General features: G+C 40.3%; 1 protein-coding gene and 1 pseudogene across 4 annotated transcripts; both read right to left on the reverse strand.

The window, feature by feature from the left end:
• Positions 1-7,216: 7,216 nt before the first annotated feature.
• On the reverse strand, positions 7,217-8,334 carry LOC137239840 (lysophosphatidylcholine acyltransferase-like; annotated as a pseudogene).
• Positions 8,335-147,255: 138,921 nt separating this feature from the next.
• On the reverse strand, positions 147,256-411,327 carry LOC137239865 (alpha/beta hydrolase domain-containing protein 17B). 4 transcript variants are annotated; one of them, XM_067765629.1, is made up of 6 exons: positions 410,692-411,326; positions 261,988-262,167; positions 261,804-261,936; positions 148,022-148,271; positions 147,721-147,964; positions 147,256-147,322 (listed from the first exon to the last, which is right to left on the reverse strand). In XM_067765629.1, exons 1-4 carry the CDS (start codon positions 411,159-411,161, stop codon positions 148,188-148,190), a joined length of 867 nt encoding a protein of 288 aa, XP_067621730.1. In that variant the 5' UTR covers positions 411,162-411,326; the 3' UTR covers positions 147,256-147,322; positions 147,721-147,964; positions 148,022-148,187. The 4 variants fall into 4 exon arrangements, with proteins under 4 accessions (XP_067621730.1, XP_067621722.1, XP_067621717.1 ...); XM_067765621.1 differs by having other exon boundaries at positions 147,256-147,325; XM_067765616.1 differs by having other exon boundaries at positions 147,256-147,964.
• Between the last annotated feature and the right edge of the window lie 165,389 nt (positions 411,328-576,716).

A 576,716-nucleotide genomic window follows, 5' to 3' on the forward strand; every position in this document is an offset into this window, starting at 1 on the left:
GGTTCGTTGGGGGATGTTCGATGGACAATCCGTTGAAATTTGGTGTGATTTTCGTTCACCCAAATTTGCCTATACATCTTTTCGATGTCGCTATTAAAGACGAAGCGATACTGTCGCCAACGTAAAATTAAAATAGGCAAGTCTGCTTGGAGTACTGGACCTGGGTGGAGTATGTCGTTTAGACTAATGCCATTTGCTGTCGGACTTGACGCATTGAAGACGACGCGCACCTTGGTAGTGGTACTCTCTGCCTTTACAACGGCGTGGTGGGGCAGGAAATAATTATCCGAATCGTCGGATGGTACATTATTCTTGATTTTTCTCATATGTCCAAGTGTTTCGTATTCTGACAACACCCGGACATACTCTTTCCCTAACTCTTGGTTTTTTAGTAATCGCCCCTCATTTCTGAAGAATTGTGAACATGCGCGCTTTAGGGACGGTCCTAATTTAATATTCTCAGGGTAATCCTGCCTGAATGGTAGCGAAACTATATACTTCCCATTTTCATCACGTTTTGTCGTTTCCTTAAATAGTTGTTCGCAATACCTTTCTTCTTCATTAAGCATTTTGTTTTTGGGAACATTTTCTATCTCCCAGAAAGCTTTTAATTGGTTGTCCAATGCAACCTCGTTATAAAATGACATGATGCTCTTCGTTGGACTCGGTGCTTCGATGCGACCGGTTAGTATCCAACCGAACACTGTCTCTTGGGCCAAAAGTGTATTTAGTACATTCTTTTTCAGACCGCTCAGTATAATTTGGGGATATATGTCTCCTCCAAGTATGAGGTCTACGTCTTCGTTGATGTAGAACCTTTTGTCTGCCAACACCAAGTCTGGGAATGCCTGCATAGTCATGGCGTTGATATGACAGGATGGAAGATTCCCAGTGAGTTTGGCTAGGACTAGAACGGGTGTAGTCAGGCTGAAGCAGGCATCCACTGGTGAACGTAATCCAATTTTGGATGCCTCTTTCACCTGAGCTGACACCGCATTTGTGATGCCTGAAACTTGGGCATGCATTTTTCTCGCTGGCAAATTGATTCTGCGTTTCAGTCTTTCAGTTATAAAGGAACATTCAGACCCTGAATCAATTAATGCCCGTGCGGAGAAGTCGGTACCATTATGGCGAATGTGTAAGCGAGCAGTTCCTAATAGCACGCCTGTGCTGGAATTGGCATGACAGGATCTTACACTCTGGTTCGCAGATTGTCGCGCCTGAGCCGAAGTTGTTGGGATGTTATCCGCATCTTTGAAAGGATTGCGTACAGCCGTGTGCTGAGATGTATCCGCATGCAGGAGCGTGTGGTGACGAGAGTGGCATTTGGAACAGTTGTAGGAACTGGTGCACTTCGTCACGGTGTGTCCTGAGGATAAGCAATTCAGGCAGCCACTTGTGGATTTTATAAATTTAATCCTTTCTACTGGGGTTAACTCGCAGAAGCGTGAACAGTTGCGTAATCTGTGTTCAGGGGATTTACACATTTTACAAATTGATTTTATTGTTTGTTTGGATACTTTCGTTTGGAAAGCACCAAGTCTTTTCGTAGGGGTTTCTGACGAATGTCGCGACGCGTTTGGTTTTTGCACTTTCGAAGTGGCATGCCCTGTAAAACTAGACACTGTTTCAAGTGTCTGAAACCGATTAGACAGGAATTTATCCATATCCTCCCATTTGGATATGTCCATTTTATGATCTATACTTTGCTCCCATAGAGCCAACGTGCTCTCTGGTAGCTTGGTTGAGCAGAGATAAGTCAGGATTGCATCCCAATTGGAAGTGTCAATTTTGTGGCATTTGAGGGACGAAATACAATTATTTATATCATTTTGCAGCTTTTTTATTGAACTGCCACACTCACTTTCTACCTTTTTTAAGTTAAATAAAATTTGTAGTTGTGTGTTAACTAAGATACGTTTGTTTTCGTATCTTTCACACAAGTTTTTCCAGGCCATCTCGAAACCTTCATTTGTGAGAGGGCATTTTTTAACGATATCTTTTGCTTCGCCCTGCGTTTTGTTGTTGAGATGGAATAACTTTTCCACCCCTTTCAAACTAGAATTGTTTATATATATTGCCGCGAAAAGGTCGCGAAAAGTTGGCTAAGACAGATAATCCCCTTTAAAAACTTCCGTGTCGCAAGCAGGGAGGCGAATTTTATGCCCATGAGGTTCTTGCTCAGGGTTGACGTTCTTTTCATCCTTCTTGTATTTTTCTGCCTCAGCAGATATAGACGCTGAACATCGCACGTAGATTGCGTATGCTGCCTTTTGCTTCTTTCTGATCGCCATAACGTCATCCGCTGACACCTCATCAGATCCCAATAGCGAATCAAACGCAGACTTTACCTTCTTCCACAAGAGCCGCAACTCTTCCTGCTGTATTGCAAGGGTGTGTTTGCTATGGTCGCTCTCCGGAATAAGGCTGTAATCTTTATCAAACTCTGCGATTGATTCTGATAAACGGATGTAGGTTTCCATGGTCTTGGTCACGTTTATTAAAGAGAAAATTGCCGATTAGAAATAATGAGAGTCTCCTGAATTAAGATACCTGGCCTAGCAGTAAATTAAAAACTTTGAATTTCGACGTTTTATATTTATTACTTTTATTTCAGACTTTGTCAGCGTAGCGACAACGGAAAAGGGTTAATTTTTTGGACTTCTTGTCACAGCAATGAAAAATAGCAAACGATATTATGTACAAACTTTTTGTCTCAGCGGCAACAACAAAAAGGGGACCACTCGCCACCTCCACAAATAATAGGTGTATTTTTGAGAAAGTGAAAAAATGCGTGCAATATACGAAACTAAGCGCAAAAAAAAAGTGTAAAAAGTGTTTAAAAAGTGAAGTGAGCACCGGATTAATTAATTAAAGTGAACTTAATTTCGTGTTTGTGAAGTACAAAAAAACAACAACAAAACCTATTTAGTATGGTGCGGAAAGTGAGGTTAGGTTGCCCTCTTCCTTGTGTTGTGTCTGGAAAACCTTACCACTGGTGGGGGGATAGACCAGATAATCACAAGGACTGAAAATAAACGCTAACAAACCGAGTGATTTAACCTTTGAAATTAGAAAAATAAAGTGGTGCTCACTAAATCACTTCACTGTTTTCACTTTTATTTTCAATTTTTCGCGCACTGCACGGGGTTCTTTTTTCTTTATTTTGCAAAAAAAAAACAACACTCAAAAAAAGTGGCAAGAAATATAAACTTACTTCTCTTTGTGCTGTGGCTCACGTATTTGTCTAATATAAAGCTCCAACTTTTTCCTTGTCAACAATTGGTGGCAAATAAATTTTTATTAGGCAAAATCCTTCGGCAAATTGTCTAGTAGGCAAAATTGTGCTGCGTTGTGGACTGTAATTTGTAGGTTCTTTTAGTTCCTTTTTCGGGGAGTAAGGACCAATGTTCGGCCTGGGTGCGTCTGAAACTGGCAGTGGGTAGGCGCACACGGGTCGATCTCGGAATGGTTGGGTCTCTCGAAATAAATAAAGAAGAACGCAAAAGAGGATTTCCTCGTTATAATATAATATTTAATTTAGAGTGAAGGAAAATACAATGTGGTTACAATATTACCTTGGTGTTTTAAGTGACGATGGTGATCCTTGCGATGTGTGCTGGTTGGCGGTCAATCGAGAAAAAGGGCCGGTTATCCCGTTGAGGACAACCGCTAAGCCGCGAAAAAGTCCTCTGGTATTAAGGAGGGGAAAAAAGCCACACACACACCAACCCCCACATATACGTGCATGGGTGCTGACAACCCGCACACACACGCGCATGCGTATGAAACGCATGCATGTGCATGCATGCACACAAATGCGGCGTGAGTGTGGGTGGCTGGAAATATTATTAAAACGTTAGGGAGGGGCGCCGTCAATCAGATAAAAGTTAGGCATTGGGCCTAAACATGCCGCCCCCCTTGCGGTACGCAACAAATGCACAAATACAAATTCATTGGAAATTCTATGCTTGTGAATTTTGTATGAAGAAAATTCAATAAAAAATAACTTATTGTAATGATACAAGCTTTTAAAACGCACACCTCCATTGTGAATTCATACAAGTGGCGAATTTTCGATAAAACGTTCACAATAGTGAACGGCGAGTGAGTATTAATATGTAGTCTGATTTTCTGTATACAAATTTAAAGGAAAAGCTGATTTGAAACAAATGTGCAATTCATGGCACTTCAATTCAAAAACGGCGAACACAAGAAAAAGAAACCTTTCTTCCGTTCTCTGACCCTTCGCGACAGCCGTTCTCCCTGTCAGCTATAATTTGACACGTAGGTATGGCAATGGAGGGATAGAAAGATTTTTCACTTGTACGAAATCACAATGCACACCTCTTGCGACTGTGTACAGCAGAAATTCAATAAAAATAAAAAAGTGTAAAAATTCATGGATTTCGGTCGTTACCGAACATTTTCATGTTAGGCCTTGGTTGTGCCCGAGAGTACCCAACCGAAGATGGTACTCTGAGCCAGCAAAGGGCCAAACGTGGTGGGCAGAATCCCTGGTAGCATTGTTTCGGCATATACGTCTGTCTCTAGTACGAGGCGGATCGGGGCGGATGAATAAAACTGTGGAATCGCCAGACGGAGATGTGCGTACGGGGATGCGATGGCGCTGTCGACGCTGGTCGTGGGGGCCATTCGCCGAAAATTGGACACGACCGCCGCATGGGTTGCAATCCGTTTATTTTGGCCGTGTCTTCCTCGTATACGTAGTAGGCATCCTGCTTGCCCGCCAATGGTGCTGGTAGGGAGTTGGAGCTCCCGGGCTAGCTCATCTGCGATCACGGTGGTGGGGGAGCATCCGTCAATCAAGGCACGGACGAGGTGTAGCCGCCCCCCAGCTTCTATCTTCACGACCGCGGTGGGTGTGATCGCTACCGTTGGTATCATGGTGGCGGTGGCTGCTGAATGCTGGGCTACAAGCCCTGACCGGAAGGCGGGCACGGTGGTGAGCTGCAGCGTGTTGCCTCCGTGGCTGCGATCCTGTGGCTGATGTCGTTGGTGCAGGCGAAGAGGCCTTGTCTCCGCTCTGCGGTCGCGCGGATGTCGTCTCCGTTGGGGGTTCCTGGTTTGCCGGCGAAGAGACCGGGTCTCCGCTCGGCCGTTATATGTATGGCGCTGTGCTGTCGCTGTCCCTTGTTGGAGCCGCTTCCTCTCGTGCTGCAGAAGTGGTCGAAATGATTTGGCTGTAGGTGGTATGGTCGGGCGAAGAGACCGCGTCTCCGCTCCGGTTCGGCTGGCATCTCGGTTTCGGTGTGGACGAAGAGGTCCAGTCTCCGTTCCAGCGTCCGACGCATATAACGAGATTGAGTCGTCTATCCGCTCTCGGGGTGAATCTATGTCCTCTTCCACTTGGACGCTCCATGGCTTGGAGCGGGCTTCTTCTAATAGCTGCTCCTCTTCGTCGATCGAGGCGATGTGCAGCATCGTGTAGTGCTTCTCGCCGCACCGTTTGCATCGCCCTTGGCTTGGGCGCGCGTTCGAGCGGTGATCAGGCGCCAGACAATTTCCGCAGTAGCTTTCGCGAATGGTTACGTAGAGGCGCTCTTCTGGCCTTTTCGCCCGAAAGGTTGGGCACAAGCGGATAGGGTGTCGCTCAAGACACACTCGGCATTCCGACGGATAACGCGCTGCGTTCGTCGCAACATTACGTTTCAAAGCGGCAAAACGACCCATTTTCCTGAAAGAAGTGCAATATGTTTGACTGGGTCGAGTCATTCTCGAGATGCAGGGGCGAGTGGTCTCTAGTTGTATTATTGGGGATTTGGGAAATTTTATTAGCGCGCGCATAAGGGGAAACATCTGTCGCTGCATAAAAAAATATTCATATGTGGCGTGCATTATGTGCATGGCCTCTTTCCCCGCACGTTATGTGCCTGGGTCTTTAGTGCCTTATTTTGTTTATTTTGTGTCACCCGGCAGCGTTTTAGTTGGCCACGGGCACACTAGTGCTGCAGAAAATGAGCATTTACGATTTTCGGTTCACACATTCTGGTGCCGAACCGGGTAGAAAGTGTATAGCGTGAGTTCTTTTGAGTCGCTGTTATTTGTGTTGTTGGTGCTAAAACCCAACAACTTCCCTGCCCGCCACAAAAAAAATGTTTGGACAGCAAAATTGTATGCGATGTAAAGAAAAAATAAAAAAATGTTCGTTTTGGATGAGGATAATCATTTGTAGAATGTATCATTTTCCTCTTTTTGTATTACCTTTCGGTTATTTATGAGAGTTGTTTATTCAACCTTTACCCAAGTACGCTTCTAGTCCTGTTTAATTGATGGCCTTTAGCAAATGGCACGGTTCCCGAAGGGTGTTTGGCTCCGGTACCGATTTTTCGGAAACGGGTTCTTCGGTACCCGTTTGCATCATTTTATGCATCCCTAATATAATGTACATTTAAAACTCGGCATGTATATGTACATACGTTGGTATAAGTATATGGACAGTCAGTGCAAGGACTTTACCGAATTGGTAGATTTACTAACTTTTCCGACCCAATTTCATTTTCTACTACTCCGAGCACCAAATCCCAAAATACTAGCAACATTTCAATCTATTCGCATTGGTACTAAAATACTTGATCATTTGGTACTAAATACGTGTACTAAGCCATCGCCGATCCCACCCGAATAACATTTAGGGGTGACACTAACCAATTTTGAAAAAATTTGTGTACAAATTCGGAGATAACTGTCGCAAATGAGTACGCAAATACTTCCATACGCTATTTTCATCACTTTTTGTGATTTAATTTGAACGAAAAATCCACGTTTTAAGAAAATGCAATGCCAAAAAGGTGAGTATTATATTGGCATAAGCTCTGGAGGTATTTACCAATGTACACGTAATTTTGTCTTTGTCCGTGTTTTAAAAAGTGTAATTTCCTTGAAATGCGCGTTATTTGTTTTACAGTACATTATTAATTGTTGGGTATAAATATGAACAGTAGCTATGGTTTTCTTGGTACAAAAAAAAAACTGCCGCCTACTACACTTTTTCATTTTTAGAATTCCGCTCACTGGTACCAGCATACCAACGGCAAAGACAAAGAACGCACATTCATACATACCCGTGTATAGAATGTAAAATTCTTATGAATTGAAACAACGGGAGATGTATCAAGTGATTTTCCGTTCTTTCACTCTCTACTACGGCGTGGCCTGGCGTACAACCTATATATTTGTGGTAATTAGGAAAAAAATTAATTTTTGAACAGTTGTGGCCCAGAAAAAAAATTTTTGATTTAAAAATACGCCCGCCCGGTCACAGTGAGCATTATTTTGAGGCAAGACCATCAATTTCGATAATATCGCCAGGAAAGGGAGCACGCATATCATTTGCACGGCTCATTGTAATTACATCTTCAAAGGAATATTCTGACGCAATATTTTACGCATCTGATTTTTCCTCTTCTGACGGCGTATAAGCAGGTAAATACTCAATTTCGCAACGATTATAAAATTGTGCCATTGTTACCCAAATAAGCTTGAATATGCCTGGACCTTGCCAAGTCCATGTGAATATGTCATACCTACTTGTTGGGATACTTTAGCAATACCGGATGCACTGGTACGCCCGGATAGAAGCGCCAGACTTAAAATTAATCAATGCCTTACGATTTGTGCAGGTACCCTCATACAAAATTACCACCTGTGGCCATTCTTCCTCCGAACGTGCACGCTGTACAATCTGACGTATCGTATTTGCACATAAATCGGTTGAGCGAAGTTGATGATTTTGCCCAATAGAGGTATATCAGCGCTATCACGCTTTGCTACAATTGATGGCGGCCCAGCTGTTACAACAATAATCGAGTCGACGTAGGAAGAGTGCGGTGCTACCACCAGAATTGGAGCTTGTTTAGGTGAGGCACGTTGCCCAACCATTTTGACATGATAAAAGACCCTGAAGCGTATAACATGCGCAGAGAAGCGGGTGTTACTCGTTTAAAATGTCTACGCCAACCACTAATTGTTTTGGACATCATATCATCAACTGTAAGACCATATAGACCAATGCAGGCAACCCTCCACGCAGATAAAAGTGATAAAAAAACAGCCAACAACGCGAATGGGAAGCAAAAGCACGGTAAGCATATAAATCTTTGCCAAATCAATTCTGTTGTCGATCTGCAAATTATGGACAAATGGATTAATGTAATTATATCCTGTTGATGACCAAGTATCATCTTCGGAATCCGTCTTTTCAAGAGAATTATTTCGATTCGTGGCATTAATTTCGGTTGTTTCTTGACTTGCAATGTCTGCATCACTGTGTGAAGCGTTTTTACGTTGATTATTAAATATTGATGTTATCATTTTGGTTATTTGGCTTGGTGGGTTGAACGGTGGGGAAGACTTACGCCATATGCGAGGCGTTGCCTTTACATTGCGCTTTTCGATTATTTCACAATACGCGATGACATCAAGTGTATAGCCTTTTGTTTACTTCAAAATTTGGCGTTCTTATGTTGGTCACTTGGGATTTCAGGTGATCGAATCGAAATTGACCAAGTGCTACTTCCGTTTTAAAGAAAGGTTTTTCGATTATGTTTAGACGATATGTACGATACATAGGTGCTTCCAACATAGCATTAGGAGTCATTAGACGTTCTTCATAATCATCATTGTGACTTATAGTAAGACAGTTAGAGTCGCCTTCATCAACCCCTTCGCCATTTTTTTGATAAATTTTTTGTATAGAGCGTACAGCTGCCGCTGCCACTCTCGCTTTGTCATCTTCAGATTTCATAGATTTTGTTGCTAAATTTTTGGCATAATCAACGCGTATTACTTGAGCCACTGGCCCACGTTCTGCCAATTTTAGATGAGAAAAGCCAAACTTAGAACAAGGGGGACAGTCTTCCATACCATCTCTCGTCGTGTGTAAAGCATAATGCCTAATGGATTTTAACGGAATCTCGGGGTACTGTGTTGTTGCTTTGTAACCTACAAGGCCAATTACCTCAATTGTCTTTGCGCTGGCTAGTACGCAAATTCTTATTGGATAGTTACTACCTCTTTCCGGCAGCATACTTAGAAAAAACATGTACGCTTTTCGTTTGTATTTCTGTCATATAAGTGCCATCAAATCGTGCATATTCCATAAATTTATTTTTGCGCTTGGTTGGGACTATTCGCTAATTGTAGAGCGAGTTTACTTTTTATTGTTGATGCGGTACCGCCACCACCTCCAGCATCATCAGTTACAAAAGAGGTGTGACCTTTTTCCGTCAGTGAAAAGGCAAACGACCAAGAGGATTCCGTGAAAAACAAATTACAAGAGGAGGAAGGGTAGTATGATCAGGTCCCAAGTTGAGCGATCAAGGGACCAAATGCTAGCTGGTTGAGAGCACAAATGTCACGAACATATTAGCGAGCTTACTCTTGAAACTCTTACTCGCCAAAATTGCATTATAGGTTGGTAATGGTTGACGCCAATGCTTAAAACGCATTGACAGTTATGATGATTTGAGGCATTACCGACTTTGAAGCAGATTCTCACACTGCCGAACATATTCTTAATAAATTAATTTGCATTTATAAAATGAAACCCAGTGAGGTTCGGCGTGAATTCCTACAATCAAGGGAACGAAAACTGGAAAAAAAGGCACACCTCTTTGGCCAACGATTATTATTATTTTTTTTTTCTCAGCTTAGTTCTTTTGTGGAGGTATAAGAGTTAGTTCGTAAAATATTCCGTGTGAAAGCTAATTTTGTATGCCCAATTTAAATCAAATTATTGTGCTCATCAGATAAATTTTGTTTTTTTTTTTATTAATGTCATTATAGTTACGAAAACTTGGGTTGAAGTTTTTCAAGATATAATTTTACAGTAGCACTAATTTGGGCGCTTTCGGTATTGATTTCGGTGCGCAATTCACGTAATTTTGCTTGAACCCCCATAGGAGCTTCTTGCTCTTCGACAAGGGCCTTTGCTTTCTCCACCAGCTGACGTTTCAACTTCTGACCTATGTCATCGGACCATTCAGAGTGTGTTGCTGGTGTATCTTGCTGTGTATTCAATAAATAATCGATGAGGATTTGTATTTCGGACCGATTAAGTTCAGCACGACGGAAGAGATTCATTTGCAATGAAACGTCAATTGTACCGGATTCGGAAAGTTTATCTAACGCCAAAATTAATTCTTTCGTAGCGGCAGTTTCTTTGTTTTGGTTTTTATTTTGTTGCATGGTTTTACTATTACCGCCGCTGATATTTTTGGCGTTGTTTGCATGTCTTCGGTGAACCATGACGTATCTTTTCCTCTTGCTGTTTCAATTCTTTAGCAACGTGCACATAGGCGACTGGTTCGACTACCGGTTGTTGTTGCTGTTGCGGTGGTGGTGGTTGTTCAACAACTGCTCCAACTATTGGCTTTTTTTCCTTTTTAAAAAAATTTTTTTTTTTCCTTGAGAGTGATACATCCTCTAGTGTAGGAATGGCGGGTTCGTTTAACGCCGTTTCGTTAAATCGTGCCATTAAATTACGACGACTTATGCCAAAAGTTGATGGCACAATCCTCCAATCATATCGAATATGATGAAAAAAAAAACAAAAGTGGTTAAGAATATGAATCATAAATGATACCTTGATGTTTCGATTAAAAAATACTTGTAAATTTGAACCTTTGCAATAATCTGTGGTATGGTGGTTGAACATCCTTTTTTTTTTGATGAGTCTGGCAATGTTCTTATCGTATTGAGTACATTAAAACTTCTAAAATCTGAATACTTTAGTAATGGTGATATCTGGGGCAGATGGGTTTTCCATCTGCGTTAGGCTTGCGATGGGCCTCGTTGCATGCCAACGAGTGCAGTTGTTTTCTGTGGCAGAGCGGTTCGCCCTTCTGCGGTAGGTTTTTCTGTTGTCCTCGTTATGGTATAACGAGTGAATTGTGAGTTTGATTTTTTTTTTTTTTTTTGGTGTCCTCGTTATGGGAGAACGAGTGAGTGGGAAGATTTCTGGTGTCCTCGCTCGGGGTGAGCGAGTGAATTTGTGGGATATTTTTTGAAAATGAAAAAAAAAACAAAAAAAAATAGAATTTTGTGGCAGATGGGGATCTGCATTAGGGTGGTTTGGAATCCGTAGTGGGAGCCTCCCACGGTGAGTCTCGGCGTAGGGGTAGCGGAGTGGATAGATTATGCTCTTACGGGGACGAAATGAGTTCTCGCAGTCCATCTCCTCCGTTGGAAGAAGGATCAGTTTGACCAAAGGTCGTCTGACTTGACCCTTCTCGGTTATGAGGTCGACTACACGAACTTGGTTGTCTTCGCCGGGGTGTATGTTGACGACTCGACCTAACCTCCATTCGTTGGGAGATAAGTTGTCCTCCTTGATGACAACTAGATCATCCACTTTCAGATTTTGTTTTGTGTGTTTCCACTTCACTCGTTTTTGAAGCTCGGAAAGATATTCGGTTTTCCACCGCTGGCAGAAGGTTTGATGGAGGGCCTTGAGCTTCTGCCATCTGTTTATTATGGAGGCCGGGCTTTCGTTCACATCCGGTTCTGGCGGCGCCAGAAGATGGCTGCTCGTTAGGAAATGTCCTGGGGTTAGTGGTTCCAGGTCCGTTGGGTCATTCGACCCCGGACTGAGAGGGCGCGAGTTGAGGCACGCCTCAATCCGGCACAAAAGTGTTTGGAACTCCTCCATAGTATATTTGTGGGGAGAAGCGATCTTTTTGAAGTGGCGCTTGAAGCTCTTCACTCCAGCTTCCCACAGGCCGCCCATATGTGGAGCGGCGGCGGGAATAAAATGCCAGCTCAATGCTTGATGGCTATACTTTAAGACTGTTTTGTCTCGGCTTTCGGCCAGAAAGGCTTTAAATTCGGATCGTAAAGATCTTGATGCTCCGACAAAGTTTGTACCATTGTCGGAGTAGATATTTTTCGGACATCCTCTTCTCGCGATAAAACGCGAGAAGGCAGCAAGAAAGCATGGGGTGCTGAGGTCACTAGTGGCCTCTAAGTGGATGGCCTTAGTGGAGAAACAGACAAAAAGGCATACGTAGCCTTTTGACAGTCGACATCCCCTACCGCGGTAGCTTTTGATGTCGAAAGGCCCTGCAAAGTCTACCCCGGTATTGGTGAACGCGCGGGTAAAAGTAGTCCGCTCGCAGGGAAGGGTCCCCATAAGTTGGGACTGTGCCTGCTTTCGGTGAATAATGCAGGTTTTGCAATTGTGGATGATGGCTCTGATCATGGTCTTGACAGTCGGTATCCAGTATTGGGTTCGGATGAGACGAAGCATGAGCTGGTTCTCGCCATGAAGGGAGTCATGATGAGCCATCATAACTGTAAGGCGAGACAGCCTGCAATTGTAAGGCAAGATGATCGGATGAGGCTCGTTGTATGACATGTCTTTTGACGACCCTAGACGCCCCCTGTTCTAATAATATCATCTTTGTCGATATATGGGTTTAGGGACAGTATTTCACTCTTGCGATCGATAGGCTCCCTATTTTTTAATTTTAAATATTCTGTCCCGTAAAATTGTTTCTGGCAGACTCGTATTAATGCTTGAGTCGTTGCCTTAATCTCATCGGCTGAGATTATACACAACCTTTCGTGGAACGTTGCTTTAGTTTTTGGGTGAGTTCTTTTATAAAACCTCCTAACATAGGATAGAACCTTCAAAGCCCTGGGTAAATGCGAAAAACGGTCGAGAATATCTACCTGATTTACCCTTGTCGTGGCATATGTTTGTGCCCTCTTCTCCTCAATTGACGTTTTGTATTCGGTCTCTTGTGCTGGCCAGTGGGAATTGTTTTCTTGCAGCCAAGAAGGCCCCTGCCACCACAACGAATTGTTGACCAAATCTTATGCAATTAGGCCTCTGCTTCCTAGATCCGCTGGATTAGATTCCGAGTCCACGTGAAGCCAGTCCTTGCTACCGACCATATCGATGATCTTAGTGATTCGGTGTGCGACGAAGGTTGACCAGGAACAGGGCGGCTTTCTTATCCACGCTAGTACGATGGTTGAATCCGTCCAGAGGTAAACTTTTGCTGATCCCAAATGAATGTTTCGGAATATTGATTCCATGATTTCTGCAAGCAGCACGGCGCCGCAGAGTTCTAAACGTGGTAGCGAGATGGTTTTCACTGGAGCTACTCTGGTTTTTGCTAAAAGTAAGTGTATGAAAACCTGATCGTCACTTTTCACGCGCATGTATACCGCTGCCGCATATGCTTTCTCGGAAGCGTCACAGAAGCCGTGGATTTCTATGTCGTCTTCCGGTGAAAAATTTACCCACCGGGGTATCCTAATGTTATCTATTTCGCTATAGTGTTGGGTGAAATTTTCCCACCGTTCTAAGGTAGTTGGAGAGACAGGTTCGTCCCACCCGGTGCCCTCTAACCAGATATGCTGCATTAGTATTTTTGCCACTATGACCATTGGTGCAAGCCAGCCTAAAGGGTCGAAAAGTTTGGCTATAGCGGATAGGATTGCGCGTTTGGTGGTGTTCTCACCATTCCCTAAAGCTCCTGCTGTAAAGTAAAACATGTCTGAGTGCGCGTTCCATCGTATTCCGAGTGCCTTCACTGAGCTAGCCTCTTCAAACGCTAGGAAGTCCTCGCTGAGCAAATCCGTTTTGGGGATGTCCTGAAGGATTTCCTCACAATTTGATGTCCACTTACGCAATGGAAGGCCAGCTGAGTGTAATGCTTCGCAAATCTCGTTTCTTGCTCTGATGGTTGACGCTATTGTATGTCCTCCAGATAAAACGTCGTCGACATACATACTTTCTCGTAATATACCCGATGCTATTGGGTGCGTATTTTCTACATCATCAGCCAATTGTAGAAGTGACCCTATCGCGAGGTAGGGGGGCGCAGTTTACACCAAAGGTGACAGTCTTTAGTTCGTAAAGACTGGTGGGTTCGTTGGGGGATGTTCGATGGACAATCCGTTGAAATTTGGTGTGATTTTCGTTCACCCAAATTTGCCTATACATCTTTTCGATGTCGCTATTAAAGACGAAGCGATACTGTCGCCAACGTAAAATTAAAATAGGCAAGTCTGCTTGGAGTACTGGACCTGGGTGGAGTATGTCGTTTAGACTAATGCCATTTGCTGTCGGACTTGACGCATTGAAGACGACGCGCACCTTGGTAGTGGTACTCTCTGCCTTTACAACGGCGTGGTGGGGCAGGAAATAATTATCCGAATCGTCGGATGGTACATTATTCTTGATTTTTCTCATATGTCCAAGTGTTTCGTATTCTGACAACACCCGGACATACTCTTTCCCTAACTCTTGGTTTTTTAGTAATCGCCCCTCATTTCTGAAGAATTGTGAACATGCGCGCTTTAGGGACGGTCCTAATTTAATATTCTCAGGGTAATCCTGCCTGAATGGTAGCGAAACTATATACTTCCCATTTTCATCACGTTTTGTCGTTTCCTTAAATAGTTGTTCGCAATACCTTTCTTCTTCATTAAGCATTTTGTTTTTGGGAACATTTTCTATCTCCCAGAAAGCTTTTAATTGGTTGTCCAATGCAACCTCGTTATAAAATGACATGATGCTCTTCGTTGGACTCGGTGCTTCGATGCGACCGGTTAGTATCCAACCGAACACTGTCTCTTGGGCCAAAAGTGTATTTAGTACATTCTTTTTCAGACCGCTCAGTATAATTTGGGGATATATGTCTCCTCCAAGTATGAGGTCTACGTCTTCGTTGATGTAGAACCTTTTGTCTGCCAACACCAAGTCTGGGAATGCCTGCATAGTCATGGCGTTGATATGACAGGATGGAAGATTCCCAGTGAGTTTGGCTAGGACTAGAACGGGTGTAGTCAGGCTGAAGCAGGCATCCACTGGTGAACGTAATCCAATTTTGGATGCCTCTTTCACCTGAGCTGACACCGCATTTGTGATGCCTGAAACTTGGGCATGCATTTTTCTCGCTGGCAAATTGATTCTGCGTTTCAGTCTTTCAGTTATAAAGGAACATTCAGACCCTGAATCAATTAATGCCCGTGCGGAGAAGTCGGTACCATTATGGCGAATGTGTAAGCGAGCAGTTCCTAATAGCACGCCTGTGCTGGAATTGGCATGACAGGATCTTACACTCTGGTTCGCAGATTGTCGCGCCTGAGCCGAAGTTGTTGGGATGTTATCCGCATCTTTGAAAGGATTGCGTACAGCCGTGTGCTGAGATGTATCCGCATGCAGGAGCGTGTGGTGACGAGAGTGGCATTTGGAACAGTTGTAGGAACTGGTGCACTTCGTCACGGTGTGTCCTGAGGATAAGCAATTCAGGCAGCCACTTGTGGATTTTATAAATTTAATCCTTTCTACTGGGGTTAACTCGCAGAAGCGTGAACAGTTGCGTAATCTGTGTTCAGGGGATTTACACATTTTACAAATTGATTTTATTGTTTGTTTGGATACTTTCGTTTGGAAAGCACCAAGTCTTTTCGTAGGGGTTTCTGACGAATGTCGCGACGCGTTTGGTTTTTGCACTTTCGAAGTGGCATGCCCTGTAAAACTAGACACTGTTTCAAGTGTCTGAAACCGATTAGACAGGAATTTATCCATATCCTCCCATTTGGATATGTCCATTTTATGATCTATACTTTGCTCCCATAGAGCCAACGTGCTCTCTGGTAGCTTGGTTGAGCAGAGATAAGTCAGGATTGCATCCCAATTGGAAGTGTCAATTTTGTGGCATTTGAGGGACGAAATACAATTATTTATATCATTTTGCAGCTTTTTTATTGAACTGCCACACTCACTTTCTACCTTTTTTAAGTTAAATAAAATTTGTAGTTGTGTGTTAACTAAGATACGTTTGTTTTCGTATCTTTCACACAAGTTTTTCCAGGCCATCTCGAAACCTTCATTTGTGAGAGGGCATTTTTTAACGATATCTTTTGCTTCGCCCTGCGTTTTGTTGTTGAGATGGAATAACTTTTCCACCCCTTTCAAACTAGAATTGTTTATATATATTGCCGCGAAAAGGTCGCGAAAAGTTGGCTAAGACAGATAATCCCCTTTAAAAACTTCCGTGTCGCAAGCAGGGAGGCGAATTTTATGCCCATGAGGTTCTTGCTCAGGGTTGACGTTCTTTTCATCCTTCTTGTATTTTTCTGCCTCAGCAGATATAGACGCTGAACATCGCACGTAGATTGCGTATGCTGCCTTTTGCTTCTTTCTGATCGCCATAACGTCATCCGCTGACACCTCATCAGATCCCAATAGCGAATCAAACGCAGACTTTACCTTCTTCCACAAGAGCCGCAACTCTTCCTGCTGTATTGCAAGGGTGTGTTTGCTATGGTCGCTCTCCGGAATAAGGCTGTAATCTTTATCAAACTCTGCGATTGATTCTGATAAACGGATGTAGGTTTCCATGGTCTTGGTCACGTTTATTAAAGAGAAAATTGCCGATTAGAAATAATGAGAGTCTCCTGAATTAAGATACCTGGCCTAGCAGTAAATTAAAAACTTTGAATTTCGACGTTTTATATTTATTACTTTTATTTCAGACTTTGTCAGCGTAGCGACAACGGAAAAGGGTTAATTTTTTGGACTTCTTGTCACAGCAATGAAAAATAGCAAACGATATTATGTACAAACTTTTTGTCTCAGCGGCAACAACAAAAAGGGGACCACTCGCCACCTCCACAAATAATAGGTGTATTTTTGAGAAAGTGAAAAAATGCGTGCAATATACGAAACTAAGCGCAAAAAAAAAGTGTAAAAAGTGTTTAAAAAGTGAAGTGAGCACCGGATTAATTAATTAAAGTGAACTTAATTTCGTGTTTGTGAAGTACAAAAAAACAACAACAAAACCTATTTAGTATGGTGCGGAAAGTGAGGTTAGGTTGCCCTCTTCCTTGTGTTGTGTCTGGAAAACCTTACCACTGGTGGGGGGATAGACCAGATAATCACAAGGACTGAAAATAAACGCTAACAAACCGAGTGATTTAACCTTTGAAATTAGAAAAATAAAGTGGTGCTCACTAAATCACTTCACTGTTTTCACTTTTATTTTCAATTTTTCGCGCACTGCACGGGGTTCTTTTTTCTTTATTTTGCAAAAAAAAAACAACACTCAAAAAAAGTGGCAAGAAATATAAACTTACTTCTCTTTGTGCTGTGGCTCACGTATTTGTCTAATATAAAGCTCCAACTTTTTCCTTGTCAACAATTGGTGGCAAATAAATTTTTATTAGGCAAAATCCTTCGGCAAATTGTCTAGTAGGCAAAATTGTGCTGCGTTGTGGACTGTAATTTGTAGGTTCTTTTAGTTCCTTTTTCGGGGAGTAAGGACCAATGTTCGGCCTGGGTGCGTCTGAAACTGGCAGTGGGTAGGCGCACACGGGTCGATCTCGGAATGGTTGGGTCTCTCGAAATAAATAAAGAAGAACGCAAAAGAGGATTTCCTCGTTATAATATAATATTTAATTTAGAGTGAAGGAAAATACAATGTGGTTACAATATTATCTTGGTGTTTTAAGTGACGATGGTGATCCTTGCGATGTGTGCTGGTTGGCGGTCAATCGAGAAAAAGGGCCGGTTATCCCGTTGAGGACAACCGCTAAGCCGCGAAAAAGTCCTCTGGTATTAAGGAGGGGAAAAAAGCCACACACACACCAACCCCCACATATACGTGCATGGGTGCTGACAACCCGCACACACACGCGCATGCGTATGAAACGCATGCATGTGCATGCATGCACACAAATGCGGCGTGGGTGTGGGTGGCTGGAAATATTATTAAAACGTTAGGGAGGGGCGCCGTCAATCAGATAAAAGTTAGGCATTGGGCCTAAACACAGAGCTAACAGCGCGGGTGTTTAGGCCGATGATATCAATGTCATCAGCATATGCCAGTAATTGCACGCTTTTATAGTATATTGTTCCAGTGCGGTTAAGTTCTGCAGCTAGTATAATTTTCTCCAGCATCAAATTAAAGAAATCGCACGATAGGGGGTCACCCTGTCTGAAACCTCGTTTAGTTTCGAACGGCTCGGAGAGGTCCTTCCCAATTCAGACTGAGCTGATGGTGTTGCTCAACGTCATTTTGCACAGCCGTATAAGTTTTGCGGGGAAACCAAATTCAGACATAGCGGCATATAGGCAGCTCCTTTTCGTGCTGTCGAAGGCGGCTTTAAAGTCGAAGATTTGGCGCATTGTGAAAATCTGGTCGATGGTAGATTTACCAGGTCTGAAGCCGCACTGATAAGGTCCAATCAGCCGGTTTACGGTGGGCTTCAATCTTTCGCACAATACACTTGACCTTATATGCGATATTGAGAAGGCTGATTCTTTATTCTTTATTCTTTATTTCAATTAGTCAGTGGACTTAAATCCTTACAGACTATGATACAAACTAAAATTAAGAGATAGTTAATTGAAAAATAATACATGCTACTTAGAAAGCATATTTTAACATATTTAACAGTTTCGCTTTTGGAGCAGAAAAGTCTAGAGTTACAACAGTACTGATAGAGTTAAACTCACGTAGAGCACGAGCAATGGGAGCATTACTGGAATAGTGGGTTTTAAAATTGTCACAATAAAATGGATAAAAACTGCGAAGACACCTCCAGGGAATATTAAATCGAATCCTATCCAATAAATATGGACAGTCAACGGACCCATTAATAATATCATACGTAAATGACAAGCAGAGTATTGATCTGCAATTTTCTAGAGACTTAAGGCTTAAAAGCATAAGTCGCGCAGAGTAGGCGGGTATAGGATCAGAGAAGTTTAAAGGACGAAGGGCACATTTGAGAAACATTTTTTGTATTCTTTCAATTCTGGTAATAGCAGTTTGACTACTTGGTCTCCAAATAAATACACCATATTCCAGATTACATCTAACAAAGGACGTGTAAAGTAGCTTAAACGTGTAGGGATCAGAGAATTTGGCAGCATTGCGCCTCACAAAGCCAAGCATAGAATATGATTTAGAGGTTATGAAATTTATGTGCTTACTAAAAGAAAACTTATTGTCAAAGACAACACCAAGGTCCTTAATCTCATTAACACATTGAAGCTCACAATTAGAAATTCTATAATTTGTAGTTAGAAGATTAATTGACTTCGAGTAGGTCATTTGAAAGCGTTTGGACGGATTCAAAGAGATACCGGAGTTCAGGCACCATTGGTGCAACTTATTAATATCATTCTGCAACACTAAGGCATCATCTGGCGTCTTAATGGCAGAAAATAGCTTTAAGTCATCGGCGTATAGCAAACACTTCTTGAATGAAAATCAACTACTTACGTCATTAATAAATAAGATAAATAAAAGTGGACCTAATATACTCCCTTGGGGAGCCCCAGATGTGGCTACAAACGGACTAGACGATTGTCCATCAATGGAAACAACACACTGTCTGTTACTTAAATAAGACTTTTTCCATAAAAGAAACGAAGAGTGGAAACCAAGGCAACCTAATTTTTTAATTAAAACACTATGATGGATTTTGTCAAAAGCTTTTGAAGTCAGTATAAATGCAATCAACCTGAAAACCTGCAGAAAAAGATTTAACACAATATTCACTAAACACAGCAAGATTAGAAACTGTTGACCTGTGTTGTGATCAATGTCTGTTTGAGACGAAGATTTAAATTTGAGAATATTATTACTAATATCATCAGAAGAGAGACAGAGGGCACCAAAGTTTAGAGCAGTGTTAAGATTCGAGGAGGCATCAAACGATTGATAACTATCGTCGGCAGAAAAATTTGATTTAAAAAACTCCGCAAATAAGTTGGCTGTATCACCTGGTGTTCGCGCTGAGTGGCCATCAAGGAACACTCCAGACGGTATACTGGAGCAACCTTTTTTGCAGTTGATATAGCTCCAAAATATTTTCGGATTCATTAATGTTAGACTCGATTGTATGAATATAGTTGGTGTACAGAAGCTTATCCAAATAATTAAATTTCTTCAAGTATTGCTTGTATTTAGTGAAGAACAAATGGTTCTTCGTATGTTTAAACTTACGCAAATATTTATTTCTGAGATTCCTCAATTTTTTCAACTATTTCGTATACCACGGCAGTTTGTAAGGCCTCATTCTTCTCATAGGAATTTTATGCAGGCAGTGATTTAATAGAATAGATTTGAAAGTTAGGAAACTATCAGAAGTATCCAGTCCCTCAAGTACCACTTCCCAGTCTATTTTAAATAAAAAAACTATTAAAACTGGGAAAATCAAACGAATTAAAGTTAAAAGTAAATCTGCTTTCAGAAGTATCCTGTGCATAACTATAAAAACTAAAATTAATAACCAAGGGTAGGTGATGCCCGTCCTTGTGAGTGATTGGATTTGTACATTCACTGATTTCACAATTAATATTATCACTAATAAATATGAGATCGAGTAATATATTTAAAGTATTAACACATTTGTTGATTTGCAATAAATTAAGACTAAGTAAATTATCAATGAAATATAATTCGTGATTTGCAAAGAGATTATTAGGTGTAAAAACAAAATTACAAACATTAGTTGACCAGCCAATATTGCATAAGTTGAAGTCACCAAGCACGCAGAGATAATTATCACTTTGGTTATTAATAACTAGCGAAACTATGTTGTCAGCGTGTGCCTTGTATAGTTCAAATGAACTGCCTGGTGGCACGTATTATGCAAGGAGATATAGGGAGCCTTGTGAATCAGAACCATTAATGCAGACACAAATTTGGTCGAGCAGAACGTCACCAATACTAAGCGGAAAGAAACAGGAGGATAACTGACGTTTGACCGCAATTAAGACCCCACCGCCACGAAGACAACCAGTAGCGTTAGCATCTCGATCTTTGCGGAATACATTAAAAAGATTAGAGTCGAAGAACTCACTGTCGAAAAAAACTTCCATTCAGCCATGTTTCGATGAAAACAAAGACGTCATAATCCAATTGGGAACTGAAGGTGTGAACAAGATAGGCTTTGGTCCTCATCCCAGAAAGGTTTTGGAAATATACCTTTATCTCACTATGACCATTAATTGGAGGCAGAGCACTCACCACATTGTTCAGTGATTGCTAATCGTCACATGACACTGGGTCCGAGCTTCTTGCTTGCTTCCGAACATTTTTAAACGGTTTATCTTTCACATTTTCTGGTCATAGCAAGGGATCCATAATTGCGTCCAGGAGAGTAGATGACACGCCAAGCTTAAAATTTACTCTGGAGAGTTTTGTAAAATCTGTATCTTTTTTAACCAGAGGGAAGCAGGCAAGTGCCATCGATTTTCGTATTTTTAAACACATAGGTGATTATATTATCAGCAGTGACATTAGATTCCACGATAGTTGGTGCATTTTGCAGTATCCCCCTTCTTGTGGACTGGGCAAAGAACACTTAGATTCCAACCGTCGGGCATGCACTCTTCCGCCCATATTTTGCTAAGAAGCTGCTGCATGCGCCTTACCAACTCCTCGCCGACGTACTTGAATAGCTACGCAGGCAATCCATCAGCGCCCACGGCCTTGTTGTTTTTCAATCTGGTTATTGCTATTCTTACTTCGTCATAATCGGGCGGGGGGACATATATTCCATCATCATCTATGCGGGATCGGGTTATTCATCTCTGAATTGCTGCCTCCATTTAGGAGAACAGAGAAGTGTTCCCTCCATAATCTAATCACTCTCTGGACATCAGTTACAAGGTCGCCGTTTTCGTTCCTACAGGAGTTTGCCCCGGTCTTAAAACCTTCCGCCTCTCGCCGTATTTTTTGGTAACATTTTCGGGCGTTATTCCTGGTGGCTAGCAGCTCAAGCTCCTCGCACTCACGCCCTTATGCTTCTGCTTTTTTCTTCCTGAAAAGGCGTCTCGCTTCCTTTTTCAACTCACGATAGCATTCACACACTCCTCTTGTCGCGCTCGCTTTTAACGTAAACTTGTAGGCAGCGTCTTTTCTTTCAGTTGCAACGCGGCATTCTTCATCGTACCAGTTGTTTTTTCGTGGTCGCCGGTAACCAATTTTTTCCTCGGCGGCAGTACGAAGTGCTTTGGAGATATGCTGCCACTGCTCCTGTATTCCTTCAGGATGAGTTGTGCTCTCAGAGAGCAGGTGTGAGAGTGGAGTTGCGAAATCATTGGAAGTCTGTTGTGATTGAAGCTTTTCGACATCTAGCTTCCCTTGTGTTTTTTGTTCTTTGGTTTTAGCCGCGTTGAGGCGGGTGCGTATTTTGGCTGCAACGAGATAATGGTCCGAGTCGAGGCATGCCGTCCGTCTATCACAACGTGATCGATCTGATTGCGAGTATTTCGATCAAGATACAGCCATGTAGCTTTATGTATCTTTTTACGCATGAACCTCGTGCTGGATAGGACCATGTTTCGAGCACCGGCAAAGTCAATCAGCCTCAGTCCGTTCGGAGAAGTTTCATTGTGTAGGCTGAACTTTCCGACTGTAGGGCCAAAAACACCTTCTTTGCCCACCCTGGTGTTAAAATCACCAAGCACGACTTTTATATCGTGCGGGGGCAGCGCTCGTATGTGCGTTCTAATTGTTCTTAAAAAGTGTCTTTCACCTCATCGTCTTTCTTCTCTGTCGGCGCGTGGGCGCAGATGAATGATATATTCAAAAATTTTGCTATTAGTCGGATAACGGCGAGACATTCGTCGACAGGTGTGAACGCCAGAACTTGACGACAAAGTCTCTCTCCCACCACGAATCCGACGCCGAAACTGCGCTTATTCGTATGGCCACTACAATATATGTTACAATTTTTGATCTTCTTTCTTCCTTGCTTCGTCCAACGCATTTCTTGGATGGCGGTGATCTCAGATTTTGCTTTGACGAGGACACCAACCAGCCGGGCATCTGCACCAATCCCATTCAGGGAGCGGACGTTCCAGGTGCATGCCCTCAATTCATTGTCCTTCAAACGTTTGTCATGGTCGTCATAAATAGAGAGTGTATTTATCCGAGGCTTGTTATTATATTTCGATGTTTCGATTATACCTTGTAAATCTCTTCAAAGCCTTTTCTCCCGGGAGTGGGAGTCGAACCCGCACCTCTACGATAGTTGAAAAATACTTCGTATGCAATTATGTGTTAAAGCTATGCTTGGTACGGCGGTTTTCACAGAAACTTTGGTATTGTTGCTGTGTTTGTTCTATTTATAGAACTACAACGAATTAACCAATTTTGTCTGTTTGTATGATTTAATCGGGGATTGCCCGTATTGCTTTTTTAAATGTATGAAAACATTTATTTGAAGCAATTTTTTAATTTTATAATTTCTTTAATAATTTGGAAAAAATTTAAACAACGTGACATCAGGACGGACAAGGCGGCAGCTGTTTCGACTATACCTTGTAAATCTCTTCATAGCCTTTTCTCCCGGGAGTGGGAGTCGAACCCGCACTCCTACGATAGTTGAAATGGTTACAAACGCATTAAGCTACGTCATGCCTTAGTTGTTGTAACGTTTTTCCCAATTGCCTTCTTTTTGCATATTTTAATCTTTTACACATTGCATACTTCGTATGCAATTATGTGTTAAAGCTATGCTTGGTACGGCGGTTTTCAAAGAAACTTTGGTATTGTTGCTGTTTTTGTTCTATTTATAGAACTACAACGAATTAACCAATTTTGTCTGTTTGTATGATTTAATCGGGGATTGCCCGTATTGCTTTTTTAAATGTATGAAAACATTTATTTGAGGCAATTTTTTAATTTTATAATTTATTTAATAATTTGGGTAAAATTTAAACAACGTGACATAAGGACGGACAAGGCAACAGCTGTTTCGATTATACCTTGTAAATCTCTTCAAAGCCTTTTCTCCTGGGAGTGGGAGTCGAACCCGCACTCCTGCGATAGTTGAAATGGTTACAAACGCATTCAGCTACGTCATGCCTTAGTTATTGTAAATTTTTTCCCAATTGCCTTCTTTTTGCATATTTTAATCTTTTACACATTGCATACTTCGTAGAAGTAGGCAATTGGGAAAAACGTTACAACAACTAAGGCATGACGTAGTTGAATGCGTTTGTAACCATTTCAACTATCGTAGGAGTGCGGGTTCGACTCCCACTCCCGGGAGAAAAGGCTTCGAAGATATTTACAAGGTATAATCGAGACAGCTGTGGCCTTGTCCGTCCTGATGTCACGTTGTTTAAATTTTTCCCAAATTATTAAATAAATTATAAAATTAAAAAATTGCTTCAAATAAATGTTTTCATACATTTAAAAAAGCAATACGGGCAATCCCCGGTTAAATCATACAAACAGACAAAATTGTTTAATTCGTTGTAGTTCCATAAATAGAACAAAAACAGCAACAATACCAAAGTTTCTTTGAAAACCACCGTACCAAGCATAGCTTTAACACATAATTGCATACGAAGTATGCAATGTGTAAAAAATTTAATATGCAAAAAGAAGGCAATTGGGAAAAACTTTACAACAACTAAGGCATGACATGACGTAGCTGAATGTGTTTGTAACCATTTCAACTATCGTAGGAGTGCGGGTTCGACTCCCACTCCCGTGAGAAAAGGCTTTGAAGAGATTTAAAAGGTATAATCGAAACAGCTGTCGCCTTGTCCGTCCTGATGTCACGTTGTTTAAATTTTTCCCAAATTATTAAATAAATTATTAAATTAAAAAATTGCTTCAAATAAATATTTTCATACATTTAAAATAAGCAATACGGACAATCCCCGATTAAATCATACAAACAGACAAAATTGGTTAATTCGTTGTAGTTCTATAAATAGAACAAAAACAGCAACAATACCAAAGTTTCTTTGAAAACCGCCGTACCAAGCATAGCTTTAACACATAATTGCATACGAAGTATGCAATGTGTAAAAGATTTAAATATGCAAAAAGAAGGCAATTGGGAAAAACTTTACAACAACTAAGGCATGACGTACCTGAATGCGTTTGTAACCATTTCAACTATCGTAGGAGTGCGGGTTCGACTCCCACTCCCGGGAGAAAAGGCTTTGAAGAGATTTACAAGGTATAATCGAAACAGCTGTCGCCTTGTCCGTCCTGATGTCACGTTGTTTAAATTTTTCCCAAATTATTAAATAATATATAAAATTAAAAAATTGCTTCTAATAAATGTTTTCATACATTTAAAAAAGCAATACGGGCAATCCCCGATTAAATTATACAAACAGACAAAATTGGTTAGTTCGTTGTAGTTCTATAAATAGAACAAAAACGGCAGCAATACCAAAGTTTCTTTGAAAACCGCCGTACCAAGCATAGCTTTAACACATAATTGCATACGAAGTATGCAATGTGTAAAAGATTAAAATATGCAAAAAGAAGGCAATTGCGAAAAACTTTGCAACAACTAAGGCATGACGTAGCTGAATGCGTTTGTAACCATCTCAACTATCGTAGGAGTGCGGGTTCGACTCCCACTCCCGGGAGAAAAGGCTTTGAAGAGATTTACAAGATATAATCGAAACAGCTGTCGCCTTGTCCGTCCTGATGTCACGTTGTTTAAATTTTTCCCAAATTATTAAATAAATTATAAAATTAAAAAATTGCTTCAAATAAATGTTTTCATAAATTTAAAAAAGCAATACGGGCAATCACCGATTAAATCATACAAACAGACAAAATACCAATACCAAAGTTTCTTTGAAAACCGCCGTACCAAGCATAGCTTTAACACATAATTGTATACGAAGTATGCAATATGTAAAAGATTAAAATATGCAAGAAGAAGGCAATTGGGAAAAACTTTACAACAACTAAGGCATGGCATAACTGAATGCGTTTGTAACCATTTCAACTATCGTAGGAGTGCGGGTTCGACTCCCACTCCCGGGAGAAAAGGCTCTGAAGAGATTTACAAGGTATAATCGAAACAGCTGTCGCCTTGTCCGTCCTGATGTCACGTTGGTTAAATTTTTCCCAAATTATTAAATAAATTCTAAAATTAAAAAATTGCTTCAAATAAATGTTTTCATACCTTTAAAAAAGCAATACGGACAATCCCCGACTAAATCATAAAAAAGGTGCTGTTTAATGCTTAGCCAATTTAGAGTAAAGAGAATGTCTCTGATAGGTGTGTCATAGCGTTTTTTTGAGAATGTACATATCTCATAGCTCGGTTCTGTTGCTTTTGTAACCTATATATCTGACTATCTCGCAATATGAAAAATATAGTCGGGCAGTAAATAAAATGTGGTTCGATTATTGATCTGTAAACCATTACCTTCTATTTCTTATTTAAATATTTACAGGTTCTTTGTTTAAAATATATATTTTTTAGCTATTTTTCCTACTGTATAATCAACATGATCATTGAAATTGAGTTTATCATCTATTTTTATTCCCAAATATTTGATGGTGTTGACTTGTTCGATTAGTTTATATTTAAATTTTGCAGGTCGCTATTACTAAATTTCGTCTGGAAATTACCATAAATTTGGTTTTGCTGACATTCAATTTAAGTCTGTTCACGCATAACCAATCATAAACACTATTTAGATCTACTTGCAACTTAGTATATATTTCATTTATATTTTCTCCACTAAGCATCAGTAGTGTATCATCCGCGAAGAGTTTAATATCACAGTACTTTATGGAGTTTGTTATGTCATTGATATAAATATTGAACAGTATTGCTGCCAGCACCGATCCTTGCGGAATGCCAATTGGTGCCTGTCTATTGTTCTTTGATTTCTATTAATGTGGAAGTCTTCAAACAATTTTGATTCATTACCAGTGACACCTATGTTGGCTAGCTTTTTTATACTCAGCTGAACAGAGCTCACAGAGTATATTGACGTTGTTCGCATAACGGTAATCCGTAACGGCATAAACTAATCGAGATAGATATAGACTGCTATATATCAAAATGATCTGGGCGAAAAAAGAAATTTATTTAGCCATGTCCGTCCGTCCGTCCGTAAACACGATGACTTGAGTAAATTTTGAGGATCGTGATGAAATTTGGTATGTAGGTTCCTGGGCACTCATCTCAGATCGCTATTTAAAATGAACGAAATCGGACTATAACCACGCCCACTTTTTCGATATCAAAAATTTCGAAAAACCGAAAAAGTGCGATAATTCATTACCAAAGACGGATGAAGCGATGAAACTTGGTAGTTGGGTTGACCTTATGACGTAGAATGGAAAATTAGTAGAAAGTAATTTTAAAATTTTGCAAGCTGTAATTTGGCAGTCGTTGAAGATATCATGATGAAATTTGGCAAGAGCGTTACTCTTATTCCTATATGTGAGCTAAATAAAAATAAGCAAAATCGGATTACGAACACGCCCACCTTTTAAAAAAAAATTTTTAAAAGTCAAATTTTAACCAAAAATGTAATATCTTTACAGTATATAAGTAAATTATGTCAACATTCAACTCCAGTAATAATATGGTGCAACAAAATACAAAAACAAAAGAAAATTTCAAAATGGGCGTGGCTCTACCCTTTTTAATTTAATGTGTTTAGAATACTTTTAATACCATAAGTCGAACAAAAATTTACCAATCCTTGTGAAATTTGGTAGGGGCATATATTCTGTGACGATAACTGTTTTCTGTGAAAATGGGCGAAATCGGTTGAAATCGACTATAAGGAGTTTCAATTTTAATTCTTTATTAAACATAATTTATCTGTTCCAGAGGAACCAAATCTCGAATACGCGCTGCGAACTAGGTCGAACATCAGACAACGATTCTTTCGAACGGAAAAATTTATTAAAAACAATTAAGCTATCTTCTCGTACAAAAACAAGTTTTTTTTTAGAATATCTGTATTAATCTGAATGCTGTTATCAATAAAGAAAAAAAATTATAAATTGTTACCATATATTTTTCTATTTCATTAATTTTTATCTAAGCTGTTACATATCTGTGAGGACTATGTCCGGTAGATAAATAAATAAATAAAAAAATAAATTGAAAGTTAAACAGAAGTGATAAGATGGTACAATTTGTGGGAGGGACGCAACAAATTAAATAGGGTTACACTGAAATGACAGCCCTTGGTCGGGAAAAATCCCGAGTCGCTCCGATACATAGAACAGGCTGCCTGGTCATGAGTAACTTCGATATCTCTGTGACTATTCAACAGTGCCAATCCATTCAAACGTTCTTTTCCAATTTTATTACGCAAATACGTTTTTACTCTCACAGAGCCTATAATAAGTAACTGGCACAATTTTTCATGTTCGAATGTATTAATGAATATTACCTTCTCCACATCTTCAACTCTGACTTAAACTCTTTAGTCGACTCAGTCACTTCATTTGGCTACTCTTTTTCGAAGATCTGAATGGTCTTATCCAATTCTCATCCTTCATTCCTGCACATCTTACTAAAATAATGTTCTGTATTTTGGAAATCAGTTCTTGGTGCTCCGAAAATCTTGACACATGCTCTTCTGAGTACTTATCCAGGAATGGGAGAAAAAAAGAACGTCGATAGTACTCCTCAGGATTTCCGTCATAACTATCACGATTCGTCTGACGAACCGCTCTGCGGGGCACAGTAAACGCAGTACCGATCAAATTTGCAAAATGAGTGGCTGATTTGAAGATCTTCTTGATCTTCTTTACTGTTCCTAAACAGTTTCGGATCGGCGGAATGTCACTCGCGTGGAATATGATTCAGATTGTGATTGGCAAATCATGAATAATTGAATGTGCAGTGACAAAATAATACAGTTGTATAAAAATGCACGGGATCGTGCATGGCATAGCAACCAGCAAACCAAAAAACAACCCGACTAACAGAATAATTATTTAGTCAAAACAATTATTTTAAACTACTCATACATCTCGAAATGGCTGGAGAAAATTCATACTCAAAGTGATAAAATTAAAATATGATCATGCGCATCTGTGCACACATGCATATAATTATCAATAATACTTGACAGGTGCATATGCGCGTACTTTGTTTTTGTAATATAATGGTTTGCAATGGAAATATGCTATGCAATGATGTAAGACCAATTGCACCTGACCGTGAATTGCCCTATAGAATTGCTACTGTTTTTTTTTGTTTAACTTACTTCCAGATTAGTATGGTCCTAGTATGGACCCCTGGACCCCCTTCCCACCAATCTGCCCCTGTTGAATATTGAACAGTGTAGATAGCTTTTAGGAAGGCGAATTTTTACTGTTTTCACTGATCACAAACCTTTATTATTTGCTTTAAATTCAAAGGCAGAAAGAAGCCCAGAGAAACTAAGCATATGGAGTTATTTAGTATAACTATAAATGGAATAGAGAATATTGTAGCTGACACATTATCTCGAGCTTTTGAAGTAGAAGCTAATAAAAACAGAACTAAATTTCAAAATTTTACAAGTTGAACAGGAAAAAGATGACGAATTGTATGTGCGAAAACCTTCAGATACATCTTAATTACTTACTTAATTTGGGCTTAACCGTTTACACGGTTATGGCCTTCCAACAAGGCGCGCCAGTCGCGTCTTCTCTTTGCCAAGCGGCGCCAATTGGTCACACCAAGGGAGTTTAAATCGTGTTCTTTCTTGGCCAGAGCGTTATCTTTCGTCATCTTTATCTAACATGGCCTAGCCAGCGCAGCCGCTGCGTTTTAATTCGCTGGACTACCTTAATTTTATTTCTATTATTTGACAAACTTTGCAGCAGGTTAAAAAACTGGCATTCCGTGGCTGAATGCGTTTTTAACACTTCAACCATCGTAGGAGTGCGGGTTCAAATCCCACTCCCGGGGAAAGGCTTTAAAGAGATTTACAAGGTATAATCGAGACATATGTCGCCATGTCCGTCCTGAGTTTTAAATTTTTCCCAAATTATTAATTAAATTAAAAATTACTTCAAATAAATGGTTTCATACATGTAAAAGCAATAAGGGCAACCCCCGCTTAATTCATACAAATAAAAAACTTTTAGTTTTGCTGCTTCCCGTTTCAAACGATTTTTTCAGAATGCTTTCGATACTAGCCACGGAATAGCCTTCAGAGGCGTCACCCTAGTTTTAATAGAAACCATGGCGCAGTCACCGATTTTCCCATCTGACAAGCGCAAGTAACAAACAGCTGCATAGCTTGAGTCACTAGCATCAAGGAATGTGTGCAACTCTATTTGAGGGGGCTAACGAAACCGGTCCTGGTGTATTGGCGTGGAATTCGTATCTTTTCTCCTTCCACTTCGAGAACTGACCATCAGAAATGCGTTTATCTCAGTCGCACTCCGATCTCCTTATCCCCAAGTGATCTCCTTATATCCATGGATCCAAGTGAATCATAAATGGGCATCACGAGACTTAATGTCTCACGTTGGGTTGGTCGACATTGGTGGATCAGTAAATCTGATTCCCTGTGCTTGGCTGATACTCTAAAGGCGAGATCGTCCGTTGAGACGATCCACCATATTTCTAGGATCTTTTCAGTTGGTAGTTCATTTTCGAAGTTGAGGAAAAGAGATTCATTCGTCTTTGCACCTAGGGCTCCCAGTACTTTGTCCGATCTCGAAAGAAAAGTGCGGATATGAAACCCCTCTTTTTCATGGACACGTTTAACATCGAGTGCCAGGTGAACGGCCTCCTCTGCGGTGTCCACGCTATTCTATACTTTCGACGGCAGTATCCTCGCATATCCCTTTCGAAGGTAGTCAACCATTTTGGCTTGAAGTATCTCTGCAAGTCTAGGATCACGTTGCATTTTATTTAATAAACACTGAGCTCGGTATTTTGCCGTAGGCAGGGTGTCTGGTAGCCGCACCTTCGGGTACTTCCAAAGCAGTCCGATTTCATATCGCTCACCTATTCGACCGTGAGGTGTTCTGAACAGCGAGCTACTCATCTTTGACATCAGAGCTGAGTCGTTAACTACCACGCTTAAATTTTCGAGGCAAAGAAATGATTTAACGACTTGTACCATCTCCTTATGCTCAGAGCAATCGCATATGTGACAAATATATTGCCCTGTGACTTGGAGTGGCGATGACCACTGGTCTTTGATGGTCCACCCTAGCTAAGCTTTTTCGGCCATATGAAAATTATCACGCCATTGTTTAGACCTTACTGCCAAGCCAAGAGCAGCATTGCTTAGTCTGACCAAAAGCTGCGGGTAACCCTGAGTTGTAATAAAAATGCAATGGAATGTCCCTTAAATACTTAAACTTTTATTTGAATTCCAAAGCGGATTGAGTAGGCAATTCTAGTTTCCTTTACGGAACGTACAGCTTTTAATAGAAAATTTTCATTGGCATTCTTGGAAGACATGGCTAGTTCGCCCATGATTGAGTCATAGCGGTGTGTGTCGCCTGACCAACGTAGGCAAACAGGTTGCGATGTGCCCTTTCCGGCCAGTTTTTTTAAAAGCTCTTCATCGATGAGGGTGACAGAGGATCCATCGTCTATGAACGCATATGTCGACACTGTGTTAACGCATACTGCAAAATTACAAGTAGTACACGGAAAAACGTACTCCTCTCACTTAAGTTATGAGACCCAATATGAGGAGTTTTTGTTTTTTTGGTGATGTTAGGCGAATTATTGCCATTAAGAGGTACAAACTCGTTGTGCAATAGTGGGTGGTGTTACCGCATGTAGCCATTTACCGCACATATGTTATTAGATATACAGTCATTAAATGTAAGTTCTCTCAAGCACTTGTAACACAATTTACTTCGACGTTGAGTGTCCCACCTTTGAGGTCGCGTGATATCCTTGAAGGAAGTGCAATTAGAAAAAGAACCACAATTCTCGCTACATACGTTACAGCTTACCGATTTTGGGTGGTGATTAATAGTACCACGTTTCCGCATCTGTGTTTGCTCAGTTGGCACGAGCACACAGTTGGCTCCTTGTGCCAGTGGAAAGGGCCAATCACTGAAAATCTGATGATTTCCGTTCGCTAGGTATTGTTTGTGTATGCCACAGTACGCCGGTAATAGTCTGTGTAACTTGGATACGAGTTTTTGCTCGAGATCCGTGTTGGTCAAATGATTCACCCCTATTACGGTATCCGACGAATGCCATCCGCGGGGAATGCGAATCGAATTGAGAAGATCTGGTATTCTCATAACCGATCGGCAATGCAGCTCGCGAATAAAATTTTGAAGATAAAGCAGTTCGGAGATTCCCTGCATTCCGATAACCGCAATAGAAACGCAATAGCTGTAATTTGATCTAAGTGTCATTCGCTAAAAAACTGTTGCAAATTGAAAAGAAAATTTTTACATAACGCGCAATAAAGTTACAATAGAATGGAATTCAATAAAAGGTTAGTTATTTTTTTATATTTTTTAGTAAAATTTATGTAATAGTTATATTCTTAAACAGAAGTCGCACCACAAATCGCGAACAGTTTACTTTGATTTTTGAACGGATGAAGCTCAACGAGGACATCGCGAAAAACGTGTCCAAGCAGCCGCCAGACGTACTCTCAGTGTTTTGGACATCGCTAGGCACCGACTTAAATTCGTTGGGACCTCCAACAAAGTCCATTGCTGAGTGGAAAAAAGGAAAAAAAAAAGAAAAAACATCCTTAACTGTCGCGGTGAACAATGCAGAAACTGACATTGCTGGGAGCGAAGAAAATGGCAACCAGGATATTCCTGCAGCTTCCTCTTCGCAGCCACAGCAGAGAACACTACAAATAAGCAGCCAGATGACGTTGTTAAAAACGCAAATTGATTTGCAAAAAAAGTTTCACGATTACGTGTCATCTGCAATGAGGTCACAAAAAATAAAAATGGAAGATTTGACCAAAAGCATGAAAAATTTTGAAAAAGGTATAAGCAGCCTGAACAGGAACACTGAACAAATTTGCTCGGTATTAGCGGACTTAGTTGCAGAAACTAAAAGGCATATCTTTCCAACTGAAAATTTATTGTGGAACAAGACTCAAGTAAACTGGAGATTGAAAGAGTGAATAATGCGCTACTACAACCTTCCCTTCCACATCCAAGCTTGCTTCCGCCACCCCCTCCCTCCTGTCTCCATCCCCGCATCTCTGCAACAAAAAAAAAACTGATTAAAAAAATTATGTAATAAAGAAAATGAAATGATTTAAATATTAACTGCAATAAAATTAAAAAAAAAAAATAGTAAAAATGTTTGTAAATTGTCGAGCTCGAGGCCATACAATATTAAATAACAAACAAAGAAAACTGTTTATTTGTATATGTTATATATTGTCGTTTTTTATTTATCGATATTTCGACTTCAATTAGAAGTCATCTTCAGGACTAGAAATACAAAAATACAAGTATTATAATAAAAAACATAAAAGTACATGTATACATTTGACTTACATCGTTGGATGTACCAGATCGACTAATTTAAAATTTGATATGACAAAAACGAAAATAAACATAAAAAGTAAACAAATAAGGAACCGTAATTATAAACAAAATTCTTAACTAACAACAATATAGCATAAAAATTTAAACTGTGAGCGACACCCATAGCATTATGTATTAAATTCCCACCAGGTAAATGTTGTTGTATAACACTCTCAGCATTAATTTTTGCAATTTTGCTTTACCAATTGTCTGTATGCGTGAGCGCATTGGTCTGTGTCTCCAAAATATAGCGTTTCGTATAATGTTTTTCTTGTTGTAGAATTTCTACCTCATCGAAATCCGGAGAGTGTCCAGTTGTTTTGCAATGCTGAGTGAGGGCCGTTTTGTTATCATTAGTGTGGTCCCTATTTTTTATGTTTGATTTGTGAGCGGAAATCCTTGTCTTTAGTTTGGATTTAGTTGTCCCCACATATACCTTATTGCATACGTGGGACCCGTCGCCGTTGCATTTAATTTTATATATAACGTCAGATTTCTCATATTTTCCGATTTTGCTTTTTGCATTTGTAAATATTTTTTGTAAAGTGTTGTTATATGTGAAGGCAATTTGAAATTTTTCCCTGTGGTACAAATTCGAATGCTTTATCCTATTCGACAAACCTGGTACAAAAGTGGTGGATTTATATATTTTATCTGGTTTGGCTTTCTTGTCTCTAGTCGTCTTGAAATGGCTATGTATGAATTGTTTTATAAGTTGAGCAGGAAATTCATTATTTTGAAGAAATTTTTGAATTATTTCAATATTTTTCTTATGGTACATCGCGTCGCTAATTGTGAGAACACGTCCTACGAAATTTTTTTTACAACAATAAGATTTATGAACAACGTGCAGGAATGCCTATGGGGTCACCGGCATCTCCGGTCATAGCAGATATTGTGATGGAAGAACTGCTAACTAAATTTGAGGAAGATACACCATATAAACCACGCCTCCTCACTAAATATGTAGACGATCTGTTTGCCATTGCAAGAACCGACCATATTGAGAAAATGCTGGCTAACTTAAATGAATACAACAGATCTATAAAAGTTACGTTAGAAGTTGAGAAAGATGGAGAATTGCCATTTCTGGACACTCTGGTAATAAAAAACAACAACCACCTCACGTTCGATTGGTATAGAAAGCCTACTGCCTCCGGTAGATTATTAAACTTTTATTCGAAACACGACAAGTCTGCAATTGTAAATACGGCCAAAAATTTCGTAAGACGTGTTCTCACAATTAGCGACGCGATGTACCATAAGAAAAAAATATTGAAATAATTCAAAAAGTTCTTGAAAATAATGAATTTCCTGCTCAACTTATAAAACAATTCATACATAGCCATTTCAAGACGACTAGAGACAAGAAAGCCAAACCAGATAAAATATATAAATCCACCACTTTTGTACCAGGTTTGTCGAATAGGATAAAGCATTCGAATTTGTACCACAGGGAAAAATTTCAAATTGCCTTCACATATAACACCACTTTACAAAAAATATTTACAAATGCAAAAAGCAAAATCGGAAAATATGAGAAATCTGACGTTATATATAAAATTAAATGCAATGGCGACGGGTCCCACGTATGTAATAAGGTATATGTGGGGACAACTAAATCCAAACTAAAGACAAGGATTTCCGCTCACAAATCAAACAAAAAAAATAGGGACCACACTAATGATAACAAAACGGCCCTCACTCAGCATTGCAAAACAACTGGACACTCTCCGGATTTCGATGAGGTAGAAATTCTACAACAAGAAAAACATTATACGAAACGCTATATTTTGGAGATGCTTCACATAATCAGCATACCCAACGATAAAAGAATGAATTTTAAGTCAGACACAGACCAATGCGCTCACGCATACAGACAATTGGTAAAGCAAAATTGCAAAAATTAATGCTGAGAGTGTTATACAACAACATTTACCTGGTGGGAATTTAATACATACTTATGCTATGGGTGTCGCTCACAGTTTAACTTTTTATGCTATATTGTTGTTAGTTAATAATTTTGTTTATAATTACGGTTATTTATTTGTTTACTTTTTATGTTTATTTTCTTTTTTGTCATATCAAATTTTAAATTAGTCGATCTGGTACATCCAACGATGTAAGTCAAATGTATACATGTACTTTTATGTTTTTTATTATAATACTTGTATTTTTGTATTTCTAGTCCTGAAGATGACTTCTAATTTAAGTCGAAATATCGATAAATAAAAAACGACAATATATAACATATACAAATAAACAGTTTTCTTTGTTTGTTATTTAATATTGTATGGCCTCGAGCTCGAAAATTTACAAACATTTTTACAAACTAAAGGCCAAAAAACCAACAAAAAAAAAAATAGTATTAAAAAAAGTATGTATATAGTATAAAATATTTGGCGTGGCCATGAAGGCAGTATTTTTATTTATAATTAAATGAATTTTTTAATTAATGAAAATGAACAAAAAACAGGCATAATTTATAAAATCTGCAATGTACTATAGTTTAAGTATAGTAAATATTTTACATGGCCATGAAGGCAGTATTTTTATTTTTATTAAAATAAAATTTTTTACAAAAAACTTTGAAGCATGTGATTTCGTAATTCAACTGCTTCACTATAATCCTTTCCGGTTGCTCAATTTCTTTAAAAAGAGTTTCTTCCTCCTCCTCATTGTTTACGTTATCGAGATACTCATCATGGATATTGTAGTGAATGCGTAAATTGTGAAGTGCTGCAGCTACATTGATTATTTGCACAGACTTCTCAGTAGAGTAGTGAAGTTGCCGTGCAGACAGAAGACATCTACACCAGTTCTTCCAAACACCAATAGTTCTCTCTACAATGTTTCGCCCAGAACTATGCCATTTGTTGAAGCGGCTTTGAGGAGTATTAGGTGCAGGGTTGCGAAAAGCAGTTATAAGCCAGGGTGCAAGACCGTATCCGTGATATAAAGTTATCGTTGAACAGTAAATTATTATAAAGATTTCTTATACCTAATAGACGTAGACTTCTATTTCCGTTTTCGTATTGAGCTTGGAAGAATTGTGATGTTGATTCAAACCGCAATTTATCTGGGTGCTAATGACATTTAGCGCGGAGGTAGTGCTATAGAGTTTTCTGAAGCCATGCTGATGAGGGGCTAGCTGCAAATGTGCTTGGAAATAAGGGAGCAAAATGGCTTCAAGCGTCTTTGCCACTGGCGATAGGAGAGATATCGGACGATATGACTCACCTACGTTAGCTGGTTTCCCAGGCTTTAGTAGCGGGACCACCTTGGCCATTTTCCATTTCTCGGGTATGGCAAAGGTGGAGAGAGACAGGTTGAAGACATGCGCTAAATATTTGAAACCCTCTTTCCCTAGGTTTTTAAGCATCGGCATGGCTATACCGTCTGGGCCCACTGCTTTGGATGGTTTAGCGCGACCAATGGCGTCCTCAACCTCTCTGGCGGTGATGGTGATTGGTGACGCGCTGAATTTGTGTTTATGTGCGTGTCTATTGGCTCTCCGTCTATCTTTGTCGACCGTAGGATGCATTATATATTGTCGGCAGAAAGCGCTCGCGCATTTTTCCGCATCCGACAGCACCTTATCGCCAAAGGCGATGGAAACTTTGTCTTTGTGCTTAGTCGGATTCGATAGGGACTTTACGGTGGACCAAAGTTTACCTACACCGGTAGAGAGGTTACAACCTCTTAGGTGCTCTTCCCATTTCGCCCGCTTGTGTTCGTCCACAAGCAATCTGAAGCGTTGGTTTATATCCCTTATTTGGGGGTCGCCTGGATCAAGCTGTCTTATAAGGTCGCGTTCCCTCGCTAAGCTCGCGGCCTCCGCCGGGAAGTGGGGCCGGATTTCGGGAATTCTCCCGGCGGGAATGAAATGTGCCGAGGCGGATTCAATGACCTTACGGAAGGCACGCTCCCCTTGGCGGGCATCAGTCGGGATAGGGAGGGCAGCAAAGCTGCTGTCTGTTGCAGATTTATATTCTTCCCACTTTCCTTTTTTGAAGTTTATGAAAGTGCGTTTTTCGGTGACGATGAAGTCGGCGGTACGCTCGAACGAAATAAGTATGGGCAGGTGGTCGGATGCCAATGTTACCATCGGCTGCCAGTTGACGCAGTTTACGAGTTCTGTGCTCACGATTGACATATCTGGCGAGCTATGACAGCTTCCTACCATACGTGTGGGGGCATCTCCGTTTATTGTGCAGAACGTCGTTTCTTCTATTTGATCCGCCAACATCTCACCCCTACTGTCCGCCCGCAAGTTTGAATGCCATAGGTCGTGATGGGCATTGAAATCGCCTAAGATAATGCGATTGTTGCCAGGGAGTAAGGCCTCGATTTTAGGGCGGTATCCACTGGGGCAACAGGTGACAGGAGGGATGCAGATGTTGATGATTTCTAGATTTGCATCGCCTGACCGGACAGATAGGCCTTGACGTTCTAAGACATTGTCCCTGCGGTCGATGCCAGGATCAAATATATGATATTGCACAGAGTGGTGTATAATAAACGCGAGGCCGCCTCCATTTCCGCTCTCGCGGTCCTTCCTGTGGACATTATACCCAGAGTAGGTCTGCAATGCAGATCTTGCTGTGAGTTTAGTCTCTTGAATCGCAGCAATGCGGATGTTGTGCCGCTTCATGAAATCGACTATCTCCGTAATCTTCCCAGTTAGTCCATTACAGTTTAACTGCAGAATTCTGAAGTGCATGAGGGGTGACGCCGCCACTCTAGGGGTAAGTGCGGGTGACTACGCCTAGGTTGTGGAAGGCCAGGACGCAACTGCTGTTGTGGCCTTGGGACTGGGCGCTCTTGGGCAAGCATTGGGGTACCCGGATGATTTGGGTTTGCGACCTGGCGACATGGCGCGATGAAACCCGTCGAGGGGTTGCCGTCGCGGGAACCAGAACATCTAGGAAAGTGGCACCACCCAAGGCAGGAGCTGCATTGAGCGGATGTCGCAAACCTATATATTCTGTGCTGGCAGACGGTGCAGACGGTGCAAACGGAGGTAGAGACTAAGAGTCTGTTTCCCTGACCTGCACGATTGCTGCCAGAAAAGAGGGGGGAGAAGAAGACGGGGGCAGGGGCTGATGCTCAGCATTGCTACCAGCTCTACTACGAAGGTAGTAGTTATGAGTGGTATCAGCTGTTTGAGTTGTTGGCGCCGTGTAGCGCGAGCAGCAGCGGGTACTTGTTGTGGCTTGCTGAGCAGCGAGGCTGCTGGAAGGTAGTGGAGGGGCGCTTAGGCGTAGACTACGGGACGCCCTTGGGCGTGAGCAGCAAGGAGCCACAAAAGATTTATAAAAGTTACGTGGACGTCGGGTTTTGGGATCAAGCCCAGAACAACCTGTCCGATGCAACCATCCCTTGCACGAGACACACTGAACAGAGTATGACCGTCCTAAAAAGATTCTTTTCTGGCAAATGCAGCAAAACCATTTCTCAGGACCGGGGTCAGGAGACGGACCCGGATTGGATTCGATACTTTCCCGGAGTAAGAGAATATGTAGCAGTCCTGCTGCAAGGAGCTGCTGGGAGGATGACAATTTGTGGGAGGGGCGAAACAAATTAAATGGGGTAACACTGAAATGACAGTCCTTGGTCGGGAAAAATTCCGAGTCGCTCCGGTACTTAGAACCGACTGCCTTGGGAAGCGACTGGACCATGTCAACATTGACATTATAGGGCCGCTGCCAATTCACAACGAACAACGCTATTGTTTAACCTTAATTTACCGATTCACACGCTGACCCGAGGCGGTTCCTATCCCTGACATGACAGCGGATAACGTCGCACGAGCTTTGGTCAGTACGTGGATATCCCGCTATGGTTGTCCGCAGTTCATTACCACCGATCAAGGGCGTCAATTTGAGTCTCACCTATTGAAAGAGCTATTCAAAATTCTGGGAACAAAACACATCAGAACGACGCCGTACCACCCGCAGTCTAATGGCTTAATAGAAAGGTGGCACAGAGTATTCAAAGCTTCTATATTGGCAACCGGAAAAGAGGTTTGGACAGATAATTTACCATTAATCATGCTTTCTCTACGAACAGCGTATATGCCTGATTTGCAAACATCTTCAGCAGAATTGCTGTTCGGTACAACTTTGAAGATACCGGGAGAATTTGTTGAGGAAGCTCGTTCTGAGCAAACTCCCAAAATCCAAATCTGAAAAATTTAATGACTCAACTTCGTCCTACGCAAACAAAATTCCACTCAACTTCGACAAGCTACGTTCATCCCGATATGATGAAATGCTCACATGTCTTAGTTCGGAACGATTCCATCCGTCCTTCACTAACGACGCCTTACGAAGGGCCACACAAAGTAATACAACGAAATACAAAATTGTTTACTATTTTGATCAACCAACGAAAAGTCAACATTAATATCGACCGGTTAAAACCTGCCTATATTTGGGAAAACGACGAACCAGCACAGTTGACACCGACATCTACAAAGGGAGATAAACAGCCGATAGAAAAAAAAGCAGTCCAGCTTTTCATCGTCGCCATTCGTTGAAAATCATGACGTAACTTAGTAAAAAGAAAAGGCAAAGCAGTCAGTCCAGTTAGTTCAGTTCTCACCGGACCAGCATAAAAACATATTCTTTTATTTGCGACAAGCATACATAAAAAAAAAAATAATAAATGTAAGGCGCGATAACCTCCGAAGAGATCTAAGGCCGAGCTTCTCTTCCAATTTGCGTCGTGCTCCTCTTGATTTTTCCCTACAAATTGGCCGGATGTTTTATGCCGACTCCGAACGGCATCTGCAAGGCAGATGAGTTTTCACTGAGAGCTTTTCATGGCAGAAATACAATCGGAGCGCTTGCCAGACACTGCCGAGGGGCGACCCCGCTTAGAAAAATTTTCTTCTAATTGAAAAATCTTATTTCTAAAATTTTGATGTTGCTTTGCCCGGGAGTTGAACCCAGGGCATACGGTGTGATAGGCGGAGCACGCTACCATCACACCACGGTGGCCGCGACAAGCATACACCAAATATATATATATATATACATACATACATTTAGATAAGGGCTACTTGCCTCACAGAGTTGACACTTGTTTCAATTGAATCGCTATTAAATTATTAGAAAATTTGCTTAGACTATGGAAATTTGGTTTTGCTATTAAGACCCTAGCACCCAATTTTTTCCTCCCCCAATACTAGTATTTTCCCAATCTTGTACTAATAATGAAGGAATTTATTGGTTTGAGAGCAAAAATGTATTCTATTCACATCGATCAAGAAGAAAAAGAGATTAAAAAATTAAGGGTGTTAAACAATGTGTTACTCTCAAACTTTCTGCAAATGATTTTAAAAGATGTTTATTCGAAAAGAAATTGTACTTTGACTCAATGTATATTTTTAGATCAAAATATCATGAATTGTATACACAAGAAATAAATAAAGTAACGTTAAGTTTTTAGATGATAAGAGACTTGTAAAAAATAATAGAATTAATACCTACGGTTGGGAAATGTTTGTACAAGAGAAAAAGTCAAAACATGCTGATAAGAAACCTTAACTGTTCAACACTGAATATATATATATATATGCATGCGAGAATTTCATAAAACCGCAAATAAATATGAAGGCTAAACATTTTGTTTATCTTCTTATTAGTTTGTAAGTTTAATTTTTAAAGGGTCCATATTTCTAAAGTATATAAGTGTGGGCGAAATATAAAAATTCTATTTTATGCCCAACTAAAAGCCTATCATTACAAAGATATTTCTTTATTAATTTTCATAATGTTTGCGACAGTAGTTGTTCAAGGCTTTAAAGCATATGATAATAGATTTATTGTAAAGGAAATAGCGGTGGTCCTCAACAATGAAGAATTCCATTGTTTCCACATGATCGCTCCATTTGAATTTTCGGATCTGAGTAAGGAAAATCAACGACAAGCTAATTGGTTAATGTTACACCACCATAATTTATTATGTTCCTATGGAAGTCATAGTTTTAAATCTGTAAAAAACTATTTGATGTCAACATTGAAGAACATAAAAGTTCATGTTAAGGGGCGACAAAAAAGTGTATGGATAGCAGAGTTCCTCCAAAAGTCGGTGTTTAACATTGAAGAGGAGAGTACAGGATGTGATGGAATGAATCTCTCTAGATTATATAGTTTACACCCAGATGTTGTGCGTTGTCAATATCATTTTCATACTGATTGTAGTGTGAAAATCAATCAACGACAAATTCGTTGTGCTTTAAAATCAGCATATATTTTGTTCAAATACATATCGGGTAGTAATTTAAATTTATAATGAAATAAAATAGAATTAGATATCTTAACTTTAGTGTTTTTATCTTAAAAGGGTGAGAATTAGAAGATTTTGATAATTATATGAATGTGTGCACAGATGCGCATGATCATATTTTAATTTTATCACTTTGAGTATGAATTTTCTCCAGCCGTTTCGAGATGTACGAGTGTTTTAAAATAATTGTTTTGACTAAATAATTATTCTGTTAGTCGGGTTGTTTTTTGGTTTGCTGGTTGCTATGCTATACACGATCCAGTGCATTGAGATCCATTTCTAGCCATAATTGTTGATTTCCGTAGCCTGCAAAACCGTTCTAAGCAATCATCACTTGGGGATGATATGCAGAAGTTGTGATGTGATGACTACCAATCAATTTCGCTAATTCTCAAACAACTTTGACGTAATTTCAGCACCTCGATCAGTAGTATTTATTTGCTACTACTGTCGCTGAAATTTCGCTTAATGCATAAGCCTCTGGCTAAAGTGTAAACCTATCAATTATTGTTAAAATATAACGATGTCCCTTCGAACTAGGCGATATTGTTACGAACAGCCAGGCAGCATCATAATCAAGAACTGTTCATTGCGACAAATAAAGCACATCACGTATCGATCGCCCATTGGTTGTTCAAATAAGGTAAGCGAGATTCCGTAATTTTACATGCTGTGTGGCTAGCAATTCGGAAAAGGGAATATGAAAAATCATTCTGAAAACATCGCTTGAAACGGGCAGCAGCAAAACTAAAAATTTTTAACCTGCGGCAAAGTTTCTCAAATAATAGAAATAAAATTATTGTTTAGGCAGGATGCCTAACTTTTCCCCATCTGATTGAGATCCCCCCAATGCAACTCTGCAAATCGATACTCGATACTCGACTTAACTTATAACCACCCACACCATCACCCTCATGCATGTGCATGCATGTGTATGTGTGCTTTTTGTCAGGACTCATTCATATGCATGTCGGGCTTGATGTGTGGGTGCCTTTCCCCTCCAAAACGGAGGATTTTGCGGGTCAACGGTTGTAGCTTGCTATACAACCGGCCTCTTGATTTTCAACAGCCGTACAGCTCACATTTTTTTTTTTTTTTTTACGAGGAGGAAGCATCGAAAGCCTCATAGTCAGTGTGGGACTTTAACCGCACTAAACCTCCTACCGTCTGAGTACCATTTACCCCCCGGTACTACCGTCAATTTTCCGTCGGGAGGTAGGTTGAGCACTAAGCTCTACGTCTGTCGGGGTCACGTTGCTGTACTTAGATAGTGCCGCGGTATGGTTAACGCTGGGACTGACACGCCATGCTTACTACCTGAATGTGCTTGACGCATACCACTTCTACGAATATTTGCAAGCCTACCTTAAACACTGTGCATATAGTGCTTGTGGCATGCTTGTGCGTTCGACTACTTGTATTGTAGGGTTTTGTTTTTACATATGTATATATGTGTAAATAAATTATATATGTATAAATAGAAATTTTTTTTTTTGTTTTTTTTTTTTTGAATTTTTTTTTTTTTGGTTTTTTTTTTTTTTTTTTGTTTTTTTTTTTCAATAGGTTTTTCCGTTTTTCATTTCATTTTTTTTTGTTTTTTTTTTGTTTTTTTTTTTTTTGTATTTTTTTTTTTCACAATACGTAACGGGGCTTCCCTCGTACGTCCAGCGGTTGGAGAGGTCTTGTCTCCAATCCGTCGCCTGGTTTGCTATTACATTTACCTACATATATTACGGTATTTTCTTATTTTATCATTCTCACGCCGCTAATTGTACGGAGGCCTTGCATTCAATACGTGCTCAGCTCGATCCCCTCCACCTTAGCAATTTGTTATCCACCCACACAACTCGACTGTTCAATGTTCGCTGCTGCGCCGTAGCCTTTCAAGACTTCGTAGACACTTCATTATTTCCGCTATTACATCGCACGCCGCTGACCATTTTACCTTGCTTTGTAGCATGCATCCAACAATTGTTTCAGGAGTGTAATCCTCTCCAAATATTCTGCACAGTTTGCATCTCGAGCTATAGAACCTAGGACAGTCGAAAAATACATGGTAAACATCTTCTACTGTATCGCCGCCGCAGTGATCGCATGTGTTGTTAGGCTCGTGATTGAATCGGTGCAAATATTCCTTAAAGCATCCGTGACCACTCAGAAACTGTGTGAGGTAGAAATCCACCTCGCCGTGGTTTCTAGATATCCATATATTAATATCTGGGATACATCGGTGTGTCCAACGACCATTTGTTGAGGCATTCCACCTGAGCTGCCAGTTCTGCCCGCTTCGCTCTCGTGCTCCGTTACTTGAGCTTTGATCCCGATAAATCGTCGCTGCTTCTTTTGTTAATATGTCTATAGGACACATTCCTGCGATGATTAGTGCTGCGTCGTCAGAGACAGTTTTAAAGGCGCTACAAACGCGTAGTGCACACAGGCGGTAAGTCGACTTTACCCCGCGGAAGTATGATTTATACTCCGTGGCCTGATGCCAAACAGGAGCCCCGTAAAGTATTTGGCTTTTTACAACGCCAGCCAGAAGTTGACGCCGTCGTTGCTTTGGTCGTCTTGCATTTATCATCATTATCCTAGATAATGCTGCTACGGTTTTTGCTACCTTTCCATTGGCATATTCTAAGTGGGATTTGAATGACAACCTCCTGTCTATCATAACCCCCAAGTATTTTATTGCAGGCAGCGTGTCGATGTCATGGCGGCCGATTCTTATAGTGACCTGCTCCACCCTTTTCCTACTTGATATGAGTACAGCCTCTGTTTTTTGTTCCGCCAGCTGCAGTCCATTTTTCGTAAGCCACGATTGAACCATCGCTATGCTTGTATTAGATTTGGCGCATATTTCGCCTAGGTGCTTGGCGGTGATTACCAATGCGATATCGTCCGCGAAGCCGATAATTTTCACCCCATTGGGTACCTTGAGTCGAAATACTCCGTCGTACATAATATTCCAAAGCAGTGGACCGAGCACGGAGCCTTGAGGAACACCGCCTGTAACGTGAAGCTTTTCTACTCCAGCAGCCGTTTCATATTCCAGCACTCTACCTTCAAAGTAGCTGCGTATGATCCTACGCAGGTAAAGGGATATGCCTATCTGCTCCAGCGTGTCTAGAATTTTTGCCCAATTGGCAGTGTTGAAGGCATTTTTTACATCTAAAGTAACGATAAAGCAATATTCCTTAGAGCCTTCGAGCCATCGGGTGCCACTTATGGCTTCTTGGGCCACTTCCTTCGCCATGTTCACAGCTTGGATGGTGGATCTTCCTTTCCTAAACCCAAACTGGTTATCGGAAATACCACCCACATCTTCAATTTCTTTTTCGAGTCGATTATAGAGGACTCGCTCAAGAACCTTACCGGCGGAGTCGAGCAGGCAAATGGGCCTGTAGCTAGATGGTTCCGCCGTATTTTTACCAAACTTTGGCAGCAGGACCAGCTTTTGTCGTTTCCATATTGTAGGAAATGTCCCCTCAGCCAAGCATGCACTAAATAGTTCCGCAAATGTTGGCGTGTTATAAGTGATAGCTAGTTTGAGTGCTCTGGTTGGTACCCCGTCTGGGCCAGGAGACTTGCGGTCTTGCAGTCTATTCACCGCTTGAAGGACCTCGACGACGGTAACCTCGTCAAATGAGTATAGTACGGCGCCTGATGTGGGAGACACTAGCTCCCTTTGCGTGGGAAATAAAGTATCTACCACGTTTCTGAGAAAAGAGGGGCATGTTGGCATCGCCTCTCCTTTGTGTTTCAATTTCTTAAAAACCAATTTATAAGCTGTGCCCCAAGGGTCATTCTCGACGTCATCGCAAAGCTTGAGAAAGCATTCGCGCTTACTATCTTTTATTGCTCTCTTAAGTGCGAGTCGCGCTCTTTTGTAGGTAGCTCTCCACTCTAGAAATTCCGGTCTCCCTCTGGCTCGTTGATAGCGCCTCCTAGCCTGAATACACTCTCTCCTTAGGGAGTGTATGCGCTCGTTCCACCAAAATGTGGAACAATGTTGTTTGCGCTTGGTCTTTCTAGCCATTGACGCATCGCATGCTGTTCTAATATCCGCCATTAATTTATATTCAACCTCTGTTTTTTAGGGGTGGCTGTATAGTGGCCCGCCCTCCCCCCTCGAGGTTGATGTCCACCACAATCGCTGAGTGATCGCTTTGGGTATAGCAATCACTGATTTTCCACTCAGCCAACTTGTAGAGATTGGCGCTGACAAACGTTATGTCGATTACGGAGCCGAACCCATTTCTTAAGAAGGTGTTTTGCCCACCCACGTTAAGGAGCGCTACATCAAGGCATGCAAATGCTGCGAGCAGAGCCCTCCCTTTGGGAGATGTTCTCTGTGAGCCCCGAAGATTTCTTCGAACGCGTCCAGCGGCGTACTAGGTGGTATATAGCAACTGCAAACGTAAATGCCATCAATCTTACCGCATACGAATCCTCGTTCCTTAAGTATTAATTCCGCATATAAGGAATTATGTCTGCAGGACCAAATATCAGTCTTGCTCAATTCGTCTTGTATCCAATTCGCAGTCTTCGCTCTGTAGGGCTCACTAAGAAGTGCTAAGTCAATCTTCAACTCCAAAACTGTTTGTGCCAGAAGGTCCTGGGCTGCTTCACAATGGTTAAGATTAAGTGCAATAATCTCATAAAGGTCTTTGTTTCTGGACCGCTTCTTTATATACTGGGCACTTATAGCCACCAGTGTGATGGTCTGTGCCGCTGAGCCCTCTTCTAGCGCACAATAAGCACTTAAGCGCGTTAGTGCATGATTTCGCCGCGTGCCCTTGGCCCCCGCACTTAAAGCAAACGCCTTTGAGATTGGATTCGGTGCCGCAGTTTCTTGCTATGTGTCCGAACTCGAGACAGTTAAAGCATCGTTTCGGCTGAACTTTTGCTCGGACTCGGCATATGACCCATCCGATTCGGACTTTACCACTTCTCGTAAATTCCCGAACTAACTCGGTGGGTAAAGACATAGTCGCAGTCTGCGTACCGCCGTACGCTTTGCGCAAGGATCGCACACAAGACGGCTTAGCATTGAAACCTGCAAGCTGTGTGTTCAGCGCCTGGCAGACCTCTTCAACCGTCGTTACTTCGTCTATATCGCGTATTTCGCACAGAGACTCCTCCTTGAGGGACTTGACATCGGCTTTCCCTGAGAGAGCTTGTCCTACAGCTGCTTCAAGTTTTGCAGTGTCATTGTCCGACTGCCTACTGAGTTGGAAGAGGAGTTCTCCTTTAGCAGTCTTGCGGATCTTACGAACCATTGTGTTCATTTCTCTCAGTGACTCTTCATTTTTAACAGCTTTAAGGATATCCGCGTATGAGCAATCGCCTGAGCTTTTGATCAGGATTGCGTCGGGGCGGGCTGGTCTCTGCTTCGGGCGCTTTTGCTTTTTAACCGTCGCCCAAGCTCCTCCTTTTTCTGGTTCTTTCACTAACTCTGTTACTTCCTTCGTTGGTGCGTTCACGACTTCTGAGGTCTTTTGCGCGTTCTTCTTCTTCTTTGGTCGCACCTGCGGCGATGGCGTACCCCCGGATGCGCACTCACGGCCACGTTTTGTAGATTTCTGTTGCACGCTTTGTGCCAGAGATGGGGTAGTCTGTGACTGCTTCACTTCCCAGCAAGAATTACTCGTCTTCTTGAGCGCATCCGTGGCTTGCTCGTAGGAGATCGCAATAGCCTTGACCAAATCCCGAAGGTTTTGGTTAATGGTGCGTTTTCCACTTCCTACAAACTCCTTCATCTCCTTAATGAGCTTTCCGAGGCACTGGAAAGCATTTTCGTCGTCTGATCCGCCCTCCGCCCCTGGCTCTGATTCGCTCAGTCTCAGCTCACATCTGCCGCCAGCGATCTGTGCCGTTTTTCGACACTACATTCAGGTAATATTATAATCAAATTATTTTAATATCTACCAATAAAATCACAGCTATTATAACGAGAAATCTCGTCTATTTTGCTCATTTGTCTATTCCATACGCATATTCCCACTGAGATCGACCCCGGTGCGCCCACCTATCTCCAGGATTAGACGCACCCCGGCCGAACATTTGGTCCATCTTCACCAGGAATTTGGAATACAGTACCTATATACAGTCCACATCCGTACAAAACCATTATATGCACGCTTGGTCATACACTTTGGTGGTAAATTATTGTGGTGATACACTACAATTGACTAACGACATCTTGCAAAAACACTGAGCAAGCGACAGCCAGCTAAAGCCCCTGCAACATATCAAGCCATCTTGCCACATAAGCACAACTATACAAATCGCGATAAAAAGCCAGAGTAAGTGCAATATTTTTTGCCACATTTGTTTTGGTTAAAACATTAAATAAAAAGTGCGAGAAATCAATTTAAAGTGCCATACGTGATTGTAATTAACCGCGGAAAGTGTGAAAAAACTGTGTAGTGCCAAAAAGGAAAATAAGTGCAAACGCGTTGCAATAACGTCGTTTAAGATTCCTTGTGACTATCTGGTCTGTCCCCCACCAGCGGTAAGGCTCTCCAGACACAGCACAGGGAAGAGGTGCGCATAACCTCACTTTCAAAAAAAATTCACGCCATTTGACTGCGGCAAAATTCAATTTCTTTTGCGTCACTATTATTTTCACTAATTTATCTAATTAATCTTGTTACACAGTTTTGTTCTTTGTTGCATAAGATTTATTTCACGGTTTCACACTTTTCGTCGAGTTTATATCAACGCGCGCACTTATTTTATAATAACATTGAAGGTTGAAGTGGCGGGTGGCCCCTCCTTTACTTTATACAGTACACATCGGTGTTGCTTCCCCCTGCTCCCTGTTTTACGGCACAAATAATCTGCAAAGTCAGACAAAAATAAACAAATTAAGAGTAATAAATCAATTTTGCGTAATTTTAATAGTTGTTGGTTGGGTGATTCGCTCAGGTTTTTCAAGTTTTATATCCCTTGGTTAATTCGCTCTCCACTTTTCAACCATGAACATGGACTCCTACATTAGATTGGCCGATCGAATAATCGAATTCGAGGCCGATTTTAATGATATCAATGCAGCTCTGCACACACTGGCAATGTGTACACACTCTGGCAATACAGAAAAAAGAGTTGCAAACTAAGTGGGAAAAAACAGAGAACGCCCTAGAGGAGTTGCTTGGCTCTGACACGCTCGACGCAAAGAAAATTGCAGCGGTCAAGATCAAGCATAAAGCGGCGTATGCCGTATTCTTGCGATGCATGTCGAATATGGCTGAACTTCAAGCCAAATTGAAGCAGGAAAGATATAGTCAGGTTCGACCTGAGGGAGAACGCGTGCGCGAACATAGTATCCACCTGCCAGCTTGCGATACTGAGGTATTCAAGGGCGACTACCTATCTTGGCCAACTTTTCGTGACCTGTTCACGGCCATCTACAAAAACAACAGTCGCCTAAGCCCGGTAGAAAAGTTGTTCCACCTCAATCAAAAAACCCAAGGTGAGGCAAAGGACATTGTCAAGAAATGTCCTTTGACAAATGAAGGCTTCGAAACAGCCTGGAAAAACCTATGTGAGAGATACGAGAATAAACGGATTCTCGTAAACTCAGAACTACAAATTTTGTTTAATCTAAAAAAGATAGATAGCGAGTGCGGCAGCTCTATCAAAACCTTACAACGCGACATAAATAATTGTTTAGCATCCTTAAAAACACATCAGATTGACGTTTCAAATTGGGATGCGATTATTACTTATTTATGTTCGACAAAATTACCTGAAAATACGTTGGCTCTATGGGAGCAGAGCATTGACCACAAAACGGACATATCCAAGTGGGAGGATATGGACAAATTCTTGTCAAATCGTTTTCAGACACTTGAAGCCGTGTCTGGTTTTACAGGGAATGCCACTTCTAAAGTGCAAAGTCAAACACGTCGCGCCAGTCGACGGAAAACCCTACAAAAAGACTTGGTGCTTTTCAAACAAAAGTAACCAAGCAAACAACAAAATCAATATGTAAAATGTGCAAATCTACGGAGCACAGATTACGCGACTGTTCACGTTTTTGCGATATAAACCCAGTAGAAAGGATTAAATTCGTCAAATCCACAAATGGCTGCCTGAATTGTTTATCCCCAGGACACACAGTGACGAGGTGCACCAGTTCGTACAACTGTTCCAAATGCCACTCTCGTCACCACACGCTCCTGCATGCGGACACACTTCAGCAACCGGCAGTGCGCAACCCTTTCAAAGATGCGGATAACACCCCATCAACTTCGGTACAGGCACGGAAAATACAGGAATCGGGACAACCACCTTCCTCTACGAACCAGAATGTCAAATCCTGCCATGCCAATTCCAGCACAGGTGTGCTATTAGGAACTGCTCGCGTACACATTCACCATAATGGTACCGACTTTTCCGCGCGGGCATTAATTGATTCTGGGTCTGAATGTTCCTTTATAACCGAAAGCTGAAACGCAGAATCATTTTGCCAGCGAGGAAAATGCATGCCCATGTTTCAGGCATCACAAATGCGGTGTCAGCTCAGGTGAAAGAAGCATCCAACATCGAATTACGTTCACCAGTGGATCCCTGCTTCAGCCTGACTAGACCCGTACTAGTTCTAGCGAAACTCACTGGGAATCTTCCCTCCTGCCATATGAACGCAATGACTATGCAGGCATTCCCAGACTTGGTTTTGGCAGACAAGAGGTTCTACGTCAACGAAGACGTAGACCTCATACTTGGCGGAGACATATATCCCCAAATTATAATGAACGGTATAAAAAAGAATGTGCTAAACACACTCTTAGCCCAAGAGACAGTGTTCGGTTGGATACTAACCGGTCGTATCGAATCACCGAATCCAACGAAGAGTATTATATCTTTCTACAACGAGGTTGCGTAAGACAACCAACTCAAATATATAAAATATTAAATGAAGAGGAGAGGTATTGCGAAAAATTAGTGAAAGAAACAACGAAACGTGATGAGGATGGAAGATACACAGTATCACTACCATTCAGGCAGGATTACCCTAATAACATTAATTTAGGACCGTCCCTGAAACGAGCATGCTCTCAATTCTTCCGGAATTAGGGGCGGCTAATAAACAACCCAGATTTAGGTAAAGAATATGTTCGAGTGTTGTCAGAATATGAAACACTCGGACATATGAGAAAATTGAAAAAGAATATCCCATCCGACGATTCGGATCATTACTTCCTGCCCCACCACGCCATTGTAAAAGCAGAAAGTACAACCACCAAGGTACGCGTAGTATTTAACGCCTCGAGACCTACGGCCAACGGTAATAGCTTAAACGATATTCTCCTCCCAGGCCCAGTTCTACAAGCCGATCTACCCATCCTTATATTACGATGGAGACTATACCGTTTTGTCTTCAATAGCGACATCGAAAAGATGTATCGTCAAATTTGGGTGAACGAAAATCACACCAAATTTCAACGCATTGTATATCGCACTTCCCCGAATGACCCTATTAGTCTCTACGAATTAAAGACGGTTACCTTCGGAGTGAATTGCGCTCCATACCTCGCGATAAGAACGCTTCTCCAACTAGCAGACGACGTCTCAAATTCACACCCTACAGCGGCTAGCATACTGCGAGAATACATGTATGTAGATGACGTGTTAGCGGGTGGACATACGATCACATCGACCATTAAAGCCAGAGATGAAATTCGTCAAGTCCTACACTCCGCGGGCTTTCCACTTCGCAAATGGACATCCAATTCAGAGGACATTCTAAGGGACATCCCCAAAGCAGACCTGCTCAGTGAAAACTTCCTGGCGTTCGAAGATACCAGTTCAGTTAAAGCATTAGGAATTCGATGGAATGCCCTCTCCGATTTATTTTATTTTAAAGCAGGGACGCTGGAAAACCCGGAAAACATTACAAAGAGAGCGATACTATCAGCAATCGCCAAACTTTTCGATCCATTTGGGTGGCTGGCACCAATGGTCATTGTGGCAAAAATACTCATGCAGAGTATTTGGTTGGAAGGCACCGCTTGGGACGAACCAGTATCTACCAGTACGCTGGAACGATGGAAAACCTTCACCGACCAATATCATGAAATCGATAAAATCAGGATACATAGATGGGTCAACTTTTCACCAGGAACCATGGATTTTGTGACGCATCCGAGAAGGCTTATGCAGCAGCCGTTTACATGGGCGTGAAAACGGATAATGACATCTGGACAAACCTGCTTCTAGCCAAAACCCGAGTAGCCCCAGTGAAAACTCTTTCTCTTCCACGATTGGAACTTTGCGGAGCCGTGCTGTTAGCGAAAATCACCGAATCAATTTTCAGGAACCTCAAGTTGGGACCAGTGAAAGTGCACCTTTGGACGGATTCAACTATCGTCCTCGCATGGATAAGGAAACCTCCTTGTTCCTGGTCCACTTTCGTCGCACATCGGATCACCTAGATCATCGACATGGTTGGAAATAAGGACTGGTTGCACGTAAATTCAGAATCAAACCCAGCAGATTTAGGTAGCAGAGGATTACCTGCGTCTGAATTGGTCAACAATTCGTTGTGGTGGCAGGGACCTTCTTGGCTGCGAGAAGACACTTCCCAATGGCCAGCACAAGAAAATGACTACATCACCTCCGTAGAGGAAAAGAAGGTGAAGACCTGCGCAACGACAACCATACATACTACCGATATTCTTCAACGCTTTTCCGACCTACCTAGGGCTTTACGGGTGCTATTATACGTTATGAGGTTCTACCGAAGAACTCACCCCGAAACAAAAAAATCATTTCAGGTCAAGTCACCTTTAATCTCCCCTGATGAGATCAAATCAGTAACTCAACTTGTCATTAAAATCTATCAGAAACAACATTATAGTTCCGAATATAATGATCTAAAGGCCGGAAAACCAATTGCAGGGAAAAGCGCAATACTCTCACTTAATCCCTACTTAGACCAAGATGGCATCATTCGGGTAGGAGGGCGACTCGAGGCGTCAAAGGACTTAGCTTTTAATGAACGCCACCCAATCCTCCTCCCATACAACTGCCGGTTATCCCGTCTGACAGTCGTAATGTTTCATTAACAAAGTCTGCATGGGGAAAATCAACTCATGTTACGTCTGATACGCACCCAATACTGGATACCTAACATCGAAACCATGATTAGGGCAACCATTCATAATTGCAAAGTTTGCACTATACACCGAAAGCGTGCTCAGACCCAACTTATGGGTATTCTCCCTCGCAAACGCACGACCTTCAGCCGTGCATTCACGAATACTGGAATCGACTTCGCTGGACCCTTCGACATCAAAAGTTACCGCGGTGTCGACTATCCAAAGGCTATGCCTGCCTTTTCGTGTGTTTTTCCATACGAGCGATTCATCTGGAAGCCACTAGTGACCTCAGCACTGCCGCATTCCTGGCAGCTTTCGATAGGTTTGTTGCTCGGCGAGGATGTCCAAAGAACATCTACTCCGACAACGGAACCAACTTTGTCGGAGCCTCCAGAGCTCTCCGCTCTGAACTCAAAGCTTTCCTGGCGGACGCTCGCAACCAAACTCTATCCAAGTACAGTCACCAAAACCTGACATGGCATTTCAAACCACCAGGAGCTCCTCACATGGGCGGGCTATGGGAGGCAGGGGTCAAAAGCTTCAAGAACCACTTCAAAAAGATCGCTTTGGATCACAAATTTACCCTTGAAGAGTTCAGCACCCTACTTTGTCGAATCGAGTCCTGTCTCAATTCTCGACCGTTAAGCCCCTCCTCCAACGAGCCGTCTAACCTGGAGCCACTTACGCCTGGACATTTCCTCGTTGGAGGGCACCTATTAGCACCACCCGAGATCGACGTCAGCGAGAATCGCGCTTCACTCGTCACTCGATTTGTCGAATCGAGTCCTGTCTCAATTCTCGACCGTTAAGCCCCTCCTTCAACGAGCCGTCTAACCTGGAGCCACTTACGCCAGGACATTTCCTCGTTGGAGGGCACCTATTAGCACCACTCGATATCGACGTCAGCGAGAATCGCGCTTCACTCGTCAATCGATGGGAGAAACTTAAGACGCTGCATCAAACCTTCTGCAAACGGTGGAAGACTGAGTATCTCACCGAATTGCAGAAGCGCGTTAAGTGGAAGCATCCACAATCAAATCTCAAACCGGGGGACCTAGTTGTCATTAAGGAGGATAATCTACCCCCCAACGAATGGAGACTAGGTCGGATAGCCAATCTTCACTATGGCCCCGATAACCGAGTTCGAGTCGTCGAACTGGATACGGAAAGGGGACAAATAACTAGACCAATTACGAAATTGGTACTCCTTCCGTCCCACGACAAGGAGGATTAAATATAAGGGGCCAAATTCCGCCTTACAAAACCCCAAAAACCAAAATTCTATTTCCCCCGACTACCTAAAATCAGAGGCCCACGGTTGGTGACAGCATGGAAAGCATATTAAGGAACCCGCTTCTTCGTGTCTCTCTATCCCTAAGCCTGCGTTTCTCCCGAGCCATATATTATAATCAACCCCCCGGTCTCGTGATGGTGCGAGTCTACCGGAGGGGAATCCTAAAACGTACTACGCGATGGCAATGGGGAAAGGGAGCGCGGGACATAAAGACGCGTTCAACCACGCGCCGTGATGCCCCGCTATCCCTAAGCTTGTGTCTCTCCCGAGGCCCTAATTATAATCAACCCCCCGGTCTCGTGATGGTGCGAGTCTACAGGAGGGCGATCCTACATATTCTTTTTTTTGTTCTCTACCCCCGGTCTCGTGTCGAGTCTACCGGAGGGAATCCTACACCTGACTACTGGTGGGCAATGGGGAAATTGAGCGAGATGCACGAAGACAAGGGAGAGCTTACCAAAAGCTCGCAAACAAAAAGCATTTTTTTCTTTGTTTTTTTAACAATATTAACCGGGGGCCCCCTGAACAGGAAACCCAGCTCTCGTTCACCCGGAGCGAGGCCAACCAACAACCCGAATGCAGATCCCCCCTCTGCCACAAAACACTTATTTCTTTTATCTTTACAACATCAACACCCAAATTCACTCGCTCACCTCGAGCGAGGACACCAGAAACAATCCCACAATTCACTCGTTATCCCATAACGAGGACACCATAAAAGCCTACCGCAGAAGGGCGAACCGATCTGCCACAGAACTAAAAGGCCTTCGGCCCATTATATTTTTAACTTCCAAAAGTCAACCCACAATTCACTCGCTCCCCCGATCGAGGACTCCAGAACCCTAACGGTCTGCCACAGAACACATACACTCGGCCAACAGAATTTAGCACAATCTCAAGTCTCAAAAGGAACTATTGGGCACGCTCCCTGAAACAACAGAATCCTGGTATCCAGCCGTAGCGCTGGATGGGGACCCTATTTTACGTCTGCCCAACGCGGTTTCAGCAATCAGGATTTTTTAATAGAAAAAACGGGAGGGTAATCGAAACGCCCAGACACTTTAAGCTTATAAATGAAAACTTATAACGATTTTCTAAAACAAAGCTGCAAAGTGATCATCACAAGTGCAGTTCCACTAAATATAAACGCTCGACACAACTTTTAGTATATCTACATAAGCCGCTATATAACGACTTTCATTTATTGTCTATAAGTAGATCCATATTTACCTTGCACATGGTGTAGATACTATAGTATCAAAGCACACACTTTTTAGCAGTGGTCAACGGTGGTCAAAAGAATTTAACGACCCTTACATAACTAAAGCACTTTTTACAAAATTAGTTAGGCCAATATTAGAATACGGCTCGATAATTTGGAATCCGCGTTATCAAGTCCATGCAGACAGTCTCGAATCAATACAAAAACAATTTTTACTATTTGCCTTAAGAAATTTCCAATGGGACTCTTTAACTAATCTTCCACCTTATACTAATCGATTAAAGCTTATCAATCTTCCAACTCTTGCTAGTCGAAGGGAAATGCTTGGTGTAATATTTATGACAAAACTTGTAAATGGATCAATTTCGAGCCCATCCCTTCTGAATGAAGTGAACTTTTGCGTTCCCTCTCGGACATCGAGACACTTCAAACCTCTTCTGCTGAAACAATGTAGAACGAATTTCGAACAAAATGAACCTTTTCGGCGTTTATGCCAAGATTATAACACTCACTCAAACACATTTGATATCTCGGACTCCCTTTTTTCTATAAAAAAGATTGTTCTCACCTCTCTAAATTAATGTATAATACGTTTGCTTCTGTTCTCTTTAAGTATTACGCTTGGCTGATGAAATTTCTTCTGTAGCTGAGCAGTCTCAGATCGTGACGCTTGACAAACCGCTGCCCATCAAAGACTCGGCAAAATAAAAAAATAAAAAAAAGTTATTATATATATATATATAAATCGATCGCGTGAACAGGATTAGCCTGGTTTCATTGGGCCACTTGAGGGCAGCGCGCTGCCACAACGTCCATTAAAAAAAAAAAAACAAAACAAAAATGTCTAATCGCAAAAATCCGTCTAAGAAATTTAACTCCCATACCCTTTACGTAACGCCATAGCGAATATAAAATAATGTCGCTAGCTGCTGTTTCACAATCGCCAACATTCAACGTATGAGAATGTAGCTCTCAATTTGATTGAAAGCGACTAAATAGTTGAAGAGCCAATCCAAAATAATTAGCGACACTAAAAACCCTACCACACAACCATTAAGTTCGTTTTATACTCAAACCTACATCTATTGTAACTAGTTCTAAAGATACACAAATTTCACAATCCTCAAGTTGTATACTGTCTGAAAAATTATAAAGGCCTTTGTAGAACCATCCATCGACCAGCTGCTTTTACCGGAAACCAGAACAACTTATTCCATGAGAAATTCATGTTATCTTTGGTCGAAATACGTTCGCATATTTTTCTTTGTAGGTAAGTACTTATAAATGCTTCTTTTGCCCCCCCCCCCCCCCCCCCCCCCCCATTAGAAGCTGTATATAAGTAAAAAGGGCTCAATTGCTCTTTGAAGCTCACTTTTATTTTATCCGTGATTTTACAAAATTAATATTCAAGTACAAAAATGATGATGGAACTAGATTTAGAGGCTGCGAAACTTATAGGTGACGATACCCCTTTATCGTCCATTATAGAGTTCTCCCCACTCGGTGAAGACATAGCAGCTAAGCTTTTTTGTAGAAAAGGTCTCACTTACCAATAAACGGGTTCCAACCTCGGCCTACTTCTACGTTTGTGCTGCTTGAAAATCACGCAACAGTGAAGCGCGTTTTGTACGTTCCTCCACTTGAGAAGCTAGTCGTCCATTGTACTCATGTAGCAGCTGCACTGTTTCATTGACATACATGAAACAAAGTATTTCAATTCATAATCTAGCGTTGTATGGAAATATGAAAACACTTACCGGTCTGGCCAATTTCAATACTTTTCAATTTCTGATGGCAAGTCAACAACACGCTCTCGTACAAGAGCATCACTTGATGCCAAATTCCCAATATGCACCAATACCGCTTACATTCTTCGAGTTCGAGAGGTTCGCCGATAGGCAAATAGTATGGTAGGTAGTATGGAATGTGTCAGCTTTTTCGATTCAAGTATCAGCGATGCGATTGCAGGCGGCGTTTCACGCTTAAGACCCGAGAAATATGTAAACTTTACGGTAACGGTTGTTAAATATTCTCCTAAAATAACTTCGGAATCCAAATAAAATTGCAGATCGAAATTTTTTCACATACCATTTCACTCCGCGTTGGACAATCGGCTTTTGCTAGAGTTCGTAAGGCCCACATTCTAAAAGGTTTTTCCAATTGTTCACTATTTAAATCGTTTCCTATTATTTGTTATTGAACAACTATGAGACAGCTGGGCCGTTATCAAAATCATATTCGAGCCGCTAAGTTATTAAAATCCAGTTTACAATCAGCTTCTACCATTTCCCAAGAAAAAAAAACAAAATGAGAAACTCTTCTGAATCGTAGTTTTCAAGCAACTTATTACGACGTCCATATTCTTCAAAATGTTGCAAGATTACCTTGGTTGATATATGAGTTTGTTGGCGCAGTAATATCTCAGACGTTTCAAATGATGGGGATCAATTCGGTAGAATAAACCAACAGAAAATAATTGTTCTCCGTATGTGCTAATTCCCTCATAACATATCAATATTAATGGCAAGTTTTCGTCCAGACACGCTAAATCATACATTGGCCATCACCGCCAATATTAATTGTGTTTTTAAATATGTTCATGCACCAAAACCAGCCGCTAAATCCAAAACATTTCTCATATTTGGAGAACAGGCTTGTCGCACCGACATTTCCTACGTATCTAACAAATGAGATAATGAGTATAAACGTGGCAATTTGGCAATGCGCGCTTTTAGAGCATCCTGTACAGCTTTAATAAAAAAAAAAAAAGGTGTGCCACCATATTAATGCTGAGCCAGAGCGCAGTTTGAAACAGATGGATAATCCTCTGGTATAGTAACGGTTATTGGTGGTACACATGGTAAGCGTTTATCATTTAGACAACAAATTACTTTAATTGATTTAGGACTATGAGCTGTGCTATCGAGCGTAAGCTTGAAGTAGATGTGGTATCTCACATTCGTATTGTGTGGTTGACTTCTCGGTCATACGGTGAATCTTCGGTGGTGCTGGCGCACAGAGGTCCGTGCCGAAAAGCAATCCCAAACTGGGACGATAAGTGCGATACAATGTATGATTCGAAATAGGTTTTTGCAGTGTAGTATTTACAACTTCCATCAAAGGATTTGAAGATGGGTCAAATTGCTGTCCAGTAAAATTAACAATATCCAGTTTCTCTAAAGGTTTCTCACATTTCAGCAAAGTTTCTAATGGTACCCGCTGATTTTTACTCACCTTTGTGAACTTCTCAGTATTCGCGCCTACGGTGCCGATTTTGGCCATCATACGTTTTAGTGGTTCAATATATTTCGTAAGATGCTTGTATTTCTAACGATATAAAAATGAAAAATATGTTCTTTGGAATGTTCGACCTTTAAAAAAAAAAATGTACATAATGAGATTTATAAAGGAAAGACGAGAAAAATATAAATGTTACCAAAATTATCAGCTAATCGGTAAATATATGAATATGTGCTTTTTTCCCATTCATCTATGTGTTTTATTCTCGGAATACCTAAAAGGAAATAAAATCCAATTTATATTTTAAATTTAAGACTGCCGCTTCCATTCACCTTCCTTTTTGCAATATGTCACATTCAATCCACGGGCTGTAGTAAAAGAATAAACCAACGGGAGAAAAAATCTTTCGATTCTAGTCCCGTTTGTTTCAATTCTTAGGAATTCCACATTCTATGCATTTAGCTTCCGACAGGGCAAATTTATTCTTCTTTTAAGTCGCTCCGAAATGAACGAGCACTCTGATCCGGAGTCTATTAGGGCGCGGGCTGAAAAGTTTTCGTTGTTATAAAAGATATTGACTTGCGTAGTACCTAATAGAACCCCCTTGCTTGTATTCGCGAAACAGGAATTGAAGTTGGTTGGTTGATTATTTGCCGTGGCAAACTGACGTTAGGCCTGAGCCTGTGCCGAAGTAGATGGTCTTTGATCTAACTGTGTTTGTTGGGTTGTGGTTGGTCTTGCACTCGTGCCCGCCTTTTGTTGAATATGCAGGAGTGTATGATGCCTTAGCTGGCAAATGCTACAATTAAAGGAGCACGTACATTTGGAAACTGTGTGTTTTGCCGAGAGGCAATTCAGACACCCCCGACTGTCTTTTATAAACGCAACTCTGTCTACGACAGAGAGCCGTTGGAAGCTTTGGCATTGTGACAGCTTGTGGTTGTTTTTCTTGCAGCATCTGCAAGTGTTTCTAGCTACACTTGCTTGGTAGGCACCTACTTTCTTTTGAGACGAATCATTATTATGTTTGGGTGGTGGTTGTTTGGGAGCTTTTGTACTTTTGCTACCTGTTAATCCCGAGACTGTTTCCAAGGTCTGGAACCTATTCGATAAAAATTTATCCATATCTTCCCATTTTGATATTTCAGTTTTATTCTCTATGGTCTGTTCCCATAAAGCTAGCGTGCTTTCGGGTACTTTGGTGGAGCATATATATGTGAATATCGCATCCCAATTGCCTATCTCAATTTGATGAGCTTTTAGAGCTGAGATGCAGTTATTTATTTCCCGCTGAAGTGTTTTAATCGCGGTGCCACACTCACTTTCTACGCTTTCAAGATTGAATAATATTTTTAATTGGGTATTGACGAGAATTCGTTTATTCTCATATCTTTCCCCTAAATTTTTCCACGATGTGTCAAACCCATCGTTTGTAAGGGGGAATTTTTTAACTATATCCCTTGCCTCACCCTGCGTTTTTTGGTTGAGGTAAAATAACTTCTCAACTGGGGTGAGGCGCTTATTTCGTATGTATATTGCCGTGAACATGTCACGGAACGTTGGCCAGGAGAGGTAGTCACCTTTGAATACATCCGTATCGCACGGAGGTAGTCGCATACTGTGTTCTGGGTCAGGTGTTCCTTCTCCCTCCTTATCGCGTTTAGTTAGCTTTGCCATTAATTCAGCCATGATTGAACTGCCGCGTACATATGCGGAATACGTCGCTTGGTATTTCGGTTTGGCCTGCGCTAACACCTTTTTCTCTGCCGTTTCAGAGTACAAGATATCCTCATAAGCTAGCTTTGCCTTTCTCCAATAATTCTTTAACTCTTCTTGGTGAATGGCTAGAGTATATTTTGTGTGTTCAGTTTGAGGTCTGCTGTTGAACTCAGCCTCAAACTGTGCCACTTCATCAGCTGCTTTAATGAATTTCTCCATATCGTTGGATATTTAACAGAGAATAGCTATTATGCAGGGCCTAATTAGAAAATTTAAGTTTGATGCTCAGAAGCAAAGGGAAGAGTTTCAATAACCTAACACCACCACTCAAAAACAAATTTTCAAGCAAAAGAAAAATTTTGGAATCACCTCTTTATGATCTTTTAAAATTTGTTATAACCAAATATATATGTATATATATGCAATAAAGTGTTATTTTCAGCTCTTCGCCACTGAATACCAGATTTTATGAAAAATAATTATATACGTGTGTGATATAATATAATAAATATGTGATATAAAGATAAAGTGAAAAAAATCGAATATAAATGTGAGGATTAAACGACTCAAACCCAATTTATATTGCTTTTTAAAAAAAGAAGATATTGTACTTAAATTGACAAAACAGTGAGCCTGTATGTGTGACCGGTGTGCAATATAAGGAGTGAGGTTATGTCTCTTCTAATAAAATGTATATTGCTGGTGCTAAGTGTCCAAGGAAAATTTGCTTGCCACAAAATTAACGCTTGTAGCTAGAGCCAATAAATGGTCTTTTGCAATAAAACGTGTGTGTGTGCACGTTTAAATTTTTAATCGAGCAGAAAGCACTGTGATAGCGATTTTTTCTCAATATTCAGATAACGACCAAAGTGGTGTTATAGAAATTTGGACAAGCACCTTTTTGTCACGAATAAGCTCAAAATTTGTATAATAATTTATAACCACGATGGTTGCAAGAACCGAAAGTGCAGTGCAGTGCAATGTTTCAAGGAAAGTTTAAAGCCACTGACTGCTAGCCTTAGGCTGTGTCCAATACCTCTTACCACGGGTGGGGGAGAGTAGCGGAGAGACAAAAGGCTTTGTAATAGCACTGTTTATTCAGTAATTTTTAATCACCGCATGTGATTTATATGAAAAGAAAAAAATTTTTTTTACACTTTTCGCTTGTGTCACTTTTTAAGCAAATCTTTTATCACCGCCTGTGATTTAACTGAAAAAACTTAAGCACTTTTTTACTTGTGTCACTTTTAATTTGAGCACATACCTTTTAACCAAACGCTTTGAATAGTGATTTGATGAAATTTTTCAGTGATGAACTGTGAACTCTGACGCTGTACAAATTCCGTTGTTGTCCGGAATGGCTGTGTACTCAACGATTAAAAACGTGATGAATATTATGTTTTTGGTTAGTGGACTGTATTTCCTCTAGGCTTGCTTCCCTTACTGGCGCTGATGGACCATGAAAACTTGAGCTGGTGGATTCCAGACTAGTTTCTCTCGATGGAGGTTAGGAAAGAAAGGCAGTGATTAATATTAAAATTTCAATAGACTTTATTTTACAAAATATGCAGTGGAAAATAACAGAAAGAGAGTTTAAAGGTGCAAGCAGGCAATTGCTACAATATTACCTTTAATATATCCAGGGACTCTGCGTTCTGGCGGTGTGACGTTTGATGTGGTTTTAACTTGCGGCTTCAAGACGTTCGAGCGTGCGTAAACTGCTGCGGTTTTAATCCAAGTGAAAGAGTTTCCTTTCCACGCATTCCGTTTACCCCCAAAGCTAACAGGCCTTTGGCGGGGTAACTTAACGAAACGTCACTTTTTCTTTTAGTATAAGTGCTAACGTTCGTAACAAATAAGCGGTTTTGTATTAAATTGCATTAGGGTGGCCGGCCCTTAATTTTCCTTTGGGGTTAACCTGCTGGCCTAAACATGTATGTATAAGTGTTCTCGAGCATTTTTTCGTTTTTGCTTTGCAGCTGGTATGCTTATACCAGTGCGCGTACGTTAAATAATGAAAATGTTGGTAGTGGTAGATTTTACCAATGTACCAAAAGTACTGCCACAAAATAACCGATTTTGGCATGTTATCGTTTACGTAAAACTTTTTATTTTCGTTCAAAAATATTCACAAAAAAAAAAAAAACTGATGAAAATAGCGCAAAAAATATTCGCGTGCTCAGTTACTACATTTATCTCATCAAAAAATTTATTTCCTGTTTCAATTTGTTCACAAATTTTTCAAAATTGACTGATTTGGTTAGTATCACCGCCTAATGGTAGTTGGGTGGGCTCGGCAATTAAATACTTAAAAATGATCGCAGTATTGGGTTTCAAAGCGAAAATACTGAAATATTGGTAGATTTTGGGCTTTAGAAGTAGAAAATAAAAATGGGTCAGAAAAGTTAGTAAATCTACCAATGCGGTAAGGTCCGTGCACTGACTGTCCATATACTTATACCAACTTATGTATATATATTTGCTTATTATTATTAGGACTTGTTGTTTTTCAACAACAAATATCACAAAAAGTCATTATAAGGGCTCGGTGCAAAAACAATCCGAGTCCCGAAAGTAAAGAATCCCGACACGACAAAGTCCCGAAATTGGAAAAAGTCAACTTTTTCTACTGGCTTAGTGTGCTACTGCCCCAGTGACCTAGTTTTTTTTCAAGGGCAAGCAAATACATATATGTATATATATATATATATATATATATTCGCACGCCACAAACTCACCATACCAGCTATCAGCTGACCAATAAATACACGACAGGGTTGCATGGTACATTTAGCATAATGGTACGTGCAGATAGAATGCGTCGTGGAGAACGCATCGCAAATCTGCAAATTTATGTCAGGTGAACGTAAATAACGCATCTCTGCTTGGAAAAAATTGTATTTAATAATACGCTTCGCATATCACTTAATTTATCTATCCTGACATACGTTTGTAATAAAACACCTCCGCTTCACCCAACCAACCTCACGGCCGCTCGCCCCGGTACATCCATAAAATGCCACAGTTGCCTTGAGAGCGATACGACAAGTTAGACGCTGGAACGGAGACCTCGGCCTCTTCGTCCAGCCGAGAAAAACCTCAAACCCTCGAGTCTGGAACGGAGACCTCTGCCTCTTCGTCCAACCAAAAAAAAAAACAAAAAACCGCAAGTCTGGAACGGAGACCTCGGCCTGTCCATCCGGAACAAACAAAAAAACAAAGAATAACAAAAAAAAATGGTGCCATTCTGGAACGGAGACCTCGACCTCTTCGTCCAGCCTTACTGGCCATCGATTATCCATATATCACGTTCTGAACTTTTATATATTAGAGTTACGTATAAACCAATGGCAAGAAATATTCACTTTTAACTGTTCATAACCGCAAATTTTTTCATCTTAGCTCAGGTGGCAGGCTAAGCAAATCGGAAAGGATTGCAGGCCATTTTGCGTCGCAGACGAACTCCTCATTTAGATTAAGTTTAGTGTGTAAGTCTTATATTCATTTTTCTCGTTTCAGCGGAGGTGATTGGCGGAAAACGATGTTGCGTATCGCAAGGGCGGCCGGCATGTTTAGGCAGGATGCCTAACTTTTCCGCATCTGATGCGACCCCCCCAATGCAACTCTGCAAATCGATACTCGATAATCGACTTAACTTATAACCACCCACACCATCACCCTCATGCATGTGCATGCATGTAGATGCACATGTATGTGTGCTTTTTGTCAGCACTCATGCATATGCATGTCGGGCTTGATGTGTGGGTGCCTTTCCCCTCCAAAACGGAGTATTTTGCGAGTCAACGGTTGTAGCTTGCTATACAACCGGCCTCTTGATTTTCAACAGCCGTACAGCTCACATCTGCCGCCAGCGATCTCTGCCGTTTTTCGACACTACAGTCAGGTAATATTATAATCAATTTATTTTAATATCTACCAATAAAAACACAGCTATTATAACGAGAAATCTTGTATATTTTGCTTATTTGTATATTCCATACGCATATTCCCACTGAGATCGACCCCGGTGCGCCCACCTATCTCCAGGATAAGACGCACCCGGCCGAACAATTATAGTTTTTTCAATTGAAGAGCTTTCTTTATTTGCTTAAGCTGAGTTCAAGAAATTTAGTTTATTGTTTACAAAATTTAAATATGTTTATTTATATTTGCTTCCGTTTCCTTAACTATGTATGCCGACGAATACGGAATCGCAAAATCATACTTCTGGAAATACCGCTGCCAATTTTGCAGCTTTGAATGATACATGTGGAGGTCTGGAAATACAGCAGGACACTGAATGTAATCTATTCAACCTTGATTCAAGGCAAATTTAATGCGGACCAACCCTTTAAGTCACATATATCGAATTCAGCATGTGCATCGAACGTACGTCCCCTAAATACAGGTAATGGTGTTGTACTTGAAATTCGGAGAAGCCAACCGGGAGTTATCAGCCCACCACTGATATACAGACATTATTGAATAGAATATCGTGTTTGGAACAGCAGCTCCAAATATCACTTGCAACGAGTCAAGTAGTATGTAAATACCGATTCCAGCCCAAATGGTGCAAGGAAAAGTATATATACACACACACATATATATGCTAGGTGTCGCATCCGTTCTTCCGGTTTGTGTTCTGGCTAACTTCCGCTAGGTGGCGGATAAGAAAAAGCTTAGAGCTTTTTACATTTAGCAGAGCTTTGTCGTCAACATGACAGCATATAAATTATATATATATATACATATATATATATATATATATATATATATATATATATATATATATATATCAACAACCCACAAAATACATACCGACACAGACACACCCATCCATATACATACATTTAGATAATGACTACTTGTATCACAGAGTCGACACTTGTTTCAATTGAATCGCTATTAAATTATTAGAAAATTTGCTTAGACTACGGAAATTTGGTTTTGCTATTAAGACCCTAGCACCCAATTTTTTCCTACCTCTTCCCCCAATACTAGTATTTTCCCAATCTTGTACTAATAATCAAGGAATTTATTAATTTGAGAGCAAAAATGTATTCTATTCACATCGATCAAGAAGAAAAAGAGATTAAAAAATTAAGGGTGTTAAACAATGTGTTACTCTCAAACTTTCTGCAAATGATTTTAAAAGATGTTTATTCGAAAAGAAATTGTACTTTGACTCAATGTATATTTTTAGATCAATATATCGTGAATTGTACACAAGAAATAATAAAGTAACGCTAAGTTTTTAGATGATAAGAGAGTTGTAAAAATAATGGAATTATTACCCACGCTTGGGAAATTTTGTACAAGAGAAAAAATCAAAACATGCTGATAAGAAACCTTAACTGTTCAACAATGAAAATATATATATATATATATATATATATATATATATATATATATATGTACATGTGCATATGTATATATATGCATGTGAGAATTTCATAACCCGCAAATAAATATGAAGACTAAACATTTTGTTTATCTTCTTATTAGTTTGTAAGTTTATGTACCTGTATTTAGACGCATACGTTCTAGCTGATCTATAAGAAAAAGCCTCGAATTGTTTGTTTTGTGTTCTAACTGCAAGAAAAAAAGAGCTTAGAAGTTCATCAGTGCAGCAGAGTATCGAGCTCAAATTTTAAATGGGGGAGGGGGGCTCCAAATTTTTAAAGGGTCCATATTTCTAAAGTATATAAGTGTGGGCGAAATATAAAAATTCTATTTTATACCCCACTATGCTTCACCTGTCTGTGCTTAACGTATAAAAAGCCTATAATTACAAAGATATTTCTTTATTAATTTTCATAATGTTTGCGACAGTAGATGTTCAAGGCTTTAAAGCATACGATAATAGATTTATTGTAAAGGAAATAACTGTGGTTCTCAACAATGAAGAATTCCATTGTTTCCATATAAAAGCTACATTTGAATTTTCGGATCTGAGTAAGGAAAATCAACGACAAGCTAATTGGTTAATGTTACACCACCATAATTTATTATGGTCCTATGGAAGCGATAGTTTTAAATCTGTAAAAAACTATTTGATGTCAACATTGAAGAACATAAAAGTTTATGTTAAGGGGGATAGCAGAGTTCCTCCAAAAGCCGGTGTTTAACATTGAAGAGGTGAGTACACGATGTGATGGAATGAATCTCTCTAGATTATATAGTTTACACCCAGATGTTGTGCGTTGTCAATATCATTTTCATACTGATTGTAATGTGAAAATCAACCAACGACAAATTCGTTGTGCTTTAAAATCAGCATATATTTTGTTCAAATACGTATCGGGTAGTAATTTTAATTTATAATGAAATAAAATGGAATTAGAAATTTTAACTTTAGTGTTTTTATTTTAAAGGGTGAGAATTAGAAGAAGAAGAAGAAGAAAAGTAAGTCTATAAATACATTGTTTTCTAATATCAACCTCATTTTAAATTGACGTAAACAAAGGGATATATCACAATGAATTTTAAATTGTATATCTCATTATTATTATTATTTGTTTTCAAAACTACCTACGGGGCACCATTTTGGGAAAATCTAGATAGAAATGCGCTTGCGATAAACCAAAACTCGAAGTATTCAATTTAATTTAACATTACCGAATAGTAATGATATTTTATCAATCAATATTTCATTATTATTACTAAAACAAAGTGAGCCTCTTTTAACTAGTGACGAAGAAGAAATTAAAGTATTGTCTACGATACCATTATTTTCACCATCCACAACAATCGCACCATCGTCTAAAGATGATTTTTCAACGGAAGAGAAGCCTATGAGAACCTTTACTATAGATGAAGCTATAGAGGCATTTCGTAGAGAGCTCATTGAAAAGGAATCTGATATTGGAGGAATCATTGAGGCAAAACAAGCATTTTATCGACATTTTAAATTGGAATATGATAATTTTGAACTACCAATTCGTTGTGCTTATGATAGTAGATACGTGGAAAGAATGTTGAGCATCAAGTGCTTTGAATATCGTGAAATTGAAACTGAACGAATTCTTAGTAATGGTGATATTGAAAAGATTCTAGCCCAGGATACTTCATTTAAAAGACCACATATAAAAATAATTGATGTGAAAAACTATAGACAAACATATAACATGATCATTGTATAATGTGACTCACACAGGTATAGATAAAAATAAAAACCGATATGAAATCAGCTAATTTAATAAAAATTTTACTTATTTGCCTGTTTCACTTAAGTTATGGAACAAAATATCCCTATAATCAATTTATGAATCAAGAACAAAATATAAAAAGCTTTAGAACTTTTGAAAATTGTAAACAGGCTAGTTTTGAATACAATATTCCAAACACTTCATTACGTTTAAAAATAAATGTAACAATTCAATTGTTAGATCAGAGTTTTCCTGAGCTCAATCCATCATTATTAAAAGCAACAGCAACAACAACAACAACGCAGAGCCTGGGGGATCTTTTAGACCAACTATCCGCGATCAAAGATGTGAGTCACATGGTGTGAGAAAAAGTGAATACACCATTCTAGAAAAGAAAAGAGAATAGGAGGCATTCTTGAAAGCCCAGAGGTTTTTTATAGACATTTCAATTTAGTTTACGATAATTGTAAAATACGAATTAAATGCTCTTATTACAGCAATTATATACAGCGTACTTTAAATATCTATTGCTTTGAATTTCCGGAAGACAATACGGAGACATTACATAAACGAGAAGCATTATATGAGCACACTTCGTACGATATAAATTCAACAATAATTCATGTTGATCGTTATTATCAAACATTGCATATAAAAAAGGTTCAGTAATCACAAACATGTCATCGTCGTCGTCGTTGTCAGCAGCAGTAGACATATTTAATTTTCTGAAACAATTTAAACATATTTTACCTGAAGAGCACAGGAAATGACTTTTCGAAATTCATTCAAAAATTGAGTATAGAGATAAATTAAGTAAAATAAAAAATAATTTCGGTGAAAACTATGAAAACTGTGTTTAGTCGAATTCTAATAGCACAGGTGGTCCAGACACTTGCAATTGCTCACACCTAGAGCGTTTGGATGAGGAAGGCAATGAAATTATCAACACTTACACAAAATATTTATAAAGTATCTCTAAGCAATATGGATGATAAGCGAATTGTCATTTCGAAATCTTATAGTAGTAATTTACTGTAATACATTTAAGAAAAAAATAATAAAAAATTTATATTTTATATAATTTATTTTTATTAAATAAAAATTTTAAACATAAATGATCACATATTACTGTGTTTTCTTTTTCTTTCTGCTCATAATTGTACTGTATTTGTGACTTCAGATAATTAATCAGTTCAATCGGCGACTGTAAATTTCCAAAACTATCAAAATATTCTTTTCATGGTCCTAGCAAGATTTGCTAATAGTCATATGATTATTTGACACGATTTTAAACGAGCGATCGAAAAAATCTGTTATCTATCAGCTGTGTATCTGATAAGAATCTGCTAAATATGTTACCTATCAATTGTGTATCTGCTAAGAATCTGGTCTGATACCAATTTTACTTATTTTGAACTGTTATATATTAAACTTGTTCGGGGTTTGCTAACAAGGTCACTGTAACCTTTAATAATGTTACCGGTAATTTCCTTGTACATATTTGTTGTGAAGATCTCTTCTAATTATGAATCGATTTTGTTTTTGCAGATGGTAGGTTTTTATGTGTATATTAATCCACAAGTTGATTAAGTATATACACACCGACACACACATATACAGCAAAAGAATTTCGTTGCCTACACTTAGGCGCATCCGTTCTATCGGTTTGTGTTCTGGCCGATCTATATCATTTTGGTGCATACGTATGACACCGCAAAACAACAAAACAATTTCGTTGCTACATTTAGGCACATCCGTTCAAAACCGCAAATGTGTGCATGTGTGTGTGAGTGCGTTTGAACTTTGTAAACCCAGTAAGAAATCGAGCGATTGATACTGATCTGTCAATATCATTTTCATACTGATTGTAATGTGAAAATCAACCAACGACAAATTCGTTGTGCTTTAAAATCAGCATATATTTGGCCAAATACATATCGGGTAGTAATTTAAATTTATAATGAAATAAAATAGAATTAGATATCTTAACTTTAGTGTTTTTATTTTAGAGGGTGAGAATTAGAAGAAGAAGAAGAAGAAAAGTAAGTATATAAATACATAGTTTTCTAATATCAACCTCATTTTAAATTGACGTAAACAAAATGATATATCACAATGAATTTTTAATTTTATATCTCATTAATGCTATTATTATTTGTTTTCAAAACTACCTACGCAGCACCATTTTGGGAAAACTTAGCTAGTAATGCGCTTGCGATAAACCAAAACTCGAAAAGTATTAAATTTAATTTAACATTTTAACTAATGACGAAGAAGAAATTGAAGTGTTTTAACCATACCATTATTTTCACCATCCACAACAATCGCACCATCGCCTAAAGTTGATTTTTCAACGGAAAGGAAGCCTATGAGAACCTTTATTATAGATGAAGCTATAGAAGCATTTCGTAGAGAACTCATTGAAAAGGAATCTAATATTGGAGGAATCATTGAGGCAAAACAAGCATTTTATCGACATTTTAAATTGGAATATGATAATTTTGATCTATCTGAATCTCAAACCAATAAATTCCTTCATTATTAGTACAAGATTGGGAAAATACTAGTATTGGGGGAAGAGGTAGGAAAAAATTAGGTGCTAGGGTCTTAATAGCAAAATAGTCTAAGCAAATTTTCTAATAATTTAATAGCGATTCAATTGAAACAAGTGTCAACTCTGTGATACAAGTAGTCATTATCTAAATGTATGTATATGGATGGGTGTGCCTGTGTCGGTATGTATTTTGTGGTTTGTTGATATATATATATATATATATATATATATATATAATTTATATGCTGTCATGTTTACGACAAAGCTCTGCTAAAGGCAAAAAGCTCTAAGATTTTTCTTATCCGCCACCTAGCGGTGAGATCAGCCAGAACACAAACCGGAAGAACGGATGCGACACCTAGCATATATATATATGTGTGTATATATACTTTTCCTTGCACCATTTGGGCTGGAATCGGTATTTACATACTACTTGACTCGTTGCAAGTGATATTTGGAGCTGCTGTTCCAAACACGATATTCTATTCAATAATGTCTGTATATCAGTGGTGGGTTGATAACTCCCGGTTGGCTTCTCCGAATTTCAGGTACAACACCATTACCTGTATTTAGGGGACGTACATTCGATGCACATGCTGAATTCGATATATGTGACTTAAAGGGTTGGTCCGCATTAAATTTGCCTTGAATCAAGGTCGAATAGATTACATTCAGTGTCCTGCTGTATTTCCAGACATCTACATGTATCATTCAAAGCTGCAAAATTGGCAGCGGTATCTCCAGAAGTATGATTTTGCGATTCCGTATTCGTCGGCATACATAGTTAAGGAAACGGAAGCAAATATAAATAAACATCTTTAAATTTTGTAAACAATAAACTAAATTTCTTGAACTCAGCTTAAGCAAATAAAAAAGCTCTTCAATTGAAAAAACTATAATTTTATTTCTATTATTTGAGAAACTTTGCCGCAGGTTAAACATTTTTAGTTTTGCTGCTGCCCGTTTCAAGCGATGTTTTCAGAATGATTTTTCATATTCCCTTTTCCGAATATCTAGCCACACAGCATGAACAATTACGGATTCTCGCTTACCTTATTTGAACAACCAATGGGCGATCGATACGTGATGTGCTTTATTTGTCGCAATGAACAGCTCTTGATTATGATGATGCCTGGCTGTTCGTAACAATATCGCCTAGTTCGAAAGGACATCGTTATATTTTAACAATAATTGATAGGTTTACACTTTAGCCAGAGGCTTATGCATTAAGCGAAATTTCAGCGACAGTAGTAGCAAATAAATACCACTGATCGAGGTGCTGAAATTACGTCAAAGTTGTTTGAGAATTAGCGAAATTGATTGGTAGTCATCACATCACAACTTCTGCATATCATCCCCAAGTGATGATTGCTTAGAACGGTTTTGCAGGCTACGGAAAGCGACAATTATGGCTAGAAATGGATCACAATGCACTGGATCGTGTATAGCATAGCAACCAGCAAACCAAAAAAACAACCCGACTAACAGAATAATTATTTAGTCAAAACAATTATTTTAAACAACTCGTACATCTCGAAACGGCTGGAGAAAATTCATACTCAAAGTGATAAAATTAAAATATGATCATGCGCATCTGTGCACACATGCATATAATTATCAAAATCTTCTAATTCTCACCCTTTTAAGATAAAACCACTAAAGTTAAGATATCTAATTCTATTTTATTTCATTATAAATTTAAATTACTACCCGACATGTATTTGAACAAAATATATGCTGATTTTAAAGCACAACGAATTTGTCGTTGGTTGATTTTCACACTACAATCAGTATGAAAATGATATTGACAACGCACAACATCTGGGTGTAAACTATATAATCTAGAGAGATTCATTCCATCACATCCTGTACTCTCCTCTTCAATGTTAAACACCGGCTTTTGGAGGAACTCTACTATCCATACACTTTTTTGTCGCCCCTTAATGTATTTATATACTTACTTTTCTTCTTCTTCTTCTTCTAATTCTCACCCTTTCAAAATAAAAACACCAAAATTAAAATTTCTAATTATATTTTATTTCATTATAAATAAAAATTACTACCCGATATGTATTTGAACAAAATATATGCTGATTTTAAAGCACAACGAATTTGTCGTTGGTTGATTTTCACATTGCAATCAGTATGAAAATGATATTGACAACACACAACATCTGGGTGTAAACTATATAATCTAGAGAGATTCATTCCATCACATCCTGTACTCTCCTCTTCAATGTTAAACACCGGCTTTTGGAGGAACTCTGCTACCCATACACTTTTTTATCGCCCCTTAACATGAACTTTTATGTTCTTCAATGTTGACATCAAATAGTTTTTTACAGATTTAAAACTATGACTTCCATAGGACCATAATAAATTATGGTGGTGTAACATTAACCAATTAGCTTGTCGTTGATTTTCCTTACTCAGAGCCGAAAATTCAAATCGAGCTTTTATGTAGAAACAATTGAATTCTTCATAGTTGAGGACCACAGCTATTTCCTTTACAATAAATCTATTATCGTATGCTTTAAAGCAGAGCCGGCCAAAAGTTGCACATTGTGCAATTTGAGTTCGTGTTTTCACACAGACACTAACGATGTGCGATTACGATCGTTTGCTTTCGCTTGTCACTCACTAAAATCAACAGTGAATGCAAAAGGAAAAGTCCATGCTACTTTTTGGGTACATAATAAAAACAATATGCTGCAAGGTTAAAGTGACTTTTAATACGTTTTAGTTAGTATTATTAAGTTCCTTTGAACATACATATTAATATTGACGATTTAAATATTAATAATTAATAATAATTAATTAATTATTAATAAATATTGACAATTTAATATAATTAACTTTTTATACGTTCTACTTAGTTTTATTAATTTTTATACATTTTTTTATTGAATAACTTTACGTTTTGAAAATATATATTTCTATCTTTACATTTACTTTGTTTTATAGTTCTTTCTTAATGAAAAAGTGATTTTTTTAATTAAATTTTGCATTAAAGAAACACCATACCTTCTTTTATAAAAAAGTTTTATCTGGCTAGCTCTACCTCCCTATGAATATAAGTAAATATTGGTAGGATTAGCTTGAAATCAAATAAACAGAGTCCTTTAAAGCAAAGCCGGCCACACAAATACTAAAACAATTGCATAAGTGTGTGTAAAAATTGAGTGACAACTCCCCACAGTGTGCTAAAAGAAAATGTGGACTGTGAAGTTCGAAATTAAAAAGGACTCTGGTTATTTGGTTTCAAGCTAATCCTAACAATATTTACTTATATTCATATAACTAAGAACGCGGAGGTCTAGCTAGCCAGATAAAACGTTTTTATAAAAGAAGGTATGCCGTTTCTTCAATGCAAAATTTACTTAAAAAAAGCACTTTTTCATTAAGAAATAACTATAAAACAAAATAAATGTAAAGATAGAAATATATATTTTCAAAACATAAAGTTATTCAATAAAAAAAGAATTATAAAAATTAATAAAACTAAGTAGAACGTATAAAAAGTTACTTATATTAAATTGTCAATATTTATTAATAGTTAATTAATTATTATTAATTATTAATATTTAAATCGTCAATATTAATACGTATGCTCAAAGGAACTTAATAATACTAACTAAAACGTATTAAAAGTCACTTTAACCTTGCAGCATATTGTTTTTATTATGTGCCCAAAAAGTAGCACGAGCTCGATACTCTGCTGCACTGATGAACTTCTAAGCTCTTTTTTTTCTTGCAGTTAGAAAACAAAACAAACAATTCGAGCTTTTTCTTATAGATCAGCTAGAATGTATGCGTTTAATGCAGGTACACAAACTTACAAACTAATAAGAAGATAAACAAAATGTTTAGCCTTCATATTTATTTGCGGTTTTATGAATTTCTCAAATGCATATATATATACATATGCACATGCACACATATATATATATATATATATATAGATATATATATATATATATATATATAGATATATATATATATATATATATATATATTCAATGTTGAACAGTTAAGGTTTCTTATCAGCATGTTTTGATTTTTTCTCTTGTACAAACATTTCCCAAGCGTAGGTATTAATTCTATTATTTTTACATATCTTTTATCATCTAAAAACTTAACGTTACTTTATTTATTTCTTGTGTATACAATTCATGATATTTTGATCTAAAAATATACATTGAGTCAAAGTACAATTTCTTTTCGAATAAACATCTTTTAAAATCATTTGCAGAAAGTTTCAGAGTAACACATTGTTTAACACCCTTAATTTTTTAATCTCTTTTTCTTCTTGATCGATGTGAATAGAAAACATTTTTGCTCTCAAACCAATCAATTCCTTCATTATTAGTACAAGATTGGGACAATACTAGTATTGGGGGAGAGGTAGGAAAAAATTAGGTGCTAGGGTCTTAATAGCAAAACCAAATTTCCATAGTCTAAGCAAATTTTCTAATAATTTAATAGCGATTCAATTGAAACAAGTGTCAACTCTGTGATACAAGTAGTCATTATCTAAATGTATGTATATGGATGGGTGTGCCTGTGTCGGTATGTATTTTGTGGTTTGTTGATATATATATATATATATATATATTAGGCCGGGTCGATTTGTGGGGAGGCAAAAAATCGCCCATTGCTCTGTAAAAATCATATTCTAGGGACCAAAATAACAAACTTTGCCGAAGGAACCATACCTCTAAAACGAATTCTGATGTCCCCCCCTTTGGGTCGTAGGGGCAAATTTTGAAAAATCCCACTTTGAAAAGCCTACGTTTTTTCTTTTTGGAGTTTATTTTTCTCTTTAGAAATTTATTCAGTCAGAACATATGTAAATGAAAAAATGAATTTAACTTAGTAATAGAAAAGAAATTTAAAAAAATATTAGAAATTAGTGTTTTTACAACCCCTTTTAAAACCAAGGCATCACTGTGATGCATTTCCATGTCGTAAACATAGTTGTGTGGGTTTTTTATTCAACCGCTTTAAAAAATTAAGGTATCACTGTGACACAATTGCAGATCGTAAATTTGCTTGTGTTGTTTTTTTTAAGCCACCACAAGACACAGCAGGTAGAATTGAAATTGCCCCTACCCAAAAGTTCCACCCAAAGGAGGGGGGGCATCAGAATTCGTTTTAGAGGTATGGTTCCTTCGGCAAGGTTTCTTATTTTGATCCCTAGAATACGATTTTTACAGAGCAATGAGCGATTTTTAAATCGACCCGCCCTAATATATATATATAATTTATATGCTGTCATGTTTACGACAAAGCTCTGCTAAAGGTAAAAATCTCTAAGCTTTTTCTTATGCGCCATCTAGCGGAAGTTAGCCAGAACACAAACCGGAAGAACGGTTGCGACACCTAGCATATATGTGTGTGTGTGTGTATATACTTTTCCTTGCACCATTTGGTATATGGATGGGGGTGTCTGTGTCGGTATGTATTTTGCGGTTTGTTGATATATATATATATATATATATATATATATAAGCTGTCATGCTTACGGCAAAGCTCTGCTAAATTAAAAAAACTCTAAGCTTTTTCTTATACACCAATAAGCTTTTTCTTATGTGCCACCTAGCGGAAGATAGCCATAACACAAACCGGAAGAACGGATGCGACACCTAGCATATATGTGTGTGTGTGTATATATACTTTTCCTTGCACCATTTGGGCTGGAATCGGTATTTACATACTACTTGACTCGTTGCAAGTGATATTTGGAGCTGCTGTTCCAAACACGATATTCTATTCAATAATGTCTGTATATCAGTGGTGGGTTGATAACTCCCGGTTGGCTTCTCCGAATTTCAGCTACAACACCATTACCTGTATTTAGGGGACGTACGTTCGATGCACATGCTGAATTCGATATATGTGACTTAAAGGGTTGGTCCGCATTAAATTTGCCTTGAATCAAGGTCGAATAGATTACATTCAGTGTCCTGCTCTATTTCCGACCTCCACATGTATCATTCAAAGCTGCAAAATTGGCAGCGGTATCTCCAGAAATATGATTTCGCGATTCCGTATTCGTCGGCATACATAGTTAAGGAAACGGAAGCAAATATAAATAAACATATTTAAATTTTGTAAACAATAAACTAAATTTCTTGAACCCAGCTTAAGCAAATAAAGAAAGCTCTTCAATTGAAAAAACTGTAATTTTATTTCTATTATTTGAGAAACTTTGCCGCAGGGAAAAAATTTTTAGTTTTGCTGCTGCCCGTTTCAAGCAATGTTTTCAGAATGATTTTTATACTCAGTTGAGCAGAGCTCACAGAGTATGTTAAGTTTGATTGGATAACGGTTGGTTGTACATATATAAAGGAATCGAGATAGATATAGACTTCCATATATCAAAATAATCAGGATCGAAAAAAAATTTGATTGAGCCATGTCCGTCCGTTAACACGATAACTTGAGTAAATTTTGAGGTATCTTGATGAAATTTGGTATGTAGGTTCCTGAGCACTCATCTCAGATCGCTATTTAAAATGAACGATATCGGACTATATCCACGCCCACTTTTTCGATATCGAAAATTGGTAGATGAGTTGAACTTATGACGCAGAATAGAAAATTAGTAAAATTTTGGACAATGGGCGTGGCACCGCCCAGTTTTAAAAGAAGGTAATTTAAAACTTTTGCAAGCTGTAATTTGGCAGTCGTTGAAGATATCATGATGAAATTTGGCAGGAACGTTACTCCTATTACTATATGTACGCTTAATAAAAATTAGCAAAATCGGAGAAGGACCACGCCCACTTTAAAAAAAAAATTTTTTTTAAAGTAAAATTTTAACAAATAATTTAATATCTTTACAGTATATAAGTAAATTATGTCAACATTCAACTCCAGTAATGATATAGGGCAAGAAAATACAAAAATAAAAGAAAATTTCAAAATGGGCGTGGCTCCGCCCTTTTTCATTTAATTTGTCTAGGATACTTTTAACGCCATAAGTCGAACAAAAATTAACCAATCCTTTTGAAATTTGACAGGGGCATAGATTTTATGACGATAACTCTTTTCTGTAAAAATAGGCGAAATCGGTTGATGCCACGCCCAGTTTTTATACACAGTCGTCCGTCTGTCCTTCCGCATGGCCGTTAACACGATAACTTGAGCAAAAATCGACATATCTTTAATGAACTTAGTTCACGTGCTTACTTGAACTCACTTTATCTTGGTATGAAAAATGAACGAAATCCGACTATGACCACGCCCACTTTTTCGATATCGAAAATTACGAAAAATGAAAAAAAAATGCCATAATTCTATACCAAATACGAAAAAAGGGATGAAACATGGTAAGGTAATTGGATTGTTTTATTGAAGCGAATATAACTTTAGAAAAAACTTTATAAAATGGTTGTGACACCTACCATATTAAGTAGAAGAAACTGAAAAAGTTCTGCAGAGCGAAATAAAAAACCCTTAAAATCTTCGCAGGTATTACATATATAAATAAATTAGCGGTATCCAACATATGATGTTCTGGGTCACCCTGGTCCACATTTTGGTCGATATCTGGAAAACGCCTTCACATATACAACTACCACCACTCCCTTTTAAAACTCTCATTAATACCTTTAATTTGATACCCATATCGTACAAACTCATTCTAGAGTCACCCCTGGTCCACCTTTATGGCGATATCTCGAAAAGGCGTCCACCTATAGAACTAAGGCCCACTCCCTTTTAAAATACTCATTAACTCCTTTCGTTTGATACCCATATTGCACAAACGAATTCTAGAGTCACCCCTGGCCCACCTTTATGGCGATATCTCGAAACGGCGCCCACCTATGGAACTAAGGATTACTCCCTTTTAAAATACTCATTAACATCTTTCTTTTGATACCCATATTGTACAAACAAATTCTAGAGTCACCCCTGGTCCACCTTTATGGCGATATTTCGAAAATGCGACCACCTATACAACAACCATCACTCCCTTTTAAAACCCTCATTTATACCTTTAATTTGATCCCCATATCGTACAAACACATTCTAGAGTCACCCCTGGTCCACCTTTATGGCGATATATCGAAAAGGCGTCCACCTATAGAACTAAGGCCCACTCCCTTTTAAAATACTCATTAACTCCTTTCGTTTGATACCCATATTGCACAAACGAATTCTAGAGTCACCCCTGGCCCACCTTTATGGCGATATCTCGAAACGGCGTCCACCTATGGAACTAAGGATTACTCCCTTTTAAAATACTCATTAACACCTTTCTTTTGATACCCATATCGTACAAATACGTTCTAGAGTCACCCCTGGTCCACCTTTATGGCGATATTTCGAAACGGCGTCCACCTATAGAACTAAGGCCCACTCCCTTTTAAAATACTCATTAACACCTTTCATTTGATACCCATATCGTACAAACATATTCTAAAGGCACCCCTGGTCCACCTTTATGGCGATATCTCGAAAAGGCGAACACCTATAGCACGAAGGCCCACTTCCTTTTAAAAATACTCATTAACACCTTTCATTTGATACCCATATCGTACTAACAAAGTCTAGAGTCACCCCTGGTCCACCTTTATTGCGATACCTCGAAAAGGCGTCCACCTATAGAACTAAGGCCCACTCCCTTTTAAAATACTCATTAACTCCTTTCGTTTGATACTCATATTGCACAAACGAATTCTAGAGTCACACCTGGCCCACCTTTATGGCGATATCTCGAAACGGCGTCCACCTATTGAACTAAGGATTACTTCCTTTTAAAATACTCATTAACACCTTTCTTTTGATACCCATATTGTACAAACAAATTCTAGAGTCACCCCTGGTCCACCTTTATGGCGATATTTCGAAAATGCGACCACCTATACAACAACCACCACTCCCTTTTAAAACCCTCATTAATACCTTTAATTTGATCCCCATATCGTACAAACACATTCTAGAGTCACCCCTGGTCCACCTTTATGGCGATATTTCGAAACGGCGTCCACCTATAGAACTAAGGCCCACTCCCTTTTAAAATACTCATTAACACCTTTTATTTGATACCCATATCGTACAAACATATTCTAAAGTCACCCCTGGTCCACCTTTATGGCGGTATCTCGAAAAGGCGAACACCTATTAACGAAGGCATTAACATCTTTCATTTGATACCCATATCGTACTAACAAAGTCTAGAGTCACCCCTGGTCCGCCTTTATTGCGCACCTCGAAAAGGCGTCCACCTATAGAACTAAGGCACACTCCCTTTTAAAATACTCATTAACTCCTTTCGTTTGATACCCATATTGCACAAACGAATTCTAGAGTCACCCCTGGCCCACCTTTATGACGATATCTCGAAACGGCGTCCACCTATGGAACTAAGGATTACTCCCTTTTAAAATACTCATTAACACCTTTCTTTTGACACCCATATTGTACAAACAAATTCTAGAGTCACCCCTGGGCCACCTTTATGGCGATATTTCGAAAATGCGACCACCTATACAACAACCACCACTCCCTTTTAAAACCCTAATTAATACCTTTAATTTGATATCCATATCGTACAAACACATTCTAGAGTCACCCCTGGTCCACCTTTATGGCGATATTTCGAAACGGCGTCCACCTATAGAACTAAGGCCCACTCCATTTTAAAATACTCATTAACACCTTTCGTTTGATGCCCATATTGTACAAACAAATTCTAGGGTCACCCCTGGTCCACCTTTATGGCGATATCTCGAAACGGCGTCCACCTATGGAACTAAGGATTACTCCCTTTTAAAATACTCATTAACACCTTTCTTTTGATACCCATATTGTACAAACAAATTCTAGAGTCACCCCTGGGCCACCTTTATGGCGATATTTCGAAAATGCGACCACCTATACAACAACCACCACTCCCTTTTAAAACCCTAATTAATACCTTTAATTTGATACCCATATCGTACAAACACATTCTAGAGTCACCCCTGGTCCACCTTTATGGCGATATTTCGAAACGGCGTCCACCTATAGAACTAAGGCCCACTCCATTTTAAAATACTCATTAACACCTTTCGTTTGATGCCCATATTGTACAAACAAATTCTAGGGTCACCCCTGATCCACCTTTATGGCGATATCTCGAAACGGCGTCCACCTATGGGACTAAGGATTACTCCCTTTTAAACTAGTTATTAACACCTTTCTTTTGATACCAATATTGAACAAATTCTGGGGTCACCCCTGGTCCACCTTTATGGCGTTATCTCGAAACGACGTCCACCTATGGAACTAAGGATTACTCCCTTTTAAAATACTCATTAACACCTTTCATTTGATCCCATATCGTACAAACGCATTCTAGAGTCACCCCTGGTCCACCTTTATGGCGATATCTCGAAAAGGCGGCCACGTATACAACAACCACCAATATACATCATTCAACCACCACTCTCTTTTAAAACCCTCATTAATACCTTTAATTTGATACGCATATCGTACAACTACATTCTAGAGTCAACCCTGGACCACCTTTATGGCGATATTTCGAAACGGCATCCACCTATAGAACTAAGGCCCACTCCCTTTTAAAATACTCATTAACACCATTCGTTTGATGCCCATATTGTACAAACAAATTCTAGGGTCACCCCTGTTCCACCTTTGTGGCGATATCTCGAAACGGCGTCCACATATGGAACTAAGGATTACTCCCTTTTAAAATACTCATTAACACCTTTAATTTGATACCCATATCGTACAAACGCATTCTAGAGTCAACCCTGATCCACCTTTATGGCTATATCCCTAAATGGCGTCCACCTATAGAACTATGGCCCACTCCCTCATAAAATACTCTTTAATGCCTTTCATTTGATACACATGTCATACAAACACATTCCAGGGTTTCCCTCGGTTCATTTTCGTACATGTTTATTTTCCCTTATGTTGTCACCATAGCTCTCAACTGAGTATGTAATGTTCGGTTACACCCGAACTTAACCTTCCTTACTTGTTCATATTCTCTTTTCCGAATTGCTAGCCACACAGCATGAAAAATTACGCATTCTCGCTTACACTATGTTCAAACAGATAAATAAATTAAGGAAATTTCGATTTGAATTGAGTGCTGTTCATACAACTCGATTTAGCTTACACAATAGTAATTTGATAGCTGGTTGGCTCATCTCTACAGCAAGAGCATACCTTTGTTCAGACTGTCAAAATGTGCGTGTTGGTATTAGGCGAATGAAATGGAATGAAAACATAAAACTTTGAAATTTTTGTGTGTTGTAAGAAAATGTGTTCAATGTTTTGGTTTCATTTTGAGTTTGCCATCTTCTTTTGGCAATTCCTACTTCAGTGAAATGAAAGACATAAAATCAGCTGATGAGATGAGCCAACCATATAGTTCAGCCATGCGTAAGTGACGTTTAACTATACTCAATAAACACACTTTACAATGTTGCATTTGCAGTTTGAAACAATTTACTACGCAATTTTTTTTAAATTGGCAATTTATTATTACAAGAAAATTCATACTCAAAGTGATAAAATTAAAATATGATCATGCGCATCTGTGCACACATGCATATAATTATCAATAATACTTGACAGGAGCATAGTGTACAAGTACAAGTGTGTTGACTTCTTTCTGACAGGCACTCGCTTAAATGAGCATAACGGGAAAATCTGGGTTGCCATTGTTGTTTCGGTTGAAAACGGTCAATTAGGGTTCTGTGCAGAAACGTAAAAGATGGGAACAGGGTTTATGTAGTCACAAAAGTGTTGCTCCTGTTCCACAGCATTTTAATTTTATATCATGGCGAAAAGTGTTCAGTTCAGAGTTATAGAATTTCATTAAAAGTTCAATTTATTACGGAGGGTTACTCCTTTAAGTGTAAAAAACAGAGAAAACGTAGGGTTTTTCAAATTATAGTGAACAACTTTTTAATTTGAATTTCTGTACCCAAGTCACTATATTTGTGTAACACAAGATTCTGGAGGCCAATTCCTTAACTTTGAAAAACTGAAAAATGTACACTTATTGAAAACTCATTTGCACACACAATTTACACTTCGAATTTAGTTGTGTTTTTATGCACAAAAGTTTGAAACTAAAAACAACATTTTCATTTGTCAGAAAAAATAAAGAAAAAACGGCCTAATGTCAAAAAACCCTATAGAAATACAAGCTGGCTTGTTTGTTTTTAATGAACTACGTTGCATTGTTCTTGTATTTGGTTAGTTTTTTTAAATAAAGATCACACACTTACACCATTACTGAAACCTTATTGGCTCCCTCGACAAAAAAGATAAGAGAAAATACATAGAAAATAAAGTAGTGTCATATAGGAGTTTGATTTGTTTGCACTCGCAGCACAATTTTATTTGCAGAAGACTTTCACAGCTATAAAAATTAACAAGCCAACTTAATATAAACGCGCGCAAGTCATTTTCTGTCAAAAATGTCTCATGCATATACAACTTATATGAGAGCAACCAAAATTGAAGTTGCTGCGTGAAAATCTAACTCGATTTCCAATTGTTGTTCTGCGTGACATTTGGATTTGACGTTTGCACACATGCTTTACATTGTCGCAACGCATGCTTATTAGGGTTAGGGCAAAAAACGCCGGTTGTTTGCGTGCGCTAAAAAAACGCAGTGCGGTTTTATTAGGTTGGCTTGTAAGGCGGATTTACACAGACGCTTTGGTTGTGTTGCATTCATTAATTAATCTGTAGGGCGAAGTATCGAAAAATTTACATAAATGCTTTGGTTGCGTGCCTACGCTTTGACAACGCCATACGAAAAACAATGAAACGCCGTACGATATCTTTGCTTTGTAGCGACCAAAGCGTTTATATAATTTTGCCCTTAGGCATTTGTGTAAACGGCCTTAGAAGTGAAATTTTTCCATGTTACACGTGTGGCGCTTTATATTTTTACTCTAATTTAAATAAATTTCGCTTTCCGTATGTTTCCGCATTCTTGCAGTCTATAAGTCTTCCAGTATTCTTATTTCTGCGGAAATATATGCAACTATTTCATCTGTAAATACTACAAAGTTTTATTAAACTATCAAATGGAACTCAGCTTGAATCTTACGTACCAAAAATGCACCTCCAGACCTGAGATTCGCATCATGTGAGCGAAGCTGTTTGTAGTTCTGACGTTTATCGCTTAGTTGACACACTTCTATAGGTACACTATGGACAGGAGCATATGCGTGTACTTTGTTTTCGTATTATAATGGTTTGCAATGGAAATATGCCATGCAACGATGTAAGACCAATTGCACCTGATCGTGAATTGCCCTATAGAATTGCTACTGTTTTTATACTCAGTTGAGCAGAGCTCACAGAGTATATTAACTTTGATTGGATAACGGTTGGTTGTACTGGTATAAAGGAATCGAGATAGATATAGACTTCCATATATCAAAATCATCAGTATCGAAAAAAAATTTGATTGAGCCATGTCCGTCCGTCCGTCCGTTAACACGATAACTTGAGTAAATTTTGAGGTATCTTGGTGAAATTTGGTATGTAGGTTCCACTCCTCTCAGATCGCTATTTAAAATGAACGATATCTGACTATAACCTCGCCCACTTTTTCGATATCGAAAATTTCGAAAAATCGAAAAAGTGCGATAAATCATTACCAGAGACGGATAAAGCGATATAACTTGGTAGGTGAGTTGAACTTATGACGCAGAATAGAAAATTAGTAAAATTTTGGACACTGGGCGTGGCACCGCCTACTTTTAAAAGAAGGTAATTTAGAAGTTTTACAATCTGTAATTTGGCAGTTGTTGAAGATATCATGATGAAATTTGGCAGGAACGTTACTCCTGTTACTATATATATGCCTAATAAAAATTAGCGAAATCGGAGAACGACTTTAAAAAAAAAAATTGTTTATCAAATTTTAAAAGAAAATTTAATATCTTTACAGTATATAAGTAAATTATGTCAACATTCAACTCCAGTAATGATATAGGGCAAGAAAATACAAAAATAAAAGAAAATTTCAAAATGGGCGTGGCTCCGCCCTTTTTCATTTAATTTGTCTAGGATACTTTTAATGCCATAAGTCGAACAAAAATTTACCAATCCTTGTGAAATTTGGTAGAGGATTAGCTTCTAGGACGATGACTGTTTTCTATGAAAAACGGCAAAATCGGTTGAAGCCACGCCTAGGTTTTAAACACAGTCGACCGTCTGTCCTTCCTGTCGGCCGTTAACACGATAACTTGAGCAAAAATCGATATATCTTTACTAAACTCAGTTCACGTACTTATCTGAACGCACTTTGTATTGGTGTAAAAAGTGGCCGAAATCCGACTATGACCACGCCCACTTTTTCGATATCGAAAATTACGAAAAATGAAAAAAGTGTCATAATCATATACCAAATACGAAAAAAGGGATGAAACGTGGTAATTGGATTAGTTTATTGACGCAAAATATAACTTTAGAAAAAAACTTTTTAAAATGGGTGTGACACCTACCATATTAAGTAAAAGAAAGTGAAAACGTTCTGCAGGGCGAAATCAAAATCCCTTGGGATCTTGGCAGGAATACTTTTCGTGGTATTACATATATAAATAAATTATCGGTACCCGACAGATGATGTTCTGGGTCACCCTGGTCCACATTTTGGTCGATATCTCGAAAACGCCTTCACATATACAACTACCACCACTCCCTTTTAAAACACTCATTAAAACCTTTAATTTGATACCCATATCGTACAAACACATTATAGAGTCACCCCTGGTCCACATTTATGGCGATATCTCGAAAAGTCGTCCACCCATAGAACTAAGGCCCACTCCCTTTTAAAATACTCATTAACACCTTTCATTTGATACCCATATCGTACAAACGCATTCTAGAGTCACCCCTGTTCCACGTTTATGGCTATATCTCGAAAAGGCGTCCACCTATAGAACTAGGGCCCACCCCTTTTAAAACGCTCATTAACACCTTTCATTTGATACCCATATTGTACAAACAAATTCTAGAGTCACCCCACCTTTATGGCGATATCTCGAAAAGGCGTCCACCTATAGAACTAGGGCCCACCCCTTTTAAAATGCTCATTAACACCTCTAATTTGATACCCATATTGTACAAACAAATTCTAGAGTCACCCCTGGTCCACCTTTATGGCGATATCTCGAAAAGGCGTCCACCTGTAGAACTAGGGCCCACCCCTTTTAAAATGCCCATTAACACCTTTCATTTGATACCCATATTGTACAAACAAATTCTAGAGTCACCCCTGGTCCACCTTTATGGCGATATATCGAAAAGGCGTCCACCCATAGAACTAAGGCCCACTCCCTTTTAAAATACTCATTAAAACCTTTCATTTGATACCCATATCGTACAAACGCATTCTAGAGTCACCCCTGGTCCACGTTTATGGCGATATCTCGAAAAGGCGTCCACCTATAGAACTAAGGCCCACTCCCTTTTAAAATACTCATTAACACCTTTCATTTGATACCCATATCGTACAAACAAATTCTAGAGTCACCCCTGGTCCACGTTTATGACGATATCTCGAAAAGGCGTCCACCTATAGTACTAAGGCCCACTCCCTTTTAAAATACTCATTAACACCTTTCATTTGATACCCATATCGCACAAACAAATTCTATAGTCACCCCTGGTCCACCTTTATGGCGATATCTCGAAGAGGCGTCCACCTATAGAACTAAGGCCCACGCCCTTTTAAAATACTCATTAACACCTTTCATTTGATACCCATATCGTACAACCAAATTCTAGAGTCACCCCTGGTCCACCTTTACGGCGATATCTCGAAAAGGCGTCCACCTATAGAACTAAGGCCCACTCCTTTTTAAAATACTCATTAACACCTTTCATTTGATACCCATATCGTACAAACAAATTCTAGAGTAAGCCCTGGTCCACCTTTATGGCGGTATCCCTAAATGGCGTCCACCTATAGAACTATGTCCCACTCCCTCTTAAAATACTCTTTAATACCTTCCATTTGATACATCCTGGGTTACCCTAGGTTCATTTTCCTACATGGTGATTTTCCCTTATTTTGTCTCCATAGCTCTCAACTGAGTATGTAATGTTCGGTTACACCTGAACTTAGCCTTCCTTACTTGTTTTTTTTAACTTACTTCCAGATTAGTATGTTCCTAGTATGGACACCTGGACCCACCTTGAATATTGAACAGTGTAGATAGCTTTTAGAAGGGTGAATTTTTACTGTTTTCACTGATCACAAACCTTTATTATTAGTTTTAAATTCAAAGACAGAAAGAAGCCCCAGAGAAACTAGGCATATGGAGTTATTCAGTATAAGGCAAGGTGCACACAAGGCTATGCCGAACACATATATTTGAATGGAGAGCTGCATACGAGGCGTCAGCTGCATGAAAGCGACAAAGCATGAAATTTTCGTCAAGCTAAGCGTACAGCAATGTTGGTAGCGTACGTACGCTTGAAGAAAAGGAAGAACAAGATGTTTGTTTACATTTTTTGTACGCAAATTTGTGTAGTTAGTTAAAAAATGTTACTTTAGTTAATAAAAGTGCGTGAAAGGTATATTACCAAAGCGAAAAAGAGTATTAAACACCACAACAGCTTGGTTAAACATTGTTGAAGCGTTTAAAAGGCTAAAAAGTGTTTGAAACTAGAAATCACCCTTTTCTCTAGTCCGCGGTGGTTTAAAATTGCTTTTCATAATTTACAAAGGCACGGGGATTCAAACAACGTTTAATACCTAATTTACTTTAGTTTCCGGGACGGATATTGCTGAAAAAATTAAATTTTTTATTTTTTTCAATAATTGTTTGCTTTTTGTAGCGACGCTCGAAAGTAGCTTCGTGTGCAGATCTTGAGGCGTAGAGAAATTGTAATGAAATATCTTGCACGCGTCTATGATGCGTAGCCTCGTGTGCACCATGCCTAACTATAAAGGGAAAAGAGAATATTGATTGTAGCTGACACATTATCTCGAGCTTTTGAAGTAGAAGCTAATAAAAACAGAATTAAATTTCAAAATTTTAGAAGTTGGATAGGAAAAAGATGACGAATTATATGTGTGACAATCTTCAGATACATATTACTTACTTACATAATTGGCGCTTAACCGTTTACACGGTTATGGCCGTCCAACAAGGCGCGCCAGTCGCTTCTTCTCTCTGCCAAGCGGCGCCAATTGGTCACACCAAGGGAGTTTAAATCGTTTGCTTTCTTGGCCAGAGCGTTATCTTTCATCATCTGTATCTAACATGGCCTAGCCAGCGCAGCCGCTGCGTTTTAATTCGCTGGACTACTTTAATTTTATATCTATTATTTGGCAAACTTTGCAGCAGGTTAAAAAACTGGCACGACGTGGAGTGTGGGTTAAAATCCCACTCCCGAGGGAAAAGGCTTTGAAGAGATTTACAAGGTATAATCGAGACATATTTCGCCTTGTCCGTCCTGATTTTTAAAATTTTCCCAAATTATTAAATAAATTAAAAATTGCTTCAAATAAATGGTTTCATACATTTAAAAGCAATAAGGGCAACCCCCGCTTAATTGATACAAATAAAAAACTTTTAGTTTTGCTATTTCAAACGATTTTTTCAGAATGCTTTCAATTCTAGCCACGGAATAGCCTTTTGTGGCGCCACCCTAGTTTTACTAGAAACCATGGCGCAGTCACCGATTTTCCCATCTGACAAGCGCAAGTAACAAACAGCTGCATAGCTTGAGTCACTAGCATCAACGAATGTGTGCAACTCTATTTGAGGGGGGCTAATGAAACTAGTCCTGGTGTATTGGGGTGGAATTCGTATCTTTTCTTCTTCCACTTCGAGAACTGACCATCGGAAAGGCGTTTATCCCAGTCGCACCCCGATTTCCTTATCTCCAAGTGATCTCCTTATATCCATGAATCCTAGTGAATCATAAATGGTCATCACGATACTTAATATCTCACGTTGGGTTGGTCGACATTGGTTGATCAGTAAATCTGATTCACTGTGCTTGGCTGATACTCTAAAGACGAGATCGTACGTTGGGACGATCCACCATATTTCTAGGACCTTTTCAGTTGGTAGTTCGTTTTCGAAGTTGAGGCAAAGAGATTTTCATTCGTCTTTGCACCTAGGGCTCACAGTACTTTGTCCGATTTCGAAAGAAAAGTGCGGATATGAAACCCCTATTTACATGGACACGTTTAACACCGAGTGCCAGGTGAACGGCCTCCTCTGCGGTGTCCACGCTATTCTATACTTTCGACGGCAGTATCCTCGCCTTGCATAGCCCTTTCGAAGGTAGTTAACCATTTTCGCTTGAAGTATCTCTGCAAGTCTAGGATCACGTTGCATTTTATTTAATAAACATTGAGCTCGGTATTTTGCCGTAGGCAGTAGCCGCACCTTCGGGTACTTCCAAAGCAGTCCGGTTTCATATCGCTCACCTACTCGACCGTGAGGTGTTCTGGGCAGCGAGCTACTCATCTTTGACATCAGAACTGCGCCGTTAGCTACCACGCTTAAATTATCGAGGCAAAGAAATGATTTAACGACTTGTACCAACTCCTTATGCTCAGAGCAATCACATATGTGACAAATATATTGCCCTGTGACTTGGAGTGGCGATGACCACTGGTCTTTGATGGTCCACCCTAGCTTAGCTTTTTCGGCAATAGGAAAATTATCACGCCCTTGTTTAGACTTTACTGCCAGGCCAAGAGCAGCATTGCTTAGTCTGACCTAGAGCGGCGGGCAACACTGCGTTGTGATAAGAATGCAATGGAATCTCTCTTAAATACTTAAACTTTTATTTGAGTAGGCAATTCTAGTTTCCTTTACGAAACGTACAGCTTTTAATAGAAATTTTTCATTGCCATTCTTGGAAGACATGGCTAGGTCGCCCATGATTGAGTCATAGCGGTGCGTGTTGCCTGACCAACGTAGGCAAACAGGTTGCGATGTGCCCCTTATGGCCAGTTTTTTTAAAAGCTCTTCACCGATGAGGGTGACAGAAGATCCATCGCCTATGAACGCATATGTCGACACTGTGTTAACGTATACTGCAAAGTTACAAGTAGTACAGGGAAAAACGTATTCCCCTCACTTAAGTTATGAGATCTAATATTAGCAGTTTGTGTTTTTTTGGTGACGTTATGCGAATTATTGCCATTAAGAGGTGCAAACTCGTTGTGCAATAGTGGGTGGTGGTACCGCGTGTAGCCATTTACCGCACATATGATATTAGATATACAGTCATTAAATGTAAGTTCTCTCAAGCACTTGTAACACAATTTACTTCGACGTTCAGTGTCCCACCTTTGAGGTCGCGTGATATCCTTGAAAGAAGTGCAATTAGACAAAGAACCACAATTCTCGCTACATACGTTACAGCTTACCGATTTTGTATGGTGATTAATAGTACCACGTTTCCGCATCTTTGTTTGCTCAGTTGGCGCGAGCACACAGTTGGCTCCTTGTGCCAGTGGAAAGGGCCAATCACTGAAAATCTGATGATTTCAGTTCGTTAGGTCTTGTTTGTGTATGCCACAGTATGCCGGTAATAGTCTGGGTAACTTCGATACGAGTTTTTGCTCGAGATCCGGGTTGGTCAAATGATTCAGCCCTATTACGGTATGCGACGAATGCCATCCGCGGGGAATGCGAATCTAGTTGAGAAAATCTGGTATTCTCATAACCGATCGGCAATACAGCTCGCGAATAAAATTGTGTATATAAAGCAGTTCGGTGATTCCCTGCATTCCGATAACCGCAATAGAAACGCAATAGTTGTTATTTGCTCTAAGTGTCATTCGCTAAAAAACTGTTACGAATTGAAAAGAAAAATTTTACATAACGCGCAATAAAGTTAAAATAGAACGGAATTCAATAAAAGGTTAGTTATTTTTTATATTTTTCGTAAAATTTATGTAATAGTCATATTCTTAAACAGAAGTCGCACGACAAATCGCGAACAGTTTACTTTGATGTTTGAACGGATGAGGCTCAACGAGGACATCGCGAAAATCATGTCCAAGCAGCCGTCAGACGAACTCTCAGTGTTTTGGACATCCCTAGGCACCGACTTAAATGCGTTGGAACCTCGAACAAAGTCCATTGCTGAGTGGAAAAAAGTAAGAAAAGTTTTTACATATGAAAAATTTTGTTAAACTCATTTCAATTTCTGGTATGGTCAGATATCAAATCTTTCATTAAGAAGAAAATGTCCCACAACGGCACCCAAATGCTAGCAATAGATGGTGGACCAAACACCACAATAAATTTGAGTTCCTTGGAAGAGGAAGTTGCGCAGCTGGTATGTCTTGGTGACGCCATAGCAGGAGTTTCTGGCAGACACTTTGGCACCCAACAGAACCTGTCCCACCATATTGAAAGCGGTGCTAGCGAAACATCCTTAAGTGTCGCGGTGAACAATGCAGAAACTGGCATTGCTGGGAGCGAAGAAAACGGCAACCAAGACACTCCTGCAGCTTTTTCTTCGCAGTCAGAGCAGAGAACACCACAAAGAAGCCAGATGACGTTGTTAAAAACTCAAATTGATTTGCAGAAAAATTTGCAGGATTACGTGTCATCTGCAAAAAGGTCACAAAAAAGAAAAATGGAAGATTTGACCAAAAGCATGAAAAAGTTTGAAAAAAGTATAAGCAGCCTGAACAGGAACACTGAACAAATTTGTTCGGCATTAGTGGACTTAGTTGCAGAAACTAAAAGGCATATCTTCCCAACTGAAAAGTTATTGCGGACCAAGACTCAAGTAAAGGGGCAACTCTTGCAACTGGAGCTTGAAAGAGTGAATAGTCCGCTACTACAACCCTCCCTTCCACATCCTAGCTCGCATCCACCACCCCCTCCCTCCTGTCTCCATCCCCGCAGCTCTGCAAAAAAAAATGATTAAAAAAATGATTTAAATATTAACTGCAATACAATTAAAAAAAAATAGTATTAAAAAAAAGTGTGTATATAGTATAAAATATTTGGCGTGGCCATGAAGGCAGTATTTTTATTTATAATGAAATGAATTTTTTAATTAATGAAAATAAACAAAAAAATAGGCATAAATTATAAAATCTGCAATGTACTATAGTTTAAGTATAGTAAATATTTTACATGGCCATGAAGGCAGTATTTTTATTTCTAATAAAATAAAATTATTTACAAAAAACTTTGAAGCATGTGATTTCGTAATTCAACTGCTTCACTATAATCCTTTCCGGTTGCTCAATTTCTTTAAAATGAGTTTCTCCCTCCTCCTCATTGTTTATGTTATCGAGATACTCATCATGGATATTGTAGTGAATGCGTAAATTGTGAAGTGCTGCAGCTACATTGATTATTTGCACAGACTTCTCAGTAGAGTAGTGAAGTTGCCGTGCTGACAGAAGACATCTACACCAGTTCTTCCAAACACCAATAGTTCTCTCTACAATGTTTCGCCCAGAACTATGCCATTTGTTGAAGCGGCTTTGAGGAGTATTAGGTGCAAGACCGTATCCTGCGCCACCAATAAATTTGATATAAAGTTATCGTTGAACAGTAAATTATTATAAAGATTTCTTATACTTAATAGACGTAGACTGCTATTTCCGTTTTCGTATTGAACCAGGAAGAATTGTGATAGGTCACTGTTAGACCAAACGAATGAGTCGTGTGTTGACCCAGGGTATTTCGCGTTAATGTACCGTATACACTGTTTATAATCATATTTTATTTTATTTATTTATTTATTTATAAGACTCGTTGGTTGGGCGTAAGACTAATGTCTTTTAAGCCCATCATCATTAATTAATTTACAATATTTTAATATATATGTTGTCCACGGCTTAAACAATGACACGACAAAATGTGGTATTAAAATGTAACTGGCCTTAGCGGCAAAGTCTCTTTGTCTTTCTATAAACGAATAATGGATATCGACAAATTACAAAGTATATAATAAAATACAAAAGAATATCAATACAGACAATTACTAATACAAAGTATCTATATTTATTTGACAAGTATGTGTGGTAAGTGCATGCCAGTGCTGCCGTCGATTTAGGGCCAAATGTGTTGCCAGACTTGTCGGCGTAGATGCTCTTTTGGTGTATGACTTGTGGAACGTGTGGGTGTGTGGTGAGATTTTGTATTTTTGCCCCAATCTCTTTCGTTGGTGGCTTATTGCAACATCCCACCGACCAGTGAATCCTCGGCGGATTCACGATACTTCAAAGCGGCTAGCTTGCTGGCTGGACGACGCAGGATTCCGTGAGATGTCTTTATGGCCGCACTTCGAATTCGACCATCCTTACCAGGAAATACTTCCACCACCTTACCCATCTGCCATTGGCTTCTTGGCAGCGCGGGATCGCAGACAATCACCAGCTGATCTAGCTTTAGAGGATCGGATTCCTCCCTCCATTTGGGTCGACACAGCAGTTGTGGCAGGTATTCCACCATCCACCGCTTCCAGATTCTATCTTTTGAATTTTGCGCAATCTTCCATTGCTTTCGCGGACAGATGTGGGCTTCATCCAGGCTGGGTGTCTGCGTCGAGTTCATGCATCCGACCAGGAAATGATTAGGAGTAAGTGGCTCCTCCTCCTCTGGACTAACTGGGAAAAAATGTCAGCGGGCGACTGTTAACAATGTTCTCTGCCTCTATCAGGACACTTCGGAAGGTTTCGATTCGAGGCGCATCTTCCTTTAGTACGCGGTGCAATAGCTTCTTAACACACTGTATCAATCGTTCCCAGCAGCCACCTGCGCTGGGATTGGCGGGGCAGTTGAAACGCCATTCAATATTCTGCTTCGTAATTTCTTGCTCGATGCGCCCGAAATCAAACAGTCGGTCTTCGGACTTCAACTCACGCTGGGCACCAACAAAATTCGTCCCATTGTCGCTTCTGATTTGCACTGGGACTCCGCGTCGATTGACGAAGTTCCTTAAGCAAATGATGAAGGCGTCGGTGGAGAGATCTTCGGCTACCTCGAGATGAATGGCTCTTGTCGTCATGCATGTAAATAATACCACCCAACGCTTCTCTGTTCTGCGACCAATCGTAACCAGAAATGGTCCGCAGAGATCAACGCCCGCATATGAAAACGGACGAACGAAGGGCGTCAAGCGATCTGATGGTAGTTGTCCCATTAGCGGCACAACGGGTTTGGCAGTCCAGCGGATGCAGATTGGACAAGCTAGTTTGATCGACCTCAGTAACCTTTTGGCAGATGGCACCCAATATTTCTGACGCATTTCGTTGATAACTAAAAGATCGTTTTGATGATGTCTTCTTGCGTGGAATTGTTGCATGATCAGGCGCGTGACATAGTGGTTTTGTGGCAATATTATCGGCTGTCTGGCTGACAATGGTAGACAAAAGGCTGAATCGATGCGTCCATGTACTCTGATAATGTTGTCTTCATCGACGAAAGGCGTAAGTTTGTGGAGACAACTACTCTTCGGAAGTGGTTGCTTGGCTTTCAATGTTGAAAATTCAGCTCGAAAACACTCTTGTTGTATTTGGCGACAAATATACTTTTCTGCTTCAGTGACTTCGGCAGCTGTTAGCTCTCCTCGTAAACGACTCTTACTGCGGCTATTACCCACAAAGCGTAGTATCCAAGCGACAATTCTGACTATCTTCAAAAAACAAGAATAGTTAGTGTATTTGATTAAGTCACCTGTTTGACATAACATCATAATTCTTTCTGGTATTTCTTCACGACTGCACTCGGATGTATCAAGTTGAACTGGCTCGCCTGGCCATTCCTCGGTGCCTTGTTGCAAAAATTCCGGCCCCGTAAACCATCGATGTGATGAGCATTGTGTAAATGTTGCTCGCGTTGCGTCATCGGCTACGTTGGTTTCTGAGGGTAACCATCGCCACATGCCACTATCTGTTGATGTCAAAATTTCGGCGATACGGTGCTCGACGAAGGGTTTATACTTTCGCTCCCTTGAGCGTATCCACATAACCACCGTTTGTGAGTCGGACCAGAACGCCAAGCGATGAATCTGGAAATCATGGCTCTGCTGAATGAATGTTTTTAGGCGGCATCCTAACACAGCTGCTTGGAGCTCCAGGCGAGGAATCGTCATTCCTTTTACAGGTGCGCATCGAGATTTGGCACAGATGAATGCGATGTGAATTTGATGACCTTTACGCATTCGCAGATAGGCTACAGCTGCATATGCTGTTGAACTTGCATCAACGAATATATGGACCTCGATTTCGTCAGCGATTGGCAATACATTTCCATAGCACCGCGGTATTGACAGTGTTTTGATATTTTGGAACATGGACCACCATGTCGATCATGCCCTTTCGAGATCATTAGGTAGATGCTGGTCCCATTGGATCTTCCGCTTCCACATAGCTTGTATCAGTAACTTTCCTGCAATTGTTATATATGCGAGAAACCCGAAGGGATCATAAATCGACATCACTATGGCTAGTAACTCTCGTTTGGTGGGTGGACGCTTACACTGTAAGATATCGGGAGAAATTTTGAAAAATTGAAAATGAAATTCAAACTTATCTTTTTCCGAGTTCCAGTGCATTCCCAATATTTTGTCAACGCTTGATTGCTTCTCCATATTAACGATCGCATTTGGCTTATTGTCACCGTTTAGAAGACTTTGGAGTCTTTTGTTGTTGGAGACAAAGTTTCTTAAATTGAACCCACCAGCTGCATTTATGTCGATTGCTCATTTGTAATGATCTCGGCTTCCTTCTCCGAGTGAAAGCTAATGACCAAGTCATCAACGTACATGCTTCTTACTACCGCATCTGCTCCCCTTGACATTGTTGACGAAAATTGTAGCGCGTTTGTATTTTTAACATATTCAGCGCAACAGGGAGAGCAGGCTGCTCCAAAAATCATAGAGGTCATTACGTAGACCCGTATATCAGAGTTGCTGTCGTTTCTCCACAGGAACCTCTGTGCGTGCTGATCATCTGGTTTGATTTTTACCTGGGAGAACATCTCTTCAATATCACCCGCAACTGCCACCGACCCTTGGCGAAACCGATGTAAAATAGCAAAGAGCGATTGTGCTTGCTCCGGACCCTTAAGCAGTTCTGAGTTGAGCGATGTGTTGGTGACCATTGCGGCTGCGTCGAAAACTATGCGCAGCTTACCGGGTTTATGAGGGCTCATTACACCGAAATGTGGGAGATACCATACCTTCCCACTTTGGTTGTTGACTTCAGCTGCAGATAGCTCTCTGGCATAGCCCTTCTCTATGTAGCGCGCCATGCCTTTGGTGTAACTCTCAGCAAAAACTGTGCTTCTCTTCATTTTGTTCTCAATACTAAGCAACCGTCTCTTCGCCATATCGTAGCTAGGTGGAAATACAATGTCGTCTTGCTTCCACAACAAACCAATCTCGTACCTGTCGCCGATCTTAATTGCTGTCGATTTCAAAATAGCTTTTGCACGCATATCGTCTTCTCCCTCGATAACAGCTGCTTTCACTCCCAAGTTTTCTAATGTAAAATATTCTTCGACCATGTTGCATATCTTTTTCGGCAGAGGCGGGTCTCTGATCATAAGTACCCGTGGACTAGTCGAATCCATCTTATCAGTTGGCCCGTAAGCCAGCCATCCTAATTTTGTCTTGGCGGCAATTAATTGACTCGGCCCGTTCGTAACTGTTTCGGTGGCAATACCGAGAAAGCTGTTGTCTAAACCCAAGAGCAACGTCGGCTTTACGTTGTTGTAGCTGGCGACTGGTAAGTTACCAAAATGGCGATAGTTTTGAAACGATTGACTAGGCAGATTCAAGCTTTTGACTGTGCGAACGTTCTTGAGTGGAAATGGTGCGCCACCTTGATTACCCTGTACCTCCAACGACACTATGCGAGATTTATCTGTTGCTGTGTTCTCGCCATACCATTGTAGTGTTAGTGATGATGATTGACCATTCAAACCCAGCTGATTAGCGACGTCTTCTTCTAGCAAAGAAATAGAAGAGCCTTCGTCGAACATGGCGTGTGTCTCCATGTGACCCTTCGGCCCAAATAATGTGACGGGTATAACTTTAAATAGAATGGAACGACACTCACCTTGGCAACTGAGGACGACATCCGCATTATTTGTGGTAGCTGATGTGACCGTATGCGTATTCGATGGTGCGTGCAGTAAGCGATGATGTACAAGTTGACATTCTTGTATATTACACCGCTTTTTCTTTTGACAGCTTTGCAAATTGTGTCCTCCTTGCAGGCATGCAAAACAAAGACGTTGACGTTTGACTAGGGCCCATCGATTTTCTATGTTACGTGTTTTAAATTGGGGACAGTCCTCCAATGAGTGTGACTGATTGCATGCAATGCACATCCATTGTTGATTTATATTACCCTGACTACTGTGTAGAAAGCGACTTGCTATGACCGGTCTCTGATCCGATCGACGAGGAGCTCTAAATGATGTTGAATGTGTTGCCTTATCAGCAACTTTTGGCATAATAGCTATTATTTTGGCTAGGTTACCGACCCATTCGGCAAAGGTTTCCACTGTGGCAAATGGTGTCACCGTAGATGCGTGTTTACTCCACTCGAACTGTTTCGAGGCTGGGAGCTTTGAAATAAGTTGCTCAAGCAACGTCGGATTTACTAAGTGCTGCTCACACCTTGCTGACTTAAAGAATGCAGTTATATTGCGTACCTGATTGGAGAGGTCCAGCACCTGTTCCATACGGTCCTCTGTTATATTTGGAAATGATTGTACCTTACGTAACTGCGCACGAATCAGCAGTTCTGGCCGACCGAAGTTAAATCTCAGTTCTTCTAATATGTTTTGCACGTTTTCTGGGAAGATAAGCAGTGATGTGACTGCCCGCTTCGCATCACCCTTTAACGCCTTTTGTAGGCGCATTAAATTTTGGCGATCACTATAGTTGAACTCACGTGTTGTGTCAGCGAAACTGGAGTAAAACAGCGGCCAATCCTCGGGATTGCCGTCAAACTCCGGCAGTGGGTACAACTTTGCTCTGTGCAAAACTCCTGACTCAATATTATATGGCGCAGGCGGTGTTGACTGTACCCGCATATAACCATGCGGCTGCTGTGACATAAATACTGGCTGGTTCAACGCATTTGCAGTGGCGTGCAATGATGCTTGTGGCAAAGCATGTGCTGATACTTGCGGCTGTTGTAATAAAAAAATGTGGTGCAGAAGAAGCATATGATCCGCTAGCTGATAAACCATCTAGACCTGACTGAGCACGCCATTGTGCTTCTGTAGCCGATGGCACGGCTGCTGACGTCGATACTTGCGCTGTTTCTCTTTGTACAAGCGCGGCTGATGTTGATGGTGGAAGTGGCAATCTCTGGGCGTTAGTTGGTGACATGTTGCCTTCTGTAGCAACTGTAGCTGCTGGCGGCCATGATGATATATTGTTGGCAAATGTTATCCGCGATATTGGCGGTGTGGCAAGTGATGACGTAGTTACTGGCACCATTGGTGGTTGATTTGATGCATTTCCCATACTGCTGGAATCGGAACATGCACGCTCCCGTAGATATTGAGTTTCGCTGCGCAATTCCCTCATGCCTTCACTAAGTGACGCAATACTGGCTACTATTGCGGCTAATTGGCTGGTTATGCATGTTGTAGACTGCTCGGCAGAGGCAGCTTGTGCATTTTGGGAATTGACATTCTCCAAGATTGTATTATCGGCGACGGAAAAGGATTCGTTGGCATCCTCCACTTCTTCGCTGCCAGTTCTACTTCGTGCTCTAGGTAGCATATTAAGAAATATTGGCCCTTTAAATTGTACGAGCAAATGGCGGAAAACAAACAATTTGACGCGGAAATGAACAAATTTTACTCTACACGAATTTTACAGACACAAAATTTCTTGGAAGGCAAAAAAATCTCACGATTGTTGTCCACGGCTTAAATAATGACACGACAAAATGTGGTATTAAAATGTAACTGGCCTTTGCGGCAAAGTCTCTTTGTCTTTTTATAAACGAATAACGGATATCGACAAATTACAAAGTATATAATAAAATACAAAAGAATATCAATACAGACAATTACTAATACAAAGTATCTATATTTATTTGACAAGTATGTGTGGTAAGTGCATGCCAGTGCTGCCGTCGATTTAGGGCCAAATGTGTTGCCAGACTTGTCGGCGTAGATGCTCTTTTGGTGTATGACTTGTGGAACGTGTGGGTGTGTGGTGAGATTTTGTATTTTTGCCCCAATCTCTTTCGTTGGTGGCTTATTGCAACAATATAATTAACAATAATAATATCTAATAACAATAATAATTACTGTATATGCATATCATAAAAAATTGCATTAATTTAAATCATAATTAACAACTTATAACAAATATTTTAGGTTTAGAAAGATTTATTCCTTAAAATATGAAAAACAGAAATAAAGGTCATAAGAATGAAAAAGTAAAAGAAAATAGGAAGAAATATGTAGATATTTAAAAACTTAAACACTTCCAATTTAAAGCGCTTGGGATTTTTTATCGATTTAATTTTGTTTGGTAAAGAGTTCCAGAGTTTGACAACACTGACAAAAAACGTTCGTTATGAAGTATTATAATGATGTTTTGGTACGATGAGGTTGCGTATTCTAATCGAATGCGCAAAAGCCAACTTTTCAAAAAGGTACTTTGGATTTCTCATATTAATGAGTTTATGCATATATATAAGATTACGGTACTTCAAGTAGCCAGTCAGATTGCAATCGAGTATCTTGTAACTAAATTGTGAGATGCGGTCATACTTACGCCTACAAAACACATACCTTGCACAGCTGTTTATGGCCATTGCAAGTTTTCGCTCAGATGCGCTATCTAGGTGCCCGTAGATGAGTTCGCCATAAGAAATGAGTGGAACTATAAAGGTTTTCACCAAACGTAATTTTGTGTTCTGCGGGACGAAGTTAGCTGTGTACCACAGCTTTCATAGAATGAAATAAATTCTAGATATGATTTGGTTTATATAATCGGAGCACCCAAGGTATGAATTAACTTTGTAACCAAGGCTAGTTACAACTGATTCGAAATTTATAGAAGAGTCCTCTAAAATTATTGGGGAAAAGAATTCTTCACAATTCGACCTGTGTGAAATACATATGGCTTTGGTTTTTTTTGCGTTAAGACTCAAATTATTACATTTGGCCCAAATAGAGATTGAGTGCAAATCATCATTGATTCTAGCTATCAAATCTTCACATAGTCCTGTTGGACGGGATAGATATACTTGTCCATCATCCGCATACAGGTGTATGGACACATTTTTACAGCAGTAGACCATATCATTAATAAAAATACTGAACAAAATCGGGCCCAAAATGGATCCCTGAGGTACCCCCGAATGCAATCTTCTTAGCTCAGAAGCCATATTTTTAGTCACAACCTTTTGCCAACGATTACTAAGGTAATTTTTGAGCAGATTTACCGCGCTTTCAGAAAACCCAAAATACTTTTCAAGTTTGTGCAAAAGTATTGTATGGTCAACTTTGTCAAAAGCCTTGGAGAAGTCCAATAGAGTTAAAACAGTTAAATCACCTTTATCGAAGGACGGTCTAATATCATCAATTATTTTAAGCATAGCAGTTGCACAGCTGTGGCCCTTTTTATATCCTGACTGGTTTTCGGCAAGAAGATTATTGTTGTATAGATAATCAACTATTTGCGTAACCATTAGACTTTCCAAAACCTTTGACAAAGAAGGAAGTATGCTAATTGGCCGAAAATCGATGGAATGGCTCCCGAACGATTTTTAGATATTGGATTGACTTTAGCTATTTTCCAGGAGTCCGGAAACGTCGAGGTAGTGATGGAAAAATTCAAAATGTGTGTTAGGGTTGAAAGTATGAATGGAATTATCAGCATTATAAATTGTAAGCTTACGTTGTCCTCTCCAATGGCATTCGATTTAATTGAAAAAATACTTTTTAGAATATCACTCAGTCACGGTTGAGAAGTTAAATTTTTTTTTCTGTTGCAAGTAGTAAGCTTTCATTCAGTTTAAAATCTCTGCTGCCTTGGATACTGGTAGATTCTAAGAAGTAATCATTCATAGAGTTGGCGTCTAAATTGCATTCTATACTAGTTTTACTCCCAATTCCAACAGACTTTAGATGGTTCCACAATACTTTGCCAGATAAGTTTACATCTAACTTGGTACGGTAGTGCTGCCTTTTAGAGTTTTTCCCAGTTTTCGCGCGTTGGTTTACGTTTCCAACGTATGTTTTTATACTTTGTAATACCACTCTTGTAAACCATGGAGGTTTTTTTTGGAGACTTTGGCCATTCTTACAGGGATATATTTATCATAAAGATAATTTAAGCTTGAAGTGAAAGTCTAGTTTTTGGTTTATATCTGGAAAGAACCAAGCTGTGTTCCAATCAAGGATGCCAGCCTCATATCTTAATGCATCAATATCAACAGATTTAAAATCCCTGTAATAAAATTGTTTGTGTACATCATTATTAAATTGTAAATCATACGCTAAAAACATCATATCATGATCTGATACTCCTGGAATGGAAAACTGATCACAATGAAGTACGTTTGAACGATCAGACACACATATAATGTCAAGCAGACTTGATTTACAATTATGACCAAAGCGGGTGGGAAATTTATTTATTACTTCCAAACCAGCAGAAATCAGCCTATCTGTTAAATCAATGGAACTGCTATCACTATTGAGATCAATATTGAAATCCCCACATAACAAGACATGCTCATATTTGGGAGCTAACTCAGCAACTTCATTGAAAAGGCCACTAAGATCAAATCTTCTACTAGGATTGTAAACACATACAATGAAACACTTCCTGCAACCATCTCCAATTTCTACCACCAAATACTCAACCGGATCATCACAACTTGATTTAAATATAATTTTTCGATTAATCCCGGATTTGCAGTAGATGCCGATTCCACCACTTTTCGCCCCCGTTTGCCTATCATTTCTTAATAGTTTATAGTCACGCAGTACACAAGTATTATCACATACGGACTCACTAAACCATGTTTCCGTTATGCATACAACATCAATATCAAGGCCCTGCAAAATATAATTAATGTAATCAACTTTTTGATTATTAAAGCTTCTAGCATTAATGTAGCATAATTGCAACCCGGTATACTTCCTACTATCAAGCTTCAAGAGAAAATTTTAACATTTTTGTCAGCAGTAAAACTCATATCTGCGTTAAACGTGCTGAGATCCAAAATCGGCGCAATTAATTTGGAAGTTTACAGTGGCAGTAATTGACTAAAAGAGAAAAATACACAACATAAAAACAAAAGAAGAAATATATAGGGAAAATAGGGAAAAATTAAGTGAATATAATAAATATGTCAACATGTTTGTGTTAATCTGAAAAATTAAACGCATTGATTAAAAATAATACAATAAATACTTAGCACATTTACGGTTATAAAATAAATGGGAGTTCGCTCCTGAAGGTTTTGCTATCCTTACGTGCGTACCATCAATGCACATAACAATACCAGGAATTTTGGATTTGTTGAAGAAGTAACTTCAGGATTCCATTTGCTCCTCGTCATTCATTTTCAAATTAATCCACTTTTCACACAATTCCCTTTCCATAATTTCAAGAACCTCTGAAAACACTTTCGACACTGTTGGTTGAGCCATCCCTAGCTTGTAGTCTTTACCAACTGCATTCTGATAGCTTCCTTCGGCTAATATTCGCAGACATAAGGCAAGGTTTTGTTGGAGACTTATTGCGGTGGATTTAATCACGGGAGGAATATTACTGCAAATTATGCTTAAAAGATGTCTATAAGCGGTTTTATTGACTCGAAATTGTTTAACGAACCTTTAAATAAAAAATGTACACTCGCATTTGTATCAAAATTTTCTTAATTAACGTACCTACTCTATGTCTGCCATCTCGAAAATGTCCGGTGCCCTATTCCTCACAGATGGTCTAACGCTTGCGGTGTTCTTTTCTGCTTCAGTTGTGTCAAAATAAAAAGCAATTGAATCCAAACTTTTTTATTTTATATTTCTATTTTATATTTTTCACGCACAATTTAAGCGCAGCAAACATTTTTATTTATTTAAAGAAATGTCAAACAGCTTTTGACACAATCCGCTAGGTGAGTGGGTAAAGCAGTCATCCGACGTTTATGATAATGGAATAAATTTCAACAAGTGAGGGGAGTGCGAATCGAATGGCATTCGCGTGAGTGGCATTCGTCGGATACCGTAATAGCCCTGATGCTTTCATAGTTGCACAGCGATGACGAGATCTACTATAGTTTCAAGCTGACCTTCTAAAGGATGTGGCAACTCCTTGATCTGATATTGGAGTTCATTGCGCGTACATTTAATTTATTAGATATTAATTCTCCTGTAGGGGGAGTATTGTAGGGTTTATAATTATACTTTACTCGTTTCAACTTTGTTTAAATTAAAAAATAGATTTAAGTTATTTATGAAATGTTGCATCAAAAAAATTTTTTTGATTCTTTACTCTATTATTGTTACATTGTGTAAAGAAATAAAAATTTAGTTCAATTTTTTTTTTAAATAATTATTGATAATGCCCCCACAAGTTGAATCCATGATTTTCGGTGTGGTAGGCTGAGCACGTTACCACCACACCCCGACGGCCCCATATGGTACCAATTTATAGTTTCTTCAATGTGAAGAAATTAAAAGTCAAATAGAAACCAATGTGGAGAAAGTGCAGGTTAAAATATGAGATTTAATAAATCTTAATAGTTATAGCTCTAGGTGATATTTGTCTAAAAACCAAAATTATACGCGTAAACTTTGAAAAAAAAAAATCTTATTTGTAACTGTGTGAAATATGGCAGCATGTAAATTCTATAGCTTTGAAAGCATGGGCGTAGTCAGCCATAAAATGTGAAAACGTATCTGTGATTTGGTGCAATAACTGTTTAATGATGCGCATGTGTTTTCGGTCGCTAAGCTTCTGTGAAAAATTTTCAAAATCCATGCTTGCTCTCCGAACCAGGAAAAGTTTTTATTTAAGGTACGCAATAAACGATTAAGGTCAAGTTTACATATTCATAGATTATCTTCATTTCTTAACTCCTAATCGATAATTGATTTTATCTGTTCGATTGTGGGTAATTATCAACAAATTTTTGAGAAAGATTATACTTTTTCCTAGACTAAATGAAAAAAACGTAAAAAACACGCTAACAAACGTAAACGCAAGCTTCATGATGAAACGAATATTCAGGTGTTCTCATTCCGTTGAAGTTTTCCTATATTCTGAAAAGAACTGCTTGTATATTTTAGGGGGTTGTCTACTTAATTACCTTTGAATTGTACTTCGATGGGAGTAGATTCTACCATACTTTTTTATAAATATATAAGCCGCTAGCTGAATATTTTAGATACAAATATTAACTAAGGTTTGTATTCCCCAACAGAAAATATAACAAATTTTACCGAAAACTAATTTCCTTGGGGAAATTTTTACGAAAAATTAAGCAGTCAAAGTTTATTATTTTTGTGATTCACGTAAATACTGGTAGGTATATCTGCTGAAAACGTGAGATCATGTAAATGACTTTACCTCTGTACTTGTACTATGATAATCTCGTTCCTATGGATAGACCATTTGTGAAGGTTTATATTAAGTTTTGTGGACAGATTGTAAATTATCATTTTTTTTAATGAGAGGTTTGAGTTTCTATGAGCCTCGCACGACATAGTGCTTTTTCTATTAATGATTAGAAATTAAGACACTTAGGTTAGGTTAGGTTAGAGTGGCTACCGGTGAGAGCACCAGTGCACTTAGGCCCAAAAGGTCCCATTGTGATACCACGTGGATCTCTCCCCTACTCAAATCAACAGGTCGATCCGGCAAATGCCAGGAATTTATTATGTTCCAACTTAACCAGATCACAAAGAAGGGAGATCGCGGAGATTTCTTCCTCTTGCTCCAAAACGCAGGACAGTCGCACAGAAAATGCTTGACTGTTTCTACCTCCTCTTCGTCTTTGCAGCTCCTGCAGTAATCATTATAACGAGCACCCAGCCGTTGTGCATGCTTCCCGATTGCTATGTGGCCGGTTATAAGTCCAACCACCAGAGATATGTCCCCCATTCCAAGAAGGAGTGTTCTTGTCCGTCTCGCGTCGCATTCAGGCTACACGAGCTTCGCGTGGTAGCAGGATTCGATATTGCTGCATCTCACACCTGCTTTCCTAAGGAAAATTCCTTTCTAATTGAACTTACAGGTAGCGATCGGCATGCTCAATCCCTTCCAGGACGACGAAAGCGGAACGGATGTGCCCCCTCTTGCAAGTTCGTCAGCCATCTCATTGTCCGATATTTGCGAGTGCCCAGGCACCTATACCAGACTGAGCGAAGTTTGCTCAGCGATCTCGTTAAGAGATTTGCGGCACTTCTCTACAGTCCTTGACTTACATGTGACCGATCCAAGCGCTTTTGGTGCAGCTTGGCTGCCAGAGTAAATACAAATTTTATTATAGCCGTGAATGGCATTCCTCAGGTGATCAACGGCCTCATTTATAGCAGCCACCTCCGCCTGAAAGACGCTGCAATGATCAGGTAGGCTAAGGGATAGATTCCACCCTAGTTGAGGTGCAAATACCCCCCTGCCCACCTTTTTATCCAGTTTAGAGCCGTCAGTATATATCTGCAGCCTATCGGTCCGGCGGCTCCTTCGACCAATAATCCCTATCCGGTTTAACAACCTCGTACTTCATATCGAAAAATACAGTCGGAGCGCAATAGTCCGACGAGGGCGAATCCAGATCCTTAAGGATAGCTGCATGGCCAACCACATTGTCTCTCCAGCCGGATAGCTCTCGCAGCCGTAGAGCAGAAAAGGCCGCACATTGCTTGGCCATTAAATCTATTGGCAAGACATTAAAAAGCGTATCCAGCGCCTCCGAATAGGTGGAGCGCAGAGCGCCCGCCACGCAGACTAGAGCACTTCTTGGTACCTTCTGGAATACTCGTAGGTTCGATTTTGTATCTAAGCTCGTCCACCAGATCAGTTAGGTTTTCACGCAGCAAATTCAATTTGAGTTGCTCTCATACAAGTTGTATGTGCATGAGACATTTTTGACAGAAAATGACTTGCGTGCGTTTATATTAGGTTGGCTTGTTAGCAGGTGCTATGCTCACGCCCACCCCGGATCATAAAGTTAAAGTTAAAGTTAAAGTAAAGTCAAGGTTAAAGTTTAAGTTAAAGTTAAGGTTAAAGTTAAAGTTAAAGTTGAAGTTAAAGTTGAAGTTAAAGTTAAAGTTAAAGTTAAAGTTAAAGTTAAAGTTAAAGTTAAAGTTAAAGTTAAAGTTAAAGTTAAAGTTAAAGTTAAAGTTAAAGTGAATGTTAAAGTTAAAGTGAATGTTAAAGTTAAAGCGAAAGTTAAAGTTAAAGTTACAAATAAAGTTAAAGTTAAAATTAAAGTTAAACTTAAACTTAAAGTTAAAGTTAAAATTAAAGTTAAAGTGAATGTTAAAGTTAAAGCGAAAGTTAAAGTTAAAGTTAAAAATAAAGTTAAAGTTAAAGTTGTCGCGGCCACCGTGGTGTGATGGTAGCGTGCTCCGCCTATCACACCGCATGCCCTGGGTTCAACTCCCGGGCAAAGCAACATCAAAATTTTAGAAATAAGATTTTTCAATTAGAAGAAATTTGTCTAAGCGGGGTCGCCCCTCGGCAGTGTCTGGCAAGCGCTCCGATTGTATTTCTGCCATGAAAAGCTCTCAGTGAAAACTCATCTGCCTTGCAGATGCCGTTCGGAGTCGGCATAAAACATGTAGGTCCCGTCCGGCCAATTTGTAGGGAAAAATCAAGAGGAGCACGACGCAAATTGGAAGAGAAGCTCGGCCTTAGATCTCTTCGGAGGTTATCGCGCCTTACATTTATTTATTTTTTTTTAAGTTGAAGTTAAAGTTAAAGTTAAAGTTAAAGTTAAAGTTATAGTTAAGGTTAAAGTTAAAGTTAAAGTCAAAGTTAAAGTTAAAGTTACAAATAAAGTTAAAGTTAAAGTGGAAGTTAAAGTTAAAGTTAAAGCGAAAGTTAAAGTTACAAATAAAGTTAAAGTTAAAGTGGAAGTTAAAGTTAAAGTTAAGGTTAAAGTTAAAGTCAAAGTTAAAGTTAAAATGAAAGTTAAAGTTAAAGTCAAAGTTAAAGTTAAAGTTAAGGTTAAAGTTAAGGTTAAAGTTAAAGTTAAAATTAAAGTTAAAGTTAAGGTTAAAGTTAAATTTAAAGTTAAAGTTACAGTTAAAGTTAAAGTAAAAGTTAAAGTTGAAGTCAAAGTTAAAGTTAAAGTTAATGTTAAAGTTAAAGTTAAAGTGAATGTTAAAGTTAAAGTTAAAAATAAAGTTAAAGTTAAAGTGAAAGTTAAAGTTAAAGTTAAAAATAAAGTTAAAGTGAAAGTTAAATATTAAATTCTCATTTATTCAATAAAAGTAAAAAATGTGTTTTCTTATCGGTCACCACACTTAAAAAGGTTAACTTGAATTAATATCAAAGACAAAACTTGAATTAATATCAAAGAAAACAAAATGTTGCATAAATATTATAATTGCATAAGTTGATAATATACAATAGCTTTACCACGGCAGTCCCCGAGTGCCACACGTCCTTTTTTAGTTCCAAATTATTAAGCTTAGTTCAGTTTTCTTATACACGGTTTATTTAAATTATTTGCACAGATATAGAACTCCACACCTTAATTTTACTTAAGTTATTTTAACATCTAATTTTTCACAAGTTATATTTTCTGCACGACCGGCGTGTTTATTTAGATGTCACGAATAAATTTGCCATTTTCTTAACATCGCTGAATGCAATTCGCCCTGCTGAGTACAATTGCCACTGCTGTTCAGCAACAGCTGACGGTGATGTCAGTTGAACTCAGAGGTGTTTAGTGCGTGAAGGCTGGGTAACTCAGTGCGGTTATAACAGTACTATCAGCTCTAGTGACGAAAATAATAAAGAGGAGCTTAGACCCAATAGAAAAAAATCAGAAATAACTCCGATATTTTCTAGCCCATCTACAAGAACCTCGAATTGTTGCGCACTCGTTATTTTCATTTTGAATATCTAAAAAACAATGCATATTACATGTTGGTATTGCAACGAATTTAGTGAAATTCCGCTTATTCCGAATCTTCTGCTAACGTTCGAATCGCTAAACTGTTGAATAAATAGCTCCATGGACTAGTTGATCGTTCGATTACGCCGCTGACGCTCATTTCTTGTATGATTTGACTCACCACTTCCCGCTTCGCCAAAGGAATGCTACGAGGAGCTTTACGGATGGGCCTCGCATCTCCAGTGATAATTTGATGTTTCACAACGTTGGTGCGGCCTGGTTTGGAGCCATCTTGGTCAAATATGTTTGCGTACTTTACGATCAGCTGTTTTGCCTTACTCTGATAGTCTTCCTCTAGGCCCTCCGTCCATGCCGTGATGTCAGTTGAAAGATTAATCTTGCTAGTTGAAACGTTTTCCTGGAGCTGTTCACAGTTAATAACTATTTCAGCTTCTTGGCGTCTTCCCAATATAACTCCTTTGGCCAGTTTGAGTGGTGACTTGAACTCAATGAGTACTCTTACCGGAATACGTCAATATTGTTTTGTAATAGCCAGGGTTTTTCCTACAAGTACATTCGGTGTTGATTTGTTTGCTGCTTCGACGACCCACAATATGTTTGTCTCACAATCTCTCCTTTGCCCAGATGACTGCTTCTGATTTTGGTGGTATTTGCTGACTCTCTTCCACCAGCACTCGTTTACTGCTGTAGCCTCTCCCGTACCTGAAATTAAGTGGCACATCTATATTCTTATATCGCATCGTCTTGCTTTGCATATCGATCTTGATGCCTTGGTCGATTAAGAAGTCCACTCCAATTATGATTTCATCAACAATCTCTGCCACTATAAAATTGTGTACCACCGTGATGTTCCCAATTGCGACTTCGCATGCTACTTCTCCAATTACCTGGGTGTCCTCTCCAGTGGCTGTACGCAATCTTGCTCCAAGAAATGGTCTTATCTTCTTGTTGACTACATCTGATCGAATGATGGAATGAGATGCACCCTTATCTACAGTCAGTAAACGTTCCTTTCCATCCAAGTGTCCTCCGACAGTAAGATTGTTTGACCTCCTTCCAATTTGCGAGATAGAGATTATGGGGCATTCAATTGACGGAGCCAGCTGTCGCCCCTTGCGGCTGACTCGCTTTAGTTTAACGATTGAGTGGACTTGGAGATTTGCTCATCTCCTTCAGCTCCGCGTTTACGACCACCCACATTGTTGGAACTATTGGGACCGGTGCTGCAATGACGTGCAGTGCATTTCATATCTCCGGCATTTTTCTGTTGTGATCCCTTCAATGATTCCAAAATTGTGTCTACCCAATCTGGCCTTTCCACTTCCACACGATGAGCTTTGTATGTTGGTTTACTCAATAGTGAGGCATTTTCCTTAGTCAATGCATGTGATGCCGTTTCTGCGAATGTTGGCTTTGGGTTTGCGTATGTGGCTCGCTTCGTTTCGACGTCCCGTATGCCATTTATAAAGCTCTGAATTTTTACCCTTTCGGTGTATTCCACGGGTGCGTCGGCATTCGCCAAATGTGCAAGCCTTTCGACATCTGACGCAAACTCCTGCAAAGTCTCATTCGCTTTTTGGCAGCGGTTTTGCAACTCTATTTGGTATATCTGCTTCTTGCGTTTGCTTCCGTATCGGCTCTCTAGAGCACCCATCAAAGTTTCGTAGTTGTTCCGCTCTCCCTCGGGAATCGTATGTAGGATTTCAGCAGCAGATCTTTTCAATAATGCCACGAATAGTGCAGCAACTTTATATCTTCAGCATTCCAGTTGTTCACTGTTGCGGTCTTAACAAACTGGAGCTTAAATACCTGGAAAGGAACAGAACCATCAAACGTGGGGGATTTTACCTTCAGAGTAGACGTTGAAGTGTCTACTTATATGTCTTCTGGGATTGCAGTTGAGATGCGACTGTCGATGTTTGAGCAGATAGTGCAGCCAAAATCGTATTCAAGTCTGTGCTCGTAAATGTCTGCGATGTTTCATTTTTCTCCTGAATTTTTGCTGTTGTCTCGTCCCCATCAGGATGAAAGAAATCATCGTCCGCATTAATTCCTTCCGACTCCATAGCGTCTCGTAGCCGTGCTTGCAGTTCGATCTTATTGCCGGTTGTATTCAATCCACGGTTCTCCAACTCCTTTTTCAGTTGCTGGATCCTTAATTCACTTAAGCATGTCCTTGTTGTCCTCTGGAGTTTATTCAACACTTCTTCTTCTGACACCAATTGTAACGAATTTAGTGAAATTCCGCTTATTCCAAATCTTCTGTTAAGTTCGAATCGCTAAACTGTTGACTAAATAACTCCAATATTCAGTAATGCAAAAATGGTCTTTATTAAACTATTTTGCAAGTACTTCCAATAACACTTAACTTCACAACCAATAGCGTGCTTAAATCAAACTCATTACGGACTAATCAGCTTCTGCTGCTTTTATACTCTCTGCCCAAATGTCTAGACGTTTCTTCTTCTAGAATCCTCTACCTGGTCATCAGCCATACGCCCGTGTATTTGTGGTGTGTAACCATATGCGTGTGTATATGTGAGCGAAGTAGTAGCTGATGATGACATGCTTTTGTCAGTATCTCACTGCTGCTTGTATGTATGTGTGTACATGATGATTAATGTGTTTATGTAGCTTGCGTAAATGTTGTTGTGCCTTTCTTTAATAACCTTAGAGATGGCAATATTCGTCACAGTATATTTAATTAATTAAAAAAGAAATGTTTTACTTAGAAATTTTGCTTCTGTCGTCAGTGAAAACAGCATCGGCAAAAATGGCATCGTGTAAGGGCGACGACGACAGCAAATTTGCATAGCCAATACCAAACATGTGTCGATAGTCATCAATAGTTATCGAAAACGGCGATGTCAATACCAATTTGAACACGTCGTCGTCGTTCAGTGGCGACGACGACAATAGCTGTGTTTTTTTTACATCTATAGACGTTTACGCTTTAACTTTATATGGACTGCTAAGCGTCAAACTTTAAATACAGCTCTGAAATTACTGCGCACAAAATTTTTATTACTAAATTTCAATACGCAATATACTCAGATGTAACTATGTTTCACCCTCTATGTCTATGTTTCACCCTCTACACTAATTCTATGTGTTCTATGCGTGTCCACTATTCATCGCAACTGATTCAGCTATATGTTATACATTATGGCTACCAGAGGTTTGTGTCTCCGATTTTAGGTACACCCTGTTCTGTAGCTAGTTATTTAACGACTGCCGCTAGATGGGTCTCCTAAGCATTATCTAAGCGAGAATAAGCGTTTTTTACGCGCAAACGTCAACGTATACGCTTGTAAAAAAAACACGGCTAATGACAATAAGGGTGAATATATTGTATTGTTGCGAATTTCAAGGATTCCCGATTATTAATTTGCCTGTTTGAATCTCTGAACTGTCGAATAAATAACGCAAATGTTCTGTTTATAAAATGTTTTTTATTAATAGAACTACTATGTTGGTAGATACTCAGAAAATTCTCGATTTTATATTTGTTAGTAATGATATTAATTATAATTTAATTCGTGCATATAATCCCTTGTTGTTGTTGTTGTAGCAGTGGTTCGCCCCATCCAATAGGTGCGACCGATCACAAATTGTCCTCAACATCCTCTAAAGGGAGTACAGGGAAACTTGCTGTTTCAACGGGGGTGGACCATGTTACGGTCTGCTGTTATGGTCTACGGTTACGGTCCACTTGGGAGCGTTTTCGTGCAAACACACCTAGCGACTGAGGATGGGGCGAAAGTTGCGATACAAAAGTATCGAAAAAGAGAAAAGAAAAGACCGGCGATCTCTAGGAGGAAACACGCAGTTTCCGGAAAAAAGATTATTGATTGGATTACGACAGCTGGAGGTGGGCAGAAAACGTGGAATCGATCTGCTTTCATCCATAATAGCGATAAACCAAATAATTTCGTAAAACGTGGATATAAAATAAGAAACAGCTCACAAAAATTTGTGCCGTGTATATTCGGACCCGACCGTATGGTTGATAGTGGCTGGTACTTGTGAAACGAAAACCAAATGAATTTGCGTAACAAAATTCGCAGTGAATTTCACAAAGTTGTACGGGCATAGATTTGAATCCATTTTTAATTAAATACTCGATACCCGCCCTTACTGAGAGCTACACGACGATTACGGCGACGACGACCATACCAACCACGAGCGCATCCACCGCCAATTGCGCAATCACAATCGCAGCGCCACCAAGGCGCGGTATTCCATCGGTAGCGCCAACCAAACGCGCTCCATCCACCAGGCTTACCACCAGGCTTACCACGAGCACCAGCTCCAACAACAACAGCGAGGCATTCATCGCCTTCATTATCCACCAACACATCTGACGCGAACGTTCTGATCACAATTTTGTCAACCAATACCAAGTAAATCCATTAAATCCAGTTAAACGGCCTTAAGAGCAGAATTGTTTATATTGGTTCGGCGGACCAAAGGAAGGCCGCTGAACATAGGCCTGCTGCAACGCCAGCTGCAACCCCAGATATAACAACACAACAACAACTACAGCCTAAGCGGTGAGTTCGTTCCGGGATACGGAAAACCTAAATTTGTTTCCCTTCACCTAGCTTGTGAGGACGCTTGCAGCTAAGTTAGACATAGAGAGTTAATAAAACTGGCTAAACTGTTTCGAAAGGCAGAGTTATCTTTGAACCTCTAACGAAGCTTTTTTTTTTTTTGACACCTTCGAACTTGCACGATTAAGTGAAGGGAGATAGTGACCCGAGACCAGTGTTATTAATTTTCGATGCTATTTTCGAGCTCATCGCTGTAAACAGTTCAACCATTTTATTTTACTTAAAGTAATGAACTTATAATAAATTTTTGAGATAACCCCATTAGAAAAATACAGTGATGTATGAGAAATTAATATGAACTTCATTTAAATCTTTGTGCATAAAATTTATTCTTTACTTCCCACATATATACATCTATGTAAGAGCCTGTACGTTTGCTACATAATTCAAATATACGTAGATGTATATATAAGCACGAATCATAGAAAGAACTGCAGTAATTAATATGAACGTCATTTAAGTCTTTTGCATAAAATGTATTTTTTTGCCTGCTACATATATACTTCCATGCATGGGCGTATACGTTTTAAATATACTTAGACGGTAGGAAACATACCATTGAAAGGTGTGAACCATGGTAGTGACGACTAATACGTATTGAATTATTGATAAAAATAGAAAATAAATGCTTTTTATTTTATAATTATATATACATATATAAATGATATATATAAGCAACACCAAAAACATATATGAGAAGAAAATTAAAAAGTGATAATGATGGCTTAAATCAGGTCAATTTTAAGATTTCGGATTATTGAAATTAAAAGTCCATAAAATGAAATTTAAATGGGGCGTCATATATATAAATACCAGGACCAATGGGCAGTTAACGTTAATTACCCAGTAGAAATTATAAACGTCACATTGAGAAGAGCTCAATAGGTTACAATTTAAAAAAAAAAGATTCAATTTCAAATTAAATGGCAAATGTAGGTCCCCATCTATATTTTCTGCTTTTGGATGTATAGATATGTAAATTTTTTTTTTTCAATTTACAAAATAAAAAGGTTAACAAAACAAACAAAATTTATGATGAAAAGAATCACGACTTCAAAACGCATTAATTTATAATGTCATTGGTGAAAACAAAAAAAGGAAAACTTTTTTTTTTTAAATTAAAATGAATACGATAAGTATTTAGCTAGCCTACCATCTAATTACATATATGTAAGTTTCCCAAGCACAATTACCGCCAAAACTTATGCGTAAGTTGGCGGTTTTGTTTCATTTAAAGTCCTTTTTTTTTAACTAAATGAATTGTCAATAAATGTTATATAAAATGGGAATGCTGACCGTCTTGTTGATTTAGAAGGCACTTGGGTATTTCAGGTAAGGGGCCACCGAAATTTAGGTGCGTCGGTGGCCATGGATTTTGAGGGTGGGCAAAGCACCGGTCGTCGCAACACCACCCGCGGCGCCCCTCTATATATTCGGCCCTTTAATTTATATTTTTATTTTTCAGCCGTTTTTTTTGATTTTGATTTGAACTTGTGGTAACCGGTTTGGTAATTTTTTTTGTTGCGTTAGATTTTTTTTGAATTTAAAATTTTTGAATGTTAACGGTCTGCGCTTTTTGACAGTTGAGTTTTTGAATAGGCATGATAGGAACTTTTTTCTGTTTATGGCGCAGGAACAGTAAGGTTGGCAAGGACCCGCCCCAGCCGACAATGACTAGCCACTGTGCACCACCACATCATGCCGACCGCCTTCCTTACTGCTTCCAACGAAAATGCGTATCCATAACAGATGGCGCCCAACGTGGCAACCGAGGCGCTAGCCGCGAGGGTCAGTCGGGTCAACCTGTGAAGTTGACCATTCCACCAGTCCGAGTGAGCAGCCACAGGAGCTGCCACCTACGTTGCAGTGGGATGGTTGGACGGATCAGGTTGTCCGGGCTGGTCATCGGGGGCAGTGGCCGAAGGAGCCACGGACTTTACGTCAAGTTATCCGGATTTTTATATTCACCCAGTGAGGCAGTGCTGCACGCACTTTATTTTTTTTGTAAGGGGTTTTTTTTGTAACCGGAAGTTGTCCGTTAGTCGGCTTTGGTACATATATGTCCGCTAACTGGGATTTTGATTTTTTTTTTTGTAATGTTTAAATTGTTATAGTTTTCTTATGCCGAATTTGTGTTGTCTGGTGTGAGTGTGTGAGCGAATGGTAGGACCCCAGCTCAGCCCACCCCCCAGAATACCACCTGGATTGTGACGGGTTGAGCTGGGATTCAAAGTGTCACCCTTCCCTGTCCCACCAGTCTGGGGAGCGGCCCTTGAAGCCGCTCCACCCATAGCGGCGGAGGCAGGAGGGGTGTCCCAGGTGAATTAACGGGAGGCCTCAACACCCCCAGCCAGTCCCACTAGCACGTCCCCAGAGCCGCCTCTGCGTTGCGGCTGGGTGTGTTGGGACCAACCTGTGTGTGTAGGAAATTGACCTTGGTGGCCCAACCAGTCCCAGAGGCAGGTCCTTAAGACCTCCTTATGCGTTGCGGTTGGGAGCACTAGGGACAAGTATGAATGAGTTTGTGTTTTTTTTTCTTTTTTTTTGTTCTTTCTGTAGCCCTATTGCCTTCTTGTCAGCGTTCCCATTGACTATCCAAATTTTTTTTTGGCCCTCTGTGGGGGCGATGACCACCAGCCTTTCGGAGTTTGGACGAGTTCTCCTTTATCAAAATGTCTACCCAAATTTTTTTTGGCCTTCTGTGGGGGCGATAACCAGGAAGTGGTGGTGCACAGTGGCTAGTCATTGTCGGCTGGGGCGGGTCCTTGCCAACCTTACTGTTCCTGCGCCATAAACAGAAAAAAGTTCCTATCATGCCTATCAAACTAGCAGCTGTCAAATTTAAAATAAACTGACAGAAGCGCAGAGACGACTCAAAACGCTTATAATTCAAAATAAAACAACATCCGGCCGAACCGGATGTCACGGACAGCCCGTTAACATTCAAAAATTTAAATTCAAATTCAAAAAAAAATAACGCAAAAAAAAAAAAAATACCGAACCGGAAGCGACCGGTTACCACTCTGAAAATCAAATAATAAAAAAAAGCTGAAAAATTAAAATAAAGAAGAAAAGGGCCGAATATACATATATAGGGGGCGCCGCGGGTGGTGTTGCGACGCCCGGTGCTTTGCCCACCCTCAAAATCCATGGCCACCGACGCACCTAAATTTCGGTGGCCCCTTACCTGAAATACCCAAGTGCCTTCTAAATCAACAAGACGGTCAGCATTCCCATTTCATATAACATTTATTGACAATTCATTTAGTTAAAAAAAAGGACTTTAAATGAAACAAAATTGTCAACTTACGCATAAGTTTTGGCGGTAATTGTGCTTGGGAAACTTACATATATGTAATTAGATGGTAGGCTAGATAAATACTTATCGTATCTATTTTAATTTAAAAAAAAAATTTGCTTTTTTTGTTTTCACCAATGACATTATAAGTTAATGCGTTTTGAAGTCGTGATTCTTTTCATTATAAATTTTTTTTGTTTTGTTAACCGTTTTATTTTGTAAATTGAAAAAAAAAAATTACATATCTATACATCCAAAAGCAGAAAATATAGATGGGGACCTACATTTGCCATTTAATTTGAAATTGAATCTTTTTTTTTTAAATTGTAACCTATTGAGCTCTTCTCAATGTGACGTTTATAATTTCTACTGGTCATGGTATTTATATATATGACGCCCGATTTAAATTTCATTTTATGGACTTTTAATTTCAATAATCCGAAATCTTAAAATTGACCTGATTGAAACCATCATTATCACTTTTTAATTTTCTTCTCATATATGTTTTTGGTGTTGCTTATATATATCATTTATATATGTATATATAATTATAAAATAAAAAGCATTTATTTTCTATTTTTATCAATAATTCAATACGTATTAGTCGTCACTACCGTGGTTCACACCTTTCAATGGTATGTTTCCTACCGTCTAAGTATATTTAAAACGTATACGCCCATGCATGGAAGTATATATGTAGCAGGAAAAAAATACATTTTATTCAAAAAACTTAAATGACGTTCATATTAATTACTGCAATTCTTTCTATGATTCGTGCTTATACATATATACATCTACGTATATTTGAATTATGTAGCAAACGTACACGCTCTTACATAGATGTATATATGTGGGAAGTAAAGAATAAATTTTATGCACAAAGATTTAAATGAAGTTCATATTAATTTCTCATACATCAATGTATGTTTCTAATGGGGTTATCTCAAAAATTTATTATAAGTTCATTACTTTAAGTAAAATAAAATGGTTGAACTGTTTACAGCGATGAACTCGAAAATAGCATCGAAAATTAATAACACTGGTCTCGGGTCACTATCTCCATTCACTTAATCGTGCAAGTTCGAAGGTGTCAAAAAAAAAAAAAAGCTTCGTTAGAGGTTCAAAGACAACTCTGCCTTTCGAAACAGTTTAACCAGTTTTATTAACTATCTATGTCTAACTTAGCTACAAGCGTCCTCACAAGCTAGATGAAGGGGAAAAAAATTTAGGTTTTCCGTATCCCGGAACGAACTCACCGCTTAGGCTGTAGTTGTTGTTGTGTTGTTATATCTGGGGTTGCAGCTGGCGTTGCAGCAGGCCTAGGTTTAGCGGCCCTGCCGTTGTGGTTATACCTGGCGTTGCAGCAGGCCTATGTTCAGCGGCCTTCCTTTGGTCCGCCGAACCAATATAAACAATTCTGCTCTTAAGGCCGTTTAACTGGATTTAATGGATTTACTTGGTATTGGTTGACAAAATTGTGATCAGAACGTTCGCGTCAGATGTGTTGGTGGATAATGAAGGCGATGAATGCCTCGCTGTTGTTGTTGGAGCTGATGCTGGTGGTAAGCCTGGTGGATGGAGCGCGTTTGGTTGGCGCTGCCGATGGAATACCGCGCCTTGGTGGCGCTGCGATGGTGATTGCGCAATTGGCGGTGGATGAGCTCGTGGTTGGTATGGTCGTTGCCGTCGTAATCGTCGTGTAGCTCTCAGTAAGGGCGGGTATCGAATATTTCCTTAAAAATGGATTCAAATCTATGCCCGTACAACTTTGTAAAATTCACTGCGAATTTTGTTACGCAAATTCATTTGGTTTTCGTTTCACAAGTACCAGCCACTATCAACCATACGGTCGGGTCCGAATATACACGGCACAAATTTTTTGTGAGCTGTTTCTTATTTTATATCCACGTTTTACGAAATTATTTGGTTTATCGCTATTATGGATGAAAGCAGATCGATTCCACGTTTTCTGCCCACCTCCAGCTGTCGTAATCCAACCAATAATCTTTTTTCCGGAAACTGCGTGTTTCCTCCTAGAGATCGCCGGTCTTTTCTTTTCTCTTTTTCGATACTTTTGTATCGCAACTTTCGCCCCATCCCCAGTCGCTAGGTGTGTTCGCACGAAAACGCTCCCAAGTGGACCGTAACCGTAGACCATAACAGCAAACCGTATCAACCATAATGTGAGAGGTACTAGAGGCGTTGGTTCACAAAACAGTTGAAGAGATGGTTGGTGTCATGTGGGGACACATTGCAAGCAGAGCATACATTTTGCATGTCGGGGTTGATTTTGGATAGGTAATAGTTTAACCTGTTACAGGACCCAGATCGATGTTGAGCTAGAGTGACGCGCGTTTCCCTAGGGAGAGTGCGCTCCTCCTCTGCTAGTTCTGGGTATTTTTCTTTAAGTACTGGATTCGACGGAAAATTTCTGGCATAGAGGTCCGACTCCTGTTTGAGGATATCACTGAGGACCTGCTTGTGCTTTTTAGCTTCATACGGCTGTGTTCTCAGTTGCCGTATTTCCTCATAATGCTTGTGGTGATAACCCCTTAAGCCCCTGGGCGGTGTAGCCTCACCAATCAGATGTCTGTTGGGCTGTCAAGGTTTCTGGGTATTCAACAGAAACTGTTTGGTTAGTATTTCATTTCTCTCCAAAATGGGGAGTATTCTCTCCTCCTTATGTAGATGGTGTGTTCTGGGAACACAAGAAGACAGCCCGTAGCGGCTCTGAGGCGGCAAATAAGGCCGGATTTCCGGAATATTTCCGGCTGCAATAAAACGAGCCGAGGAGGTTTCAACGACCTTGCGGAGAGCATGTCCCCTTGGCGAGCATCAGTCGGAATAGGGAGTGCAGCAAAGCGATTGTCTGTAAAGGATTTGTAGTCATCCCACTTTCCTTTCTTAAAGTTGATGAAAGTGCGGTTCTCGATAATGATGAAGTCGACGGTTCGCTCGAACGAAAGAAGTATAGGCAGGTGGTCAGATGCAAATCTTACCATCGGCTGCCAGTTGACGCAGTTTACTAGACCTGCGCTCACGATGGATAGATCTGGCGAACTGTGACAGCTTCCTACCATACGAGTGGGGGTTTCCGTTTATTGTGCAGAACGTCGTTTCCCCTATTTGGTACGCCTGTAGGCTTGAATGCCATAGATCATGATGTGCATTGAAATCGCCTAAGATAATGCGATTATCGCCAGTGAGTAGTGCGCTGATATCAGGGGGTGCCACTGGGGTAACAGGTAACAGGAGGGATGTAGATGTTGACGATTTCTAAGTTTACATCACCTTACCGGACAGATATTTTATTTTTATTTTTATTCGGACGTTGTGGCAGCGCACTGCCCTCAAGTGACCCGATGAAAGCAGGCTAATCCTGTTTTTGTTTTTTTTATCAATCAGACATACTTTTTTTTTTTTTTTTGTATCCTAATTGTTATTTATGTGTTATTTATAATTTTTTTGTTACCGAGTCTTTGAGAGGCAGGGACTTCTTGAGCGCCGAGATCTAAAACCGCTCAGCTACAGAGAAACTCATCAGGTGAGAAATATAGATTCACAAAATACAATAGACTAAAAGTATAAATATAATTTTTTAATTATTAAGAGAAGATAGAACCGTCTTTTTTATGGCAAACAGCGAGTCCGAAACATCAATTATTCTCGAGTGAGAGTTATAATCTTCACACAAACATAGAAAAGGTTCGTGTAGTTGGAAATTGCTTCTGCATTGTTTAAGAATTATAGGTTTATAATGCGTTGAAACTCGGCATGGAACATTCAAGTTTACTTCGTTCAAAAGAAATGGGCTTGAAATCGATCCATTTAAAAGTCTAGCCATAAATAGCACACCTAGCATTTCTCTACGACTTGCAAGGGTAGGAAGATTTATTAGTTTTAAGCGATTAGTGTAAGGAGGAAGATTATACGGAGAGTCCCATTGAAGATTTCTCAAAGCGAAAAGTAAAAACTGTTTTTGAATTGATTCTAGTCAATCCACATGAACGTGATAACGCGGATTCCAAATTATCGATCCATATTCTAATATCGGTCTCACCAATGATGTAAAAAGGGTTTTTGTAACGTAAGGATCACTAAACTCCTTTGTCCATCTTTTCACAAATGCTAAAACTCCTCTCGCTTTATTGACTGTGGCATTAATATGAGGGTTGAAACTAAGTTTGCAATTCATTGTAACTCCCAAGTCGACAAAAACATCAACGCTTTCCAGAGTTTGGCCATTAATTGTGTAGGAAGCTGCCATGACGTTCTAGGACACTGTCCCTGCGGCCGATGTCGGGATCGAATAGATTATATTGCACTGAGTGGTGGATGATAAACGCGAGACCGCCTCCATTTTCGCTCTCACGATCTTTTCTGTGGACGTTATACCCATAGCAGGTCTGAAGAGCAGATCTTGCTGTGAGTTTGGTCTCTTTAATCGCAGCAATGCGGATGTTATGTCGCTTCATGAAATCAACTATCTCCGTGATCTTCCCAGTCAATCTATTACAGTTTAACCACAGAATTCTGAAGTGCAACGGGGGAGACGTCGTCACTCTAGGGGTAAGTGACGGGTGACTACGCCTGAGTAGAGGGAGGCCAGGATGCAATTGCTAAGGCGCAGACTAAGGGACGACCTTGGGCGTGAACAAAAGGAGCCACAAAAGATTTACAAAAGTTGCGAGGGCGTCGGGTTTTGGGGTCTAGCCCAGAACAACCTGTGCGATGTAACCATCCCTTGCACGTGACACACTGACAAGCCGATGCCTATGGATAAAGTATCCATCGTTGTGTTTAGTTGGATTGGACAAGGATTTGACGGTTGTCCACAATTTACCAGCACCCGCAGAGAGGTTGCAGTTCCTTAGATGCTGCTTCCTTATGGTACGTTTGTTTTCATTTACCAGCCGCATAATATCCAAGCTGAGCCTCCTAATATGGGGGTCTCTAGGGTCGAGATGTCTCGCCAGGCAACGTTCTCTTGTTAAGTTTGCAGCTTCAGCCGGGAAATGCGGCACGATTTGAGGTATTCTACCGGCCGGAATAAAGCTTGCAGAAGTTGAAGCGATGACCTTGGGGAACGCACGCTCGCCTTGCCGGACATTCGTCGGGATGCGGGGAGCAGTAAAGATTTATTCATGAAGCTTTTTTAAAATTAATAAAAGGCCGCTTTTCAGGGATGGTGAGAGTTGAAATCCCCAAGAATAAGGCGATTTTCGCCACAGAGTAGCGTACTGATATCAGGGCTATAGTAACTTGTACAGCAGGTGGCTGGAGGAATATAGATGTTAATTATTTCTAGGTTAACATCGCCCGGGCTATGCCTTGACTTTCTTAGGTATTATCCCTGGGGCTGATGTTAGGTTGAAATAGACTATATTGCATGGTGTGATGAGTGATTAAGACAAGGCCACCACCATTAACCCTTGTGGGATCTTGCCTGTGAACGCTGTAGCATTCGGAGGTCCGATCTGGCAGTTAGCTTTGTTTCTTGAATTGCGGCTATACGGATATAATTTTAATTCATATAGTCAACTATTGGCGGCCGCCGTGGTGTGATGGTAGCGTGCTCCGCCTACCACACCGGATGCCCTGGGTTCAAACCCCGGGAAAAGCAAAATCAAAAATTTTAGAAATAAGGTTTTTCAATTAGAAGAAAATTTTTCTAAGCGGGGTCGCCCCTCGGCAGTGTTTGGCAAGCGCTCCGGGTGTATTTCTGCCATGAAAAGCTATCAGTCAAAACTCATCTGCCTTGCAGATGCCGTTCGGAGTCGGCATAAAATCATGTAGGTCCCGTCCGGCCAATTTGTAGGGAAAATCAAGAGGAGCACGACGCAAATTGGAAGAGAAGCTCGGCCTTAGATCTCTTCGGAGGTTATCGCGCCTTACATTTATTTTTTTTTAGTCAACTATCTCTGCGATCTTTCCGGTTAATCCGTTGCAATTAAGTTGCAAGATTCTGAAGTGCAACGGTGGGGGCAGTCGTCACTCTAAGAGTCAGTGTTTAGGTCTCAGACCTAAATATACCTGCCTGCCCCCCTTCCCCCCCCCCCCCCCCCCCTCCTAACATAATTAACTGCCACCCACACTTGTTTGCAGTCACTATCACACAGGCATGTGTGAGTGGTAGTACGTATGTATGCGTATTTATACTTTTACCGCTGTAAGCCTGCGGTTTAGCAACTTTGTTGCAGGAAACCCCAACGAAGGTGCTGTATCGTGGTTTCATCGTTTTTTGTTGCAGAGGCTCGTCCTCTTTCAATCCCGCAGCCAGCAAGGGAACACGCATCACACGTCACGTAAGTGCTAATTTTTCATATTCACTTTTTTCACAAATTTTTCATATGTACTAATTGCGGCCGATACTGAAAATCATGCTATACGCCAAATAACATTGAGCACAACACAAGTTGAAACATTAGCTGGCACAGGCCAACAGGGACATGACGTGTGGGTGGTAGACAGGGTCCTTTGCAAAGCATTTCATCGCCTTGGGATATCGCTGTACAGTCTAAAACGGAGGCACGCGCCAATGCGTTCACCATTGCTTCCGTTTGTGCAACAAACCTCACGGAGTGAGATTGTGTCCGATATAGCGGGGTATGTCGACCGAAGCGCGTCTACGCGAAGTTCTCATACATAGATATTGCCTATCGCCATTTCAGCGCCTTGAGATATGCCCCAGCAAGGATCAATGCCGACGGTGTAATGAGCAACATCATACGACGATGACCAGCCGCTGCCAACGCAAGGTAATAACGACGACGATGGGAGCTCGGATGGAGTACTCTCCATCCACGTTGCCGAGCAATACAAATCATGGGCATAGCAGGTAGACGAAGAGGAAGAAGAGAGGCTTGCCAATTCAGCAGAGGTAAATCCGACGACACAACAGGGCGGCTTAGAGACGCAGTGATTCCGACCACCACTACGCCACGAGAGACCTGAGTTCCGCTCGATTATGCACAGCACCTTGGTGCGCCCACAAGACGGGGATGGCGTGGAAACACGTCCTTTCCGCCCATCGCATCGTCCTACTGGTAAACAACGTGACGACGCGGAACCGCGTCCATCCCGCTCGTCACGACGGTTTGCTGGGAGGACGGCCCCCCAATAAAATGCGCAACAACCACATAGCTCTCGTTCCGCAACGTCAAACCCCTACGAGCTTCGGCAGTGGCCGACTCCGGAATACTCTAGTGGCACCAACCATAATGCGATCACTTATCGCCATTGCGCCGACGGCAATAGTCCGCAGTGAAGCCGGACGCCGTTTTCATTTGGTACACGCCCTTTTAGACGCCTGCGCTCCCACCACCATTATAGATGCCAATTTGGCCAAGGATGTTCGCCTAGAACGCACCAACACCGCGCGCCATTCGCGGTGCACCGGAGTATTGAGAGGGAATTATGGGGTAGCTAGGAAAGTTACAAGCAACATATAAATTGGAAAACTTCTTTAAAAAATACAAAATTAACACAGCATTGAAAACATCGAACAATCTAGGACGAAAACTAAGAACGAACACTAACTCAGAGGATCCGTTTAGCAGCCATGGCGTATACAAGCTTACCTGCGGATGCCAACATAGTTACATAGGACAAACAGGACGGCAAATAAGAACGAGGTTCAGATAGCACATTAGAGATTACAACAAAAAACACGGAATCCAAACATTATACCAGAGTCTAACTTCGCGAATCACATGGTCGAAAATGAATGTTCCCCAGCAAACATCAATAAAACAGTTAGGGTTCTTCACATACAAGCAAAAGGCCGACGTGTCGATGTACTCGAAAACATGGAAATTGTAGTGTAAACAGCCAACAATTTAATCCCAAATATTTAAATCAATCTAATATGCTACCCTGCTACAAAAATAGTCTAAATGTTCTTCGACACATAAATATGCAATTGATAATTTAATACAAATTTGCAAATTTGCAAAAATTGCATTTCCCACAGAAATCACAGCTCAACACACATCTGTGTACATATTTTGTATCGAGTTGTATGTAGGTATGTAAGTATGTACGCTTAAGGTAGATATGCATGTAAGTATGTATGCTTAAATGTAAATATGTATGTAAGAATATGTTTAGAATAATTTAATATAAATAAGCTGAAATATTTGAATAAAGTGACATTCAAATTCACTCATTAAGGTCACAACTCTTTTTATTGCATTTTAATCTTTTATATAGAATCACATTCGGAATAAACTGGCATCATAATAAGTATAAATATCATAAATATAATTACCTTAATGTTGAAATAGTTTTAGTTTTATGGTTAAATTTTTAAATTCAAGATTATTTAAAGTTAATCTCTATTGTTAGTTTTATGGTTAAATTTTTAAATTCAAGATTATTTAAAGTTAATCTCTATTGTTAAATTAGAAATAAAATGTTTTTCTTCCAAACCAAAAAAAAAAAGACAATGAAATCAAATAAATTTAAGCAATCATTAAAAATTAAGAACTGAATGTATACAGTAGAATTAAAACACAAAAAAAATTTGTTTTCTAATTATAAAAACTAAATTTAAGTTCTACTTTAGAACTAGACTTTACAATTTAATTCTTAATTTAGATCTAAACATAGATGTAGATTTAAACTTAGTTTAACAGTCTTAAACTTTTAAAGTTAATTACATCGCTTTTGGGACAGAAGAATTTGGCCAATTCTTCTTTTCCAAAGGGGAATGATGTAAGGTAACCCGTACGGTAAGTGTTGCGTGACCATAAGGTCAAGCAATGCTCATGGAACACAACAATAATTCACAATAGGGTTACCTGTCAAAGCAACATTCACAATGAGGGTTACCTCACAAAAACGTCAAATTGAATGACGCCAGATATTTTGCGCGTTTGAAACTAAGCAGACATTTTTGTGAGAGCTCCGCTAAAACGTTTAATAAAAAATATATCTATAGTGTGACAATATAGTTTAAATAAATGAACATCAAAAATACAAAAGCGTGTTAGCCATAATACATTTATTTCGGTGTTCGATAACCTTGCCGTGAGTATACAAGAATATAGCAAAGCTATAACGTGAGCGCGCAACAAGTGGAAGTACTCGCTCAATTGCGACAGCAGCACACCGTTTGGGTGAAGGTTCCCGTCCGACACAATGGACATACAGATGACCACGAGGGTCATCTTACAATAATTTCTAAGCAGGAAAAATGTTCGGGCAACCTAACGGCTGCCTATTGACAAGCAAAAATTCAAATTTCTGCTGTAAAAACCTTTTTTTTTTGGTAAATTTTGAGATATGTTCCAAGAAGAGGACATACAAAGTCAAAGCCAATTTGATCAAATTTTTGAAAGATTAGTTAAACTTAATCTGAAGTTCCAAGAAGGTGAAAACAAAACACCTGAAATACCCAAACAAGGCCCTAAGCCAATAACAATTGAGGAATATAGCAAAGAAATAAGATTCCAAAAATTGAGGAACCTAAAGTTCCAAAACCGATAAAATTGAAAAGAAAAAAAGGAGGAAAGCAATTTGCCATTCGAAAAACAATAGCCTATATTTATGAAAAAATTAATTTAAGCACAAATCAGGCAGAAAAAATTAAACTACAAAAAGAAGTCAAGGAATTAAGGAAAAATAATTATCAAAATAAAAACCTAACCCAACAATGTAAACATTAGGGTGTTGAAAAAAATATATATATAAAAATAAAATACAATTTTGTAAAACTATTGATTTTAAAATTATAGTTATGTAAAAGGCCCACTTGAGGATCTTAAAAATGAAATTAAAATTGTAGTTGAGGAAAAAACTCTAATTTGGTTGAAAAGCCATTGGAAACTTATTGAGATGCCTGGGGAACCAACAATGTGGAATGTTAGCAACACACACGCAACAGCAGCTGAGGAGATATATAGATGGGAAGTAAAATTTATGGGAAGAACAGATTAAAACATTGCAAAAAAAAATAATTTTTAATAAAAGAAAAAAAACCACAACAAATTTTCTTGTCTTCATATTTTTTACGATGGGAGGCCAAGAATCAAAAATAGAAAAACCAACGGCAAACGTTGTAAACTCAGTCCAAGTAGTAGACCATACTGAGACACTAGATACTATTAAGATCATACTTCTAATCATCTGCGTAGTCAGTTGCATCAGTTTGTTTCTGAAACTCTACTCAACCCATAATAAATTCCTAAAAAAGCGATATGCTAGCCGCGCAGACGGTTTAGATAAGGTTTAACTAAATTTTAACTGTCATCCCCAATGGGCAAATGGGAAGATATCGTTAAACTACTCATAGAAGAAAAGTTAAGGCAGAAACAGTAGTAAAGCATCTTAAAATAATAGTTGAAGCATTTAACAAAATAGGAAAAATAATTCAACATTTAAATGGTAAACTCGACGGCAATCGAAAAGACCAAGCATATCACATTTTTTCCAGCATTGGAGACAAATTGGTGTCCTCACTGGCAAGATATGATATAGAATTCATAGTACCAACGAGTTTCAAGAAGGAAATAGAAATAGACTATAGCACATTCCTTCTGGAGTCAGCATCCGATTTAGAAGATGAACCAAAAGTAGAGCAAAAAGAAGAAGAAGAACAGGAACAAAAGGAAATTTGAACAGAGACGCCAAACTACCAAACAAGAAAAGACAAAATGGCTCAAACCACAGTAGAATTCTTAAAAACGGCTTCGTCAATTCTACCTGAGTTTGATGGTAAACATGAGAACTTACATAGCTTCTTAGACGCACTAGATATCCTAGAACAAATTAAGGATACTCAGGAGACCATAGCAGTCTCCATGATAAAAACTAAGCTCAAGGGAACAGCTAGAAACCTTTTGAGCACTGAAAATTCAATACTGTAAGGCAAAAGTTGAGTTCAGCAATTAAAGGTGAATCTGTAGAAGTTTTGACGGCAAAACTCCTAAACGTCCAACAGTGCAGTAAAACAGCTAACCAGTACACTGCCGAAATCGAAAAATTAACAAAATCGTTGGAAGGTGCTTACATATCAGACGGTCTTGCACCTGATGTGGCAACCAAATATGCCACACAATCAGCTGTAAAGGCCATGTGTAAAAACTCGGCTAACGAAAGAGTTAAACTGATAATGCAAGCATGAACGTTCACATCTATGAACGAGGCTATTTCAAAATTCACGAATAGCCGTACTGAAATCACGGGTAACCCAAATACAGTGTTACGCCTGACGCGCTCACAAGGTAATTACCGAGGTAACTTCCGAAGAAGCTACCAAAATAATAATTATCGAAGTAACCAAAACCGAAGATATTACGGTAATACTAACAGATATCATAACAACAATAGTAATAGACAAAATAATAATATCCAAAGACGTTATTTTGGAGGTCAGTCAAGATCATCCAATCAGAGTAACACGAGCAATCTCCGTAATATAAACCAACAGGAAAACCAGCAAACTCCACTCCAACAGTAAATTCTAACGGTAATAAAATATGCACATTCAACTTGCATCTAAACAGCTACATATCTTCCAATACTACCCTAAATAAGTCAACTTCGACGTTCCTGATAGTTACAGGAGCGGATATCTGAATAATAAAGAAGGGTAAAATTGACAGTAATGTCACAATAAATAACTCACAGATCACAGATTTAAAAGGTATTGGCTGAGGCATAGCAAGCACACTTGGAACGGTAAAAGCAGATCTAACAGATGATAGTCTTTGAATGAGACACATATTTCACATAGTAGAAGACAATTTCCCAATCCCATGTGATGGAATTTTGGAACTCGACTTCATTAAAAAATATAATTGCATTTTAGATTATAATAAAAATGGGGACAGCCTAATACTACGACCATATGACTACCCAGATGATATAGTTATACAAATGACAAATAAACCAACAATTAATAGCATTAAAATACCCGCAAGAGCCGAAGCAATTAGACAGGTTCATATCAATAGTCACAATTAGGAACTATTAGTACCTCATCAAGAATTGACTAATGGCATTTTTGTAGCCAACACGATAGTAAACTCAAATCAAGCTTTAATAAGAATAATAAATACAACAGATCAACATGCAATCATTCAAGATTATGCCATCAAAACAGAAAGTTTAGAGGATTATGTAATAATTGAAAATACACCTCACTGTAAAGCTAATAATAAAGAAAAGTAAGAAAGATTGAATAAAAATTTCCCACCATTCGCTAGTAAATCACTCAACACATTATGCTCAGAATTCATTGATACATATATATTCTCATTAGAAACAGAACCAATTACGACCAACAACTTGTACAAACAAAAGTTGCATCTGAAGGATAACACTCCTGTGTATATTAAAAATTATAGACTACCCCAAGGATAGGATAGGATAGGTTAGGTGGTAGCTGCCCTGACTAGGATAGCTCACTTGGACAACACGAAGGTCCGTTGTGATACCACATACACCAAAAATAACGGTGACTTAGATCCAGCTACTTAGAGAATCGTTGGGTAGCAACGATAAAGCTCCGAATGATACCGATCTCAACTTTGGATAAATCCTTTCGCCTAGTTCTGGCAAAAGCTGGCCAATCAAGCAAAAAAGTGATTTGGTGATTCCACCTCATCATCCTCCATACAGCTGCAGCAGGATGGAGATTCCAGTATATTGAGACATACCGCATGGATACCCATGGGACAGTGCCCTGTCAATACCCCAATGACCATTGATAGGTGAGCCTTAGTGAACCCAATTATTTCAGCAGACCTCCTGCCATCCACTTTCGGCCAGAAAGATCTTGCTACCCTGCAAGACGTGGTGTCCGCCAAACGTTTGCTGAGCTGATTCGAGGCCCAGCTATGGAGGAGCAATCCACAGGTGGCCAGCGGGATCCCGAAATCCCTACAGCCATCTTCATCCCGTTCAGTTGTACCGAAGCGGGCTAAGAGATCCGCTTGACAGTTACCCGGGATATCACTATGGCCCAGGACCCAGATAATCTTAATTGTAAAATAATTCGATGCAATCGCAAGCGAGGTCAGGCACTCCCAGACCATTCTCGATCGCACTGTAGTTGAGCTCAAGGCCTTGATAGCCGCTTAGCTATCAGAGTAGATGTTAAATTCCCTAACCGTAGTAGCACTGGATAGCATTCCATCCACCGCATCCTTAATCGCAGCAACTTCCGCTTGGAATACACTGCAGTGATCAGCCAACTTAAACTTAGGGCTTAAATTTAGCTCTTGACAAAAGACCCCCCAACAAACTTTCCATCCAGCTTCGACCCATCCGTGAATAAGTTAAACGGTCCCATGCCCCAGATAATTCCTCTTCCCCACTCCTCTCTCTCTGGAATGACTGGGGTGAAGGTTGTATAGGGGGCAGTTATCGGCATACAATAGTCCGTTATGTACGGGATAAAGTCGAAACTGGTAAGAAGGCTAGAGTGTCCGCGGTCAGAAAGTCCATATCCCATATCACGAAGCCTGACAAACGACCTTGCCGCGGCCGCCTTTCCCGCAATATCTACTGGGTATATGTTCAGCATGACGTTCATTGCCACGGTAGGTGTTGTTCTGAGAGTGCCACTGATATCGATCAGCGCCGTCCGTTGCACTGACACTAACATTTTGGAGATGCTCGCCGTGTCCAGCGCTTTCCATCAGACTAGCACCCCTATAACAGAATCGGTTTGACCACCATCTCATAACGCCAGTGTACTACTCTTGGCGAGAGTCCCCATCTCTTTCCGATAGCCCCTCTGCAGCAGTACAAGGCAATGGCGGCCTTCCGGGCCCGATCTTCCACATTGGGTCTCCAGGACAGTTTCTTGTCCAAACCAATCCCCAAATATTTAACCCTATCATAAAGTACCAACGGTACCCCTCCAATCGAGGGAGTTCTGAAATCGGGCAACTTATATCTCCTTGTGAAAAGAACCAATTCCGTTTTTCCCCGGTTGACCGCCAATCCACATGATTCAGTCCACCTAGCCACAGTATCCAGGTAGCCCTGCAGAACATCGCGCACGGTGCCCAGAAATTTGCCTCTGACTAGGATAGCGAGGTCATCTGCATAGGCAACCACCCGACAACCATTGGCTTCCAGCTCCACAAGAAGCTCGTTGACTACCACAACCCAGAGGAGATAGGACACCCCCCTGTGGCGTACCCCTGCACACCTTCCTAAATTCAACCAGAGCCGCCTCGACTCCTAAACCCACCAGAGCTCTTTCGATTGCCCCCGGTAAGACATTGTTGAAAGCCCCCTCGATGTCTAGAAAGGCACCCAGAGCATACTCTAGGGACCCCTCTATTTGCTTTACAATCGAACGGAGAGCCGTTTCCGTCGATCTGCCCTTGCAGTACGCATGCTGTGAAGCCGACAGTAACCCCCGAGGTATCCTTTCCCGTAGGTACAGTTCAATCAACCGCTCAAACGTCTTAAGAAGAAACGACGAGAGACTGATTGGCCTGAAATCCTTAGGTGATACATGATAGCTTCTGCCGGCCTTCGGAATGAAAATAACCCTAACCGTGTGACAAGACTTCGGGATATAGTTAAGCCTGAGGCAGTTAGTAGAGATGATGGCTAACCAGCGGCAGGAAATCCCCAAAGACTTTTGAAGTTGCGCAGGAATGAGTCCATCCGGGCCCCGAGACTTATAGGGCTTGAATGACGCCCTAGGGCGAACACTAAGAACTAACATTAAATCAGAGGATCCGTTTAGCAGCCACGGCGTATACAAGCTTACCTGCGGATGCCAGCATATTTACATAGGACAAACAGGACGGCAAATAAGAACGAGGTTCAGAGAAAATATTAGAGATTACAACAAAAAAATACGAAATCCAAACATTATACCCGAGTCTAACTTCGCGAATCACATGGTCGAGAATGAATGTTCCCCAACAAACATCAATAAAACAGTTAGGGTTCTTCACATACAAGAAAAGGGCCGACGTCTCAACGTACTCGAAAACATGGAAATCTACAAACAGTAAAAATTCGACGGTAGAATAATAAACGAACAGATAAACACAATTTCTGACACAATATTCGAGCCTTTAAAACTTGTTTACAGGAAACAACGTAATCACACAGGTACAACAGACAAACACACAACAACAAATAAATACAAAACAATTAACACACCAAAACAAAAAACCGACAAAGAAGGTCAAACGACTAAAATCGCAGATTTTTACCTACCCCAGTCAGCCACACAAATCGATTAGTAAACCACCCTCGGTTCTGAATGAACACACAGCACATACACATAACTAAATATACACAAGCATCAATTTGACAATACCTGCTCATATACCTACGAACTATAAATACAGGACAAACGACAACATCAGATCAGAACGAAAATCGACACTGATGATGGCACAACGCCGAAACCGGTTTGTCTCAAAACCAAATTTGACAAGGGATGGCGGAAAATCGTTCCAATATACATCATTTATCCACCCTGTCGGAAAATCAACCTAACAAGATAAGTCACTGATTTCATATTTATAAATCCCCAGACTCACCTTATAGGGCTCCCAGTCCGAGGGTAATTTACTCCTCCTGGCTCTGTTGAACAGCCGGCGACTGGACGCTCTTAGGTCGTCAAAAGAATCCGACCACCAGGGCTGTTTGCCCTTCCCCCTGTAAATTTTCAATGGGCAGGACAGCTGAAAGGCGCTATTGCTTGCCGAGGTGAAGTTTTTCACCAGGGCGTCTATCTAAGATTCGGACAGGTCCGAACTAACGGTAGGCGCCGCAGGCAATAGCTCTCCCAGCTTCCTACAATACAAGTCCCAGTTAGTACTTTTAGGGTTCCTAAAAGATATTTTACCGGGAAGTTCTTCGTTCACCGAGAACTGAATATATCGGTGATCAGAGAAGGAGTGCTCGTTCAGAACCCTCCAGCCGGATATCCGACCTTCCAGTTCTCTACTAACCAGGGTGAGGTCCAGGACCTCCTCCCTTACCGCAGTAATAAAAGTCGGGTCATTCCCCCTATTACATATACAAAGTCCCTCATCTACAATAAAAGTAAATAAAGACTCACCTCTAGTGTTGGTATCCGAGCTTCCCCAGATGCTATGATGGGCATTAGCATCGGCACCGATGATCACGCCAACACCTCTCCGCCTTGCTTCAGCGGTGATTTCGCCCAGTATCGCAGGTGATGGTCCCGCTACGTCCCCGTGGGGCATGTACGCTGAGACCACCCACATTTTATTACTTCCTCGCTCGAGGCAGACCGTGGTTACGTCAGCATCGCTGAAATTAGAGAATAAAAGCTTTAATCTCTTTTTTAATAAGCACACAGGATCTAGGCCTACTTGACTCCCCATGCACCAAGGTGTTGAATTTTCCAGTCCTTAATCCAGAAATCTTACTGTCGTTACTACTCAGCCACGGCTCCCGGACAAGGACTATATCCCCTCCGCCTTTTTCAAGGCAGAGCAACAAATTTGCGAAAGCCGCCTTAAGAGTGCTGAAGATTGATTTGACGGATTTCCATCAAAACCGCTCTTCTTACGCACCCCATCCTTGGCGGATTCGAGTTAGTTGTGTCCATTCTAAAAAGTCCCCCCTCAAGGCCGCTATCCGGAGCCGATTGTGTAGTCGCCCTTCAACGGTCTCGTGGTTATCTATGCTACGCAGGGAGTCCACGCGAGGTTTGACGCATTACCTTATGATTAATGCGTTCAGAGCCAGACCGGACGCAAAGCAGGAAAATCTTCAACCGCACCTACACCACCAACTTAACGGCGACGGAGCCGGAACGTACCTTGAGGCCCGCCACGGTTTTAGACTACCCTGTCTAAGCTTTGGGCAATTGAGGGCGAGCAGTTTAATAAGAGTTATAAATGAGTAATTGTATGTGCTTGTAAGCGTATGAGTCGTGGTACAGTGGCTGACGTACCCGACCAAACGCCCGGGGTTGCGGGTTCAACTCCCACCAAGCATTCCTTTTTTTAAATTTATAAATTATTATTATTAATGGACTGTATTGAGTTTATGGGGTTTTTGATTTAATGTATTCCATTTATTGAGTTGGGTAGTTTTAGTGTTATTGGTGTATTTAAGTCATGGGAGGATGCATAGCATCAGTACACCTTTATTTATTTATTTGTGTTTATTTTAAGGGATTCAGTTTATTAAGTTGGGTAGTTTTAGTGTTATTGGTGTGTTTAAGTCATGGGAGGATGCATAGCATCAGTACACCTTTTATTTATTTAATTTGGGGGCGAGCACTGGGGGCTCTGAGGCTTCGCTCTACTGAGCCACCTCATCCTCTATTTCAAGAACCCTTTAAAATGTGATATGGAGGCGAGCACGGGACGGCTCTGAGGTATTGGCACCCCATTTTCTACAAGAAAAACCTCTATTTATTTAATTTGGGGCGAGCGTTGGGCACTCTGAGGTTTCGCTCTAATGAGCCACCTCATCTTCTATTTGAAGAACCCCTTCAAAGTGTGATATGGAGGCGAGCACTGGGCTCTGATGTATTAGCACACCATCCGAAGAACCTCGCTTTTAATTAAAAAACTCAAACTATGTCTTTAGAATATTTCACTAACCAGTTGAGAATTACAAGCACACTCAATGGCTACTGAAACAAACGAACGAAAAAATGTTCATAGTTTAAGTCGCTTAAACATACCCCAAGCACATAAGAATGAAATAAATAAACAAGTCAATAAACTAATTCAAGATGATATTGTTGAGCCATTAACCTCAGAGTACAACAGCCCTTTTTTATTGGTACCTAAATAATCTCTTCCGGGAAAACAAGAAAAAAAGGTGGAGATTATTTGTTGATTTCAGACAAATAAATAAAAAATTAACAGCTGATAAATTCCCTTTGCCTAGAATAGATGATATTCTGGATCAATTGGGAAGAGCGAAATATTTCTCATGCCTAGCTTTAATGTCAGGATTTGACCAAATAGAACTCAGCCCAGAATCAAGAGATATCACATCCTTTACAACGGACACCGGTACTTATCGTTTCAAAAGATTACCTTATGGCCTCAAAGTAGCGCCAAACTCATTCCAGAGGATGATGACATTGGCATTCGCAGGTCTAAAACCATCACAAGCATTCTTATACATGGACGATTTAGTCGTATTAGGATGCTCCGAAAATCATATGATTAAAAATTTACGGGATGTATTCCCCACATGCAGAAAATATAATTTAAAATTACATCCGGACAAATGTCTATTTTTCAGCCAAGAAGTCACTTATCTTGGACATAAATGCACAAGTACTGGAATTTTACCAGACCCAAGCCAGTTTAAAATTGTTCAAAATTACCCAACTCCCAAAAATGCCGATGAAGAAAAAGAAAAGTCGCATTTTGTAATTATTATAGAAGATTCATACCAAATTTCGCGGAATACGCCAGGATTCTAACAAGACTTAGTAAGAAAAATGTAATTTTCAATTGGACAGACGACTGCGAGAAATCTTTTAATTACCTAAAAAATGCATTAGTTAGTCCAAATATCCTACAATATCCCAATTTTGATAAAGAGTTCTTTATTACAGCCGACGCAAGTGGTAATGCTTGCGGTGCTGTGCTAAGCCAAGAATATGAAGGAAAACAATTACCCATTGCCTATGCCTCAAGATCATTTACAAAAGGCGAAATAAACAAAGCCACGATCGAAAAAGAATTAGCGGCCATACATTGGGCAATTATATATTTTAGACCATATGTTTATGGCAGAAAATTCACAGTGAAAACGGATCATCGACCTTTAACGTATTTATTCTCAATGAAAAACCCTTCATCTAAATTAACTAGAATCAGGTTAGATTTATAAGAGTATGACTTTGGGGTGGAGTACATAGCCGGAAAAGAAAATTACGTGGCAGACGCTCTGTCACGAATAAATATCAATGACTTGAAAGAAATGTCAGTACAAGCATGTAAAATAATGAAAGTCATGACAAGATCGCAAACTAAAAAGAATTCCAGTAATACCAGTAATAGAAATGAAGAGAAGAAAAGTCACAAAGAGAACCCTATAATATACGAAGCGCTTAATAAATGTGAAGTAAAAAGACCAGTCCAGCTCGTTTTCGATCCTCCGAAATTATATTTCAAAAAAGGAAAGAAAATTTGTAGTGAAATAAATATAGAAAATCAAATTTTTGAGGCGAAGATTGACTTAGGCCAATTCTTTACCAGGCTTATGAAAAAAGCCGGCAATTTGGGAATTAAGAAAATACAGTTGTCCTTAGGAGACAAATTGTTTTATACTCGAGTAGACACATTTAAGGAAATAGGTACCAAAGTTCTCAAAAATTTAACTATTGCATTAACTCCGGAGGTTGTGCATGTGACGGAAAATGATAAAATTAAAAAGATTCTTCAAAAATATTACGATGATCCTGTTAATGGTGGCCACCCAGGAATCAATCGTACAACTAATAAAATAAGAAAAAAATATTACTGGAAAAATATGAAAAATGATATAAGATGTTTACGCGGTGTAGGCTGTGACCCATCCCATCCCCCTCCTTTTCTATATGTATATCTATGAATTTATATACATCCCGTATCTTGTATTGTATTCGACTATATTGAATTATATTATATTGAATTACCCCCAAAATCAATGCGTTGTATTTACCCTTAAATTCCCTATTGGGAATCCTAATGGCCGTGTGGCAGCCTCCAACGCGCAAAATCCACCAAATCGAATTCGCCGCAAGTACAGGATGGCGATCTGGCATGATCGCCACCTGTCAAAAAACCACCACCGTTGGGACATATATATCATTTTTCGTGCGAAGAAAAACAAATTGGAAAATCTTCGGCCTTATACAGTTTTTTATTATTATTGCGATCATTTTTTTGCAAGTTCGGCATAAGTTTATTTAAAACATACAAAAATAATATTGTAAAAGTGTGTGCTGTCCCCAGTTTATCGAAATTATTTTATAGCTGAAGTGGTGAAGTGCGAAATTTATGAAAATAAAAAAAATCAGAAATTCTGCGAAATCCTTTCATTTAAAGCGATACTAAATTTGGAAGAAAGTAGTACCAATGCTAAATAAGTGTGCGTTCCTTTGATTATCAAGGAAAACTTACTATTATTATCGTGTGCAAGTCCGGCACAGTTCATTTTTGCAAAATTCCACTTTACTATATCAATCACCAACTTGGTGCATTTTACCTATTATAAAAAGTAATAAACCCTTTCGAGAATTTGTACAATCACGCGTGTGATGCCAAATATCATTGTAAAAACCCTTTTATATTAAAAGAAAGAAATTTCGTTAAAGTTCAGAACGTGGTTTTTTGTTGCATATTGGAGATAGACAAATAATAATTATAAATTGGAAATATCCCCATAAAGTGGAACAAGCTACTAGTGCCGTGAACACCGCCGTGTCCAGCACAAACCCTACCATCATCATCAAAACGCCACCATATTTAGCCGGTACCACCATCTACAAACGCATCATCGTCAACACCAACCACCATCATCAACGCAGCAGCCCCAGCCGTACCCACAGCTACATACCAAAAAGGTAAGGTACATTTATACTGTCACCCCCTTAAACAATGGTCCTTCGTCGCCTTTGACGAAACCAGCCTCTTAAACAATAATAATACTCCTTAAAGTATATCCCCAATTAAAATTTGGCGATTCCCAAGAGCTATATATATAGATTTTCCCGCCACTTACATAAATTTCCCGCCAAAAAATACATTTTATATATATGTATATGTACATTCTCACCCCAATATACACACGTACATAAAATCGGTGCATTAAAAACCGGCAAATCCCACACACACACAAGTTAGCTCATTGCCCTTTAATACTTGAGTCCCTTGCGGTATAATTTAAATACATATCCCCACTTCTACATTGTTAGCGACACCCAGCAAAAAATTCAGCAACATTCACATAGTTTGAAATTCCTAGCAGCAAATTCTGCAGGTCATCCCAACTGAACTCAGACTACCCCCAATCGAGTCTAACTGGTCCTAGCCTACTACACTCTCGACCAATAGGAGAACTGCTCCCAAATCCAAAATTCCCAAAATAGCTAAAGTGAAATTAAGCAAGTCCCTCTTCAGAATGGCTAGCGTGGTCGAAAATAAATTTATATCCGAAACGGATCTCTTTTCGGATTACTGCGCTCGGTTCGGCACAACCGACATCCAAGATAACACCGAGGCATCCCTAAAAATAAAAGATAAAAATATCGATGTGTTCTGGGAAAGGGTAAAAGCGCATATGACGCCGCCGTAGTCAGATGAGAACGACCTTTCCGACGACTTTAAGGCCTCAGCCTTCAATAAATACCGCGCCTGCCTTATAGCGTATGAAGACACAAAGGCAAGGATAGGCGATCAGCTCCAGCTAAGGGTACTAAGCAATTCCGTCCCCGCTACAACTACCAGTCCCCAAAAAAATTCCGGGATGCACCTCAAAGTACCCGCCTGTGACACCGAAGTATTCTACGGGAGTTATGATCAATGGCCGTCCTTCCGTGACATGTTCACGGCGGTCTATATCAACCATCCCAAACTCTCGAGCGCCCAAAAACTGTACCTCCTCAGGTACAAAACCCAAGGAAAAGCCGGCCAGATCGTAAAGCAATTCCCACTTAGCGATGACAACTTTGCTCTGGCTTGGGAAGCTCTGAAATCCCGATACGAAAATAAAAGAGTCCTGGTCGACAATCAAATAAAAGTCCTCATGAACCTCAAGCCCATTCCGACTGAAAACAGCGAAGACATTCAGCGACTGCAATCCTCCGTTAATAACTGTCTCCAGATATTAGCAACCCAACAAGTCTCGACAGATAGTTGGGACCCCATATTAATATATCTAGTAACCTCAAAACTGGCGGAAAATACGGTTGCGCTTTGGGAGCAATCCTTAAGCTCTAGAAGATACCTACCGAACTGGTCCCAAATGGATCAGTTTCTGACTACTCGCTATGAGATAGTGGAAAGGGTGGATCAAGGGCGACCAGCCAAATCCCGATTTAATCCACCCTCCACCAATTTCTCAAAGCCTCCCTCAAGTCAAAACAATCCCCAGGTCAGGCAGGCTCAAACCCCTAACCAAAACCGCAACCCCCCGCAGAACAACAACTACTCTCAAACTCGTACAAATGCTCATGTGGCCGAGCATCAAAAAGTATACGCCTGCAGAAAGTGCAAGCAGAACTCCCACACGCTACAAAGCTGCTTGCATTACAAAAAGCTGGCAATCCCTGAACGGAAAAAATTCGTGAGAGAAAGCAATCTATGCGAAATCTGCCTCTCCCAAACCCACCTCTTAAAAGATTGCACAATCACAAGAACGTGTCTCTACTGCCAAGGTCGCCACAACTCCACCCTCCACGATACCGGACTATCACACCAAACCAATGGCCCTCGAAGAGCGGCAGCCCAAGTAGCAACTAGTCAGGACGTTACCAACCTAGATTCCAACGAGGAACTTCCAACCACCTCAAACGCTGCCCGCATCCAATCTTTGCATGCAGAAAATGATAGCAAGATCATTCTCCCCACAGCGATAGTGTCCATAGAACACCGAGGGGACTGCTTCAGGCTCAGCGCCTTAGTGGATCAAGGGTCAGAGCGTAGCTTCATCTCGTCGAAAGCTCAAATCAAGCTAGGCCTCCCCTATACCCACTCCCTATTTGAAATATCGGGAATGGGAGGCGGAGTAGTACAAACCTCCAACAAGCTATGCTCACTGACCCTAGTCTCAAATGACCACAAGGTAAAAATAAAGGCCCAGGCAATCGTGCTACCTCGGCTCACTAGGCAACTCCCAACACTCACGCTAAATAACGACCAAATACGTAAATGGTCACACCTCAAGCTAGCAGACCAGAATTCTCAGAATCCCTCCCAAATCGATCTGGTGTTAGGCAGCGATCTCATCCCTCAAATCATGCTAAATGGCATAGAAAAGATCTCGCCCACACTGCTAGCACAAAACACAATATTTGGCTGGATAATAAGTGGCCAAACCCCCGAAAAGGTCGGATCACACTCCGCTCAAGCGTGGGAATTGACGAATATCCAGCTGAATGAACAGCTACGGCAATTCTGGGAAATCGAAGAAATACCCAGAACGCGAGTGGAAACCCCAGAAGATAAAATGTGCGAAGAATTTTATCAAAGCACCACCACTCGCATGGATGACGGTCGATACATGGTCCGGCTCCCATTTAAATCAACATTCCCGAACGATATCGACCTAGGTCAATCCCGTACCGCAGCCCTACGACAGTTCCATGGCATGGAACGTACTCTCTCAAGCAGCAATACGAACAGGTACTCGAAGAATATCTGTCCCTAGGCCACATGGAAGAATGCAGTCCCAATGAAATAGAATCCCTGAGTAAATACTGCTCATTCTATCTCCCTCACCACGCAGTCGTAAGGCCAGACAAAAAGACAACAAAAGTCAGAGTTGTATTCAACGCCTCTAAAAAGTCGGGTTCCGGTCATTCCCTCAACGATGTTTTATATACCGGACCAACCCTCAAACCCGACCTCCGACTTATGTTGTTAAAATGGCGAACATATAAATATGTGTTTAATGGCGATGTCGAGAAAATGTACCGCCAAATTCTCTTGCACCCCGATGACCGAGACTACCAACGGATAATATTCCGAACCCCCGAACACAGTCCAATCAAGGACTACAAGTTGAAAACGGTCACCTTCGGGGTTAATTGCGCACATTTCCTGGCTATTCGCACCCTACACGAGCTGTCGAAAGATGTAGCCGATTCCCATCCACGCGCAGCCCCAATACTAAAATCCGAGACGTACATATGTTGACGATATTTTATATGGCAGTTATGATCTCCAATCAGCCGAGCAATCCCTAACAGAGACTATAGACGCTCTCAATTCCGCCGGCTTTCCCCTAAAAAAGATCACGGCAAACCATCCCAACATATAAAATAAAAATTTAAGGCGCGATAACCTCCGAAGAGATCTAAGGCCGAGCTTCTCTTCCAATTTGCGTCGTGCTCCTCTTGATTTTCCCTACAAATTGACCGGACGGGACCTACATGCTTTATGCCGACTCCGAACGGCATCTGCAAGGCAGATGAGTTTTCACTGAGAGCTTTTCATGGCAGAAATACACCCGGAGCACTTGCCAAACACTGCCGAGGGGCGACCCCGCTTAGAAAAATTTTCTTCTAATTGAAAAACCTTATTTCTAAAATTTTGATGTTGCTTTGCCCGGGAGTTGAACCCAGGGCATACGGTGTGATAGGCGGAGCACGCTACCATCACACCACGGTGGCCGCCAACATCCTACAAAAAATATCAAAAACTGATCTGCTGGAAACAAACTTTCTCGAGTGCGAAAAGACTAGCACCGCCAAGACCCTGGGCATCCAGTGGAACGCCCTAACGGACACATTCTCGTATACCACAGACTCAAATCCGGCATCCACTGCAGCCACGAAGCGGCAAATCCTCTCCTCCATTGCGAAAATTTTCGATCCCGCAGGGTGGCTGACGCCCATAATGATCCAAGCGAAGATGCTCATGCAAGAATTGTGGTTATATGGGACCGAATGGGACGAGAAGGTTAAACCCATCCGTCTAGCCAAATGGGCGCAGTTCTCTCAAAACCTTCCCTCTATCTCAGCCATCCAGATCCCCCGTTGGATGAATTTTACGCCCGATCAATACGTTGAGCTCCACGGATTCTGCGACGCATCAGAAAAGGTTTATTGCGCAACCCTGTACCTAAGAAGTACCGTCGGTACTCACGTCCACTCTCACCTTATAGTGTCCAAAGGCAAAGTGGCTCCTCTCAAAACTATTAGTCTGCCACGCCTGGAGCTATGCGGAGCGCTCTTATTAGCAAAATTAGTCGCAGTAGTCCAACCCCATCTCGGCCTAAGTCAAAAAAAATTAATCATGTGGTCCGATTCGGAAATCGTGCTAGCCTGGCTGGAAAAGCCACCCCACTCGTGGAAAACATACGTCTCCAACCGAACAGCGCAGATTATAGACCTCGTTGGAAATGCCTCTTGGCGACATGTACGCAGCAAGGATAATCCCGCAGATATGGGCACCAGAGGATGTAGCCCCGACGATCTCGCTAACTCATCGCTATGGTGGAATGGTCCAGAGTGGCTTTCCCGACCCCACGAGGACTGGCCAACACCAACGGCCAGAAATATTGCATCCCCCGAACTTCGCCGAGTCGAATCACTGCATGCAGCGGAAGAGTCATAAGACTTCTTAGAAGGGTTCTCCTCCTATCCCCGCGCCTTACGCGTAACAGCGTACGTGCTGAAATTTGTAGCTCGGCTTAGAAATGCTGTGGGAGGCAATCGTACCCCTAACGATCCCGCCCTCTCTTACGCCGACGTCATGCGCGCGAAAATCCGTCTGCTGAGCTTGACTCAGTCGAGATTCTTCGCTTCCGAAAGAACCTCCCTCGAAAATTCAAAACCAATCGGAAAGCGAAGTCCCCTACTGGCACTTGACCCCTTCCTGGATACAAAGGGGATTCTCCGTGCCAACGGAAGATTAGTAAACGCCGACATGGCCTACAATGAGTGCGATCCCATCATTCTCCCCGAAAAGGCTAGATTTACTACCCTTTATATAAGGTTTCTGCACGAGAGCTTCCTCCATGCGGAAGTCCGCCTCCTGCAACAAGCTATGAGGCAGGAATTCTATACCCCCCGACTCAAACCTCAGCTGAAAAAATGTATTTTCCAATGTAAAGTATGCACCATCCATAAGCGACAAACGCAATCCCAAATAATGGCAGCTTTACCCCCCGAACGATGCACTTTCGCGCTTCCCTTCACTACTACTGGCGTAGACTTCGCCGGTCCGTTCCAAATAAAAGCTTCGATGCTCCGATCTCCAACACTCGTAAAAGGCTATGTGGCCATCTTCGTTTGCTTCACCACCAAAGCGATCCATTTGGAATTGTGTTCGGATCTCACCAGTAAGGCTTTTCTCGCTGCCTTCGCCCGGTTTGTAGGGCGTCGAGGGTACCCGAAGCAAATGATGAGCGACAACGGCACAACATTCATTGGTGCTAAGCGAGCTACCGAAGTAGAGTTCGTGACCTTCCTCAACGAAGTCTCGACAGATATTGTCCAAAAGTATGCGCCACAAGGCATCGATTGGAAATTTATACCCCCCGGCGAACCCCACATGGGCGGATTATGGGAATCTGCCGTCAAAAGCTTTAAAACCCATCTTAAAAGGGTCGCCGGAACACACAGCTTCACCTTTGAAGAATTCTCGACTCTATTAATTCGTATCGAGGCCGTTCTCAATTCTCGTCCTATCTCCCCGCTTTCTCAGGACCCAGCGGATCTCACCGCCCTCACACCCGGCCACTTTCTCCGAGGCGCACCCATTCCCGCCATCCCCGAGCCGAACTATGAACACCTCTCTTTGATCAACCGTTGGGAACGGTGAAAGTTTTACATCACCAATTCAGCAAGCGCTGGAAGAATGACTATCTCATGGAGTTACACAAGCGTTATCGATGGCAAACCGCTCAGCCTCCCCCTAAAATCGGCGATCTAGTCATCAAGGAAGACAACCTACCCTCTACCGAATGGCGCCTAGGACGCGTGGAAGACACCCATCTAGGAAGAGACGGCCATATCCGAGTAGTCGACGTACGCACCCAGAATGGCGTTCTCACCAGGCCGCTGACAAAATTGTGCTTCCTGCCACCACCAGAGCCCGACTCAGATCCCCATGGTTTCCTATCATCGCCCGAACCAACTACAGTCCACTAAGCTTACCTATCGACACTATTTCAGAACCCAACTGAATCATCCCGCGTCTCTCACAGGCAGTCCCTAACTCGACGCGTCTTCTCAGGCGTAAAACTAACATAAATCTATATGCTTTCTTCCGACAGATGGATCGTCAGCGCCCTCCGGTTCCAACACCCCGACGCTCGCTGTCATCGCAAGTGGTTGTGCCCGTGGCCCGCTCGCAACTTAACGAGGCAGTGCCGGATTATCGAAAATGCCGATTGTGCATGCGGCATCACGCACTCCTGAGGTGCCCTGTCTTCGCAACTATGCAGCCGCAACAACGTACGTTAATCGCTAGGGCACACCAGTACTGTCTCAATTGTTTGGCGCTGTCCCATCGCACCAACGAGTGCACCTCCACCGAACGCTGTCGGGTCTGCGGGCATCCTCACCATACATTGCTACACCGGGAAACCGGAGGTCGCCAGCCGCCGTACGTCGTACCATCACAACAGGCAACTCGTTCGCAACCACGTCATCCGGAGCAGCGCCGTCCCGATCCCGCCGTTCAACATCGCACTGCTCGTCGTCGTCAACAATCTAATGGGCGCGCACCACCCACGCATCCAACCCCGCGACCTAGCGTCGGAGACCGTACCATCCGGTGCACTGCCACCGGCTTGCGCACATCCATGTATAAAAAAAAAGGTTGGAAAGATCCTGATCCAGGAAGCAGTACGCGCCTTGCAGGAGCTGAAACAGACATTAGGCGCTTAGTGCGCCTAGGCGGCCCAGGATGTTTACGCGGTGCAGGCTGTCACCCGTCCCATCCCCCTCCTTTTCTATATGAATATCTATGAATTTATATACATCCCGTATCTTGTCTTGTATTCGACTATATTGAATTATATTATATTGAATTACCCCCAAAATCAATGCGTTTTATTTACCCTTAAATTCCCTATTGGGAATCCTCATGGCCGTGTGGCAGCCTCCACCGCGCAAAATCCACCAAATCGAATTCGCCGCAAGTACAGGATGGCGATCTGGCATGATCGCCACCTGTCAAAAAACCACCACCGTTCGGCCATATATATCTTTTTTCGTGCGAAGAAAAACAAATTGGAAAATCTTCGGCCTTATACAGTTTTTTATTATTATTGCGATCATTTTTTAGCAAGTTCGGCATAAGTTTATTTAAAACATACAAAAATAATATTGTAAAAGTTTGTGCTGTCCCCAGCTTATCGAAATTATTTTATAGCTCAAGTGGTGAAGTGCGAAATTTATGAAAATAAAAAAAATCAGAAATTCTGCGAAATCCTTTCATTTAAAGCGATACTAAATTTGGAAGAAAGTAGTACCAACGCTAAATAAGTGTGCGTTCCTTTGATTATCAAGGAAAACTTACTATTATTATCGTGTGCAAGTCCGGCACAGTTCATTTTTGCAAAATTCCACTTTACTATATCAATCACCAACTTGGTGCATTTTACCTATTATAAAAAGTAATAAACCCTTTCGAGAATTTGTACAATCACGCGTGTGATGCCAAATATCATTGTAAAAACCCTTTTATATTAAAAGAAAGAAATTTCGTTAAAGTTCAGAACGTGGTTTTTTGTTGCATATTGGAGATAGACAAATAATAATTATAAATTGGAAATATCCCCATAAAGTGGAACAAGCTACTAGTGCCGTGAACACCGCCGTGTCCAGCACAAACCCTACCATCATCATCAAAAAGCCACCATATTTAGCCGGTACCACCATCTACAACCGCATCATCGTCAACACCAACCACCATCATCAACGCAGCAGCCCCAGCCGTACCCACAGCTACATACCAAAAAGGTAAGGTACATTTATACTGTCACCCCCTTAAACATAAGAAAATATATAAAGAAACGCGTTAATTGCAATAAAAATAAAATTTATAAAAATTTAAAAGAACCAATGATTTTGACTGAAACACCACCAAAGGCGTTCGAAACAGTAAAAATAGATACAATTGGACCTTTACCAAGATCATTAAATGGAAACGAATACGCTGTCACTCTAATATGAGATTTGACTAAATACATAGTTGCAATTCCTATACAGAGCAAACATGCAAAAACAGTAGCCAGAGCCATATTCGAAAATTTCATATTAATTTATGGAAGTATGAAAACAATAATAACGGATATCGGATCTGAATATAAAAATAGCCTGTTTGAAGAACTATGTAAACTTCTCAATATTGAGCACAAAACATCTACGCCGTATCACCACCAAACTTTAGGCACTGTTGAACGTAGCCATAGAACTTTCAATGAATATGTGCGTTCGTACATATCCATTAACAAAGATGACTGGGATGAATATCTCAAATATTTTGCATATTGTTACAATACTACCACATCTACAGTCCATAACTATTGTCCATTCGAATTGATATTTGTCAAAAAACCCCAGACTTACGAATTTTTACAAGAAAATACGGTAAGCTCATTGTACAATTATGAGGCCTACGATAAAGAGATTAAATATAGGTTACAAATAGCACAGGATAGAGCCCTTAAATTAGTAAAAGAGGCTAAAGAAAAACAAAAGATTATTTATGATAAAAATATTCACTATAAGGAAATAAATATAGGAGATGTAGTGTTAGTAAAAAATTAGGTAGGTCATAAGTTAGATAGTAAATACAAAAGGCCCTATAAGGTAGAAGAAATCGATGAAAATAATAATTTTACTCTAATACCCTATAAAGAAGAAAATACTAATAATAAAAATAATGACACTTTAATCCCATTTAGAATAGGAAATGAGGATAAGCAAAAATTTCTCAGTAACATAGAGAATAGCAATATCATAAATAATAAGAAAAAAAAAATACACAAAAATAGACTTAAATTAGTAGAATAAGAAAATCGCGGGTTCGAATCAACAACAAAAATTGAGAATAAGAAAATTTTCAACCTACAAACATAAAATACAAAAGTAGAATTAATTTATAAAAATAGAACACTCATGCATTCTCCAAATGCATAAGCCTTCTAAAAAAAAAAGGGAGATGTAGTGTAAACAGCCAACAATTTAATCCCAAATATTTAGATCAGTCTAATATGCTACCCTGCTACCAAAATAGTCTAAATGTTCTTCAACACATAAATATGCATTTGATAATTGCTGGCATAGCGATTCGCACGATTGAATACAGGTGTGTGTACAACACACAACCAAACACATTTGAATTCTAGCAAATTTGCAAACATTGCATTTCCCACAGAAGTCACAGCTCAACACAGATGTGTAGGTACATATTTTGTATCGAGTTGTATGTAGGTATGTAAGTATGTATGCTTAAGGTAGATATGCATGTAAGTATGTATGCTTAAATGTATATATGTATGTAGGAATATGTTTAGAATAATTTAATAAAATAAGCTGAAATATTTGAATAAAGTGACATTCAAAATTCACTCATTAAGGTCACAACTCTTTTTATTGCATTTTAATCTTTTATAAAATACACAAACAGAAAACATTCGACGGTAGAATAATAAACGAACAGATAAACACAATTTCTGACACAATATTCGAGCCTTTAAAACTTGTTAACAAGAAACAAAGTAATCACATAGGTAAAACAGACAAACACAAAACAACAAATAAACACACAAAAAATTAACGCTCAAAAACAACAAACCCACAAAGAAGGTCAAATGACAAAAATCACGGACTTTTACCTGCTTCAGTAAGCCACACAAATCGATCAGTAAAACCCAACCTCGGTTATGAATGAGCACACAGCACATACACATACCTAAATATACACAAGCATCAATTTTGACAATACCTGTTCATGTACTTACGAACTATAAATACAGGACAAACGCCAACAACAAATCAGAACGAAAATCGTCACTGATGATGGCACAACGCCGAAACCGGTTTGTCTCGAAAACAAATTCGGCAAGGGGTGACGGAAAATCGTTCCAATATACATCATTCCCTTTTTTCTTTGTTGCTTACGGCAAGGGGCCCGGTATGTTTAGGTCAATGTGTTGTGTGGTTGCTACTGGAGTACTTGGTGTCGATAGGTTGGTACTTGTGTTTTGGCAGCACGGTGCAACGAATTCACCCGTCGGACGGTTGCAATTTCTAAGCCCAGAGCATTTATGAAGGTGGCATCGGCCAAGGCATGAACTACATTGGACCGATGTCGCGATCGTAAATATTTTTAGCTGGCATACGGAGCACACGGTGTGGGGGACTAGGAGTTGCTGACTCCTTCTTACGCGAGTGCGTGTGCTGGGGAGGGACAGGGGTAAAAGATGGTGCTCGTCATTGCTACTGTCCATGCTACGTAGATTGTAGTGATGAGTTGCAGCGGTCGCGTTAGCTGGAGGCGCCGTTTGGCGCGAACAACAGCAGACAGTTGTTGTGGCCTGCTGGGCAGCATTGCTGCTAGAAGGTGGCGGAGGTATGCTTGAGAGTGAACCGCGGGACGTCCTTGGACATGAACAGCAGGGAGCCACAAAGGTTTGGTAGAAATTTGGGTACGACGAACGTTGATTCTGACCCAGAACGATGTAAGCATCTTTTACACGTGGCACACTGGCAAGAGTATGACCGTCTGAGATAAATCCTTTTCCGACATATGCAGCGGAGCCATAGTCTGGGCCCGGCGCTAGGTTCAATACCTTACCGGGCAAAGGGTATGGAGCAGTCCAGCTGCAAGGAGCTGCTCCGAGGATGACAAGTTAAATGGGGTTACACTGAAATGACAGCCCTTGGCCGGGAAAAACATTCGGAGTCGCTCCGGTAAAAAAATCGCTAGGCGCTACCACCGATGTACATATTTGTGGCTGTTTTCTATTTCATCTGCAGCATTTACATACATATTTACGAGCGACGTAGTGACGTATAGAAATTGGTTATATTCGAAACAGCTGTCGCCTTGTCTCCTGATATCACGTTGTTTAAATTTTTCAGAAATTATTAAATAACTTAAAAATTGCCTCAAATAAATGTTTTCATGCATTTAAACTAAATGAGGGAATCCCCGCTTAATTCATAAAAATAAAAAAAAAAATATTCTTAAAGTTAATGACAACACAAAATATTTATGAATGTTACAATAATACCACTAATCATCATTGATTTCGAAGTCTAAGGTTCAGCATAGATCTGCATTGATAGTGAGTCGTCCTCCCGTAGGACCTAAATAATAAATAAAAAAATTTAAAAAAAACCAGTCGCTCCGATGACAAGACGAACCATGTTTGGCGGCGTTAAGATATTTCTTATATTTTGGGGAAAAGAGTATTTACTGCTTACTTAACGTATATTTATTATTAAAAAATTCCAAATGCACTATAAAAACAGAATTATTTACGTACTTCTCGTGTGCATAATTTGTTTTGTTGAGTTAGCTCTACATTTTTTATAACTTTGTTAAAGTTTGATTTAAAATAAATGTGAAAACTTACGTTAAAAATATTTATATATATGTACTTTTAGCATTTTTGCAAGGGGCTTTGGTCGTTCGCCCCTCATAATTCGATAACTTGGAATTCTGAAAAAAGTTCCTTCGTTCCGCCAGTGAGAATACCGACCAAAATTACATAAACAATAAAATTAAAACGTATACTTTTGATCGTTATTAACAGATATTTTGTAAATCACCTTACAAAACTCGAGTTTAATTGCTGTTCCTTCTGAAAATAATGTTGCACAAAGTTTAAGATGTATACAAAATGAATAAAACGTTAAACCTCTTACTAATGCACTTAGGCCCAATTTTTCAGTGCGAGTTTACGGTTAAACTTGGCTAGATTTTAATCCTGCCATATTCAAAGCGTATGGCTGATTTTTGAATGCTATTTTAAGATACAGGTAAAGATAAAAAAGTGACTGACGCGCCTTGCTGGACACCCCTAATCGTTTAAAAGGTTAACTAAGTACAGATGAGCTTAATTAAACCTTGTTACTTTGGCCATTAGCATTCAATTTTACTTCTCATCACAGTTACAGCGGACAAAGTGGCCGGATTAAATTCTAGATAACTTAAACTCGTACTGGAAAACCGGACCTTAAGAAATCTTTTTCCTACCATTTCCTTACGGTTAGTTTATTTTATTTTATATGGCATGCTATGTTTAATTGGGAAGACAATACTGAAATTATTGTAGCTCGCTGCACGGCCTTTTCCGATAAACGTCTTTTATTACTTGCTTTAAACAACTGTGTTTTTTTAGTTATGCATTTTGTGTTCAAGGAGACAAGATAATTTCTAATTTTTTGCTAGAGAAATTTTTCGCCCCCTATTGCTGTAGATAGTGACCCAGAAATGGAAACTAAAAAAACAATAAAATTATTTGTAGTATATTTATATTCCGTTGAATCTTTATTACCTTCGGTGTCACTTTTTAAATTTTTTATTTTGCCTGCCATGCTAGAATTGCCTGCTTCTTTTAAGTTTCCTGTTTTTGTCAAAGATGAAGATGTCGCTAGGACTTCGAAAGACGATCCTACTGCCATAGAATTGTTAGCACCCTTACCATGCTGATTAGTTAACTGTCATTTTACCAGCTCAACGGTTAGAAACTTTTTCAACCGTTCAAAGTATTGAGAATGCAGCTCCACGTCGTTATGACCAGCGCCCTGTAGGAAAAAAAAATAAATCTATAGTATTGTAACACAATTTTTTGGAGAACTGGCAATGTAAATAGGAGAGATTTTTATAATTCCCCATAAATTAATTTGACATGGTAGGGAGGTTCCTTAGTGCGGAGATAATTTGTCTATTAAAATTAGAGGTAGTGTGGAAAAAAATAATGTAAAAGCCTTCAATCAACAAAAAAAAAAAGTATTTAATCTTTAAATCTATTTGCACTATCATTCTTTTAGGCTGTGTGCGAGTTTGCCTAAACTGCTACCTAAATACACAAAAAACCTAAATCACTGGAAACTATCGGTAAGGCAGTGCAAAAGAAAATATTTAGAACTTTTTTGAGCATACTCTTCAGCCTAAATTGAAAAGTCAAGTTTTAAAAATAAACAAAATTTTTGATTTCACTACAATATTGTTTTTTTATTTTTAATGCATATGAATTGCGCAACTGCACGCATATATAACCGCGATAATGCAGCTAAGGTCGCGTAGGGTCAGAGTGGCGATATATTGGTGAATATGGCACCTGTTTGTGTTTTTGTAGTGGCAGGAATTTGTCCCACGATGATGGTGGCTGTTGTGAATCAAATCTGTGCAAATTTTTCTGTAGTGGTCACTAATTGACCAAAAATGTGTAATCACTGTCGTACCTTATGTTACCCACATCCTATTACTACTTAGAGAAAGGCATCCCTCAAGATGTGCACCACGACTCTAGGCGAAAGATACCCTATGAGTTGGAGTCGATGCATTTCCATGTTTTGCTGTCTTGGGAATTCCTACCGTGGATCCCTCCCATGAATATTTGAAGCACATATTTCTGCACATTGCAAATACAATAAAAGTTTTTGGTGTTATTTGTATGATATATCAGCATAAAAAACAATTTAGAATGTCAAAATACTCGCACAGTTCTGACAGCTTTTTACCTAAATTTTTGCAGTACTGGAAAGTTCCAGTGGCATATTAGTTTAGGTACCTAAAATTTAGGCGACCTCGCACCCAGCCTTAATACTCAAAGTGAACTTGTACACAACGATATAATAACTTTAATTGGATAACGGTAGTACGTAATGGCATACAGGAATCGAGAAAGATATATACTTTCTTATATCAAACATATCAGTATCGAAAAAATAGTTTGATTAAGCCATGTCCGCCAGTTCGTTAACTCAATAACTTGAGCAAATTAGATATCTTTAAGCGATTTCGTACACTGGCTTATCTGGATCCAGAATAGATTGGTATTGAAAATGAACGAAATCGAACCATAACCACGCCTCAAAAATCAAAGCGGTTCGGTTTGATGGTTCGAACCACTTTGGCAAAACTTGAACCGATTCCTGGGTACCTCTGAAACACCGAAACGGTTAGGTTCAAGTGGTTCAACTCTTTTATACCAAGCACTGAATTTGTTTTTAGATATAAGATGGCTTTGGCGGGGCTTACAAAAATGTATCTAACCGAGCTATGTTGTTCTTGTTGTTGTAGCAGTGCTTCGCCCCATACAATAGGTGCGACCGATCACAAATTGTCATCAGTATCCTCTAATGGGAGTCCAAGGAAACTTGCTGTTTTAATAGGGATGGACCATAATGTGAGGGGTGTTAGAGGCGTTGGTTCTACATTACAATTAAAGAGATGGTTGGTGTCATGTGGGGACACATTGCAAGCAGGGCATACATTTTGTATGTCGGGGTTGATTCTGAATAGGTAAGAGTTTAACCTGTTACAGTATCCAGATCGAAGTTGAGCTAGAGTGACTCGCGTTTCCCTGGGGAGTGTGGGTTCCTCTTCCGCAAGTTTTGGGTACTGTTCTTTGAGTATTGGATTCACCGGGCAATTCCTGGCGTAAAGGTCCGACGCCTGTTTGTGGAGTTCACCGAGCTATCGTAGATTTCACCGAAGTTTGTCCAACCATAGCCAGATGTATCGGCTGCATGTTAAGTTGAATGACCATCTGGTAACCTTGCCGCGCGCTGACGTGTTTTTGATCGCTCTTCGAATTGTTATTCTTTTTCCTTTGTAAATATTCATTAATATCATAGAAAACAGTTTATAAGTTTAATTTCGTATTAAATCTTTACACAGTGCAATAGTGCGTTACAGTGCATTCATAGATCATAGATTTTCACAAAATTTTGTGATAACTGCATACCGTTTTGTTGGTAGCTGCTATTAGCAAGTCATAGTGTGTCCTTTTTGCTTTCTGTTGTCTTCGCTGCTAGCTATACGCTGTCTTGCGATTTGCATCCAGTGCTCCAAAATAACTCTCTCGCTATTTTTTGAACAGCTGTTCAATTTATCCTCTACTTATAGTTTTTTTTGCCTATTTTTCTTTTGGGTTTGTTTACCTTTGCAATTATGTTGGATTGCTGTCTCAAGAAGTGCACCAATCAAAAGAAAATTTCCCGTGGTGATACTTATGTTTGTTGTTGGCTCTGTGATAATATGGCTCATGTTATCTGTGCCGGTTTCTCTCACATAGGTGGTCGGGTTGTTGACCTAATATCCAGCAAAATTGGACTGAAGTGGACATGTCATGATTGTCGTTCCGTAGAAAATGACATGCGAGCTTTTATGAGGTTTCGTGACCTTATCGAAAGATTCAAACCGATGGAAGCTCACTTTAAAAAATTGAAAGTGATATCTGAATCCCCAAAACGTAAGAAATGTATACCCAACAATGATTCCAACTTTCTTCGAGTCAGGGGCAAAGCTGTCCTCCTAAGAATGTCCCTTCAACCGCGTTGACCGATATGAACAGGCTTGCCAAAGACGTTATGAACAATGCAGCTCAGTAATCTCCACAAAGCTCTGTCGAGACTTCTAGCGAGACGATCTCTGGCAAACTAAATGATGCACCAACTAATAGTGGTACCTTTGCGGCTGTTTGTTCTACGTCACCAATGTTGATTTAGCTGGCTCCCCAATTCATCCTACACATCCACCGGTATCTTTAGCTCCAACAATAACAGTTACCGATACTGGCGTTGTTGCTAGCGATACAAGTGTACCTGAAAAAAAGAGTACTTCATTGACGGGCTCGATAACAAACGCTAGGTCAAGCAATGCGTTTTCTGTCAACTGTCCTACAACGGCCGCACACTCCCAGCTCTCTGGTGCGCTATTCGCTACTCCTTTGCAGGTGACTGCCGTGCCACCTCGTAGGGCTGTATTTGTGTCCCGATTACACTCCTCGCTTACCGAAAATGATATTGCTCATTACGTTTGTTCTAAACTTGGTGTTGCACCCACTAGTAACATCAATGTGTATAAATTTAACTTTCATTTAAAATATCTCTTTCAGATGCATATATCGATAAGGTACTTGGCCGTACCTGTTTTTTTTACAGCCAAAAAACGGTATGACGAACACAGTAATAACAACACAAAGGTAATTGCTGATCTGTCCCGTCTTCTCATTAATTACCAAAATGTTCGTGGTTTACGATCAAAACTTGTTCCATTCTTCCTTAATTCTTTCAACTTTTCTGCACAAACTGTAGCTTTTACGGAGACCTGGCTTAAGCCTGATAATTACAATTCTGAGGTTGTTTCAAATAAATATGCTGTTTATCGGCGTCATAGCCTCTCTAGAGCGGGAGGTGTCCTTATTGCTGTTGATTCTAACCTATCATCTGAGTTGATTTCGCTGGACAATATCTCTCATATCGAATTCATTCGGTAGCTATAGCGTAATTGTTTGCTGTTCGTATATACCACCTCGTTCGGATATGGATGTTTATGCTAGTCATTGCTCGGCCATCTGCGATTTGCATTCGCAGTTCGGAGATAACGATCGACTTGTTGTTGTTGGTGACTTTAACTTGCCAACAGTTAGTTGGGTTAATATAAGTGATTCAAACTTTTTAACTCCCACTGCTCAACATGAGTTTCTCAATTGCTTGTTAGACCCATCTCTTTTACAGATTAACAATGTTCCAAATAGTGGAAATAAAATGCTGGATTTAGTATTTGTGGATGGCTTGGTGGGTACTGCCCTTACGCAAATCCTACCTTTATCCCTTCCAGAATACCCTCTTCACCCTACGCTAGAGATATCACTTGATATCAGCCTACCCCGTAGGATTCAAGTACAGTCTCGTCCCCGATCTAGATGCTTCTACAAAGCGAATTTCATTATGCTCAAAGATCTGTTGGCTTCCCATGATTGGTCGGATCTCTATGCTTGCACTGATGTCGATTCGGCAATCTCTATATTTTACAGCACGCTTGATGGCTTCTTTGATACCTGCATTCCTACTCGCTATACCCTATGTTCGAATAAGCCCCCTTGGTTTTCAAGGCAACTTATCAGACTTAATAACATTAAATCTAGGCTTTATAAGAGATTCAAGAAATCTGGAGTATCTGCAGAAAATTGCTTGAGTTGTTGTAAAGCCCAATTTTTTTAAAATCCAAAAAAGTTTTACACTTTCGTAAATTTAAAGCCGAAAACTTCTGGGTATCCTTCCCCATTTACCTTTGCATGTAAAAAAGGTTGCACTGATGACGATGTTGCAGAGCTATTTTCAGAGTTCTTTAGGTCCACCTATTTCTCCAGCGGTTTTCATTCCGGTCATCGCTTAGATAACTCGAATTCCATTATGAATCCCGCTATTGATAGTGATATTGTTCTCCAGAGCCTTCAATCTTTGAAGCCCACCTTTTTCCGGGACCAGACGGTGTTCTTAGTTGCGTGCTAGGGTACTGCGCCGAAAACATGTATGAGCCTATTTTAAAATTATTTGACCTATCTCTGAGATCTGCGTCATTCCCGCCACTTTGGAAACAGTATTTCATTATACCTCTGCTAAAAACAGGTAGTAGGTCAAAAGTTGAAAACTACAGGGGTATTGCTAAACTTTCAGCCATTTCTAAAGCCTTTGAACAGATTGTTACCAGTCAACTCCAATATCAGTGTTCTAGTCTTTTATCTCCATGCCAACACGGCTTCATTCGTCAAAGGTCAACCACTACAAATTTGCTTGTATTCACCTCTATGGCTATGGAAGGATTTTTAGCGAACAAGCAAACGGATGTCATCTACACGGACTTCAGCAAAGCATTTGATACCGTCAACCATGAGTTACTTATCCATAAGTTTGATTTACTGGGGTTTCCGTTTCACCTATTAACGTGGCTGAAAATCTATCTTTCTAACCGGACGCAAAAAGTCCTAATAAAGTGCAATCTGTCGGAAACGTTCGGAGTTTCCTCCGGTATACTCCAGGGAAGTAATCTAGGCCCTTTGCCCTTTACCCTTTTCATTAATGACTTGCGACAGACAATATTATATTCCCATACTATAATGCATGCAGATGATGTCAAACTTTGCCACACTTACTGTCCTACCGATTTCAGTTCCTTGGATCTTCTTCAGGTCGACTTGGACTCGTTCCAATGTTGGTGCACAACAAATTTACTAGCTTTAAATTGCTCCAAATGTAAGCATATGACATTTCACCGAGTGAAGCCAGCATTGAAACCTTAAGTAATAGATGGTACGCCTTTGGAGCGTATATCTATTGCAAATGATCTAGGTGTCATTTTTGATCCGAAATTGAATTTTAGCATGCATATTTCATCTATTCCCAACAAAGTGTTGGGTGTACTTGGATTTGTTAAAAGATGGGCTAAAGAATTCGATGATCCGTACCTCCCTAAGGTTCTTTACACATCGCTGGTTCGTCCAATACTCGAGTATTGCTCATGCGTTTGGTCCCCTGTTTCTCAAAAGCATATAAAGCGTCTTGTGTCAGTTCAAAAGCAATTTTTGATGTTCGCATTGCGCGGCCTTAATTGGGAGTCAAGTCTCCACCTTCCTCCATACAGAAGTAGACTTCTTCTTATTAACTTACCCACTCTAGAAAATCGGAGAATATTACTGGGGGTATTGTTCATGCATAAGCTCATTATTGGGGAAATTGATTTTGCGGACCTTCTCAGCCGGTTCCCCTTAGAGTATCCAGACACTACGTTCCTTTTTATTTACCCCTTTGTCGACGAAGCTTTGCTAAAAATAATCCTCTTCTCATCTGGTGCGCGCACTACAATAACTTGTATAGCTGTATCAGTCTTGAATGTACTTTTGCCACTATACGTAATGCAATACTTGTTGGATACATTAATAGAAAAAGAACTCACTACCTTGACTTTAGTGCACAATAAATAAAAACTCAACACGATTGAATTTTGCTGCTAATATATTTTGTTTTGTTCTTTTTGTCCTTTACACAGTGGTCGTGAGTTCAAGCAGCTCTCAATTTGGGCTAAAAGCGTGGTTAATTCTTCAAATGTAAGTCTTTGATCTCGCATAACACGTCGCAGATGATGCTTTACGGATTTTACACCCGCTTCCCATAAACCACCGAAGTTAGGTGAGCCGGGCGGAATAAAATGCCAGGTGGTTCCTTCGTTAGCCAGTCCAGCTGCCAAATACTCGGGTAACTCTAATTTTTGAATTTCGAAATTTTAAGTTCTGTTTCGGCTCCAATATATTGCTAATGCTAATGCTAATATATTTTGTTTTGTTCAAAGTAGTGATGGTTAACAAGTAGTGCTGATGAATACTTGACATTAAGATTAATCGATAAATTTTAGGAGTAGGTACAAGGTGAGATAAGTACACTGTGGATAAAACAAATTAAGTAAGTTGATGAAAACCAAACATTCTCCCCCACTAAGAACGACTGTTCTTGAATTGCTTAGGTGTTATCTTGTGGTTCAGGTTGTTCCTGGTCCTTGTTGGTAGACTCCATTATGGGTAGCAGACACACCTTGGATATCGGACGTTTCAGCAGTTTACCGTTGAGTAAAAGTGTAACCACCCTTACCAGTCCATCTGTCCCAGGATGGGTTTGATGTACTCTCGCTAAGGGCCAGTACCCTGGTGCACTTCGTTCGTGCTGCAGTAAAACAATGTCGCCAACTTCTAGGTTTCGATTAGTATGAGGCCATTTGGAACGTGTTTGTAGGGTGTGAATGTACTCACTGCTCCATCTCTTCCAAAAATGCTGTCTAAGTCGTTCAACTAACTTCCAGCGGCTTAAAGCATTTTCCTCGTAAGCTAGTAGATCATATTCAGATACACAGTTTGTTGGTTCACCAACAAGAAAATGTGCGGGAGTTAGCGCGTGGTTGTCGGCAAGTTGACCGGATAAAGGACACGGTGGTCGTGAGTTCAAGCAGCTCTCAATTTGGGCTAAAAGCGTGGTTAATTCTTCAAATGTAAGTCTTTGATCTCGCATAACACGTCGCAGATGATGCTTTACGGATTTTACACCCGCTTCCCATAAACCACCGAAGTTAGGTGAGCCGGGCGGAATAAAATGCCAGGTGGTTCCTTCGTTAGCCAGTCCAGCTGCCAAATACTCGGGTAACTCTAATTTTTGAATTTCGAAGCAAATTTTAAGTTCTGTTTCGGCTCCAATGAACGTTGAGCCGCAATCAGAATACAAGTCTGTGCAACGTCCTCTTCTTGAAATAAATCTTCGGTAAGCTGCCATGAAGGCCTCCGTAGTTAAGCTGGATACTACTTCAAGGTGAATAGCTTTCGTGCACACGCAGACGAAAATGCAGATATAAGCCTTAACAGCTGGCGCTTTACGTGATGTAGAATTTCTTATTAAAACGGGCCCAGCATAGTCCGCTGTGTTTGAATGGTCTGGTAGGTTGAAGTCTCACTGCTGGTAGATCACCCATCTTTTGTTCATGCATTTTCGCAACATATTTGAAACACACAAGGCAGTGTCGAAGTACTGATCTAGCCAGGCTTCGGGCAGGTAAGATTCCAAATCGACGCATAACGTATGCCATCATTTGTTGCACTCCACCGTGAAGTGTTTGATTGTGAGAATCCCTAAATATGAGTAATATTGGATTTTGCTTAGTTAGCACTATTGGATGTTTACTGTCGTAGGCAATGTTGGCCTTAGAGAGTCGGCCTCCGACTCGAAGTATATTGTTGTTGTCGAGAAATGGAGCAAGTTGTAGGAGGCGATTGTTTTTGGCTAACGTGTTCTTCTTTGATAAACAGTCGATTTCAATTGCAAAGTCGACACGTTGGACTACTTTATCGATTGTGATAAGTGCTCGCTTTAACTCGTACGATTTTAAAAAACCTGTTTCGTGGCTTACATTCTCTTGTATTTGCTGTTTGAGTTTGTTCACAGCTGATTTAAGCGTATTATAAAACCGAAGAATGTAACCTGTAATGCGAAGAAGCTTCGAAAGAGTAGAGTATTTAGTAATTAAAGAAAAATATTCATGCTTATCTGAGGTTACAGCAGTGTTTTGAAAGTTGACCTTAGTCTTTCGTTCTTCAAGATCAGTATGTAAATTCAAATTTTGTGTCGGCCAGCGAGATGGAGTTGCTATCCATGGTGGTCCATTCCACCACAGCACATGTGTACGAAGTTTTGAAGGTGTTGGACCTCGTGTTAAACCAGGCATGCTTAACGAACGAAACGATATCATTTCGTTACGATAATCAACGTTAATAAACGAAACGAAGTGACTTCGTTTCGTTTATTAGCGTTGATTATCGTAACGAAATGATATCGTTTCGTTCGTTAAGCATGCCTGTGTTAAACAGTCGGCGGGATTTTCGCTAGTTGAAACGTATTTCCATTGAGATGTGCTGGATTGCCGTTGAATCTCAGCAACCCTATTCGCGACATATACTGCCCACCGATTCGAATGACTTCGAATCCAACTTAGAACAGTGGTGCTGTCGGTCCAGTAATAAGTAGTTCTAAGATTTGACGTGAAGTAAGTTTTTACTGTGGCCATTAGTTTTACCACAAGTGTTGCTGCACATAATTCAAGTCGAGGAATGGATACGGCTTTAAGCGGCGCTACCTTTGTTTTCGATTGTATTAATGTTGATGAGAGAACGCCATCTGTACATACTACTGCATACACTACAGCCCCGTAAGCGGCTTGAGAGGCGTCGCAAAACCCGTATAAATCAACTGTACTTGTTTGTTTGCACCCAATCCATCTTGAAATCTTGATTTGCTCTAGCTCTTTCAATGAGTGACGATATCGAGCCCATTCTGAATGAAGTTGAGGTGGAAGCGGATCTTGCCAATCCAGTCCTTCTAACCATAATTTTTGAAATATAATTTTTGCAATGATTGTGGCAGGTGCTAGCCAACCAAGTGGATCAAAGAGCTTGGTCGCTTCAGAAAGAAGGCTGCTTTTAGTTAGGCAGAAAATTCAAAGTTAATTTTGAAGTAGAAATTATCATCGTTTGTTTCCCAATGAAGTCCAAGCGCTTTAACAAATTTTTCGGAAGTTACCTCGAATGAGTGATGCTTATCAATGTGGTCTTGTGGAATAGATTCCAGCAACTCTGCCGAGTTAGAGTTCCACTTCCTTAAATTGAAACCACCACTTTTGGTAAGCATCGTCAGCTGTTGGTATAATTCGGTTACCTCTTGAATAGAGTCTCCACCAGAAAGTATATCATCGACGTAGCTGTCAGTTAAGAGGACGTTACTCGCAAGAGGATATGAGCTCCGCTCATCATTTGCTAGCTGATGTAGCACACGTATGGCCAAGAAAGGCGCTGAAGTAGTACCATAAGTAACTGTGCAGAGTTTGTATATTTTTATTGGTTTTGTAGGAGCGTCTCTCCAGAGTATACATTGGAACAGCTGGTGTTCTTCACAGATATTGATCTGTCGAAACATTTTTTCTACGTCGGCGGTAAAAGCTTTGCGATGTAGTCTCCATCGAGGCAATATAAGCGGCAAACTATTTTGTAAAGCAGTTCCTGCCGCGAGTTCCAGGTTAAGGGAGTTTTGGTTTTGATCATGATTTCCGCCATCGAATACTACTCTTAACTGAGTAGTACTGCTGCTGTCTCTCAAGACACCGTGATGACATAGGAAATATGAGCTAGCTGGAAGATCTTGCGGATAGTTTCCGATTTCCTTCATGTGACCCAAACGAACGTACTCCTCCATAGTCTCTATAAAGCCTCGAAAACTCAGGTTGAGATCTGAATCGTTTTTCGAGCTGATTCAGTCTTCGAAAGGCGTTAAAATAGGTCTGAATGAATGTTGGTAACTCATTTTGCAAAACTAGACGTTCGAATGGCAAGTGGACCTGATATCGACCAGTGTCGTCACGAGAGTGAGTTTCCAAAAAATGTTTCTCTACTGCAGCTTCCTCAGTAGATATTAGCGGAAGATCCACCATATCTTCTTGTTCCCAAAACAGACGCAGTTGGTTATCGATGAAATCGATTGACGATAAATTTGCAGAGAGATTGCACTCATTAAAATTGGTTTTTACAGGACCTGAAATCATCCACCCAAAGTAGTTTTCTTGCAGTAGTAAACCATTTTCACATTTTATCATTCCCGAGAGCAAAATGTTACAATAGAGCTCAGCACCCAAAATAAAATCGATTTTAGATGGAGAATTTAATTCTGGATCTGCAAGGAATACGTTTGGTGAATCCTTCAAGTAATTGGAATCGATTGCAGTAGGAGAGTATGTTGTAACCCTTGGCAGTAAAAGAAATTGGCATTCTAGATTAAAGTGCTTGTTGTAAGCTGACCGCAAACTTATGTGGGCAGCCCTTCTTGTTGTAAAAAATTGAGAACCTCCAATACCCGAAATATTTGCAGTAACGTTAGGTGTATTTAATCTTAACAATTGAGCTGCATCCTCAGATATAAAAGACGCTTGAGCTCCTTGATCTACAAGAACCTTGAAACAAAATTTCCTACTGGGCGTTTCGACTATTACGCGAACGGTAGCTAGGAGTACTTGTGTACTAATATTAGTGGACAAAGTGTGAACGTTGGTTGACTGCACGGTCGCAGCTTTAGAGGTGTTAGATACGCCAGATTGGTGAGAGTTGTAAGTTGAGTTTCCAATTGAGGAATCGCTGTGAAGTAATGTATGATGCATGCTTCCACAGACTTTGCATCGTGATGTTGTCGTACAGTTACTGTAGGTGTGACCCTTACCTAAACAGTTCATGCACAGTTTGTTTTGTTTAACGAACTCCTTTTTATCCACTGCTGGCAATGCAGCGAATTTAAAGCATTTATAAAGAAAATGGTTTTGTTGACAGCAGGAACAGCTGTTATTGGCAGTGGCAGTTGTTGCTGTAAGTACTGATTTTGCGTAAGCACCACACCGTAAATCTTTGTGGGAATTGACAGAAGGTTTTGCTATTTTCGCAATAGGAAGCCCTTCTTCAACAAACTCTAATGCCTTGTAAGTGGAATCTAAATATTTAAGAAATTCTTTCACTTGTGGGATGTCGGTGCTGCCGTGAAGTGATTGCTCCCATTCCTTTCGAGTTTGCTTGTCAATTTTTTGGGTTAACAAAAACATAAGAAATGGATCCCAGTTCGAAGTGTCCACCTCTAATGTTCTTAAAAACGCCAAGCAATTGCGTGTTATGTCTAGCAATTGTTGTATAGTACGAAGACGTCCGTCTGTGTTTTCAGCATTAACCAATTTTCTTAGAATTTGGTCAACGAATTTGCCTTTGTTATGATACCGATTCACGAGCGCAGCCCAAGGTGGTTCATAACTGGTATTTGTAGCTGGATACTTCTCTACCATTTTTTTGGGAGTTCCAGTACACGAACCCTTTAAATAAAAAGATTTTTGCACCTGCGTTAGGTTGGTATTGTTGTGTACGAGCGACAGAAACATGTCGCGGAACGGAATCCACTCCAAGTAGTCCCATGAGAACGTAGGAATATCGATTTTAGGCAAGCGAGCGGCAGCTGAAATGGTATCGTTACGTGAATTAGCGGCGGCGAATGTACTGTTTGTACCAGGTGTCGTAGGCAAAGCAAGTTCCAATTGTAAGTCTAACAGTTTTGATTTGAAATTGATAAAAAGATTATAGCAGTCGTAAAAGGTCTCATCTTTTAGGTAAGGAACGTCGGCATCAGCAATAGAGTTTGCTCGTACTTCCGCGCCGAAGTCGTCGTGGCCTTGCTTAAAAGTACGGAACAGCAATTCAATTTCTGTAAGAAGGCCTTGTATAAGACCCGCAGTTTTTGATGCAGCGGGTTTTTCGTCAAAGTTTGTTTGGAACCTTTGTAGTTGCTTGTATGTCTTTCGCTGGTCCTCGATCATAGAATCGACTGCGGCCATTTTAGAAAGTTTTATAAAGTCTATAGATATAAAGAGGTAAGGTAATTCACGTGATTACTTTTCTTTACTTAGCTGGTAAGTTTGGCAATTGATGTGGGATGATTGTAGAATCAGTTATTCCCGGGTTTCGGCACCATTTAATGTTGGATACATTAATAGAAAAAGAACTCACTACCTTGACTTTAGTGCACAATAAATAAAAACTCAACACGATTGAATTTTGCTGCAAATATATTTTGTTTTGTTCAAAGTAGTGATGGTTAACAAGTAGTGCTGATGAATACTTGATATTAAGATTAATCGATAAATTTTAGGAGTAGGGTTAGTAAAGTACAAGGTGAGATAAGTACAATGTGGATAAAACAAATTAAGTAAGTTGATGAAAACCAAACAATACTTGCCTATCTTATTTAAGAGATACAAGCTAATTTAATTAGCCGGTATTTATTTCTTCCGTAAAAAAACAGGCACTATCTCGTATAAGGATGGAGGAACATTTATCAACATGTATCATTAAGAAGGAACAAGACAGTACTGTGTTGATCGGAATCTGGTTCATTACAACAACGTTAAAAACATGCTTTTTCATGAGTCACTGACAGGAATCGTATGCATTCCGGCAGTATAATCTTATGGGTCAGGAGTCGAGCTGATTGGAATCCGGTGCATTCCAACAACACACGTCATGTTACTTTTTTATGCCTTCTGATGGCTATCCTCATAACACTACTCTTAGCACTGCCGGAGGCTGGCACAAATCCTTGGGCTGAACCCTCCCGGAGGGTGCCGGCTGGTAATATGCACAACAGTTTCCCCTTCCAGGGGAGTGCTAGCTAAGTTTAGGAATCATTTCCATTTGTGCCCCAGCTCCTTAATAGCTCAGGCATATGAAAATGGATTTTAAACGTGGCCTCAAGGTGGGAACTGGACCACGCCCAGTTGAAAATGTGGTCCACCCCTAATCTAGGGTGTTATGAGATACCGTGCCCATTGGATGGTTTGCAGTTAGGGGCATCCGACTGTATTCTTACGGAGCCTCCCGGATACCGGACCACCTCCGGGAGTAACGGCGACTTGCTGCGGTATGGGGCTCTACCGCAGTCGACCGCATTGTTTCCCCTATCCCTTAACTTTCGGGCTGCCGAACGGTCTCACCTTAGTAGGCAGCTGACGAACCAGATACAAATGAATAACAAAAACCTGGCCTCGGATCCCTGCACGGGTAAAGATGCCGCCCTTGGACGAGGCATTAAAAAAGTCCACAATTCGTCGGGAACCGCACAGACGGCGCCAACCAGGCCTTCACGGCAACAATCAAATCTTCGGCCACCTGTGCAAGCTAGCGGAAGAACTAAACCCCTTGAGGGCAAGTTCAATTCCGCAGCAGCCGGCAAAGCTAGCCCCAAAGAGGGAAAGCAACGTCCGACTGAGCAAGCACAGGAGGCGCGTCCCACGCCCGTACCGGGCACCTCTTGTCAGCAGGTGGCTGGTAATAGCACTAAAGCCTCCACGGACAAAAGTACTGCCTCCACCGCTGTAAAGCTACCTCGCAAGCCGGCTGAACCCCTTGAGGGTTCCAAGGCAAATAAGCGAACCCCGACTTCGGTCCGCAACCAGCGGAACATTCGCAATGCCGTCAAAATCGTTGAGAAACTTGGCAACTCTCCCAGCGACAAGTTGACGGCAGAGCAAAAAAAGTTCTCTGGCCTGGGCCAGGAAGATTATTGCTGCCAAGAAGAGCAGCAACAACAACCCCATCCCCTCTTCTGCCACCAAACTACCTTCTGACCCGAAGATGCCGGCCCTTAAGAGACAAAGGTCTATGGGAAATGCCTCGAGCGATCCCAAAAGGCACCGGCCTTCGACCTCTACTCCCCCTGCCCTGACCAAGACCTTCAGCGAGGTGGCTAAGGCCAACTTTACGCTGGCGGTTTTGAATCGCGGTCACCCGGATGGGAACATGACCCCGGATAACTGGAAGGATGTCCTTAACGGCCTTCTCAAGATCTTTAAGGACATCATGACCAAGTATCCGGGGCCGGCTCCCACTATCCGTGATGCCGGCTGGTACCAGGGTAGGGTCAAGCTTGTTTCCTGCGCCGATGAACGCTCGTGCAAGCTCTACAAACTCGCCATAGCTTCGCTAGGACAGCTGTGGCCTGGGGCCAGGTTGGATGCGGTCGGTGTGGAAGAAATTCCGAACAGACCGAGAGCCTGGGCCTGGGTCCCAGACGGCATAGCGGATCCTGGCGAGATCCTGGATACCATCGCGGAGTCGAATCAGGGGCTACCTTCGAGCGATTGGAGGATAGTCCGGGTCGGCGAGACAAGGGCGAAGCAGCGTTATGTTGGCTTCATCATAAACGAGGCTTCTCTCCCTTGGCTTGACGAATGTGGTGGAGTATTAAGCTACGCCTTCTACTCCATCACGTTGAAAATTCGACGGGATGGTGCGAAGGAGGAAACACCGGACGAGGGTGAGCCTGTACCTCAGGGCGAGGGGTCAGACAGAAACACTCCGAGTGGATCTGCTGCCCATGGCACTGGGGAAGGGACCGCCACCGCGCCGGAGGACCTGGTGATTGGGTATACCGCCTCGAGCGAACCCGCAACCGCCACAACGAATCTCACGGACCCATGCAACACCTTGAGTGGACATGGGGCCGATATCGAACTGGCACGCAGCACTCCGGATGCCGAGAGCGATACACTCTCGGTATCTGAGTTTGCGGGCCAGTTCTTTACGGGCATGGACGAGCATTTTCTGCTGGAATCCAACCCATCGGATGACGAATTCGACGATACTATCATAGAGGAGGCATCCGATGCGGATCAGCAGAGGATGGACGTCGATGCCGCAAACGTACCGTAACGGGCGCGCAGGTACTGCAGATAAACCTGCACCACTCTAAGGCAGCCTCGGCTGCCCTAATCTTACGCCTCAGCACAACGTATGAGGACGTCGTTCTAGTCCAGGAGCCTTGGGTCGTTGGCAGCAAGGTTTGTGGACTCTTTTCTAAGGACTACCGGCTGGTGACACCGCCCGTGACAGGTAGAATCAGATCTTGTATTCTAGTAAAGAAAAATCTAGTATTTATTTTACTATCTCTTTTTACCGACGAGGACTTTACCTGTATTAGCCTCGAGCTACAGGGTCAAACAATCTGGCTGATGTCCGCATATCTCTCGCACGATCGCCCAACTTCTGCGAAGCGGTACGGGAGGCCCACAGTAAAGGGTTCCCGATAATAATTGGGGCCGATGCCAATGCACATCACACTGCCTGGGGCTCTAGCGATATTAACAGTAGGGATGAGTCTCTTTTCGATTCTATTATAAGTAACAATCTAAGTATATGCAACTCTGGAGACAAACCTGAACCAAATGCTTTCATCACCTCAAACAGGAAGGAGGTTCTAGATGTTACTCTAGTTTCTGGGGCATTCTCTGACCTTGTCAAAAATTGGAGAGTTTCCAACGAAAACTCCTACTATGATCATATGTATATCATTTTCACTCTGCTCTTGCGTACACCGCCTGGGGTGGCTTACAGGAATAGGAGACGTACGGACTGGAACCTTTATAAAAAAGTCCTATCCTCTACTCTCCTAAAGAACGCTTCTCACGGTAGGCCGAGCCTACCGCTAACAACTGATGAAGCGCCTCCTTTAGACACAACATTTGCTTCTCTCGGTGAGCTAAACTCATCGTCAAAAATAGAAGAAGCAGTAGATCTTATCACCAAATCTTGTAACGCTGCCTTCACAGTAGCCTGCCCGGAGATTAAGGTGAGGGGTAAAAAGAAACCCTATTGGTGGAACCAAGAAATCTCCGAGCAGAGGAAAAACAGCAGAAAACTCTTTAACGAGGCTAAGCGCACGGGAATCTGGTCCCTTTATAGGGATGCCTTAAAATCTTTTAAGAAGTTAATCCAGAAGGCCAAAAGGGACTCCTGGAAGAACTTTACCAATGACATCGAAGAAGTCTCAGAGGCCAATCGCCTACGAAAGGTCCTCTCCAAAAACCCCATACCTCCAAGCTGCATTCGCGCAACGAGCGGAGAATGGGCCACTTCTAGTACGGAAATTCTGGAAACCCTGATCAGCACTCACTTTCCAGGCTGCAGATCTCAACCATACATCTTAAACACGCAATCTAACCCAGGCCCATTTCAACCCCTGGACCACATTGTAAGCGAAAAAGGAGTTATCTGGGCAATCAAGTCCTTTAAACCCTTCAAATCTCCGGGAACGGATGGAATATTTCCCGCTGAATTTCAAGCTGCAAGCGATCTTATAAGCTCGCTGCTAGCTAAAATCTACAAGGCTTGCCTCAACCTGGTCTATATCCCCAGGGAATGGACCAAGGCAAAGGTAGTCTTCATACCCAAAGGAGGCAGGATATCGGGCAATAGTCCAAAGTATTTCAAACCAATAAGTCTGACCTCATTCCTCCTAAAAGTTCTAGAATGATTGCTGGACGCCTACATTAGGCGATCGGCAAATAAGGCACTAATCTCCAACAACCAACACGCCTACTCTAAGGGCAAATCCGTAGAGACAGCTCTACATGCTATCACTACTAAGATAGAGAAGGGTGTTGCCTTTAAAGAATTTACGCTGGGTATCTTTCTCGACATAGGAGGAGCCTTCAACAACGTTCTCCCAGCAGCGGTCACAAAATCTCTACGTTCACTAGGGGTGGAAGAGCCTCTTGTGAAATTCGTCGATCTCCCTCTAAACAAGAGAATCATTACCTCTGAGCTGGGCAGCTCATCGTTAATAAGGTATACCAACAGAGGAACCCCCCAGGGGGGGCGTTCTTTCTCCTCTACTATGGAACCTGACGGTGAACTCTCTGTTATCTATACTACAGCCCACCGGATGCCAAGTCATTGCATATGCCGACGACATAGCCTTGACAGTTACCGGCAAGCACCTTCCGGTGCTTGGCGAACTCTTGCAAAATGCTCTTAATCTAACAAACACTTGGTCTATGGAATGCGGACTCAGCATCAGCAGTGAAAAACTGAGATGGCGCTTTTTACCCGCAAACGCAGTATACCGGAATTTACCCTCCCGTCCCTAAACGGGAAGGAAATAAAATTATCTACCGAGGTTAAATATCTCGGAGTTATTCTAGACCGGAAGCTTGACTGGAAGCGAAATGTGGAGGAACGATCCAGGAAAGCCACAATGGCTCTCTACGCTTGTAAGTCGGCAATCGGAAAAAGGTGGGGTCTCCAGCCACGCATAGTCCATTGGATCTATACGGCAGTGGTGAGACCCATACTCTTCTACGCCGTCACCGTATGGTGGACGGCACTCGATATCGAATCTAACAAGAGTAAAGTAACGAGAGTGCAGAGGATGGCTGCAATGCTCAACAGCGGTGCCCTTCCCTCCACTCCCACCAAAGCTTTTGAAACCATATTATTCCTTCTCCCAACTGATCTTTATGGTAGATACTGTGCCTCCTGCAACGCGGTAAGGCTCAACGCTATCGAACCATGGAGGGACTGCAGGTTTACAACATCGACCCCTTGCTGGGACAACAAAATTTTCCACAAGAATCCCAGAGAGGAACGAGTGGGCAAACGGCGTGGAGCCGGGATCATACGAAATCTCCGTTTTTACAGATGGCTCTAAACTAAACAAAAGAGTCGGCAGCGGAATATTGTCGGTGAAGCTCAATCTAAGCGAGAGCTTTCGCCTACCCGATCACTGCAGTGTTTTTCAGGCTGAACTCATAGCTATCTGGGAAGCAGCCCGCTATCTTGCTAACCTGCAGGTAACCAATTCTATTTCAATTTTCTCTGACAGCCAAGCTGCCATAAAATCCCTGCAATGCAGTAACACCTCGTCACTAGTGGCATTGAAGTGCAGAGAAACCCTCAAAAAACTAGCTGAAGATTGCAACCCAAGCATAATATGGCCAGCCCTCCTCTAAACACTTGCAAATACCACCTGCGATCTCTTTTCACGGATCAGGCAAACGCCAGGTGGGCGAGGGAACCTACATGTAGTATATCCAAGCACATCTGGCCTAAGCTGGATGAAAAGAGATCGCGATCGGTGATATTGTTAAACCGTATCTCTATAAGCCCACTAGTGGGCCTTCTTACAGGTCACTGTCTCATGGGCACTCACGGTGCCTATATGGGCCTGCAGACAAATGACTTCTACCGCAGCTGTAGGGCCGAGGAGGAGATAGAAAGCGTTGAGCACTATCTGTGCCACTGTCCCGCACTGTAAAAAACCAGGTACCAATGCCTCCACAGACACTCTTTTGGGTGCCTTGCGGAGCTTGAATATATAAACCCAAACGACATCTTGCGTTTCATTAGGCAAACGCGCTGGTTTAGCCTCACTGGGGTCTAAAATTTCTTATTTTTCGAAAGTAGGGTAACAGGGAATAGGGGCCCCCGCGTGATGGCACAACGGGCCACAACGGCCTACGTGAGTCTCCGCTCGGACAGCGGAGGCAGCCACTCTAACCTAACCTAACCTAACCTAGCACTGCCGGATTCCCATGACATGCTGATTGGAATATTGTTGCATTCCAACAGCAAGATTGGAATTCACTGCATTCCGAAATCATGCTGAGTGGAATCTCATGCATTCCGACAGTGTTGTTGTTGTTGTTGTAGCGATAAGGTTGCTTCCCGAAGGCTTTGGGGAGTGTTATCGATGTAATGGTCCTTTGCCGGATACAGATCCGGTACGCTCCGGTACCACAGCACCATTAAGGTGCTAGCCCGACTATTTCGGGAACGATTTATGTGGCCACATTAAACCTTCAGGCCATTCCCTCCCTCCCCACCCCAAAGTTCCATGAGGAGCTTGGGGTCGCCAGAGCCTCGTCTGTTAGTGAAACAGGATTCGCCGCGGAGGTGAGGTTGACAATTGAGTTTGGAGAAGCTATATATTGCGCTGGCAACCTGAAGGGTTGCGCTATACAGCCTCTTGAATCCGGTATTTTAGTCGCCTCTTACGACAGGCATACCTGCCGCGGGAATATTCTGACCCCCTAACCCGCTGGGGTCATTCCGACAGTATAAGATTTCGGTATAAGATCTTGTTTCTGCTCATATTTCTTATTATTATTATATTCTGAAATTAAAGTGTAATGTTCAATAATATATCTTTGTTTTTAATATAACATTGTTGAAATCTCGATATATCTTAAATTTTAGCTTTTGAGTTGTATATTTATATATCTTTTATATTATGCAGTCGACCATAGTTTGTCGTCGACTTTAAATAATAAATAAATAAATAAGAAAAATTACAAACCGTACCTGTAGAAGAAACACTGAAAGAAATTTGCTTAAACAGCAGTCAAGTGATCTTTTATACTGACATCCCAGCAGCAACTAAGGCAATGATCTCGCATATCACAACATAATGGGATATGGAGAAACACATCTATATAGGGACCCAAGGCGTATGGGAATAGATGTAAATGAAAAAGCGGATGAGCTAGGTAAGACGGTGCATCGCTCGAAGCTTGTGGCGTATATGTCCTATTCAGAATGGGTGGATAAAAATCAGGAAAGAGTTGCATTTCATAGTGTCTTTCACAATGACTACATTAAGTCTATATGAGCTCATGAGGGACTAGTCAGGTCAGGATGAATAAATTCACTTTCTACCAGATTAATAGTAGAAAACATGTCTAACCATAGTGACACAAGCATTCGACTATATGCAAAATTCACAAAAGATCGCCAACAATAATGAATTTTAGCGTTTATTCCCGCCGGTAGAATCCCGGAGGTTAGGTTAGGCTGAACTGGCCGGTCCACCACACATAGACTGAATAAGTCCGTAGTGTTACCAGAAGTTTGTTTTAACGACCAAACTGAAAAACCCTATCAAAACCAGGACCTATGTTATAAAATAACTCCGTCCTCTGGGCAAATACTATAAGCTTCCTAGGACTTAAGCTACTTACTGCTTCTAGATCTGACAGCTGTATCACTCCTAATAGCTGGAGTCTTAGCCTGGCAAGTGCAGGGCACGAGCACAGAACGTGCTCGATCGTTTCCTCCTCCAACCCGCACTTCCTACATCTGCTATCACTGACCAAGCCTAATTTAAAGGCATGTGACGCTAGAAGGCAGTGTCCAGTCAGAATACCCGTCATGAGTCTACAGTCCTCTCTTTTTAATGATAGAAGAAACTGTGTTAGTCTAAGGTTGTAAGACCTACACATAATCTTCGACAATTTACAGCCCCGCGCTTGAACCCACGCCTTTCCCGCTTGGTCGATCATGTGCACCTCTCGCCTTCGCTTAATCTCGCCCAATCTAATTGGGACATCTACGGAGCAAGCTTCAAGGGATGCGCCCTTTTTTGCTAGTTCGTCCGCTTTTTCATTCCCATCTATTCCCATATGCCCTGGGACCCAATATAGATGTATGCTTCTCCCTCCAGAGACTGCTTACACTCTAACACGCATTTAGATGCTGTGCTATGCGAGATTATTGCCTTAATTGCTGCTTCACTGTCCACATAAAAGTTAACACGGTTGCAGCTTAAGCTATTCTCTTCCAGGGTTTCTACTGCTTTGGTTACGGCTAATATTTGCGCTTGGAAAACGCTACAGTAATCCGACAGCCTGTAGGATCTGCTTATTTCCGGATCAGCGCATTATACCGCAGACCCTACTCCTTCCACTACTTTGGAACCATCGGTGTACACATGTATCGCCTCGTCCGCCATTTGCGCACCCTTGCGCCATCGTCCACCTCTATTGTGGCCTTAAGATCTCCCTCGAAGCGCAGATAGGGAATCATGTAGTCTGTTCGTCTTGTGATTGATGACGCTATACTACTATGGCCATATGGTCGGCGCTCAAGCTGCCCGAAGCACCGAGCCTGGTTGCGGTCGTTAAAGCTTTGTTCTTTGCTACCAGGTCTACAGGTGGGATGTGCAGAAGCATACAGTGCAGCCGTCGGGGTTGTTTCAGGGCTCCCGTAACGCTAAGCATCGATAGTCTACATACCCCCTCTAATTTTTTGAGGTATGTTGTTTTTTGTGTGGCTTTCTACCAAACAAGAACTACATAGTATAGAATAGGACTTACAATCGCTGTAAAAGCCCAATGAGAAAGAGAGGGCGATAGACCCCCACGTACACCTCAGCATTCTTTTACATGCATAGAGTGCCGTCGAGGCCTTCTTGACCCTCTCCTCCACGTTGAGCTTCCATGACAGCTTACTGTCTAGGATGATTCCTAGATATTTTGTGCAAGGTTTCTCCTGTAAGGTCCCCCTTCTAACTTAGGCCTGGTCCAATTTGGGACCTTGTACCTCTTTGTAAACAAGACCATATCCGTCTTCTCCGCATTGACTTTCAACCCGACATTAGATGCCCAGGTATGAATATCCCGAAGCGCCCGATCCATAAAAGAACTAATCGTTGGAAGGCACTTTGCACTTATGACAATTGCAACGTCATCTGCATAAGCCGTAAGTTTTACGGGTCCCTCATCGAATTGTCTGAGCAGTTGGTTGATGACCAGCGTCCACAGCAGAGGTGATAGCACCCCTCCCTGCGGCGTGCCCCTGTCCACTGATTTCGTGGCCTCGTACAATCCCCATTGTGATGTAATCTTTCTGCAATTTAACATGCAGCCGATTCATCTGATTAAGGCAGGATGTACTTTAATGTAATTAAGACCATCCATAATAGCCCATTGTGCAACATTATTGAAAGCCCTGGCAATGTCTAAGAAGCCTCCTAGAGCATACTCCTTATATTCCAGGGATTTCTCTATGCTTATTACCACCCTATGCAATGCGGTGTCTACTGACTTGCCTTTGGTGTACGCATTCTGTGTTGTGGAAAGCAGCTTTTCATCGACGTTGGACCTTATGTACACATCTATCAGCCTCTCAAAGGTCTTGAGCAGAAATGATGTTAAGCTAATAAAGTCTTTGGGATACACGTGACCGATCTTCCCCGCCTTTGGTAGGAAAGCTACACGAGCAGTTCTCCAAGAGTGCGGTACATGATTTAGCCTTATGCAACAATCGAATATTATTTTAAGCCACGATCGCCGTACTTGAAACTTGTAGCATGGCCGGGAATATTCCTTGTGGGCCCGGCGATTTAAACTTAGAAAACGACTTCACTGCCCATTCGATCTTGGTATCGGTCACCAAGCCCGGTACTACCCGCTCCGTGATTGAAGTGTGAGTGATGTCTACTGGCTCTTCTAAACCGTCTCCCGATGGAAAATGTGTGTCGAAAAGCACTTCAATTGATACCTCACTATTACGTGACCATTCCCTGTTTTCTTTCTTCATTAGTCCCTGGGCTATGTTTCCCCTTGCTAGGACTTTTTTCAACCGTGCTGTTTCGCTGGAACACTCTATGTCCGTACAGAAACTTTTCCATGAGATTCTCTTCGCCCTGGAAATTTCACGCTTGTAGATCCTCAGTAGATCCATGTACTCGTCCCGACACGCTTCGCTTTCCACGGTCTTTGAGAGTTTAAACATTTCTTTTACCTGTCTTCTTAGAAGACTCAGCTCATTGCTCCACCATCGCGGATTTGCTTTTCCTCTAAATCTTCTTAGAGGACAAGCTTTGTTATACGCAGTCATAAGCGTCTTTGTTAGGAATTCATTCGACTCCTCCAGTGCCCCCACATTGGCAACCTTTTTGGGTTGTCCCAGTTTTGTTTCTACCCGTTTCTGAAATTTAGTCCAGTTCGTTGACCTAGGGTTTCTAAAGGTTCCTCCCTTCTCTACCCTCTTTAGAGGGATGCTGAAGCTGATATACGCATGGCCGGAGAAGGATGGTCTATCAAGAACCATCCAATCATACCTTGATATATCACGCTCGGAGCTCAATGTAATATCCAGAATATTGTTGGATGTTGGCCCAATGTATGTAGGGACATTTCCGCTGTTGGCTATCTGCAAATTGATTTGCAGGATGTAACAAAACAGAGATTCGCCTCTCTCGTTCGTATCTGCTCCTCCCCACGCATTGTGGTGCGCATTTGCATCTGCGCCTATGACCAACCGCCCTTTGCGCCCTTCCTCCTCTACTAGCCTTTTGCACTCAGTGGTGTAATTAGGCAGCATATATGAATGCAGCTGTTTCTTTACCATTACTACAGCTCGCACCCCTCCTTCCGTTTGCGCGTAGTAAACGCCAAACCCGCGCGCGCTAAGTCCAGAAGCCTTTCCTCCCGATGAGAGCCACAGCTCCTGCATCAGCGCCACGTCAAAAGAACCCTCCCCAAGGGTTAAGAGGAGTTCGCTCGACGTCACTTTACTGTGTTGGAGGTTTATCTGTAGGACTCGCAGCACCATTAGGCTGTTTGTCCCCCTCCAGCACCTTCGTCTTGACGTCGTCGTCCTCCCCTTGCCCTTTTGGTTTAGAGTATTCGAGGCCCCCTTCAGCCTCTCGTGACTGTTGTGCCGGTTGTTCATCTGTGCGAGTTACAGCACCATTTAGCGGTTAGTCCTCTTCTAGCACGTTCGTGGTGACATCGGGGACCTCCACCTGTCTTTTTTCCGTTAGGCTTTTGAGGTCCTTTTCGACTTCGCCCACCTCTAGCGTGTTAGGGTTTTTATCCTCGGGACTTCTTTTCCTGAGTCGCATGTAGATTTTGCCAGTGCCAAAGGAAATTTTGCCAAGCTACGTGTACAAAATATCCTCCGCCTGCTTGTTTATTTGGAAGATGTAGAACTGACCATCCTCGGTAGGCCGAGATACAGTATGTACCGTCCAATCCTGTGTCGGTATGTTCGGATTCTGATTCTGCAGAAGTCGCAGTGTATCCTCCGACTTCATCACACATGGTATCCATACCTTAACTTTTGGTACCGTGGGGATTTGCGCTTTATCCACCACCTCAAACCGCACGGTCGTGCCTTGCCTTTGGAGGTATGGAACCACTTCCTCCAGCCACCGCAAGCTCGCGATGTTGTCGCACGCTATCATCTTCACACCATTATACCATCCTCCCGAATCAAAGGTTGGAAGGGGCTTACTTGGTTGTTCCCGCATCATCTTAAGCATTAAGCTAATAAGCTCCCTTTCCACAGATCTCCACCTTTCAGTAGTCATTTGTCCGAAAGCACTGCTACGATCAATCAGCGCCACAGTCAGTGACTGCTTTTCCACATCACTCATCTTCTCGGGAAAATCAGGAGTTTTAGTGTTATCTCCCTTTGGCACCTCCGAGAAAGCCGGAGTCTTAGCGTTAACTCCCTTTAGCGCCTCCGAGAAAGTCGGAGTCTTAGCGTTATCTCCCTTTGGCTTATCTCCTACTTCCGTAATTGCAACTTCCCTCTGACTCGCAGCTTTCGAGGTAGTTGCTACCTCGCTATTGGAGCCCATCTGTCTTACAGCTTTGGGCCTACTTGTCTTGTCTATGCGACTACCCTGCCTCGCGGCTCTAGGACTGGGTCCTTTCTGCCTCTTGAAAGCAGGCTTGTCGCCTTCCGCCGAACGTTGCCTCTTCATTCTGCCATTCGACGCTTCTTCCTCCTCGTACCGGTTGCAGAACCGAGGGTTTCTCGCAGCAAACCTTTTGAACAGCCTTCGACCTACTTCTACCGCTTCATGGGCCCATTCCAAGCGCTCCATCTCCACTTCTGTTGGGTCGACCACTGCTCCCAAGCGTTGTACAATTCTTAGTGCGGCACGGTACTGCGAGAGAGCTCTTTTACTTCCTCTGCTCCGTACCCTTCTCCACTCTTCTACTCCGCTTTCATTTGTGTGCTTCTCCAACACGGAGTTCATTGAATTAGCACTACTCTCGCTCCCCGAGTCCGACGCATCGCTTAATTCGTATTTGTCGTCCTTGGATTGCGACTCAGTTCTCCTCTTTACATCGTCCTTATTACAATCAGGTAATGAGTCGTTCATCTTGGTCGTACGACCACCTGCCCGACAAGGCGGGCTCAGCGGTCCAGTATTATATACGGGGAAAGAACCGTCCGCCACAGCAGCGCCCCTTACTGTGGTAAGGCCATTAATACTTCCCGAGGTGGCCCGGTATCGGGAAGGCTCCGTTCGAATACAGCCGAATTTATCCCCTGGCTGCAAATCGTTCAATAGGCACGGTCCGCATAACACCCTGGATTAGGGGTTGGCAGTTCTTGGTCACCGACATCCCGCCGCCATCCTATGAGGCGAAACGGCGTAGATGTCAGTCCTAAACAGCTCCGCCTCATAGTCGGGCGCTATGGAGTTCGGCTAAGCCCTCTCACCAACGACAAGGTGCCTACCCTAGTGAAGGGAATTATTTTCTAGCTTTTAGTATTATTATTACTTAATGTAAGAATTGTTTTCAATAAAGCCCTTTAACTTAAAATTTCTTTTTAAATTATTCTATTTTCAAGTTTTTAGTCTTTATTTAATTGCCTATTATCTCTCATTCTATTGATTTCATTTAGTGACTCATTATTACGGACTCTCTCCTGAAATTTTGTTACAACCTAAGTCTTCAATACATAATCCAAAAACTTTACTCCACTCGGCGCCACGTACGTATGCTTGTCCCTCCTCGAACTCCAAAGTATTTTGATGCCACTTCTACCGGAATTTATGTAATATTTGTTCTAAATATGAACCAAATCGGGCTACAAATACGAGTATTTTTAATATCTCGATCCTTGCCACACCAACGGGATGTTTTTTTTTCATAAACCGATTTACTATTTCGGGATTAATTGCGTACCCTTCAAAAGTCAATTCTGGATGGTTTTCGGGGTCCGTCAGGGATTCCGTCGGGGTCATATCGGGACTATTTCGGGACCCTTCCGGGATCATTACTGTATGGTTTTCGGGACCCCGTCAGGGTAATGTCGGAACTTTTTCAGGATCATTTGGGGATCCTGCCGGCATCATTTATGTATGGTTTCTGGGACCCGTCCGGGATTATTTCGGGATCATTTGGGGTTCTTCCGGCATCATATCTGTATGATTTCTGGGATCCGTCCGGGATAATTTGGGGATCCTTCCGCGATCATTTCTGGATAGGTTTCAGAATCCGTCCGGATGCCCTTGGGTTCATTTCGTGACTTTTTCTGGACTATTTCAAGACCATTTCGGGAACCTTCTGAGATTATTTCAGGATCCGTCAGGGATCCCGTCAGGGAAATTTCGGAACATTTTTGGGATTATTTCGGGATCCTTTGGGGTTCTTACAGCATTATTTCTGTATGGTTTCGGCATCCGTCCGGGATATCGTCAGAGTAATATTTAAAGAAAAATGATAGACGTATGATGGTTGGATCATGAATGAGTGTTTATTTGGAAATTATTTTCTCTTTTATACAAAATATTCTTATTCTACAAATACCTACTTACACTACACTTACTTACAAATTAATTGTACATATTTCCTGTATGCGAAGGCAGCATATTGGAGTGACCTATTTCGGTACATGAGTATATATGTATGTATGTATATTGGACAAAGTGTATCAGTCGGCGTGACTAATTGACCGATATAAACAAATATGTGCATTCGCTGCAAAAGTGCATGCTTAGCAATTGGAGATTTGGGTTATTAATATTTTGTTACATGTGTGGTCTGCATGTGAGTAAATATGTAATGAACAATTCAATGCAGTGAAAGTGGAACTAATTCTAAGACACGTTACACCATCCGCCTTTGAAGAATGGTCATACATAATTTGTGCACCAATAATGTGTGACTACTCTAGTGACATAATTAAATTTTAGTGTGCCGTTTTGTATAGTTTTACATATGTGACCCATTTAAATTTGCTTTAGTTTACAGAATTTCAATTGCGCTTCACATTCAATCGTTGCGTGGTCGTAATTTATGGTATAATAGTAACTTGATGCTGAAATGAATTTGTTTGTTTATTTAGTTTTTTATTTTTATTTGCTTACATTTGTTTTACGTGTATACCCATTATGCTGACTTTTGGGTTTTTTTCACTCTTTGTGTTTTTTTTGTTTTTTTCATTCTTTACATGTGTACATATTGAGTTGACATTGGTTTTTTTTTTCTTTTTTTTGCGAGTACTTAGTGATAATTATGAGTAAAGAGGAATGCTTACATGTATAATTCGATTTTTTGTTAAGGTATTTTGGTTATTGCTAAAGTTTTTATATTAGTTTACGCCTATTTTTATGAATTATTATTTCTTTATCTTTACTTGTCCTATCGCTACTTTCTATTCTATGCGGTATTAATGTAAAATTGTTGTTTTTATCGATGTTTTTTCTCTATAAGTGCCCCAATACTTGTTATCTAACTTATGACTTGATTCGTCTTTATCTAATACTAAATCGCCTATATTTATTTCCTTACTGTAACTACTTCTATCGTAATTTGTTTTCTGTTCTTCGTTAGTCTCTTGGACTAATTTCCTAGCTCGTTGCTGCGCTATCTGTAGTCTATATTTGATTTCATTATCGTAAGCCTCGTGATTGTGTATTGGTCTGAATGTGTTATCTCCTAGGATTTCATTAGTCGGGGGTTTTTTGCGAGTATAAGCTCAAAAGGACAATATCCATGTATGGTCGATCGCGTAATACTTGAGGTATTCATCCCAATCATCTTTGTCACTGGATATGTAAGAACGTACATATTCATTGAATGTTCTGTGACTGCGCTCTACAGTACCCAAAGTTTGATGATGGTACGGTGTTGAAGTTTTATGCTCAATTTTTAGCAGTTTGTACAGTTCTTCAAATATACTATTTTTGTATTCTGTTCCCATATCTGTTATGATTGTTTTCCTGCAACCATAAATCAGGATGAAGTCCTCGAATACAGCTTTAGTGACTGTGATTGCATGTTTGCTTTGAACTGGGATTGGTACTAAGTATTTGGTTAGATCGCATATAATGGTAACTGCATACTCGTTTCCATTTATCGATTTCGGTAATGGTCCGACTGTATCGATTTGTACAATATCAAAAGCCTTCGGAGGTGTCTCCGATATTGTCATTGGTTTCTTTATATGCCTATTAATTTTATTCGTTTTACAGTGGATGCAATTTTTTATGTATTTTCTTATTTCATTTTTCATGTTTAGCCAGCTATACTTCTGCTTGATCTTATTTGTCATGCGATTTATTCCTGGGCGGCCACCACATATAGGATCGTCATGATATTAATGCATTATTTTCTTTAATTTTGTCGACATTTGTCACATGCATAACTTCTGGGGTTAATGTAATTGTTAAATTTTTGAGAACCTTGGTACCTACTTCTATAAATTTGCCTACTCGAGTATAATTATATTTAAACAATTTGTCCCCTAAGGAGAACTGTATCTTTACAAGTCCTAAATTGCCGGCTTCTTTTTCAAGCCTGGTAAAAAATTGTCCTAAGTCTATCTTATCGGCAACAATTAGGTTGCTTGAATCTATAGTGCTACAAATTTTCTTTCCTTTTTTGAAATATAATTGCCTGACATGTCTTTTTACTTCAAAGTTATTTAGCGCTTCATATATTTTAGGGTTCTCTTTATAACTTTCTTCGCTTCCATTGTTATTACTATCGTTAGTAATTTTAGCTGATTTTCGTTTCTCTCATCTTGTTGTTACTTTCAGTATTTAACATGCTTCCACTGACATTTATTTTAAATTTGTGATATTTATTCGAGATAATGCATCTGCAACGTCATTTTCTTTTCCAGCTATGTACTCCACTTAAAAATCATATTCCTCTAAATCTAGTTTTACTCGTGTTAATTTAGATGAAGGGCTCTTCATCCAAAAAAGGTATGTTAAAGGGCGGTGGTCGGTTTTAATTAAGAATTTTCTGCCATAAACGTATGGTCTGTAAAAGGTTATGGCCCAATGTATTGCTGCTAATTCTTTCTCTATTGTTGCTTTGTTAGTTTCAACTTTTGTGAATGATCTTGAAGCATAAGCAATTGGTAATTGTTTGCCTTCGTGTTCTTGACTAAGGACTGCTCCGCAAGCATACCCACTACCATCTGTCGTTATACAGAATTCTTTATTGAAGTCTGAGTATTGCAAAAGTTTTGGACTAATTAGTGCTTCCTTTAAATAGACAAAAGCTTTTTTACATTCTTCTGTCCAATCGAAGGAAACATTCTCTTTGCAAAGCCTAGATAGTTTTCTTGAGTATTCTGCGAAATTCGGTACAAATCTTCTGTAATAATTGCAGAAGGCTACGAATCTTTTAACTTCATCAGACGATTTTGGAGTTGGGTAGTTTTGTACTGGTTCAAATTTGCTTGGGTCGGTAGTATTCCCTTGCTTGTGTCCTAAATAAGTTCGTGGTTGATAAATAAACATTTGTCTGGCTGTAGTTTTAGGTGGAGAACACATCTCTCAAATTTTTCATCATGTGTTTTTCGGAACAGCCTAATATAACTAAATCATCCATATATAGAAATACTTGGGAAGGTTTGAGGCCTGCGAATGCTAATGTCATCATACTTTTGAATGAATTAGGTGCTACTTTTAATCCATATGGTAATCTTTTGAACCTATATATGCCATCTTCGGCTGTGAACGAGGTTATATCCCTAGAGTCTAAGTCTAATTATATTTGGTGAAAGCCTGGCATAAAGTCTAGACACGAAAAATATTTAGCTCTTCCCAGTTGATCTAAGATGTCATCAATTCCTGGAAGTGGGAATTCATTTGCTGCTAACTTTTTATTTACCAATCTCCATCTATTTTCTGTGTGTCCTGGTAGTGATTTTTTAAGAACTAATAAAATGGGGCTATTGTATTCGGATATGGATGGTTTGGATATAGCTTGTTTACATATTTCCCCTTTATGTGCCTGTGGTAATCCATAATTTTTTATATATACTGGGATATCATATTTCATGTGTAATTTTTGTTTGTAGAAGTTATTAGAAGATATTGGTTCTGTTTCCAGTGCAAATATGTCTATGTATTCTGTGCATAGCGAGGTTAATTGGGAATTGACAAATTTTGGAAAATTTTTGGTTAATCTTTTTAATTTTTCCTTATCGTTGTTATTTTTACTGTGTGTGGTTGTTTGAATTAGTGTATAGTTATCTAAATTTTCGGTATTAATGTTGTAATTTTGAATAGTCGTGTTTTTATTTGTTGTGTATAATTCTAATGAAAGTTTGATCTTTATTTGTGATTGTGTTTGCAATGAAAATACCTTCGGATAATTGTTGATGGGGTATAAAAATATTTTTATTATTGGAATTTACATTAATTTCTCTAATGGTCTCAGACCTAGCGGGGACCCTGATTATATTGACGGACAGACAATTTGTCATGTGAATTGTTTTAGTTTCTGGATAATCGTATTGTCTTAGGATTAATTTGTCCTCTGTTTTGCCATAATCTAGGATGCAATTGTATTTCTTTATAAAGTCTAGTCCTATAATTCGATCGCATGGGATTGGGAAATCCTTTTCTACTACATGAAATTTGTGATAAATTAGGAGATCATCACCTTTTAAATCTGTTTTTACTGTGACTAATGTGCTGGTTATACCTTGACCGATGACCTTTAAATCTATTATTTGCGTTGCATTTATTTTGATATTATTATCTATTTGATTCTTTTTGATAATTGAGATATCTGCTCCTGTATCTACTAGGAGGTTTGAGACTGAGTTGCTTAGAGTCGTTTTAGTGTATATGTAGCTATTTAAGTGTAATTTGAGTACACATATTTTTCTGTTTATTGTTCTTGAATTGATGGGTGCAGTTACGTACATTTCCGGTTTGGTTGTAATTTCTATTTCCATTTTGGGATTGCGATCCGCTCTGGGAATTAGTATTATTAATTGTTCTTGGATTATTATTATATCGTGGCTGTTGTCTGAATCTTCTGCCTCAGTAACTTCCATAATTATTATTTCGTTAATTTCCCCGGAAATTACCACGATACTGATTTTGTTGCCGCATCCTCAAAATCGTTTTTAAGCTACCCGTTATCTCTGTGTAGCAGTTGGTGAATTTAGAAATGGCATCATTCATTGATGTGAATGTTCCAGCTTGCATTATCATATTTATTTTGTCCTTGGAGCAATTCTTACACATAGTTTCAACTTCCGCTTGTGTTGAGTATCTGGTGGCCAAGTCTGGGTTTAGTCCATCCGAGATATATGCTCCTTCTAATGATCTGATAATTTTTTCAATTTCTGCAGTATATTGATTTGCGGTTTTACTGCGTTGTTGTATATTCAGGCGTTTTGCTGTCAAAACTTCTACTGATTCGCCTTTTATTGCTATTTTAAGCTTTAATTTTATTTGTTCGATTGTATTTTCACTGCTAATGAAGTTTCATGCTGTACCTTTCAGCTTAGTTTTTACCATAGTTATCGCCAAAGCTTCATGATTACCTTTGATTTGTTCTACGATATCAAAAGCGTCTAGAAAGCTGTGCAAGTTTTCTGGCTTTGGTGGTAACACTGATGAGGCAGTTTTAATAAACTCTACTACGGTTTGCAACATTGTAATGTTTATAATTGGGATATCTAATGGCTTTTGTTCTTCAAGTGATGGAGGCTGGCTTCGAGAGGGTTCTGATATGATTGAGTTGAAAACAACTTGAAGTTTCTCCTCTACTGTGGTTGGTAGTGCTATTTCTATACCGTGTCTTGCTAAAGAAGATACCAATTTATCTCGTTCGTTTGAAAAAATTTGGTATGCTTCCTTTTGGTGATCTTTAGTAAGTATATGGTTTACTTTATTAATCTATTTTCCTCGTAATTGAATGTATTAAAAATTAAAATTTTTAAATTTTATTTATTTACTTATTGCTTAGTTAATGCCTATTTGGACAATATTTTTCTAGCATTAACATTATTACTTTTTCTTTTGTTGTTGGGTGTTTTACGTCTTCCGTGGTAGGCTCTCTGTCCATACCTATGGAATCCCAAAATTTCCTTAACCAATTTAGTTCTTATCTCACTTAATGGGATTTTTTGAAAAATCTCGTTGCATTCCAATTTACTTATTTTTGATACAAAATTATATTTTTATTTACAATTTGATTTTAGTTCTATTCCTTTCTTAGCATCTACTGCTAAATTTAGTACAAAAAAGGAGGATTTCTGCTTCTGGTTGAGCAGCTGAGCTGCCAAATTTTTTCTATGCCTTAACTTAAAATACTTAATAAATTCGCTGCCAGTCGTGCTGCCAGTCAAAATCTTCTTTTCAGGTAATATTCCACCCTGTTATGCAGTCATGCCGCCAGTCAAAATGTTCTTTTCAGGTAATATTCCACCCTGTTATGCAGTCATGCCGCCAGTCAAAATGTTGTTTTCAGGTAATATTCTGCTTCTTCTATGCATTTGCTGGCAGTTAGTTAGTGGTTGTCGCTGTTCCTTGAGACCAATGGCCAAGTCTTCAGATATTATTGAATGTAAGGTGCTCTCATATCGCTATGTTCAATCATCTTCGATGGGCTCAAAAAATAGTTTAACCCGTCTTTTACAAGGAAATATTTGATCGTTTTTGCGGGATTTAATTTTAATTTTTAGCCGGGTCTTCCTCTAAGATGATCGTTTTTAGCAGTTTTGCTTATTAGCAAATTTTCTCTACCTTACCGATCAAACTGGCAGTATCGCCATATAATACTTAAAGAAAAATGATTGACGTATGATGGTTAGATCATGACTGAGTGTTTATTTGGAAATTACTTTCCCTTTTATACAAAATATTCGTATTCTACAAATACATACTTACACTAATACTTACACACTAATTGTACATATTTCCTGTATGCGAAGTCAGCATATTGGAGTGACCTATTTAGGTACATGAGTACATATGTATGTATACTGGACAAAGTGTATCAGTCAGCGTTACTAATTGACCAATATAAACAAATATGTGCATTCGCTGCAGAAGTGCATGCTTAGCAATTGGATATTTAGGGTTATTAATATTTTGTTACATGTGTGGTCTGCATGTGCGTAAATACGTAATGAACTATTGAATGCAGTGAAAGTGGAACTAATTCTAAGGCACGTTACAGTGTCATTTCGGGAATTTTTCGAGACTATTTCGGGATCATTTGGGGACCCTTCCGGCATCATTTCTGAATGGTTTTCGGGATCATTCCGAGATCCCGTCAGGGTCATTTGGGGACTATTTTCGAGACTATTTCGGGATCATTTGGGAACCCTTCCGGCATCATTTCTGGATGGTTTTCGGGATCCGTCCGGTATTCCGTCAGGGTCGTTCTATTTTTGATTTTTTTAAACAAAACCTGTAACAAACTGTAATAACTATAACTACACCTTTTTTTAATATTTTAACCAACTAAATACCCGAAAAAGCAAAAATATTTTCATCTAAAAATTCTCTTTGGTTTTAGCTAATTGTAGTTTCACTCCTTTGTTCTATGAAAAGTAATTCCTACACCCCTGCCATATCAATTTAACTTACTGTATTGTACTATACACGTAAACGTGCCTTTCAGGATATATTTTTTCGTTTTTGTGACTGAATCACGCCAGAACGGCTACACGGATTTTGATGAAATTTGGGACACAGATAGACAATAGTCTACTGGCTGACAATTTTTCGAAAATGGAAAGGGGCAGGTCCCACGACCCCTTCGACTAATTTTTAATAATTCTTACACATTATAAAGTTAAATATACTGACCTTCACCAATATTACAAACTCAATGGGTCAAATAAGTAGAGGGCCTACAACGTGAGCAATGACACACTCCGCCCCCCCCCCCCCAAACACCCCCCTCTGGTGCAAAATCTACAAATTGTTATTACTCGAAATAATTTCTGGATGGTTCTCGGGATCCGTCCGGGATCCCGTCAAGGTAACTTCGGGACTTTTTCGGAATCATTTGGGGACCCTTACGGAATCATTTCTGGATGGTTTTCCGGATCCGTCCGGGATTCCGTCAGGGTCTTTTCGGGACATTTTCGGGACTATTACGGGATAATTTTGGGTTCCTTCCGACATCATTTCTGGATGGTTCTCGGGATCCGTCCGGGATCCCGTCAGGGTAATTTCGGGACTATTTCGGGACCCTTCAGGGATCCTTTCTGAACGGGTTACGGGATCCCGTCCGGGTATTTCGTGACTTTTTCTGGATTATTTCGGGTTCATTTGGGGAATCTGCCGGCATCAGTTCTGTATAGTTTTCGGAATCAATCTGGGATCCCGTCAGGGTCATTTCGGGATCATTCGGGGACTCTTTAGAGATCATATCTGGATGGTTTCGTGGATCCGCCCGGGATTATTTCGGGATGATTTATGGATCATTTCTGGATAGTTTTTGGGATCCGTCCGGGATCCCGTGAGGTTTATTTCAGAAGTATTCCATCATTTCTGAATGGTTTTCGGGATCCCACTAGTTCAGTGCACATGATTTTTTAAATTATGAGCTTTTATGGCCATGGATTTGCTGCAAATTAATCGTAATTAAAATTCGGTATGTTTTATCTTTAATATCTAACACAGCTTTTTTCGTTCTATTTTTGATTATTTTAAATGAATCCTGTAACCAACTGTTATAACTATAGTTACATTTGTAATATTTTAACCAACTAAATACCCGAATAAGCAACACTATTTTCATCTAAAATATTCTCTTTGGTTTTAGCTAACTGTAGTTTCACTCCTTTGTTCTATGAATATTAATTCCTTCACCCCTGTCGTATCAATTAATTTAACTTGAAAACAAAATGTATTCTTCTAATTAGAAAAAAAACTGTATTGTACTAAAGGGAATAGTTTATTATAAATGCGAAAGTTTGGATGTTTGTGTGTCCAGACGTTTGTCTTTGTGACTCAATCACGCTAGAACGGCTGGACGGATTTAGATTAAATTTGCACACATATAGCCAAAAGTCTAGAAGAATCTACTAGCTATATGTTTTTGAAAAGGGGGAAGGTCCCCGCCCCTAGGAACAGTTATAATTTAATGATTATATTTTTTCGTCTTTGCGACTGAATCACGCCAGAACGGCTACACGGATTTTGATGAAATGTGGGACACAGACAATAGTCTACTGACGACATATTTTTCGAACGTGGAGGGGGTTCCACGACCCCTCTGAATAATTACTTTTTAATAATTTTTAAACATTGTAACTTTACGCATACTGACCAATATTGCAGACGCAATGGGTAAGTCGAGGGCTTGCAAAGTGAGCAGTGACACCCTCTGTTCCCCCGCCCCTTCTCGCCACTCTGGTGCAAAATCTATAAATTGCTATAACTCAACATAATCGAGATCTAAACAGTTTTAGAAAAACGATCGGTCGTGCTCTCCTTCTCTTCCCGCCATTCACCTTCCTTCAATTGTTTTTATTAGCACGCTTTTATTAGCTTTACCTGTATGTTTTTTGTAACTCTTCATTCGCTTCAACGCGCCTGCTGCCTTATTAACATGCTTTTATAATTAGCTTCAACTTATTTGTAATCCCGTCAGGGTCATATCGAGACCCTTCCGGGATCTTTCGGATGGTTTTTGGGGTCCGTCCGGGATCCCGTCGGGGTAATTTCGGGACTTTTTCGGGATCATTTCTATATAGTTTTCGGGATCCATCCGGGATGCTGTCGGAGTTGCTTTTCGACTTTTTCGAGATTATTCCGGGATCATTAGGGTATCATTCCTGGATGGTTTCCGGGATACCGTCAGGGTCATTTCGGGACTATTTCGAGATCATTTGGGGACCCTCCCGGCATTATTTCAGGATGGGTTTCCGTCCATCATTCAGTCGGGGTAATTTGGGGAAGTTTTTTATTCTGCGTCATAAGTTCAACTCACCTAACAAGTTTCATCGCTTTATCCGTCTTTGGTAATGAATTATCGCACTTTTTGTGTTTTTCGAAATTTTCGATATCGAAAAAGTGGGCGTGGTTATAGTCCGATTTCGTTCATTTTAAATAGCGATCTGAGATGAGTGTCCAGGAACCTACGTACCAAATTTCATCAAGATACCTCAAAATTTACTCAAGTTATCGTGTTAACGGTCGGACGGACGGACGGACGGACATGGCTAAATCAAATTTTTTTTCGATTCTGATGATTTTGATATATGGAAGTCTATATCTATCTCGATTCCTTTATACCTGTACAACCAACCGTTATCCAATCAAAGTTATTATACTCTGTGAGCTCTGCTCAACTGAGTATAATAATTATTAGCCTACATATTTACATATTTCTAAGATTTTCACTGTAGGAATGAATGAATGTATGAAACTGTAGATTAGGATAGTAATTTAGGGTAAGATGAATACTTGAAGAAATAACCATTTCAAAATACACGTAAGGGGATACGGGAAGAGTACTAACAAATTAGCTTAAGGTTTTTTCTACTTCATAGCATCTGCCTCTGCGCAACTGTATATTCGTATGATTATTCACTTCATTGACTTGGAGCGCTACGACCTAGTAACGAATCAGTTTCAGCTATCTCTAGGGATGCCAAATAAAACAACTTCAACAGCAGAGGTACTATCTTTCCAATTAAAGAGAATCCGCACACAACTCAGCGAGCTAAATGGCAATAAATCCGGAAGATCAAGGCGATCCATTAACTGGATTGGGTCTGCCTGGAAGTGGATAGCTGGCTCACCTGACGCCACAGATTGGGACGAAGTCTCACTTAACAGAAACAACGAGCAACAGTATAAGGTAAACGATGCCATTTTCAAAAAGTCTAATGAATTATTGCAGAAGCTAAATGGAATCGTGACCATCACGAACAATGTCCTTAATCGAAAGCACCTGGAAAAATTTGAGCAAGAAATCCAGCACAGGATAACCATTTTAAAGGAGGATGTTCACGAGCTAATCCGCGCCTGCCAGATGACTAAAGATTGCATTATTAACAGCAACCTTTTGAGTAAAGAAGAAGTCAACCAACTTGTTAGTGAAATCGACGTCCCCCCTTACAGCAACGGTATGGAAGCCATTGAGTATGGCAAACCATCGATCTACACCAACAGCACGCTCCTTCTATATGTGCTGTCCTTGCCTAAGGTCACTGATATCAGATTTAATCACCTAATCACAAGGGCAAACATCCAAGGAGGTCACAGTAGATTTGCGATACATGTCAATCCTGATCAACAAATTCGGGCTAAGAGAACATTGCTTGCAATTATCTTCTGCTAGGATCTGTGACCGGAAATCTCTTGACTTATTACCGAAAACTGGCTGTCTGGCACGTCTTCTGAAAGGCGGACACTCAAGTTTTACCTACTCTACATACAACGAATCCACGATAGAAGTTATCAAAGAGGACACGAGATCCCTTGATAACTTTGTGGACACAATAGGATCAGGTAAATGTTTAATTTATCTAAACGGTTCTTATATTCTTCAGATAGACAACGAGACCATTGTCATTAACAACGAAACATACTCAAGCACTAGTAGTTCCGGAATACAGGTTCTTCCACCAGTTTTGACCAGCATAACAAACCACAGTATGGCACTAAACCTTAACCTGGTACACGGAATAACAATGGAAAACATCAAATTTCTGAAATACCTAAGGGACAAGACCAATGGTTCGCACTTTCTGAAGGATCAGGGTTATTCCTACTTATGCTATTCATTTGGTACAGCGAGTGTAGGTTTTACGTGAGTACATGTCTTCGAAGACCTAACCTCACGTATGTACCAAGCCCCAAGACTCGCTTACCTTGGTACCAATCGATAATGTGAGTGGACACATCATCACTTGGTGGGGTTGGAGGCCTATCTAACACCTCTTCCATTCTATGGGTCATGGCACCCAGTTACAATGCAACTCCACATTCGAGCTGACCAACTCTTACCGCATTCGTATATCAACCACAGCCACCACGATGCTCCCAAAGGGGCCAACCGCAAACGAACACAAACGGAGCAAGCTCCGCGGGCTATCTGTTCCCCGTGGTACCACTTTAAAGTCTTGGTATGACTTTCGCAGCCGAAGCCACTTCCGGTTGAATATCCACCTAATCTGGACCGGCCGCCTAGGGGTGAGGTGGGGTTAGACCCCCCCCCCCCCCCCCCCCCCCCCCACATCCACGCACACACACACAAATTAACCACCACGTCTCCTCCGTCTAAACACCTCCGAAGCATACCTATTGAGCAAATCAATAGTCCGACTAGTGGAGAGCGCTCCACTCACATCAACCCTTCCTTCTTCAATTTTAACTCCACAACTACCCAAATCCCTTATGTCCGCGTACTCCGGGCACTCGCACAACACATGCACCCAATCCTCACATGCAGCCCCACATACACACCCCTCCGTTTCGCTCAAGCTCTTATGTATGAATGCATTAAGAGGACCATGACCCGTAAGCAGAAAACCCAGGCTCAGATTAAATCTGAAGTCTGGATTTTCCGCCACAAATGAAACGTCCCGGATGTACCCGTACGTTACCCTGCCGTTGGGACTATTGTCCCAGCGCTCCTGCCACTTCCCTCTAACCACCCCTTCTAATCGACACCTATTTTCTAACCATCCACTCTCCACATTATCGTCGGCGGCGCATTCATCCTCCAACAGCGGCAAACTTGCCCTCCTTCTCAGCCTGAAGGAAACAGCGAGCTGTATAACCACCAGGTCGAGATGGGGTGCACCAAGAAGCACCTGCATCGCATCCGTAGATACGGTACGGCACAAGGGCAAGCATGGGAGCATCATGCACCTCTGTATGCTCAGCACGCGCCTCTGAACATGAGCAGTCATGACCGTTTGGTACCATATGGCGGCACCAAAAGTAGCACATGCTACGAATAGGCCACGATATATTGTACGAACGGCACGGCGATTCAAGCCCCAGTCACTCCGAATGATACGTCGTAACTGCCCCAAAACATTCTGCATTTTGTCCCAGACAGCATCCAAGTGTGGCAGGAAGTTCATTCACTCACCCATTGTTAGCCCCAGGTATTTGACTTTGGTCGCATATCTGATGCTGACCCCGCCGATGCGGACAACCGGTGGGCGATTCTGTTACAATCTGCCTTTGAGCAGCATCATCACAGTTTTGTCCACCGAAATATCTACTCCAACATGGGCGCCCCAGCCAGCCACTATTGGACATAGGGACTCGCTGGTACGCTCAATGCTGGCGCGAGAATCCCCTCCACTAATAAGAGGTCATCCGCATAGGCGCAGAGTTTGCAAAGATGCTAGAGTTGCCTTAACAAGGAGTCCATCATCATGTTCCATATATATGGACCACAGATGGATCCCTCGAGCCACCTCCCACACTTTCACAGGCACCAACGATAGTAGCTCGTCTGTCCGAGAAATAGTTCTGCCACAAAGCAATTTCTGGGCAGCCGAGCTCCACTAACCGCTCGATAACCCTATCCCAGCGCAGGAAGTCAAACGCCCCCCTGAAGTCAATAAATATGCCTAAGACATATTTATTGGAGCTTCTCTCAACACAGTCTTGGACATGCATCCACGCGTCTTCAATGCTGCATCCTTTCCTGAACCCAAACTGTCTATCCGACTGGTTACCCCCAACTAGCTCCTGAAGCCACTCAACCATAACCCTCTCCAGCACTTTACCAAGCACTGGAAGAAGGCTGATACCTCGGTAAGACCGAGGATCAGACCTAATTTTGTCAGGCGACTTCAGCAGAACGACAACCCTAGCAGCTTTCCACTCACGTGGGAAGTAACCCTCCCATATGCATTTATCATAAACGGCTTCCGGAATAAACTTCCACAAACACTTGCACATTTCTCCGTTTATCCCATCCAAACCCGGAAACCGTTTAGACCTAACCAGGCCAAATGCATATTCCAGCTCTTCAAGTTCTAGTGGAGGTACAGGCACAAACTGTGCAAGGGGAGGTACCTGAACCTCCGCCCTAGGAAAGAACCCTTCGATAAGCAGCTCTGAACATTCCCTCCATGTTGATATTGTTCTTTCGCCTACACGGAGGAAATTAACTTCGGTCTGGCGGCGACCCCTACAGATCTTGTAGACCTGTCCCCAGGGGTCGTTCGAATTTTCTAACACGAAGTTGCGCCATTCTTCTTCTTTCACCTCTACAATCATTATTTTGTATTCACGCGTTTCCACACTTAGTTGACTTCTGAGCCGGGACAGACCATCGGAATCAATATGCCGGGCGCGTTGAAACTGACGTCTCAGGCGCCTGATCTCCTCTTCTGGGTTAGCTCATGCGTCCACCACCTGACACGATGAAATCGCTGCTTCTTCTACCTTTCAAACATGCTGTCATTGACCCGCCAGATACAAGCATTCAAGAGGGCAATCTGCTGATCTACTGGAAACTCTGCAAATACATCGAGGGGTGTAGCAGTCACCTCCTGCTCGACGTATAACCCGTACAGTGTCCAATTTGCCCCGGCAGTACGCCACCCCATTACGGAAGGCGTACCAAGCATATCCGGGGTGGTACGGGGAGCAACCACAATCTCAATGAGATTATGGTCGTTTCACTTGGTGCATTCGTACACCAAGTGTCGGCCCAACCTCCTTATTTATCTTCTCAACTACCTCTTTTGCAGATACCCCGGGTTTGCCGCCCTTGACGACCGCCGACCAGGTGTGAAGCGGCTTTGGGACAGCAGGCGCAGGTACGATGGCAGCCGGGGCCGTCGTGCTCGATGGCGGCAACGCCAAACGATCTGCGGTGGCAGATCCACCGCTGCGTGTGGATGCACACCCCAGCATGACGCCCCGTAATGACATCGCCTCAATTTGTCCGCGGAGTCGGGCATTTTCGGCTATAGCTGTCATTAGGAAGGCCTGATACGCTGAGGAAACCTCCGTCAGCCTCTCAGCAGACTTGAGGTCTGTACCGCTGTCTCCAAAGACCACCCGGCTAAAGCTAGCGGTGATCCTCTTTAGGGCGACAACCCAGGAGCCATCCACTCCAGAGGTAGCCCCAGAAGCACTAGCGCTCCCGCCAGCTGCAGGGGATCCCCCACTCGCAGTCTTACCTCCAGCGGACTGACCGCCGGAAGGCTCGGTTCCAGCGGGGGACCACAGCTGTCAACAGCGCCAGCGCCCTTCTCCCCCGATTTCTCCACAGTTTTCTCCCCCTTTAAAGACTTAACCGGCTCGTTTGCGTCCTTGCCCGCAGTTATACTGCCGTCAATTGCATGCTCACCGTCAGCAGCAGTCTCTGGCACGCCATCGGCTGCTTTACCGTCGGTTGAGGAGCCAGCGGCGACAGTGGGCACCACGGACTCAGCAGCGAAACCGGTACCCCCAGCAACAACAAATTTGCCCCAACTATAGGGACCTACCTCGGATAGCCCGGATTCCGGCAGACTGCGTATATCCGCGTCGTCGTCGGATTTCGGGAGAATACTCTCCTCATCCTCCGAATTCGCGGACTTACTCGGCCCGCCCTTACCCTCCTGCTCTGCAATTTTCGAGGTGGTCGCCTTCCCCGACGCCACCGGTATCCCCGACTTACCGCTTTTTTATCCGCATTGCGACCGGTTTGCACAGCGGCAGCCTTCCCGGTGTTCACCTTTAAGAACTGCCGCGCACTTACCCCTTTATCCTCTCCCGAGGTCGACCCATCAGCGGCCGTCGAAGAACGACCTCCGACGGAACGTGGCCCCGGGCGCTTCTTTGCACCACCCACCATTTTTGCGTTTATTTGCTATTTTTATGCATCTGCTTGGGAAAGGGAGAGGAATTAGTATTGGATTGGGAGAAGCCCACAGCAGCGGCCGTGGTTATAGAACCACTTAACTGAACGGGTGATAAGCTTTGAAAATCCCTTTATTTTTTTATATAATTTTTCTTACACATTTTTTCGATTATTTTTATATTTCTATATCGAAGTTCTATACTAATTTAGCAGTTTTATTTTTGAACTAAGGCCGATAGATTTGTTTTGTAACAATTGGCGTAAGATTAGAAATTTACCTTTGAGCTATTTTAAGTATAAACTTAAATCTTAAGTTGAATTTTTCATTATATAATTTTTAGAGGTTCAGGCACAGAGGTGTAAGAATCATTAATTCCTTTTTTTTTTTTGGATATTTTTATTAACTGAAATATACATTATGAAAAACGTTTATAACGTTTAAAACAAAAACGAGTTGGATTATTTTTATTTTTCGGTATTTTTTTGGGTTAATGGGTCGAAATACCACTATGTGTAGATACGATTCCATTTTTGTTTGGTGTAGGCGTTGCGCAGGTGCGGAAGAGGGGACGGGGGTATGTCGACTGACATGGACAAAATGTGAGGGTAACTAGGAACTTCTTAGACTTTTGACGGGCGGACTAGAGTCAGGCTCAGGGGCTTCGCTCAGGATAAGGAGTCATAGCGGAGCCCAAGGCTACATCTTATATGTATGAGGGAGGGCAGACTCCACCTGACCTGGACGAGCCTTCTCTTTCCTATCAACTTGTCTATTATTTCTCACCCTATATCTATTTGAACACACAGGAATGAATCCCTATATTTTTGTTTACTGGTATTGTAGGTGAAGGCGGTGGAAAGCAATATTCGCCGTGCTTTCCACCACATCCCTGTAGCCGAGGACATCCCTATCTGGTCTTTATGAGTTTATCAGCATGCCGTTCAGGCTCTGCAATGCAGCACAATCGCTTCAATGTTTCATCAACGAAGCTCCCTCTGGCCTCGATTTCTTCTACGCATACATCGACGACCTTCTCATAGCCTCAAGCAACAAAGAACAACATCTGAATTTGGTTTTCCAGCGACTTGGCGAATATGGGTTGTGCATCAACGCAGACAAGTGTAGCTAAGGCGTTACAACTGTGGACTTTTGGGTTCTAGGGCAAGAATCGGCACCTCTTCCTGACCGAGTTCAGGCCCTGCGAGGTTTCCCAGAGCTCCAGACTATTGTTAAACTTAGGCGTTTCATCGGGTCTATAAACTTTTACAGACGACATCTCAAGCACGCGGCTGTAACACAGGCACCGCTTAACAATTTTTTGAAAGACACGAAAGAAAATGATATGAGATCTGTTCCATGGATAGATGAGGCAAAACGCGCATTTGAAACAATCGAAGAACAACTCGCTTCCGCAACGCTTCTCGGACATCATATACCAGGTGCCGCACTTTGTGTCACATGCGATGCATTAAGTACGGCTTTAGGAGCTGTAATAGAGCAGTACCAACCACTGGTATTCTTCTTCAAAATACTGTCACCAGCACAAAAAAACTACAGCACCGACGACAGAGAATTAACTGCGGTGTACCAAGCCATAAAAAATTTCGACACTGGGGCGGGGGTCGAGAATTCACAATCCGCACAGATCACAAGCCGCTGGTTTTTGCTTTCCGACAACAATCAGACAAGTCATCGCGCCGACAAATCAGACAGCTAGGATTTATCAGCCAGTTCACCGCGGATATTCAGTACATTATCGGATCAGACAATAATATAGCCCATTCATTCTCTCGCATTGACACCATGCATCTGCCAATTTGCATCGACCACGGCAAGCTGTCAAACGCCGAAACGACTGAAGAGCTCCGAAACTTGATATCGAACAACGATACTTCCCTAAAGCTTTAGGCGCTCAACTATGGACCTAACGCCAAGCAAAATACGGGCTATGTTTCTACCAATAACCTTCGACCGTTCATACCATTAGCATTACGTCGCCGGGTATTCGACAGTATACACAACCTCACGTATCCTAGCGGTCGAGCCACCATCAAAATGATAGCGCAAAGATATGTATGGACATTGTAGTGATATATTTTATATAATTTTTATTTTTTATTTCAATATATTAATAATGAAATTATATTACCAGTAATCAAAAATTTTCTTTTTCTTTGATGCAACAATTCAAAAACTACTTAAATCTATATTTTCTAATTTTAACAAAGCTGAATCAAGTTAAGTAGAACTATAAACCCTACAATACTCCCCTTTCAGGAGAATTAATATTAAATAAATTAAATGTTACACGTTTCTTTTGTTTTGTAATGTCATTTGTGCTACTGCTAGTATAAGATGTTTGTATTGTTTCAACTATAGCTGGTTTGAGTCTATTAAAATTGTTTTAATTTCATTATTTATTTCAATTTTAAAATATTTTTTATCCTTTTCCATAACTTTTATGGCCCTTCAAATGGTTGCTGTGGAACGAAGCCCCAGACAAACTAGGCGTATGGAGTTTATTGCACAGTTCACTACTGATATTCAGTATATAAAAGGTAAAGAGAATGTTGTAGCTGACACATTATCTCGAGACAATAATATAGCCCATTCATTCTCTCGCATTGACACCATGCATCTGCCAATTTGCATCGACCACGGCAAGCTGTCAAACGCCTAAACGACTGAAGAGCTCCGAAACTTGATATCGAACAACGATACTTCCCTAAAGCTTTAGGCGCTCAACTATGGACCTAACGCCAAGCAAAATACGGGCTATGTTTCTACCAATAACCTTCGACCGTTCATACCATTAGCATTACGTCGCCGGGTATTCGACAGTATACACAACCTCACGTATCCTAGCGGTCGAGCCACCATCAAAATGATAGCGCAAATATATGTATGGACATTGTAGTGATATATTTTATATAATTTTTATTTTTTATTTCAATATATTAATAATGAAATTATATTACCAGTAATCAAAAATTTTCTTTTTCTTTGATGCAACAATTCAAAAACTACTTAAATCTATATTTTCTAATTTTAACAAAGCTGAATCAAGTAAAGTAGAACTATAAACCCTACAATACTCCCCTTTCAGGAGAATTAATATTAAATAAATTAAATGTTACACGTTTCTTTTGTTTTGTAATGTCATTTGTGCTACTGCTAGTATAAGATGTTTGTATTGTTTCAACTATAGCTGGTTTGAGTCTATTAAAATTGTTTTAATTTCATTATTTATTTCAATTTTAAAATATTTTTTATCCTTTTCCATAACTTTTATGGCCCTTCAAATGGTTGCTGTAAATTCTTTTTATTGATAACGCGTATAAAAACATATTTAAAATTTTTAAATCTCTTGGTATATATTGCCAGTATCAGAATTTTTATTATGTCTTAAATTCGAATTTAAACTTTAAAAATTCTCTTGTAAACTACCTAAAATATCTGCGGGAGAAATATTTCGATGTCCTTTCGAACTAGGTAGTGGTCCAACAATATCTAAATGGATATGTTCAAATCTTTTGTTAGGTATTGCAATTTTGGTAACTGGAGATTTGGTATAACGATTTACTTTAGATGTTTGACAATTTATACATTTTCTCGACCAAATGCTAATTTCTTTGCCCATTTTTGGCCAATAATATTTTTGATAATAAGACGACGTGTATTTCTGATCCCAGGATGGGGATGTAGCATATTAAACACTGTCTTTCGTAAATTATTCGGTACAAATTGTCTAGGACTTACACCTGTCATTTCGCACCAAATATTAAAATTTAATAATGGAACTTCAAGAAATTTAAGATTGCGCGATGTATCTGAAGAGTTTAACTCATTTAATTCTTCGTCTTGACTTTGTTCAAATTTCAAATTTTGAAATTTGATTCTGTATTTTTAATAGCTTCGACTTCAAAAGCTCGAGATAATGTGTCAGCTACAACATTCTCTTTACCTTTTATATACTGAATATCAGTAGTGAACTGTGCAATAAACTCCATACGCCTAGTTTGTCTGGGGCTTCGTTCCACAGCAACCATTTGAGGGGCCATAAAAGTTATGGAAAAGGATAAAAAATATTTTAAAATTGAAATAAATAATGAAATTAAAACAATTTTAATAGACTCAAACCAGCTATAGTTGAAACAATACAAACATCTTATACTAGCAGTAGCACAAATGACATTACAAAACAAAAGAAACGTGTAACATTTAATTTATTTAATATTAATTCTCCTGAAAGGGGAGTATTGTAGGGTTTATAGTTCTACTTTAAGTGATTCAGCTTTGTTAAAATTAGAAAATATAGATTTAAGTAGTTTTTGAATTGTTGCATCAAAGAAAAAGAAAATTTTTGATTACTGGTAATATAATTTCATTATTAATATATTGAAATAAAAAATAAAAATTATATAAAATATATCACTACAATGTCCATACATATCTTTGCGCTATCATTTTGATGGTGGCTCGACCGCTAGGATAGGCGAGGTTGTGTATACTGTCGAATACCCGGCGACGTAATGCTAATGGTATGAACGGTCGAAGGTTATTGGTAGAAACATAGCCCGTATTTTGCTTGGCGTTAGGTCCATAGTTGAGCGCCTAAAGCTTTAGGGAAGTATCGTTGTTCGATATCAAGTTTCGGAGCTCTTTAGTCGTTTAGGCGTTTGACAGCTTGCCGTGGTCGATGCAAATTGGCAGATGCATGGTGTCAATGCGAGAGAATGAATGGGCTATATTATTGTCTGATCCGATAATGTACTGAATATCCGCGGTGAACTGGCTGATAAATCCTAGCTGTCTGATTTGTCGGCGCGATGATTTGTCTGATTGTTGTCGGAAAGCAAAAACCAGCGGCTTGTGATCTGTGCGGATTGTGAATTCTCGACCCCCGCCCCAGTGTCGAAATTTTTTATGGCTTGGTACACCGCAGTTAATTCTCTGTCGTCGGTGCTGTAGTTTTTTTGTGCTGGTGACAGTATTTTGGAGAAGAATACCAGTGGTTGGTACTGCTCTATTACAGCTCCTAAAGCCGTACTTAATGCATCGCATGTGACACGAAGTGCGGCACCTGGTATAGGATATCCGAGAAGCGTTGCGGAAGCGAGTTGTTCTTCGATTGTTTCAAATGCGCGTTTTGCCTCATCTATCCATGGAACAGATCTCATATCATTTTTTTTCGAGTCTTTCAAAAAATTGTTAAGCGGTGCCTGTGTTACAGCCGCGTGCTTGAGATGTCGTCTGTAAAAGTTTATAGACCCGATGAAACGCCTAAGTTCAACAATAGTCTGGAGCTCTGGGAAACCTCGCAGGGCCTGAACTCGGTCAGGAAGAGGTGCCGATTCTTGCCCTAGAACCCAAAAGTCCACAGTTGTAACGCCTTAGCTACACTTGTCTGCGTTGATGCACAACCCATATTCGCCAAGTCGCTGGAAAACCAAATTCAGATGTTGTTCTTTGTTGCTTGAGGCTATGAGAAGGTCGTCGATGTATGCGTAGAAGAAATCGAGGCCAGAGAGAGCTTCGTTGATGAAACATTGAAGCGATTGTGCTGCATTGCGGAGCCCGACCGGCATGCTGATAAACTCATAAAGACCAGATAGGGATGTCCTCGGCTACAGGGATGTGGTGGAAAGCACGGCGAATATTGCTTTCCACCGCCTTCACCTACAATACCAGTAAACAAAAATATAGGGATTCACTCCTGTGTTTTCAAATAGATATAGGGTGAGAAATAGACAAGTTGATAGGAAAGAGAAGGCTCGTCCAGGTCAGGTGGAGTCTGCCCTCCCTCATACATATAAGATGTAGCCTTGGGCTCCGCTATGACTCCTTATTCTGAGCGAAGCCCCTCAGCCTGACTCTAGTCCACCCGTCAAAAGTCAAAGAAGTTCCTAGTTACCCTCACATTTTGCCCATGTCAGTCGACATACCCCCGTCCCCTCTTCCGCACCTGCGCAACGCCTACACCAAACAAAAATTTAATCGTATCTACACATAGTGGTATTTCGACCCATTAACCCAAAAAAATACCGAAAAATAAAAATAACCCAACTCGTTTTTGTTTTAAACGTTATAAACGTATTTCATAATGTATATTTCAGTTAATAAAAATATCCAAAAAAAAGGAATTAATGATTCTTACACCTATGTGCCTGAACCTCTAAAAATTATATAATGAAAAATTCAACATAAGATTTAAGTTTATCCTTAAAATAGCTCAAAGGTAAATTTCTAATCTTACGCCAATTGTTACAAAACAAATCTATCGGCCTTAGTTCAAAAATAAAACTGCTAAATTAGTATAGAACTTCGATATAGAAATATAAAAATAATCGAAAAAATGTGTAAGAAAAATTATATAAAAAAATAAAGGGATTTTCAAAGCTTATCACCCGTTCAGTTAAGTGGTTCTATAACCACGGCCGCTGCTGTGGGCTTCTCCCAATCCAATACTAATTCCTCTCCCTTTCCCAAGCAGATGCATAAAAATAGCAAATAAACGCAAAAAAACGTAAGCACAAAAAAAACGCGTGTGCTAAATAGATAAACGTGGCCTATTTTTGTATTACCGCTTTATCCCTCACTGAGGCGCCGCATCTCGGAGAGCCGTGCTGAAAAGCCACAATAAAATACATACGTATTTACCTAATAATTGATAAGGACAGATAGTAACGCGATCTGCCTTCCAATGCCTAACGAGATGTTTTTCAGAGAGGATCTACTTTGGATGAGTTTCCAATTAAATAAAAATCGCAAGTGATTAGGTGAATATCCAGTGTAGTGTGCTGTGCAAAATAAATATGAGCCAAGTGGAGCGAGTCTTCTGGCTTAAAAAAATGTTCCCATGAAATATATACATATATACAAAGATCCTTACACTAAAACAAATTAAAGGGCCAACTTGCCCTGCAAACACAATAGAACAACACAGTTAAGTATTACAAAAAATTTATTTTAGGATACTTATAATTCTAATAACAAATTTAGTGATTAGAATAAAGCATCGGTTAGAACGAATACCCCAACGCAACTGCCCTCGCAATGTCTTCCGCTGCCTTTTATAACATTTTCTCTTGGCGTCGTTCCGTAGCCAGACATATGCCACGTTTGGGTGTGAGTGTGGCCTTGACTTCCCGCAGGTGTATTACTTGGCTGGCATGTGCAATGCAAAAGTCTCACAACAGTGTGAAATAGAAATATGCTGATTCCGCTGCAATGTGCATAGGTACTGACTTGGTTCTCATAGGTTTGATAACGTTGCGCAATATTGTCATTGCGCGATATGATGAAATGACTTGGCCTTGAAGCGGGTGTTGGGTTGCAATTATGCTGCTTACAATAATTATGCTAACGCAGCTGCAGGTGGCCCATCAAACGTGGGAAAAATAATTATGCTGACACAGCTGCAGGTGGCCCATGGGACTGTGGGAAGAATGATTATGCTGACACAGCGGCTGGTGGCTATGGGACTGTGGAAAAGGATGATTATGCTGACATAGCGGCACGTGTAAACTTCAACTTGTGGGAATCCAACATGTTGGGTGCCGCCAGCGTGTTGACTTCTGCTGACACAGATGCAAGTGGCCCATGGGCCTGTGGGAAGAATGATTATGCTGACACAGCGGCAGGTGGTTATGGGACTATGGGAAGAATGATTATGCTGACATAGCGGCACGTGTAAACTTCAGCTTGTGGGAATCCAACATGTTGGGTGCCGCCAGCGTCTTAACTCCTCCCCAAAATAAAGTCTTGTCACGCCTTTTACTCGTCTGATTTATTAAGTCGTATAATTTTGACGTAAACTCCGCTAGTTTTCGTATGTAACGATGGTAATAGTTAATCATCCTAATAAATTTTTGTGTCTGTTTTATTGTCTTCGGGCGCTCAAAATTTTGAGTAACTATTACTTTTTCTTCACATGGTCTATTACCCGTATACGAAATGTTATGGCCTAGAAAATCAACGTTTGTAACACAAAAAATAATTATCTTGGTTTGATATTCAAACCATATTCTGTTGGACGTTGGAAAAGTAAGTTCAGATCTTTAAAATGTTGTTCTTCGTTTTCACTTGCAACTAGCAAATCGTAAATATAAGCAAAAAAAAAAGAAAGCCATTAACTACTCCATTGATGAACCTTTGAAATGTTTGAGCCGAATTCGAAGGCCAAAAGGCATTCTCATAAATTCAAACATTCCAAAAGGTGTTGTGATTGCGGTTTTATAGATATTCTCTTCAGCCATTGGAATTCGGTGGTAGGCTCTGACCAAATCTAATTTTGAAAATATTTTATTATTTCCCAAATTCATATTAAAGTCATGAAAGTGGGGTAAAGGGTAACGGTCAGGAACAGTTGCCACATTAAGTCTACGAAAGTCACCACAAGGACGCCAATCATTTAATTCTTTTTTTGGTACTAGGTGAAGATGTGATGCAACTGAAGAATTTGAAGGCCTACAAATACCTGTTTTAACTAAAAAATCAAATTCCGTTTTACCAACTTTGTACTTTATCGGATCTAAACGTCTTGGTTTATGAAGTGACAGATTTCCTTCTGTAACAAGCCGATGTAAAGTATTATGTTTTACCGGCTTTGTATAATGTGCTTCCATAATCAATGAAGGAAATTCTTTCAATAATTTTGAATATTTATTATCAACTACAAAAATTTTTGGGAGGGAAATATTACAAACACACGAAATCGTATTAACAGAAAGATTTGTTACTGGATCAACTAAACGTTTGCATTTAATGTCAACTAAGAGACCATATTTGCACAGAAAATCAGCTCCGATGATAGGTTTGGCTATATCAGCTATTAAAAATGTGAATAGAAACTCGTGTCTTAATCTTAAATTTATATTTAAACCTTTTTTGCGGAAATTGTTGAACCATTAGATGCTGTAAGAATTACATCTGAAGAATGTTTAGTATGAGGGGATTTTGCTACCGGAAGTACAGATATCAATTAGAAAATGTAACTTGTTTGTTTTATCATAAATAAAAAGGCAACGGGAAATATCTAAATTTCCGTTGTTTGTCACCGCAACAACGGACGACCTTAGTTTAACGAATTTTGATTTTTAGAAAATCCACAAGGCTGTTGACAGTTTTGAGCTTTATTTCCAAACTTATAATGGTATCGACACAACCAATTCGGACTATTACGCGAACTAGATCTGGATTTACTTTTATATCCTCTCCTAAAGTTATTCCTATTAGTAGATCTCGATCTGGAATTTTGGTTCAGTTCTTGTCGTATAGCACTCAATTCAAGGGAGTTTCTAAAAATCCTGACACATAATATTGGTTGTCCTTACTAAATTCCCAATCACTGAATCTTAGCATTTGGAATTTTGAAAACTATTTAGAACGGAAACCTCGTGACTTATTAACTACTTCCCATATATTGTCAGCTAATTTTGTTAATTCATTTTCGTTATCTAAACTAGAGCTAATATTGCCTTCAGATTATTAGGCAATCTCCTCATCCATAATTTTCTTAAAATATCTGGACTAAAATTGGAGCCAACAAGTAGCAGAAGCTACCGATAAAATTCAGAGGGCTTACGATCACCCATTTCCGAATCTGACAAAATTTTATCGAATTTTTTATTTCCGCTTAAAGAATGTCTTTCAATTAAGACTTTCTTTAATTGTTCAAATTGATTATGTTGTGAGAGATTCTGTATGTAATCTAAAATTGTAATTATAATTTCTTGAGGTAGTGCTGTAATTGTGTGTTCACATTTTGTAGTGTCTTGCGTAACACTTTTTGTGTTAAATTGTATTTCTATGTGTATAACCCAAGCTTCTGGACAATTTATCCAAAAAGGTGGAATCTTGATAGAGGTAGCACACGTTTCAGTATTATTTTGATTTGCATATGGATTTACTAATTATTCTTGAGAAGAATTATACTGCAAATTAATAAGCGAATCATTTAAATTATGTGGGAGTATAGAAGTGTGTGTATTTTGTTGTGGAGAATGAAACATTTTAACTATATATATATTAAAAAAAATATATTTATTTTTTATAATAATTATTTAAATAAACAAAATATGTATATATAATTTAAATCAAACTAATCTCAAAATTCTTTTTTTTAAACTGGAATTGTCGTCCTTCTTGCTTTAAAGTTGTGCAATGCCTTTATTAGTAAAAACTCATTGTCATTTGCGCTCAAGGAATCGCTGTATGAGACTATCCACATCTAGATCAAAGTCAGCTATTATTGAGGTGTAGATGAGACGTCGACGTTGCGTACAATTACTTAACAAAAACAACAGTAAGCACACGTAGTAACAGCAACAAAAACATCAATATAAGTTTTTACTTCTTAAAGGCTAAACCACCTTTAATTTTTTTGCTTTTTGAATGTACAAAATGACCACTGAAAATAGTATTACCGTTCTAAAATATATTTTTTGTGGTAGAATTTTCATTTCATTATTTGTTTGGGGATGCTTTTCTGGCAATTCGCTGTTTGTTTCTCGTTTCTTCAATTTGCTCCTGGCAGGATCGCCAAATTGTAGTGATATATTTTATATAATTTTTCTTTTTTATTTCAATATATTAATAATGAAATTACATTACCAAGTAATCAACAGTTTTCTTTTTTTTTGATGCACCAATTCAAAAACTACTAAATCTATATTTTCTAATTTTAACAAAGTTGAAACAAGTAAAGCAGAATTATAAACTCTACAGACATCAATGAATAAGGACATAACCCGATGGGTACGAGATTGTATTCCATGCCAACGATGAAAGACTGGATGCCACATTCACGCAGCTCCTGCTGCATTCCCTCTCCCAGACGGAAGATTCGATCACTTAAATCTGGTTGGACCTCTGCCGGAATCTCAGGGTTTCAAATACTGCATGACTATGATAGATATATTTACCAAATGGCCGTACCGATCAATGACATAATAGCAAGCGCATTCGCCAATACTTTTTACTCTCACTGGATCGCGCGTTTCGTTTGCCCTAAGTTACTGACAACCGACCAAGTGACCCAGTTTGAAAGTTCTCTATTCCCGTCACTCTCACGCTTAGTTGATGGTAAACGATCCCGAACGACGGCATACCACCCAGCAGCAAATGGACTTGTAGAAAGGTGGCATCGCACTTTAGGAGCAGAAATCATGTGCCATCAAATTCCCCAATGGATGCAGGTGCTACCGTCAGTCATGCTTGGATTGAGAACTTATTACAAAGAGGACTTAATAGCATCGCCCGCAGAATACCTCTACGGAACAACTTTGCGAATCCCTGGTAAACTTTTCATGCACGAAAGCTCACCAGCAGTTCCACTCTAGTCGGTAGCGTGGTGCCATTGACGTGGACGTTCAAAATGGTCGATATTTCGTACGTCCATGTTGTAAATAAGGTCGCCGATGATTTAGTCGGTGACAATAGCTGTGTTTGTTTTTTACATCTATAGACGTTTGCGCTTAAACTTTATATGGACTGCTAAGCGTCAAACTTTATCTACTCTTCTGAAATTGCTGCGCATAAAATTAGTACTACTAAATTTCAATACGCATTATGCTCAGATGCAACTGAAACATGTGTCTATGTTTCTCCTCTACACTAATTTTATGTATCACCTCTAAAAATGGTGTGTGTCCACTAATCATCGCAACCGATTCAGCTATGTGTTATACACTATGGCCACCAGAGGTTTGTGTCTGCGCCTTTCGGTACAACATGTTCTTTTTTTCATGGCATATCATGCCTGTAATTTTTTGACAATACATAAGCTAGTATTTGTTTCAAAATTTAATAACAAAAACGGCTGCGCATACACGCAATTTTTTGAGTGGTGATCAATTTTGTAAGAGTTTGTCGTGCAAACTATAGAACTGTATCTTAGCCTTAATCCTTGATATCCGATGTCTCCAACAGTACACAAAATTCTAATTCATGGCCCAACTGTTTTCGAAAATTCTTTATTGCCTATCGGCCAAGTATCAGAAGAAGCCAGTGAAGCAAGAAACAAACATTTTCGCCTTTATCGTAATAGTTATGCAAGAAGACATTCAAGATCTTCTTGTAACTTCGATGTAATGAACAGATTGCTTTTAACTTCGGATCCTTTTTTGACCGGAAGGAAGCCCCGAATAAAGAAAACATCAAATCCATTGTCAAAAGCAAGTGAAGAGATGTTAATTTCTTCTGAATCTTTTTTATAGATGTTGAATATGATGACGACGACAGTGCTATTGATATTGATACTAATGATGAATAATTGAACCATGAATTTACCGTCAATTTTTTCTTTTTCTTTTTATCGAGATCGGAGTGGATAAGCTCAGATATATCTGCGATAATGTGAGGTGACAACAGCACTTGTATGTATTTATTGGAAAGCGGGAGTGAAATACCTTTCCTTTGATACCATATAGGCGTATCTCCTGTAATTTTTTTTAACTTAAAAATGGTGGCAACCTTGCGAAAACATCCTCAGTGGCAACAACTAGGTGGAAATTCTTAAAATTTATGACTATATCGATGTACCAAATTTGATTCAAATCGGTTAAGCTTTTTCCTATATGGTAGTGCATATTCAAAGAAATTTAAAAAAGTAGGTGAGGTGGCCACCCTAAGTGCGGAGCAAAATACCTTTCGTTTGATACACATGTTGACATATCTCATGTAATGCCAAAAAATTACCCCGGGTCCATCGGAAAACGGGCGCCCGAATTTATTGTCAAATATTTTCATTCATAACATGAAGTGAGACAACCACTTTTTGAACAGAAATAACTGCTGTTTTAATTTTGGCCAGCTAGATTGATTAAATAATCCACTGTGCGGCACAGGAAACGATAGTGTTAAATTTCACTAATTTACTTATAAAATATCAAAACAAACATTGCCAAAAATTCCTGTCGAAATGAACATACATAAAGGTGAACAGTGTTGCCAGCTCAGTAACGATGGAAATTACATTTGTTCTTCTCTGTTAGGATTAATACAAGGTGGTGGCGGCTCAACATAAATTCAAATAAATATAAAATTACCTTGTTTCTGTAATTCACTGAATAATTTGCAATTTATTATAATAAAAGAGATTAGAAATCGTTTTTGATTTATCGAAATAAAGTGACGCTGGCAAATATAGACAATTTTCATTGTTTTCAGGAGCGGAATTCTCTTCTTCTCTTCTCTTCTCTTCTCTGCTCTGCTCTTCTCTTCTCTTTTCATTTCTTTAATAAATTTCAATACGCATTATACTCAGATGCAACTGAATCATGTGTCAATGTTTCACCTCTACACTAATTCTATGTATCACCTCTAAAAATGGTGTGTGTCCACTAATCATCGCAACTGATTCAGCTACCCCAGCGGGTTAGGGGGTCAGAATATTCCCGCGGTAGGTATGCCTGTCGTAAGAGGCGACTAAAATACCAGATTCAAGGGGCTGTGTAGCGCAACCCTTCAGGTTGCCAGCGCAATATATAGCTTCTCCAAACCCAATTGTCAACCTCACCTATCCGCGGCGAATCCACTAACAGACGAGGCTCTGGTTCCATGAGGAACTTGGGGGTAGGGAGGGAGGAATTGGCCTGAAGGTTTAATGTGGCCACATAAATCGTTTCCGAGATGGTCGGGATAGCACCTTAATGGTGCTGTGGTACCGGAGCGTACCGGATATGTATCCGGCAAAGGACCATTACATCGATAACACTCCCCAAAGCCTTCGGGGAGCAACCTTATCGCTACAACAACAACCGATTCAGCTATATGTTATACACTATGGCCACCAGAGGTTTGTGTCTGCGCTTTTTGGTACAACATGTTCTTTTTTTCATGGCGTATCATGTCAGTAACTTTTTGGCAATTCATAAGCTTCTGTTTGTTTCAAAGTTTAATAACAAAAACGGCTGCGCATACACGCGATTTTTTGAGTGGTGATTAATTTTGTAAGAATGTCGGCTGTATGTTAGCCTTAATCCTTGATATCCGGTGTCTCCAACCGTACACAAAAAATTTCTATAGAAATATGGAGTAAAATACCTTTCGTTTGATACCCATATTGACATATCTCATGTAATGCCAAAAATTACCCCGGGTCCATCGGAAACCGGGGGCCCGATCCATTGTAATTCTGCGCGGAACACCGTGAATTTATTGTCAAATATTTCCTTTCATAACAATGAAGTGAGGCAATCACTTTTTGACCGGAAATAACTGCTGTTTTAATTTTGGCCAGCTAGATTGATCAAATACCCCACCGTGCGGCGTAGGAAACAATAGTGTTAAATTTCACAAATTTACTTATAAAATATCAAAACAAACGTTGCCAAAAATTTCTGTCGAAATGAACATACATAAAGGTGAACAGTGTTGCCAGCTCAGAACGATGGAAATTACATTTGTTCTTCTCTGTTAGGATTAATACAAGGTGGTGACGGCTCAACACAAATAAACATACAATAAATTGTTTTTGTAATTCACTGAATAATTTGCAATCTATATATATAAAAATGAATGCCATTTTTCGTTGAGATTTTATAACTCAAGAACGGGCTCACCTATCCAAACCAAATTTTTAGGCTTTGTTCTGACTATTCAGTAGATGGTTCGCGTTTTGAAATTTTAAGAATCGGATACCAGGGTCTCGAGATATAGGCCAAAACGTGGACTCGGGTAACCCTAGGATGTGTTTGTACAATATGGGTAGCAAATTGGAGCTGTTGATGATTGCTATAGTATAATTATTTTTCATGCCCCTCCGTTACTAGGGTCTCGAGATATAGACCAAAACGTGGACCCGGATAACCCTAGGATGTGTTTGAACCACATGAGTATCCATTGTAAGTTGTTGATAAATGCTAATGAAAAGAGGGATTTTCTTTTCGCTGGGTAACTAAGGACTTGAGATATAGACCAATTTGGAACTCGCCTTCAGGTTAAGATATTGCATTCTTATGTACTACAACCAGTTAAAATGGTATATTCAATCACATAACAATATAATCTTTTTACCTGAAAGCGCTCAATGTATGGTGAAATTATTTTGAAAAACACACCAAAAACCCATTTCTTTGGTCAGATTCATCCCACTTCCAGATGAACGATCACAAGCTAATGCATCGCAGCGCGAACGTAATGCACGAAATAGATATGTTGTACCTGAAGTTATGCGTGCTGCTTTTAATTACAACAGTCAGATGTACGGATATATTGGAATAATGGACGAAATATGTCCACATTGTGATGCGGCTAAATTTCCAGGTGAAACACCCGGCATGTGTTGTGCTAATGGCAAAGTGAGACTGCCAGCATTAGAAACTCCACCCGGACCATTGTCTTCATTAATTTTTGGGACTTCTGAAAATTCGAAGCACTTTTTGAGCCATATTCAACAATACAATTCGGCGTTTCAAATGAATTCTTTTGGTGCTACTAACATTATAAGAGATAATTTCATGCCGACGTTTAAGGTAAATACTTAAACAGGATTGTCCCAATCAATCTGAATCATAAAAGTATTCTATAGTTTTAAAAATTATTATGCAACATATACCTAAAATTGCATACATGTTGCAGATTCAGGGCCAAATTTATCATCAAGCTGGTTCGTTATTGCCATACCCCGACGCTGATTATAAATTTTTGCAAATTTATTTTATTGGTGATGAATACAAGACGAGAAATTATTTGCGAGCTACAAATATTTTTCCATCAGCATAACGCATTAGTTCAATTGTTCAAAATTGCTCTCGATCGTATGACATCTGATAATCATTTCATCACAGAAATGAGCAATTGCAACGTGTATCGAAACTTCATCATAGTTACGACGCATTACAATACCCAATATTGCATTGGAAAGGCTACCATATCAATATACCAGGTAAATAATATTTTCAGTGTGTTGACATTACATCATTTGTATAAATTTCTTAAGTCACATTTTGCACTTATTTTCAGGTCTACATGTACAGAAAAATGTTAGTGCCATGAATTTTTATTCGTATCGATTGATGGTTCGTCCACAAGAACAAAATTATATCTTGAGATGTGGTAAACTATATCATCAGTACATCGCTGATATGTATGCCAAAATAGAAACAGAACGTCTTAATTTTATTCGTTTCAACCAAGCAAAATTAAGATCTGAACAATACATTCATTTGCAAGATGCGATAGCGAATGATGCTAATATTAATGACATCGGACGTTTAACTATATTGCCATCTTCGTATATTGGTAGCCCACGGAATATGAACGAATATGCACAAGACGCAATGTGTTATGTACGAAAATACGGTCGACCGGATCTGTTCATTACATTTACATGTAATCCGCAGTGGGATGACATCAAAAACAATTTATTTGCAGGACAGTCGACAGCCGACCGTCATGACATTACTGCGCGTGTTTTTCGGCAAAAATATAAAGCACTTATGGATTTAATTGTGAAATTATATGTATTAGGGGAGGTGCGTTGCCATATGTACTCCATCGAATGACAGAAAAGGCGATTGCCGCTCGCACATATACTAATTTGGCTGGTGCATAAAGTAACTCCGGATCAAATCGATAACCTTATATCAGCTGAAATTCCTGATCGCACTGCTGATCCTTAGTTATTTCGAGTTGTCGTTAAAAACATGATACATGGACCGTGCGGTGAACTAAATGTGAATTCACCATGTATGATTGATGAAAAGTGTTCGAAACGATACCCATGGCAATTTACTTCAGACACAATAAACGGCAATGACGGATATGCGTTGTATCGACGTAGATCACCTAATGATAATGGCAAAACGGCAACCATTAGAATGCATAACCAGGAAGTTGAAGTTGATAATCGTTGGGTGGTTCCGTACTGTCCATTATTATCGAAAATATTCAATGCTCATATAAATGGGGAATGTTGTAATTCTGTCAAATCCCTTAAATATATTTGCAAGTATGTAAATAAAGGGAGCGATGTGGCAATTTTCGGTGTTGCTGGTGATAATACGAATGATGAAATTACTCAGTATCAAATGGGGCGCTATATTAGTAGTAATAAAGCTGTCTGCAGGATTATGTCATTTCAAATGCACGAAAGACATCCTGCGGTTGTTCACTTGGCTGTACATCTTGAGAATGGCCAACGTGTTTATCTTAATGTAGCAAATGTATTGGAAAGAGCAGCACAACCACCAGCAACTACGATAACAGCTTTTTTTTTCCGCTTCCCAAGGCAGTCGGTTCTATGTACCGGAGCGACTCGGGATTTTACCCGACCAAGGACTGTCATTTCAGTGTGACCCCATTTAATTTGTTTCGTCCCTCCCACAAATTGTCATCCTCCCAGCAGCTCCTTGCAGCAGGACTGCTACATATTCTCTTACTCCGGGAAGGTATCGAACGCAATCCGGGTCCGTCTCCTGACCCCGGTCCTGAGAAATGGTTTTGCTGCATTTGCCAGAAAAGAATCTTTTTAGGACGGTCATACTCTGTTCAGTGTGTCTCGTGCAAGGGATGGTTGCATCGGACAGGTTGTTCTGGGCTTGATCCCAAAACCCGACGTCCACGTAACTTTTATAAATCTTTTGTGGCTCCTTGCTGCTCACGCCCAAGGGCGTCCCGTAGTCTACGCCTAAGCGTATCCCCACTACCTTCCAGCAGCTTCGCTGCTCAGCAAGCCACAACAAGTACCCGCTGCTGCTCGCGCCCCACGGCGCCAACAACTCAAACAGCTGATACCACTCATAACTACTATCTTCGTAGTAGAGCTGGTAGTAATGCTGAGCATCAGCCCCTGCCCCCGTCTTCTTCTCCCCCCTCTTTTCTGGCAGCAATCGTGCAGGTCAGGGAAACAGACCTGCCTCCGTTTGCACCGTCTGCCAGCACAGAATATATAGGTTTGCGACATCCGCTCAATGCAGCTCCTGCCTTGGGTGGTGCCACTTTCCTAGATGTTCTGGTCTCCGCGACGGCAACCCCTCGACGGGTTTCATCGCGCCATGTTGCCAGGTCGCAAACCCAAATCATCCGGGTACCCCAATGCTTGCCCAAGGGCGCCCAGTCCCAAGGCCACAACAGCAATTGCGTCCTGGCCTTCCACAACCTAGGCGTAGTCACCCGCCACTTACCCCTAGAGTGGCGGCGTCACCCCTCATGCACTTCAGAATTCTGCAGTTAAACTGTAATGGACTAACTGGGAAGATTACGGAGATAGTCGATTTCATGAAGCGGCACAACATCCGCATTGCTGCGATTCAAGAGACTAAACTCACAGCAAGATCTGCATTGCAGACCTGCTCTGGTTATAATGTCCACAGGAAAGACCGCGAGAGCGGAAATGGAGGCGGCCTCGCGTTTATTATACACCACTCTGTGCAATATCATATATTTGATCCTGGCATCGACCGCAGTGACAATGTCCTAGAACGTCAAGGCCTATCTGTCCGGTCAGGCGATGCAAATCTAGAAATCATCAACATCTACATACCTCCTGTCACCTGTTGCCCCAGTGGATACCGCCCTAATATCGAGGCCTTACTCGCTGGCAACAATCGCATTATCTTAGGCGATTTCAATGCCCATCACGACCTATGGCATTCAAACTTGCGGGCGGACAGTAGGGGTGAGATGTTGGCGGATCAAATAGACGAAACGACGTTCTGCACAATAAACGGAGACGCCCCCACACGTATGGTAGGAAGCTGTCATAGCTCGCCAGATATCTCAATCGTGAGCGCAGAACTCGTAAACTGCGTCAACTGGCAGCCGATGGTAACATTGGCATCCGACCACCTGCCCATACTTATTTCGTTCGAACGTACCGCCGACTTCATCGTCACCGAAAAACGCACTTTCATAAACTTCAAAAAAGGAAAGTGGGAAGAATATAAATCTGCAACAGACAGCAGCTTTGCTGCCCTCCCTATCCCGACTGATGCCCGCCAAGGGGAGCGTGCCTTCCGTAAGGTCATTGAGGCCGCCTCGGCACATTTCATTCCCGCCGGGAGAATATCCGGCCCCACTTCCCGGCGGAAGCCGCGAGCTTAGCGAGGGAACGCGACCTTATAAGACAGCTTGATCCAGGCGACCCCCAAATAAGGGATATAAACCAACGCATCAGATTGCTTGTGGACGAACACAAGCGGGCGAAATGGGAAGAGCACCTAAGAGGTTGTAACCTCTCTACCGGTGTAGGTAAACTTTGGTCCACCGTAAAGTCCCTATCGAATCCGACTAAGCACAAAGACAAAGTTTCCATCGCTTTGGCGATAAGGTGCTGTCGGATGTGAAAAAATGCGCGAGCGCTTTCTGCCGACAATATATAATGCATCCTACGGTCGACAAAGATAGACGGAGAGCCAATAGACACGCACATAAACACAAATTCAGCGCGTCACCAATTACCATCACCGCTAGAGAGGTTGAGGACGCCATTGGTCGCGCTAAACCATCCAAAGCAGTGGGCCCAGACGGCATAGCCATGCCGATGCTTAAAAACCTAGGGAAAGAGGGTTTCAAATATTTAGCGCATGTCTTCAATCTGTCTCTTTCCACCTTTGTCATACCCGAGAAATGGAAAATGGCCAAGGTGGTCCCGCTACTAAAGCCTGGGAAACCAGCTAACGTAGGTGAGTCATATCGTCCGATATCTCTCCTATCGCCAGTGGCAAAGACGCTTGAAGCCATTTTGCTCCCTTATTTCCAAGCACATTTGCAGCTAGCCCCTCATCAGCATGGCTTCAGAAAACTCCATAGTACTACCTCCGCGCTAAATGTCATTAGCACCCAGATAAATTGCGGTTTGAATCAATACCCCCACCATAGAACAGTACTCGTAGCGCTAGACCTATCAAAAGCTTTTGATACGGTCAACCATGGCTCGTTACTGCAAGACCTGGAAGGGTCTACCCTTCCCCCATGTCTTAAAAGGTGGACCGCAAATTATCTGGGTGGTCGGCAGGCATCGGTGCAATTCAGAAACGAAACATCAAAACAAAGGAGAATTAAACAAGGGGTGCCACAGGGTGGTGTCCTATCCCCGCTTTTGTTTAATTTCTACATATCTAAGCTACCTTCACCACCGGAAGGAGTCACAATCGTTTCCTACGCCGATGACTGCACAATAATGGCCACAGGTCCAGGCCCAGAGATCGATGAGCTATGCAATAAAATAAACGGCTTTCTCCCTGATCTCTCCAGTTTTTTCGCCTCGCGAAACCTGGCATTGTCACCGACTAAATCTTCCGCGACCTTATTTACAACATGGACGCCCCAAATGTCGACCATATTGAACATCCTCGTCGATGGCACTACGCTACCGACTGTCCTACACCCAAAAATCTTGGGTGTGACGTTTGATCAGGATCTACATTTTGGTGCGCACGCAACCGCAATTGTTCCAAGAATTCAGAGCCGTAATAAAATCCTCAAATCCCTTGCTGGCAGTACCTGGGGAAAAGATAAAGAAACGCTCTTGACCACATACAAAGCAATTAGCCAGCCGATTACGTGCTACGCGTCACCCATATGGTCGCCAAGCCTAAAAACCACCCACTGGAAGAAACTACAGGCCTGCCAAAATACTGCTCTCAGAATCGCCACGGGCTGTCTTCTTATGTCCCCAGAACACCATCTGCATAATGAGGCGAGAATACTCCCCATCATGGAGAGAAATGAGATGCTGACCAAACAGTTTCTGTTGAATACCCAGAAACCTGGGCATCCCAACAGACATCTGATTGACGAACCAGCACCGCCTAGGGGCCTAAGGAGTCATCTCCGTAAGCATTTTGAGGAAATACGGCACCTGATAACCCAACCGTATGAAGCGAAAAAACACAAGCAGGTCCTTGGTGAACTCCATAGACAGGCGTCGGACCTTTATATCGGGAATTGCCCGGTGAATCCAGTACTTGAAGAAAAATATCCAGAACTCGCGGAAGAGGAACGCATACTCCCCAGGGAAACGCGTGTCACTCTTGCTCAACTTCGTTCTGGATACTGTAACAGGTTAAACTCTTACCTATCCAGAATCAACCCCGACATACAAAATGTATGCCCCGCTTGCAATGTGTCCCCACATGACACCAACCATCTCTTTAATTGTAATGTGGAACCAACGCCTCTAACACCCCTTTCCTTATGGTCCACCCCTGTTGAAACGGCAAGTTTCCTTGGACTCCCGTTAGAGGATATTGATGACAATTTGTGATCGGTCGCGGCTATTAGGTGGGGCGAGCATTGCTACAACAACAACAACATAACAGCTTTTTTCAAATTATGCGAAACTGATACATTTGCGATAACTTTGTTATATTCTGAAGTGCCTCAGTATTACACCTGGAATGTGTCTTCGAAAAAATTTCAAAGACGTAACAAAGGAACAGCAGTTCATGGGCATCCTGGCATTTTCCAAACAATGTACATCCAAACAATGTTGAGTGTTTTTATTTGAGATTGTTATTAGTTAACGTGAATGGCCCAAAATCATTTGCGATATGCGTTGTATCGACGTAGATCACCTAATGATAATGGCAAAACGGCAACCATTAGAATGCATAACCAGGAAGTTGAAGTTGATAATCGTTGGGTGGTTCCGTACTGTCAATTATTATCGAAAATATTCAATGCTCATATAAATGGGGAATGTTGTAATTCTGTCAAATCCCTTAAATATATTTGCAAGTATGTAAATAAAGGGAGCGATGTGGCAATTTTCGGTGTTGCTGGTGATAATACCAATGATGAAATTACTCAGTATCAAATGGGGCGCTATATTAGTAGCAATAAAGCTGTCTGGAGGACTATGTCATTTCAAATGCACGAAAGACATCCTGCGGTTGTTCACTTGGCTGTACATCTTGAGAATGGCCAACTTGTTTATCTTAATGTAGAAAATGTATTGGAAAGAGCAGCACAACCACCAGCAACTACGATAACAGCTTTTTTTTTCCGCTTCCCAAGGCAGTCGGTTCTATGTACCGGAGCGACTCGGGATTTTTCCCGACCAAGGACTGTCATTTCAGTGTGACCCCATTTAATTTGTTTCGTCCCTCCCACAAATTGTCATCCTCCCAGCAGCTCCTTGCAGCAGGACTGCTACATATTCTCTTACTCCGGGAAGGAATGGAACCCAATCCGGGTCCGTCTCCTGACCCCGGTCCTGAGAAATGGTTTTGCTGCATTTGCCAGAAAAGAATCTTTTTAGGACGGTCATACTCTGTTCAGTGTGTCTCGTGCAAGGGATGGTTGCATCGGACAGGTTGTTCTGGGCTTGATCCCAAAACCCGACGTCCACGTAACTTTTATAAATCTTTTGTGGCTCCTTGCTGCTCACGCCCAAGGGCGTCCCGTAGTCTACGCCTAAGCGTATCCCCACTACCTTCCAGCAGCTTCGCTGCTCAGCAAGCCACAACAAGTACCCGCTGCTGCTCGCGCCCCACGGCGCCAACAACTCAAACAGCTGATACCACTCATAACTACTACCTTCGTAGTAGAGCTGGTAGCAATGCTGAGCATCAGCCCCTGCCCCCGCCTTCTTCTCCCCCCCCCTCTTTTCCGGCAGCAATCGTGCAGGTCAGGGAAACAGACTCTTAGTCCCTGCCTCCGTTTGCACCGTCTGCCAGCACAGAATATATAGGTTTGCGACATCCGCTCAATGCATCTCCTGCCTTGGGTGGTGCCACTTTCCTAGATGTTCTGGTCTCCGCGACGGCAACCCCTCGACGGGTTTCATCGCGCCATGTTGCCAGGTCGCAAACCCAAATCATCCGGGTACCCCAATGCTTGCCCAAGGATGCCCAGTCCCAAGGCCACAACAGCAATTGCGTCCTGGCCTTCCACAACCTAGGAGTAGTCACCCGTCACTTACCCCTAGAGTGGCGGCGTCACCCCTCATGCACTTCAGAATTCTGCAGTTAAACTGTAATGGACTAACTGGGAAGATTACGGAGATAGTCGATTTCATGAAGCGGCACAACATCCGCATTGTTGCGATTCAAGAGACTAAACTCACAGCAAGATCTGCATTGCAGACCTGCTCTGGTTATAATGTCCACAGGAAAGACCGCGAGAGCGGAAATGGAGGCGGCCTCGCGTTTATTATACACCACTCTGTGCAATATTATATATTTGATCCTGGCATCGACCGCAGGGACAATGTCTTAGAACGTCAAGGCCTATCTGTCCGGTCAGGCGATGCAAATCTAGAAATCATCAACATCTACATCCCTCCTGTCACCTGTTGCCCCAGTGGATACCGCCCTAATATCGAGGCCTTACTCACTGGCAACAATCGCATTATCTTAGGCGATTTCAATGCCCATCACGACCTATGGCATTCAAACTTGCGGGCGGACAGTAGGGGTGAGATGTTGGCGGATCAAATAGACGAAACGACGTTCTGCACAATAAACGGAGACGCCCCCACACGTATGGTAGGAAGCTGTCATAGCTCGCCAGATATCTCAATCGTGAGCGCAGAACTCGTAAACTGCGTCAACTGGCAGCCGATGGTAACATTGGCATCCGACCACCTGCCCATACTTATTTCGTTCGAGCGTACCGCCGACTTCATCGTCACCGAAAAACGCACTTTCATAAACTTCAAAAAAGGAAAGTGGGAAGAATATAAATCTGCAACAGACAGCAGCTTTGCTGCCCTCCCTATCCCGACTGATGCCCGCCAAGGGGAGCGTGCCTTCCGTAAGGTCATTGAATCCGCCTCGGCACATTTCATTCCCGCCGGTAGAATTCCCGAAATCCGGCCCCACTTCCCGGCGGAGGCCGCGAGCTTAGCGAGGGAACGCGACCTTATAAGACAGCTTGATCCAGGCGACCCCCAAATAAGGGATATAAACCAACGCATCAGATTGCTTGTGGACGAACACAAGCGGGCGAAATGGGAAGAGCACCTAAGAGGTTGTAACCTCTCTACCGGTGTAGGTAAACTTTGGTCCACCGTAAAGTCCCTATCGAATCCGACTAAGCACAAAGACAAAGTTTCCATCGCCTTTGGCGATAAGGTGCTGTCGGATGCGAAAAAATGCGCGAGCGCTTTCTGCCGACAATATATAATGCATCCTACGGTCGACAAAGATAGACGGAGAGCCAATAGACACGCACATAAACACAAATTCAGCGCGTCACCAACTACCATCACCGCTAGAGAGGTTGAGGACGCCATTGGTCGCGCTAAACCATCCAAAGCAGTGGGCCCAGACGGCAAAGCCATGCCGATGCTTAAAAACCTAGGGAAAGAGGGTTTCAAATATTTAGCGCATGTCTTCAACCTGTCTCTTTCCACCTTTGTCATACCCGAGAAATGGAAAATGGCCAAGGTGGTCCCGCTACTAAAGCCTGGGAAACCAGCTAACGTAGGTGAGTCATATCGTCCGATATCTCTCCTATCGCCAGTGGCAAAGACGCTTGAAGCCATTTTGCTCCCTTATTTCCAAGCACATTTGCAGCTAGCCCCTCATCAGCATGGCTTCAGAAAACTCCATAGTACTACCTCCGCGCTAAATGTCATTAGCACCCAGATAAATTGCGGTTTGAATCAATACCCCCACCATAGAACAGTACTCGTAGCGCTAGACCTATCAAAAACTTTTGATACGGTCAACCATGGCTCGTTACTGCAAGACCTGGAAGGGTCTACCCTTCCCCCATGTCTTAAAAGGTGGACCGCAAATTATCTGGGTGGTCGGCAGGCATCGGTGCAATTCAGAAACGAAACATCAAAACAAAGGAGAATTAAACAAGGGGTGCCACAGGGTGGTGTCCTATCCCCGCTTTTGTTTAATTTCTACATATCTAAGCTACCTTCACCACCGGAAGGAGTCACAATCGTTTCCTACGCCGATGACTGCACAATAATGGCCACAGGCCCAGGCCCAGAGATCGATGAGCTATGCAATAAAATAAACGGCTTTCTCCCTGATCTCTCCAGTTTTTTCGCCTCGCGAAACCTGGCATTGTCACCGACTAAATCTTCCGCGACCTTATTTACAACATGGACGCCCCAAATGTCGACCATATTGAACATCCTCGTCGATGGCACTACGCTACCGACTGTCCTACACCCAAAAATCTTGGGTGTGACGTTTGATCAGGATCTACATTTTGGTGCGCACGCAACCGCAATTGTTCCAAGAATTCAGAGCCGTAATAAAATCCTCAAATCCCTTGCTGGCAGTACCTGGGGAAAAGATAAAGAAACGCTCTTGACCACATACAAAGCAATTAGCCAGCCGATTACGTGCTACGCGTCACCCATATGGTCGCCAAGCCTAAAAACCACCCACTGGAAGAAACTACAGGCCTGCCAAAATACTGCTCTCAGAATCGCCACGGGCTGTCTTCTTATGTCCCCAGAACACCATCTGCATAATGAGGCGAGAATACTCCCCATCATGGAGAGAAATGAGATGCTGACCAAACAGTTTCTGTTGAATACCCAGAAACCTGGGCATCCCAACAGACATCTGATTGACGAACCAGCACCGCCTAGGGGCCTAAGGAGTCATCTCCGTAAGCATTTTGAGGAAATACGGCACCTGATAACCCAACCGTATGAAGCGAAAAAACACAAGCAGGTCCTTGGTGAACTCCATAGACAGGCGTCGGACCTTTATATCGGGAATTGCCCGGTGAATCCAGTACTTGAAGAAAAATATCCAGAACTCGCGGAAGAGGAACGCATACTCCCCAGGGAAACGCGTGTCACTCTTGCTCAACTTCGTTCTGGATACTGTAACAGGTTAAACTCTTACCTATCCAGAATCAACCCCGACATACAAAATGTATGCCCCGCTTGCAATGTGTCCCCACATGACACCAACCATCTCTTTAATTGTAATGTGGAACCAACGCCTCTAACACCCCTTTCCTTATGGTCCACCCCTGTTGAAACGGCAAGTTTCCTTGGACTCCCGTTAGAGGATATTGATGACAATTTGTGATCGGTCGCGGCTATTAGGTGGGGCGAGCATTGCTACAACAACAACAACATAACAGCTTTTTTCAAATTATGCGAAACTGATACATTTGCGATAACTTTGTTATATTCTGAAGTCCCTCAGTATTACACCTGGAATGTGTCTTCAAAAAAATTTCAAAGACGTAACAAAGGAACAGCAGTTCATGGGCATCCTGGCATTTTCCAAACAATGTACATCCAAACAATGTTGAGTGTTTTTATTTGAGATTGTTATTAGTTAACGTGAATGGCCCAAAATCATTTGCGATATGCGTTGTATCGACGTAGATCACCTAATGATAATGGCAAAACGGCAACCATTAGAATGCATAACCAGGAAGTTGAAGTTGATAATCGTTGGGTGGTTCCGTACTGTCAATTATTATCGAAAATATTCAATGCTCATATAAATGGGGAATGTTGTAATTCTGTCAAATCCCTTAAATATATTTGCAAGTATGTAAATAAAGGGAGCGATGTGGCAATTTTCGGTGTTGCTGGTGATAATACGAATGATGAAATTACTCAGTATCAAATGGGGCGCTATATTAGTAGCAATAAAGCTGTCTGGAGGATTATGTCATTTCAAATGCACGAAAGACATCCTGCGGTTGTTCACTTGGCTGTACATCTTGAGAATGGCCAACTTGTTTATCTTAATGTAGCAAATGTATTGGAAAGAGCAGCACAACCACCAGCAACTACGATAACAGCTTTTTTTTTTCCGCTTCCCAAGGCAGTCGGTTCTATGTACCGGAGCGACTCGGGATTTTTCCCGACCAAGGACTGTCATTTCAGTGTGACCCCATTTAATTTGTTTCGTCCCTCCCACAAATTGTCATCCTCCCAGCAGCTCCTTGCAGCAGGACTGCTACATATTCTCTTACTCCGGGAAGGTATCGAACCCAATCCGGGTCCGTCTCCTGACCCCGGTCCTGAGAAATGGTTTTGCTGCATTTGCCAGAAAAGAATCTTTTTAGGACGGTCATACTCTGTTCAGTGTGTCTCGTGCAAGGGATGGTTGCATCGGACAGGTTGTTCTGGGCTTGATCCCAAAACCCGACGTCCACGTAACTTTTATAAATCTTTTGTGGCTCCTTGCTGCTCCCGTAGTCTACGCCTAAGCGTATCCCCACTACCTTCCAGCAGCTTCGCTGCTCAGCAAGCCACAACAAGTACCCGCTGCTGCTCGCGCCCCACGGCGCCAACAACTCAAACAGCTGATACCACTCATAACTACTACCTTCGTAGTAGAGCTGGTAGCAATGCTGAGCATCAGCCCCTGCCCCCGCCTTCTTCTCCCCCCCTCTTTTCTGGCAGCAATCGTGCAGGTCAGGGAAACAGACTCTTAGTCCCTGCCTCCGTTTGCACCGTCTGCCAGCACAGAATATATAGGTTTGCGACATCCGCTCAATGCAGCTCCTGCCTTGGGTGGTGCCACTTTCCTAGATGTTCTGGTCTCCGCGACGGCAACCCCTCGACGGGTTTCATCGCGCCATGTTGCCAGGTCGCAAACCCAAATCATCCGGGTACCCCAATGCTTGCCCAAGGATGCCCAGTCCCAAGGCCACAACAGCAATTGCGTCCTGGCCTTCCACAACCTAGGAGTAGTCACCCGTCACTTACCCCTAGAGTGGCGGCGTCACCCCTCATGCACTTCAGAATTCTGCAGTTAAACTGTAATGGACTAACTGGGAAGATTACGGAGATAGTCGATTTCATGAAGCGGCACAACATCCGCATTGTTGCGATTCAAGAGACTAAACTCACAGCAAGATCTGCATTGCAGACCTGCTCTGGTTATAATGTCCACAGGAAAGACCGCGAGAGCGGAAATGGAGGCGGCCTCGCATTTATTATACACCACTCTGTGCAATATTATATATTTGATCCTGGCATCGACCGCAGGGACAATGTCTTAGAACGTCAAGGCCTATCTGTCCGGTCAGGCGATGCAAATCTAGAAATCATCAACATCTACATCCCTCCTGTCACCTGTTGCCCCAGTGGATACCGCCCTAATATCGAGGCCTTACTCACTGGCAACAATCGCATTATCTTAGGCGATTTCAATGCCCATCACGACCTATGGCATTCAAACTTGCGGGCGGACAGTAGGGGTGAGATGTTGGCGGATCAAATAGACGAAACGACGTTCTGCACAATAAACGGAGACGCCCCCACACGTATGGTAGGAAGCTGTCATAGCTCGCCAGATATCTCAATCGTGAGCGCAGAACTCGTAAACTGCGTCAACTGGCAGCCGATGGTAACATTGGCATCCGACCACCTGCCCATACTTATTTCGTTCGAGCGTACCGCCGACTTCATCGTCACCGAAAAACGCACTTTCATAAACTTCAAAAAAGGAAAGTGGGAAGAATATAAATCTGCAACAGACAGCAGCTTTGCTGCCCTCCCTATCCCGACTGATGCCCGCCAAGGGGAGCGTGCCTTCCGTAAGGTCATTGAATCCGCCTCGGCACATTTCATTCCCGCCGGGAGAATTCCCGAAATCCGGCCCCACTTCCCGGCGGAGGCCGCGAGCTTAGCGAGGGAACGCGACCTTATAAGACAGCTTGATCCAGGCGACCCCCAAATAAGGGATATAAACCAACGCATCAGATTGCTTGTGGACGAACACAAGCGGGCGAAATGGGAAGAGCACCTAAGAGGTTGTAACCTCTCTACCGGTGTAGGTAAACTTTGGTCCACCGTAAAGTCCCTATCGAATCCGACTAAGCACAAAGACAAAGTTTCCATCGCCTTTGGCGATAAGGTGCTGTCGGATGCGAAAAAATGCGCGAGCGCTTTCTGCCGACAATATATAATGCATCCTACGGTCGACAAAGATAGACGGAGAGCCAATAGACACGCACATAAACACAAATTCAGCGCGTCACCAACTACCATCACCGCTAGAGAGGTTGAGGACGCCATTGGTCGCGCTAAACCATCCAAAGCAGTGGGCCCAGACGGCAAAGCCATGCCGATGCTTAAAAACCTAGGGAAAGAGGGTTTCAAATATTTAGCGCATGTCTTCAACCTGTCTCTTTCCACCTTTGTCATACCCGAGAAATGGAAAATGGCCAAGGTGGTCCCGCTACTAAAGCCTGGGAAACCAGCTAACGTAGGTGAGTCATATCGTCCGATATCGCTCCTATCGTCAGTGGCAAAGACGCTTGAAGCCATTTTGCTCCCTTATTTCCAAGCACATTTGCAGCTAGCCCCTCATCAGCATGGCTTCAGAAAACTCCATAGCACTACCTCCGCGCTAAATGTCATTAGCACCCAGATAAATTGCGGGTTGAATCAATACCCCCACCATAGAACAGTACTCGTAGCGCTAGACCTATCAAAAACTTTTGATACGGTCAAGCATGGCTCGTTACTGCAAGACCTGGAAGGGTCTACCCTTCCCCCATGTCTTAAAAGGTGGACCGCAAATTATCTGGGTGGTCGGCAGGCATCGGTGCAATTCAGAAACGAAACATCAAAACAAAGGAGAATTAAACAAGGGGTGCCACAGGGTGGTGTCCTACCCCCGCTTTTGTTTAATTTCTACATATCTAAGCTACGTTCACCACCGGAAGGAGTCACAATCGTTTCCTACGCCGATGACTGCACAATAATGGCCACAGGCCCAGGCCCAGAGATCGATGAGCTGTGCAATAAAATAAACGGCTATCTCCCTGATCTCTCCAGTTTTTTCGCCTCGCGAAACCTGGCATTGTCACCGACTAAATCTTCCGCGACCTTATTTACAACATGGACGCCCCAAATGTCGACCATATTGAACATCCACGTCGATGGCACTACGCTACCGACTGTCCTACACCCAAAAACCTTGGGTGTGACGTTTGATCAGGATCTACATTTTGGTGCGCACGCAACCGCAATTGTTCCAAGAATTCAGAGCCGTAATAAAATCCTCAAATCCCTTGCTGGCAGTACCTGGGGAAAAGATAAAGAAACGCTCTTGACCACATACAAAGCAATTAGCCAGCCGATTACGTGCTACGCGTCACCCATATGGTCGCCAAGCCTAAAAACCACCCACTGGAAGAAACTACAGGCCTGCCAAAATACTGCTCTCAGAATCGCCACGGGCTGTCTTCTTATGTCCCCAGAACACCATCTGCATAATGAGGTGAGAATACTCCCCATCAGGGAGAGAAATGAGATGCTGACCAAACAGTTTCTGTTGAATACCCAGAAACCTGGGCATCCCAACAGACATCTGATTGACGAACCAGCACCGCCTAGGGGCCTAAGGAGTCATCTCCGTAAGCATTTTGAGGAAATACGGCACCTGAGAACCCAGCCGTATGAAGCGAAAAAACACAAGCAGGTCCTTGGTGAACTCCATAGACAGGCGTCGGACCTTTATGTCGGGAATTGCCCGGTGAATCCAGTACTTGAAGAAAAATATCCAGAACTCGCGGAAGAGGAACGCATACTCCCCAGGGAAACGCGTGTCACTCTTGCTCAACTTCGTTCTGGATACTGTAACAGGTTAAACTCTTACCTATCCAGAATCAACCCCGACATACAAAATGTATGCCCCGCTTGCAATGTGTCCCCACATGACACCAACCATCTCTTTAATTGTAATGTGGAACCAACGCCTCTAACACCCCTTTCCTTATGGTCCACCCCTGTTGAAACGGCAAGTTTCCTTGGACTCCCGTTAGAGGATATTGATGACAATTTGTGATCGGTCGCGGCTATTAGGTGGGGCGAGCATTGCTACAACAACAACAACATAACAGCTTTTTTCAAATTATGCGAAACTGATACATTTGCGATAACTTTGTTATATTCTGAAGTCCCTCAGTATTACATCTGGAATGTGTCTTCGAAAAAATTTCAAAGACGTAACAAGGGAACAGCAGTTCATGGGCATGCTGGCATTTTCCAAACAATGTTGAGTGTTTTTATTTGAGATTGTTATTAGTTAACGTGAATGGCCCAAAATCATTTCAAGAATTGAGAATAGTCAACGGTCATTTGTGTCAAACATACCGTGAATCATGCCAACTTTTGCATTTGTTGGAGGATGATTCCATTGGGATTCAACACTTCATGATGCATCTATTTCGGCTCATCCTCAACAAATACGAATGCTATTTGCCATTATATTATTAACATGTATTCCATCAAATCCACTTGAATTATGGAACAAATATAAACATTGTATTACAGAAGATATTTTAATTCGTATGCGTCATCATGCAAGAAATCCTGATTTGTTGATAACTTTGGAAATGTTCAACGAAGCTTTGATAATAATTGAAGATATGTGTCTAACGATTGAAAATAAAACATTAGTACAATTGGGTATGATCGCACCAAATCGTGAGATGCATGATATGTTTGATCGTGAATTGCAACGTGAGCAGGAATTCAATTCTAAGGATTTGCGTTTATTTGTACAATCGAATATAACCAAAATGAATATTAAGCAAAAACATGTATATGACACAATCATGCAAGCCATTTCCAATAATGCAGCTGGATTATATTTCTTGGATGCACCTAGTGGTACAGGCAAAACGTTCGTTATATCACTGATTTTAGCGACTATTCGATCGGAATAGAAAATTGCATTGGCACTTGCATCTTCGGGAATTGCTGCTACATTATTAGAAGGTGGTCGGACAGCACACTATGCATTAAAATTGCCATTGAATGTACAGGTGATTGAAACTCCAACTTGCAATATTCCAAGAAATTCTGCTATGGCAAAAGTTCTGCGATTAACGTCAATTATTTTATGGGATGAGTGTACAATGGCGAATAAAAAATTACTAGAAGCATTTAATCGAACAATGCAAGATTTACGTGGTAATCAACAGTTTTTTGGTGGTGCTTTGATATTACTGTCAGGGGATTTTCGACAAAAATTGCCTGTCATTCCTCGATCAACTCCTGCTGATGAAATAAATGCCTGTTTGAAGTCATCAGTTCTTTGGAGATATGTACAAAAATTGACACTGAACATTAATATTCGTATTCATCTACAAAATGATCCAGCTGCCCATGAGTTTTCAAAATTGTTAGAAATTGGTGATGGCAAAATACAAATCGACAGAACGAACGGATTGATCACTGTACCGAACAATTTATGTGTTTTTCCAAATATTCTTCAGAATTACAGAAATGATAATTAGTTGAGAGAACGCGCCATTTTAGGACCGGAGAACATTCATATCAATGCCATTAATTTTCAAATTCAAGCAAAACTCCCAGGTGTAGTCACGACATATAAATCAATTGACAGTGCTATGAATCAAGATGAGGCAATGAATTATCCAACTGAATTTTTAAATTCATTAAAACCGGCTGGTATGCCACCGCATTGTTTGAAATATTAATCCACCAAAACTGTGTAATGGCACCAGATGGGCAGTGACAAATTTATTGCCAAATTTGATTGAAGCTACGATCTTAACTGGTAAATCAAAAGGAGAAGTTTGTTTAATACCGCGTATCCCTATGATTCCAACTGATATGCCATTTGAATTCAAACGATTACAATATCCTGTGCGTTTATCATTTGCGATGTCCATCAACAAAGCCCAAGGGCAAACACTTAACGTTTGTGGTGTGAATTTGGAGGAATCATGTTTTTCACATGGCCAACTTTATGTTGCCTGTTCCAGAGTCGGTACCCCCAGCAGTTTGTTTATTCATGCTCAAAATGGAAAAACAAAAAATATTGTTATCCAAATGTTTTGGATTAAGTTTTAAAATAGTTAGCAAATAATAAAATATCTTTTTTTTGTAACAAATGAGTTTGATTTAATATTTCACTTTATACGTAGGGAAGCACGTACCGGGCCGCTAGTTTATTATAATAAAAGAGAAGAGAAATCGTTTTTAATTTATCGAAATAAAGTGAAGCTGCCAATTATTTGGAATTGAGATGTGTATGATTATTGCGAACACACGTAAATACAAAATTGTATTAGCAAGCGTCCCTCCACATCGGTTAATAAAGCTTCGATCTGCAATCGAGACAACACCTATCACCGGGAAATACGAATTTTTTAGAACAGAAAGTGATTAAGCATTGTGCCAACAGCGAGCAGCGGCGCTTGCAAAGGGTGCTCTCGAAAATGCTCCTATCAAACAAAAAACCAAGTGAACTTTACAATGAAATTAGGCGTCTAGCACGCACTTCGCTGAGTGATAAAGTGTTGCTCAATCTTTGGATCGGTCGTCTACCACCGGATGCACGGATGAAGAGGCAGTAGTTTTACCAACTTTAAATAATATGCAGAAATGCAAAATGAAATTTCAGCACTTTTGCGTGATGTTCGTACACTTGTAGATAACGGCGCACATCGTTCACGTTCTCATTCACGCTCTCGTTCGCATTCACGGTCCCGATCTAATAATCGTAAATCTTCCGACAATGTATGCTAGTATCATGCCACGTATAAGGAAGGCAAAGAATTGTAGATCACCATGTGCTTTTTTTAGAAAGGCAAATTCTAACAACCCATCTTTGCAATAGGCCAGCTCAGCTGAAATATCGGAGTTAGGCTAACGCCCCGAAATTATAAATACATCGCGCCTATGTATTCGTTACATAGGTTAGGTTGGAGTGGCCACCGGTGCGAGCACCAGTGCACTTAGGCTCAAAACGGTCCCATTGTGATACCACGGGGATCTCTCCCCTACACAAACCAACTGGTCGATTCAGCAAATGTCAGCAATTTCTTAGGTTCCAACTTAGCCAGATCACAAACATTTTCAAAGAAGGGAGATCCCAGAGATGTTTTCCTCTTGCGCCAAAGCGCAGGACATCGCACAGAAAATGCTAGACCATTACTATCTCGTCTTCGTCTTTGCAGCTCCTGCAGTAATCATTATAGGGATCACCCCGCCATTGTGCATGCTTCCCGATTGCTATGTGGTTATAAGTCCAACCACCAGAGATATGTCCCCCTTCCAAGAAGAAGGAGACTTCTTGTGCCTCTCGCGTCCCATTCAGGCCACACGAGCTTGATGTGGTAGCAGGATTCGGGGTTGATCCATCTCACACCCACTTTCCTAAGGAAAATACCTTTCAAAGTGAGCTTACAGGTAGCGAGCGGCATGCTCAATCCCTTCCAGGACGATGAAAGCGGAATGGATGTGCCCCCTCTTGCAAGTTCGTCAGCCATCTCATTGCCCGGTATATCGGAGTGTCCATGCACCCATACCAGGCTGAGAGAAGTTTGCTCAGCGATCTCTTTAAGAGGCTTGTGGAACTTCTCTACTGTCCTGGACTTACATGTGACCGGTCCAAGCGATTTCAGTGCAGCCAGGCCAAAATAAATACAAATTTGATTATAGCCATGAGTATTATTTCTCAGGTGATCAACGCCCTCATTTGTAGCAGCCACCTCCGTCTGTAAGACGCTGCAATGATCGAGTAGGCTAAAGGATAGATTCCACCCTAGTTGAGGTGCGAAGACCCCGCTGCCCAACTTTTTATCCAGTTTGTAGCCGTCAGTATATATCTGCAGCCTATCGCTCAGCTGCGGCGGCTCCTTCAAACAATAATCCCTATCCGGGATAACAACCTCGTACTTCATATCGTAAAATACAGTCGGAGCGCAATAGTGCAACGAAGGCGAATCCAGATACTTAAGTATGGCTGCATGGCCATCCACATTGTCTCTCCAGGCGGATAACTCTCGCAGCCGTAGAGCAGAAAAGGCCACACATTGCTTGGCCATTAAATCTATTGCCAACACATTAAAAAGAGTATCCAACGCCTCCTCAGGGGTGGTGCGCAGGGCACTCCCGACGCAGACTAGAGTACCTTCTGGAATACCCGTAGGTTTAATTTAGTATCTAAGCTCGTCCACCAGACAAATGTCCCATATAACAGGATTGGTCTAACCACTGTGTAGAGCCACAGGGTAATATCCGGTGATAGTCCCTGTAGTGGTTGAAACAATTTTATATATTGAAGGCAACACGCCTAAAAGTATGTTTTTATTTAATCGAAAATTTGCAGCAGAATGAAAATTTTTGAAAATTCATTTATCAAGATTGAAAATTAAAAATTCGATATTATTTTCAAACAAATATTTAAAGTATTACAATACAAAGTATAAATAACAATATAATTATTAAATACAATGAACCCTACAATACTCCCTTTCCGGAGATTTAACGTTAAATAAATTAAAAGTAACTTTCTTTTTGTTTTCTGTGTTAGGTGTGTGTATTTTATCAACCATTGCTGGTTTTAAACGATCAAAAGGAATGGATTTAATTTCATTATTTACCTCAATTTTAAAGTTTTTTATATTTTTTTTCAATAACTCTCTAAGGTCCCTCATACGGATGCTGCAAGGAATGTTTGTTTTCTACACGTACAAAAACAAAATGACAATTTTGTAAATATTTTGGAACAAAGATACCACTAGAATTTTGATGATGTTCTAAATTTGATTTAAAATTTTTAAAATGTTCACTACTTAAAACATCCGCTGAAGTTACATTCTCTGTAGTTGAAACCAACAATTCTCCAGGCAGTCTTAAATTTTGAACATAAACCATTTCAGCTGGTGTTGCCGAAATATCTTCCCTAAAAATAGATCGCAAATCCATAAGCACTGTTGGCAACTTTTCATACCAATCCCTGGACCCATTCCTAGCCATTATTGAAGATTTAAGCTGCCTATGGAAGCGTTCAACCATTCCATTAGCTTTGGGATAATAGAAAAGTCTTTATTTGATGACTTCCAAGAAGTTTCGAGTAAACTGGGAGCCCTGATCCGTTGTTATTTCCAATGGAATCCCAAAACGTGAAATATATTCCTTAGACAATTTATTTACAACCGTAACTGCAAAAATATCTCTTAGCGCGAATGCCTCTGGCCAACGTGTAAATCTATCAATTATAGTTAATATGTGACGATATCCCTCCGAAACAGGCAAGGAAGGGTCCGACAATATCTAAATGAATGTGTTCAAATCTAATTTTTGGAATTGGAGTTTTAATAAGTTTTGACAACTTATACATTCTTTGGAACAAATATTTTTGGCGGCCACCATGGTGTGATGGTAGCGTGCTCCGCCTACCACACCGAATGCCCTGGGTTCACACCCCGGGCAAAGCAGCATCAAAATTTTAGAAATAAGGTTTTTCAATAAGAAAATTTTTCTAAGCGGGGTCGCCCCTCGGCAGTGTTTGGCAATCACTCCGAGTGTACTTCTGCCATGAAAAGCTCTCAGTGAAAACTCATCTGCGTTGCAGATGCCGTTCGGAATCGGCATAAAACATGTAGGTCCCGTCCGGCCAATTTGTAGGGAAAATCAAGAGGAGCACGACGCAAATTGGAAGCTCGGCCTTAGATCTCTTCGGAGGTTATCGCGCCTTACATTTATTTTTTAGATATTAATATTGATGAATTTATTCATTTTGGGCCAAAAATATTTCTTAACTATCAAACGACGTGTAGCTCTACTACCAGACGTGTAGCTCTACTACTGAAAGGCCTAGGATTTTCTCCTGACACTTCACACCATATATTAGAGTGAAGAACAGGAATTTTTATTAGTTTCAAATTTAGAAATGTTTGCTATGAGGTAAGTTTGCCTAATTCACTGTCTTGTTGTTGTTCACTTTGTAAAATTTTGAAATTAATATCCGAACTATTAATCGCTTTTACTTCAAACGCACGAGATAATGTGTCAGCTACAACTTTTTCCTGACCTTTAATATACCTAATATCATTCGTAAATTGTGCAATTAATTCCATATGTCTAGTTTGTCTTGGACTGCGTTCTGTTTTTGAATTTAAAACATATTGTAACGAATTTACTTGCAAATCGTCTTATTTGTAATCCTCTGCTAAGTTCGAATCACTAAACTGTTGAATAAATAACTCCAATTTGTAATAATGCAAAATGGCCTTTATTAAAGTACTTCACAATAACACTCAAACTGTGCAACGAATAGCTTGCTTAATAACCACACTGATTGATAGCTCACTGATTGAAACTCTACTATTCAAAATAATACTGCTATTGCTCGCTAGATATCGTCTTAACCGAAACTGCTTGACAACTCAAATCAAACTGAATTACTTCTTACTCGCTTGCGCCGCTTTTATAGTTTACGCTGCATATATATAGGCTCTTCTATTTCCAGAACTTACCAACTATTTCGTGTGTTTATAGTTCTCATATAGTTTCTACTTGTTTACAATTCAGAGTCTCTCAGATGTATGTGAGTTTGTAGTTTACAGTCTCTCGCACACACATAGGCGTATAAGTAAATGCATCTGTGTGTGACATCTCTCTGCTGCCTTATATATGTGTATACATGATTTGATTATTGACGTAAATACCGCTTAGCATGGCCTTAGTATCGCCTTAGTGATGGTATAGCTTAGTGATGCTAACATCCGTGACAATATAATATAGACTTGTGATCTGTGAAAACTGTGAATTGACCTCCTTCTAGAAGGTAACGAAAATGTTTAATGTTCAAAAAAATAGGTAATAGTTCCCTATCAAATGTACTATATTTAATTTCGGATGGAGACAGTTTCTTTGAAAAGAATGCAAGTAGTTCTGATTTATTGTTAAACGTTTGATGTATGACACCACCTATTGCCCTATTGGATGCATCTACATTTAAAGAAAGTTTTGCATCTTTGTTAAAATGATTTAACAATATCGCAGATGCAAACTTTTCTCTAATGCATTCGAAGGCTTTATTAGATGTATCATCCCAAGTTAAAATCTCTCGCCTCTTATTTGTCCTATTAATTAAATCATAGATAACTGTCGTGAACTCAGCTAATTTTGGTATATAACGATGGTAATAATTAACCATAACAATAAATTTTTGTGCCTGCTTAATAGATTTTGGACGATCAAAATTTCGAATAGCTAAAACTTTTTCTTCCGAGGGCCTAATTCCCGTTTCAGAAATATTATGTCCTAAAAAGTCAACATTTGTAACGCCAAAAGTACATTTACTTGGTTTTATATTTCAACCGTACTCTGTGAGGCGCCGGAATAGTACGCGAAGATATTTGAAATGCTGTTCCTCATTTTCGCTTGTCACTAAGAGATCATCAATGTATGTAAAAACAAAGTCTAAACCATTAACTACTTCATTAATAAACCGTTGAGAAGTCTGTGCGGAGTTTTTCTAAGCCCGAAAGGCATTCGTACAAATTCAAACATGCCTAAAGGCGTAGTGATTACAGTTTTATAGATATCCTCTTCTACCAGTGGAATTTGGTGATAAGCTCTTACCAAATCTAGCTTCGAAAATACTTTCTCATTTCTGAGATTCATGTTGAAGTCAAGAACATGGGGCAAAGGAAAACGATCTGGGACGGTTACAACGTTTAATCTTCGAAAATCTCCACAAGGACGTCAGTCATTTAATTCCTTCTTGGGTACAAGATGCAGTGCAGATGCTACCGCCGAATTGGAAGGCCTACATATTCCTGTTTTTACTAAAAAATCGAATTCAGTTTTGGCTACTTTGAATTTCTAAACACCTTGGTTTAGAAAATGGCAAATTTCCTTCACTGACGAGTCTGTGAACTGTTGTATGTCTAACTGGCTGTGAATAATCAGGTTCAGAAAATAGAGAAGGAAATTCTTTCAATAACTTTGTAAATTTGTTATCAACAGTGAAAACCTTTGGTAAAGAAACTTTACAAACACAAGAAACTGTGTTAATTGTAAGACTTTTTACCGGATCTACTAAGCGTTTGCGTTTAATATTAACTAAGAGACCATATTTACACAGAAAATCAGCACCGATAATTGGTTTGACTATATCCACTATTAAAAACATGAACGGAAATTCACGAGGTAGTCCGCTTCCCAAGGCAGTCGGTTCTATGTACCGGAGCGACTCGGGATTTTTCCCGACCAAGGACTGTCATTTCAGTGTGACCCCATTTAATTTGTTTCGTCCCTCCCACAAATTGTCATCCTCCGAGCAGCTCCTTGCAGCAGGACTGCTACATATTCTCTTACTCCGGGAAGGTATCGAACGCAATCCGGGTCCGTCTCCTGACCCCGGTCCTGAGAAATGGTTTTGCTGCATTTGCCAGAAAAGAATCTTTTTAGGACGGTCATACTCTGTTCAGTGTGTCTCGTGCAAGGGATGGTTGCATCGGACAGGTTGTTCTGGGCTTGATCCCAAAACCCGACGTCCACGTAACTTTTATAAATCTTTTGTGGCTCCTTGCTGCTCACGCCCAAGGGCGTCCCGTAGTCTACGCCTAAGCGTATCCCCACTACCTTCCAGCAGCTTCGCTGCTCAGCAAGCCACAACAAGTACCCGCTGCTGCTCGCGCCCCACGGCGCCAACAACTCAAACAGCTGATACCACTCATAACTACTACCTTCGTAGTAGAGCTGGTAGCAATGCTGAGCATCAGCCCCTGCCCCCGTCTTCTTCTCCCCCCTCTTTTCTGGCAGCAATCGTGCAGGTCAGGGAAACAGACTCTTAGTCCCTGCCTCCGTTTGCACCGTCGTCCAGCACAGAATATATAGGTTTGCGACATCCGCTCAATGCAGCTCCTGCCTTGGGTGGTGCCACTTTCCTAGATGTTCTGGTCTCCGCGACGGCAACCCCTCGACGGGTTTCATCGCGCCATGTTGCCAGGTCGCAAACCCAAATCATCCGGGTACCCCAATGCTTGCCCAAGGGCGCCCAGTCCCAAGGCCACAACAGCAATTGCGTCCTGGCCTTCCACAACCTAGGCGTAGTCACCCCTCACTTACCCCTAGAGTGGCGGCGTCACCCCTCATGCACTTCAGAATTCTGCAGTTCAACTGTAATGGACTAACTGGGAAGATTACGGAGATAGTCGATTTCATGAAGCGGCACAACATCCGCATTGCTGCGATTCAAGAGACTAAACTCACAGCAAGATCTGCGTTGCAGACATGCTCTGGTTATAATGTCCACAGGAAAGACCGCGAGAGCGGAAATGGAGGCGGCCTCGCGTTTATTATACACCACTCTGTGCAATATCATATATTTGATCCTGGCATCGACCGCAGTGACAATGTCTTAGAACGTCAAGGCCTATCTGTCCGGTCAGGCGATGCAAATCTAGAAATCATCAACATCTACATACCTCCTGTCACCTGTTGCCCCAGTGGATACCGCCCTAATATCGAGGCCTTACTCGCTGGCAACAATCGCATTATCTTAGGCGATTTCAATGCCCATCACGACCTATGGCATTCAAACTTGCGGGCGGACAGTAGGGGTGAGATGTTGGCGGATCAAATAGACGAAACGACGTTCTGCACAATAAACGGAGACGCCCCCACACGTATGGTAGGAAGCTGTCATAGCTCGCCAGATATCTCAATCGTGAGCGCAGAACTCGTAAACTGCGTCAACTGGCAGCCGATGGTAACATTGGCATCCGACCACCTGCCCATACTTATTTCGTTCGAACGTACCGCCGACTTCATCGTCACCGAAAAACGCACTTTCATAAACTTCAAAAAAGGAAAGTGGGAAGAATATAAATCTGCAACAGACAGCAGCTTTGCTGCCCTCCCTATCCCGACTGATGCCCGCCAAGGGGAGCGTGCCTTCCGTAAGGTCATTGAGGCCGCCTCGGCACATTTCATTCCCGCCGGGAGAATTCCCGAAATCCGGCCCCACTTCCCGGCGGAGGCCGCGAGCTTAGCGAGGGAACGCGACCTTATAAGACAGCTTGATCCAGGCGACCCCCAAATAAGGGATATAAACCAACGCATCAGATTGCTTGTGGACGAACACAAGCGGGCGAAATGGAAGAGCACCTAAGAGGTTGTAACCTCTCTACCGGTGTAGGTAAACTTTGGTCCACCGTAAAGTCCCTATCGAATCCGACTAAGCACAAAGACAAAGTTTCCATCGCCTTTGGCGATAAGGTGCTGCCGGATGCGAAAAAATGCGCGAGCGCTTTCTGCCGACGATATATAATGCATCCTACGGTCGACAAAGATAGACGGAGAGCCAATAGACACGCACATAAACACAAACTCAGCGTGTCACCAATTACCATCACCGCTAGAGAGGTTGAGGACGCCATTGGTCGCGCTAAACCATCCAAAGCAGTGGGCCCAGACGGCATAGCCATGCCGACGCTTAAAAACCTAGGGAAAGAGGGTTTCAAATATTTAGCGCATGTCTTCAACCTGTCTCTTTCCACCTTTGTCATACCCGAGAAATGGAAAATGGCCAAGGTGGTCCCGCTACTAAAGCCTGGGAAACCAGCTAACGTAGGTGAGTCATATCGTCCGATATCTCTCCTATCGCCAGTGGCAAAGACGCTTGAAGCCATTTTGCTCCCTTATTTCCAAGCACATTTGCAGCTAGCCCCTCATCAGCATGGCTTCAGAAAACTCCATAGCACTACCTCCGCGCTAAATGTCATTAGCACCCAAATAAATTGCGGTTTGAATCAATATCCCCACCATAGAACAGTACTCGTAGCGTTAGACCTATCAAAAGCTTTTGATACGGTCAACCATGGCTCGTTACTGCAAGACCTGGAAGGGTCCACCCTTCCCCCATGTCTTAAAAGGTGGACCGCAAATTATCTGGGTGATCGGCAGGCATCGGTGCAATTCAGAAACGAAACATCAAAACAAAGGAGAATTAAACAAGGGGTGCCACAGGGTGGTGTCCTATCCCCGCTTTTGTTTAATTTCTACATATCTAAGCTACCTTCACCACCGGAAGGAGTCACAATCGTTTCCTACGCCGATGACTGCACAATAATGGCCACAGGCCCAGGCCCAAAGATCGATGAGCTATGCAATAAAATAAACGGCTATCTCCCTGATCTCTCCAGTTTTTTCGCCTCGCGAAACCTGGCATTGTCACCGTCTAAATCTTCCGCGACCTTATTTACAACATGGACGCCCCAAATGTCGACCATATTGAACATCCACGTCGATGGCACTACGCTACCGACTGTCCTACACCCCAAAATCTTGGGTGTGACGTTTGATCAGGATCTACATTTTGGTGCGCACGCAACCGCAATTGTTCCAAGAATTCAGAGCCGTAATAAAATCCTCAAATCCCTTGCTGGTAGTACCTGGGGAAAAGATAAAGAAACGCTCTTGACCACATACAAAGCAATTATCCAGCCGATTACGTGCTACGCGTCACCCATATGGTCGCCAAGCCTAAAAACCACCCACTGGAAGAAACTACAGGCCTGCCAAAATACTGCTCTCAGAATCGCCACGGGCTGTCTTCTTATGTCCCCAGAACACCATCTGCATAATGAGGCGAGAATACTCCCCATCAGGGAGAGAAATGAGATGCTGACCAAACAGTTTCTGTTGAATACCCAGAAACCTGGGCATCCCAACAGACATCTGATTGACGAACCAGCACCGCCTAGGGGCCTAAGGAGTCATCTCCGTAAGCATTCTGAGGAAATACGGCACCTGAGAACCCAGCCGTATGAAGCGGAAAAACACAAGCAGTTCCTTGGTGAACTCCATAGACAGGCGTCGGACCTTTATGTCGGGAATTGCCCGGTGAATCCAGTACTTGAAGAAAAATATCCAGAACTCGCAGAAGAGGAACGCATACTCCCCAGGGAAACGCGCGTCACTCTTGCTCAACTTCGTTCTGGATACTGTAACAGGTTAAACTCTTACCTATCCAGAATCAACCCGGACATACAAAATGTATGCCCTGCTTGCAATGCGTCCCCATATGACACCAACCATCTCTTTAATTGTAATGTGGAACCAACGCCTCTAACACCCCTTTCCTTATGGTCCACCCCTGTTGAAACGGCAAGTTTCCTTGGACTCCCGTTAGAGGATATTGATGACAATTTGTGATCGGTCGCGGCTATTAGGTGGGGCGAGCATTGCTACAACAACAACAACAACAGGTAGTCCTAAATTTATATTTAAAAGTTTTTTACGAAATGTCGAAATCGCTGAACCGTTAGCTGCCGTGAAAATAATATTTGTTGACTTTTTCGAACATGAAAATTTTGAAACCGGAAAGACTGAAATTTCTGCTCCACTATCTATTAAAAAATTCAATTTGTTATCTCTGTAAAATACAAATAAGCGACGAGTTGAAATCTGTAAGTTCCCGTTATTCGTCGCTGCAACAACGGATATTGTTATTTTTAAAAGCGCATGGTTGTTCGCACTTCAAAGCCTGATTACCGAACTTATAATGATATTTACAGAGCCAATTTGGGTTGTCGCGAGGCTTTGATCGATATCTAGAGGGACCTCTAAAACGATTCCTACTAAAAGATCGGGACCCTGAATAATATTGACTCATATGATTTTTAATTTCACTGATCTCTAATGATAATTTTTCAAATTATTTGCAAATAATGTTAGTTGTTTGAACCAAATTTGAAATAATTGCAGTTTCGCTCTTAGAATTTGGAAAATTGCTAACTGAAGCTATTTCATTTTTATTAAGGTTACGTTAGGTTGAACTGGCCGGCCCATGAGGACCTCATATAGACTGATTGAGTCCGTAGTGTTACCAGAAGTTTGTTTTAACGACCAAACTGAAAAACTCTATAAAAAACCAGGATCTATGTTGTGAAATAACTCCGTCCTCTTGGCAAATACTAGAAAGCTTCCTATGACTTAAGCCACTTGCTGCTTCTAGATCTGAAAGCTTTATCACTCCTAATAGCTGGAGTCTTAGCCTGGCAAGTGCAGGGCACGAGCAAAGAACCTGCTCGATCGTTTCTTCCTCCAACCCGCACTTCCAACATCTGCTATCACTGAGCCTAATTTAAAGACAGGTGACGCCAGAAGGTTGTGTCCAGTCAGAATACCCGTCATGAGTCTGCAGTCCTCTCTTTTTAATGATAGAAGCAACTTTGTTAGCCTAAAGTTGTAAGACCTACACATAATCTTCGAGATTTTACAGCCCCGCGCTTGAACCCACGCTTTTCCTGCTTGGTCGAACATGTGCACCTCTCGCCTTCGCTTAATCTCGCCCAGTCTAATTGGGACGTCTACGGAGCAAGCTTCAAGGGATGCGCCCTTTTAGCTAGTTCATCCGCTTTTTCATTCCCATCTATTCCCATATGCCCTGGGAGACAATATAGATGTATGCTTCTCCCTGTCCCAATTCTCTCCAGTGACTGATTACACTTTAACACACATTTAGATGCTGTGCTATGCGAGATTATTGCCTTAATCGCGGCTTGACTGTCAATATAAAAGTTAACACGCTTGCAGCTTAAGCTATTCTCTTCCAGGGTTTCTACTGCTTTGGTCACGGCTAATATGTCCGCTTGGAAAACGCTACAGTAATCCGGTAGCCTGTAGGATATGCTTATTTCCGGATCAGCACATTATACCGCAGACCCTACTCCTTCCACTACTTTGGAGCCATCTGTGTACACATGTATCGCCTGGTCCGCCATTTGCGCACACTTGCGCCAACCGTCCACCTCTGTTGTGGCCTTAAGATCTCCCTCGAAGCGCAGATAGGGAATCATGTAGTCTGTTCGTCTTGTGATTGATGACGCTATACTACTATGGTCATATGGTCGGCGCTCAAGCTGCCCCGAAGCACCGAGCCTGGTTGCGATCGTTAACGCTTTGTTCTTTGCTACCAGGTCTACAGGTGGGATGTGCAGATTGGCATACAGTGCAGCCGTCGGGGTTGTTTTCAGGGCTCCCGTAATGCTAAGCATCGATAGTCTACATACCCCCTCTAATTTTTTGAGGTATGTTGTTTTTTGTGTGGCTTTCCACCAAACAAGAACTCCATAGTATAGAATGGGGCTTACAATCGCTGTAAAAACCCAATGAGAAAGAGAGGGCGATAGGCCCCACGTACACTCCAGCATTCTTTTACATGCATAGAGTGCCGTCGAGGCCTTCTTGACCCTCTCCTCCACGTTGAGCTTCCATGACAGCTTACTGTCTTGGATGATTCTTAGATATTTTATGCAAGGTTACTCCTGTAAGGTCACCCCTCCTAACTTAGGCCTGGTCCAATTTGGGACCTTGTACCTCTTTGTAAACAAGACCATATCCGTCTTTTCCGCATTGAATTTCAACCCGACATTAGATGCCCAGGTATGAATATCCCGAAGCGCCCGATCCATCAAAGAACTAATCGTTGGAAAGAACTTTCCACTTATGAAAATTGCAACGTCATCTGCGTAAGCCGTACGTTTTACGGGTCCCTCATCGAATTGCCTGAGCAGTTGGTTGATGACCAGCGTCCACAGCAGAGGTTATAGCACCCCTCCCTGCGGGGTGCCCCTGTCCACTGATTTCGTGGCCTCGTACAATCCCCATTGTGATGTAATCTTTCTGCAATTTAACATGCAGCCGATCCATCTGATTAAGGCAGGATGTACTTTAATGTAATTAAGACCATCTATAATCGCCCATTTTGCAACATTATTGAACGCCCTGGCAATGTCTAAGAAGACTCCTAGAGCACACTCCTTATATTCCAGGGATTTCTCTATGCTTATTACCAATGCTGTGTCTACCGACTTGCCTTTGGTGTACGCATGCTGGTTGTGGAGAGCAGCTTTTCATCCACGTTGGACTTTATGTACACATCTATCAGCCTCTCAAAGGTTTTGAGCAGAAATGATGTTAAGCTAATGGGTCGATAGTCTTTGAAATACACGTGACCGATCTTCCCCGCTACATGAGCAGTTTTCCAAGAGTGCGGTACATGATTCAGTCCATTCCACGACCGCCCTACTTGAGACTTGTAGCATGGCCGGGAATATACCATCTGGGCCCGTCGATTTAAACTTAGAAAACGTCTTCACTGCCCACTCGATCTTGGTATCGGTCACCAAGCCCGGTACTACTAGCTCCGTGATCGAAGTGTGAGTGATGTCTGCTGCTCTTCTAAACCGTCTCCCGATGGGAAATGTGTATCGAGAAGCACCTCAAGGGATTCCTCACTATTACGTGACCATTCCCCGTTCTCTTTCTTTATTAGTCCCTTGACTATGTTTCTCTTTGCTAGGACTTTTATCAACGGTGCTGTTTCGCTGGAACACTCTATGTCCGTACAGAAACTTGTCCATGAGTTTCTCTTCGCCCTGGTAATTTCACGCTTGTGATCCTCAGTAGATCCCTGCACTCGTCCCGACAAGCATCGCTTTCCGCGGTCTTTGCGAGCTTAAACATTACTTTTACCTGTCTTCTTAGAAGACTCAGGTCATTGCTCCACCATGGCGGCTTTGCTTTTCCTCTGAATCTTCTTAGAGGGCAAGCTTTGTTATACGCAGTCATAAGCGTCCTTGTTAGGAATTCATTCGACTCCTCCACTTCCTCTACATTAGCAACCTCTTTGGGTTGTCCCAGTTTTTTTCTACATGTTTCTGAAATTTAGTCCAGTTCGTTGACCTAGTGTTTCTAAAGGTTCCTCCCTTTCCTACCCTCTTTAGGGGGATGCTGAAGCTGATATACGCATGGTCGGAGAAGGATGGTATATCAAGAACCATCCAATCATACCTTGATATATCACGCTCGGAGCTCAATGTAATATCCAGAATATTGCTGGATGTTGGACCAATGTATGTAGGGACATTCTCCCTGTTGGCTATGTGCAAATTGGTTTGCAGGATGTAAGAAAACAGAGATTCGCCAGTCTCGTTCGTATCTGCTCCTCCCCACGCATTGTAGTGCGTATTTGCATCTGCGCCTACGACCAACCGCCCTTTGCGCCCTTCCTCCTGTACTAGCCTTTTGCACTCCATCGGTGGAACCTCCGCAGCATGGACCATGTAGCAGGACGCCAGGATAAATGCCTGCTTATTCTTTTGCTCAACGGCCACCGCTACGAGATCCTCAGTGGTGTAATTAGGCAGCATATATGAATGCAGCTGTTTCCTTACCATTACTACAGCTCGCACCCGTCCTTTGGTTTGCGCGTAGTAAACGCCAAATCCGCGCGCGCTAAGTCCAGGAACCTTTCCTCCCGATGAGAGCCACGGCTCCTGGATCAGCGTCACGTCAAACAAACCCTCCTCAAGGGTTAGGAGGAGTTCGCTCGACGCCACTTTACTGTGTTGGAGGTTTTTCTGTAGGACTCGCAGCACCATTGGGCTGTTTGTCCCCCTACAGCACCTTCGTCTTGACGTCGTCGTCCTCCCCATGCCCTTTTGGTTTAGAGTATTCGAGGCCCCCTTCAGCCTCTCGTGACTGTTGTGCCGGGTGTTCCTCTGTGCGAATCACAGCACCATTTAGCGGTTGGTCTTCTTCTAGCACGTTCGTGGTGACGTCGGGACCTCCACCTGTCTTTCTTCCTTTAGGCTTTTGAGGTGCTTTTCGAATTCGCCCACCTCTAGCGTGTTAGGGTTTTTATTCTCGGGACTTCTTTTCCTGATTCGCATGTAGATTTTGCCAGTGCCAAAGGACATTTTGCCAAGCTGCGGGAACAAACTATCCTCCGCCTGCTTGTTTATTTGGAAGATGTAGAACTGACCATCCTCGGTAAGTCGATATACAGTAAGTACCTTCCAATCCTGTGTCGGTATGTTCGGATTCTGATTCTGCAGAAGTCGCAGTGTATCCTCCGACTTCATCACGCATGATATCCATACCTTAACTGTTGGTACCGTGGGGATTTGTGCTTTATCCACCACCTCAAACCGCGCGTTCGTACCTTGTCTTTGGAGGTTTGGAACCACTTCCTCCAGCCACCGCAAGCTCGCGATGTTGTCGCACGCTATCATCTTCACACCATTATACCATCAACCCCGAATCAAAGGTTGGAAGGGGCTTACTTGGTTGTTCCCGCATCATCTTAAGCATTAAGCTAATAAGCTCCCTTTCCACAGATCTCCACCTTTCAGTAGTCATTAGTAAGACTAACAGTGCAATAAAATGAATAAAGTCATATCAGTCTTCTGACGCTAGCAACACAACGATGTACACGAAACTAAAATGAACACAGCGTTAATGTAAAACCGATAAGAAACGAAGTATACAGTGCAACGTGCTACTGAGTTAAAGCGACTATGATATCAGTTTATACTCAACAATGTCATATAAGTGTGGGACATATGTGTTGCGGGGCACTCGTATGTATTTTCTACTTTATGTGCTAATCACTCATAGTATTTTTCTGTACTTGACTAAGTACACATTTAGACAAAATTGTTTGGCTCATGACTAAGTGCACTAATTGTATTAGTACTCAAAGCAGATCTCTGTTCTATAGGGACTTTTGTTTGGCACTTAAAAAGATCAAAGCATTTAATTAATTGTTCTTTACAGCGTGATAACTTTGCTTGTGATTGTTTGAAGTTAGAGTCTGAACTATTGTCAGTAATATTTAAAACTATATTATTATATGTTTTAATGAGTGAAAGCCTATATTCTTTTAATTTATTTGCATTCGTCGGCAATGGTCGTTTTTGTAAAATTCGCTTCTCTACTCTAAAGAAATCACTTTGTCTTATTTTAAGTTCAGTTTCGACATAATCTGACATAGCCTTTTAAACTCAAACACAAGTTATTTAAAGAATTTAAAAAAAATATTGCAGTAGCGCACGCATATAGTTAAAGTAGACGTAGTTTATTTTAGTACAAGCCAATAATCGTAAAAGTTTATAAAAAATCAAGACCCAAAGTCAAAATAAAAAAAATCCAAATCCGAAGATTATTAAGCCACATAAAATTTAATAAGAAGAATAATGAATTTTAGTCTTAAAATGTTTGATTAATTATGAAGAATATAAAGGATAAATTTTCCAAATTTGATTAATTGATGGTCTAATGACTTCCAGGGCAGATACCGATTGCAGAGAAAACTTAGAAGCTCTGAATATTCAAAATTTATTTCATTAAAATAACCATGTAAAATAAACGGAAGTATGAGGAATTACATCAAATAACGGAAGCTATATTATAAATTCAGAAAAATGATACTGCATTTGTAAGGAACACGTGTTCGCAGGAAGGATCACTCAAAGGAAGCAGCAAAATTGGAATGAAACAATTTTTATGTAATATAAGTTAAAACGCACTAAAATCAGACGCCCTATTTTTGCCATTGTACTTATATGAAAAAACCAAAATAATATTTAAATATTTTATATATTGGAATTACGAAATTCCGCAAAGTACCGTTTGCAAAATCACCTTTAAAAAATGTATGGAGTTTTCATGCAAAAGAGGGTAACATGCAAGAGGATGTCCACATGCAAGTCAAAACAAATGAATGCGTTGAAAAGTGTATTGTATGTATAAAAAATTTACAGTACATAACGTTTTGTAATAATTTATGAAAATACGTAAAACATGTATGTTGTACCTTGGTGCAGTTATTTGTGTAAAATCCGCCATTTTGTATGTCAAAATGATTTAAAAAAAAATGTGTATCCTATGTATCTCTTGAAAATTTGGGCAATGTGTCTATACTTATGTGCCTACACTATCACATACATACCGATATATATACTTATATATATACGACGGAAAACTGCATCGATCCATTTTAAAGATGACAAGTCACACAAGTATATTGGCACATACGGTTGGAATGCCACGCGCATTCTCAACTGTATTGGTTAATAAATTTTCCGATAGTTTACCAGTCTGCAAGATACAGCGCGATGTGAAATTGTGGAAGAAAGTATTAATTGATGTGAATCCACATTGTACATTTGTATCAGCCAATCCAAAATTAGAGAAGAGATTTTCTGGAGGCCTCATTAGAAAGCGATCGCATAGTAAGTTTGATGAAAAATTTGTGTCTTGCATAAAGATGGTTCTAGCAAATCCGCCATTTTGATGTCCCGTGGCGTCGCTTCGATGGCACCGTCGTCATGTAGGATATGTTCTGTACAAGTTGTGAAATTTACCTCGATTGATTTCCAATGTAATATATGCAGGATCGTGAGTTTATGGCACTCAATTAAATAATGCCTTTTTGATTATATTTGTAAAATGTGTCTTTGTTGAAGACATGGATGAGCAAAATTTAATTGAATTCTAAAATACAATTTTCAAATTTTATATATGTATATCTACTGTTATACTTACCTGAATTCTATAATAATTAACTATTCATATATGTATGTATACATAGCCAATGAATTAATTTAATGAAGTAAAATACATATATACATATACATACCTTAAATTCATACTCACCTAAAAATTGTATATCATAAATGCGAACGCCCTAATGCAAAATATATTAAATCAAATTGGAAGAATACCGCTTCTTTGTCATGTACGTACCTTAGGTATACATATGTACATATACATACGTAAAGAAGTAAAAAAACAAAAGGCTCAGCGATCAGCGGCAAAACGGAGTTGTTCAGTTGTCGTTGAGCGCGCGGTGAAACCTTTATATTTTTTTCCTACTCCCCAAACGCTTGTTAATTTGATTTGTGCACTTTGAAGGTTAAATTAAAACCAAGAAAAGTATTCTTCCAAAGAAAGTTAGTTGTGAACGTATTAATATTAAATAAATATTATAAACTGTTTTATTATTTAAAATCGTGTGCCGTGTTAATTATTTAGTGGAAGGGTGATAAAAAGGCGTAAGTAGCCAACCCAGCTAGTAAGTTAGCCTCCGTAAGCACATTCGAGTGGCTAGTGAACCTTAAACATGAAAAAAAAAAACAGGAACAAATTGTTAAGTGCACACAAATAGCGTGATGGCAAAAACCAAAAAACAAAAAACCTATAAAATCAACAGTGAAAATCAGTAAAAAGTATTGAAAACCTGAAAAAAAGGAAACGTGAATAAAAAAGAAATAATTATTTTCTGCAAAAAGGCCTAAAAATATATAGAAGTGAGAAAAATAAGGGTAACGTTGACATACATATAAAAGAAAACCTGAAAAGAGAAAATTTGGAATAAAGGTTTCGAAAAACATTGAAAAAATATATAAAGAAAGAAACAAGGGTTAAAACCAAAAGCTAGTGACCTGAAAAGAAAAATGTTCAAATATTTAAATTAAAACCTGATGACCTGGAAAAAGAAAAAAATATATACATATACCCTAAAACAAAAATATTAGAAACACAAAAGGGTCTAAAGTGAGAAATTAAAAATCATCAAAGGTACAGTCGACAAAAATCTGCACCAGGAACCACAGCAACATCATCATTAACCAGCCGTTAGGAGAAATCCCCGTTACCCAGAAGAAGATAGTCCCGCAGCATACAAGTTAGTCCCAAGATTAAAGTAAGTGCCGTTAAATATTTTACCCCATAACCACATATATACATATCACTGTGTAGAAAGATTTGCATAGCTTAACGGATCAATATAATAAATGAGGAACCTCATGTCCTCATTTGTTGCATTTTAAATAATATATTCATACAAATCTCCAATTTGTATATACTCTTTCCAAAATCCGCTAAGACAAATAAGTCATACAAATTTTTAAATACATGCATATCACCCGTTTTATATACCAGCCCTTTTCACTTCGCTTTATATATGTAATATACTTACCGGCTACTTACCCGCTGCTAATTACCGTAGCACGTAAATCTCCTTTCCCCACTTTGCATTCCGGTCAAAAAGCAATATATTGGCGCCAACGTATGTGGACAGTCACCTCACACGCACGTTAATTTTGTTTCTCCCATTCCCCTCACTCAAAGCACACGAAAAACAAAACTTCCAAAAAAGTGCAGTTAGCAATATACAAAAATACACTTGGGCTCAGAAGCGCTGAGACAAGTACATAATTTCACCCTCACCACAGCGTACAAAAAATCTGTACTCAATTTGCGTCACACATACATACTTGTATTCAGAGACGCTGAAGCAAGTGCATAAGTCGCCCGCTCAAAATTTATTTCATATAAAGGAATATATATACATACGTACACAATAGCCCCACAGTGAATCTGAATAGCAAAAAAACGCACAAAAATACACTGAGTACAAATCACAAAAAAAGTGGTCAAATTTTATTTATTCTCGAATAAATATAGCCCCAAAATAAATAAATTACATAAAAAGGAATTATTATCTCCTTTAATAATAACTATTAATTATTATCTCCATTTAGTAACAATTTTAGCTATAAAGACCTCCTCGTGTACTCCTGATACATAAGCCCTTAAATATACTCTGGTGTACTTCTTAACACACAGGGCTTGAATTTTGAATTCTAAGACACAATATCTCAAATCTACTCTGGTGGATTCCTTACACACAATATATTTAAAAAACCTAGTGGACTCCGAATACAGTTTCTAGTAATACTCATAGGTATACTCCTTGCGACCCTTTGCAACCGAAATCCCACCCATTAAAAACAGCTTAACTTCAACGAAGCATTTATAATGGCTGACGAAAAAGGTGAAAAAACCAATACGCTTCCAGCACCCCAAGGACCTAAAACGCGATCAAAATCACTGGCAGAAGAAGAAGAGGCGACTCAATCAGTGAGGAAATGCCTATTCGAGATCGCAAAATTCGAAAAGTTTTGCGAGAAATATTGGAACTGCAATGAGGCAGATCACACAAAACCTAGTCTGCAAACTTACATGGAGGAACTCAATAGGCACGTATCCCTAATAGAACGAGCATATGAAGTAGCATACCTGAACCTCACGGATGAACGATCCATTGCATCTCTGGAAGAAAAATATGACACAGCGATGGGAACAAACATCAGCACGAAAGCTCGAATAAATGAGCTTCTCGCAACGTTGGAACCAACATCCAGCATTCAAATCCAGTCCCCACCTGTAGTAACCCTGAATAACCCCGAACCCTACCTCAAAGTCCCCGCGTGTGATACAGAAGTATTTCACGGTGGTTATGAGACATGGCTGTCCTTTAGGGATATGTTTACGGCAGTATACATAAATCACCCTAAATTGTCCCAAGCCCAAAAACTTTACCATCTGAGACAAAAAACCAGAGGAAAAGCAGCCCTAATAATTCAAAAATACGCCCTCAATGACCAAAATTTCCAGCTAGCCTGGGGTGCACTCAAGTCTAGATACGAGAATCGAAGAATTCTTGTAGACAGCCAGCTTAAAACTCTCTTTAATATGCAACCCGTATTCTATGAAAGTGGGGAAAGAATTCAAGAAATTCAAACCACAATAAACAATTGCCTCTCTACCCTTAACACTAACAACGTACCCACTAGTAATTGGGACCCTATTCTTATTTATTTATGCTCTTCAAAACTCCCCAATGAAACTCTGGCTTTATGGGAACAATCTCTGGAGTCCAGAAAGGACCGACCACTTTGGTCGGAAATGGATAAATTCCTCACGACCAGATACGAAGTGGTAGAGCGACTAGGTACTTACAGGCCAAGCAAACCTCGAAACTCAAACTCGAGCTTCACTCCTCGATCATCGACACCTCAAAATCAATCAAACTTTAAAAATAAATCTCACTCCTTTCATAGCGAACAGCTCCGACAAGTCTCATGCAAGTTGTGTAATTCAAACCACTCCATGATGTGTATATTGTCAAAAGCGACATCACTATCTGCTACACTATCAAACATCTCGGCCAGCGAACCCTAACACTTCCTGACAGTATCAGAGAAGAAATCAGTCCAAGACCCAAACCAATGATCAAGAAAATCCCTGTACATCAAAACAGGCAATGCAACTCCAAGAATCACAAGCCCAAAACTCTACAAAAACGCAAGATTCAGGCAACAAAGTTCTATCTCACTTCTCCAGTAACAAAGAAAGAACGTTATTGCCCACGGCAGTTGTCCCGATACTCCATCGAGGAAAAGCTTTCAAGGTACGGGCTTTGGTGGACCAAGGCTCCCAAAAGTCATTTATAACCTCTCGAATACAAAAATTGCTAGGTCTACCAACCAAGAAGACTAATTACCAGATATTAGGGATGGGCGGACAAATAGTCCAAAACTCCAATAAAATTTGTTCGATAACAATATGCTCTCGGGATTTAACGACACGAATCATTACCCAAGCCATAATTTTACCACAGTTAACACACTTCCTCCCTTCTTCCAAAGTGGTGATCGAAAATCTTGAACAGTTCTCCTCTTTAGCACTAGCTGACCCCAATTACTGTTCTCCAGGGAGAATAGACATGGTAATAGGTAGCGACGTACTCCCACAAATCCTTCTGCAAGGCCTCGAAACCAACGTCGCAGGAAGCCTCATAGCTCAAAACACCATATTCGGCTGGATTTTGAGTGGCCCAATAACTGAACAAATTTCAACGTTTTCAACCCGCATAATTGAAAACCCCGACAACTCTCTAAATGAACTCCTTAAAAAAATTTTGGGAGCAGGAAGAAGTTCAATCCACCACACCGCTCACAGATGAAGACACCTTTTGTGAAGATCTCTACAAAGGAAGCACCACCAGAAAAGAAGATGGTCGCTACATGGTAAAACTCCCATTCAAACAAAATTTCCCGGAAACATTAGCCCTCGGTCACTCACGACCCGCTGCTCAACAGCAGTATATTAGCATAGAAATATCATTGGAAAAGAAACCAGAACTAAAAGAAAAATATTCTGAAGTACTGGAAGAATATCTAACCATGAATCACATGGAACCCACTTCACCCCTCGAAATTATCAAGGAAGGCAAATACTACTCATTTTATTTGCCCCATCATGCTGTCATAAAGCCCGACAGCAAAACAACAGAAGTACGGATCGTTTTTAATGCCTCGAAAATCTCGCATTCTGGAAGTTCGTTGAACGACGTACTACACACTGGTCCGACCCTGCAGAACGACTTGATGCTTGTAATCCTACAATGGCGCCTCTACAAGTTCGTTTTTAATGGCGACATCGAAAAGATGTACCGCCAAATACTCATACATCCAGAAGATCAGGACTATCAGCGAATCATAGTACGCAGGTCTCCAAAATCACCGCTCGAAGATTTTAAACTAAAAACAGTTACTTTTGGTGTGAACTGTGCCCCCTACCTAGCAATACGCACCCTCCATCAGCTAGCAGCAGACACCAACGATGAATTCCCCCTCGCCAGAAATGTTCTTCTAAACGAAACTTATGTAGATGACATCCTCTCTGGCGGATATAACCTACAGTCCACAATAAACTCCATGACCCAAGTTATCGAAGCTCTGAGATCAGGCGGTTTTCCTCTGAAGAAAATAACGGCTAATCACCCCGAAATGCTCAAATCCATCCCAAAATCTGATCTCCTCGATGCAGATTTTCTAAAATTCCATGATGTCAGCTCCACAAAGACCCTTGGAATAAAATGGAACGCTATCAACGACTCATTCTCGTACTCGTATGACCCTCTACCCGCCGCCGACTCAAGGACAAAGCGACAAATATTATCAGCAATAGCGAAATTGTTTGACCCGGCAGGATGGCTAGCGCCAATTATGATATTAGCTAAGGCTCTCCTTCAACAACTCTGGTTGGAAGGAACGGACTGGGACGAAGAGATCAAACCTCTGGCCTTACACAAATGGAACACCTTTCGGGGAAATCTCGCAGCGATAGGTGACATAAAAATCCCCCGATGGGTCGACTTTTCTCCCGACAAACCATTTCAAATACACGGATTCTCTGATGCCTCAGAAAAAGCATTCTGCGCATGCGTGCACCTCAGAGTGCAGAATAGCGATAACGATTTCACTACAAATTTGTTAGTAGCAAAGAGCAAAGTAGCCCCTTTAAAAACTGTAAGCCTCCCTCGCCTCGAATTGTGTGGGGCAGTACTACTCTCAAAATTAGTCAAACAAATATGCTCTCTTTTTGTTGTTATATCGGCCTACTGATTTGTAATATCGCGAGTTTGAATCGAGCTCAAGGCCCAACAATAATTATTTTATCATTATTATTGTTGTAATATATTTTTTTCTTAATTGAAAAAATTTTTAAATTAAAATAGAAGAAAGAAATCCCAGAGCACGGGGAAAAAGTGTCAATAAAATATGACACTATGGCATCATCGCCATAAACAAAGTCCAGTTTTCACAACTATTCTGTAACAGATGTCGCAGTGCTGTGAATATTAATTGGCAAGAACCAGAATTGAAGTAGGAATAATGAAGACAAACAAAAAACCGCTGTGATGGCTGAATGGTTATAGCAGCGGCGCCTAAACGTTGCCGATGAAGGAATTTAGCAGTTCCCGAAATGGATCTATACAACGAGCTTTGGCAGTTGTCTAAATTTTTTCTTTCTTCTATTCTAATTTAAAAATTTTTTCAATTAAGAAAAAATATATTATAACAATAATAATGATAAAATAATGATTGTTAGGCCTTGAGCTCGATTCAAACTCGCGATATTACAAATCAGTAGGCCGATATAACAACAAAAATTGTTAATACATCCCAGAGCACGGGGAAAAAGTGTCAATAAAATATGACACTATGGCATCATCGCCATAAACAAAGTCCAGTTTTCACAACTATTCTGTAACAGATGTCGCAGTGCTGTGAATATCAATTGGCAAGAACCAGAATTGAAGTAGGAATAATGAAGACAAACAAAAAACCGCTGTGATGGCTGAATGGTTATAGCAGCGGCGCCTAAACGTTGCCGATGAAGGAATTTGGCAGTTCCCGAAATGGATCTATACAACGAGCTTTGGCAGTTGTCTAAATTTTTTCTTTCTTCTATTCTAATTTAAAAATTTTTTCAATTAAGAAAAAATATATTATAACAATAATAATGATAAAATAATTATTGTTAGGCCTTGAGCTCGATTCAAACTCGCGATATTACAAATCAGTAGGCCGATATAACAACAAAAATTGTTAATACATCCCAGAGCACGGGGAAAAAGTGTCAATAAAATATGACACTATAGCATCATCGCCATAAACAAAGTCCAGTTTTCACAACTATTCTGTAACAGATGTCGCAGTGCTATGAATATCAATTGGCAAGAACCAGAATGAAGACAAACAAAAAACCGCTGTGATGGCTGAATGGTTATAGCAGCAGCGCCTAAACGTTGCCGATGAAGGAATTTAGCAGTTCCCGAAATGGATCTATACAACGAGCTTTGGCAGTTGTCTAAATTTTTTCTTTCTTCTATTCTAATTTAAAAATTTTTTCAATTAAATAAAATATATTATAACAATAATAATGATAAAATAATTATTGTTAGGCCTTGAGCTCGATTCAAACTCGAAATATGCTCTCATTTAAAACTGCCCCCACATGAGCTAAGTCTCTGGTCAGACTCCTCAATCGTGTTAGCATGGTTGGAAAAACCACCTCACACCTGGAAGACATACGTAGCAAACCGCACTGCGGAAATTCTCAAAAATGTCGGCAATGTTACTTGGCGCCATGTGTCAAGCGGCGACAATCCAGCAGACCTTGGAACACGCGGATGTAAACCACAAGAGCTAGGTGAATCCTCCCTATGGTGGAAAGGCCCGGAGTTGCTATCCAAGTCTCCCGATTTCTGGCCCAAAGCGGGTCCTCAAAATTCCAGTCCACCAGAACAAAAACGTGTCGAAGCATTACACACCGGAGCGGCCCTGGATCCCTTAGAACGTTTCTCTTCATTCGCTAGGGCCCTCCGCGTTACCGCGTACATGTATCGGTTCATCCACAAAGCGAAAAAACAACAAGTCCCTTCAACACATTCTCTCTCTCTAGAAGAGATTTGCTATGCAAAGTAACGCCTTATCATCGTAACTCAACAAATGTACTATGCGGAAGCAATCTCTTTATTAAAAGCCTCTAAGCCGATAAGTAGGAAGAGTCCGCTACTGCCATTGAACCCTATGTTAGACCAGAAGGAAATATTACGCGTGAATGGACGCCTAAGTTATGCCCCACTCAGTGATAATGAACGTCATCCGATCATCATTCCCGAATCCTCAAAATTTTGTACCCTCTTCCTCGACTTTACTCACAATCGTCTATTTCACGCAGGAAAGCAACTCATGCTTCGGATGGTACAGCAAGAATATTACATTCCGCGCCTGAAACAAAAAATAAAGTCATATATTTTCCACTGCAAGACTTGCACGATCCACAAGCAGAAGATGAATGCCAGATCATGGCAGCGTTGCCAGCCGAACGGTCAACGTACACTGTCCCGTTCCACACGACAGGAGACGATTTTGCTGGACCATTCCTCGTCAAAACCTCTACTCTACGACGCGCCTCCTACTCCAAAGCCTATGTCTGCGTCTTTGTTTGTTTTTCAACTAAAGCCATACATCTTGAGGTCTGTTCAAACTTGACAACCGAAGCGTTTAGAGCAGCCTTTGCGCGTTTTGTGGGCCGCCGCGGAATGCCGCACAAAATCATGTCCGACAACGGAAAGAACTTTATCGGCGCTCATCGAGCGATGCAAAGGGAAATCCCTCTTTTTCTCCAAGAAGCGGGTCAAAACATCGCCGAAAAATATGCTCCTCAAGGCCTTTCTTGGCAGTTCATACCACCATATGCTCCTCACATGGGTGGGCTATGGGAAGCAGCAGTTAAAAGTTTTAAAACCCATTTAACAAAAGTAGCCGGTAATCATAAGTTCTCCTTTGAAGAATTCACGACCCTCATCGTGCGTATTGAAGGAGTCCTAACTCCCGACCTATTTCTCCCATGTCGGAGGACCCTACAGACCTACTCGCGCTAACGCCAGGACATTTTCTCCGTGGTGCCACCCTGCTGTCCCTGCCGGAAGCCAATGCAGAAAATCTTAATCCAACTCGTAAATGGCAATTACTTAAAGTCTTACACCATCAATTCAGCAACCGCTGGAAGAACGAGTATCTTCAACAACTGCATAAACGACAAAAATGGAAAACATCTCAGACGAACCTGAAAGAAGGCGATCTAGTCGTTGTTAAAGATGATCTGTTGCCACCCAATGAGTGGCGTCTCGGACGCATTTCAAAACTGCATGCAGGTCCCGATGGAAATGTTCGCGTCCTCGATATTCGTACTCAAAATGGAGTATTAACGCGGAACATCACCAAAATCTGTTTACTGACCCCGTCCTAATTCTCTTAGCCTTTTTCTTCCCAGCTAGAACTATCTTATCCTCAGTTCAACCTTCAATTTACCCTAATACTGAGTTCTTTTTCTCTTTATTCTTAAACGTTTTCTCTACAGATCTCATTATGGAACTTGGAAAATGCCGTCTGTGCTGCCGCCCCCACTCTTTGCGCCATTGCCATGCGTTTTTGGCCATGACCCCAGCAGAGCGATATGAGTCTGCACGCGCCCATCGCTACTGCATAAACTGCTTAGCCACATCTCACACCACAGGGGCGTGCACTTCCACCGGCAGCTGCCGCCACTGTGGCAGAGCTCATCACACGCTGTTGCATCGCCCCAATATTGCAACAGCAACACGCAATCGACGTCAAACACCTCCACCACCCATACGCCATAGGCGTGATGATCGACGTGGAAGAACCAGGCAGCATGCCATTGAACGACCAGCGGCGCGCTTACAAAGCCGCAGCGCCAACCAACGTAATCTGAGGAAGTTAGTCAACCAAGCGAAGAGTACCCTCGATCAGCTTCAAGAACTCTTGCATTCGTCCACTTCGCAGGCCCGGCGCCATGTTGAAGACATGGAGGAAGAAAATTTAATTGAATTCTAAAATACAATTTTCAAATTTTATATATGTAAATCTACTGTTATACTTACCTGAATTCTATAATAATTAACTATTCATATATGTATGTATACAAAGCCAATGAATTAATTTAATGAAGTAAAATACATATATACATATACTTACCTTAAATTCATACTCACCTAAAAATTGTATATCATAAATCGAACGCCCTAATGCAAAATATATTAAATCAAATTGGAAAAATACCGCTTCTTTGTCATGTACGTACCTTACGTATACATATGTACATATACATACGTAAAGAAGTAAAAAAACCAAAGGCTCAGCGGTCAGCGGCAAAACGGAGTTGTTCAGTTGTCGTTGAGCGCGCGGTGAAACCTTTATATTTTTTTCCTACTCCCCAAACGCTTGTTAATTTGATTTGTGCACTTTGAAGGTTAAATTAAAACCAAGAAAAGTATTCTTCCAAAGAAAGTTAGTTGTGAACGTATTAATATTAAATAAATATTATAAACCGTTTTATTATTTAAAATCGTACGCCGTGTTAATTATTTAGTGGAAGGGTGTTAAAAAGGCGTAAGTAGCCAACCCAGCTAGTAAGTTGGCCTCCGGAAGCAAATTCGAGTGGCTAGTGAACCTTAAACAGTCTTTATTTTATAAAAGAAATAAAGCTTCTTTGCATTTTTGCTCAGTTACATTTATGTATGTAAGTTGGTATTGAATTTACAGAGACAATAAACATTTGTATTTGTGTATCTATGAAAACCACTAATGTTGTAGTAGCTTTATTAATATTACTTTCTGACAAAAGCACAATCAGTAGGTATACCTTTTAGCTCTGGAAATATAATGAACGAACCACTCAAGCACTGGGTTGCATTTCGCCCACGCGAGCGACATCAGCTGATGTATGTTTGATGTGGTGAGATTGAACAAAAGGTGACATTACACACCCTTCTTGATCCACCAGCCTTCTGAACTCTTCTGGTGGGGCTTCCACGTCCTGCTTTTAGCATATTTTGGTTTTTCTTAAGGTTTTCAGCACCATTGATTTGCTCGTGCACCTCTGCCACTGCGCCTTTGCCCCCATCATTTGCCTCTTCTTTCAGGTTATCGTGGTCCTTTTCCACCTCCCCCGCTTTTAGCGCATTGGGGTTATTGTCCAGAGGACTCCTCCTTTTAAGGCGCACCCCAGGACGTTTTCCCAAGCTGTGAGTGCAACAGATCTTCCGATTTCTTATTAATTTGGAGGGCGTAGTACTGGCCCCCTCCACGGGTCGTGATACATAGAAAACTCTCCAACCCCGTGTTGGTATGTTCAGGTTCTGCCGCTGCAGCATGCTAAGCGTGTCTGCCGCCTTCACCACTCGGGGGATAAAAACCTTGGTATTTGGTATCGTGGTGATAAGTGCTCTATCCACCACCTTCAACCTTGCGCCTTTTTGTTTTTGGAGGTCTGGAACAACTCTCTGCAGCTATTCTGAAGTCGCTTTATTGGTGCAGGTCATCAGTTTAACCCCCTTGTGCCACCCGGCTGTTTCGAAGGCTGGTAGCGGTCTGTTTGGTTCATCATGCATCATTTTGATCATAATACTGATCAGCTCCCCTTCTACGGATCTCCACCTTTCGGTTGACATCTGTCTATTGGGGACGCAGCTATCTATTATTGCCACAGTCAGGGACTGCTTCGCAACTTCGCTAATCTTCTTCTCAGTGAAAACCGGAGTCTCAGCGTTAGCTCCGTTTGGTATCATCGAGTAAGCTGGAGTCTTATTGTTATCTCCCTTTAGCTTATTTACACTTGCGTCTTTGCTTCTCAAGCCATTATTGCCGTCCTCTTCCTGTATTACAGCTTTTGACATACATGGCTTTCCAGTACTTATATTTCCCGCTTCGATCCGCTTTGCATACTTTGAGTTTTGGTTCCTGTCATTCCGGCTAATTCGCCTCCTGGTTCTTGGACTGGGGCGTTTACCCTCCCTTCTCTGCCCCTTAAAAGCAGGTTTGTCAGGTCTAGGGTCTTCTTCCTCTTCGATGCGGTTGAAAAATTGAGGGTTGTTCGCAGCAAAGCTTTCGTCTGTGAATTGTCTTCGACATTCTTCAACTGTCTCACGGGACCATACCAAGCTATCGCTCTCATCGTTGGTTGGGTGAACCACTGGGCCCAGTGATATTTTGAGGTTCCCTGAAGATCCCTATCTCGTTGTTCCAATTCTAACAATTCTTTGTCCAGGCTAGAATGCCGCTCGTTTACCTAGCGCACTTACTGCACACTATCATCGCCATCCGCGCTGTTGTAGCAGTGCTTCGCCCCATCCAATAGGTGCGCCGATCACAAGTGGTCATCAATGTCCTCTAACGGGAGTCCAAGGAAACTTACTGTTTCAACAGGGGTGGACCATAATGTGGGGGGAGTTAGAGGCGTTGGTTCCACATTACAATTAAAGAGATGGTTGGTGTCATGTGGGGACACATTGCAAGCAGGACATACATTTTGTATGACTGGATTGGGTCTGGATAGGTAAAAGTTTAACCTGTTACAGTATCGAGATCGAAGTTGAGCTAGAGTGACTCGCGTAGCACAACCACCGCGCTAAATGCCATTAATACTCAGATAAATTGCGGATTAAATCAAAACCCCCACCATAGGACAGTACCCGTTGCGTTAGACCTGTCAAAAGCTTTTGATACGGTCAACCACGGCACGTTACTGCAAGACCTTGAAGGGTCCTCTCCTCCTCCAAGTCTCAAAAGGTTGACCGCAAATTATCTGTCTGGTCGGCAAGTATTGGTGCAATTCAGGCACATAACATCTAAGCCCAGAAGAATTAAACAAGAGGTACCGCAGGGTGCTATGTCCGCTTTTGTCTAACTTCTACATATCGAAACTATCTACACCTCCAGAAGGGGTCACTATCGCTTCCTACGCCGACGACTGCACAATAATGGCCACAGGTCAGACCCACACATCTATGAGCTTTGAAATAAAATAAAATAAATAGTGGGTCCTTCTGGTGGTGAAGGTGGCTTTGATATGTAAAAGTTAAACAAAAGTGGGGATAGGACACCACCCTGTGGCACCCCTTGTTTAATTCTTCTTGGTTTGGATGTTGCGTTCCTGAATTGCACCGATGCTTGCCGACCAGATAGGTAATATGCGGTCCCCTTTTCAGACTTGGGTGAAGGGGAGACCCTTCCACGTCTTGCACTAACGTGTCGTGGTTGACCGTATCAAAAGCTTTTGAAAGGTGTAACGCAGGTCCTATGGTGGGGGTTTTGATTTAATCCGCAATTTATCTGAGTACTAATGTCATTTAGCGCGGTGGTTGTGCCTATGTAATTTTCGGAAGCCATGCTGATGATTGGCTAGTTGCAAATTTGCTTTAAAGTAGGGGAGCAGACTGGCTTCAAATGTCTTGGCTACTGGCGACAGAAGAGATATCGGACGATAAGAATCTACTATGTTAGCTGGTTTCCCAGGCTTTAGTAGCGGGACCGCCTTGGCTATTTTCCATTTTTCGGGGATGACAAAGGTGGAAAGGGACATGTTGAAGACATGTGCTAGATATTTAAATCCCTGTTTACTTACCTAGGTTTTTAAGCATCGGAATGGCTATGCCGTCTGGGCCCACTGCTTTAGATGGTTTAGCATGATCGATGGCATCCTGTTGTTTTTGTTGTAGCAGTGTTTCGCCCCATCCAATAGGTGCGACCAATCACAAATTGTCATCAATGTCCACTAAAGGGATTCCAAGGAAACTTGCTGTTTCAACAGGGGAGGAACATAATGAGAGGGGTGTTAGAGGCGTTAATTCCACAAGAGATGGTTGGTGTCATGTGGGGAGACATTACAAGCAGGACATATGTTATGTATGTGGGGGTTGATTCTGGATAGGTAAGAGTTTCACCTGTTACAGTACCCAGATCGAAGTAGAGCTAGAGTAACGCGCGTTTCCCTGGGGAGAGTGCGTTCCTCCTCTGCTAGTTTTGGGTATTGTTCTTTGAGTACAGTATTCACCGTGCAATTCCTGGCATAGAGGTCACTGAGGACCTCTTGTGTTTTTTAGCTTCGTACGGCTGTGTTCTCAGGTGTCGTATGTCCTCATATTGCTTACGGAGATGACTCCTTAAGCCCCTGTGCGGTATAGGCATATCAATCAGATGTCTGTTGGGATGCCTAGGTTTCTGGGTATTCAAAAGAAACTGTTTGGTTAGCATTTCATTTCTCTCCCTAATGGGGATTATTCTCACCTCATTATGTAGATGGTGTTCTGGGGACATAAGAAGACAGCCCGTGGCGGTTCTGAGGGCGGGGTTCTGGCAGGCCTGTATCTTCTTCCAGTGAGTAACCTTTATGCTTGGCGACCATATCGGGGACGCGTAGCATGCAATCGGCTGGCCAATTGCTTTGTAAGTGGTAATGGGCGTTTTTTTATCCGTCAAAGCACAATGACACAATTTCAATCGCCTTTAGCGCTTTGTTACTGGAACGTACCGGTTCTATATCCGGCAAAGCCATCAACATCGATAACACTCCCCAAAACCTTTGGGGAATATCTTTATCGTTAATACAACTACAACATATGTAGAAAATAAACAAAAGCGGGGATAGAACAACGCCCTGTGGTACCCTTGTTTAATTATTCTGGGTTTAGATGTTATTTTCTAGCGACCCCGAAATCCTGATGGAGCTAGGGGGTGGGGGGCTTTATGGCCTATAAGGTTTCATTTGGTCATACCAAATCGTTCCCGAGATGGTCGGGCTAGAATATTTATGGTGCTTGGTACCGGATCTGCATCCGGCAAAGAATCACCAACATCGATAACACTCCTCAAGGCCTTCGGGGAGTGCCCTTTTCGCTACAGCAACAACAACAACCAGGTATTTCCCCAGCCCCGCCCATCGTTTTTCGGCACACGCACACGCGTAAGGAGTCACCAACTCCTAGTCCCCACAGCACTTGCTCCGTGCAGTTCATGCCTTGGCCGATGTCACCTTTATAGATGCTCCGGGCTTAGCAATGGTAACCGTCCGACCGGGGCATGCGTTTCACCGTGCTCCCAAAACACAAGTACCACCCCACAGACATCAGGTATTCCAGCAGTATCGGAAAGACAAACCTTAAATCCTTCAAGGCGTGTCCACCCATCTCTAACCCCTAGAGTGCCGACTACCAACCCGCTGCACTTCAGAATTCTGCAACTAAATTGAAACGGGTTAACCGGAAAATCGCGGAGATAGTTGATTACATGAATAAGAATAATATCCGTATAGCCGCAACTCAAGAAATAAAGCTTACAGGCAGATCGGACCTTCGAACTTGCGATGGCTAGAACATCCATAGGAAAGATTTCACATGAGGTAATGGTAGAGGTTTTGCCTTTATTACAAATCACATCGCGCAATACAGTCTATTTCAACCCACCATCATCCGCAGGGACAAAACCTTAGAAAGTCAAGGCATAACCATCCGGTCAGGTGATGTTGACCTAGAAATAACTAACATCTATATCTATATGCCTCCTTCCGCCTGCTGTCCACTCGGCTATCACCCTGATATCAGTGCACGCGTTGCTGCCTTCCTATCCCGACTCATGCTCGCCACGGGGAACGTGATTTCCGCAAGGTCATTCCAGAAATCCAGCCTTCGGAGGCCGCAAATTTAGCAAGACAACGTGATCCCGGCGACCCCAAAATAAAGGATATAAACAAACACATCAGATTGCTTGTGGATGAACTGGGAGGGGTATTTAAAGAATCGTAACCTCTCTGGCGGTGTGGGTATGCTTTGGTCCTCGGTAAAGTTCCTATCGAATCCGTCTAAGCACAATGAAAAAATCTCCATTGCCTTTTAAAGAATTGTAACCTCTCTGCCGGTGTGGGTATGCTTTGGTCCACGGTAAAGTCCCTATCGAATCCATCTGAGCACAATGACAAAATCTCCATCGCCTTTGGCGATAAGGTGCTGTCGAATGCTAAAAAATGCGCGAACACTTTTTGCCGACAATAAGTAACGCATTCTACGGTTGACAAAGTTAGACGGCGGGCCAACAGACACGCACACAAGCATAAAAATACAGCGCGTCCCCAATTACCATCACCGCCAAAGAGTGCAATACAATTGATTTGGTCCCGACATCGGCCGCAGGGACAGTGTCCGAGAACGTCACGGCATATATGTCCGGTCAGGCGATGTAAACCTAGAAATCATCTACATCTATATCCTTCCCGTCACCTGTTGCTCCAGTCGATACCGCCGTGATATCAGAGCACTACTCACTGGCGATAACCGCATCATCTTAGGCGATTTCAATGCCTATCACGATCTATGGTACTCTAATCTACAGGAGGACGGAAGGGGTGAGATGTTGGCGGACCCAAAATGCACAATAAGCGGAGACGCCCCCACTCGTATGGTAGGAAGCTGTCACAGTTCGCCAGATCTATCTATCGTGAGCGCAGGTCTAGTAAACTGCGTCAACTGGCAGCGGATGGTAACATTAGCATCTGACCACCTGCCTATACTCCTTTCATTCGCGCAAACCGCCGACTTCATCATTAACGAGAACCGCACTTTCATCAACTTTAAGAAAGGAAAGTGGGGTGACTACAAATCCTTTACAGACAATCGCTTTGCTGCATTCCCTATTCCGACTGATGCTCTCCAAGGGGAACGTGCTTTCCGCAAGGTCGTTGAAACCGCCTCGGCTCGTTTTATTCCAGCCGGAAGAATTCCGGAAATCCGGCCTTACTTGCCGCCTCAGAGCCGCTACGGGCTGTCTTCTTATGTCCCCAGAACACACCAACTACATAATGAGGAGAGAATACTCCCCATTACGGAGAGAAATGAAATACTAACCAAACACCTTCTGTTGAATACCCAGAAACCTGGGTATCCCAACAGACGTCTGATTGAAGCCGCCCAGGGGCTTAAGGGGTTATCTCCGCAAGCATTATGAGGAAATACGGCACCTGATAACACAGCCGTATGAAGCAAAAAAGCAGAAGCAGGTCCTCAGTGATATCCACAAACAGGCATCGGACCTCTATGCCAGGAATTGCCCTGCGAATCCATTACTTAAAGAAAAATACCCAGAACTAGCAGAGGAGGAACGCACTCTCCCAAGGGAAACGCTCGTCACTCTAGCTCAACTTCGATCTGGGTACTGTAACAGGTTAAACTCCTACCTATCCAGAATCAACCCCGATATACAAAATGTATGTCCTGCTTGCAATGTGTCCCCACATGACACCAACCATCTCTTCAATTGTATTGTGGAACCAACGCCTCTAACACCCCTCTCATTATGGTCCACCCCTGTTGAAACAGCAGGTTTCCTTGGACTCTCGTTAGAGGACATTGATGACAATTTGTGATTGGTCGCACCTATTGGATGAGGCGAAGCACTGCTACAACCACAACAACAACAACTTCTGGCATTACAGCTTGACAGTCGACACCAGAGGCACGATGCAAGGGCGATGCCCCACTCGATTCCCAGGAAACTGTCACAGCTCGCCAGACATTTTCCTCGTCAGCCAAGGACTCATAAACTACGTCGAATGCCAGCCGATGCTTACTTTAGTATCTGACCACCTGCCCATACTCTTTTTAAAACAGCTTCGTCCAGGCGACTATACATTCCGACTAATGTCCGGCAAAGCGAGTCGGTCGAATACACGAAATCATACCTCATTTCTCCGCTGAAGCTGCAAACTTAGCAAGAGAACGTGACCTAGCGAGACAACTCGATCCTATAAACTCTCATATTAGGAATCTTAATTGGATATTATGCCGCTTGTAAATGAGCTCAATCGTGCCAAATGGGAAGAGCATTAAAAAACTGCAACCTCTCTGCGGGTGTCCGTTAACTGTGGTCAACCGTCAATTACTTGTCTAACGCGACAAAATGATAAAACATCCATCGCCTTTGGCTATAAAAATTTGTCGGATATCAAGGAAGTGCGCTAGCACTTTTGCCGGAAATTTGTAATCCCTTCTTCAGTAGAGGCCAGACAAACACGACGTGTAACCAATTACCATCACCCCAAGGAGGTTGCAGAGGTCAATAAGACGGCCAAGCCCCCTAAATCAATAGGCCCAGACATAAGACCCATGTCAATGCTAATAATTCTTAGCGCTGAGAGAATAAACTACCTGACTCCCGTTTTCAATCTTTCGTTGAATTCCTTTGTCATTCGCAAGGATAGCTCCACTACTAAAGCCTGAGAAAACCAGCTAACGAAGGCGAGTCACATCGACCGATATCGATCTTATCTCCAGTAGCGAAACTGTCCTGCTAACTCATTTCACTGCAAATCTTCGCCTAGCCACCCATCAACATAGCTTGAGCTAAGTTCATAGCAATTAGATAAACTTCGAACTAAACCAAAAAAAAAACAATAATAGGACAGTGCTCTTGGCACTTGACCTGTCAAAAGCTTTGGAAACAGTCCAAAAGGATGGACCTGTCGTAAGAGGCGACTAAAATACCAAATTGATTCAAGGGGTTGGCCAGCGCAATATATAGCTTCTCCAACCCAATTGTCAACCTCACCTACCCGTGGCGAATCCTGTTTCTTTAACAGCCGAGGCTCTGGCGACCACAGGTTTCTTATGGATGTATGAGGTGGGATGGCAGGATAGCCTAGAAGGTGTCATGTGGTCATAGCAAATCTTTCCCGAGATGGTCGGGCAAGTACATTAATAGTGCTTGTTACCGGAACGTACCGGATATGCATCCGGCAAAGGACCATCAACATCGATAACACTCCCCAAGGCCTTCGGGGAGTGTGCTTATCGCTGCAACAACAACAACAACAACAACAACAACCGGAACGTACCGGATCTGGATCCGGCAAACATCGATCACTCCACAAGGCCTTCGAGGAGTGCTCTTATCGCTACAACAACAACAACAACATGGTCCGCAAATTATCTCAATGGTCGGCAAGCGTCGGTTCAATTTAGGAACGAAACCTCAAAAACTAATTGATTGAGAATTAAGCCAACCACAGGGTGGTGTCCTATCTCCGATTTCGTTAAATTTCTACATATCAAAGATCTCTTCTTCCCCATCAGAAAAAAGTTACTATCATTTCCTACGCCGACGATTGCACGATAATGACAACCGGACCTGGCCCTCCAATGGACAAATTAGTTTCTAGAATAAACAGCTATAACCCAGCCTTTATAGTTTTCGGTATTATCACTGACCAAATCCACGTCCACTGTGTTTACGTGCAAGGGACAGATGACGTTCACCCAAAGATCTTAGGGGTAACGTCCGACAATACTCTCACCTTCAAGCCGCATGCCATTGTTTCTAAAATACAAAGCCACAAGAAAATACTCAAGTCGCTTGCCGCAGCATTTGAGAACAAGATAAACGCTGACCGCATACAAAGAAATTGACCGGCTGCTCATGTGCTACGCGTTACAAGTTTGGTCGCCTGGTCTTAAAAATACACACTGGTAAAGGCTGCAGGCTTACCAAAAAGATGCGCTCAGAACTGCCGCGGGATGTCTCCTTATGACCCCCGAATATCATCTACAAAGCTGACCAGATAGTTTGCATTAAATTATCACAAACCTAGACACCCTGCTACAACAACAATGCTTGCTCTAGCCCCGCCTAGAGGGTTAAAGGAACATCTCCACGAGCACTATAGTGAGAACCGGCAGCTGCTAACACAGCTTATTGATCCAGACAAGCATAAGGAGGCTTTAGACTAAATCCATACAGAATCGCTAAATGCCGTTGCCAGACGCGCCCGGTGAACCCCGTTATCAATACAGACTATCCTTGTCTTGCAGAAAAAGAAAGCAAACTACCAAAGAAGACACGAGTCACCCTGTCCCAACTTCGTTCTGGATACTGTAACGGGTTAAACTCTTACTTGTCCAGAATCAACCTCGACATACGTAATGTATGTCCTGCATGCGATGTGCCCCCACATGACACCAACCATCTTTTCAATTGTATGTGGAACCTACGTCTCTAACACCAACTTCCGTATGGTCCATCACTGTTGAAACTGCTAATTTTCTTGGAATCCCGCTAGAGGATTTGATGACAATTTGTAAGTGGTCGCACCCATTGAAAGGCGCGGAGAACTGTTAACACATCAACAAGCACTGTTAACACATCAACAAGCACTGTTAACACAACAACCTTGATATCATTCTAAAATTGTATGTGTCAACAAACTGCATGCTTTTTTTAGAAATTATACCTGGGGCTGCATCGTGTTATACGATCCCTGATCGAAATCAATATTTACAAGTAAGAAAGGCTAAGTTCGGGTGTAACCGAACATTACATACTCAGCTGCCAAATTACAGCTTGCAAAACTTTTAAATTACCTTTTTTTAAAAGTGGGCGGTGCCACGCCCATTGTCTGAAATTTTATAATTTTCTATTCTGCGTCATATGGTCAACCTACCTACCAAGTTTCATCGCTTTATCCGTCCTTGGTAATGAATTTTTCGAAATTTTCGATATCGAAAAAGTGGGCGTGGTTCGATTTCGTTCATTTTAAATAACGATCTGAGATGAGTGCCCAGGAACTTACATTCCAAATTTCATTAAGATACCTGAAAATTTGCTTAAGTTATCGTGTTTACGGACGGACATGGCTAAATTAATTTCATTTTCCGCCCAGATTATTTAGATATATAGAAGTCTATATCTATCTCGATTAGTTTATGCCGTTACGGGGTACCGTTATGCGAACAAAATTAATATACTCTGTGAGCTCTGCTCAGCCGAGTTTAAAAATCACAATACCTCTGAAATGGTGAATTTCTTGAATGGCTTATGCTTACTAGTGATCATACGTACTCATTAGATCCATAATTTATTATATTTATTTTATAGTTAGACCGAATCATTTGTATCATTTGAGTGAAATTGGTTTTTCATCCGTGATCGTATAACACGATACGAGCCCCGAACATTTGCGTTTTCATGACAGTTTTCACATTTTGACTGAACCTAAAAATGTATCTATTTGAGATGTTTTGCATCTTTGTATAAACTCATTCAAAATGTATCCAGATGGTATTCACACGGTAATCCTGCACCGTATTTATATGAAGGGGATAAGCAATATTTGTTATAAAAAATAAAAAAACGAATTTAGTGAAATTTAGTTAAATTCCGCTTATTTGAAACCTTCTGCTAACGTTCGAATAGCTAAACTGTTGAATAAGTAACTCTAATATTCAATAATGCAAAATGGCCTTTATTAGACTACTTTGAATGTCCTTCACAATAACGCTTATACTTCACAACCAATAGCGTGCTTAAATCAAAACTGATTCCTGTATACTCAGCTTTCGCTGCTTTTATACTCTCTGTTGCCGCATTCACCCATTTCTCCTAATGTCTAGTAACTTCGCGAAATTCATGCCTGGTTACCAGACATATATGTACATGTGTATTTGTAGTTTATAGTCTCTCGCGTAGCTATATGCGGCTGTATATGTGAATACTACTTCGGCTGATGGTGAGTATCTCTCTGCTGCCTTGTATGTACATGTGTAAATGATGATTAATGTGTTTATGTAGCTTGCTTTAATGTGTTGTGCCTTTATTTAATAACCTTAGGGATGTGCGTATCAATTAGTGATGCTAATATTCGTCACAATATGTAGATTCTACATGAGGTAATTTAGGTTGGAGAGGTAGAGGGGGTGGAAGTAGGAATAAGAGTGAGAGTGGAAGTGAAACAAAAATGTGAGTTCGCAAAATCTCTGTACTTATTTGAAAGGGGTACACACTATTTGGTATATAGATTCCATATATAAGTTAACTTAGGTGGGTTAGAGGGCGTGAAATTGGGGGCAGGATTGTGAGTATGCATGAAACAAATTAAATTTAATTTAAATTAGGCTTGGTCAGTGATACCAGATGTAGAATATGCGGGTTGGTGGAGATAAAATCGAACACGTGTTTTGTCTGTGTCCTGACCTTGCTAGGCTAGGACTCCAGCTTTTAGTATTCTGGTATTTGCCAAAAGAACGGAAACTCTTTATACGACAGGTCCTGGCTTTTAATAAGGTTTTACAGTTCGGTTGTTAAACAAACTTCTGGTAGCGCTATGGATTCATTCAGTCATGTGAGGTTCTCACGGACCGGCCAGTTCAACCTAGCCTAACCTAGAACATTTCATTTGGCGTAACAAAAGAAAATATGATATCGGCCAAATATTAGGTTTTGCTTATGGTTTCGATAAAATCCCAACAATTAAGTACAATCTCTCATATACAAGTTGGACGAATGTACTTACCTCAACCCATAAAGGCTCCACAGCTTTTGGACAGCGTTCATAAATTCCAATTCCATGAGAGAAGTCTATAACTTCATCATCAGTTCCATGTATTACTAGAACGGGTGACTTAACCTTGGAAACCTTGTCAATACTAACAAAAAAAAAGTGTTAATGACAATACAATATGAGTTATATAATTTACCTTGGAAATGCATCAAAAAACCATGTTCTTTTTGTATTGCGGAAAACCACTCTTAACCCAGACATCAACGGAGAGTGAAGTATAACAGCTCCTACTTCATATTTTGTGGACAAATCAACAGTTGGAACTGTTCCAATGCTCTGTCCGTACAGAATAATTGTTTCCGGGCTGACATTAAACCTTTATTAAATAAAAGATTTCATTTACATATTTACAAGAAATTAATGCAAAAAGAGCAATAAGAGTAAATCCAAAATGAATAACGCTTATAATATAAAAATAAGTAAAAAAATGGTATTTAAAACTAACACTTATAATAAATATATAAATAAATAAATAATTTCATTTTAAGAACAACAAAGATCTGTAACAGAAAAAAATTATCTTAGTTAGGATATATGCGATTTTCATAGATTTTGGTAGGATATAGTTGAATGCATTAAAACCCAAAATTTTAACAATTAGGCTTAAAAGAAATCCCACCTGCCAACAGTGAACATTAATCTTAATTATTCCAGTTCTCTTGCAGAATAGTGAATTTGTTGGTTATTAGAAATCAGCAGTCCTGGAGTTCGATTTTCAACTTAAGGACTACTTTTTAATATCCTAAAGAAAAAGATTTTAGAATAGTGCTTTTGGCAAAGCCGAAAACAATGCTTATCAAATCAGTCTGCCTTCTTCAAAACGATAGGGTGATAAATGTATCCTCTACCCTCAAGTAGTATTAAATTCGATACGTTTTGCAATTATAAAGGCGATATCAGTTCATGCCACGAAAACAAAATAATACTGTAACGAATTTTTTCCTACAGGCATACATATAGACGATAAATGACTGTGAAGTTTTGAAGTTTTTATTTTAATAAATGTTTGTGAATTAAATGCTTTTTTCAGTAAACTATTTTATTTACAGAATTCAACAAAAACATTTTTGTTTTCCGTATCAGTTTTCTTTCGAGGGTTGAAAAAATGTACCCAAAAATTGTTGGGGTATTCACGTATTGGTGGCCGCCGTGGTTTGATGGTAGCGTGCTCCGCCTACCACACCGAAGATCCTGGGTTCACACCCCGGGAGCAACATCATAATATTAGAACAACATTTTTTCAAGCGGGGTCGCCCCTCGGCAGTGTTTGGCAAGCACTTCGAATGTATTCATTTCTGCCATGAAAAGGTCTCAGTGAAAATTCATCTGTCTTGCAGATACCGTTCTCAGGGTCGGCATAAAAGAGGTAGGTCCCGTCCCGCCAATTTGTAGACAAATTTAAAGGAGCACTGTAATATGAACATCCAATTAAAGTGAAAAACGATGTTGGTTCTTTAGATCGGCCAAAGTGAATCTTGTTTATTTTAGAAATGCTTCTGCTTTTATACAAAATGTTCTTATTCTACTTATACCTATTTACACTAATACTTACGAACTAGAATGTACATATTTCCTGTATGTGGAGTCAGCATATTGGAATGACCTTTTTTAGGTACTTGAGTACATTTGTGTGTATATGGCCAAAGTGTATAAGTCAGCGTGACCAATTGACCGATATAAACAAATATGTGCAGTTAATGCATAAGTGCATACTTTGCAATTTGATATTAATATATCGTGACGTGTGAGGTCTGCATGTGTGTAAATATGTATTGAACAATTGAATATAGTGAAAGTGGAACTAATTCTAAGAGCACACTACAGCACGACCCAATTGGAAGAGAAGCTCGGCCTAAAATCTCTTCGGAGGTTCCGCGCCTTACATTTATTTATTTGTATTCACGTGACCCTGCCCCTAACAGCTTATTTGGTTATATTTGTTACACACTTTACAACAACAAGATCTTAGATTCATTCGTCTTTTAATATAAAACATTAGTAATGTTACATTGCACAATAATTTGTTTATTAAATTATTGTATGTATTTGGTTATGATAGAAAAACTGAAAAAATGAAACATACTTAAAGAGTTAAACATATTGGCTGGTATTAAAGCTATTTCGACCATGCCGAAGATCCCTTCTGACATATTTTAAATTAGAAATTATATTCTCTTAGAACTGAGATTCGAACTCGAGCTATAAAATTTTTAGTCATTCCGGCCTACCACTTGGCTATGACTGCATCTGTTTATATGCTGCTTAATTCCGTTTTTCCCATTGTTAATATTTATTTTTTTGCTCGATGCAGTAGAGCTGAACCAATCTGGTTTCATATGTTACTCTTTGTAAGCACCTGTACTTTGCTGCTTAATTCCGTTTTTCCCATTGTTAATATTTATTTTTTTGCTCGATGCAGTAGAGCTGAACCAATCTGGTTTCATGTGTTACTCTTTGTAAGCACCTGTACTTTGGGTTGGTTATGATATTGAATTTAATCGTTTGTTCGTCTAATACATAAGTAAAATTTAATTCTGATATCAATGTATTTTTATACCATTCATGAAAAAGAAATGGTATATTGAGTTTGTCACGAATCTTGACAATCGAAGGTTGACAATCTGGTTTGATTTAGCCATGTCTGTCAGTCTGTTTGAACGCAAACTAGTCCCTAAATTGTTGAGATATCTTAGGCGTTCGAATAGACATTTGTCGGAACCGGCCGGATCGAACCACTTTAGCATATATCCTCCATACAACCGATTTTTACGAATTTTTTGTGTCCCATCTGCCTCAATTTATTGTATAGATGTCCAGTATTCAATACCCTCCAATTACTGATGGAAATGAGTTTAAGATGAGCTCTGACTCGCCTTTCATAAATGGCATTTTTGAAAATTTCTCTATCAGCAATGAATTTTTTTCAGCTTGCATTTTTATGCCCACACACACTTATGCATTTGTATTATTGATTTAATCGGATATAATTAGGGTGCAATTCTGAAGGGTGGAGTTGTGTGTAGAAGTCCACGAAAATGGGGAAAGCTTCTGACCGCCATTCACCTGGGAATGGCCAGAGCGATTCTTTTGCATGCACCGCCGTCCAAGAACTGCTTTGGACGAAGCAAGGAAGAAAGATCAAAATTTGTGACATCTATTGGAGTGGCCATACGAATAAGCGCAGTTTCGGCGTCGGATTCGTGGTGGGAGAGACTTTGTCGCCAAGTTCTGGCGTTCACGCGTCTCGCCGCTATTCGAATAAAAGCAAATTTTTTTAATATATCATCCATCTACGCCCATGCGCAGACAGAGGAGAAAGACGATGAGGTGAAAGACACTTTTTATGAACAATTAGAACGCACATACGAGCGCTGCCCCCGTCATGATATAAAAGTCGTGCTTGGCGACTTTAACGCCAGGGTGGAAGGTGTTTTTGGCCATACAGTCGGAAAGTTCAGCCTACATAATGAAACTTCTCCTAACGGACTGAGGCTGATTGATTTTGCCGGTGCTCGAAACATGGTCATATCCAGCACGAGGTTCGTGCATAAAAAGATACATCAAGCTACATGGCTGTCTCCTGAACGAAATACTCGCAATCAGATCGATCACGTTGTGATAGATGGACGGCATGCCTCCAGTGTTTTAGATGTGCGCACGATCCGAGGACCTAACATCGACACGGACCATTATCTCGTTGCAGCCAAAATACGCACCCGCCTCAGCGCGGCTAAAACCAAGGAACAAAAAACACAAGGAAAGCTAGACGTCGAAAGGCTTCAATCACAACAGAATGCCAATGATTTCGCAACTCGACTCTCACACCTGCTCTCTGAGAGCACAACTCAGCCTGAAGGAATACAGGAGCAGTGGGAGCATATTTCCAAAGCACTTCGTACTGCCGCCGAGGAAAAAATTGGTTACCGGCGACCACGAAAAAACAACTGGTACGATGAAGAATGCCGCGTTGCAACTGAAAGAAAAGACGCTGCCTACAAGGCTACGTTAAAAGCGAGCGCGACAAGAGGACTGTGTGAACGCTATCGTGTGTTGATAAGGGAAGCCAGACGCCTTTTCAGGAAGAAAAAAGCAGAAGCAGAAAGGCGTGAGTGCGAGGAGCTTAAGCTGCTAGCCATCAGGAATAACGCCCGAAAATTTTACCAAAAAATACGGCGAGAGACGGATGGTTTTAAGACCGGGGCAAACTCCTGTAGGAACGAAAACGGCGACCTTGTAACTGATGTCCAGAGAGTGCTTAGATTATGGAGGGAACACTTCTCTGCTCTCCTAAATGGAGGCAGCGATTCACCGCGCAGAGATGACGAACCCGATCCCGCAATCGATGATGATGGAATATATGTCCCCCCGCCCGATTATCACGAAGTTAGAATAGCAATAACGAGATTGAAAAACAACAAGGCCGTGGGCGCTGATGGATTGCCTGCGGAGTTATTCAAGTACGACGGTTAGGAGTTGGTAAGGTGCATGCAGCAGCTTCTTCGAAAAATATGGGCGGACGAGTGCATGCCCGACGATTGGAATCTAAGTGTTCTTTGCCCAGTCCACAAGAAGGGGGATACTGCAAAATGCACCAACTATCGTGAAATCAGCCTTCTTAATATCACATATAAGGTCCTTTCAAGTGTATTGTGCGAAAGATTGAAGCCCACCGTGAACCGGCTGATTGGACCTTATCAGTGCGGCTTTAGGCCTGCTAAATCTACCATCGACCAGATTTTCACAATGCGCCAAATCTTGGAAAAACCCCGCGAAAAAAGAATCGACACACATCACCTCTTTGTCGACTTTAAAGCCGCCTTCGACAGCATGAAAAGGAGTTGCCTCTATGTCTGAATTTGGTTTGCCCGCAAAACTTATACGGCTGTGCAAAATGACGTTGAGCAACACCATCAGCTCAGTCAGAGTTGGGAAGGACCTCTCCGAGCCGTTCGAAACTAAACGATTGGATTTCTTTAATTTGATGCTGGAGAAAATTATACTAGCTGCAGAACTTAACCGGTCTGGAATAATATTCTATAAAGGCGTGCAATTACTGGCGTATGCTGATGACATTGATATCATCGGCCTAAACACCCGCGCCGTTAGCTCTGCTTACTCCAAACTGGAAAAAGAAGCGGTAAAGATGGGTTTGATGGTGAATGAGGACAAAACGAAGTACCTGCTGTCATCGAGCAAAGAGTCGGCGCATATGCGCCTTGAGCACCACTACTGTTGGCAGCCATAATTTCGAAATAGTAAAAGACTTCGTTTATTTGAGAACCAGCATCAACATAGCAACAACATCAGCTCTGAACTTCAGCGAAGAATCACTCTTGCCAATAAATGTTACTTTGGGCTAGGTAGGCAATTGAAAAGTAAAGTCCTCTCTCGGCAAACGAAAATCATACTCTACATGTCACTTATCGTACACGTCCTGCTATATGGTGCAGAAGCATGCACCATGACAACAGCAGATGAAGCGGCTCTGGGAGTGTTCGAGAGAAAAGTTCTTCGAAAGATTTATGGACCCCTACGCAATGGCTATGGCGAGTACCGAAGAAGATTTAACGATGAGCTGTACGAGCTATACGCAGACATCAACATATTCTAGCGAATTAAAACGCAGCGGCAGCGCTGGCTAGGCCATGTTATGCGAATGAAATATGATGCTCCGGCCAAGAAAGTGCTTCTATCGGAACCCGCCTATGGAAGCAGAGGTAGAGGGCGGCCCCCACTCCGTTGGAAGGACCAGGTGGAAAACGATTTAAACTCCCAATTGGCACCGGTTGGCGGAGCGACTGGCGCACCTTGTTGGACGGCCATAACCGTTTAGACGGTTAAGCTCCAATTAAGGAAAGAAGGAATTGGGGTGCAATGATGTAAAAGGGTAAGACAGGCATCAATATTATCAGTCTCGAAAAATCGTTTAATCGGTCCATCTGTCCATCCGTCCGCCTATAACGTTTCTGAAGATACGTGCCATAAAGTCATTATCCAAACATGGTTCAAAATGAGTTACGTTAAGTAGAACAAAAAGCTTTATATACAAAATTAGGTGCTCACTCGCGAATTAAGTGCTCTTATATTTTTCGCGTTATAGTTAAGACGGCAGCGGACTATGCGAGAAAGGGTTAAGGGCATCTAAAAACATCTAATTAAGTATAGTAAAAACATCTAATTAAGTATAGTTAATTTTCTATACTTAATTAGATGTTTTTAGATGCCCTGCTCTACGATTTGTCAAAAATATTCCAAAATTTTCATATAATTTCCGAAAAAATAAGTGCTCTTCTAGCTTAACGTTAAGCTTGCAGCGCACTACGTGAAAAAGGGTTAAAGGCACCTCCAAAATACAAAATTATGTATAGAACATTAAGTGCTCTACGAATTAAGAGAAAAAATTTGTATGAAAATAAATTTTTTTTTCGTATAAAACTAACCCCTTTCACCATATAATGCTAGGAAATGGAATGTTATGTATGATAAATAAAGAACTAATTAGAGGCTAATTAACTGCTGCTTTCCTAAATTAGTGCTCTTATATTTTTCGAGAAATTGAGTGCTCTGCTAGCTTAACGTTAACCTAGCAGCACTCTATGTGAAAAAGGGATTAGAGCACCTCAAAAACATCAAAATATGTATATAAAATTAAATGCTCTACGAATTGTCAAAATTATTCCAAAACTTGCATATATTTTCCTAGAAAATAAGTACTCTGCTACCTTAACGTTAAGCTAGCAGCGCACTATGTCAAAAAGTTTAAAGGCACCTCCAAAATACCAAATTATGAATAGAAAATTAAGTGCTCTACGAATTGTCAAAAATATTGAAAATATTGAATATTGAAATGAAAAAAATTATAAATTTTTATGAAAATACAATTTCATTTTTTTTGTATGAACTTAATCCCTTTCACCATATAACATGCTAGGAACTCCAATCTTATATATGGTAAATAAAGTAGTCATTAGGGGCCAATTAAGTGCTGCTTTCCTAAATTAAGAGCTCTTATATTTTTTAAATTTATGCGCTGCTAGCTTAATAGTCCGGTCAAATTGGTAGGATTGTTTGTTCCGCTGAAAATTGGTAGGATTGTTTAAAACACCATCATAAATAAAATGCAGAGTCCCCATCGCACCGTGGTCGGTCTTATATGGAGTTGGTGGCCAAAAATACTTCCGGTAGAGATATCAACGTGAAACTTTGGTCACGGCTTTATAAATGTGTGAGAATTATTTTTTCAATAAAATTGGTGCGGGTGATACCTTCATACCGACCCACAACCACCCACTTTCACAGCATGCATGCAAAAAGTAAGTAGAGGTGGGGGGAAAAGTGGTAAGATGTGTCTATCGCAAAACCAATCTTTAATAGGATTAAAGAAAGAAATTAAAGTTATTAAAAGATCTTGCATACACAACAATAGCAAAACAACAAACACACACAAAAGTTTGCATATCGTCGACTGGATAAAATAATGTCGTATGTTACCCGTGAGTACGACAATAATTTATCAGGTTAACGCTATCAGAAAACTGTCGCAAAACATAGTTAGTGGCAGAACGTGGCAGCTGATATTAACACTGTAGAATCATAAACCTATGACTAATAACAATATATAAGTCCCAACGTGAGGATCGGTGAGGAACCCAACTAAAACTTTAGCTGAAATTGAAATATTTGTGCAAATAAACACTAATAAAGGCTTTGGTGAAATTTTAAATACCAAAAAAAAAAAACACACAAGTTAAAGACACTAAAATTATTTCAAAATGAAGTAAATACCTTTGACTTCAATATTCATTTTTTTTTTTATTTCAATACAATGATATTTATGTATTTTTAAATAACTTAAACTTGCACTTTATTTTTAACTTGCTCCCACTGCAAAAACTAAATAATACCATAACCTCAATTTTGAAGCTATTCTTAAAGAGTACAGTTCGAATACAACAAAAACAAATATACCTCTTAAAAGGTTGTTCTAATAAGAGATACTAACGACACATTTGGCCTATGGAACCGACCACTGTGCATCGATCAAATACCTGGAAAAAAAGCTACTCGCGGGCAAAGGTCAAAAACGGGTTTTTCGCGATTTTCAGCAAAACGGGAAGCTTTATCATAAAATCAGCAGAGAAAAAATTTTATATCAATAATTATACACAAAAAAGTCTTTATATATTTTATCGTAAAGGCGATAGTTCTTGCGCTATTATCACTTTTTCGTTATGCATATATGAAAATAATATTCAAACAAGTTGATTTATGAATGCATTTTGTAAGGTGTCAAAAAAATCGTTTTTTGGGAAAAGCAAAATTTTTTTTGCGGATTTCTGTAGAAAGCTAAGTTGCTATGAATGTTTGTTTGGGCGAACTATCGCCTTTACGATAAAGACAATTTTTTGTGAATAATTATATGATCTACAATTTTTTCGCGGCTGATTTTATGATGAAACTTTCCGTTTTGCTGAAAATCGTTTGAAAACCCCGTTGTGACCTTTGACCCGAACTGGCCTAACGCCTCTACCGCTTAGCAAGTCACAATATCCACATTTGTTGCACGCCGCGATTGAGTACAAGGAAGCACTGCTTTTAAAACCATGCAATTCATTAGAAATTCGAGTGCATATCTCATGCAATTTTGATACAATTTTATTTCCGGGAAGTACATTTCTTCTTTGAACTTCAGCAATGCATCTTTGACAAAATCTGCACTTATAATGGGCTTTATCCCCATATTAAACAGATTATTAGTTCCAATAAATGAAGAAATACTACTGTACCTAATTGTCTTGTAATTTTGGTATGTAACTAAAAAACATACACTCGAATATATTTTATTCTGATGGGCCTGCTCTCTCCATATGAAGCTAAAGCATGTAACGGGCTTTACTCACTTTGTTTGTTAAAACTTTGTTAATTTATTGATATTTGAAATATATAAAAAAAAGATCAAATAGGTGTTAAAAAATATGTTAAATAAAAATTTGTAAAACGAAAATTATTCTACAAGATTTTCTCAACTTGAAAAGTTCAGTTAAATAAATATTTATTAAAACAACTAATAAAATTGGTGACTATTCCTATAAATTGGTGACCCCGATAAAAAGAACATTCTTAAGCAGTTCTAGCGGAGGAACGGCCTTATTTTCTGGCAAAAATTGCATACTTCAGCACGATTCTAATTCAATGAATATTATCATCTATAATCCGTCCACTAGCATCACAAATTAACCGATCTCTGCATTTACGACAACGGATACAAATTTAAATAACCTATTTGTACAGCAGCTAACCAGACCAATGGATAATTTTGTATACACAAAATAGTTGCCGATTTCATGTTATATCCATCCGGTCTGTTATGTCCATCTGGTCTGGTAACCTTGCCGTGCGCGGACGTGTTTTTGATCGCTCTTCGAATTTTTATTCTTTTTACTTTGTAAACAAGTTTTATCTTTTATAAATATTCATTAATATAATAGAAAATAGTTTATAAGTTTAATTTCTTATTAAATCTTTACACAGTGCAATATACATAGTGGCTTTTTGTGCAATTTAAACATTCAGTCTGTGTGTTCATGTATCATAGATTTTCAGAAAAATTTGTGATAACTGCATACCTTTTTGTTGGTAGCTGCTATTAGCAAGTCATTGTGTGCCCTTTTTGCTTTCTGTTGTGTTCGCTGCTAGCTATACGCTGTCTTGCGATTTGCATCCAGTGCTCCAAAATAACTCTCGCCCATATTTTTTGAACAGCTGTTCAATTTATCCTATACTTATAGTTTCTTTTGCCTATTTTTCTTTTGGGTTTGTTTAACTTTGCAATTATGTTGGATTGCTGTGTCAAGAAGTGCACCAATCAAAAGAAAATTTCCCGTGGTGATACTTATGTTTGTTGTTGGCTCTGTGATAATATGGTTAACCTAATATCCAGCAAAATTGGACTGAACTGGACATGTCATGATTGTCGTTCCGTAGAAAATGAGATGCGAGCTTTTATGAGGCAAACGCAGAAAGAGTTCAACAACATTTTTATTGGGTTTCGTGACCTTAACGAAAGATTCAAAACGAAAAAATTTAAAGTGATATCTGAATCCCCAAAACGTAAGAAATGTATGCCCAACAATGACTCCAACTTGTCTTCGTGTCAGGGGCAAAGCTGTCCTCCTACGAGTGTCCCTTCAACCGCGTTGACTGATACGAACAGGCTTACCAAAGGTGTTATGAACAACGCAGCTCAGGAATCTCTACAAGAATCTCCACAAGGCTGTGTCGAGACTTCCAGTGAGACGATCTCTGGCAAATTAAACGATGCACGAACTAATAGTGGTACCTTTGCGGCTGTTTATTCTACGTCACCAATGTTGATTTCGCTGGACTCCCCAATTCTTCCTACACATCCACCGGTATCTTTAGCTCCAACAATAACAGTTACCGATACTGGGGTTGTTGCTAGCGATACAAGTGTACCTGAAAAAATAGTACTTCTTTGACGGGCTCGATAACCAACGCTAGGTCAAGCAATGCGTTTTCTGTCAACTGTTCTATAACGGCCGCACCTTCCCAGCTCTCTGGTGCGCTATCCGCTACTCCTTCGCAGGTGACTGCCGTGCCACCTCGTAGGGCTATATTTGTGTCCCGATTACACGCCTCGTTTACCGAAAATGATATTGCTCATTACGTTTGCTCTAAACTTGGTGTTGCACCCACTAGTAACATCAATGTGTATAAATTTAAATTTAAATATGAGAGAAACATCTCCTCATTTAAAATATCCCTTTCAGATGAATATTTCGATAAGGTACTTGATTTCTCTTTTTGGCCTAAGCATACTGTGGTTCACTTGTTCGCAAGAAAGGCGAGGGCCCAACCTGTTTTATTACAGCCAAAAAACGGTATGACGAACACAGTAATAACAACACAAAGATAATTGCTGATCTGTCCCGTCTTCTCATTAATTACCAAAATGTTCGTGGTTTACGATCAAAACTTGTTCCATTCTTCCTTAATTATTTCAACTTTTCTGCACAAGTTGTAGTTTTTACGGAGACCTGGCTAAAGCCTGATAATTACAATTCTGAGGTTTTTTCAAATAAATATGCTGTTTATCGGCGTGATCGCATCTCTAGAGCGGGAGGTGTCCTTATTGCTGTTGAATCTAACCTATCATCTGAGTTGATTTCGCTGGATAATATCTATCATATCGAATTCATAGCAGTTAGGCTTTCATTCGGTAGCTATAGCGTAATTGTTTGCTGTTCGTATATACCACCTCGTTCGGATATGGATGTTTATGTTAGTCATAGCTCGGCCATCTGCGATTTGCATTCGCAGTTGGGAGATAACGATCGACTTGTTGTTGTTGGTGACTTTAACTTGCCAACAGTTAGTTGGGTTAATATAAGTGATTCAAACTTTTTAACTCCCACTGCTCAACATGAGTTTCTCAATTGCTTGTTAGACTCATCTCTTTTACAGATTAACAATGTTCCAAATAGTGGAAATAAAATGCTGGATTTAGTATTTGTGGATGGCTCGGTGGGTACTGCCCTTACGCAAATACCACCTTTATCCCGTCCAGAAGACCCTCTTCACCCTACGCTAGAGATATCTCTTGATATCAGCCTACCCCGTAGGATTCAAGTACAGTCTCGTCCCTGATCTAGATGCTTCTACAAAGCGAATTTCATTATGCTCAATGATCTGTTGGCTTCCCATGATTGGTCGGATTCCTATGCTTGCACTGATGTCGATTCGGCTATCTCTATATTTTACAGTACGCTTGATAGCTTCTTTGATACCTGCATTCCTACTCGCTATATCCTATGTTCGAATAAGCCCCCTTGGTTTTCAAGGCAACTTATCTGACTTAATAACATTAAATCTAGGCTTTATAAGAGATTCAAGAAATCTGGAGCATCTGCAGACCTCTCTAAATATCTAATAGCTCGTTCTAAATTTCACCGTCTTAATCAGCTTTGTTATAAAAATTATTTGAGTTGTTATAAAGCCCAATTTTTTAGAAATCCAAAAAAGTTTTACAGTTTCGTAAATTCAAAGCGGAAAACTTCTGGGTATCCTTCCTCATTAACCTTTGGAGGTAAAAAAGCTTGCACTGATGACAACGTTGCTGAACTATTTTCTGAGTTCTTTAAGTCCACGTATTCATCCAGTGGTTTTCATTCCGGTCAATATCCCTATCGCTTAGATAGATCGAATTCCATTAGGAATCCTGCTATTGATGGTAATATTGTTCTTCAGAGTCTTCAATCTTTGAAGCTCACCTTTTCTCCGGGACCGGACGGTGTTCCTAGTTGCGTGCTTAGGTACTGCGCCGAAAACATGTATGAGCCTATTTTAAAATTATTTGAGCTATCTCTGGGATCTGCGTCATTCCCGGCACTTTGGAAACAGTCTTTAATTATACCCCTGCATAAAAAAGGTAGTAGGTCAAAAGTTGAAAACTACAGGGGTATTGCTAAACTTTCAGTCATTCCCAAAGTCTTTGAATAGATTGTTACCAGTCAACTCCAATATCAGTGCTCTAGTCTTTTATCTCCATGCCAACACGGGTTTATTCGTCAAAGGTCAACCACTACAAATTTGCTTGTATTCACCTCTATAGTTACGGAAGGATTTTTAGCGAACAAGCAAACGGATGTCATCTACACGGACGTCAGCAAAGCATTTGATACCATCAACCATGAGTTACTAATTCATAAGCTTGATTTACTGGGCTTTCCGTTTCACCTATTAATGTGGCTGAAAAGCTATCTTTCCAACCGGACCCAAAAAGTCCTGTTCAAGTGCAATCTGTCGGAATCGTTCGGAGTTTCCTCCGGCGTATACCAGGGAAGTCATCTAGGCCCTTTGCTCTTTGCCCTTTTCATTAATGACTTGCCACAGACAATATTATATTCTCATACTATAATGTATGCGGATGATGTAAAACTTTGCTACACTTACTGTCCTACCGATTTGAGTTCCTTGGACCTTCTTCAGGTCGACTTGGACTCCTTCCAATGTTGGTGCACAACAAATTTACTAGCTTTGAATTGCTCTAAATGTAAGCATATGACATTTCACCGAGTGAAGCCAGCATTGAAATCTTATGTAATAGATGGTACGCCTTTGGAGCGTATATCTATTGCAAATAATCTAGGTGTCCTTTTTGATCCGAAATTGAATTTTATCATGCATATTTCATCTATAGCCAACAAAGCGTTGGGTTTACTTGGATTTGTTAAAAGATGGTCTAAAGAGTTCGATAATCCGTACCTCACTAAGGTTCTTTACACATCGCTGGTTCGTCCAATACTCGAGTATTGCTCATGCGTTTGGTCCCCTGTTTCTCAAAAGCATATAAAGCGTCTTGAGTCAGTTCAAAAGCAATTTTTGATATTTGCATTGCGCGGCCTTAATTGGGACTCAAGTCTCCACCTTCCTCCATACAGAAGTAGACTTCTTCTTATTAACTTACCCACTCTGGAAAATCGGAGAATATTACTGGGGTATTGTTCATCCATAAGCTCATTATTGGAGAAATTGATTCTGCGGACTTTCTCAGCCGATTGTTTTTTGCGGTTCCCCCTAGAGTATCCAGACACTACGTTCCTTTTTATTTACCCCTTTGTCGACGAAACTTTGCTAAAAATAATCCTCTTCTTATCTGGTGCGCGCACTACAATGACTTGTATAGCTGTATCAGTCTTGAATGTACTTTTGCCATTATACGTAATGCAATACTTGCCTATCTAATTTAAGAGATACAAGCTAATTTAATTAGCCCGTATTTATTTCTTCCGTAAAAAACAGGCACTATCTCGTATAAGGATGGAGGAACATTTATCAACATGTACCATTAAGAAGGAACAAGACAGTACTGTGTTGATTGGAATCTGGTGCATTCCAACAACGTAAAAAACATGCTTTTTCATGAGTCACTGACCGGAATCGTATGCATTCCGGCAGTATAATCTTATGGGTCAGGCATCGAGCTGATTGGAATCCGGTGCATTCCAACAACACGGGTCATGTTACTTTTTTATGCCTTGTGATGGCGTATCCTCATTACACTACTCTTAGCACTGCCGGATTCCCATGAAATGCTGATTGGAAACTTGTTGCATTCCAACAGGAAGAGTGGAATCCACTGCATTCTGAAATCATGCTGAGCGGAATCTGATGCATTCCGCCAGTATAAGATTTCGGCATAAGATCTTATTTCTGCTCATATTTCTTATTATTATTATACTCTGAAATTAAGGAGTAATGTTCATTAATATATCTTTGTTTGTAGTATAACATTGTTGAAATCTCGATATATCTTAAATATTATCTTTTGAGTTTTTTTTTTTTTTTATCTTTTGAGTTGTATATTTATACATCTTTTATATTATGCAGTCGATCATAGTTTGTCGTCGACTTTAAATAATAAATCAATAAATAAATATGGTTAATATACATATTAATGTACTACGCTAATAACATAACATTTTAAAGAAAGAAAGTCTGGTGATTGGACGAGCAATTCATAGCTGATCCACGATTGTGAACTCCGCATCTTCAATTAATGAATGTTTCAAGGTTTAATCAACTGCAAATATAATAATTTATTTACATCCGCAAGAATCTTTCGTCGTGACTCCATCATCATATGTTCCTGATCTTATGTAAAATTTACAAATTGTAAGTGATTAATAGGTATATATACAATACTAGCACGACTAATTTAAGTAGAAGCTATTGGCTATTTAGATACGATTTGTTATTGTTCTCTTTTTATTTTTTACGACTAATTTATGTCGATATTGAGAAGTCCGATTATAACTAGAAATAGGAATTTAATTAATTTGTATCAACCGGTTGTGTCTTTAGAACAAAGTCAACAACCGATAATTTCTCTAGAACAAAATCAACAACCGGTCATGTCTCTAGAGCAAAATCAGAATTCTTCGCCCCTCCTCAAATTCAGCATTCAAATTCCTCAGGTTTGAAACTACCCTTTTTTTATAATAAATATCGTCACCATGGTTGATTTTAGCTGAGAATCAATTTTGTATTAAAAATATTACTAGCGAAATTTCTAAGTATGAATATCTTATAGTATCGCTATCACAGGATATGATTGCAACAGTTTTTGATATCATACAGGCTATTAATGATAATTGGAATAATTCGGCATCGACAGCATATTCTACACTGAAAGCTCTTTTAAAAAGAAACTTTCTTAGCGAATCTCAACGCTTAGAGTCCCTCCTGGCAGACCTAGACATAGGTGATAGAAAACCATCGGAATTTTATTGCACACTTAAACAAACAGCGGGACAGTCGGACTCGATTTCAGATAAACTCATTATACAACTTTGGATTCGTAAATTACCAACACAAGTTTCACTTAAAACATTGCCTAATCAAGACATAAAGACATTACCACAAACAGATTCAATCTATGAAATCATTCTGTCAAGTAAGCAAGGTCATGTGCAAGCAATATCTTCATCACCATCTGAGCCAAATTACCACCTTAGTCGCTTAGAAAAACAAATTCAAATATTAACTGATTATATACAAAAACTTAGTGTTCAGAAAAATTTTTCATTTCGGTCAAGATCTAGGTCTCGATCTAAGTCGAAGCCAAGACAGTTATCATCATCAGGTTTGTGTTGGTATCATGAGAAATTTTCGGAAAAGGCCAACAAATGTATCCAACCCTGTAGATACTAAAAAAACCAGTAGATACTACTATAAAAGCGACAAACAGTAGCATTTTTCCTTCTAGTCGCTTATTTGTTTTTGACCCAAATACTAAGTTAACATTTTTAGTTGATTCTGGTGCAGACATTAGTGCCATTCCGAAATCATTTTGTTACAAAGTTTCGAAGGTACCAACACAAGTTCTTTCCGCAGCGAATGACACAAACATAGATGTTTTCGAATCAAAACTATTTACATTAACTTTAAATTTACGTCGTAATATTAATAACACTTATTTTACATTGCTGAAATCACAGAGCCAATCATTGGTGCTGATTTCTTAGACAAATATGTCTATGTAATAGACATCAAATCCCAAAATCTTATTGATCCAAAAACTAATATAAAGGTTTCAGGAGTCCCTTCAAAGAAACAATTTCCTATGCCATAATTTTTTTAACATTGGTTCTAACTGGGGTGGTATATTGAAAGATTTTCCAGCTCTTCTCAATGAAATCGATTTCAATCTCCATGTTAAACACAATGTTGTCCATCGTATCATAACAAAGAGTCATTTGCCTAACCACAAAGCTAGACGACTTCATTCTGTAAAGCTTAAGATTTCTAAAGAAGAGTGCGATTTTATGTGTCAAAAAGGAATCTGTCGTCCGTCTTCATCACCATGATCGTCGCCTCTGCACATGGCGCCTACACTGAAAGAAAAATACTGGGAAAATCAACCCAAATACGGGTCAATTCAACCGAAATTTCTGTTAATTTTTATCCATCGCAACAAGATGTTGAATCAACTGCGCACAAATCGTTGATTCGTAATTGACCGTTTTAGTAGTCAAATGAAAAAAAAAGTTGTTGCGACAGCTTTGTACGAAAGTACCTATATTGCCATATAAATAAATAAATGTAAGGCGCGATAACCTCCGAAGAGATCTAAGGCCTGAGCTTCTCTTCCAATTTGCCTCGTGCTCCTCTTGAATTTCCCTACAAATTGGCGGGAGGGGACTTACTTGTTTTATGCCGACTTCGAACGGCATCTGCGAGGCAGATGAGTTTTCACTGAGAGCTTTTCATGACAGAAATAAACTCGGAGCGCTTGCCAAACACTGCCGAGGGGCGACCCGCTTAGACAAATTTTCTTCTAATTGAAAATCCTTATTTCTAAAATTTTGATGTTGCTTTGCCCGGGGTGCGAACCCAAGGCATATGATGTGGCAGGCGGAGCGCGCTACCATCACACCACGGTGGCACTTACTAATCGAACGTCAATTGGGCTTACATCAAATATGCTGACACTCGTTACCTTATACACTTTATTATTTTGTTTTATTAAACGCATTTTCACCAAATTTTATAATTTATTTAATTTATAGCTTTGAACTTCGCTTTGCAAATAGAAATGAAAATAGTAGTCACAAAACTGATTCTCAATTCTTTCGGTTGCAGCTCAGCTCATTCTCAATTTCTTCTCTCGCATGTAGTTGCCACACTTGATTGTTTCGAACAAAACTTGTATAAATGTTTGACATAACATTTTAAATAGAGAACTTGTAAGTTATAGAAAAGTAAAGTATCAAATCGCTAGAAGGTAATTCACCACTGGAGTAACTTTACATGTAATTCGGCAAGTTTAACAGTTGAAACGATTCCAAAACAACTCAAACTTTTATGTTGTCGGAAACATCAACATTAAAAAATGATGTTTTTTATTATCTTATTAAATTCCTTCGCGTGAGTGAAAATTCGTAAAAACTTGAACAAAATGTTACTAACTTTGGAAAAATCCTGTTCGTTCAAGCAAAACTTTTGCAACAAGAGGGCGCAATTTTGCATTTCGCTTGGAGGAGAAGTAGCAAAATTGTACCCGATAAATAGGTGTCCCGGTATCTCATAATTTTTTGCACAGTAAATTCAAAAAAGGGTTTTTGGTTTTGTATTGATAACTGAAAAACTAGTTTTTTGTTTTTTTCCCATTTTATGTGTTTTTTCGATTTGGTGGTTTTCTTATTTTGGTATTTTTTTTAAACAAGTGGCACCATCGTCATAAGTACAAAGTAGAGAGCGTAGTGAGCGAAAAATCTCTTTGAAATTTGCTCATGTGTTGACTGTTGATCGCTGTTGAAATGACCAGTGAGATCAGTTGTGTTAACAGAAAAATCAGTTAGATTGACCAGGAATCTGTCAATTGTACAGAATTTTGTTAACTTAAGAGCGACAATTTCTCTTCTGTTGAAATGACTAAACTAACTTGTTCGTTTGACAAAGAAATGGGTCGAATTAACCGTAATTCAATCAATTTCGCCGAATCTCCGTTAAGTCAAGAACAACAGAACCGATTTGTTGATTTTACTAGCACCATTTCTTTCAGTGTCAAGGTATCGAAGACTGGAGACCTTGTGGCGACTTTAGGAAAGTAAATGCAATAACAACTCCAGATATCTGTTATTCCCCATATTCAAGACATTTAAAATTTTCTTGAAGGGTGTATAATTTTCTCAAAGATGGATATTTGTCGTGCTTATCATCATATAGCAGAAGAGGACAATCCTAAAACAGCAATCATAACCCCCCTCGGCTTGTTCGAAGTTCCGTCTATGCCATTTGGTCTACGAAATTCGGCGCAAACATTCCAGCGCTTTATGCACCAAGTAGTTAGAGGTTTTGCGTTTGGGTATGTTTATCTTGATGATATTTTGATCTTCAGCAAATCTCATGAGCAACACAAGTCACATCTTCGTAGTATTTTTAAGCGATTAGTTGAATATGGCCTCAGGGTTAAAGCTTGTAAGTGTAATTTTGGAGATCAAGAACTAATTTTTCTTGGTCATAAAATTTCCGTTAATGGTATTATACCTACTAAAGAAAAAGTTCAAGCTATTACAGAGTTTCTAGCTCCTACAGCAATCAAGCAGCTACAAAGATTTTTAGGTATGGTTAATTTCTATCATCGTTTCATTCCAAATCTTACAAAAATTTTGTCTCCCTTATATACACATCTTACAAATTTACAGAAGCTAAGTACAAAGGGTAAGGAGTTTAAATGGTCCCAAGAGTGTGAAACTGCATTCAAATCTGCAAAGTTATCATTGTCAAATGCAACATTATTGGCATTTCAAAAAGCAGACGCCCCAGTTTCTATTAGCACTGATGCTTCAAACACAGCATTAGGGGTGTTTTACAGCAATATGTTAATAACCAGTGGCAGCCTTTGTCTTTTTTCAGCAAAAAACTGAACCCAGCTCAAATAAAGTATTCCACTTTCGACAAAGAACTTTTATCTATTTACGAAGCAATTAAACAGTTTCAATATTTTGTTGAAGGCCGAGATTTTTTTGTTCTTACGGATCATAAACCGCTTACAACAGCACTTTTCACAAAAACTGAACGATCTCCCAGGAAAGGTCGCCAATTGGATTTCATTTCGCAATTCACTGGAGATATTCGATACATTAAAGGCAGTGATAATATTGTTTCAGATTCATTATCGCGACCAGGAATAGATTCTGTTAAATTGGATATTCCTTACTTTGAAACTTTAGCGAAAGAGCAAGAACTCGATGAACAGCTTAAACACTTAACAGGTAATCAATCGGAAAGTTCATCTTATCAATTAAGACAAATAGAATTTTCCCCTGGCAAGCTCCTTTGGTGTGATTTGTCTACTAACATATGCCGACCTTACGTCCCTTCCACTGTTCGAAAGAAAATATTTAATTTAATTCATGATGTTTCCCACCCTAGTATTAGATCAACTCGGAAGAAAGTCACTCATTTATATTTTTGGCCTAATATTAATAAATATATAAATGAATGGTCTAAGCAATGTTTACAATGCCAAAAATGTAAAGTGGCAGACACACGAAATCTCAGTTAGAAAAGAGTCCCATACCCCAATCTTTTCTAACTGAGATTTCGTGTGTCTGCCACTTTACATTTTTGGCATTGTAAACATTGCTTAGACCATTCATTTCGTTCGTTTCGAACATATACATATAGACTTGGTTGGACCTTTCCACCGTCCAATGAGAACCGATACATTTTGTCAGTAATTGATCGCTTTTCAAGGTGGCCAGAAGCTTATCCTTTAAAGGACATTGAGGTTAAACTGTTGCTCAATGTTTGGTAAGGGAATATGTCTCTAGATTTGGTGTGCCAACTTGTATCACAACAGATCAAGGTTCTCAGTTTGAGTCCAAGTTGTTTCGCGAACTCAGTAATTTTCTTGGTACTATAAGAACTAGGACATCACCCTAGCATCCCCAAGCAAATGGGATGGTAGAGCGATTTCATAGGACACTAAAGACTTCAATAAGATGTTCTAACAATTTTGTTAAGTGGACAGAATAATTACCATTAATTTTGCTAGGTCTTAGAACCACATTCAAAGAGGAAATTCGTGCTACTCCAGCTGAAATGCTCTATGGTGAGAATTTTAAAGTTCCAGGAGCAATTTTTCCAACCAATCATGGCACCACAAATAGTGATCCATTAAATTTTGTTAACAAAATTCGTGATTATTTTGAAAATATTCGTTCCGAGGAAAAAGAACCTATTAAAATTACGTCGTATGTTCCTACTGATTTGAAGTCCTGCTCACACGTTTTTATTAGAATAGACAGGACGAAAAAAGGATTGGAACCACCATATGAGGGTCCATTTTCTGTGATTAGACGCTTTCGAAAAACATTCTTGGTGCGGAAAAACAACAGTAATATAATATATAATATTTTTTTTTAATCTATGCGCTGCTTATGGAGTTGGTGGCCAAAAATACTTCCGGTAGAGATATCAACGTGAAACTTTGGTCACGGCTTTACAAATATGTGAGAATTATTTTTTCAATAAAATTGGTGCGGGTGATACCTTCATACCGACCCACAACCACCCACTTTCACAGCATGCATGCAAAAACTAAGTAGATATGGAGGCAAAAGTGGTAAGATGTGTCTATCGCAAATACAATGTTTAATAGGATTAAATAAAGAAATTAAAGTTATTAAAAGATCTTGCGTACATAACAATAACAAAACAGCAAACACTCACAAAAGTTTACATTTGCATATCGTCGACTGGATAAAATAATGTCGTATGTTACCTGTGAGTACGACAATAATTTATCAGGTTAACGTTATCAGAAAACTGTCGCAAAACATAGTTAGTGGCAGAAAGTGGCAGCTGATATTAGCATTTTTGAATCTTAGAACTATGACAAATAACAAGATATCCCAACTAAAACTTTAGCTGAAATTGAAATATTTGTGCAAATAAACATTAATAAAGGCACTGGTGATATTTTACATAACCAAAAAAAAAAACACAACTTAAAGACACTAACATTATTTCAAAATGAAGTAAATACCTTTCGACTTCAATATTCATTTTTATTTATTTCAGTACAATGATATTTATGTATTTTTAAATAACTTAAACTTGCACTTTATTTTTAACTTGCTCACACTGCAAAAACTAATACCATAACCTCACTTTTGAAGCTATTCGTAAAGAGTACAGTTCGAATACAACAAAAACAAATATACCTCTTAAAAGGTTGTTCTAATAAGAGATACTAACGACACATTTGGCCTATGGAACCGACCACTGTGCATCGATCCGATACCTGGAAAAAAAGTTACTCGCGGGCAAAGTTCAAAAAACCGGGTTTTTTCGCGATTTTCAGCAAAACGGGAAGTTTTATCATAAAATCAGCCGAGAAAAAATTGTATATCAATAATTATACACAAAAAAAGTCTTTATAGATTTTATCGTAAAGGCGATAGTTCTTGCGCTATTATCACTTTTTCGTTGTGCATATATGAAAATAATATTCAAACAAGTTGATTTATGAATGCATTTTGTAAGGTGTCAAAAAAAATCGTTTTTTGGGAAAAGCAAAATTTTTTTTGCGGAATTCTGTAGAAAACTAAGTTGCTATGAATGTTTGTTTTGGCGATTTTTTGTTGGAGGCTGTTTTTACTTAGTCCCTAAACAAACTATTAAATTTTAGTAGGAAGGGCTACTGCCACGCCCATTTTTAATAGGTTGTTCGCATTCAACAAAAGATCGCCAAAACAAACGTTCATAGCAATATAATAATGTACCCCAATTCGCATTTGACAAGTGATAATAGCGCAAGAACTATCGCCTTTACGATAAAGACAATTTTTTGTGAATAATTATCTGATCTACAATTTTTTTTGCGGCTGATTTTATGATAAAACTTTCCGTTTTGCTGAAAATCGTTTGAAACCCCCGTTTTGTGACCTTTGACCCGAACTGGCCTAACGCCTCTACCGCGTAGCAAGTCACGATATCCATATTTGTCGCACCCCGCGATTGAGTACAAGGAAGCACTGCTTTTAAAACCATGCAATTCATAAGAAATTCGAGTCCATATCTCATGCGATTTTGATAAAATCTTATTTCCGGGAATAATAAATCAAGTATGCAAAGAGAGTAGACGTGTGATTCGTTTCGCTGCAATAAAATAGCATTTATTTAAATAATCCGTCACTTTAATTTTGTAAATACGCGGACAATTCTTTTGTAAAGTGGTTTGCAACTGATGCGTGGAATTCTTATGTGAAGTTTCGCTGTAATATTTATCACAAATTAATAATCATTAAAACAAAAAAATTCTTATGAATATGGCTCCAGCAAAACCAAAAGTTACACGGCAAGCGGCTTCCTCTTCCCCTCATCTCACTCCAACGTTCACAAAACCGTCTAAACTTGAGAGCCCACCGCCAGTCTCAAGTGAAATTTCCCGCCTTGAAGCAAAAATGATTATGTGGAAGGAGAGCATATTAGAGGAATTGACGGAGCATATAAAGGAAAACTTAAGTGAATCAGAGCAGCGAGTTCTTCAGAGAGTTGGTGAGTTAGCGGCAGAGATCGCGAATTTAAAAAATAGTTACTCATGTATGGAAACTAGGGTTGAGTCAGCGGAAAGCGAGTGCAGGCAGCAGCGGAGATAAACACTCTAAAAATTCAAATAAATGAATGCCAAAATAATGCTTTGCTTTCAGACGTATTGATAAGTGGAGTTCCCCAAATCCCTAATAAAAATTTAAGTGAAGTGTTTGATAGAATATGTCGCACTGTCCAATTAAATGCACGCCAATACGCTCTGCCTTTCGCATTCGTAAGAGCAAAACTGGTAGCTCGCCCATAATAATAAAATTAAATTCTCCCACTGACCGCTCTTTGCTTTTAAGATCAATTGCAAGGTTTTGTAAATCCAGCAAGAGACAAATGGCTCTTAATGATATTGGGCACGCTGAAATTGGTAAAATCTTTGTGCATGAGCCTTGCCAAGCACAACCGCGAGATATTACAGCATGCACTGCAACTAAAAAAAACAGAAGCGGCTTTTTTCTGTTTTCTCTTTGCGCGGAGATGTGTATGTGCGTAGTCAACAGCAAGGCGAAGCAATAAAAATTAGTGACAGGAGAGCGCTGACCGAATTGCAGTAACAACAACGATGATATTTGATGCAATATTTTCACTTATACATGCATTCTAATACAATGGTTTTCTCTTTAGTAAATAGATTATTTTAAATTTATGTTATTGGTAATTTTTCTTTATTTATTCCTCTTACCGTATTCTTCTTCTCTCAAAAACTCTTTATTATTTCATACTGCTTTGTTGACAACTTCTCGCTTATTTGTTATGTTTATAGGTAATTTGAATAATGATTGTGCTGACAGTGGGCACGTGAGGTGTGTTTTGGGTCAAATTTGCAAAAGTCATAAAACATTTAATATGTGCCATTTAAATACTCGTAGTCTTACGGCATATAAATTGGACTACCTTTCGTATTTATTTGATGACCACAACATTGACTTGATTTGTATTACGGAGACATGGTTTAGATCCAATGTTGATGATCACGCATACAAAATGGGTAATTATGTATTATTGAGAAACGACAGAAAACACAACGTTCGAGGTGGAGGTGTTGCTATATACTGTAAACCTTCCTTACATCCAAAAATACTGTATCGGTCAGAGCATGAAAGTGAAGTTGAGAGCATCTTTATTGAGATAGGTGACGCTCGGGTAAAATCTTTTGTTGCTTGTGTCTACAACCCTAATAGGTCCAATGACCTGGCAGTCCTATTTCAGAAATTGTCGGAATTTTCTATATATAATGAGCATGTGATTATATGCGGGGATTTTAATATAGATATTCTTAATAATGACTCCCGTAGTAAGTCCCTTATAAATAACTTTATAGCGTGTGATTTAAATATTATAAATCCATTAGCAACTTGCTTTGCTAATAACAGTAAGCTTAGCTTGCTTGACGTAATTTGTGTTAACAATGCCAGTTACGTAAATCATTTTGACCATCTAACTATGGAAGGTATATCTGACCATGAAATGCTGTTCTTATCATATGATTTGCAATTCAATGCAAAAGAACCCGGCTTTGAAATAACGTATAGGAATTCATTGTAAACTTAGAAGCCCTTAGTGCAGAGGCTTCTCGTCTTGACTAGAGTGGATGTTGGTCACTTTATGAGTTCGACGATAAATTACAAAATTGTAATAACCAAGTCAATTACCTGTTTAATACATACGTCCCTCTAAAGACCGTAAAAATCCAGAGCCATAAAAAACTGTGGTTTACATCAGATATCTTGAAATTAATAAAAAGACGAGAGAGAGCTTACAGGGTGTGGAAGCGATGCCAGAATGATTACCACTGTGTAGCCTACCGTCTCTTACGGAACCAAACCAACCTCTGCATCCGTAATGCTAAGGTAGCTTAATTCAGCATTAAATTTGATACCAAACTTCCTTCCAAAATTCTCTGGAAAAATCTTCGCTGTGTCGGGATATCTAAAAATTATCATCTGCAATGCAACGTAGACCCCAATGTTTTGAATGCACATTTCTTGTGTGATCATACAAATCATAGTACACCTAATGCTAATGTCAATAAGGATAACGAAGATATGATTGCGGTAAAGAATAGACCGAATACCAATATTTTTGAATTCACAGTAGTAACAGAGGGTGATGTGGTGGATGCTATCTTGGCTATTAGGTCCCATGCAGTAGGAATCGATGGCATTAGCGTACGTTTTATCAAGCATATATTTAATTTTTCAATCACATCCTGTGGGTTTCCTACTCAGTGAAAAAGGGCTAATGTCATTCCGTTTCCTAAATCAAAGACTCTGGTTTCATGCAAAGACTTTAGACCAATAAGCTTGCTACCTGCGCTATCCAAAGTATACGAGAAATTACTATCAAAGCAGATAACTGACTATGTTTATAATAACCGTTTACTATCTGAGGCTCAATCTGGATTTAGAAAAGGGCATAGTTGTGCTACATCTATGTCAAAAATTCTTGAGGACATACGTCCAGCCTACGACCATAATGAACTCACAGTTCTAGTTCTTCTAGATTTCTCAAGAGCTTTTGACATGGTTGATTACAAAATATTACTTCGCAAGCTTGAAACAGCATATAACTTCAGCCCTTTCGCAATTAAGTTAATGCACAGCTATCTCACTGGCCGCTTTCAGCAAGTTCAATGTTATGATAAGTTATCTGATTTGAAGCCCATAATGTGTGGTGTTCCGCAAGGATCCATCCTAGGCACAATATTGTTTACTCTGTTTATTAACGATATAGTCACTTGCTGCCATAATGTGTCTATTCATCTTTATGCTGACGATACCCAAATTTACATATCTCGTCCGATCCGGCTTTCGGAAGATTTATTTATTAGGCTGAATGATGATTTAAAACGCATCGGGAACTGGGCTATTTTAAATAACTTGTCTCTTAATGCTATAAAATCTAAGGCGATGGCAATATCGAACATAACATATGATTTAAGTAGCCTTCCTGAAATTATGCTTAATGGCGATAAAATATTTTTTCACGATGCTGTCACCAATTTAGGATTCAAAATCAATTAAAACCTGACCTGCACTGACCATATCAACTTTGTGATTGGTAAAATCTATAATATCCTTCGTAACTTATACAGAACTACCTATTTATTACCGCGAGACGCTAAAATGAAGCTAGTCAAAGCTCTACATTTTCAATATCCGCCTTACTTATTTAATAAACTTACTTTGTGTCTGTATACTCGGCCTCTGAATCTATTGATCCCGAACTTTAAGTACGTGACATCCTCCAGAATGTTCTTTGTCAGTACAATCCGTCTTTGGAACTCACTACCCTCCAAGACGAAAGCAATTAGAAAAGCCAGATGTTTCAAACTAGCCGTAATATCCTTCCTTAATCCATAACTTATCTTAATTATATAATTCTATCAACTTACTTTAAATTATATAATTCTATCATTGATTATTCAACTAATGGGCCAAAGATGCTCTTTTCACACAATGTACAAATAAAAATTAATAGATTTTCTTTTTTAAATGTTATTATCTTCTTTACCTTTTATTCTTCAAGAAAACTCGTTTTTATATGTAATTTGTAGTTGTCAGATCTGATTGATGTACTATCTAAAAGACATAGTCTTACTTGTACAAATAAGTTCACATAAATAAATAAATAAATAAGCCCCCACGTATGTACATTTCTTCTTTGAACTTCAGCAATGCATCTTTGACAAAATCTGCACTTATAATGGACTTTATCCCCATATTAAACAGATTATTAGTTCCAGTAAATGAAGAAATACTACTGTACCTAATTGTCTTGTAATTTTTGTATGTAACTAAAAAACATACACTCGAATATATTTTATTCTGATGGGCCTGCTCTCTCCATATGAAGCTGAAGCATGTAACGGGCTTTACTCATTTTGTTTGTTAAAACTGTGTTAATTTATTGATATTTGAAATATATAAAAAGAGATCAAATAGGTGTTAAAAAATATGTTAAATAAAAATTTGTAAAACGAAAATTATTCTACATGATTTTCTCAACTTAAAAAGTTCAGTTAAATAAATATTTATTAAAACAACTAATAAAATTGGTGACTATTCCAATAAATTGGTGACCCCGATAAAAAGAACATTCTTAAGCAGTTCCAGCGGAGGAACGACCTTATTTTCTGGAAAAAATGGCATACTTCAGCAGGATTCTAATTCAATGAATATTATCATCTATAATCCGTCCACTAGCATCAACAACAAATCGTTTTCTGCATTTACGCCAACGGATACAAATTCAAAAAACCTATTTGTACAGCAGCTAACCAGACCAATGGATAATTTTGTATACACAAAATAGTTGCCGATTTCATGTTATATGGTTAATATCTATATATTAATACGCTGAAAATTTTTCCATACAAACAATTGACAGGCGGTTTCGCATAGTCAGCATACGTACAATCATATAAAAGTGATATTAATCGATTCGGATAGATTAGCCGCAGTGCATAGGCCTATTTTTGTTAACAAATATTACTCTATTTGTCTATAACACTGGACCACGAATTTCAACTTTTTCTCTTTACCAGAAACGCCGTTATGAAATTCGTATGTAAAACCACCCCGTGATTTCGAAAATTGAGTTCATTTTTGATTCTATGGTACGGTTTTTGAGATATTTGTAATTTACCGTTATTCGAAAAAGCAAAAAAGTTTACAGAATCGGAAAGACGATAAAATTTTCTATGAATACATCATACATTGTTTTTTGCTCAACCTGACAGTTTTCGAGATATTAGCTTATCATTTCAGATTTTTGTTTTTTTTATGAAAAAATATGAAAAAAAATGACTTTTTGCGAGGGCAACATTCCAAAACCACAACTTTTTATCCAGATATTTTTCCTTTTCGTAAAGCTCTGTTTAATTAGAAAAAAGATAAGCTATCATCGAATAAAATCGATGCAAAACTACGTAAGTTATAAACGATCAAATAAAAATACCCAGGTTGCGCAACTTCAATGTATGTATACATACATATATTAAAGGTATAAAGTGCAAATGGGATATTATCCGGATAAACAAATAACACCATAACAATGATAATACTTTTTCTTTAAATAAATTAAATAGTACTTTTAATACTCGAATTGTTTTATATTAGGTAGAGAGGTTGCATCGAAAGGAAGAGTGGTTGGGTTCGAAACCTGCTGTAGGCATGTAGTTATAAACATGTATTTCCGTCACTTATGGGTAAGTATTCAGGTAGATTTTCAAAATTATAAGACACAAAAAAATTTTTAAAGCCTACATCTAAAGCAGGTAGTATTTTCTCTTCTCGGCTTCGTATAAAAAGGAACCTTTCTGTCTAGGTAAGATTTGATTTTTTCAATTTTATTTTTGTTCCGAGTATAAATATGAGTTAATGCGCCTTGAAACTTCATAACATCTGCAAGGCTCGCCGAAGATAGTTCAGTTCATAAGTCAAATTTCAAAACCGTGATTTATTAAAAAAAATAAAATGAGTAAAAGGAAGCGAGAATTTGTTTGTAATAACGATCCAGATATGTTCTGTTTCATGTGTGGCCAATATACTATCATAAGGCGACGACGAGTATTCACAGATCATATGAAAACTTTATACTCCAAGTATTTTGGCATTGAGCCTAAAAACGCTGAAAAACCATGGACACCGAACACTTTGTGTACATCGTGTCGAGTAGAATTGATTCAGTCGGAATCAGAACAACAAATAAAATTTGATACACCAATGATATGGAAAGAACCTACTTGCCATTCAATAGAGTGTTATATTTGTCAAACAAAAGTAGTTGGCATTGGAAGATCAAGAAGAGTAACCTATGCCAGCGTACCTACAGTGACATTACCAGTACTACATTCAACGGCAGTTGCGAATCCAGTTCCATTGTCAACAGTAATATCTGAGTGCGGGGAATCAAGTTGTACGAGAGAAACATTCTGTCACAAGCACAACTTAATGATTGGATAAGAGATTTGGAACTATCCAAGGAAAAGGCCGAGATCCACCCTTCTCCTATGCAACAATTTAAATTTGTGTCATCCGATGTTAAAGTGATATATTGTAGAACTCGTCACGAACAATTTTCCAAACACTATACCAAGAAAGACAGTATATGCTACTGCAACGACATTCCTGGTTTATTCAAAGAGTTTGGTTAAACATATGATTCAAAAGACTGGCGATTGTTCATAGACAGCAATAAACTGAGTTTGAAGGCTGTATTATTGCATATTTGTAACAAAAAGCCTTCTATCCCGATCGTACATGCAGTAAATACAAAGGAAACCTACGAGGAAACGCAAACACTACTCAAATTTATCAAATATGAAGAGCATGATTGGAAAATATGTTCGGATCTCAAAGTCGTTGCAATGCTATGCGGTCTACAAAGTGGCTACACCAAACACTGCTGCTTCCTTTGCAAGTGGGATAGCCGAGCTCGTAGGGACCACTACGTCAGAAAGTATTGGCCGGAAAGAGTCGAGTTTACCGTTGGTGTGGATAACATCAAATACACCCCTCTTGTCAAGAAAGAGAAAATCATACTTGCACCCTTACACATCAAGCTCGGCCTCATTAAAAACTTGGTTAAGGCTTTGGACAAAGAAGGCGAAGCATTCGACTATATGAAAACAATTTTTCCAGATATTTCTCAAGCCAAGATAAAGGAAGGTATTTTTGTTAGAGCACAAATAAAAAAGTTGATCAACAGTAATCAATTCAAAAGACTACTCTCATCAGTTGAGGCAGCAGCGTGGGAATCCTTTGAAAAGGTCGTTGCTTCTTTTCTCGGTAGACACAAAAGCCCTAACTACGAGCAGATAGTGAACGACTTAATCAATAATTATGCGAAAATGGCTTAAAGGCTTATTAAAATTAGTTTCCCAAAATTCTATAACTTGTTTACCTAACTAATATTTTCTTTCCAGGCGTAAATATGTCCTTAAAAATTCACTTTCTGCACTCACATTTGAGCTTTTTTCCGGCAAATCTTGGCAACGAAAGTGACGAACATGGCGAAAGGTTTCATCAGCAAATGAAATTAATTGAGAATCGATATCAAGGATTCTGGGACGTCGCAATGATGGGTGATTACTGCTGGTTTCTCATAAGAGAAACCGATCCTAAACTGAATAAGCGTCAAAGTAGAACACATAATTATTTCGACTACATAGTAAAATCAAATTAAGATAAAGATTGTTAGAATATAGTATAAACATAAATAAATTAAAAAAAAAAGTTAAAAATATGGGAAATTTCATTCATAAATTGCACTTTTAACTAAATAGAAACAGAGCATAGCTAGATATTTCACTCTTCTTTATACCATACATACGTTTTGAGGTATACGTTGAAATTGCCCTACCTGGGTATTTTTATTTGATCGCTTATAACTTACGTAGTTTTGCATCGATTTTCTTCGATGGTAGCTTATCTTTTTTTAATTAGACAGAGCTTTACGTAAAGAAAAAACATCTGGAAAAAAAGTTGTGGTTTTGGAATGCTGCCCTCGCAAAGAGTCATTTTTTTCATATTTTTTCATAAAAAAAACAAAAATCTGAAATTATAAGCTAATATCTCGAAAACTATCTGGTTGAGCAAAAAACAATGTATTATACATTTATAGCAAATTTTATTGTCTTTCCGATCCTTTTTGCAATTGCTTTACCCGTTCGTGAGATATACGTAATTAAAAGGAGCCAGTTTTTGGTTTTTTCGAATAACGTTAAATTGCAAATATCTCAAAAACGGTACCATAGAATCAAAAAAAAACTTGATTTTCGAAATCATGGGGTGGTTTTACATACGAATTTCATAACGGCGTCTCTGGTAAATTTTGGCCGTCGACCAGTGTAATTAATAGAAAAAGTTTTTTGTAAATCCAACAATCTCTCCAATTATCGATATTTACTTTCTTGCACAAAAGCGCGCCATCTTTGGACAAATTATGTAAGTGCTCTAAGACACAAGAAAAAGTTTTTTGTAAATCCAACAATCTCTCCAAATATGGATATTTACTTTCTTGCACAAAAGCGCGCCATCTTTGGACAAATTATGTAAGTGTTCTAAGCCACAAACCTACATAAGCGTGAAAGATTAAAACATGGTTTCCCATTGTTGCAACTTACCTATAATAGCCTCTACCAAAATCCTAAATATTTGTTCCAAAATAATTTGTAGCGTACCAATAAATCTTAAATAGAATTAATTTCTGACCTGCCCATTTTTTGTGGCAAATTTCACTTACACGTAAATACATAAGTCTTTATTTAACAGATTCTTTGTTTTTTATTTTAGTTGTTTACAAAAAAACATGAAATCGCAAATAATGAGTTAATTTTTGTTGAAACTAACTAATTTATTCATAAAAATTAATGGCAAATTTGCCCCAAAATGTTTTTGCATTTGCAGATTTAATCCCCATTTTAGATAAAGTACGCCTTATACTGAACAAAAAAAAAAAGTTACAAAAATATAACATTAAATTTTTTATATTGTTTTTTATGCTAATTTATTTTATTTCTTAATTTATTTTATTATATATTCTTTTATTTCAACTTAGGTTATTATTATTTAAATGCAACTTGACTGGATCGGAAAATTTCACATTGTATATTAAATGAAAAAAAAAGTCCCAAAAACGTTTTTGATTTTAGGGCAAAACGGCAACCGGCATCATGGCGGCCGTATTGTGTAGGCAGTATATTACCCACTATCTATATATTAATACGCTAACAAAATTTCCATACAAACAACTGACAGGCGGTTTCGCATAGTTAGCATACGTAAAATCATATAAAAGTGATATGAATCGATTCGTATAGATCAGCCGCAGTGTATAGGCCTATTTTTGTTAACAAATATTACTCTATTTGTTTATAATTAATAGAAAAAGTTTTTTGTAAATCCAACAATCTCTCCAATTATCGATATTTACTTTCTTGCACAAAAGCGCGCCATCTTTGGACAAATTATGTAAGTGCTCTATCCGAAGATTAGAATCTTCATATTTCCACAATGATCACATTAAAAGCCGGAAAAACGTCTAAGTGCACTTATTGCCTTTTTTATATGGAACTGTTTGTTCACTTCACTTAATTTCAAGTAATTTCACCATAATTCTATGTCAATTTCATTTGATTTTACATAATTTTTATATTTTTGTTTAAGGAGCTCCATACCAAAGCGTTATAATTACATGTGAAAAGTTTGTAGAAAATTTAAAAAAGTACAAAGTCTTAGATAAAATTAAAGATTTTACAGAAAAAGTTAAGTAGGTTAGACCAGTCTGCTATATTTCCAACACTTGATGCATAGACTGAGTTGAAAAAAATACACGTTGGTCGAATTTCGACCACAGGCGATACTAGTACATATTAATGTACTACGCTAATTACATAACATTCATAGCTGATCCACGATTGTGAACTCTGCATCTTCAATCAATGAATGTTTCAAGTTTTAATCAACTGCAAGTATAATAATTTATTTACATGCGCAAGCATATTTCGTCATGAATCCATCATCATATGTTCCTGATCTTATGTAAAATTTACAAATTGTAAGTGATTAATAGGTATATATACAATACTAGCACGACTAATTTAAGTAGAAGCTATTGGCTATTTAGATACTATTTGTGATTGTTCTTTTTTTATTTTTTACGACTAGTTTATGTCGATATTGAGAAGCCCGATTATAACTAGAAATAGGAGTTTAATTAATTTGTATCCACCGGTTGTGTCTTTAGAACAAAGTCAACAACCGGGCATATCTCTAGAACTAAATCAACAACCGGTCATGTCGTGTGGCGACTATAGGAAAGTAAATACAATAACAACTCCAGACAGATATCCTATTCCCCATATTCAATACATTTAAAATTTTCTTGAAGGGTGTATAATTTTCTCAAAGACAGATATTTGTCGTGATTATCATCACATTCCTATAGCAGAAGAGGACTATCATAAAACAGCAATCATACCACCCTTCGGCTTGTTCGAATTTCCGACTATGCCTTTTGATCTGCGAAATTCGGCGCAAACATTCCAGCGCTTTATGCACCAAGTAGTTAGAGGTTTTGACTTTGTGTATGTTTATCTTGATGAAATTTTTAACTTCTGCAAATCTCAAGTCACATCTTCGTAGTCTTTTTAAGCGATTAGTTGAATATGGCCCCAGGGTTAAAGCTTCTAAGTGTATTTTTGGAGTTCAAGAACTAATTTTTCTTGGTCATAAAATTTCCGTTAATGGTGTTAGACCTACTAAAAAAAAGTTCAAGCTGTTACAGAGTTTCCAGCTCATACATCAATCAAGCAGCTACAAAGATTTCTAGGTATGGTTAATTTCTATCATCGTTTCATTCCAAATCTTGCAAAAATTTTGTCTCCCTTATATACACATTTACAAATTTACAGAAGCTAAGTACAAAGGGTAAGGAGTTTAAATGGTCCCAAGAGTGTGAAACTGCATTCAAATCTGCAAAGTTATCATTGTCAAATGCAACATTATTGGCATTTCCAAAATCAGACGCCCCAGTTTCTATTAGCACTGATGCTTCAAACATAGCATTAGGGGGTGTCTTACAGCAATATATTAATAACCAGTGGCAGCCTTTGTCATTTTTCAGCAAGAAACTGAACCCAGCTCAAATAAAGTATTCCACTTTCAACAAAGAACTTTTAGCTATTTACGAAGCAATTAAACAGTTTCAATATTTTGTTGAGGGCCGAGATTTTTTTTGTTCTTACGAATCATAGAGGCTACAAAAAATCGCACCAGCTGAAAATTGGTAGGATTGTTTAAAACACCATCATAAATAAAATGTAGAAAGTCCCCATCGCACCGTGGTCGGTCTTATATGGAGTTGGTGGCCAAAAAGGCTTCCGGTAGAGATATCAACGTGAAACTTTGGTCACGGCTTTACAAATATGTGAGAATTATTTTTTCAATAAAATTGGTGCGGGTGATACCTTCATACCGACCCACAACCACCCACTTTCACAGCATGCATGCAAAAAGTAAGTAGATGTGGGGGCAAAAGTGGTAAGATGTGTCTATAGCAAATACAGTGTTTAATAAGATTAAATAAAGAAATTAAAGTTATTAAAAGATCTTGCATACATAACAATAACAAAACAACAAACACACACAAAAGTTTACATCTGCATATCGTCGACTGGATAAAATAATGTCGTATGTTACCTGTGAGTACGAAAATAATTTATCAGGTTGACGCTGTCAGAAAACTGTCGCAAAACATAGTTAGTGGCAGAAAGTGGCAGCTGATATTAACACTTTATAATCTTAAAACTATGACTAATAACAAGATATAAGTCCCAACGTGAGGAGCGGTGAGGAACCCAACTAAAACTTTAGCTGAAATTGAAATATTTGTGCAAATAAACACTTATAAAGGCACTTGTGAAATTTTAAATAACAAAAAAAAAACACAAGTTAAAGACACTAAAATTATTTCAAAATGAAGTAAATACCTTTGACTTCAATATTCATTTTTATTTATTTCAATACAATGATATTTATGTGTTTTTAAATAACTTAAACTTGCACTTTATTTTTAACTTGCTCACACTGCAAAAACTAACTAATACCATAACCTCACTTTTGAAGCTATTCTTAAAGAGTACAGTTCGCATACAACAAAAACAAATACACCTCTTAAAAGGCTGTTCTAATAAGAGATACTAACGACACATTTGGCCTATGGAACCGACCACTGCGCATCGATCAAATACCTGGAAAAAAAGTTACTTGCGGGCAAAGGTCAAAAAAACGGATTTTCCGCGATTTTCAACAAAACGGGAGGCTTTATCAAAAAATCAGCCGAGAAAAAATTTTATATCAATAATTATACACAAAAAAAGTCTTTATAGATTCTATCGTAAAGGCGATAGTTCTTGCGCTATTATCACTTTTTCTTTGTGCATATATGAAAATAATATTCAAACAAGTTGATTTATGAATGCATTTTGTAAGGTGTCACAAAAATCGTTTTTTGGGCAGAGCAAAATTTTTTTTGCGGATTTCTGTAGGAAGCTAAGTTGCTATGAATGTTTGTTTTGGCAATTTATTGTTGGAGGCTGTATTTACTTAGTCACTAAACAAACTATTAAATTTTAGTAGGAAGGGCTACTGCCACGCCCATTTTTAATAGGTTGTTCGCATTCAACGAAAGATGGCCAAAACAAACGTTCATAGCAATATAATAATGTACTCCCATTCGCATTTGACAAGTGATAATAGCGCAAGAACTATCGCCTTTACTTACGATAAAGAAAATTTTTTGTGAATAATTATCTGATCTACAATTTTTTCGCGGCTGATTTTAAGATAAAACTCCGTTTTGCTGAAATTGTTTGAAAACCCCGTTTTGTGACCTTTGACCCGAACTGGCCTAACGCCTCTACCGCTTAGCAAGTCACGACATCCATACTTGTTGCACGCCACGATTGAGTAAAAGGAAGCACTGTTTTTAAAACCATGCAATTCATTACAAATTCAAGTCCATATCTCATGCAATTTTGATTTATCAATAGGCCGATAAAAACAAAAACAATTGTTAATAAACCATGAGCACTTGGGAATGCAACAAAGTAATTGACAATAAACAAAAATCCAGCATTATCAGTGATTTGCACCAGATGGCGCAACACTGAATAAATATAGTTGGTAAAAAGGAATAGAAGTAGCAAATTTGCCAGTCAAACAAACCACCGCTGTATAGCTAAATGGTTAGCGCAGCATGCCTAAAGCGTACTGATGATGAAGTCTTAGCACCCTTCGAAATGGATCTATCTGCGCAGCTATGGCAGGTTGTCTGAAAAATTTTCTACTTACTATTCCAAAAACAAAATACAATTTTTAAATTTAGAAAAATTAAAAAATAACAATAATTATCATTAGAAAAAAATTATTGTTCTGGCCTTGAGCTCGATTCGAACCTTGAATGATTTATCAATAGGCCGATAAAAACAAAAACAACATTTTAAAGAAATAAAGTCTGGTGATTGGACGAGCAATTCATAGCTGGCCCACGATTGTGAACTCTGCATCTTCAATCAAATAATGTTTCAAGTTTTAATCAACTGCAAGTATAATAATTTATTTACAATTTAAGTGATTAATAGGTATATATACAATACTAGCACGACTAATTTAAGTAGAAGCTATTGGCTATTTAGATACTATTTGTGATTGTTCTCCTTTTATTTTTTACGACTAGTTTATTTCGATATTGAGAAGTCCGATTATAACTAGAGATAGAAGTTTAATTAATTTGTATCAACCGGTTGTGTCTTTAGAACAAAGTCAAGAACCGATAATTTCTCTAGAACAAAATCAACAACCGGTCATATCTCTAGAACAAAATCAAAAACCGGTCATGTCTCTAGAGCAAAATCAGAATTCTTCGCCCCCTCCTCAAATTCAGCATTCAAATTCCTCAGGTTTGAAACTACCCTTTTTTATAATAAATATCGTCACCAATGGTTTATTTTAGCTGAGACTGAATTTCGTATTATAAATATTACTAGCGAAATTTCTAAGTATGAATATCTTAGAGTATCGCTATCACAGGATATGACTGCAACAGTTTTTGATATCATACAGGCTATTAATGATAATTGGAATAATTCGGCATCGACAGCATATTCTACACTGAGAGAAGCTCTTTTAAAACGAAACTTTCTTAGCGAATCTCAACGCTTAGAGTCCCTCCTGGCAGACTTAGATATAGGTGATAGAAAAACATCGGAATTTTATCGCACACTTAAACAAACAGCGAGACAGTCGGACTCGATTTCAGACAAACTCATTATACAACTTTGGATTCGTAAATTACCAACACAAATACAAGTTTCACTTAAAACATTGCCTAATCCAGACATAAAGACATTATCACAAACAGATTCAATCTATGAAATCATTCTGTCAAGTAAGCAAGGTCATGTGCAAGCAATATCTTCTTCACCATCTGAGCAAAATGACCACCTTAGTCGCTTAGAAAAACAAATTCAAATATTAACTGATTCTATACAAAAACTTAGTGTTCAGAAAAATTTTTCATTTCGGTCAAGATCTAGGTCTCGATCTAAGTCGAAGCCAAGACAGTTATCATCATCAGGTTTGTGTTGGTATCATGAGAAATTTTCGGAAAAGGCCAATAAATGTATCCAACCCCGTAGTTACTCAAAAAACCAGTAGATACTACTGCGACGAACAGTAGCATTTTTCCTTCTAGTCGCTTATTTGTTTTTGACCCAAATACTAAGTTAACATTTTTAGTTGATTTTGGTGCAGACATTAGTGCCATTCCGAAATCATTTTCTTCCAAAGCTTCGAAGGTACCAACACAAGTTCTTTCCGCAGCGAATGACACAAACATAGATGTTTTTGGATCAAAACCATTTACATTAACTTTAAATTTACGTTGTAATTTTCCACATTTATTTTACATTGCTGAAATTACGGAGCCTATCATTGGTGCTGATTTCTTAGACAAATATGGTCTTGTAATAGACATCAAATCCCAAAAATCTTATTGATCCAAAACCTAATATAAAGGTTTCAGGAGTCCTTTCAAAGAAACAATTTCCTACGCCAAAATTTTTTAACATTGGTTCTAACTGGGGTGATATATTGAAAGATTTTCCAACTCTTCTCAATGAAATCGATTTCAATCTCCCTGTAAACACAATGCTGTCCATCGTATCATAACAAAGAGTCATTTGCCTATCCACAAAGCTAGACGACTTCGTCCTGCAAAGCTTAAGATTGCTAAAGGAGAGTTCGATTTTATGTGTCGAAAAGGAATCTGTCGTCCGTCTTCATCACCATGCTCGTCGCCTCTGCACATGGCGCCTACACTGAAAGAAAAAGACTGGTAAAATCAACCCAAATACGGGTCAATTCAACTGAAATTTCTTAGAAAAATTTTCTTCTAATTGAAAAACCTTATTTCGAAAATTTTGATGTTGCAGACGGAGCGCGCTACCATCACACCACGGTGGCACTTACTAACCGAACGTCAAAAGGTCGTCGATGTACTAACTCCTACTATATGCATTGGTAATACTGCTCTGCAAACTGTTACTAAAATCACGAATCTGGGTTTCGTAATTAACTCAAACCTAACTTGTGTTGACCATATCAACTCTGTTGTTGGTAAAGTGTATGGTACATTGCGCAATCTGAGGCAATATGCACCGTTTACGCCTCCTCAAATTAGAAGAAAGCTTGCGGTACAGCTTATATTGCCAATTATAACCTACTCTGAGCTAGTTTACAACAAATTAGATTCGTGCACTGCACATAAAATTGAGATTGCCTTTAATCAGGTAACTCGCTACGTATTTGGGTTACGCAGGTTCGATCATATTTCTGCGTGGCTGTTTCAACTCTTAGGATGTGACATATTCGCCTATCAGAAGGCTATAAGTGTAATTTTCTTGTTCAGGTTGATTTCTACTAAATCCCCACCGTACTTATATGAAAAACTCACATTTGCTAGATCTCTCAGGTCATGTAGTATAGTTGTACCCAGCTTCAATTTTGTTGTCTATACAAGGCTGTTTTTCGTCAACACCATACGTATAGGGAACTCAATCCCAGCTGCAATAAGGAACAATGTAAACCAAAGCAATTATAAGCGCATTCATTTCAATTATTTCTCTACACATTAATCTTAATCTGACCATTTTGTTTTTTTCTTTTTTATTCAATTTTTTCCTAAGTCGTTTACTTTGAGCATAGTTTTAATTAGCTGTCTTTAATATGTCTACTATATCTATATATATTTTATATCACAACTACTGTACTTTGTATAGCATCATTAACTAAGATTAACTTTAGTAATACTGTGTATCCCTTTTTTATCCCAAAATTTTATTCAATCTTGTTAAATACATATCTATGACACTGTTTGTTGTACTATAAAAGATATATTATCTTACTGTACTAATGTAATTTCTAATAAATGAAATGAAATTTAATTTATAGTTTTGAACTTCGCTTTGCAAATAGAAATGAAAATAGTCACAAAACTGATTCTCAGTTCTTTCGGTTGCAGCTCAGCTCATTCTCAATTTCTTCTCTCGCATGTAGTTTCCACACTTGATTGTTTCGAACAAAACTTGTATAAATGTTTGACATAACATTTTAAATAGAGAACTTGTAAGTTATAGAAAAGTAAAGAATCAAATCGCCAGAAGATAATTCACCACTGGAGTAACTTTACATGTAATTCGGCAAGTTTAATTTTCGCAACACTTTAAGTCGAAACGATTCCAAAACAACTCAAACATTTATGTTGTCGGAAACATCAAAATTAAAAAAGGATGTTTTTTATTATCTTATTAAATTCGTTCGCGTGAGTGAAAATTCGTAAAAACTAGAATAAAATGTTACTAACTTTGGAAAAATCCTGTTCGTTCAAACAAAACTTTTGCAACAAGAGGGTGCAATTTTGCATTTCGCTTGGAGGAGAAGTAGCAAAATTGTACCCGATAAATAGGTGTATCTCATAATTTTTTGCACTGTAAATTCAAAAAAGGGTTTTTCGTGCCTATTGATAACTGAAAAACTAGTTTTTTTGTTGTTTTCCCATTTTGTGTGTTTTTTCGATTTGGTGGTTTTCTTATTTTGGTATTTGAAGTGGTACCATCGTCATAAGTACAAAGCAGGGAGCGCAGTGAGCGAAAATTCTCTTTGAAATTTGCTCATGTATTGACTGTTGATCGCTGTTGAAATGACCAGTGAGATCAGTTGTGTTAACAGAAAAATCAGTTAGATTGACCAGGAATCTGTAAATTTTACAGAATTTTGTTAACTTAAGAGCGACAATTTCTCTTCTGTTGAAATGACTAAACTAACTTGTTCGTTTGACAAAGAACTCGGTCGAATTAACCGTAATTCGATCAATTTCACCGAATCTCCGTTAAGTCAAGAAGAACAGAATCAATTTGTTGATTTTACTAGCGCCATTTCTTTCAGTGTAAAGGTATCGATGACTGGAGACCTTGTGGCGACTATAGGAAAGTAAATGCAATAACAACTCCAGATATCTGTTATTCCCCATATTCAAGACATTTAAAATTTTCTTGAAGGGTGTATAATTTTCTCAAAGATGGATATTTGTCGTGCTTATCATCATCACATTCCTATAGCAGAAGAGGACATTCATAAAACAGTAATCATAACCCCCTTCGACTTGGTCGAATTTCCGACTATGCCTTTTGGTCTGCGAAATTCGGCGCAAACATTCCAGCGCTTCATGCACCAAGTAGTTAGAGGTTTTGACTTTGTGTATGTTTATCTTGATGATATTTTGATCTTCAGCAAATCTCACGAGGAACACAAGTCACATCTTCGTAGTCTTTTTAAGCGATTAGTTGAATATGGCCTCAGGGTTAAAGCTTCTAAGTGTATTTTTGGAGTTCAAGAACTAATTTTTCTTGGTCATAAAATTTCGGTTAATGGTATTAGACCTAATAAAGAAAAATTTCAAGCTATTACAGAGTTTCCAGTTCCTACATCAATCAAGCAGCTACAAAGATTTTTAGGTATGGTTAATTTCTATCATCGTTTCATTCCAAATTTTGCAAACATTTTGTCTCCCTTATATACACATCTTACACATTTACAGAAGCTAAGTACAAAGGGTAAGGAGTTTAAATGGTCCCAAGAGTGTGAAACTACATTCAAATCTGCAACGTTATCATTGTAAAATCCAACATTATTGGCATTTCCAAAAGCATACGCCCCAGTTTCTATTAGCATTGATGCTTCAAACACAGCATTAGGGTGTGTTTTACAGCAATATGTTAATAACCAGTGGCAGCCTTTGTCATTTTTCAGCAAAAAACTGAGCCCAGCTCAAAAAAAGTATTCCACTTTCGACAAAGAACTTTTAGCTATTTACGAAGCAATTAAACAGTTTCAATATTTTGGCCGAGATTTTTTTTGTTCTTACGGATCATAAACCGCTTACAGCAGCTCTTTTCACAAGACTGAACGATCTCCCAGGAAAGCTCGCCAATTGGATTTCATTTCACAATTCACTGGAGATATTCGATACATTAAAGGCAGTGATAATATTGTTTCAGATTCATTATCGCGACCAGGAATAGATTCTGTTAAATTGGATATTCCTTACTTTGAAACTTTAGCTAAAGAGCAAGAACTCGATGAACAGCTTAAACACTTAACAGCTTATCAATCGGAAAGTTCATCTTATCAATTAAGACAAATAGAAATTTCCCCTGGCAAGCTCCTTTGGTGTGATTTGTCTACTAACATTAGATCAACTCGGAAGAAAGTTACTCATTCATATTTTTGGCCTAAAACTAATAAAGATATAAATGAATGGTCTAAACAATGTTTCCAATGCCAAAAATGTAAAGTTGGCAGACACACGAAATCTCAGTTAGAAAAGTTTCCAACCAGGGGGTGTTTCGAACGTATACATATAGACTTGGTTGGACCTTTACCACCATCCAATGAGTACCGATACATTTTATCAGTTTTTGTGACAACTTTAATGTTTTTTTTTAAACATCAAAAGTGGGGGGTCCAGCTGGACGTCGAAACGGGATACGTGCAGAATTTTGTGCTATTTATGTGCTAATAGTTCCAAAAACGATTCGTTTTTTTAACAACTTTTAATGTTTTTTTAAACGTCAAAAGTGGGGGTCCAGCTAGACCTCCCCCTCATAAGTACTAGGCCAAACAAACAATTTAAATGTGGGATTATGTGCTCCAACATAAGCTACGGTCTGCCCAGAAAAACAAAGGGGTGACAAGGGGGAGCGGGGGCATATTGTGCTCAATAGTTCCAAAAACGATTGGTTTTTTTGATAACTTTTAATGTTTTTTTTTAACCATTAAAAGTGTGGGGTCCAGCTGGACGTCTAGCTAGACCTCCGCCCCCCCCACATAACCACTAGGCAAACAAAAAAATTTAAACGTGGGAATTATGTGCTATTTACATATGTGCTCCAACATAAGCTACGGTCTGCCCAGAAAATCAAAGGGGTGGCAAGGGGGGAGCGGGCGCATACACCCCAGACGACAAAATTGAAACGGGACACGTGCAGAATTTTGTGCTCAATAGTTCCAAAAACAAAGAGTTGTCAAAAAAACGAATTGTTTTTGGAACTATTGAGCACATATATAGCGCAAAATTCTGCACGTATCCCGTTTCGATTTTGTCGTCTGGGGTTACATGCCCCCGTTCCCCCCTTGTGCCCTTTGTTTTTCTGGGCAGACCGTAGCTTATGTTGGAGCACATAAATAGCACATAATTCCCACAATTAATTTTTTTTGTTTGGCCTAGTGCTTATGAGGGGGGGTCTAGCTCTGTTTTTCTGGGTAGTCTGTAGCTTATGTTGGAGCACATAAATAGCACATAATTCACACATTTAAATTTTTTTGTTTGGCCTAGTGGTTATGAGGGGGTCTAGCTGGACCTGAGGTTAAAAAAAAGTACTTAAATTTTGAGCACAAAATTTTTTATTTTGGGAACAAATTAGCGCATCATGCCTGGCCTACCAAATTTCGAATCCATCATGGGGGGCACCTTGACGGACCTTTATAATACACCAGTGAGTGTCAAAAAAAAACCAAACATATTTCATTTGGTAATTTGGGCTACAGGCGAAGAAAACATTGATAGCGGAAATATTGAGACACCAGCACTTACACCGTGGGCAGCAACGTTGGATTCGATGGAGAAGCGTAAGTTCCTACAATGCAAACCTAGAAATCATCAACATCTACATCCCTCCTGCCACCTGCTGCCCCAGTGGATACCGCCCTAATATTAGCGCCTTACTTACTAGCGTTAATCGCATTATCTTAGGCGATTTCAATGCCCATCACGACCTATGGCATTCACACTTGCAGGCGGGCAGCAGGCGTGAAATGTTGGCGGATCAAATAGATCAAACGGAGACGCCCCCACTTGTATGGTAGGAAGCTCGCCAAATATATCAATCGTGAGCGCAGGACCCGTAAACTGCGTCAACTGGCAGCCGATGGTAACATTGGCATCCGACCACCTGCCAATACTTATTTCGCTCGAGCGTACCGCCGACTTTATCATCACCGAAAAACGCACTTTCATAAACTTTAAAAAAGGAAAGTGGGAGGAATACAAATCCTTTACAGACAACCGCTTTGCTGCCCTCCCTATCCCGACTGATGCTCGCCAAGGGGAGTGTGCTTTCCACAAGGTCATTGAAACCGCCACGGCTCGCTTCATTCCCGCCAGCAGAATTACCGAAATTCGCCCTCACTTTCCGGCGGAGGCCGCAAATTTAGCGAGAGAACGTGACCTTATAAGACAGCTCGATCCCGGCGACCCCGAAATAAGGGATATAAACCAACGCATCAGATTGCTTGTGTATGAACACTTATTAAGGCAATCGAATTGCTTTTTAAGTCTTATATAGCAATTTCTTTACAGCTCTTCCTATGTTTTTTAAAAGCTTTATTTCTTCTATTTTTAAGATTATTTAGTTTTAGATTAAACCAGGGTGGCCTATTCAATAAGACCTTACTTTTTAGAGGTACGAAACTCGAAAGGGCTAGTAAAATCCTCCTCCTAAAAATTTCATAGGAGGCCTCCGGGTTTCCGGAGAAGTTAAGAAAGGTCCAATCAGTAGCTAAGAAGAACTCGTTTATCGCCACACGATCGGCCTAGAAATAATTATATTCCAATGTAGATTCGGCGGGTTTTTTATAAAAATCAAAATTTATAGCCAAAGCACTATGGTGAAAACTATTTTCCAAAAATGGATCTGCTGATTTAAAAATATCATGCCTTGAGTATATTTTTAAATCAGCAGATCCAAAAACTAGATCTAAGATCCTACCATTCTTATTTGGTTGAGAGTTATATTGTTTCAGACCGTATGAAAATAAGGTGCTAACAACTAACATATCGATGTCGGATTTAATATTTGAAGGTAAAGTATTACAATCATTAGACCAAGATATATTACTTAAATTGAAATCGCCTAAATATATAATTGCATCAGACGGATTAGCATTATGGACAACTCGACTTGAATTGTCTATATGCTTCTAACACATAGCATTGTCACTACTTGGTGGCATATAGGACAATAGAAAAATTATTTTTTTATTACTAGTAAACGTAACGCATATACAAATTTGTTCCACGTCACCGTTATTATAATCAATAATAATCTACTACATAGAACAGATCTAACCGCAATTAGCACACCACCACCCCTTTCAAGCCCGGTGGCGTTAGAGCAACGATCATTACGATATACATAATAATAATTATCGAAAAACTTATTAGATGAAACATTTTCAGTCAACCACGTGTCCGTCAAAGCTATTATATCATATTCATGTGAAATGACATTACTATATAATTGCGATGATTTCGTACGCATTCCACTTACATTTTGATAATAAAGCGTAAATTTAGATTTTAACTCAATAGGTCTAGAATAACCACGTGCCAACAATGCGAACAATTTATCGTAAGATTTATTTCTTGCAGCAGGTTGCCGCTCATTTTCATTGGTAGTGTTCTCGGTACAAGTATCAGCAGTTTTGATATTTTCAACATCACTAGGATTGTTATTATCGTTTACAATAACAACAATTGCATCAGTTGGTTCGTCAATTTTCGAAGGCGACGCACATACCGGTATTTTGATAATCTAGGCGGCCGAAAGTCAATTCTGTAAAACGCATTAATTGATTTTAATAATGAATAAAATAGAAAGAGAACACAATAGAGTATTCACTCCACCCCCTCTCGCGCGTTTTCGTCGCGTACGCTACCGCCGGATTGGCAGTCAAAAGTTCATTGCTTATCACACTACACATATATCGTTCGGCGGTCGGCAAACAACAAATCTTCAAAAAAGTAAAGTTAACTTATTTAAAGTTATATGTATCGTTTTAATGATGGAAATTGAAGCTTCAGGTATGTTTTTTTTTCAAATTTAATAAATATTTTATAGATTTTGTTCATTAATAACGTAATTTATCGAATTCTGTATAAGGAGAAATGGTGCATTTTTAACTTATATTTTTTTTATTTGTTAAGCTGAATTGTTTTTTTCAAATTGTGTACATATACTTTGAGATGTGGAATAAAGTAGAATTAGCCGCAGAAAACCGCAGATTAATTAATTGTGGAATTTCAAAAGTTTCATGGAACAATTTTTTTAAAAGCGTTTTCTATACTTGTTATTTTTTGGTTTGTTTAAGGTTCTCAAGGCACTTCAGGGGTTCGAATTGTGACTCGAAAATACCTATTCGACCGCATGCAAGCTCAGAATTTACCAAATTTGGACGAAAAATTAAGCTCTTTACAACAGGAGCTTTCGTCAAGTGAAAAATACTCTGACGAACATATATCAGCTCTTAAGCCCAATTTTTCACATTTTAAATCACAAATCAAGAAAAAGTGGCTGCAAGTACATAAAAAGGAAGATGTTTTCCTATCAAAGTACAAGTCTTGGTTGGAAGGAGGTTTTGAATTAACTGTTGCAGCAATACCGAAACGATGTGGCCGTCCTCAGAAACATTTTAGTGACTCAGGTAAAAGATCTAAAAGACGCAAAACTGCAGAACTCAGTTCTACAGTAAAGGGCAAAGACTCAATTATGCATGCTGCTTCAGTAGAGTTAATCAAAAGTGGAAAGAGAGATGCTTCTAAAGTATTAAAAGACATTCAAAACTCTCCGACACGTGCGTAAAAATAAATACAAAAAGGCATTTTCAAACACTGGGAAAAAATCTAATCTGATCTAACAAGTGCTCAGTACGAAGTTATAAGGAACACATGTAAAAAAAATTTTCCCTGCTACACACTTATTCAAAAACCAAAAAATTAATTGTATCCGCCTACTGAATCTATCAGAATTACATGCACTAGTGCCGAATGTGATTTACAGCCCTTGGTCGATGTTACAGTGAAACGCTTATTAACTTATTTGGAAGTAGTTCTTTTAGCCCTTAAAGAACAAGAAAGATTGTCCCTGAAACTTATTTGTAAATGGGGATGCGACGGCTCACAGCAGTCACAGTTTAAACAAAAACAAGAAAGTGATACTGATTGTGATTCAAATATCTTCCAAACCTGTTTTGTTCCATTAAGGTTAGTCTGTGGAAAAAGTGATAAAGTCGTTTGGGAAAATCCAACGCCCTCTTCAGCTCGTTTTTGTCGTCCTTTTAGGTTCCGGTTTGTGAAACAAAGTGTGGACATAACTAAAGAGGAAATTGACTTCGTAACTGAATCTTTCGAGAAAGACAGGAAACTTGAAATCCAACGCTTGCTTGTTGTTATGCCAAAAGCTAACTTTGGAAACACGAATGATGGTAACACAAGCAGGAGATTTTTCGAAGATCCAAAGTTAGCTGCTGAAATAACCGGAATCAACTATGATCTCATTTATCGGTTAAAAGTCATATTGGAGACAATTTCATGCGGACATAAAGTGGACTCGGAGAAGTATGATAAATATGCATTTGACACAGCTCAGTCGTACGTTGAATTATACCCATGGCACCCGAAATACTTGTGCATGGTGCATTAATCATAAAAAATGCACTGGTGCCTATTGGGCAACTTTCGGAGGAGGCTGCAGAAGCAAGGAATAAACATTTTAGAACTCACCGCCAAGACTTCGCAAGAAAATTTTCCCGAGAAAACTGCAATAGAGACATTTTTAATCGACTTTTCTTAAGTTCAGACCCTTTATTTAGCAGCACTAGAAATGTGAAAAGAGGAAAATTAAAATTATATTTACCTGAAACGTTAAGTTTACTCATTCCGGCCCAACCTAACGAATCTGATTCATCAGATAATGAAAATTTGTAATTTTTTCCTTTAATTTCTTTCATTTTGCTTTAGTTCTTATTGGCGTACGATTATTGAATGAATTAAATATTTTTTTTTGTTCAAATAATGTATTTTATTTGACACCTTCTGTGGTATTGCATTAACTTTCCATGAAACTTGGCATTTGATAAATAAATAATTAAAACAATTGTTAATAATTAAAACATTAATAATGATGTCTATTTTATATAATTTAACCTATAAATACCCAAAAAAAAAATCATTTTATATTTATTCTAGTACAAAATGGTTGTATCTTTAAAGATACCACGGTCATTTAAGGGTTAATAATATAATAGCTCAATAAAAAAAGTTCATTGTCTGAATGATGATGAATAAAAGTATTAATTACTATAAAAAACGTTAAAATAGTTTTGGCCGCCTAGATTATCAAAATACCGGTATGTACGACGTAAAATTGTTGTTGCCAGTGAGAACAGAATTTTGTGCAAGAGGGCGATCACAATTATCATTTGAATCGATGTTATTATTTGCTTGATTACAAATCGAAGCATAAGAAGACAAACGTTTAGTCGACTTAGCAGCTGAAAGCTCAGCATCAGTGACGGAACGTTTAGCTGTTGTTTCGGTGTGCGAAACAGAAGAAGATAAACACGATGATAACTCAGCAGCATCACCATTTGATTTACTCGAAGTAGCGACGCCAGCAGCGGCACCTTATGTTGGTTGTGTAGTTTTCGTATACTTGTTAGAATTTCGTATATTAGGCGAAATGCAGTTGGGCAAGTCAACGAACTTACCGCGAGAACGCGTTTTCATTGCATTGCTGTTGCTGCCACTCATTCTTTTTGCCATAGAAATATGATTGTTATTGGCACTAACAAATATTTGGTGGATTTCTGCCAATGATGAGCATAATTTATTAAACTCTGAGAGGCATTTTGTTATTGTGCTATTCACGCAATTGTCACATTTAAACATTAAATTCGCATTTGATTTTAAAAAATTTACTGCAGAAATATTTAATTTAGCACATTTTAAATGTACTTTATGACCGCAGATATCACATGAAAAAAAATTTTCTCTCACGAATTCTATATGACAGCTTATACATTTAAGCATTGCAAAATAGTTAGATACACGGAGCGATCAAAAACATGTCCGCACGCAACGAATGCTGATAGCTTCTATAATGCATTCTACGGTCGACAAAGATAGACGGAGGGCCAACACGCACATAAACATAAATTCAGCGCGTCTCCAATTACCATCACCCCCAAAGAGGTTGAGAATGCCATCGGTCATGCCAAACCATCCAAAGCAGTGGGCCCAGACGGTATAGCCATCATAGAACGGATAAATTTGAACACAACATAGTTCGCTCTCATTCTGCAACATGATCAAGTTCAACGATACAAATTGTTCAAATGAACATACTCGCCATTGATTTAAATTCAACCAAATAACTTGCAGCTTCATGCATGTGCGAATTTATTAATTTTTTTCCTGAATTTAATCAATTCAGGTGTTTGTTCGTTTGATTCAACAATGATTACATTGATCAGAAGGAAAAGGCAAAATGAAAGACTCGAAGTGCACGAATATGTGCAACCGTGACTGGACAATGCTAGAAAAGTAGAAAAGTAAAGTAACAAGCGAAATTAACTTAACAAAATAATATTTACTAGTATCGCCTGTGGTAGAAATTCGACTTACTTGTATTTTTTTCAACTCAGTCTATGCATCAAGTGTTGGAAATATAGCAAACTGGTCTAACTTACTTAAATTTTTCATTAAAATTTTGAATTTGATCTAAGACCTTGTACTTTTTGTTTGTATTTTCTTAAATTTTTTACAAACTTTTCACATGTAATTATAACGTTTTGGTATGGAGCTCCTTAAACAAAAATATAAAAATTATGTAAAGTCAAATGAAATTGACATAGAATTATGGTGAAACTACTTGAAATTGAATTGAAAAATAGATTTTCCACACCACCCGGAAGGTTCCCGTTGGCGCGCTACCGAAGTTAGTTTTGGGAGCTCGGTTCCCCAGTAGGCCTATATCATCCATATACATATATCGCCCATTTACTTCAATAGTGTCATAATTCAAAAAACATGAACTTTTAGTTAAAAACGAAGAAATGTGCTTAGGGAATTTAGCCTATTTCACGCCACCCGTTAGGTATGCAATTGGCGCTTTACCGAGTTTAATTTTGTATAAATACATATGTAATATGTAAGTGTGACACAAAACGAAAATTTCGAATAGAATAGATATATATAGGATACCTTCATAAAAAATAAAAATAGATCGCGGGTTCGAATCGAGCTCAAGGCCTAACAATAATTTTTTATCATTATTATTGTTATGATAAATTTTTTCTTAATTGAAAAAATTTTTTAATTAGAATAGAATAAAGAAAAAATTTAGACAACTGCCAAAGCTCGTTGTATAGATCCATTTCGGGAACTGCTAAATTCCTTCATCGGCAACGTTTAGGCGCCGCTGCTATAACCATTCAGCCATCACAGCGGTTTTTTGTTTGTCTTCATTAATCCTACTTCTATTCTGGTTCGTGCCAATTGATATTCACAACACTGCGACATCTGTTGCAGAATGGATGTGAAAATTGGACTTGTTTTATGGCAATGCCGCCATAGTGTCATATTTTTATTGACACTTTTTCCCCGTGCTCTGGGATATAACAACAAAAATTGTTAAAATAAAAATACAAAAAAATTATGTAATGAGAAAGAAGGCAGATTTTACTAAAAAAAATTTTAACGAAAGAAAAAAAAATAAAGCACTTAAAGTGCGAAAAAATTAAGTGAAGTGAATAAACAGTTCCATATAAAAACGCAATAAGTGCACTTAGACTTTTTTACGGGTTTTAATGTTATCATTGTGGAAATATGAAGATTCTAATGTTCGGATATTTAATGTTGGGATTCCCACTGAGATCTATGTACGTAATTAATTTGTATTAAATTTGTAAACACTCCATTTCATGAATATATATGACCATATCATAACTACTGAACCGATTTTGAATTTGTTTTGCACCCCGTGTTTAGTTTGATCTAACTTGAAATATAGGATAGGTTATATCTCAGTTTATAGTCGCAATATTATTTAATTGCAGGGAGGGGGTTTCTGAGGGGGCCCGCGATTTAGAGGTAGATTTTTTTTAATACAGGAGAGTCTTTAGTTGTTCCATGTGCAATTTTTAAGCCGAATTTCAAAAGCAACGAAAATCTGCATTTCGTTTTAATATTATAGTCAAGTGTGAAAAAAAAAATCTATATAGCAGCACTAGAAATGTGAAAAGAGGAAAATTAAAATTATATTTACCTGAAACGTTAAGTTTACTCATTCCGGCCCAACCTAACGAATCTGATTCATCAGATAATGAAAATTTGTAATTTTTTCCTTTAATTTTTTTCATTTTGCTTTAGTTCTTATTGACGTACGATTATTGAATGAATTAAATATTTTTTTTTGTTCAAATAATGTATTTTATTTGACACCTTCTGTGGTATTGCATTAACTTTCCATGAAACTTGGCATTTGATAAATAAATAATTAAAACAATTGTTAATAATTAAAACATTAATAATGATGTCTATTTTATATAATTTAACCTATAAATACCCAAAAAAAATTCATTTTCTATTTATTCTAGTACAAAATGGTTGTATCTTTAAAGATACCACGGTCATTTAAGGGTTAATAATATAATAGTTCAATAAAAAAAGTCCATTGTCTGAATGATGATGAATAAAAGTATTAATTACTATAAAAAACGTTAAAATAGTTTTGGCCGCCTAGATTATCAAAATACCGGTATGTGCGACGTAAAATTGTTGTTGCCAGTGAGAACAGAATTTTGTGCAAGAGGGCGATCACAATTATCATTTGAATCGATGTTATTATTTGCTTGATTACAAATCGAAGCATAAGAAGACAAACGTTTAGCCGACTTAGCAGCTGAAAGCTCAGCATCAGTGACGGAACGTTTAGCTGTTGTTTCGGTGTGCGAAACAGAAGAAGATAAACACGATGATAACTCAGCAGCATCACCATTTGATTTACTCGAAGTAGCGACGCCAGCAGCGGCACCTTATGTTGGTTGTGTAGTTTTCGTATACTTGTTAGAATTTCGTATATTAGGCGAAATGCAGTTGGGCAAGTCAACGAACTTACCGCGAGAACGCGTTTTCGTTGCATTGCTGTTGCTGCCACTCATTATTTTTGCCATAGAAATATGATTGTTATTGGCACTAACAAATATTTGGTGGATTTCTGTCAATGATGAGCATACTTTATTAAACTCTGAGAGGCATTTTGTTATTGTGCTATTCACGCAATTGTCACATTTAAACATTAAATTCGCATTTGATTTTAAAAAATTTACTGCAGAAATATTTAATTTAGCACATTTTAAATGTACTTTATGACCGCAGATATCACATGAAAAAAAATCTTCTCTCACGAATTCTATATGACAGCTTATACATTTAAGCATTGCAAAATAGTTAGATACACGGAGCGATCAAAAACACGTCCACACGCAACGAATGCTGATAGCTTCTATAATGCATTCTACGGTCGACAAAGATAGACGGAGGGCCAACACGCACATAAACATAAATTCAGCGCGTCTCCAATTACCATCACCCCCAAAGAGGTTGAGGATGCCATCGGTCATGCCAAACCATCCAAAGCAGTGGGCCCAGACGGTATAGCCATCAGAGAACGGATAAATTTGAACACAACATAGTTCGCTCTCATTCTGCAACATGATCAAGTTCAACGATACAAATTGTTCAAATGAACATACTCGCCATTGATTTAAATTCAACCAAATAACTTGCAGCTTCATGCATGTGCGAATTTATTAATTTTTTCCTGAATTTAATCAATTCAGGTGTTTGTTCGTTTGATTCAACAATGATTACATTGATCAGAAGGAAAAGGCAAAATGAAAGACTCGATGTGCACGAATATGTGCAACCGTGACTGGACAATGCTAGAAAAGTAGAAAAGTAAAGTAACAAGCGAAATTAACTTAACAAAATAATATTTACTAGTATCGCCTGTGGTAGAAATTCGACTTACTTGTATTTTTTTCAACTCAGTCTATGCATCAAGTGTTGGAATTATAGCAAACTGGTCTAACTTACTTAAATTTTTCATTAAAATTTTGAATTTGATCTAAGACCTTGTACTTTTTGTTTGTATTTTCTTAAATTTTTTACAAACTTTTCACATGTAATTATAACGTTTTGGTATGGAGCTCCTTAAACAAAAATATAAAAATTATGTAAAATCAAATGAAATTGACATAGAATTATGGTGAAATTACTTGAAATTGAATTGAAAAATAGATTTTCCACACCACCCGGAAGGTTCCCGTTGGCGCGCTACCGAAGTTAGTTTTGGGAGCTCGGTTCCCCAGTAGGCCTATATCATCCATATACATATATCGCCCATTTACTTCAATAGTGTCATAATTCAAAAAACATGAACTTTTAGTTAAAAACGAAGAAATGTGCTTAGGGAATTTAGCCTATTTCACGCCACCCGTTAGGTATGCAATTGGCGCTTTACCGAGTTTAATTTTGTATAAATACATATGTAATATGTAAGTGTGACACAAAACGAAAATTTCGAATAGAATAGATATATATAGGATACCTTCATAAAAAATAAAAATAGATCGCGGGTTCGAATCGAGCTCAAGGCCTAACAATAATTTTTTATCATTATTATTGTTATGATAAATTTTTTCTTAATTGAAAAAATTTTTAAATTAGAATAGAATAAAGAAAAAATTTAGACAACTGCCAAAGCTCGTTGTACAGATCCATTTCGGGAACTGCTAAATTCCTTCATCGGCAACGTTTAGGCGCCGCTGCTATAACCATTCAGCCATCACAGCGGTTTTTTGTTTGTCTTCATTAATCCTACTTCTATTCTGGTTCGTGCCAATTGATATTCACAACACTGCGACATCTGTTGCAGAATGGATGTGAAAATTGGACTTGTTTTATGGCAATGCCGCCATAGTGTCATATTTTTATTGACACTTTTTCCCCGTGCTCTGGGATATAACAACAAAAATTGTTAAAATAAAAATACAAAAAATTATGTAATGAAAAAGAAGGCAGATTTTACTAAAAAAAATTTTAACGAAAGAAAAAAAAATAAAGCACTTAAAGTGCGAAAAAATTAAGTGAAGTGAATAAACAGTTCCATATAAAAACGCAATAAGTGCACTTAGACTTTTTTACGGGTTTTAATGTTATCATTGTGGAAATATGAAGATTCTAATGTTCGGATATTTAATGTTGGGATTCCCACTGAGATCTATGTACGTAATTAATTTGTATTAAATTTGTAAACACTCCATTTCATGAATATATATGACCATATCATAACTACTGAACCGATTTTGAATTTGTTTTGCACCCCGTGTTTAGTTTGATCTTACTTGAAATATAGGATAGGTTATATCTCAGTTTATAGTCGCAATATTATTTAATTGCAGGGAGGGGGTTTCTGAGGGGGCCCGCGATTTAGAGGTAGATTTTTTTTTAATACAGGAGAGTCTTTAGTTGTTCCATGTGCAATTTTTAAGCCGAATTTCAAAAGCAACGAAAATCTGCATTTCGTTTTAATATTATAGTCAAGTGTGAAAAAAAAAATCTATATATATAAAAAGAAAGGCTAAAATGTGTGTTAGTTGGTCGCCAGTGTTTGAAGAGGTGCGTCGGTCGATTTTGTTCAAACTTTCACACAAGTTGCGTAAACCTCACGCGGTGCTTACTACAGGTACAGGGTCTCGAGACATAGGCCAAAACGTGGGCCAGCGACTGCCTAGACAGTGTTTATACAATATGGATATCAAATGAAAGCTGTTGATGAGTTCTTTGGTACAGAGTAATATATTATCCAGAGACGGACTGGGATTAGGACTAGGACTGGGACTGAGACCCGGAGTGGGACTGGGACTGAGACTCGAATAAAATACATACCACCCTCTGGGACAGGCAATAAGGGATGTAGAAGAATGAGAAGAAATTGAGAGAAGAGAAAAGAGAGAAGGAGATTGAGAAAGAGATAGAATGAGACGAAGATGGAGATAGATGAAGCGAAAAAGACGAAGGGAGTGAATAAAAGGATTAGGAAAAAGTGAAGAGGGGGGGAGGGCAGAGTCAGACGGAAAAAGATTATTAAAATGTATGCAGATAGGCCAAATTTAGGGCAGGACAACGTCTGCCGGGTCTTCTAGTCTACCATAAAATATCGTATGTGAACGATATAATACTAAGATGTAACAAAGCAGAATAATATAGAAAGAAAAGAAAAACAAACAAAAACATTGATATTATTAAAAATAAAAAATAAATGTAAGGCGCGATAACCTCCGAAGAGATCTAAGGCCGAGCTTCTCTTCCAATTTGCGTCGTGCTCCTCTTGATTTTCCCTACAAATTGGCCGGACGGGACCTACATGCTTTATGCCGACTCCGAACGGCATCTGCAAGGCAGATGAGTTTTCACTGAGAGCTTTTCATGGCAGAAATACACCCGGAGCGCTTGCCAAACACCCCCTTGCGACCCCGCTTAGAAAAATTTTCCTCTAATTGAAAAACCTTATTTCTAAAAAATTTGATGTTGCTTTGCCCGGGAGTTGAACCCAAGGCATACGGTGTGATAGGCGGAGCACTCTACCATCACACCACGGTGGCCGCTATTATTAACGCAAACATATTTACTAAAATAAAATTAATCTCATACATTTAAGCGACATAAACAAACTAGAGTTAAGGAATCTAAGCATCCGGTTAATGGGCATATAATCCAGCAAAGTTAGCCTAATAATAAATATAGTAGGTAATATACGGCCTATGCAATACGGCCGCTATGATGCTGGTTGCCTATATCGAGCAAATGAGAAACAAATTAGCTTTTTTTTTACAAATTGCTTGGTTGAGATTTCCAATTGTTGATTTAACTTAAGCTGTTATGCCGCTCTTTTCCAGCCAGCTTATTTCTTTCAAATAGGTAATTTTTCCAAAAGAAAAATATATTACAGCGGGGTTACATATGTTGGTTTGTGTCTTAGAACACTAACATAATTGGTCCTACATATGGCGCACTTTTTGCACGAAAGTAAATTTCGATATTGCAGAGATTGTTCGAATTTACAAAAAACTTTTTCTATTAATTATAAACAAATAGAGTAATATTTGTTAACAAAAATAGGCCTATGCACTGCGGCTAACCCATACGAATCGATTCATATAACTTTTATGTTTTTTTACGTATGCTAACTATGCGAAACAGCCTGTCAATTGATTGTATGGAAATTTTGTTAGCGTATTAATATACAGATTTCATATTTCAGTCTGTCAGTATTATGAAAATATACATACATATTGTAACGAATTTAGGGAAACTCCACTTATTTTACACCTTCTACCAATGTTCGTATCGCTAAACTGTTGAATAAATAACTCCAATATCCAATAATACAAAAATGGTCTTTATTAGACTACTTTGAAAGTACTTCACAATAATACTTATACTTCGCAACCAATAGCATGCTCAAATCAAACTGATTGCTGCTTACTCAGCTTTTGCTCCTTTTATACTCTCTGCTGTCTCCTTCGCATACTTCTAGGCGTTTCTTCTTCTAGAATTTACTACTTAGTTACCAGCTATAAACTACAGATACTGTTTATAGCCTCTCGCATAGACACATGCGCGTGTATATGTGAGTAATACTTCCACCGAAGATTGCATACTTTTGAGTATCTCAGATATATGCATGTGAATTTGTAGTTTATAGTCTCTAAAACGATTGATTTGTTTGTGTACATACAAGTGACTGCTTAGCATCGATTTAGAGGTGATAGTATCCCTTAGTGATGCTAATATTCGACACACTGCCCTCCACCTAACACCTCCAGACAAATTTCCTGATCTAAACGATGCCAGCCTTTCCAAATGAACCACTTTCATTTTGGTTCGTGGTTTGGTAGTGGTTTGTATGCGGTAAACTACAACGTTGATCCGTTTTACAACTTTGTATGGGCCTTCCCAATTGCACTGCAATTACGGGGACAAACCTTTTTTTCGTTGTGGGTTGTATAACAGCACCCAATCCCCTTCCTGAAAACCTTCCGAATTAATTGCTTTATCGTACCTGGCTTTCATCTTGTCACTCATAATTTTTGTTCGTTGCCTTGCAAGATCGTGTATTTCTCTCATCTCTTCTTCCAAGACACCAGTGGATTTCTTGGTATTTCTCTCCGCATCGGCCTCTATCCCAAACTTTAAATCAGCTGGCAGTCGAAGGTCATTGCCAAAAATTACCTTTGCGGGAGTTTGGCCCGTTGTCTCATGCACTGCCGATCGGTAGGCCATCGAGAATAATGATATGTGTATATCCCAGTCCTTATGGTACTTGTCTACTATTTTCCTTAAATGCTCCTCCAATGTTCTATTGAAACGTTCCCCCATATCATCGGACTGAGGATGCAATGCAGTTGTCCGTGTTTTTCGAATGCCCAACTTCTTGCACATTTCTTGGAACACAGCTGATTCAAAATTACTGCCTCGGTCACAATGTAACTACATTGGTACACCATACCTTGCAATCCAATCATTTGCAACCACTTCTGCTACTCTTTCTTCTTCTTGGTTTGGGATTGGGTATACCCCTGGCCATTTACTGAAATAATCCATAACCACCAGTACGTATTTGTTTCCGCGGTTGCTAGTAGGAAATGGACCTGGGACATCCATGGACAGTGCTTGCATTCCACACGACATGGTCTTCGTGACATTGCATCAGCATTTCCATGGGTACTACCTTTTCGATGCTCAATGGAAAAATCGTAGCTTTGGAGTCGCTCGATCCACCGTGCCAATTGACCTTCCGGATTACGGAACTGCAGGAGCCATTTTAACGCTGCGTGATCTGTCCTGACGCGGAATCGCTGCCCGTAGAGGTACTTGTGAAAATGTTTAATGCACTCTACCAATGCCAACAGCTCTCTCCGCGTAACGCAGTAGTTCCTCTCTGGTTTTCCAATTGAACGCTGTAATATGCAACTACTTTCTCCTGTCCATCAACCAGTTATGACAAAACGCCTCCTATAGTATATCCGCTCGCATCTGTATCTAGAATAAACGTTGCTCCTGGAATCGGATATGCCAACATTGGGGCAGTGCACAAACGCTCTTTCAATGCTTGGAAAGCTACTTGTTGCTCCTTCTCCCATTGAAAGGTTTTATTTTTTCTTGTTAGCTCGTGGAGGCTATGGGCTACGCTGGCAAAATTTGGTACAAATCGGCGGTAATATGTGCACAGCCCAAGGGAACTTCTCAATTCATGCAGATTCTGTGGTCTTGGCCAATCCTGCACTGCTTCTATCTTTTCATTCACGGTGGAGATGCCCTCCGTCGTTACTTTATGACCCAAGTAACTAACTTGCTTCTTGAACAGAGAACACTTTTTGGGACTAAGTTTCAGACCAGCACCAGCTATTCTTTGGAAAACCTCCTCCAAGTGCTTCAGATGTTCTTTCCCAATACGATGATGTCGTCTAGGTACACTAAGCATGTTTTCCAATGTAGTCCTTTCAGTACCTGATCCATGAGTCTTTCAAAAGTAGCTGGTGCACTATATAGTCCAAAAGGCATCACTGTAAATTGCCAAAGACTATCACCGACACTGAAGGCTGTTTTCTCTTTGTTTTCCTCCTTCACCACCACTTGCCAGTAGCCGCTTTTCAAGTCCAGTGTGGAAAACCATTTCGTACCACATAGCGAGTCCAGAGTGTCGTCAATTCTTGGCAATGGGGAGCTATCCTTTTTCGTAACGTCATTCAACTTCCGGTAGTCCACGTAAAACCTCATTTTTTCATCCTTCTTCTTCACAAGTACCACTGGTGAGCTCCATGACTGATGGTTCGATGACGCCGCTGTCGCTCATTTCTTGTACGATTTGACTCACAACTTCCCGCTTCGCCAGTGGAACACTACGAGGAGCTTAACGCATGGGCCTCGCATCTCCAGCGTCAATTTGATGTTTCACAACGTTGGTGCGGCCTGGTTTGGAGCCATCTTGGTCCAATATGTTCGCGTACTTTAGCAGCAGTTGTTTTGCCTTACTCTGATAGTCTTCCTCTAGCCCCTCCGTCCATGCCGTGATGTCATTTGAAAGATCAGTATTACTAGTTGAAACGTGTTCCTGGAGCTGTTCATAGTTAATAACTTCTTCAGCCTCTTGGTATTTTCCCAATTTGGGCGCTAGATGAACTTGCCGAAATTTAACTACTTAACGCCGAACTATTGTCAGATGTTAGTGTTTTGCAAGAAAACAATAAGTGTTTGAGAGAAGATGTTGACACTCTTCAAGCTGATGACAGGTGTAGTGTTGTTGGTGGCTACCAAACACAAATGCAGAATATGGATAACAAAGCAGATAAACAAACAATATCATTGCCTACTGCTACTGTTGGTGATATTATCAATGCAAACGGGGTTGATAATGATGTGTATATATCTGCTGATACTGCTTCTGCCGCTCCGACTCAAATGACGCCGTCCTCTCATGATGCTGCTTCTACCACTAGCGCAGTTAATGCGACGCCAATGCTTGCTAATAAAACTGCAGCTACTGCTAACTCCAGTGAGTGTGCACACTGTGCGTAATAAAAAAAGGACTAAGCAAAAAAAATAAAAATAATGCTGAAGTCGGTTCTAATGCTGCCACCGAAAATGCAGCTATTCCGATTCCCATCGATCAGATGAATCAAAACAAAGCCGATGGCGCTTTTAATGACAATGGAAAAACTTCAAACACAAATAGTTCTCGTAAATTAGCTCAAACTTTAGTTATTGGTTCGAGCACCAACACGGAATTACGCGCTGTTTCAAAAAGGAAGTGGTTGCACCTATCGCCGTTTTCCTCTTCTGTGACGGCTGATCAGCTGAAAAAGTATATTGCTGAACATACAGGTTTAGAGGAAGCTTCCATAGTTTGCAGTAGCCTTATTAAAAAAGATGTTGATCCTAAATTTCTGAGACATCTTAATTTCAAGATTGGCGTTGATGCCAATTCGTATCCGAAGATGCTATAGCCTGAGCTATGGCCAAAAAATATAGTTGTACGACCGTTTAAGTTCACATCAAAAAACGCCGTTCTCCAACCGATGTCCGACAGCAATCGGTTGGATCAGATGTAAAAAGCAATCATTTAAGCATATAAATGCAAAACATGGGTGGAATTAGAACAAAATCTCAGCTTGTGCGGTTATTTAGTTCACATCAAGAGTATGATGTTTTCGTCATCATAGAGACGTGGTTGAACAAAAGCTTTTTCAACGAAGAATATTTTGACTCCAACTTATACAATGTTTTTCGGAAAGATAGAAACTCTGACCTTACAGGATGTACAAGGGGTGGTGGAGTTCTCATCGCTGTCCATTGCAAACATCATTCTTCTGAGATAATATTGGATAATAATAATCCGTTGCTTGACCAAATTTGTGTTCATTTCAAGGTATCTCGGACTCCGCGTTTATTTGTGCATCTTATATTTCACCCAATAGCATGCATGAGCTATATACCGCTCACGTTGACAATATTATATCATTGTCTCTGAACAAAGCGTGGTGACCACCTCTGTGTGTTGGGTGATTTTAATCTCTCCAATGTTCGATGGTCACGGACTATTTCAAGCTCTGCCTTAATTGCATGTGAAGTCAGTAGTTCTACTGAAATACATTTAATCGATAGTTTCTTAAGTATTGATATAAAACAAGTTAACTGTTTTCCTAACAGCCTTGGTCGAACTTTAGATTTGATATTTCTAAGTAACAAGCTAAATTTCACGTTGCATGAATGCACTTCACCTATTATTAAATCGGATATGCATCATGTTCCTCTAGTTCTTGATATTGAATTTTATAAATACTCCGTAACTAGTAATGCTACATCAAATTTCTCTTTTAATTTCAAGCGGGGTGATTTTTCGAATCTGAACAACCTGTTGCAGCAAGTAAATTGGGATAATTTGCTATGTAATCTCGATACCTCTAATAGTTTTGAGATATTTAGATGTATCGTTGTGGATGTATGTAAAAGCTGCATACCTGTGCTTTCAAAGAAAAAATACAAAGTTCCTTGGCACAATGCTGCCCTGATGAAACATCGCAATTTGAAAAATAAATTCTTGCGTAAATTTAAAAACAGTCAAAATGGGGCTTTTTACCATAAGTATAAAGAGTGTGAAAAGAAATTTGCGTGCATTGATAAATTTTTACACAGAAATCACATTTTAAATTGTGAAGAAAACTTAAAATCAAATTCTAAATCATTTTGGAATTTCGTTAACTCGAAAAAGGCTGTATCTAATATTCCATCATCTATTTTCCTCGGCGACAAAGTGGTTGGTACTCGTGTGACTGCGGCAAATCTTTTTTCCAAATATTTTATGGAAAATTTTGTATCCCATTCACACATCCTGCTTTTGATTTTGGGAACCTTGTGTTGTCTAATGACGATGTCGTTAAGGGCATTTCTCGACTTAAACCTTCGTGAAATACCGATGTTGATGGTTTGTCTGTAATTGTGTTCAAACAGTGCAATACCCTAGCTTATCCCCTCTTGTTAATTTTTAACAATTCCTTATCTTCGGGTACCTTTATTGACGCTTGGAAATTAGCTCTGATCTCACCTATTTTCAAGAGTGGCAATTATAGGCCTATTTCAAAACTTTCCGCGACAGCAAAGCTCTTCGAATGCATTATTAGAGAGAAACTACTTTTCTTTGTCAAGAATATCGTATGTCCAGAACAGCACGGCTTTTTCCGGGACGCTCAACTGTGTCTAACTTGTCTATTTTCTCTGATGACTGCATCGCAGCCTTTCAGTCAGGATGTCAAGTTGACACAGTGTATACTGACTTTTCTAAAGCATTTGGTCGGATTTCACATTCAATTCTGACTAAAAAACTAGCCCTGTTGGGATTCCATTCTGTCTTCCTGAGATGGATTGAATCCTATTTATATAATCGTCACTGTATGGTGGTGGTTGACAATGTTAATCTCTTCCGTTCGTCGCCTGCTCCGGCGTTCCACAAGCAAGCATTCTGGGCCCAATTTTCTTGTTTATCAATGACATTTGCTCCTCCTTTTCTACAGTAAGATTTCTGCTGTACGTGGATGACCTTAAAATATATTCTACAATCAATAGCATTCATGATTCTGAATTGATGCAATTAGATTTGGATAAATTAAGTAACTGGTGTAAAAATAATCGGCTAACACTCAACATAAGTAAGTGTTTTCATATTACTTTTTCGAAACGTATGAATATCATTGATACCTCATATCATATATCTAATTCGCCCTTGTCGCGGGTAAGTGGAATTAAAGACTTAGGAGTAATTTTCGACTCGAGATTTACTATTGCAAGCCATATTAACCTTTGCACTTCAAAATCGTATGCCATGCTGGCCTTTGTTAGGCGTCATAGCTCGGATTTTGCCGACCCTTATACGCTTAAGCTTAAGTTAAGTAATTAAGTTATTTTCGGCATTTGTGCGTTCCAAGCTTGAGTATGCCTGTTTCATTTGGTCGCCATACTACAGTTGCCATATTGTAAGAATTGAACGGATCCAAAAGGTATTTTTAAAATTTGCATTACGCAACTCACGTTTCTCGGAGCCTATTCCGACTTACGAAACGCGATGTGTTTAAAATCATTGCAGGGCAGAACAATTTTGTCGCTGTCGTTCATTTTTGATTTGTTTCGGGGTGTTGTTGATTGCCTCGTGCTCCTTGAAAGGATTCCAATAAACATTCCAGCTAGAGCTCTGCGTAGCTCCGAGTTCTTCCATGTTGGTATTTCTAAAGCTCTTTATGTGAAAAATGCTCCAATTACTAGTCTTAATTGAGTTCAACAGAATTGGTAGATTTACTGAGATAGATTTTTCAAGTTCGAAAGATCGCTTTTTAAGTTCTTTAACTACTCTTTATAAATAAAGTATTGAAATGTTGTATTATCATTTACTATATATATATATATATGTCTCAATAGCCTATAAGATGTGTATGCTGATTGGCTTAAATAAATAAATAAATAAATATGGTTCCTTTGGTCAGTATGAGTGGTGACTTGAACTCATTGAGTACTCTTACCGGAATACGTCCATTTTGTTTTGTCACAGCTAGGGTTTTTCCTACAAGAACGTTCGGTACTGGATTGTTTGCTGCTTCGACAACCCACAATTTATTTGTCCCACAATCTTCATCAACCTTTGCCCAGATGACTGCTTCTGATTTTGGTGGTTGTTGTTGTTGTTGTAGCAATGCTCGCCCCACCTAATAGCCGCGACCGATCACAAATTGTCATCAATATCCTCTAACGGGAGTCCAAGGAAACTTGCCGTTTCAACAGGGGTGGACCATAAGGAAAGGGGTGTTAGAGGCGTTGGTTCCACATTACAATTAAAGAGATGGTTGGTGTCATGTGGGGACACATTGCAAGCGGGGCATACATTTTGTATGTCGGGGTTGATTCTGGATAGTAAGAGTTTAACCTGTTACAGTATCCAGAACGAAGTTGAGCAAGAGTGACACGCGTTTCCCTGGGGAGTATGCGTTCCTCTTCCGCGAGTTCTGGATATTTTTCTTCAAGTACTGGATTCACCGGGCAATTCCCGACATAAAGGTCCGACGCCTGTCTATGGAGTTCACCAAGGACCTGCTTGTGTTTTTTCGCTTCATACGGCTGTGTTCTCAGGTGCCGTATTTCCTCAAAATGCTTACGGAGATGACTCCTTAGGCCCCTAGGCGGTGCTGGTTCGTCAATCAGATGTCTGTTGGGATGCCCAGGTTTCTGGGTATTCAACAGAAACTGTTTGGTCAGCATCTCATTTCTCTCCCTGATGGGGAGTATTCTCGCCTCATTATGCAGATGGTGTTCTGGGGACATAAGAAGGCAGCCCGTGGCGATTCTGAGAGCAGAATATTGGCAGGCCTGTAGTTTCTTCCAGTGGGTAGTTTTTAGGCTTGGCGACCATATGGGTGACGCGTAGCACGTAATCGGCTGGCTAATTGCTTTGTATGTGGTCATGAGAGTTTCTTTATCTTTTCTCCAGGTACTGCCAGCAAGGGATTTGAGGATTTTATTACGGCTCTGAATTCTCGGAACAATTGCGGTTGCGTGCGCACCAAAATGTAGATCCTGATCAAACGTCACACCCAAGATTTTGGGGTGTAGGACAGTCGGTAGCGTAGTGCCATCGACGTGGTTGTTCAATATGGTCGACATTTGGGGCGTCCATGTTGTAAATAAGGTCGCGGAAGATTTAGTCGGTGACAATGCCAGGTTTCGCGAGGCGAAAAAACTGGAGAGATCAGGGAGATAGCCGTTTATTTTATTGCATAGCTCATCGATCTCTGGGCCTGGGCCTGTGGCCATTATTGTGCAGTCATCGGCGTAGGAAACGATTGTGACTCCTTCCGGTGGTGAAGGTAGCTTAGATATGTAGAAATTAAACAAAAGTGGGGATAGGACACCACCCTGTGGCACCCCTTGTTTAATTCTCCTTGGTTTTGATGTTTCGTTTCTGAATTGCACCGATGCCTGCCGACCACCCAAATAATTTGCGGTCCACCTTTTAAGACATGGGGGAAGGGTAGACCCTTCCAGGTCTTGCAGTAACGAGCCATGGCTGACCGTATCAAAGGCTTTTGATAGGTCTAGCGCTACGAGTACTGTTCTATGGTGGGGGTATTGATTCAAACCGCAATTTATTTGGGTGCCAATGACATTTAGCGCGGAGGTAGTGCTATGGAGTTTTCTGAAGCCATGCTGATGAGGGGCTAGCTGCAAATGTGCTTGAAAATAAGGGAGCAAAATGGCTTCAAGCGTCTTTGCCACTGGCGATAGGAGAGATATCGGACGATATGACTCACCTATGTTAGCTGGTTTCCCAGGCTTTAGTAGCGGGACCACCTTGGCCAATTTCCATTTCTCGGGTATGACAAAGTTGGAAAGAGACAGGTTGAAGACATGCGCTAAATATTTGAAACCCTCTTTCCCTATGTTTTTAAGCATCGGCATGGCTATGCCGTCTGGGCCCACTGCTTTGGATGGTTTAGCGCGACCAATGGCGTCCTCAACCTCTCTAGCGGTGATGGTGATTGGTGACGCGCTGAATTTGTGTTTATGTGCGTGTCTATTGGCTCTCCGTCTATCTTTGTCGACCGTAGGATGCATTATATATTGTCGGCAGAAAGCGCTCGCGCATTTTTTCGCATCCGACAGCACCTTATCGCCAAAGGCGATGGAAACTTTGTCTTTGTGCTTAGTCGGATTCGATAGGGACTTTACGGTGGACCAGAGTTTACCTACACCGGTAGAGAGGTTACAACCTCTTAGGTGCTCTTCCCATTTCGCCCGCTTGTGTTCGTCCACAATCAATCTGATGCGTTGGTTTATATCCATTATTTGCGGGTCGCCTGGATCAAGCTGTCTTATAAGGTCGCGTTCCCTCGCTAAGCTCGCGGCCTCCGCCGGGAAGTGGGGCCGGATTTCGGGAATTCTCCCGGCGGGAATGAAATGTGCCGAGGCGGATTCAATGACCTTACGGAAGGCACACTCCCCTTGGCGGGCATCAGTCGGGATAGGGAGGGCAGCAAAGCTGCTGTATGTTGCAGATTTATATTCTTCCCACTTTCCTTTTTTGAAGTTTATGAAAGTGCGTTTTTCGGTGACGATGAAGTCGGCGGTACGCTCGAACGAAATAAGTATGGGCAGGTGGTCGGATGCCAATGTTACCATCGGCTGCCAGTTGACGCAGTTTACGAGTTCTGCGCTCACGATTGAGATGTCTGGCGAGCTATGACAGCTTCCTACCATACGTGTGGGGGCGTCTCCGTTTATTGTGCAGAACGTCGTTTCTTCTATTTGATCCGCCAACATCTCACCCCTACTGTCCGCCCGCAAGTTTGAATGCCATAGGTCGTGATGGGCATTGAAATCGCCTAAGATAATGCGATTGTTGCCAGTGAGTAAGGCCTCGATATTAGGGCGGTATCCACTGGGGCAACAGGTGACAGGAGGGATGTAGATGTTGATGATTTCTAGATTTGCATCGCCTGACCGGACAGATAGGCCTTGACGTTCTAAGACATTGTCCCTGCGGTCGATGCCAGGATCAAATATATAATATTGCACAGAGTGGTGTATAATAAACGCGAGGCCGCCTCCATTTCCGCTCTCGCGGTCTTTCCTGTGGACATTATACCCAGAGCAGTTCTGCAATGCAGATCTTGCTGTGAGTTTAGTCTCTTGAATCGCAGCAATGTGGATGTTGTGCCGCTTCATGAAATCGACTATCTCCGTAATCTTTCCAGTTAGTCCATTACAGTTTAACTGCAGAATTCCGAAGTGCATGAGGGGTGACGCCGCCACTCTAGGGGTAAGTGACGGGTGACTACGCCTAGGTTGTGGAAGGCCAGGACGCAATTGCTGTTGTGGCCTTGGGACTGGGCGCCCTTGGGCAAGCATTGGGGTACCCGGATGATTTGGGTTTGCGACCTGGCAACATGGCGCGATGAAACCCGTCGAGGGGTTGCCGTCGCGGAGACCAGAACATCTAGGAAAGTGGCACCACCCAAGGCAGAAACTGCATTGAGCGGATGTCGCAAACCTATATATTCTGTGCTGGCAGACGGTGCAAACGGAGGTAGGGACTAAGAGTATGTTTCCCTGACCTGCACGATTGCTGCCAGAAAAGAGGGGGGGGGGGGGGGGGGGGGGGGAGAAGAAGACGGGGGCAGGGGCTGATGCTCAGCATTGCTACCAGCTCTACTACGAAGGTAGTAGTTATGAGTGGTATCAGCTGTTAGAGTTGTTGGCGCGGTGGGGCGCGAGCAGCAGCGGGTACTTGTTGTGGCTTGCTGAGCAGCGAGGCTGCTGGAAGGTAGTAGGGGCGCTTAGGCGTAGACTATGGGACGCCCTTTGGCGTGAGCAGCAAGGAGCCACAAAAGATTTATAAAAGTTACGTGGACGTCGGGTTTTGGGATCAAGCCCAGAACAACCTGTCCGATGCAACCACCCTTGCACGAGACACACTGAACAGAGTATGACCGTCCTAAAAAGATTCTTTTCTGGCAAATGCAGCAAAACCATTTCTCAGGACCGGGGTCAGGAGACGGACCCGGATTGGGTTCGATACCTTCTCGGAGTAAGAGAATATGTAGCAGTCCTGCTGCAAGGAGCTGCTGGGAGGATGACAATTTGTGGGAGGGACGAAACAAATTAAATGGGGTCACACTGAAATGACAGTCCTTGGTCGGGAAAAATCCCGAGTCGCTCCCGTACATAGAACCGACTGCCTTGGGAAGCGAACTGACTCTCTTCCACCAGCACTCGTTTACTGCTGTTGCCTCTCTCGTAGCCGAAATTAAGTGGCACATCCATGTCCTTATATCGCATCCTCTTACTTTGCATATCGATCTTGATACCTTGGTCGATTAAGAAGTCCACTCCAATTATGATTTCATCAACAATCTCTGCCACAATAAAATTGTGTAGTACCATGGCGTTCCCAATTGCTACTTCACATGCTACTTCTCCAATTACCTGGGTATCCTCTCCAGTGGCTGTTCGCAATCTTGCTCCATGCAATGGCCTTATATTTTTGTTGACTAAATCTGATCGAATAATGGAATGAGATGCGCCCGTATCTACAGTCAGTACGCGCTCCTTGCCATCCACATTTCCTTTGACGGTAAGACTGCTCGATTTCCTTCCAGTTTGCGAGATAGGTATCACATGACATTCAATAGCTGGGGCAAGTTCTCGATCCTTACATCTGATTCGCTCTTGCTTATCTCCTCCAGCTTTGCATTTACGACCAGCCAAGTTGGAACTACCATGACCGGTGCTACAGTGACGTGCAATGTGACTTTGGCTACCGCACTTGAAACACTTCATAACTCCGGCATTTTTCTGTTGTAATCCCTTCAGAGCTTCCAAAACTGTGTTCACCCAATCTGGCCTTTCCACTTCCACGCGATGAGCTTTGTATGCGGGCTTACTCAAAAGTGACGCTGTTTCCTGGGTCAGTGCATGGGATACCGTTTCAGCAAATGTTGGCTTTGGGTTCGCATATGTAGCTCATTTCGTTTCGACATCCCGTATTCCATTTATAAAGCTCTGAATTTTAACCCTCTCGGTGTAATCCACTTGTGCGTCTGCATTTGCGAGATGAGCCAATCTTTCAATACCCGAGGCAAACTCCTGCAAAGTCTCATTCGTTTTTTGGTAACGGTTTTGCAACTCAATTTGATATATCTGTTTTCTATGCTCGCTTCCATTACGTCTTTCGACAGCGGCCATCAATGCTTCATAGCTGTTCCGTTCGTACTCTGGAATAGTCTGTAAGATTTCAGCTGCAGGACCTTTCAATGCCACGAACAGTGCAGCAACTTTATCTTCAGCGTTCCAGTTGTTCACTGCTGACGTCTTCTCAAATTGAAACTTGAATACCTGGAAAGGAACAGAGCCGTCAAAAGATGGAGGTTTTACCTTCGGATTGCTCGCTGGAACAGCTGGGCGATTTAGTTGTATCTGTTGCATAAGGCCTTTCAACACTTCTATCTCGACATCAATTTTGTCCTCGAGTTGTAAAATTTTTGCATCCGGCTCTTCCAGCTTCGCAAGGAGCTGCGATGATACCTGTTCCGAAATTTGTGTCGACATTCCAGATATACGTGCCTCTTGTGCTTCCAGTTGAGATGACATATATGTCTTCTCTTCTTCCAATTGAGATGACATTTGCGACGCTATTTCTGAAATGCGTGGCTCCTGTGACTCCAGCTGAGACGCCATTGTCGATGTTTGTGCAGATATTGTGCTCGTCACTGTCTGCGATGTTTCATTTTTTTCTTCTAATTTTGATGTTGTTTTGTCGCTATCACAATGAAAGACATACTCGTCAGCATTGATTCCTTCAAATACCATAGCTACACTTAGTCGTCTTTGTAGCTGGAATTTATTGCCAGTAGTAGCCAATCCACGGACTCCTCCTTCAGTTTCCGGATCGTCAATTCACTCAACTTTGCCATGTCCAAGTTGTATTCCCAATCTTCGGAATTTATTCAAGAATTCCCCTTCTGACACCAATTGTAACGAATTTAGGGAAACTCCACTTATTTTACACCTTCTACTAACTTTCGTATCGCTAAACTGTTGAATGAATAACTCTAATATTCAATAATGCAAAAATGGGCTTTATTAGACTACTTTGAAAGTACTTCACAATAACACTTATACTTCGCAACCAATAGCGTGCTTAAATCAAACTGATTACTGCTTACTCAGCTTTCGCTCCTTTTATACTCTCTGCTGTCTCGTTCGCATACTTCTAGGCGTTTCTTCTTCTAGAATTTACTTCTTAGTTACCAGCTATACGGTAATTTAGGGAAACTCCACTTATTTTACACCTTCTACTAACTTTCGTATCGCTAAACTGTTGAATGAATAACTCTAATATTCAATAATGCAAAAATGGGCTTTATTAGACTACTTTGAAAGTACTTCACAATAACACTTATACTTCGCAACCAATAGCGTGCTTAAATCAAACTGATTACTGCTTACTCAGCTTTCGCTCCTTTTATACTCTCTGCTGTCTCGTTAGCATACTTCTAGGCGTTTCTTCTTCTAGAATTTACTACTTAGTTACCAGCTATACGCCACCAGCTATAAACTACAGATGCACGTTTATAGCCTCTCGCATAGCCATATGCGCGTGTATATGTGAGTAATACTCCCACCGATGATTGCATACTTTTGTGAGTATAGCCTTTATATACATATGTGTATGCATAACGATTGATTTGTTTGTGTACATACAAGTGACTGCTTAGCATCGGCTTAGAGGTGATAGTATCCCCCTTACTGATGCTTATATTCGTCACAATATCAACCATGCAAACATAAATTTCTTTTGACAGAATTTTTTATAAAAGAAAATAAAATGTTTGTATCTTTTAAAGGTTGATTGCTAAACCTGTGAGCTATCAACGGCAAAGCTGAATTAAACCGTAACCATAGTTGGGCACAATGCATTAGATTTGAATTTCCACTACCACTAAATTTTCTATTTGACCATAACAACAAATATTCTTATTTTTATACATATTTCAGTCTTTGATTGAAAATAATACATAAATAAATGCGGTCTTGTTATGAATATTGCCAAAGAAAAAGTAAATTTCTGTTTATAAATAATACTGTAAAACACTAAAAAAAATACTTGATCAATTTGATGATATGTTTTTAAGGGCTTGGTCGGGTATAACAAGTTTTAAATAAGACATTTTTTGTAGCGCTGTGTAGTTCTTTATGTAAAATACCTATGATTAAATGTATAAAAAGAGATCTGTTTTATGCCATAAATTGATATGCGTAAGCCAAGTGTTGTCAACGTTTTTAATTATGTTATCTTTCTGTGATAATATAGCTGTAACATCAGTATTTTTAGGCTCACAGAGATTCTTAATTTTTTGAATTGACGGTATAACGAAACATAATGACGAAGAGCTGCAAAGTTGCAGCTTTTTGAATATAATTTCGAAATCACTGCATAAGACAACTAACTCCTTAAGCGTTGAGGTGCTGATTAGCAGCATTCGTTGGGTTTCTTCTTTTTCTTGAAGTATTTCATTAATTTGGAACCAATTTTCTACAATAGATTTAAACATATTAAAATTTGAGTTCCAGCGGGTAGGACATTCACTTTTCAAAGAGGGTTTCAGCTGATGTTGTAAATTTGCTTTTTCAAAATACTTAACAATTTTTTGCAAGATTGTACAAGCCCGGACAGCCCTTCGGTTTCCTTAAAAGAGCGTTCCAAAGTATTTGCAAGCAAATGACTGCTACAATTTAAACGCGTATTATCTTCCAAAGCTTTGACTATGTTTAAACCTCTGTCCGTTGCTAATTTAACCTCATTTATATTGTCTATTCCGAACTCACCAAACAAAGTAGTCAACTTGCTCAAAATGTTAACACCGGTGGAAAGTTCGAAGTCCATAGACTTCATACCCAAGACGACGTCAAATAATTTTAAATTTCTTTGGTAGTGCAAGGTAACTCCCAAAAAATTCCTTTGCGCATAATTATCCGTCCAAAAGTCGATTGTGGCAGATGGACCACGGCTTTGAACAATTTCGGATATTTCACCACTGATTTCTTTTCTTTTTTCATCTGCTAGCTTCTGTGCCTTCCACGAAAGAATTGTGGGATCTGGAAGCAAGTCTTCAACATCGACACCTTCTCCATATTTTGATCCGATTTTAATAAGCCATTGTGTTAGCTTTATAAATCCGGAACCGCTAACAGCCGAAAATGGTTGCATGTCTTCACTTGTCCATCGTAACACGTTTCTTTCAGTAACTGACAGCATTTATGACGGCTCAAATTTCACGATTGCTTTGGTGAATATTTAATTAGTTTTGAGTACGTTCGGCAGTATACATAACCCCCCAAAATAGTTCCGTCGTCTTTAATAATTTCAGATAATATATTCCATATCACACTTCTGCTCTTGCGCCGCGGCGACAAGGTGTAAATACTTTTATTAATTTGTTCTAACACAAATACTTGGTCGTCTGACATTGCTCAAAGTATTGTTTGTATGCCGAACTAATCGCTACTGATTGTCGTGATTTGAATTTATTCTACACCAGCCTTCGTTTGATCATACATGCTTATGTATAATATGTTCGATCATTGGTGCGCAATAGACTGGGCCAAAAAAAAAGTTGCTAATGTTGAGAGGGTTTCAAAAAAAATTTTTTTAATTTTTTTTATCCTTCGAAATACAGCCAAAAAGGTTTTTTCGTTGTAACTTGGTTATTTAGCGTCCGATTTTTAAAATTGATATGTAATTATTTTGGCCTTGAGAAGCTTCACATTTCCGTTTAATGTCCTTTTAAGCTATGAAGTCGTTTTCACATGATTAGGTCAGCTAACAAAATTTTACCCCCCCCTAATGTATGTTTTTTTCCTTACCAAACCAAACCAAACCAGTTCGAAGTTAGAAATTCGACATTTCGAACTTCGTAAACCGATATCTATTTTTTGGAGGCTAAGTTCGATAAACGGAGATAGTACTTTGTTTACTTAAGCCTCAATCTCTACGAAAAAGTGGAGTTGTCCAATACCCAGAAAAAAAGTTGATTTTGTCGCATAGTGTTATTATTATAAATACGAAACAACAGGTTTGACTCACTTATTTACTTTGACTTCCCCTATTCATGATATTTGGCATATCTTTATTAACTTTTCAATGCAAACCCTGCAATTTTTCCTCCAAAAATATCATGAGTTTCAGGTCTAAGTATAATAAGAATCAGGTAAAATAACAGTTGCAATAAATATTGAAAGTGCTATAACTTCTTTGTTTGTTTTTTAGTAATATGGTTTCAAAGCAACATTTTCTTGAATTTTTAAGTACTTTCGTTTGGTAAGGAAAAAAACATACATTAGGGGGGGTAGAATTTCGTTAGCTGACCTAATCATGTGAAAACGACTTCATAGCTTAAAAGGACATTAACGGAAATGTGAAGCTTCTCAAGGCCAAAATAATGGCATATAAATTTTAAAAATCGGACGTCAAATAACCAAGTTACAACGAAAAAACCTTTTTGGCTATATTTCGAAGGATCAAAAAAAATTAAAAAAAAAAATTGTCCGAAACTCTCTCAACATAATCTTCAAATTTAGGGGCGGACATTACCAACTTTTTTCTTTTTTGTATGGGGACCAACCCAGTCTAGTGCGCAATCATACCAATGGAGTCAAGCAATCAGAGATGCTGAGTTTAATCATTTCTGAGTATATTCGCATGATTAAATGTGAATAGAAATTTTGTTGTTTGATGAAATCAAGCAATCTATGATTTTGTCCGTTCTCTGATAGCCATGCCAATACTTCAAAGCCTAGGGAAAGAGGGTTTCAAATATTTAGGGCATGTCTTCAACCTGTCTCTTTCCACCTTCATCATTCTAGAAAAATGGAAAATGGCCAAGGTGGTCCCGCTACTATAGCCTGGGAAACCAGCTAACATAGGAGAGTCATATCGCCCGATATCTCTCCTATCGCCAGTAGCCAAGACGCTTGAAGCCATTTTGCTCCCCTACTTCAAAGCAAATTTGCAGTTAAACTGTCATCAGCATGGCTTCATAAAACTCCATAGCACCACCACCGCGCTAAATGCCATTAGCACCCAGACAAATTGCGGTTTAAATCAAAACCCCCATCATAGAACAGTAGTCGTTGCGCTAGATCTATCAAAAGATCTTGATACGGTCAACCATGGCACGTTACTGCAAGACCTGGAAGGGTCTACCCTTCCCCATATCTTAAAAGGTGGACCGGAAATTATCTGGGTGGTCGGCAGGCATCGGTGCAATTTAGAAAAGAATCATCTAAACCAAGAAGTATTAAACAAGGGTTGCCACAGGGTGGTGTCCTATCCCCACTTTTGTTTAACTTCTACATATCAAAGCTACCTTCGCCACCAGAAGGAGTTACTATCGTTTCCTACGCCGATGACTGCACAATAATGGCCACAGGCCCAGGCCCACAGATCGATTAGCTTTGCAACAGAATAAACAGCTACCTCCCTGATATTTCCAGTTTTTTCGCCTCGTGAAACCTGACATTATCGCCGACTAAATCCTAAGCGACCATATTTAAAACATGGACGTCCCAAATGTCGACCATTTTGAACATCCACGTCGATGGCACTACGCTGCCGACTGTCCCACACCCCAAAATCTTGGGTGTGACGTTTGATCAGTATATACATTTTGGTGAGCATGCAGTCGCAATTGTACCGAAAATCCAGATCCGTAATAAAATCCTCAAATCTCTTGCTGGTAGTACTTGGGGAAGACAATGAAACGCTCATTACCACTTACAAAGCAATTGACCAGCCGATTGCATGCTACGCGTCCCCTATATGGTCGCCAAGCCTAAAAACTACAAACTGCAAGAAGCTACAGATCTTCCAAAATACTGCTCTCAGTCCGCCACGGGCTGTCTTCTTATGTCCCCAGAACACCATCTACATAATGAGGCGAGAATACTCCCCATCAGGGAGAGAAATGAGATGCTAACCAAACAGTTCCTGTTGAATACTCAGAAACCTGGGCATCCCAACAGACATCTGATTGATGAGCCAACACCACCCAGGGGCTTAAGGAGTCATCTCCGTAAGCATTATGAGGAAACACGGCACCTGAGAACTCAGCCGTATGAAGCAGGCACAAAACGCTGGAGAGAGTCAGTTACAGACCGATCGAGTAAACCAAATACAACGCATCACAGATGATCAGGTAAAATTCATCAGAAGAAACAAAATACAGACCATCTCAGATAATCAAGCACAAGTCGCACAAGGGAGCTACGCACAGATCTACAGAGGACAAAGGTGTGGATCTAGCTTGGGAATGGCTAGACAATTCGCTTTTAATTATGACGCGACCCGACACAACCAGGGAGTCACAGATTACCACGTGAGAGTACTCTTTAATCCGAATCACACAATTGATAATGAACACAACCACGCAGAGAATTATCACATAATTTACGAAGGGATATAATTCCGAGGATCACCTATAGTGCATATAAACCAATAAACCCCGGTAACATCATAATTATACCACGTCTCATATAAAATAAATTATTACGCTAATATCCATCCTACATACCATATAACCTTTTTTCTATAATGATACCATATACTTACGTTCATATAACCTTTTCCTAAAATGATTCGAAATTTTACGAAACGCGATATCAATGCCAAAAGCCAAAACCCGAAACTTTTTTTTCAATAGGATTCGAAGGATAAAACAAAGTAAACGAGTAACCCATCTGAACAGAGTCCTGCCGAGAAAACTTGACAACAAACCCACAAGAAATAAAACGCGTGAAGTTTTGCCGATGGGAAAACACAGTTAGACGCGCAGAAAGAACCCATATATAAATCGGGCCGCGGAAGGCCTAACCTCAAAGTATTTTGAAACGAATCAAGATGAACACGTCAGTCCGACGAGGAGCAATACGCCGCAGAAGAGGCCAACTTTGTGTCTCTACGGATGAAGCTGAGGCCAACAAGACCGGTAGAGGTGCAAGAAGCGGCCACGAGCGGCGAGGAAGTTAGCGACGTCACTGACGAATTCGGCTATCTCACCGAGTCGGAGTCGGAGGCAGAGGAATGGGCCGGGGTCGGGACCCTACGCCGATCTCCATATCCCCGGAGAGTGAGGAGGACGAAGAAGAATAAGAGGAAGAAAGACAACGACGTAAACGGTAGGGTGAGCTCTCCATAAGGCAGGAGGACGAGGAGACTGTAACAGCAGCCTAATAAATAAACAAAAGTATCACCCTGTTTCCAAATTGGTGCAACACTGTTGTCTATTGTGAACGGACAACAGGTGTTGAAACAATTTGGATACGGAGAGTTCGGCTCGGCAAAAAGGTGCGGCCATTATTATAAATTTGGCAGACACATATTACGGACGTGCTCGATATAAAGTTATAAAAACAAACGTGTAGTATTAAAGTATAAGTTAAAGAAAGTATTTTTATTTAATATCGCATGAGTGTCTGGCGGAGGAGACCGCCCCGCAAATCATTATAATAAACAAAAGAGCAACTATATGGAGGTGATAACTACTGGCGGAGAAGGTAACTTAACCTACATTTCAGCAAATTTGATCTACATGGCCCGTGTAATACACATTGGCATCGGGCTGGTAAGTAGCCTACATGGCGACCGCGACATAGGTGGTGGTATGTGTGTGAATTTTTTTTTTAACATCATGTTAAAAGTGGCAGTGGCAGTGGGTGAGAGAAGAAAAAAAGAATAAGAATTCAAAATTATAACAAAATAAACCTAAAACTACGAATAATTACAACAGAAATAATACAATTATCATTTAAATAATAAAAATATACTAAAACCTACAAATAAATACGTCGGAAATAATGCAAAACTAAATACTTGGAGAAAAGAAAAATTTTAATAATGTAAACATTGTATAAGATTAGATTGTGAACGTATAATAAGGTTAGATTGTAAACGTAGTATAAGGTTAGTTAAGGGTAACCCTATAAGCACAACATATTCTGTAAATATTGGCAACACCAGATACTGATATAGAAGAAGATGGCGGAACACTTCCGACTAGAGGAGAAAAGCGTCGACAACGTGGAAAACTAAAATCCAAATAAAACAAATAATAAAACCAACATCCACGCATTCTAAAGCTTCAGGTGTGGGGTTTGAACCAAAAGTAAATGTAAATCGCTTAAATTTTTCGAAAACGGCAAATACCAGACACGATATAATAAATGCCCTTAATGACGCCGAGGTAGATTTTCCATCTACTGCTACCACGGGTCAACTTCTCAATCTGCTACGGAGCATTATAGGCGCACCAATATCAAGATTAGCTGAACCTGATGATACAACCGCTGTTGCAGACGCTGCCGTAAATTCTGACACTGCCGATGATGAAAATGCTGCCACAAGTGCCGACGCTGCCGCTATTGTAAATTCCGAGAATGCCGACACTGCCGCTGCCACAAATGCCGATACTGCCGCTATTGTAAATGTCCAGAATGATGATACTGCCGCTACTGCAAATGCCGATACTGCCGCTATTGTAAATCTTGAGAATGCTGATACTGCCGCTACCGCAAATGCCGGTACTGCCACTACCGCAAATGCCGCTGCCACAAATGCCGATACTGCCCACGCCGCCGTTGCCGTCGCCGAACGTATTCCGCGATAATTAGCTAACATTGACCAAGAGGTTTTAGCCCTTCGAAAAGGCCTAGAAATGATGCAGTTGATGCAACAAATTGAGCAGCTTGAAACCCGTAAATTTGATGGAAATCAACGCCGCTTGGACTTTGGTGAAATTGAGCACGCATTGCCAAAATTTAGCGGAGATGATGTTACCTACCCGGTTCACCATTTTATGCGAGATTTTGATGACATTTTTGAGTTAACAGGTGCTAACAACCATTTTAAGCTTCTTGCTCTTCGCCGCTGCTTAACTGGCACGGCACGGGTATTTTAAATACTACAAAAGCATTAAACTACAATGATTTGAAAAAAGCCATTATTAAAGAATTTGACTTTGAGGTGTCCCGGCAGGAAATTTATAAGATGTTAGCAGAGCGTAAATGGAAAAAGAAAGACGAAACTTTACATCGTTATGTTTTGCATATGCAAGCAATCGCGAAGCGAGCTAACATAACAGAGGCAGAGGTTATTGATTTTGTTATTGATGGTATAGGGAATGCCGTACCAAACGCCCACTTACTACTATCAGCGCGTAGTATTGACGAACTTAAAATGCTTATAAGTCGATATCAAAATAAATATTTCATGGTCGGAAATTCACCAGTTGCAGTGAGACAGAGAGAACAGCAAGCTAGCCAGCAAAAACCAGAAGTGAAACCCCACTATTATAATTGCCCTCAGTATGGGCATATTAAGCCAAATTGCCCATTTCCACTGAGACCAGATGGGTCGTGTTTCAAGTGCTGGAAAACAGAACACGATCATCGCGCTTGCCCAAATCCGAAGAAAGTGCTGAAGCGTAAAGACCAGGTCGCTGCCGTATTTGATGAAAGAGCCGAAGAATTTACTGAAGTGGACACTTATAATTATGTAAGCATAGAATATAAAATAGGTAGTAAAGTAGTATCTAATTCAGTGGTTGTTCTTTTTGATACCGGTAGTCCGGTTAGCTTCATTCTGAAGTCAGACGTCCCAAAACACCTGACAAAAGGGATAATGAGGGGAACAGTGTCTAAATACACGGCGATCGGAGGAAACAAATTGAATTTTCTTGTAATTATTATACTTCCTATAAAATTTAAAAATAAAATAAAAGCTGTTGAACTTAAAATAGTATCAGATGAATATATGTCTTTGCCAGTTATTTTGGGATGTGAATTTTTAGAATTGTTTAACATAAAATTGGTTAAAGTTAAGTTCGATGGACCGGTTAAGAGAGAATTTGAGATGAAACCAAATGCCGAGGAAATAACTAATTTTGTAAGTGTGATTGAAAACCATGCCGCAGCTTTCGAAGCCGAAAATGAGCCAAAATATTTCCAAATTATACAAATGATGATACAGACATACCAGATGTTTTCGGTATAGACATAGCGTCTCATAACGATATCGACGTAGATATAAAGTTATTGAAAAGTCGCCGGTTAGAGTTAAAACAAATTATTGACGAGACTTTTTTAAATACCACTATTAAGGTAGAACCGTATAAGTATGAAATGAAGATACATCTCACAACTGATGTCCCATTTCATTGTAATCCCAGACGACTTTCTTATTCAGAACGAAGCGAGGTTCAATCAATGGTAGACGAGCTGTAAAAGGAAAATATAATTAGGCCCAGTAACTCTCCGTATGCCTCTGCAATCGTGCTGGTGAAAAAGAAAAATGGTAATACTCGTTTGTGCATTGACTATAGGGCCCTGAACAAGATAACAGTTAGGGATAACTACCCCTTACCTCTAACTGATGACTGCATTGAGTTCCTTGAAAATAAAAAATTTTTTCGTTATTAGATTTGAAGAGTGGTTTCCACCAAATACAAATGGAACCTGGTTCGATTCCGAAAACTGCTTTCGTAACACCGAATGGTCAATACGAGTACCTTAAAATGCCATTTGGATTAAAAAATGCCCCCGCTGTCTTTCAACGCTTTATTAACAGCGTATTTCGTGACTTGATTAAAAAAAGAACGCTTATAGTCTACATGGACGGCATTCTTATTGCCAGCCAGGATTTTGAAGAGCACAAAGATGCACTTAAGACTCTTTTGGAACGGTTGTCTATGCGAGGACTAAAACTCAATCTTGTTAAATCGAAATTTGGATATTGTGAAATATACTACTTGGGCTATGAAGTATCACAGTCAGGTATCAGACCAAATGATTCGCATATTAAGAGTATACGCGATTTCCCAATACCCGTCAATCAGAAACAACTACCATCTTGTTTAAGACTTTTTCATATTTTCGTCGTTTTGTCCAGTCTTTTTCGCAAATAGCCAAGCAAAACCTTGTTAAGAGAAACTCTGATTTCAATTTCGATGGGAATTGCCTCAATGCCTTTAATGAACTAAAATCTCGACTGTCCAGCAGTCCAGTCCTTGCAATATACCACCGTGATAGAGAAACAGAATTGCACTGTGATGCTAGTACAATTGGATTTGGTGCTTTCTTACTACAGAGGTAAGACGACAAAAAATTTCATCCAGTTTCTTATTTCTCAAAGACTGCGTCAAGCGCTGAATCCAGGGGGTCACTTCCGTAACTGTGAAAAACTGAAAAATGTACACTCATTGAAAACTCATTTGCACACACAATTTACACTTTAAATTTTCATGCGAATGAGCGCTGAATGTAAAAGTCTTATGTCAGTGAGAAAATATTCATCAAACGCCATGAAAACAAAAAAGTCATTCTGCAACAGTGCGTATGAGTTTTGAATGTCAGAATAGTGTACACTGGCTGCCAAGAAAACTCACGAAGTTTTTATCAGTGTTTTTTTGTTCACAGTTTTGCTTTACAGAATCAGAATTTCAAAGTTTATACAATTTCTTGTGTACATTTTAAAACTCACAGTTAACGAATAGGGCCCCAGGTACCATAGTTTCTAACTCGAAACTTTAGCGATTATTTACGCCTTAAGAAGATTCATAACTTACTTGGAAGGTATGCCTTTTAAAATAATCGCGGACTGCAACTCATTAGCCATGACTTTAGAAAGAAAGCAGCTGAACTCAAGAATTGCTAGGTGGGCGCTTGAACTAGACAACTATAATTATAAAATACAACATAGGAAAGGAGCGTCAATGGGACATGTTGATGCTTTAAGTAGGGCAGAGATAGCATTAATTATAGATACTAACGACGTAGAATTTCAGATTCAAATAGCACAGGAGAGGGATGAGACTATTGCTTCCTTGAGAAATCGTCTCACCGAAAGCGCTGTTGAAGGGTTTGATCTAATAGATGGTTTGATATATAAGATTAAGCACGACAAAAAAAGGAGGTTGTATGTACCCTCCGAAATGGAAACAAATGTCTTAAGAGTGGTTCACGAAAAATTGGGACACCAATCCGTTGATAAGACAGTTAGTAAGCTAGACATTATTGGTTTCCAAATATGAAAGCATAGGTAGAAATGTTTGTTAGAAATTGTTTAAAATGCCTAATGTACGCAACTCAACCCAGGGCCAAGGAAAGAAATTTTCATGCAATACCAAAAGTTCCACTTCCGTTTGATACATTGCATATTGATCATTTTGGTCCATTACCATCTATAAACTCAAAGAGGAAACACATATTAGTGGTAGTTGACGCCTTTACTAAATTTGTTAAGTTGTATCCAACAAATTCCACTAGCACTCGAGAAGTTACTGCCGCACTTGAAAAGTATTTAAAGTTAAAGTATACTACTAAGTATATTACTACAGTCGCCCTAGAAGAATTATTAGTGATAGAGGAACAAGTTTTACATCTTTGGAATTTGCCGATTTTGTTTCCAAACGAAATATATACCATGATGTCGCCTCTCCACAAGCCAACGGGCAAGTTGAACGCATAAAGAGGATTATTAAAACAACGCTAGGGAAATTAACGGATCCAATAAACCATGCCGACTGGTGTAAAAAGCTGCTGGAGGTTGAATATGCTATAAATAATTCGGTTCATAGCACCTGCCGTGACACAACCAGTCGGCTGCTATTTGGGGTGGAGAAAAAAGGAACTTTGATTGATGAATTCAAGGAATACTTTCAGGACAAACTATATTCCGATGCAAATCGAGACTTGGTCACTATATGGGAAAAGACCTCCAAAGAAATTAAAAATAGGCAAGAATATGATTCAAAACGGCTCTCCGCGTCTGGTACAAAACGCAAGACGTATGAAGTAGGAGACTACGTAGTCATAAAAAATGTTGATACGGCCGTAGGTGTCAATAAGAAATGTTTGCCTCAGTATAAAAGACCTTACGTAGTGCACAAGGTATTAGGGAATGATCGCTATGTCATTCGTGACATTGAGAATTGTCAACTGACCCAGCTTCCATATGATGGGGTCATTGAAGCCCATCACATTCGGAGATGGGTGAGTAAAGCCGATAACTGCGACATTGGTAGAGAGGATGCAGTGACTGATCATTTAGCTTAATTGCCATTGATATATTTATACATAGGATCGAGGGCGATCCATGGTCAGGAATGGCCGAGTTGTAAACATTGTATAAGATTAGATTGTGAACGTATAATAAGGTTAGATTGTAAACGTAGTATAAGGTTAGTTAAGGGTAACCCTATAAGCATAACATATTCTGTAAATATTGGCAACACCAGATACTAATATAGAAGTTGGCGGAACACTTCCGACTAGAGGAGAAAAGCGTCGACAACGTGGAAAAATAAAATCCAAATAAAACAAATAATAAAACCAATATCCACGCATTCTAAAATAAAAGAAACCAATACTTCGGATAATTTAAACAGAGATAATATAAAGTCGAAAAAATAGAAACTTTTGCGGAAACACATAACGGCATAAAAACTCACGCCACTAGATAACGGCAGAGTATTCGCCATTTTCAACCACCACCACCACCAGCGAACATAAGCAGCAGCAACACCACCAGCGAACATCAGCAGCAGCAACGCCACCAGCGAACATCAGCAGCAGCAACACCATCAGCGAACAGTCAACACCAAGCAAGCTAAAATCAGCAGCAGCATTAACACCAGAATTGAGGCAGCAGTTGAAGCGGCAAGAATAAGTATACACATATATACCACTGCTACAACAACAACAACAAGATACGCATATATATGTATTAAATAAAATTCTTATTTTCAACACATGTATGTATGTTAAACACATATACGTAGGTATACTAAACATCACAATTTCATTAAATGCGGTGCTTTCGCATTTCATATAATATATATAGATTTTTTCGATTACAACGGTGCGTCCGTTTAAATACATATAGATTTTTTGTTTACAACAGTGCGTTCGTTTACATAAAACATTTAGATTTTCTGAATTTGAATCGAATTTAGAATATTTGCTTCAATTAAAATTATCCACTAAAAATTACAACAACAAAAAAAATTGCCGATACAAAGTGAAAAAGTGAAATTGGTGATACATATAACCCCGAAATTTGTATTTTCGTTATTAAACATTTGCAGTATTGCATAACAAAACATAATGTAATATACAGTCTATATTTGAAACAATATAAATTTTTATAAAGTGTACATGTAGTGTATTGTATTTTATTATTAAATTTGTTTTTCACACCATCACAGTCATCGACACGAGCAAACTCGAGAGGACTTGCATGAACATTAACAAGATCACAGTAGTTGTCAATACACACTTTAGCAGCCGAAGGATGTAACTTTAAAAAACTATCATTGATATCGTTAACATCTACATCGGGGAGGACGGAGAGATCGGCTTTGGAATCGCCTACTCCAATCTTCTTGATCGTATTCCAAGTTTCCTTTGAATTTAAAGCGGTGCTGAACTTATTTTCGTAGAAATGTACTTTAGCCGACCTTATGGCTTTATTGGCAGTGAGTCGTGCAGCTTTGAAGCGCATGTGCATTTCCACAGTTCTATATCTTTTCCACCGAGAGTAAGCTAGGTTACGCAAATGAACTAGATGCTTGATACTGGCGTCAAACCATGGATTGCCATTGTGTTTTGTCACCTTAAGTTTCGTTGGAACGTGGTCGTCAAAGAGTTTATTTATGCTGTCTTGAAGGAACTTAGTTTGCCCATCCACCAATGCCATCGTTCGAATCATTCTCCAGTCGACAGACTCCACTGCTTCAGCAAGTGCACCATTTAGTTTCACTAACTCATCGTTATAGCCTGAAGAAAACCAGGTTTCGGAGATGCAGATAATATCTATATCGGAGGCCTCGCAAAGATATCTTAACTCATCAAGTTTTCTATAGAGGCTTTGCGCGTTTATGTGTATGATATTTATACCTTTGGCAGCCTGCTAAGTATGCGCAGCAACGTACGAGAACAGTCTTTGAAACTCGAGGACTTATAATAATTTAGCACCAGAGTTATAAAAAGGTTTGGAAATGGAGCATATCGATGGAAGGTATTGTCATTTGGTTTGAACATTACACCAAATTCGTTTTCAAGAATGATGACCATCGCATTTTCAGGAATACCACCTAACGTAGGTTTTCTTTATGTAGATGACATTATAGTCATTGGCTGTAGCAAATCCCGTCGTATTAAAAATGTGTCTAAAGTATTCAATACATGTAGATCATTCAACCTTAAACTCAATCCAAATAAATTTAATTTTTTCAGACCCGAAGTAACATTCCTAGGACATAAATGCTAAGCTGAAGGTCTGTCACCAGACGATTCAAAAATATATGCAATTTGTAACTATACTAAGCCAAAAGACGAATATGCTGTAAGACGGCTTGTCGCTTTCGCTAACTATTACAGACGCTTTCTTCCAAACTTTGCATCTCTGGGAGCACCTCTGAGTAGACTGAATAGAAAAAGAGTAGAATTTAACTGGGACACGACCTTTGATAAAGCTTTTGATGCACTAAGAGCATCTCTAATGTCACCAAAAATATTACAATAACCAAGTTTTTCCAAACAGTTTGCTATTACGGTATACGCTTCTAAAACGGGGTGTGAAGAAATACTCAGCCAAGAACACCAAGGCACCGATTTACCCATATGTTATGCGTCAAAATCCTTTAATGCAGCAGAACAAAAAAAAGCAATCATTGAGTTGGAATTATTAGCCATTTATTTTGCCATCACACAATTCAGACCGTACGTATATGAAAATTACTTTATTGTAAAATCAGATCACAGGCCTTTAGTCTATTTATTTACTATGAAAGACCTATCTTCAAAACTTTCTAGAATTGGACTTGAGTTGGCAGAATAAAATTTTACAATAGAGTTCATAACGGGAAAATCAAATGTAGGAGCTGATGCACTTTCTCGTATCACTATTGGCGAAATAAAAGAATCGACCAAAAATATATGGTAAAAGTCTAGTTGAGGGGTCGACTGCTAATACGCTACCAAAAATATCGAGAGATGTCAAAAGACGCTTATTAATCTCGAGAACAATAATCCGAAGGCGGAAAAAATTGTATCTCTGTCCGGAGATATTTGCATTTGAAGTTGGCGATTTTCATGTGGTTGTTGTTGTGTTTGTACCCACAAAAAAAATTGTGCATCACCGTGGCTACCGCCACCACCAGGACTTGGCATGGCGTAGCCCAGGGTTATTTTTTATAAGCGCGGCCGAAGGCCGCCAACGCAGAAAGGTGTTTTGCGCAAAAATACTATGGATCCCACCCCCGGTTTCGGAGGTATCCGCGGGTCTTTTTTGGTAGCGTATTTTTAAGAATATGCGCGCATATAAAGCATAAAAGAACAATTTTACTTGATTTTGAATTCTTTAACGAAATAAAGAATTTCGATCCTTTACTTTCGAGGCTAGAAAAAGAAGCCGGAAAACCTAATATTAAGCAAACAGAAATTAATTTTCAAATACAAAAGACGATTTAATTTTCAAATACATTACAATTACAAATTTTAAAGACAGAGGAAATAAGCTTTTACAATTTTTAAAAATTATTTTAATGGATCCAATTGAAACAATCAATGATCAGGAACAAAAATCAAAATTATTAACAATTTATCACAATGATCCCATTACTGGAGGTCACTGTGGAACGAAAAAACTATATGCCAAATTTCGAAACAAATTTTACTAGAAAAACATTACAAAAGATATAGCTAGTTACGTTAGAAAATGCGAAAATTGTCTTTTGAACAAAATCAAAATAAGAAATAAAGAAGAACCCGTTCTAACTCCTACTCCCAATAAACCTTTCGAAATTGTCGTAATTGATACCATAGGCCCATTGGCAGAATCGAGACATGGTTATAAGTTCGCACTTCCCATAATTTGCGATCTGACGAAATACTTAGTAACAATTTCAATACCGGATAAAAGTGCAAAAACCATAGCTTCAGCAATATTCGAAAGCTTTATTTTAATATACGGTGCTATGAAATCTATTAAAACGAATTTAGGCACTGCATTTAACAATGAAACTTGCAAATTTAAGCAGCTTACTAAATATCAATCATAACTTTTCTACACCATACCATCAAGAAACCGTAGGAACTGTCGAACGAAACCATAGTTTTTAAAGAGTACCTACGTGAGTACTTAAATGATTCCTTTGATGATTGGGATACATATTTGAAATATTTTACGTTTTGGCATAACACAACGCCAAATACGGTATTCGATAATAAACTTACTCCTTTTGAACTTGTTTTTGACAAAAAGGCCATTGTGCCATCTGAATTGAAGAACGAAACAATCGAACCAATTTATAATATCGAAAATTATTCAAAAGAAGTAAGGTACCGAATGCAAAGAATTAGTAGAGAAACACAAAATAAGAAATAAAGATACATACGACAAAAATGCACAACCAATAATAGTAAACATAAACGATATGGTTTTAGTTCAAAAAGAACCGCGTGAAAACATAAAACGGTGTAAATGTAACAATTTTTTATAATGAAAACAACAAATTTAAAACGGTACATAAAATCGCATAAGAATACCTAGATAAATACAATCGGATGTATCCAATTTCATTTTGAGGCAGGCAAAAAAAAATTAAATTTTTTAATTATTTTATTACACTAAATTTTCGCAAATCCAAATAAAAATATACCATACTGTTAAAACTATGGTTAATTTAAGTAATAGAAACAAATAGAAAATATGCATAAACCTATGAAAATGAAATTTTGAATTACAAAAAACAACAAAAAAAAACACAAACAAAAATATATCGTTAGCTTAATGTGAAAATATGCTAAGTCAACTTTTACAAATTTTACAGGATACGAATAAAATTAATAGTTTTTGAAATATCCTTTTTTTCCAAACTGTGAATGAGGATACCTTAGTTGCAATACTTTTGAGTGTAGAAGCTTTGAAAAAGATAAATAAAAATCATGTATGCTAACCCAGCAGCTATTTTATGACTTAGCACAATTTCCGCACTCAAAACAAATTTTTTCTCCTGACTTAAGCACTTTTTACTCAATATGTTTCCCCATCACTCCTCCCCTTCAATGATTAAAATATAATACTAAAACTATATATTTCACAAAAAATACTATTCTTTCGTCAAACTATTTCTAACGGTTCTGATCCGGACTCTTTTGCCGTATTGTGCGCAGACAATAATTTATTTTTAAATTCAATCAATTGCTGTGTTGTGTCTTATTCCAAAAATACAACTGCCACATACATACTTTATCTACAAACTAAATGCTAAATCTCTTAATCGTTGTCAAGAGAGGTAAGACTTGGTGTAATTTTTGACTCCAAACTTTCTTTTTCTAGTCACATTGACTTCATTGTTTGAAATTTTTTTGCAATGGTTGGGTTCAGTAGACGTAACACCAGTGACTTTAAGGACCCTATAACATTAAAGAAATGGTCTTGAATATTGTTCAATAATATGCAATCGTTTCTATGAATCTAACTCCTATAAAATTGAGAAAGTTCAAAAATTGCTTTACGTATGGTTCACTGGCCAGACGGCCTCCCATCATATACCAGCAGGCACAAATTGCATGGTCTTCAGGCTTTGCATGACAGAAGAACTTTTATCTCACTCATGCTTGCCTATAATGTAATAAACTTTAACACGAATTGCTCTGATTTATCTAATTTGTTCATTCCACATATTCCACTGCGTGATCTTCGGCATAATAGATTATTTATCGAAATAACTCATAAAACGAATTATGCTACGAATGAAGCTATAACTAGGACTATACATCTAGCAAATCGATTCAGTAGTGTTATTAATTTTAATAACAGCTTATATAAGTTTAAGCTTGAATTGTTTTCTATTTTTAACTAGTCTGTAAGAAAGCATGTAGTTATCGACATGTAAGAATTGAAGTAGATTATGGTCAGCGCAAAGCATTTATCAAACACCAAAGGCATGTCTCATTTGGGTGAATCCAATTTCAAGGGATTGTGTTCGCAACCCTCTCAAGGGGTTGCTAGCGCAATATATAACTTCTCCAACCCAATTGTCAACCTCACCTACCCGTGACGAATCCTGTTTCATTTACAGCCGAGGCTCTGGCGACCCCAAGTTCCTCATGGAACTAGGGGGTGGGGAGGGCGGGATGGCCTAGGTTTAATGTGGTCACATAATTTGTTCCCGAGATGGTCGGGCTAGTACCTTAATAGTGCTTTGTTACCGGAACGTACAGGATCTATATCCGGCAAAGGACCATCAACATCGGTAACACTCCGCAAAGCCTTCGGGGAGTGTCTTTATCGTTAATACAACAACACCAACAACTGAAAGAGACTGAAAGAATTAAATAAATAAATAAAATGCGCGCACGAAATGACTAGTAAATCAGATTGATATTCTTGACAGGTTGACTTAGCACATTCTTTTTAACAGCTGACGACTTAGCACATTTACACATCATTTCCCACAGCACGTAAAAATGGAAAATTAAAATTTTTTTTTGTGACCGATGTATTTTGAATTAAGTTTGAAAACTGAATTAAAATAAAATTTTTTAAAAAAAGTGACTTAGAATATTTTCACATTAAGCTAACGATATAAGTTACTCATATATGTAAATATGTAGGCTGACGACAAAGGTAAAACTAAGCATAATAAATGTAAGTTGAAATAAATGTAATTAAATTAATTAACTAAGTTATATTAGATATATCTGTCACAAAAGTCCAAAATTTTTTTTCGTTCATGAATGTAAAAACACACCACCCAAAAAGTTGAAGCCGACGAACCTGATCAACTTGTCGACTTCAACCTTTTTTTCGCAAGGGGGAAGGTGTAACACCAGCCTAATAAATAAATACAAGTCTCATCCTGTTTCCAAATTGGTGCAACGCTGTTGTCTATTGTGAACGGACAACAGGTGTCGAAACAATTTGGAAACGGAGAGTTCGGTGCGGCAAAAGGGCCCGGCCATTATTATAAATTTGGCAGACACATATTTCGGACGTGCTCGACATAAAGTTATAAAAATAAACGTGTAGTATTAAAGCATAAGTTAAAGAAAGTATTTTTATTTAATATCGCATGAGTGTCTGGCGGAGGAGACCGCCCCGCAAATCATTATAATCAACAAAAGAACAACTATATGGAGGCGGCGCCCTCCACGATAATTACTGGCGGAGAAGGTAACTTAACCTACATTTCAGCAAATTTGATCTACATGGCCCGTGTAAGGCATCCGGCTGATAAGCTAACCTACCAGACTCAGGACCGAGGGTTCGTGGAGTACACTCGGCGCGTCAATCTCCGAATGCGCATCTATAACGCGCATGCCGAAACCGAACCCTCGGCCAAGTTGAGAATATGCGAGGCAACGACAGCCGAAGATGGCAGCAGCGACGTGCTAAGTCTGATGGCAAGCGATGGAAATATCGACGACAGCAATAACACAACAACGAAGACGGCAGTAGCGTGAAGGACATTGAGCGAAACCTACACCAGCCACAACAGCAGCCACAGCGACGCCGACAGCAGTCCTCCAAGCGTTTTGTGAAGGCCATCTCTACCGCATACGCATCACGTGCACTGGGCTGGGGACGGTGAGTCTAATTGCGGCAGTCGATGGGTGAGTGTGAGGACCCAAAACCGAGGGTTTTGTACCCTCATAACACATACATACATATACATTTTTAAACATACATTTTATAATGCAATATTTGAATTTATAACTTTGAATTTATTATTTATACATTTCCTGCCGAAAATGAACATATATCTTTATGAATCATACGCCAAGATATATAGATAATTGAGGATCGCACTGCGACCATTGGTCTATTGTGCCCTCAGCTGCTTCACAACACCTCATCCAAGCCGACATCTCTGATGAACCCTAGCAGTTCACCTGGCTTATCATACGCCAAAATATATATATTCTGTTGTACATTGAATTATTAATTACTGGATTGAAGTGCAAATTAGACTTGCGCACATTTACACATCATTTCCCACAGCACGTAAAAATGAAAAATAAAATTTTTTTTTGTGACCGATATATTTTGAATTCAGCTTGAAAACTGCATTAAAATAAAATTTTTCAAAAAAAGTGACTTAGCATATTTTCACATTAAGCTAACGATATAAGTTACTCATATATGTAAATATGTAGGCAGACGCCAAAGGTAAAACTAAGCATAATAAATGTAAGTTCAAATAAATGTAATTAAATTAATTAACTAAGTTATATTAGGTGCCACAAAAGTCCAAAATTTTTTTTCGTTCATGAATGTAAAAACACACCACCCAAAAAGTTGAAGCCGACGAACCTGATCAACTTGTCGACTTCAACCTTTTTTTTCGCAATGGGGATAGTGTAACAGCAGCCTTATAAATAAATAAAAGCCTCATCCTGTCTCCAAATTGGTGCAACACTGTTGTCTATTGTGAACGGACAACAGGTGTCCGGCCATTATTATAAATTTGGCAGACACATATTTCGGACGTGCTCGACATAAAGTTATAAAAATAAACGTGTAGTATTAAAGTATAAGTTAAAGAAAGTATTTTTATTTAATATCGCATGAGTGTCTGGCGGAGGAGACCGCCCGCAAATCATTATAATCAACAAAAGAACAACTATATGGAGGCGGCGCCCTCAACGATAATTACTGGCGGAGAAGGTAACTTAACCTACATTTCAGCAAATTTGATCTACATGGCCCGGGTAAGGCATCCGGCTGGTAAGCTAACCTACAAGACTCAGGACCGCATCTATAACGCGCATGCCGAAACCGAACCCCCGGCCAAGTTTAGAATATGCGAGGCAACGAGAGCCGAAGATTGCAGCAGCGACGTGCTAAGTCTGATGGCAAGCGATGGAAATATCGACGACAGCAATAACAAAAACAACGAAGACGGCAGTAGCGTGAAGGATATTGAGCGACACCTGCACCAGCCACAACAGCAGCCACAGCGACGCCGACAGCAGTCCTTCAAGCGTTTTGTGAAGGCCATCTCTACCGCATACGCATCCCGCGCACTGGGCTGGTGACGGTGAGTCTAATTGCGGCAGGTGATGAGTGAGTGTGAGGACCCAAAACCGAGGGTTTTGTACCCTCACAACACATACATACATATACATTTTTAAACATACATTTTATAATGCAATATTTGAATTTATATTTTTATGAATCATACGCCAAGATATATAGATAATTAATTGAGGATCGCACTGCGACCATTGGTCTATTGTGCCTTCAGCTGCTTCACAACACCTCATCCAAGCCGACATCTCTGATGAACCCTAGCAGTTCACCTGGTTTATCATACCCCAGTCAGAATTTTTCGAAAATTTTGATCAAAAAATATTTAAATATCTTGGGTATGATGATTAAAAACGTTCAAATTTAAAAGCATTTTCTGTTCGAAAATTAACGTATCGTCGGGAGAAAAAATGTACCATAAATGTGATTATTCTTGAATAATCATTTATGATTCCTATTTCGAAACGCTTTTTATTCATATTTGATATCATTGTAAAATTGAGCTTTAATAGTTTTAGAGTAATATTTGACTGCTTTTCAGAGTCATTTTCAATCGTTTTGGTAGAGATTTTCGAATCATTTTTGAATGCCATTATAATGCATTTATTCTTCATATCTCATTCAAAATAGGATACTATATAATAATCTTATTTCATTAGGGGAAGAAAGCATGCGAAAGCGAGCTAGTCGAACCACAGCTAACTCGCAAACAAACTTGACCGATATACACCTGCGACTACAACATCCAACATCAGCATTATCGTCTGCATCTTAAGATACGGATACGATACGGGATGTTGAAGCCGTATCCAGGTATGTCAAGATAGTGTCACTTACCTGGGGTTCAAATAGCTCACAACCTATGTATTGACCAATCATTATGTATTTTATGGGAAGCTGAAGGGGAGAAATGGTTGAGGAAATCTTCGTTCACGAGCAGCATTACATTATTTTTGTCTTGATGAACCTTTCGCATAAATAATAAAACTTTTATATATTTTTCCTTAGCTTCATGATTGAAAAAATATGTGTATGTGAAAAAAATAAAATTTTTAATGAAAAGTAAAATTTCAACAAGTATAAAATTCATTATTCAGTCAACAAATATATCCATAAAAGATTCAGAAAGCTGAATGAAAAATGATTATAAATTTTTGATCACCTAAAGTAAAGACATTTATTCAAATATGATTCCAAAATGTGATTGAAAAACTATATTCAGTTTTTGATCATCAAAGGTAAGCATATTTGATTATTCTTTTTGTTGGTTTTTATGAAATATTAAAATTTAGTCATTAAATGACTTCAAAAATGATTCCAAAAAGTGATCGCAAAATGCTTTTTAGTTTTTCATCACCAAAAGTATTCATATTTGATTATTTCTTTTGTTCAATTGTATGATAACTCATTATTTAGTCAGAAAGAGTAATCAGATGGTATTGATATGTAGGGAAATTCAAAATTGGATCGCCTAAATGCTGAGTGGGACGCCAAAATATATATATTTTGTTGTACTGATTGGAAATTTGGCATACATATTTACGCACTTTCATACGACATTCTATATAAAAAATGGAGAGTAAATGCGACAAATGCAAAAGTACAATATGTGGAGAAGTGTCAAAAATTCGTAGCGAAGGGGTGTGTGGGAAATATTATCATTTAGCACAAAAATGCTCTGGCATAGACCAATACAGTGTTAATAAATTAGACGAATGTGAAATGCTTAGATTTATGTGTACTGATTGTGTGCAGTATGTGCATAACGTAGATGACATTCTAAAAGATATGCAGATGGTAGTGAGCAAAAATGGCAAACAACTATCTGAGTACCGGAATGAATTTGATAATGCTCTCAAGAAACATGAAAGAGAAATAAAGCAAGTTTTAAAAGCAGTGGAAGTTGCATTTAGCGACAGAATTAAGGCAATGCAAAAAGCGCAAGAATCATGCGAAAAGAGTGTTGTAGAAGTGAACAAAATACGGGAAATTGCTGAAGGCTTCAAGCGAAGCAGCGAACAGGTCTGTGATGAGTTGAAAACAAACAAGGATGACAATAAGAAAATGATTGAAGAAATAAGTAAAGAGAATAAAAAAATGTGCAATGTAATAAAGAAAAATGTTAATAGTGTTGAAGCCAAAGTGTCATACGCAGCGATAACAAAAAATGATAATAGACAAAAAAAAGAAGTGTTACCAGACATTAGAAATAATCATCGCTTAATTGTCAAGCCGAATAAAAGGCAAAATATTGAAATAACCAAAACTGACCTAAACTCGAAAGTTGATCCTAAAGGGCTGCAAATAACTAATATAGTAGCAAGGCAAAGCGGAGTTGTTATTGTTGAAAGCGAAAATGATCATGAGCAAAATAAAAAATGCCATTGAGAACAATCTGGGAAATAACTATGAAAAGTGAAAAAGTGAAACCAGCAGTCATGGTGACTGGTATAAATTTTAAATATAGCGACGAGGAACTGGTGCAAAGAATTAAACGACAAAATATGTGTTTAAGTGAAACGGACATTAAAATTGTTAAGCAATATGAAGTGAAAAAGAACGCGAAAAACTACTATAATGCTGTGATAGAAATGAATGTTGAAGCGTGCTAGCTGTACTAGCTGGAGAGAGGCTTAATGTAGGTTGGGAAAGTTGCCGAGTATATGATGCAGTGCAGGTATTGTGTTGTTTTAAATGCAAAGGCTTCAATCACAAAGCGGCTGACTACAAGGAAAAGGAAGTATGCACAAAATGCTTGGGTGAGCATAAACATACACAATGCATAAAGGATGCAGTAAACAAGTGCATTAACTGCATAAGAGCAAACAAGGAGCTGAATCTAGGACTTCACGAAAACCATGATACTCTGGATAGAACTCCCGTATACCAACAAAAGCTAGATGCAAGGAAAAGGAAAGTTGTTTATTAGCAACCAAAGAAAAGCCTTACTGCAGCGCAAAAGTCAAAATATTATTTAAAGCGAGATAGCAATATATACAACTTGGAATGCATTTATCTTAATGTTAGTAGTATTATAGCAAATAAAATCGAGCTGGAACGTCTTATTGAAATAAGAAGACCAAGTATTGTGTTATGTACGGAAACGTGTACAACAGAACATATCTTGGATTCTGAACTTAGTATTCCGACCTACAAATGCATTCGTTGTGACTCTCAAAGTAGGCATACTGGCGGTGTTGTCATGTATGTGTATGAAAAAATACAATTTAGCATAGTTTGTAATAAAGCTATCAACATGAATGTGTGGTGCATTATTGTAAAAATAAACAAATGCGCGTTAAAATGGAAAATCGGTGTACTATATCACTCACCAAGTAGCAGTGACTCCACCTTTATTACTTATCTAAATGAAATCATCACTGAACATCCCAAGGAGGCGGATAATAATTTAATAGTTGGTGATTTTAATATCAATGTAAATGTATCGTCAACATACTCAAACCAGCTAACAAGTTTATTTGCACAAATGGAAATGATACAAAGGATAAACTTCGACACGAGGATAACAGAGTACTCGTCTACAAGAATTGATTTGCTATTCAGTAACAATGATAAAGTTAAAGCAGTGAATATAGGTGAACATCGCATTTCTGACCATGAGACAATCCACTTCGAAGTGCCAACAACAAAGCTTTGTAAAATGAGAAGGTATGCTACTGTTACATGTTGGGAATACTATAGTGCTGAAAATCTTTTAACTTTGCTACGAACACGCGATTTCAGCTTTATGTCAATTTCCGGAGTAGAAACTAAAACTGAAGCCCTGAACGAAGTTTTAACTGAGGCTATGCAAGCACTGACTTATATAAAGAGGACCCAAATACAGATTAGAAATAAGTGGTACGACCGAGAATTAACAAACTTGCATAAAAGAAAAATTTAATCTTATAAAACTGCTCGAAATACTGGATTTTGAGACGAATATAACATCATTAAGAAAATATATAAAAGAACCATAATTTATAAAAAAAGAAATACATGGAAGATAGAGTAAATAATAACAATGGCGATATGAAACGTATGTGGAAGTGTCTAAAAGACCTCGTCGAGCTTAATGATGTTAAAAAACATATCACTAAAATTGTAATTAACGGTGAATGCCTGGAAAATGAATATGATATGGCTAATGCCCTAAATAACTTTTTTATACAAAGTATTGCTGAAATTAATGATAGCATCGAAGAAATTGTAAATGGGGATGAAATAAGCGCAAATCACAGTAATCCATCTGAAACATTTAAATTTACTGACATTGTAGGGGACGATATTATTATTATCACAAAATAACTTAAAAACAAATATGGCGGCGGCAAGCTTTTATCGGAGGGTGTCTTTAAAGATGCCATGATATATACTGCTAATTTCTACAAAGATATAATTAACGAATCCTTAAACAGCGGTATTGTACCTAGTTACTGGAAAATTTCAACAATAATTTCAACAATGAAACCTGAGTAACTACGTCCAATTAACACGTTACCTACAGATGAAAAAATTATGGAGACAGTGGTGAAGAATCAACTTGTGGCATACTTAGAGAAGAACAATGTGATTATCCCAGAACAATCGGGATTCAGGAAGAGCCATTCTTGTGAAACAGCGTTGAATATGGTAATTGCAGATTGGAAAGAAGACATGGCGGACAAAAAATTTACGGTGTCTGTCTTCTTGGACTTAAAACGGGCTTTTGAAACTGTCGACAGATCTGAGTTATTGGACGTTATGTTTAAAATTGGTATAAGAGGAAAGCCGTTGGAATGGTTCCGGAGGTTTTTGGGTAACAGAAAACAGAGAACGATAATTGGAACGGAGGTTTCCTCAGTGGTGGATGTTAAGATTGGTTTACCACAAGGCTCGGTCTTGGCGCCAATATTGTTTACATTGTATATCAATGATATCAAAAGATGCTTAAAATATTGTAAAATACGTCTATTTGCGGATGATGCATTGCTTATCAGAAGTGAAAAATATGCAGAATGTGCCATGCTGAAAGTACAAGAAGACCTGGACTAGCTACAAATAGAAAACTGAAATTAAATGTCGAAAAAACTAAGTTCATGATATTTTGTAAAAACACTAATATCATAGGTAACAATAGTTTAAATAATATAACGCTGAAGGTAAAGAACATGGAATTCCAAAGAGTAGACAAAATTAAGTATTTAGGAGTTTTGATTGATGATAATCTAAATTTTGGAGAGCATGTAACTTATCTGGAAAGGAAAATTGCACAGAAAATGGGCTTCATGTATAGAACACTAGCAGACCCGTCAGACGTTGTTCTGCCCTAAATTTGGTATATCTCCATACATTTAAATAAGCTTTTTCCGTCTAATTCTGCCCGTCCCCTCCCCCTCCTCACTTTTTCTTAATACTTTTATTCACTCCTCCCTCCGTCTTTTCGCTTCATCTATCCCATATTCGTCTCATTCTATCTCTTTCTCGATCTCCTCCCTCATTACATTTATTTATTTAATAGATTAAACTGGCTTAGTATTAAACAGTCAGTTAGTTATTTCACATTGAAATTTATACACCAACTTAGGTTAGGAATGTTACCGAATTACCTGAGTAGTAAAATACGTTATAATCATGAAATCCACAATTATGGAACTAAAAATTGCAATAATATAAGACTGACTAGAATAAGAACTGAGTTCGCCAAAAGGTCTCTTAAATATTTAGGGTATAAAATATACAATGAGTTACCTTCTGATTTGAAAGACTCTGAAAATATTAGTAAGTCCAAAGAAAAACTGTTTTTATATTGTACGTCACTAAATGTGACATGAGTATTTATGTTAATCTCTTAGTTTAACCTAAACTAGGTCTTAAAGATTGTAATAATAAATAAATAAAAAAAAAATACCCACGCACACCGTAACGCAGCATTTGAATCAAGTGACAACGAGCATGCGCACAAACACACAATAGTCAAATGCAATAGGTAAAGCGAAGGCTAGAAAATACGACATACCGGTAAATGTAAATACATTGTATTCAACGATGAGTATTAGGTGCATGGAAATTTATGAAAAAAATATCCACCGGAATAACGGTTGTAATATATTGTTAATATTACTAAATGAAAATTTTTATTATAAAATAGCCGTTTGCCTGCGTGCAAATTTAGTAAATAAGGGCGACGAATTCGCATTGAAATTGAGAGATTAGGAGACAGGCATATGAGTCGGTAGGCTTTATTACTATCAACCAAGAGAGCACCTCAAGGTATCTGACTTTATTTGCGCTTAGAATATATTCGTCTGGAGGTTTTGACTGCTTTCGACTGCAGGGATTGGCCGAGGGTACTTATAAAGCTAGGGAAGAAGCTAGGAGTAGGATTTTTATTCTAATAAATATTTATAACGTTTTAAGAAATTAACAGGGTTTATTCATTTGGAGAAACCAGTAAAGATTCTATTTTCAGGAACCCTGGACGGACTGAGACTTAACCCCGGCAAACTCAAGGAAAAGTCCGTCACGGCCTTGGCGTTACTATGAACCCTAAACTTGACTTTAAATTGCAAATAGAAGGTTGCGTGAGCAGAGCCAAAGGGACTTTGGCGTTCATCAAACGATGGTCTAAAGAATTCGACAATCCATATATTATACTATGTTCAAACAGAAAAATAAATTTAAGTGATTTCGATTTAAATTGAGTGGTGTTCATATTTCAATTTAGCTTACACAATAGTAATTTGATAGCTGGTTGGCTCATCTCTACAGCAACAACATACCTTTGTTCAGACTGTCAAAATGTGCGGCTTGGCATTAGCCGAATGCAATTTTAATTTAATTTATTTATCAGTCTACAAATTAAACAATCATACAGACAAAATATACAGACAATTAATTTAAAGATATAATGTACGATATAAATAACATATGCAATATTTTAAAATAATATATAAACAGTATTTAATTAAACGCTTGACAATTTCAAATTAAAAATTTGAAAGTAAGCAGAAGTTAACGTAGTAAATGAATTCTTGTAAGTATCTCAAAAAGACCTCACGCAGAGTACTCATGATGAAGCTGTTTCCCGGAAGAGGCACACGAGAATTTATGAAATTGACAACAATAGAGCAAATTAATAGTAGACAAAATTTAAACAGAATAAATTTGAGTACATACATATAAAAATAATGATCAAGTTTCAATAACTGGTATTTTATATTTGAAATAGAGAGTTGAACAGTATTTTCGCGGTTTAGCGTTCTTTGCTTCATTTCAAGTTACAAATTTAATGTGGTTAAAAGTATTTTTTTAATACTAAAAAACGAGTCACAGGCGTCAAAATTTTTACAGTGTTTATTAAGATCATGGCATAAACAGCGAAGTTGTTCGTGCATTTCATAATTCGATCTGCATGTAGCTACAAAAATTTAAATAAAATGTCTACATGACCTAATTGGAACATTAAACTTGATTTCAGCAAGCAAAAATGGACTATTTATTGACCCTTTTATTAGTTTTACAATAAGTGAGACGCAAAGCATCTCTCTGCGGCTCTGTAACGTGGGTAACTGTAATAGTTTTAACCGGTTGCAGTAGGGGGGAAGATTGTTTGAGGGATCCCATGGTAAGTGTTTTAAAACAAAAATGTTTCTGGACCGATTCCAGCTTGTCAGATTGAATGGATTCCAAATTATTAAAGCGTATTCCAAAATAGACCTGACCAACGATATAGAGAGTTTTTGTAACGTATGGGTCATTGAATTCTTTAGACCGACGTTTAACAAAAGCCAAAGTACCTTTAGCCCTATTCACACAAGATTCAATATGAAATTTAAAATCCAGTTTTGGGTCCATTGTAACGCCTAAATCAATAAAGTTAGTGACTTGCTTGATTAAATAATCGCCAATAGCATAATCATGGGATTGGAAGGACTTCCTTGTAAAACACATGAACTTACACTTCGGCAGGTTTAGTGACAAGGCGTTTACATTACACCAATCAAATAGATAATTCAGATCAGCTTAAAGAAATGCCCTATCCACGGGTAAGCGGATAGGCGTTATAAGTTTGACATCATCAGCGTACATCAACGGCTTGCAGTGCTTCAAAACACTTGGAAGGTCGTTAATGAACAGCAGGAACAAAACTGGGCCATGGTGGCTGCCTTGTGGAACCCCAGAAGATACGTTTATCAACCGAGACCAGGAATTATTGAATATAACTGTTTGCTTTTTTTCCTTTAAATAAGAAGAAACCCAAGAGAGGAACAATGGAGGAAATCCTAACCGATCAAGTTTGAATAAAAGAATGGAATGAGAAACTTTATCGAAGGCCTTACTAAAATCAGTATAAATAACATCAACATCAGAATTAGTCTTAAAACTGTTGGATACAAAGGTTTTAAACTCAAGCAAGTTGGACACCGTAGACTTATCCTTGCAAAAGCCATAAATGGGACCTGGGAATTCAGGGGAGACAGTTTGAAAGGATAATTCAATGGCGGCTAATCAGAGGTATTTGAATAACTAGATTCGAAGAAATCCGCGAACATATTTGCAATTTCGAAGCTATCGTTGGAAATGAGATCATTCAGATTCATTGTAGAAGGAAACCCTTTTATCTTCTTTTTCGAATTAACGAAGTTGAAAAATGACTTAGGGCTTGTCAAAAATTTGGCTCTTAATCCTACTGTAACGTAAAATTGAGTAGGCGGCATAGGCAGTCATTGAACCAGATTGTTTGTATCGTTTGAATGAACGCGTCTTTTGATTTTTCAGGCGCTTCAGTTCTTTAGTGCTCCAAGCCGACGATGCTATTGCAGTGGTTTCGAGCATAGGTATGCATTTTTGGAATATTTCGTATAAAACATTATAAAAATGAGATATACTCTCATCAATATCCCTATCGTATTCAGGCCAATTTATTTTCGACACTTTGAGTAATAGTTTAGACCAGTTAGCTTTTCTAAACAGAAATCGGTGAGTTGTCTTTCGCACTACATTGGAGGTAAGCTCAGATAGATTGTGAGATTCCATTCTCAGGCAGGGCAATGGGATCACATCGATTTACAAAACAATTTGATGAATCCAAGCATTTACCAAATTTATTCTGAATGTTGTTCACTTGAAAAGGTCCAGCATCAGAAGAAGTAGGGACTAGTATTCCTTCTATAAGACATCATAACAAATGTCATGGCTCTGAAGAAAAATTTTTGTTTAGTGTTCAACCCCCTAATGTTCAGATAATAAATATTAAATGTCAAGTTTTTGTTTGATGACACATTGTTTAGTTTTTTACCACCTCTGGAGTGTTTCCTGACAAGTTTTTTGAATTATTTAGAGTACGGTTCGACTATCTATTGTACAAATGCACCACAGAATGTTTGGACCAGAAAAACACATCGAATACTCTATCAAAAAATAATCAGGAACTGAGATTTTAAAAGAGCAATTTCCCTCTCAGTCTTAAAATTAAACTTAAAGACATTAATTTTACTAAGTGTAACACCAAGCTTGGAGCAGATGTAGTTAGCAATATCAGCTTCCGTCAGCGATGCCTGCAGCCTTGATACAAAAATGCTCCTACGAGGTGGAACGGCAGTCACCTCCCTAGGAGCACCAAGTTTTGGAGATGTCGTTTCAGAGATAACACAATTCGGGGCAGCAGAAGCTTCAGGATAAGCAGCGGCATCAGAGCATTCGTTATTGAAATCGGTATTTACGATGGTACCCACATTCAAATTATTTGTATGTTGAGTGCTATTATTTTCGTGAAGCGCAGTATTTATTTCACTCACACCAACAGCATTGGTAGGAATTTCAGTTTGCTTCAGGCAAGCACTGCCAGTAGCAGCAGACCTGTTAGAAGCAGATAAATCAAATGACGAAAGCGAATATGCTATAGGGGTAGAGATTGTAGTTGTTATTGCAGCAGTCGAAACACAACCAGCATTTAATTGTTGAGATGCTTCGTTAATAGCAACGCTAGGGACGTTAAAGGCGTAATGTGAAGTGCTTGGCACAGGCGAAAATATAAATAAATCGCCAAAAGAACGGCAATTAACGTTGTTGTTACTGTTCACGTTAAAAACCGCAGTCTTGAGTGCACCGATTTCCGCGGCCAAAACACTAATACTTGAATTATCACTATTAGCGATGTTTTTGTTTTTGCCATTCTTTTTCACTTTCGCGCTGTTATTGTTATTGGCTGGAGGTATTGTATCTTTTGGCGCGAAGACAATACTAATAATATTTTTTAAGACATCTATTTGCCCAGCCAATTCTTTAAACTTCATCTCAAATGCGGTCATTATAGCTTCTAGGCCAAGCTTTTGAGAGGCGAGTACTGCATCAAAAGCTTGAGAAAGTTTATCAGGAGCATTAACACACTCAAGACAAAAGTAGCGTATATTAAAGTTTGTTTTTATTAGTTTAACGTCGTATTCTAATATTGGGACCGCACAGCAAGCGCGATGAAAACGTTTTTTGCAAAAGCCATTACTTGGCGCTGCAACAGCTTCTCTTCTTCCGAAGGCTTTGTCGCACTTCCCAAAATAATCATCCATGCTTTGATTGTTAATTGACAATTATAAAATTGAAGATAAATAACAGAAAAACTAAATAAAGGCAAGCAAGCGCACAATCGTAAATGTTCCAAAAAATAAAAAAAAAAATACTCCGAAAAATAGTTGGGTTAGAACTAGTGGTGATAATACAACAACAGGCATTTGAAAAGAAAGTGTGATAATAAAGCTGCCAACAAGAGCTGAAAATCTCCCGCCAATTCCTTGTGGTGGTTTCTGTGCTGAAAGCTTTTAGTAATTTAACTTTCGTATTCGCCCCATCTATCGCTGGTAGCCTAAAATCAAATTACATATCATCGACACTTGGCAGCACACTGTTTTTCTTGTATTCTCACAAAAAGACTTGTGATTTTCATTAAATTCACTCAGATTGATGAATTTCAGCTGTACTCCGTGCTCCACACTTTGGGAGATGCTAGAATGTTTATACTTTTTAAAGTTTTTCTTAGAATGACAGAAATGATAGAATTGAATTATTTGCGCGCTCACTTTAAAAAAAAATACCTCACACGTACAGGGTTGCCAAGCCAATGCAATGAAAACATAAAACTTTGAAAGGTTTGTGTGTTGTAAGAAAATGTGTTCAATGTTTTGATTTTATTTTGAGTTTGCCATCTTTTTTTGACAATCCATACTCCAGTGAAATGAAAAAAATAAAATCAGCTGATGAGATGAGTCAACCATATAGTTGAGCCATGCGTAAAAATCTACTCAATAAATACACTTTACAAGGTTGCATTTAAAGTTTGAAACAATTTATTGTCCAATTTTTTTTTAATTGGCAATTTATTATTACAATTTATTATATGATAAATTGCGTAATAAATTGCCCAAATGGTATAAGTTGCCAATTTGGTGTGTGTTTGTCCCTAATGATTTGTGGGGAGGCAAAAAAAATCGCCCATTGCTCTGTGAAAATCATATTCTGGGGATCAAAATAAGAAACTTTGCCGAATAAACCATACCTCTAAAACGAATTCTGAGGCTCTGGCGACCCCGAACTCATCATGGATGGGGGAGGAAGGGCCGCGGCGGCGGCGTTCGGCGCGTTACTATATTTTCTACTTTTCTAAGGCTGTCTGGCCATTTATTGTTCATCTCGAAAATTGGTCCGATATTGTCGAAAGGGGTATCAAGGGATGCGCATCACTGCAAGTTATAAAAATTCAATTGCGAAATTTAACACTTTCTAATCGTTCAAAAGTGATTTGAGAAAACAGGCGCTTTCAATGCCAGCTTAACACGGATTTCGCATCACCGAATTCACCAAGTTATTGAATAAAAACACTTTAAGAAAAGTTATATAATAAATGTGAATGATCACTTCGCATAATTTTTCCAAAAAATTAATAAAGAACATTGAATTTAAATAAAATGTCCCAAGTCGAACATGTTTTCAAATTGTCTTAAAGTTGTTAAAAAAGCAAGTTACCCGAAAAAGGTGAAGGCGAAATCAATGATGCAAAATTCTTCGCCTCGCGAAACCTGGCATTATCACCGACTAAATCTTCCGCGACCTTATTTACAACATGGACGTCCCAAATGTCGACCATTTTCAACATCCACGTCGATGGCACTACGCTACCGACTGTCCTACACCCCAAAATCTTGGGTATGACGTTTGATCAGGATCTACATTTTGGTGAGCACGCAGCCGCAATTGTTCCGAAAATCCAGAGCCGTAATAGAATCCTCAAATCCCTTGCTGGCAGTACCTGGGGAAAAGATAAAGAAACGCTCATTACTAAATACAAAGCAATTGGCCAGCCAATTACGTGCTACGCGTCACCCATATGGTCGCCAAGCTTAAAAATTACCCACTGGAAGAAGCTACAGGCCTGCCAAAATACTGCTCTCAGAATCGCCACGGGCTGCCTTCTTATGTCCCCAGAACACCATCTACATAATGAGGCGAGAATACTCCCCATCACGGAGAGAAATGAGATGCTAACCAAACAGTTCCTGTTGAATACCCAGAAACCTGGGCATCCAAACGGATATCTGATTGATGAGCCAACTCCGCCAAGGAGCTTAAGGAGTCATCTTCGTAAGCATTTTGAGGAAATACGGCACCTGAGAACCCAGCCGTATGAAGCATAAAAAACACAAGCAGGTCCTTGGTGAACTCCACAAACAGGCGTCGGACCTTTATGTCAGGAATTGCCCGGTGAATCCAGTACTCAAGGAAAAGTACCCAAAACTTGTGGAAGAGGAACGCATACTCCCCATGGAAACGTGTGCCACTCTTGCTCAGCTTCGTTCTGCATACTGTAACAGGTTAAACTTTTACCTATCCAGAATCAACCCCGACATACAAAATATATGCTCCGCTTGCAATGTGTCCCCACATGACACCAACCATCTCTTTATTTGTAATGTGGAACCAACGCCTCTAACACCCCTTTCATTATGGTCCACCCATGTTGAAACAGCAAGTTTCCTTGGACTCCCGTTAGAGGATATTGATGACAATTTTTGAACGGTCGCGGCTTTTATGTGGGGCGAAGCACTGCTACAACAACAACAACATGCAAAATTCTTTAGTAAGCTCCAGTGTTTTAAATTCTCTTTTGAAATGATTCTCAGCTCATACCTAACCGTCCGATTAGCGGTGAATATATTCTACACATCTTAGCGTTGTCGTCTGGCCAGACGAAATTTTACATTATGAACTTTATCCACAAATATTTGAATTTTTATTTAAATTTTGAAGAAAACTCGTTGTTGTTGTTGTTGTAGCGATTAGGTTACTCCCCGAAGGCTTTGCGGAGTGTTATCGATGGGATGGTCCTTTGTCGGATACAGATCCGATACGCTCCGGTAACACAGCACCATTAAGGTGCTGGCCCGACCATCTCGGGAACGATTTATATGGCCACATTGAACCTTCAGGCCATCCCTCCCTCCCCACCTCCAAGTTCCATGAGGAGCTTGGGGTCGCCAGAGCCTCGTCTGTTAGTGAAACGGGATTCGCCGCTCGAAGGTGAGGTTGACATTTGGGTTGGAGAAGCTATATATTGCGCTACACAACCCCTTGAATCCCTTGAAGAAAACTCGTCGCACACTGTGATAAGTTTGAATTTTTATTGATAAATTTTGAAATGAATTCGATCTATGAGGATTTATAGGCTTAAAAAATAGTTCGTCTGGCCAGACGACAACGCTAAAAAGTGACATAATCAAATTTGGTACAAAAAAACGATAAAACAAAATCCACAAACATTTGAATTTTTACTAAAATTTTGAAGAAACTCGTCGCACACTGTGATTACCCAGAAATACGTTTGAATTTTTATTGATAAATTTTGAAATGAATACGAACTATGAGGGCTTATAGGCAATGTTCGTCTAGCCAGACGACAACGCTAAAATGTGACATAATCAACTTTGGTACAAAAAATCAAATAAAATAAAAAGAAAAAATTTCGACGCTTCCCAAGGCAGTCGGTTCTATGTACCGGAGCGACTCGGGATTTTTCCCGACCAAGGACTGTCATTTCAGTGTGACCCCATTTAATTTGTTTCGTCCCTCCCACAAATTGTCATCCTCCCAGCAGCTCCTTGCAGCAGGACTGCTCCATACTCTCTTACTCCGGGAAGGCATCGAATCCAATCCGGGTCGGTCTCCTGACCCCGGTCCTGAGAAATGGTTTTGCTGCATCTGCCGGAAAATAATCTTTTTAGGACGGTCATACTCTGTTCAGTGTGTCTCGTGCAAGGGATGGTTGCATCGGACAGGTTGTTCTGGGCTTGATCCCAAAACCCGACGTCCACGTAACTTTTATAAATCTTTTGTGGCTACTTGCTGTTCACGCCCAAGGGCGTCCCGTAGTCTACGCCTAAGCGCCCCCACTACCTTCCAGCAGCCCCGCTGCTCAGCAAGCCACAACAAGTACCCGCTGCTGCTCGCGCCCCACGGCGCCAACAACTCAAACAGCTAATACCACTCATAACTACTACCTTCGTAGTAGAGTTTGTAGCAATGCTGAGCATCAGCCCCTGCCCCGTCTTCTCCCCCCCCCCCCCCCCCCTCTTTTCCGGCAGCAATCGTGCAGGTCAGGGAAACAGACTCTTAGTCCCTACCTCCGTTTGCACCGTCTGCCAGCACAGAATATATAGGTTTGCGACATCCGCCCAATGCAGCTCCTGCCTTGGGTGGTGCCACTTTCCTAGACGTTCTGGTCTCCGCGACGGCAACCCCCCGACGGGTTTCATCGCGCAAACCCAAATCATCCGGGTACCCCAATGCTTGCCCAAGGACGCCCAGTCCCAGGGCCACAACAGCAATTGCGTCCTGGCCTTCCACAACCCAGGCGTAGTCACCCGTCACTTACCCCCAGAGTGGCGGCGTCTCCCCTTATGCACTTCAGAATTCTGCAGTTAAGCTGTAATGGACTAACTGGGAAGATTACGGAGATAGTCGATTTCATGAAGCGGTACAACATCCGCATTGCTGCGATTCAAGAGACTAAACTCACAGCAAGATCTGCATTGCAGACCTGCTCTGGGCATAATGTCCACAGGAAAGACTGTGAGAGCGGTAATGGAGGCGGCCTCGCGTTTATCATACACCACTCTGTGCAATATTATATATTTGATCCTGGCATCGACCGCAGGGACAATGTCTTAGAACGTCAAGGCCTATCTGTCCGGTCAGGCGATGCAAACCTAGAAATCATCAACATCTACATCCCTCCTGCCACCTGTTGCCCCAGTGGATACCGCCCTAATATCAGGGCCTTACTCACTGGCAACAATCGCATTATCTTAGGCGATTTCAATACCCATCATGATCTATGGCATTCAAACTTGCGGGCGGACAGTAGGGGTGAGATGTTGGCGGATCTAATAGAAGAAACGACGTTCTGCACAATAAACGGAGACGCCCCCACACGTATGGTAGGAAGCTGTCACAGCTCGCCAGATATCTCAATCGTGAGCGCAGAACTCGTAAACTGCGTCAACTGGCAGCTGATGGCAACATTGGCATCCGACCACCTGCCCATACTTATTTCGCTCGAGCGTACCGCCGACTTCATCGTCACTGAAAAACGCACTTTCATAAACTTCAAAAAAGGAAAGTGGGAAGAATATAAATCCTTTACAGACAACCGCTTTGCTGCCCTCCCTATCCCGACTGATGCCCGCCAAGGGGAGCGTGCCTTCCGTAAGGTCATTGAATCCGCCTCGGCACGTTTCATTCCCGCCGGGAGAATTCCCGAAATCCGGCCCACTTCCCGGCGGAGGCCGCAAACTTAGCGAGAGAACGTGACCTTATAAGACAGCTTGATCCAGGCGACTCCCAAATAAGGGATATAAACCAACGCATCAGATTGCTTTTGGATGAACACAAGCGGGCGAAATGGGAGGAGCACCTAAGAGGTTGTAACCTCTCTACCGGTGTGGGTAAACTTTGGTCCACCGTAAAGTCCCTATCGAATCCCACTAAGCACAAAGACAAAGTTTCCATCGCCTTTGGCGACAAAGTGCTGTCGGATGCGAAAAAATGCGCGAGCGCTTTCTGCCCACAATATATAATGCATCCTACGGTCGACAAAGATAGACGGAGAGCCAATAGACACGCACATAAACACAAACTCAGCGCGTCACCAATTACCATCACCGCTAGAGAGGTTGAGGACGCCATTGGTCGCGCTAAACCATCCAAAGCAGTGGGCCCAGACGGCATAGCCATGCCGATGCTTAAAAGCCTAGGGAAAGAGGGTTTCAAATATTTAGCGCATGTCTTCAACCTGTCTCTTTCCACCTTTGTCATACCCGAGAAATGGAAAATGGCTAAGGTGGTCCCGCACTAAAGCCTGGGAAACCAGCTAACATAGGTGAGTCGCATCGTCCGATATCTCTCCTATCGCCAGTGGCAAAGACGCTTGAAGCCATTTTGCTCCCTTATTTCCAAGCAAATTTGCAGCTAGCCCCTCATCAGCCTGGCTTCAGAAAACTCCATAGCACTACCGCCGCGCTAAATGCCATTATCACCCAGATAAATTGCGGTTTAAATCAATACCCCCACCATAGAACAGTACTCGTAGCGCTAGACCTATCAAAAGCTTTTGATACGGTGAACCATGGCTCGTTACTGCAAGACCTGGAAGGGTCTACCCTTCCCCCATGTCTTAAAAGGTGGACCGCAAATTATCTGGGTGGTCGGCAGGCATCGGTGCAATTTAGAAACGAAACATCAAAACCAAGGAGAATTAAACAAGGGGTGCCACAGGGTGTTGTCCTATCCCCACTTTTGTTTAAATTCTACATATCTAAGCTACCTTCACCACCGGAAGGAGTCACAATCGTTTCCTACGCCGATGACTGCACAATAATGGCCACAGGCCCAGGCCCAAAGATCGATGAGCTATGCAATAAAATAAACGGCTACCTCCCTGATCTCTCCAGTTTTTTCGCCTCGCGAAACCTGGCATTATCACCGACTAAATCTTCCGCGACCTTATTTATAACATGGACGTCCCAAATGTCGACCATTTTGATCATCCACGTCGATGGCACTACGCTACCGACTGTCCTACACCCCAAAATCTTGGGTGTGACGTTTGATCAGGATTTACATTTTGGTGAGCATGCAGCCGCAATTGTTCCGAGAATTCAGAGCCGTAACAAAATCCTCAAATCCCTCGCTGGCAGTACCTGGGGAAAAGATAAAGAAACGCTCATGACTACATACAAAGCAATTAGCCAGCCAATTACGTGCTACGCGTCACCCATATGGTCGCCAAGCCTAAAAATCCCTCTGGAAGAAACTACAGACCTGCCAAAATACTGCTCTCAGAATCGCCACGGGCTGTCTTCTTATGTCCCCAGAACACCATCTGCATAATGAGGCGAGAATACTCCCCATCAGGGAGAGAAATGAGATGCTGACCAAACAGTTCCTGTTGAATACCCAGAAACCTGGGCATCCCAACAGACATCTGATTGATGAACCAGCACCGCCTAGGGGCTTCAGGAGTCATCTCCATAAGCATTTTGAGGAAATACGGCACCTGAGAACCCAGCCGTATGAAGTGAAAAAACACAAGCAGGTCCTTGGTGAACTCCATAAACAGGCGTCGGACCTTTATGCCGGGAATTGCCCGGCGAATCCAGTACTTAACGAAAATTATCCAAAACTCGCGGAAGAGGAACGCATACTCCCCAGGGAAACGCGTGTCACTCTTGCTCAACTTCGTTCTGGATACTGTAACAGGTTAAACTCTTACCTATCCAGAATCAACCCCGACATACAAAATGTATGCCCCGCTTGCAATGTGTCTCCACATGACACCAACCATCTCTTCAATTGTAATGTGGAACCAACGCCTCTAACACCCCTTTCCTTATGGTCCACCCCTGTTGAAACGGCAAGTTTCCTTGGACTCCCGTTAGAGGATATTGATGACAATTTGTGATCGGTCGGGGCTATTAGGTGGGGCGAGCATTGCTACAACAACAACAACAACAACAAGATGGTAAATAGGGTTGCCAACTACCCAACAATATCTCTTTAACTTGGTAGAACATTATAAGGTGGTGGCAGGTCGACATAAATGCAAGCAAATATACACTATCAATGTATCTTGTTTTTGTAATTCTCTTCATAACATGTAATTAATGTATTTAATTTAACGAAATGCAAGATTTTTACGTAAACATTTAAGTTTTTATAAGAAATTAAAAAATTTTTATTTTTTATGATAAAAATTTAGAAAAAGGCGTATTTTTATTTGTTGTACATTTGCGCCGCATGCGAATATTTTTTAATAAAAAATCGCGCGATTTTTTTTATTGAAAATTTGGGTGTTTTTGTTTTCATACGAATTGAAAAATAAAATGTTTTTGTATTTTTTGAAGAAAAGCGCCACAGGTTTTATCATACGAAATGAAACAAAACGAACAAAATGTTTTTGGATTTTTTGAACAAAAGCACCGCAGGCGAAAGTGAAGACAAGGACAAGACAAGACAAGACAAGACAAAACAAGACAAGACAAGACAGGACAAGACAAGTGTAGCGGCAGCCTGTGGGTTAATGCGATGGTAAGGATGTTCAAACATTTACGTATGTATCTGTATGCATATATCAGCATAGCTACGTTTACATGTGTTAGTAACTGGTAGAAAGCAAACACATAGATAGATGTTCGAACATGTATCTGTAAGTATGCGTGAAGTTAGTTCGTGAAAGTATATGTCCGTCGTTTCCCGCCAAAATAGGATTGTATGTATTGGTGTCTTTCGTTCCTGAGTGAAAGTGGTGAGAAGGAAAGGCTTTTTGACGACCGCCAAACGATTGCAGGGAATGTCTCAAAAAGAAAAGTTGACTTAACTGAGTGCGGAAGCAAGTTTTAATTATATATATTTTTTTGCGAAAAAAAAATTTCGCGATTTTTTTTTCATAAAACCGTGCTAACGGGTAATTTAGCGGAAACCCAAGGAGGAACCGGGATCCCATACCCCGCTTGACAACAGCCCCAGATTGCTGCGCAAAAATTTAAAGTTGCCACCATCACGAGCCACAAACGCTAAAATAAAGCGGGGTAGTATTTAAGTTAAAGGAATTTGCCACACCAGCCACCAACACAGTCCGAAAAACACAAAAGCGGGGTAGTATTTAATATCGAGAAAGGGGAATCATACAGACGGTGCCAGGCTGAACAGCGAAGGAGTAGAGGGGCATCTTGGTACACATGTCCTGGCACCGCAATCACAATTGGAGCTGCAGATACAACCACTAATTGGAGGAGAAAAGCAGTCAAGGGGAGAGCCCAAAAGGGGAACATAATTATCCGTGCGCCGCTGCCGGAATTTACATTTGTTTTTTGCATTTTTGGATTTTTTTTTTGTTAATTTTAAGCACTATTTCATTTCATTGAATTTGTTTAATTTGAATTGTTAAGTTTAGTTTTGTTAGGATTAATTTAAATCAATTCTAGTTTTTCGCCGATTTCTTTGTGAGTCTTTTTTTATTTTTTTATGAAGTAATTTTTTTGTAACCTCTTTAGTTGTTAACATTTCTGCTATTGCGTTTCGTTTCCTTACTTCTGCCTACCTTTTTTCCAGTTTCTCAACATTACCCTTGTTATTTACCTATTAGTTCCTTAACCTTCGTTTTTCTATTTCTCCAGATTTAATCTCTTTCCCGTGTCCTGCTTCTTCTATTAAATTCCTAAGCCTTAAGCCGACAGTTTCTCCATTACCTCTCCACTTTTTGCATTTTCGTTTTTTTAGCATTTAAAGATCGCCAATTTTGTTCCACCTTGTTACGGTCTGCTGCTACGGTCTACGGCTACGATCCACTTTGGAGCGTGTTCACGCGAACACACCTAGCGATGTGGCGAAAGTTGCGATAAAAAGATATCGAACAACAAGAAAAAGACAGACCGGCCATCACAAGAAAAAAATTGCATGCGTTTCCGGGCTTAAAAACGAGAAAGGTGGAAAAGTTTTTGTGAAGCTAGAAATATAGAAGACATCCATATTTCCTTTTTGCTTCACGACAGCGCAAACGAAGAAATATTAGAAAAGCTACATTCACCGAAACAAATAAAGAAAAGAAGCGACATTTAAAGCCGACGGCAGTGAAAAACCTATTAATTGCACACTGCTTGCCGTTGGACTGAGTCCCACATTCTTATCGACCAACTACCCGGTCAGCACATTGGTAAAATAAGTGTTGTGCATAATTTTAAGCCCTTTAATTGTGGCGAAGCTTTTAACCAGTATCGAACAGTTTGGAATCTTCCGTTTTTTTTGCAATTTCCTGCGGACCAAAAAGGACATTCAAGGAACATTTAACGAATCTTGCTGATACGACAGCATCGACAAGTCCGAATCCAAATAACAACCTTTTAGTACAGGGTCAAGCGAATTACTAGAAGACTTTTAAACCAACACCTCCGCCTCCAGGGCCAGCAGTACGCTGCAGCGTAATACAACGAACACCCCGCGAGGATTCAAGGGGTTGTGTAGCGCAATATATAGCTTCTCCAACCCAATTGTCAACCTCACCTTCGAGCGGCGAATCCCGTTTCACTAACAGACGAGGCTCTGGCGACCCCAAGCTCCTCAGGGAACTTGGGGGTGGGGAGGGAGGGATGGCCTGAAGGTTTAATGTGGCCATATAAATCGTTCCCGAGATGGTCGGGCCAGCACCTTAATGGTGCTGTTACCGGAGCGTATCGGATCTGTATCCGACAAAGGACCATCACATCGATAACACTCCCCAAAGCCTTCGGGGAGTAACCTAATCGCTACAACAACAACAACAACAACGAACACCCAATTAGCACCAAGTCATCCAGGTCGTAAAAGTCAACACGAAGTTTTTATTGTCACCAGGTTCACTCGATCACCTCGAACCACGAGCGCAACAACCACCAGGCGGTACCACCGACCCCAATACTACTAGCGCATCCTTATTAGCTGCGTTCATACCGGCTATAACAATACTAGCACAACCCTTATCAGCTACGACCAGATGGGCAACAATAAACCAGCTACAATGACAATCACAGGGCAGCGAATATAGGCCTGCAGCCAGTCCAATTGCGATAACGAACATCAGCGGTTAAGCGGTGAGTTCGTTCCAATACTGAACTAAAATTATGTATCTGTAGCCTTAACCTTGTCTTTTAAAATTATATTTTTGACTCCGCAATATTATATAATGTCAATATACCAACATACTCAAGTTTAAGGCTATCACCCTAGTGTAGAATTAAAGCGAATGTGAATACGAATGCAATATGCACAATGACCAAAGGAAATGAAAAGTTTAGAAAAAAAAGCAATTCTTGTTGTACGTTCAAAATTGTTGCATACAAAAAAAAAAAATTTTTACCCAACAAAAAAACAAAGCATATTTTAATGGTCATAGGTGTGCAATTTATACTGCCTATGAAACAAAAAAAAGTGTTTCAGGTATTAAAATTTGCTTTGCGTTACGGTAGAATTTTACCATTACATTTTTTTTAATTGATACAATCGTTGCGAATATGATTTTGGAATGAGCAAACGTGTTGATATTGTTTCGGTAAGGAATAAAGTTTTATTGGTATTTCAAGTTCAGTTGCATTATCAGCTAAAATGCATTAAACCTATATTAAGAGACGCAAATAACAAGTAATGCGGATTAGCTTGCATTATCAAAACAAAACTTCTTTTGTATACATTTTTTTTTTGTTGACTGAGTTGAACTAAGCCGGAAACAATACCAACCCTTACTGTTACTTGTAAAACAGTTTACGTTTCACTTGAACAAGTAAAACGATTTCATTAATTGTACTATAAGTTTAAAAGGTTCATGTTTTACCTGAACCTGTAAAACAATTTCGTCGAGTTTACAACAAATTTAAAAGTTCACGTTCTACCTGAACAGGTGAATGACTCCGGTAATTTTTCCAGGAATTTAAAAGCTTACGTTTTACTTGAACTTGTGAAACAATATTTTTTTGAGGGGTAGGATTTACTCCAAGTTTAGTCCTAGCTGCGTTTTTAACAAATTTCTTAGTGCATAGTACATATTAGTGTCATTATACTATGTGTAATACCAAATTGATGTTCTGTTAAACTCAAAGTAAGTCTAATACAACAACCTATTAATTTTGTAAGGGGGCCCCAATTATCAGAAGTTGTATACAAACTGTACAGCCCTAAGATAGGTTGAAAAAAAAGAGAAAAGGGCATTTAACCAAATTCCTACAAAAAAAAAAAGATTTTTTTTATTACATATATAGTATAGTAGATTATAAAACAAACCAATTATTATTACTTTCAATGAACCGTCGCAAAACGCGGCTCACAATAAATTTTTCTAAAAACTTACAAAAAGGAATAGAGTTCCTCTTTAATTAGGCTCGCATTTTCGATTGCTATATTTTTTTTTATAAAATTATTTATAAGCTTAAACATATTCAAAAACCTTGCAGTAAGAACAGAAAAAGAAAGCTATGTTAGTAATAATGAATATTGAATAAATTTGTTAACAATATGGGAATGCTAGCATCATTATTGATTTAGGAGGCACGTAGGGTGAACAGGTAAGGGGCCACCGAAAAATAGGTGCGTCAGTGGCCATGGATTTTGAGGGTGGGTCTAGCACCGGGCGTCGCAACAACACCCGCGGCGCCCCCAAGATATATTCGGCCCTTTTTGTTTTTCCCCCTTTTGTTGTATTTTAATTTTCAGCTTTCTTTTTATTTTCGATTTTCAGCGTTGGTAACCGGCCATGTCCGGTTCGGTAAATTTTTTTGCGGTAATTTTTTTTTTTGAATTTTTGAATTTTTAAATTTTGGAATGTTAACGGGTTGTCCGTGGTATCCGGTTCGACCGGATGTCGTTTTGATTTGAATTATAATCGTTTTGAGTCGGTCTCTGCGCTTCTGTCAGTTTGTTTTGGATTTGACAGCTGCTCGTTTTGATAGGCATGATAGGATTTTTTTTCTGTTTATGGCGCAGGAACAGTAAGGCTGGCAAGGACCCGCCCCAGCCGACAATGACTAGCAAATGTGCACCAACACATCATGCCGACCGCCTTCCTTACTGCTTCCACTGTAAATGCGAATCCATAACAACCTATCTAAAATTTTTTTTTTTTTTTTCGGCTTTGGCTGCTTTTTTTGCACGTTTTGCGTTTTCTTAGCGCATTTTTTCTATATTATTTTTCACTTTTCTTTACGTAAAGCTATTTGCATTTTTTAAATTTGCCCTCAATTCCATTTTGGCACATTAGTTAAATTTCGGATAAACTTTTAAATTTTTGTTACACTATTAGATTTCATGGAGGGTGGGGCCGTGTGTAGAAGTACACGAAAGTGGGGAAAGCTTCTGACCGCCATTCACCTGGGAATGGCCACAGCGATTCTTTTGCATGCGGTTCAAGCAGCTCACTACTGCCGGTCGCTTACGGCCAAGTATCCTCTGGGTAGCCGCTAAACACCCGTTTAGCGGTGAGCTAATGTGAGAAGGCGACAACCTGGCTAGGCCACTCTGACATAATCGGTTTAAGGGCTAGCCGGGGGAGATCTCATCGGCAGCGTCTGTACACCTCTAGGTGCGGCTGCAAGCGGGCGTCTGTCTTGGAGCAAGCGGCTCGCTATATAAACGTGCCAAGTAATATTTTCACCCCCGCTGAGCGGGTTGTGCGCTGGGCTTGGGACCCGCCACGTAAAACCATACTCCAATGAAATATAACACCAAGCCTCGGATAAATACGCTCTCTATTGATGACGACCATGGCAAACGTTTGAAGGACAATGAATTGAGGGCATGCACCTGGAACGTCCGTTCCCTGAATGGGATTGGTGCAGATGCCCGGCTGGTTGATGTCCTCGTCAAAGCAAAATCTGACATCACCGCCATCCAAGAAATGCGTTGGACCAAGCAAGGAAGAAAGAAGATCAAACATTGTGACATATATTGGAGTGGCCATGCGAATAAGCGCAGTTTCGGCGTCGGATTCGTGGTGGGAGAGAGACTTTGTCGCCAAGTGCTGGCGTTCACGCCTGTGGACGAGCGTCTCGCCGCTATCCGAATAAAAGCAACATTTTTTAATATATCATTCATCTGCGCCCATGCGTCGACAGAGGAGAAAGACGATGAGATGAAAGACACTTTTTATGAACAATTAGAACGCACATACGAGCGCTGCCCCCGTCATTATATAAAAGTCGTGCTTGACGACTTTAACGCCAGGGTGGGCAAAGGTGTTTTTGGCCCTACACTCGGAAAGTTCAGCCTACACAATGAAACTTCTCCTAACGGACTGAGGCTGATTGACTTTGCCGGTGCTCGAAACATGGTCATATCCAGCACGAGGTTCATGCATAAAAAGATACATCAAGCTAAATGGCTGTCTCCTGATCGAAATACTCGCAATCAGATCGATCACGTTGTGATAGACGGAGGGCATGCCTCTAGTGTTTTAGATATGCGCACGATCCGAGGGCCTAACATCGATTCGGACCATTATCTCGTTGCAGCCAAAATACGCACCCGCCTCAACGCGGCTAAAAACAAGGAACAAAAAACACAAGGAAAGCTAGACGTCGAAAAGCTTCAATCACAACAGACTGCCAATGATTTCGCAACTCGACTCTCACACCTGCTCTCTGAGGGCACAACTCATCCTGCAGGAATACAGGAGCAGTGGGAGCATATCTTCAAAGCACTTCGTACTGCCGCCGAGGAAAAAATTGGTTACCGGCGGCCACGAAAAAACAACTGGTATGATGAAGAATGCCTCGTTGCAACCGAAAGAAAAGACGCTGCCTACAGGGCTACGTTAAAAGCGAGCGCGACAAGAGGAGTGTGTGAACGCTATCGTGAGTTGAAAAGGGAAGCGAGACGCCTTTTCAGGAAGAAAAAAGCAGAAGCAGAAAGGCGTGAGTGCGAGGAGCTTGAGCTGCTAGCCACCAGGAATAACGCCCGAAAATTCTACCAAAAAATACGGCGACAGACGGAAGGTTTTAAGACCGGGGAAAACTCCTGTAGGAATGAAAACGGCGACCTTGTAACTGATGTCCAGAGAGTGCTTAGATTATGGAGGGAATACTTCTCTGCTCTCCTAAATGGAGGCAGCAATTCACCGCGCAGATATGAAGAACCCGATCCCGCAATCGATGATGATGGAATATATGCCCGCCCGATTATGACGAAGTTAGAATAGCAATACCCAGATTGAAAAACAACAAGGCCGTGGGCGCTGATGGATTGCCTGCGGAGCTATTCAAGTTCGGCGGCGAGTTGGTAAGGCGCATGCAGCAGCTTCTTAGCAAAATATGGGCGGACGTAAGCATGCCCGACGGTTGGAATCTAAGTGTTCTTTGCCCAGTCCACAAGAAGGGGGATACTGCAAAATGCACCAACTATCGTGGAATCAGCCTTCTTAATATCGCATATAAGGTCCTTTCAAGTGTATTGTGCGAAAGATTGAAGCCCACCGTGAACCGGCTGATTGGACCTTATCAGTGCGGCTTCAGATCTGGTAAATCTACCATCGAACAGATTTTCACAATGCGCCAAATCTTGGAAAAAACCCGTGAAAAGAGAATCGACACACATCACCTCTTCGTCGACTTTAAAGCCGCCTTCGACAGCACAAAAAGGAGCTGCCTATATGCCGCTATGTCTGAATTTGGTTTCCCCGCAAAGCTTATACGGCTGTGCAAAATGACGTTGAGCTTTCAACAGGTGCAATTCGCGGGTCTTTAGGTCAACTAGTCGGGAGGAGGTGATTCGTCCGGTTACCATTAGAAGATCGGACAGAGTTTATTTTAGTGAGGGGGACAATAGCTTGAGTTTTTCGAGGAGAATAGACCAGCTGTTCGAAATGTCCGATAAGGAGGAGTCTGGTGCTGTTGGTGGGGCAGGCCCTAGGAGGATTGAGCCACCAGCGAACGCGGGTGCTGGGCGGGTGCTGGGCGGGTGCCACAAGAAGGGTTCGGAACCCCGGAGAAGCGGACCTAGTTCCACAGCCGCCATCATCGAACAGTTAAGCCAGATGATGGCGATGATGGCACAGCAAAACCAGGTGATGGCACAATATATGAACGAGGTCCGTCATATCCGGGATAACGTGTCCAACCTCAGCAACCGCGTCGCTGATATGGAGAACTCAGCGCAACCGTAAGACACAGGTCTGAGCGCGCGTCTACACCAGAGCCTAGGGAGATAAGGAACGAGACAGCCCACCAGCGTGTCAATCCAGGTGCAGCAGAGGGGGTTTCAGGTAGCGAGAGGAGCACCCAGGACCCGGCGAGATGGAAGAAGTTGGACCTGGATAAGTGGCATGTGAAGTTTGACGGGACGACTAAGAGAATTACGGTGGAGAGCTTCATTTTTAGGATTGAAAAGTTGAGGCAACAACACAACATTCCCACTTTCAGCTCTTCACCGATTTCCGTTGCCTCGTAACGGGCTCTGCCTTGAAGTGGTACTGACAAGTTCTTGAAGATCACGCCGACGAACCCGAGTTCGGGTATTTTGAGCTCAAAGCAGAACTGCTAGCCCACTTCAAGACTGCAGAGTCCGATTACGAGATTATAAGAGAAATTATGGAACGCAAACAACAGCCACAAGAAGGGTTCGACGACTTCTACGGTGAGGTCCATAACCTGACATTCCGCCTGCGGAAAAAGATCCAGGAGAAGGAGCTAGTGGGGATTATTAGGGGCAACCTGAAACCCTACCTTGCGAACTTAACCTTCGCATCGAAGATTGACACGTTGGCGGAGCTGAAGGCTGAGTGTAGGAGGGCAGAGCGGCTCATAAAGGAGAACCGAACCCGTCCCAAACCAGTCAACAAATTAGAATATCCCGAAGTGACACCTGGGGATGAGGGGATCAATAGGCAACCCGTGGAGGCGATCACGAATCCGGCCAAACCGAGGGGGCCAAACCAACAATCATATCATCCAATACCTGGAGCTACGAACCAAACCAACCTTTGAGCAACTCCAAACCCACCACCAATTCGTTTTGTGCGTCCCGCTTTCACTTCATGTTATGTTTTTCGTGTGGAATGCCTGTTGATTTTTTTGTCAAGAATCCGTCCGAATTGAAGAGAGATAATCGTTGTAAATCGTCCTTTCATGATATGGTATGTTTTGCGTGTGGGGGTGATATGTCTTTTTGTGTTTACAAAGCGGGTAAGGGAAACTCCCAACTGGCGGAGATTGCCGGGAGCTCTCGCCAGGGGACAGACTACCCGGAGACCAACCCAGCTTCAGAATTTTAGAAAGGGCGGACGACGGTGCGTGTAGAGTCAAGTTATGTGTAGGGAAAGCCGAGCCAAAAAGTCTACATCAAAGGAAGCTGGAATACGAAGAAGCTAGACAAAGAATTTTTTGCAAAGAATTTCTCGCTAAGAAAAGAAATAGAAATTTTAAAAAGATAATGAAGACGCGATCAAAGAAAAAAATATGAGAAGACTTATTAATAGTAACCATTAAAGGCGACAACCGTTTCTTTGCGCAGACAAAGATCGGGGAGGGATGTCGTAGCCTTGCTGGATTCAGGTGCTGGCGCGAGTTGTCTAGGTGAAAATTACGGGAAGCTGATAGAAGGCAGGGAGGATAGCATCATCCCACTGACAAATCAAAACATACGCACAGCGACTGGTGGCGAAACGCCAGTGGTTGGTGCTATTACTCTGTCGGTCTTCTGGGATGGAATATATAAGGACCTAGAGTTTCTCATCGTGCCAGGCCTCCAGCAAGAGGTGATTTAGGGGTAGACTTTTGGCAGGCTTTCGATCTGAATGTTGTTAGTCGTGGGGTTCTATCGCATCCAACTCTCACTGGCGTGTCAGAACTTGTACCCGCCGAGTGCGACTTATCATTTGAAGCGGTACAGCATGTTCTGTCCAGAGAGCAAAGTGTGGCATTGGAGAAGGTCAAGGCACAGTTTCCCTCATTTGCGGTCCTAGGTTTAGGGAAAACGAATGTGGAGGAAGACGTGATAAAAGTCACAAATGAAAACCTCCCAGTCAAGCAAAGGCCCATCACCAGCGATCCAAAAGCTAGTTTTTGAAGAGCTCGATAGGATGCTTGGTTTAAGCGTGATAGAGGAGAGCAATAGTAGCTGGAGCTCCCCTGTGTCGCTGGTGATAAAGGGAGAAAAAAAGCGTCTGTGCCTCGACGCACGAAAGATTAATGAACGCACCATCAAAGATGCATATCCACTGCCAAATATCGACGGGATCATTAGCCGACTGCAGAACACTAGGTTCATTTCGGCAATTGATTTGAAAGATGCCTTTTGGCAGATCCCGCTCGAGAAGAAATCTAGGGAAAAGACAGCATTTACAGTGTCAGGGCGTCCCCTATACCAATACCCAGTCATGCCGTTTGGACTGTGTAACGCAGCGCAAAGAATGTGTAGACTTATGGACAAGGTTATACCCGCTTCTTTACGTGATTCCGTGTTTGTGTATTTAGATGATTTGTTGGTATGCTCCGTAAATTTTTCGTCTCATTTATGTTTGTTAGAAAAGGTCGCTAGATGTTTACGTGAGGCTAACCTTACCATTAACGTGGAAAAGAGTAAAGTTTGCTTTAAAGAAGTTAGATACCTAGACTATGTAGTGGGCGATGGATGCATCCGTACCGATGCGAACAAGGTTGCTGCTGTGAGGAATTTCCCCGATCCGAAAACACCGAAGCAGCTCCAACGGTTTCTGTTGTTGTTGTTGTTGTAGCGATAAGGTTGCTCCCCGAAGGGGAGTGTTATCGATGTGATGGTCCTTTGCCGGATACAAATCCGGTACGCTCCGGTACCATAGCACCATTAAGGTGCTAGCCCGACCATCTCGGGAACGATTTATGTGGCCACATTAAACCTTCAGGCCATTCCCTCCCTCCCTGCCCCCAAGTTCCATGAGGAGCTTGGGGTCGCCAGAGCCTCGTCTGTTAGTGAAACAGGATTCGCCGCGGATAGGTGAGGTTGACAATTGGGTTTGGAGAAGCTATATATTGCGCTGGCAACATGAAAGGTTGGGTTACACAGCCCCTTGAATCTGGTATTTTAGTCGCTTCTTACGACAGGCATACCTACCGCGGGTATATTCTTATCCCCTAACCCGCTGAGGTCCCGACGGTTTCTAGGGATGTCAGGCTGGTACCGTCGCTTTATTCAAGACTACGCAACCATTGCAGCTCCGCTGCACGACTGTCTCACTAAAGACAAAATTAAAAAGCTTACGATGACTGACGAGGCGAGAGTCGTTGTGAGCGACTAAAACAAAGTCTAATTTCGGCTCCCGTACTTGTACACCCTGAGTTTGACAGGCGATTTAATATCCAGTGCGATGCTTCGACAGACGGTGTGAGCGGGGTACTCTTCCAGTTGGACGACGAGAACAACGAAAGACCGATAGCTTACGTTTCCGCAAGATTGAAAAAAGCACAACGAAACTATAGCATAACCGAGCTGGAGTGCTACGCCGCAGTGATCAGTGTGAAGAGATTTCGGCCGTACGTCGAAGGGTTGCCGTTCACAATCATCAGCGATCACGCGAGTCTCAAATGGTTGATGAACCGGAAAGATCTTTCTGGGAGACTCGCGCGGTGGAGTTTGAAAGTGCAGGCATACGATTTTGAAATTGAGCATAGGAAAGGAGTACTTATCGTCGTCCCAGATACACTGTCGCGAGCACTCATGGACGAAATTAAGCTATCTGACAGCCTAATGGAGATTGATTGGGACTCACCATACTTTTAAACGGAAGAGAATGACGAACTTAAGAAAACTGTGACAGATAATCAAGATAGACTACCAGAGTTGTGCGTATCAGACGGGTATGTTTATAGACGGACTCAGTTTAACCGGGGGGAAGATCTTCAGCAGGACCAAGCCTGGAAACTCTGGGTGCCGTCGGAATTGCGTGCAGGATTGGTGGAAGCCTCCCACAGCTGACCTTCTGCTGGGCACGGAGGCATCCATAAAACGTTAGCCCGAATACGCGAAAAATACTACTGGCCTGGTATGGTAACAGAGGTCCAAAATTATGTTAGGGAATGCGAAGTTTGTAAGGGAAATAAAACCCAAAACTCTTTTCACAAACCACTCATGGGAAAGCAACACGTAACTGAGATACCTTTCCAACGATTGTTTATAGACTTTATGGGCCCTTACCCACGTACGAGTGATGGTTGTTGTTGTTGTTGTTGTTGTAGCAATGCTCGCCCCACCTAATAGCCGCGACCGATCACAAATTGTCATCAATATCCTCTAACGGGAGTCCAAGGAAACTTGCCGTTTCAACAGGGGTGGACCATAAGGAAAGGGGTGTTAGAGGCGTTGGTTCCACATTACAATTAAAGAGATGGTTGGTGTCATGTGGGGACACATTACAAGCAGGGCATACATTTTGTATGTCGGGGTTGATTCTGGATAGGTAAGAGTTTAACCTGTTACAGTATCCAGAACGAAGTTGAGCAAGAGTGACACGCGTTTCCCTGGGGAGTATGCGTTCCTCTTCTGCGAGTTCTGGATATTTTTCTTCAAGTACTGGATTCACCGGGCAATTCCCGACATAAAGGTCCGACGCCTGTCTATGGAGTTCACCAAGACCTGCTTGTGTTTTTCCGCTTCATACGGCTGGGTTCTCAGGTGCCGTATTTCCTCAAAATGCTTACGGAGATGACTCCTTAGGCCCCTAGGCGGTGCTGGTTCGTCAATCAGATGTCTGTTGGGATGCCCAGGTTTCTGGGTATTCAACAGAAACTGTTTGGTCAGCATCTCATTTCTCTCCCTGATGGGGAGTATTCTCGCCTCATTATGCAGATGGTGTTCTGGGGACATAAGAAGACAGCCCGTGGCGATTGTGGGAGCAGTATTTTGGCAGGCCTGTAGTTTCTTCCAGTGGGTGGTTTTTAGGCTTGGCGACCATATGGGTGACGCGTAGCACGTAATCGGCTGGCTAATTGCTTTGTATGTGGTCAAGAGCGTTTCTTTATCTTTTCCCCAGGTACTGCCAGCAAGGGATTTGAGGATTTTATTACGGCTCTGAATTCTTGGAACAATTGCGGTTGCGTGCGCACCAAAATGTAGATCCTGATCAAACGTCACACCCAAGATTTTGGGGTGTGGGACAGTCGGTAGCGTAGTGCCATCGACGTGGATGTTCAATATGGTCGACATTTGGGGCGTCCATGTTGTAAATAAGGTCGCGGAAGATTTAGTCGGTGACAATGACAGGTTTCGCGAGGCGAAAAAACTGGAGAGATCAGGGAGATAGCCGTTTATTTTATTGCATAGCTCATCGATCTTTGGGCCTGGGCCTGTGGCCATTATTGTGCAGTCATCGGCGTAGGAAACGATTGTGACTCCTTCCGGTGGTGAAGGTAGCTTAGATATGTAGAAATTAAACAGAAGCGGGGATAGGACACCACCCTGTGGCACCATTTGTTTAATTCTCCTTTGTTTTGATGTTTCGTTTCTGAATTGCACCGATGCCTGCCGACCACCCAGATAATTTGCGGTCCACCTTTTAAGACATGGGGGAAGGGTAGACCCTTCCAGGTCTTCCAGTAACGAGCCATGGTTGACCGTATCAAAAGCTTTTGATAGGTCTAACGCTACGAGTACTGTTCTATGGTGGGGATATTGATTCAAACCGCAATTTATCTGGGTGCTAATGACATTTAGCGCGGAGGTAGTGCTATGGAGTTTTCTGAAGCCATGCTGATGAGGGGCTAGCTGCAAATGTGCTTGGAAATGAGGGAGCAAAATGGCTTCAAGCGTCTTTGCCACTGGCGATAGGAGAGATATCGGACGATATGACTCACCTACGTTAGCTGGTTTCCCAGGCTTTAGTAGCGGGACCACCTTGGCCATTTTCCATTTCTCGGGTATGACAAAGGTGGAAAGAGACAGGTTGAAGACATGCGCTAAATATTTGAAACCCTCTTTCCCTAGGTTTTTAAGCATCGGCATGGCTATGCCGTCTGGGCCCACCGCTTTGGATGGTTTAGCGCGACCAATGGCGTCCTCAACCTCTCTAGCGGTGATGGTAATTGGTGACGCGCTGAGTTTGTGTTTATGTGCACGTAATGTGTATGTGTTTGTTTGTCTTGACCATTTTTCCAAGTTTGTTTTTTAAAAACCCATGCGTCTGTAGATGTTATTAAGTTTTAAGAGAAAGAGGTTTCTCACATCTTTGGAGTCCCAGAATATATCCACTCAGATAATGGCAAACTGTTTGTATCCGATGTTTTTGCAAAATTTTTAGAAAAGTATGGCACAAGACATATCCGGACTGCATTCTACTCTCCACAAGGGAATGCAGCGGAGAGGGTGAATCGCTCAGTACAACAGATAGTAAGATCCCTCATTAAAGAGAATCAAAAGAGTTATGATAGGTGCATCAGCGAAGTCAGAATGTTTATAACACCCGTTCCAGGGATGTGAAATTCCGAATCGGACAAATGGGGTATCGCCGATTCACAAATAAACAACTATAATGCTAAGCTTGCCCCAAAGCAAGTAAAGTGTGTCGTTCTTAAAGCGATCGGCAACTCGATGTATGAACTCGGCGATACCAGTGGCAAGAAAGTCGGCGTATACCACGCTAAGGATATTTTTGTTGCTTATTATATGTTGAATGTTAGTTTTGGTGACCTATGTTAAATGTAGATATGTGCAACGTTTTCTAGCTTTAGTTTTAGCTTGACCATGAGAGTAATTATTTATGCAATTATTTATTTCTTTGACCATGTTTATAGTTGACCTTATTTATTCATTTATTTATTGTTCTTTTATTATTTAATTGTTATTTATTTATTTATTTTTTATTTTTTTTTTATTGTTTTATAGATTCTGTGATATTTTATTACTACCATACTAAAAACTGTGATATAGATTTAGGTAGATATCTGTGATATAGGCTTAGATACTTACCAGTGATATAACTTTAGATTTAATCCACATGCCATTATAGTCATTAATATAAGTAGATATCTGTGATATTAGGTTAGTAGTAGAAACATTTTTTTTTATTCCGCGTGCTGCCCTTATACGAGTTAACATAAACCCCAAATTATCGGAAGAATAGGGGATAGCCCGGCTTTAGGTCGTGGGTCGAGGCCACACGTTAGGCGCTTGAAGGTAGCTTCAGGACAGACTGCGCTTTGAATTTTTAATGCAATGGTAAGGATGTTCAAACATTTACGTATGTATCTGTATGCATATATCAGCATAGCTACGTTTACATGTGTTAGTAACTGGTAGAAAGCTAACACATGGATAGATGTTCGAACATGTATCTGTTAGTATGCGTGAAGTTAATTCGTAAAAGTTTATGTCCGTCGTTTCCCGCCAAAATAGGATTGTATGTATTGGTGTCTTTCGTTCTTGAGTGAAAGTGGTGAGAAGGAAAGGCTTTTGATTTATGGGGTACGACCGCCAAAAGATTGCAGGGAATGTCTCAAAAAGAAAAGTTGACTTAACTGAGTGCGGAAGTTTGCGTAAAATTGTTTGCAAATAATTGATTCATTCACTGTTTTGACCAATGAAATGTCACTAAAAATTAACTTCTCTTCTCTTCTTGACTTGTCTTGTCTTGACTTGTCTTGTCTTGTCTTGTCCTGTGTTGTATAACTGACTGTTGGGGTAAGGCGGAGTGCAAGTTTTAATTATATATATATTTTTTGCGAAAAAAAAAGTTAGCGATTTTTTTTTTCATAAAACCGTGCTAACGGGTAATTTAGCGGAAACCCAAGGAGGAACCGGGATCCCATACCCTGCTTGACAACAGCCTCAGATTGCTGCGCAAAAATTTAAAGTTGCCACCATCACGAGCCACAAACGCTAAAATAAAGCGGGGTAGTATTTAAGTTAAAGAAATTTGCCACACCAGCCACCAACACAGTCCGAAAAACACAAAATCGGGGTAGTATTTAATATCGAGAAAGGGGAATCATACAGACGGTGCCAGGCTGAACAGCGAAGGAGTAGAGGGGCATCTTGGTACACATGTCCTGGCACCGCAATCACAATTGGAGCTGCAGATACAACCACTAATTGGAGGAGAAAAGCAGTCAAGGAGAGAGCCCAATAGGGGAACATAATTATCCGTGAGCCGCTGTCGGAACTTACATTTGTGTTTTGCATTTTTGGACTTTTTTTGTTAATTTTAAGCACCATTTCATTTCATTGAATTTGTTTAGTTTGAATTGTTAAGTTTAGTTTTGCTAGGGTTAATTTAAATCAATTCTAGTTTTTCGCCGATTTCCTTGTGAGTCTTTTTTTTATTTTTTTATGAAGTAATTTTTTTGTAACCTCTATAGTTGTTAACATATCTGTTATTGCGTTTCGTTTCCTTACTTCTGCCTACCTTTTTTCCAGTTTCTCAACATTACCCTTGTTATTTACCTATTAGTGCCTTAACCTTCGTTTTTCTATTTCTCCAGATTTAATCTCTTTCCTGTGTCCTGCTTCTTCTATTAAATTCCTAAGCCTTAAGCCAACAGTTTCGCCTTTACTTCTCCACTTATTGCATTTCCGTTTTTTTAGCATTTAAAGAGCGCCAATTTTGTTTCGCCTGTCTAACATTTTTTTATTTGTTCAGCTTTGGCTGCTTTTTTGCACGTTTTGCGTTTTCTTATTCCCCATTAGCGCATTTTTTCTATATTATTTTTCACTTTTTTTGTTGCTTTACGTTTTCTTTTGCGCTATCCCTTCTTTACGTAAAGCTATTCGCATTTTTTAAATTTGCCCTCAATTCCATTTTGCATATTAGTTAAATTTCGGATAAACTTTTAAATTTTTGTAACACTATTAGATTTCATAAGCATTCACATTTTATTGATGTAATTTTTTTCATTTTTTTATTTTATTGATTTTTTACTTCGCTCTAACCACGCGTAAAATCTTTGATTCGGGCCGCAGCCGCATGCCCGAATAACTTTGTAAATTTTTTATTACCACCTCCCATTGTAGGCTGGAACACTTTCGAGCATAGGTTTGTAGGTATATGTATATGAACGTTCTATACAGCCACGCTCTCTCTTCGACGCAGGCGCCTCCGTCGCGGGATTGATAGGTAAGTGCTAGAGTTATAAGTTAATAGCATCACCCAATACATAAAAACATACGTATATATCCAATTTTTTAAACAAACCTACTGGAACCCAGCAGAGCCTGAGGAGTGGTTGGGCTAAATCTACTTATTCAATCGAACTTTTAATTACATTCTTGTCAACCGCATTTTTTCATATTCACATTTTTTTCATTCTATTTACTTTTTTTAAATGCATTTACATCTGCAATATCTTTTATTTAGTACTAATGGCCGTTAGTCACTAAAAATTAACTTCTCTTCTCTTCTTGACTTGTCTTGTCTTGACTTGTCTTGTCTTGTCTTGTGTTGTATAACTGACTGGTATAACTGACTGTTGGGGTAAGGCGGAGTGCAAGTTTTAATTATATATATTTTTTTGCGAAAAAAAGTTCGCGATTTTTTTTTCATAAAACCGTGCTAACGGGTAATTTAGCGGAAACCCAAGGAGGAACCGGGATCCCATACCCTGCTTGACAACAGCCTCAGATTGCTGCGCAAAAATTTAAAGTTGCCACCATCACGAGTCACAAACGCTAAAATAAAGCGGGGTAGTATTTAAGTTAAAGAAATTTGCCACACCAGCCACCAACACAGTCCGAAAAACACAAAAGCGGGGTAGTATTTAATATCGAGAAAGGGGAATCATACAGACGGTGCCAGGCTGAACAGCGAAGTAGTAGAGGGGCATCTTGGTACACATGTCCTGGCACCGCAATCACAATTGGAGCTGCAGATACAACCACTAATTGGAGGAGAAAAGCAGTCAAGGAGAGAGCCCAAAAGGGGAACATAATTATCCGTGAGCCGCTGTCGGAACTTACATTTGTGTTTTCGACATGTCGCTTCCCAAGGCAGTCGGTTCTATGTACCGGAGCGACTCGGGATTTTTCCCGACCAAGGACTGTCATTTCAGTGTAACCCCATTTAATTTGTTTCGTCCCTCCCACAAATTGTCATCCTCCCAGCAGCTCCTTGCAGCAGGACTGCTCCATATTCTCTTGCTCCGGGAAGGTATCGAATCCAATCCGGGTCCGTCTCCTGACCCCGGTCCTGAGAAATGGTTTTGCTGCATCTGCCGGAAAAGAATCTTTTTAGGACGGTCATACCCTGTTCAGTGTGTCTCGTGTAAGGGATGGTTGCATCGGACAGGTTGTTCTGGGCTTGATCCCAAAACCCGACGTCCACGTAACTTTTATAAATCTTTTGTGGCTCCTTGCTATTCACGTCCAAGGGCGCCCCGTAGTCTACGTCTAAGCGCCCCTCCCCCCCCCCCCCCCCCCCCCCCCCCCATTACCTTCCAGCAGCCCCGCTGCTCAGCAAGCCACAACAAGTACCCGCTGCTGCTCGCGCCTTACGGCGCCAACAACTCAAACAGCTGCTACCACTCATAACTACAATCTTCGTAGTAGAGTCGGAAGCAATGCTGAGCAACAGCCCCTGCCCCCGTCTTCTCCCCCCTCTTTTCCGGCAGCAATCGTGTAGGTCAGGGAAACAGACTCTTAGTCCCTACCTCCGTTTGCACCGTTTGCCAGCACAGAATATATATGTTTGCGACATCCGCCCAATGCAGCTCCTGCCTTGGGTGGTGCCACTTTCCTAGATGTTCTGGTCTCCGCGACGGCAACCCCTCGACGGGTTTCATCGCGCCATGTTGCCAGGTCGCAAACCCAAATCATCCGGGTACCCCAATGCTTGCCCAAGGACGCCCAGTCCCAGGGCCACAACAGCAATTGCGTCCTGGCCTTCCTCAACCCAGGCGTAGTCACCCGTCACTTACCCCCAGAGTGGCGACGTCTCCCCTCATGCACTTCAGAATTCTGCAGTTAAACTGTAATGGACTAACTGGGAAGATTACGGAGATAGTCAATTTCATGAAGCGGCACAACATCCGCATTGCTGCGATTCAAGAGACTAAACTCACAGCACGATCTGCATTGCAGACCTGCTCTGGGTATAATGTCCACAGAAAAGATCGCGAGAGCGGAAATGGAGGCGGCCTCGCGTTTATAATACACCACTCTGTGCAATATCACATATTTGATCCTGGCATCGACCGCAGGGACAACGTCTTAGAACGTCAAGGCCTATCTGTCCGGTCAGGCGATGCAAACCTAGAAATCATCAACATCTACATCCCCCCTGCCACCTGTTGCCCCGGTGGATACCACCCTAATATCAGAGCCTTACTCACTGGAAACAATCGCATTATTTTAGGCGACTTCAATGCCCATCATGATCTATGGCATTCAAATTTGCGGGCGGACAGTAGGGGCGAGATGTTGGCGGATCAAATAGAAGAAACGACGTTCTGCACAATAAACGGAGACGCCCCCACACGTATGGTAGGAAGCTGTCACAGTTCGCCAGATATCTCAATCGTGAGCGCAGAACTCGTAAACTGCGTCAACTGGCAGCCGATGGTATCATTGGCATCCGATCACCTGCCTATACTTGTTTCGCTCGAGCGTACCGCCGACTTCATCGTCACCGAAAAACGCACTTTCATAAACTTTAAAAAAGGAAAGTGGGAAGAATATAAATCCTTTACAGACAACCTCTTTGCTGCCCTCCCTATCCCGACTGATGCCCGCCAAGGGGAGCGTGCCTTCCGCAAGGTCATTGAATCCGCCTCGGCACGTTTCATTCCCGCCGGGAGAATTCCCGAAATCCGGCCCCACTTCCCGGCGGAGGCCGCAAACTTAGCGAGAGAACGTGACCTTATAAGGCAGCTTGATCCAGGCGACCCCCAAATAAGGGATATAAACCAACGCATCAGATTGCTTGTGGATGAACACAAGCGGGCGAAATGGGAGGAGCACCTAAGAGGTTGTAACCTCTCTACCGGTGTGGGTAAACTTTGATCCACCGTAAAGTCCCTATCGAATCCGACTAAGCACAAAGACAAAGTTTCCATCGCCTTTGGCGACAAAGTGCTGTCGGATGCGAAAAAATGCGCGAGCGCTTTCTGCCGACAATATATAATGCATTCTACGGTCGACAAAGTTAGACGGAGGGCCAACAGACACGCACATAAACACAAATTCAGCGCGTCACCAATCACCATCACTGCTAAAGAGGTTGAGGACGCCATTGGTCGCGCTAAACCATCCAAAGCAGTGGGCCCAGACGGCATAGCCATGCCGATGCTTAAAAGCCTAGGGAAAGAGGGTTTCAAATATTTAGCGCAGGTCTTCAACCTGTCTCTTTCCACCTCTGTCATACCCGAGAAATGGAGAATGGCCAAGGTGGTCCCGCTACTAAAGCCTGGTAAACCAGCTAACATAGGAGTCGTATCGTCCGATATCTCTCCTATCGCCAGTAGCAAAGACGCTCGAAGCCATTTTGCTCCCTTATTTCCAAGCAAATTTGCAACTAGCCTCCCATCAGCATGGCTTCAGAAAACTCCATAGCACTACCTCCGCGCTAAATGCCATTAGCACCCAGATAAATTGCGGTTTAAATCAAAACCCCCACCATAGAACAGTACTCGTAGCGCTAGACCTATCAAAAGCTTTTGATACGGTCAACCATGGCTCGTTACTGCAAGACTTGGAAGGGTCTACCCTTCCCCCATGTCTTAAAAGGTGGACCGCAAATTATCTGGGTGGTCGGCAGGCATCGGTGCTATTTAGAAACGAAACAACAAAGCCATGGAGAATTAAACAAGGGGTGCCACAGGGTGGTGTCCTATCCCCACTTTTGTTTAATTTCTACATATCTAAGCTACCTTCACCACCGGAAGGAGTCACAATCGTTTCCTACGCCGATGACTGCACAGTAATGGCCACAGGCCCAGGCCCACAAATCGATGAGCTATGCAATAAAATAAACGGCTACCTCCCTGATCTCTCCAGTTTTTTCGCCTCGCGAAATCTGGCATTATCACCGACTAAATCTTCCGCGACCTTATTTACAACATGGACGTCCCAAATGTCGACCATTTTGAACATCCACGTCGATGGCTCTACGCTACCGACTGTCCTACACCCCAAAATCTTGGGTGTGACGTTTGATCAGGATCTACATTTTGGTGAGCACGCAGCCGCAATTGTTCGAGAATTCAGAACCGTAACAAAATCCTCAAATCCCTTGCTGGCAGTACCTGGGGAAAAGATAAAGAAACGCTCATGACTACATACAAAGCAATTAGCCAGCCGATTACGTGCTACGCGTCACCCATATGGTCGCCAAGCCTAAAAATTACCCACTGGAAGAAGCTACAGGCCTGCCAAAATACTGCTCTCAGAATTGCCACGGGCTGTCTTCTTATGTCCCCAGAACACCATCTACATAATGAGGCGAGAATACTCCCCATCAGGGAAAGAAACGAGATGCTGACCAAACAGTTCCTGTTGAATACCCAGAAACCTGGGCATCCCAACAGACATCTGATTGACGAGCCAGCACCGCCTAGGGGCTTAAGGAGTCATCTCCGTAAGCATTTTGAGGAAATACGGCATCTGAGAACACAGCCGTATGAAGCGAAAAAACACAAGCAGGTCCTTGGTGAACTCCACAAACAGGCGTCGGACCTTTATGCCGGGAATTGCCCGGTGAACCCAGTACTAAAAGTAAAGTATCCAAAACTTGTGGAAGAGGAACGCATACTCCCCAGGGAAACGCGTGTCACTCGGGCTCAACTTCGTTCTGGATACTGTAACAGGTTAAACTCTTACCTATCCAGAATCAACCCCGACATACAAAATGTATGCCCCGCTTGCAATGTGTCCCCACATGACACCAACCATCTCTTTAATTGTAATGTGGAACCAACGCCTCTAACACCCCTTTCCCTATGGTCCACCCCTGTTGAAACAGCAAGTTTCCTTGGACTCCCGTTAGAGGATATTGATGACAGTTTGTGATCGGTCGCGTCTGTTAGGTGGGGCGAAGTACTGCTACAACAACAACAACAACAACAACATTTGTGTTTTGCATTTTTGGACTTTTTTTGTTAATTTTAAGCACCATTTCATATCATTGAATTTGTTTAATTTGAATTGTTAAGTTTAGTTTTGCTAGGGTTAATTTAAATCAATTCTAGTTTTTCGCCGATTTCCTTGTTAGTCTTTTTTTTATTTTTTTATGAAGTAATTTTTTTGTAACCTCTATAGTTGTTAACATTTCTGCTATTGCGTTTCGTTTCCTTACTTCTGCCTACCTTTTTTCCAGTTTCTCAACATTACCCTTGTTATTTACCTATTAGTTCCTTAACCTTCGTTTTTCTATTTCTCCAGATTTAATCTCTTTCCTGTGTCCTGCTTCTTCTATTAAATTCCTAAGCCTTAAGCCGACAGTTTCGCCTTTACCTCTCCACTTTTTGCATTTCCGTTTTTTTAGCATTTAAAGAGCGTCAATTTTGTTTCGCCTGTCTAACATTTTTTTATTTGTTCGGCTTTGGCTGCTTTTTTTGCCCGTTTTGCGTTTTCTTATTCCCCATTAGCGCATTTTTTCTATATTATTTTTCACTTTTTTTGTTGCTTTTGTTTGAGTCGAATTAAATGGCACTATTTATACTTATTTCATTATGCAAATATAGCAACCCCGCTATTGTTGACATCTGCAATTTCTCTGAAGTGGCTTATTTTATTTGTATTCTCGGTGGAAAATTTGTAAAAAATTTAATGGATCATCGAGATTCTGGCGAAAGTGATTGCGACTTTGAAGCTCTGAAGGTAATCGTGCTTCGACGAAAAAGAAAAATTAAAGAGCGTCCTGGCTTTTTTCTTTATTATGACGATGTTGACTTTCGCGAACGATTTCGTATGTGCAAAGATGCTGCTTGGTTTGTTTTTTCTTTAATAAAAGACAAAATTTATCTTGGAGCACGGTAAGTTTACATCATATTTTATAAATGTTGCCCTAAATTACTTCTTCGTTTACAGCAACAACGCAATGCAGCCACATCAAATGTTTTTCATCGCACTCCGGTTCTATGCTTCAGGATCTTTTCAGCAAATTGTGGCAGACCTTTCCGGAGTTTCAAAAGCAAGTGCCTCACGTGCAATTACGCTAGTTTCTTACCATCTAGCATCCTTGCGACCAGATTTTGTGAAATTTCCTCAAACGGAACAGGAGCGCTTGGAAACACAGGCTGCTTTTAAAGAAAAGCAAAAATATGAAATAAAGAAATATGAAAGGGCAAATTTTCCGCGTGTAATTGGGGCAATGGACTGCACCCATGTTAAAATCAATTCCCCATGTGAATATGCGTCAATATTAATTGGAAAACAATATCTCTATATTAATTTATAAACGCTTCCCAAGGCAGCCGGTTCTGTCCGGCTGTCATTTCAGTGTAATCCCATTTAATCTGTTGCGTCCCTCCCACAAATTGTCATCCTCCCAGCAGATCCTTGCAGCGGAGTAAAAATCTAGTTGAGGGGTCGACTGCTAATACGCTACCAAAAATATCGAGAGAGGTATCAAAAGACGCGTATTAATCTCGAAAATAATAATCCGAAGGCGGAAAATAAAAATGTTATCTCAGTTCGCAGATATTTGTAGTTGAAGTTGGCGATTTTCATGTGGTTGTTGTAATGTTGTCGTACCCACAAAAAAATTGTGAACATAAGTGTTTTGCGCGGACGACAACCACGGACAATAACCACGCCCACTTTTTCAAAATTGAAAATTTATAAAAATGGAAAAAATGAGATAATTCAATAACAAGGTAGTGAAATTTGCTAGGTGGATTTGTTTTATGACGCAAAACATAAATTTCCAAAAATATTGGTATATGGGCATGGCAAAACCCACATTTAGAAGAAGAAAATTTGGAAGTTTAAAAAGCCGTAAATCGAATACACTCGGATTTTCATGTGGTTGTTGTAATATTGTCGTACCCACACAAAAAATTGTGAACATAAGTGTTTTGCGCGGATATAGTTTTGTTCTCCAAACCGGTGTTGGACCCACCCAGGGTAATTTTTTATAAGCGCGGCCGAAGGCGCAATATATAGCTTCTCCAACCCAATTGTCAACCTCACCTTCGAGCGACGAATCCCGTTTGACTAACAGACGAGGCTCTGGCGACCCCAAGCTCCTCATGGAACTTGGGGGTGGGGAGGGAGGGATGGCCTGAAGGTTTAATGTGGCCATATAAATCGTTCCCGAGATGGTCGGGCCAGCACCTTAATTGTGCTGTGTTACCGGAGCGTATCGGATCTGTATCCGACAAAGGACCATCACATCGATAACACTCCCCAAAACCTTCGGGGAGTAACCTAATCGCTACAACAACAACAACAAGGCCGCCAATGTAGAGGTGTTCTGCGCAAAAATACGATGGATTCACCCCCGGTTTCGGAGGGAAGAGCGGGTCATTTTCGGTTTTTCGTTAATATCTTTTGAACGAGTTAAAATTTTTAATTTCCGCCTTCGGATTATTAATACTGATGTCAAGACGCGTCGTTCGACACCTCTTTTGATATTTTTGGACGCGTATTAGCAGTCGACCCTTCATATAGATTGTTACCTGCAGCGGGACTGCGCCATACTCTCCTGCTCCGGGAAGGTATCGAACCCTAAGAGCGCCCGTGGTCTACGCCTCAGCGCCCCTCACTACCTTCCAGCAGCTCTGCTGCTCAACAAGCTACGCCCCACGGCGCCACCAGCTCATACGGCCGCTTCCACTCACGCAATGCCGAGCATCAGCACCCGCCCCCGTCTTCTTCTCCCCTCTAAATTACTTCTTCGTTTACAGCAACAACGCAATGCAGCCACATCAAATGTTTTTCATCGCACAGCGGTTCTATGCTTCAGGATCTTTTCAGCAAATTGTGGCAGACCTTTCCGGAGTTTCAAAAGCAAGTGCCTCACGTGCAATTACGCTAGTTTCCTACCATCTAGCATCCTTGCGACCAGATTATGTGAAATTTCTTCAAACGGAACAGGAGCCCTTGGAAACACAGGCTGCTTTTAAAGAAAAGGCAAATTTTCCGCGTGTAATTGGGCCAATGGACTGCACCCATGTTAAAATCAATTCCCTAGGTGAATATGCGTCAATAGTAATTGGAAAACAATATCTCTATATTAATTTATAAACGCTTCCCAAGGCAGCCGGTTCTGTCCGGCTGTCATTTCAGTGTAATCCCGTTTAATCTGTTGCGTCCCTCCCACAAATTGTCATCCTCCCAGCAGGTCCTTGCAGCGGTGTAAAAATCTAGTTGAGGGGTCGACTGCTAATACGCTACCAAAAATATCGAGAGGTATCAAAAGAAGCGTATTAATCTCAAAAATAATAATCCGAAGGCGGAAAATAAAAATGTTATCTCAGTTCGCAGATATTTGCAGTTGAAGTTGGCGATTTTCATGTGGTTGTTGTAATGTTGTCGTACCCACAAAAAAAAATTGTGAACATAAGTGTTTTGTGCGGTTATAGTTTTGGTCTCCAAACCGGTGTTGGACCCACCCAGGGTAATTTTTTATAAGCGCGGCCGAAGGCCGCCAATGTAGAGAGGTATTCTGCGCAAAAATACGATGGATCTCACCCCCGGTTTCGGAGGGAAGAGCGGGTCATTTTTCGGTTTTTCGTTAATACCTTTGAACGAGTTAAAATTTTTAATTTCCGCCTTCGGATTATTAATACTGATGTCAAGACGCGTCGTTCGACACCTCTTTCGATATTTTTGGACGCCTATTAGCAGTCGACCCCTCATATAGATTGTTACCTGCAGCGGGACTGCGCCATACTCTCCTGCTCCGGGAAGGTATCGAACCCTAAGGGCGCCCCGTAGTCTACGCCTCAGCGCCCCTCACTACCTTCCAGCAGCTCTGCTGCTCAACAAGCCACGCCCCACGGCGCCACCAGCTCATACGGCCGCTTCCACTCATGCAATGCCGAGCATCAGCACCCGCCCCCGTCTTCTTCTCCCCTCTTGGAACCAACGCCTTTAACAACCCTCTCATTAGGGTCCACCCCTGTTGAAACAGCAAGTTTCCTTGGACTCCCGTTAGAGGACATTGATGACAATTTGTGATCGGTCGCACCTATTGGATGGGGCGAAGCACTGCTACAACAACATTAATTTATATACAGGTGGTGATGATGGTGAAGTCTTTCGAAATAGAAAAGGGTTTTTTCTTTCAATGTGCAGACAATATGCGACAGCAAAATGAAAATATTGGATATTGTAGCTCGATGGCCAGGATCTGTGCATGATTCAAGAATTTTTCGGAATTCGCGCATTTCCTATCGGCTTGAAAATAGGGAGTTTCAGAATGGCCTAATTGTTGCTGATAGTGGCTATGAAAACTCGGGCGCCGTGTTGACACCTCTTTCAAATTGTACAAATAGAGCAGAAAATTTGTATACTGCGTCGCATATCAGAACAAGTAATTGCGTCGAGCGCTCATATGGTGTGTGGAAACATAGATTTCCTGTGCTATCAATGGGCATTCGAATGAAAGTCACTAGAGTTCCTTACATTATTGTAGGAACAGCAGTATTGCATAATGTTTGCATTCGCTTTAATGATAAATCCGCACCACAACTTTCACCTGAAGTTAACGATGCTGTAATTAATGTTTTAACAGTCCCGCCAAATCGCTCAAATGAAGGGCGATCTCGAAATGACCATACCAGAAGAACAATAATTGATACATATTTTGCTCGGCTATAACTTCATAATAATTTGCAATAATAAGGCAATATTAAAGTATATTTTGCTTGCCTAGCATATTCATATATCCTTTAATGCGAAACAAAATTTTAGTACATATTTTCATTGGTTGTCACCCATGGCCATGAGCGAACATATTTAGTGGAAGAGAAAATTCTGCATCCAAATGTAACCCGTCAGGGTGATATCGATATTTTCAGCATAATGGTTACCGAACCAAATTTAGTACAACGCGCCAACATTTCAAAAACTGAAAAACTTCCAGCAACCGATTGATAACAACAATATATTCGATGGCATTGCGGCCAATCACAAACAGCAGCAGCTCGATAATGAAAATACTCTTAAAGTCAACAAAAGCATTTGATATTCCTAAAGGAGAACGTAAGTAGAAATACATTTCTGTATTTTCTTTTTAAAATAAATTGTATTATTTCTTCACAGATCTATTCTATTAAAGCTAACTGGAAAACACCAACGCTACCACGTGAACTCAATTCTTTCATGGCAGATATGTATACTAAAAGGTACTAAAAGCGATTAAAGCACGTTTGAAGGGTAAGGAAGGGCGTATACGTGGTAATTTGATGGGTAAACGATTTCTCAGCACGTACTGTCATAACACCAGATCCAAATTTGGATATCGATCAAGTCGGTGTGCCACGTTCAATTGTACAAAATTTAACATTTTAAGAATTGGTTACACCATTCAATATCGATCGCATGCAAGAGTTAGTCAATATCCTGCCGCTAAATATATTGTACGTGATTATGGTAAGCGTATAGATTTGCGTTTCCATCCTTAACCTTCAGATTTGCAGTTACAATGTGGCTATAAAGTCGAAAGACATTTACGCGATGATGATTTAGTTATTTTCAATCGTCAACCTACACTATATAAAATGAGTATGATGGGACATCGTGTCAAAGTGCTGCCTTGGTCAACATTCCGTATGAATTTGTCATGAACATCACCATATAATGCTGATTTTGATGGTGATGAATATACATATAACACCTAGGCAAATTTAAATTGCTGGCCATTTCTACGGTAATATTCAGGCTGTTATTAACAATTGATTGTTATTGGAAGGTCACAGTATCGACATTGGTGATACAATTGGTGATTCTCAAACTTATAATGCAGATGTCAATTAAGAGAGCCAAAGTAGATGTTTAAGGGGGTGGTAGTATAAAATTTACCTTCCTCTCCTGGCGGGATATAGCGGTTGTGATGGCGGTGGCGTTTTGATGATGGTGGTGATGGTTATATGGCGGCGCTTTGATGATGGTGGTCTTCAATGTTGGATGGATGAATTGCGCCTAGTTAAAGTCACTTGGCGGAAAGCCTAGGCATTTATGTGGATAATTTATGCTCTGATGCTTTAATAGCCACAGTTAAAATTCGGCACAGACTAAATGGTTGATCATACAAAGGCTCCAATGAAGCAATGTACGGCCGAGTAAAATGTATTTCACACTTATTTGCAAAGGCAAGTAATAAATGCGAAAAGTTGTAAAGAAAATTCACACGCGAGCAATGAGAACGATTATATACTTTCGATTTTAAATAACAAAGGCACCGGGGTTTGTTTAACTTCAAAGAAACTATTTTCCTTTAATATAAAGAGATTTACATTTTTTACTGTGTCACACACGGGATGGAGAAAATTTTCGAATGAATAATAAAAAGAAGTGTCAAAACAATAATATAAATGTATGTATGTACGTACATAGTCACATCTGTCAACCCATTGTTGGGGTTGCCAGAGAGGTGAAATACGCTCGCGTGTTAGCGTAAAATACAAACATTTCAAATTCTTAAGTTTAATAAATATGTACGTAATATGATATTACGTATTTGTACGTGCAAATAATTCAGAATGCGTACTTATACGTAAAAGGTACATATATCAATAAATTCAATATAAAATTCAGGTAAATTCAGGTTTAGGTTTCCTTAAGCCTAATTTCTATTAAATAGAAGGGTTGGCTGTTGGCGACTACGACAGTCGCTCAAACATCGTCCCCGCCCTAGGCGCGTTCAGCGGCTAGAGCCTCCTGTAGCTCCTTAAGGGTCCGCAATGCATCTCGAACGAGGATTTGGGACACTCTTCCTCTAGCGTTGGCGGTTTGCAGCCCTTGTGCGGTGCATCGAATGGTGCGTCGTGCGATGCTGGGTGCTGCTGAGGGAATGTTGTTTCCCGGGCGAGAACGGGGTTGCCCGGTGGCGGCAGGGGGTGCCGGTACGGCGGATCTGCCAGGCCGGGGTGCCTGGATGGCGCGCTGGGCGCTTGGGGTAGCGTCCCGCCGATGGAGTAGGGAGTGATGTCGCGCTCCACAGATCCGGCATCTGTCGTACGAGCTGCACTCGCTGGTGATGTGAGATAATGCCAAGCAATTAAGGCAAAACTCATGGGCTCGTGCAAGCATCCATCTCTGGGGTGGTTTCATTTTTTTGAATATGACGCAGTTCCGAAGAGCGTGCTGACGGGTGCATATGCGGCACCGTCGGTAATCTGTTATTAGTGTCGAGCTGCGTGATTCATTGGCGCGGTTGGGAGCAACGATCTCCGACCGCACTGGTCTTCGTGACGACGACTGATTTGCACGATCCATAGCGATCTGTAATTACAGTTGTAAAAGTATTTTAGTGGAGAGAAATACTGACACAGGGGATTTCAGCTGGCATTATGTTGCAAAATACGACATATTGGAGACGGTGATGTGGTAAGAGTGGTCAGAGGTGGTTTGAGAGTAGCTACGAATTCTCCGGGTTTGCCCGAGAGGGTGGGCTTTCAATCTGAGGGAGGAAACAGAGCTTGACAAGTGGTCGTGTGAGGGTGCCGGTTTGAGTACGAACGTCAACAACACGTATATGGCCGTCAGGTCCGGGATATACTTTTTCAATACGTCCAAGGCGCCATTCAGTCGGGGGAAGTGAGTCGTCGTGAATGCAGACACACTCACCGACCTTGGGTTGGGGTTGTGGATTTTTCCACTTCTGCCTTTTCTGGAGATCCTTTAGGTAGTCTTCCTTCCACCTTTTGCTGAATTGATGATGTAAGCTTTTTACCCTGTCCCATCGGTTTATAAGAGATAAATCCGCGTGATCCACTTCAGGGATAGCGAGGAGGGGGCTACCTCGGAGAAAGTGGCCGGGGGTCAGCGCGGTAAACTCTGTGGGATCTTGGGATAAAGGTGAGATAGGACGAGAGTTTAATACGGCTTCAATTCTTACCAAGAGGGTGGTAAATTCTTCAAATGTGAACTTGTGGGTTCCTGCAGTCCTCTTGAAGTGCAGTTTGAAACTCTTCACTGCAGATTCCCACAAGCCGCCCATGTGGGGAGCTCCGGGTGGAATGAATTTCCAATTAATGCCCTGGGGAGAGTATTTTGCGATTACTTCTTGAGAGGCAGTTTTCATGAAGTCAACGAACTCTTTTTCCGTCGCTCTTTTAGCTCCAATAAACGTTTTTCCGTTGTCACTCATCACTGTGGCAGGATATCCACGACGTCCGACGAAGCGAGCGAATGCTGCGAGAAAGGCATTTGTTGTTAGGTCCGAGCACAGCTCAAGGTGGACAGCTTTTGTCACGAAACAGACAAAAACGGCCACGTAGCCTTTCAGTAAGGTGTGAGACCTTAGCAAGGAGGCTTTTATTTGAAAAGGCCCCGCAAAGTCGACACCGGTAGTGGTGAAAGGCGGAGCATATGTGCATCGCTCCGGGGGCAAAGCCGCCATGATTTGCGATCGCATTTGCTGCTTGTGGAGGGTACAAGTTTTGCACTGATATATGCATCTCTTTATGAGTGGTTTAAGTCGTGGAATATAGAGATCCTGTCTGAGGCATTGCTGCATGAGACGTATTTCGGCATGGAGAAGAAGTTCATGGAGGTACTGTATATAGAGGACAGCGAATCTTGATTTTTCTGGGATAATAACGGGATGTTTTTCATTGTAAGTCAACGTCGAATGAACTAGTCTACCATGAACCCTGAGGAGCCCGTTTTCATCGAGGTATGGGTTGAGGGTTAGAAGAGAGCTTCTTTGATCAATGGGTTTTGCATTTTCCAAGCATGCTCTTTCGCGAGGAAAATATCGGGTTTGTGTTAACGTCACAAGTTTATTTTTCGCTTTGCGGAGATCTTCATGAGACAGAGAGGGAGTGTAAGCGGGTTTAATGCCTCGAATTCGGTCCTTGAGATTATTAATGAACCTGAAGGCATATGCCATGACCCTGAGGGCGCGAGGAAAAGAGGAAAATCGATCCAATACATCGGGGTCATCTTCAGCTGAGTATAGTACTTCGACTCGGCGCATTTCAGGCGGGTTGATGCTGCGGGTAGATGGGTTTGGCCAAGCTTCGGGGGGCTGGGTCAGCCACGCAGGGCCATTCCACCACAGCGAAGAATTTGCCAAGTCCATGGGTTTGCATCCTCGTGTGCCCATATCTGCTGGATTGTCGCGACTGCCTACATGCTTCCAGGAGGCGCTTCCGACGAGATCCATAATTTCAGCTGTTCGATTGGATACGAAAGTTTTCCAAGCGTGGGGAGGCTTTTCGAGCCATGCTAACACAATTTCCGAGTCAGACCACATGTAAAGATTTTTAAGAGAGAGCTCGAGATGGGATTGTACGACGGCGATTAGTCGGGCAAGGAGTAGAGCTGCACATAGTTCTAGTCTTGGAAGACTGGTAGTGCGAAGAGGGGCAACCTTGCCTTTAGCGACCAGAAGGTGGGACGAAGTGGTGGCACCGTGGGTTGTTCGCAGATATATAGTGGCGCAATATGCCTTTTCTGACGCATCGCAGAAACCATGCAGTTCAACCTGCTGGTTCGGCATGTAGTCAACCCATCGAGGTATCTTTATCTCTGAGATGTTGGGTAAATTTTTTGCGAACTGCGTCCATTTAATGAAGCGGAGGGGCTTCACTGGTTCGTCCCAGCCAGTTCCGTCTATCCATAGCTCTTGGAGTAAAATCTTGGCCTGAATCATAATCGGCGTAAGCCACCCTGCGGGGTCAAAAAGTTTTGCGACCGAGGAGAGAATTTGTCGTTTTGTATTAGCGGACGAGAGGGGTATTGAGTCCACTGTATACGAAAACGTGTCGGTCAGAGCGTTCCACTGTATGCCGAGAGTTTTGGTGTTGCTTGCTTTCTCGAATTCCAAAAGATTGGTATCTAGCAAGTCCTTTTCTTTGATGTTTTTTATTATACTGGGGTGATTGGCCGTTATTTTCCGTAATGGAAATCCTGCTGACGCTAACACTTGGATGACTTGGGAGAGAGATTTTTCAGCAGAGAGAATTTCATGGCTGCCAGAGAGAATGTCATCTACATATGTCTCTTTCGTCAAAACAGGGACGGCTTTGGGGAAAGTTTCCTCTACATCTTTGGCCAGTTGGTGAAGAGTACGTATGGCGAGGTAGGGGGCACAGTTCACACCAAATGTGACTGTTTTCAGACGATAGTGTTTTATGGGGTCGCTCGGAGATGAGCGAAAGACGATCCTCTGATAGTCTCTGTCGTCTTCATGCATTATGATTTGACGATACATTTTTTCTACGTCTCCGTTAAAAACAAATTGGTAGGTACGCCACTTGAGAATCAGAAGCATCAGATCGGGCTGGAGAGTAGGGCCGGTATAAAGAACGTCGTTGAGCGCATGTCCAGATGCTGACTTCTTTGAGGCGTTAAACACGACCCGCACCTTTGATGTCTTTTTCTCGGGTTTGACAACTGCGTGATGAGGAAGATAAAATGAGAGGCATTTTCCTCCGTCAAATTTTTCATAGGAGCCGGTTTCCTCCATATGATCGAGGGTGATGTATTCTTCTAGAACACTATCATATTGAGTCTTTAAATCCCCTTTCTTCTGCAGACTTCTCTCCATTCCAAGAAACTGGCTTAGAGCTGAAGACCGAGAGTGGGATAATGAGATTGACTCTGGGAAGCTGGGTTTAAACGGCAGCCTTACGATATAACGACCGTTATCATCGCGTGAGGTTGTGGCTGCATAGAAATTTTCGCAAAACTCGTCTTCTGGGATTATTTGGGGTTTGGTGGGAACTTCCTCCAATTCCCAGAATTTACGCAATAAAGAGTTAAGATCTTCGTTGGACACTTCTGACACTTGCATGCAGAAAGCGTTTACCATCACAGGAGCTCTACCGCTCAGAATCCATCTAAAAATGGTTTTCTGCGCTAGAAGATGGGGGGAAAGTTTCTCAACGCCATTTTGGATGATTTGCGGTATTACATCACTGCCTAGGACGAGATCTATTTGCGAGGGGGAGTGACAGTTCGAGTCTGCGAGGTTGAGGTGTGCCCATTTTGCTTGAAGCTCGCTAGTGAGCTTAAGCGAGGGGAGCATTTTAGTTAGCCGGGGTAATACTATTGCCTCTGCACTTATTCTGGTTTTGAAATCAGGGGATACCAAAGTCAGAGAGCACAATTTGTTTGAGGTCTGAACTACCTTGCCGCCCATCCCTGATATTTCAAATCTAGAGGGTTTGAATGGGAGTTTGAGTCTATCTTGGGCTCTGGTAGAGATAAAGGTTCGTTCAGATCCCTGATCCACAAGAGCTCGTAGTTTAAAAATTTCTCCTTTATGCTCTACGGGAACGATAGCCGTGGGTAAAATTATTTCACAATCGTTTTCGGAATAAAACGATTGCACTTGGCTTTTCTGCGAGCATGAAGGGCTTTCATCCAGAGCATTGGCTTGATCGGGAGTATTGCCGGGTGAGACTGTGGAATTCGTGGTGGTGGCTTGTGAGGCTGTCCTTTGCAATCGTGAGAGTTGTCTTTTCGGCACTTGAGATGAGTCTTCGTGAAGAACTGAGTTGTGCCGATCTTGACATTGATTGCAAGTTTGAGTACTGGAACAGTCTTTCAATATGTGTGACTGAGAGAGGCAATTGAAACACATATTGTTTTCTCTCACAAACCTTCTGCGATCAGAGGTCGACAGCTTCTTAAATTTGAAGCAACTTATAAGGGGGTGAGATGAGGTTTTACACATAGCGCACTTGTACATTGTTCGCTGCTCTGTCATATGAGATTGGGTGTGGGAGGTCGATCTATTTTGAAAGGGATGCGACTGTTGGGGTTTAAATGGCGGCCTAGTTTGAGGAGGAGTGAATTTACTTTTACTTGGGCGCCATTGATCAACTCTTTCTACCACTTCGTATCGCGTTGTGAGGAACTGGTCCATTTGGGACCAGTTGGGAAGTTCTCTTCTTGAGGTTAGAGATTGCTCCCACAACGTGACTGTATTTTCTGGGAGTTTAGAGGTCACGAGATAAATAAGTATGGGGTCCCAGTTATCTGTGGAGACTTGTTGCGTGGCGAGAATTTGAAGGCAATTATTTACCGACGATTGCAACCTTTGAATGTCTTCACTGTTTTCGGTAGTGATAGTTTTTAAGTTCATCAGGGCCCGTATTTGGTTATCTACGAGAACTCGTCTGTTCTCGTATCGGGCCTTTAGGGCTTCCCACGCTAAGGCAAAGTTGTCGTCAGTCAAGGGAAATTGGTTGACTATTTGAGCTGCCTTTCCTTGGGTTTTGTATCTGAGGTGATACAATTTTTGCGCTTGGGAGAGTTTCGGGTGGTTAATATAAACGGCTGTGAACATGTCACGAAATGAGGGCCATTTTTCATAACCACCATAAAATATTTCGGTATCGCAGGGAGGGATTTTTAGCGAAATACCGGAGTTATCGGGTGGACCTGTTGTGACGGTAGGGGGAGCGGGGGCATTTGCTTGTTTAAGCAACTGAAGCTGGTCTTCGATCTGGGCTTTTGTGTCTTCGTATGCTATGAGACAGGACCTGTATATGCTATTAGCAGATGTTGGAAAATCTTCGGGCAGGTCCTGATCTGGGGTTTCGACAATCTTATCGAAGACTGTTTGGACTCTATTCCAAAATTTGTCTATATTGGCGTTTTTTATTTTGAGTGAGGACTCCGTGTTGTCTTGGAGCGACGTCGACCTAAACCGAGCACAATATTCCAAAAAATTGTCCGTTTCGGATGTAAATTTTTTGTGGGCAGACGAGATTTTAAATTTTTTAACTCCTTGAGTTTTGGAGCCACCTTTTTTGGTTTCATCGTCACTCATTTTTGAGCTTTGTTTTATGTCGCTTAGAGTTGAGAATCAACAAAAAATTTAACTTCAGAGAGAAGACTTTTTTTTTTTTTTTGAAGAGAGAGTATTTGCTTTTAACTATGTGAGGGAGTTACGTTAAAATATTCACGTTAAATAGCAAGAGAGAGTACTTTTCAAAACCAAAAAAAAGTTTTTAAACTAAATTTATTTGAGGGTGAGACTGAGAAAATTTTACCACTGTGCTGCGTTTGCACTATATTTAATATATGTATATGAGGGTGGTTTAAATATACGTGGGAAAAATTATGTGAGATATATGTATATATACGTATTAAAGTATCTCGGGGGTAAATTATTATAATTTTGATACGTATGAGATTATATAAAAATGTGTATTTTTTTTTTTTTTTTTTTTTTTTTTTGTGTGACTTAGAGGAGTCTTAGTTAGCTTCGATTTGTTGGACTGTAGGGGCTTTGAGGAGAGAGAAATTAGTAGCTTATCGAAATTCTTAATGGGGATTGAGAATTTATAGCGTGCAAATTTAATGCGAGAAAAGTGCTATGACACGCACTGCACCACTCTTGTACCACTGTGCACGATATTTTATTACACCGCTTATGTCGTATTCTTTCTTTGTATATCCGTATGTATGTATACGCAAGTATGGAGATTTGAAAATATTTTTTGCGTTTTGTATTAATTTAAATTGGGAAAAATCGAAGGACCACTGTTTAAGGGGGTGGTAGTATAAAATTTACCTTCCTCTCCTGGCGGGATATAGCGGTTGTGATGGCGGTGGCGTTTTGATGATGGTGGTGATGGTTATATGGCGGCGCTTTGATGATGGTGGTCTTCAATGTTGGATGGATGAATTGCGCCTAGTTAAAGTCACTTGGCGGAAAGCCTAGGCATTTATGTGGATAATTTATGCTCTGATGCTTTAATAGCCACAGTTAAAATTCGGCACAGACTAAATGGTTGATCATACAAAGGCTCCAATGAAGCAATGTACGGCCGAGTAAAATGTATTTCACACTTATTTGCAAAGGCAAGTAATAAATGCGAAAAGTTGTAAAGAAAATTCACACGCGAGCAATGAGAACGATTATATACTTTCGATTTTAAATAACAAAGGCACCGGGGTTTGTTTAACTTCAAAGAAACTATTTTCCTTTAATATAAAGAGATTTACATTTTTTACTGTGTCACACACGGGATGGAGAAAATTTTCGAATGAATAATAAAAAGAAGTGTCAAAACAATAATATAAATGTATGTATGTACGTACATAGTCACATCTGTCAACCCATTGTTGGGGTTGCCAGAGAGGTGAAATACGCTCGCGTGTTAGCGTAAAATACAAACATTTCAAATTCTTAAGTTTAATAAATATGTACGTAATATGGTATTACGTATTTGTACGTGCAAATAATTCAGAATGCGTACTTATACGTAAAAGGTACATATATCAATAAATTCAATATAAAATTCAGGTAAATTCAGGTTTAGGTTTCCTTAAGCCTAATTTCTATTAAATAGAAGGGTTGGCTGTTGGCGACTACGACAGTCGCTCAAACAGTAGATGTCATTAACGTTATTCAAAAAGCGCACAACATCGAGTTGGACCAACACCTGGTGCGTTATCTCACGTGCAATACATTTTCTTTTTATATCTTAAACTTATTTTTCACTTACAGGTAATACTTTGCGTCAAACTTTCGAAAATCAAGTCAATCGTATACTAAAATATGCTCGTGACAAAACTGGTGGTTCTCCTAAGAAATCGCCTACCTACCAACTTATCTGTCGCCTTTGCGCGTTATTAATGGCGTGCATGATTTATTACAACGTTGTGTTATTGTGGTCGGTAATGATGTTTGGCAAAAAAGGCTAATGAGAATCACACAACTGTTTCAATGTTTGGTACGTTCGACGCTCTGCACGAAATATGTAGCAGAAGAGTTTCGTTTATCGACTGAAGCGTTTGAATGGTTGATTGGAGAGATTGAAACCCGTTTTCAGCAAGCACAAGCGAATCCTGGTGAAAGTGCGTAATTATGGTGTGTTGATAAATATTTGTCTTACTTATTTTTTATTTGCATTGTAGATGACACTCAACACTTTCCATTTTGCTGGTGTATCATCGAAGTACGTAACATTTCAAAAAAAAAAACAAAGGCTTCCTCACTAACTGTTTTCCTCAGAGGTGGTGCTCTACGATATGCTGAGAAAGCAAAGAATGTGCTGTGCCGTTTAGAACACACCACATTGCGTAAAGTAACAGCTAACACGGCCATTTACTATGATCCCGATCCATAGCGGACTGCGATTTCAGAGGATCAAGAATTCGTGAATGTTTACTATGAAATGCCTGATTTTGACCCAACACGCATTTCACCATGGCTATTACGTATTGAATTGGATCGTAAACGTACATATAACAGATAAGAAATTAACCAAGGAACAAATTGCTGAAAGGATTAATGCGGTTTTTGGTGATTGAATTGTATTTCCAATGACGATAATGCAGATACATTAGTACTTCGCATACGTATTATTTATTTATTTTTTACAGTCTTGTAGACTTAGTTTCTTAAATTACATCTATGAGATCTCTTTATGTTATTGCTAATTGATTTTTGTTTTTACATCATTAAATTATCTAAAAGGCGTTTTTTTTTGATTTCTTAAATTGATTTGATATTTGAAGTTAATTATTTTGTCAAGTTATGACGGGTCGTTTCCAATAGTCGTCCATGTCGTTGGACTTTTAATATAAAGGTAAAATAATTAAACTACTTCTATCTCATTTTATGCTTTAAAGATTCGAACTTTAAGTTTTAACTGTGGTCTTTAGTGATATCACAACGAACCTTTCATGATTTCCAAGTGAGCTTTTCCTACATTGAGCATCTGCAACCTAACTAAACTCAATTCACCAATTTAAAATAAAAAAGCAAGTATAATTAACGTGATGGCGCGACTTTCACGCGTTATTTAATTTTTTAAGTTCCAATTTAACTTTTTGTAATTTAAAACTTAATATCTCCATCTCAACCGCTTGCCGCTCCCTGCATTGGAGAATATCTATCTCATGCCTCTCACGCATAAACTTCATTTGAAGCTCTACCCTCTCTTCCTCCTTCTTCGCCAAAGAAACCTCTATCTGCAATTTGGCTTCTGTCCACTTACTTTTAATTGAAGCCAAATGCTCCCAGGACGTGGCTTTAGCATTTTTGTCACACTGTTTTTGAGTTGTCCACAGTGGTGTGCTCGTCTTCTTCCGCAGTGTGGCAGGACCGGGTACAGGCGTTTCTACATTCGGCTGTGGAAGTTCCTCGTTTTTATCCGCTGGAAAAGTCTAAATCAGTACTCAAACAACTACATACAAATTTTAGGCAATTTACCATAAATATCTTCATTAAGGGCATCGGAATCGGCAGTATTCGGAATACCCTCCATCTCTTTGCCATTTTATTTACCTGACAAAGTCTGCGGTGTAGCAGGACCGCCACTAAGTTTTAGCCTTAGTCGAGTTGGTGAAATCGGCCCATAATGTTTTACCAAGACAGGGGGGGAAAATAATAATTATTTTTTTTTTTTTTTGAGTCGAAAAAGTCCTGGTCAAAAAATTGTCTTAGGTAAAAATGTTTCGAGTTCCCAGGTATCCCTATAGCAATATCATGTCGAATCATGCATCCTTTTTATTTTTCGAACTTTTTCCATAAAAGTCCACATATAAAAGTAAAATCTGTATTTTTATTTTTTTAGTCCGATAGACCTAGTTACACTCGGACTTTTAAAAATAAAAGTGTTGTATATAAAAGTTAAATAAAGACCTTTATTTTTTAGGGCCGAATAAAAGTCCCGCTTGATAACAAAGAAACGGCTGATCCGAATTAAAAAAATTTTTATTTCGGATAAGCCATTTCTTTGTTATCAAGCGGGACTTTTATTTCGACCTTAAAAAATAAAAGTCTTGACTTAACTTTTATTTCGAGACCTTTATTTTTAAAAGTCCGAGTTTTAGTTCTATCGGGCTCAAAAAATAAAAATCCGAAAATAATTTTTATCTTGAGCCAAAGTTAAAGTCCAAAATTAATAGTTTTGCAAGGACTTATATTATAAAAGGAATAACAGTTTCAGCCCCTGTACCAAGATAACCAAGATATTGTTGAGGAGCTGGCAACATTATTCACCACCTTCATATGTTTTCGTTTGTTTAATTGCAACGAAAAAATCGACAATAGTACCGACGGGTTTTCCGCGAATAACGTTTAATCGAGATAAAAAAAATATAGTTTCTGCTTTCGGATTCTGAATCTTGAAAAAATACGCGTCTTTTGATATTGCTATCGAGATGTGCGACCCGAATTTTAGGCGCAGGACTTAAGTTGTAATGTTACTAAATTTGGAAATTTAAACGCTTATATTTCATAAACTAAGAGTTTTCTAGAGCTGTGGACTCCATTTTGGTGATTTTTGGGTCCCCATATTCCCCTACAAATCAACAAAAGTTTGAAAATCGTGGCACCTTATATAAAATCCAACCCGATTGACACCTCTCTCGATATTTTTGGTGGCGTATTAGCTGTCGACCGCTCAACTAGACTACTACCAAATCGTCTTTTACCTCTGGCTACTGTAACAGGTTAAATATTACCTATCCAGAATCAACCCCGACATTCAAAATGTATGTGTTGCTTGCAATGGGTGCCCACATGACACCAACCACCTGTTGTTGTTGTTGTAGCAATGCTCGCCCCACCTAATAGCCGCGACCGATCACAAATTGTCATCAATATCCTCTAACGGGAGTCCAAGGAAACTTGCACTTTCAACAGGGGTGGACCATAAGGAAAGGGCTGTTAGAGGCGTTGGTTCCACATTACAATTAAAGAGATGGTTGGTGTCATGTGGGGACACATTGCAAGCAGGGCATACATTTTGTATGTCGGGGTTGATTCTGGATAGGTAAGAGTTTAACCTGTTACAGTGTCCAGAACGAAGTTGAGCAAGAGTGACACGCGTTTCCCTGGGGAGTATGCGTTCCTCTTCTGCGAGTTCTGGATATTTTTCTTCAAGTACTGGATTCACCGGGCAATTCCCGACATAAAGGTCCGACGCCTGTCTATGGAGTTCACCAAGGACCTGCTTGTGTTTTTCCGCTTCATACGGCTGGGTTCTCAGGTGACGTATTTCCTCAAAATGCTTACGGAGATGACTCCTTAGGCCCCTAGGCGGTGCTGGTTCGTCAATCAGATGTCTGTTGGGATGCCCAGGTTTCTGGGTATTCAACAGAAACTGTTTGGTCAGCATCTCATTTCTCTCCCTGATGGGGAGTATTCTCGCCTCATTATGCAGATGGTGTTCTGGGGACATAAGAAGACAGCCCGTGGCGATTCTGAGAGCAGTATTTTGGCAGGCCTGTAGTTTTTTCCAGTGGGTGGTTTTTAGGCTTGGCGACCATATGGGTGACGCGTAGCACGTAATCGGCTGGCTGCAAGGGATTTGAGGATTTTATTACGGCTCTGAATTCTTGGAACAATTGCGGTTGCGTGCGCACCAAAATGTAGATCCTGATCAAACGTCACACCCAAGATTTTGGGGTGTAGGACAGTCGGTAGCATAGTGCCATCGACGTGGATGTTCAATATGGTCGACATTTGGGGCGTCCATGTTGTAAATAAGGTCGCGGAAGATTTAGTCGGTGACAATGCCAGGTTTCGCGAGGCGAAAAAACTGGAGAGATCAGGGAGGTAGCCGTTTATTTTATTGCATAGCGCATCGATCTTTGGGCCTGGGCCTGTGGCCATTATTGTGCAGTCATCGGCGTAGGAAACGATTGTGACTCCTTCCGGTGGTGAAGGTAGCTTAGATATGTAGAATTTAAACAAAAGTGGGGATAGGACAACACCCTGTGGCACCCCTTGTTTAATTCTCCTTGGTTTTGATGTTTCGTTTCTAAATTGCACCGATGCCTGCCGACCACCCAGATAATTTGCGGTCCACCTTTTAAGACATGGGGGAAGGGTAGACCCTTCCAGGTCTTGCAGTAACGAGCCATGGTTCACCGTATCAAAAGCTTTTGATAGGTCTAGCGCTACGAGTACTGTTCTATGGTGGGGGTATTGATTTAAACCGCAATTTATCTGGGTGATAATGGCATTTAGCGCGGCGGTAGTGCTATGGAGTTTTCTGAAGCCAGGCTGATGAGGGGCTAGCTGCAAATTTGCTTGGAAATGAGGGAGCAAAATGGCTTCAAGCGTCTTTGCCACTGGCGATAGGAGAGATATCGGACGATGCGACTCACCTATGTTAGCTGGTTTCCCAGGCTTTAGTGCGGGACCACCTTAGCCATTTTCCATTTCTCGGGTATGACAAAGGTGGAAAGAGACAGGTTGAAGACATGCGCTAAATATTTGAAACCCTCTTTCCCTACGCTTTTAAGCATCGGCATGGCTATGCCGTCTGGGCCCACTGCTTTGGATGGTTTAGCGCGACCAATGGCGTCCTCAACCTCTCTAGCGGTGATGGTAATTGGTGACGCGCTGAGTTTGTGTTTATGTGCGTGTCTATTGGCTCTCCGTCTATCTTTGTCGACCGTAGGATGCATTATATATTGTCGGCAGAAAGCGCTCGCGCATTTTTTCGCATCCGACAGCACCTTATCGCCAAAGGCGATGGAAACTTTGTCTTTGTGCTTAGTCGGATTGATAGGGACTTTACGGTGGACCAAAGTTTACCTACACCGGTAGAGAGGTTACAACCTCTTAGGTGCTCTTCCCATTTCGCCCGCTTGTGTTCGTCCACAAGCAATCTGATGCGTTGGTTTATATCCCTTATTTGGGGGTCGCCTGGATCAAGCTGTCTTACACCAACCACCTCTTCATTTGTAATGTGGAACCAACTAACCTCTAACGCCCCTCTCACTATGGTCCACTTCTGTTGAAACTGCATGTTTCCTTTGACTCACGTTAGAGGACATTGATCACAAATTGTGATCGGTCGCACCTATTGTATGGGGGAAGCATTGCTACAACAACCACTGTACTAGACTATTATACATATACTTATATATTCTGCAAACATAAATGTGCAAATCGTCTTTTACCTGTTAAGTAGTGCGTGCCAGGCAGCTTCTATGTCAGCATACAGATTTTTTTCAGAAGGTTTTCCGCTACTCATCCCGTACCCAGAGTAATCATATCCAAAAATGTTACAATTTAACTGGGATCCAAGAGATATGTAGAAACTACTCATCTGACCTAAATCAACAGCGTTACCGTGCGAAAATAGTATAGTGTACTTTGCATTTCTGCTGCAGCGCACATATATACACGAAATTAAATTTCCCCGGGAAGTCCTGGTAAAAAACGATTCTACTTTGGATTTATCACGTTCTGAATACTGCCATTCTGCTCGATCATATAAATGCAAGTTGTACTTTACGTTAGTGTCGTCAGCTGGCGTCAACTTGTAGGTGGGCTCCGGCGGTTGGAATGCCAGCTTCGCTGCAATAGGTCCAGGACATGGTGGACAGCAAAACATGCAACACAGTTCGCTAATACTAAACATTACCATGTATTCACTTTTTTCAATTCTACAGACTAGGCGATCACTTAACTTTTTGTTAGCTGTTGATTAAGGCCCTCACAATGTTTTTATCATCGTATAATATCTCTACCAAAAATGTTACCCGTATACAAGAGCAGGCTTTGAGTTCGATTTTTCGTCGATTTAATCGATTTTGGCTTGAAAAATCGACTTCTATTTTTATAAATCGCTTGAACAACACATACTTACCAGATTGCACATTGACGAGTTCAAATTGCTGCGTTCTGCGTAACTACGTCACACTTGACTGCTTGAGCGAATGAAAGAATGAGGGAACAAAACAAGAGCTAAAGGAAATTACGTAAAAATTGCCCATAAAAACTGCTGGTCTAATGTTTACATGCGCAATGCGCAATCTTCTATGGTGATTCGACCTTGAACAAGATAGCTGGGGCGCTATTTGGTGAGTTTTAAAATGTACAAAAGTTGTATTTCGTTGCAAACTATCACAATTAAAACACTAGCTAGCTTACCGAATTGCATGGAAAGCAACAATAAAAAGTAATCGAGTTGAGTTGGCTAAGCGGTTTCAACTTTCTCCATCTCTATCTATTTAATAATGCGAAACGAAAATAAGCACAGAGATTTTGTATTTAACGAAAAAGCGCCGCAGGCAATTTAATAACAACCACACACCGCAGGCGAAGTGAATTTAGCAGGAATTTGCAAGAGATGAGACGTGACATGGCGAGAGGTGTAGGAAGGAGAACAGGAGAGAAGAGATGGAAAGTAAGGGAAGATAAGAGGAGAGAAGAGAAGGAAAGGGAAAAGAAGCGAAGGAAAGGTGGAGAAGAGAAGAGAAGGGAAGGGCGGAGAAGAGAAGACACGATAAGAGAAGAGAAAAGAAAAGAAGAGAAGAGAAAAGAAGGGAAGAGAAGAGAAGAGTAGAAAAGAGAAAAGAAGAGAAGAGAAGGGAAGAGGATAGGAGAGAAGAGAAGAGAAAAGACTGCGCCTAAAAAAATGAAAATTCCAAATATTTCCCAGTATCTCTTTATTTCGATAAATTGAAGATTTATTATCTTCTCTTTTAATATATTAAATTGCAAAATATTTAGTAAATTGCAAAAACAATGTAATTTTATATTTATTAAATTTATGTTGAGCCGCCACCGCCTTGTATTAATCCTAAAAGAGAACAAAAAAATTAATTGCCAGCGTTGCTGAGCTGGCAACACTTCATTTTCATGTGTTTTCATTTCGACAGAAATTTGTTGCAACATTTGTTTTGATATTTTATAAGTAAATTTGTTATGGATTCGCATCTACCATGGGAGCTGCAAGGAAGGCAGTCGGCATGATCTGAGGGTGCACTGTGGCTAGTCATGTCGACTGGGTTGGGTTCTTGCCAACCTTGCTGTGCTGCGCCATAACAAAAAAAATTCCTATCATGCCTTTAAAAGAAAAAATTGACAAAAAGCACAGAACGAATTCAAAACGCCTATAAATTCAAACTAAAACAACATCCGGCCGAACCGGATGTCACGGACAGACCGTTAAACATTCATAATTTAAATTCAAAAAAATTACAATATAACACAAAAAAAATCGAAGCTGTTGAAAATTGAAACACAAAAAAAAAAGTTGAAAATTAAAATAAAAAAAGCTGAAAAGGAAAAAGAAAATAGGCCGAATATATAGAGGGGGCGCCGCGCGTGTTGTTGCGACGCCCGGTGCTTTAACCCGCCCTCAATTTTCGCTCCTAAATTTTCGGTGGCCCCTTACCTGTATGCCGTATGTGCCTTCTAAATGAAAGGAGACCTCAGCATTGCCATTTACAATTTAGATTTATTGACAATTCATTATTGTTGAAGACTTAGACTATATTTATCTTTAATACATACTAGGTAAACCTCTGAAGTTAGGACCAACGAACTTCTCATTTTTTTATTATTTCGCTAATTTTAGCAACTAGTTTAATTAACGGTATACTGAAAGCTTTAAAAATAACTAAAAAAAAATGTTTTCGAAAAAAATTCCAAAATTTTGTTTGTAACTCTCCGTAACCCTATCAGGCTTTATTTATACGTCTAAAACTGCATAGACAAAAATTTATTGAAAATTCCAAAATGTTCAAGGTTCTAAAGCAGTTATCAAGTTTTCATTTGTTTTTCCAAATCCTTGTGGACATTTTTTTGCATAGCTTTCATTATGTAAAAATTTAAAATTTATATAGGTAAATAGAAGAAATTAAATAACTTTTAAAATTTGTTAATAATTTTTGTTGGTACTTCCACGTGCACTACTGTAGATTCTTTTTTGATGAAATGCCGAAATAAAATTATCTCTCTCTATCTATTTTTCAACTTGCAGGTGCATACAATAAACTTAAAAATTGTATCATTAAACCCATTCGTAAATTTTAGGATCAGTACGGAACCCTTTTAATATATTTCACACGTTTTAGAATGTTTTGAAATTCAAATTTACTATTCATTGAACAAATTTGATATATTTCTTTCGGTTTTATTTTCGTGTTAATTAGTTTAGTTTATCTCCTCTTTATTTTATTTTATCTTAATTTAATTTATTTCATTTTATTTTATTTTATCTTAATTTAGTTTATTTCATTTCATTTTATTTTATCTTAATTTAGTTTATTTCATTTTATTTTATTTTATCTTAATTTAGTTTTTCAGGTTAGTTGAAGAAAAACTAGAAATCAAAAAAAAAGTATTCATGGAAGTTTATTGGCAACTTCCCTGTTCGATGAATAATATGTGACTCATAATAGCGTATTGGAATGAGTTCATGAGTCACATGTGACTCATTTGTTTACACAACTTTAATGACGCTGTCTTGGTACGAACGTGTCGTTACATATATTTGTGACTTCTATGTGAGCGTATATCCAAAAGACCCGAACCTTAGGAAAGTGAAAGAAAATTTCGAAACGCTTTTGGCATTTATGGATCAATTTAAATTATTTTTTTATAGCCCTATATGTTCACCTGGGATTCACTGAACGTGGTACACAAGATTGGTTCTGCTACGTTCCTGAGTCACATTTGAATCACCGAAATAGAATAGTCAAAATAAGGTAAATATATGTCAAATCATTTAAAAACCTAGTATTCTATACTATGTACTCATATCGTTCAATTAAGCAATACACAAATCAATGGGTATAGGGCATTCTCAAGGCGCTTCGTCTAAAGCAGCGCATTCATAATGCTAATGAATTGAATTTAATGTATTTTTTTAAATGTTTATGTTTATGGCATATGCAAATGTAAATGTATGTGTGTAATTTGCTTTAATCTAGTGAGTATATTACTTACTATAATTTAAACGTCTAAAGCAGCGCATTCATAATACTAGTGAACTGAAATTAAAGTATTTTTAAACGTTTATGCATATGGCATATGCAAACGTAAATGTATGGGTGTAATTTGCTTTATCTAGAAAGTAGCATATTTCTATAGGGGGACTCATGTAACCGTATAAATGCATTATAAAGTGTGTAAACGTATAAATTTATCTAGTTTACGCAGGAGCTGTCAAATTTTGTATGAAAAATCATTTACACGATTTGTATAAATTTACGCGCACATTTCATTGTGTAAACGCGGTAAACTCAAAGGAATGCAACCTTGCAGACATTACAGACGGCATTTTTATCAAAAATCTCCAACATAAGCAAGTAAAGGCGTTTTAGTTTTGATTTTACACTTAATCTTGGTATTTTTTAATTTGTATAACAATCAAAAAAATTTTTTTGGAAATAATACAGCTGAAAAACAATCAAGTTTATCAAGAGTATTACTAGGTGCGTTCATATAACCGCGTGTGTAAATGGATATAATTTTACACCTTATAAGTTTATATGCTATCATGAGTCCCCCTTATAATTTTAAAATACTAAAATTTTTGTTTTTGTGATTTTACATTCTCCTACGATCAAATTTGGTTTTAGAATCTCTCAATTTAGTAGATTATAGTGGTCGGTAGCACAGAACGAAGTCACCCATTGTTCTAAACGATGTTGTTATTGTATGTGGCGTTGCAGCAGGCCTGTGTTCTGGGCCCTACTGTTGTTGTGGTTAAAGCAGGTGATGTTGCAGCAGGCCTCTATGCGGAGGCCCTGCTGGTTGTTGTTACTAAAGTTGGTGTAACCGGTACTGTTGCAGCAGACCTATGTTGGCGGCCCTGTTGGGGTTGTTGTGGCCGGCATCTGTTGCTGTGCCCGGCTTGCATCGGTGGGCCTATATGAAGCGGCCTTGCTGTTGTGTTAACTGGTGGTGGTGGTAAGCTTGGAGGTTGTGGTGCATTTGGGTAGGCGCTGCCGTGGGTTGCGCGCGGTGTTGCACGCAGTAATGATGCCAGCGCGCGGTTTCGTTGGCGCTATTGGTGGTGGTTGCGCGTCGAAGTGGTTGTTGGGCCACTGGCATTGGTGGTAGGCACAGATGGTTGCGGTTGCGCTCGAGGGTGCTGCGTCGAAATGGTTGTGGTTGCGCCTGGTAGTACTATCACTTGGTGTTGGCCGGGTGATGGCGGTTGCGCTCGAGGGTGGGGAGTGCAGCAGTATGTACATCTTAATGATATTTTTTTTATACATTCAATTTCTGTCGTGCTCGATATGACGATGCGTTTTTGCTGATGACTGCTGCATGTGTGCTCCGAGACTAAAGGAACAAGCAAAATTTTTGCAGATCTCACGGAGAGTCCGGCTTTTGCAGCTGCAACTTTATATATATGGATGGGTTTCTGTCCACGAGACGACTTTGCCACTGAAGTCAATGAAAAGTGTGCTTTTTGGTTGTGGTTGTTTTGGACGTACCCGATGTCGCTGCTTCCCTTCCTTCAGCGCGAATAGGGAACCGCCGTAAAACAGACCAGAGATGTACACTCGCCTATACTTACGAGCTGCAGCTGCTCCCTTTTCCTGAAGTAGTTAATTAGGCGTAAGTTCGCACGAATATATGTTCATATGCCTTCGGAACAGGTAAATCACGATTGTATACGGCACGCTGCCCCAGGTTTTGCACCTAACGAAATTGTGCAATCACTTGCCAGATAAATTGCAGTTAGCACCTATTCACTGCTTTACCACCACTTTGAGAAAAGAGTTCCAACTTTTTTTTGGAAGTCCTGACCGGAAATAGCGTGCATCTTTTTTTCTCTGCTGTTTTTTTGCAAATGGCTTCACAGCGGCGGTGGCGACATCTAGTGTTCATTTCGTTGAAAATTGCCATTGCACATTCCCTAAAAGACAGGTACCCGTTACCTAATCGATTACTTAGTCGTCACCAATAACTTGTTCACCAATTATCGTCTTAATGACTTTTAATTGCTGTCGTGAAAAAGGTAACGCATGCGCTCTCTCAAAAAGTGTACGTGCGACTCGCTCTTACTTATTGTGTTTTCTACATTCGTTCTCGCTCGATGTTATTTACATTTTTAAGTTACTTCATCAGTTATGTTTTTGTTATCGCTAACCAAAACATACGCAACAACAACAACACGGGTAACTGGCCTATCGGTTACCCGTATCGGTTACCTTCTGTCAAATCGCCTTTTCCATGAATGAAACGCGTCCTTTATGTTCAGATAATATTTAATTATAAATAATTCATATATACAATGTTTTTTTACAATTTAAATTATTCCCTTATTATTCTAGTGAACTTTACATATGTGTATATTGATATGTACAAGCTAATTAAGTATAATAACGTCTATTAATAGTTGTGCCCTCTCTGAAACTTTCGAAGCTCAGTGATGATGCCCAATTTTTCCTGCGCTGGTGGTGTTGTTCAACATTAGTTTGCAAAGCCATATGAGTTTTGTAGGGATAATACCGGAAGCCCCAATTCGTGCTATCAAAGTCGATTTAGATTGATTGATTTTTTTAGATTGATTGATATTTATTATTAATATGTTTACATATTTTTTGATTTCACAATAAATTTTAAATACAGGTGATATTGATCCTTTGGTCTTGACCCTTTCCCATAGTATGCTTGTTAGCGCCTTATCTGTGGTACTAAAAAGGCGGGGGATAGTTGTCGCAGTTTTCTTATAATTTTAGCAAATTTATGTTCTTCCTTCAGCTACAGCTGGAATATTTGGAATATTGCTATGCGCACATCGTCAAAATCAAGTTACCTAGAATGAGAAAGAAACTAATATCAGTAAGGCTAGATTAAAGTTTTTAATATATTTAACCCGAAAAGTGTTCTATAAATACTTACTTACTTACTTAATTGGCGCTTAACCGTCTAAACGGTTATGGCCGTCCAACAAGGCGCGCCAGTCGCTCCTTCGCTCCGCCAACCGGCGCCAATTGGTCACACCAAGGGAGTTTAAATCGTTTTCCACCTGGTCCTTCCAACGGAGTGGGGGCCGCCCTCTACCTCTGCTTCCATAGGCGGGTTCCGATAGAAACACTTTCTTGGCCGGAGCATCATCTTTCATTCGCATAACATGGCCTAGCCAGCGCAGCCGCTGCGTTTTAATTCGCTGGACTATGTTGATGTCTGCGTATAGCTCGTACAGCTCATCATTAAATCTTCTTCGGTACTCGCCATCGCCAACGCGTAGAGGTCCATAAATCTTTCGAAGAACTTTTCTCTCGAACACTCCCAAAGCCGATTCATCTGCTGTTGTCATGGTCCATGCTTCTGCCCCATATAGCAGGACGGGTACGATAAGTGACTTGTAGAGTATGATTTTCGTTCGCCGAGAGAGGACTTTACTTTTCAATTGCCTACCTAGTCCAAAGTAGCATTTATTGGCAAGATTGATTCTTCGCTGGATTTCAGTGCTGATGTTGTTGCTAATGTTGATGCTGGTTCCCAAATAAACGAAGTCTTTTACTATTTCGAAATTATGGCTGCCAACAGTAGCGTGGTTGCCAAGGCGCATATGCGCTGACTCTTTGCTCGATGACAGCAGGTACTTCGTTTTGTCCTCATTCACCATCAAACCCATCTTGTTCTATAAATAGGGCTCCACAATTAGCTGTTTTCTGAGGCCAAAGGCACAAGGGATTCAAGGAGATTTCAGATAACTAGAATCAGGGGTACCCGAAGATACTTCGCTTTTGCATTCATAGAGAACACAACATTATAACAAGGGATAATTGATTGATGTTACGAAGGAAATTAGACGTGCTACAAAAACACACAAATGCAGATGACTGTTTAATTCAACAACAACAACAACTGTTTAATTCATTATCCGTAGTTCTTGTATGGACGTGCAGTATGAAAAGTGCAAAGTACTGCTAAAATTGATTTCCCCAAGTAACCCGGGAACGAATTGATGTGACTACGCCTATCCTTCTTTAGCAGCAGGGTCTAGAACCAGTTCCCTGTTGTACAGGAAAATAAACGTTTGGTTATCTCCAAGTTGATCATATGCTATTACAGAATATACTCCTTTGCTGCATCCGACCAGTACATCCAACTTTCCCAAATTTTCTGGGCTCAGCAAGGGTATCCTCCTGAATGGTGCATTTGTTGCACGCTGCTGCCCTGACACCCAAGATCACTAACGCTTCTCATGGCTCCAGCGGGTTAGGGGGCTTAGAGTATACCCGCGGTAGGCATACCTGCGTAAGAGGCGATTAAAATACCAAATTGGTTCAGGGGGTTGTGTAGCGCAACCCGTTCAATGGGTTGCCAGCGCAATATATAGCTTCTCCAACCCAATTGTGAACCTCACCTACCCGTGGAGAATACTGTTTCTTTAACAGCCGAGGCTCTGGCGACCCCATGTTCCTTATGGATCTACATTTGAAGGCGCTTAGTTAGCTGACATCGCTTACTTAAACGGTTCATTCTAAAGTAAAAACCAAAACAAAATATAGGTTAGGTTGAACTGGCTGGTTCATGACGACCTCACATAGACTGAATGAGTCCGTAGTGTTACCAGAAATTTGTTTTAACGACCAAGCTAAAAACCCTATCAACAACCAGGACATGTTATAAAATAACTCCGTCCTCTTGACAAATACCAGAAGCTTCCTAGAACTAAAGCCAATTGCTGCTTCTAGATCTGACAGCTGTCAGCTGGAGTCTTAGCCTGGCAAGCGCAGGGCACGAGCACAGAACGTAATCGATCGTTTCCTCCTCCAACCCGCACTTCCTACATCTGCTATCACTGACCAAGCCTAATTTAAAGGCATGTGACGCCAGAAGGCAGTGACCAGTAAGAATACCCGTCATGAGTCTACAGTCTACAGTTTAATGATAATGAAAATATAAGAATCAGTGTTTATGAATAACATATTTTAATTGATCTCTTACAACAACGTTATCGGTGGCTACATCGCCATGTAGATAGTGTGGTGTTCCACCTTGTATAAACGTAGGTACTGTATGTGCTCAACCGTGCAAATGGACATAAGCAGTAACATTATTCACATAAACATAGCTTGATATTTGTGCAGGCATCAATATAGCATACATTGGTCCAGTTCAGTGTGCACCAGCCACTGGTACAAACACTTTTGAATGCATAGCTTTCATATAGATTGGATGTCCAGCAATGCTCCGGTTGTGCCAAAATGTAATGGGCTACTCAGTCTCTTGGTACGGCTGTATAGGTATGGGCGGGTGCAATGTATTACTAGTCTGCTCAAGATCGTATGGTACATAGATGGCTCGAAGACGCCAGAGGGGATTGCAGCCAGAGTTTTCGGGCCCCCAGAGCCAAAATATCAGTAACTCTAAAAGCACATCCGAGCATTTTCAAGCGGAAGTATTCGCCATAAGTTAGTGCGCTAAGCTGAACCTTCAGCGCGATACTCTAATGAAACAATTGCCATAACCAGTCAGGCAGTCAGGCCCTGATAAAGGCATTTGCGGCGTTCGAAATAAAGTCAGCACTGGTCCTTCAGTGAATAGAAAAGCTAAATCAATTAGGAGCACTCAACGTAGTACTGTTGCCCTAGGTCCTAGGCCACAGGGGAGTAGAAGGTAATGAGCAGGCGGACTCAGTGTTTAATTTATTGCGTCCCTCCCACAAATTGTCATCCTCCCAGCAGATCCTTGCAGCGGGTCTGCGCCATACTCTCCTCTTCCGGGAAGGTATCGACCCCAATCCGGGTCCTTCTCCTGACCCCGGTCCTGAGAAATGAGTTTGCTGCGTTTGCCGGAAAAGAATCTTTTTAGGACGATCATATATATAAGGGCCTGAAATACTTCAATGAACTTCCGAATCACATAAAAAGTAGTAATAACTTCAATACTTTTAAAAAAAGGTTATTGGAGCATTGTAAAACCCTTCCAATAAGATAAAGTTTTTCTCCTCTTATTTTTTACATGATATTTCCGATACTGGAGCGCGAAAGGGAAGGGTAATATTGGAAGCAGCAAAATACAATGCATCCGGCCGTAAGGAAAATGTCGCCACCTGTAACTCCAGACAGTTCCAACAACTAATTTCGCTGGAATTCGGTATTTCCAGCTGATATTTACTGTTGCTGATCGGAACCACTCGCATTCCGACAGCATTAATATAACAATAAAATTATATAATGTGTAACAAAAATAACGAAAATAAGGCCAAACAAAAGTTGGAGCAGGGGGATTGGAAACACGTCCTTTTCAACCTCCCATTATATGTTGAGCAGTGCTAATCGGAATCTTCATGCATTCCGACAGCGTCTTTACTAAACAAAGTTGAGGGGTGATTGGATAAACGTTATTTTCAATTTCCAACATCCAAAGACATGTTTAGCTGTGTTGATCGGATACTAATACATTCCGACAGCTTAAAATACACATATAATTGAAAAATATAAGTTCCAAATTTTGTTGCCTTAAGCTAGGAGCAATGGAGGATTGGAAACGCGTCCTTTCCAACCTTCCTTAAATGAATGGCTCCCAGACTCGTCCTTTTGTCACGCTAGTAAATATGCTGATCGGAATCAAATGGCATTCCAACAGCATATTCAATAGAAATAAGTGATTATAACAAAGAATTGTACTTACTAGTTTAAGTTTTAGGCATAAACAGCCGTAATAATAAATAAGTTAAATTAAAAAAAAAATAAATACTCTAGTCAGTGTTTCACGTGCAAGGATGGTTGCATCGGACAGGTTGCTCTGGGCTAGATCCCAAAATCCAGCGTCCTCGTAACTTTTATAAATATTTTGTGGCTCTTGTTCACGGCCTCATTACATTATGAGGAAATACGACACCTGTGAACACAGCCGTATGAAGCTAAAAAACACAAGGATGTCTTCAGTGAACTCCACAAACAGGCGTCGGACCTCTATGCCGGTGATTCCTGTACTCAAAGAACCAAACTAGCAGAGGAGGAACGCACTCTCCCTAGGGAAACGAGAGTAGGCACTCTAGCTCAACTTCGAGCTGGATAACGTAACAGGTTAAACTCTTACCTATCCAGAATCAACCCCGACATAAAAAACATTGTCCTGCTTGTGATGTGTCCCCATATGACACCAACCATCTCTTTAACTGTATTGTGGAACCAACCCCTCTAACACTCCTCTCATTATGGTCCACCCCTGTTGAAACAGAAAGTTTCCTTGGACTCACGTTAGAAGACATTGATGACTATTTGTGATCGGTCGCACCTATTGGATGGGGCGAAGCACTGCTATAACAACAACAGCAGGCGGACAACCCAGAAAGAGAGGCAGCAACTGCATGACCCATCGATCCCGAGCCGTTCCTGGCAGTTGGCTCACTCAATAAATGCCCCTAATAGTAGAACGGAGGGAAAAGAGAGAACACTGGCGCAATATGCCAGGCCTGAGTCAATCTAAGTTACTGTTAGGGGGTTATCGCACAACTCGATATAGGGCATTAATAGGCTTCTCAAAAAGATAACTTAAGAATCCTAACGGCTATTCTTACAAGACACTGTAGACTGAACAGTCACATGCATAAGCTCGGTATAATATCGAACAACACATACCGATTTTGTGATGGATCAGCAGACGGCAGACCATATACTTCTAGATTGCGGCGCAATTTCAAGACGTAGGGCTAAGTTTATGGGCTCACCATGGCCAGAGCATTCCCACATTTAATCCTTCAAGCCAAGAACGCTGCTGGGGTTCAACAAGGAAGTCGGCTAGGATGAGGTGCTGTGAGGGAGATGTGTAAGTCACTGTGCAATCCTCAATAAATTATCTATCTATCCACGTTCCGGTAACAAGCACCATTGTGGTACTAGCCCCACCATCGGGAACTATTGACATGATTACATTAAACCTTCTAGGGATTGAATATTAATAATGACCGCAATGCGAAAGTCTGCTCAAATGTACTATTCTCCATGGAATGCTCGATATATAACTTTCCACGTTTTGAAACAGTGATGAAAAGAGCAAAATTTACTGAAATTTTAACTGGCTGTGGGTAGTAAGGTGTTGATGTCCTCTGTTAACGCAATATATTGACAACTGCGACGACGAAAATGACGAAAAATCTTGTAAATCTACTGATAATAATTAATTAATTCCTCCCCTTCTATGCAGTTCTATGCATACATACATATGTATTTTTCTCTCCAAACGCTAATTAAAAAAATTATTTGGTTTTCACATGAACTTCGAACTCTGTCGTATTTGCATTCTTCAGTTGATTATCAACAAAAGCATGACAAATTATTTAATAAGGTAGCCAATTTACTTATCCTTTCTGGTGCGATGATTCCTGGACAATCGGGCCTGACTAGACGCAATTTTTTTTTTTTTGCCTTAAAAGAGCGTGCTTAACGCGAACCATATCATGTTATGACACACCTTTGGTGATGCAAACAATGTAACATTTCTGCTCCTAATGCTTCTAGCATAGCAGCAGCAGCTCTCGGTGGCGCCACATAAATAACAGTTGCATGCCGATCAGTTGCCTTTTTTGCTCTGGCTACCTATTCAATTTTAATTCACATTACATTATCTACTATTGCAATTTTCAATCAACACAAATCAATATAAATTACCGGAGCAAATACTGGCAAACTAAGACGCGTAGTTCCCCCCTTTTTTAGGGAAATACATCCCACCAGTTTGGTACCGTATTCCAAAGCATGTTGGTTGTAAAGTATATTGTATCCTTGGCAAATGACACGTGAATCTGCATTTAATCCGGCGGAGATGCTATCTATTAATATAATATAACATTTGTTTTATTATTTAAAAATGCACATACGTATGAATGAAAATCAGAAAGTAAAGGTAGTAGTGCAGTTTACGGTACCCACCCTAAAGTTAGGCCAAGATTTTCGAGTAAGGTATCAAAAGATGCGTATTAATCCCGAGAACAATAATCCGAAGGCGGAAAAGAAAATTTTTATCTCTGCTCGGAGATATTTGCAGTTGAATTTGGCGATTTTAATTGGTTGTTGTTGTGTTTGTATCCACAAAAAAAATTGTGCATCACCGTGGCGGTAACCACGGTTATACCACACACCCGGACTTGGCATGGCGTAGCTTAGGGTTTTTTTTAAGCGCGGCCGAAGGCCGCCAACGCAAAAAGGTGTTCTGCGCAAAAATACTATGGATCCCACCCCCGGTTTCGGAGGGAACCCCGGGTCTTTTTTCGGATAATATCTTTTGAACGGGTAAAAAAAGTTAACTTCCGCTTTCGGATTCTTGATCTAGACGTAAATATGCGTCTTTTGATATCTCACTCGAAAATTTTGGCCCAAATTTCGGTGGGTACCGTAAACTGCACTATTACCAAAGTAAATAATGTTGTTGTTGTTGTAGCGATAAGGACACTCCCCGTTATCGACTTTGTTGGTCCTTTGCCGGATGCAGATCGGGTACGTTCCGGGAACAATTAAGGTACTAGCCCGACCATATCGGAAGCGATTTAGTATGACATGAAACCTTGTAGGCCATCCCGTCGATTCTATACAACTTAATATGGTAACGATTTAAAAGACGGTGCACCACCTAATTTTTATCAAAAATTATCAAACGAGGAATCAAAAGACGCGCCTCGAGCTGCGTTTTTTTATTATTTAATATTTTTAAATTAGGTGGTGCACCGTCTTGTAAAACGTTACCCTTAATATTATTTTTGGCGAAGGCCGCCAACGCAAAAAGATGGTCTCTGCAAAAAAATTTTTAATTTCCGTCCCATGTCACAACTAAAATTAACTTAATATTATTTTGGGCAAAGGCCACCAACGCAAAAAGGTGTTCTCTGCAACAAAATTTTTAATTTCCGTCACATGTCACAACTAAAAGCACAAGATATTTTTCGTTGTAAACAATGCTATTTTTTCTCCGTTTCAAAGTTTCCCGGAATAATCAATGAACTGTCATTTCGATGACAGCATGAAACGTTGATGGGTTAGTGGCATGGTTCAATTATGAAAAAGTTGGCTCATCTCATCAGCTGATTTTATTTATGTCATTGCATGGTCGAAGGGATTTTCAAAAGGAGATGGCAAACTCAAAATGAAACCAACACATTGGCAACATTTTACTTACACATTCAAAAACTGCTAAGTTTTATGTTTCCATTCCATACCATTCGCCCCAACACCAATACACTGATTTTGACAATTTGAACAGACATATTTTGTTGCTTTACAGATGAGCCAACCTGTATATAGTTGAACCATGGTTAGTGGAGAGCGAAAAAAGCTTTGAATATGTGGGTGAACTAGTTACCTCCGTCTTGTAGGGTTTTTGTTTGCTGTCACTAGCCACTAGGTGCGTTCCAAAGGCGACTCTCCCAAAAGGACCAAAACAAATTAGAGAAATTTAACATAATTTTTCGTTAATTCGTGCAAGTTAGATTATGTTAATATACTAAATAAAAGTATATAAATAAAAATATACTAAATGAAAAGTAAAGTGATGTGTGCGCTTAAAATATTGTAAACGTGAGGGAACAATATGTATCACACAAACCTGTTTTACGCGGATAACTTTTAAACGGGGTAAAAAGATAACTTCCTCTTTCGGATTCTTAAGCCCCCATTACTGATACGTAGCATAGACTTGACTTGACTTGGCGTAAACTTGGCCACTTAGCCACGATTATACTCCACTTGGCGCATACAACCTGACATCATAATCAGCGTTGAAATTTATTTTTAAATAAATGTCAATTTGTATGACAAAATGTCAAAATGAAATGGAAACAAACAAATGGCATCTCAAAATGTAAACGTCACTTAGCACTTACATAGAAAATCAAAATTCAACAGACTTCTAAATCAAGTTAAGTGTTGCTAAGTTTTGAGTAATCAGTAACATGCAATGTTCATTTAACAGAACTGTAAGTGACAGTTTTCAAGCCAAGTCAAGTTTATGCTAAGTATCAGTAACGGGCCCTTTAAGCCCCCATTACTGATACTTAGCATAGACTTGACTTGACTTGGCGTAAACTTGGCAACTTAGCCACGATTATACTCCACTTGGCGCATAAAATCTGGCATCATAATCAGCGTTGAAATTTATTTTTAAATAAATGTCAATTTGTATGACAAAATGTCAAAATGAAATGGAAACAAACAAATGGCATCTCAAAATGTAAACGTCACTTAGAACTTACATAGAAAATCAAAATTCAACAGACTTCTAAGTCAAGTTCAGTTTTGAGTAATCAGTAACATGCAATGTTCATTTATCAGAACTGTAAGTGACAGTTCGCAAGCCAAGTCAAGTCTATGCTAAGTATCAGTAATGGAGGCTTTAATCTAGACGTGAATACGCGTCTTCTGATACCTCACTCGAAAATTTTGGCTCAAATTTTGGTGGGTACCATAAACTGCACTACTACCCAATTCACATCAAGCGGCAGCAGCACTGCGCGGCGCGGACATGTTGATCAAATAGGCAAAATATTGAGGTGCAGTGTAGTGCAGCTCAGTGTGGCCCACTGATGACCTGATATGAAACTTCTCGCTCTCTGAGAGCGCGTGAAAAGGTGCATTTTTTTAATATTGGCCATAGATGCCATCATGCTCAAAATCAAATTTGGTAATTTCAAAATAACTTTAGGGTATTTTATATTGTAAAGGTTCAATTTATGATTTTCACCGAAAATTTGCTCAAAATTGTCAATTGGGATATCAAAAAATTGTAATGGATGTCAGTATTACAAACCCGAAAAAAATAACTCTTTTTCAAACCGTCGAAAATTTATCTGTGACAACACCTTTCATCGAAGGGCTGCACACGAAACGGGTTTTGTTAGCGAATTTCGATTGGTGAAAAAGTTGGCTTCTTAGCCTTCGCATTGATGTAAGTGGATGGATAAAGGCCATGGTCCGTAGTCATAGTCGAAATAAAAGAGAGTTTTATTGGTTTAGACATGGTTCTAAATTAAGTATCATTTCAACTATGTTATAATCCACTTAAACACTATTTTATCTCTAAAAAAGTATTTAAAATTTAAAATGACATGAGCGCGATTTTAATTTATTAAAATGTGTTTTGAGTTGGTTGCCTGCTGTCAAAAGTTGCGAGAAATTAAACAATTTGACATTTAAACGCGATGAACTTCAATGGAAGTGAAATCGTCAGGAACTAACTTATTATCGCTAGAATGCGTGTTAAGGTACGCGCACATTACGATGCGCGACACGTAGCGGCAGCGGCGCCTCACAGAGCGACATATTTTTGCAATTCACATTAAGCGGCAATCGAGCGACACATTGCGGCAAAAGTTTGTGTTTATTGTGCTGCTGACGCTAGGTGTGAATTGCCTCATAAGAACACATGCAAAGAATATTTTGTAGTGTAGTGCAGTGCTGCGTAGTGCAGCCTAATGTGGCCTCACCTTTAATATGTTTGTGGGAAAATTACACAATTTTAAAATGTGCGATGGTTACTTGGCTCCACATATGCGAAATCCTTGTGTATATTGGAACGATTTCCGTAATTCCTTGTCAAATTTGATTTCGAGACAAACCGGTTTCGGCGTTGTACCATCATCAGTGTCGATTTTCGTTCGAAATGAAGACGGAAAATCAACAGAACAAAATAAGTCGAAATCTTTAATTAAAATTATTTCGCATTCATAGATATTTGTGAGTTTTGATATTTTAGTATCTTTTGAGGAAAAAGTGGCATCCTACATGTTGATTTTGGCATTAAATATAGAAATAAGTATTCAATGGTCAAATTTTAATATATGTCCAAAAATTTCGGGAGAGGTGTCATATGGCGCGTTTTAATTTCGGAAGCAATAATCCGGAGGCGGCAAAGTAATACTTTTACTCTGTCAAGAGATTTTTGCAAAAAAAAAGTTTAAGACTTTCATGTGATTGTTGTAATGTTGGTGATATTGTTGTACACAGAAAATAATTAACTAAAAACGCGTTTTGCGCGGATACAATTTTCACCAGTTTCGCAGCTATTTGAGGGTAATTTTTCGATTTTTTGTGTATATCTATGTATTAATAAAAAGAACAATTTCTTATTTCGGATTTCTGATTATTGAATGACATTGCAGAATTCTTAAATTCAATTCCGCTGGCATTTCCTTTTGTGTTTTCTATTTCCCTTCATATTTGCCAATTCCTCTTAAAAGAAAGGCTGAAATAAAACACGGAATACAACAATAACTAGCAACAAAAATTTTAAGAACTGCTTGGTGCGGGCGCTGTTGTACTACTAACCTCCTCTATCACCCTCTTAGGGTACGCCTACACAGCCACCGATAAACCGAAAAATTGCAATCAGCTGATGAAATCGGCCGTTCGTCGGTGTTAAAATTGCAACCGATTATCGGCCGGCAGCTTTTTTTTTTACATTTTACTTTTTCGCAAAAATACGCTTGCGTTTATGCTTTTATGTGCTTATCCCATAAAGGGCGCCTGTTTTGCGCCAAATTAATTAATTTTTCACTCCATCGCACAAATAATAATTTTTCACAGTAAATGCACGCAATTTATCGGACGATAAAATTGAACACGCGCGAATTTATTGGCAGTAAAAAACGACAACGGCCGACAACAATTCTGTGATCGGTTGAAATGTACACACCCTCATCTAAATACATGTGTTTATTTCTATCGGACAGTTACGATCGGGATCGGGCGATCAAAATCGGTCGCTGTGTAAGCGTACTCTTAGTCCATGTCATGACAGACTTGAGTTCAATGATTTTTTAATGTAAAAGGGAACTTGGAGGTTCATGTACAATGTCTCAACATTCTAGGTCACTTCTTTCCTATGGAAAACTATACTGTTGTTGTTGTTGTTGTAGCAATGCTTCGCCCCACCTAACAGCCGCGACCGATTACAAATTTTCATCAATATCCTCTAACGGGAGTCCAAGGAAACTTGCCGTTTCAACAGGTGTGGACCATAAGGAAAGGGGTGTTAGAGGCGTTGGTTCCACATTACAATTAAAGAGATGGTCGGTAGCATGTGCGGGGCATACATTTTGTATGTCGGGGTTGATTCTGGATAGGTAAGAGTTTAACCTGTTACAGTATCCAGAACGAAGTTGAGCAAGAGTGACACGCGTTTATCTGGGGCGTATGCGTTCCTCTTCCGCGAGTTTTGGATACTTTTCTATAAGTACTGAATTCACCGTGCAATTCCCGGCATAAAGGTCCGACGCCTGTTTATGGAGTTCACCAAGGACCTGCTTGTGTTTTTTCGCTTCATACGGCTGGGTTCTCGGGTGCCGTATTTCCTCAAAATGCTTACGGAGATGACTCCTAAGGCCCCTAGGCGGTGCTGGTTCATCAATCAGATGTCTGTTGGGATGCCCAGGTTTCTGGGTATTCAACAGGAACTGTTTGGTCAGCATCTCGTTTCTCTCCCCGTGGCAATTCTGGGAGCAGTATTTTGGCAGGCCTGTAGCTTCTTCCAGTGGGTAATTTTTAGGTTGGCGACCATATGGGTGACGCGTAGCATGTAATCGGCTGGCTAATTGCTTTGTATGTAATCATGAGCGTTTCTTTATCTTTTCCCCAGGTACTGCCAGCGAGGGATTTGAGGATTTTGTTACGGCTCTGAATTCTCGGAACAATTGCGGCTGCGTGCTCACCAAAATGTAAATCCTGATCAAACGTCACACCCAAGATTTTGGGGTGTAGGACAGTCGGTAGCGTAGTGCCATCGACGTGGATGATCAAAATGGTCGACATTTGGGACGTCCATGTTATAAATAAGGTCGCGGAAGATTTAGTCGGTGATAATGCCAGGTTTCGCGAGGCGAAAAAACTGGAGAGATCAGGGAGGTAGCCGTTTATTTTATTGCATAGCTCATCGATCTTTGGGCCTGGGCCTGTGGCCATTATTGTGCAGTCATCGGCGTAGGAAACGATGGTGACTCCTTCCGGTGGTGAAGGTAGCTTAGATATGTAGAAATTAAACAAAAGTGGGGATAGGACACCACCCTGTGGCACCCCTTGTTTAATTCTCCTTGGTTTTGATGTTTCGTTTCTAAATTGCACCGATGCCTGCCGACCACCAAGATAATTTGCGGTCCACCTTTTAAGACATGGGGGAAGAGTAGACCCTTCCAGGTCTTGCAGTAACCAGCCATGGTTGACCGTATCAAAAGCTTTTGATAGGTCTAGCGCTACGAGTGCTGCTCTATGGTGGGGGTATCGATTTAAACCGCAATTTATCTGGGTGCTAATGGCATTTAGCGCGGTGGCAGTGCTACGGAGTTTTCTGAAGCCATGCTGATGAGAGGCTAGCTGCGAATTTGATTGGAAATGGGAGCAAAATGACTTCAAGCGTCTTTGCTACTGGCGATAGGAGAGATATCGGACGATACGACTCTCCTATGTTAGCTGGTTTCCCAGGCTTTAGTAGCGGGACCACCTTGGCCATTTTCCATTTCTCGGTATGACAAAGGTGGAAAGAGACAGGTTGAAGACATGCGCTAAATATTTGAAACCCTCTTTCCCTAGGCTTTTAAGCATCGGCATGGCTATGCCGTCTGGGCCCACTGATTTGGATGGTTTAGCGCGACCAATGGCGTCCTCAACCTCTCTAGCGGTGATGGTGATTGGTGACGCGCTGAATTTGTGTTTATGTGCGTGTCTATTCGCTCTCCGTCTATCTTTGTCGACCGTAGAATGCATTATATATTGTCGGCAGAAAGCGCTCGCGCATTTTTTTTCGCATCCGACAGCACTTTGTCGCCAAAGGTGATGGAAACTTTGTCTTTGTACTTAGTCGGATTCGATAGGGACTTTACGGTGGACCAAAGTTTACCCACTCCGGTAGAGAGGTTACAACCTCTTAGGTGCTCCTCCCATTTCGCCCGCTTGTGTTCGTCCACAAGCAATCTGATGCGTTGGTTTATATCCCTTATTTGGAGGTCGCCTGGATCAAGCTGTCTTATAAGGTCACGTTCTCTCGCTAAGTTTGCGGCCTCCGTCGGAAAGTGGGGCCGGATTTTGGGAATTCTCCCGGCGGGAATGAAACGTGCCGACGCGGATTCAATGACCTTACGGAAGGCACGCTCCCCTTGGCGGGCATCTGTCGGGATAGGGAGGGCAGCAAAGAGGTTGTCTGTAAAAGAATTATATTCTTCCCACTTTCCTTTTTTGAAGTTTATGAAAGTGCGTTTTTCGATGATGATGAAGTCGGCGGTCCACTCGAGCGAAATAAGTATAGGCAGGTAGTCGGATGCCAATGTTACCATCGGCTGCCAGTTGACACAGTTTATGAGTTCTGCGCTCACGATTGAGATATCTGGCGAACTGTGATAACTTCCTACCATACGTGTGGGGGCGTCTCCGTTTATTGTGCAGAACGTCGTTTCTTCTATTTGATCCGCTAGCATCTCACCCCTACTGCCCGCCCGCAAGTTTGAGTGCCATAGATCGTGATGGGCATTGAAATCGCCTAAGATAATGAGATTGTTGCCAGTGAGTAAGGCTCTGATATTAGGGCGGTATCCACTGGGGCAACAGGTGGCAGGAGGGATGTAGATGTTGATGATTTCTAGGTTTGCATCGCCTGACCGGACATATAGGCCTTGACGTTCTAAGACGTTGTCCCTGCGGTCGATGCCAGGATCAAATAAATAATATTGCACAGAGTAGTGTATGATAAACTCGAGGCCGCTCTCTCGATATTTCCTGTGGACATTATACCCAGAGCAGGTCTGCAATGCAGATCTTGCTGTGAGTTTAGTCTCTTGAATCGCAGCAATGCGGATGTTGTGCCGCTTCATGAAATCGACTATCTCCGTAATCTTCCCAGTTAGTCCATTACTGTTTAACGGCAGAATTCTGAAGTGCATAAGGGGAGACGCCGCCACTCTGGGGGTAAGTGACGGGTGACTACGCCTGGGTTGTGGAAGGCCAGGACGCAATTGCTGTTGTGACCATGGGACTGGGCGTCCTTGGGCAATAATTGGGGTACCCGGATGATTTGCGTTTGCGACCTGGCAACATGGCGGGATGAAACCCGTCGGGGGGTTGCCGTCGCAGAGACCAGAACATCTAGGAAAGTGGCACCACCCAAGGCAGGAGCTACATTGGGCGGATGTCGCAAACATATATTTTCTGTGCTGGCAAACGGTGCAAACGGAGGTAGGGACTAAGAGTCTGTTTCCACCTACACGATTGCTGCCGGAAAAGAGGAGGGGAGAAGACGGGGGCAGGGGCTGATGCTCAGCATTGCTACCGACTCTACTACGAAGGTAGTACTTATGAGTGGTAGCAGCTGTTTGAGTTGTTGGCGACGTGGGGCGCGAGCAGCAGCTGGTACTTGTTGTGGCTTGCTGAGCACCGGGGCTGCTGGAAGGTAGTGGGGGCGTTTAGGCGTAGACTACGGGACGCCCTTGGGCGTGAACAGCATGGAGCCACAAAAGATTTATAAAAGTTACGTGGACGTCGGGTTTTGGGATGAAGCCCAGAACAACCTGTCCGATGCAACCATCCCTTACACGAGACCCACTGAACAGAGTATGACCGTCCTAAAAAGATTCTTTTCTGGCAGATGCAGCAAAACCATTTATCAGGACCGGGGTCAGGAGACGGACCCGGATTGGATTCGATGCCTTCCCGGAGTAAGAGAATATGGAGCAGTCCTGGTGCAAGGAGCTGCTGGGAGGATGACAATTTGTGGGAGGGACGCAACAAATTAAATGGGGTCACACTGAAATGACAGTCCTTGGTCGGGAAAAATCCCGAGTCGTTCCGGTACATAGAACCGACTGCCTTGGGAAGCGGAAAACTATACTAAACTCCCTTTATTTAGGCTGATTTTGCGAAGACAAACACAAATTTGATTTAACTTGAACGTCCTCCATACTTATACAGCCGAATAGGGGGTTTCGGGTCTATTAAATTAAACGGCTTTAACGGTTAGGGCCAACTAACACTTAAGTTTTACATCATTTTGGCCGTCACAGCTGTCTTAATGCAAACAACTTTTCTTTACAACGTTCTAGTATACAACGCAAGAGCAAAACCAAATTTTATAAAAAGTCTATCATTTTCTTTTTTATTCAATTTATAAACAATTTTTCCTTTTGAGCTACAAATATTTAATTTTATATTTCTGTAATCGGTAACTGATTATTTTGTTCATTGTAGCAAGCAAACTTTCACCGTGCGTTATGTAGAAGTACGTCAATTTTTAAACAGCGTACAAATTGAATTTAAAACGAATTTTGTGCCTTCGTCAATTTTGCGGATTTCACTTCTAAGACATAATGCATTAAGAAACACTGTTCAACATGAAATCGAGTGTATGAGTGAATCGCCTTGTTGCTTCCTTTGCTTTAAGTAGCCCAAATCCGCTTCAACGTTGCGAGATTTAAATAATTTTTTAAGAACGAAATTAAGTAAATTTTCTTTGAACAAGTATGTTCATGTTCAATTAAAGATTGAGCTGTCAATTTTAAATTGACGGCTGATAGAAAATAGCGAATATTTACAAAACGTTTGTTAATAACTTTTAAATAGAATTTAATAATAATTATCCGCCACCGTATTGTGATTCCTGTCATCAAAACGCGTTTTCAGGTACTCCTTTGCCAATTTTTGTGGTATTTTAAGAGTTCTTGTCAAGTATAAAATTACAGTTTTTTTTTATAGGTGGAGTCAAGTAACCACGGTTGTAAGGAACAGGGTGAACTTTTAAAACTTCTAAAAAATTCCTTCATAGCGCCGATCCAAACCTTTTTTCATGCGGATACCCTGTCCATGCTTATTTTAGCTGAAAACTGTGCTTAATATGTCTATGACAGATCAAAATTTTAAATCCCATTTTTAATTTAGGCAAGATTTTAACTAAACAGTATTTTAGTCAGCGACTATGACTACGGGCCCATGTTTTTGTGGCGCGTTGCGACATTCCATTTTTTAAAGCTGATATAAATTTTACGTATACATAAAGGTTAGCGCAACACGTTTCATTAACTGCTTTTTGTGGACGATAACGTAGGTACTCCACCAAGTTTTATCTTTTTGCGTTCGTTAAAATAACAGTGGACCTAATTTCGTTATTTCTTATAAATATTTTGCGTTTTTCATTGTATGTGTATATACATATACGTTTTGGTCGCAACAAAGCCGAGAAGGGGGATAGCCGTTCATTGTTATCGTATGGCGGTGCCATACTTATGTATCTACCACAAAATATTTTTAAAAAAATTTTCCTTTTTTATAAATTTTAATAAATTTTTATCAATTTACTCGCTGATTTATTCGAAAATAATGAAAACACACCGATTTCTTGAAATTTTTTATTTTTTATTTTATATTCATCTGATATTCAAGACCCATTCTTGGAAATGAATGAACTTTTGTTTGCAATTGAATGAACAAACAGCTGATATTCAAGACCCATTCCTGGAAACGAATTGAGAGAGAATGAATGTTTCGTATCAGGTGTGTGGCCTTAGCTTAACGAATAAGGATCGGCCTTTGATACAACGTTATTTACCCAACTGCAAGAGAAAATTGTGGAATTGACGGTATTGAAAATGCCTTGAAACAAAAAGTGCTATAATTAATCAATATATAGGCTGGTGAAAATCCTTGGACTGAACCCTCCCAGAGGGTGCCGGCTGGTAATAGCACAACAGCTTCCCCTTCCAGGGGAGTGCTAGCTAAGTTTGGGAATCATTCCCATCTGTGCCCCAGCTCCTTAATAGCTCAAGCATATGGAAATGGTTTTTAAACGTGGCCTCAGGGTGGGAACCGGACCACGCCCAGTTGAAAAGGTGGTCCACCCCCTAATCCAGGATGTGATGCGTTTCCGTGCCCATTGGATGGTTTGCAGTCAGGTGTATCCGACTATGTTTTTACGGAGCCTCCCGGATACCGGTCCACCTCCGGGAGTAACGGCGACTTGCTGCGGCATGGGGCTCTGCTGCAGTCGACCGGATTGTTCCCCTATCCCTTTTTTTCAGGCTGCCGAACGGCCTCATCTTAGTAGGCAGCCGACGAACCAGTTACTATGAACAGACAAAAAACCAAGCCTCGAATCCCTGTACGGGTAAAGATGCCGCCCTTGAACTAGGCGTTAAAAAAGTAACCAATCCGTCGGGAACCGCACAGACGGCGCCGACCAGGCCTTCACGGCCTCAAAATACTTCTCGGCCATCTGTGCAAACTAGTGGAAGGACTAAACCCCTTGAGGACAAGTCCCATTCCGCGGCAGCCGGCAAAGCTAGCCCCAAAGAGGGAGAGCAGCGTCCGACTGAGCAAGCACAGGAGGCCCGTCCCACGTCCGTACCGAGCACCTCTCGCCAGCAGGGTGGAAACAGCACTAAGTCCTACACGGACAAAAGTACTGCCTCTACCGCTGCAAAGCTATCTAGAAAGCCGGCTGAACCCCTTGAGGGTTCCGAGGCAAATAAGCGAATCCCGATTTCGGTCCGCAACTAACGGAACATCCGCAACGCCGCCAAAATCGTTGAGAGATTTGGCAACTCTCCCAACGACAAGTTGACGGCAGAGCAAAAAAGTTCTATCGCCACTGCTCCCCCTGCCCCGACCAAAACCTCCAGCGAGGCGGTTAAGGCCAACTTTACGCTGGCGGTTTTGAACCGCGGTCACCCGGATGGAAACATGACCCCGAATAACTGGAAGGATGTCCTTAACGGCCTTCTCAAGATCTTTAAGGACATCATGACCAAGTATCCGGGGCCGGCTCCTACTATTCGTGATGCCGGCTGGTACCAGGGCAGGGTCAAGCTTGTTTCCTGCGCCGATGAGCGCTCGTGCAAGCTCTACAAACTCGCCATAGCTTTGCTAGGACAGCTGTGGCCTAGGACCAGCCTGGATTCGGTCGGTTTTGAAGAAATTCCGAACAGACCGAGAGCTTGGGCCTGGGTCCCAGACGGCATAGCGGATCCTGCCGAGATTTTAGAAACCATCGCAGAATCAAATAAGGGGCTACTTTCGAGCGATTGGAGGATAGTCCGGGTCGGAGAGACAAGGGCGAAGCAACGTTATGTTGGTTTCATCATAAACGAGGCTTCTCTCCCTTGGCTTGACGAATGTGGTTGAGTTTTAAGCTACGGCTTCTACTCCATCACGTTGAAGATTCGAAGGGTTGGTACTAAAGAAGAAGCACCGGACGAAGGTGAGCCTGTACCTCAGAGCGAGGAGTTAGACGGAGACACCCCGAGTTGATCTGCTGCCCCTGGCCCTGTAAAGGAACCACCTCCGCGCCGGAAGATCTGGTTGGTGGGGATACCGCCTCGAGCGAATCCGCAACCGCCACAATGAATCTCGGGGACCCATGCAACACCTTGAGTGAACATGGTGCTGATATCGAACTGGCACGCAGCACTCCGGATGCCGAGTGCAATACACTCTCGGTATCTGAGTTTGCGGGCCAGTTCTTTACTGGCATGGACGAACAGCTTCTGCTGGAATCCGACCCATCGGATGCCGAACTCGACGATACTATCGTAGAGGAGGCATCCGACGTCAGCAGAGGATGGACGTCGATGCTGAAGCCGACCTTTAACGGGCGCTCAGGTACTTCAAATAAACCTGCACCACTCTAAGGCAGCCTCGGCTGCCCTAATCTTACGCCTCCGCACAAAAGATGAGGACGTCGTTATAGTCCAGCAGCCTTGGGTCGTTGGCAGCAAGGTCTGTGGGCTCTATTCTAAGTACTACCAGCTGGTGACACCGCCCGTGGCAGGTAGAATCAGATCTTGTATTCTAACAAAGAAAACTCTAGTATTTATTCTGATATCTCTTTTTAGCGACGAGGTCTTTACCTGCATTAGCCTCGAGCTACAGGACCGAACGCTCAGGCTGATGTCCGCCTATCTGGCGCACGATCGCCCAACTTCTGTGCAGGGCCGGCTCTGCAAAGCGGTACGGGAGGCCCACAGTAAAGGGTTCCCAATAATAATCGGAGCCGATGCCAATGCACATCACACCGCTTGGGGCTCTACCGACATTAACACTAGGGGTGAGTCTCTTTTTGATTCTATTATTAATAACAATCTAAGTATATGCACCTCTGGAGACAAACCAACTTTTATCACCTCAAATAGAAAGGAGGTTCTAGATATTACTCTAGTTTCAGGGCCATTCTCTGACTTTGTCAAAAATTGGAGAGTTTCCAACGAAAACTCCTACTCTGATCATATGTATATCACTTTTACTCTGCTTTTGCGTACACCGCCTAGGGTGGCTTACAGGAATAGGAAACGCACGGACTGGAACCTTTATAAAAAATCCTATCCTCTACTCTCCTATGAAACGCTTCACAAGGTAGGTCGAGCCTACCGCTAAGAACTGATGAAGCGCCTCTTTTAGACACAACATTTTCTTCTCTCGGTGAGCTAGACCCATCGTCCAAAGAGCAATAGCAATAGATCTTATCACCAAATCTTGTAACGTTGCCTTCACAGTAGCCTGCCGGGAGATTAAGGCAAGGGGCAAAAAGAAACCCTATTGGTGGAACCAAGAAATCTCCGAGCAGAGGAAAAACAGCAGAAAACTGTTTAACGAGGCTAAGCGCACTGGAATCTGGTCCCATTATAAGGACGCCTTAAAATCTTTCAAGAAGTCAATCCAGAAGGCCAAAAGGGACTCCTGGAAGAACTTCACCATTTGATTGGTGAGATCCTAATTAAAAATATGTTTTCTATACCTGATTCAGATGGAAGTGTTAAAAGTATAACACTTATCCTTGACACCTCCGAAGAGTGTCTAGCTTCCTTGAAGAACATTGAGGTAAATACATTGAATTTGGATCCAATCATGATCCATGTAGTATCCCAGAAACTAGATAATGAAACTCGTAAAAAATGGCAGAGTTCTCTAAAATCATCTACTGAAGTGCCTTAACTTTCTGATTTATTTACTTTCCGTGAAAACTGGTTCCACGCACTGGAATTTATTCATGGCTGTACAGGATACAGCGATAAAAGCAAAAGGCCAAAAGCAAATGCGTCTCGATCTAAAAGATCTAGTTTTAAAGCAAATCATGCTTCTCAGCAACATAGCTGCTCATTTTGCGATAAGCCTCACTTTATTTCAAAATGTTATACGTTTTTAGCATTGCCGTATAAGGATAAAGCTCAGTTCTTAAGTACTAAGAATATTTGTTTCAATTGCCTCGCGAGTGGCCATCATGCGCGAGATTGCAAGTCAACATACAAGTGCAATGTGTGTAGAATGGCTCATCATACCATTTTGCATCACGAAAACGAGAATGCTCCCAGTAACAGTAGGGTTAGCTCCGCTAATATGTCCGCTGAGAGCTCAACTTATCTTTAGCTGCTTCAACAAATAGTGCGTCGGTATTTCCAAACGTTTTATTATATACGATTCGCGCGGTTGTGAAATCCCCCTCGGCACAAATTGAGCTTAGAGTGCTTCTTGATCAAGGATCACAAGCTACGCTTATATCCGAACACGCAGCTCAATTACTCAACCTTAAAAAACGAAAAACCTATTGTGAAATTACTGGCGTCTGTAATAGCCAAAACCTTTGCCGTAGTGCAGTTTGATCTTTGGTCCATCAAAAATAAATATATATTGAGTTGCAACGCGCTCGTTCTACAACGCTTGTCATCTTATATGCCAAAAACAACTACGGTTTTACAAAATCTTCGTGATTTACAAATTGATTCATTTGCTGATCCGGAATTCGACAGAGGCGATAAAATTGATCTCATTCTTGGAGCAGATATTTTCAGCCAAATCGTACTTCCAGGCAAGTCATTCATTCAGCAAAACTTATTCTTTCAAAATATTCTCTTTTGTTGGGTGGTATCCGGAATCAATACGTGTTTTGATCATGAACTTACCATCAATAATATAACTTTAGAAAGCCTGTTGCGCGCCTTTTGGGAACAGGAGGAGCTTCCTCAAAAAATACAGCTGAGTTCCGAAGACGAAGCATGCAACAGTAATTTCTTAGCAACTACGCAACGTAACGAACTTGGTCGGTACATAGTAGATTTACCCTTTAAATCTGTTATTAATTCTGGTATGCTACCAACTCTGAGTAGTAATCACTTTAATACTTTAAAACGTATTAATAACTTAGAGCAAGCATTTCATAGGCGTCCGCTATATCGCCAGCAATACAGAGTTTTCATGCAAGAATATGAAAGCTTGAAGCATATGACCAAAGTAGATATATATCCAGCAGACATTCAGCCTAATTCTTACTTTTTGCCGCATCATGGCGCTATTCGTGAGAGTAGCTCAACCACTAAATTACGAGTGGTATTTGACCGTAGTAGCAAGTCAAAGGACTCCAAATCTCTTAATGAAGAATTACTCCCTGGACCTACTCTCCACAACAATTTGTTTCAAATCCTATTACTTTGGCGAAAACATCGATATGCCTTCACAGCAGATATCGAAAAAATTTTTCGACAGATTGAGGTGAATCCTGCTCAGCGTAAATACCAAGAAATTTTATGGCGTTTTAATCCGAATGACGATATTGCCATTTACGAATTAAATACCGTAACCTACGCAACTACTCCTGCTCCTTACCTATCAATCTGAGTCTTGCGTCAGGCTTCTGAAGATTCTAGGCATGAATATGAGAACGAATCAGCTGTGTTAGATGCGGATACATACGTAGATTATGTTATGTCGGGATCCGACAATTTATCTAAAGCTATAACGTTACAACGGGACTTGTGTTCTCTTCTTAATAAAGGTGGTTTCGTTCTAAGAAAGTGGAATTCCAATTCGTCAGAGTTTCTGAATGAAATTGAACCTTCCTTTATAGAGAATTCTGTCACTTTCGATATTAATAGAGATAACATAGTTAAAGCGCTCGGAGTTCAGTGGAATACCACCATTGATTCCTTTAATTTTAAAACGTCTTTCGAGTTTGAGGTAAGGACAACAAAATGTTCTCTTCTTACCGATAGTGCACGTATATTTCACCCATTAGGTTGGCTCACTAAATCCACAATTGTTGCGAAAACGCTTTTTCAGAAATTGTGGCTGGCCGGTGTTGACTGGGATGAAGAAGTTCCCGCCGATATTTAGTCTTTATGGTATAAGTACAAATTAAACTTGATTGCTTTTCATGAAATAAAAATTCCTAGGTGGATGGGTTACTTCCCCACTTGTAAATTCGATTTGCACTGCTTTTGCGATGCATCCTAAGTCGCCTATGCCGCTGTAGTGTACGCACGTATTTCCGTCAACGAAAGAGTGACGGTTTCACTTCTTCAAGCCAAGTCAAAGGTGGCGCCTATCAAAACCGTATCCATACCAAATTTGGAGCTATGAGCAGCTACTCTTCTGGTCAAACTCGCCGCAAATGTGATAGAGTCCTTTTCTCAAAATTCTTCAGATTGCATTAATTTAGTACCCTATTGGAGCGATAGCACAACAGTTCTCAGCTGGATAAGGCATCCGCCATCTCGTTGGAATGTCTACGTAGCAAACTGCGTGAATGAAATTCAGCGTTATACCAATGTCATACAATGGCAGTATGTTCCTTCGGCTGAGAATCCAGCTGATTGTGCATCGAGGGGGTTGTTTCCAAATGAACTTAAAGATAAAGAAATTTGGTGGCGTGGTCCTAAATTTCTAATCGAATCTGACAGTCAGTGGCCCAAAATTCCCAAAAATCGTCAGCCACCGTTAGAAGAACGAAAATCACATTCTGTAAATCACATGACAGACTCTCAATATCCTGAGTTTTTGGTCAAATTTTCCACGTTTTCTATATTATTGCGCGTTATTTCTTGGTGTTACCGATTCATCAACAATTGTAAGCGTAGTAAGAGAAATAGTTACTATGGAAACATGACCGCGAGAGAAATTCGTGCCACTAAACTTTGTATCATAAGGTTAACTCAAGAAATTGATTTTCTTTATGTATTTCGGCCTTACGCAGGCACAGGGAAGCCAAAGAGAAACCTTTACTAAAATTGTCACCCTTTCTTTATGAAAAACGGTATCCTCCGAATTGGCGGCCGACTCAGACACTATAATTTACCGCCTGATACCAAACACCTAGCAATATTAACCAAACAAAATCCTTTGTCGAAGCTTATAATTTCAGATGCACACGAGCACACATTGCACGGTGGGATCACCCTAACCATGTCATATGTTAGTAGTGAATTTTGGATTTTGTCTGGGGTCCGTCTAGCTAAAACAACACTAAGTCAATGCATAACCTGCTTTCGATATGCTGCCAAGGGTGCTCAACAAGTGAAGGGTGATCTTCCTGCTGTTCGCTTAAATCTCACCAGGCCATTTCAATACAGTGGCGTCAACTACGCCGGAACTATACCAATAAAAATGCAACCATAAGACGCGCCATAATAACAAAGGGTTATGTTTGCCTGTTTGTGTGTACGGAAACCAAAGCTATTCACCTGGAGGCAGTGTCTGATTTAACATCGAGTGCGTTTTTAGCAGCCTTTCGCCGTTTTGTCTCAAGACGAGGAGCATGCACTGATTTAAATTCCGACTGTGGCACAAATTTTGTAGAATTAAAAGCATTGTTGCACAGGAGTCAACTTTCAATACCAGAGGACTAACGTGAAAGCTTATCCAACCTTCGAACTGATTGGCATTTTATTCCTCCTGCTTCACCACATTTCGGTAGTTTGTGAGAAGCCGGGGTTAAATCTATGATGTACCATCTTAAACGTGTTATACATGATAGAATTTTAAGCTTTGAAGAACTAACTACTTTACTTTCACAGATTGAAGGATGCCTAATTCTAGGCCACTTTGTCCCTTATCATCAGATCCGCGAGATGTCAGTTAACATCCGGGCATTTTTTGATAGGCGAGCCTACCATCTGCATACAAGAAGAAAGTCTTTTAGAGGTCAACATCAACCGCATTAGTCGTTGGAAGGCGATTGAACAAATAAAGGAACACTTCTGGAAACGCTGGTATCGGGAATATCTTAGTCGTCTACAAGCTCGCCCTAAGTGGCTTCATCGCCGAACCGATATACAAATTGACGACCTAGTTCTTGTATCCGATGATCGTTGTGCCCCTGGGCAGTGGTGCCTTGGCCGTATGCATGAAGTGTATCCTGGAAAGGACGGACGAGTGCGTGTCGTGTCAATATATGCAAACCAAAAACTTACCAAAAGGCCTATTTCAAAAATTTGTCTTCTACCATTGGATGAACTTGAAGGTGACAGCCCTGAACAACAAATCTTGAGGTGAGTAGAATTAGGGGCGAAGAGATGGAGCCTGCTGCTGAAGGCGCTGTGAGTCGGAGCATAGCGGAGTAAACAATACTCGACTAAAACAATCACAACGATAGGCCGTCCTTCCTCTTATATCTACTAGGATTAAGAACAGTCGTTCTTGTAGGGAAGAATGTTCCGGTATTATTAATCAAACAACTTATAAACAAAGCATGGTTTACATTTAGTCTTTTTAATTCATAATTAATTATTACTATGTAACCTTGTTATAATATTCATGATACATAAGAGAGGCACATGCATAAACCAGTAAAACATTGCAAATAGCTCACGATAATATGTACGCCGAAATGATGGTGAGCGGAACGCCAGCAACAAAAGTTGGCGGTCTCCTGACCCAACCGATCCTATTCGGGCTGGTAGTTTCAGGAGCCTGCCCAAAATAGGAGTTCCCATACAAATAAGTAATTACTGCACGGAATCAAAAACCACGTACATTTAATTAATAAATTATTTCTTTCTTCACAGGGGAACGAGACACGAAGTCCATCCTCCGCATCTGCACATCGACTTATAGCCATACCTGGACGTGTGGTGGCTTGTATGCTTTCTAAGTCATTTAGTATTTGTATTTGATTAAAATTTTGTTGTTGCCTACGGCAAGGGGGACGGTATGTTTAGACCACAGGCCTAAATATATCTGCCCTCCCTCGTAGAAATGTACTTAGTTAACCAATAAATTCATAAAGGTGTTTTCGCAGATACACACACACACATTCATATGTATAAGCTGCAATTGTTTATACACATTACTCTAAACTTTTTTACTTTACTGCTATGGGCGACTATGCGGCAGCTTTCGGTGGGGAAACTCAACGAAATTGGCCGTATAGTGGGCTCATAGCTTTTCTCTGCCAAGCGCTCGGCCTCTTTTGATCCAGCCGTCGAAGTGAAAGCATCCTGCCAACATACGTCACGTAAGTGCTAATACTCTTAAATATTAATTATATATTCCACAACAATTGTTAAACCTATTTCCTTAACATTTGTTGCTTCATTCTAATTGTTTAATAAAAACAAACTATCACTTTGTCATTGAACTAATACGAAACTTTTCTGGTGTTTTTTATTTCTTCCTTTCTTCCGCCTTAATCATTCTATGTAACAAATACGTGGGTGCGCGCCGCTGCCACCACGCATTTGTACAATATGAATTGATCACAGCCCTAAGAAACACGTCAAACCAAAGCACCCCATCGTCGAATATATAAAGCAACATGGAACACTCAATCCAGTTGTCAATGCTTAATACACAACCAGTTCCAACCCCAATTCGTGTGTATGTATGTATGTATGCATGGAAAGTATTTTCACTTGTGAAAGCGCGAATGTCTATATAGCTGGTAGGTGTCGGTTTGAATGGCTTTTTAGGCATGTATCTGTGAATAACGTCTAGTGGTAAGAATGTATGGCTAATTCCCTCGGGTGTTGAGTGAAAAACGGGCGAGAGAAACTTGCCGTTGCACATTGGTTATCGCTGCACTTAATAGCCGAAATAAAACTTACATTAATTATCGAAGTGTCCAATTCTGAAAAGGGCGTCTTTCCGGTAGAAAGTGCGTGAAAAAAAATATATATATTAAAGTTTAAAGTATTAAAAGCAGTTGAAAGTGCCGACATTTTTTTACTGCCAATTTACGGGACCGGCCACCGGTATACTCAAAACGGACCTGCAGCAAGCTATAAGGTATGTAAGTGAAAAATACAGAAAATCATAAAATTTAATAAATTTAATATTTTATTAAACCTTAAATTTAATAAAACCAAAAATTTAATAAAATCTAAAATTAAATTAAATCTAAAATTTTATAAATCCTAAAATTCAATAAAATCTAAAATTTGATAAAATATAAAATTTAATTAAACCTAAAATATTATAAACCCTAAAATTAAATTAAATCTATAATTAAATTAAACCTAAAATTTAATAAAACCTAAAAATAGATAAAACCGAAAACTAAATTAAACCAAAAATTGAATTAAATCTAAAATTTAATAAAACCTACAGTTAAATGAAACCTAAAATTTAATAAATCCTAAAATTAAAGTAAATCCAAAATTTAATAAAATCTAAAATTAAATTAAACCTAAAATTTTATAAAACCTAATATTTAATAAAATATAAATTAAAAAAAGCTAAATTTAATACAACTTAAAATTAAATGAAAGCTAAATTAAATAAAATCTAAAATTTAATAAAATCTAAAATTTAATAAAACCTAAAATCAAATAAAATATTAAACAAATAAAACCTTAAATAAATCCAAATAAGCTTTTAAAAAATACTACTATCTTTTAAAATAAATTAAACCAAAAATAAATTTAAGAAAAAATAGTATTGTTATTTTTCTATATAAATTAAATTTATAACAACTGTCATACAATAAATTAAATAAATAAAAAAATATAAAATAATTAATGCGAATAAATAAGACATACATTTACGTAGCTACATATGCATACTTATACATGCAAAAATAGAATTCTCATGAAATTGTTGTTTTATTTTATTACATTTACGTAGCTACATATGCATACTTATACATGCAAACACAAACAAATAGAATCCTCATGAAATTGTTGTTTTATTTTTATTACAGGTCCTCACCCGGCGGAGATATCCCTGGACCCCATCTACCCAAGAATTTTGATTTTAATTTAATTGCGTGAAAGCCGACGGGAAATCCTCAAGGAGGAAAGGGATAATAATAAAAACCCTAGCGCTATGTTATTGTAAGCAGTCAAAAGGAAACGCAACAGCAAATAACCCAAAGAAAAAAAAAACAAAGCCAGCGATGCGAAAAACAACAAAAACCACAGAGAGGACGGAGAGACTGGCAGCAATTTGATTTAACAACTTTTATTGCATTTATATATATGCATAGATTTTTTTGTGTATGTGCCAGCGAATTATTATTAATTTGCGAGGAGAATTTAGCTCTGGGATAATTCCACGTTTAGGGTTTGATTTTATTATTAAGAATGCATGAGCTTAACATCGGTTTATAATATTTGAATGTTCAATTATTATGTTTTTCTGAGAGAAACTGAAAAGAAAGAAACATTTAGTGGCATATTGCGATGGTACCATTTCGAAAACCGCCACGAATTCATCGTCAGGCAATTACGTAATGTTATCAAAGGTTTCCCCGAGATTCGAACCGCGAATCACACGGTGAAACTGCATTTTCCTTCAACACTAGGCTATCCTGCTTGTATTTGTTTCCTTGCTTAATTCAGTTTATCTCATTTCTACACTAACCACACAATTGAGACATTCTGTCTATATTAATTCAAGTGGTCTGTAGATTTGTTTTGTAAAGGTTCTTTTTCGTTGCGAATGAGAAGCTTTGTAAACTCGTGCTCAGTTTTACATATTTATGTTTGTTTGTTTTAATGGTGTGTTCAATTTATACTTATTATTAAGAATTCATGAGCTTAACACCGGCTTATAATAATTGAATGTTCAATTATTATGATTTTCTGAGAAAAACTGAAATGAAAGAAAGAAACATTTACTGGCATATTGCGATGCTACCATTTCGAAAACTGCCACGAATTCATCATCAGGCAATTTCGTAATGTTATTAAAGGTTTCACCGAGATTCGAACCCCGAAGCACACGGTGAAACTGCAGTTGCTTTAACCGCTAGGCTATCCTGCTTGAATTTGTTTCCTTGCTTAATTCAGTTTATCTCATTCCTACACTAACAACACAATCGAGGCATTCTGTCTATATATAATCCGAGTGGAGTTCCCTTAACAGACACTTGTTTGTCCGTCAAAAGGTCGGTCTAAGTAACTGGTCGGTTCGTCATTTCCGTCCAACAACCCCCATACAGTCACAGTACAGTTTTCCCAAGGGCCACACCCACACTAACACTGAAAGTTAAATTACTCCATATTTATATATAGATACTTTCAACGAACCATTTGAAATAAAGCAAAGCAAGTATTCGTTTATTTTGGCTTAAAATTTTATTACAATAATTACTTAGTATCTTGCTTTATATCCTGCCCAGCAAATAATACCTGGCATTGGGTATTAATATCAAGAGATTTACAAATTGAAACTAAAAGAAATTCAAAAAAAAAAAAAATAGTTCAATACTTAATATTATGTACTCCATGTAATTGGTACAGATACATTGTATAATTTAAATTACTATTCAATAGCCGCGAAATGATTTGTGTCAAAATAAAATAATAGAAAAAAAAAAATACCAATAATAAAAATTTACGCAATGTGCTATAGGGTATATGTCCTGAAACTTAATCTCAGTCTCACCTGAGTGTCTAAAATCGATCGTACATAAGCGTGTGATTTAATAGAAGTATGTACAACCTGCGTGCATAGATTATTCTCCGCAATGCAAACACATTTGCACATAGTGAAATTTATGTAAATATGTGTGTTCTGATATGAGAATTATTCACGTAAATAGGTTATTGAGCATACATATTCATATACATATATACATATCATATGGGTCAGCTGTTGAAACTCACCTCGCTGTCAATTCTATCATGGTACCGTGCGAAAGTGTACTGCAAAGAAATAGAGATCAAAAACAACAACCCTACGCACATATTTAATATTGGCCCTCTCTAGCTGAATAAAAGTGCAATAAAATTATCATCAGATCCGCGAGATGTCAGTTAACATCCGGGCATTTTTTGATAGGCGAGCCTACCATCTGCATACAAGAAGAAAGTCTTTTAGAGGTCAACATCAACCGCATTAGTCGTTGGAAGGCGATTGAACAAATAAAGGAACACTTCTGGAAACGCTGGTATCGGGAATATCTTAGTCGTCTACAAGCTCGCCCTAAGTGGCTTCATCGCCGAACCGATATACAAATTGACGACCTAGTTCTTGTATCCGATGATCGTTGTGCCCCTGGGCAGTGGTGCCTTGGCCGTATGCATGAAGTGTATCCTGGAAAGGACGGACGAGTGCGTGTCGTGTCAATATATGCAAACCAAAAACTTACCAAAAGGCCTATTTCAAAAATTTGTCTTCTACCATTGGATGAACTTGAAGGTGACAGCCCTGAACAACAAATCTTGAGGTGAGTAGAATTAGGGGCGAAGAGATGGAGCCTGCTGCTGAAGGCGCTGTGAGTCGAAGCATAGCGGAGTAAACAATACTCGACTAAAACAATCACAACGATAGGCCGTCCTTCCTCTTATATCTACTTGGATTAAGAACAGTCGTTCTTGTAGGGAAGAATGTTCCGGTATTATTAATCAAACAACTTATAAACAAAGCATGGTTTAGATTTAGTCTTTTTAATTCATAATTAATTATTACTATGTAACCTTGTTATAATATTCATGATACATAAGAGAGGCACATGCATAAACCAGTAAAACATTGCAAATAGCTCACGATAATATGTACGCCGAAATGATGGTGAGCGGAACGCCAGCAACAAAAGTTGGCGGTCTCCTGACCCAACCGATCCTATTCGGGCTGGTAGTTTCAGGAGCCTGCCCAAAATAGGAGTTCCCATACAAATAAGTAATTACTGCACGGAATCAAAAACCACGTACATTTAATTAATAAATTATTTCTTTCTTCACAGGGGAACGAGACACGAAGTCCATCCTCCGCATCTGCACATCGACTTATAGCCATACCTGGACGTGTGGTGGCTTGTATGCTTTCTAAGTCATTTAGTATTTGTATTTGATTAAAATTTTGTTGTTGCCTACGGCAAGGGGGACGGTATGTTTAGACCACAGGCCTAAATATATCTGCCCTCCCTCGTAGAAATGTACTTAGTTAACCAATAAATTCATAAAGGTGTTTTCGCAGATACACACACACACATTCATATGTATAAGCTGCAATTGTTTATACACATTACTCTAAACTTTTTTACTTTACTGCTATGGGCGACTATGCGGCAGCTTTCGGTGGGGAAACTCAACGAAATTGGCCGTATAGTGGGCACATAGCTTTTCTCTGCCAAGCGCTCGGCCTCTTTTGATCCAGCCGTCGAAGTGAAAGCATCCTGCCAACATACGTCACGTAAGTGCTAATACTTTTAAATATTAATTATATATTCCACAACAATTGTTAAACCTATTTCCTTAACATTTGTTGCTTCATTCTAATTGTTTAATAAAAACAAAATATCACTTTGTCATTGAACTAATACGAAACTTTTCTGGTGTTTTTTATTTCTTCCTTTTTTCCGCCTTAATCATTCTATGTAACAAATACGTGGGTGCGCGCCGCTGCCACCACGCATTTGTAAAATATGAATTGATCACAGCCCTAAGAAACACGTCAAACCAAAGCACCCCATCGTCGAATATATAAAGCAACATGGAACACTCAATCCAGTTGTCAATGCTTAATACACAACCAGTTCCAACCCCAATTCGTGTGTATGTATGTATGTATGCATGGAAAGTATTTTCACTTGTGAAAGCGCGAATGTCTATATAGCTGGTAGGTGTCGGTTTGAATGGCTTTTTGGGCATGTATCTGTGAATAACGTCTAGTGGTAAGAATGTATGGCTAATTCCCTCGGGTGTTGAGTGAAAAACGGGCGAGAGAAACTTGCCGTTGCACATTGGTTATCGCTGCACTTAATAGCCGAAATAAAACTTACATTAATTATCGAAGTGTCCAATTCTGAAAAGGGCGTCTTTCCGGTAGAAAGTGCGTGAAAAAAAAATATATATATTAAAGTTTAAAGTATTAAAAGCAGTTGAAAGTGCCGACATTTTTTTACTGCCAATTTACGGGACCGGCCACCGGTATACTCAAAACGGACCTGCAGCAAGCTATAAGGTATGTAAGTGAAAAATACAGAAAATCATAAAATTTAATAAATTTAAAATTTTATTAAACCTTAAATTTAATAAAACCAAAAATTTAATAAAATCTAAAATTAAATTAAATCTAAAATTTTATAAATCCTAAAATTCAATAAAATCTAAAATTTGATAAAATATAAAATTTAATTAAACCTAAAATATTATAAACCCTAAAATTAAATTAAATCTATAATTAAATTAAACCTAAAATTTAATAAAACCTAAAAATAGATAAAACCGAAAACTAAATTAAACCAAAAATTGAATTAAATCTAAAATTTAATAAAACCTACAGTTAAATGAAACCTAAAATTTAATAAATCCTAAAATTAAAGTAAATCCAAAATTTAATAAAATCTAAAATTAAATTAAACCTAAAATTTTATAAAACCTAATATTTAATAAAATATAAATTAAAAAAAGCTAAATTTAATACAACTTAAAATTAAATGAAAGCTAAATTAAATAAAATCTAAAATTTAATAAAATCTAAAATTTAATAAAACCTAAAATCAAATAAAATATTAAACAAATAAAACCTTAAATAAATCCAAATAAGCTTTTAAAAAATACTACTATCTTTTAAAATAAATTAAACCAAAAATAAATTTAAGAAAAAATAGTATTGTTATTTTTCTATATAAATTAAATTTATAACAACTGTCATACAATAAATTAAATAAATAAAAAAATATAAAATAATTAATGCGAATAAATAAGACATACATTTACGTAGCTACATATGCATACTTATACATGCAAAAATAGAATTCTCATGAAATTGTTGTTTTATTTTATTACATTTACGTAGCTACATATGCATACTTATACATGCAAACACAAACAAATAGAATCCTCATGAAATTGTTGTTTTATTTTTATTACAGGTCCTCACCCGGCGGAGATATCCCTGGACCCCATCTACCCAAGAATTTTGATTTTAATTTAATTGCGTGAAAGCCGACGGGAAATCCTCAAGGATGAAAGGGATAATAATAAAAACCCTAGCGCTATGTTATTGTAAGCAGTCAAAAGGAAACGCAACAGCAAATAACCCAAAGAAAAAAAAAACAAAGCCAGCGATGCGAAAAACAACAACAACCACAGAGAGGACGGAGAGACTGGCAGCAATTTGATTTAACAACTTTTATTGCATTTATATATATGCATAGATTTTTTTGTGTATGCGCCAGCGAATTATTATTAATTTGCGAGGGGAATTTAGCTCTGGGATAATTCCACGTTTAGGGTTTGATTTTATTATTAAGAATGCATGAGCTTAACATCGGTTTATAATATTTGAATGTTCAATTATTATGTTTTTCTGAGAGAAACTGAAAAGAAAGAAACATTTAGTGGCATATTGCGATGGTACCATTTCGAAAACCGCCACGAATTCATCGTCAGGCAATTACGTAATGTTATCAAAGGTTTCCCCGAGATTCGAACCGCGAATCACACGGTGAAACTGCATTTTCCTTCAACACTAGGCTATCCTGCTTGTATTTGTTTCCTTGCTTAATTCAGTTTATCTCATTTCTACACTAACCACACAATTGAGACATTCTGTCTATATTAATTCAAGTGGTCTGTAGATTTGTTTTGTAAAGGTTCTTTTTCGTTGCGAATGAGAAGCTTTGTAAACTCGTGCTCAGTTTTACATATTTATGTTTGTTTGTTTTAATGGTGTGTTCAATTTATACTTATTATTAAGAATTCATGAGCTTAACACCGGCTTATAATAATTGAATGTTCAATTATTATGATTTTCTGAGAAAAACTGAAATGAAAGAAAGAAACATTTACTGGCATATTGCGATGCTACCATTTCGAAAACTGCCACGAATTCATCATCAGGCAATTTCGTAATGTTATTAAAGGTTTCACCGAGATTCGAACCCCGAAGCACACGGTGAAACTGCAGTTGCTTTAACCGCTAGGCTATCCTGCTTGAATTTGTTTCCTTGCTTAATTCAGTTTATCTCATTCCTACACTAACAACACAATCGAGGCATTCTGTCTATATATAATCCGAGTGGAGTTCCCTTAACAGACACTTGTTTGTCCGTCAAAAGGTCGGTCTAAGTAACTGGTCGGTTCGTCATTTCCGTCCAACAACCCCCATACAGTCACAGTACAGTTTTCCCAAGGGCCACACCCACACTAACACTGAAAGTTAAATTACTCCATATTTATATATAGATACTTTCAACGAACCATTTGAAATAAAGCAAAGCAAGTATTCGTTTATTTTGGCTTAAAATTTTATTACAATAATTACTTAGTATCTTGCTTTATATCCTGCCCAGCAAATAATACCTGGCATTGGGTATTAATATCAAGAGATTTACAAATTGAAACTAAAAGAAATTCAAAAAAAAAAAAATAGTTCAATACTTAATATTATGTACTCCATGTAATTGGTACAGATACATTGTATAATTTAAATTACTATTCAATAGCCGCGAAATGATTTGTGTCAAAATAAAATAATAGAAAAAAAAAATACCAATAATAAAAATTTACGCAATGTGCTATAGGGTATATGTCCTGAAACTTAATCTCAGTCTCACCTGAGTGTCTAAAATCGATCGTACATAAGCGTGTGATTTAATAGAAGTATGTACAACCTGCGTGCATAGATTATTCTCCGCAATGCAAACACATTTGCACATAGTGAAATTTATGTAAATATGTGTGTTCTGATATGAGAATTATTCACGTAAATAGGTTATTGAGCATACATATTCATATACATATATACATATCATATGGGTCAGCTGTTGAAACTCACCTCGCTGTCAATTCTATCATGGTACCGTGCGAAAGTGTACTGCAAAGAAATAGAGATCAAAAACAACAACCCTACGCACATATGTAATATTGGCCCTCTCTAGCTGAATAAAAGTGCAATAAAATTATTGCAGTGTCTGTATGTAAAAAAAGGGTTTGAAAGTGGTATTAGGCTACTTTCCGACATTCACAAATAATAAAAACGTTTTGATTTTATAAAATAGTTCACTTATGCACTTTATTGGATAATAAATATATTTTAATAAACTTGTGTTCAGAATTGTGTCCGTCCAATTCGGTGGTGTGAAAAATTATGTATATCTAGTTCTTCGACAAGCCACTTACGCACCGTGTTGCATTCGCCCGTGCGCGCGACATCAGCTGATGTGTGTTTGATGTGGTGAGATTGACCTTAAGGTGCCTCCTTTGGAAAAGAAGGACTCGGCAGGGTGATCAATTCTGCTGGCTTCTTCTTGCCCAAAATCATTTGATGTAAAATATTTTAAATGAACTCAGACATACATCAGCTTATGTTTTAATTGATAACAAGGGTTATGAACTTAGTTATTATGTGAAATAGTTTCAATTAATGATAAGTAAATTTATTTGTACAATGCTATTGAACTTATTTAATATTTAATATGTAAAGTAGTTTTAATTAATAGTAATGAAATTTATTTATACAATGTTATTGAACTTATTTAGTATTTAATATGTACACTAGTTTTAATTAATGGTAACTAAATTTATTTATACTATATATAAAATTTTCGTATGAAAATTCGGTTGGTTTTTTTTTTTTTTTGTAACGTTTAAAATATTTACTTATAATAGCCTTTTTTTACATTAGATTATGAAATTAAAAAAATAAATAAATGTAAGGCACGATAACCTCCGAAGAGATCTAAGGCCGAGCTCTCTTCCAATTTGCGTCGTGCTCCTCTTGATTTTTCCCTACAAATTGGCCGGACGGGACCTACATGTTTTATGCCGACTCCGAACGGCATCTGCAAGGCAGATGAGTTTTCACTGAGAGCTTTTCATGGCAGAAATACAATCGGAGCGCTTGCCAGACACTGCCGAGGGGCGACCCCGCTTAGAAAAATTTTCTTCTAATTGAAAAATCTTATTTCTAAAATTTTGATGTTGCTTTGCCCGGAAGTTGAACCCAGGGCATACGGTGTGATAGGCGGAGCACGCTACCATCACACCACGGTGGCCGCTAGATTATGAAATTATCGCTTTTAAATTATAATTATTTTGTATGCTATATATATGTGCTTATAATAATAAGAAGGTCAAACATTTATAAGTATATAATTTGTGGTTTTTTGAAAGTTAATGAAATAGGACTTTGCACCGTGTAGTGTGCCGAACAGAAATGATCTATGTTACTTTTTGTACACGGTTTTATGGATTGTTTTTGATTTTTTAGTTTTTTCGTCATAAATTGCTACATTTACGCCATCCATTTGCTTAACTACATATGGACCCTCGTAAATCCTTGCGTGTTTATCGCGCAGTTCTTTTTCTACTAGGACCGTATCGTTTAATGCAATGTCTGAAGGACATATATTCCTATCGTAATACAATTTATTACGTTCCTTATGTTTATGAGTTATTTTGCTAATAGTTGTTTAACCACTGCCACTGGATGGGTCTCCTAAGCCTTATTTAAGCGAGGATAGGCGTTTCTTTCACGCGCAAACGAAACGTATACACGTGTAAAAAAAAAAAAAACACGGCTATTATATATTGGGTCAATGGCTTCTTTTTTTAACTCATTTGCTAAACTGGCTTTCTGCCAAATGTTAGCTCAAAGGGAGTAAATTTGTTATCGAAAACGGTATTGGATGTTGTGTTGTGCAAAAAAGTAAAGTACTTTAAATATGTATCCCAATCAGAAAATGTATCGTTAAGATATGCCCGTAGGTATTCGTTAAATATTCTATGGTTAAGTTCGATTGAGCCAACAGTTTGGAGATGACACGCTGTTGAAAAGTCATGTTGGATATTCAAAAGTTGCAAGGATTTCATTTTTATATTCGGTTCCCAAATCTGACCTGATGGATTTCATAGGACCATATATTAAAATAAAACTTTCGAAAATTGCTGAGGCTATAGTTTTGGCCCTTTGATCTGGCACAGCTATTGTTACCAGGTATTTTGTAAAATCGCATATAATGGTAACGGCGAACTTGTTACCGTAACTCGATTGCTGTAAAGGTCCGATTGTATCAATAACAACTATATCAAATGGTTTACTCGGCGTTGGAGTTAGTACTGAATTCTCTTTGATTTTTGGTTTGACTTTGCTTAGCAAACATTTTTGACAATTTTTAACACGTCGCATATATGCGCTGATATGCATTCTAGAAATACGATTTTTATCATCATGCAAAATTTTGGACGTACCACACTGGTAACGAAATAGCAAAGTTGTTTAACAATTGTTTTAAAACAATTGCAACTTGTTATACAACTAAGTTATCTAATTCCTTTGATCTTTACCGACAACCTCTGGGTAACACGTAACCTTCTATAAAAACTGAGAAAAGTTACACAACATCGTGTTATACAACATTTTTCAGTTGTTTCTAACAAGTTACGTGACATTGGTTATATAACTGTTTGTAACACGTTTTGGTGTGGACGCACCTTTATACGCGGAAAATTTGTACGCAAATTTGTCGTAAACCTTTACGTCATTTGGACTGTCTGTGTCGTTATCGCTGTTTTGTACGTCTGTGTCGTTTTTTTGTTTTGTCATCGCTCTGATTTGTACCGCAAAAATGTTTTTTGTTGATTGTTTTATTTCCTCGAACGGGATACGCGAAAGTGCATCCGGGCCAACGTTTGACTTTCCTTTAATGTATTCTATTGTAAAATTGTATTCTGCTAACTCGAGTCGTATTCTCGCAAGTTTGGATGTTGGATCTTTCATATTAAAAAGATATACAAGTGGCCTGTGATCAGATTTAACAAGAAAATGATTTCCGTAAATATATGACCGGAAATGCTGAATGGCAAAGTAAGTCGGTAACAGCTCTAACTCTATGATGGGTTTTTTTGTTTTGCATTGTTAATGACTTCGACGCAAAGCATATGGGTAAGTCGTTACCTTCATGGATTTGACTGAGTATAGCACTTGCCTTGGATACATCGACCGTAATTATAAACTGTTTTTTGAATTCTGGATATTATAGTAGCTGTGGTGACATTAAAGCGGATTTTAATGATTGAAATGCGTTTTCACAAGCACTGTCCCTAATAAAGTCTCCCTACCTTGTTCCTATTCAAGCGATTTAAGGGTGCTGCCAGTGAAGCAAAATTAGGTATAAGCCTTCCATAGTAATTTGCAAAAGCTACGAAGCGTCCCACAGCGTCTTTGTCGGTTGGTTTTGTATATTTATTACAAAAAAATAAAATAAATGTAAGGCGCGATAACCTCCGAAGAGATCTAAGGCCGAGCTTCTCTTCCAATTTGCATCGTGCTCCTCTTGATTTTCCCTACAAATTGGCCGGACGGGACCTACATGTTTTATGCCGACTCCGAACGGCATCTGCAAGGCAGATGAGTTTTTACTGAGAGCTTTTCATGGCAGATATACACCCGGAGCGCTTGGCAAACACTGCCGAGGGGCGACCCCGCTTAGAAAAATTTTCTTCTAATTGAAAAACCTTATTTCTAAAATTTTGATGTTGCCTTGCACGGGGTGTGAACCCAGGGCATACAGTGTGGTAGGCGGAGCACGCTACTGGCCGCCAGTATATTGTATATTTATTAATTGCTCAAATTTTTGACGAGTCTGGCAACAAGCCCTTTGCCGAACATTTGTGACCCAAAAGGTTACTTCTGGTCTAAGAAAATGACATTTATTGGGATTTAATTTAAGATTAAATTTTCGACAAGTGTTGAACACTTGTGATAAGTTCTTAACATGGTGCGTTTCACTGCAACCTATGAAGATAATGTCGTCAACGTATAGAAATGCTACGTTAGGTGGGATACCAGAAAAAGCTATAGTCATCATTCTTGAGAATGAATTCGCCGGTATATTCAAGTCAAAAGGTAAAACTTTCCATGTAAATGATCCACGATCAGTACTAAAAGATGTTATATCTCGTGAGTCGGGATGTAACGGTATTTGATGGAAACCGGAAAATAAATCTAGCGTTGAAAAGTACTTCGCTCTGCCAAGGTTGTCAAGGATATCATCCACTCCAGCGAGAGGGAATTTATCGGCGATGAGCTTTTTGTTTACAGCTCGAAAATCTACACACATCCTATATGCCTTTTACCCATTTGTATCTTTTTTTGGAACTATAATAAGTGGACTATTATAGTTGGAGTAACTTTCTGCGATTAGATCGTTTTCTGACATTTTGTTAACCTGCTTGTTTATCTCTTCGCGTTGCGAGTGCGGTAAGCGGTAATTTTTTATGCAAACAGGCGTAGTGTCATTCAATCTTAATTTTTGTTCGTAGAAATTTTTTATGTCAATTTGTCGTCATTAAGAGCGAAAATGTCTGAATATTCTAAACATAGGTCTAGTAAATTGCTTGAGGCGTACTTAGGTATTTGGTTTTTTAAAATTTCCTTGAACTCATCAATGCGATTGTCTTCTTTAACAATATTGTTATTTTTGTAAACGTTATAATTGGAAATTGGTTCAGTCCGAATGTTACAATTTTTTATATATTTTATGCTGTTTGTAGTATTTATTACTTTAAGAATAGGATTACTTGTATCTATGATACATCTTGCTGTGAAAATGCCATCTGTGATTTCTTGTGAGTCCACAAAAAGTGGTTCAGGTGATTTGTTTAAATCAAAACTTCGCATCGAGGTGGAATAACGCAAGTATCGCCTTCCGTTCCATGCAGGATTGGAAGTGATACTTTTTCGTTGCTTATCCAAAAAGAAATACTATTTGAGTATAGTTGATATTACATTTGTTTGCTTTTAAGAAATCTTTTCCTAGTATTCCGTCTGTCGGAATATCAAAATCATCATTTACCACGTGTAGTGTATGTTTGATTAAAAAATTAGAAAAATGTAGATTAGGTTTAAAAGTGTCTTGCGTAGAAACCATATCGGAAGTAACTCCCCTTATATTAATTGTATCAGTATGATTAACTGATGTGTTGGGTTGATGCAAGAAATTTTTATTAAGGAGATGTCGGCTTGTGTGTCGACAAGAAATGTGAAAAGTTTGTTAGAACTGTTTAGGTTAATTTGGATGAAGTCAGAGAAATTAAAATTTAAACAATAAATATTTATAGAATTAGATTTTTGTGAGAGTCTGTTATTAATATGTCGCTTCCTCCCTCAGTGTTCGCTGCTGAGAGGCTTCCGCGTTTAAAGCCCGGATAATCGCATTTCTACCTCTGTTGTTGGAAGTTCGAGAATTATTTGTATTGCGTGTATTGTTGCTGTTATTACTGCTATTTCTATTGTTTTGAAAACGACGGCTATTTCTCGGACGAAAATTTTGCCTTTGATGCCTCGAGTAAAGTTATTGTTAAAATGTTGCCTGTTTTGCCTGTATGTATTAAAATTACGATATTGGTTGTGAAAACCGCGACCACGATTGGTACATTCAAAACTTCTATAATGATTTTGCTACTAGCACTGACCGCTAAAACTTGGCGCTCTTTTATTTCGTTTGATTGTTCAACCATCAGTCTTTGGAATCGCAAAATGTGGTGGAAGCTAAGATTCTCGCGTTTAATGGACAACCGTTAACTGTTGTTAAGACCCCAAAATTACAGGCTTTTGAGGCCTCCACAAATTTTTTATTTTTCATTGTAGATAATACAATTTCATATTAAAATTATAAAATGAATTATAATAATTTATATATATATGGAATGAAATGAATTTACTTATACATATATGTACACACATTTTGAATTAAATATACTTTGTACAATCATACATACATTTTAAAACATATGTAATGATAATACATATTAAATTATATATAGGAGATGAAAACTTTTATCGCAGAGTGTAAGAACTCACATAATTATACCCAAACATACATACTTACGTATAAGCGAACAAGGAGAAATGGAATTGTCAAACTATAGCGAACACACATGCATATATTTAGCTTAGTTATAAGAACTTTTATTGTAAAGCAATGGAAGCCGTCTCAAAAATCATATAAAAGGAGCGGCAAATTCAGGAACAAGGGACTCTTGCCTTAGAAGTCGTAGAGTGAGGTATATGGTGGGCTGGGTTGAACATCCACTACGGAGCAGCTGGTGGTGTCGAATTTCAGCTGTTTATGATAGGTATACCGCCGAGTCGTGTAAAATGTTCGACGACTAAGTATTTTACTAGGGAGCCGGTGAGTTGTGAAAAACGCTCACCGATTACGTATTTTACTAGGGATCCGGTGAGTTGTGTAAAACGCTCACCCATTACGTATGTTCACCAGGCATACTACCGAGGCGTGTAAAACACTCGGTGATCAAACATATTATAATCACGAACGTATATACATATGTATATAGATTTTCCGAAGGATTAAAATAAATCATCATTTTTTATAACGTTTAATCTACACCTTTTATTGTATAGGCGAACCCATTCACTGAGTTATACCACAGCTATAAACCCGACATTCGGGGTTCGTTACAATTGGAGCCCGAGCAGGGACCCTTATACATATAAGGGGACATATATTTATTTCACCGAAACATATAACAAAACAACATGGTCGAGCTAAATTGGATTTATTACCTGAAGAAGGAAGATCTTTTGACATACGCGGCCGAGTTTAGATTCAACAAAAGCGGAACCGTCGACGAGTTTAGGAAAGAGTTCGCCCAATTTGTTAAACAAATACCGAGCTACGAAACACGTTTCGCAGAGTTGGAAAAAAGCATTCCAAAACAACATTACCACTAATCAACAAGGTCAAGGCAGCAGTGGAACCGCTTCCGGAAGTCGACCAGGGACCCCGGTGAACAACATTGAAAGCGTAAGCATACCTGCGATACCTAATATGTCATATCAATTTCCAGGACAACTTACCCAACCCCCGTCTACCGTCTGCATAATGGAACGAGCACGAAAATGGGGAATTAAGTACAATGGCAAAGGTGACCCACTGAGTTTCGTCGAGACAGTAGAAGAGCTGGCGGAGGGATATGAAGTGGACCTTAATTTACTCCCGCGAGCGCTACCAGAATTATTCAAGGACCGAGCCCTTGTATGGCTGCGGAACAATAATCATCACTGGAGCGAATGGAACAGTTTTAAACATGACTTTTTACGCTTCTTCTTGAGCGCATCATACTTCGAAAGGCTGGAAGACGAGATACGTCAGCGAACACAATGACCACGAGAGTCGTTGAAGGATTACGTTTTGGAACTACAGAACCTCATGAGACACGCGAACCCCACCGATGAACAAAGACTGCAAAGAATATACCGAAACTGCCGCAGTGAGTATCAAATATATATAAAGCGAACTGAATTTCAGACGCTTGAAGGCTTGGTGATTCTGGCAGAGGACTTCGAAAATATCACAAATGGCAGAGATGCGCAGAGAGTAGTGGCAAGGGCACTTCCAGCAAGGCGTCCAGATGACCGGCATTTTTTCATACAAGAATTACCAGATGTAGAACCAAGTAGCAGGATTTGCAATGGCAACACACAGCGAAGTAACCCACCAACAAGACATCCGTATACGAATCCCAGGACCGCGTACAAGCGATGTGGTGAAGTGCCTATGCGTGACGCAATGAACGTCGAGACTTTTGATGGGAATGTGGTCGGCACAACATTCTCACAAAAAATTGTTGCCGCGGATCATTGGGAAACGACCGGAGACTCGATCAGACCCGAGGGGTGGGGTCTCCAGCAATACAAATTCGGGAGGCCAAACTATTTTGAAGCAAACAGGAGGGCGTATTTTTCCGAAGTAAATATAAATGGCTGCAAAGTAACACCAACAGTAGATACGAAGCCAAGTGATATTGGGCGATGGTAGAGCCAGCACGATAAAGGAAGCAACAGTGGCAAATGTAGAGATTAAGAAAGAGAAGTACAATAGCAAAATACTCGTTCTTCCAGGGCTAATAGAAGAAGTTGTCATCGGTATGGATATACTTGCCAGGGCAAACACATCGTTAAGTTTCGGCGGTCACACGGTAACGCTACAAACAGAAGAGGCAATCAAAAACACGGTTATGTGCAGGACAATAACTGAGGCAGGCGATCCCGATGTAAATTATACGAAAGGACTAACTACGTACCTACAAAGACCGTCTGAAAACACTACAAGAGTTAAGGATTTCCTAGAGGAACAGATTCTTAGCTTCGATAATATGACTGGTACCTCAAACATCGCGGCGCATAAAATAATCATGAGTGATGATCGGCCGATAAAACAAAGATACTTTCCACGGAATCCGAAGATGCAGGAAACCAGTAAGTAATATACGGCATTTACTGTACCTGGACGCGGGCTGATTCAATGGCGCGTGAAACCATTTGGTCTTCATTCAGCACCCGCAACATTTCAACGGTCATTAGATCAAGTAATCGGCCCCGAATTAGAACCGAACGCATTCTCATACCTAGATGACATCATAATTACAAGATGAACCCTAGAGGAGCATATTAAACATCTAACGGAAGTGTTTAAACGCCTACGAAAAGCAAATTCAAGAATCAACGCGGAAAAGTGCGAATTTTTCAAGAAGCAACTGAAGTATCTGGGACATGTCGTTAGCGAAAAGGGTATACACACGGACCCAGAAAAAGTAGCAGCGATTAAAGAATCGCAAGCACCGACAAACGTAAGAGAATTAAGACAATTTTTAGGTATAGCATCTTGGTACCGGCTATTCGTACCAGAGTTTTCAATAATAGCGCATCCGCTGACAGCCATGTTAAAGAAGGGTAACAGATGGAAATGGACAGACGCGAGTGATTTTGGACTAGGAGCGGTCCTCACACAGGAGCTATACGACGCAGAGCGGGTAATCGCGTACGCTAGCCGCCGCTTCAAAAAAGCAGAAATTAATTATTCAACCATGAAGAAATAGTGTTTGGCCATTGTATGGGCTATACGCAAAATGCGACCATATCTGGAGGGCTACGAATTCACGGTAATCACGGAACACTTATCATTGAATGGTTGAACGCCATCGAAAGTCCTTCGGGACGTATTGTGAGATGGGCGTTGGAGTTGCAACAATACTCGTTCGATGTATAGTACAGGAAAGGTAAGCTGAACGTAGTAGCGGATGCACTGTCACGACAGCCGCAAGACGCACAACTCAACAGACTGGAACACGAAAACGGAACATCTTGTAAATGGCTTAAAAAAAGGAAGAAGGAAGGGAAACGAAACCCAGAGAAGTTTACAGACGACAGTCCAAGCGCCGGGCATATGGTTATCCGGAAGACAAAAGCTCGAGCAGCCACAAGGTATTACTGGCCAGGAATGTTTCGCGATATAAAACGGTATGTACAACAATGCCCAACCTGTTAAATTTACAAGCCTAATCAACAGCAAGCAGCGGCGAAAAAAAAAAATTAATAAATGTAAGGCGCGATAACCTCCGAAGAGATTTTAGGTCGATCTTCTCTTCCAATTTTCGACGTGCTCCTTTTGATTTTTCCTACAAATTGGCCGAATGGGACCTACATGTTTTATGCCGACTCCGAACGGCATCTGCAAGGCAGATTAGTTTTCACTGAGAGCTTTTCATGGCAGAAATACACTCGGAGCGCTTGCCAAACACTGCCGAGGGGCGACCCCGCTTAGAAAATTTTCCTTCTAATTGAAAAACCGCATTTATAAAATTTTTGACGTTGCTTTGCCCGGGGAGTGAACCCAGGGCATTCGGTGTGGTAGGCGGAGCACGCTAGCATCACACCACGGTGGCCGCCACCGCAGCGGCGAAAATGTTAACCGAAATTCGAGAAGAACCGTGGGCAACGGTGTGCGCAGTTTTCGTTGGACCATTACCACGTTCAAAGCACGGAATACCATGGTTCTAGTATTTCTAGATCGTTTCACCAAGTGGGTAGAGATCGTACCATTACGTAAGGCAACAGCGGATAGCGTCATCAAAGCATTTACAGACCGTATATTATCACGATTCCGAAGGTCATCATTACAGACAACGGCGCCCAGTTCACGAGCAGACAATTCAAGAGACTCCTTCAGGACTATGGAGTAAAGCACCAATTAACAGCACCCTATACACCACAAGAGAACCCAAAGGAGAGGGCAAACCGAAACATCAAACGGATGTTAGCACAATTCAGGGAAAGGAACAACGCAACTGGGACGAGTTATTGTTAGCACTAAATTCGAGTGTGTGCGAGGGTACAGCGCGGCATTCTTGGTACAAGGACGAGAGCCACGGATCCCCAACGCCCTATACGACGATCGAATATTTGGCACAGGCGAGGCCACAACAACGGCAAATGAAAAAGTAGCCAAAAATAAGGAGATATTTCAAATGTTATGAAGAAACCAGCAACGTGCGTCAGCAGAACAGGCACGACATTATAATTTGCGGAGAAGGAAGTGGATTCCGGCGCTAGGAGACATAGTTTTGGTAAAGGAACACCATCTGTCTAAGGCACCCGACAACTATGCGGCCAAACTAGCACCAAAATTCAGCGGGCCCCATAGAATCACGAATTTTATTTCGTCAGTCATCGTCGAACTGGACAAAACGTTTCAAGGCAAGAAGAGAACAGCGCATCTAAGCGAGCTTAAACCATTTTATAAAAAGAAGTTAATTAACGGGATAAGCGAAATCGCAACAAAACCCTCCACAGATGCCCATCTACATCTTTGCAAACACAACCGAAAAGTAAAATTACCGAAAACTACAAAGGAAGGCGTAGCACGAAGAAATCTGATGGCAAACCACAATATGAACAAGTTTCATAAATTTTAATCATTTCCCCAATAATTATTACAATTATATTAATTTTATTTTCTATAATATTATTATTAGTTTTAAGAATAATGCTCTAATAATCATAATAGCACTATTGATGATCATAGGAATAATCACAATAATAGTAACCATCACATTTATATTATAATACTGGTAACAAAATTTTTTCCCAACGGCAACCCTAATCTGGTACACGCCAAAGCAATGCTTATCTACTCCGTCTACAATAAACATCATCCCCAAACAAATCACAACTGACTAACAATTACAACAACAAACAACACATTCAAACACGAAATATAAATGCAGTGGTACAACAACAGCAAACACAAGCAATACAATAAAGGGCAAATGCACGCGCATACAAACAGTAACTAACATAAGTAATTGAAAATATCACAGCTACATGGTACAACAACAAACAACGCAAGCAAGCACGAAATTAAAAGATAAAGGGGTACAACAACAACAAACACTAGCAATACAAGAAAGGGCAAAGACACGAGGATACCGACAGCAACATAAGAATTGCAAGGTATTCAAACTACAGTAGTACAACAATAAAGGTTAACATAACTTAAGAAGGAATAATTATTTGGTGACAACAACAACAAGTAAGAAATTAGCAAACTCACACTTACATTTGTCCACATAAACATACGAAATTTTGCGAAATGGGAAACCTTAGGAAATTTAAAGAAGGAAATACCAACACGGTTTCGGTTATGATTAGATGGTTTTGGACAAAATTTACAGCTTTCACGCGATGACAACGGATCAAAAGAGGCGGCGAGGTAACAATAATGAGCCGGAAGTAAGGGGGATGTGAAGACCCCAAAATTACAGGCTTTTGGGCCTCCACAAATTTTGATTTTTATTGTAGATAATACAATTTCACATTAAAATTATAAATTTAATTATAATAATTTATATATTATGGAATGAAATTAATTTACTTATAAATATATGTACACACATTTTGAATTATATATACTTTGTACAATCATACATATATTTTAAAACATATATAATGATAATACATATTAAATTATATATAGGGGATGAAAACTTTTATTGCAGAGTGTAAGAACTCACATAATTATGCACAAACATACATATTTACGTAAAAGCGAACAAGGAGAAATGGAGTTGTCAAACTATAGTGAACACACCTGCATTTATTTAGCTTAGTTATAAGAACTTTTATTGTAAAGCAACGGAAGCCGACTCAAAAATCATATAAAAGGAGCGGCAAATTCAAGAACAAGGGACTTTTGGCTTAGAAGTAGTAGAGTGAGGTATATGGTGGGCTGTGTTGAACATCCACTACGGAGCAGCTGGTGGTGCCGAACTTCAGCCGTTTATGATAGGTATACCGCCGAGTCATGTAAAACGTTCGACGACTACGTATTTTACTAGGGATCCGGTGAGTTGTGTAAAACGCTCACCGATTACGTATTTTACTAAGGATCCGGTGAGTTGTGTAAAACGCTCACTGATTACGTTAATTCACCAGGCATACCACGGAGGAGTGTAAAATACTCGGTGATCAAACATATTATAATCACATACGTATATACATATGTATATAGATGTTCCGAAGGATTGAAATAAATGATCATTTTTTATAACGTTTAACTAACATCTTTTATTGTATAGGCTAACCATTCGCTGAGTTATACCCCAGCTATATACCCGACTAACGGGGTTCGTTACACTGTTTATTCAATAGCAATTTCGTGAGCCTTGGACTGAGTTATGCCTTCAATAATAAGCGAACGTTTCCTAAACGCGTTTAGCAAAATCAGTATAATTGTTATTATTTACTTGTAAAGCTGCGATTCTTCCAGCCACAACTTTCTGTCTTCTTGTCTGGTTTTGTACGGTTAGGTGGTAGCTGCCCTCATAAGTATAGCTCACTTGGACAACACGAAGATCCGTTGTGATACCACATACACCAAAAATAACGGTGACTTAAATCTAGCTACTTAGAGAATCGTTGAGTAGCAACGATAAAGCCCCGAATGATACCGATCTCAACTTTGGATGAATCCTCGGGAGATTCAAGTGAGTCACGACCGAAGTACTTTCGCCTAGTTCTGGCAAAAGCTGGGCAATCAAACATAAAGTAATTTGGTGATTCCACCTCATCATCCTCCATACAGCTGCAGCAGGATGGAGTTTCCAGTATATTGAGACGTACCGCATGGATACCCATCGGACAGTTTCCTGTAAAAACCCCAATGACCATTGATAGGTGAGCCTTAGTGAACCCAATTATTTCAGCAGACCTCTTGCCATCCACTTTCGGCCAGAAAGATCTTGCTACCCTGCAAGACGTGGTGTCAACCCAACGTTTACTGAGCTGACTCGAGGCTCAGCTATGGAGGAGTATCCATAGGTGGCCAGCGGAATCCCGAAATCCCTACAGCCATCTTCATCCGGTTCAGTTGTACAGATGCAGGCTAAGAGATCCGCTTGACAGTTACCCGGGATATCACTATGGCCCGGGACCCAGATAATCTTAATTGTAAAATAATTCGATGCAATCGCAAGCGAGGTCAGGCACACCCAACCCACCCTCGATCGCACTGTAGTTGAGCTCAAGGCCTTGATAGCCACTTGGCTATCAGAGTGATATTAAATTCCCTAACCGCAGTAGCAGTGGATAGCATTCCATCCACCGCATCCTTAATCGCAGCAACTTCCGCTTGGAATACACTGCAGTGATCAGCCTAAACTTGTGGCTTACATATAGCTCTTGACAAAAGACCTCCCCGCCAACCTTTCCGTCCAACTTCGACCCATCCATGAACAAGTTAACCGGTCCCATGCCCCAGATAATTCCTCGTCCCCACTCCTCCCTCGTGGGAAAGACTGGGGTGAAGTTTGCATAGGGAGCGGTCATCGGCATACAATAGTCCGTCCTGTCCGGGATAAAGTCGAAACAAGTAAGAAGGCTAGAGTGTCCGAAGTCAGAAAGCACATAACCCATATCACGAAGTCTGACCAACGACCGGGCCGCGGCTGCTTTTCCCGCAATATCTACTGGGTATATGTTCAGTATGACATTCAATGCCAAGGTAGGTGTTGTTCTCAGAGCGCCACTGAAACCAATGAGTGCCGTCCGTTGCACTAACACTAATATTTTGGAGTTGCTCGCCGTGTCCAGTGCTTTCCACCAGACCAGCACCCCATATAGCAGAATCGGTTTGACCACCATCCCATAAAGCCAGTGTACTACTTCTGGCGACAGTTCCCATCCCTTTCCGATAGCCCCTCTGCAGCAGTACAAGGTAACGGCGGCCTTCCTGACCCGATCTTCCACATTGGGTCTCCAGGACAGTTTCTTGTCTAAAACAATCCCCAAGTAGTTAACCAGATCAGAAAGTACCAACGGTACCTCACCAATCGAGGGAGTTCTGAAATCGGGCATCTTATATCTCCTTGTAAAAAGAACCAATTCCGTTTTTCTCGGGTTGACCGCCAATCCACATGATTCAGCCCACCTAGCCACAGTATCCTGGTAGCCCTGCAGAACATCGCGCAGGGTGCCCAGAAATCTGCCTCTGACTAGGATAGCGAGGTCATCTGCATAGGCAACCACCCGACAACCATTGGTCTCCAGCTTCACAAGACTGCTACAACGCAGAGCAGGGGAGATAGGAACCCCCTGTGGCGTGTCCCTGCACACCTTCCTCTTAATTATGGCCCCTCCCCACTCCGCTGCGACAATTCTGCTTTTGCTTTAAAATCGAATGGAGGGCCGTTTCCGTCGATCTGCCCTTGCAGTACGCATGCTGTGAAGCCGACAGTAACCCCCGAGGTATCCTTTCCCGTAGGTACGGGTGAATCAACCGCTCAAACGTCTTAAGAAGAAACGACGAGAGACTGATTGGCCTGAAATCCTTAAGCGATATATGAGAGCTTCTGCCGACCTTCGGAATGAAAGTAACCCTAACCGTGTGCCAAGACTTCTGGATATAGTTAAGCCTGAGGCAGTTAGTGTAGATGGTGGCCAACCAGCGGCAGGAAGTCCCCAAAGGCTTTTGAAGTTGCGCAGGAATGATTCCATCCGGGCTCGGAGACTTGTAGGGCTTGAACGACCTGTAAAGAAAGTTAAAAATGATTGAGAGACGAGCGCTGATGAGTAGCGTTTGATAGCAATTGTTCTTTATTGACGAAATTCATTACTATTTATACAAAAGTTCTTAACCTATACATATGTACATACTTACATTAATATTTACATACTAGAGGTGCATGACTCAATAGTGAGAAATGGTGTGTCGCAAATTATTATATTGACCTACATATTGTCAATATGATTCCCGCTTGAGCAGTTTGGTATGACGCATCAATGCATTGGGCGATTTGGCAAATGCGAGTGAACTCATGGTGGTTGTCTGGGTCAATTAGATATGAACGTTTGTTTGTAAGTATATTTGTAACTTTAAGCGTGTTTGAAATGGGGTGATTTCCACGCAATACTACAGACCCTATAGCCCAGGTTATTTGACTTTCCCGTATTGGAATGACAGGCACTTCTGCATGGCCAACGACTGCCGACCATGCAGGCGAAGATCCCCGCGCAATTGGGACATCGGGAAAATTATTATCCAGTAAAAGCTTTAGCGCCTCCTCGCTACTCATCGAGCAGTCCCCACCCCATCCCTAAGATACCCCAGAGGAGCGGGATTCCTAGAGTGTATTTTTCTAAGCCTCGCAGATTCATTGCAGCCTTCTACGTTTTCGCAGAAGCTTCGCCATGAATCTCGCTTGGCTATCCTTATTTCATATTTATAAATCCCCAGACTCACCTTATAGGGCTCCCAGTCCGAGGGTAATTTACTCCTCCTGGCTCTGTTGCAGAGCCGCCGACTGGACACTCTTAGGTCGTCACGAGAATCCGACCACCAGGGCGGCTTGCCCTTCCCCCTGTAAGTTTCCAATGGACAGGACAATTGAAAGGCGCTATTGCTTGCGGAGGTGACGTTTTCCACCAGAACGTCTATCTCAGATTCGGACAGGTCCGAACTAACGGTAAGCACCGAAGGCAACAGCTCTCCCAGCTTCCTACAATACAAGTCCCAGTTAGTACTTTTGTGGTTCCTAAAAGATATTTTACCGGGACGTTCTTCGTTCAGCGAGAACTGAATATATCGGTGATCAGAGAAGCAGTACTCGTTGAGAACCCTCTAGCCAGATATCCGACCTTCCAGTTCTCTACTAACCAGGGTGAGGTCCAGGACCTCCTCTCTTACCGCAGTAAAAAAAGTCGGGTCATTCCCCCTATTACATATACAAAGCCCCTCATCTACAATAAAAGTAAAGAAAGACTCACCTCTAGTGTTGGTATCCGAGCTTCCCCAGATGCTATGAAGGGCATTAGCATCGGCACCGATGATCAGGCCAACACCTATCTGCCTTGCCTCAGCGGTGATTTCGCCCAGCATTGCAGATGGTGGTCCCGCTATGTCCCCATGGGGGCATGTACGCTGAGGCCACCCACATTTCATTACTGCCTCGCTCGAGGCAGACCGTGGTTAAGTCAGCATTGCTGAAATTAGAGAGAATAAAAACTTGAATCTCTTTTTTAACAAGCGCACAGGATCTAAGCCTACCTGCCTCCTCATGAACCAAGGTGTTGAATTTTCCAGTCCTTAATCCAAAAATCTTTCTGCCGTTACTACTCAGCCACAGCTCCTGGACAAGGACTATATCCACTCCGCCTTTTTCAAGGCAGAGCAACAAATTTTCGGAAGCCGCCTTAGAGTGCTGAAGATTGATTTGACGAATTTCCATCCAAACCGCTACTCTTCCGCACCCCACACTTGGTGGATTCGTGTTAGTCTTGTCCATTCTAAAAAGTCTCCCGTCAAAGCCGCTATCCGGAGCCGATTGTGTAGTCGCCCTTCAACGGTCTCGTGGTTATCTATGCTACGCAGGGAGTCCACGCGAGGGTCGACGCAGGCAAAATTTTCAACCGCATCTACACAACCAACTTAACGACGATGGAGCCGGAACGTATATTGAGGCCCGCCACGGTTTTAACGGGACGTGGGCAGGTGCAGCATTAGCCTACCAGCCATTTCGGTGAGGTTTCACCCCGACCTACTGAGGTGGCAGAATACCGCACCTACCAGCCCAAAGCCATCAGGTCCACAACAGAGTCAAAATCAAAATTCCTAACAATCCAGTTCGTCACCGTTGTGTACTGATCTTGATCCTTAACAGGGTCCTTCCTCGCCTGAGCTTGGCACAATGACTCAGGGGTGCGGGTTTTATCAAGTTGTCCTCTCCAGATCCGCCATTATCAATAGAAGCAGGGGCACCTCGTGCAGGGCGTGATAACTAATCACGTGCGACAATTCGCCACTATGGTTAAGGGGGCACCGTACATAAATTTACCTTACCTTTTTTTTGGTATGTGGCTGTGGGTACGGCTGGGTTGGCGATGTTAGGCTGATGATGGTGGTACCTGCTTTTCCTGGCGGGATATAGCTGTGGTAGTGATAGCGGTGGCACTCGATCCTTTGGTGGATCTTCTTCAGAGATATTGTTTGGTGAGATCTTGTTACGTGCACAACCCACTTGCGGAAAACCAATCTCGATGGTATATATATGGCTATGCAAGTCTGATTAAATAAGCGTGGCACTTGGGGTATTGTAAAGGTATTGAGCCGGAACTATAAACGTTACGCGAATGAAAGGGCACTTTCTTTATTCCAAAGCAAAAACTATTTTTTATTGAAAACAAAGCGATTTAAAATTTTTATTCCAGTTTTAGAGAATTTGGTGTCACACCGCAATGGTTTTTTCTCTGAAGTTAAATTTTTGTTAATTCTCTTTCGTAAGCGTCACAAACTAAGCTCAAAAATGAGTGACGAGGAAACCAGACAAAGTAAAACGGTTAAAAGATTTAAATTCTCGTCTGCCCCCAAAAAAATTTATTTCCGAAACAGACAATTTCATGGAATATTGTGCTCGGTTTAGGTCGATGTCCCTCCAAGACAACACTGAGTCTTCTCTCAACATAAAAAACTCGAATATGGAAAAATTATGGAATATAGTCTAACACGCTTTCGATAAAATTGTCGAAACCCCAAATCAGGACCTGCCCGAAGATTTTCCAACATCTGCAAATAGCAAATACAGGTCCTGTCTCATAACATATGAAGACACAAAAGCCCAGAGAGAAGACCAGCTTCAGTTGCTTAAATAAGCAAATGCACCCGAGCCCCCTACCGTCACACCAGGTCCATCAGGCAACTCCGGTATTTCGCTAAAAATCCCTCCCTGCGATACCGAAATATTTTATGGTGGTTATGAAAAATGGCCCTCGTTTCGTGACATGTTCACAGCGGTTTACATCAACCACCCCAAACTCTCCCAAGCGCAAAAATTGTATCACCTCAGATACAAAACCCAAGGAAAGGCAGCTCAAATAGTCAGGCAGATCCCCTTGACTGACGCCAACTTCGCCTTAGCGTGGGAAGCCCTAAAGTCTCGATACGAGAACAGACGAGTTCTCGTAGATAACCAAATACGGGCCCTGATGAACTTAAAAACTATCACTACCGAAAATAGTGAGGATATACAAAAGTTTGCAATCGTCGGTAAATAATTGCCTTCAAATTTTCGCCACGCAACAAGTCTCCACAGATAACTGGGACCCCATACTTATTTATCTGGTTACCTCTAAACTCGCAGAAAATACACTTACGTTGTGGGAGCAATCTCTAACCTCAAGAAGAGAACTTCCCAGCTGGTAACAAATGGACCAGTTCCTCACAACGCGATACGAAGTGGTAGAAAGAGTTGATCAATGGCACCCAAGTAAAAGTAAATTCACTCCTCCTCAAACTAGGCCGCCATTTAAACCCCAACAGTCACATTCGTTTCCAAATAAATCGACCTCCCACACCCAGACTCATATGACAGAGCAGCGGACAATGTATAAGTGCGCTATGTGTAAAACCTCATCTCACCCCTTATAAGTTGCTTCAAATTTAAGAATCTGTCGACCTCTGATCGCAGAAGATTTGTGAGAGAAAACAATACGTGTTTCATTTGCCTCTCTCAGTCACACATATTGAAAGACTGTTCCAGTACTCAAACTTGCAATCAATGTCAAAATCGGCACAACTCAGTTCTTCACGAAGACACATCTCAAGTGCCGAAAAGACAACCCTCACGATTGCAAAAGACAGCCTCACAAGCCACGACCACGAATTCCACAGTCTCACCCGGTAGTACTCCCGATCAAGCCAATGCCTTGGATGAAAGCCCTTCATGCTCGCAGAAAAGCCAAGTCCAATCGTTTTATTCCGAAAACGATTGTGAAATAATTTTACTCACGGCTATCGTACCCGTAGAGCATAGGGGAGACATTTTCAAACTCACAGCTCTTGTAGATCAGGGATCTGAACGAACCTTTATCTCTATCAGAGCCAATGATAGACTCAAACTCCCATTCAAACCCTCTAGATTTGAAATATCAGGGATGGGCGGCAAGGTAATTCAGACCTCAAACAAATTGTGCTCTCTGACTTTTGTATCCCTCGATTTTAAAACCAGAATAAGTGCAGAGGCAATAGTATTACCCCAGCACACCTCAACCTCGCAGACTCGAACTGTCACCCCCCTCGCAAATAGATCTCGTCCTAGGCAGTGATGTAATACCGCAAATCATTCAAAATGGCGTTGAGAAACTTTCTCCCCATCTTCTAGCGCAGAAAACCATTTTTGGATGGATTCTGAGCGGTACAGCCCCTGTGATTGTTAACCCTTTCTGCATGCGAGTGTCAGAAGTGACGAACGAAGATCTTAACTCTCTATTGCGAAAATTCTGGGAATTGGAGGAAGTTCCCACCAAACCCCACATAACCCCAGAAGACGAGTTTTGCGAGAATTTCTACGCAGCCACAACCTCACGCGATGATAACGGTCGTTATATCGTAAGGCTGCCGTTTAAACCCAGCTTTCCAGAGTCAATCTCATTATCCCACTCTCGGTCTTCAGCTCTAAGCCAGTTTCTTGGAATGGAGAGAAGCCTGCAGAAGCAAGGGGATCTAAAGACTCAATATGATAGTGTCCTAGAAGAATACCTCACCCTCGATCACATGGAGGAAACCGGCTCCTATGAAAAATTTGACGGAGGTAAATGCATCTCATTTTATCTTCCCCATCACGCAGTTATTAAGCCCGAGAAATAGACATCAAAGGTGCGGGTCGTATTTAACGCCTCTTTATACCGGCCCTACCCTCCAACCCGATCTGATGCTTCTGATTCTCAAGTGGCGGACATACCAGTTTGTTTTCAACGGAGACGTAGAAAAAATGTATCGTCAAATTATAATGCACGAAGACGACAGAGACTATCAAACGATCGTCTTCCGCTCATCTCCGAGCGACCCCATAAAAGACTATCGTCTGAAAACAGTCACCTCCCTCGCCATACGTACTGTACTCTTCACCAACTGGCCAAAGATGTAGAAAAACTTTCCCCAAAGCCGTCCCTGTTTTGACGAAAGAAACATATGTAGATGACATTCTCTCTGGCAGCCATGAAATTCTCTCTGCTGAAACATCTCTCTCCCAACTCATCCAAGTGTTAGCGTCAGCAGGATTTCCATTACGGAAAATAACGGCCAATCACCCCAGTATAATAAAAAACATCAAAGAGGAGGATTTGCTAGACACCAATCTTTTGGAATTCGAGAAAGCAAGCAACACCAAAACTCTCGGCGTACAGTGGAACGCCCTGACCGACACGTTTTCGTATACAGTGGACCAAATACCGCTCTCGTCCGCTAGTACAAAGCGACAAATTCTCTCCTCGGTCGCAAAACTATTTGACCCCGCAGGGTGGCTTACGCCGATTATAATTCAGGCCAAGATTTTACTCCAAGAGTTATGGATAGACGGAACCGGCTGGGAAAAACCAGTGAAGCCCCTCCGCTTCATTAAATGGACGCAGTTCGCAAAAAATTTACCCAACATCTCAAATATAAAGATACCTCGATGGGCTGACTACATGCCGAACCAGCAGGTTGAATTGCATGGTTTCTGCGATGCGTCAGAAAAGGCATATTGCGCCACTATATATCTGCGAACAACCCACTGTGCCACCACGTCGTCCCACCTTCTGGTCGCTAAAGGCAAGGTTGCCCCTCTTCGCACTACCAGTCTTCCAAGACTAGAACTATGTGCAGCCCTACTCCTTGCCCGACTAATCGCCGTCGTACAATCCCATCTCGAGCTCTCTCTTAAAAATCTTTACATATGGTCTAACTCGGAAATTGTGTTAGCATGACTCGAAAAGCCTCCCCACGCTTGGAAAACTTTCGTATCCAATCGAACGGCTGAAATTAGGGATCTCGTCGGAAGCGCCTCCTGGAAGCATGGTGGCAGTCGCGACAATCCAGCAGATATGGGCACAAGAGGATGCAAACCCATGGACTTGGCAAATTCTTCGCTGTGGTGGAATAGCCCTGCGTGGCTGACCCAGCCCCCCGAAGCCTGGCCAAAACCATCTACCCGCAGCATTAACCCAACTGAAATACGCCGAGTCGAAGCACTACATTCAGCTGAGGATGACCCTGATGTATTGGATCGATTTTCCTCTTTTCCTCACGCCTTCAGGGTCATGGCATATGCCTTCAGGTTCATTAGCAATCTAAAGGACCGAATTCGAGGCATTAAACCCGCTTACACTCCCCCTCTGTCTCATGAAGATCTCCGCAAAACGAAAACTAAAATTGTGACGTTAACGCAAACCCGATATTTTCCTCGCGAAAGAGCATGCATGGAAAATGCAAAACCAATTGATAAAAGAAGCTCTCTACTAACCCTCAACCCATACCTCGATGAAAACGGGCGACGTTCGACGTTGACTTACAATGAAAAATATCCCGTTATTATCCCAGAAAAATCTAGATTCGCTGTCCTCTATATACAGTACCTCCACGAACTTCTCCTCCACACCGAAATACGTCTCATGCAGCAATGCCTCAGACAGGATCTCTATATTCCACGACTCAAACCCCTCATAAAGAGATGCATACATCAGTGCAAACCTTGTTCCCTCCACAAGCAGCAAATGCGATCGCAAATCATGGCGGCTTTGCGCCCGGAACGATGCGCATACGCTCTGCCTTTTACCACTACCGGTGTCGACTTTGCGGGGCCTTTTCAAATAAAAGCCTCCTTGCTAAGGTCTCGCACCTTACTGAAAGGCTACGTGGCCGTTTTTGTCTGTTTTATGACAAAAGCTATCCATCTTGAGCTGTGCTCGGACTTAACAACCAATGCCTTTCTCGCAGCATTTGCTCGCTTCGTGGGACGTCGTGGATATCCTGCCACAATGATGAGTGAAAACGGCAAAACGTTCATTGGAGCTAAAAGAGCGACCGAAAAGGAGTTCGTTGACTTCATGAAAGCTGCCTCTCAAGAAGTAATCGCAAAATACTCTCCCCAGGGAATCAATTGGAAATTCATTCCGCCCGGAGCTCCCCACATGGGCGGCTTGTGGGAGTCTGCAGTGAAGAGTTTCAAACTGCACTTCAAAAGGACTGCAGAAGCCCACAAGTTCACATTTGAAGAATTTACCACCCTCTTGATAAGAATAGAAGCCGTGTTGAACTTTCGTCCTATCTCACCCTTATCCCAAGATCCCACCGAGTTTGCCGCGCTGACCCCTGGCCACTTTCTCACAGATGGCCCCCTCCTCGCTATCCCTGAAGTGGATCACGCGGATTTATCTCTTATAAACTGATGGAACAGGGTAAAAGGTTTACATCATCAATTCAGCAAAAGGTGGAAGGAAGACTACCTAAAGGATCTCCAGAAAAGGCAGAAGTGGAAAAATCCACAATCCGAACCCAAGGTCGGTGAGTGTGTCTGCATTCACGACGACTCACTTCCCCCGACTGAATGGCACCTTGGACGTATTGAAAAAATACATCCAGGACCTAACGGCCATATACGTGTTGTTGACGTTCGTACGCAAACCGGCACCCTCACACGACCACTTGTTAAGCTCTTTTTCCTCCCTCAGACTGAAAGCCCACCATCTCGGGCAAACCCGGAGAATTCGTAACTACTCTCAAACCACCTCTGCCCACTCTTACCACATCACCGTCACTAATAGTCGTATTTCGCAACATAATGCCAACTGAAACTCCCTGCCTTAACATTTCTCTCACCTAAAAGGCATTTACTTCGAGATTGTCATGGATCGCGATCAGCAACGGGCACCCCGAAATTCCTTGCGGTCACCAGTGGTGGCGCGCATTCCGCAGCTGCAAACCGACTACCGATGATGCCGCGAATGTACACAAACCTACGCTCTTCGCAATTGCAGCGTCTTCAAGAAACTGAAGCCGCCACAACGATGGATTCTCGCGAGGGCGCATAAATTCAGCCTAAATTACTTAGCGCTATCGCACGCCACATATGAATGCAGCTCACATGATCGCTGCCGAACTTGTGGCTTACGACATCACTCTGTGCTGCATCGACGGGATGCAACCCCGAGCATCCCGCGTCACAACCAGGCACCCCGGCGTGGTCGCCAAGTAGCACCACCTCCGGTACCCTCTGCGCCCACTGTGCGACCCCGTTCTCGCCCAGTTCCCTCTCGTTCTCGTCCACCTATCGACGCACAACCGCCAGCATCTACTGCCACTCGACGCACCTTTCGGTGCACTGCTCAAGGGCTGCAGACTGCCGCATTTAGGGGAATGGTGTCAGACCTCCTCGTACGCGATGCTTTACGGACTCTTCAAGAGCTGCAAGAGGCTCTAGCCGCTGAACGCGCCTAGGGCGGGGACGATTTTGATCGACTGTCGTGGTCGCCAACAGCCAACCCTTTTATTTTAAGAACATTGGATTTATAAACAATTCTTAATTATTACACGCTTCAATATGTATTATTGCATAGGTTATATTGAATTTAAACCTATTTTGAATTTAAACGCATATTTATGAATTATTATCCGTCGAAATATGTACTTTATTAAATATTTTATACTTTTATATTATATTTGAACTACTTATGAATTACTTATAATACGTATAACCATTATACGTAACTCATGTTAAACTCGGATTAGCACTTATGGAATTGTAAATGAATGCTTGAACATATTTCGCTCCTCTGGCAACCCCAACCATTGGTTGACAAACCATATGCATATATGTATATACAATGTTTTGACATTTTCATTTTTTCTTATAATTCGAAATTCTTTAACCATCTCGGTGTGACCTTTTGCCATAAATCCATTTTATAAAAAAATTGTGAATTCTCTTGATTTGTAAATTTGGAAAAGTGAATTTATAAAAAAAATTTAAAGTTCTGCAACGAAAGCAGTAAAGTTTAGTACTAAATGTGAACTATAATTGTGAGTTTGCCAAAAGCGCTCAGCGGTAGTGCAACTTGCTGTAGTATATGTCCAGCCACAATCCCACGATCACTGCTACAACAACAACAACGATCATCCCACCATTGTGAAACGTTCCCGCCATCAACTTCATCATCGCAATCAACCATCACCAATACGTCATCGCCATCACCTAAGCAGCCGTGTCCATCCGTGTCGCTGGTTCATATCCGGCTCGAAGGACCACTGTTTAGGGGAGCTGGCAATACAAAATTTACCTTCCTTTTTTTTTGTAGTGGGATGGTGCTGCGGATGGACACGGCTGCTGCGGTGATGGCGATGACGTATTGGTGATGGTTGATTACGATAATGAAGTTGATGGCGAGAACGTTTCACAACGGTGGGATGGTCGTTGTTGTTGTTGTAGCAGTGATCGTGGTATTGTGGCTGGGCATATGCTACAGCAAGTTGCACTACCGCTTAGCGCTTTTGGCAAACTCACAATTATAGTTCACAATTAGTACTAAACTTTACTGCTTTCGTTGCAGGACTTTAAATTTATTTTATAAATTCGCTTTTCCAAATTTACAAATCAAGAGAATTCACAATTTTCTTATAAAATGGATTTATGGCGAAAGGTCATACCGAGATGGTTAAAGAATTTCGAATTATAAAAAAAAAATGAAAATGTCAAAACATTGTATATACATATATGCATATGTTTTGTCAACCAATGGTTGGGGTTGCCAGAGGGGCGAAATATGTTCAAGCATTCATTTACAATTCCATAAGTGCTAATCTGAGTTTAACATGAGTTACTTATAATGGTTATACGTATTATAAGTAATTCATGAGTAGTTCAAATATAATATAAAAGTATAAAATATGTAATAAAGTACATATTTCGACGGATAATAATTCATAAATATACGTTTAAATTCAAAATAGGTTTAAATTCAATAGAATGATTGATACGCTTCGATATTCGTTTGTAGAAAAACAAAATTTTTTAAAATATCTATCTGCAGTTGGCCCCCCACTAAAAATTTTTAATTTTTTAAAACGCTAATCGTTTGATAGCCGTTTGATAATGATTGATACGATTCGATATTCGTTTGATAGTTATTGGTTTGTTAGAGAAATTTTTTAAAAATATTTATGTGAAGTTAGCCCCCCAACTAAAAGTTTTTAATTTTTTAAAACGCTACTCGTTTGATAGCCGTTTGATAATGATTGATACGATTCGATATTCGTTTGATAGTTATTCGTTTGCTAGAAAGAGAAATTTTTTTAAAATATCTATGTGAAGTTAGCCATTCCCTCCTCCCAACTAAAAATTTTTAATTTTTTATGACGCTAATCGTTTGATAATGATTGATACGCTTCGATATTCGTTTGATAGTTATTCGTTTGTTAGAAAGAGAAATTTTTTTAAAATGTCTATGTGAAGTTAGCCGCCCCACTAAAAGTTTTTAATTTTTTGTGACGCTAATCGTCTGATAGTCGTTTTGCAATGATTGATACGCTTCGATATTCGTTTGTTAGAAAAACAAAATTTTTTAAAATATCTATGTGAATTAATTTCTGACATAATATTCGAGGCTTTAAAACTTGTTTACAAGAAACAAAGTAATCAATCAGGTACAACAGACAAACACGCAACAACAAATAAACACAAAACAATTATTAACGCACCAAAACAACAAACCCACAAAGAAGGTCAAACTACTAAAATTAAGGACTTTTACCTGCCGCAGTCAGCCACACAAATCGATCAGTAAAAACCATCCTCCGTTCTGAATGAGCACACATCACATACACATAAACAAATATACAAAAGCATCAAATTTGACAATACCTGCTCATATATATACGAACTATAAATACAGAACAAACGACAATAACAGATCAGAACGAAAATTGACACTGTTGATGGCATAACGCCGAAACTGGTTTGTCTCGAAACCAAATTTGTCAAGGGATGACGGAAAATCGTTCCAATATACATCATTTATCCACCCTGTTGGAAAATCAACAAAACAAAATAAGTCTAATAAAAAGTAATTCAAATGTATGTCAATAGCAAAATGAAAATGTTAAATGAAAACTTATGATAAAAAAATGTAATAAGAATCCAATCACCGTAATTTTGTTCTATAAAGAGATTAATCTTATACTGTATGTGATAACCCCTAAAATAAAATAATAAAATTTCAATTCAAGGGATAGTAAGCAAAAAAAGGTTCAATTAACCCTCTCATTCCCGATGTTGCATAAACGAAACATTGTGTTTCCGAACCTGTAACTCCCGTTATTTTCAAGTTATTGTTTTGAATTTTCTTTTAAATTATAGCTTACTGTGTTGAGAAAGCAAACAGCAAGTTATTTGGTAGTCAGCTGTACATGCTTTCAATCGGTAGCTATATTTGTGAGCGAAAGTTGAAAAATTGATTTTGCGAAAACACGGTGTTCTAAAAAAGTGGGAAAAATTATAAAAATAATTATTTCATCCTGAAGCCAACATTATTACATAAATGCAGAAAGGTAAGAGAGTATTTCGAAAAAAACCCTACGTGAAAATATTATTTAGTTTGTCTGTAATAATTTTGTTATTTTCGTGTTGCGTATATGCAACATTGGTCTATTGTGGTAATTTTCGAAAAATATAATTTATTTCAGTATACACTTTCTAAGATGCGCGCAAAAGGTCTGACTCAAGCTGAGTTTGAAAGAATTGCCAACTTAGATTGGGATGATTCGGCTGACGATGAAATTGAAGAAGATCAAAATATGGAGGAAATTATAGAGGAAACATTGAAAAATTTATATAACAGAGCTGAAAATGTGGAGGTTGGTTTGATTGACCAAATTATTGGCAGCAAAGATGTTGAAGATTTGAATGAAAATGAAATCGTTGCACATGAGGTAATGGAAAAAATTGATTTCAATAGTTTGAAGTGGAGTAGTGCTGAGTTCATGGAATGTGAGACCACCTGGAAAAGTAAATTATGCAGCAATGCGGTGAAAAGCCCCATAGAATATTTTAGTACTTTTACGGATGAACTGTGGCTAAAAATATGTGAGGAAACGATTTTATATGCCATGCAATGAAAGGTAATACAATTGAAATGCACTGTGCCTGAAATGAAAATGTTTATTGGCATACTTCTTTACCTTGCTGTTGTGAAAATACCAACCTATCGAATGGCGTGGGCGTCCAATTTCAAAATAGCGGTCGTTGGAAATACATTGGCAAGAAACAGATTTGAGAAAATAAAACAATTTTTCCATTTGAATGATAATTTTAAACAGCCTCAGAAAGGAACGCCTAACTACAACAAGTTGCACAAAGTTCGGCCTATGTTGGACATAATAAAAAATACAATTCAATGATATTTCACAGGAAGAATACCAAAGTATAGATGAGCAAATGATTGCATATAAAGGTAACTTATTATTTGTGAAAATATGTAATACTTTTCTGAATAAAATTCTTTTTTAGGTCAACAAAGTTTGAAGCAGTATCTGCCATTGAAGCCCCACAAGTGGGGTTTCAAAATGTTTACGAGAGCTGGTGTGTCCGGGATTATATATGATTTTGGTCTGTACATTGGAGAAGGAACGTGCAAGACTTATGGCCTGGGAATATCATCAGATATCGTGCTATTTTTATCATCCAATATGCCAGTAAACCAAAATTTCAAACTGTTTTTTGACAATTGGTTTTCTTAAATAAGCTTAATGTGTGCTCTAAAAGAAAAAGGCATACTGGCCATTGGTACAATTCGAAGCAACCGATTGAAAAATTGTGATCTAAGCTGTGAGAAAATCCTTCAAAAGCGAGGACGTGTATCAAGTGATTTCAAATATGAAGCAACGCACAACTTGATTGCTTGCCGTTGGTATGATAATAAGAGCGTACAACTGGTATCAAATTATGTAGGTAAGAATCCCATGACTGAATGCAACAGATGGTGCCGCAAAGAGCAGAAATTTATAACTATACCTCATCCAGGTATAGTTCAATGTTACAACAAACACATGGGAGGGGTTGATCTTGCAGACATGCTGCTTGAATTGTACAAAATCAACCACCGCTCAAATAAATGGTACATGCGCATAGTATACTGGTGCATAAATTCGAGTTTAGTAAACAGTTGGTTGTTGTACCGCAGAGACATTGCACATACAGACGGCGAATCAGCTGTCGCCAAAAAGAGAGGTCGTCCATCATCACTCCTTTTGACAATGATTTCAGGAACTGCACCATCTTCCCCAGCATCATCAGCTCCATCATCACCACCTCTGAGTCAAATCCCTATAAAATAGCTTATGTTGAAGACCCACCAAATCACTACGACTTGATGGCGATAATCATTGGCCGGAATGGGGACAAGAGGCAGATGTAGAGTATGCACCACTGGGTTTCCAAGTTGTAATGCAGCAAATGTAATGTGCACTTGTGTTCCAATCCCCAAAAAAACCTGTTTCGTGTCTTATAATACATAAAACATAAATAAACGGCATTTGTAAAAGAAACAAACTTGTTTTTAAATATATATCACCATTGCCCAATGTTGCATATACGAAACATTCTGTATCTCTTGAACCAGGACACCTAGGACCTTGAAATTTCGAACAGTTAATATCGATGTCAACCCAATCCTACATATCTACTCAAAAAAATTTTAGCCCCGCCCATTTTAATTCGGGCATGAGAGGGTTAAATTACGTAACCCAATTTTTAAAATAGCTAAACCAATAAACCAAAAAAAATGTGAAATTCACTAGTATAAGTATTTGCTTAAATTTCTTATCAACGCGGAATAGAATATAGCAGATGTAATATGAAAATGATCCCTATATTTATTTATTTATTTATTTATTTATTTATTATTTAAAGTCGACGACAAACTATGGTCGACTGCATAATATAAAAGATATATAAATATACAACTTAAAAGATAAAATTTAAGATATATCGAGATTTCAACAATGTTATATTACAAACAAAGAAATATTAATGAACATTATTATTTAATTTCGAAATATAATAATAATAAGAAATATGGGTAGAAATTAGATCTTATGCCGAAATCTTATACTGGCGGAATGCATCAGATTCCGCTCAGCATGATATCGGAATGCAGTGGATTCCAATCTCCCTGTTGGAATGCAACAAGATTCCAATCAGCATGTCATGGGAATCCGGCAGTGCTAAGAGTAGTGTAATGAGGATACGCCATCACAAGGCATAAAAAAGTAACATGACCTGTGTTGTTGGAATGCACCGGATTCCAATCAGCTCGATGCCTGACCCATAAGATTATACTGCCGGAATGCATACGATTCCGGTCAGTGACTCATGAAAAAGCATGTTTTTTACGTTGTTGGAATGCACCAGATTCCAATCAACACAGTACTGTCTTGTTCCTTCTTAATGATACATGTTGATAAATGTTCCTCCATCCTTAAGCGAAATAGTTCCTGTTTTTTATCGAAGGAATAAAATGCCGGCAAATTAAATTAGCTTGTATCTCTTAAATTAGATAGGCAAGTATTGCATTACGTACGTATAGTAGCAAAAGTACATTCAAGACTGATGCAGCTATACAAGTCATTGTAGTGCGCGCACCAGATAAGAAGAGGATTATTTTTAGCAAAGTTTCGTCGACAAAGGGGTAAATAGAAAGGAACGTAGTGTCTGGATACTCTAGGGGGAACCGCAAAAGAGAAGCGGCTGAGGAGGTCCGCGGAATCAATTTCTCCAATAATGAGCTTATGGATGGACAATACCCCCAGTAATATTCTCCGATTTTCCAGAGTGGGTAAGTTAATAAGAAGAAGTCTACTTCTGTATGGAGGAAGGTGGAGACTTGAGTCCCAATTAAGGCCGCGCAATGCAAATATCAAAAATTGCTTTTGAACTGACTCAAGACGCTTTATATGCTTTCGAGAAACAGGGGACCAAACGCATGAGCAATACTCGAGTATTGGACGAACCAGCGATGTGTAAAGAACCTTAGTGAGGTACGGATCATCGAACTCTTTAGCCCATCTTTTAACAAATCCAAGTAAACCCAAAGCTTTGTTGGCTATAGATGAAATATGCATGTTAAAATTCAATTTCGGATCAAAAAGGACACCTAGATCATTTGCAATAGATATATGCTCCAAAGGCGTACCATCTATTACATAAGATTTCAACGCTGGCTTCACTCGGTGAAATGTCATATGCTTACATTTAGAGCAATTTAAAGCTAAATTTGTTGTGCACCAACATTGGAACGAGTCCAAGTCGGCCTGAAGAAGATCCAAGGAACTCAAATCGGTAGGACAGTAAGTGTAGCAAAGTTTTACATCATCCGCATACATTATAGTATGGGAATATAATATTGTCTGTGGCAAGTCATTAATGAAAAGGGCAAAGAGCAAAGGGCCTAGATGACTTCCCTGGGGTACGCCGGAGGAAACTCCGAACGATTCCGACAGATTGCACTTGAACAGGACTTTTTGGGTCCGGTTAGAAAGATAGCTTTTCAGCCACATTAATAGGTGAAACGGAAAGCCCAGTAAATCAAGCTTATGAATAAGCAACTCATGGTTGACGGTATCAAATGCTTTGCTGAAGTCCGTGTAGATGACATCCGTTTGCTTGTTCGCTAAAAATCCTTCCATAACTATAGAGGTGAATACAAGAAAATTTGTAGTGGTTGACCTTTGACGAATAAAACCGTGTTGGCATGCAGATAAAAGACTAGAACACTGATATTGCAGTTGACTGGTGACAATCTGTTCAAAGACTTTAGGAATGACTGAAAGTTTAGCAATACCCCTGTAGTTTTCAACTTTTGACCTACTACCTTTTTTATGCAGGGGTATAATAAAAGACTGTTTCCAAAGTGCCGGGAATGACACAGATCCCAGAGATAGCTCAAATAATTTCAAAATAGGCTCATACATGTTTTCGGCGCAGTACCTAAGCACGCAACTAGGAACACCGTCCGGTCCCGGAGAAAAGGTGGGCTTCAAAGATTGAAGACTCTGAAGAACAATATTACCATCAATAGCAGGATTCCTAATGTAATTTGAGCTATCTAAGTGATAGGGATATTGACCGGAATGAAAACCACTGGATGAAGACGTGGACTTAAAGAACTCAGAAAATAGTTCAGCAACGTCGTCATCAGTGCAAGCTTTTTTACCTCCAAAGGTTAATGAGGAAGGATACCCAGAAGTTTTCCGCTTTGAATTTACGAAACTGTAAAACTTTTTTGGATTTCTAAAAAATTGGGCTTTACAACAACTCAAGTAATTTTTATAACAAAGCTGATTAAGACGGTGAAATTTAGAACGAGCTATTAGATATTTAGAGAGGTCTGCAGATGCTCCAGATTTCTTGAACCTCTTATAAAGCCTAGATTTAATGTTATTAAGTCTGATAAGTTGCCTTGAAAACCAAGGGGGCTTATTCGAACATAGGGTATAGCGAGTAGGAATGCAGGTATCAAAGAAGCCATCAAGCGTACTGTAAAATATAGAGATAGCCGAATCGACATCAGTGCAATCATAGAGATCCGACCAATCATGGGAAGCCAACAGATCATTGAGCATAATTAAATTCGCTTTGTAGAAGCGTTTAGATCGGGGACGAGACTGTACTTGAATCCTACGGGGTAGGCTGATATCAAGTGATATCTCTAGCGTAGGGTGAAGAGGGTCTTCTGGAAGGGATAAAGGTGGTATTCGCGTAAGGGCAGTACCCACCGAGCCATCCACAAATACTAAATCCAGCATTTTATTTCCACTATTTGCAACATTGTTAATCTGTAAAAGAGATGAGTCTAACAAGCAATTGAGAAACTCATGTTGAGCAGTGGGAGTTAAAGTTTGAATCACTTATATTAACCCAACTAACTGTTGCAAGTTAAAGTCACCAACAACAAGTCGATCGTTATCTCCCAACTGCGAATGCAAATCATCGATGGCCGAGCTATGACTAGCATAAACATCCATATCCGAACGAGGTGGTATATACGAACAGCAAACAATTACGCTATAGCTACCGAATGAAAGCCTAACTGCTATGAATTCGATATGAGAGATATTGTCCAGCGAAATCAACTCAGACGATAGGTTAGATTCAACAGCAATAAGGACACCTCCCGCTCTAGAGATGCGATCACGCCTATAAACAGCATATTTATTTGAAAAAACCTCAGAATTGTAATTATCAGGCTTTAGCCAGGTCTCCGTAAAAGCTACAACTTGTGCAGAAAAGTTGAAAGAATTAAGGAAGAATGGAACAAGTTTTGATCGTAAACCACGAACATTTTGGTAATTAATGAGAAGACGGGACAGATCAGCAATTACCTTTGTATTGTTATTACTGTGTTCGTCATACCGTTTTTTGGCTGTAATAAAACAGGTTCGGCCCTCGCCTTTCTCGTGAACAAGTGAACCACAGTATGCTTGGGCCAAAAAGAGGAATCAAGTACCTTATTGAAATATTCATCTGAAAGGGATATTTTAAATGAGGAGATGTCTCTCTCATATTTAAAGTTAAATTTATACACATTGATGTTACTAGTGGGTGCAACACCAAGTTTAGAGCAAATGTAATGAGCAATGTCATTTTCGGTAAGCGAGGCGTGTAATCGGGACACAAATACAGCCCTACGAGGTGGCATGGCAGTCACCTGCAAAGGAGTAGCGGATAGCGCACCAGAGAGCTGGGAAGGTGCGGCCGTTATAGCATTGGTTATCGAGCCCGTACTATTTTTTTCAGGTACACTTGTATCGTTAGCAACAACCCCAGTATCGGTAACTGTTATTGTTGGAGCTAAAAATACCGGTGGAGGTGTAGGATGAATTGGGGAGTCCAGCGAAATCAACATTGGTGACGTAGAACAAACAGCCGCAAAGGTACCACTATTAGTTCGTGCATCGTTTAATTTGCCAGAGATCGTCTCACTGGAAGTCTCGACACAACCTTGTGGAGATTCCTGAGCTGCATTGTTCATAACGTCTTTGGTAAGCCTGTTCGTATCAGTCAACGCGGTTGAAGGGACATTCGTAGGAGGACAGCTTTGCCCCTGACTCGAAGACAAGTTGGAGTAATTGTTGGGCATACATTTCTTACGTTTTGGGGATTCAGATATCACTTTCAATTTTTTAAAGTGAGCCTCCATCGTTTTGAATCTTTCGTTAAGGTCACGAAACCCAATAAAAATGTTGTTGAACTCTTTCTGAGTTTGCCTCATAAAAGCTCGCATGTCATTTTCTACGGAACGACAATCATGACATGTCCAGTTCAGTCCAATTTTGCTGGATATTAGGTCAACCACCCGACCACCTATGTGAGAGAAACCGGCACAGATAACATGAGCCATATTATCACAGAGCCAACAACAAACATAAGTATCACCACGGGAAATTTTCTTTGGATTGGTGCACTTCTTGACACAGCAATCCAACATAATTGCAAAGTTAAACAAACCCAAAAGAAAAATAGGCAAAAGAAACTATGAGTATAGGATAAATTGAACAGCTGTTCAAAAATTAGGGGCGAGAGTTATTTTGGAGCACTGGATGCAAATCGCAAGACAGCGAACACAACACAAAGCAAAAAGGGCACACAATGACTTGCTAATAGCAGCTACCAACAAAAAGGTATGCAGTTACACAAATGTTTGTGAAAATCTATGATATATGAACACACAGACTGAATGTTTAAATTGCACAAAAAGCCACTATGTATATTGCACTGTGTAAAGATTTAATACCAAATTAAACTTATAAACTGTTTTCTATTATATGAATAAATATTTATAAATGATAAAACTTGTTTACAAAGTAAAAAGAATAACAATTCAAAGAGCGATCAAAAACACGTCCGCGCACGGCAAGGTCAACAATTTGTTGTTAAATGGAAAGTTCAACAAGCGCATTCAATTAAAGATAACCGCTTAGCAAAACTTAATTATAACGGATTGTAATAATTAAATTGGAATAGAAAAACCAAACTGTATTTTTTAAACTAAAAATTTATTAACAAAAATTAATCAGAAATCTATCTTTTCGTACAAATAAATTCGTAGCGGTATATTTCAAAAATGTTAATTTTTATATAAAAAATGTAATCAAGATGTCTATCAATAAACCCAATTACGCAGGTGTTTTGAAAGGCGGAAAATATTTGTAATTTTATTTTAAATATGGTTAGTGTGTGGTTGGTGTTGCCCCGCCAGGGTTAACGGCATGGGCGTGAAACAGCGCCCATTGAATTACCGTCATAGGTCAAGTCAACCAATCCGCCTTTTTATTTAAATGTGACACAGCTACGCTCGAAACCTAAGTTAACTGCGCGGTTGCCACATTTATCCCATAGAGTCCCAGAATTACCCCCAGAGCGACAAACTATAAACCCTTGTATTAAACACTAGTATTAAAAAGGTATTTCAAAATGTCTATTAAATTAAGGGCAGTGTTCTTATTTGATATCGCATCAAAACCACACGAACCTGAATTGTTTAGATTTTTAATAATTGTTACAATCTCTAAACCTGTGAAGGGTTCAAACAAAAAACTATTTCTGGAACTAGATACGTCATTACTCGACATAATAAACTTGCATGTGGATGAGACTGCCCTACTGATACAAACAACTTATTAAGTACAGTGGAAACGCCGGACGGATCTGAAATAGTTTTGCCAAACTCGTTTAAACAAATTACTTGCTGATCACTTGCGCATTTCTTATTGACATCCCTATAAATAAGTTTCCATTCTTTTTTCGAGTTCCCTTGGCAATCACGAATCTATTGCGGAAATAGTTATCACGCTGTAGGGCGATATCTTTCCTTAAATGTTTGCATAATTTGCCAAACAAGAGCGAGTTCCCGATTGAATGGATGCTTACGACTTTTACTGTCTAACTTATTTTTAAGTTTAATTTTTTAACTAAATCCAAGGTAATCCAGGGTTTTAGTTTGATTTTGTGCCTTCGCGGGGCACAAGTGTAGCTTGCACATCTTATATGAAATTGCAATATACCTATAATCAGCGAGTACGCTGAGATATCAGGCTCCGTATACAACCTAACCCAAAATTCGTGACGAAGCCTGTCGTTCAGCAACGCATAATTTGTGTTATGTATAGTACCTAGTTTTTTGATTGCTTAATTCTCTGGTATAAGTTTTCTGTTTTAATCCCGGTCATGGTATTATCAGTGATTTGAAGGTCCAAGTTTAGACCCCTGGAAGTACACATGCTAATAAATCTACAAAAAAACATGATCCAAACAGGTTCCTGAAGAAATTCTCGTTGGTCCGTTGAGATAAAAAAAAAATATGACTAGCCATAACGGTTAGATACTTTACGAATATTGTATTTGACTGAAGTATATCCAGATTTAGGTCACCTAATAAGACTGTATTGCTTGATCTCTCATCAATTAAAAAGTTAGAAAATCCTTGCAGAAAACTCTGACTAGATTCAGCGTGTCGTCTGTAAACGCACATTATGGTCAACTTCTTATTATTATTTTTTAGAAGAACCTTTACAACATCTGCACTTCGCAGATTAAACCTCTCTATGTTGCAATCAAATATGTCTCGTACAAAAACTCCAACACCACCTGCTGAGTATTCATCATTACTACTTGCACAAAAATTAAAATTGGGTATACAGAAAAATTCACTCTCATGGGAATAAATCCATATTTCCGATACAAAAATTAGATCAGGAAAAGTTGGAAATGCTTCTAAATTACATATTAAGGAATCAAAGTTTTCTCGTAGACTTCGAATGTGTTGATGGACAATGTAAAGGCAATTATTATATGAAGTTAGAAGATCGATACTGTCAACAAAAGTATTGGAGGGAGCAACAAATTCATTACTTAAATCTTAAAAAAGAATATAAAAAATCATACAGAAAAAACTAGTATGGTAACCCAGACAAATCATCAAAATATCTCACAACAACAACATCACTTTTGTCTGCCTTTCTTAATATTATTTTTGAGTTTGTAACCCACAGATATTTGTAATGCTTCTCTTTCTTAATTGAATAGGCAGCAGCGTACAGAGCTCTATTATAATAACTAAGGCTATCATTAGTGTAAATTTTCTGCCAGACATGAGCTTTTTCTTTGCTAACGTCTTCGCGCGCATTATACTCGCTTTGATATGATGTGCGGTGAAACTTACACATATAGCGGTGTGCGGGGCAGAGGAAGCAATGATCGGTTTTCATTTCTTGATGTAGCTTCGCTCAATTTGTTGGGTTGGTACTGATAAGCCTAGTGAATTCGTAAAAATACACTCGAGACATTCGTCTAAGTTACTCGCCCTGCATTAGGTACATCAACTATCCCTATATAATTTTCCAGGTGTTATTGTGCATTGAAATTCACCTGACATTCAAGCTTAGCAACCTTCAATTTTAATACTCAATATTGATTGCCTTTAGGCTCATAATTTCTTTGTATAACAGCTGAGGAGTTACATTTCATCCATTCTCTTCGCAGCTCACAGACTTTTCGGTTTCCGCACCTGCATTGTCATTGCTGTTCGGTTTTTTATTGTTGTTTGTTGATTTATTTTGTTGTTGCTGTTGCTCAGGAGGTATTTGCGCATTTGTTATGTCTGATTGTATTGCTTTAGACTTACACTGTTGCTGCGATCTTGATGAAAGTTGTTGCTGCGGTGGTTGAACTGCTGAGAAAGCATCTCGATGCACAGAACCTCGTCGGGCAGATGTGCACTGATTGCAGCGATATTTAACGTTGTTCGCACTTTGTCAAACAATCTTATGGATTTTCCCGCTACCCCCCAAGGCACAGAATTCTCTCAATCTCCTTTTGAATGTACGCCGACCAACCCGCATACCTCTGGCACTCAAGCAAATTCATCGTCTCTCTCTGCCAACATTGGTATTGCTTCAACTTTATCTTCTCCGTCTTCCACTTCTACTTCTATTGTTAATGCACTTCCAACATCTATATCTACGACAACATTAACATCTGCAGCAAATAAACAAATGCAATCGTCAAATACGCTGTCTAACAATACTACAACAAAAAAGTGTCTCTCAAACGCCTCTACACCATCTACACATAAAACGTCGCCTGCTATATCCTCACATAAATCTAACACAACGTCTACATTTACACCGCCAACTTAAAATAATAAAAAATAAATCTACACCCCCCGAAAAAAATAATAATATTGCAAAATCAGCAAATAAATTAGAATCAATTGCAGCTGCGCAATCTACAGTCAAAGTTAGTCGTGGTAATGTTATCAACTCTAATTCCACAGTTGTTGCTAACATTACGACAACTAATACTGTGATCGTGCTCTGCCATTCTTTTGCTCATGTCGCTGCTAGCGTTGCTAACAACGCAGCCAAAAATTTTGAATATAAAGATATTGCATGCGCGAACTTCGGTGGAAAGCAGCGGAGCGTAACAAAATTCTAGTAGGTCACTTTCACCACACCAAAAACTTTAACACAATTTTTAACATAATTTAAGCACAGAAATACACTGATTGGAGTTGTAGAGAGTAAAAATGTGAATTCTGAACACATTAGATGAATAAAAAGTGTACAAATAATTGTTAAATAACAAATACAGACAGTGGTAGTTTAACAAATTCTGCTGTGGTAAGTGGTGAACGTGACCTACTAGAATTTTGTGAAGCTTGCCTCACACGATTTTTCGTCTATGCATGTCTCTATATTATATCGTTTCTGACGCAGCTGAGCCGTCGAAAAATACACAAACAAGTAACGAACACAAACAAGTAACGAATGCAGGAAAAGAGTTAAATCGTAGTTCACGTGCTTTTGTTAGTGGCATTAAGACAATGCTGATTTGGATGTGTTTGTGAAATAAGAGTGGATCCATGTCTCACATTTTAGGCCGTCAGTTACTGAAGAGAGTATTGCTAAATACATTACTTTTCACTTTGGCATTGCTTCCTTCCAATTAACTTGCTTCAAGTTGACTAAGAGATATGTCGATGTAAACTCTCTGGTGCGAGTCTCATTTAAAATTCGTGTGTTTGCATCTGACTACAGCAAACCTTTTAACGCTGCGCTGTGGCCTACCAACGTAATTATTAAACCCTTCCGTTTTTTTCCGAAGCCCGCAGAAAATCCTTTAGTGTCGTAGACTTAACTAATTCCCTAAACAATTTTCTTAACGAGCAATTGCCTCTAGATTTGTCAGACAATACCACTCTCTGTAATTATTATCAGAATGTTAGGGGTCTTAATACTAAATTAGTGGATCTTTTCGTACAAAGTTATGACTTCAGTTACGAAGTTCTGATTCTTACTGAGAGATGGCTGAAACCATCGGTGTTTAATTCTGAAACTATCGGATTCTTATGAAATATTTAGGAAAGATTGTCTAAACAGAGTTGGTGGTGGCGTGTTGATTGCCTTGCATACCAGGTTCTCTGCGGAGGAAATGTATTTCGCAGACTCTAATGATGTTGAGTTCCTTTGCGTGAGAGTAAAACTCTCTTGTATTTACAAATATTTTTTAGCATTATATATTCCGCCCCAGTCAGATATTTCTATATATATAAAACATGCTTCCCTGGTGAGGTTGGTATTTTCTTTGCCTAGGTCTGTTGACTCTGTCATCGTGGCTGGTGATTTTAATTTGCCTTGTGTGTCTTGGAATCTTATTGGGGGTTTGTTAGTTCCCACATCAACTCGCGATATATTCTACGAATTTCTAAATGCCTTTACAGATATTGGCCTCTATCAACTGAATAGGATTCATAATAAATTTGGTAAATGCTTAGACTTAATTTTTTCAGATGACTCGTCGAATTGTTCAGTGAGTGGATGTGATCCAATAGTTCTGCCCGAAGATGTATACCATCCGGCTTTGGCTTTATACTTGGATTATCTCCATGCACCGGAGCGCAGAACTATTAGGAATGTGTCTTCTGGCCGGTTTCTTTGCAGGAAGGCTAATCTGTGCTTATTGAGGAGGTTTCCAAAATTTCTTGGCCCGCCTACGATGGTGATGTCGAATGGAGTTGTACACACTTTAACAAAGCTTTGTATGCGATATTTCACAAATGCGTACCTATATATAACACCTCTTCAGCAACTCCAACTTCTGCTTGGAGCTCTAAAGAACTCAATATCTTAAAAATCGAAAAACGCGTTCTTTTAAGAGATTCAAATTATCCGGATCAAGAAGTGACTAGGGGCATACTCTATTCTACACTACAGGTACAATAGGCTACAGAGAAGATGTTATGCGGATTACTTAAAACAGATTAAGCATAAAATTTCCTCCAATCCAAAGTCGTTTTATTCGTTCATCAACTCGAAAAGAAAAATCAAGAGGTTTCCAACCGTAATGAAGTTTAACGATCTAAGTTCTAATGATGACAATGAAATTGCCAATATGTTTGCCACCTTCTTTAAATCTAATTACTCCACTGCCTATGACTCCCCGCCATTGAACTATCCATTCAAACTGTCCTCGCTTAATTCAGCATTTGTTCCGTATATTCATAGGGAAAACGTACTTAGACATCTGGAAGGCTTAAAAATTTCCTAGCGGACCTGATGAAATTGCATCTTTTGTGCTAAAAACGTGTGCTGAATTCCTGTATAAACCTATTACACGTCTTTTTAACGCATCCCTAAAGCAAGGGATATTTCCCAGAAAGTGGAAAGAGTCTTTTATAATACCACTTTACAAAAATCGGAATAGGTCATTTGTTTCAAATTACCGAGGAATAGCAAAGCTTAGTGCTATACCCATACTCTTTGAATCGATCGTCACAAAGCAACTAGATCATAGTTTCACGGATATTAGCATCACTAAGCTATACCGTCACTAAAGCGATGCTAAGGCCATGCTAAGCGATATTTACGTCAATAATCAAATCATGTATAAACATATATAAGGCAGCCGAGAGATGTCACACACAGATGCATTTACTTATACGCCTATGTGTTCGCGAGAGACTGTAAACTACAAACATTCACATCAATAATTCAATCATTATGTATCTACATAAACGAAACAATAACTGCGGCTATATATATGTACCATGTACGTATACGAGCAGCGGAGAGTCAATGCACTAACACATGCATATATCTGAGATACTCCAATAAGTATGCAATGAGAAAAACTATAAAATTGTGCAATTATAGTTACAGCTGAGAAGTTTGAGAGCTACTGGACTAGTAGATTCTAGAAGCGCCTAGAAGATGTATAAAATTGTGCAATTGTAGTTACAGCTGAAAAGTTTGAGAGCTGCTGGACTAGTAGATTCTAGAAGATGCGAAGGTTGAAATCAAAGAGTATAAAAGGCGACAATTGTAGTGGCGCTGGAATTCAGTTTGATTTGAGTTATCAAGCAGTTTCGATTAAGACGATATCTAGCGAGCAATAGCAGTATTATTTTGAATAGTAGAGTTTCATTGAGTTATCAATCAGTGTGGTTATTAAGCAAGCTATTCGTTGCACAGTTTGAGTGTTATTGTGAAGTACTTTAATAAAGGCCATTTTGCATTATTACAAATTGGAGTTATTTATTCAACAGTTTAGTGATTCGAACTTAGCAGAGGATTGCAAATAAGAGGATTTGCAAGTAAATTCGTTACAATAGGGTATCCTCAATCATTGACTAGTCTGAACATGGCTTTTGCTGGAGCAAATCTACCGTGACTAACTTGTTTGAGTTCACAACTCATGTACAGAACGGATTTAATGTTAATAGCGAAATTGATGGTTTTTATACTGATTTTAGTAGAGCTTTTGATAAAGTTTCCCATTCACTTCTTCTGTTCAAACTCGATCGTTTTGGCTTCCCGCCTTTGTTTCTATCTTTCTACTGCAAGCCGCTAATATACGCTGATGATGTCAAACTTCTTATGCCTATTCGCTCACCTGTGGATAGATCAAATCTAAAATCGGATCTGAATAGCCTAGTCGTATGGTGTAGTGTAAATATAATGTCACTGAAACTGCCCAAGTGCAAGTTCATGTGCTTTACAAGGAAATCATACCAATCCTACGAGTATATGATTGATGATTATACAATTAACCAAGTCATTAGTTTTGTAGACCTTGGGGTTACGATGGACCCTAATCTCGACTTTAAATCGCACATAGAAGGTTGCGTGAACAGAGCCAAAGGGACTTTGGCGTTCGTCAAACGATAGTCTAAAGAATTCGATGATCCATATATTACTAAAACTCTCTTTATATCTTTGGTGCGGCCATTATTAGAATACGCTTCGATAATCTCGGTTCAAAAGCAATTCCTGATTTTTGCGCTAAGGGACTTACCCTCAAGGAATCTTCCTCCCTACTCCTGCCGTTTAAAACTTATTCAGCTCCCTACGTTACGGAGTCGTAGGGAGATGGTAGGTGTGTTATTTGTAGTAAAACTTATTAGAGGGATGGTAAATAGCCCTTTTATGCTCGGTGTAATTTTATTTAATGTTCCCTTTCGACCATCTAGATATTTTCAACCGCTTCGTATAAGCACATGCAGATCGTATTTTGACATGCACGAACCTCTTCGTTGTCTGTGCACTGACTTCAATAAGCACTGCAAAAACATTGATACGTGTGACCAGGAATGAGCCTTAACGTTAAGCTAATCGTTTATCAAAAAATTTCCACCGTTTCCGTTGAAACACTTCGAAATATTATCGATAAAGAAATTATCAAGATAAATTGTATCTCGTTTTTAACCGACACGAAAAGCTTTCGCTAACGTTAAAAACGTTAACAAAAACGTGATACTTTATGTCTGAATTGTGCTGGTAATGCTATAGCCATGGTGAAGCCGTAAGGTGGTAACAGCGAGCGGACATACACACAAACTTCATGTAATTTGTTGGTGGTAATGTCAAAAATACTCTGAGAAATGTTCGTAATGTCAAAATTCATGAGAAAAGTTGCAATCAGCTTGGCTAATGCTTTCACCTTTAATGACTCCGCCATCAATCAGCTTTGCCAGCATAGTTTGAAATTAATAATCAACGTAAACGATTTGATTTCGTTTTGATATGGCAGAAAACGAAACAAAATCATTTCGTTAATTTGACGTTCTTAACGTTAATAAACGAAACGAAATGACTTTGTCATTTCGTTAATTTGACGTTCTTAACGTTAATAAACGAAACGAAATGACTTTGTTTCCTTTATTAACATTAATCATCATAACGAAATGATATCGGTTCGTTGGTTAAGCATGCCTGCGTGTGACTCACTCTACGTAATAAAACAATATCTGCTGACTACCCTAAATACGCAATGATTTGGGTGGGTGGCTTGGAATCACGTCCTTTCCAACCTACCACTCTTATCACCAGCTCCAGTAACTTTGGGCGGGTGGCTTGGAATAACGTCCTTTCCAACCTCCCACACATCGCAGCCCTACTTGTTACGTGTCAAATATACATAAGCTGCTCGAAATCACGTCCATTCCGACAGCACTAATAATCAATTCCCGTTGCTCGGCATCTTGGTTCATCCCGACCACTGATTTAATAGTGTATATACATATTTTATAATATAATTTTGTTCAATTTGTATGCTTCTGTAATTTATCTGCAATCCGTACTATATTTAGTCTGATTAATTGTTAATGTGTAGACTAATAAATAAATAAATAAATAGTGCCGGTCATTCGTTTTCAATCACCCTGTTTTTCGCTGAATAAGAGTGGTGTATATAGTTGCAAATGTATGTTGTGCTGATCTCACAGCTTGTGCTGCCAAGAATATGAGAGCGTGCCCTTAGTCAGTGCTGAATCTGATGGTTTTGTGGTGGTTTAATTGACGATTTGAGGTCATTGGCCTTCCATGTACTAGAACGTACATAAGTTTTATAACAACTGACCGCTTTTGCTCAGTCACCTTAGGATGACCGCGCTGCTGCCGCTACTCTTTTGAAAATATGTTACCTTAATTATGTGTTGATGTGTGCGTGTTACAGTGGATATGTAAATATGCAGATCGGTGTGTACTTGCGTGTTGTTGGTAAACGCGGAATAAATTAAACAGAGCAAGAAAAGAGTTTTATGGAAGCCAGATAGAACAAAATATCGAATCTAGTGCTAAAACATGGAGAGTTCTTAATCTGATTATATATGGGCAAAAGAATGCATCGTCTCTGGAAATATCACAAATAGAATACAATGATAAAGTCTTAACAAAACATTCTGAAATAGCCGATACTTTTAATAACTATTTTATAAACATTACAAACACTCCGGAAAACTTTGAGTACTCCTCAGAGCCCGAGGCTAAAATACCTCATCCTTTTGATATGAGTCACTGCAATACCGAGGAAGTAAGCCGTGCAATTTGCAGCCTTAACCCAAGGTCGGCCAACGGGCCCGATGGAATTTCAACAAAATTTTTACAGAAATATAAAGACGTGTTATCTGGTCCCTTGTCGGATTTTATAAATCAGTGCTTCGAGAGTGGTCAGTATCCATATGAATTGAAAATCGGGTCTGTAGTTCCCATTCACAAATCTGGAAGCAAGGAGGTTTGCTCAGACTACAGGCCAATGACAAAATTGAGTGCAATCGATAAGGTTTTCGAAAGCATTTTGCTGAACCGACCCAAACATTTTATTAAAATTAACAATATAATAAGCGATAATCAGTTTGGATCTACCCATGGCGCAACGATACAAGGTGGCAGCATGGAACAGCTGATTATAAACTTTTTTTATTTGATTTGATACATCAACTTCCGGTGCAGTACGATTTTGACATTTGTCCAACGAATTTACAAAAACAAAGTACATGAATTTTTTATTTATGTTTGTAGGTATGTCACCATTCTGCCACCTTGTATCATTCCGCTATGGATCTACCGAAAACTCGAGCACATTATCTGCCAGTATCAATTGCACAGAATTCTTATACGAAAACTTAGATACGGAAAAATATGTTGCAATGCTCTCAAAAGATCTCAGCAAAGCGTTTGACTCAGTAAATATCTATATTATGGTCCAAAAGCTTAAGGAGTTGGGAATTAATGGCAGTGCTATTAACCTCTTCGATAGCTTTTTAACTAATAGAAAACAATTTGTCCAAATCAAAGATACAAAAAGCTCAATTGAAAATGTTAAATCTGAACGCCAGATTCAGCGATTATGAAAATATACCCAGTTTGATTGGTTTGAAGGGAATTTATCTGGAGGGCAGCTTTATTTCGAGAGTCGACAATTTGAAGTACCTCGGAATTTGGTTTGATGCCAATTTAAACTGGCGAGAACATATAAACAAATTGAAAATGTTAAAATTAATACCACTAAATTTTGCTATTTATAGAAATCCAAAACTTATTCCACAAAAACACAAGTGGCTTCTTTACAACGCCTTGGTCATGTCACATATTAATTATTTAAATACAATTTGGAATAGTTGTTCCGAAGAGCTAACAAATGAAATACAAAGAATTCAAAATAAAATAATAAAAAAACATTTTAAATCCTTCAAACTTTATTATTATTTTATAAAATTAAAAATAGCTTAATAAAGCATAATTTAGACATTTCAGAAGGATCAACCCCACACTTAGAGTTAGAATAAATATGAAACCACGTTTTTTTCGAACGGAAAGATGTGCAAATTCACTAAGACATTATGGTGTTAAACTTTTCAGCAAATTTCCAGTTGAAGTTAAAAATGCGAGAAATGTGCAATGCTTTAAATTCGAGGTCAAACGGCTATTTCTTACAAATTTTGATTTTAATATCTAGAGACAAAGTACTTTCTATACTATATTTTTAACTATACTCATATAATATTAAATTTTTAAGCTAGTTTTAATTAAATTTTAATTATTATTATTTTCTTAATGTTGTCTTTCATTGTAACCTCTCATAACAATTGATAACAAATAGAGTAAAATAGAAATAAGCGATTTTCTCTAGCAAAAACTTCGCCTTTTTTTGAGAAATCTTGTAATAATTTTAAACTTTGTTGTCAATAAAGAAAAAAAAAAAATTACGTGTCTTTGTGTGTAATTATCTTCTTATTTATTTTATGTTCACTAGAAATTTTAGCACTGGCACACCACTCGATTCCCTCACTAGGGTAGGCACCTTGTCGTTGGTGTGAGGGCTTAGCCGAACTCCATAGCGCCCGACTATGAGGCGGAGCTGTTTAGGACTGACATCTACGCCGTTTCGCCTCATAGGAGGGCGGCGGGATGTCGGTGACCAAGAACTGCCAACCCCCTAATCCAGGGTGTTATGCGGACCGTGCCTATTGGACGATTTGCAGCCAGGGGATAAATTCGGCTGTATTCGAACGGAGCCTTCCCGATACCGGGCCATCTCGGGAAGTATTTATGGCCTTACCGCAGTAAGGGGCGCTGCTGTGGCGGAAGGTTCTTTCCCCGTATATAATACTGGACCGCTGAGCCCGCCTTGTCGGGCAGGTGGTCGTACGGCCAAGATGAACAACTCATTAACTAATTGTAATAAGGACGATGTTAAGAGGAGGACTGAGTCGCAAGCCAAGGACGACAAATACGCATTAAGCGATACGTCGGACTCGGGGAGCGAGAGTAGAGCTGATTCAATGAATTCCGTGTTGAAGAAGCACACAAATGAAAACGGAGTAGAAGAGTGGAGAAGGGTACGGAGCAGAGGAAGTAAAAGAGCTCTCTCGCAGTACCGTGCAGCACTAAGAATTGTACAACGCTTGAGAGCAGTGGTCGACCCAACAAAAGTGGAGATCGAGCACTTGGAATGGGCCCATGAAGCGGTAGAAGTAGGTCGAAGGCAGTTCAAAAGGTTTGCTGCGAGAAACCCTCGGTTCTGCAACCGGTACGAGGAGGAAGAAGCGTCGAACGGCAGAATGAAGAGGCAACGTTCAGCAGAAGGCGACAAGCCGGCTTTCAAGAGGCAGAAAGGACCCAGTCCTAGAGCCGCGAGGCAGGGCAGTCGCATAGACAAGACAAGTAGGCCCAAAGCTGTAAGACAGATGGGTTCCAATAGCGAGGTAGCAACTACCTCGAAAGCTGCCAGTCAGAGGGAAGTTCCAACTACGAAAGTAGGAGATAAGCCAAAGGGAGATAACGCTAAGACTCCGGCTTTCTCGGAGGTTCCAAAGGGAGATAACACTAAGACTCCTGCTTTTCCCGAGAAGATGAGTGATGTGGCAAAGCAGTCACTGACTGTGGCGCTGGTTGATCGTAGCAGTCCGTTCGGACAAATGACTACTGAAAGGTGGAGATCTGTGGAAAGGGAGCTTATTAGCTTAATGCTTAAGATGATGCGGGAACAACCAAGCAAGCCCCTTCCAACCTTTGATTCGGGGGGATGGTATAATGGTGTGAAGATGATAGCGTGCGACAACATCGCGAGCTTGCGGTGGCTGGAGGAAGTCGTTCCAAACCTCCAAAGGCAAGGCACGAACGCGCGGTTTGAGGTGGTGGATAAAGCGCAAATCCCCACGGTACCAAAAGTTAAGGTATGGATACCATGCGTGATGAAGTCGAAGGATACACTGCGACTTCTGCAGAAACAGAATCCGAACATACCGACACAGGATTGGAAGGTAGTTACTGTATCTCGGCCTACCGAGGATGGTCAGTTCTACATCTTCCAAATAAACAAGCAGGCGGAGGATATTTTGTACACGCAGCTTGGCAAAATGTCCTTTGGCACTGACAAAATTTACATGCGACTCAGGAAAATAAGTTCCGAGGATAAAAATCCTAACACGCTGGAAGTGGGCGAAGTCGAAAAGGACCTCAGAAGCCTAAGGGAAAAAAGACAGGTGGAGGTCCCCGACGTCACCACGAACGTGCTAGAAGAGGACCAACCGCTAAATGGTGCTGTGACTCGCACAGAGGAATACACGGCACAACATTCACGAGGGGCTGAAGGGGGCCTCGAATACTCTAAACCAAAAGGGCAAGAGGAGGACGACGACGTCAAGACGAAGGTGCTGGAGGGGGACAAACAGCCCAATGGTGCTCCGAGTCCTACAGATAAACCTCCAACACAGTAAAGTGGCGTCGAGCGAACTCCTCCTAACCCTTGAGGTGGGTTCGTTTGACGTGGCGCTGATCCAGGAGCCGTGGCTCTCATCGGGAGGAAAGGTTTCTGGACTTAGCGCGCGCGGGTTTGGCGTTTACTACGCACAAACCGAAGGACGGGTGCGAGCTGTAGTAATGGTAAGGAAACAGCTGCATTCATATATGCTGCCTAATTACACCACCGAGGATCTGGTAGCGGTGGCCGTTGAGCAAAAGAATAAGCAGGCATTTATCCTGGCGTCCTGCTACATGGCCCATGCTGCGGAGGTTCCACCGATGGAGTGCAAAAGGCTAGTACAGGAGGAAGGGCGCAAAGGGCGGTTGGTCATAGGCGCAGATGCAAATGCGCACCACAATGCGTGGGGAGGAGCATATACGAACGAGAAAGGCGAATCTCTATTTTGTTACATCCTGCAAACCAATTTGCAGATAGCCAACAGGGGAAATGTTCCTACATACATTGGTCCAACATCCAGCAATGTTCTGGATATTACATTGAGCTCCGAGCGTGATATATCAAGGTATGATTGTGGTTCTCGATAGACCATCCTTCTCCGACCATGCGTATATAAGCTTCAGCATCCCACTAAAGAGGGTAGAGAAGGGAGGAACCTTTAGAAACCCTAGGGCAACGAATTGGACTAAATTCCAGAAACATGTAGAAACGAAACTGGGACGACCCAAAGAGGTTGCTAATGTAGAGGAACTGGAGGAGTCGAATGAATTCCTAACAACGACGCTTATGACTGCGTATAACAAAGCTTGCCCTCTAAGAAGATTCAGAGGAAAAGCAAAGCCGCCATGGTGGAGTAATGAGCTGAGTCTTCTAAGAAGACAGGTAAAAGAAATGTTTAAACTCGCAAAGACCGCGGAAAGCGAAGCGTGTCGGGACGAGTACAGGGATCTACTGAGGATCTACAAGCGTGAAATTACCAGGGCGAAGAGAAACTCATGGAAAAGTTTCTGTACGGACATAGAGTGCTCCAGTGAAACAGCACGGTTGAAAAAAGTCCTAGCAAAGGGAAACATAGTCCAGGGACTAATAAAGAAAGAGAACCGGGAATGGTCACGTGATAGTGAGGAATCCCTTGAGGTGCTTCTCGATACACATTTCCCATCGGGATACGGTTTAGAAGAACCAGCAGACATCACTCACACTTCGATCACGGAGCTAGTGGTGCCGGGCTTGGTGACCGATACCAAGATCGAGTGGGCAGTGAAGACGTTTTCTAAGTTTAAATCGCCGGGCCCAGATGGTATATTCCCGGCCATGCTACAAGTCTCAAGTAGGGCGGTCGTGGAATGGCTTAAAATAATATTCGATGGGTGCATAAGACTGAATCATGTACCGCACTCTTGGAGAACTGCTCGTGTAGCTTTTCTACCAAAGGCGGGGAAGATCGGTCACGTGTATCCCAAAGACTATAGACCTATTAGCTTAACATCATTTCTGCTCAAAACCTTTGAGAGGCTGATAGATGTGTACATAAAGTCCAACGTGGATGAAAAGCTGCTCTCCACAACACAGCATGCGTACACCAAAGGCAAGTCGGTAGAAACCGCATTGCATAGGGTGGTAATAAGCATAGAGAAATCCCTGGAATATAAGGAGTATGCTCTAGGAGTCTTCTTGGACATTGCCGGGGCTTTCAATAATGTTGCAAAATGGGCGATTATGGATGGTCTTAATTACATTAAAGTACATCCTGCCTTAATCAGATGGATCGGCTGCATGTTAAATTGCAGAAAGATTACATCACAATGGGGATTGTACGAGGCCACGAAATCAGTGGACAGGGGCACGCCGCAGGGAGGGGTGCTTTCACCTCTGCTGTGGAGACTGGTCATCAACCAACTGCTCAGGCAATTCGATGAGGGACCCGTAAAACTTACGGCTTACGCAGATGACGTTGCAATTGTCATAAGTGGAAAATGCCTTCCAACGATTAGTTCTTTGATGGATCGGGCGCTTCGGGATATTCATACCTGGGCATCTAAAGTCGGGCTGAAAGTCAATGCGGAGAAGACGGATATGGTCTTGTTTACAAAGAGGTACAAGGTCCCAAATTGGACCAGGCCTAAGTTAGGAGCGGTGACCTTACAGGAGAAACCTTGCACAAAATATCTAGGAATCATCCTAGACAGTAAGCTGTCATGGAAGCTCAACGTGGAGGAGAGGGTCAAGAAGGCCTCAACGGCACTCTATGCATGTAAGAGAATGCTGGGGTGTACGTGGGGCCTATCGCCCTCTCTTTCTCATTGGGTTTTTACAGCGATTGTAAGCCCTATTCTATACTATGGAGTTCTTGTTTGGTGGAAAGCCACACAAAAAACAACATACCTCAAAAAATTAGAGGGGGTATGCAGACTATCGATGCTTTGCATTACGGGAGCCCTGAAAACAACCCCGACGGCTGCACTGTATGCCATTCTGCACATTCCACCTGTAGACCTGGTAGCAAAGAACAAAGCGTTAACGACCGCAACCAGGCTCGATGCTTCGGGGCAGCTTGAGCGCCGACCATATGGCCATAGTAGTATAGCGTCCTCAGTCACAAGACGAACAGACTACATGATTCCCTACCTGCACTTTGAGGGAGATCTTAAGGCCACAATAGAGGTGGACGGTTGGCGCAAGGGTGCGCAAATGGCGGACGAGGCGATACATGTGTACACCGATGGTTCCAAAATAGTGGAAGGAGTAGGGTCTGCGGTATACTGCGCTGATCCGGAATTAAGCAGTTCCTACAGGCTGCCGGATTACTGTAGCGTTTTCCAAGCGGAAATATTAGCCGTAACCAAAGCAGTAGAAGCCCTGGAAGAGAATAGCTTAAGCTGCAACCGTGTTAATTTCTATATTGACAGTCAAGCAGCAATTAAGGCAACAATCTCGCATAGCATAGCATCTAAATGCGTGTAAGAGTGTAAGCAGTCTCTGGAGAGAATCGGGACAGGGAGAAGCATACATCTATATTGGGTCCCAGGGCATATGGGAATAGATGGGAATGAAAAAGCGGACGAATTAGCTAAAAAGGGCGCATCCCTTGAAGCTTGCTCCGTAGACGTCCCAATTAGATTGGGCGAGATTAAGCGAAGGCGAGAGGTGCACATGATCGACCAAGCAGAAAAGGCGTGGGTTCAAGCGCGGGGCTGTAAAGTGTCGAAGATTATGTGTAGGTCTTACAACCTTAGACTAACACAGTTGCTTCTATCATTAAAAAGAGAGGACTGTAGACTCATGACGGGTATTCTGACTGGACACTGCCTTCTGGCGTCACATGTCTTTAAATTAGGCTTGGTCAGTGATAGCAGGTGTAGGAAGTGCGGGTTGGAGGAGGAAACGATCGAGCACGTTCTGTGCTCGTGCCCTGCACTTGCCAGGCTAAGACTCCAGCTATTAGGAGTGATACAGCTGTCAGATCTAGAAGCAGCAAGTGGCTTAAGTCCTAGGAAGCTTCTAGTATTTGCCAAGAGGACGGAGTTATTTTATAACATAGGTCCTGGTTTTTCAGTTTGGTTGTTAAAACAAACTTCTGGTAACACTACGGACTCAATCAGTCTATGTGAGGTCCTCATGGACCGGCCAGTTCAACCTACCTACCTACCTACCACTCGATTAAGTCCGCGATTTGGTTAACTTTCACAAATGATGCGAGTGCTGGCCCTTTTATAGTGTCAGGCAAAGCGGATAACAGTGTCACCGACAATTTTCCTGTAAAATTCTATCTTGTGGCATAGTAGCATGTGTAAGCGAAACCGGCAGTAATGTCCGTTTCTAAAAATCTAACATATACACGCATACACGGATATATCTTCCAATACACCTATACACATGTATCACCCGAATGATGTGCAGCCACCGCTAACATACTAATGCATGTTAATCTACAGCGCATCGACCAGAATGCCGCTGTTAACATTTAATTGCAATTTTGGATGCATTGTGGTGTATGCCTACTTGCAATTAAAGCTATTTTATTATAAGGGCTGCCGTTATACAACGAAAAAGAAACTTTACAATAACAAATCTACAGACCACGCAAATTAATATAGACAGAATGTCTCAATTGTGTTGTTAGTGTAGAAATGAGATAAACTGAATTAAGCAAGGAAACAAATACAAACAGGATAGCCTAGTGGTTAAGGCAAATGCAGTTTCACCGTGTGATTCACGGTTCGAATCTCGGTGAAACATTTGCTAACATTACGAAATTGCCTGATGATGAATTCGTGGCGGTTTTCGAAATGTTACCATCGCAATATGCCAGTAAATGTTTCTTTCGTTCTTTTTAGTTTCTCTCAGAAAAAGATAATAATTAAACATTCAGTTATTATAAGCCGGTGTTAAGCTCATGAATTCATAATAATAAGTATAAATTGAACACACCATTAAATCAAACAAACATAAATATGTAAAACTGAGCACGGGTTTACAAAGCTTCTCATTCGCAACGAAAAAGGAACTTTACAATAACGAATTTACAGACCACGCAAATTAATATAGACAGAATGTCTCAATTGTGTTGTTAGAGTAGAAATGAGATAAACTGAATTAAGCAAGGAATCAAATAAAAGCAAATTAGCCTAGTGGTGAAGGAAAATGCAGTTTCACCGTGTGATTCGCGGTTCGAATCTCGGTGAAACCTTTGATAACATTATGAAATTGCCTGATGATGAATTCGTGGCAGTTTTCGAAATGGTACCATCGCAATATGCCAGTAAATGTTTTTTTCTTTCTCTTCAGTTTCTCTCAAAAAAAGATAATAATTGAACATTTAGTTATTATAAGCCGGTGTTAAGCTCATGAATTCTTAATATTAAGTATAAATTGAACACACCATTAAAACAAACAAACTAGAAGGGTTTGATTTTATTTTTGCACTAAACTTTCGGTTCATTTTTGTTCTTTTGATTTTTTTCATAAATTGTGTTACACAATTTATTTGTGAACTCAGGCATGCTAAATTTGATTTTTGGGATAGCTTTCCCTAATTTTTGGGGAGGTTGGAAGGGGGTGTGCTTTCGGGTTTCACCAACTGCTAGTCTTCCTAAAGTCGCAGGATTTATTGCTTTGGCTTATCACATTTAAAAAGAAAAAAAATAAGGGTTGAGGAACAACACAAAGAAATAAATAGCTTTTCAGCCGCGATATATAGAAATATACATATACATATATATATATATATATTGTAACGACAGCCTGCCTCCATACTGGCTTAAATGAGTGGCAGAGTGTATGTGCGTATATGTGTTTATGTGTTTTGTGTTCAGGTCCGTGCCTTAGCCGCAATGTTGCCATTAAAATAATACTAACATAATAACATTAACATTGACAACATTTTACCTGTAGTGAACACAATGTGGCAACGGAAATAAGATGTTGCGCTTGGCGTCATGTTGTTATAATAAGTAAAATTTCACCATGTTGCTAACAACCTAGCAGCCTTGACGAATGATAAGTAACTATGTGTTTGTTCTGTTCGGTATTATGTATGTGGATGTGTTTTTTGTGCAAGGCTATACGCATCAGTGTGAGCGGTCAAGGCGCGAACCAAATGTATCTGTGTAGGTGTTCGTTTTGTGGAGCGGTAAGCGTGTGAAGGTATGAGTGAAATATACGTATGGATGAAAAATACGGGAAAGCCGAGAAGAAAGTTTGGCATGTATAGGTTGGAATTTTCCGTTTCTGAGTAACGTTCCCTGCCACGGCGGTAGCTATAAAAGGGCGCAACGTTAGGCAACGGACAAAGAATTACTTTATCAAGTGCCCAGTGCGAGTGAGTAAATATTTAAAAGTTTGTGCCCCGAAAAAAATATTTTTAAAAGTTTGAAGTGCGCGACTAAAAGCGAAAAAAAAAAAAAAAGGTTGTAGTGCGTGAATAAAAGCGAAACTTTAAGTTGTGCGCGCCGAAGGTTTCGCGAAACGTGAAAAAAAAAGACGCACAAAGAAGTAAAGGCTAGGGATATCCTGCCCACCACCAAGCAGTTCCCAACTCAGGACAGCAGCAGAAGTTCCTGGTAAGTACAATGGTTTTCTCTGCCCTTGAATTTTTTTTATCTCCCACCAACTTGGCATGCCCACTGGGAAGCTGGCGTCCACAAAGCCAATTTTCCAAGCAAGCCAAAAGCAAATTTGCATGCATATATGCACGCCTCCGTACAGACATATGTATGTCGGTGTGTATATTAATCATGCAAACAAAAAAAAAAAAAAAAAACAAAAAAACACAAAAAAAAAAAAAAAAATAGTTTTAGCATCACCAGGCTTCTTGCACTAGGAATTCCCCAAGAATAATGTTTTTCTTTCCTTATATTAACAGGACACTCCCTTTTGGAAAGAACGCACTGGGCAGAGCATTGCAAATTACGGTTTGCGGCCTAAAGGCTGAATTAGCGACATACCGCTCCAACAATAGCAACCACGAGTTTTAGTATTGGCGGCGCAACGCCAACAGTAATCGTCACAACACTTTATTATTTAGCCGACAGCAAAGCAATTTTAGCAACATGTCTTATTGGAGGGGTTAGAACGCAGCAACAACAGCAACTCCATTGGTACCGGCAAACAACATCCACTACAGCATTTTTTTTGTTGGCAACGCACGGCCGCAACAACCACAACTTGTATATACTTCCATCTTAGTAACATACCGCTCGACTGCAACAACACTATTTTTGTGAGATTGGCGGCGCACCGCCCAACAACCAGTACAACAACGTTCGTATATCGGCGACGTATCGCCCAACCACTATTACTACACATCCAAAAGCACTACACTATAATTTTATTTGGTGGCGCACACCACTGCAACCACAGTGAAAACACAAGAACTTGGCAATATCGAGGAGGAGCATTTTCCACCAGCGGCATTGGGCCGCAACAACAATACCCACAAGCGCCACACTAAGTCGTTATGTATTGGCGCGCAATACAACAACAACGGCAACGACACCACAGGTAACTAAAATCCTTGGGAGCTAACACAACAAATAAAGAAAAACGGCAGCAACCATCACAATAAAGTTGGCAGCAACATTTCCATATTTTGGCCCTTTAAACTACAACAAGCACAGGCGGAGAGAGGAACGGCCCCGGCGTTGGATTTGGTCACCACATTATTTTTGTATATTGTATTTTTTTATTAATATGTTTATTTATATCTCTTTTATATTGTCGGAAGGAGCATACTTTTAGTAGGAAACAGGAAACAGGGGTCATTTAGTTTCAGGTCACACATATATGGTGTTAAAGTGAATCCCAAACTTTAACACCATACTTCCTAATGGTGGCACTCTCGCTCCCATTTAAATTTCCTCATTCGTTTATTCCTCTCATTCCCTTTTTTTTTGGTTCTTCGGTCTGACATTCCATTGTCTTTTTTTTTTTTGTTTCCCTCCCTTTTTTTCTTTGATCTTTCCTTACCAGATACATATTTTTCTTACGTGTTCCTTTCTTTTGGCTATGCATGGTAGCCGTAACTCAGGATTGTTAAACTTTGAGTTTTTAAAATTTTTTTTTTGCTTTTTTTGATTTTTTTGAAAAAAAAAAAATTACATTTTTTTTATTTTTATTCCGGCCAATATACCGCGTTATTAGGCTCACATCCTGAAATTGTAATGATGCCTCCAGCATAATAGGCATTCTTTGTTTTGCTGGTGCGAATATACTTTTTTTAAACACGTTTCACCATCACGTTGATAGAATTAATACTACCAAAGCACTCATTACTAAAGATCACTAGCGAGTGATCTTGGCTGAGTGATTGCGGGTGGCCAACGTGGGCGTGGCCTGGAGAATTGTATGCATGCTAGGAGTATTTCTTTTCAGCATTTTCAGCAAAGCTACTCAACTGCAGCGGCGCCGTTGGATAAGGAGAGTAACTTGGTGAGTGTTTTGAGTGAAATATAAAAATTTATCAATATACACCTGTTTAGTTGTATGTACATGTGTTAGTACAGATTCCTGCTCTTGCAAAAATAGAACAGGAATTAGCAAAGCAGAAAAATAAAAACAGATTGCAACGAACATATGTGCATGCATGAAAAACGTCACAAACGTATATTTGCACTTACATACATACCATTTGTTTCCATATACACATAAATTCTTTTCCTTGTTGACCTACTTTTGCTGTGTACATAATTGATCTTATGTTTATTTGAGCGGTTGCGGTAGGTCAGGGATTAGGGTACTTGAATTTTTTTTCTATTCGCCCTCTTATTTTATTTTATTTGAATTTGTATCTTTAGAATTAGAATTAGCTCCTATTAATAATACCGCATTAGGGTGGCCCTAAAAGTTTAATTTTTTTGTTTGAGACCAGACACTTTGTCTATTAGCCGTAGGTATTTTTTTTATAGAATTGAATTTGGAATGTATCCACTGGTTCTTGCACTCTTATGAATTTTTAATGTTCGCCAGTAATAAAAGTTAGCATTAAGTTTGAGCAATTTTTTTATTGTTACTTCGAGTAAACTTTTGAAGCCCTTGGAAAATTATTTAGTAGTAAACTTTGAGTTTAAAGTTTTATTGAAATTATTGAACTGGTAGTAGGGTGTTAGTCGGTAATTTGTAAACCAAAAATTTTGTAAATAAATTATAAGAATTATGTTTGGATGAAATTTTAAGACATTCATAATGCAGGGCTAAGTCGAATTTTGGTGTTGGTGCTGCGCTTGCGCGCGGTAAGGTAAGGTGAAGGTGAGTAATAGGGAAATGACTTATTGACGGATGGACAGACTCAGGTCAGGTTTGGGGGCACTGTAAGGTAAATAGGAGTCAGCACAGTGCCCACGGTGCAGTGCAAGTTGCACTGCAGAGGGAGGGTAGACTCCACCTGACAGGACAGGCCTTCACTTTTTCTGCCCCTCATGCTTTCCCCTCTATAACTTTGCCCCTCACGTCTATTTATATCTTTTTCAGCTTTTCTTTCATCCTTTTATTTCCATCATGCAGGTATGAACCCCAATTTTGTTCATGTGGCTGCGGGTGAGGTCGGTGGTGCAATACCCCGCCCAAGACGACGAGCTAGCCTGGGCCCGCAAGCATACCTGCTTGCCACCGCTCCTCACCACCCAAACAGTCAGCCACGTAACAATATATATATATCTATATGTATATATTCGTGGGAACATTAGCTCCACTTGGCACATTTTTATTTTGCACAACACACAAAACCTCACTAGGGTAGTCGTTGCTGTGAGGGCTTAGCCGATCTCCATAGCGACCGACTATGAGGCGTAGCTGTTTAGGACTGGCATCTACGCCGTTTCGCCTCATAGGAGGGCGGCGGGATGTCGGTGACCAAGAACTGCCAACCCCCTAATCCAGGGTGTTATGCGGGCCGTGCCTATTGGACGATTTGCAGCCAGGGGATAAATTCGGCTATATTCCAACGGAGACTTCCCGATACCGGGCCACCTCGGGAAGTATTGATGGCCTTACCACAGTACGGGGCGCTGCTGTGGATGGCGGTTCTTTCCCCGTATATAATACTGGACCGCTGAGCCCGCATTGTCAGGCAGGTGGTCGCACGACCAAGATGAACGACTCATTACCAAATTGTAATAAGGAGGATGATAAGAGAAGGACTGAGTCGCAAGCCAAGGACAAGGACGACGAATACGCATTAAGCGATGCGTCGGACTCGGGGGGCGAGAGTAGTGCTGATTCAATGAACTCCATGTTGGAAAAGCACACAAATGAAAACGGAGTAGAAGAGTGGAGAAGGGCACGGAGCATAGGACGTAAAAGAGCTCTCTCGCAGTACCGTGCAGCACTAAGAATTTTCCAACGTTTGGGAGCAGTGGTCGACCCACCAGAAGTGGGGATCGAGCGCTTGGAATGGGCCCATGAGGCGGTAGAAGTAGTTCGAAGGCAGTTCGAAGGCAGTTCGAAGGGTTTGCTGTTAGAAACCCTCGGTTCTGCAATCAGTACGAGGAGGAAGAAGCATCGAATGGCAGAATGAAGAGGCAACGTTCGGCGGAAGGCCACACGCCTGCTTTCAAGAGGCAGAAAGGACCCAGTCAAAGAGCCGCAAGGCAGGGCAGTCGCATAGACAAGACAAGTAGGCCCAAAGCTGTAAGACAGATGGGCCCCAATAGCGAGGTAGCAACTACCTCGAAAGCTGCGAGTCCGAGGGAAGGTCCAACTACGGAAGTAGGAGATAAGCCAAAGGGAGATAACGCTAAGACTCCGGCTTTCTTGGAGGTGCTAAAGGGAGTTAAAGCTAAGACTGCTGCTTCCTCGGAGGTGCCAAAGGGAGTTAAAATTAAGACTCCGGCTTTTCCCGAGAAGATGAGTGATATGGCAAAGCAGTCACTGACTGTGGCGCTGGTTTATCGTAGCAGTCCTTTCGGACAGATGAATACTGAAAGGTGGAGATCTGTAGAAAGGGAACTTATTAGCTTAATGCTTTAGATGATGCGGGAACAACCAAGTAAGCCCCTTCCAACCTTTGATTTGGGGGGATGGTATAATGGTGTGAAGAAGATCGCGTGCGACAACATCGCAAGCTTGCGGTGGCTGGAGGAAGTGGTTCCAATCCTCCAAAGGCAAGGCACAAATCCCAACGGTACCAAAAGTTAAGGTATGGATACCATGCGTGATGAAGTCGGAGGATACGCTGCGACTTCTGCAGAATCAGAATCCGAACATACCGACACAGGATTGGAAGGTACTTACTGTATCTCGCCCTACGGAGGAAGGTCCGTTCTTCACCTTCCAAATAAACAAGCAGACGGAGGATATATTGTACACGCAGCTTGGAAAAATGTCTTTTGTTACAGGCAAAATTTATATGGGACTCAGGAAAAGAAGTCCCGAGGATAAAAATCCTAACACGCTGGAAGTGGCGAAGTGGAAAGGACCCCAAAAGCCTAGGGGGAAAAAGACAGGTGGAGGTAGCCGACGTCACCACGAAGGTGTTAGAAGAGGACCAACAGCCAGATGGTGCTGTGAGTCGCACAGAGGGACACCCGGCACAACAGATACAAGAGTCTGAAGGGGGCTTCGAACACCCTAAACCAAAAGGGCCAGGGGAGGACGACGACGTCACGACGAAGGTGCTGGAGGGGGCAAACAGCCCTATGGTGCTGCGAGTTCTACAGATAAACCTCCAACACATCAAAGTGGCGTCGAGCGAACTCCTCCTAACCCTTGAGGAGGGTTCGTTTGACGTGGCGCTGATCCAGGAGCCGTGGCTCTCATCGGGAGGAAAGGTTTCTGGACTTAGCGCGCGCGGATTTGGCGTTTACTATGCGCAAACGGAAGGACGGGTGCGTGCTGCAATAATGGTAAGGAAACAGCTGCATTCATATATGCCATCTAACTACACTACTGAGGACCTCGTAGTGGTGGCCGTTGAGCAAAGGAATAAGCAGGCACTTATCCTGCTATCCTGCTAAATGGCCCATGCTGCGGAGGTTCCACCAATGGAGTGCACGAGGCTAGTACAGGACGAAGGGCGCATAGGGCGGTTGGTCATAGGTGCGGATGCAAATGCGCACCACAATGCGTGGGGAGGATCAGATACGAACGAGAGAGGCAGATCTCTATTTTGTTACATCCTGCAAACCAATTTGCAGATAGCCAACAGTGGAAATGTCCCTACATACATTGGTCCAACATCCAGCAATGTTTTGGATATTACACTGAGCTCCAAACGTGATATATCAAGGTATGATTGGGTGGTTCTTGATAGACAATCCTTCTCCGACCATGCGTATATCAGCTTCAGCATCCCCCTAAAGAGGGTAGAGAAGGGAGGAACCTTTAGAAACCCTAGGTCAACAAACTGGACTAAATTCCAGAAGCAGGTAGAAACGAAACTGGGACAACCAAAAGAGGTTGCCAATGTGGAAGAACTGGAGGAGTCTAATGAATTCCTAACTAGGGCTCTTATGACTGCGTATAACAAAGCTTGCCCACTAAGAAGATTCAGAGGAAAAGCAAAGCCGCCATGGTGGAGCAATGAGCTGAATCTTCTAAGAAGACAGGTAAAAGAAATGTTTAAGCTAGCAAAGACCGCGGAAAGCGAAGCGTGTCGGGACGAGTACAGGGATATACTGAGGATCTACAAGCGTGAAATTTCCAGGGCGAAGAGAATCTCATGGAAAAGTTTCTGTACGGACATAGAGTGCTCCAGCAAAACAGCACGGTTGAGAAAAGTCCTAGCAAAGGGAAATATAGTCCAGGGACTAATAAAGAAAGAGAACAGGGAATGGTCACGTAATAGTGAGGAATCCCTTGAGGTGCTTCTCGATACACATTTCCTATCGGGAGAGTGTTTGGAAGAGCCAGCAGACAGCACTCACACTTTGATCACGGAGCGGGTAGTGCCGGGCTTGGTGACCTATACCAAGATCGAGTAGGCAGTGAAGACGTTTTCTAAAATTAAATCGCCGGGCCCATATGATATATTCCCGGCCATGCTACAAGTCTCAAGTAGGGAGGTCGTGGAATGCCTTAAAATAATATTCGATGGATGAATAAAACTGTATCATGTACCGCACTCTTGGAGAGCTGCTCGTGTAGCTTTCCTACCAAAGGCGGGAAAGATCGGTCACGTGTATGCCAAAGATTATTGACCCATTAGCTTAACCTCATTTCTGCTCAAAACCTTTGAGAGGCTGATAGATGTGTACATAAAGTCCAACGTGGATGAAAAGCTGCTCTCCACAACACAACATACGTACACAAAAGGCAAGTCGGTAGACACCGCATTGCATAGGGTGGTAATAAGAGTAGAGAAAGCCCTGGAATATAAGGAGTATGCTCTAGGAGTCTTCTTGGACATTGCCGGGGCTTTCAATAATGTTGCAAAATGGGCGATTATGGATGGTCTTAATAACACTAAAGTACATCCTGCCTTAATCAAATGGATCGGCTACATGATAAATTGCAGGAAGATCACATCACAATGGGGATTGTACGAGGCCACGAAATCAAGTTGACATTTTATATGCAATGTTTACACACAGGACAAATATTAATCTTATTATTTGAATATTTTCACTTTTCAACATTTATTTTTCATAGTTATTAAAATGAAAACACATTCAATATTATATTAACCTTTTCACTTTGCGACATTTACGTTACATACTTATTAAAATAATGCAACTATATTTTATATTATATTCATTCTTTCCAATTCTCAAATTTATTTTTCAAAAGAATTAATATTTTTGCAATACATTATATTCAAATTTCACATACATATAGGTAATAAAAACTATAGGTAGACACTATGGGAAGCGTCGGACAAAAACGGAAAAATTTTTTAAGCATTATTACTTGGTTAGTTCGAAAACACTTGTCAAAATGTAATATTTAACCATTTGAATAAAAGTTGTTGGTTTTAGTCCCACTCTGCCCTACAGTGGGTTCCATCAAAAAAAAACAAACAAAAATTTTTTTACTTTTCTTAAGCGGTGCGTCCGCGTAAAAATATGATTACAATTTTTCTTTAAAGCGGTGCGCCCGTGAATAAATATGACATACATTTTTTTAAATCCCGATGCGTCAGAGGACATTTATATTACAATTTTGAAAAGATGCGGTGCGCCCGTATCTATAAAAATAAAACTATACAATTTTGATAAAAGCGGTGCGTCCGTTTCAGGACTTATATGAAGTTATTTGCCATTCTCTAATTTTTGCATTTAAATAATAAAAATTCAATTAAAAATTATTATTTCTGCCATACATTTCAAATTCAAAAAATTCAGATTTTCGTTAAATTACCGGATAATTCTTTCAGTTTTACTCTCTCAAATCCCACTTGTCTTTCAATTCTGCATAACTTTTCTAATCCAGCATAATCCATTTTCGAATAATTCTCTCGTTCAAATTCAATTTCTATTCAATCTTCATACACAAATTCCACATATCTTGCTCCAGTAAAATTTTAATATTTCGTCTGTTCGTTTCAACACGTATGGACCTAAGAAACGGGAAGGTAGTTTCTAAATATTCACTTCCAGGTCCAAATTCCAAAAATTCAGAGCAACATTTAGATTTCAAAAACTCAGAGCAAGATTTAGATTCCAATAATTCAGATTCCGATTAAGCTTCAATTGCATCTTCAACTGATACCTTAACAAGTGAACATAATAAATTATCCCTGAGTGCAGACTTTTTAGGATTTGCTGATCAACCTGTAATTCCAAATTCTAGTTTTTCTATTCTAGCTCCGATTCTTAACGTTACAACCATGGCCACACTCGAGGAGAAAAAATCGTTTATTAGTACGTGTGCCTCGATTATGCGAGAAAACTACAGTGGAGACGCGTTAGCACTTGGCTCATTTATAAATAAAGTTGAATTAATGAAAATATTCTCTGACGAAAATTTAACTCCTACCTTCACTGCATTTTTAAAATCCAAGCTCGAAGGCAAAGCTCGCGAGGCCCTACCAACGTATATAGAATCAGTCAACCAAATTAAAGAAGCGCTATGTAGTTAAATTAGGCCAGACAACTCGAAAGTTGTCGCGGGAGAAATTGCAGCCTTAAGAGTAACCAATAACAATTTTTCAGAATTTTCCAAGCAGGTAGAAGAGCTTTCTGACTCGCTAGAGCGCTGTCTAATCATTAAAGGTATGACGCAGGCAAACGGCCATGAGATGGCGGTTGAGCAAACCATTAGCGTTTGCAGATTAAATAGTAGGTCAGATATGGTGAAATCAATCCTTGCGTCAACAACCTTCAAAAATTTAAAGGACGTTGTAGCGAAAATGATTATAGAGCGAGAACAGGAAGTTAAAACGCGGCAAGTGTTAGCGTTTCGATCACGTCCGATAAGATATAGTAACTTCCGTGAAAATTCCAGAGGCAACAGTAGTTTCAGATATAACAACAATAGTAATTTTCGATTTAACAATAACGCAAATAGACATAACAATAATACAAATTTCCGAAATAACAATAATAACAGAGGCAATATCGTAATTACAATAGAGGTAATAAAAATTCCAACAATAGCAATAATAATCGGTCCGTAAATAACAGAAATTCCAATAATCAGGGTTCAAATTCTAGAAATGCCAGCCAATGTTCGTTCTTTAAATGCCGAAGCCCCTCAGGCGCGAACACTGAGGGAGCAGGAGCAATTCGGCTAAATACTTCTCAGTCAATATATTGTCTAAATTAAAATTTTTCCGATTTCGTCGAAGTTGCTTGTAGCGATTCTCATAAAATATGTTCTTTTCTACTAGATTCACAGCCAGACATTTGTGAGGTTCGACGGATGTCCGCCAGATATAAGCATTCTATTTCCGGTAGCCATAGGAAATGCTTCTCGTATATCAGTAAGAGGTATAGCAAACCTGTAGCTTGTTAACAGGGCAAGCCCTGGTAGATGATTTAACAGCATATGAGCAGTTTCGAAGTTCAAGTTAATGTTACATTAATGAGTTCCAACACAAATTCCAATAACAGAAGTGAGAACAGATGGTAACAGGTATCATAACAGCCGGGCTTACACGGTGGACGTATTGTAGGAAAATGTTGCTGAAATTGTGTGAGAGATTGCTTGTTAAAATAACCGCGGGAAGTATGGGAGAAATATAAATTATATAGGTTTGAAGAGACTAAAAATATAAAAACTACACAAAGGAAAATAGTTCGAAAACAGCCAATTAACGGGGAAAAATAGCTCGTAAACATTTTTTTGAATAGAAAATAGTTCGCAAACAATTTTTTTGGAGAGCAAATGGCTTAATTGCAGCAGTTACAGAACTTAGAAACGGATAGCAAAAAGTTGGACAAGACAGTTGCTGAAGGAGTTGAATCACGATCGGTTGTTCGCGGAAAAAAAGTAAAGAAAATTTATACATTGTTTGAAATCCCGCCCGTGTGTAATTTTTTAAAGTTAATAAAAATAAAAATTTACAAAGTGGAAATAAAAAAAAAACTAAATACAATTTTTAAGTTAATAAAATCGAGGGGAAAAAAAACAAGAATTTTTATATGAACACGTGAACAAGTGGGAAAAGTTATGCAAAAAAAAAAAAGAGAAAAATTAAATTTGCTGAAAAAAATTTTATTATTTGAAGAAATGAAAAATATTTAATTTCAAAAAAAAAAAAAAAAAAAAAAAAAACATCACGTGAACAAGGAACCGAAAATTTGTATAAAATATATATATATATATGTATATATATATATATATATTTGTTGGAAAAAAAAAGATTTGTAATTGCGGAAATACGTGTAAAAAAAAAGGAAAAAAAAAATTAAATATAATAAAACCAAGGGATCCGTTGAAATCCCTTCTGTGCTAAACTAATAAACCAAATTTTTCTAAGTTAATAAATACATTAAGAATTGGCAGTGAGCCTTGAGAAAAAAAAAAAAAAAATTTTTTTTGTAAAATTTATCAAAAGTAAAGAAAGAAACAAAAACTTCATGAATTCGTGAATAGAAAATTTTTATTTTTAAAGAAAATAAGAGAAACTTTGAAAACTTACAAAACAACCAAAAAAAAAAAAAAAATAAAAGGAAAATTTTAGGTGAAATGGGTTTATAGTTTATCAAAATCGAAAAGAAAAAAAAAATTTTTTTAAATAAATGATCAAGTGAACCGAAATTTATACATACCAAAATTTTTTTTGAAAAAAAGAGAAAAAAAAAAACCAAAATTTTAATTGGTGGAAGAGGAAAAAAGTAATTAAAATTGAACGGAAATTGTATTATGTGGAAGTTTGACTGCGTACAAAAAAAAAAAAAAGGACAAAGTGAAGAAGAAATGAAAAATTTTAAATTGCGGAAAACGTCCACACGGAAACAAAGAATCGAAAAGTTATAAAAAGGTAGATGTGAAGTTCGGACGCAGAAGAAAATAAGGACGAAAACTATTGGAAAAATCGAAAAAAGAGATTTTTTTGAACGGAAAAAAAAAAGAAAAAAACTTTAAATTTGAAAAAAAAAAAAAGTAAAACTTTATCAGAAGATGAAAAAGAAAATATTTTTGAACTTTGAAAAATCGTAGGAAAAAAATTACACGGAACATAAATGAACAAAATTTTTAGTAAAGTAGAAATTTGCCGAAGTTTTGAGTAGCGCAAGGAACAGTTTACCTATCTATTTGCATGCTTACTATAATAACAAACAAACAAAAAAATTTAATCAGATCAAGAGGAAGGAATTTTTTTTTTGAAGGAGAAGAATTACACGTCGGAGTCCCCAAAGTCGGCAGGAGTTTCCAGGATAAGGAGGCACAGCGGCTAAATATTTTTTTTTAGTTTGTAGGACTTACTAAACAAAAAAAAAAAAAAAAGAGTAAAAGAAAAATTAAAATTTAAGTAGGTTCTTAGGCTTTTTTTTAACATACACAAAAAAAAAATATTTTAATGTAAAAAGTTGAATGTGGGCGAGCGAGCGAGTCCAAAAAGCCCCAGAAAGTATACCACTGGAGAACATGAGTATGGTTAGGAAAAGGTGCTAAATAACAAAAAAAAAAAAAAGTGTTTGTGTTTCTCCCCCCCTCAAAATTTTATAGCAACCAACGTCAACACTCCATCAACTGGCCAGCGGAAGGAGGATGATTCGGTAAGTGCCTCTTCTTTTAACACATGTACGTTTCACAGACTGGTTAAATTATTGATAAACTAGGAAAAAGTTTTATAAATTTATTCGTATAAACCGCCCTACTTATTAATTGGGTAAAAGCGGAGAAATTAACTAATCCATTCAGTTGGTTTAATTGCTTTCTCTGTTAAACCGTCCGTATAATATATATACCTTGGCATTTTATTTTTGCGATGAAAGTTCGACACATTGTTTTTCTTTCCATTAAAGTGATCACCTTAATGAAAAGAAAAAGTGAGTTATCTTCGTAAAAATTAACCTGTCTGTATATATATATTCGTTCACCAATTCATGTTTATTTTTTTTTTGCACCACTTGAGGGGTTAACATCGTCACCAAAATTCCAAAAGAAATTTGACGATAAAAATATAGTACAAAAAAAAAAAAAAAAATGTATTAGTAACAAAGATTTTATTATTAAATTTCGCAGTAGGTTGTGAATTTATTTTGTTCATTTCTTTTGTGTTGCTCTGTTAATTGGGCCATGTAACATCGCTTAAACAGATTATGTTGCAAGAAGGCTATGTTATAGCGTTCACATAAGTTCGATTTTCTGCTGAAGATTTTTTTTTGCTTCCCTTCTCTTATAATGGAAAGAGAATTTCATTTGCATAAATACGTTTGCTAACTTCCCATACTCAGCTGCTCATTAATTTCAAATTTCTTTCGTTGTTGGTTCTCCAGGTACCAACTCAATTAATTCTAAGTGTTGTGAGCATGTGAGAGCGCAACTCTAAGAGTTAACATACTGCGCATTAAGTGCAAGCGGTGCTTCTCGCTCACTCGCAAACTGTGAGCGATGTATAAATATGTTTGAAACTATGTTACATATGTAAATACAGAGATCTCAGGTTATACGAATTATGTTGTATGTGAGAGAGATAGTATTGAGAAATAACTTTGTTTTTTTTTTGAATTAATAGAAGAGTACTAAGTGAATTATATACTGAGCGACTCTTGTTTAAATTGTATGTAGTGATGAAATCTCAAATTAACATGTTTGATTAGTGATAAGAGATGAGAAGAATTTTGGAGAATGTGAATAAATCATAGAAACCAGAGAAATGTTTTCTTCTTCTCAAGAGAATTAAGTTAAATATATGCTTTTGTAATCCGTGAATTTATTTTTTTGTTGCCATTGAGAGACTTGGAAATGAAAAATGTAATATAGAGAATTTGATTTCGAACAACCTGTTGAAATGTAAGCTAACATAAATGATATAAGGAACAGTTTAGGTACGTTAACATACATTTACATAAATACATATAGCACAAAGGAATAGATATAGAAAACAAAAACGAAATGTATGATTGAAGAAACTTTAATTAAAATTTAAGGATTGGAAAAATGAGAAAAATGAAGGTGTAACTTCTATTTGATATTTGTGGTAGGGGCAATGGTGAGTATGTGTGGGCTAAAAGAAAAACGTTTACCAATCTTTTAGCAGGTTGGGTGGGTGTAGATGGAAGGGCAACGACAGCTTAGCCTTCCACCTCTGCCGGAAGAACCCCAAACGATGCAACTTGTGGCAGGTAGCGGTATGTATTAGTTAACGTATTACTTATTTATTTCCGTAGTAAATTTGACACGTTCCTTTGGGAATTTGTTTGATTGAGATGAGCCTAACCCTTCGACGGCCTCTAAATTTAAATTTTTTTTTGTAAATCTCTGTTTGATTTTTTTATGAGCAACCGAGGTAAAAGTCAGTGTAGGAGCAAGATCCCCCCCATATACGCCGTAGACTAGCCGGCTGTAGCAAACAGAGTACCCGCTCCTTAAACCCTATACCCACTCGGAGAGCTATCGCAAAGCAGAACTGAAGTTCCCTAATACAGTGCAAGGTAAGCTAAATATTCGTATATGTGAAGAAGTTTGTGGCAGAAAAGACAAACGTTAATGAGGCCAGCTTCTTTGCATAGATGGTGCACTATGAGGGAGTCAACGGAGGCATGAGGCGATTAGTTCATTACACATTTCACTAATAAAAATTTCCAGTTTGTCAAACGATGTAGAAGTAGACGATAGTAACGTGATAAATATAACAGGCGTAACAACAGACACGGTAACAACACTAGGAACAGTCAATACAAGTATAATCGCATCAAATACATTTTTTCCTCTGACTCTTCACGTTGTCAGTGACAACTTTAATATTCCTTCGGACGGTATAATAGGAAAGACTTTCTAAAAACGAAAAAATGCATAATCAATTATGTTAATGACACAATTACATTCGGACAAGGGACAGAAAAGGTAAATATTTAAATTTTGCACAGCACTTGAACAAATACTCTTGTAATTCCACCAAGATGCGAAGTTTTTCGTGTTTTTAGTTTGAAAAATTCGACAAATCCAGTTTTTGTAGATTTTCTGGAACTTTGTAACGGTGTTTTCACAGCAAAATGTATGGTTGATACAAAAAACCCAATAATAAAAGTTGTCAACACCACCGACGAGGTCAAGTACGTAAAAGATTTCAATATTCAAACTGAAGACATTAAAAACTTCAATGTCTATCGCATAAATGATACACCTATCGATTCAAAACGCACAGAAGAGCTTAAATCAAGTTTAGCAAAATAAATGCTTTGTTATGCTAAAAAGAAATTACTTGATTTATGTTTGAAATATTCTGATATTTTTGCATTAAAAACCGACTTAATAATTTCTACGAACAAAAACTTAGATTAACTGACAAAACTCCTGTCTATATTAAAAATTACCGTTTGCCATACACACAACGCGAGGAAATAAATAAACAAGTCGAAAACCTATTACAGAATGATTTAATCGAACCTAGTTTTTCAAATTATAACAGTCCTTTAATTTTGGTACCGAAAAAAGATCCAAGAGGCAAAAAGTCATATCGTATGTGCGTAGATTTCAGAGTAGTCAATAAAAAGCTTATAGTCGACAAATTTCCACTAGCGCGCGTTGATGACATACTCGACAATCTTGGCAGAGCCAAATACTTTTCAACTCTAGATCTTTTTTCTGGTTTTCACCAAATACCCCTTCACCCTAAATCTAGAGACGTAACTTCTTTCAGTACAGATCGAAGAGCTTTTCGTTGGAAAGTTTTACCTTTCGGGTTAAATATAGCACCAAACTCTTTTTCTCGTATGATGTCAATAGCATTTTCAGGCATTTCGCCAAATCAGGCTTTTATGTATATTGACGACGTTATCGTCATTGGTTGTAGTGAGACACACCACCTCAAAAATTTAGACAAAGTTTTCGAAACCTGTAGAAAGTTTAATTTAAAGCTAAATCCAAACAAGTGCAATTTCCTTCGTTCCGAAGTAACTTTTCTAGGCCATAAATGCACGTCAAAAGCTTTGCTGTCAGATGATTCGAAAATAGACGCTATTAAAAGGTATACTAAGCCAAGGGACAAAGGTGTGGTTAGGCGATTTGTCGCGTTTGCAAATTACTATAGGCGATTTATACCGAATTTTGCGTCTCTGGCAGCGCCTTTAAATCGTTTAAATCGGAAAAAAGTTGAATTTGTTTGGGACGAAGCGAGCGAAAACGCTTTCGAAAAATTAAAACTTGCCTTAATGTCTCCCAAACTTCTACAATACCCTGACTTCACAAAAGAATTTATAATTACAGTATATGCTTCTAAGAGTGGCTGTGGTGCTATATTAAGCCAAAAGCATGGTGATAACGATTTACCAATTTGTTTCGCGTCAAAATCTTTTAATAAAGAAGAACAGAAAAAAGCAATTATCGAATTAGAACTCCTAGCAATACATTTCGCTATAAAGCAATTTCGTTCATATGTTTGCGGTGCAAATTTCATAGTAAAATCCGATCATAGACCACTAGTTTATCTTTTTAACATGAAAGACCCTTCGTTGAAACTTTCTAGAATTCGATTAGAACTACAGAATATAAATGTACGATTGAATATATAAGAGGAAAATCTAACGTTGTGGCTGATGCCCTTTCACGCATTAGTATAGACGAAATAAAAATATACAAAGCATGTTTTAGCAGTCCAAACGCCATCACAAACCAAACAAAAGGAATTACAAAATAAAGACGATAATTTTAATGATACTTTTTGCGATACGCCTAAAGTACAAGTTTATGACAATTTTTCATACGATTTTTCAAAAAAGATACCGCGAATAAAGTCGACTATAGAATTTAATAAAAATAATGAGATCTCCAATATACAAATTTGTGCGCATTTAAAACATAAAAAACTAAATTTACATAATTTTGTGAATGCTAACGGAAAAACCAATTTAGATGAGTTATTTTGGAGGCTTGAAAAAACAACCGGCAGTCACAATATTAAGCAGTTAGAATGGCCAAAAAATTATAAATTTTTCAATAATTTTCCAATTACGAATTTTAATATCAACGGTAATAAAATTTTAAAATCATTACAAATAATATTGACATAACCTGTAGAAACTTTAATAGAAACAGAGCAAAAACAAAAACTAATGACGATTTATCATGTGGACCCTTTGTTAGGCGGCCATTGCGGTACAAAACGATTATATTCCAAATTAAGAACAAAATACTATTGGAAAAATATGACAAGAGACATTGCGAAAGTTGTAAAAAATTGCAATAAATGCCTTTTAAATAAAGTAAAACCAAAAACAAAGGAAAATCTTGTCTTGACTCCAACGCCCTACAAACCCATTGACATAGTACTTGTCGATTCAATAGGTCCACTTCCGGAATCCAAATATGGTAACAAGTTCGCTGTTACTATGATTTGTGACTTTTCTAAACACCTGGTAACAGTAGCTGTACCAGATAAATCAGCAAAAACTATTGCTTGCGCTATTTTTGAAACCCTTATATTAACATATGGTACAATGAAAGCTATTAGATCCGATTTAGGAACGGAATATAAAAAGGAATTATTCTCTGAATTGACAAAACTTTTAAAGATTGATCATGATTTCTCAACAGCTTACCACCACGAAACTGTTGGTATGAAAGAAATCATAAAATCTTTAACGAATACTTTCGTGCATATCTAAACGAAACGTATTCAGATTGGGATACATATTTAAAATACTTTACATTTTTACACAATACTACAAGTAGTTCGGTTTTTGATAATAAATTTACTCCGTTTGAATTAATAATTGGCAGAAAAACTACAATGCCACATGAATTGCAAAAAGAAGAAATTGATCCGATCTATAATGTAGAAAATTACACAAAAGAGCTTAAATGTAGAATACAAACATCGCATAAAATGGTAAAAAACTTGATTAATAAACATAAGATTAGAAATAAAGATTTATACGATAAAACGGCTAAGCCTTTAGACATTGAAGTTAATCATAGAGTGTTAGTAGAAACAGAACCTAGAAATAAACCTAAAAATATATATCAAGGTCCCTACATTGTAAAAAATATTGATGGACCAAATATAAAGATTTATGATGAAACTAATAATATTGAAAAAAAAATATATAAAAATAGAGTACAAAAAATTAGCTAAATTGATAGGCTGTACTTTACTAAATAATCTTTAGATATAAATCTATTTTAAGAATCCGCCAATGAAGGTTAAAGAAAACAAATTTTTTCCAATGTAACAAATAAATATACATTTACTTACGTAGATTCTACAATAAGGAAAAAACCGGTTCACTTCAAAATTGAAAATTCGATAAATCATAAATATCTTAACACTAACTTTTAAATATTTTTAATTTCTTTGCATATTTCAATTTTAATTCTCTTTTTCAAAAAAGTTGCACTGTGGTGAATGAACGAGTCAAGGGTGAGAACACTCTAATGCTAGCAAACTTATTCATTCATAACATTACAACAACATACTAAAGCCTAAAGAAGAATGTGGCAAGATTAACCACTAATCTTACCAAATTCTTCTTTTCTAAAGGGGGATGATGTAGTGCCATAGTAAATCACTGCATCAAATTAAATTAAAACTGGCAACTCCCCCTCACATCCAAAAGCAAGATGCAACCATGCATCAGATGCACTTGGCATCACTAAAAATGTTGAGTCGAATAACGCGGAGAATTTTGTGATTGCCTGAATCTCCCGTTATTCGACTTCATCATGCGATTTAACCGCTATGCGCTTTTGCAATGCGGCAGGGCTGCTTTCGAAGCGTAAATTTTTCATTCGAGTTAGTTTTAAAGTGAACCGGCACCTGATTGACACGCGCAATTTTTAAAACCCGCAACTTACAGTGAGTGAACTAAAAAAGTTGTAAAAGTAACAATCTAAAAGTTTAATACTAAATTATAGAACATATAAAGAACCTAAATTTAAAGAGTTTTATATTAAAAATTAGGCGTAAGAGCGCGATTTTACATCTAAAACTAAAAGTGTTTAAGAAACGATAAAAAGTTATTAATAAACGATTTTCTTTTATTGACACAACGAAAATAAATATTTTATTAAAAGAAATTAAAAGAAGAAAATTAAGGGGTGAGTGCGCGTGTAGTGTGCGAGCGCATTAGAGCTCTAGTTTTTCCCTAGATCCAAAATGGATCTTCCATATAAACTTGAATCTCGAGTTGAATTTTTCATTATATAATTTTTAGAGGTTTAGGCACATATGTGTAAGAATCATTAATTCGTTTTTTTTTTGATATTTTTATTAACTGAAATATACATTATGAAATATGTTTATAACGTTTAAGAAAAAAAATCGAGTTGGATTATTTTTATTTTTCGGTATTTTTTTGGGTTAATGGATTGAAATACCACTATGTATAGATATGATTCCCTTTTTATTTGGTGTAGGCGTTGCGCAGGTGCGGAAGAGGGGACGTGGGTATGTCGACTGACAGGGACAAAATGTGAGGATAACTAGGGACTTCTTAGACTTTTGACGGACGGACTAGGATCAGGCAAAGGGGGCTTCGCTCGGGATAAGGAGACATAGCGGAGCCCAAGGCCACATCTTATATGTAGAAGAGGGAGGGCAGACTCCACCTGATCTGGACGTGCCTTCTCTTTCCTATCACCTTGTCTATTTCTCACCCTATCTCTATTTGAACACACAAGCATGAATCCCTATATTTTTGTTTACAGGTATTATAGGTGAGGGCGGTGGAAAAGAGGGGATTAGTTTGAGAGTTTTGTTTTTGTTTAGTCGGCCACTGCTCACGCTACCGTAGACGCAGTACAGCATTGCGTGCATGTAAGGATTGCAGTGAGTGGACACAATGGAGGTAAAGGGTGTAATGGGTAATGGGAGAATGTCGCTGCCAGATTCGAACTAAGGAAGCGAATACTGTTGTACCGCATTCGACACTGGGGGAAATTTATCTGACTTTGACTTGGGACGGGTGATAAATATACGGACTCAGCACACTCACTACGACATTGCTACGGTGCAAATACACCAAATGATTTTTATGCACATTTCGATCCAATTTTTTTTTTTTGTATAAGGTAAGCACTAGGTTAATACTGTCTTGAACACTTTTTAAACATACATGCTACGTATATAATACCATACGTATATAAGTTTTTGAAATATACATATTATTGTTTGGAAAATACCTACATGCACATTTATATTTTACAACCTTTATATTAAGTCCCTTTCATGTTTGTCCCCTCATTTCCATACGAGTTTTGACCCACGGAAAAGTCTTTTTTCGGTAACTTCCCGTTGAGCTAGACACTTGATACTTAGAACATAGCTCAAATCTGGAGAACATTACAATGCAAGTGAAAAAAATCCCTTAGGTGGCCCACGGATCGAGATATACAGAAAGTTAATTTTGAAATGGAAATTTTGCGATCGACTTTTAACTAACTTCTCGGTGATACAGAGACTTGAAACTAGCACATAGTTTGCGAGTCGATTGCACTACAATTCGTGGAAAACAAAATGCCGCCAAGTGGCAGACGAATCGAGATAAACGAAAATCCCTGCAAAAACGCAGGGAATATTGCGATCGATTTTTAAGTAACTTTCCGGTGAGCTAGAGACTTGGAACTTGGGCCGTGAGTCAGAACCCGGTGACAATGCAATATTTGATCAAAAAAATTTCGCTAGGTGGCACGCGGCTCGAGAGAGTAGAAAATAAATTTTAATTTGGGAATTTTTCAATCCATTCTTAACTAACTTCCCGATTACATAGAGACTTGAAACTTGGCACTTAGTTAGGGGCCTGGTGACAATACAACTTATAGAAAACAAAGTTCCGCTAGCTGTAGCGCTAGTCAAATAACTGCAAATCCTTTAAAAACGGGGGGAGTTTTGCGATCGATTTTCGAGTAACTTCCCGATGAGCTAGAGACAAGAAACTTGGGCCGTAAGTCAGAACCCGGTGACAATGCAATATTTTATAAAAAAAAAATTCCGCTAGGTGGCGCATGGATCGAGATATTGAGAAAACTAGTTTTAAATTGGGAATTTCCAATCGATTTTTAACTATCTTCCTGGATATCTTGAGTCTTCAAACCTGAAATGTAGTTCAAAATTCGGTGACAGTGCAATGTTTGATCAAAGAAGATTTGAGCTATGTAACGCACAAGTCGAACTATTTAGAAGATTAGGTCATACCTGCATGGCTAGCCTCATGAGTGTTGCAGGCGTTGTAGAATTCCACCTCGTTGAAGGCCCAACTCAATGCACGTCCTTGCATACTTTTAGGCGTACGCGAGTTGCACCACGAGTCTTTTAGACTTTCAGGCGTATGCGAATTTCACCATGATTTTCAGCTGTGCAAATTAAGTAGCTGACAAACGAGGTGGAATTCTCTTGTTATGATGCGAGGTGGAATTCTGTTGTTTCCGCCAGTGTTGTCAGCAAAAATTCCACTAATTCTCTTAAATCTTGGGAATTAACTATGGGGATTATCTTCAAGTTAATTCCGATCAAGGCAGTTAATTTCGGACTTGCGTTCTCTATCAGCCGCTTAACCCACTATTCTTTATCATGAAGCTTCTTATACTTTAATATTCTTTGGTGAATTTTTGGGAGCAATGACCTAACAAGTGGCGAATCACCGGTTCTGGAGAATGAACTATTAGTGCTGGTGATGCACCACAGCCAAGAGGTAATTCTGTAAACAAATTATGTTGTTACTAGACTTTAAAATTTTCTAAAATATGCCGGCACAAAATTGTTATGCTTATTGAGTTAAGCCAGAACTCCATGGATAGCCTCGTGGGCATTGCAGGCATTCTAGAATTCCACCTCGTTTGTTACCTATTCAATCTACACAGCTAAAAATCGTGGTGAAAGTCGCATGCGCCTAAAAGTTTGAAAGGACGTGCATGGAGTTGGGCCTTAAAGGCTTTTAAGGCCCAAGTTATTGCAGGCGTTCGCAACTTTCACCACATGGCGGGAAATCTATGGCTCGATCACCCACAACTATTGATACTACATTAAATAAAAATTGTTAATCCGGTCCCATCAATAAATATGGGTATGCTATCACTGTACGAATGATGAATCAATATTGAACAGGTATACAAACAAAGACGCGTAAGAAATCAATTAACTATTGATAAATTCGGCATTCTTAAAAAAAAAATTTATTTGACTTTTGGCTTTAGCATGATTCGAACCCTGCTCATCTGGGATATGAGCCCAGTGCTCTACCATTAGGCATGTTATGAAATTTCCAGAGAAATATTCAAATATATGAAATATAAAAAAATTTTAAATCCAAAAAGCATTTCAACAAGTTGTAATATTGCTCTCACGCTAATATGAAATAGTACAGTGCATACTCTCGGTATCTAATGGGTTTATTCTACCTGTTGGTCATGTATACCTTCGGTATATACTGGGTTCATTCTACCTATCCACACTTCAACTGTGTATGCCAACAAAAACACCCTTGTTTTTAACTATTTAACTTTAATGAACTCCAATTTTTATAACATTAAAAATCGCGGTAAATGTATAATTAATATGTGGAAACTGGTGGAAACACTCGAGCCTCGGAAATACGTAGTTGGTCGTAAGACGGTATAAATCGAATTGACTCATAGCTTTGTCTCCTGAACCGCTAGGAATCAGGAAACTTTAAATATGTAACTATATTTAATTGTACAGGCATATGTATATGGAGTAAATTATTAAGGTTTAGCAAACGGCAAGTAATTCTATCTTTAAAGCGTGTTTCAAAAGGTATGCGCTTATACAAGGTGAGTGTTTTGGATATATGTATGTAAATATTTTAAACAAAGTTAAGAATTTAATCAAAGGCAAGTATCTTAAGAAAGGTAAATATTTTAAAATTTCATTATAAATTCAGGAATTCATTATTTTATATATAAGTTACAATAGTCCAGCAGCGACCCTCGTAATTATTTCTGTTCATTAATGTACTCATTAACACCTAACGGCATCGCCAACACTTGCAAAGCAATAGTAAGTTGATTGCTGGGAGAGCGATCTGGTTGTATGACTACCTTGATCCAGCTAGCAGTTACTTCATTCTTAAGCTAATAATGAAGTTTAACATTTGCGGTTAACAAGTGTGAGAGTTGTTTGACTGGTATGTTGAGCAGAGTCAGAGAACTTAACTTCTGAGTTACTCTGGTAGAGCAAGTAAACGATCACCTGATTCTTATTGGAATTGAATAAGTCACTACAGTTGCAGATAACAGCGGAGATTGAGTAAGCGGTATGATTATTCTTGTTGGATGGTTTTTCTAATCAGAATATTGTGGCAATTGGATTACGAAGGTCGTACAATGAAGAGTAGCGCCACCAGTATGTTTTATTAATAAATTTAATTAATATTATTTTTTCCTTCTTTATTGATTTTTCCCTTCTTGAACTGTTTTCCCAGTTTTTTCTTTCAAACCTGTTAAACATTCGCTTATGCAAAATAATCCCTTTTAAAACCGCGTGTTATACCTAAAGTTTATGTGCGACTTTGAATTAGCTAACCTTTTTGACACGTTAGTCTTAGAGGACGAAAGCGAAGTAAGTATGAACCCTAATGAGTTGACGGCTATAGTTACTGCAGCGGTTTCGGCTGCACTAAAATTACAGCAAGAAGATTTTGATAAAAAATTAGAACAAATCACAAAAAAGGTTGCTACTACATTGTCTGAAAACGTAGAACCATTTGAAGAGGTTAGAATTGTAGGAAATGTACAATGTGACGAAATCCTTGACCTTGTCAAATCGCTACCCGAGTTTGACGGCAAACAATGGAGGAAGGCTGCGCACACGGCCTACAAACTCTATGAGAGGTATGAAGGAAGCGCAAAGAATTACCAAGCGGTGGCAGTAATTCGGAACAAAATTAGGTGTCCGGCAGGCAATATTCTAGCTTCATTCAATACTGTGCTAAATTTCAAGGCCATTATAGCTAGGCTAGATTTTACCTATGCAGATAAACGGCCTACTTATTTGATTGAGCAGGAGCTTAGTATTTTACGGCAGGGGAATTTGACGGTTATGTAATTTTATGATGAAGTGGAGAGAAAGCTCAAACTTCTTACGAATAAAACCATAATGACCTACAATTTAGCGAACTCCATAAATGAAAAATACAGAACGGATGCGTTACGCGTTTTTATTTCTGGCCTCAGAAAACCCCTTTGTGACATTTTATTTTCTACAAGGCCAACTGACTTGCCGTCTGCTTTGGCACTTGCTCAGGAGCTAGAAGCGAATCATGAACGCTACACCTTCGCGCCACTTTTTTCGAAGCGCTTTGATGATAATAGCAGAAGCCAACCTTCTCACAGAAGGTCTCTTGAAAACAATAATAGTCAGTTGGAATATTTGAATACCCATAACAATCCACATTTCCAGCATAATTACAATAGGCAACAAAAACGTAGTTTTACTCAAAACGGTACGCATGAAAGACCTGAACCAATGGAAATAAATCCGTCCACGTCTCGCTTTCGTCGTCCATCAAAGTTTGAGCTCAAAAATTCGCCGAACGATACCTTAGATCAAACCAAAGCCAATAATTTTCAAGGATCTAGGCAAAGACAATTTCCTCAAAATACTGGTAACCTAGGACAACAAACTAGGCGTCGCTCTGATTTTGAGAGAAATACCGGGCCTAAAATGCAAAGAATTAACCATATTACCCAAGATAGGGTTGATAACATTTCTTACGACGACTTGGTAAAGAGCGAAGTTGAGGATATTGAGGAAGAGATACATTTTTTAGGGAAAGGTACTGCTGCCTTGGGTTAGCAGAACAATAGTAGATGAGAAAAGAATTATAAAAATGTTAATAGATACAGGGGCTTCAAAAAGTTATATAAGGCCCTTAACGGAGCTCAAAGGAATCGCACCTTTAGCCAAACCATTTTTAGTTAAGTCAATTCATGGCGAAACTAAAGTAAGTGAAAAATGTAAAGTACATTTATTTGGAATGAGTTCTGATTTTGTTATTTTGTCAACTTTAATAAACTTTGATGCGATAATTGGGCTTGACTTGCTAACGCAGGTTAATGCCATTGTGTACCTGAAAAAAGATATCGTTACCCACGACTTTGGTATAGAAAAGTAATCATTTACTGAATGTGAAAACATAAATATTATACAAATTAAACATGAAAGCGTACCGCTCGCAGTGAAAGATGAGTTTTTAAAAATGATACGTAAACGATCAAACGCGTTTGCTGATCCAAATGAGTCTTTACAATATAACACTAATATAGTCGCAACCATTCGTACAAAACACCAAGAGCCCATATACTCCAAATTATACCCTTATCCGTTAGGCGTAGCAGATTTTGTGAAAAAGGAAATAAAATAACTTTTGCATAATGGCATTATTAGACCCTCTAGATCTCCCTATAATAATCGAATTTGGGTGGTAGACAAAAAGGCTTCGATGAGTTAGGGAACAGGAAAAAACGCTTGGCGGTAGATTTCCGAAAGTTAAATGAAGTTACCATCGATGACAAGTATCCAATACCTAATGTAACATCGATCTTGACTTAAAATCGAGCTTTCACCAAATCGAACTCGCAGAGCGAGATAGGGAGAAAACAGTATTTTCCGTAAGTTACCATCGATGACAAGTATCCAATACCTAATGTAACATCGATCTTGACTTAAAATCGAGCTTTCACCAAATCTAACTCGCAGAGCAAGATAGGGAGAAAACAGTATTTTACGTAAGCAATGGCAAATACGAATTTTGCAGACTGTCATTCGGTTTAAAAAACGCCCCTAGCACATTCCAGAGGGCCATAGACGACGTACTACGGGAACGAATAGGCAAAAGCTGTTATGTTTACGTAGACGACGTCATAATATTTTCGCAAACAAAAGAGCAACATGTTGAGGACATAAACTGGGTTTTAAAGAGCTTACATGATGCCAATATGAGGGTATCAGTAGAAAAGTCTCAGTTCTTTAAAAACGAAATCGAGTATCTCGGGTTTATCGTTTCAAGAGGATGTATTAAAACGTGCCAAGACAAGGTCCATACAATGTTGAACTTCCCAGCCCCGAAAATTTATACTCTCTAAGATCATTTTTGGGACTGGCGAGCTATTATAGATGCTTCATCAAAGACTTTACCAACACAGCCAAACCTTTGACCGACATTGTAAAAGGTGAGAATGGAAAAGTCAGCGCTAATCAGTCGAAGAAAGTAAAAATAACATAAGATTCAATGCAATACCAAGCTTATGATACTTTGAAACGTGTTTTAATATCCGAAGATGTAATGCTCGCCTACCCCGATTTCAAAAAACCTTTCGATTTGACAACCGATGCCTCTAAGCATGGTCTGGGTGCTGTTTTCTGTCGGGATGGCAGGCCAATCACCATGATATCTGGAACCTTGAAAGGTAATGAGCTTAATTTTGCAACATACGAAAGGGAGCCATGGTATGGGCATTAAAAAATCTCAGAAACTATCGCTATAGTGTAAAGCACTTGAACATATTCACAGACCACCAACCGCTAACATTTGCAGTTTCAGATAGAAACTCGAACGCAAAACTCAAGCGTTGGAGGACACTTATTGATGAGTATAACGCAAAATTGCACTACAAACCAGGAAAGGAGAACAATGTCGCAGATGCTTTGTCGCGGCAGCAGGTTAACTTGGTGGAACAGGAGTCGAATTCCGATTGTGCAACAATTCATAGTGAACGGTCTTTGACGTATACCATACAGGCAGTCGAAAAACCCATAAACTGTTTCAAAATCCAAATTATTATTGAAGAAGCTGAGAACCCATCTAAACGAACTTTTATTGTATTTGGAAATAGGACAAGACATGTTATTAAATTTTGTGACAAAAACACTCTGTCAGGAACTATTCAAGGCCTTGCAAACAAAAACGTAGTTAATGCAATTCATTTCAGCTTGCCTATTCTAGCCCATATCTTGTACAATTATTTCCAGATACCAAATTTAAATATGCTAAGAAATTTGTGACTGATATCTTTGACTCAAATGATAAGATGGCAATAATAGTTACAGAACATAATCGCGCTCACCGCGCCGCACAAGAAAATGTAAAACAAATTTTAAACGATTACTTTTTTCCAAAACTGGAAAAGAAAGCAAAAGGGAACTGCAAAATCTGTTCAAAATCAAAATATAATAGACATCATAAAAGGCATAAAATAGCTGAAACACCAATCCCCACATATTTAGGAGAAATATTGCACATTGATATATTTTCAACGGATTCAAAATTTTTTTTAACATGTTTGGACAAATTTTCCAAATTTGCAGTTGTGCAAACTGTACAATCTAGAACTATTGTAGATATAAAGCCCCAGCTCATGCAACTTCTGAACATATTCCCTAATGCTAAAACCATTTATTGTGATAATGAGAAGTCATTTAATTCCAATACTGTCAGATATCTCCTTGCCAACAGTTTTAGCATTGAAATTGTTAATGCTCCACCCTTCCACAGTGCATCTAACGGGCAGGTGGAACGGTTCCACAGCACATTGATAGAGATTGCTAGATGCATTAAATTGGAAAGGAGCATTGAGGACACGCGGGATTTAATTTTATTGGCGACTATCGAATACAATAAAACAATTCATTCGGTAACCAACAAAAGGCCAGTTGATATATTTCGACCTATGAACGAAAATACAAATATAAGCACGGAAATACCGGCACGTTTAAAGCACGCAGAGCAACTAGAGCTAAATACTCATAACAAAAAAAGAATAGAACGTAAATTTCGTGCAGGCGACAAGGTACTGGTAAAAAGAAACACCAGACTTGGTAATAAATTAAACCCCCTTTACGATGAACAGATAATAACTGAAAGACTTGAGAACTACAGTTCTTATCAAAAGGAGGGTGGTACACAAAGATAATTTGAAATAGGTATAACTTTTACCTGAATCAGAAACACAAAATTTGTCTTTATTATTAAATTATTAAGATAAGTGTGCTTTATCCGGCCTAAAGCCATAAAAAAAAATTTCAAATCAACGGCACTAAGCTGAGCATTTCATATTTTTGTTTTCATTTAAAAATCGATTAGTATTTCATTTAAAAAAAGTTTAATACACATTTGGTACTCAACAATTCAGTTTTTCAACAATTAGTGCAAGCGATATGTAATCTAGTAAGTAAGGAAAATTGTATGAAACCTCTACCGCTCAATCCACTAACTTATGATTTAAAGCAATATACTCAATGCATACGGGTATATCATTAAGATATCTTACGGCGTGACGTAGGAAGCTTTGTTAGCTGCACCGTAAATTATTACTCTGCATTCAGTTTTATTGGCCACATTGATCTGCTACTCCCTCATACGCATTGGAGGTAAGATGTCCTATCAGATTGTGGATTTAAATTTTGCAACACAATTTAACTATGTCACAATAAATATATTATTTGTAAAGACAAATCAACACACAAGATATCCAGGACCGAGGACGTCCCTCTTTAAGAAGGGGAGGAGTTAAGCCACAATAGTCCAGCAGCCACCCTCGTAATTATTTCTGTTCATTAATGTACTCATTAACACCAAACGGCATCGCCAACACTTGCAAAGTAAGAGTAAGTTGATTGCTGGGAGAGCGATCTGTCTGTATGATAACCTAGAGCCAGCTAGCAGTTACTTCATTCTTAAGCTAATAATGAAGTTTAACATTTGCGGTTAACAAGTGAGAGAGTTGTTTGACTGGTATGTTGAGCAGAGTCAGAGAACTTAACTTCTGAGTTACTCTGGTAGAGCAATTAAACGATCACCTATTCTTATTGGAATTGAATAAGTAACTACAGGGGGTCAATTCTCTAACTGTGAAAAACTGAAAAATGTACACTCATTGAAAACTCATTTGCACACACAATTTACAGTTTAAATTTTCATGCGATTCTTAAAAGTCGTATGTCAGTGACAAAATATTCATCAAACGCCCTGAAAACAAAAATGTCATTCCGCAACAGTGCATATGAGTTTTGAATGTCATAAAAATGTACACTGACTGCCAAGAAAAGTGAGTTTTTTTGTTCACAGTTTTGCTTTACAGAATCAGAATTTCAAATTTTGCACAATTTCTTGTGTACACCTTAAAACTCACAGTTAGCGAATAGGGCCCCAGTTGCGGATAACAGCGGAGATTGAGTTAGCGGTATGATTATTCGTGTTCGATCATTTTTCTAATCAGAATATTGTGCCAATTGGATTACGAAGGTTGTACAACCAAAAGTAGCGACACAAGTATGTTTTATTAATAAATTTAATTAATATTAATAAAAAGTTTAAAAGAGTTTTATTCACTTATATATATATATAAGTATTTATATATAAAATAAATAAAAATAAATAAATGTAAGGCGCGATAACCTCCGAAGAGATCTAAGGCCGAGCTTCTCTTCCAATTTGCGTCGTGCTCCTCTTGATTTTTCCCTACAAATGGGCCGGACGGGACCTACATGTTTTATGCCGACTCCGAACGGCATCTGCAATGCAGATGAGTTTTCACTGAGAGCTTTTCATGGCAGAAATACAATCGGAGCGCTTGCCAGACACTGCCGAGGGGCGACCCCGCTTAGAAAAATTTCTTCTAATTGAAAAATCTTATTTCTAAAATTTTGATGTTGCTTTGCCCGGGAGTTGAACCCAGGGCATACGGTGTGATAGGCGGAGCACGCTACCATCACACCACGGTCATATAATATTAATAATAATAATTATAAAAAAGTTTTTCTCTTTTAATCAAATTCGATTAAATTGGGGGTAGCCGGCTTTCTTTGCTTTCGTTCTACGACTCTTTGTGTCGACTTCTTCTTCTGTTCCTCTCTTGGACGCTGGCGATGAAGCAGAGTATGATGATCTATACCACATCGGCGGCAGCTGTCAGGCGAACTATATGCGCCCGTGACGTGGGAATTTTCCAAACAGTTGATGCAATAATTGTAAGCTCGCACCGATTTGTAATGCTCTTCAGGGGACATAGCCATGAATGCACGGCTGTAGCGCAAAGAGTAGTTTTGGCAACAAAGTAGGCAAGTTCTGAAATTCTCGTAATGTGGTCTGCAAAGACAAGTGGAAAGATGAATTGATGTTAGGTGGGTAAGCGGTTTTAGAGGGGGTATGATAGAGTTCCTAAGTTTGACATGTTGGGGAGAGATATATAGAGTAATGGTGAAACTTCTATACTGCTGGGGTGAGTGCACACAATTTTGTTATTAGCCGTGTGTAGATGCCGCCTTGAGTGCGGGCATCTACCACTCGAACGTTTTCGTCGGAGCCGGGATGGAGTCGAGTGATGCGTCGGAGTCGCCATTCATTCGGATGCAGAAGTTCATCCCGGATGACAACTAGATCACATTCCCTGACATTTGGTTGCTGGGTTTTCCATTTGGTCAGCTTATTGAGCTCCTTAATGTATTTATTCTTTCAGCGCGTGCTAAACTGATGGTGTAGAACTTGCAGTTTTTCCATTTATTTACGAGTGAGAGCTTTTCAGCGTTAGGTTCAGGTAATGAGAGTAACGGAGCGCCACGGAGGAAATGTCCAGGGGTAAGAGCGAGTAGATCCATGGGATCTTGCGACAATGGAGATAGAGGTCTAGAATTAAGAACCGCTTCAATTCTAGTGAGGAGTGTAGTGAGTTCTTCAAACGTGAATTTGTGGCTTCCTGCTATCTTGAGCAGATGGGTTTTGAAGCTTTTAACTGCTGCCTCCCATAATCCGCCCATGTGAGGAGCGTACGGCGGGATAAACTGCCATGCCAATCCGTGAGTAGCATATTTTGCAGCTATGTCGGCGGCGGCTTCCTTGAGGAAAGAGTCAAATTCCTTCTAAAAGGCATGGCTGGCACCAATAAAGGTTTTTCCGTTGTCTGATATGACTTTATGCGGGAGTCCGCGACGACCGACAAACCGAGCGAATGCTGTTTGGAATGCGGCGGTGGTGCGGTCTGAGCCCACTTCCAGATGCACCTTTAGTTGAGAAGCAGACAAAAACACAGACATATTCCTTTGAATAAGATGATCTTCGCAAAGAAGAGGTCCTAACTAGGAAAGGTCCCGCGAACTCACCGCCGGTGTTGTGAAATGGGAGCGAGAATGTGAACCTTTCTGGGGGTAGTGCCGCCATTATTTGAGACCTGAGTTTTTGTTTGCAAATCGTGCATGTTTTACAATGGAACATACACTTTTCACCTTTTGTTTAAGTCGAGGGATGTAATATTCTTGCTGTATCATGCGGGTCATCAATTGCTTCTCTGCATGCAACAAGATACAATGAATAAAATTCAGGAATAAGGATCAGAATTTTGAATCCTCGGGAAATTTGATAGGGCAGCACTCAGCATAACTCATATCAGCATTTACGAGTCGACCCTTTACGCGCATTATGCCCGTTTGGTCGAGCTCAGGGTTCAAAGATAATAAGGGACATTTTTTGCTGAGTGTTTTGCGCGATGGTAGGTCAGCGATAACTGTCCGATAATGTTTTTGCTGCATTGCTAAGATTAAATAGACTTTTGCGTTATGAACTTCCTCTTTGGTTAGTACGACCGTTTGTGGAACGTCAAGTCCTTTTTCTCGATGAAAAAAGCGATACGACTCGTAGAGCTCTTGCAAAAGACGAAAACCGTTCTAGCGATCAGGGGTTTCTACTGCGTGAAAGGCTTGAATACGATTTTGTTTCGGAGGAGTGGTAGTTGGGGTCGCTAATTTGGGCCAGGAGGTGGAAGCTTTCGACAGCCCCTTTGGGCCATTCTACTATTGAGCGCAATTGGCGAGTTCTAGTGGTTTGCATCCCTGAGTTCTAAGATCTGCTGGGTTATCTCCGCAGGGTACATGACGCCAAGTAGCGTTACTAGCGTTCTGGAGGATTTGCGACGTCCGATTTGCGACATAGGTGTTCCATGTATGAGGTGGCTTTTCCAACCACGCCAATACAATAGCGGAATCGGACCAGAGAAAGAGCTCATGCGCGGTCAGATTTAAGGGAGCGAATTTGTTTCACCAGTTTTGTGGGCAGACTTACTGTTTTTAAAGGAGCGACCTTGCTTTTTGCCACGAGAAAATGAGCAGAGAATGTGGTGTTGCTGTTCTGCTCTCGGAGATAAATACAAGGGCAAAACGCTTTCTCGGAGGCATCTGAGAATCCGAGCAACTGAAAAGGTTTGTCTGTAGAAAATTCGACCCATCGGGGTATTTGTATTTATCGCGGAGAGATTTTCGCGAAAGCTGTTCAACTTTTGGAACGCGTAAGGTTTAACCTCTTCATCCCAGTCTGTTCCCTCTAGCCAGAGTTATTGGAGGAGAGTTTTAGCCATTAACATTATTGGCGATAGCCACCCTGCCGGGTCAAACAACTTCGCGACCGCTGAAAAAATGTGTCGCTTTGTATTGGAGCTTGCTGCTGGGGCAGAGTCACATGTATAGGAAAATGAGTCGGTTATGACATTGAGCTAGCGTCATGAAATTTTAGAAAATCTTCATCAAGGAGGTCAGATTTTGGGATACATTTCAATATTTCATGGTGGTGTGCCGTTATTTTCCTAAACGGAAAACCAGCTGATTTTAGCGCTTGGATAACTTGGTGAAGCGAGTCTATAGTGCACTGCCGGAGTGTCCGGAGTGCGTTTTTTTTGACGCATTGAAAACAACGCGTACCTTCATTGTGTTGCTGTCGGGTTTTAAGACAGCGTGGTGGGGGAGATAGAATGAAGAATACTTTCCGTTTTCGATGATTTCGTGTGCTGAGACTGCTTCCATAAGACCCATTGTTATGTATTCCTCCAAAACTTCTGAGTATTTTTCTTTCAACTCTAATGTTTTTTCCAAAGATCGCTCGACGCTTAAATACCCTTGCTGTGCTGCAATTCGCGAGTGTCCTAGAGCAAGAGTGCTGGGAAATTCCTTCTTGAAGGGTAATTTATCACATGTCGGCCATCTTCTTGTCGATCAGTGGATTGTCGGTAGAGTTCCTCACAATATTGGTCTTCTTCCGATTGAGCTTGCGTAAAGGGTATTTCTTGCCAAAATTTCTGCTATAATGTGCTTAGTCAGTGTCATCGGGATTTTCCAGTACTTGGGTAGAAAACGAGTACACTTGCTTTTTATTTGGTCTGAGAATCCCCCCAAATATGGTATTTTGAGCTATGAAGGAACCACTTACATTGGCTTGCAGCCCTTGGAGAAGTATTTGAGGGGTGAGATCACTTCCTATCACCATGTAAATTTTTGAGGGCGTGAAACAGTTCGGGTCAGCGAATGGCACTGTTGCGATTTCCCTCAAATTTACTTTCGTCACTTTGACGCTTGGTAGGAAGTGCGTTAGTTTGGGTAATAAGATGGCTTGGGTTTTTATTTCGGTCCTTAGATTCGTCGAGCACCGTATTATCTCGCAGATCTTTTGGAATTTTGAACCACCGATCTCCCCCATTCCCGATATTTTATAATGGGTTTCGGTTGTTGGAAATTGTAAAAGCTGCTGTATTCGAGAAGCTACAAAATTCTTTTCCGATACCTGGTCTATTTTATGGTATTCGCCATTGGCTGTCACTGTGACTATGGCTGTTGGCAAAATAGTGGTTTCGCTACAACTTGCGAAGTGAGTTGAGGTTATGTTTTTTTGACTGGCCTCCTTTCAGTTCGACGCTCTGTCCGGGTCTTCAGTTTGGGGTGTGGTATCCGTTTTGCTCCTTTGCTGTATCGGTCTTGAGTTTTGAGATTGCTGTTTTGTTTGGAAGTGGAGTAGTGAGTGATGCCGTTTCTGGCAATACACACATGTGAAATTACTACCACAATCCTTCTCCAAATGTGAGCAAGCTAGACAAGTTGTGCAATAATTGTTTTCTCCCACAAATTTACTCCGGTCTTGAGTAGTGAGGGCTCTTAATTTTACACAACTCATCAGCGAGTGGTTTGAGTTGCAGAGCTTGCATGGTTGTTGTTTTTAAGAGTTTGCATGGAACGCTTGGGTCTTATTCCTAAAGTTCGAGGAGTTTTGGGGTGTTGAAGATCTATGGGAGAAGCTAGAGTTTGTGTTGCGGGGTTTGTTCGGCCTATACGTACCGAGCCGTTCTACCACTTCGTACATTGTCGTGAGAAATTTGTCCATCTCCGACAAAAGCGGTAGTTCCTTCCTAGAGTCGAGTGATTGTTCCCACAGTGCCAGGGTTTCATCAGGGAGTTTATATGAGCATAAGTATACGAGGATGGGGTCCCAGTTATCGGTCGGGACATCGCTCGCATTTAGGGTCGAGATACAGTTATTAATGGTGGTTTGAATCTCTTGAATCCTTTCACAATTTTCCGAAAAAAACTGTTTGCATGTTAAAAAGGGGTTTTAATAGATTGTCTACGAGAATTCTGTGGTTCTTGTAGCGACACTTAAGGGCCCCCAGGCTAATTCGAAATTTTGGTCATTAAGGGGGTATTTTTTAATAAAAAGGGCTGCTTTTCCCTGGGTTTTTGCCCTCAGGTGATACAATTTCTGGGCCTGAGACAATTTAAGGTGATTTATGTAGACCGCAGTAAACATATCCCGGAACGACGGCCAGTCTTCATAACCACCGTAGAAGACTTCCGTGTCACAGGGGTTGGGGGTCTGTTGTATGATGGGGTTTACTGTTTGTTGAATAGGCTGGCGGGTGCTGATCAACTCGTTGATCCTAAGCTTTGTGTTCATCGCCGTGTCGAGTGTGCCGTCATATGTCTCCTCGCATGCATTCATGGATTTTTGCTCCGTTCTACTAAGGTGTGCCGTCTCGTATGCTGATTCTACCGCGTTTACACGTGTGTTGAGTCCCTCTAAGTACATCCTGAGACCGCTTTCCGTGTGATCCGTCTCCGATATCCTCCACCATTTTTCGCAGAATTGTTCCAATTTCTTAATTTCGAACATGAATTCTTTCTCGATCCTGCTGTATTCATCATCATTGGACTGAGATTTTGACCGGGTATTGCCCGCCGGTGCCGATAGGGTTTTGGGTTTTTTCCTGTTTGTCCGTCATTTTAAAATTTGGGATTAAAAACTCTTAAGATTTTACTAGTTTAGCCCACTGTAAATTTATTTGCTTTTTTATAAGCTCAGGCCCACTGTACTGTATTGTATAGCGGGATTCGCTCAAGCAAGGGGATAATGAGCGCTTTGGCTTATGAGGGTGTGAACTCCTTGTCTTAGCGCTTCTAAGTACAAGTATGTGTGTGTATATGTAACAGAAATATGTGCAAAGAAGGGAAATTGTAAAAAAGGTGTGGGTGGAGTGTCGATCACTATGGCGTGCAATAATGTGTTATTGGCGATATACCTAATTGGTTTGAGTGAAAATTGGATAGAAGTTTTCGTATTAAAATCAGACTAGGGTGCTCCAATATTTAATTCGATTTTTTCAGAAATAAACCAATGTTATATTTAGAAGAGTTGTGTAATTCCTAAACTAGTGGGAGAAGTTTACATTCGAATTTTATATATCATTGTATCGTATATTCCACCTTGCAGTTGTGAGGACCAAATAAATCCCCATTAATTTGGCCCACACAAAACGACCCCACAACATATTTGACACGACATTAACACAACAAGTGGCCACAAAAGGCTATAGCAACAGACCAACCAACAAGTCCAATACAGCATACATCATATTCGATACAACAACAACTCAACAGCCAGTCACAAAAGGCTATAGCAACAGACCAACCAACAAGTCCAATACAGCATACATCATATTCGATACAACAATAACTCAACAGCCAGTCACAAAAGGCTATAGCAACAGACCAACCAACAAGTTCAACACAGCATTGACACAACAGCCAGTCACAAAAGGCTATAGCAACAGACCAACCAACAAGTTTCAGCAACGCAACGAGTATTCGCAATATCGAACAGCAACCATACCAACGCAACCATTTGAGCAAGCAATGCCAAACAAGGCAATAAAAGGAGCGACACAGCAGCACAGCAGTCAGTCAGCACGGAGCTGTGGTCGTGACCAGAGCTACTAGCGAAGTAGATCCCTATCGCAGTTGACCTACTCTATGCAATAGGAATCCACTTCATAGGAGCGAGTCGTGGAATGGTGATTGCGGTTGACCTTCTCTACGCATCACCCCCCAGAGACCAAAGGCCCCGCCACAGTAACGCGCAACCGCGACAGGTGACACCCGCTCACCCCCGTCAGTAGAGGTACACCGACAGAGTAATACAAGGCGCGACAGAGTATCGCCCAGCACACGCGAGTAGACGCCGACGAAAGGCGTGGCAGAGAATCACCCAACAACCAGCAATACAAATAGACACCGACGCAAGGCGCAGCAGAGTAATACAAATAAACGCTTCAGCAATACAAGTCAGCACGGAGCTGTGGTCGTGACCAGAGCTACTAGCGAAGTAGATCCCTATCGCAGTTGACCTACTCTATGCAATAGGAATCCACTTCATAGGAGCGAGTCGTGGAATGGTGATTGCGGTTGACCTTCTTTACGCATCACCCCCCAGAGACCAAAGGCCCCGCCACAGTAACGCGCAACCGCCACAGGTGACACCCGCTCACCTCCGTCAGTAGAGGTACACCAGCAGAGTAATACAAGTAAACGCTTCAAGTCAGCACGGAGCTGTGGTCGTGACCAGAGCTACTAGCGAAGTAGATCCCTATCGCAGTTGACCTACTCTATGCTATAGGAATCCACTTTATAGGAGCGAGTCGTGGAATGGTGATTGCGGTTGACCTTCTCTACGCATCACCCCCCAGAGACCAAAGGCCCCGCCACAGTAACGCGCAACCGCGACAGGTGTCACCCGCTCACCTCCGTCAGTAGAAGTACGCCGGCAAAGGCCGCAACAGAGCGGTAACGACGTAAGGCGCGACAGAGCACCGCAGAAGAGAGAGACGCCGACGTAAGGCGCGTCAAGGCACCGATGCCACATACTAACGGGACCCGCCTAACGGAACACGGCGACAGAGCATCGCCTCAGCAATACAAGTAGACGCCGACGTAAGGCGCGACAGAGCACCGCAGCAGAATTATACGAGCATACGACACTGGTCGCAGCAGCGCAACGCTAACATACGACGTTGGCCGCAGTAGAGATACGTTAACATACGACGCTGGTCGCAGCAGCGCAACACTAACATACGACGTTGGCCGCAGCAGAGATACGCAGTCGCTAACCGTAAGAGAAACACGCCGACGCACGGCGTCCTAACGGAACGATCCTAACGGGACGCGAGGACCGTTAGCCCACCACCAATCACGGAGCAAGCATAAAGCGAAGTGAAGAATATACACAAATCTCCCTTGTATTATATTTTTACAGTTGTAGTATATAGAGTTAAAGCAATAAAGTGAATTTTATATTAAATCGATTTGCAAGGTGCCCCCTTTAATACAAATTTATTGTAAATGAACCCTGGGCACGGCGAGTATACCCCAGCAAATATCAAAGAAGCAACGGGGCACGAAAAAGCTTCGTTACAATTGGCACCCGAGCAGGGACCCTGCAAATCGTTACCACGTCAGAAGGAACATTCCTGACGAGAAACCTAACCACAAAATGGTCGACCAGATCGATACCACGTGGTTAGACACAATTTCAAAGGATCAGCTGATATGCATCACACAGGAATTGGGTATTGAGCAGACAGGTACCACCCGAGAAATCCGAAAGCGCATAGCAGCACTGGCCTCAAAGGCAAATACGGACTTGGAAATCCACGAAAATTTTTTATCCCTACAAGCCACCTACAAGGAGACTACGCACATGAGCGACGTAAATGAGGTTAAGACACCGACCCCGTCGAACGGAGGAGGCACACCGAAGGTCGCCGTTACAACGGTAGAACAAACTCAACTCGCGTTCCCTCCCAGGAATACAGTACCCACACAACTGTACTTACCATCAGGAATAGCGGTACCACCCAACGGTACATCTCAGGCACCTCCCAGGAGTACAGTACCCACACGACAGCACGTACCATCAGAAATTACGGCATCATCAAACGGCACATCTCAACCCACGCAACCGTACTTACCAGCGGGAATGACGGCACCAGCCATGAACTATATATGCCAGGTAACTCAAGCACCGACCGTGGTGTTCGCGCCCATCATCGACCAGGTAAGAAAGTGGTCCGTAAGGTATGAAGGCGGACGGGACCCGTTAGCGTTCATCGAACGGTTAGAGGAGTTAGCCGAAGTGTACGCGCTAAACGTGGACCTCCTTCCAAAAACCATGCCCGAGCTACTAGGGGGCGCCGCGCTACAATGGTACCGCAACAACAATGCGCACTGGGGAGAGTGGACAAGCTTCAAAAAGGATTTTTTACGTTTCTTCCTACCAGTCAGGTACTTCGAGCGGCTCGACGACGACATACGCCAACGAAGGCAGCACAACAAGGAGAGGTATAAGGACTACGTACTAGGAATCCAGAGCTTGATAGACACGCAGGGTACACCAGCGAACAGAGGCTGGAACGAATCTTCCGTAACAGCCACCCCGATTACCAACTTTACATTCGTCGGAGGGACTTCACAAATCTCGCAGAGCTCCTGACACTTGCCGAAGAATACGAGAACATACGTGAGGACTATCACAGATCATCAGGTGGACATCACCCCGAAGTTACGCTACACATCGCCGGTGACACAACCCGGGTGTCACCATCAAAACCTGCAACACAACCACCACCACCACCGAACCTAACGAACCGCACGCCTCCAGGCAATCAGAGATACGACCCCAACGGCGTATGCAGGAGATGCGGCGAACGAGGACATGACACCAATAGGTGCCGAAACCCACAGAAAATTTTTTGCTGGGAGTGTGGCCGCAGTGATATACGCACAATCGAATGCTGCCGTCGACGTCAGGGAAACGACAGAGGGCTTCACGAAGAACAAGGCGCAGTGAGCCCAAGGAACCCAGCGCCGAATCGGCAGTAACAATGTACCAAGAGCACGGTCGCCTCTACGCCGTAGCCAAGCTCGGCGCGGAATCAGCCGAGGCGGTCATCGGCACAGGGGCATCAAGAAGTTTCGTCTCGAGCAGCTTAGCAGAACGTGTGGTAAACTCGGGAAGCGGAGAAATGATGAGAGTGGCCATCAAAATAACGATGGCAAACGGGACTAGCACTACCATCTTCGACGCCATAAGGACTGAGGTACGCCTCGGGGAAGCGTCACTCCACACAGTTTTACACGTCATGCCCGGAGCGATCGACGACATCATACTGGGCCTAGATACGCTAGGAAGCATGGGAGCCACCATATCATGTGGAGAAGGCCACCTCGTGCTAACCAGACCCCTTGTCCAGCACACACCGAATCCTGGAGCCGCGCCAGAAATTATTCAGAGAACAACACCATCAAGAACGAATATCGCCAGGTACGACAGCCCTGGTACTATTCCAAGTTCAATATCAACCAGAACGGATATCGCCAGGTACGACAGCCCTGGGACTATTCAAAATTCAATATCCTCAAGAACGAATATCGCCAGGTACGACAGCCCTGGGACTATTCAAAGTACACCATCAGCCAGAACGGATATCGCCAGGTACGACAGCCCTGGGACTATTCAAAATTCAACATCATCAAGAACGGATATCGCCAGGTACGACAGCCCTGGGACTATTCAAAGTACACCATCAGCCAGAACGGATATCGCCAGGTACGACACCCCTGGAGCCTCATCTGGAACCATTCAGAGTATAACAGCACCGAGCAGCAGTAACTTCAAGCACGACGGCACTATGCAAAACAACGACGACGGCATACAAGAAGAAGCGGAACGAGTGCGCGGTTTTCTAGCAAAAGAACTCCGAAAATTCGAGAGCATGAGTGGGGTGACGACAATATCCGAGCACAGGATTATCCTGACGGACGACCGCCCCATCAAGCAACATTACTTCCCACGCAACCCAGCTATGCAGACCATCATCAACAACGAAATTGACGAATTACTTCAGAAAGGATGCATCGAGCCATCCTGTAGCCCACACAGCGCACCAATCGTACTAGCCAAGAAGAAAAACGGGAAGTGGAGGTTATGCGTGGACTATCGGCAGCTTAACGCCCGATCCGTAACCGACGCATACCCCTTACCCAGAATACAACACATCCTGGACAAACTACGACGAGCGAAGTATATCAGCAGTTTGGATTTGAAAAATGGCTACTGGCAAATACCACTGGAGCCCAAGAGCCGGCCCTACACAGCTTTCACAGTACCGGGACGCGGATTATTCCAGTGGCGCGTTATGCCGTTCGGCCTAAACTCTGCACCCGCAACGTTTCAAAGAGCACTAGATCAGGTTATTGGGCCTGAAATGGAACCCCACGCCTTCGCATACCTCGATGACATAATCGTCATAGGATCCACTGTGGAGGAGCACAATCGTAATCTGAGAGAAGTAATGCTACGACTACAGCACGCCAACCTCAGAATAAATCCGGAGAAATGCGAATTCTTCAAGAAGGAAATCCGATACCTAGAACACCTAGTAAGCGACAAGGGAATTCACACCGACCCCGAGAAAGTCGCAGCCATCAAAGACTTGAAGCCACCAACGAACGTGAAAGAGGTACGCCAATATCTCGGTATAGCATCCTGGTACCGACGTTTCGTACCCGACTTCGCCACGATCAGCCAACCACTCACAACCCTGCTGAAAAAGGGCAAACACTGGAAGTGGGGGGCCGAACCACAGGAGGCCTTCGAGGTCTTAAAGCAAAAGCTCACGGAAGCACCGATACTTGCCTGCCCGGACTTCACCAAGACCTTCACCTTACAAACGGACGCCAGCAATTTCGGGCTGGGTGCCGTATTGACACAGGACCTGGAAGGCGGAGAACGCGTGATCGCCTACGCCAGCAGGAAACTCAACAAGGCGGAGACCAACTACTCGCCCACCGAGAAGGAGTGCCTCGCGATAGTCTGGGGAATACGCAAGATGAGGCCATACTTGGAAGGATACCGATTCAAGGTAATCACGGACCATATGTCTCTAAAGTTGTTAAACTCCATCGAAAGCCCTTCAGGCCGTATAGCACGATGGGCCTTGGAGCTTCAACAACACACTTTCGACATCGAGTACAGGAAAGGGAAGCTGAACCTGGTAGCGGACGCACTATCACGGCAGCCACTGGAGACCCTACGCCTAGCAACGACAACGGAGCCACAATGCAAGTGGTGGCACAAGCGCGTCGGCGAAGTACGCACTAACACCGAGAAATTTTCTGACTACATGATACAAGATGGGCAACTGTACCGCCATATTCCCTGCCGGTCACACGATGAGGAAACGGTCCCTTGGAAATTTTGTGTACCAATACCACTGCGATAACGAGTGTTAGAAGAAAACCACAACATCCCAAGCGCTGGACACATGGGCATCCGCCGGACCGTAGCACGGATTGCCAATCGGTATTACTGGCCCGGCATGTTTCGGGACATCAGTCGATATGTACGATAGTGCGAGTCTTGCCAGAAGTACAAGGAAACACAGAAAAAGTCGGCCGGAAAGATGCTCACACAAGTGGCCCAAGAACCATTCGCCACGGTATGCGTCGATTTCGTTGGACCGCTCCCACGATCCACACACGGGAACACGATGCTACTAGTATTTTTCGACCGCTTCAGCAAATGGGTGGAACTGGTCCCCATGAGGCGTGCGACAGCAGAAGGCCTTCGCCGCGCGTTCAGAGAACGCATCCTAGCAAGATTTGGTGCTCCCAAGATACTGATATCGGACAACGACGTCCAGTTCACCAGCACAATGTGGCAGCGTTACCTCAAGGAATTGGGGATACGACAACAATTCACGGCGCCCTACACACCGCAAGAAAAGCCGACGGAACGGGCGAACAGAACGGTAAAGAGGATCATAGCGCAACTCACCAAATCACAACACAACAAATGGGACGACTTTCTCCCAGAGATCGAGCTGGCCATCAACACCAGTGTAACCGCGTCCACAGGGTACAGTCCAGACTTCCTCGTACAAGGACGGGAACCGCGACTACCAGGGGCATTGTTTGACGAGGTCAACCTGGGGACAGGCACAGCCACCACCACGGCAGAAGAAAAATCCGACAGAATGCAAGAGGAATTCAGAATAGTGAGGCAGAACATGGAACGAGCGGCGGCAGACCAAGAACGGAACTACAATTTACGGCGGAGAAAATGGACCCCCGTAGTCGGCGAACTAGTGCTCGCAAAGGAACACCATCTCTCCAAGGCCGGCGAAAACTTCGCGGCAAAGTTGGCCCCCAAATATGACGAACCCTACCAGATCCTAGGATATGTATCACCAGTGATACTCAAAATACGAAAACCCAACGGAGGAAAGGAAAAAACTGTCAACATCGCGGAACTAAAAGCATATCATACAGCAGAGATCATCGCGTGAAACCAAACAAATTCAGTGAGAACAATTTCTTATATTATTAATTAATATCAAGGACAATCAAGCGCCGGTCATTCCAACGCAAACCACCGAGGTGAGAACATCGTTTTCTTTTGCTACGAATTTTTTTTTCACAAACCAATAATTTACAATGCAGAGCTATAACGCTAGACTAACCAACAGCGTCAAGCGTATGCGGCAGCGCTATGAGGAGGAGGAAGCAAAACGCCCGAGGGCCGTATTGCTGGAAGGAGTTACAGGCGCCGACGTCAGCCACACGCGTGCAACTATACGCGCAAACAGGTACGCTGACGTCGTACACGGCATTACACCATTAAATACTACAGGCGGCGACGTCAACAACACGCGTGGAACTACACGCGCAAACAGGTACACTGACGTCGCACGCACCATTACATCACCAAACACTGCAGACACCTACACCAACACCACGAACACCGAACCAGTCACGGCCAAGGCCCACAATAAGACCGGAGCATCGCCGATAACACTCATACTCGGTAGGATAGAAGTGAAGGCAAGGCAGTTGCCGGCAGCCATCGAGTCCTCCTCCAATGAGGACACAGCTCCACCGGAAAAGCCACAGCCGCCGAAAATTATCGAGCTCTCCTCGGATGAGGACACAGCCCCACCGCCGAGAGACACGCCTAAAATAATATTCCCGGCAGGACCAGCCGGCATACCCCTCTATACGACTGACCTCGACACTCTCAGAGAATCGAAATGGTTGACCGACACCGTCATTAACGCTTGGGCAAAGGGACTGGAAGAGCAACACGGACAACACAATACGACTCTCAGCCCTTTCGTGATCTGGCAGCTGACCCAGAAGGGGAACACGGAGGAAAATTACCGACGCATACACCGCTGGCTCCGGAACGCCGACATGTTTGGCAAGAGCGTGATCCTTGCGCCCCACAACGTAGCCAAACACTGGTACCTACTCGGCCTGGCGAACGCAGCAGTCACACACCACATCACTGGCACGGAATGCTGGCAGGAGCGGTACGTATGGATAGCGGACTCGATGCACAGGGCCAAAGTTCCGCACGCAACACAGGCTTGGGTGGATTTCCTTCGGTGGGAGTATGTACAGCGGTACGGGTATGACGGGTTTAAGGCCCAGGAGCTAGTACTCGAGGTCCCTCAACAATGCAACAACAACGACTGTGGCGTATACGTAGCCGAGAACATGGAGAGGGTATTGCGATACACAGGGAGCGGAGAAGGAGTACCCGGACTGTGCAGACAGCCGTTCACCGAGGAAATGGCGAACCAGAAGCGCACGGAAATGTTGAACCGATTTCTACGGGACGGTCGAGAGTCCACGAAGACTACGCAAACCATAACCACCACATACAACCATTACACAGTCAAACAAACAATCCCGGAAGACAACACTGAACCGGTAGCACCAGACGCCGAAACAGAGCCACAACAAACAACAGCCGGCCACCAAGAGGTGATAATCGAGGCCCCCGACGCGGATGGACCAATGCTAAACCAATTCCCGAAAATTGCAGAAAACGTGCGAGGCATTTTCCGACGCATCGCCGAAGGCAAAGGACGCTCCCGCGTAAGTTTTCGCAGACGCGAATACGCCGTCACGGTGGTAAAAGGCAGGGCCCACATACGAATACTGGGCACCGAGGGCTAAATTTCTGAAGTGGGGGGGGAGTGTGATGACCAAATCAATTCCCATTAATTTGGCCCACACAAAACGACCCCACAACATATTTGACACGACATTAACACAACAAGTGGCCACAAAAGGCTATAGCAACAGACCAACCAACAAGTCCAATACAGCATACATCATATTCGATACAACAATAACTCAACAGCCAGTCACAAAAGGCTATAGCAACAGACCAACCAACAAGTCCAATACAGCATACATCATATTCGATACAACAATAACTCAACAGCCAGTCACAAAAGGCTATAGCAACAGACCAACCAACAAGTTCAACACAGCATTGACACAACAGCCAGTCACAAAAGGCTATAGCAACAGACCAACCAACAAGTTTCAGCAACGCAACGAGCTTTCGCAACATCGAACAGCAACCATACCAACGCAACCATTTGAGCAAGCAATGCCAAACAAGGCAATAAAAGGAGCGACACAGCAGCACAGCAGTCAGTCAGCACGGAGCTGTGGTCGTGACCAGAGCTACTAGCGAAGTAGATCACTATCGCAGTTGACCTACTCTATGCAATAGGAATCCACTTCATAGGAGCGAGTCGTGGAATGGTGATTGCGGTTGACCTTCTCTACGCATCACCCCCCAGAGACCAAAGGCCCCGCCACAGTAACGCGCAACCGTGACAGGTGACACCCGCTCACCCCCGTCAGTAGAGGTACACCGACAGAGTAAGAAAAGGCGCGACAGAGTATCGCCCAGCACACGCGAGTAGACGCCGACGCAAGACGTGGCAGAGAATCACCCAACAACCAGCAATACAAATAGACGCCGACACAAGGCGCAGCAGAGTAATACAAATAAACGCTTCAGCAATACAAGTCAGTACGGAGCTGTGGTCGTAACCAGAGCTACTAGCGAAGTAGATCCCTATCGCAGTTGACCTACTCTATGCAATAGGAATCCACTTCATAGGAGCGAGTCGTGGAATGGTGACTGCGGTTGCCCTTCTCTACGCATCACCCCCCAGAGACCAAAGGCCCCGCCACAGTAACGCGCAACCGCGACAGGTGACACCCGCTCACCTCCGTCAGTAGAGGTACACCAGCAGAGTAATACAAGTAAACGCTTCAAGTCAGCACGGAGCTGTGGTCGTGACCAGAGTTACTAGCGAAGTAGATCCCTATCGCAGTTGACCTACTCTATGCAATAGGAATCCATTTCATAGGAGCGAGTCGTGGAATGGTGATTGCGGTTGACCTTCTCTACGCATCACCCCCAGAGACCAAAGGCCCCGCCACAGTAACGCGCAACCGCGACAGGTGTCACCCGCTCACCTCCGTCAGTAGAAGCACGCCGGCAAAGGCCGCAACAGAGCGGTAACGACGTAAGGCGCGACAGAGCACCGCAGAAGAGAGAGACGCCGACGTAAGGCGCGTCAAGGCACCGACGCCACATACTAACGGGACCCGTCTAACGGAACACGGCGACAGAGCATCGCCTCAGCAATACAAGTAGACGCCGACGTAAGGCGCGACAGAGCCCCGCAGCAGAATTATACGAGCATACGACACTGGTCGCAGCAGCGCAACGCTAACATACGACGTTGGCTGCAGTAGAGATATGTACGTTAACATACGACGCTGGTCGCAGCAGCGCAACACTAGCATACGACGTTGGCCGCAGCAGAGATACGCAGTCGCTAACCATAAGAGAAACACGCCGACGCACGGCGTCACTGAGATACATTTACACATACCCAGCAGGGCGTCCTAACGGAACGATCCTAACGGGACGCGAGGACCGTTAGCCCACCACCAATCACGGAGCAAGCATAAAGCGAAGTGAAGAATATACACAAATCTTCCTTTTATTGTATTTTTACAGTTGTAGTATATAGAGTTAAAGCAATAAAGTGAATTTTATATTAAATCGATTTGCAAGGTGCCCCCTTTAATACAAATTTATTGTAAACGAACCCTGGGCACGGCGAGTATACCCCAGCAAATATCAAAGAAGCAACGGGGCACGAAAAAGCTTCGTTACACAGTAACGATTCGTTGTACTGTGCCCACGTGAATAATATTTACGAAATTTACGAAAATAGTTTAAATAGTAACTGTTGCGTTTTAGGTGATTTTAATCTAAATAAGATCGTTTGGTCTAATCTACTGAATGATAATATATTAACCCCAACTAATGTTAACCACACTCATGAAATAAATTTCTTGGATACCCGTTTTAGTGCAAACTTCATTCAGATTAACTCATTTGTGAATAAGCTAAAGAATGTCTTAGATCTTATTTTTATTGATGATAATTTAATTACGGATTTAACGGAAAGTCATTTTCGTCTTTGTAAATCGGATATGCATCATGTATCCTTGTCTCTAACATTATAATTAGTTGATTTTGTGCCTAAAAACGACGCAAATCAAGGTATTCCCTCTTTAACTTCAGGAATGCGAATTTTGCATCTCTCAACTCGAGTATCTTCGAAATTGACTGTGAGTCTATTTTCCTTGGAAAAGATGCCTCCGAAAGTTATGATATTTTTCTGTTTAAACTTTTCGACTGATTTCGTAGTAAACTCTCATTGCAGCCTGATAAAATCCATAAACTACCATGGTACACTAAAAGCTTAAAAAGGTTAAAAAAATAAGAGGAATAAGTACTTTAAAATGTATAAAACAACACACGACACTGCCTTTAGAGGTCTTTATTTGAGTTATATGAGACAGTTCAATGTACTTGACAAGTTTTTGTATGACAAATATATTTCTCGTTTCGAGGTGGAGCTAAAGGAAAATCCTAAGTCATTCTGGAACTATGTCCGATCGAAAAAAGGCTCATCTAACATTCCAACCTACGCCAAATTTAATGGTATTAGTTCAAATAGTTTAGCCGAGACAGTAACTCTTTTTGCCGATTTCTTCAAATCCAATTTTGTGATTGATTCTGATATAACTCATAATAGGTATTGCATTGATACACCCAAATCGTTAGACTTTGGGTTCTTGTCGGTACCTGAAGCAGATATTATTAATGGGATATCCTCCTTACAAGTCTCTATGAAAAATGACATTGATCGTTTGTCCTCCTTTGTGTTCAAAAAATGCAGTAGTTCTATGTGCGTTCCGCTCCGTCTTATTTTCAATAGCTCGCTCTCTTCGGTCCCCTTCATTGATCGATGGAAATTGGCATCTATCACTCCAATATTTAAGTCGGGAAATAAAAACGAAGTCACCAACTATAGGCCAATCGCTAAATTGTCAACTTGCTCCAAACTTTTCGAGAAAGTTGTTATAGACAGCTTTCTCTATAAATGGGATAATCGATCCTTGCCAGCATGGGTTTGTTGCAGGTCGTTCAACTATTACAAATCTTGCTGTTTTTCGCAGTTCTGTGTTTCTGGTTTCAAGGAAGGGTATCAAGTGGATACCATATATACCGACTTTTCCAAGGCTTTTGATGCAGTTTCCCACAAACCACTCCTTTTAAAACTTAAAAATATAGGTTTCCACTCAACATTTCTGTCTTGGCTGGAAACATACCTGTCAAATAGAACGTCTTTTGTTGAGATTGAAAATATGAAGTCAGATGAGTTTTTAGCAACATCCGGAGTGCCGCAAGGTAGCATCCTTGGCCCAATGCTTTTTTTAATCTTCATCAATGACGTTGGTTTATGTCTAAAACACTCAAAATACTTACTTTATGCAGATGACTTAAAATTGTATAGCAGGATAACATGTCCATCAGATACACTACTCTTGCAGGATGATTTAAATTCTCTTAATTCCTGGGCTCTCCACAATAATCTGCGTCTTAATATAAGAAAATGTTGTCATATGACGTTTACTAAATCTATAAGTGCACTTTTGCAACATACTATATCGCAAGTACAGATCTTGTTTCGGTTAACGAATTTCGTGATCTCGGTATAATTTTTGGCTCTTCTTTCACTTTTGTTAACCATGTTAACTATATCATACCGAAGGCATAAGGCATATACTAGGAAAATTTTTTATAGTTCTTTAGTGCAATCTAAGTTAGAGTATGGATCTGTCATTTAGAATCCGATTTACTCCACACGCTCGGAGAGAATCAAAAGGGTTCAACGCAAATTCATTCGATTCGCTCTTCAAATTCTCTATTTTGATAATCCGTTGCCTCCATATACTACTAGGTGCATGCTTATCAAAATTTTGCCGCTCGAAGCCATACGTTCTGTTCAAAATTTAATGCTTATCTTCGACATTATACCTGGTATAATTGACTGCCCAGCTCTTCTTGTACAAATTTGTTTTAATGTTCCAAATGGAACTGTCCGTTCTTATAATATATTTTGCATTGAAGTTCGGAGATCTAATACCTTCATTTTGCACCTCTCTTTAGAGGACTTGAAGAGTTTAATATGATCTCTAGAATTGTGGATCTTGACTTTGCGATGTCAAGACCTTTCTTTAAGTTACTGATTGAGTCTTACTACTGAGCAAATACAACTATTCCTTGAACTCATTGTTAATTAGTTTTAAGTTAATTTATAATAATATTGTAAATCCAGTCACTGAGGTCTTTTGCCATTGACTTAATAAAGATATGAATATGAATATGGATATGAATATATATATATATATATATATAGGAGTTTTCTATGTTGCGGAAAAATGCAGCGGGTTTTTTAATTTTGGGTAACAACTAACTTTGGGTGAGAGTTAGATAATTTTGGGAGAGTATGTATGCGGCCACCGTGGTGTGATGGTAGCGTGCTCCGCCTACTACACCGTATGCCCTGGGTTCACACCCCGGGCAAAGCAACATCAACATTTTAGAAATAAGGTTTTTCAATTAGAAGAAAATTTGTCTAAGCGGGGTCACCCCTCGGCAGTGTTTGGCAAGCGCTCCGGATGTATCCGGTATCAGTGAAAACTCATCTGCCTTGCAGATGCCGTTCGGAGTAGGCATAAAACATGTAGGTCCCGTCCGGCCAAATTGTAGGGAAAATCAAGAGGAGCACAACGCAAATTGGAAGAGAAGCTCGGCCTTAGATCCCTTCGGCCTTACATTTATTTTTTTTTTATGTATGCGGGTATGTATGTAAAAGGGTGGCAGCCCTGCAATACTCGGATAATAGCCATGCACTCCAGTTATTGGTGTCATTGAAATCAAGAAGTCAAGTCGTTGAAGTTGAAAGTCGAAGAGAGAATCGTCGGTCGTTAAGTAGTACAAGTCGTGTCATTTAAGTTGAACTATTTAAGTTGAATATTTTCAAATCCAAATTAATTATCTAATTTTCACTACCAAACTATTAATTGTAATTGATTGAATTCATCGAATATTGAATATCTAATCAATAATCAACTTTAAACTTTAATTATTATTAATTATATAACATGGGGGCTCAACCTACACACCATTAAAATAATTTTTCGTATAACGGAACTAATACACAAGAAAGATATCAGTTTAAAATGTCAGTATTGTATGATGCTACTAAGATCTGGAAAAGGAATAATATCAGAAATAGGTGGTGCAGATTTAACAGAGAGTGAAACCGAAGAAGAAAAAGGTGCTCTAATTACTATTAATAACGAAGTGTCTCAAAAAGTCCTAACAGAAAGCTAAAGTGAAAATAACTTAGACCAAAAAAACATCAATAATAAAAAAATGCCTAATAACGATTCAACCACAGTTGCTACAGGAAAAGATAATGGAAAGGTCGAACTTTTATGTTTATTAACAGAAAAGCTCTGTAGCAATGCAAAAAGTTCCACTCAATTCGGGAGCTTTTCCAAAATCGTGCCGGACTACGATGAATTAGTATGCCGGTAAAATAGTGGCTACGGAATTTCGAAGAATATGCAGAAGCATATGAGTTAAACGAAAAACAAAAGTATGTAAACGCACGAAGCAAAATGAAGGGCACAGCGAAACTGTTCCTAGAGACAGTTGCGATAGCAAATTATAACACTCTACGCGAGGTGCTTATAGCAGAATTTGATAAACATTTAAGCAGCCCTGAGATCCATCAGCAACTAAGGGGTAGGAAAAAGAAAGTTTCCGAGAGTATGCACGACTATGTTTTACATATGCGAAAGCTTGCTGCCATAGGCAACGGGGACCAAACCTCAATCTTCCGGTATATTGTTGAAGGGTTAAAACTTCGAAACGAGTTGAAATGCCTTCTCTTTAATGCGAAAACCTATAAAGAGCTTATGGAACAATATGAAAAGAAACGAAATGTTTAAAATGCAATGGAAGTGGTCACATTGCGAAAAACTGCACAAAGCAAAACGTCAATCTTATTTCCAAGAGACTCAAGCAAAAAACGAGTTGGATTGTCTTGTGGATACTGGTGCTGAAGTAACGCTTATGAACTTTAGTACTTATAAAAATATGTTTGCCGACTATTTGTTAAAATCAGGCGCCATGAAGTTGTTCGGTTTAGGCAACAAAAATACGTATGTTCGCGGTATGTTTACAGCCATGATTGAAGTAGGCGATTAAAAGTAGAACACAATATTTTGGTCGTAGATGACAACAGTTTGATGTTTGATTTCATCGAAAAGTTTACTTTAACTCTGTGTACGAATGGGTACACATTCACTGGGAAGACAGCAGTGGTTAATACAGCATCAGTTTTTAATGTAAATGGGTTGGATGAAATAGATGTACCACCTAAATATAAAACAGTTGTGGATCAAATTAGAGAAAATCCAAGCCGGCTTTCAGCAGCAGAGAACGCAGTTGTAAAAAAACGAGTTGAAGACTGGCTACGAGAAGGTGTAATTCGTGAGCCTACGTCTGACGTTGTCAGTAAAGTGGTTCTGGCAAAGAAGAAGGATGTCACATTCAGAATGTGCATCGACTATAGAACGCTTAATCGCCTAGTTTTAAAAGATCGTTTTCCCATTGTAGGAGATGTTTTAGAGAAAATGCAAAGTGCCAAGTTTTTAACGGCTATGGACTTAAAGAATGGTTTTTTCATGTGCCGGTTGAGGGGGCAAGTAAAAAGTATACGGCTTCTATCACCAGGCTGGGCGTTTTTGAATTTAATAAAGCACCTTTTGGATTTTGCAATTCGCTTGCGGTTTTCGTACGATATCTCAACATAATATTTCAGCACTTACGTAACGAAGGTATAATGGAGCTTTACGTTGATGATATAGTTGTATTCGGGCAATGGCTAATGTATTTGCAGGATTTCAATTTCAAAACTGAACACCGTGTTGGTAGTAGAATGAATCATGTGGACTCACTAAGTCGCTAACCAGTTTATTTTATCTCATCAGAGATTCGAGCAAGGCTGATGCGAGCGCAACAAAGTGACGAACATTTAAAAGCAGTAGTCGAAATTCTTACGAAGAACGCATACGGAGTTTTTGTTATAAAAGATGGGTTAATTCATAAACAGTTGAATGGAAATGATGTTTTAGCAGTGCCAAAGAGAATGGAGAAGGAAATCGTAGAAAAAGCGCATAATATCGGGCATATGGGTGTGCGAAAACTATGCACACAGTTCAAAAAGACTACTTTATACCGCATTTGGAGCAGAAGGTTAGGCAACACATTTCCAACTGTATTGAATATATATTACATAATCAGAAAATAGGGAGACAAGATGACTTCTTTCATGTGATAAACAAGGGTGATGCACCACTATGTACTATACATGTCGACCATCTAGGGCAGTTAGACGCCACAACAAAGTGCTACAAATACATTTTTGCAATAGTGGATGGTTTTAGTAAATTCATTTGGTTATTTGTAACAAAGTCGACAAATGCAGCAGATGTTGTAAAACACCTGACAACATTGGTGGATATATTCGGCAACCCACAAAGGATCGTTAGCGATAAGGGTTCAGCTTTCACTTCGAAAGCATTTAAAGAGTTCTGCAGCACACATAACGTTGAGCATGTCGAAACGACTGTAGGTGTTTCAAGAGGCAATGGCCAAATTGAACGAGTAAACCGAGTATTCATATCGGTTTTGGCAAAGTTATCACCAACCGAACCAAGCAATTGGTACAAGTATATAGGGCAGGTACAGAAAGCGATTAATGCGCATGTCCACGCATCAACTAAATTCACGCCGTTCGAAGTTTTGTCTGGAGTAAAAATGCGTAGCGAGGCACAGCCAGATTTGGTAAGAGCGATTGAAGAAGAAATCTTAATTTTATTTTCAGATTAACGACAAAAGGTTAGATTAAACGCGAAAGAGGCCATAGCAAAAGCACAAGCACAGTATAAAAAGAGCTATGACAAAAAACGCAACCCTCATGCTGGGTATAAAAAGCTTGATCTCGTAGCAATTAAAAATACTCAATTTGTAGCTGGAAAAAAGCTCAGCAATAAGTACATCGGCCCATACAAAATTATCGACGTGAGACAGAATGCCAGATATGATGTGGAAAAAGTTGCAGATTTCGAGGGGCCAAAACACACGTCCCCAAGTGCAGATAACATAAAACCGTGGAAGTACCAAGACGATGTTAGTGATTTTTCATCTGAGACAGATGATGATCAGGATGGCCGGGTGTAAAACGGTGGCAGCCCTGCAATACTCGGATAATAGCCATGCACTCCAGTTATTGGTGTCATTGATATCAAGAAGTCAAGTCGTTATCCAGTCGTTGAAGTTGAAAGTCGAAGAGAGAATCGTCGGTCGTTAAGTAGTACAAGTCGTGTCATTTAAGTTGAACTGTTTAAGTTGAATATTTTAAAATCCAAATTAATTATCTAATTTTCACTACCAAACTATTAATTGTAATTAATCAATAAACAACTTTAAACAATAATTATTATTATTACATGTATGATGATAAATTATACGTATTTATGTATGGGGATAAGTACAGCTTCTTGGGGTTAACCGCTATGGTTTGAATTTAATTTAAGTGCCTATAAAATGCAAGGGTGGTACTGTACCACTTTGTGGGTTTGAATTGGAGAAGATTTGCGGATTTTATGGGTATGTAGGCGGTTTTATGTACCGTTAGAGCGGAAAGCGTAAGCTGTACTTATGCAAATTATACGTATATAATTTTGTGTAGAATACACTCAATTTGGCATCCTGTTAATTGTACCACCTGTTATAGTTGCTGAGTGTTGTTGATATCTTGTGTTTGCTTGCCTGATGTATGTATGTAAATGTTGTTGTTGTCTGGATTCTATGATGTGTTGTTGGGTTACCATTTGTGCAGGTCTGCTGTTCGTGGTGTTAATAAAAATTGTTTTTTACTTTTTGAAATAAATTTGATCACTGGGTTTTAATAAGTAGTCTTGTATCTCCTTTTTTTTTGTATTTTTATATTTGTATATTTTATTATATTTTTTACTTTTGTATTTGTCACAAAATTTTATGTATTTAGTTTTGTTTTCACAATTTTTGTTTTCGCGGCCCGTACCCGGTTTTTATTTTATTGTTTTTGTAATTTTTTTTCTATAAATTCACTTTATACTTAGGATTTTCCACAAGTAAGTAAGCATTCGGTATCTTTTTCAGCACAAGTCACTCTCCTTTTTTAATTTTAAAAATTTTCAATTATTTCGCACTTTCACGTTTTAACTTTCTGGCCCTTTTTTGTAGGTAGGTAAGTTTATTTATTTTTTAATATAAGCCTTCTTTTCTCGCATAGCATTTCTTCATAGGTCACTGTTTACTTAATGGCACCAAGGACCATGTATACTCTCGGTATCTAATGGGTTTATTCCACCTGGCGGTCATGTATCCCTTATGTATATACTGGGTTCATTCTACCTATCCTCACTTCAACTGTGTATGTCAACAAAATCACTCACTTTTTAACTATTTAACTTTAATGAACTTCAATTTTTATAACATTAAAAATGGCGGTAAATTTATAATTAATTATGGTGGAAACACTCGAGCCACAGAAAGACGTAGTTGGTCGTAAGACGATATAAATCGAACTGACTCATAGCTTTGTCTCCTGAACCGCTAGGAGTCAGGAAACTTTAAATATGTAACTATATTTAATTGTACATACGCATGTATATGGAGTAAATTATTAAGGTTTAGCAAACGGTAAGTATTTCTATCTTTACAGCGTGTTTCAAAAGGTATGTGTTTATACAAGGTGAGTGTTTTGGATATATGTATGTAAATATTTTAAAATTTCATTATATATTCAGGAATTCATTATTTTATAAATATATTAATTATAATGATCATAAAAAAGTGTTTTTCTTTTAATCAAATTCGATTAAATTGGAGTTCATGTCTCCAACATACAGTGCCGTCCATAAATATTTTTCCTATACAAATAAAAATATTAAAGTCCCATCAAAAAAAAAATTTTTAAACTGCGATATTACTTTTTATTAGATGCAAATAAGAGTTGATAGTGGATCCATTCCAAATAGATATCGCACGAAATACGTCGCACATAGGTAGATTTTCAAGTTTTAGGCGGCCAAAAATATTTTATTGCCTATATCTTGTTAAAACTGTTTAATAAATGAAAAATTATATTAATTTGTGTAATTAATCGGGTATGTTAAAAAAATAGATATTACACTGTGTAACACTAAAAAATTTCTGCCCAGTGAGGTTATTTTTCTTGTTGTACGGCAAGAAGTGTAATAACTTAATTCTGTGTTTATTTAGGGTAAATTTTTAATAGGTTTTAAGCAAAATTATAATAATTTGTATAACTAATCGGTTATATTAGAATAGATATTACACAGTGTACAGCATCAAGGGTGTATCAAACCCTCTATCTAACCCCCTATCTGCAAGTAGCTGCAGCTAAACTTAATGCAGTTGACAAACTGTGCCAAGTACCATGTTCAAAACTAATTTTCATTTGGACGGACTTGGGAACATAACAAAACTGGTTTTGAACACCAAAAATCAAAAAAAAAAAAAAATTGTTTTTAACATCCTAAATAAAATAGTGTTACGAATATTAGCAAAACTAAGGAGTGCTGCCAGCTCTAAGCCGATCTAAGCAGTGACGTGAATGCACATCAATAATTCAATCATTATGTATCTACATAAACGAATAAATAATTGCGTCTACACATATGTACACATTCCGACGAGCAACATTTACATACAAGGCAGCAAGAGATGAGATGTCACACACCGATGAATTTACTTATACGCTTATGTGTGTGAGGGAGACTGTAAACTACAAACACATGCATATACCTTATCTGAGTTGTCACAAGAGAGAGCAATAATTTGTGCACGTAGTTGTGGCTGGCGATTTTGTAGCCGAAACAACTAGTAACTTCTGGAAATCGAAGAGCCTAGAAGTATGCAGCGTAAACTATAAAAGCGGCGCCAGCGAGTAAGAAGTAATTCAGTTTGATTTGAGTTGTCAAGCAGTTTGATTAAGACGATATCTAGCGAGAAATAGCAGTGTTATTTTGAATAGTAGAGTTTCATTGAGCTATCAATCAGTGTGGTTATTAAGCAAGCTATTCGTTGCACAGTTTGTTATTGTGAAGTACTTTAATAAAGGCCATTTTGCATTATTACAAATTGGAGTTATTTATTCAACAGTTTAGTGATTCGAACTTAGCAGAGGATTGCAAATAAGAGGATTTGCAAGCAAATTCGTTACAATTGGTGTCAGAAGAGGAATTGTTGAATAAATTCCATAGGACAACAAGGACATGGCAAAGTTAAGTGAATTGAAGATCCCGCAACTGAAGAAGGAGTTGGAGAACCGTGGATTGAATACAACTGGCATTAAACTCGAACTTCAGGCACGACTACGAGAGGCAATGGAATTAGAAAGAATTGATGTGGAAGAGTATGTCTTTCATCTTGATGGCGAGGAGATAACAAAAATTGAAGAGAAAAACGAATCATCACAGACAATTACCAGCACAGACTTGAACATGATATTGGCTGCAATAACTGCTCAAACATCGACAGTAACATCTAAGATGGAAGCGCAAGAGGCACGTATAACAGAAATGTCATCACAAATATCCACCAATATGATATCCCAACTGGAATCGCAGGAAACCCGTATAACATCACAATTGGAAGAGCAAAAGGCATATATGGCATCCCAGCTGGAAACACATGAGACACGTATTTCAGAAATGTCGACACAGATTACATCAATGATGGAAACACAACTGAAAGAGCAAGAGGCGCGTATATCATCAAAACTCGAAGCGCGTATGGACGAGAAAATAACGCAGTTTGAAGAAAAATTCGAGGCAGAGGTGGATGCATTGAGAGGTCGTATACAGGAATTGCAACTTAATCGGCCGACTGCTTCAGCGAGCAATACGAAGTTAAAAACTCCATCTTTTGACGGTTCTCTTCCTTTCCAGGTCTTCAAGCTACAGTTTGAGAAGACCGCAGCAGTGAACAACTGGAATGCGGAAGATAAAGTTGCTGCACTATTCGTGGCATTGAAGGGGCCAGCAGCGGAAATTCTACAGACGATTCCCGAAGGAGAGCGGAACAACTATGAAGCATTGATGGCCGCTGTCGAGAGACGTTATGGAAGCGAGCATAGAAAACAGATATTCCAAATTGAGTTGCAAAACCGCTACCAAAAAGCTAACGAGACTTTGCAGGAGTTTGCTTCGGACATTGAAAGATTGGCTCATCTTGCAAATGCGGATGCACCCGTGGAATACACTGAAAGGGTAAAGATTCAGAGCTTTATAAATGGCATACGGGACGTCGAAACAAAGCGAGCTACATACGCAAACCCAAAGCAAACATTCGCAGAAACGGTGTCACAAGCTCTGATTCAGGAAACAGCGTCGCTTCTGTGTAAGCCAGTTTTCAAAGCACGCCGTGTGGAAGTAGAAAGGCCAGAGTGGGTAGACACTATTTTGGAAGCACTGAAGGGATCACAACAGAAGAATGCCGCAGTTATTAAATGTTTCAAGTGCGGCAACCCAGGTCACATTGCACGCCATTGCGATCTTGGTCCTAATAGTTCCAACAATGTGGGTGGCCGTAAACGCAAAGCTGGCGGAAATGAGCAAGAGCGTGTCGAATGTAAAGAACGAAAACTTGCCCCGGCTATTGAATGTCCTGTGATATCTGTGTCGCAAATTGGAAGGAAATCAAGCAGTCTTACCGTCAGAGGGAATGTGGATGGTAAAGAGCGTGTACTGACTGTAGATACGGGGGCATCTCATTCCTTGATTCGATCTGATTTGGTCTACAGGAGAGTAAAGCCATTGCATGGAGCAAGATTGCGTACAGCCACTGGAGAAGACAGCACGGTTCTAGGAGAAGTATCATGTGAAGTCGCAATTGGGAACGTCACGGTAGTACACAATTTTATAGTGGCAGAGATTGTTGATGAAATCATAATTGGAGTGGACTTCTTAATCGACCAGGGCATCAAGATCGACATGCAAAGCAAGACGATGCGATATAAGAACATGGATGTGCCACTTAATTTCGGCTACGAAAGAGGCTACAGCAGTAAACGAGTGCTGGTGGAAGAGAGTCAGCAAATACCACCAAAATCAGAAGCAGTCATCTGGGCAAAGGTTGATGGAGATTGTGGGACAAACAAATTGTGGGTTGTCGAAGCAGCAAATAAATCAGCACTGAACATACTTGTAGGAAAAACCCTGGCTATGACAAAACAAGATGGACGTATTCCGGTAAGAGTACTCAATGAGTTCAAGTCACCATTCAATTTGACCAAAGGAGCTATTTTGGGAAGATGCCAAGAGGCCGAAGTAGTTATTAACTGTGAACAGCTCCAGGAATACGTTTCATCTAGTAATACTGATCTTTCAAATGATATCACGGCATGGACGCATGGGCTAGAGGAAGCCTATCAGAGTAAGGCAAAACAACTGCTCATAAAATACGCGAACATATTTGACCAGGATGGTTCCAAACCAGGCCGCACCAACGTTGTGAAACATCAAATTGACACTGGAGATGCGAGACCGATCCGTCGAGCTCCACGTAGGGTTCCACTGGCGAAGCGGGAAGTTGTGAGTCAAATCATTCAAGAAATGAACGACAGCGGCGTCATCGAACCATCAGCTAGTCCATGGAGCTCACCGGTAGTACTTGTAAAAAAGAAGGATGGAAAAATGAGGTTTTGCGTGGACTACCGGAAGTTGAATGACGTAACGAAAAAGGATAGCTACCCATTGCCAAGAATTGACGACACTCTGGACTTGCTATCTGGTACGAAATGGTTTTCCACGCTGGACTTGAAAAGCGGCTACTGGCAAGTGGAGGTGAAGGAGGAAGATAAAGAGAAAACAGCCTTCAGTGTCGGTGATGGTCTTTGGCAATTTACAGTGATGCCTTTTGGACTTTGTAATGCACCAGCTACTTTTGAGAGACTCATGGACCAGGTACTGAAAGGACTACATTGGAAAACATGCTTGGTGTACCTGGACGACATCATCGTATTGGGCAAGAACTTTGATGAACATCTTAAGAACTTGGAGGAAGTTTTCCAGAGAATAGCTGGCGCTGGTCTGAAGTTAAGTCCCAAAAAGTGTGCGCTGTTTAAAAAGGAAGTCAATTATTTGGGTCACAAGGTAACGACAGAGGGCATCTGCACTGCGAACGAAAAAATAGAGGCTGTACAGGATTGGCCAAGACCACAGAATCTACATGAATTGAGAAGTTTTCTTGGGCTGTGCACATATTACCGCCGATTTGTACCAAATTTTTCCAGCGTAGCCCATAGCCTCCATGAGCTTACAAGAAAAAACAAAGCTTTTGAATGGAAGAAGGAGCAAGAAGTGGCTTTCCAAACATTGAAGGAGCGTTTGTGCACTGCCCCAATGTTAGCATATCCGATTCCAGGAGCAACATTTATTCTAGATACAGATGCAAGTGGATATGCTATAGGAGGCGTTTTATCACAACTGGTCGATGGACAGGAGAAGGTAGTTGCATATTACAGCCGTTCGATTGGAAAACCAGAGAGGAACTACTGTGTTACGCGGAGAGAGCTGTTGGCATTGGTAGAGTGCATTAAACATTTTCACAAATACCTCTACGGCCAGCGATTCCATGTCAGGACAGATCACGCAGCATTGAAATGGCTTCTGCAGTTCCGTAATCCGGAAGGACAATTGGCACGGTGGATCGAGCGACTTCAAAGCTATGACTTTTCCATTGAGCATCGAAAAGGTAGTACCCATGGAAATGCCGATGCAATGTCACGAAGGCCATGTAGTTTGGAATGCAAGCACTGTTCAAAGGCCGAGGCTAAAGAAGACATTATAGATGTCCGGCTAATGACTATAACGTGTACGGATGAATGGGACAAGGAACAACTAAGAAAGTGTCAGCTAGAAGATACGGATCTGTCACATGTTATGCAAGGGCTCGAACGAAACGAAAGACCAAGCAGAGAGGATATGTCAGCAGAGAGTCCCATTGCGAAGTCATATTGGGCACAGTGGAACAGTTTGGAATTGATATCCGGTTGCTTGCATCGAGTATGGGAGAGTGAGGATGGTCAGTGCAAGAAGAAACTTATAGTTGTTCCCAGAAAGAGGATTCCTGACGTGCTCAGCGAGTTGCACAATGGTCCAAGTGGAGGCCATCTTGGAATCACGAAGATACTCGAGAAAATTAAGCAGAGATTCTATTGGGTTGGTTGCCGTCAGTCGGTCACCGAGTGGATTGCCAATTGCGAGGTATGCAACAGAGCGAAAGGGCCCAAAACCCGAAGTCGTGGCCAGATGAAGCAGTATATTTCAGGTGCACCATTTGAAAGGATCGCCATGGATGTCGCAGGTCCATTTCCTACTAGCAACCGCGGAAACAAATACGTACTGGTGGTTATGGATTATTTCAGTAAATGGCCAGAGGTATACCCAATCCCAAACCAAGAAGCAGAAACAGTAGCAGAAGTGGTTAAAAACGAATGGGTTGCCAGGTATGGTGTACCAATGGAGTTACATTCTGACCAAGGCAGGAATTTTGAATCAGCTGTGTTCCAAGAACTGTGCAAGAAGTTGGGCATTCGAAAAACACGGACAACTGCATTGCATCCTCAGTCCGATGGTATGGTGGAACGTTTCAATAGAACATTGGAGGAGCATTTAAGGAAAGTAGTCGACAAGTACCATAAGGACTGGGATACACACATATCATTATTCTTGATGGCCTACCGATCGGCAGTACATGACACAACGGGCCAATCTCCCGCAAAGGTAATTTTTGGCAATGACCTTCGACTGCCAGCTGATTTGAAGTATGGGATAGATGCCGATGCGGAGAGGAATGTCAAGAAATCCACTGATGTCTTAGAAGAAGAGCTGAGAGAGATACACGATCTGGTAAGGCAACGAGCAAAGATTATGAGTGACAAGATGAAAGCGAGGTACGATAAAGCAATTAATTCGGAAGGGTTTCAGGAAGGAGATTTGGTGCTGCTATACAACCCACAACGAAAAAAAGGTTTGTCCCCGAAATTGCAGTGTAACTGGGAAGGACCATACAAAGTTGTAAAACGGATCAACGATGTAGTGTACCGCATACAAACCACTACCAAACCACGAACCAAAATGAAAGTGGTTCATTTGGAGAGATTAGCAGCGTTTAGATCGAGAGATTTGTCTGATCGGGACGATCAGACTTAGGTGGAGGGCAGTGTTACGAATATTAGCAAAACTAAGGAGTGCTGCCAGCTCTAAGCCGATCTAAGCAGTGACGTGAATGCACATCAATAATTCAATCATTATGTATCTACATAAACGAATAAATAATTGCGTCTACACATATGTACACATTCCGACGAGCAACATTTACATACAAGGCAGCAAGAGATGAGATGTCACACACCGATGAATTTACTTATACGCTTATGTGTGTGAGGGAGACTGTAAACTACAAACACATGCATATACCTTATCTGAGTTGTCACAAGAGAGAGCAATAATTTGTGCACGTAGTTGTGGCTGGCGATTTTGTAGCCGAAACAACTAGTAACTTCTGGAAATCGAAGAGCCTAGAAGTATGCAGCGTAAACTATAAAAGCGGCGCCAGCGAGTAAGAAGTAATTCAGTTTGATTTGAGTTGTCAAGCAGTTTGATTAAGACGATATCTAGCGAGCAATAGCAGTGTTATTTTGAATAGTAGAGTTTCATTGAGCTATCAATCAGTGTGGTTATTAAGCAAGCTATTCGTTGCACAGTTTGTTATTGTGAAGTACTTTAATAAAGGCCATTTTGCATTATTACAAATTGGAGTTATTTATTCAACAGTTTAGTGATTCGAACTTAGCAGAGGATTGCAAATAAGAGGATTTGCAAGCAAATTCGTTACAATAGGTTCTTTATCAATTTATAACTTTTAAAAATCACAAACACCATTAGTAGTGTTAGTATTTACCTGAAATATCAGAATCCATCACAATTACTCAATTCAATTGTCTTAAAACTCAAAATATTCACGTTAAAACATGCGATTTCACATAGGTTAAAAAAAACCATAACACGCGTTTCAGAATTAGCTAAATTCCGATTACTTGACAGCTAACGCCAGATATGCGATGGAAGGAAGGGGTATAATTATTGTTCCCCTGTCTATTCTTAAGCTGTTGGAGTGCTTTTTTTTGTATTTGTGGCAACTTTCAGAAATTCAATTATGGCCGCCTAAATGTCTAAAATCTACCTATGTGCGTCGCTATCAATAGCAAAAATGATATAGCAGCCCAAGCATTTCCCTCAGTGGACGATTTTTAGATGTGTAAATTGAGTAGCTGAAAGCTGTGAAACTAACCATAGCAATACACAATGTAAATACAAGACACAAACCCTTCTGGTTAAATGCCATTGTATCCAAAAGATGTCGCTAGGTGATGCACCAGAGCCAAGAGAATTACGGCGACATCTGCTGGATATAATGGTCATATACATATAACCAGAAGGCTTTGTGTCTTGTATTTGCAGATTTAGCTATTTTGAACAAATAAATAAAGATACGAATTTTCACTTGGGAATTACTTAAATTACTAATCAATGTTGCAATTGCCTTTTTGTAGGCAGTACTAAAAAATTGAAAATAAAAAGATGCTAAAAAATTTTAAGGACTACCTTTATATAAATGGACCAAAAAATAGAAGGCAATTTTTTCTTTAATACAGACATAGTCTTGTTGAATTTTGACTAAAAAACTTTTACAATGGGTCTTGTAAAAGAATTTTGGGGTTTAAAATTATAAAGGTAGAGCGCGTGTTTAAATTTTAAATAATCAATTAGTTAATCCCAAGTACATGGTTTGCCTTAAATTGAAATATTGCGCTCCACCTTTATAGTTTTAAATCCCAAAATTCTTTTACAAGAGCTATTGTTGAAGTTTTTTAGTCAAAATTCAAGAAGCCTATGTCTGTGTTAAAGGAAAAATTGCCTTCTATGTTTTGGCCCATTTATATAAAGTTAGTCCTTAAATTTTTTTATCATCTTTTTATTTTTTGAAGTTTATTGAACCATTTCGTCTTCGAATTCGATTTGAATTTTTTTGAAGTTTTTTCTTGCACTATTCGCGAATATGTTGCAATCGGTCTGTCCCTGCCTCCACTTGGAAATCAGCATCTTTTACGGAGTGAAGTTTTCGACAAATTTCATAAGACGCCGCGTTGCATTATCGGAATGCCGAATATTGCATAGTTAGGAGAACAGTTGATGGATGTATGCACCGCACTACGGAGAGCAAACCCTGCATCGCTGATACATTTGTCCCAGTTGCGCTAATTCTCATTTATGAAAGACCTAATTACCTGAAGAACTGATCGGTTAACCCTTTCGGCGGCATTGCCCTGTGATGAATAAAACGCTGTCCTTATATGCCCTGTTCCGTACTTTTCCAAGAACTTCGAAAATAACTCAGAAACAAACTGCTTCCCATTATTCGAGTGGGGGTATTCAGGGACACCGAAGACATGAAGAAGTCGCGCTCTAAAAACTTTATTACTTCCGCGGAAGTCACCTTTTTCATTGGTTTCAGAAACACAAATTTTGAAAAATAATCAAGACATACATAAACATTACTATCACAAGTACGTGGGTATGGACCCATAAAGTCAATAAAAATACGTTGAAAAAGTCGTTCGGTGATGTTCAGTTTCCCCATAACCAGCTTATGGAAGTTATTGAGGGTCTTATTTCCCTTACATATCTCCCAATCCTTAACAAAGTTTTGCACATCCTTCACCATACCTGGCTAGTAGTACTTTTGCGGATTCTTGATAACATTTTGTGGATGCCTTCGTGCCCAACAGATGGCGAGCTGTGGGAAGATTCTACCAGCCCCGCTCTTAATTCTGACGGATCCCAGAGTTTTCAGGTTTGGTCCGATTGAAGCTTGCCCCCCGGTCAAATTGCGTTCGTCGATACACGTACCCGTCCGAGGTACACAATTCCGGCAGTTTGTCTTTGTTTTCGTCTACAGTCCTTATTAGTTCTATGTATTCGTCTGACTGAAAAGATGGTGAATCGAGGTAGACTTCGACATTCCTTTCCCCTAGGCTCAACTCGTCCATATTCATTCTCGACAAGGTGTCGGGCACTACATTTTGCAAGCCTTTGCGGTGTTGAATGTAGAAGTCATACCCTTGCAGTTTTAGACTACATCGCGCTAGTCTACCTGATAAGTCATTTGGATTAATCAGCCACTTTAAGTTGGCATGGTCAGTTATTATAGTAAACGGGAGTCCTTCTACGTAGGGTCTAAACCGTTTTACGCTCACGATTGCGGCATAACATTCCAGTTCCCTTGCACTATAGTTCCTTTGAGCCTTGTTTAACTTGGCTGAAACGTATGCAATAGGTCGTTCGTTGTTGTCCTCGTCTAACTGAAATAGAACCCCTCCCACTCCGTATGTCGATGCATCACATTGAATATGGAAGTGTGTGCCGAAATCCCGATGTGTGAGTACTGGAGCCGTAATCAGGCTTTGCTTCCGTCTGTCAAAGGACCTCCGTGCATCATCAGTCATGGTAAATCGTTTTATTTTGTCTTTTTGGAGGCAGTCGTGCATCGGTGCTGCAATAGTCGCATAGTCCTGGATAAATCTACGGTACCAGCCGCATATCCCCAGGAATCGTAATTGTTTCGGCATTTTGGGTTCGGGGAAATCCCTCACCGCTGCCACCTTATTGGCATCGGCACGGATGCATCTGTCTCCGACTACATACCCCATATATCGAACCTCCTTGTAGCAAAACTTGCTTTTCTCCACGCTAATTGTAAATTTTGCTTCTCGCAAGCACCGAGTGACCTTTTCAACAAGGACACATGAGACGAAAAATCCTCAGAACACACCAACAAGTCATCTAAGTACACAAAAACACATTCACGTAACGAAGCGGGTACGACCTTTTCCATTAGCCTGCTCATTTTTTGCGCGAATTTGCAAAGACCAAAGGGCATCATTGTAAAATGATAAAGGAGTCTTCCTGGCACAGTAAAAGCTGTCTTTTCTCTGGACTTCTTCTCCAGGGGTATTTGCCAAAATACGTCTTTAAGATCTATCGCGGAAATGAAGCGGTTATTTTGCAAGCGGCTAAGGATACCATCAGTGTGAGGAAGCGGGTAAGCATCCTTAACCGTGCGTTTATTCACTTCCCTCGCGTCTAAACAAAGCCGGTTCTTCGTTCTCTTCATCACTAATGAGACGGGAAAACTCTAACCACTGTTGCTCTCCTCTATAAATCCCATCTCGATCATCTTATCTAGCTCCTGATATACCAGTTTCTTTATCGCCGGGGATATTGGGTGGTGTCGCAGTTTTCCTGGTAAGTTCTCACTTACTACTTCAATAACGTGTTCTTCTATATCGGTACGCCCTGATCCTAACGCAGCAAAGAAGGGAAGCTTTGCTTTTACCCTCTCCAAGACTACACTTTCTTCTTGCGTTAACGTATGTTGCACCGCATCAAACGACAAGTCACCCTCGGCGGGCACACTTTCTGCAACGGCAACCTGTTTCGAACGCGGCATCAATCCCCTACTCACAAGGCTCAAGTCAAACGCTTGCCAGAAGTCAATACCTAGATACACTCCTGCTGCAACCCCGGGATAACCAAAAATTCCAAATCTCTACTCATTCTAACCCAAAGCACGGGAAGGGTGATTACTCCTACCACTTGCGTTTCTCCCCGTTCGCGGTACGAATATTTTGCCCATTTATCGGGATTATCAGGTTCTCTTTGCCCTCTAACAGTTTTTCACAGTTTTTGCCTAAGTAGCAGCTCCAGCACCTGAATCCAAAAGAACTACCGCGTCACGGCCACCGATGGTCGCCTGGAAAAAAATCCTATTGTCTCCCTTAATCGTTACTATTGTTGAAATAATCTTATTAAAAATCCTCTTAAATCTTTTTGCCTTTTCTCTCATCTTCCTATTTTTATCAAAGCTTCGATTCTTTTTCTCCTTTATTACTTCCTCACAAAAAAATCTTCTACGTGCTGCTTTCTATTCAACTTCACTTTGGTGAAAACTTTTTAGTTCTTTTTTCACTCCCGATCCTATGTCCTCTGTACCACGAACGGTCCTATCCCTTTTTAAAACTCGATATTCCGGTTGGTTGGTTGCACCTGTTCCTGGCTTGGGAGTCCGGAAATCTCCGCCAGTGTGGAGTTTCCCTTCCCGGGTTTAAAATACACAAAAAGAAGTGTCACTTCCACACGCATAACAAACCATACTGTGAAAGCAAGACTTACACCCATTCTCCTTCAACGCCTCAGACGGATTCACAACAAAATAGTTCACAGGCATACCACATGAAACACGCAACATTAAATGGAACGGAAACGCACAGAAGGAGTTAACGGTGGATTTGGGACCAGTCGTGGATGTAGTTCCAGTAGACATACCACCATTAGTGGGAAAAGGCCTAGAATTATTATCGTAACGCGATTGGTTAAACCCTAGTCTTGGTTTGGATGGCTTGTCGAGCGCCTCGACGAGCTTCCCCCAACTGCTTCACCCTCAACTTCTTCCACGGAAAATACCACCTCGTTAACTGCCCTTGCCGACCTACCCCTATTTTCTTTACTCAGGCGTTCCGTAAGTCTACACTCTGTCTTCAGATCAGCCAAAGTCTCCATTTTCGTGGCGAATGTCAAATTTGCCAGATATGGCTTCAAATTTCCTTTAATTATGCCCACCAGCTCATTTTCTGGGATTTTTTGCTTCAGCCTGAACGTGAAGTCATCAAAACTCTCTTGACCCAACTGCTTCCTCTCCTTGATTTCCCTGATTTTCTCGTAATCAGACTCTGCAGTTTTAAAATGGGTCAACAGCTCTGCCTTGAGCTCGAAGTAGCGAAATGCAGGGTCCTCGGCATGGTCCTCAAGAACCTGCCAATACCACTTAAGCGCAGAGCCTGTCACTAGATAATGGAAATCAGTGAAGAGACGATTGTATGAGATGTCATACTGAGCCCTTAATTTCTGTATTCTCAATAAAAAGCTTTCCACGGTGATCCCCGTAGCAGACCCGTCGAACTTGACGTGCCACTTGTCTAGGTCGACCTTCCTCCAATTTGAGTGCTCAGGCTCCCCATTTCTGTCCTGACCCGTCGCAGCTTCGGCATTATTCCTGGTTGGGCCCCTATCTCTCCCCTTTTGCGGAGTGGATGCGTTAGCGGCTTGCTGGTTTGTCTCCTGAGCCGACACTTCTAGTTCCCCCATACGGTTGCTGAGGTGTGAAACGTCGGTCCTCAGGTCACGAACTGCGTTTATATGCTGCGCCATTACCTCATTCTGGGTGACCATCATCTGCATCATTCTTTCAAGCTGTTCGGTATTGGCAGCACCTGAGCTTGGTTCGTTGCCTGAGCCCTTCGAACCCCCAGCTCCCAAATACATTGGCTGTCCATCCTGTACGGCATCCTCTCTTCCGTTGACTCCTGGTGCCCCGGTTTCTGGCATTCTTAAAAATTGTTCAATCTTCGTAGAAAAACTCAGGCTGTTATTGGACTCGTCGACGGATAGCTGGTTTGTTACCGACACTGCGGAACGCCTATTCGTATCGCCCTCGCTTGAACCGAAAATCCTAGCAGCGCACCGCATAAATAGAACGGTAGGTACAAAGTCAACTGGGAATGGTATTCCTGTATCTATTTGATTAAACAGGGATCCTTCCACCGATTTTCTGGCTGCCTAGTCACACTCCTGGTGATACACCTATCAGTTTAAACAATTCCAACCCACCAGTAACTTTATTTGGGTTGTCTCGCTCCTCCATTCACTCACACAAACACACGAGCGAGGGAAGTTTGGCACACCTGGGTGCTTCTGGTTCACCAAGCTGAACTTTTCAACACCGAAATTAGTTGGTTTGGCACAAAACAAAATAAAACAACGTTGCAGCGATTGCTAATAAAAGTAAATCAAAACCTTAGAAAAGAGATTCGATTATGTATAAAATGCAGTGACGAATAATTTGTAAACTACGCAACTAAACAGGATTTTTAAAAATTTATCCAAAATAAATTCATTCATCTGCCTCGCAGAGTCGGCATAAAATAAGTAGGTCCCGTCCGGCCAATTTGTAGGAAAAAGTACAAAGGAGCACGGCGCAAATTGGAAGAGAAGCTCGGCCTAAAATCTCTTGGGAGGTTATCGCGCCTTACATTTATTTATTTATGTATTTATTTGCACCCGAATTTAAGGTACTGAATTTAGTTCGGATAAATTTTTAAAAATCCTGTTTAGTTGCGTAGTTTACAAATTATTAATGTATTCGTCACTGCATTTTATACATAATCGAATCTCTTTTCTAAAGTTTGGATTTACTTTTATTAGCAATCGCTGCAACGTTGTTTTATTTTGTTTTGTGCCAAACCAACTAATTTCGGCGTTGAAAAGTCCAGCTTGGTGAACCAGAAGCACCCAGGTGTGCCAAACTTCCCTCGCTCGTGTGTTTGTGTGAGTGAATGGAGGAACGAGACAACCCAAATAAAATTATTGGTGGGTTGGGATTGTTTAGACTGATAGGTGTATCACCAGGAGTGTGACTAGGGATCCCTGTTTAATCAAATAGATACATGGATACCGTTCCCAGTTGACTTTGTACCTACCGTCCTATTTATGCGGTGCGCTGCTAGGATTTTCCGTTCAAGCGCGGGCGATACGAATAGGCGTTCCGCAGGGTCGGTAACAAACCAGCTATCCGTCGACGAGTCCAATAACAGCCTGAGTTTTTCTACGAAGATTGAACACTTTTTAAGAATGCCAGAAACCCGAGCACCAGGAGTCAACGGAAGTGAGGATGCCGTACAGGATGGACAGCCAATGTATTTGAGAGCTGGGGGTTCGAAGGGCTCAGGCAACGAACCAAGCTCAGGTGCTGCCAATACCGAACAGCTTGAAAGAATGATGCAGATGATGGTCACCCAGAATGAGGTAATGGCGCAGTATATAAACGCAGTTCGTGACCTGAGGACCGACGTTTCACACCTCAGCAACCGTATGGGGGAACTAGAATTGTCGGCTCAGGGGACAAACCAGCAAGCCGCTAACGCATCCACTCCGCAAGGGGGGGGGGGGGAGAGATAGGTGCCCAACCAGGAATAATGCCGAAGCTGCGACGGGTAAGGACAGAAATGGGGAGCCTGAGCACTCAAATTGGAGGAAGGTCGACCTAGACAAGTGGCACGTCAAGTTCGACGGGTCTGCTACGGGGATCACCGTGGAAAGCTTTTTATTGAGAATACAGAAATTAAGGGCTCAGTATGACATCTCATACAATCGTCTCTTCACTGATTTCCATTATCTAGTGACAGGCTCTGCGCTTAAGTGGTATTGGCAGGTTCTTGAGGACCATGCCGACGACCCTACTTTTGGCTACTTCGAGCTCAAGGCAGAGCTGTTGACCCATTTTAAAACTGCAGAGTCTGATTACGAGAAAATCAGGGAAATCAAGGAGAGGAAGCAGTCGGGTCAAGTGAGTTTTGATGATTTTTATGGCGAGGTCCACGACTTCACGTTCAGGCTGAAGCAAAAAATCCCAGAAAAGGATCTGGTAGGCATAATTTAAGGAAATTTGAAGCTCTACCTGCAAACTTGACATTCGCCACGAAAATGGAGACTTTGGCTGATCTGAAGACAGAGTGTAGACTTACGGAACGCCTGAGTAAAGAAAATAGGGGTAGGTCGGCAAGGGCAGTCAACGAGACGGTATTTTCCGTGGAAGAAGTTGAGGGTGAAGCAGTTGGGGGTAAGCTCGTCGAGGCGCTCGACAAGCCATCCAAACCAAGACTAGGGTTTAACCAATTGCGTAACGATAATAATTCTAGGCCTTTTCCCACTAATGGTGGTATGTCTACTGGAACTACATCCACGACTGGTCCCAAATCCACCGTTAACTCCTTCTGTGCGTTTCCGTTCCATTTAATGTTGCGTGTTTCATGTGGTATGCCTGTGAACTATTTTGTTGTGAATCCGTCTGAGGCGTTGAAGGAGAATGGGTGTAAGTCTTGCTTTCACAGTATGGTTTGTTTTGCGTGTGGGAGTGACACTTCTTTTTGTGTGTTTTAAGCCCGGGAAGGGAAACTCCACACTGGCGGAGATTTCCGGACCTCCAAGCCAGGAACAGGTGCAACCAACCAACAGGAATATCGAGTTTTAAGAAGGGATAGGACCGTTCGTGGTATAGAGGACATAGGATCGGGAGTGAAAAGAGAACTAAAAAGTTTGCACCAAAGTGAAGTTGAATAGAACGCAGCACGTAGAAGATTTTTTTGTGAGGAAGTAATAAAGGAGAAAAAGAATCGAAGCTTTGATAAAAATAGGAAGATGAGAGAAAAGGCAAAAAGATTTAAGAGGATTTTTAATAAGATTATTTCAACAATAGTAACGATTAAGGGAGACAATAGGATTTTTTTCCAGGCGACCATCGGTGGCCGTGACGCGGTAGCTCTTTTGGATTCAGGTGCTGTAGCTGCTACTTAGGCAAAAACTGTGAAAAACTGTTAGAGGTCAAAGAGAACCTGATAATCCCGATAAATGGGCAAAATATTCGTACCGCGAACGGCGGAGAAACGCCAGTGGTAGGAGTAATCACCCTTCCTGTGCTTTGGGATAGAATGAGTAGAGATTTGGAATTTTTTGTTATCCCGGGGTTGCAGCATGAGTGTATCTAGGTATTGACTTCTGACAAGCGTTTGACTTGAGCCTTGTGAGTAGGGGATAGATGCCGCGTTCGAAACAGGTTGCGGTTGCAGAAATTGTGCCCGCCGAGGGTGACTTGTCGTTTGATGCGGTGCAACATACGTTAACGCAAGAAGAAAGTGTAGTCTTGGAGAGGGCAAAAGCAAAGCTTCCCTCCTTTGCTGCGTTAGGATCAGGACGCACCGATATAGAAGAACACGTTATTGAAGTAGTAAATGAGAACTTACCAGGAAAACAGAGACACTACCCAATATCCCCGGCGATAAAAAACTGGTATATCAGGAGCTAGATAAGATGATCGAGATGGGATTTATAGAGGAGAGCAACAGTAGTTAGAGTTTTCCCGTCTCATTAGTGATGAAGAGAACGAAGAACCGGCTTTGTTTAGACGCGAGGAAAGTGAATGAACGCACGGTTTAGGATGCTTACCCGCTTCCTCACACTGATGGTATCCTTAGCCGCTTGCAAAATAACCGCTTCATTTCCGCGATAGATCTTAAAGACGTATTTTGGCAAATACCCCCGGAGGAGAAGTCCAGAGAAAAGACAGCTTTTACTGTACCAGGAAGACTCCTTTATCATTTTACAGTAATGCCCTTTGGTCCTTGCAAAGTCGCGCAAAAAATGAGCAGGCTAATGGAAAAGGTCGTACCCGCTTCGGTACGTGAATGTGTTTTTGTGTACTTAGATGACTTGTTGGTGTGTTCTGAGGATTTTTCGTCTCATGTGTCCTTGTTGAAAAGGTCACTTGGTGCTTGCGAGAAGCAAAATTAACAATTAGCGTGGAGAAAAGCAAGTTTTGCTACAAGGAGGTTCGATATATGGGGTATGTAGTCGGAGACGGATGCATCCGTACCGATGCCAATAAGGTGGCAGCGGTGAGGGATTTCCCCGAACCCAAAACGCCGAAACAATTACGATTCCTGGGGATATGCGGCTGGTACCGTAGATTTATCCAGGACGACTATTGCAGCACCAATGCACGACTACCTCCAAAAAGACAAAATAAAACGATTTACCATGACTGATGATGCACGGAGGTCCTTTGACAGACGGAAGCAAAGCCTGATTACGGCTCCAGTACTCAAATATCGGGATTTCGGCAAACACTTCCATATTTATTTATTTATTTAAAACTTATTTGTATAAGTAAGACACTGTCTTTTAGGTAGTACATCATACACATCAAAAAAATTGAAGTTACATATAAATAAACTTAATAAAGAATGAGTACAAAATTTTGATTAAAAATAATAAAAAGGTTATACGTATTTAATTAACAATAGTGTGATAGAAACAATTCCAGACCAATATTTGAAGAATGAAGGTTTGGGATATGTAAATTAGGGTAAGTTAAGAGTTTAGGAAATATAATAATGCTTGTTTGAAACATCCTGCCTTACGAATTGCTTTTGTCTTGGAAGGAAGTGAGTTCCATAGACGGATTGTACTGACAAAGAACATTCTAGAGGATGTAGAGTATTTAAAAGCCGGTATCAACAGATTCAATGTTCGAGTGGACTGACTCAAGGTTAGCTTATTAAATAGGTAAGGGGGATATTGAGAATGCAGAAGTTTGTGCAAGAAACATAGATTTCTCATTTTTAAGAAATTGCAGACGTCACTCCCGAGTATTTGCACGGCACACGAAGATATGTGATCGTACTTTCTTTTAGAAAAAACAAATCGGGCGGCATTATTTATGGTCAGCTGAAGTTTGTTAAGCGATACCGAATCAAGGTTACCATATATAAGTTCACTGTAAGAAACTTGAGGTACTATAAGAGTTTTTACCAGCTTCAGTTTAGTGTCTCGCGGTAGTAAGTAGGCAGTTCTGTAAAGATGGCGAAGGGTGTTATAGATTTTACCCACCACAAAGCTGATATGGTTAGCACTAGTAAGACTAGAATTAATTCTGAAGCCTAGATTGGTAACCACATACTGGAAACCTATTTTATCATCATTTAGCAAAATTTCAGGAAGGCTGCATAAATCGTATGCTACGTTCGATATTGCAATCGCCTTAGATTTTGACGCATTAAGATGTAGCTTATTTGCGCGAGCCCAGTTACTTATGCGCTTTAAATCATTATTCAGCCTAACAAATAAGTCTTCGGAGAGCCCGATCGGGCGCGACATGTAGAGTTGGGTATCGTCAGCGTAAAGATGTATAGATGCGTGGCGGCAACAGGCGACTATGTCGTTGATAAAAAGTGTAAACAATACTGGTCCCAGGATGGATCCTTGTGGAACGCCCAACGTTATGGACTTTAAATCAGAGAGTCTACCACCGCACTGAACTCGCTGGAATCGACCAGTGAGATAATTTTGCATTAACTTAATTGCAAAAGGGCTGAAATTATAGTAATTTTCGAGCTTGCGAAGTAGTATTTTAAAATCAACCATATCAAAAGCTCTTGAGAAGTCTAGAAGTACTAATACCGTAAGATCGTTGTTGTCGTAAGCTGGACGTATATCTTCCAGAATCTTTAACATGGATGTAGCACAACTATGCCCTTTCTGAAAACTGATTGGACTTCAGATAGCAAGTGATTGTCATGAATATTGTCAATTATCTGCTTTGATAGTAGCTTTTCGTATACTTTGGATAAAGCAGGCAGTAGGCTAATTGGTCTAAAGTCTTTGCAGGAATCAGGAGAATTTGATTTAGGAATGGGAATAACATTCGCCGTTTTCCATTCACTTGGAAATGCACTGATTATTATAGAAAAATTAAATATATGTGT

The sequence above is a fragment of the Eurosta solidaginis genome, chromosome 1 (assembly GCF_040869045.1).
Source record: "Eurosta solidaginis isolate ZX-2024a chromosome 1, ASM4086904v1, whole genome shotgun sequence".
Taxonomy (NCBI): domain Eukaryota; kingdom Metazoa; phylum Arthropoda; class Insecta; order Diptera; family Tephritidae; genus Eurosta; species Eurosta solidaginis.

What these genes read in the sequence shown, in the direction of transcription:
- LOC137239865 (XM_067765608.1), bottom strand. Translation starts at nt 411,161, where the DNA reads ATGGTAATGTTTAGTATTAGCGAACTGTGTTGCATGTTTTGCTGTCCA. An exon ending in TTTTTTGATGCATTTCCAAG is followed by an intron (nt 261,937 to 261,987) that starts GTAAATTATATA and finishes TTTTTTTGTTAG; the next exon opens with TATTGACAAGGTTTCCAAGG. An exon ending in TGGAGCCTTTATGGGTTGAG is followed by an intron (nt 227,448 to 261,803) that starts GTAAGTACATTC and finishes GTTACCTTCTAG; the next exon opens with AAGGAGGTCAATTCACAGTT.